General features: G+C 56.3%; 9 protein-coding genes and 6 long non-coding RNA genes across 24 annotated transcripts; 10 read left to right on the forward strand and 5 right to left on the reverse strand.

Annotated features, from left to right (window-relative positions):
- Positions 1 to 4,979: 4,979 nt before the first annotated feature.
- On the reverse strand, positions 4,980 to 44,408 carry IPO9 (importin 9). The gene is made up of 24 exons (XM_061383771.1): positions 44,222 to 44,408; positions 34,478 to 34,539; positions 34,171 to 34,257; positions 33,277 to 33,478; positions 30,636 to 30,724; positions 29,952 to 30,038; positions 29,390 to 29,509; positions 29,181 to 29,281; positions 28,939 to 28,997; positions 28,241 to 28,392; positions 27,493 to 27,591; positions 26,349 to 26,455; positions 25,869 to 26,008; positions 23,488 to 23,647; positions 11,490 to 11,716; positions 10,019 to 10,167; positions 9,701 to 9,829; positions 8,991 to 9,266; positions 8,753 to 8,919; positions 8,199 to 8,332; positions 7,377 to 7,499; positions 6,967 to 7,071; positions 6,752 to 6,828; positions 4,980 to 5,850 (listed from the first exon to the last, which is right to left on the reverse strand). The coding sequence occupies exons 1-24, from the start codon at positions 44,379 to 44,381 to the stop codon at positions 5,740 to 5,742; spliced, it is 3,123 nt and encodes a 1,040-aa protein (XP_061239755.1). The 5' UTR covers positions 44,382 to 44,408; the 3' UTR covers positions 4,980 to 5,739.
- LOC133228239 (uncharacterized) lies at positions 11,712 to 24,184 on the forward strand. Its single transcript, XR_009730142.1, has 3 exons — positions 11,712 to 16,436; positions 20,077 to 21,269; positions 22,344 to 24,184. It is a non-coding gene; the product is annotated as an uncharacterized LOC133228239 (long non-coding RNA).
- On the forward strand, positions 34,254 to 40,709 carry LOC133228241 (uncharacterized). Its single transcript, XR_009730145.1, has 2 exons — positions 34,254 to 34,889; positions 35,058 to 40,709. It is a non-coding gene; the product is annotated as an uncharacterized LOC133228241 (long non-coding RNA).
- Positions 44,409 to 46,002: 1,594 nt separating the features above from the next.
- Positions 46,003 to 245,193, reverse strand: NAV1 (neuron navigator 1). 6 transcript variants are annotated; one of them, XM_061383763.1, is made up of 33 exons: positions 245,110 to 245,193; positions 190,136 to 190,881; positions 182,293 to 182,396; positions 174,135 to 174,227; positions 167,767 to 168,549; positions 127,413 to 127,515; positions 123,837 to 124,202; positions 75,963 to 76,101; positions 75,240 to 75,537; positions 73,932 to 74,625; positions 73,296 to 73,739; positions 72,547 to 72,588; positions 71,903 to 72,051; positions 70,356 to 70,526; positions 69,570 to 69,622; positions 69,119 to 69,142; positions 68,936 to 69,013; positions 66,436 to 66,519; positions 66,216 to 66,327; positions 62,967 to 63,088; positions 59,557 to 59,753; positions 59,252 to 59,444; positions 58,830 to 58,998; positions 58,444 to 58,541; positions 58,237 to 58,332; positions 57,869 to 58,028; positions 57,330 to 57,565; positions 56,624 to 56,778; positions 56,407 to 56,478; positions 55,820 to 56,016; positions 55,188 to 55,306; positions 53,584 to 53,781; positions 46,003 to 51,974 (listed from the first exon to the last, which is right to left on the reverse strand). In XM_061383763.1, the coding sequence occupies exons 2-33, from the start codon at positions 190,849 to 190,851 to the stop codon at positions 51,879 to 51,881; spliced, it is 6,561 nt and encodes a 2,186-aa protein (XP_061239747.1). In that variant the 5' UTR covers positions 190,852 to 190,881; positions 245,110 to 245,193; the 3' UTR covers positions 46,003 to 51,878. The 6 variants fall into 6 exon arrangements, with proteins under 6 accessions (XP_061239747.1, XP_061239748.1, XP_061239753.1 ...); XM_061383764.1 differs by lacking the exons at positions 174,135 to 174,227; positions 245,110 to 245,193 and adding an exon at positions 195,515 to 196,587; XM_061383769.1 differs by lacking the exons at positions 69,119 to 69,142; positions 174,135 to 174,227; positions 245,110 to 245,193 and adding an exon at positions 195,515 to 196,587.
- Positions 129,257 to 130,295, reverse strand: LOC133228242 (uncharacterized). The gene is made up of 2 exons (XR_009730146.1): positions 130,211 to 130,295; positions 129,257 to 129,695 (listed from the first exon to the last, which is right to left on the reverse strand). It is a non-coding gene; the product is annotated as an uncharacterized LOC133228242 (long non-coding RNA).
- On the forward strand, positions 168,548 to 177,481 carry LOC133228243 (uncharacterized). The gene is made up of 2 exons (XR_009730147.1): positions 168,548 to 168,852; positions 173,698 to 177,481. It is a non-coding gene; the product is annotated as an uncharacterized LOC133228243 (long non-coding RNA).
- LOC133228237 (uncharacterized) lies at positions 225,587 to 235,045 on the reverse strand. The gene is made up of 2 exons (XM_061383770.1): positions 231,961 to 235,045; positions 225,587 to 231,667 (listed from the first exon to the last, which is right to left on the reverse strand). Exon 2 carries the CDS (start codon positions 231,447 to 231,449, stop codon positions 230,358 to 230,360), a length of 1,092 nt encoding a protein of 363 aa, XP_061239754.1. The 5' UTR covers positions 231,450 to 231,667; positions 231,961 to 235,045; the 3' UTR covers positions 225,587 to 230,357.
- Positions 245,194 to 245,697: 504 nt separating the features above from the next.
- On the forward strand, positions 245,698 to 249,971 carry LOC133228240 (uncharacterized). Of its 2 annotated transcripts, XR_009730143.1 has the most exons (3): positions 245,698 to 246,526; positions 246,713 to 247,138; positions 248,035 to 249,971. It is a non-coding gene; the product is annotated as an uncharacterized LOC133228240 (long non-coding RNA). The 2 variants fall into 2 exon arrangements; XR_009730144.1 differs by having other exon boundaries at positions 245,698 to 247,138.
- Positions 249,972 to 263,314: 13,343 nt separating this feature from the next.
- Positions 263,315 to 285,133, forward strand: CSRP1 (cysteine and glycine rich protein 1). Its single transcript, XM_061383773.1, has 6 exons — positions 263,315 to 263,811; positions 275,548 to 275,660; positions 279,666 to 279,834; positions 280,659 to 280,788; positions 283,596 to 283,689; positions 284,077 to 285,133. The coding sequence occupies exons 2-6, from the start codon at positions 275,549 to 275,551 to the stop codon at positions 284,151 to 284,153; spliced, it is 582 nt and encodes a 193-aa protein (XP_061239757.1). The 5' UTR covers positions 263,315 to 263,811; position 275,548; the 3' UTR covers positions 284,154 to 285,133.
- Positions 285,134 to 294,445: 9,312 nt separating this feature from the next.
- PHLDA3 (pleckstrin homology like domain family A member 3) lies at positions 294,446 to 297,537 on the forward strand. The gene is made up of 2 exons (XM_061383774.1): positions 294,446 to 295,132; positions 296,297 to 297,537. The coding sequence occupies exon 1, from the start codon at positions 294,722 to 294,724 to the stop codon at positions 295,091 to 295,093; it is 372 nt and encodes a 123-aa protein (XP_061239758.1). The 5' UTR covers positions 294,446 to 294,721; the 3' UTR covers positions 295,094 to 295,132; positions 296,297 to 297,537.
- A 21,516-nt stretch (positions 297,538 to 319,053) lies between these two features.
- TNNI1 (troponin I1, slow skeletal type) lies at positions 319,054 to 330,007 on the forward strand. Of its 2 annotated transcripts, none has more exons than XM_061383779.1 (7): positions 319,054 to 319,296; positions 320,925 to 320,966; positions 321,447 to 321,578; positions 322,816 to 322,905; positions 323,801 to 323,977; positions 324,205 to 324,314; positions 325,234 to 330,007. In XM_061383779.1, the coding sequence occupies exons 1-6, from the start codon at positions 319,069 to 319,071 to the stop codon at positions 324,310 to 324,312; spliced, it is 777 nt and encodes a 258-aa protein (XP_061239763.1). In that variant the 5' UTR covers positions 319,054 to 319,068; the 3' UTR covers positions 324,313 to 324,314; positions 325,234 to 330,007. The 2 variants fall into 2 exon arrangements, with proteins under 2 accessions (XP_061239763.1, XP_061239762.1); XM_061383778.1 differs by having other exon boundaries at positions 325,257 to 330,007.
- Positions 330,008 to 333,306: 3,299 nt separating this feature from the next.
- LAD1 (ladinin 1) lies at positions 333,307 to 346,368 on the forward strand. 3 transcript variants are annotated; one of them, XM_061383776.1, is made up of 10 exons: positions 333,307 to 333,761; positions 341,039 to 341,173; positions 342,455 to 343,121; positions 343,521 to 343,631; positions 343,928 to 343,971; positions 344,782 to 344,854; positions 344,939 to 345,076; positions 345,340 to 345,426; positions 345,659 to 345,739; positions 345,915 to 346,368. In XM_061383776.1, exons 1-10 carry the CDS (start codon positions 333,724 to 333,726, stop codon positions 345,918 to 345,920), a joined length of 1,380 nt encoding a protein of 459 aa, XP_061239760.1. In that variant the 5' UTR covers positions 333,307 to 333,723; the 3' UTR covers positions 345,921 to 346,368. The 3 variants fall into 3 exon arrangements, with proteins under 3 accessions (XP_061239760.1, XP_061239759.1, XP_061239761.1); XM_061383775.1 differs by lacking the exon at positions 333,307 to 333,761 and adding an exon at positions 337,378 to 337,830; XM_061383777.1 differs by lacking the exons at positions 333,307 to 333,761; positions 341,039 to 341,173 and adding an exon at positions 341,180 to 342,305.
- A 1,016-nt stretch (positions 346,369 to 347,384) lies between these two features.
- Positions 347,385 to 360,425, forward strand: TNNT2 (troponin T2, cardiac type). Its single transcript, XM_061381819.1, has 18 exons — positions 347,385 to 347,531; positions 349,554 to 349,843; positions 350,797 to 350,894; positions 351,386 to 351,540; positions 352,254 to 352,303; positions 352,999 to 353,009; positions 353,070 to 353,123; positions 353,832 to 353,897; positions 354,237 to 354,272; positions 355,576 to 355,609; positions 356,736 to 356,796; positions 357,006 to 357,122; positions 357,513 to 357,590; positions 357,942 to 358,052; positions 358,940 to 359,049; positions 359,385 to 359,475; positions 359,922 to 359,962; positions 360,194 to 360,425. The coding sequence occupies exons 1-18, from the start codon at positions 347,385 to 347,387 to the stop codon at positions 360,237 to 360,239; spliced, it is 1,596 nt and encodes a 531-aa protein (XP_061237803.1). The 3' UTR covers positions 360,240 to 360,425.
- Positions 360,426 to 363,030: 2,605 nt separating this feature from the next.
- Positions 363,031 to 368,496, forward strand: LOC133228246 (uncharacterized). The gene is made up of 2 exons (XR_009730148.1): positions 363,031 to 366,053; positions 368,022 to 368,496. It is a non-coding gene; the product is annotated as an uncharacterized LOC133228246 (long non-coding RNA).
- A 23,734-nt stretch (positions 368,497 to 392,230) lies between these two features.
- Positions 392,231 to 406,761, reverse strand: LOC133227388 (patched domain-containing protein 3-like). The gene is given in 7 exon segments (XM_061381820.1): positions 392,231 to 395,007; positions 397,438 to 397,583; positions 404,395 to 404,516; positions 405,726 to 405,914; positions 405,916 to 406,023; positions 406,026 to 406,409; positions 406,411 to 406,761. Coding segments are annotated over 7 exon segments (2,805 nt in total). The 3' UTR covers positions 392,231 to 393,502.
- Between the last annotated feature and the right edge of the window lie 29,100 nt (positions 406,762 to 435,861).

The following is a 435,861-nucleotide window of genomic DNA, read 5'->3' on the forward strand; positions in this document are numbered from 1 at the left end:
ACTGCAAAATTCTAGGAAAACTTTTCAGCGCAGATGATGGGAGGTGATCAGACAGGTCAGAGGGGAGAACAGGAGCGGGGTAGGAGGGGGTGCTGCTCCTCAACTCGGGGGGCTGGAGCCTGCGCCTGCGCCTGCGTGCTGAGCCGGGCCCTGGGCTGGAGGAGAGGGAGGGGGAGGCTTGGGTGGGAATGCTGGGGACTGGGGAGGGGGTTGTACAGCCTGCAGGGCCTTCCCGCACCTTCTGTGGGCAGATGCGCAGCAGCCTTGCCTCCCCAGCGGGTCTCCAGGCCCCGGGGTGGCCAGGCTGTCCCTGGGCCAGAGGGGACAGGGCGTGGAGGGTGATGACACCGGTGATTCCGCAGGTGAGTGTGTGCCAGCGTACCCACGAGGCACCGGCACTAGAAGAACTTAATTTGCTCTGTTCCCAGGCTGGGGCTCAGAGCTGGACTTCTGTGACTTCAAAGCCCAAGCCGGTCCACTCGTCCTTCTGCCTCTCGTGGATCAGGTCTGAACCGCTCCGAGCCGGGCCTGGTGTGTGGGCCACATCCGTGGGCAGACCTCGGGGTGGGAAGCCGGGCCAGCAGGAGTGGGAGGAGCGGGACCGTGACCCAGTTTGGGCCTGGCCCGGGGCTTCAGCCACAGCGTCTGCTGAGTCATCCCACGGCCGGGCTGAGTGGCCGGCTGGGCCTCCTCCCATCCGCCTGATGCGCCTCTCCAGGTCAGGGCAGACCGAATGGCATCCCCGGGGCCTCCCTTGCCTCCCGGGGCCCTGGGCCCTGGGGCTCCCACCTCTCCTCTTCAGGAGAGCCCCATGGACACCCTGCCCTCCCTGCCCCGCGGGCCTCTGTCCACCCAGCTCCTGCAGAGAGAACTACACTCTTTCCTCTGATGCAGTCTCATTGCACCGAAGGAACAGGCTCTCACTAGCCCCCAATAAACACACATTCCTCCTTCATCAGGAGGCTCTCCTGGTGTCCAGTGTGACTTGTACTTGCTGTGGACAGAAGGCTGTCCCTGGCTCAGTCCTTGGGGGCGGGGGCACGGGGGCAGCCTGGCAGGAAGGGCGCCAAGTGTCAGGCGTCTCTGCGGGGCCCAGGGGGTCTGGGCCGAACCTGGCAGCCTCAGGCCGTGGTGGGGCAGCCACTGGCTGGCTCTGGGGCCGCCAGCCAGTGGGGCCTGGGGGGGTAGCCAGGTCACCTTCAGGTGGCACCTTCCTGGGTCCGTGGCCAGGCCAGCTGGGCAGGGCGGGGGCCGACGAGCGCTATTTTGGGAGCCGAGGGGAAGAGACGAAGGAGGCTCTGTTTGCAGCTCTTCTGTCTGCCCACTCCCTCTCCTGGGAGGTCTGTGGACACGGGCGTCCGCCCGCACTGACCCTTCCCACTGAGCTCTATTTTCAGCCGAGACCCGCGTGAGCCCTCTGCGAGGTGAGGATGGTGGCTGTCCTTGCGAGGCTGGCTGTGTAGGGCTGGGCTCGGGTGCGGAGGCTGGCGGTGCACTGGGGGCTCAGCTCATCACTGCCCCACGCCACCGGGCACAAGGCGGCTGCGTTGGAGTCCACGCCCCCGGCGCACGGCTCCCCAGGATGGACTGGTCACATCTGCTCACCCTACGTGGCCCCGGGGATGGAGAGCAGGGCCGGGATGTGCGGGGTGGGGTGCCTGCTCGGAACCTCCGGCTGGGGCAGAGGAACCCCGCCCTGTGGGCTGGAGAGGGCCCCTCGGGCCTCAGCTTCCAAACTTGGAAGTGCAGGGGTTCAGTTGGACCCCCTACAACTGCAGGTCAGCCGGCTCGGGGGCTCTGGTCCTCTCTCTGCGTGTTCAGTCGGAAACAACTTGCAAGAGGGCCCTGGCAGGGCCTCGGTGGACCAGCCTCCTGCCCAGGGGTGAGCCCAAGGTCAGGAAGGGGAGCTGGGCTGAGGAGGGACATGGCCCCAAATCCAGGGGGCAAGAAATGCCACACCTCTTTCCCTTCCGTCACTTTAGGTCAGACAGTCTCTCCTCCCAGCTGGCGAGCAGTTCAGGCCGCGGTCCCTACAGCTTGCTCCCCTGCCAGCCGGGGTCACATGGTCTCAGGACCTCACACAGTGCAAACTTGGGGGTGGGCTCTGTCGAGGGCTCGGGGGCCTGCACGTCCAGCAGCCTCAGTTTGTGTGACCCAGGCGCAGGGACCCGCCAGGGAGCCCTGATGCTCAGCCAGCATCGGGTCCCCAGACTGCTATCCCCTTCCTTCTGGGAGCCCTCTTCCTTCTCTCTCCCTCCCTCGCTTCCCCTAAGACCCTGGACCTAACCTCAGTTCACTCGGGGTTTTAACCTAGCATCCAAAAGCAGGTTATCCTCAGAGTTCTGCTTTCCCCCTGCAAAAGCAACTAAGGCAAGGAAATGCAAGAACTCAGCCAAGTTCCCGGAACAAGTGGAGGGGCAAAAACCTAGTGAAAGCAGATTAAGACAGCTCCCGGCAGCACCAGGTCCCTGGGAAACGCTCCGCTCATCAGGTGGGACGCTGGAGCCATTCCCGCAAAGGCTCCCCAAGGCCCTGATTCAGCAGCAGCAGCTGTGAGGTGAGCTGAGTCACCCTAACCCAGGGAGTCAGGAAGACCACCCCACAGAGGTGGGGCAGCTGGAGGGCGGGGAGAGGACACCCTCCCGGCCTGAACCTATGGGCCTGGAGTCCAGCCCCGTCTTCACCTGCAGCCACAGCCCCGAGGCAGGTCGAGTTCTGAGGAGGCAGGACGGGAGGGCGGTGCTTCCAGCCCTGACTATCTCTGCACCTCCACCTGCAAAGGGCATGGACAGGCCCCTGCTCTGCACGGCCAGGGCCGACCCTGGAACAACACGGGTCTCCACTGCACAGCTCCACAATGACGCAGGCTTTCTCCACCAGCAACTCCAGGGCTACCCCGCCCCTCGTCCCGCATTGGCTGAACCTCGGATGCAGAGAACCTAGGCCCACCTCTAAGTTCTCTGACTGCCCACGTCCCTCACTGTGGTCAAGGATCCTCAGTAGAGAATCTAGGCGAGGTCACAGGTGACAGGGCAGCCCTAACGTCGCGTGCTTCTGACAGGTGGGCGGCTGCCAGCCACTTCCCCCACCCGCCCCCCGAGAGAACCCCCTCTGCCCTTCTCCTCTGGGGCAGCAGGCACTCAACCCAGAACTGATGTATCTGGTCCGGTCCCCAGGCCCACTGTGCTGCTTAGCATCCCCAGCTAGACTGGCTCCTGGTGGAAGGGGCCCTGCACGTGAGGGGCTTGGTATTTGCTGGAATGCCATGGAGCCAGGAGCTGGCTGTGTGTTCCCATCTCCTTAGTGACCATGGGCCCACTGGGCGCCTTCCAAGTACAGGCCCCTTTAGGCTTCCGGAGCAGAGTCCTGTCTGCCCGAGTCCCCCAGCCCTTTGAGCCTCTCTCCTCGACCTGACCTGAGCCCACTGCTTGGCCTTCCCCCTGCGGACGCGCCGCCTCTGCCACGCAGCCCTGGCTGGGCAGCAAGCTGGGACACAGCGCTTGGGCCCGCAGCAGGCACAGGAAGGCCAAGGTGGCCCAGCAGGGCTCCGGACGCCGTGCCCTGACCCCAGCCTCAGTCTACACGGGGGTTTACAGATGCAGGGACAGTTCCTGCCACACCGCCCGTTACCGGCACAGGATCGTGCAAGCACTGCTCTATGCTCGGGAATCCTGGGTGTTTTCACAGGGACTCTTATCAACCAGCACCTTGGAGAACAAGCTTACATAGAGGTTGTGCCCACGTTTGCTCTGGTAGAGATGCTTGGATTCTAAGTTAACAGCCTCCCCAGGGACTCCCTGTTACCTGAGAACCTGATCGGTGTCCCCGTCCTCGTCCAGCACGTACTTCTGTAAATGGCCTCAAACCGTCTTCTGGAAGGTAAGGTGTGAAATGACCCCTCGTCGGCCACTTACAAGATGGGGGCTGAGGGCAGAGCGCCCTGGGCGCGCCACAGACCACCCACCGGGCTGCTCTGCGGTCAGAGCTGGCGGCCGGTTGCCGCCTGCTGTCCTATCTGGTCTGTCAGTAGAATCAGACGCTGAGGCCCATCTGGCGTCACACTCCAGCCACCCGCCCTTCATGTCGGTCCCTATGGGCCGGCGCTCTCGGGGCGGAAAGGGAGCTGGGCTCTCACGTCCTTTCCGGCTCCCAGTGTGGTCTGCGCCCCCCTCCCCTCCTCCCCACCAAGCTCCCTGAGGCCCAGCGTCCCGGCCACAGACCTTGATGTCCTGGCCGCTCTCCTCCAGGGTCAGGGCGCCCATTTCTCGACTTCTCACCTTGAACCTCCAGTCCTTCTAAGCAGGCAGCCCTGCCCTTCCTACCCGGAAGCTAGTTCTCTTTGGCCAAAGAGATGGACACGAAGGGGGAGTCAGAGGGTAAGTTCTCGTCAGGACCACTGGCCTCCGGGAGGTCTTTTCCACTCCCTGCCGAGTGGATGCATCCCCTGAATGCACTTCCTCGTCAACAGAAGGGAAACATTATCTGTGCACCTGCCGTAAAGGTGAACGGGAAACAGGAAGGGCCTGCACGTCAAGGGCTCCAGGGAGCGCAGCGGGAGAGGCCGGGGCCGGGCTGGCAGCCCCGCTGGGAACCTGCCCCTCCAGCTTCCCACTGGGGGCAAGGTGGGCGGGAGGCACACCTGATGACACTGAGCCTGAGGCTTCCGCAGCAGCCCCGGGGCCCTTCCCTGAGAACTAGTCAGCTGCACTTGTAGCCCACCCCTGCTGTGAGACCACCGCCTTAAGGAACACTCCGCAGCTATTCAACACGGGCTCTGGTACGGGCACGACCAGAAAAGGGGGCGCAGGGCCACTGGCTCCCTCCCAGAATCTGAGCACGTAGCTCCGTCTCTAGGAGGCCCTTCCCAGAGGCTCAGCTGCACAGTCCGCGGGGCTGCACCCGGCCCCGGCCCCTCACCTCGCTGCTCCTCTGAGAGCGACAGGAGGCAGCACCAACATCAGAGAGCATGCAGACTGCACTCGTTTGTAAAGATCACTTTACTCTCCTAGAAAAATACACATTGCAAATGTGAGGGCCACAACGTCCCCACCTTAGAGGATTCCTGAGGGAGAGGGACAGCCTCAGTATCAGGCTGTGTGTGGGGCGTGTGTGCAAGAGGCATGTTAAATATGGTGGGGGCAAGTGGACTTTTAAAAAAATTTGTTTTTCCATTTTTTTTTTTTTTTTCTAAAAAAGGAAAACCAAATCGCCATCTGTCTGGCTAACCTCGTGTGCGTGCATGTACGAGGAACAGCATCAGGGAGGGGCTGTCATGCAATGAGGCAAAACCAAGACGGCCTTCTTGGACGGGGACTCTCAGGGTTGCAGGAGGAACAGGGTCCCTGGGGGGCTCCCCTCGGCCCCGAGACAAGTGCATCAGTGGATGAGGGCAGAAAGCCCACTTCTCTGCGAGGGGAGTTGGAGCGGAACACATCAGATGGACTATGAGACACCAGGTCCGTCCTAGAAGACGAACGGTCGTGACTTCCTGTGCTCCAGGTGGGGGCCCACAACCAGGAACGCGATCGTGCCGGGCAGTGTGCTCTGGCCTGGCCGGCAGAGGCCTGGAGCGCAGAGGGGCTCAAGTGGGAGGAGCCGGTGCTCCAGCGCACGCTCCGAGAGGCACAGGCCACCAGGCCTCGACCGTCAGCGTCGCCTGAGGCCGCTACTGCAGGCTGAGAAGAGAGAGTCCCAAGGCCAGGAAGGGCTGCACGCCGGGCACGGTGGGCGGGGTTCCCCTCAGATGCCGATGGTCTGCAGCACCCGCCTCTCACTGTCGCTGAGGTGGCCCGAAAACATCACATAGCAGGGCTGCTGGGCGAACTGGCAGAGGAAGTCTGTGAGGTAAGCCTAGAGGGCGGGAAGGGAACGCCTGAGGGCTGCAGCCAGGGGGGGCCGGGCTCTGGCCTTCAGACGAGAGCCCACACCCCAGGGTCCAGTCTCTGGCGAGGTTCAATCCAGAGGCGGAGTGCCACAGGCACTTCCCAGGACCACGCCTCACATACTACCCTGAGAACGTGCCACTCTGAGGACTCTGACCATACAGCTGCAGGAAGCTGGGTTCTAGCACTGAGTGAACCTGAGGAGTGAGGGAGAGGGGAGGGGGCACCTGGGTGGGGAGGGGCATGGGGGGGAGGGAGAGGAGGGGGCACAGGGGGGAACACAGGCACCGGGGTGGGGAGGGGCACCGGGGGGCGAGCACAGGCACTTCGGGGAGAAGGGCACCAGGGGCAAGCACGGGCACTGCAGGGGGAGGGGCACCAGGGGGAGGAGGGGGCACCGGGGGGAGCACGGACACGGGGGGGAGGAAGGAGAGGAGGGGGCACCAGTGGGGGGACACCGGGGGGGAGGAAGAGGAGGAGGGAGCACCGGGGTGGGGAGCAGGGGCACCGGGGGTAGGCGGGAGCACCGGGGTTGGGAGCACAGGCACTGGGCGGGGGGGGAGGAGCAGGGGTACTGGGGGGAGAGGAGCACTGGGGTGGGGAGCACGGACACTGGGGTGGGGAGCACAGGCACCAGGGGGGAGCACGAACACTGGGGGGAGGAAGGGGAGGAGGGAGCAGCGGGGTGGGGAGCAGGGGCACCGGGGGGAGGAAGGAGCACCGGTGTCGGGAGCACAGGCACCGGGGGGGGGTGGGGGGTGGAGCGGGGAGCACAGACACTGGGGTGGGGAGCAGGGGCACTGCGGGGGGAGCACGGGCACTGGGGGGAGCACGGTCACCGGGAGCCCCTCACTCACAGGGCACCGTACCTGCAGGTCGAGCTGATAGAGCGGGTCTGTCAGGGCGTCGGGGTCGTCCTCCTCGTCGTCCTCGTAGTAGTCCTCCTCTGCAGAGACACGCGGGGGCGGGATGGGAAGTGTCACCCACGAGGCTGTGCTCAAGGGGCACAAAAACCCAGGTGCTGCCCTTCGAGGACACCCCCACCTCCTGGCCCCGTGTGTGTACGGCTGTTATCCGCACTCACCGTATTTACTCGTGGCAAGAATGTCGGACAAGAGCTGGCCAGCCAGGCCGTCCTCCTCCTCCTCATCCTCCTCGTCCTGGTCCTCCCACATGTCGTTGGCGTCGTCTGCTTGGAGATGAGAAGCAGCTGGCACGCGCCTCCCCTCCCACCAGACTGGCCAGGACGGAAGGCCCCGAGGGTCCCTGCACCACGCCCCTAGTCCCAGGGAGAACCAGGCGTGAGCAGACCCTCCCGGCAGTCTGCCTGAGAGCCGACTGTGCTGGGGGGCGGGAACAGGCTGAGAAGCCCCCAAGAGAAGTCAGCCGGGAAGGGTGGCCTCACGTCAGGCAGCTCCTGGGAGCCAGCCCCACGCAGGCCTGCAAGGCGAGCCCCAGAGCAGTGGGTAGGGAGCGTGTGGGGACGCAGGGCACCTTGGTTCCACTCGGCGGGGGCAGCCTGGCGGGCGGCATTGGCCTCCATGACGCTGGACAGCTCGTTGATGATGAGCTTCAGGATCTTGACCAGCAGAGGGATGTTGGTCCAGCGCTCGGGGTCTGGGGAGGAGAGAGGAGGCTGCCCTGGGCTGCTCCCGCACAGCACTGCACCCAGCACTCCACCCCCAGCCACACGCGGCCCCGAGTGCGTGTGTGCAGAGTGCTCAGGCGTGTCCGACTCTGTGACCCCGTGGACGGTGGCCCCACCATGCCCCTCTGTCCATTGGACTCTCCAGACGAGAATACTGGACTGGGTAGCCATACCCTCCTTCACGGGATCATCCCGATACGGGGACGGAACCTGGGTCTCCTGCACTGCAGGCAGGTTCTTTACCACCTGAGCCGCCAGGAAGCCCCCCAGTCATGAGGCTCAACGTTAAGATAACTTCATTGTACTCTACATCAGTTTAGAGGTCAGGAGAGATGAGAGCCTTCAGGGGCTAAAGGGGACGAGCTGTGTCTGTGAGAAAGCTGGGACACAGGGGCCTGAGCAGGTCAGAGCGCCGCGAGCCCCAGAGACGCAGCCTCAGGGACAGCGTGGGGAGTATGAACCTGCAGTTGGATGGCAGCCGTGACAGACATGGACGCAGGGTCCCGGGCCCAGAGCGGGCTGGCCACCAGACATCCTGTCCACTTGCAGCCACAAGAGGACCACACACGCTGTGCCCCTGCTGCGCGGGAGGAACCCATCTCTGACGCCCCTTCTGAATGCCCCCCAGGTGTCCTAGCCCAGCGGGGGTGGGGCACGGCGTCACGCACTCTTGGCCGACTTGGAGCGGGTGCGGACGCCCTCGTCGGGGCTGTGGAGCTCCTCGCCCTTCACGCGGATGTCCTGCAACCGCCGGTCGTCGGCGGTGATGCCGTGCTGTAGCAGCTTACACAGTGCCACGGAGCTGCAGGGAGAGCGCGCTGTGAGCCGGCCTCCCCGGGGACGCGCCCGACCGCGACTGGGTGGGAATGCGCCTCCGGGCCGGCTGGGGGAATGCCAGAGTCCGACTGAGGGGCTCCCGTTCCTAAGGGCGGGTGGGTGAGAACAGCTCTTGAGCAAAGCCACATGGACGTCCACCCTGGAAGGCGTGGGGGGCGGTGAGAACAGGGGGTAAAGTCCAGGGTAAATTGTTAGAAACCTGGCTTTAAAAACAAGAGGAAGCCAGCAGCAGCCCTCAGGCGGGGCCGGGGAAGGGCTCTTGCCAGGGAAGATCCCGTTTTCTGGAGATTTCAAGATGGCAGCTACTCGCAGCTACAGTTCAGCAAGAAGGAAGAGGGGCCGGGAGCGTGGTGGGCAGTGGGGCCGGGGGGAGCACGAGGCCCACCTGACTTTGCCCTCGTACTGCCCGTAGAAGAGGTGCTGCCGGCTGGTCCACTCGGCCATCACGAACTCCAGGGCGGGCTTGCCGGTGGGTCCGGGGAGGCTGCACAGGAACTCCAGCAGGGGCTCCAACTGTGTGTGCACCAGGTGAGCGAACACCATGATGAGGGACTAGGGGACAGGGGACAGCGGCTCAGGGACCCGGCACACAGGCCCAGGGCCCCCCGCGGACGCCCCCGCACCTGCATGACGCTGAGCGTCTCGGCCTGCTGCATCTTGCTGAGGACAGCGCGCAGGATCTGGTCCAGGCTCTCGCCCAGCTCCCGGCCTGCCCGGGCGATAAGTGTGGACACCAGGCGGCCCACGAAGGCGGCGGTGAACTCAGAGGTGCGGGGGTCCAGCAGCTGGCTCACCACCTGCATGACGTACCACAGCCCGCTGTGGCCCTGCTCGTCGCGCCACTGCGCCACCTGCTCCAGCGTCACCGACACATAGGCCCGCAGGCACTCGCCTCCGTTCTGCAGACACGGGCAGCCTGTCAGCGCCGGGCTCCAGACCCATACGCACACACCCTCCTCCCAGCCCCTCGTGGGAGCCCAGACACAGATCTCTCATCAGAGGAGGAGCTTCAGCTGCCAGGCTCCACCTCTGGTCCCGGGGAACGCAGCTGAGCTGCAGCTGAGACAGGCCCAGGTCTGGGGACAGAGCAGACCACTGCCTCGAGCCTCCCCAGGTCATCCCTCTGCTGACTCTACTGACGGAAGAGGGCTTCTCGGGGCCCGAGCCTACACGGCTGGGATCTCTTCTGCTGCTCGGACCCCACGCCTTTGAGCAGTCGGAACCTTCCTGGTCCTCCGGACAAGCACAGATGGGAGGGGTTTCTTTCTCCAAGGCAGGAAACGTCTCAGCCTGCTGCTCGTGCGCCACGGCTCAGACACCCACGCGGAGGTACCTGCATGGTGGCGTTGTCGTCCGTGTGCAGGGTGCACTGGGCCACAGCGGGGAAGGCCTGGCAGATGAGCAGCTGGGAGAGAGGGGGCTTTGTGCTCCGCACCACCGTGGTCAGGATGTCGATGGCCGTCTGCAGGAGACAAGTCAGGCTGCCTCAGGGGCGGGAAGGGAGGGAGGGGCCCACGGGCCTGCCCACCCACCCAGAGACACTGAGGCCCTAGTGAGAGGCCCCACCGTTCTGCGCCCAGGGACACCCCTGCCCCGAGAACACATCACGGCTGGTCAGGGGCGGCGTAGGGCCATAAGGACGAGGACGCACCGCACACAGCCCCGCGGGGATCTTGTCCGCGGGTGCCTGCATGATGCTGACCAGGGTGGGGATCAGCCGTGTCTGCATGGGGCCCTGGCAGGCCTCGATCTGGGACAGCTCCTTGAAGACATCCTGAGACAGGGAGGCCACCACAGGGTCTGGGGAGACAAGACACGAGCGCTCTGTCCACGCTGCCTGCCACTGGCCCACACCCAAGCCGCCAGCTTTTGCCTGACCTTTCACCCGGACCTGGGGCCCGGGGCAGCCGCTGGGGCCTGGGAGGCAGCATGTGTGTGAGCTGACAGAGTCGGGGACAAGTCAGCAACAGCTGCTCTGAAAACAGAACCTGCCTCTTTCCCTGGGACAAATCTCTAATGCCTATATTCCTGTGAAACATGGATTCATTATGAGCCCAAATGCTTAGAAAAGCAGCCCCCACTGACAGCTTGTTAAGAAGACACCACCGCCTCAGAACTGCCTCACACTGATTTTTCCGGGTCCCACATGTTGAGTAGGACTGCATGTCATCTCCTGGGGGTGCTCCCAAAGCCACTTGAGGCAAAAGAGAAGACCTTCAAACAGCAGAGCCTTGTGAAGAAACGGAACTTTAGCTAAACCTGCTTCACCTACCTAAGAAAAACAGAAACACCCTCCAAGGGGCACTCAATGTGCCGGGCGCTAAGATGCACTGTCTGTAGCAGACGAGAACTGCAGCCCACTCGGGGGTGCACGGCCATGGCAGCAAACAAGCAGCAACATAGCCCCTGGGGGAGGCCGCGTGGCGGGCAGGGAGCGTGCAGGGTGGAGTCCTCCTTAGGGCACGCTCTTGTCACACAACGAATCAAGTAAAACATCCACTCCTGCTCAGTTGTTTAAGTTACGTCCAGCTGTCAGTGACTCCACAGACCATGGCCTAAAACGTCCAGTTGACCTCACATTAGTACCACCCCCCTTCCAAGCGTCAATATGCATTCTTCAGGTATAAATGTCCTCAATGTTTTTTCTGATAATAAAACCAAAATCTGGGATTCTATTCTACGAGTTTTGGAAAACAATCTATTTACTTACTACAAGGTGAGCACCTCCCTATGGCTTTATTTCTTTGAGACTGGATTATTAATGGCTGCACAGCATTCCATTTTATGGATGTAATTAATCTCTAATTATTTCCAAAGACTTGCTACTACAGAAAACACACTATGAACACCTGATCCTAGACCTCTGTCTGCCTCTTCTTCTTCAGCTCCCCTCTAATCCTAGTTCTAGGCCTCTTCTTTCAGAAAGCTTTTGATTTTGCTGCTCAGCCTCCCACCTCACTGCTGGCTCTTTTCTCCAGCTCCTAAAGAGAGCAAGTCACAGGCGCAGGCTCTCTGCTGTCTGCATCTACACACAAGCAGCCTCTTGCTAACTCACGGTCCCCTCTGCCCTAACACACAGCCCACGAGACTCGGGGGCATCCGCGCGGCCCCGCCCCGCGTACCGTTGCTGTACTTCAGGAAGATGGCGATGGTGAAGGGGCAGATTTTGCTCTCCATGCTCGCTGTGAACTCAGGGTCCACCGTGCACACGATGCACAGGGTCTCCATCACCAGGTTGAGGACCTCGGAGCTGAACTGGGCTGCGAGGTGGATCAGGCCGTCCAGGATGCTGGGGAGGAAGGGCTGCAGCACAGCTGTGCTCTCCGAGACTTTCAGCTGGTCACAGTAGCTGGGGAGCGAGACAAGCAGATGCTCACCAGCAGGCCCGCTCTGGGCTCCCCAGTCAGTGTGACCTGTTACAGAGTTCATGAAGCTACTTCTAGAGTTCACTAGACTTTTACATCTTTGTGTAGCTTTTTTTTTTTCTTTTAGAATTTTCAGCACCACCATTTCTATGTTTTCTAAGGTATTTCTGCTTTGGTCTTCACGATTTCCTTTAAAATTTCTTTCATCCCATTTTGTTATGAAATCCCAGTCATAGCTATATCCAGATCATTAAGATATTAAGTCAAATGCATTACGCTTCCTCGGACTACAGTTTTAGGCACATTCCTCAGATAGATAGATATAAAGATATAATATGTACTTTTTTGTTATCTTCCAGTTAGTGTTTTTAAATCTCTTCCAATACAACGGTTATTAATAGTAGACTATTCTTTTACTTTCAAGTTATGAAAATTTTGTACTTTTTGGCAGTTTTTGCATCCTAAAATTACATCAATTTATAGAAACATTTTACTCATACTTACAAATTTGGTGTACTATTTGTGGGGTTTAGATGTTTGTTTTAAAACAGAAAGACTCACAGACTTTGAACCTATGGTGACAGGGGCAGAAGGTGGAGAAGAGGGATAGCGGGAGTTTGGGATGGACATGTACCCACTGCTGTACTGAAAACAGATAACCAACAAGGACCTGCTGCGTAGCACAGGAAACTCTGCTCAGTACTGTAATCATCTAGATGGCAGAAGAGTTTAAGAACAGACACATGTACGACTGAATCTCTGTGCTGACCCCTGACACTAACATAGCACTGTTAGTCAACTACACTCCAACATAAAAATTTTTTTAAAATTTACCTTAAAAAAACATTACACATACTTCTACCTCAGTTCAGTTCAGTCGCTCAGTTGTGTCTGACTCTTTGCGACCCCATGAATCGCAGCACGCCAGGCCTCCCTGTCCATCACCAACACCTGGAGTTCACTCAGACTCATGTCCATCAAGTCGGTGATGCCATCCAGCCATCTCATCCTCTGTCATCCCCTTCTCCTCCTGCCCCTAATCCCTCAGCATCAGGGTCTTTTCCAATGAGTCAACTCTTTGCATGAGGTGGCCAAAGTATTGGAGTTTCAGCTTCAGCATCAGTCCTTCCAATGAACACCCAGGACTGATCTCCTTTAGAATGGACTCGTTGGATCTCCTTTCAGTCCAAGGGACTCTCAAGAGTCTTCTCCAACACCACAATTCAAAAGCATCAATTCTTCAGCGCTCAGCTTTCTTCACAGTCCAACTCTCATATCCATACATGACTACTAGAAAAACCATAGTCTTGACTAGACAGACCTTTGTTGGCAAAGTAATGTCTCTGCTTTTCAATATGCTATCTAGGTTGGTCATAACTTTCCTTCCAAGGAGTAAGCGTCTTTTAATTTCATGGCTGTAGTCACCATCTGCCGTGATTTTGGAGCCCCCAAAAATAAAGTCTGACACTGTTTCCACTGTTTCCCCATCTATTTCCCATGAATTGATGGGACCGGATGCCATGATCTTCGTTTTCTGAATGTTGAGCTTTAAGCCAACGTTCTCACTCTCCTCTTTCACCTTCATCAAGAGGCTTTTGAGTTCCTCTTCACTTTCTGCCATAAGGGTGGTGTCATCTGCATATCTGAGGTTATTGATATTTCTCCCGGCAATCTTGATTCCACCTTGTGCTTCTTCCAGCCCAACGTTTCTCATGATGTACTCTGCATAGAAGTTAAATAAGCAGGATGACAATATACAGCCCTGATGTACTCCTTTTCCTATTTGGAACCAGTCTGTTGTTCCATGTCCTGTTCTAACTGTTGCTTCCTGACCTGCATATAGGTTTCTCAAGAGGCAGGTCAGGTGGTCTGGTATTTCCATCCCTTTCAGAATTTTCCACAGTTTATTGTGATCCACACAGTCAAAGGCTTTGGCATAGTCAATAAAGCAGAAATAGATGTTTTTCTGTAACTCTCATCCTTTTTCCACAATTCAGTGGATGTTGGCAATTTGATCTCTGGTTCCTCTGCCTCTTCTAAAACCAGCTTGAACATCTGGAAGTTCGCACTTCACGTATTGCTGAAGCCTGGCTTGGAGAATTTTGAGCATTATTTTACTAGTGTGTGAGATGAGTGCAACTGTGTGGTAGTTCGAGCATTCTTTGGCATTGCCTTTCTTTGCGATTGGAATGAAAACTGACCTTTTCCAGTCCTGTGACCACTGCTGAGTTTTCCAAATTTGCTGGCATATTGAGTGCAGCACTTTCACAGCATCTTTCAGGATTTGAAATAGCTCAACTGGAATTCCATCACCTCCACTAGCTTTGTTCGTAGTGATGCTTTCTAAGGCCCACTTGACTTCACATTCCAGGATGTCTGGCTCGAGGTGAGTGATCACACCATCGTGATTATCTTAGTCGTGAAGCTCTTTTTTGTACAGTTCTTCTGTGTATTCTTGCCACATTAACCTCTTAAATCAATAAACATTTACTAGATGCTGCTCACCATGTCCAATGGGATACATTATAAAAATACATCATCCAAGTCTTTATTTCTGTTATCCATGGAATGGTAACAAGTCAATAACAACACTGTTTCTGTACGTTAACAGAACCCGGTGCAGAGACAAGGCCCTCCCCAGGTTCTCAATGAGTGGTTTCTCTTCGTGTAATTTTCAGATGTCTCGTAACATCTGTGTCAGCCGCTGGGTTCAGAGGTCATGGTGACCAGTATACCTGTGGGCTTGGGCCTCAGGTCTGACCACTCCCTGTTCCTAGCTCACAGCTCCTTGATGCTCAAGGCCACTGTGCTCTGCACCACCCCTCCTGAAGAGTGGGCTGGGCAGACACTTGCGCTGGGACTGACTGGGCCCACTCCTCCCAAGGCGGCCACACTCTAATAAGTGTCAGCACAGCCTGGCAGGTCAGAGGGGCCGCCCTGTGTGCTCAGACCATATGGGATCTTCTACGCCATGCTGAAGAGGTTAAGCTTTACTCTGGAAGTCAGTGTGTCTCAAAGTTTTTTTTCTTTCACAAACCACTTCTGACATCTAATTTCTTCTTTCCCCTAGAGTCTTCAGGGGAACCAACACCCCAGGAAAACGCTGTTTGTGTCCAGTGGCCTCATGGATCGCCTGGCATGCTCCTTCTCCTGGGTACCTTCATCCCAGAGCTTGAAGAGCATAACCAGGGCCAGAGAGTTTCCATTGCAGCAGCAAAAATACAAGTACTCAATTCTAGAAAGACCAGTTTGAGAGCTAATAAAGATGGCAGCAGTCTGCAGTTGCAGGCAGCAAAACCCCTCGGGGGCCCCTGCAGGAACTCAGGCAGATGCTGAGCACACACAGGGCAGCTGGAGTGGGAGGGGGGCAGCGGGGGAGGGGGAGAGGAGAGTGGGGAACCGAGCTCCAGAGGCAGGGGATGGTGTCTCTGGAAGAGCTCCGGAGGCAGGGGCTGGTGTCTCTGGGAGGACAGAGCTCTGCTTTGGGTGCAGGACCCACAGGTGTGGGGTCTGCACCTCTATGGTGACAGGGACTGCAGGCAGGGGAGGCCTGCAGGTGGTCGTTAGGAGGCTCAGCAGTGGCTGCTGTTAGTCTTCAGGTCCTCACGCCTGTCCTGGTACAGACAGGAGCACACACGTGAACCTGGAGCTGTGGAGAAAGGTCGGCACACATGTGACTAGAGAAATGTGGCCCACGTGTAAGGATCTGTCACCAGTATCCCGCACAGGAGCGCTCTGAGGCAGTGTGCACTACGATGGACAGGAGGCGGGGCAGGCTCAGGGATGCGCTGAGGACAAGCTGGGCTGAGACTGGCTGCAGAACTGAAGAGGGCAGGGCCGCACGTGAACCCTGGCTGAGGACAGGCACAGCGAGGACCCTGCCCTCACAGGAGCTCGCCCCCCGGGGTCCGCTCTTCCACACGTGACGCACAGCTCTGTAAACGTGGGCCGTGCCGTTTCTCTGCTCTGCGTGTTCATGGCTTCCGTCAGTTCTCCCGGGACAGCGGCTACACCTTTCAAGAAAGCCCTGCCTGTGTAGTCAGAGAACTGAAAGTTATTTAAAAATTAAAAAAAAAAAAAAAAGCTTTCTTCACGTATTTTTTTCTGATTATAAAAGCAGGATAAAATGTCAGCTTCTCTCAGCGTTACTGCGGCGTACTCCATCCACGACACGGTGAGCACGAGCGCTGTGGCACCCGGATGCGTGTCCACACCGCACAGGTTTCCCCTCATCCACTTTCTCACCACGTCCGTCCCCTCAGGCTCCCCTGCTGCTGGGAACGTGCAGTCTCCACTCTCCGTTACACACAGCGCAGGCGCCGACAGTCGCGCTCCATGCTGGAGCCTCAGGCCTGACTCATCCTGGGACGACAGCGAGCTCCCTTCCCCCTTCCCTGCCCGCACCCTGACCCCGGCCTTCTGCTCTCCTTCACAGCAAGTCTGGCCTTTCCAGAAGCCTCCAGAGGGAGGTGTGTGGCTCAGCTCAGTCAGCACAGTGCCCTCGAGGTCCACCCGGCTGCTGCAGACGGCAGGCTTCCCTTGCACAGCTGAGTTCCGTCCACTGGACACACATCACCTTTGCCCACTCCCCACCGATGCCCTCAAGCAGCTGCCACAGCCCGGCTACGTGAACAGCACAGCAAGGAGAGCGAGCACAGGCATCGGTTCAAGATTGTGTTTCATTTCCTCTGGTTGGATCAAATGGTAGCTCTATTTTTTAGTTTTTTTAAGACCCTCCATACTCTTATCCACAGTGGTTGCACCAATTTACACTCCCACCAACAGTACAAAAGTGTTCCTTTCTCTCCACTCCCTCGTTAATCTTGTTATCTTTTTTAAAAATATTAACTAGCTTGCTTATTTCTGGCTCTGCTGGGCCTTCACTGCAGTGTGTGGGCTCTCTTTAGCTATGGCGTGTGGGCTCAGTTCTGGCACACAAGCTGAGTTGTCCCGCAGCACATGCAATCTTCTCGGACCAGGAATCAAATCCGTGTCCCCCTGTCCTGGCAAGTGGATTCTTATCCACTGAACCACCAGGGAAGTCCTCTTCTTGTCTTTTTGACACTAGCCATGCTGACAAGTTTGACATGAGAGCTCACTGTGGTTTTGATTTGCATTTTCCTGGGACCTAGTGGTGTTGAGCACCCTGTCATGTACCTATTGGCCACCTGTGTGTCTTCTCTAGGAAAAAACGTCTTTTCCAACCCTCTGCCATTTATTTTTTACCAGATGGTTTATTTGCTATTGAGCTGTATGAGCCTGTTAAATATTTTGCATATTAACCCCTTATCAGATAAATGGTTTGCAAATATTTTCTTTCACTCGGTGGCTGCTGCTTCCTTCGGCTCCCGGCTTCCTGTGCTTTTAGTCTGATGTGGTCCCACTCATTCACTCGGTGGCTGCTGCTTCCTTCGGCTCCCGGCTTCCTGTGCTTTTAGTCTGATGTGGTCCCACTCATTCATTTTGCTTTTGTTGCCTCTGCTCTTGGTGTCAAATGTAAGAAGTCACTGCCAAGACCAGTGTCAGAGAATTTAATCTTTAGGTTTTCTAAGAGTCTCGTGATTTAGGTCTTAGTTCAAGTCTTCATTTTGAGCTGACTTCAGTATATGGTGTAAGACTGTTGCTGTTCAGTCACTAAGTCACGTCCGACTCTTTGCGACCCCATGGACTGCAGCATCCCAGGCTTCCCTGTCCTTCACTATCCCCCAGTTTGTTCAAACTCATGCCCATTGAGTCAGTGATGCTATCCAACTATCTCATCCTCTGTTGTTCCATTCTCCTCCTGCCCTCAGTCCTTCCCAGCATCAGGGTCTTTTCCACTGAGTCAGCTCTTCCCAGCAGGTGGCCAAAATAGTGGAGCTTCAGCATCAGTCCTTCCAGTGAATATTCAGAACCGATTTCCTTTAGGATGGACTGGTTGGATCTCCTTGCAGTCCAAGGGACTCTCAAGAGTCTTCTCCAACACCACAGTTCAAAAGCATCAATTCTTTGGCGCTCAGCCTTCTTTATGGTCCAGCTCTCACATCCATATATGACCACTGGAGATGGCCTTGACTAGACGGACCTCTGTTGGCAAAGTGATGTCTCTGCTTTTGAATATGCTGTCTAAGTCTGTCATAGCTTCTCTTTCAAGGAGCAAGCGTCTTTTAATTTCACGGCTGCAGTCACTGTCCACAGTGATTCTGAAGCCCAAGAAAATCACTGTTTCCATTTCCCCCCCATCTACTTGCCATGAAGTAATGGGACTGGATGCCATGACTTTAAGTATGCTTTTTGAATGCTGAGTTTTAAGCCAGCTTTTTCACTCTCCTCTTTCACCTTCATCAAGAGGCTCTTTAGTTCCTCTTCACTTTCTGCCATTAGGGCGGTATCATCTGCATATCTGAGGTTACTGATATTTCTCTCAGCAGTCTTGATTCCAGTTTGTGATTCATCCAGCCTGGCATTTCGCATGATGTACTCTGCATATAAGTTAAATAAGCAGTGTGTAAGATAAGGGTCCAGATTTTCAAATACCATTTACTGCAGAGCCTGTCCTCCCCCCGTGTGTGTTCTTGGCTCCTCTGTCATAAAGTAATTGGCCTCAGAAGTGCAGGTGTACAGCTGGGCTCTCTATTCTGCTCCATGATCTTTGTGTCTGTTTTTAATGCCAATACCATCCTATTTTGATTACTATCACTTTGTAATACAGTTTAAAATCAAGAACTGTGATACCATACAAATTCTGGAATTGTTTGTTCTATTTATGTAAAAAATGCCATTGGAATTTTGAGCGGGACTACACTGAATCTGTAGATTGCTTTCGGTAGTTTGGACATTTAAATAATGTTCATTATTTCCATCTACGAACATGAAATATCTATTAGTTTGTGTCTTCAGTTTCTTTCCTTGATGTCTTATAGCTTTATGTGTATAGATCTTTCATCTTGGTGACTTATGTTTATTCTTAGATACTTTATTGTTTTTGATGCAACTATTTTTTAAATTTCTCTTTCTGATAGCTCATTATTCTTTTCTAACTGCTCTGCTCAGGAATTCAGTACTATGTTGAGAAGGAGTGGTCACAGTGGGTACCCTTACCTTGCTCTTGATCTTAAGAGGAAAAGCTTTCAGCCGTTCACTGCTGAACATATTAGCTGGGGGCGGGGGGGGGGGGGGGCGGTCATATATGGCCTTTATTGTGTTGAGATGTGTTCCTTCTACGTGCTTTGTTGAAAGCTTTTGTCATGAAAGGGTACTGAATTTTGTCCAGTGCTTTTTCTGCATCTATTGAGATATTCACATCTTTTAATTTTTCATTCTGTTAAGTGGGTATTGCATTTATTAGTTAGTTTACGCATGCTGAGCCCTTTGCATCCCAGGGGTCAGCCCCGCTTGACGGCGGTGTGCTGCCCTTCACGGTGCCACTGGGCCGAGTTTGCTGGCGCTGTGCTGAGGGCCACACTCATCCGGCACACTGGCCTGTCGTTTCTTTTCCTGAAGTGTCCTTGTTATCAGGGTAATGCTGGCCGAGAAAAATGAGTATGCAAATGTTCCCTCCTCTTCAGCATTTGGAAGGAGTCTGAGAAGGGCTGGCATTTACTTCTCTTTGAACATTTGGTAGAGCTCACCAGTGGAGCCATCTGGTCCTGGGCTTTTCCAGTGGCAGCTTTCTCGTTACTGACTCACGCTCCTCATCAGCTACTGGTCTGTTCAGATTTTCAAATTCTTCTTGTTCAGGTTTGCTAGGCTGTATGTTTCTAAGAATTTATGCATTTCTTCTAGGTTAAGCAGTCTGTTGGCACACACTGGCTCTCCGTGGTCTCTCGCGAGCCTCTGTCTCTCTGTGGTGGCAGTTGTGAAGGCTCCTGCTTCGTTCGTATGAGGGCTCTCTCTCTTCGTTTTAGTCTAGCTATAGCTTGTCAACCGTGTTTAGTTTTTCAAAGTACCAGCTCTTACTCTCATCAAACTCTTCTAACGTCTCTCTGGCCCCCACTCATCTGTCGCTGCTCTTGCCTTCCTCCTGCTGCCTCTGGGCTTCATCTGTTCTCTTTTGAGCTCCTGAGGAAGGAAGTGAGGTTGTTTGAGATTGTTTTTTCTTTTTTTGCTTTAATGTAAGTGTTCCTTTGTTAGAACTCCTTTTTCTGTATCCTGTAAGTTTTGGTATGTTGTATTTCCATTGTCATGTGTTTCAAGACATGTTTAGATTTCTCTTTTAATTTTTCCTTTGACCCACGGGTTGTTCAGAAAAGTACTGTTTGATTTCCATGTATCTTTGATTTTTTTAGCTTTCCTACTGTAACCAATTTCAAAAGTTTCCTCCACATGTGACTGGAAAAGACACTCGATATGATTTTCACCTTAGATTTACCAACGTTGGCGTCACGGCCTGTCCTGGAGCACACCCCATGCAAGCCTGGGAAGGAGGTGCGCTCAGCTGCTGCTGGATGAACTGCTCAGTAGGTCTGCTGGGTCCATCTGGGGGAAAGTGTAGTTTAGGTCCAATGTTCCATTACTGATTTTCTGTTTGGACAAACACCCCCTGTAAAGGGGATGGAGTATAAATCTGCTGTTATTGTACTGCTGTCTGTCTCTCCTTTCGGATATGACTATCTGCTGGGTGTACTTAGGTGCTCTGATGGCAGACGCACGCACATTTGTGACCGTCCTAGTTTCCTGATGAATCAGCCCCCTTATAGTATGATGGGCGGTTTCGTGTTACAGCTTCTGAATTAAAGCCCACTTGCTGATAAAAGCACAGATTCTCACTCTCTTCTGGTTTCCACGTCACGTGGAGCATCTTTTCTCCTCTACTTTCAGCCTGTGTGTCTTAAGACCTGTAGCCTCAACTGGTTCTTTCTTCTAATCCATTCAGCTAATTTGACTTTTAATTGGAGAATTTAGTCCATTTATATTTAAGATAACTTTTGTAAGTGAGCCCAGTTTACTAGCTGCCATTTTACTAACTGTTTGCTGGCTCTCCTGTGGTCCCATTCCCCATTGCCCCTCTGGCTGTCTTCCTCTGTGAATGGTGATCTTCCAAAGAGAAATGCTTTCCTTCTTTTCTCTTTACTGTTTGTGTGTCTATCACAGACTTTGCTTTGTGGTCACCATAAAGCATTGTACAGACATAAAGAAACTCTACTCCTTTACTCCCATCCGTTAATGTCTCTGATATCACAATTTAACCTCTTTTATACTGTGTATTCATTATAATGAGGACTTTCCTGGTGGGTCAGACAGTAAAGGGTCTGCCTACAATGCGGGAGACCTGGGTTCATTTAGCTGGTTATTTGTAATACTTTCATATTTTACCCTTTAGAGTCAGGTGGTTAACACCATCATATCACAGTATTAAGAGTATTCTGAATCAATAATATACTTACCTGTAGCAATACATTGTATATTTTCACATTAGTAATATGCATCTTTTCATTTCAGCTTGAAGAATTTCCAGTGTTTCTTGTAAGGCAGGTCTAGCAGTGAAGAACTCCTTCGGCTTTGTTTGTCTTGGAAAGTCTTCATGTAGTCTTCACTTCCGAAGGACAGCTTTGCTGGGTAAAGTATTCTTGGTTGGCAGCTTTTTCATTCAGCACCTAGAATGTATTATTCCACTGTCTCTTGGCCTGCAAAGTTTCTGCTGAGAAATCTGTTGCTGGCCTTACGGGAGCTTCCTTGTATGAGCAAAAGGTTTTTGCTTCTTAATGCTTTGAAAATTCTGTCTTTGATTTTAGATAGTTTTGTTATACCATTTGATTCAAATGGCGTCTATTTGAAACGAATGGATCATTTACTGGATAACCAGAGAAGGCAATGGCAACCCACTCCAGGAAAATCCCATGGGTGGAGGAGCCTGGTAGGCTGCAGTCCATGGGGTCGGGAAGAGTAGAACACGACTGAGAAACTTCACTTTCACTTTTCACTTTCATGCATTGGAGAAGGAAATGGCAACCCACTCCAGTGTTCTTGCCTGGAGAATCCCAGGGACGGCGGGGCCTGGTGGGCTGCCGTCTATGGGGTCGCACAGAGTCGGACACGACTGAAGCGACTTAGCAGCAGTAGCAGCATTATACTGTGTCTTGAAGATCACCTTGGACTGAAATTTTGGGGTGAAGTATATTAGCTTTATGACTAGGAGGTGCAAGTCTCCTCTCAGATTTGGGAAGTTCTCATGCATTATTTCTTTAAAAAGGCCTCTTCCCTTTCTTCTGGGGCTCCAATCATGCATCTACTATTTCTCCTAAAGGCACCACTGGGTTCACATTTCCTCCTTGGTTTTCATTCTTTATTCTCTGTCATCCTCTGACTGGAAGGCCCCATCTTCTATTTCACAGACCTCTTCTACCTGATTCATTCTGCTACTGATGCTTTCTATGGTATCCTTCAGCTCCAGAATTCATTTGTTATTTTTTTATGATTTCTCTCTCTTGGTTGAATTTCTCATTTTGTCTGTGAGTTGTTTTTCTGATTTCATGAAGTTGTGTTTTTGTACTTTCCTGCAGTTAATTGAACTGCTTAAAATGATATTTTGAATTCTTTAACAGATGAATCACAGATCTCCACATCTTTGGGGCTGGTTACTGGAGAGCGACTGTGTTTCTTTTCTGACGCCATGCTTTCTTGGTTTTTCAGGTTCCTTCATGTCTTTCATTGCAGTCTTCACATCAGAGGTAGCAGTCAGCTCCTTCAGGCTGTAGTGACCAGCCTCTTACAAGTGCCCGGTCCTGAATTTCTCACCCTGGTGCCGGGCTGGAGCATCCATTGGGCTGTGGATTTCAACAAAGGCTCCCCCATCTGTGGGTAGCTGTCTCAGTCAGTGTTCTCCAGGAGTTCCTGGACCACTCCTCGATCCAGAGCTGGGACAGCCTGTGCTGCTATAACCTGAAACACAGGTTGGTGAGATTCCCCATGGCTGCTTGGTGTACGGTGATGATGACAGAACCAAGTCAAATGGAACCACAGCCAGGACTGTGGTTGGCAAATCAGCAGACAGGATGTGAGCCTATCTTCTCCAAACAGCTCTCTTGTCCTCAGGCGGCTCTGGCTTGGACAGATGCCAAACTGTGGGTGCAGGAGGGACAGAGCGAGGGCCCCTTGTTCAGGCTCCTCTGACAGCCTGCACCCTAGTGCCCTCTGAGGACACACAATGATGCCCAGCGTCTCAATCTGCTTCAGAAGGTCAGGAGGCAGTGCAGGCGGGTGGAAGAGAAATTGTGTTTTTAGGGTTTCAAGCAATTCTTAGGACTCAACTGAGGCTCTCAGATTTGGACTTGAAAACACCCCTGCAAACACCAATGCCTCTCTGGTCTGAGGAGGAGCACAAATAAAGGACTACCTGAGCCATGAGCTGTGAGAAAGGTGCAAAACTGGGGAAAACACGCAGTTTCCAGGCCATATTATCCCAAGTTTGGTTTCTAGCACAGATACCATCAGTCAAGCAGGCGGGCTGGGCTCTCAGCCCGCTTCTATGCTATGCTCCACTACCGTGCAGCCCCAGGCAAGTCAGGTCTCTCTCAGAGCCCAGGTTCGGCCCCTCTGTGGGGGAGGGAGCAGTCCAGATGGTCCCAGAACTGGACTGATTTGAAAAGGAAAGAGGAGTAAAAACAGGACACATCTGGGACTCACAGAAGCCCTGTCCTGCCAACATTCATTCTGCAGGAGATCTTCGTCAGAAATTTCCGAGCGACAGGGTGAACAGGTAACTGCTGTTTGGGACTTCTACCCTGAGCAACTTTCTCTTAAGACAGGTCTGCTTGCTCTAAGGTGGCGTACTCACCCCCAGATGGCTCTCACTGCGGAGATTCGAACTGATGGGGGTTGTGTCTCATGAAGACCACTAACCGTTGCCTGAAGAAACTGCTGGATCAATTCAGGGGACATAGCAACTGTAAAGCGACTGGCAGCCCAGAGGGCCCGGCCCAGGAGGAAAGGAGACACTGGGGAGGAGAGAGAGCAGTCAGGGGCAGGGCACGGCACACTCCAGCTCCTCGCCCCTCCTCCCAACCCCCACGCCTCGGCATGCCGCAACAGGGAGGCACTGCCTCACACACACACAGCTAATCAACAGGAAAAGGAGGACTGGAAAAGACAGAAGCAAATGTGTGACCTATGGCACAGAACCTAGAGCAGTCTCCCAGATTCCCAAGGTACATTCTGAACATTCCTAGACTAAAAAGACATCCCAGCCCTGACCCCACCCCAGCTCTCGCCATTCCTCATGCACTGCTAACCAGCTCTCTGGAAGCTTCTCCATGGCCAGGTTTTCCCTACTCTTGGACCAACTGGAATATTACAAATTACATCTCTGTCATTCTCTTATTTAAAATGTCAATAAATTCCACAGCTTACCAAATAAAGTCCCTCGGATCAGTGCCTCTGGCATCACCTCCAATTCCTCTCTGTGCCTCCAGACTCAGGCATGCAGCCCACCCTAGCTGTCATCTTATGTTGCCATTTCTGTGCTTGGCTTTTAAGCCAACACACTCACCTCTCCTTGCATTATCTAACCGATCTCTTGGGCTGAAGTAATCCTAATTGTCTCTGAGCCACTTTAATCTCACGTCATCAGCTTTCTAACATGAACTCTATATATATATATATGTATATATATATATATGTATATAAATATATTCAAATATATATACACTGATATTCCAGCCACCGGGATAAGGATTACTATGCCCTGCCTATTATTAAGATGTTTGAGAATAGAGACTATACTTATTTAGCTGTCACAGGGCTTAACCTTGTTACCTGTACAATAAACATTAGTTGATGGGACCTATTCAACAGAACCTACCAAACTGTGCCAGGTAATTACATAATAAATTACATAACGGAGAGTAACAATTCTCAAAATACGGTCCTGGAAGTTACAAAAGTGAAACATTTTCGTAGCAAAACTAAGACAACGCTCAACTGTTTCAGTCTCACTCCCTGTGGAGTACACAGTGGTTTTCCAAAGGTTACATGACGTGTCCCCAGGGCTCTAACAGCTAATGGGATGTATGCTTGCAATTCTTATGTTCTGAAAGCTTCTCAGTTTTAATTTCTAGTATGTCAAATAATGTCACATGTGACAAAAAAATCTCCTTGGGGTTACTGATAATTTTTAAAGGTGTAAAGGGGTCCCGAGACCAAAGAGTTTGAGAATGGCTCGTATAGAAAAGCTTTGCTATGGCAAATTCTGGAAAAAATATGCTGGTGGGTGTGAGAAACTCCAGCACTGTCATCAACATGTAATCACACTGTGTGCGTCAGGGGCCAGGCGCTGCGGGATGGAGGGTGTGTGACAAGGCTTCCACTCGCACACGTACATTTCAGCAGAAGAGACAGAAACATTCACCACGCTCAACAGACTGCACACATGGTAACTGCAGAACAAAAAGGAGTCTCCTCAGTGGGTCTGAGATCACAACGCTCAACTGCTTAGTTCTATGACCTGTGACTCAGAATGAGAGAGGACCTAATGACCTCATTAGAGACAGCGGAGAAGATTCTCCAATGGCTTAAGCTACCCAAAGGGCTAACTCAGGACAAGGACACAGGACAGTGCACTGGCATGGCAGGAGCAATGAGGGCCCCACGACTTAGGCTCAGAGAGGAAGCAGAGACTGAGCTGGGGTCTGGCTCTCAGGAGCCGCTGTCCCGCGGCCACAGCCCTGTGCCCCGAGGAATGGGCTCCATGCAGTCGAGGCGGTTCCTTTTAAGGCTAGCAGTGATCACGGACGTGAGAGCAGAACACTTTAATTATCTAGTTAGAATGGTTTTAGAGAGAACAGATAGTTTAAGAAAACTGATGGGAAGCAAACAGAGAGGATGAGCCTGACACAGACTGCCTGAGGGTACAGGGGGCTCTGCATTCACAACTCCTGCCAGAGTGCCCCCTGCACAGCAGCCACACTTGCGTCCTGTTCAGACGCCAAACGCCACCCCGGGCAGTGGGCGTGAACCCGGGGGGCAGATGTGGGAGAGTGGTAAGGAATGAGCAGTGAGGCCGCCCCAGACTCAGAGCTGCTGAAATCTGAGTCAAGGTCCCCGGGCAGTGCAGAGTCAAAGGAGCCCCAGCTCCAGGCTGCAGGAAGAATTCCACCCCAAGGTTTACCTAAGTGAACAACAGAGCTGAGACCCCCAGAATCCTGCTGTGCTGAAACACACCTGAGAGGTTGAGGTCTGCAAGGACGACGCCGGTCAGGAAGCCGTGCATGTCGAAGGGGATCCTGCCGCTCTTCACGCTGTCAGTGACGATGGACTTCACCGAGCCCAGGGCCAGCATGCAGGCCTCGTGGACCTTCCACCTGCCAAAGGGACCCCATGGCCAGTCACACAAACCCCCCGCCAGAGACACAAGCACTCGAGGGAAAGGCACTTCAGCAAGCCTGACCCTGAAGGGCACTGAGCTACTCTTCCAATCTAAGCCTATATCTGAAAACAGTATAATTTAACAGTAACAGGTTTTTCTAATTAAAAACAAAGCAAAAGCCCTTCCTTTCCAGGCTTTTTAAAAAGGAATAAAAGCATCGAACCAACTATCTTAAGGAAAAACTGCTCTAGAACAGGTGATTCAAAGCCAGGACGCCTGCCCTCACCCACCGCCCAGAGGGTGCCCCCACGACGTGGCCCGCCGCCCCCTCTCACCAGTGCTCAGCGCCACTGCTCTTGGTCTGCTCAGCCTCCTGTAAGTGCCGAGCGGCCGCAGCGGCCAATGCAGCCGCGCTCTCATTCTGGAAATCAGAGGCCACAGCCTAGGATGAGAGGAGAGGTGCCAACGAATATTTCTGTGCAAATTAAAACCATAAACTGCATTGCTGTGCATGTGGCTAACGTGATCAGATACACTCATAATGCAACCCCGAGCTGTATGAAGGTCTCTAAGTTAAAGCAGCACCCGTCTCTCTGCAGAGGCTGAGCTCTCTAAAGCTTACAGAATGGATGGCTACATTCTGCAGAGCATCAGGGGTCAATGAGAGACACAGCTGTGGACAGCAATGGACCAGGTATTTATCTCTGGGAGGTCAACTTGGAAAAGCAGAGCTAATCTACTAAGTGACATGCCGTGGCCCTCCTGAGGTGCCTTAGAAACACCAAAGGACAACAGACTGCCCACCAACAATGAAACGGGAATAAGTGTATCACCAGACAGGCAGCAGCTTCTCCACAGACCTCAGGCTAGAGACAGCTCTGTGCTCCGGTCAGAGCCACAGGAGACGGGCAGCCACCGGGACGTTCACCTCGCAGCAATCGAAGCTTTCAAATCTGCCAGCCTCTAGTCTGTGCTACACACAGACCCTTGCTGAAGACTGAACTAAACCCAAGAGTTCCTGATTCAAACACCCTCTCCCATTAGAACAACACGCCCCGCACAATTCTTTCATCAATATTGGCATGTAAATCAGAACCAGACCAAGGACTTTAGAATTCCTGTGTCTCAGACTTCACTTGAGATGCTCTGTGTTAGTTCTCAGTCACCTCTGACTCTTTGCGACCCCATGGACTGTGGCCCACCAGGCTCCTCCGTTCATGGAATTCTCCAGGCAAGAAGACTGGAGTGGGTTGCCATTCCCTTCTCAGGGGATCTTCCTGACCCAGGGATTGAACCCGGGCCTCCTGCGGGGTTGCAGGCAGATTCTTTACCATCTGAGCTGCTCTGTTACCCACCCCAGTCTGAGGTAAAGCTGTCCAAAACCAGTGCTGAGCAAAGGCTCGAGGGAGGTCTAGAACAAAGAGGAGAAGCCGACGCCGTCAGGACCCCGGTGAGCGGGTGTCGGGGCAGCCCTCTCACCAGCAGCAGGTCCTGGGCCGCGATCCTGACGGTGTAGGAGAAGGTATCGTCGTCCTCGTCTTCCACAAACTGCTGGGGGTTGGCGGTCCACACTTTGATCTGAAAGAACGATGCGGTCAGCTCTGTGAGGCTCCCTCTTCTAGTCCACACACACGGGAAGATTCCAACCTTCTGTTTTTATCTTGAACAGAACGCTACTCTTTCTGATGCAAAGAAGCAAACCCTTTACCAAACCATGCAGCTACGGCCGCTGTGGAAGGTGGCTGACTGCTGGCCCCTCCTACTGCCAGTCGGCTGTGACCCCAACAGGCCAATTTGCTGAGTCTAGTGGGTCTGATGGAAATCCAATGTGAAAATCATGTCAATTCCTAGGACACAGTGGCATTACCATATTTTTAATGCTCTCTTCTGGTCTAATGACTCTCTGACTAGGCTAAGGATCTGAATGCTGTGTCTCACTATCTACAGAGAAAGGCCAGGCTCTTCTTGCTATCACACCCTTGGTTAGGGGTCCCCTACAGATACCAAAGTGAGAGTATTCTACAAGTCCAACTACCTACCACAGAAGCTGATAAACCCCAGCACCCAGGGACTTGGCAAAATGATGTGAATGAAATCACAGCTTTCCTAGCACTTCCGGTCACGTTGCTCTTCAGGTATCAGTTTTTAGAAATTAACAGATGCCTGACCCAGACCCCACACTGAAGCTGCACTTGCACGCCGCTCACTGACTCCACCATGCAGGTACCTGCTCCTCAGTGATCTGCATGTAGAGGATGATGTAGTAAATCAACTCAGGCAAGGCCTTCTTGACAGTGCTTTTGAATTTGCTATTTTCCAGGAGAGCGTGGACAAACTCAAAAATGCTAAAGACGAGGTTTTCAAAGCCCAGGACTTCACCTACAGGAAGTACGTGAGAGAAGCTCTTAGTGGCAAGAAGACATAAAGAAGCACAGATGCTGTGAAGGAACTACACCACCTCTGTGAGCAGGGGTCAGTTAAAGCACTCGTGGGAATGGAAGAGGCCCAGGGGATCAAAGAAGGGAATTTTGGGTACTAGGCACTCTTCGGTTTTTCCAGCACAAAAACCAGGGAATTCCCTGGTGGCCCAGTGGTTAGGACTTTGGGCTTTCACTGCTGAGGGCCTGGGTTCAATCCCTCATTGGGGAATTAAGATCCTGGAATTCACGCAGTGGAACCAAAAGAAAGAAAAAAGAATCTGAAACACTGAATATATTTTCCACTGAGAAATTCCATGATTTCGTAAGACTTATGCAAATGCTGACGAGGAACAGATTACAGATTTTCAATTTTTGTTTCCCCACATCTAATCCACTGACAGGAAACTCAATGAGAACATTCTCAAGAGAGCAAAGCCTCTAATTTCCTGCCTTTGTCCTGGCTCCCTTCTCCACTACGAGGTATACGACCAAACGCGCTACATACCGTCGGAGTCCACAGGATCCTCCACTTCCTCTGTGTAATTGACTTCTGTCCTCACATAAGTATGATGAAGAGTAAAGAAACAGAATTTGCAGTCTGCTTTGCACACATTCTACAAGGGGACATGACACACTCCGACACTACGAGTCGATACTTTAAGAAAGTGGAAGCACGTGAGTGTGAGGCCCGAGGCTCTAGACCCCCAACTACAGGGGTGGCAGGCCCGCCTCTCCCAGAAAGGATATAAGGCCGCACTCTCAGTCAGGGTGTTCCAAACAATGGGCAGAATCTGCTGCATGGAGGACACCATGTGCTTTGGGAAGTTTTTCACCAGGGCTGTCACTGCCTGAGGAGTTACAGGAAAAAACCCGAGAGTTACAAGTGAAACGGGAGAAAAATTACTGGTGTCAGACCACCCTGCAGACTCCCAGCACCCCCAACAGCAAGCACTCACCTTCAGGACCTCCATCTTGAACCCACTGTCTGACGTGGGACCGTCTGGGATCTGCAGGGCCTGGACAAAGGCCTCTGTGAACTGCTGCACCACGGGAAAAATCAGGACTTTGGCTGCACCCTGAAGGCAGAAATTACGATCAGTCCTGGACTCAGCCCGAATCTATGGCATCCAGGCACATGGCACCTCCAGACCCTCCAGGCTCAGGCCCTCGTCAGAAGGGTGTGGCCACACGGTCACTGGAGGTGTCCCCAGGGTCTGCCGTGTCCTTATTCAACACTGGCGGCTCCTCACCAGGAGCTCCTCAAACCACTCCTGATTCCAGGGACTGGTATTTCTTAGTTAGGCTGGTCCCACACAGGAGGCAATGAAAGCGCAATAAAGCCCCGGGTGCCAGCTAGGGCGAAAAGGATGCAGGACAAGATACCAGGAACAGACAGACTCAAATGAAAGGAGACCCAGATGCACATGGATGCTCACTGCATCAAAAGCACGGCTGCTGCGCCCAACACACCCGCCAGCGTCCAGGGCAGGCCAGCGGCCACGACAGAGGCGCGCTCACCTTCTCCAGCTCCTCCATGTTGCAGATCATGTGGGCACAGGTGGTGAAGATCTCCACGGCTCGGGAGCGCGTTCGGATCCCATACACCTGGGAGCGAGTCACAGCGGGGCTGTGAGGCTAACGTGCGTGCACGTGTGACTCAACTGTGACCACTCAACCCTGACCTGGGCACAGATTTATTTAATCCACAGAATAGAAGGCAACACAATGTGAGAACTTACTAGAATCAGCCGTGTATAGAGGCCCCTGTGGGCTAATCTGACTGAAAACATGAAGCTGGGTACACCTCGGAATCCCAACACAGTGTAGTGCTTTCAAAATACAGCCCCTGGCTAGGGATGGGGAGGAGCAGCGAGGCTGAAACATCCCCCAGTGGGCAGTCATCAACCCAACACACGCAGTAAGGCCCATGGTGAGCAGTGCGGGAGACTATCCCCGACATGCGGCTGAGGGGGCAGGCGGGTGGGTGGCCCCAGAGGGGCCTGAGCAGCCTCTCGGTGGCAGCTTGGAGCTCCAGCAGCCCCTCTGCTCTCCCCAGAGGCCTGGCCTCCCAGTCGCAAGGGAAGGGGCCGAGGCTCGTCCGACGCAGCCCTCGGTCAGCTCTTGTCTTCAGGTATGGGATCAGCAGCAGACACAACAGGCTCCCGAGAGCCAGGGCCGCTCTCGGCAATGCGAAGACCCTACCTCGGCCATGGTGAAGATCTTGTACATCTCTGGGAGGATGACGGGTGCAACCAGTGGCATCTGCGTGTCGGTGACTTCTCGAGTGAATTCTACAAAGAAAGGAGGCAGTAAAAATAACACTGCTTTATAAAGACATTCGTGTGACAACTGCTGGACTGCTTTAGGGAGCACGCAGGGAAGATGCTGGCCAGGAGCCCTACCCTGGGGCAGGGAAGCAGCGTGAAGCATTTGTTAGAAGGGAAAGGAGCACCGCAGGGGAAAAGGAGCGCACACCAGACTGTGGAGCGCGCGGCCACTGGAGAACCTGGGCTCAGCCTGGCCTGCGCCCGGTGCTGGCACCCAGGCGCACCCGGGGCCGCCTCGCCGGGTTCCGCCTTCAGCACCTGCCCCCCTGAAGCCGCCGTGACACAGGTGAGACAGCCTGGGAGACACCAGGGCCCCGCTCCAGCCTGCACATGGGGACGACGGCGCCGACCAGGGTCAGGCTGCTGCTCAGAGGACGAGCAAGGGGTCGCTACCCCGTCAGTCTGGCCATCGAGCCAGACTTTCCGTTTGCGTCCAAAACCTCACGAGGCGCCGAGGCAGCAAGCTGAGCTCTGAAACGCATCACTGAAAGTGGAACACAGGACCCGAGCCCGCGTCCGCTCACTTGTCTGCTGCTTGACCAACTGCATTTTGTACTCTGATGCTCATTCTTCACTTTACAGCCCTTCATGTAGTTAAGTCCAAAATAAGTTTTCTGAGGGCACTCATCAAGTCAGAGAAAGTGCAGGACGCCAGCAGCTGCGTCTCCAAAGCGCTTTGAGACGAAGAGGGAACCAAGGCCTGTGTGTCAGCGGACTCAGCCGTGACAGCTGGGCCTGCGCTGCCTTCCCACAATCAGCCTTGATTCTCATGGATGAACAGTGAGTTTAATGGGAAGCTTTGCTAAACCAGGCAGACAGGAGCAGGGCCTTGAACAGCCCTGACGAGCCCCTTCTCCTCCCGGCCTCCTGCCCACCCATGGCACCCTGCGCCCTGCATGTGCGCCTCAGCGGCCCCCAGAGCGCGATCCAACCTCATGGAGCAGCTCCCTGGTGTGAGGTGGCGCTCTCCACCCACATCTGCTGCCTCCAGCACAGTGGCATACCCTGCCAGCTCCTTCCCTGCGGCCTAGTGCAAAGTCATCTCACTGAGCAGACTCCCCCAGTCACACACAGCGAGGGCTCTGCAGTGAGACAACTCTGGGGACACAGACAACTACCTTTTCTTCCAGGTTTTACAAAGAGCAGCTGAACTTTGTGTTGGCAGACAGGGAAGGAGTAGGCTTCCTTTCCTTAGCAGAAAACAGATCTGTTAATTGATATTTTGGCATCAAGAGGCTGTGAGTAAAGAATCCTAGAAAGCTCACTCCACAGAAGGGTACGAGAGGCCACCTGAGAAGTAAGCCACACGGAGAAGCAGAGCCATGAGCAGGGAAGCCAGAGTCCGAGCAGAGAGCGTGTGATTTTCTCAGCTGGGTGGCTGCGTGTGCCATGAGCACGTGTCACAGGTGATCACACAAGTGTACCCAGCTGGGCGGTGCGACGAGACAGGGGCGTGGGAGGAGGGGCATGAAACGCAACTCGAGGAGGGGCTGCCTTTGGACGCAGATCTGGCACAACCGTCAGTGTCAGACTGCTGCCGTGGCTCAGCTGCTCAGTCGTGTCCGGATGTTTGCAACCCCATGGACTGTATCATTCCAGGCTTCCCTGTCCTTCACCACCTCCTGGAGCTTGCTCAAACTCAGTACTAAATGAACTTGTAAAACTGGGCCCCGATGCCAAGTTTAATAAAGCAAGACCTGTAGAAACACCGTTCCTAACTAGGTAAGAATACCTGTCAGGAGAGACGGCGGATCATGGAGAAGAAAAGATACGAAAACCTGTAAAGGAGAGGGGACCGTGCTTTCTGACACGTCAACATCCAGCGGCTAAGGTCCAGACAAGGACTCCCTGAAAGCAAAGCAGAGGCGGCGGGAGCAAGCAGGGCAGGATCTGCAGAGGCGGGGCTTCCGGCCGTGTCGGGGCTGGGGGCGCTGAGATCAGGCCTTTGAGGGACTGACAGAGCACCGTGCTTAGAAGAGCTCCTCACCAAACCTCTCGGGACCAAAAGCTCAAGCATTTCTCTCAACGGCTCACACCAAAGACTACACATTCCCTAAGCTGGCCAAGTGAAGGTCCTGATTACATCGTGTGACTGTTTTTATCTTCTTTCCACATTCCCAGAAAAACTTGACTACTCTTATCTTTGCATTGAACTACGTAGAAAATACTGTGTAATGATGATGACAATCACAACAGCTACAATCTCTCGCAAACCTGTTGTCCTGGCATAGGACACCTCACCGAGACGAGCTCACCAAAGCCACCAGAAGCCCTTGCCAGGTGAACAGTACCCTCACCTGAACTTTACACACCAGGAAAACTCAGGTTCAAGAGATGAGCAGGTCGGGTCAAGGTACAGCCAGACCGTGAACTGCAGTCTGCACGCCGGACCGCCACGCGTGACCCTCTCCTGAGGGGGAGGGTCCCTGACGTGGGAGGGCAGCATGGAAGTGAGAGCCGGGAGGAGTGGGGGCGCATGGGGTCCAAGGTCCGAGGCCAGGCTGCGGAGCCCGTACCTGTCAGCACCCGCATGGCACCGTGGACGGCGTTCACGTCTCCGCTCACCAGCATCTCCATGAGCAGGTTGAAGAGCTGCGGCCAGGCCTCGGGCCAGTCCCAGTGTGCGATGGCCGACACCGCATAGGCCACGCTGGACCGCACCTTGCTTATGGACTCCCTCAGGCCGTTGGGCAACAGTTCCCGGATGACTATCTTTGCCTGGAGAGGAGAGAAGCCCGCCTGCGTCTGACCGGGGTGAGAGAGCAGCAAGTCGCTGCCCAGTTCATGTGCTGGAAAAGCAGCGTGGGGGGGACACTGCACACCTGTGCAGAGCCCCACACACACTGCACCCCGAGTCACCCCCGGCTCCACACTCACACTGTCCACGACAGGAACCACCAGGCACATGCGGCCATTTAAAGTGATGAAAACTAAATGAAGTTAAAAACTGAGCTTGTCAGCCGCCTGAGCCCCATCTGAAGCGCTTGGCACCATGCACGGAGAGCAGCTGTCCCAGACGGCGCAGGCACGGAACACTCCACTGCGGCAGGTTCCAAAGGGCCTCAGCCCTGAAATGTCACAGGGCCCAGGACGGCTGCACAGCACTGGACCGGGGAGGAGCGCTACCTCATGCAACCCGCAAACAACTCCCTGAAGCTGGAATTTTATTAGATATTTAGGAAACTGAACCTCAAAAGTTATACTTTTAGAACGTTTTGTAGCTAGTAAAAGGCGGGCTGGAATGTGAACAAGGTCCACCTGGCACTCGAGCTCTCTCATCTGCAGCATGTTGCCCAGAATGGCAGCCGCCAATCACTCCATCCCCTTCTGCCCGGCCTCGTGACAGCCCCAGCCTCCTACGATGGCCCCTCAAACCTCCACAGCGAGACAAGTCAAGTGCCTCTCCTCACCCTTTCTGTGGTCTCAGGAGGCCTGAACTTCTCCGACTGGGCACACCAGTGAGTCTCCACATACTGTTTCAGGATGACTGATGCCAGCTGTGAAGGAAACAAGCCAGGTGGGAAAGCAAGGAAAGCCTTTCTTCACACACACACCTATACACAGGGCCTGACACACCCATCTGAAGCCTGTCCAAATCTGGTGCAAAACTCTAAGTTATTCATAAATTGGCCTTACCCTTTCACTTTCCCATAAAAAAGTTTTACCACCAAGTAGAGAGAACTTACTTATAAACGGGGCCAGTCAGTCTTGACTTACCTGACGGATCGCCAGTGCCCCCTGGGGATCGACGGTCAACTCTGCCAGGTGGACACCGAATTCTGGAAGAGAAAATTCCACTGTGAGTCTAAGAACACCCAGGAAAGCCATGGCGGTTCACTGAGCTCTAACCCTGATGCCAACAAGAAAGATCTCAGAGTCTGATTCGGTGTCTCCAAAGGTGCTGGTGACCGCTCAGACCAACTTCTCTAGGAAAGACGAGCGGGGAGCCTGCAGCGTGTGCTGCTTGCCGTGGGCAGTCCCAGCACCTCTCACTTCCCCCGTCACTGCGCCCTGTCTTGCCCTTCAAGGTGGCAATAAACGCAGTGTCTAATCGAAAACTGGTGCTACCTAACCCCAAAGAAAACTTAAAAGCTGAGACTTCAGGAGTTGCCCAGATCTACGCCATCAGGTAAGAGATGATTAAGTCTAAGAAAATAGGGTCTTAACAGGCTTAGTCCTAAAAACACAACCATTACAAGCCAACAGTTTCTAATAAGCAATGTAAGTGGTAATTTCAAAATGCATACTGGGGGCTTCCCTGGTGGTACTGTGGGTAAGAACCCTCCTCTCCACACAGGGGACATGGTCTGGATCCCTGGTCTAGAAGACCCCACGTGCCATGGGGCAGTGAAGCCCGTGCTCCCTGAGAGACGCTACTGCAACGAAAAGCTCGAGCACCACAACCAGGAAGACCATGCGGCCACGGAGACCCAGCACACACACGCACGTGCGCACACATAAGCATATGGGGAGGCTGCCACGCTCACTCCCAAGTTAAAATTTAGATCCTTCAATGCAATCCCTGTCAAAATTCCAATGACTGTCCTGTAGAGACAGAAAAACCCATCCTAAATTTCATATGGAATCTCAAGGGATCCCAAATAGCCAAAACAATCTTGACAAAGACCACCTGAACTGGAGGAGCCACTCCCCACTTTCAGAACTTGCTACAAATCGACAACAATCAACAGTGTGGTGCTGGCACAGAGCCAGGCACACAGACCAGCAGGACAAACTGCCAACGCGCAAAGAGTGGTCTGCTCGACGACGGGCGCTGCGACAACTGGGACAGCTGCGTGCGGAGGGCTAACCTGAGCCTCAGCTCACACCACACACAAAAATTAACTCAAAACGGCTCAAGAACAGGTGGGATCTTAGCTCCCCAACCAGGGACTGAACACAGGCCCCCTGTCCTGGGAGCACAGAGTGTTAACGCATGGACCACCAGAGGAGTCTCCTTGTCTGAGAAAGTCTTAATTCTTCAGCTTTAAAGGTTAACTTAGCGGATAGAGAATTCTAGGTGGGTGATGTATTTTCTATGATCACGTTAAATACTTCACTCCACTCCTCTCCTGCTTGTATGGCTCCTGAAGAGCCGTCCAGTGTAACTGTTAACTCTTGTTCCTCCACAAATAAGGAACTCTTTTCCTCTGACTCCTTTTAAGATTGTCTCTTTCTCTTGGTTTTCTCCAGTTTGAATATGCTAGGCACAGCTGTATTTTAGTCTTGCTGGTCCTAACTTTTGTCAAATTAAAATTTTAAGGTAGTCAAATTTATCAATCTTTTGCTGCCTTTGGATTTTGGGCCATAGTTGAAAGCCTTTCTTTATGCCAAAGATAAAGAAAAGTTTTCCCATACGTCTTTCTACAATTTTTCTGGTTTCTTTTTAAACATTTAGGTTCTGAATCCCTTTGCCGCTTACTTTTTGTATGGTGTGGGAATGGATCTAATTGCAACTGCTCCCCACGCAGCTGTCCCAGCTCCTTCACTGAAGGTCCGTCCTTACCGCCGTGTTTTGAGACGCCACCTTTGCCAACACTAAGCTCGCAGGTGCTCGCGTCTATTTGTAGACTCGCTGCCTTATTCCGCAGTCCTACCTGCCTGTCTGTGCGCCAGTGCCGTGCTGCCTGTTTCGACTGTAGAGGCTGCAGGTGAGGTTTCAGCGTCTGCTGGAACTAACCCCTCTTCCGTTTGCTGCTTTCGGTGTTTTGGGAGCTACTCCTTCCACGCTTACTTTTTGGTGACCTTCAGAATCAACCCGTCTCACTCGTCTAGAAGGCAGCGCTGTCCTATCGAAGGACAGCTCACCGTCCTATTCGTCCATGCCCGCTTTTAACCCTTTCAGGATGGCTAGCGCTGCCCCAGGAGTTTTCCGCATAGTTCCTGTTCATCTCACTCCTGGGCACTTATTCTTTTTGTCGCTATTGTAAACTCCTTAAAAAAAAAAACAAAATCACTATATCCTCTAGCCTTTTACTGTTAGCGTATGTGAAGGACACTGATTCTGGGTTTTAACTTTTTTGTATCTTTAATTTATGCTACCTTACTGGATTCTTACTCATTCTTATTACATGCTTATTTTAAGCTACAATTACTGATACAACCCTATGGCACTTGAGTCTCACTCAGGAAAGGAGAGTTCGTGCAAGACTAAAAAAGCTGCCACATTCTTTCTATAGCAGTTACTAAGTCATTAAATCACACGCAAACAGTTAAAATCTGCAGAACTACCTCTAAAGACACCGAAGTCCATTCTAATTCTTAGGGTTAATCTGGCTAGTTCAGTCTCTGTTAAGTTTCATAAAACGCATTTTTACTAGAACAAACAATAGGTCCCTACAACCCAAAGATATGGGAGTCAACTTTCCCAATGGACTAACATAGATGAGTCAGACTGCTTGGATACTGACCAAAGCTCAAGCTGAGTGGGAGAAAAACCCCTGAAGTGCACGTGTGACACCCACAGAAGGGGGAGAGGGGAAAGGCGCCTGTCAGGGACCCCACACGCCCTCTGACCTCAGATCCTCGGTGTGTAAACGGGCGCTAACCTGACGGCTCCAAGTCGGCTAAGAAGCTCGGGATTCTCTCCCCTGAACCCTGTCCGCCGATCCTGGTGAGCCTGTGTGAGGCCCTTCAGAACGTCTGTAACACACTCGCAAGTTACCTGGGACACACACTGTTTTCTTTTAAGGCATCATTTCAACAATGGTTGCACGGACCACTCTGATGCGGGTATTAATGTCCCCACCAAAAGTACAAGGTCTGGATCACCACAACAGGGACAAACGAGATCAAGATAAACAAAATCTTTAACCACAAGGTGTGAAAAAGAAAGATACTGAGGTATAAAATGGGGCATTTTTGAAAGGACTTGGACCTTGAGTGGAGACTATAAAGCTTAAGCCGGTCTGAATAATGGCCTCCCAACGCAAGCACAGATAGAGGTGGGGCGCTCACACTGAGGCTCACAGAAGGGAGAAGGAACCAGGCCTTTCCCACCAGCCCACCCTGCACCCGTCAGAAAAGCCATTACTGCAGAAAGACCAGGCGAACTACACAGGGGCCCTTTCTCACCAACCCAAGAACTGCCAAGCCCACTCTTTTTAAAGAAGAGCTTTGTGTGAACACACGCTTTCCATCCAAGGCCATGAGGAGGTGGTAGTCTGGTGAGGGTCACAGTAATTGGGAGCTCTTTACTCAAACATAATCTTTAAATTCATCTTGTCCTGGAACCTATCAAAGATCACACCCCAATTTCCACCAATCACCGTGCTTCACACATCGCTGAGATTGCAGTACAAGATGGTGAGAGGAATAGACCACGAGAAGGTTAAGATCCATGTGGGGGCCCCAAAACCTACGTCAGCCAGGGGATTTGTACCTACAACCTGGTTCCACAGAGGATTTTGTCTGCAAGTTTATTTCCTCCACAGAAGAAAGAAGAGGCGTGAAAGTTCAAAAAGATGACTCTCTGCTCAAAAGCCTTAATGGAAATAAAAATCTTCAAAGAGTATCACCTAAGGACAAATCTTTAAAGTAGAATGGATAAACAGAATAGATTTTCTTCACCACAGGCTCCCAGAGTTTCAAGGACAGTGTCATGATCAACTTTGCTTTGGAAACCCCAAAAATTCAAAGACAAAGAGCTCATATGCATTAGGTTAAAGGGGGATATAAGAAGGAAGATAGCAATTTTATTTAACCTAATTTATTCTAGACTACAGGCTTCCGTAGTGGCTCAGACAGTAAAGCGTCTGTCTGCAATGCAGGAGACCCGGGTTTGATCCCTGGGTTGGGAAGATCCCATGGAGAAGGAAACGGCAGCCCACTCCAGTATTCTTGCCAGGAAAATCCCATGGACCATGGAGCCTATACACCCATTAGAAATATAGGCAATCTGTCACAATAGGAGTTTCATACTATAAGATTTAATTTTATTTTCAGTTAATCTTAATCTACTTAAAAAACCATAAGTGTGACAAAGTATGACATTGGTGCTGTGCAGATGGAGAACTCTTACTCTATAAAAGTAACACACAGGATGAAACGCCACGAAAAAACCCGCAAGCTCTCTGACTTACTTTAAAACTTATCAATACCATTGCCTTATCCGCTGATGACTTCTGTGAAGTAGGAAAAACTCCTATTTATGGATATTCACTTAACAGAGATAATGTAGTAGTTTTTGATGCACTGTAACTAAAGATATCCATTAAAAAAAAAGTATTTTTATTTTGCTGTGTGTTGGGGGATTTTCAGTTTTGCTGAAATTAACGTAATTTCTTCAAAAAGCATGAGAACACCTGAATAACTTACTCTGGGATGATTAAGGCAAGGAAAATACAAGAGACACAGACAGGCATAGCTCTCTTACTTCGTCTTGCTTGAAAAGGACAAATACAGATTAAAGTAAGATTCAATCTATGAACTTAAGCCGAAGAGGGACATTCTCAAGCAGGCTCTAAGAAGTCAGCTTTCTAAAGCCATTTTCCTTAAGAAATTGCATGTCTCTGGTTCCCTTTCCCAAGACGAGGAAGGACAGGCCTGTGAGCCTGGGTTCACACCAACTCCAAGAGGGGCTGGATTCACCTTTAACCCGACCCCACAAGGTGCCTCAAACCTCCTTTGGAGGAAACCTCTCGCTCTCTCCAAACCACCCTCTGGCCTTTCAGTCTCTGTTGCCCTCTCTGGTTTTCCCTGCTCCCCTTTCTTTCACTTCACCCCACTAGGCAAAAACAGGATCCTTCTACAACTTGGCTTAGAAGGGAAGCTCCAAGGACAGCATGGAGGAGAAAGGATAAGCTGAGAAATACAAGCTCCTGGTCTCAAGGGCCGACTGGAGACTTGAGCTGGACGGTCAGGAAAGCTCCTGTTCCAAGAACTGGGGACCAGCTTATCTGGGAAGGAGGGAGTCTCTGGGGAAGCCCCCTTTCTCACAGGACTGTCACAAAACCACAGCTGAAAGGAAAAAGAAAACTCCACCACTGGCCTTTTTCCGAGCGCGGCCGCCTTCCGCGGGGCTCAGTGCCCGCCACGCGCCCAGGAGTGCATCTGGATCCTGGAGGGGCTCCCTTCGCAGCTGACAGTGCTTACGCTACACTGCAAGAGAGCCAGAAAAGCGCTCGTGAGAACCAGGAAGCAGACCTCAGCCCGCAGGCGCCGGAGACGGAGTAACACAGATGGCTGGGCAACAGGAGATGCCAGGAAAAGCGCGCGAGAGAATCCCCCTCCCCAGCTCAACACAGCAGTGGTGGGAGGAAAGGAAAAAATGTGTTTTCTGTGACCTATCTGCTGGCAGCAAGACATAAAAAACTAAGTCAAGGCCAAATGTCTTCATTTCTAACAAGAAGAAATACCTAAAAGAAGAAAACCACCTAGGCTCTCACGTCATATAGCAAGTTTACCATCTGCCCCGCAGTGCAGGGGGCGTGCGCTCAGCCCCGGTCAGGGAAGTAAGACCCCACACGCCACGCAGCCACTAAGCGCGCGCTGCAGCCAAAGGTCCCCAACAACAACGCGAGGACCTGAGTGCTGTAACCGACCCGACACAGCAAAATGAGTAAGTGTCAAAAGGAAAGTCGGTACTATGCTGGCCTGGAGAATTAAAGCTTACGAATGAAAGCAACACATTCCAGCACTCAGGTGATGCTGCTCTCAGAGGAGAGGAGACAGAGAAGAAAAGAAGGAAACAACTGTGTTCTGAGACATAAAAACAGGCCGAGCATAAACACACCAAAAATGAAGAGCTGACACTCTTCAAAGTTACGATCGTGGTGCAAGTTGCGCGCGCGCGCACACACACACAGAGTTCAAAAAGCTGAGTAGAGAACACCAGACTTTGATGTAAGTGACCTTCAATAGTTCACGAACTTTCCTTCTTTTAAATTACCATGTTTATAAGACGCGTGATATGATCCCACCTATTAAATAAAATGGAATTAGAAGAACACTTGAACAGATCAAAAAGACTAATTCCTACTTTACGGAGGCAGAACTAAATTCCTACAAACACTGTTGATAAAACACAAAATCGCAACCTTCCTAAGGAGACAAAGGGCACCAACCATCTGCTGGAATTGTACTGTGCAGCCCGGGACCCTCCAGACTCTGAAGTGCTAAGCGTCTCAGGCTGGCAGTGCCGTCTGAAGAGGGTGGCTCTATGTCCTCCGCCCGTCAGCCCTGTTTACAGGCTGCACGAGTCGAGAAGGCTTGCTGGGTTCCCTCAGGTGCCCAGTGACCGGGGAAGCAAGACAATCACTCCAGCACACCAGGCTGATGTGAACAGCCCATCCTCATCCTTTCAAAGCTAACTCACTACACGAGTCAGGTGGATCTCTCAAACACATACACTTTTTTGGCTTAAGAGAACAGACTCCCATACTGGAAAATCTGGGAACTGGTAAGCGATGAGTTATTTCCTGGAAAATACCTGCTTGCTGGCTGAATGACCCAGATGTACCTTGGGTTCCAGCACCTCAATTTTCCACGATAACTGCTTCTTAAAATTTCTTCTATACCAGACTCTGCTCAGAGCATGACGACCTCTTATCTGTCTACTTAACATGGACTTTACAACTGACCTGTGTCTTCCCCCCCAAATTAAATGAGAGATTCTTCCACTTAATCTCCAAGACTCAGGGTCATCACTTGGCAGCCAAGGAAGGTAGCAGACTGTCTGTCAAAGAGAGCAGATGCCGGGACCAGCTCCCACGTGAGGCAGGAATAAGTGGCTCATAAAGACAGTGTCCTGCCACTTCACGGCAGATAGATGGGGAATCCGTGGCAACAGTGGCTGACTTTATTTTTCTGGGCTCCAAAATCACTGCAGAAGGTGATTGCAGCCATGAAATTAAAAGACACTTACTCCTTGGAAGGAAAGTTATGACCAACCTAGACAGCACATTAAAAAGCACAGACATTACTTTGTCAACAAAGGTCCGTCTAGTCAAGGCTATGGTTTTTCCAGTAGTCATGTATGGATGTGAGAGTTGGACTATAAAGAAAGCTGAGCGCAGAAGAATTGATGCTTTTGAACTGTGGTGTTGGGGAAGACTCTTGAGAGTCCCTTGGACAGCAAGGCGATCCAACCAGTCCATCCTAAAGGAGATCAGTGTTCATTGGAAGGACTGATGTTGAAGCTGAAACTGGGTGTTCATTGGAAGGACTGATGTTGAAGGTGAAACTCCAATCCTTTGGCCACCTGATGTGAAGAGCTGACTCATTGGAAAAGGCCCCGATGCTGGGAAAGATTGAGGGCAGGAGGAGAAGGGGACGACAGAGGATGAGATGGTTGGATGGCATCATCAACTCAATGGGTTTCGGTGGACTCCAGGAGTTGGTGAGGGACAGGGAGGCCTGGCGTGCTGCAGTCCAGGGGTCGCAAAGAGTCAGACACGACTGAGTCACTGAACTGAACTGAAAGACAGTGTGGCTATTCAAGGGGTCTAGAAACAACCATGTCTGGTTGTCATCCAACCTTGGGCCTCATGGAACCAAAAAAGGATCAAAAGACCACAGATAATAATAGATAGCAACTCCCAGATTTCCCATTAACGCCCAAGTTTTAAGGAAGTGTATTTCCTAGGACCAGAGAGCAAGGTTTCTCCTACTAGTATAAAACTAGAGCAGGAAGCAACTCCAAAGGAGTGGAAAAGATTCATTCATTTGCAAGAACAGCTGCTCACCTTGGCCTGCAGGGTGTTCTAATGCTGGGAGCAAGGCCCTGCCCGCTTCACCAGGCCAGACAGCTGGCTGAAGCCTGGCTGGGAAGCCACGTGCTCTGTTTTCATTAAAGAAGAAAGCAACCATGGAAAGGAAACACGTGAGAATGAGAATATGAGACAGAAGGTACTCTGCACCCAATGGCAAAACACAGCATGTCAAACACCAGGAGAGGAAGAGAGAGAAGCAAGGCACTGCTTCTGAGGGCGGGATCGCCACCCTCCCTCAGAAACAGGTTACTGAAAGGGATTTCTCTATAGTTTTTACTTAACAGGAATTAGAATATTTGAAAACCTAAATAACCTCCAAAGGGTCCAAAGTACTGCATTCAATTCCACAGACTCGATATAGCCCGGCACACTACATCCCACAGCTGCGTCCACGCCTTCCTACCGGGCCGCCAGCAGCACCAAGTCTCTTCACACCTCCAAGCACGTTCCCTAAGTTATGCGGGGGGTTTGTGTCAATCTATTCCCATCAGTGGCAGCGATCAAATGCAGAAATTCTGCCCTTCTGTTTAATTTTTCACTTTGGGATCCAAAAAGATGAAGTAAGAGAGCAGAACTGCAAGAAGATCTCAAGATGATGGCTGACTCTGCCTAGATGGGACCGTCTTGCTGGCTGTGGCGGAGGGGCCCAGAGCCCAGCTGCCGTGGGACAGCTCTAACAGGAGCCAGGCTCGCCTTCCCGAGGGGCATTGGGCACCCTGGTGCCACCCAGGGAGGGCACCACATCTGCAACATCACTCAAGTAGTAACCTAAATGTGACAAAGTTCCTCTGCTTCTTTCTCCTTCATACCCAAGGGAGGCAGAAGCATTAGTGTGAGTAAAGGAATTTCACCTAGTAGGCAGAGATGACTCCCGCAGATCAGTCTGCACACGGCTCTCAAAGAGCTTTCTCCTGCCCAGTGGTTGCTCCTCTTACAGGGTCTGACATTCACAAAACAATGACAGTTAAAACTGGGCCTTCAAAATGGTCCTCAACCCCCAAAATCCCAGATCTCATAACTTAGGTTTTCAAGAGCTTTCTCATGCTGTGGGAGAATACAAAATTAAATTTATGGGAGCTCTGTGTTAAATTATTAAAACAAAAACAAACACAAAACCCTCAGTCCATAGGAGGGCCAACTCCCATGGCCAATCTGAGAGGTTGTGGGGCCGTCCTGCTGAGCTCCGGGAGTCCGCAGGTTTGGAGTTTTGCCCACGAAGCCCCGACAGGCCAGCCGTGTTCCCGACAGAAAGCTCGAGCGGATTCCCCTCCTCGGGTTTCAGGATCCAACGCTCGTCGGAGCGTGGCTGCCCCGGGGCCTGCAGAAAGGCCCGCTCGGCAGGAGCTGGCGGACCACCTCAGACCAAAGGCTCGTCTCGTTCTCCATCACTCCCGAGCTCCCAGTAGAAGGAGGGGGACAAAGACACAAAGACAAAGGACGGCCGGCCCCTCCGAACAGCGCCGGCCGATCGGAAGACCGGCGGGGACGCGGCGGGGCGGGGAGGCGCCCGCACAGAGACCGACTCCCGGGGACGCGTGCGGAGGCCCCGCCAGGCCCCCGGCGGGCCGCGGCGGCCGGGAGCGCGCCCCCAGCCCCCAGCCCCGAGCCCCGGGCTGCCCGGAGCCCTCCGCGTCGCCGCCCAGTCCGGCCCTCCAGGCCAGGCCTCCCCGGGCCCAGTCTCCGGCCGGGGCTCGGGCAGCGGCCAGCGCGGCCCAGACCCGCCGCCCTCACGGCGGCCCGCCTCACTCACCCTCCGTCACCTCCAGCACCTTAATCTGCTCCTCAGCGGCCGCCCGCACCTCCTGCACCGGGGACAGAATCCCGGTGAGCGTGTCCACCAGCGCCTCCTTCAGCCCCTGGGCCACCGGCCCCGGTAGTCCCGAGGCCGCGCCAGCCGCCGCCGCCGCCATCTTGCCCCGCGCCGCGCGCCCGCCCCGCGGCCCGACCCGCCGCCGCCGCCGCCGCCGCCGGACGGCTCCCGCGCGCGGCCAATCCGCAAAGCCGCGCCTGCGTGCTGGCCGGCGGAAGCGCGGGGGCGGGGCCGCGGCCCGAGCCTCCGGAGACAGCGCCACCTGCCGCGGGGACGAGAACTGCACTGTCTCCACAGGAACCGGACCCGGTGGCGGAAGAGGGGCGGCCAGCTGCCAGTGCGCAGCGTCCGCTGGAACGCAGCCCTGACTTCCCCAGGCACGGATTCCTCAGGTGTAAGACACCACGTCAGAAGAGGGCGGGATGAGGATCTGCGGACACGGCTTTAGGGAGAGGATCCGGATTAGCGCCTACTTCAAACCAACCTCTTTTGCCCCCAAACAAGCGAGTTTTCCTCTCTCAGACGGGAATCCAGAGGTCGGGGGAAAGACTCTGAAGCGACTGGCAGGAGTGCGTTGGTTTTTCAGGTGGGTGAGTCCAGCCTCAAGGACTGGGCCAGGAGAGACTGCCGTGGGAAAGGGCATTCCTTCCAGAGTAAGTGCTTATATGACTATATGAGAGTAAGCCCTATTAGTTGAGAAACTGTAACTTTTTTCCAAGGAAATTATGGCTGGACCTTAAAGAGGTGGAGGGATGAGTAGTTAATATGGCCCTCCCGGGCCAACCCGGGGCAAGTCTCAAGGTGTAGACACTCCTGAAGCCTGAAGGACTGCTGAGAGGGGTTAGCAGTGCAGGGCAGGGCGCTGGGTTCCTGTTGGACCGGGAGGGTCAGAGCCAATGGGAACAGGCATTCGTTAGTAAGCGGTTCAGGTTAAGCCCCTTAAAATGTTTCTAGGAACCATGACTCAGTCCCAAGCAGCAAAGGAAACCAGCCATCAGTTCCTAGCCCAGTTCTAAGACTGCGGAGGCTACGTTGGCCGCAGGGAGAAGCCACCTCACCCGAGTATTCTTCCGAAAGAATGATTCCTTCATTACTTACATTGAGAAGAGCTCTAAACCCATTTGCCACCTCCTATTAGATGGCAGAACCCACTCCATCATTCTTGCCTGGAGAATCCCATGGACAGAGGAGCCTGGTGGGCTACAGTCCATGGGGTCGCAAAGAGGCAGACACGACTTAGTGCCTAAACCACCACCATTAGAGGGCAGAGGTGGCTTGTGTCACGGGCACAACTTTGTAGGGGAAAGATGTCCATTTGGAGGCTGCAGTTCCCCAGTAAGAAAGAGGCTGTTCTTTCGGTGGCCAGGAAAAGCAGAATTCCATTAGAACAGACGTCCATTAGACGTCATGTCACTTTTACCCCCAGAAGAAAACTTAGGCAAGTCCGGAGAGGGGTCTGTTTTCGAACATCGTGGCAGTGGATGGAGAATGCCAGAGCCTCCATGTCTGCACTGGACGTTTCAGGCTCTGGTGAAGGACGTTGGTCCAGTATGCAGGCAGGACCCCGAGCCACCCCAGCCAAGGGGGCCGAGGGACTCCTGCTTAAGGACCGAGGAGCAGACATCTGGGCAGGTGGGTCTTAACTCTGGGTTTGGCAAATGACCTTCCCCATCAAGGCATGGACCAGAAGATAAATGAGACAAAAACCAGACAGAGGGAGCTAGAGAGAGCCAGCGGACAACGCAGGAGATAACTTTATTGAAACGCAAATGGCATTGAACAGGTGACTTGCTGGGAGGAGACATGCCTGATGGACAGAGGACCCAGGTGAGAGGGCTTCTGGCAGTGAGGGAAGAAGGCCTCATCCGCTGGCCCCGGGATGGATTTAACTGTCAACTGACTTATTATTTAAGACAAATCACCCAGCTCTCTCATGATTGTTACCGCAATTATGTATAAATACAACGGCTCCCTTTCTCTACATCAGATATGAAAGGGGGTAGGTTGAAAGAGGGGAAGACCAATGATAAAAACTAAAATATGAAGACACACACATATCCTGGTTTGGGGGTTTGTGCCCAATAAATTAAAAAAAAAAAAAGTGTTGTAAAGATCCCTGCCCACCGTCCACCGGAGGATCGCCATGCATTTGAGAAACAAAGGCTCCATCACACAAACAGTGCTGTCTAAAACAGGGCAGGTGAGAAGGACAAGGAGAGGAACCCAGCAAGGGCTGGAACTCATTTGAGGAAAAGGTTGTTCTGTTAAAGAAACAAAAACAACAACACTTAGGAAGCGGGAGACTCCTGCACAGCAGTGGTCTGGAGACCGTCTGGGACAGGGAGCTCTTGCCTTCTCATCTGTGTCTTCAGTCTGGAGACATGGCAGGGATGCAGGGAGATCCGCAGATGAAGAACCCGGCGGGCCGTGGGGTGACTTCAGTGCAGGCTTCACGCCTTCCTCAGGCTCTCATCCTCCTCCAGGCACTTCGTCCCTGACCCCAGGAGGCCCAGTGCCAGATGGGTCTTTGTCCCCCACCCACAAGCGCTCTCACAGGGCAAAAGGACTAACTAAACAAGGCCAGTTGTACACACATCTCCCCCATGGCCCCATCTGTGAGTTTGGGAAAATACGAAGCTCTTTTCAGTTAAAAAAAAATTGTTTTAATCGGGGGAAAGATGGACGCCCCGAGGGCCCTCTGCTCATCTCTGAGAAGGCTGTCCTGTGGCCAGGCAGGACCAGGGGTGGGGCGGGCAGAAGGTTCTGGCAGGTGCCCTTTAGAACTGGGACAAGGGTGAGGGGTGCTGCCAGGACAAGCTTCGTGGAAATACAGATCAGACTTTTAAACTGCTCTCATCCCATCAGCAAAAAGAGGCCGAGTTGAGAAGTAGCACCCAGCAGTAGACACCTGGAGGAGGCTTCCCTCCGCGTCCCCTCAGGAAGCCCCCTGGAAATCTCAGAGCTGTGATATTTTCCCCTGGAGGTTGTGTTCTACGAGGAAATGCAAGCATTCCCCTAACTTCTGCCCCAAAGCACACACTCTTTCTGTTAAATAAAAGGAAAGACAGAATCATGCGGACACGTGAGAAGACCTTGAAACTAATGTTAAGTCTGAATTTTACCCTAGAACCTTATTTGTGGTCCTAAAGCCCCGGTGTGGGGACTCTGGTCCTTGGCTTTCCCTGACACAGTGAATTGAACCTGTAGTGTCCAGCACAATTACCAAGAGGGTTCGTTAAAACAAAACTCGCCGGGCCGTCTCCCTGGTTTCTGATTCAGTAGGTCTGGGACGGGGTCTGAGAGTTTCATTTCCACAAGCCCTCAGATGTTGCCGACACTGATGGTCTGACACAGATACAAGAACTGCTGCTTTAAGAAATGAAAGAGGTGAATCAAAGGACCGATGTTGACTTCCTTCCACGACCATGCCCGTCACAGAAAGCTCTCCAGACACAGCCATTAAGAGACCCAAAGGCCAAACTGGGAGGACCCAGTAGCACAGGCTTAATACCCCTGGCCTGGCAGCCCTGCAGCTGCTGGGTTTCTCTTGGTGTGTGCCCTTACTCTCAGACTGCGCCGTCTCCCACAGGGTCTGTGACGGGAGTATGTACTCCAGGCTGGGCTGACAAGCACACGTGGGCAGTGGGCAAGCCAAGGCGGTGGCCCCCATGGCTCTGACAAGGTTGACTGAGGGTTCATGAATATATAAAGCTCCTTTCAGTTATAAAGGGCGTTATTCTCAGGCTTTGGTCATCTGAGAACAGTGTCCCTAAAACCATTTTCTTACTGTGGCCTCTCGGGTGGGGCCATGGGCCAGAACTCAGTAGTATAATAGTTATCCAGTTATCATAGGACAGTTCCAGTGTTCCAGCAGCAAACCCTCTGGAAAAGTACATTTCATGCCATCAGTGCACAGGCAGCGGGGTGGGGGTGTTTATAGAGTCTCCCTACCGGCTTCTGCTTAGCTAAGGCCCAGGCGTAGGGAAGGAAGCACGAGGAGAACGCGATCAGCCCTAGAGAGAGGGCTGTGTGAAATGTGCAGTGAGGACAAGACCAGCTTCCTTTCCCAGACACCCTGCAATAGAGGGTCCCACAAGTCTCACTCTCACAGGCAGCCTTCGCCTCTGTGCAGGGCTCCCGTGTGAGGTGTTGCTGGGAGGGGGCTCTCTCCTCCCTCTGGAAATAAAGTGACCTCTGAGACTGACGGGGTGCCCCCCCTGAATACTTGGGGTCTTGTTGCAAAGAGCTCGAAGTGGAGATGAGATTAGGCCCAAACCAGGAAAAGCGGAAGAAAAAAATTTTTTAAATGCCTATGTTGTCTTAGGTCCTCAAGGAGGATGGGCAGACTAGTTGGTCATTCAAAACCAAAGCTTAGCCTGCGGACCGCTAGGGACTCTGCGAGGGGACCCCCAAGACTTTAGCCAGCCTCCCACTTCCCAACACGCAGATCACGCAACAGAGACGCCGAGACTAGACGCGCAGAGATAAGCACCGCGGAGCTGCCTCGGAAGATGCGACGGCGGCAGCCAGCCGCTCCCGGAGACACACACACAGACAGCGCGTCCTCTGCCGGCCTTGACACCTCGCGCTTTATTTCTGGTGCCTAAGCAGGAACGGAGGACAAACACACTGGACAAAATGCGGTGGTCTCCTTCATCCAGAAATGGGGGCCGTGGTTGCACCTCTGCCCGGAAGTGGGGCTGGGCGCTGAAGCACATGGTCTGCTCGCCAGATGCGGTGAGGAGAGGAGCTGGGGGCAGGAGGGGGCGGCACCCAGCCCAGTCCTGGAGGGGCCGGGTTTTCTCAAGGTGCCGGGATGCGAGTTTAGTCCTGGGACCTGGCCGTCCCTTTCTGAGGGGTCCCAGCGTCTCAACCAAGAAGCAGGGGGACCGGTGGGAGAGGATGCTGTGGATCTGCGCTGGCCACTCACTCCAGGGCAGGGGCGGAGGGCGGGGGGTCGGCTTCAGAGGGGCCTGCGTGAGCGCCGAGGGGCCTAGCACCGTGAGGAGGCTTGGCCGGCCGCAGTCGCCACGACTCCTGGGGGATGATGGACGCCCACAGCCAGGGGCCCAGGTGGACAACTGGAAATGGAGTCCAGACTCCAGAGGGACAGCGGTGGGTGGTGCCCCCGCGCTGGCCGGGAGCCCACTTTCTGGAGGCTGGCAGCTGAAGAGCCAAGTGCAACGCCGCCGTTGGCTCTGTGGGCCAGGGCTCAGAGATGAGGCGCAAGAACCCGAGGCCGCCAGGGCCAGCCTGCTGAGATCCAGGCAGACTGCACCGTGGCCTCCACGCTGGCCGGGGAGGCAGGCATCGCTCCGGGAGGTCTGAGGCAGTTGGAATGGAGGAAGGGGGTCACCCCTTTCCTTTTTCTCAAGTAGCCAGTAACACCCAGGACAGAAGGCACCGGCCGGGCAGCACCGAGAACAGAGATGGGGCTCAGCCCTGGGGGAGACGGCGCTGGAGCCAGAGCCGGAGCCCAGCCCCGGGTCGACAGCCAAGGTGGGGCTGAGAGGCCAGCGCCCAGGGAAGGCCCACCTGGCGGGGTGTCTTCTCGTCCTTCCAAGCTGGGACGCCCCGCTCCAGGGCCGCCTCCTTCTGCACGGCAGAGACCTTAAGGCAGTGATGTCAGCACCATCCTTGGACAGACAGCCTCTTCCCACAGGAGAATTGCATATTTTCTGGCAGGGTTGGGGTCTTCACAGCTCTAGCAGCATTAACAGACATTCCCTTCAGCAGATAAGATCCGTCATCCCTGGGAGCCACCAGGGGAATTGCAGAAGCCTCTGAAAGGAGCAATCTGACCACCTTTTGGACCTAAGTGAACGTCTTCTAATAGGAAGATTCAGATGCAGTTGCTCCTTGGTTTGGTGGGACAGAGAGATCCAGGTTAGTGGTTATTGTGCCTGTAGGTTCTGATAAGAGTGTGTGCTACTTGGGGCTCCAAAGAGCATCACAGATCCCTGGTCTGCAGAGCCCAAAACCACAGCCTCGCCAGGCAACCCAGTGCACTGGGCAGTTAGTCGAGGGCTTCTTTATGGCCAGCTCCTGCGGTTTGGACGCCATTTCTCAGGTGATCCTGAGGGCCCACAAGATAAGATGTGTGTTTAGTGGAGATAAATGTTTCCTGCTAGACAGTGAGTGTAAGGACTCACATCTTCTTTTTTTATACCTAGTGACTGGTACACAGTAAGTGCCCAATAAATGCTTGTCCAATGAAGGAATTAGCACTGCCAAACCTTCAGGGCAACTTCTGCAAAAGGTGGATCCCTTTCGAAGGCAGATCTTTGCCACCAAATCAGACTCCTTATATTCTGATTGGGAGCGTCTCACTTGGGTGTCCACTCCTAAGTGAATCTTCGCTTGTTCAGAACCAACAGTAAAAGCCAGCCAGGGATTTTGGATTCAGTTGGGCAAAGCAGTTGCCATCAGAACAGTGCATGGAGGGGCTCCACAGGCCACAGACAGAGGGAGATTTCCAGTTTCCAGTTTCCCTCCAGTCCACGGGGAAGCTCAGCTGAGGTCTTCTGTCAGGATGGGCCCACGTTCTCCTCCAGAGACTGGCTGCCATGCTCCAGGCAAGATGTGTGGCACTCGAGGTCCCTCCTGTCCCACTGCTGAGCTGGCACTTCAGGTCCCACGAGAGCCCCCAGAGTGCCAGACACGGCTGCGTGGCAGGCGCCTTGCGGGTGCCAGTTGCCTGGCATTGGATTCTCCACAGGGCGACCTGGAAAAGCCAGAACAGCCCCAGGATAAGCAGCTTGAGCATTTCATGGACTTGTGAGGGTACAGGAAAACAAGCCGAGAAAGAAGAGGAGAATAAATAGGCAAATGAGAGGGAAAAATGGAAACAAAAACAAAAATAAAAAAAAAGTCGGGTTTATTGACTCGTGTGCTAACGTAGATGCTGTGAGCAGAGCCGGCGGCGTTTCTCTGAAGGCTGCAGTGGCGTCCTCGTGGTCTGGCCGCGCCTCACGTGGGTGCCGTGTCTCTGGTATCCCCCATGTGTCGAGAGGGGGGGCGGGTAGCGCACCTTGCAACTGGACTTCCTCCCTCCAGCTTCATTTTTTCCTTTTTTTTTTAAACCTTTTACAGATTGATTTAAACGTTGTAAACCACCTGCTTTTTTTTTCCTGCAGCCTGATCTTGGGGGCAGGGAGAGCTGTTGGCAGTGGCTGGAACTGGGCAGGGTCCGAGGGAGGGTCCAGGAGCCGCCGCCTCCCAGAAGACTTCCCCCGGCGAGGCTGTGTCTCTGAGCCGTTCGTGAGAATCAGGAACTACCGCAGGCTTGTCTGATGTCTTCTGAACCCCTCCCCAGAAAGCCCAGGAGTTTGTAATTGAGACAAGAAATCAAGGAAAAAGAGCCAGGATCATCTTCTCCTCAGAGTCACCAGAGGAGACTAGGAGATGGATCTGGGGACGCGGGTCCACCCGCCAGTCCCACAGGGAGTTCTCCAAGGTGCAGCACCAGGAACCTGCCCCTTCCTCCACGGCCCCTCCTGTCCTGGGGCTGGAGAGCCCGCGCTGGGAGGAAGCAGGGCAGAGGGGACGGCACGGCCCTGTCCCCCGCCCCGCTGTCCCGTGACTGGCTGCTGGGCCCTCAGAGCGTGGCCTGGAGGCTGGGGTCCAGGATGCTCTCTCTGTCTGGAGACTCGATGTAATTGGCAGCTTCCTGCAGTTTCAGCAGCATGGCCATCTAAAGAGGGGCAGAGAGACAGCTAAGGAGAGTGGGGACTTGCAAGTGGTGGAGAACCCAGGGAGTGCAGGGCTGGTTCCACCCTGTGTGAACCCGGCCCTGGGGAGTGAGGGGCGACTGGGGGTGGCGCACGCTGTGACCTGCTGGCCACTCCCTGGAGGGTGTGGGGGCCCCAAGGCCGCCTAACAGCTCTTCTCCAAGAGGCTGCAGCCCAGGGGGCTAAGCGCCGAACTCAGGTGCCATTAGGACCTGCTTCTCCCCAGGCCCGCCCATCTCTCCAGCCTCGCCCACCCCATCCCTCCAGCCCCGCACCCCTCCCTCCCCACCCCGCCAGGCCTGGCCTGGATGCCAGTGTCTTCACCTCCTGCCCTGGTCCTCTCGGCTTCCTCAACAGGTCACAACTCTGACCCCCTCATTCAGCTAAGGAAGCATCGTTGTTCCAGCCTTCTGTTTACACGATTAACACTGTCCTGACTTAAAAGCCTTTTTGTACAGAGAACACCTGTTTTCTACAAGGTCCAAATTTAAATAAAATGTATTAGGATTAAAGTAGAACGATCTCCTACTGGCAGTGTAGAAGTGCAAGATCTTGGGTTTGTGCATGTGTCCATCAGATCAGATCAGATCAGATCAGTCGCTCAGTCGTGTCTGACTCTCTGCGACCCCATGAATCGCAGCGCGCCAGGCCTCCCTGTCTATCACCAACTCCCGGAGTTCACTCAGACTCACGTCCGAGTCAGATGCCATCCAGCCATCTCATCTTCTGTCGTCCCCTTCTCCTCCTGCCCCCAATCCCTCCCAGCATCAGAGTCTTTTCCAATGAGCATGTGTCCATACCATCTGCTAAACCGTCCTGCCAGATGGCTTGATGACCAACACCCCCTCCTGCAGAAGGAAGGGCCGAGCCTACCACATGTGTGACTCTGCCAACATTGAGCTGGTTACCTCCTTGTCATAGGCTTCCCCTCAGTGATTAAAGAGGGGAAGGGTCGTCTTCCATTTTTATCCTCTAGTCAAAGCCTGCTCATATCCTTGGTCCATGTTCTGTATGGAAGTTTCAGGGTTTGGGTCATATGTTTTGGGTGTCAGTTCTCTTTGTTACAAGCACTGTAGATATTTTTGTAGTTTGTCACCTGTCTCAGCCCGTTTTTTTCTTTTTTAAAAACTATTTATTTATTTGGCTGCACTGGGTCTTACTGGCCACACACAAACTCTTAGCTTCAGCACGTGGGATCTAGTTCCCTGACCAGGGACTGAACCCGGCTCCTGCCTTGGGAAGGCGGAAGGAAGCCCCTCAGCCCACTTTCTAAGAGCTCCTGGAGTCACTGCACCGTGGCTGTCCCCAGGACGACCCCAGGGAGCAAGGACAGGAGCAGGACCAACATCTATGGGTCCCTGGCTCCCCCGCTCTGCATGCTGTTCCCACCTGGCCTCTGCCGGATACATCCGTTGCTGGTGGGCGACACCGCTTAGCTCAGTCTGGGGTTCTGATGGTCAGAGCTGCCACCAATGGCCTCACGTTCACCCCGGCCTCTGGGCCCAGCAGGGTGTGGACGAGGCTTCCGTTCTGTGACACCCTGACTTCCGCCTTACAGCGGCCTCTACTCACCAGTGGGTCTGAGTCCAGGGAGCTGGGGGTGCTGTCCTTGACTGTCCTGTCCTCTGGGGGCGAGGCAATGCTGTGGGGGCCCACGGTGGGGGGCGGCAGGTGGTACAGCTTTGACTGGTCTTGTTGGGCTGAGGGCCAGGGAAGAGTGTCCCGGACCCACTCCACAGGGTCCTCCCAAGCGGCTTTCTGCCCGTGAACCTGGAGAGGAAGGAGCAGTGTGATCACTGGTGAAGAGCCCGCGGGTGAGCAGCTCCTGATGTGTGTGCCGCGTGCGCAGTCCCTCAGTCGTGTCCAATCTTCTCGGCCCCGTGGACTGCAGCCCGCCAGCTCCTCTCCATGGGCTTCTCCAGGCAAGAATACTGGGTGGGTTGCCATGCCCTCATGCAGGGGATCTTCCTGACGCAGGGATCGAACCCTTGTCTCTCGCGCCTCCTGCACCGGCAGGCGGGTTCTTTACCACTAGCCCCACCTGGGAAGCCCCCTGAAGTGTCTATACTTCCTCAAACGTAAAGCCATGAAGTTTGGATTCCTGTAGGGTTTTGAGTTCCCCAAAATGGGAAATAAAATAACTTGGCATAGGTTGGTAGAAGCCGTCTTGTTTGTTTTTTCAGTTTTGGCCACAGCACACGCACGTGGGCCCTTAGCCCCTCACCCAGAGACCGAACCTGCGCCCCAGGTGCTGAAAGGCGGAGTCTTAACCAAGGGCCGACGGGGAGTCCCGAGACCATCTTGGAGAATAATTTGGCAAACTGTATTAAAACTTGACATGGACCCCACAAGTCATATGACCCTGCAATTTTACTTTCCAAGTAAGAAATTTCAGTTCGGTAATAATAATACCTTTTGAAAGAAATTTGGGCTTTGCTGAAAGGAGATATCATCTGTGTAAAAATGGTTTAAATTACAAAACTGTTAATAATAACGCAAAATTAAATGAAAATGGTGACACACTGCATCTCTGGAACTCTCCCACATCATCAGATGGTGTGTGTCACACCGACACGTGACTCTTATGGATAAAACATGACCACTGGTCCAGTCACCACGTCACCGGTCAGTGGACCAGTGATGAGTATGCCCTAATTCACGGGTGAGAAAACTGAGGAGGTTTTTAAAAGTGACAGCTGCCTTTTGCACAAAGTTCTTATTCTCACTTTTACAAACGTTTTCACACATTTCATTTGACTTCAAAACAGAGCGAATTTATACTGTCTCCTTTCTTACATACGAGGAGTTTAAAAAGGTCAAGTAACTTGACCAGAATAACATTTTTATTAGTAATTAGTAATGACCTAAAGCTATAATAGGATTTTACTTAATTCTTAACTCAGTTGTTTCTCTATCTGGCCAAATCCCTAGGGAGTGGTTTGAGTTTGAAGGAGACTCAGAGGCCGAGGACTGGACACACAGCCCCAGGCCAGTGGTCGTTAGCCGTTTGCTGGGCGCTGGCCGTAGGCAGGAAGGCAGCACGGTCTGCATAGCGCCTCGCCCGGCCTGTTAGGAGGAGAGCCTAAAAATCTCAGGGGCCGCGTGTCGGACTCTGTCTCCACTCTGTGAGGTGGGCCAGCCTGGCCTCGGTTGAGCAGGGTCCAGGGTGGGCTCACCTTAATGCCATCCTTGGCCCCTTCCTGTAGGTAGGGGATGATGGAATTGTTCCACAGGTCGATGAACCAGGTCCGGAAATCCTCGATGCCGATGGGGCAAGACAGAAAGAAGCAGGGACCTGGCAAGAGAAGAGGGCTGTGAAGACGGCCTAGAGCCTCACTCCCTGGCCGTCTGCCCCACTGACTCCCTAATACCAGGCAGAAGGCCTTGGAACTAGAGCATGAAAGAAGCACAGGGCTGGGCTAAACTGAGATCATGGTCAAGACAGTGGGAGCTGACAGCCTGCTGCAGCCTCAGAAATGATGCTTCTCCAGGTGGATGGGAGGCGGGGGAGCCAGAGGCAGCTTTCAGCTCCCCTAACACCTCCTCTGCGTCTTCTCAGAGATCCTGGGGAGTGTGGGTGAGGTCAGGGCTCTGACAGCTGGCGCAGGCAGGGGGACCACACTGGGCACTTACTCAGCGACCCACGGCTCTAAGGCTGCAGGCGTGGGGCCAGTGAGTGCTCCACACACTGAGGGCATGGAGGGAAGGGACCCACGCCAGGCATGGGGCCAGTGAGTGCTCCACACACTGAGGGCATGGAGGGAAGGGGACCCACGCCAGCCCCGCCCAGGCGAGGCGCAGGCTGTACCGATGAGGAAGTCGGAGGTGCTGTGCTTCTCCAGGAAGGTGTGCAGGTGGTACCACAGCTTGGGCACCCAGTCCAGCACCCGCAGCAGCTCCTCCCTGTTGGCGTTGATGTCGCCGTCCGACTCCACCAGCTTCCTCCTCAGGTAGCGAACCAGGAAGCCGTTGGCGGGCTCCACGTTGTTGGAGAAGGTCAGCATCCTGTGGCCAGGGATGCAGAGGGTCGGCGGGGGCACTGCACGAGGGTGTGTCAACTCCGCTCCCACCCGCCCTGAGCCGCCTGCCTCCCACTGATGCCCACGGGTCTGCTGAACTCAGGGCCGAGGAAGAGCTGGCGCTCAGATCAGTGACCCTCTCAGGTAACCATCGGACCCCACTGGCCTGGACGAGGGGTGTGTGGGCAGAGGCTGCACCTCTTCCTGTGTCAAGGGCCCTTCTCCCTCTGCAACGACACGGCACACACCTCCTCTCCCAGCCCACAGGGCGCTGCTACTTGTCTTTCCTTCTGCTGTGCCTCTGGCCAGATCCCGGACTGAACTGGTTTACAGACTTGGGGGCATCTGGAGGCCCATCCAGGGCCATAGATCTTACCTGAAGCTCAGGTGCAAGCCGTGATTGGGTGTCATTTTTACTGGTTGATTAGTGGTACCAATAATATAGGGACTGCGGGAAGACAGAGGGAAAAGACTGGCTTAGACCTGTCTGAACACTGGATTTCTGCCGTGTGCTACCCCACTCTGGGGAACACCTGGGGTGGACTGGGCTCCCCCCGCCCGCCGTGGGGAGTCTGGTCCTGACCCCAGCTCACCATTTGTGGTACTTGCAGGTCAGGGCCCCATTGACCAGCTCGCTGATGGAGCCTGCCTCACTCAGGTCATCCAACAGGATCACCAGGGGGACGTCCCCAGTTCCTGTTTCCCGGTCTATCTGGTTGGCCAGGTTGGAGAGATACAGCTGCAGGTCCTGAAATGAAAGAAGGGGGCGGTCAGCACTCAGGAGCAGCGAGCCCCCGGACCAGCCTTGCAGAGGAGGGTTTCAGAGGAGCTGGGCTGGTTCTGGATCCCGGGAGGGGCCTTGGTTCCTGTGTGATGCGCTTGGACCTGGGACTGCAGAAGCCACCACCCCAGCCCCATCAGCAGTGGCCCCTAAACCCCTCAAGGTTGGGGAACACACTTGTCTTAGATAGCTGTGCACAGGATCTGCACTGGGAGCCACCCGAAATGGACGCGCCTCCCCGTGGGGCACAGCACGCAGCGACCTTGGAGAGGGACCTGGCAGGGGCTCAGCACAGCGTGTGACAGTTCCGAGGGCTCCCCTAAAGGACGCCAGCCCACGGTCAGAGAGAAGTTCTAGAAAGAGGCTGAGAGGAGGCAGAGGAGAGACTGACAAGGCGGGCAGAGGGCTGGTGGGACGTGAGAGGGACCGAGCGCCCCGGGGAGGGAGGAGCCTGGATAGGGCTGCCGCGGGGGTAGGGCAGCACGGTGGAGCAGGGAGGTCCGGGCGAGCGCGGGCACCTTGCAGGACTGCTGGTGCATGTTGAAGGTGCTGACGATGCCCTCGGTGACCTCTCGGCCAGAGCGCTCCACCAGGTACTCGGCCAGGCGGTTGGTCAGGTAGGTCTTGCCGGTGCCGCTGGGGCCCGAGAGGACGAGCCGCCGGTGCTTGAGCAGCAGGCCGATGTAGTGCTGCATCATGGGCTTGGGGATGAGCGTCTCGAACACCAGGCTGTCCACACACTTCTCCCTGAGACCTGCAACATGCCTGCCTGTCTGAGCCGGCGCCCCTGGGCCCAACAGGACCCCCTGGGCTGGCTCTGATCACGCGGGGCAGGCCGTGTGCTATGGGGGTGGGTGGAGGGGAAGCCCAGGTGGGGCAGAAATGTCCTGTGAACACGTTCCCTGGGACGAGTCCGGAGCAGGTGAGCCTCTCTTGTGTTTCACGGTGACCTCCACCCTGCAGCCCCTCAGCGAGCTCCTGCTCCAGGAATACACGATGGACCGCCTGACAGTCCCCCTGCACCCCACAGCCCTGCGCCCAAGGGTCCGGGACTGACCTTTGAGGGAGACCACTATGTTGTTAACCCCTCGGCGGCAGGGGGGCAACTCTGGGGGCTCCGCGTCCAGGAGCCGTTTCACGTGGCTGATGCTGTAGCCGTGGATGGACTCAGTGCTCAGTCCCAGCGTGGAGGCCGGGTCCATCTTAGAGATGTAGTCCTGACGGGAAGGGAGGCGGAGAAAGAAGGTGCTTGAGAGGGACGAGGAGGAGATCAAGACCACAGGACGAGCAACGCTACAGGGCACAGCGACCCACGAGGAAGGGGAGGAGCCGTCTGTCTCCTGGGGGCTTCTGCACAGAGGCTCCGAGGCCCGGGCCCCCGTGTTCTCAGAGGACCGGCAGCCCCTGAGCTCCTGCACCTCTTACCTTGAACACCTGGAAAACAGCGCCGTCCAGCAGCTTCCAGTCAACCTGCCCGCTGACCTTGCTGCACCCCAGGAAGAACTCCTGCTGCTTCAAGTCCTGTGAGGCCAAGGTGGGCGGCTCAGGAGCCACGTACGCTGGGCTTGGGGGTCCTCAGAGCCAAGGCTTCTTGGGTGGAAACGACGGTGTCACGCCCCCCAAGTTCCTTACCCCTTTGATGATGTGCTGGGGGGGCATCCTCACCACCACCCGGAGGGTCACCTCCTCCTTTGGGCCGCAGGTGCTGATGCCATCCATGGGGGACAGGTCTGGAGGTGGGGACAGGAATGCTGGTTGGGGGGCACCCCAGACTACCCTACACCTTCTGCCACTCCCCTTTCCACAAAGTCTTTATCTACCCCAGAGAAGTACCAGGAGTCCAAGCCCAAAGAGTGAAGAGGGTTTCAGGACCACAGCGATCCTTGGTGTCTCAGGACTCTGGCGTCGGCTCGCCGCAGCACTGGTACCTCTCTGACCCCGGAAGCCGCACCAGAGTGCGTGAGGGGGGAATACCTTCCTTCTTTTCACCCGCCCAGGGCCTTCGCCCCAACAGGTACCTGTGTCTGCGAGGCTTGGGCTGAAGGAATGGGTGAGCGCCAGGCCCAAGGAGCGACGAGGGGAGGGTAGAGCCGAAGATCCCGGGATCTGCCCAGGAGCGGAGCCCGCCGAGGGGCCTGGGGCCACCTTCAGCCGGTCGTTCTCTGCTTTCAGCAGGTCCACCTCCAACTGTGGCGAGAACAGGCGGGTCTGGAGCCTCGGCCGCAGGGTCCTGCAGACCCGCCCCGCGCTGCATCCCTCTCGCAGCCAAGGACCCACGTCCCTTCCCATCCTGCAGCCCCGCCCCTCCGCGTATCCCCGTCCTGTGCTCCATCCCGCAGCCATCCCCGCAACCCGCCCCGTCCCGCGGCCCCGCCCCTCGTAGCCCCGCCTGGTTCTGCGGCCCCGCCCCTCCCGCAGCCCCGCCCCGCCCAGGACCGACCTGCATGTTGTGCATGGTCTCCCGCAGCTGGTCCAGCTGGTGGGCCGAGTTGAGGGCTTCCAGGCGGATGTCTGTGAGCTTCATTTCCTTCTCCCACAGCTCTGAGCGCAGCTCGGACACCTCCTTCTTCTCCGGCTCCTCCTCCTCGCTGCCATGGAACAGCCGGGCGTGGGGGGCCGGGGGAGCGGGGCCCCTGGAAGTAGATGTGGAGCACTGGGCGTTGGACCCTGAGCCCGCGGGCGGCCGTCACTGGCCCCACGGCCTGGGGAGGGGGCTACAGTGGGGGGCGGCCTGGGAACACTTACTCGGGGGCGTCGGTGCCCGCAGAAGACGAGGTGGAGGACTTGATGGAGGGTGAGGCAGTCTCGGTGGACGCGTGCTGCAGTTTGGGGGACGAGGGGGCGGAGGAGTCGGGCGTGGCGATCTCCTCGATGTCAGAATAGGAGGAGGCTGACTTGGGCCCCTTCTTTATACTGAAGGCTTTGTTGAAGGAACTTCGGAGCTAAAACAAAGCAGATTGGGGAGAGAGCTGTGAGGCCAGGCCCTGGAGATGGGGAGGTGGGAGGGGGCTTCTGAGACACGGGCCAGAGGAAGGGATGTGCGGCAGTGAGCACGCCCTCAGGAGGGCTTCTCTGGCCTTGTGACATGAGGGTGGGAGGCTTGCCTAGGGACTCAGGCTGAGTGAGTAAGACTCCCCGCACTGTGGGAACGTCCTGGGTTTTTTCTCCCCCTTGGGGGCTCCCTGCTGTGAAGGGACGGAGGGGACCCCCGGGGCACAGGGTGTACCTCCTGGTGACCCCATCCTGCTTTTTTCAGCAGATCAGCAATTGCTTAGCCTGCAGCCTGGCTCATTTGGGCCTCAGGACCCACCTCTGAGCTGGGCTTATCAGATCAGAGCCTACCCAGCAGACAGGGACAACATGATTCCGTGAATCAAAAGACGGGAGTGAACCAAGCTCCTTTCACTGCCGCCCGCGCTCAGCACATTGCAGGATACAAGTGTTTTCGACCATGTCCACTCAAGTGTGCCAGAATTAAGGGATACTTCCCAGCATTTCCTCCGAGTATGCAGGAGGAACTGGCTTGGTCTTGGGTGCTGACGAGCTGGATGTTAGGGATGCGGGAGGCAAACCAGGGATCTGCCCCGCGCCCGTCACATGCATCCATTCAGCATGCACACACACGCAGGGACACGGAGATGGAGCTGCAGCCGGAGACAGAGTGCGGAGGGCCAAAGCAGACCAGATCGCTGGGACGGCAAGAGCAGAGCGCAAATCTGAGGACTCTTCCCAGGTGTCTCCTGGGGCTCAGGGCAGCTGTGGGTGGTGGTGACGCAGCAGGGGCGTGTCGGGGTCTCTACCAGGAAGGACATAAGGAAGACCCATCTGGCTCGATGGGGGTGTGAGGGGGGAGTGTGTGTGCAGGGTTGTGCCCTCTCTGGGTAGTCAGGGCTCAGTGTCAGAAGCGCAGTTCTCTGTGGAGATGGAGACCTGGGACTAGGAAACGAGCCTCCCACTTTTGTCTCGAACCCTTGCGTCTCAGGAGACCGTGTGTGTGTCCACGTGTGAACTGTGACCTCCATCTGCAGGCCCCCCACCCCGCTGAGGTCATGGAGATCCTAAGTGGGAACAGTGCTCTGTGTGAGTCTGTGTTTCCAACGCAGAACTGCTGGGCAGAGGGACTGTACGGTGCGATGTGGTAAGGGATGCTGGGGTCAAATGATGGAGCAAGACAAACCAGATTCTGTCCTGAGGGACATCTCAGCACGTCTCCAGTGAGGCCGTGCGTGTAGAAGGCAGCACTCCTCAGATCTGAGCATCTCGAGGGGCTGGTGTGAAACTCGGGGCAATGCCAAGCTATGACTCAAGTTTCAGTAATCATCCTGCCCCCCATGACCCTTGGACAGGCTCTAGGGGACGGAACCTCTCCCTGAACCTCCCGCTTCTGACCGGCGTCTGCAGGAAGCACTGCTCTCTGTCCACCAAGATCCCACCTCGATTCCACCTCCAGTGGGCTCCTGCCCCGCTATGACACTCTGCCTGCCTCCTGGGACAAGCCGTCTATGAACTCCCAGAGCCTCGCTCACTGAATTAACAAGCATTCTGACACCACTGGATTGTCATCAGTCTTATATAGACTATTTCTGTCTACCTGGCAATTTCCCAGGCTCTTTGAGATCACAGATTCCATGTTTTGGAGAAGGCAATGGGAACCCACTCCAGTACTCTTGCCTGGAAAATCCCATGGATGAAGGAGCCTGGTAGGCTGCAGTCCATGGGGTCACTAAGAGTCAGACACGACTGAGCGACTTCACTTTCACTTTCCACTTTCATGCACTGGAGAAGGAAATGGCAACCCACTCCAGTGTTCTTGCCTGGAGAATCCCATGGACGGAGAAGCCTGGTAGGCTGCAGTCCATGGGGTCGCACAGAGTCGGACACGACTAAAGCGACGCAGCAACAAATTCCATGTTTCCTACCCTCAGACACCCAGCCAGTGTTGGCATAGGGTCCGAGTGGACTTCATGGGTCTGGTTTGTCAGGGTTCGCTGTTTATTTCTGACATTTATACCCTAATCCCCGAAACCCCTCTGTCAACCCCACGGCTGCTCGGAGGGCTCAGGCTCGGGGGTGATGTGAGGTCCCACCCCTCACCTCTCTCGGGCTCATTTTACTTCAGAGCTAAATCTGCAGGCCGCACCCAAGCTGACCTGGCCTCTGGCGAGCGTGGTAACGCTCACCCCCTTAGAGCCTTCCGTGTGGGGGGTCTAGGGCTTGGTGGAGCGAGGGGCCAGGGCACACTGTCTTGGCAGCCTGATGGGCACTGTCCCGTTTGGCTGCTTTCGTAACAGGTGGACTTTGGCACCAGGGGAGACGGGAGGGGGCAGCACCCTCCCACTGCCCCAGCCAAACCGCTCCTCTGTCCTCCAGGGGCGGCCGTGGGTCGACATGCAGGGAGGGTTAGGGGCTTGGTGGAGGTGGTCACGGTTAGTTTCATGAGTGGTTGTCTCTGTTTAGGGGGAAGGGGTTGCTCTGGAGAAGGGGAGGGTATGGCAGAGGCAAAGAGGAACGGGGAGGAATGAGTGTCTTACCTCGTAGACCTGGAAAAAAATAGGGATTTAAGTCAGCATTTTGAAGGAAAAAAAAAAAAAAGAAGCAACACTTAATCACTCATTTCACACAGCGGCCCGTCTGGACTACACCACGCTCTGTGCACAGGCTCACTGGGTCGGGCCAGTGGGTGGGTGTGCCCCTGGGGCTCCCCTCCTCCACATGGGCAGCAGGGGGCATGGCGATGTCGGAAAGGGCACCCCAAGTCAGCTTAAGGTTTTCTGGGAGATACGAACAGCTAGAACATCTCTCTCTGGACCAGTCAAGCAGTGCAACAGTTCCTTTTGGAGTGATCTGGCAAGTTCCACGGATACCTCTCCAGGAGCACCTCAGATGAGTAGCTCTGTTCATAACATCTCTCCACAGTATGGGAGGGGTGGGCACAGGTAGGCCAGTCCCTCTGAGGACCTCCTGCTGCTGCTGCCCACCAGACATGTGCAGGGCTGCAGGGGGTGGCTGGCGGGGGGAGACCCTGCTCTGGGCGGACACCACCCAGGGCTCCCATCAGACGGGACTCTAGCGTGGCAAGTTGGGGGAGGTCAGCTCCTGTGCTGCAGTGGGGTGGCCCCCGGTGGCCCACACGGCTCCCCCAGACCTTCACCTACCCAGCTCTTCTTCTTCTTCTTCTTGGCGTCGGCCTCCTTGCCACTGCTGATGCTGGAGTGGCTGGTGATGCTGTTGAGGCTCGAGATGCTGTCGGAGGAGTTCTGCCTCTTGATCCGGAGCTCTGGGGGCCAAGCACAGGGGCGGACACAGACCCAGTGGCTTTAAGGCAACGCTGTGAGGCTGGAGGCCGGGCTTGCTGCAGGAGGAAGGGGAGGAGGAACCCACCTCCTCATCCACATCCTTCACTTGTTGGGAGCATCCTCTCCACATGCCTTTGTTGGGTGTCAATCATATTTCAACATAAACAAATAAACAAGTAGGAACCGATCCCTGTTCTCAAGAAGCTGCCGTCTAACAGGAGAAAGACCAGCACAGAAACCAGTGCCCTTGGTTCGAGCAGCAGGGATGAGGGGCAGCCCAAGCCTCCACTGTCCCCCAGGCTCTCACTGGCTGCCACCCTCGGGACTTGCTTCAGAAATACTGGCTGCCAATACTGGGAGGAGGCGGGGCGCGCAAGGCCAAGGGCCTTGCATTTAACCCAAACGGGCTTTAATTTCCCTTTTAATCTGATGGGCAGAAAATCTCTTCAGCTCTTGGAAAATGTCTGTAACAGCACCGAAATGCCCTCCTCTCCTACTTCAGGTAAGGAAAGGGTTAATAAAGGAGGCAGCCTTTGAGTGGTGACAGAACAGAAGCTCTTCATGTGGGATGTGGAGAAGCCCCTGCAAAGGCTGCGCGGGGAGCACTGGGGTTTGGGTGCGGGCACAGCGAGGGAGCCGGGCCAGCCGGGTGGGCGAGTCCTGGGTGCCCCTCACAGGACTGTGCCGTGTGCCACAGGTAAGGGGCAGTGGAGTCTAAGCAAAGGCCCCGGGGGATCAGATGTTTTTTATAAATTAATTCAGTTGTTTTTGGCTGTGCCGGCCTTCGCTGCTGCCTGTGGCTCTCTCCGGTTGCGGCGGGCAGGGGCTGCTCTCTAGTCGCAGAGGCTTCTCCCTGTGCTGGCTTCTCTTGTTGCAGAGCGATGGCTTAGTTGCCCCGAGGCACGTGGGATCTTCCCGGGCCTGGGATGGAACCCATGTCCCCTGCATTGGCATGTGGATTCTTAACCACTGAACCACCATGGAAGTCCGAGGATTGGATTTTTAAAACCTTATTTTGAAATCGTTACAGATTCACAGGAAACTGGGGACAAGCGGGCAGGCAGCCCTGTGCAAGGCGCGCGGGCCGGCGAGCTTTTACTGTAAAGGCCAGAGAGCAAACATTTCAGGCTCTGTGGTCGGTTGATCTCTCTTACAACTGCTCAGCAGTGCTGCGTGGTTTTAGAACAGCCACAGACGACACGTGCATTAGTGAGCGTGGCTGTGTGCCAGTAAAGCTGTATTTGAAGGCAGGTGGTGAGCCAGATTTGGCCAATGAGCGATGGTCTGCCAACCCCTAGTTTGCATTTTCCTCCAGAACACGTATTGCTTTTGTGATCAATTTAATTTACAATTAGTCAATTATAAAATAAAATGAAAAGCAGCAAAACAACTGTCATGATACCTGAAGATCCAGTTAGTTGTGAGCCTATCAATTAAAATTTTAAAACATGCTATATAGTACTTTTAAGAGCAAAGGATATGCTTTAGAATCAGTCTTCAGAGAAAAAGTTAGGAAATCTTTTGTGCCTTTAAAATTTCGTGCCATATGCATGTGTTACTATCTATACACCAAATAAAGTTAGGCATCATTGCGTTAAGCATTAGTTCTGTGAAGGCTCCTAGAAATCCTGACCGAGCTGGACCTGGGTCAACAAGAAGGACCACATGGAAGCCAAGGGCGCTCCACACAAACGTATCTGAAGTCAGGTTACTCGGGAAACCAGAAGCAGCTCAGCGTCCCAGACCTGTCACTAGGAGCCGTGTTTGAGCAAGTTGCCTGTCTTCTCCGGTCTTACTCTGAACTGCAGAGCACACTTTGTAGGGCTGCTGTCTGGACTAGATGAGCTAATGTAAGCAGTGATCAGAGCGGGGCCTGGGGTCCTGCAGATGCTCCTGAAGGCTGGCTGTGTCTGTGGCCAAGTTGGGCAGAGAAGACAGGAGAAGCGACGGGAGACGTGGACACAGCGTACACCAGCGAGAGGTGGTGCTCCTTTCCTGACGGTTGAATACATTCTCTTTCCCTCTCACTTGCTTTTCTGAAATGTTTCAAACTCACAGAAACACTTAAAACCAAGGCTGACCTCTCCATTGAGCCCTGAGATCCACTGATCTCTGTCTCACTTGAAGGGGAGCTTCTTTCCCCACAGAGAACCGAACTAAGCATCAAATGGCGTCACACACACGCCTGTGCATGCACACACGTTGTCCAAGTGGAACGTGCTAGCTCTTCAGAGCAGCTTTAGGTTCCCAGCAAGACTGAGAAGGTACAGAGGTGCCCCACCCCCCCCGCCCCCACGTGCAGGGCCCCCCGATCGGCACCCCCACCGGATGCTACACCTGCGGTAGCCGACGCAGCCGCCCAGGCATCTCAGCACCCCCAGAGCCTACGGCCTACACTGGGGTCCACTCAGCGCCACGTCCTGGGGGTTCAGACAGACGGACAAGGACCTGTGCCCCCATCACCACGTCCTCCAGAGTGCCGCCGTGGCCCTACGGATCCTGTACCCCGACCTGGCCACCTCTACTCCCCACCCCACCCTCTCACCGCCCCGAGTCTCGTCTTTTCCACAGTGTTCTACAGCTGGCGTCACGGAACACGCAGCCTTCCCGCTGGGCTCTGTCACTGAGTAACGGACACTTAATCCGTCGCTGTCATCGTGCGGCCAGATCACTCAGTGCTGAGTGATAGTTCATCGTCTGGCCACCGCACGGTTTACTCATACACTTGTCCATGCAGGGCAGCTGGGCTGCTTCTGAGTTTTGGCGACTGTGAATAAAGCTGCCGTAAACATCCACGTTTAGGTTTTTGTGGGGACGTGGTATTTCTGCTCCTTTGGAGAAATTTCAAGGAGAGCGACTGCTGGGCCGTACCCACTCATTAAAGTGCTATTTTAACAACGGTCTGTGGCAGTCATCTGAGGTCCAAGGAGAGGGTCCCTGGTCTCCCTCAGTCCCTTGGGTGGTGGGGGCATGTCCCTGCCACCCCCCTGCTGACTCAGAGGACCCTCGCCTTCTAGAAGTTGCCTGGAACATTCTGGGGACACAGAAACCCTGCAGTAAGTCTCCTTCCAGCCCAGTCCTGCCACTGCCCAAAGGTAGGGGGCCTACCTTTGGGTGTGGCCTCTGAGGCATTGAGGGCCCCTTGAATGACAGCCTGCGCCTCAGAGTTCTTCTTCTTCAGAAAGTCTATGGTTTCCCGTAAGTCCAGCAGCTCAGTGTCCTAGGGAGAAACGGGAGTGGTGTCAGGTGGGAATGGGGCTCCCGCTCTGTGCGCTGGGCCTGACGGGGCGGGCAGGACAGGTGTGTGCTGGGGCAGGGGAGGCCTCACCTTCTCCTCGGCAGTCTCGGCCAGGTGCCGCAGGCGGCAGGTCATGCTCACCAGGCTCTGCTCAAAGGCCGCCACCAGGTTGGCCTGAAAGAGATGGGCATGGGATGCCTCAGGTGCTGGGGCGTGGGGGGCGGCTGGGCTGACTCTGGGGGTCTCAGGGAGGACCAGTGCCAACCAGCCTCGTGGCAGCCCTTAAACCTTGCTTCCCACTCTGGCCTGAAGACATGCCTGGGGCACAGACATCACCATGGTGGGGTGGGTCTCTGGAGGCATCTAGAGGCCCGGCTGTCCCCCGCCCCCGGGAAGCTGTCCCCTCTGGAGCCCTGGCTCTATTCGGTGTCATTCCTTGCCCAGAGCCCGCCACGCCCCAGAATGGCCTGGACTTCTCCCCAGCCCCGCGCCCCAGAGCCTCTGTTCTCGGTTCTCCCTGCTTTTCCCCCGACAGATGCAGCTCAAGGCCCTCGGGGCAATTCCGTGTCTGGCCGCTAGGTGTCAGGCCTGCTCCACGGGAGCGAGGGGTCCCCATGAGGACTTCGAGGCAGGGAGGGGTGAGGGGCCCACAAGGCAGAGAGGAGGGGGTCAGGCGGGGAGGGCAGAGCTCCAGCTCTGCCAGCTAGGGGGCTGGGGAAGTGGGAGCTGAGGCTGCGATCAGAGAGGGCAGGCTCACGGAGGAGAAGGCCAGCCTTGGGGGGCGTCTAAGCCAACTGTGACCTGGGGAGGGAGCGGGGGACGCCCCTCGCAGAGCTCTGAGACCTGCGACCCGCTTCCTGTCGCCCGGCGTCTGCCTCCCTGGGAGCGGACCCTAGGATTTGCCCCTGCCCTCAACAAGCCTGGAGGCCTCTCGGATCCAGGGAGCAGGGCCCCCATGTGCTGGACTCCTGCCTTCCCGGCCCGGGGCCCCTCTTGCTTGGTGTCCACCTTCCTACCCATCTGTGGACACGGGTCCCCTCGCGAGAGGCCTTCAGACCCCAGCTCCTTGGGCCCACCCCAGCCTCTTTGGTCTGGGGCTCCCTCTCCTTGGGGGGTGCTGCTGCCCACCTCCACATTGTCCCCGCCCACTAGATGGTTCAGATGCCCTTGGCCAGGGCTCAGCTGGGGGCCCAGAGAAAGGCTGGTGAGAGGGAGGGCAAGGTGTCCAGACTGCCCCTTGTGGGCAGCTGGGGAGGCCTGGGAACAGGGCCCAAGGTCTGGAATCAGGACCTGAGGACCTTCCAGAGCGTTGGCGTCGCAGCTCCCACTGAGGGCAGGGCTCCGACCCTCGAGGCCAGGCTGCCTCCGATCCCCAGGAGAGTTGGATCTCTCTCAGCCAGGGGCACGTCCTGCTCTGAGAGTCACCCTCCAAGTCCACAATCCGGGCCCCCCCGGAGAGTGTGGCAGTGACAGGGTGCAGGGTCAACAGGTCAGACGCGCTCCTGCTCTTTGTCCCTGGGGCCCTCAGACAGGGACCCCCCAGGCCTGCGGGTGTGATGGCCTTGGCGGGCGTGGGGCGCGGTCCAAGTAGAGACGGATCTTGTTTCTCTCACTATTTTGTGTCCCAGCTGCGGGGAAAGGCCTGCCAGGGGCTGCACACAAGCTGGTGAGGAAACACTGACCACTGGAAGCCTGGGGAGGGGAGACAGGGACCCGGGTGTGGGCAGGATGCAGCCGCAGGGACGTGCTGGGGACGCCCGAGCTCTCGGCGCGGTCTCAGTTCCATGGGAGACCCAGGCCGGACAGCTGGGCTCCCCCGGGAGGAAGGGGAGAGAAAAAACCAGCGGAAACTGCAGACACGGCCACTCTGTGCAAACGCTTGGAAGGCTCCGTAGATCCGGCTCAGCTGTTGTTTACAGCTTTTGGGGGAAAATGGCTCTTATGTTCTCTGTTTGCAGCTTGGCCGCTGGGGAGACGCTGCCGTGGCCTTGCTCGGGGCTGCTCTGTTTCTCCCCATCGTGCGGGGTGGAAAAACTGAGGCCACCAGAGACTTGGTCTAAGTGGGCGGACTCTGGCAGGCTGAGGGAAGGGATGAGAAGGCGGGTCCCCAGCAAAGCTCACATCCTGAAGAGTTGAGGCCACTGTGGCCAGGGGTGGGGGCTGGCTCCTAAAGCCTCACCAGCTGGAGCTCCAGCGCCCAGCCTGGGGCGGTGCAGGACAGGGTGTGAACAGACAGGGCACGCCCCAGGCGGGGCACAGGGCTCCCGGGAACCTCCGTTAATTCTGACCCATGACTAACCACCACTGTCTGAGCAAGGCTGCTTCCTCCTGCACACACAGCCACTGATACAATCCTTTCTCCAGCGAGTTCACAGGCATCACACGGGCACTCGTCCACGCCCGTGAGTTAGGGTGGGGGTGAAGTGGCTGTTTACAAACCCGCAGACTTGGGGGAGGAGAAGCCAGCCCCCAGTCCTCTGCGCCCGTGTAACTGAAGCCCAGGGGACACACGGGGAGACCTCTTCGGATGGACTTGTCCAACTGGGGCTCACACAGCTGCCATCACCCGGGCCCACCTCTGGGCACTCACATTGGCCGAGAGCTGAGAGGTCAAGGTGGCCACTTTCTCCTGGGACGACTCCAGTTCCCTGCGAAGCTTTCGGATTTGCTGTGGAGGGAGAGAGAGGCACACTCACGTTGGCAGAAGGGGTGGGAGGCGTGGGAGGAGGGGGTGCGGGGTGTTAGGAGGCAGAGGCAGAGGTGGGGACCCTACCTCAGACTGCATCCTCTCCTCAGCCTGGAGAAGGAGCCCAGAAGCGGGGGAGAGAGAGGAGGCGGTTACACGGAGGAGAGAGCGCACAGACGCGCAGCGGCAGGAAGCGGGGCGCCAGGCCCTCACAGGCTCAGACCCCAGGCCAGCGTTTAGTCTCCTGCCAGAGCCGCGTCACCCGGGGGCCCAGAGGGAGCTGGCCTGAAGACTGACCTCGTCTCCACCGACTGCAGGACGACCCAGCCCCGCCAGGAGCTGCCGTCTCCACACACCCGGAGGGTCCCGGACGCTGGGGTTGCCCACCTGCCCTGCCTGGCACAGAACCCAAGACCAGGGCACCCTCTGTGTCGCAGAGTTGCTCAGGGACTGGCTGAGGCCAGAAGGGCCCGCCCAGTGCCCTGACGTTCAGGGGCTCCCACCCGGCCCCCCGTGGCACAGGGTCCAGGGTGCTTACTGAGGAGTATGTGGACGAGGCGCTGGAGGCCAAGGAGAGCACAGAGCCGTGAACTGCAAGAGAGGCAGTGCCAAGGGTTAGCAGAGGGCTTGGGGACGCGGGGCGGCCAGCACAGGGCCCGGCGGCCTGGCCCAGCAAGGACTCCAGGCCCGCTCAGAACTGCTCTCCCCCTCCGAGGGTGGGGGCAGGAGAGGACATGCCCCCGCGGGACTCAGAGTCGCTGCAGCAGAGCTGCTCAGAATGAAACATAATCCTGCCTGCGCCTCCTTTTCTCAGTGGGAGCCTTGTGGATGAGAAACCCCCAAGTGCAAGACACTCATTGTGACCCCGCGATCAGCACGGCAGCCCTACTGAGAGAACTGAATCAAGGCAGCTGCGGGAGCCCCGGGACGAGCGTTCTGAGGTCCCCAGGTCTCCCCGCTGGAAAGCCCAACTCCAGATTTGACCACACACCAGAGCGCGGCCCTGAAGCTGGTCTTCGGAATGCTCTGAAAAGAGGATGGAGAAGCCTGCTCTCTGAAGGGCTGGAGCACCAACCCCACGTCCCTGCCAGCTCCGTGTGGGGTGGTCCTGTCCTCTGACAGGGTGGGGGTGGGGGGGACAGCCACTGCCCTGCCCACCCCCAAAGGCCCTGGCCCCGAGACCCTTCAAGGCCTGGGAGGAAGCGCGGAGATGGCCTGGGGGGATGTTCTGTGAGTCAGACACTGTGAGGGGCGGTGGAGGCGGGCGGGCCAGGGGACCGGTGGAGCAGGGATGAGCGTGAACCGCGCAGGCGTGAGGTCTCACCGTCGTCCGCAGGGTCTCGGAAGGATCCTGACCGGATCATCCCCTTGGGTCTCTCTGCCAGGGACAGGGTGCTCCCCGTTTGGGAGCCGCTGTACAGCTCGAAGGCCGTCTCGTGGGCGGGGATGCTGTTGGAGCGGGTGATTCTCGGCGTGGTGGCCGCGGTGGGGCTCACTGGAAGGACAGAGTGGGGCAGGCGTAGGGAGAGGCGATGGGGGGGCGGGAGAAGAGGCAGGGGCGTCGGCCTCGGTCCCAGGGCACCGGGGGCAGAGGTGGAAGGGAGGAGGTCAGGAGAGGAGGAAGGCGTGTGTGCTGGGCTGGGTGTGGGGAGCAAGGCCTGGGGGGGCCCTGCGTCTGAACCAAGGGTTCAGAGCGCGGCCTGTGTGAAAGCCCGCCTGCCCTGGAGACAGGGCTGGGGGTCAGGCTGGGGGCCTGGCAGCTCTTCCAAAGCCTTTACCTCGCTCGGATGTGCCGATGAAAACGGGGCCCCGTGCTTCCCTAACACACAAAGGGTGGCCTGAGAGTTCAGAGCAAGACCCAGATCTGAGCGACGAGGAGAGTCAGCGAGGGGAGCCCCCAGTGGACACGCCGCTCGGGTGGACCTCTGGGACACGGCGGCGCCTGGCCTCAGCCTGGCCTGGGGGTCAGAGCCCCGAGCACTTCAGAGGGCTGTGTAGCCAGCCTCTCGGCCTGCCCGCCCGGAGGGCTCCACAAAGACCCGGGCGGAAGACCTCAGCTCCCTCGGGGCCCCTCAGCCGTGAGCTGACTGACGACCACAGCTTGGCCGGCCCCTCACCGGGCGGCCCCTCTCCTACGTGGTCCCCGCTCTCCCATCAAGAGCCCTGCGGGGACTGGTTGACCTCTCCTCAGCCGGCTTCCCTCCTGTGGCAAGACGATCCCACCCTGGTCTGCTCAGAGGCCCGGTCGCCTGCAGGTGCGTCCCAGGACCTCGGGCTGGGCCAGCTGCCTTCCCGCAGAAGCTGGCAGAGGAGGAAGCCGCAGGCCGGGCCGGGCGCCATCCCTGAGGGCCCCTGGCAGTCAGCTTCCAGGAGCCAGTGCCGTGAGCCCTGCCTGCGCCCCACCTGTCTCCAACCAGCCGCCCCCTGTGCTTACAAGCTTTCCCTTGCCCTCAAAGGCCAGAAGCGTGTGGCCAGCACGGGCTCACTCGGCCCTGCTCCCGGGGCAAGCCCAGCCCCGGTGGGGGCAGACCCCCTGCACCCAGACGGTCCCCCTCCAGCCCCCCAGCAGCCTGGCACCGAGGGTGGCACACGGCGTGGGGGGCAGCTGCCTTCGGGCTTGAAGCACCAGTTTCTGCTCTTGGCCGCGGTTCACGGCCTTTCCAACACTCAGACTGCTGATGCTGCACCAGCTACACCGTGTCCCGGGGCTGCCTCTCAGCTCCAGGTCGCGGCGCGCTTGGCCTTCAGGCTCACACAGCGTGGGTGAATGCAGGCTCCGCGACCCAGTCCGCACAGGTGGACTCAGCGTGAGGCGGAAGCCGAGGCCCCCCGCCCTGCCCCCTGGGCGCACGGCGTCCCTGTGGTGCTGACCAATGTTGGTGAGCTGGCCCTTGGCGCTCAGGGACATGGACAGCGTGGGTGGCGACGGCAGCTCCGACTGGTCGTCCGACTCGGGCAGCCCCGCCGCGGCGTGGGAGCGCCGCCGCTCCTTGGCCTCTTCCTGGGATGGCAGCTGGTACCTGAGGGTGGCAGGAGACAGTATGGCTGGGCGTCAGCCACCGGGGCTGGGGGCGGGCGGCGGCAGGAGCAGCCAGGCCGCCCTCAGGGGCAGTGGGAGCAGCGTCTGCCCCCCAGCGAGAGGGGCTGGGGGCCGGGGTGTCCCTGCAGGGCTCCCCAAGGCAGGGCCGAGGCGACAGAGCAGGTGCCAGGGCGCCCTCCCTGAGGCTCGGGACACAGGCCGGGGCTCCAGGCACGGGCTGCAGGGCCTGCTGCTGGGGGCAGAGCGACCCAAGGCCTGGGCCAGCAGAGGCCAGCATGAGGTCACACGTGGAGACTCTCCCCCTGTCACCAGAGCAGTGCCCGGCTCCCAGTGGCGCTCGGGCAGGGTGAGCCTGGGAGTGGGCCCCAGAGGAGGCGGGGGGTGGCAAGCACGGCCGGGGCTGGCGCAAGCACGGTGGTTAACTCAGGCCAGGAGCCCCACGAGCAGGAAAGAAAACACACATGAGGTAAGTTACCTGAGCCCCTTCTTGGGGAGAGTGTTCCGATCCCGCTGATTACTGTGGGGGAAGAAAGAAAGCTCGTGGGTTCAGAGTTCAGGACCAGAGGCTTGACAGACACGAGACAGGGCCCCGGGCATCGCTGTGAGCCCCTTGGTTCCACAAGCACAGGGCAGGATGGCCCTGGCACCCCTCACGGTCTGAGAGAGAGTTCCGAGATGCTCCATGTTTTTCCCCGATGAGCTTTGTTTTTTGACCAGGGATTGAACCCACGCTCTTGGCAGTGAAAGCGTGGAGTGTAACCACTGGACCAGCAGGGAACTCTCTCTGACTTGCTTTTCAGAGATCACATTAGGGGGACATCCCTGGCAGTCCGGGGGTCTCTCTACACTCCCAGTGTGGGGAGCTCAGGTTCAGTTCCTGACCAGGGGGCAAAGGTCCTGCCCGCTGCAGAGCATGGCCAACGTAAGTAAATAAATACAGATAACTGTTCTCATAAGATGATACAATGGGACATGGAAAGCAGCATCTGACATTACAGGAGTGACTTAGGGCCAGGAAGGAGAAGCTTCAGTCGACAGGTGAAACCCGCCAGAAGGTCCTGGAGAAGTCCGCCAGCATCTAAGGCCTGGCTTCCCATACAGGAGGTGAGAATCGGGATCAAAAGACAGAAATGAAAACCTGTTCATCCACAGTGCGAGGGGCAGACAGTCTTAACCACACAGACGCTGAAGCTCATGGAGTGGGAAGCTGACTTGGCTGCCTACCTGTCCAGCTGCCCGGCTCTGGGGCTTCCGCTCCAGGCCAGCTCCTCAGCGTCCTCTGCGGCGGGGGCGGTGGGGGGAGTGGGGCCGCCGGGGGCAGGGGTGCCGCTGGGGAAGGCGCCTGGCAGGCTCATGGGCATCTGCAGGGACTCCATGCTCCGGTGCAGTCCCGAGAGCTTGGGGTACATGCGGGGCTCCTTGGGGACGCCGAAGCTGCTCATGAGCTCCAGGCCCTGCGAGAAGCTGGCCGAGTTGATGTTGAGGATGGGGGCTGGGCTGGGGGTGAAGCAGGAGGCGAGGGGGCCCCCGGCGGCCGGGCCCGGAGTGTGCAGGTCCGCGGCCTTGGGCGCGTGGGCGTCGCTGGACGCCGGCAGGTCCAGGCTGTTGGAGTTGACCTTGTCGAGGTTGGCAAGGGACGGCGGCTTGATGAAGCTCTTGGCTGCAGCCCTGAAGAAGCGAAGACAAGACAAACGTGTGGGCTCCAGGGTTAGGGAGGCAACGGGCAGCTGGGACCTGGGCCAAATCCTTGTCCTCTTCAGCGCTCTGGGGCTCTGAGCGCCCCTGAGACCAAGGAGGACCCTGACCTGGCATGGCGGCGCAGGCCACGGTGGGTGGGGTGGGCACACACAGAAGATGTACCTGAGTGGGGTGGGGGGCAGCTCTGCCAGCTTGGGGGCCGGGGCATGGCCCGCCTGGCTCCGGGGCGTGCTCTCAGGGGAGCCGACGCTCTTCAGGGACAGGCCGTCGGGGCCCAGCGCCTCGGCCTTGGCCTTGGCCTTCTCCTTCTCGCGATCCGTCTGGTTGACGGGGGCAGGGGCGGCCCGCCCGCCAGCCACTTTGGAGGGCTCCTTCAGCCTGGAGGGCGCCAGGCCCGCTGGCTTGCCACTGAGGAGGCTGGGGTCGATGCTGCTGCTCACAGGCCGGGGGCCGCCACGCCCGCCGGTCACGCTCATGGAGCTGGACTTAGCTGGCCGCGGCAGGCTGCGGTACTGGATGTTGGAGCGGGCGCCCGGGGCCAGGAACCCGGGCTCTGTGCTGTTGGACACGTCCAGGCTCGTCTTGCGCCCATTTGCCGGCTTCACGGGGATGCCTGAGGACTTCTGGGCCTTGCCGAGCGTGGCCGAGCCCCCAGTCTGCACGACGGTAGCCGTGCCCGTGGCAGGAGGGGGCTTCTTGTAGCCGAAGGACCCTGAGGTGGACGGGCGTGCGATGCCTGAGGGAGGCTTCTTGGCGTCGCCCAGGCGGTCGCGGCCGGCATCCGAGGAGGAGCGTTGCAGGCCCGTGCTCTTCACAGCCAACTTGGCCTTGGCGGCGGCCTTGCCCTCGGGTTTGCCTGTGGAGGGCGGGCGCTGTGAGCAGGGGAGGGCCAGCGTCTGCCCCCTGGGAGGAGGGGCACAGTGGGCTGGAGTTAGGGGTCCCCTAACTAGGGGCGATCGGGGACCCACGGGCCGAGGACCCTTCTGGGCAGGCCTCGCGTCCAGCTGTTCAATTTCTCTTGTTTTTTGGTGTTTTCCGCTCCCAGGCTAGGAGGTCCCAGTTTGGTTGAAATCACAAGATGATCAAGAAGGGCACACGTCTCATAACAGGTCACCAAGGGCCCGCCCTGGGAGCAGCAGCACTCTGACGCTGCCAGTATCTCCCAGGATGCCACACGGGCCCCCGGGAGGTGTGAGGACGTCACCGAGATCCCAGGAGAGGAAACCACCGGGCAGTGTGGGAGGCGGGTCGGACCAGGCCCCTCCTGCCCTGTGTCTGGGCTCAGCCTTCTACGCAGGTGGGGCCCCTGCGCCCATCTGTCTTCCCTGACTCAGGACGGTCTGGAGACCCGCCGGGTGACGTGCCGAAGCTGCATGCAGGCTGCCCCCCCCACCTCAGGGGTTAAGGGCCCAGAGGACAGGAGCCACCAGGAAAGCAGGGCGGGGCCCTGGGCCCTGTCCCCGGGCTCACCTGCGACCTTGAGGGCGCTCTGGGCCGTGTGGGTGATGGGCGAGGTGACGGCCACGGGCGGGGTCTTGCCCTTCTTTAGGGGCCCTGGGGGGCCCAGGCCGGCCGGCTTCTTCAGCTCCCCGGCCTTGGACGCGTCATCGCAGCTCTCAGGACGCTCCCGCCGCCACTTGGACGCCGCGGGCTCCATCTTCAGGCTGCCGCTGTCATACTCCAGCTTGCGGGGGGCCTTCTCCTCCGACTCGCTGAACCAGCTCAGCCCGCTCTCCGCCAGCGAGCGCTTCTCCGAGTCTGTGCGCAGCTGGAGGCGAGAGAGGGCAGGGTGGATGCTCAGCGGGACAGGGAGGGCAGGGACAGAGGGCGAACGGGTGCTGAGGGGGGCCCTCCTCTCCAGGGGGACTCGGGGACCCAGGCTTCCGCCTGCACCTCAGGCCGCTGGAGAGCACAGCACTCACAGGCACCCTCCAAATGGGCGTGGGCACCAAACAGACCTGTCCCCAGGAGAGCAGATCACGCCCCAGGCGACTGCCTGGACGCTACCGGTTCCTTCCCGCCAGCTCGAGGACTCGATCCCGTGCACGTGGGGACCAATTCCCCGGATTGGTACACGCAGTGTACATGCCACCCTGCCGCGTGCAGGGCACACGCCACCCCGCACACAGGCGCGCCCGGGTCTTCCCGTGGTAGGCCTGGAGAAGGTGGCCCCACGTCTGCACCGGCACCTACCACTATTGTTGAGTTCCTGCGAGACGCCGTGGGCGTGGTGGGCAGGGAGTTGAGTGAGGAGCTGGCGTTGAACTCTTCGGAGCTGAGGTTGTCGGAGGCATCACTGAGCCCACTGCTGATGGAGCTGCTCTCATCCCAGCTGCGGGCAGGAGAGAAAGGTGAGCAGTCAAGACAGAAGCCAGGGCGAGAACTAAAGCTCCCTTAAGGAGAGGACGGCTGCACTCCAGCATACAGACAGGCCACGAGCAGAGTCTGGGGTTAATCCTAGATTTGCCAGCAGCGCAAAGCATGAGTTAAACTTGCTTATATTAAACAACCTGGTGATGTCCTTCCACAAAAGGAAGGGACTGGCTTTATTTGTTTGTTTCCAAGGCAAAACAATCAACATCAACCAATATGACAGTAATCCAAGTCTATGCCCCAACCAGTTATGCTGAAGAAGCTGAAGTTGAACAGTTCTACGAAGACCTACAAGACCTTCTAGAACTAACACCCAAAAGAGATGTCCTTTTCATTATAGGGGACTGGAATGCAAAAGTAGGAAGTCAAGAGATACCTGGAGGAGTAACAGGCAAGTTTGACCTTGGAGTACAAAATGAAACAGGTCAAAGACTAACAAAGTTTTGCCAAGAGAACGCACTGCTCATAGCAAACACCCTCTTCCAACAACACAAGAGAAGACTCTACACATGGGCATTACCAGATGGTCAATACCAAAATCAGATTGATTATATTCTTTGCAGCCAAAGATGGAGAAGCTCTATACAGTCAGCAGAAACAAGACCAGGAGCTGACTGTGGCTCAGATCATGAACTCCTTATTGCCAGATTCAGACTTAAATGGAAGAAAGTAGAGAAAACCACTAGATCATTCAGGTATGACCTAAATCAATCCCTTACGATTATACAGTGGAAGTGACAGATAGACTCAAGGGATTAGATTTGATAGACAGAGTGTCTGAAGAACTATGGATGGAGGCTCGTGACACTGTACAGGAGGCAGTGATCAAGACCATCCCCAAGAAAAAGAAATGCAAAGAGGCAAAATAATTGTCTGAGGAGGCCTTACAAATAGCTGAGAGAAGAAAAGACGTGAAAGGCAAAGGAGAAAAGGAAAGATATGCCCATGTGAATGCAGAGTTGCAAAGAGGAGCAAGGAGAAATAAAGCCTTCCTTAGTGATCAATGCAAAGAAACAGAGGAAAACAATAGAATAGGAAAGTCTAGAGATCTCTTCAAGAAAATCAGGGATACCAAGGGAGCATTTCATGCAGATGGGCACAATAAAGAACAGAAATGGTATGGACCTAACAGAAGCAGAAGATATGAAAAAGAGGTGGCAAGAATACACAGGAGAACTGTACAAAAAAGATCTTTATGACCCAGATAACCACGATGGTGTGATCACTCACCTAGAGCCAGACATCCTAGAATGAGAAGTTAAGTGGGCCTTAGGAAGCATCACTACGGACAAAGTTAGTGGAGGTGATGGAATTCCAGTTGAGCTATTTCCAATCCTGGAAGATGATGCTGTGAAAGTGCTGCACTCAATATGCCAGCAAACTTGGAAAACTCAGCAGTGGCCACAGGACTGGAAAATGTCAGTTTTCATTCCAATCCCAAAGAAAAGCAATGCCAAAGAATGCTTAAACTACCACACAACTGCACTCATCTCACACGCTAGTAAAGTAATGCTCAAAATGCTCCAAGCCAGGCTTCAACAGTACGTGAACTGTGAAGTTCCAGATGTTCAAGCTGGTTTTAGAAGAGGCAGAGGAACCAGAGATCAAATTGGCCACACCTGTTGGATCACTGAAAAAGCAAGACTGAATTCCAGAAAAACATCTACATCTGCTTTATCGACTATGCCAAAGCCTTTGACTGTGTGGATCACAATAAACTGTGGAAAATTCTTCAAGAGATGGGAATACCAGACCACCTGACCTGCCTCCTGAGAAATCTGTATACAGGTCAAGAAGCAACAGTTAGAACTGGACATGGAACAACAGACTGGTTCCAAATCGGGAAAGGAGTAGGTCAAGTCTGTACATTGTCACCCTGCTTATTTAACTTATATGCAGAGCACATCATTCTGCAAATCCCAGTACAAAATCCCAGGCTGGATGAAGCACAAGCTGGAATCAAGATTGCCAGGGGAAATATCAATAATCTCAGTTATGCAGATGACACCACACTTACGGCAGAAAGTGAAGAAGAGCCTCTTGAAGAAAGTGAAAGAGAGTGAAAAAGTTGGCTTGAAACTCAATATTTAGGAAACTAAGATTATGGCATCTGGTCTCATCACTCCATGGCAAATAGATGGGGAAACAGTGACAGACTTTATTTTGGGGGGCTCCAAAATCACTGCAGATGGTGACTATAGCCATGAAATTAAAAGATGCTTGCTCCTTGGAAGAAAAGCTATGACCAACCTAGACAGTATATTAAAAAGCAGAGACATTACTTTGCCAACAAAGGTCCGTCTAGTCAAAGTTATGGTTTGCCCAGTAGTCATGTATAGATGTGAGAGGTGGACTATAAAGAAAGCTGAGTGCCGAAGAATTGATGCTTTTGAAGTGTGGTGTTGGAGAAGACTCTTGAGAGTCCCTTGGACAGCGAGGAGATCCAACCAGTCCATCTTAAAGGAAATCAGTCCTGATTATTCACTGGAAGGACTGATGCTGAAGCTGAAACTCCAATCTTTTGGCCACCTGATGTGAAGAACTTACACACTGGAAAAGACCCTGAAGCTGGGAAAGATAGAAGGCGGGAGGAGAAGGGAACGGGAGAGGATGAGATGGTTGGATGGCATCACTGACTTGATGGACACGAGTCTCAGCAAGCTCCGGGAGTTGGTGATGGACAGGGAAGACTGGCGTGCTGCAGTCCACGGAGTCGCAAAGAGTCGGACACGACTGAGCGACTGAACTGAACCGAACTTTATCTGGCCAAGGAGGATATTCTATCTGCTTAGCAGAACAGTGTATTGTAAAGACAAGGCAATTCTTTTATTGACCTAACTCTACATACCCACGTCCCCTCCAATCGTAAAATCGCCATGTCTTTATTTTCAGATGTGTTCTTTTAGGCATTTCGTCTCCCTTTTCTAAAATTCTCTACACCTGGTAACAAGGGTAAAGGGACTGATCTTTTCAGAGTGGCTTAGACCCATCACTTCTCACGCCTCTCTTTACGGGCTTCACCCCGTTGTGAGACCAGGTCCCACTTCTCCACAGCAAGCCCTGCTGCTCTGGGGGTGGCGCCCGCTCTGGGTGCGGTGGCCAAGTGCAGGGCCACGTGCTGAGAGGTCCCCTTTTCCTGCCCACAGCTCGGAGCACCAGACGGCTGTCAACGTCTGCCTAAGCGTCTTTCCATCCGCACCTGGCCCACGCTCCCACAGAGCCGGGCCCAGCCTCAGCCGCTCGCCTGCAGTGCCTTGGCTATTGATTTCTGCGTTTGACAAGTTTCACTGTCAGAGGTTTACTTTTAATATCTGAAATGCCTCCTGCCCCATTCACATCAGACTCCTCTTGTGCCATCTGAGCTTGCTACCAGAGGCGTCTCTGTGTTCACACATTATTTTCAAAGCTCAAATTTCATCTTCTACAACCTTTCTTCAAACGTCCTGTTCGCCACGCCTTTCCCCACTTCTATTTCTTCCTTCTGGACCCTAACGAGTTCTCCAGGTTCCTGTGAAACCTGAAGTCCCACTTTCAGTTCTGGAGGCTCAGACTGAATACGGACCTTTAGTGAGAGTGCAGTGCATGAACCCGTGTCGGTGGGAACCTCTAAACCCTCGTTCATCAGCTTTGCATGTGTGCTGAAGAGGCTGAAGATGTTTTCCATGAATCTGCTGGTTGCTGGAACACTGTTCCCTTTTGATTTATTTTGAGTTTCATCTCATGGAACAAAAATCAGACACACAAGGCATCTAAGGGCTTGGCCCAGACTTAGGCCGGTCTCCCTGTGATTTATTTGCTGGGAAGAGGAAAGTGGGTGGTTTAGACGTTTGGCTTGTTGTTCTGCAGGGATTGATCCAAGCACAGTGAGAAAGCAGAGAGCAGGGGCTTGGACCACACCGCAGAGCAAGCTCGGCTTCATCACCAGGAATCACGGCCATCATGAAACGACCATCCGCCTCTCCCCCCGAGTGGTGACGTATATTAAATCTCAAGCCTGTCCTGGGCTAAGGTAATCCCCCCACATTTGGAAGAGAAGAGACACTGAGGGGGAAAGATCAATACGGTTGTAACATCCCGTCGGCTCTCCTGGGTCAAGATGAGCTCTCTGGCAAGTACATACACACAATTCCCAGGGTGTTCTCTCAGGTCAAAGGCACAAGAAGTCTGTCCTTCCACTGAACCCTCCACCGAGATTAACTGGTGGTCCTTGAGGCTTCGCAGCAGAGAAAACTCTTACGGGCAATGAGGACTCTGCAGTCCACCAACGCCAAGAAACCTGCCCTTGCCCACTGTTGATGGAAAGCCCAAGGCTGTGATGGGGAAGGGGGGACACACGCTCCTCTTGGCTCCAAAGACGTCCCCTCCCGAGTCACAGGCCCTCCTCCGGTCGTGAGGCAGCACAAGCCCAGCTGTCGGGCAAGGCTTCCTGGACAAAGTCCTCTGTAGGTGCTGAAAAAAGGGAAATTCTGTGCTCATGACTGAAGGGGCAGGCATCTCCAGTGGAGAAATTAGACAAGTACCATACGATAGGCAAGGCTCGAGTATCATGTAAAACTATCCAGGGAGAGAGGACAAGCGCCCCCATCTGCGGTGACCGCAGGTAACGGCTCCTTGTGCCCCCTGCAGCGCAGCCCACACGGCCCCCTGCCGTCCCCCGCGGCCTGCAGCCCGACGCCCCAGCCTCGCGCGCCTGGCTCTCAGGGGGAGCTGCGGCCCGTCTGTGTTGGTTTCCTCTCGTGTTCCAGTGGTGTGCCTCTTGCAGCAGGTTCCTGGAAAAGCGTCCTCGGAAAGCAAGCTTTATAAGATCTAACACATTACAAAATATTTTTCTCTTTCACGTGTGAGATTTTGGCTGGACGTTGAATTCCTAGCTGAAGATAATGTCCTCTCCAACCATGAGGGCCCTGCTCCACAGCCCAGCATCTGCTGCTGGCGTTCTGACTCCCAGTCCTTAAGGCTGCGGTCCGTTTCCCCTCTGGAAACACTCAGCACCTCCCCTGGTGTTCTGAGGCATCGAGGACGATGGGGCTGGTGAGGCCCTGTGTATGCGTGAGCTGGTGCCCCGCTGGGCCCCTGACACCTAGACACTCGTGCCCTCAGCTCTGCGAAACTTTCTCCAGTTATTCCTTTGACGGTTTCTTCCACTTCCCAGCTCTCTCTCTAGACTGTTATCAGATGATAGATTCTAAGGTTACGATTCTGATTTTCTCTTATTTTCCATCACTACACACACACGTATGTATTTTAAACTCTACTCTTTGGGCAGTGGCCCCAGTTGCCTCCTTTAAGATTTCCATTTCTGCTATCGATATATTTCCATTTTATACAACAGCATTATCGGTCTTTCTCTCAAGGATCTCTTAACTCTCAGAGACACTCACTCGTCTGTCTGGAGGGGCAGGTCCACAAGCTCTCTGCCTAGTTCCTGGCTCCAAGTAGCTTTATTCCGTCTGTGCTGGTGAGACTTCTGGGAGCGCTGACGACCCATAGCTGACGCTCACCTGTAAGCCTGGCCCCACCCTGAGGTCTTTGGAAGCCCTGTGTTCACAGGGAGGGCCTGCCAATCGTCTCCACTTTCCCCATCTATCTGCCACGAAGTGATGGGACTGGATGCCATTCTCAGTGTTTCGAATGTTGAGTTTTAAGCCAGTTTTTTCACTCTCCTCTTTCAGCCTCATCAAGAGCCTCTTTAGTTCCTCTTCACCTTCTGCCATTAGAGTGGGATCATCTGCAGGCTGTTGATATTTCTGAGGTTGTTGATATTCCTCCCTGCAATCTTGACTCCAGCTTGTCAGTCACCCAGCCTGGCGTTTCGCATTCTGCTTTCCATCTACACGTCCACACGACCGTCACTGACAACACTGGCATGCACGAGCGGTGTTCTCTTGTGCGTTTACACCAGTTCACAGCATTAACGTGGAGCCAAGCTTCCCCTCCGCGGCAGCTGCTCCAAGAGCGGCCACACATCACCTTTCTCACTCAGCCTGAGAGAAGCAGTGAATGCGTCTCAAGAAGCTCGGGAGGGACTGAGTCACACGGGAACCAGACCAGACAGCAGAGGCGACTCGAGGGCAGCCCCCAGCACGCTGGGGCAGCGCACGCCAGCTTGGCAGCTCCCTCTGCAGGGTGTTCACCTCCCAGTCACCCATCTCCTCAAACCCCTCCCCCTCCCCCGCCACAGCGTAAACTTCCCACCTCCTGTTTCCACCAGAAGAACGACTGTTTCTTCCTGTCTTCCTACCAACACCTTACTACAACTCCAACTCCTCCTCTGTGCTCGCCGCCCAGCCCAGCCCCCAGTCCCCAGACCACCGGCCTGTCTCCTTTTCTTCCTTTCCGTCTCTCTCGCTTTTGCTCCGGGTCAAAGCTGGACGTGCTCACACTTAAACCCCCGTGAAGGCCTCTACCCACCCCACTGTCTACCGAGCTCCCTCTTCCCGGGATACACCAAACAGCATCAGAAGAAGCCTGACAGCCTTTCCAACACCTCCATTAGTTCCTCGCTGCTGAGACAATTGACTCAAACCCTGCATCCATGAACACGCGTGTACTGTATGATTAAGAACACAAACGTGGTGGCCGGACTCTCTGAATTCAAGTCCCATAAACTTTGCCCAGGGTTAAATTCGATGTCAACATGGTGAACACCAGGGAGTCACATCTACGGGGTGGCGTCAGCTGTGGGGAAGTTTGATGAAGACTGGAGAATCAGCTCACCACACAAGGAGGGGAAAGATGAAATGAGACAGGAAATCAGAAGAGAGGAGACAGAGAGCAGGGCGGCTTCATTCTCCACGCACACCCGGGAACGTGACGTGGCTTCGCGGGACACGGGTGGATGGGGCGCTCGTCCCCTTGCCTGTGGGCCCCCCCCCTCACTCTACGGAAGCACAGACGTGCAGGAGGAGGCTCCTCACCACGTGCGTGACCTCTCTGCGAGGGTTCAGGAGTCCTGGCACCACCGTGGGCACCTGACGGGGGGTGCGCAGACCCGACCTGCCTGCACGGGTTTCTCCCAGTCCGCGGGGTGCAGCCAAGGCCCACGCCAAACACCAGCTTCATCCAGGCTCCCGTGGCCCTCCGCGCCACCCTCTCCCGTGTCTCCTCATCGCGTCTCGGGCTCTACTGGAGCGTCCGCCTTGCAGGCAGTCTCCCAAGGGGCAGGGCCGAGGTCTGGTGCCGCCGTGCCTCACAGTGTCTACGCAGCGGGAAGACCTGTGAAAGTGGGGCGCACATCCAGGGAAGCGGTTACAACCTCCCAGTGCCAGAGATCTGTTCTCTAAGAGTGACTGGCAGTTTGTTTCTGAAGGACCCTCGCTTCAGTGGGAATCGATAACCTTTCTCTCTGTAGAACTTCCAGATCTCCGCTTGAATTCTCGGTCTATACAAGCACATGATCCAGCCTGTCTACCGGATTCTTCAAAGTCCTTAGAAAAAGTACTCAACGACCCTCCTGCCAGCTTCAACACCAAGTCAGCTGTCGGTTCGCTGCGTCCATCGCACTCCCGCCCGTGACGCTTCCCGACTCTTCACGAGGCTCGTCACTGCTCTTCTGCGCCAGATGCTGCGTGTAGGCGCGTGGGAAGCGACACCTGGGAGTGGACGCCCGCGGAGCTGAGGGCGGAGTTGGTCTCCCCTGCAGTGGAGCCAAGTCTCGGCTCTGTGGTCACTTTGGTTAAAGTCGGTTCCGAACATCTCCGGGTCCGGATCAAGGCTGCTCTTCCCGTGGGGCTGGGATGTGCCCGCGGTGACTCCAGCTCTCTCTGTGCCCTACAGCCTGGCTGCCCGCTTGCAGGGGCTGCCCCGGGTGCGAGAGGAGGGCCTTGCGCTTGTGGGGGCCTCCTCCGCCCCCGGGCCCTGCTCTCAGCTTCTTCTGTGCCGTGCGGCTGATGGGCACTGGGTGACTGCTCTGTGCACCCTGGCCGGGAAGGGCCGTCTGCCCCGTCTCTCTACCCTGCCCTTGGTCACTGGCTTGTGGCCCGTGTGCGCCCAGGGAAGGTGTCATGGGAAAGAACTGGGGCTGGCCGGGATCGTACTTGCTCTGTGACTGTGTCTCCTTGTAGTCAGTTCACATGTAGCCTCCAGAAGTTTGTATGGAGTCCAATTATCTCCTTTTCCGCATCACTGGTAGGTTGACCCCCCTCCCACTGGGCCCCTCGGATAAGAGCCACCAAGCACTCTCGCTCCCCTGAAACTTAGTTCAGTTAGAACACTCTGTATCCTTAGACACTTATGTTTTTCTTTTCTAGATCATAATTGTTACTTCTCCAGCTTCCTACCATTGGGTGGAAGTGGCGGTGTACGGCCACTCTGCACCGTTCCCGTCAGTAAATCGCTAAGCCCTCCATCTAGGCTGTGAGTGTGGTGGCCCTGGGCTTGTGTGGGTGCACCCATCTCCTCTGTGGGAGGAGAACACAGCCGCGGAGGGAGTGGAGCAACTGGACGCTGCCCTGTTTGTCTGCAGGCTGGGGCGGGCGTACCCTCTGGGATCTGCACCAGCGCTCACAGAGCTCTTGGCTGAGGTTGTGGCCCCTCCCAGACGTCGCCTGCAGAGCTCAGTGGCCGAGGGCGCCTGCAGGGGCCAGAGGCCAAGGGCGTGGGCTGGTGGTAGGATGGGCCGGGGGGCCGGCGATGCACAGGACAGATCCTCAGGTCTCCCTTGTCCAGCACAGTCTTTGGAAATCAGGCCTGACACTGAACCCAGAATATATGTGCCTGATGAAACCATGTTTCTCTGGTTATTTACCACTTTATGGATAAGAGCTCTGTACACAAAATCTTATTTTTTCCTGAGAAATATCCAAGACACAACAGACTGGTGTAAGAGCTAGGCTGATCGTTTTCTTCTTGTGGAATCATTTTTACTCCCAGATGGGGCTTTCCCAGAGGCTCGGTGCGGCACAACTGAGCGGCTGAGCACACGCTGCTCCCAGGGAGAGTTTACGGAGCTGAAGCCTGGGGTTACAGCCCCCGCAGATGCCCAGGCCCTCCTGGTCTCCATCTGGTATCGCTCTGGTCTGAGCGGAAACTCGCTCCAGGACAGCAGGAGGCCCTCTGACCACAGAGTGGAAAGCCTTCAGGAAACGTCATGAAAAGCAGCCCGAGTCAGACATGGGAGGCTTCCCGGGCCCAGCACTGAACCCGCAAGGGTGGCTGTGCTCTGTGAACCCACAGACGTCAGGTGGGCCCTGGGGGAGAGTCACCAACTCGGGACCTGTGATTCAACCCCTTGCAGGGCCAGGCCACTAAACAGGCAGCAGCGAGCGGAGGTGAATCAGCGTGAATCAGGCCTGGGGCAGAGCCCAACCTGAATGCCAAGGTGAGGACAGTGGCTCCTGTGACGGGCCGGCGCGGCTGGGGGTCAAGACAAAGGGAACATCGCACTGGCACAGGAGCTTTAGACGAGGTGCCCGGACGGCACGGCGGCCCTGCAGCTCAAACTGCTCTACTTCAGGGGGCCGGAAAGGTGGACAGGGCTCGGTCAGGACCAGCCTGAGTCAGAACCACACACGGAAAGAGCCTCCAAATCACTCTGTCCTCCCCGCCCTCGCACTAGGTCTGAAGACAGCCACGGCCTCCCTGCTAACCGTCCAGGACGGAACGTGACGACCGAGCCCTGAGAGGCTGCCGCTGCTGTGGTGGGAGACAGCTGACCACGGGGCGCCTGCTTCCCTCCTCCCTGGGCAGGTGGGGCAGCGCCTGTTTGTTGCAGAACTGGGGAGAGGGTGCTTTTTTTTTTCAGTATTTTTGTTTTGTTGATGTGGACTGTTTTTAAGTCTTCATCGAATTTGTTACAGCGTTGCTCCGTTTCATGTGTCTGGTCTCCTCTGGCTGCAGGCTCCTGGGATCCTAGCTCCCCGATGGGTGTGAATCCGCAGCCCCTGACTGGAGGTGCAGTCTTAACCACTGGACCACCGGGGAAGTCCCTGAACTCTTCAAGCAGGAAAACGCTGGGTCCCGGATCTGCGTCAGACAGCGGGGGTGGCGGCCTGTGCTGCCTGGGCCGCGCCTGGTGCCGCAGAGCGTCCTGGATCCCCCTCAGTGCACACTTCAGGAGGCCCTGCCCTTCGTGGTCCTCCAGGCCCTTGCAGGAAGGTGAGCAGCTCAGATGGCAGCCAGGCCTTCCTGGAGCTCGCTCCCAGCTCGATGATGGGTCCTGACCTCACAGCTGGCTGGTGAGGCTCCCTCTCTGTCCCCTTGGTTACCAGGCAGTCAACTCCTGTTGTTTAGTTACTAAGTTATGTCTGACTCTCTTGCGACCCCATGGACTGTAGCCCGCCAGACTCCTCTGTCCATGGGATTTCCTAGGCAAGAATACTGGAGCGGGTTGCCATTTCCTCCTCCAGGGGATCTTCCTGACTCTCCTGCACTGGCAGGTGGGTGCTTTACCACTGAGCCACCTGGGAAGCCCAGCCCCTCGTAGGTCCGTGTAACAGGGCAGCCACTGGCCAAGCACATCCACACACTGAATTCCTGAAACATGGCCGGTCCAAACTGAGATGTGTGGTAAGGTTTCACATTTAGTACCAGAGTCCAAAGACTTTGTATGAAAAGAGAATGCTCTGTATCTTACTAATAACTTCATATTAATACTTAAATGATAATATTTTTAGATATAGTGGATTAAATAAACCTTGTTATTGTAATTAAGTCCACCTGTTTCACTTTTTAAACACGTGTGTACTAGGGAGTTTAAAGTGACAGATGCGGCTCGCACCGCTTCTGGAAGCTGTGTCTTGGAGGAAACTTTTGGTTGAAAGACTGTCCACCTGGAAGAGGCGGGGTTCATCGACTGAGGCTGTGGCTGCAGGTCAGTGCCAGCTGACCCTTCCCCGGACAGCACCAGATGTGGCAGAAGCACTGGACACTTACCCTGAATGACTGGCCGCGGTCCTGAGCGTCCGAGAGGTTAAAGCGAACAAATGACACGGCGGGGCCAGAGAGAAGGCGCGGCGATGGAGGAGTCTCAGGGGGGCTGAGCACCTGAGTGAGGCTCAGTTCTGAAACGACCGGGGCCACACAGAGACCGGCATTCTGCTCAGGCGCCGCCAAGCTCGCGCCACCCCGCGTGGCCTCAGCTCTGCAGGGCAGGCCGAGTGCAGCTTCACTACATGTCTGTGGTTTGGCCGAGGCCACAGCGAGGCAGCCAGGTCTGGCCAAGGACGAACTGCAGAGAGATTTAGAGGAAGAGGGGGCGGGGCAGAGAAGAAGCCAAAGTAAACGTCTCGTGCTAGGGGTCTGCCAAGTGTAAGGGTAAAGCTCACCAGCAGAAGGAACTCTGAGGACCTGGTGACCAGAGTCCAGTAGGAAACAGGAGGATGTGTACAATTAGGGGAATTTATTCGGCCCCCTTAGTATATGGCAGTGAGCTCATACCCCTCACCCCGTCCCTAAGAAAACTGAGGGCTTCAGCAACTTGTTACAGACACTTCCTGGACTGCAGATCCACTGAATTTTGTCCAGCTCTCAGATGCTGAGGCTAATTTTGTGAATGGGCTGGGGACCCTGACATTCACATTTAATCTCTGCAGATCCCACAGCACTGTTTTGGAGCCCGTTACTCTGTGAGATCTGGGGCAACCCCTCGGTGATGAATTCTTACTCAAACCCAGCCTGGAAGATTACAAAGATGAACACCACAGATTCAGGGAGTGTTCCTGGAGGTCACCCCCAACTCAAGTGAAAGTCAAGAAAATCAGACGCCATGCCCTCCTGTACTTCGATCATCCCACTGAGTTACGGAATCACCATTTCCACTGCCGCCTCTGTCTGTCAAGCGGCTCAGCTCCTAGTTTCCACTTGGGCATCTGGAGGGGCTGCTATAAACACACAGGCTGCTCGGCCACCGAGAGCGTGAACGGCGCCCTCTTGGACTCATCCCCGTCCTAGCTCCCTGCACCTTTCCCCTGCCAGAGTCGACCACGGTCACCGCCCAGCGCGGCCTCCTCCCCTCTCCCGGAAGGGTTACGGCAGAGGGATACGGCCACCCCCGGCCTCAGCAGAACCCCGCCAGGTCAAGATACAGCTTGTGTCCGAATCTGGAGGGAGACTGGCTCACTGGCAAAAGAATGATTTAGAGAATCATCCCGCGGGCTCCGAGTCCTTAACCGGTCTAGAGGACGGGTACTCCTGATCAGCCTGCGGGCAACGTAGAAAGTTCTGTGCATATGTGCAATTTTCGAGTGTCTGATCACACCTTCGGAGTCTCAAATGTCTGTGACTCAGAGAAAAGTTCTTTTAAATTATCATCTTGCCTCCTAACACCCTGCTTCAAGCATGGCCTTCTTAGTCCTGGCATTTAATCTCTGCCCTGAGGTTAAGACAGTTTCTCCCACTTAGACCACTGTTACAGACTGAAATGTGTCCCCCCACATCCTTAAGTTGAGGCCATAACCCCCAGTGATTATATTTGGAGCTAGGACCTCTAGGGAGGTCATTAAGGTTAAGTGAGCTCAGGGGGGTGGGGCCCTGACCCAACAAGACTGATTACTTAATCTTTTAAGGAGGAGGACCCGCCATGCGAGGACCTTGACTTGGCCAGAAGACAGGTCTCACCAGAAACCAAGCACCCTGATTTTAGAATCCCAGCCTCCCAGACTGTGCGAGAATTGATTTCTATTGTTTAGCCTCCCAGCCTTCGGTATTTTGGTACAATTAGCTGATTCTGTACTCATACATGAGAACATTGCAGCCTGACCATCTCCAGGGTCCAGGCAGATTTCAATTCAGCGGTTTATTAACATGAGGTTTTTGACTGTGACGCCACAGGTCATTACAGATCACATAAAGCACCCAGGGCCATCAGCGGGCTCAGCAGAAGGTGCGGGCTGGGAGGGGCGAGGAGGCAGGAGTGAGCGGTGGCTGCTGCTCTGACTTGGCAGGGGTGTCCTGCTGGAGAAAACCCATGTTCTTATGATGAAACCAGGTTTTGTGTGTGCTCCACTAACGACACCATACGTGGTCATTCAGCCCTGCAAACAGCTTGGCCAGCACTTTTTGGAACAGAATGGCTACAACTGGATTAGAGGAATCAGTGTATCTCACTGGCATCTCCATGTGGGAAAGGATAATTGCAGGGTGGTGGGCGAGACAGAGAAGGGAGAGGACGAGGAGGAATGAGCGAGGGTTTCCGAGGTGTGGCTTATAGCTTTGCCGTGTCAGCTGGCGGGGCCAGAGCACAGGAAACAGCCGAACGTGGAGCTGTTGAATGGGAGTCTCTCTAATTAGGACCAACTGCGGGTGAGGAATGCTGACTCGGCTGGCCGAAGCCCGATGGGGTTCTCTCCCGTTTCAGAGATTCCTACTTTCTCAGAGGTAGGAGTGAAACAAGGCACTTCCCTATTTTTCAGAGTGAAGAAAGTAAATGCTTTACAGAGTGAAACGTAACTGGGAATTTGAAGACAGGGAGAACCCTGCAGGACACAGCCTGCCCGCCTCCGGAGGATGCAGGGCAGCTCGGGGGCCGTTCCCTCGGCACTCGGTCCTGCAGCTGAGTCCCCTGGGCCTCAATCTCCCCAGGTATAAACAAGTCATCCAGCACCTCCCAGCAGGATGTTTTGAAAGTTGAACATCTGGGAAAATAATTTTGATTCCTAACTTGGACAAAGAAAATCTTGACAAGAACTAACGCGTCGCAAAATTAGGGTGCCAAGTGTTAAGAGCGATCCCAGCCTGAGTGTCCGTGTCTTTGTCAAGAGGAACAGTCGACAGCGTGCTGTCTGGGACCCATGGCCCCTTTGCTTCCTAAAGTCGACACAGACGTCCCGTTTCACAGACTTTTGGAAAGGGATGAAGATGCTGTTAGCACTGACGTTTCAGGAGACACTTCCTGCTTCCTCCCCACACCCCTGGCTCTTCCGGAGGCTCTTGTCAGGACGGCCTCACCCAACTCCCAAACCGCTGGCTGATGGGAGGGACGCCATACGGTCCTTCTTGCACTTCCGCACCGTCTTTAAACCAATAAGGAATTAAGAGAAAACTGACGGCACTCTGAAAAGTCGGGAAGCTTCAAGTGCCTAGAGCAGGACTTGGCCGAGTTTTTCCTGTAAAGAACCGGTCATCATGTTAGCCTTTGATGGCCATGTTCTATGGCGGCCTCTCAGCTCTGCCCCTGGAGCAGGAAGGCAGCCACAGACAGTAAGGAAATGAAACTCAAATTTCATTTGACTTTCAGGTGTCACAAAATCTTCTTCTTCTTCTTTTAGCTTTCCCTTTCACATCACTTAAAAATGTGAAAACCATTCTTTGCTTTGTGGGCCAAACCAAAACAGGCGGTGGACCAGATTTGGCCCAGAAGGCCAAAGTCTGATGACCACTAGGCTAGAAGAAACCAGAGCAAAAAGGAAAATAACTCTTCAGCTGGCAAGTCTTGGACCAAAAAGCAACTCTAGACTAAAAAAGACCTCTACTTTTACTCCCTTTCAGTGCCTTTCTGCTCCAACCTGCTGGGTTTACAAGTCAAAACAAGATTTCCTACCAGCAATGTTACTGGCTCCTTTTGACACAGGAAAATAAAAGGTAAGGGGGTGGAGGGAGGAGGCAGGAGAGGAAGAGAGAAAGAAAAGAGGAAGCTCTAGGCGGGCCTGCCCTTCACCATTAATCCCCCACCAGAAGGAGGCACTGCCTGAAAACAGGACGAGATGAATTCAAACACATTTGTAGTTTAAGAGTGGATGATGTGAGGCTGGCAGAAGCAAAGCCTTTTCTGGTGGGAAGCACAGGCCTTGCCCCAGGGGTGGGCAGACTGGGACGTCCCTCTCCCTGGTTAGGGTCACGGCAACAGAGGGGTCCTGTCTCCAGATGGAAAGCAGCCTAGGAGTGCAGGGCGGGCATCGGAAGAGGTGAAGGCGGTGCAACCGGGACACCCTCCGCTCTCATAGACGCGAGCACCCGGCTGGGCGGGGCCTGGCCTCCCACAGTCCCGCGTGGACACCCTCCGCTCTCATAGACGCGAGCACCCGGCTGGGCGGGGCCTGGCCTCCCACAGTCCCGCGTGGGCCTGCCGTCCCTTTGAATGAGTCACACCCCTCTTCTGACCACCCTGTGTCACATCCAACCTTCTCACCTCAGAATCCCTGGCCTTCCATTATCATCTTTCTTCTCTTTTCCTCTGTTAGATAATAAAAGCCCACTTTCCAATTTCCTCCTAGTATTTCCACATAAAAACCAAGGAGATCATTTTTCTGGTCACTGAGTCTCCTCATCCACTTAAAAATCCTGACTCGAAACAGAAGGCAACGCACCACCTGTCTCCCTAACGGTGTCCGCGTTTCATCCGCCGAAGAGGAGCATGACGAGGAACACTCGTTCGGAAAGCCGGCGGAGCACGGCAAGCACACGCTCCCAACTGGGGCCTGAGAGAAACCTTCCTGCGCCTGCCTGCGTGCACGTGTCCTGCCGGACCCCTGGGAGGGTGTGGTCAGACAGCCGAGGGCCCTTCATGCCCACCAAGAGGATCAGCTCAGGATAACCATGAAGCTGGTGACAGCATGGCGGCCTTTGGGGCACACACAGGCGATGTCACCTGAGTCCGTGATTGGCCTTCCTTTCCAGGAGGAGCACAGAGAAATCAACCCAGGGCAGACGGTGAGCACCTGTCAGGAGCTGGCACCCTCCTGAGACCCCCGGGGAGGAGTCCCGCCGACAGCTGGCCGTGGACGAGGCAGGTCACTCTAGAGCAGGTCAGATGCATGGTCACAGAAACTGCTGTCCCTTCACTGAATTCAAGGAAGAAACGTCTTGGCTGGGTGGTAAAGGCGAAGCTGCTTTCCAGGCTCCAGGAGCCCTTGGATCTCGCCCATTTAGGCCACCTGCAGTTTTAAGTGGCTCTGGCTAGATTTTCTCACACCTGTAATGCCCGCAACTCATCTTAATGTCATATCCTCACTTAAATTCCAAAATAAAAATGTCGGTCATCCATGCTGGCAGTGGCCAGAGCTGCAGGAGTCCAGGGTGGTAACAGCTCTCTCCACAAAGAATTAGCAGCTGAGGCCTCGAAGCAGAGTCAGTGCATTGCCAGTGAGGCTTCTCAAGTTGCTCCTGGGAGAGCTCATCGGATGCCTCTGTTGCCACCCTGGTATCATTATTTCAGAAGAAATGGTCATGAGAAGGTAGGAGAATTTAAGGGCATGCTTCATAACTGAACGTTTATCTGTGTGGTTTTAACGATAAAAGATTTCCGTTGTACCAAAGCAGTCCACGTGGGAGTCAGGCTGCCTCATGCAAAGTTGCTGCTCGCTTACTCAGCAGGCAGCCAGGGTCTGACCCAATAGGAGTTTCGACTTGTGCCCACCTGGCAGACAGGACCAGCAGGACTCTTCACTGCTGGACACACGTGCAGCAATGCCCCACACTTGACCAGAGCAAGGTCTGCAGCTGTACTGAAGATGTGAGGCTTTCTGGAAGACATCCTTAAATGATGCTACTGACCATCATGCCAGTGGAGCCCAGCGTGATGGTCCCCTTCTGTCTGCAGAGTCAGAGAAGTCACCAAGCTCCCTCATTCGGCTGTCTACAACCTTGCTCACAGCTAAGCAGGCTCACCACTTTCCCACCACCCAGTGTACTGTGGATATCCAAATAGCAACTCCTAAGTGCTCACAGGTAAAAGCTGTCTTTAGCATGCTGCTTTCCTCCAGATCCACGGCACCTGCTTTCGTCAGAAGGGCATGCCTTATACATTGTTTTCTAGTTGAGATGGATTTGTGCTAATCCATGCATATATTCTAACCTTAGTTTTCTTGTGAACATCACCAGATTGTGAAAACAAGTTACCGTATGTCCAGTATTTAAATATGCATCTAAGCACTGTCCTGGGCACTTACATACATGCACAACCTCATTTAATATTCATATCAGCCTGGACTAGAATATTATTTCCATTTTACCTGTAAGAGAGGGGAAACTTAAGATTTAAGACCTGGAGAAGGGAATGGCTACCCACTCCTGTATCTTGCCTGGAGAATTCTATGGACAGAGGAGCCTGGCGGGCTACAGTCTATGGGATCACATACAGTCAGACACAACTGAGCGACTAACACTTTCACTCTCAAGGTTACAAGCCTGCCCATGGTCCCACAGCCTCCCTTAGCGTCAAGATCTGACTAAAAGACCTGTCATTAACCACTGAGTGGAATAGAAATACTCCCATCAGGAGGGGGACAGCTCTAGTTAGGGGTGGTAGAGCTAGCAAAGCTAAATTGGACATTTGCTCAGATCACAGGGAGCTCTCTGGTGTGTCACTCTGCAGGGTGTGGTTTGGCAGCTTTCTAAATGTTCTGTTCTGCTGGAACAGGGTGTTCTGCTGGAGGGCAATGATCACTTACAAACCTCCAGGGGACTTCTACAAAAAAGACGGTCTCCAGGTCAAAGGCAACCTGTGTCTGCTCTGCTGATTTAACACCGCACCTCAAACTGAGGTCTGGAATGGAGAATCATGAAGACATGGGGTTGGTCCTGGACCTCAAAAGTCCTGAAGACTCAAACAGAAGACTCCCGAGAGTGGTCTGCTTCTCAGTAACTGGATGAGGGCTTATGAGGGCTTAAGCACAAGGCAGGGTGGCCAGCCCCACAGGCCCTTCCACAAGCGCACACCAGCTGCCTTAGCACAGGCCAGTGGACAGCGTGCCCCTGCAAGTCTGTGGCATGGGGCTGGGAGGATGCAGGCAGCTCCCGATGACTCAGACGCCTTAGCCTGGGTGGGTGGGCTTTCTGGAGCCCTGTCCACCTCCTTCCACGTAGGATTCATCAGGAGCCCACGTGGCCTGAGTGTGAAGTCCAGTCTCCGGAGTGGCAGTGGGCAAAGGACTCTCGGTGGTGACAGGTGAAATTAAAATACCCCTGATGGTGATGGCCAGGATGCTGGGTAAGGCCCATGGTGGACACAGTGGGCACACCTGCCTTCAGTGTGGCCCTGGAGTGGCAGAGCCCTAACTGGGGGTCCACAGAGTCTTCCCGCGTCCGTGTGGCCCCAGGACCAAGTCACGTACTCCCCACCAAGACCAGGTCGACCAGCCAGCCACTAACGCCACATCCACAGCGACCTGCCCTGTCTGTCAATGGCACGGCGGCTGCTGATTGGTCTGCTTATGGGGAGGCCTGTCTCCCTTCTGGGTGTGTCCCTGTGGTGCTCACTTTCCTGACTTCTTGTCTCTGGGAGCGTCTTCGGTTTCACAACAATCCCCTACATTCACCCACCAGAGGCCAACACTTACGTAGCCCTGCTTCCAAAAAGCCATCCTATGTGGAGTCTTCCCAGGACAGATCGAAAATGAGTCAGGAGCAGAATCCGCAAGGAAGTTGCACGCAGCGCTGTTCAGATGTCTTTCAAGCACACCCTAAGTGGATGCCCCGCCATGGCGGCGGGAGGCCCCTTCCGGCTAAGAGCGCTCGGCATTTGGGCTGAGGCGTCCCTGAGCGAGGTCCCATGGAGGGCGCTTCTCTCCAATCCCAGGCAGTGCTCAAGCTGGAGGCCACCAGGTCTTCCTGTCAGACACCACGTGCTGGAATTCGGTTAAACGCGGGCCTTTTCCAATCACCCAGTTAGGGGCTGGAATGTAACACAGTGCAATAGCTTCCGCTTTCTCTATTTATGAAGCACGCCGTGTAGTCCCTCATCAACGTGTCCTCGAAGCGGACTGCAGTACTTACAGCACTGTGGCTCCCAAAGACACAGTCTTCTCCCTCCAAACAGCCACCTCTTAAATCCGTGAGGGCCTTTCATCTGGGAAAACAGTCCTGGGCGGGCGACCAGAGAGCTTTCTTTGCCTGAGGCCATATGGGTCTCTAATCTGTTCTCAGACCCCAGGTCTGGGATGCTAGGCAAGGTAGCTTTTAACTTGAGCCTCCCCCCTCCCCCAACAACCCGTGCATTCTTTCCTCATGTAAAGATTTCCAATAAGAGCATAAAATGAGCAGTTAATAATAGGTCCCAACATGTAAATTACAGTGGTTTCCAAAAATAAAAGCTTCATGGGGGAAAAATCTGCAAGTTACCACTGTGAGGTAGACACGAGGAAAGTTTCCTCACACTAGGGAAAGCGGCGTCTGTGAGGTAGACACGAGAGAAGTTTCCGCACACCAGGGCAATCTGGGCGTCTGCATACAACCGGCAGGCAAGGACTCCAGACACAGTCCTTGGAAATGATTTTCTTGTGTTGACCAAACCCTAACTTTTCCCTACCTCGCCACTCTGTCTCCTTCTCCTCAACCAACCTCACAGTTAAGCACCCAAGGCCTGTTGCTCAGTGTTTCCTTACATTCCTAGAGAGCAAGAAGGGGAAAAAGGCGAGCTATAACCTGTTCCTTTCCCGCACTTGGTCTGAGGTGATGCCTGGAACCCTCGTCGTCTGCTTGCCAGCCTGTTGCTGCTTTCGTCCTTGAAAACCAGCACTTGTTCAGGATTTAAAAGAAGTCCTCCTGAGAGGCCCTCCAGATTCATGCGTTCTGACGGCATCTCGTCCCCTCACTAAGATTCTCCAGTCTTAATCCTCCCAGGGAGGACTGGGCAGGTTTGTCCAAAGAAATTCGAGCATCCAGAAGCCGCACTGACTAGAAAGCTCACTTGTCTCTTTAATCGAGGTCTTAAGGGGGCTGAGCTGTCGCCCCCACCACGAGGGGCCAGTGATCTGCCGCGGTGGGCACTGTGGTTTTTATACATGTCTCGCCTTTATCTCCAAATTAAGCGCCTTCTTATCAAGAGCCATTTAGTTCACGGGCTGCTTACTCTCAGTGAAGCATCTTTGTTGAGGGTTCTGAAGATTTTCACTTCAGAGAGCAGGACAGCTGAATACCACATTGTGTGGGCAGGTCAAAGGTCAGTCTCAGAGGAAAACCCAGCTAATGCAAGTCAAAGACTCAAGTTTTTAGGGAGTCTGCCATGCGTGTGAGAGTAAGCCCATCGCTCACCTGTGACAAAGCCCTGAGCAAAAAGAATGAAAAGAAAAGGAATCTTAATTCTTATTCAGTAAGGAGATGAAGTAAAGATCTTAGTTCAGAGAAACGAACCACAGGCAGGTGTTGAGGCAAGGTAAAGAGACATGCGCTCCCTGCCCCAGGCACGGCAGGCTGCCCGCTCAAGGACGAAGGACGAGTGGAGGGAAAAACAACAGGAAACTGAGAAGGTTTAAACTTCTCAAACCCTCACCTGGAAACGCCAGAGGGAGCGAGCACACAGCTCTGAAAGGCAAGTGCTCCACACGGCTCTTATAGAACCAGGTATCGAAGTATCCACAGTATTTTGCAAATATACGTACCCAGCCACTTTGGGAACTGGTTATAGCATTCAACACCTTTGAGGATGATTCTTTGAGGCTGACTGCCATCATTCTGGAACAAATTCTCAAGGCACCACTCTCCACTGAAACACCCCATTCCCTCCGAACCCTCTCCCGTCTGCCTCTCCATTGCAGTGGCCCTGCTTCTCCTTCAAAGAAGGGAAACTAGAAGGGGGAGTTTCACCCTAGGTTCCAGAGCAAGTCAGTGGCAAAGCCAACTTTCGATTTTCGGGTACTTCATCTCTTCACTTCAGCATCGAAACTGTTCTCCAACACTGTCTGGGTACAGAACATACACGTACCCGTTCCTCCATCACGCCTCCTGCCACCTCATCTCCCCCAGGTCAAGAGGGAGAGCAGTTTTTGTTCTCTAAAGACACATATCTTAGGAAAAAATAACAGTCTTGAGAACACAGGAAATGACTGGCTATGAAATGACTTTGGGTATTAACATGCTTTTCTTGGGCAACTTGGAGTTGCAATCTCTGCTTTGAGGCTTTCTGACCAGTCTGGGGCTTTCTGCATAATCCTTAAAGAAGTTGAAAGAAGGAAGACTGAAAGTAAAAGAGAAGTTAAAATCAAACCGGCTTGTACTTCTGGAGAAGGAGCCTTCAGGCGACAGACAGAACGAAAACATCCTGTTATTCCTTCCCTTCTGCTCCGACGCGGGACAGATCCAGAGTCACTGCACGTCCAGCCAGCAGCCCCTGCATGCTCTCCCCAAGGCCTGGGTGGCAGAACTTGGTCAATGCCCTGAGGGTCCCTGCTGAGGGAGCAGAACTCCCCTCCCCTCCCATACACCCCAGGCCTGCACATCCTCTGGGGCCACAGCTGTGGCCAGGCTTTCTATGCAGAGACTGCCGGACACAAGCACTTGGAAGATAATGCAAACATGAGGTGCCTCGTGGAGGATGAAGGGGATTTCCATAAAGCACAGGAGGAGGCTGGTCTCATTATACATCCCCTCTCTCAGTCCGTTTATAGGAGCTGGCCTGTTAACAGTGGACCAAGCAAAATGCAGGGAAATTCATCAATTAACATACAGCTCTCTATACTTTGAAGGTAATTCTAAAACACATTCAAGCCCTGAGAAGAGTGATCTTTATGGGCTTTCCTCATCCAGAGGAGCCATCTTTGCAGGAAGAGGTTATTCAGAAGTCCTCCCCAACAGCTGCTCGAGGCTGGCCCGAAAGGCAAAGTTACTAAGCACGAAGCCCACCTTCGAGGGAAGCCCTCTCCCAGGCCTCCGTGGGAGCTGAGTTCTTGGAGAACAATGCCTCTGGGACCAACTCTCAGGAGCAGCAGGCATGGGCACTGAGCTGGGAACTCAGAGCCTGGAAGTTGCGGATGTTTGTGAAAAAGTGGAAGTGAAAGAGAGGAGCTCAAAGGGAGAAACCGTATGGAGTACGGGCACGGAACACACACCGAACAGTCAACAGGAAGGAAGGGCCGCATGCAGAGGGCGACGACGCGCACCAGCCCACCACGCCCACTGCCCTCCTGACGGCTGCTTCCCGGTGGCCGCGAGTCGCTTCTCTTTCTGACCGCTTGCTTCTCACTGCAGATACTGGCATCCCAGTGTCAGAAGCCAGCATCCCACTCTATTACAAGTTAATCGTACCGCCATGGGCTCTGAAATAAGTTGTCTGTTGTTCTGTCTGCAGTGATCACAACGTTGCCTGGCATACAGGAGGCAGTTGCAACAGGCGCTGGTGGAAAACTGACTTGCTTTTCTTCATGCAGCCGTTTGGCCCTGAAGAGCTCGCGTGACGGCGCACCGGGCACCGGCACGTTCGCTAATCTCAAATCCGCAGTCCATCCCTCTCCACCCACCCTCCGGAGCTGCAGTCAGTGTCCTGTGATGGACCACAGTGGAGAAGAGCGTGGACAACAACACGTACACGCATAACCGAGTAACTGCTGGGTAGCAGAAACTAACACAGCACTGCCACATCAACTGTATTTCAATAAAGTAAAATTTAAAAAATATGATTTATCCACATCTGACCTGTTATATAAACTGTTATATAGCCAGCCCTGCTGGCTATTTGTTGTCATCGTCAAAAGAACATTATTAATTCCACATACACATCACTTTTGGGTAAGAGTTCCTGTCTGCAGGAACCTGTGGTTGGACAAAGCCAGCATCATGCAATGAACGACTGCTGGGGGAAAAGTAGAAATAGGTTGGAGAGCAGCTTCCCTGGAGGCTGAACTGGTACATCAGCAGCTCTTGTTCACAGAAAGCGGCCGTTCCCTGAGGAAGCCCCGGCGTCCTTAAGCTTTCAGAAAACACCAAGCTCCTTAACCGGACATCTCGCCCAGGGTGTGACAGGCAGAGGGACCAGCCAGAGCTGTGTCCAAACTTCTGCTTCAGCAACTTACGACCTGGGATAGGCACGCCTGTCCACCACCCTCACCCCAAACTCACCCTCAGCTCCGCAGTGGTCACAACACCATCAGCCTTTCGAGGTCATGGTGCGGAGTAAACACGGAAAAAGCGTGGCCCCCAGCTTGATGCAGGGCAGGGAAGTCGGATGCAGGGCTTCCCTCCCATCTCCTCTTTTGAATGACCCCCCTGCTACTCCAACGGCCCTGGTAGCAACACATCTGGAGGAAAGTCCGCCTAGGAGGAAGCGGCACTTGCTGCAGCCCCCGTCTGCGCACGGCCGCAGCAAGCATCCCCGACGCCCTGACAGGACAGCTGGGCTGCCGAGCGCGCTCGCGGCGGGTCTGCGGAGGCGCCGCGACCTTCTTTCTTCTCAGTGTTTTCCCGTAGTGGTGTGCCCGTCCTCACGGATCACAGGCATGTCCAGGACCTGAGTATTTCTAGGAAGTTCCCAAGCCATCCCTAGAGAGTTAGGTCGGAGTGAGTCCTCATAGGCGCCGCATCCTCCACAGGGGCAGCATCACCTGACTCTGCTTTGAGGGGAGGGTGAGGGGCTCTGTTCCTCTGGCCATGAACGTGGTGTGAGGTGACACTGGACCCGGTCCAGAGGAAACAGCAGGTTGTGCTACTAGATCAGAGGCTTTCAGGCAGGGCTCCTGGTGCGGCTGAACATGCAAGGAAGTACAGAGCTGTGTGTCTCACACTAGCAGCCTGTGTGATGGGGGGCGTCCTGGGAAGGGCGGGTCTGGGCACAGAGCCTCCCACCAAGGAAAATCTCCTCCCTCTCTCCTCAGAGGAGTTCATGTTCCTTTGGAAAACTCTTACTTTATCTTCAAGGCCCAAGGAAAATGCCACCTTTGCCATGAAGTCCTCCTGCCCTGTCTGCTTCCAGGTACCACAAGTATGTCCACTTCCTCCTGCTCGACTGCCTCTCACGTCTCGAAATTCTAAATGCCGTACATATGTGTCTGCTGACATTTTAAAAAATTAACTTATTTGACTGCTGGGTCTCTGTTGCTGCTCCAGGGCTTTCTCTAGTTGCTGCAAGTTGGGGGCTACTCTGTCGTGGCAAACGGGCGTCTCTCGTCTCGGAGCACAAGCCCTAGAGCACGGGCTCAGGAGTTGTCTGTCGCAGCTCGTGGGATCGTCCGACCCAGGGATCTAACCCATGCCCCCTGGACTGCAAGGCTGCTTCTTAACCACTGGACCACCAGGGAGGTCCCGTCTGCTGACTTTCGTTTGTCTGTATGCACTGCAAGACTCCAAGCTTGCTGAGGGCAGGGACTGTACGCCACTGTGTCCCCCGTTCCCAGCACTGTGCCTGCATCGGGGGTGCTCATGACACTGCTGAACAGATGGAGAGGTGCCAGCTCCTTGGGGGTCTGCATTCCTCCAGCACCCAGCACGCTGTGGGCCCCAAGTATCACACTGTAGATGCTGAACAAATACAAGCTGGTGTTTTTAAAGCCTGCGTTTTTTCAGGTGGTGTATGTAATCTGCTGTCAAAACAGGGTGTGTAATATACTACCATAAGTAGCACAGAATTTGGGCTAGATAGAAGTCTAAAGATGGACCATTAAGAATTTACGTAAAGATCTAAGACATACTGTAAGCAGAGAGCTGTGTAGTCTGTCACACCGACAGGCACCTTCATCAGGGCCCTAGCAGGATGGCAGGGAAGGATGCCGAGGGAGCGGGCGGCCTGGAGAAACGAGGAGGGACTTCGGCTATGTGACATCACCCGTGAAGCCTGCGTGCTGAAAGCACTCTGCTCCTCTTTGCCTGTAACCCGTTTTTTAGTTTGTACTGGAGTATAACTAATGTACAACGTTGCATTCCTTTCAGGAGTACAGTGAGGTGCATCGGTTACACACATACACGTAGACACTTTTTTGGGAAGCTCTTCCCAGAAAGCACTCCATCCTTCACATCCTCTCACCGTCATCCCCACACCCTGGGAGCTCGAGGACACTGAGGCAAGTTGCCAAGCAGCTAAGGCCGCAAAGGGATCAGCAGTGGAACCAGGGTCCCAGTCGGGCTGCACACTGAGTCCAGGCTCTCCCCTCACGCCCGTGAGTGGTCGGCCAGTCCTCGACCTTGTGAGGCCACGACTGTCCTCAGCTTCTGCAGTGTTGGCGTGGCAGGTCCCCTGGGCCTGGGTTAGTGTCTGTGAGAACACCTCCCTGGAGCAGGCTCAAAGGTTGGCTGCAGAGCCACACAGGTGCCCCCAGGGCACTCGTGGGCACATTCACTGACCCTCCCTGTGCTCGGTTGCTCCATCTGTGAAATGGGCTCTTCCAGGACCTGCTGTGGGGACTACACCAGCAGGCGTTGACAGAGACCCGGGCACAGGCTTTGTCGTGGCACGTCCTGTGACCATGGCAGAGGCGGCCGGCTCGGCTGTGGGCACGGGTGCCCGCCGTACTCAGCATCCTCATGGGCGCGTCCTGCCCTGCGCTCTCTCCTGCCACCAAGCAGGGGGCAGGGCTCCGCAGGGCAAGGGGCCGCTGGCACGCGTGGCCTGCCCATGGCGTGCATGCCCAGCCCTGGAAGCCCTCAACCGGACGCAGCTGCTGACTCTGCCGTCCCCTCCCAGGGGCTGTCCCTGTGCTGGGCCCACACCTACAGCCCCAGGGTCTCTGTGAGCCGGCCCTATTCCCGAGGGACCCCAGGCTCCAGCTCAGGGTCCCTCCCAGGAGGTAGTCCAAGAGAGCCGAATGGGACAACCACCTGCACTCGGGGTTTCTAGCTTAGGTTTGCCGGGGCAGGAGAGGTGTCTCCAGGAGCGACCCTAACACTTGAGACAGCGAGGATGGGGCCGACGGAGGAGCCTCCCCCAGGACGCAGCCACTACGGGCACCTGGGAGGGGAGGCCCAGGGCTGGTTGTGGGGTGCTGGGGGGGCCACTCCTCCCCAGCTGTCTCTTTCAGTGCTCCCAGAGCCTGCAGGGAAAGCGTCTCTTCAATGCCTGTTGTTCCCAACCAAATACCATTACAAGTCAGGTTCTGAGCGGCCCCTTTCTGAGCCAAGGCCTAGGCCAAGCCTCCCTCAGTGGATGAGAGCCAGGGCAGTTAAAGTTTATGTCTGAACTCTGGCAATTCTCGGACAGACCTCCAGTTTATGACATCCCGTCTCTCCTTCCCTACTAGCTACAACCCCCCCTCCACCGGGAAGTCTCAGGCTTGGGTGAAAAGAAAACCACAGGCCAGCCCAGGCATAGCCCAGCAGGCAGCAGGCGGGCAGAGGTGTAACTAGACCTGCTCCTCCGCCTCTGTGGCCACAGCAGACAGGGCCCGCCCCACCTGCCCCACCTGCCAGGTGAGCACGGACAGCTGTGGCTCCAGCACAGAGCTCACTGGACAGAATCTGGGTCTCCAGGGTGGGGGTGAGGTGGGCAGAGGGGGCGGGGAGGACTCAAGTCTAGGCACCATGGGGTGACCCCCATGTCACCTGTGCGGTCACCAAGCAAAAAGGCCGGCCGCCAGTGGATGGAGAGACACGTTCAGGGAAAGGATGCTGGGGCCAACTAACAGAGTTTCACTTTCTCCGCCATAGGGAGGGCAGCGGGGCACCTAAGGGTAGAACCAGGGCAATTATAACTTCCTCAGACAGAGCCCTGTGAACCTGAAGTGGGTAAAAGCTACCAGGCAGGGGCAGAGGCTGGGCGGGTTAGGAAGGGACCCTCCCTCTGCCTTCTTCAGGGTCAGAGATTCAGGACTCAGCCAAGGATCTCGGCATAAGTAGAAATCCTCACGAGTCCCTGAATAGACCTCTGTTCTCTGGAGTCTTCTCTGTTCCTGAATTGGCTGCCGTTATGACACCCCGCCCCCACCGATCAGCTTAGCAAAGGGACCCCACGGGTCTCCAGGTGGAGGGGGCAGGACAAGCTTCTGAGGGGCTCTGGGCGCTGGAGACGCCCGGACCGCGCCTTGCCACCTGTCTGCTCCACCCGGAGCCTACGTGGGCAGAGCGGCCTGGAGGTCCCGGCAGGGACCCGAGGGGAAGGAGGGGCAGTCGCCAAGGACAATCTGGGCCGAGGGCGGGGCTGGGGGCGGAGTGGTCCCAGCAAGGGGCGTCGGCCTCCCATTCAACTCTCTAATCTCCAACTTCCTTCAGCTCGGAAGGCGGAGGAGGGGAAGGTGTCCGCGGGCTGGGAAGCTCCCAGAAAAAGCAGGCAGCATCAGCACGCTTCCTCAGGGGGCAGGACCCCTTAGCTCTCTCCAAAGCGTGGTTTCCAAGTGGGCTGGGGTCCCGGGGCTGCCGCCCTCACCTTCCAGGGCCGAGCGGGCCCCCGGAGCGCATCTCCCGGCCGGCTCTCACCTCTCCCGGAGGGGTCCTGCCCGCTGCGGGGTCACGCGTGCAACCCTGCCCCCACCTCGGGTCTCTGCCCGCACTTCCACCACCTCCCCTGAGCCCAAGGGACCCCCAGAGCTTCCGGGGCCGGGATCGAAGCTCCCCTCCTCCCACTGCCCAGGTCCCAGCGCACTGCAGGAGCCCCGCGAGTCCGGTCCAGTCGTGCTACGGTCCCACTCCGACCGGTCCCAGGGACGCAAGCCCAGCTTCCCTTCCGAAACCCCTCCGCACGCTCACCTCCACCCCGGGGCCAACAGGCCAAACGCTCCGGAGCCAGGGGCCCAGGTGGCGCTGCGTCCTTCCGATCGGAGCCGCGAGGGTGGCCAGGACGCCCTCCTGGAGGACCCCAGCCCACGGCGCGGAGCCGCGTCGCGAGCCGGGGCGCTTACCTGCGGGGGAACTTGGTTCTGCCCGCCCTGGGCGGCGGCAGCTGCAGCATCCTCCCGGCGCCGCGGCCCGCGGCCGGCACCCAGCAGGAACAGCGCGTCTCCCGGCGGGCCGCCGAGGTCTGAGCGCGGCCACGCGGACTGCTGGGGACCCGGCCCGGCCCGCGCCCTCCTCCCCCCGCCCGCCTCGCGGCTCCGGCGGCACTTAAAGCGATAGAGCCTCATTTCCCGTCGCCGCCGCGGGCCCCGAGCCCCGGCTGCGGGCGGGCCCTTTAACGCCCGGAGCAGGTAGACAAAGAGCCGCGGCGGCGCGGCCGTTTAGGGGCCCCGGGGCCGAGAGCTGCATGGTGGCTGGGGTTGCGGCGGCCACTGGAGCGGTTGCGGTCACACCCCCCAGGGCCCCCTCACACCGGCTGCGGTCACACCTTCCAGGCCCCCAACGTCGGCTGCGGTCACACCTCCCAGGCTCCCCCCCAACCACGCCGGCTGCAGTCACACCTCCCAGCGTCCCTCCCCTCCCCAACGCCGGCTGCGGGTCACACCCCCAGGCCCCCCCACACCCGCTGCAGTCACACCTCCCGGTGGCCCCCCCAACGCCGGCTGCGGATCACAAGCCCTCCGTCCCCACCAGGATGATGGCAGCAGGTAAATCCTGGCTCTTCCTGGAACTGTGCTGGCAGACTGGTGCGCAGGGGGGCACTGGGTCCGGAACCTGGACCCTCCCCAGAGGCTTTCTCCAAATCCCCTCCCTGACTCTTTCCAAGCTTTTAAATCAGTTCCAGTAAGAGTACAGCGCCTAAAACAAGGTCTGCAGATATTACAGTGAAAAAGAGCAAACAGTTTCCTTTTCTCTCTAGCCCTTTTCTGAGCTCCTTTTTCACTGTAACTGTTCTTGACCTGTAGTTGGTAATGGAGCCTAAGCGGATATGTAAATTATATCCTGTACCTTTGCTGTGTTCAGTCGTTCAGGTGTGTCCAGCTGTTTGTGACCCCATGGACTGCTCCACACTAGGATTCCCTGTTCTTCACCATCTCCCGGAGTTTGCTCAAACTCATGTCCATTGAGTTGATGATGCCGTCCAATCATCATCTTCTATCATCCCCTTCCCCTCCTGTCCTCAAAGTTTTCCAGCATCAATCTTTTCCAATGAGTTGGCTCTTCGCATCAGGTGGCCAAAGGATTAGAGCTTCAGCTTCAGTATCAGTCCTTCCAGTGAATATTCAGGGTTGACTTCCTTTAAGATTGACTGGGTTAATCTCTTTGCAGTCCAAGACGCTCTAAAGAGTCTTCAACCCCACAGTTTTAAGATATCAATTCTTCGGCGCTCAGCCTTTTTTATTGTCCGACTCTCACATCAGTATATGACTACTAGAAAAGCCATTAGTTCAGTTCAGTCGCTCAGTCATGTCTGACTCTTTGTAACCCCACAGACTGCAGCACGCCAGGCCTCCCTGTCCATCACGAACTCCTGGAGCTTGCTTAAACTCATGTCCGTCAGGTCGGTGATGCCATCCAACCATCTCATCCTCTGTCCTCCCCTTTTCCTACTGTCTTTAATCTTTCCCAGGTTCAGGGTCTTTTCCAATGAGTCAGTTCCTTGAATCAGGTGGCCAAAGTATTGGAGTTTCAGCTTCAGCATCAGTCCTTCCAATGAATATTCAGGACAGATTTCCTTTAGGATGGACTGGTTGGATCTCTTTGCAGTCCAAGGGACTCTCAAGAGTCTTCTCCAACACCACAGTTCAAAAGCATCAATTCTTCAGCGTTCAGCTTTCTTTATGGTCCAACTCTCACATCCATACATGACTACTGGAAAAACCATAGCTTTGACTAGACGGACCTTTGTCAACAAAGTTTCTTTCAAGGAGCAAGCATCTTTTAATCTCATGGCTGTAGTCACTATCTTTAGTGATTCTGGAGCCCCCCAAGATAAAGTCTCTTTGTCAACAAAGTTTCTTTCAAGGAACAAGCATCTTTTAATCTCATGGCTGTAGTCACTATCTGTAGTGATTCTGGAGCCCCCAAAATAAAGTCTCTCAGTTTCCATTGTTTTCCTATCTATTTGCCATGAAGTGATGGGACTGGATGCCATGATCTTCGTTTTTTGAATGTTGAGTTTCAAACCAGCTTTTACACTCTCCTCTTTCACTTTCATCAAGAGGATCTTTAGAATAGCATTCAGTTCAGTTTAGTTCAGTCGCTCAGTCATGTCCAACTCTTTGCAACCCCATGAATCACAGCACACCAGGCCTCCCTGTCCATCACCAACTCCCGGAGTTCACTCAGACTCATGTCCATGGAGTCGGTGATGCCATCCAGCCATCTCATCCTCTGTGTCCCCTTCTCCTCGTGTCCCCAATCCCTCCCAGCATCAGGGTCTTTTCCAATGAGCCAACTCTTCCCATGAGGTGGCCAAAGTATTGGGAGTGTCAGCTTCAGCATTAGTCTTTCCAATAAACACCCAGGACTGATCTCCTTCAGAATGGACTGGTTGGATCTCCTTGCAGTCCAAGGGACTCTCAAGAGTCTTCTCCAACATCACAGCTCAAAGGCATCAATTCTTCGGCCCTCAGCCTTCTTCACAGTCCAACTATCACATCCATACATGACCACTGGAAAAACCATAGTCTTGACTAGACGGACCTTTGTTGACAAGGTAATATCTCTGCTTTTGAATATGCTATCTAGTTTGGTCATAACTTTCCTTCCAAGGAGTAAGCGTCTTTTAATTTCACGGCTGCAATCACCATCTGCAGTGATTTTGGAGCCCCCAAAATAAAGTCTGACACTGTTTCCACTGTTTCCCCATCTATTTCCCATGAAGTGATGGGACCAGATGCCATGATCTTCATTTTCTGAATGTTGAGCTTTAAGCCAACTTTTTCACTCTCCTCTTTCATCAAGAGGCTTTTTAGTGCCTCTTCACTTTCTGCCATAAGGGTGGTGTCATCTGCATATCTGAGGTTATTGATATTTCTCCTGGCAATCTTGATTCCAGCTTGTGCTTCTTCCAGCCCAGCATTTCTCATGATGTACTCTGCATAGAAGTTAAATAAGCAAGGTGACAATATACAGCCTTGACGTACTCCTTTTCCTATTTGGAACCAGTCTGTTGTTCCATGTCCAGTTCTAACTGTTGCTTCCTGACCTGCAAATAGGTTTCTCAAGAGGCAGGTCAGGTGGTCTGGTATTCCCATCTCTTTCAGAATTTTTCCCAGTTTATTGTGATCCATACAGTCAAAGGCTTTGGCATAGTCAATAAAGCAGATGTAGATGTTTTTCTGAAACTCTCTTGGTTTTTCGATGATCCAGCAGATGTTGGCAATTGGATCTCTGGTTCCTCTGCCTCTTCTAAAACCAGCTTGAACATCTGGAAGTTCGCACTTCATGTATTGCTAAAGCCTGGCTTGGAGAATTTTGAGCATTACTTTACTAGCGTGTGAGATGAGTGCAATTGTGCAGTAGTTTGAGCATTCTTTGGCATTGCCTTTCTTTGGGATTGGAATGAAAACTGACCTTTTCCAGTCCTGTGGTCACTGCTGAGTTTCCAAATTTGCTGGCATTTTGAGTGCAGCACTTTAACAGGAGAGCTTCTGTAGGCAAAGTAACGTCTCTGCTTCTTAATACACTGTCTAGGTTTCTTATTGCCTAGACAGCATACCTATCGCCCTCAAGCTCTGCCTGACCTCCATTCTGCACCTGTTATATTTAACTCTGTGCTAATCACATCCTGTGTTTACAGCACTCTCTTTGCAGACCACCCCTTGTAGTTCTTCTTCTGGTTTTTTTTTTTTTTTTTGGCCTTACAGAAGGGAGGCCACAGTAAAGTTCACCAAAGACAATGGACCCAACTAATGGGCTACCTGTCGCTGGCCTAGGAGTATTTTTGAAACAATGTAAGAGAAAGAATACAAGATCCTTACACCTTTGCTCCTAATCACCCACTCCCTGACTGCAAGATCTAGATAATCTCCTAGATTCCTCATGGAGGGGGCACCTTTCTTGAAGCATGAGCCTGCTGTGTCTCAGCTGAGGATTAAAGCCACCTTTCTGTTTTCTCCAAACTCCCTCTATTTTTTTATTCAGCTTTGGTAGGCAGAGAAAGCCAAAAGTTTTGGCGGCATCACAGAGGATGCTGAGGGGGTGAATGGCACCCGAGTGCAAGTACCAGAGGCCGCTCAGGAGAGTGCAGAGTGAGTGACCACGAAAGGGGGGCCTCGCTTCCTCCAGCACGGGGTTGGAGGGCATGCGTATTGGGGTTGACTGTGGGGAGAAAGAACAGCTCCACCGTGCAAGTGTCTGTGCCTTCATCCAGGGGGCATTTTCAGTTGACAGATCAGGAAGAAAAGGATCGCAAGATGTGAAGATTTTCATGCAGAGTAAGAAAAGAAGTGGGGTCCAGTAGCAGGGAATTTCTGGTAACTTAACCCCAGTGGTGAGGAAGCAGGGGTTGTTAGAGGAGAAGGGGCTATGCCCCAACCTCTGCTTTTGGTTCATCCTGCTTCTGAGAGGCGCTGAGTGTGGACGGTAAGGTCTGTCCCAACGCCAAAGTGACCTGAGCAAACAGGGCAGCCGGTGTCTTAGGAAGGGACAGGTTATATCCTCAGTTTCTTAAATCAACAGAAACAGCACCAGCAATGATGCTTTTTTAAAGCCCCAAGGGACTGAGTTAAGATGACGGAGAACCAGAGCAGGTGTATCTCTGGGTCTGAGGGCTCAGGTGACAGCATGCAGAGACCCGGGCCAGTGCTCCGGAGGCCCCTCACCGCCTGGCCTGTGGCTTTACGGCGTTAGGGCTTCCCTGGTGGCTCAGATGGTAAAGACTCTGCCTGAAATGCAGGAGACAGGGTTAGATTCCTGAGTTGGGAAGCTCCCCTGGAGGAGGGCGTGGCAACCCACTCCAGTATTCTTGCCTAGAGAATCCCATGGACAGAAGAGTGTGGCGGGCTACAGTCCATGGAGTCGCAAAGAGTCAGACAGGACTGAGTGAGCACACACACAGGGCCGAGGAGCCCTTCCCCACTTCCCGCCCTCAGGGAGGTGCAGACGGGCTGTGAGACCTGAGGGTCGGATCACTGGTCCGGCTCCAGTCCTGAGCACCCAGGCCTCTCACCTGGGGCTGCAGCTCTACTGCCCGAGCGGTGGAGACCTCGCCGAGGGGACTCTATCCTGGGTCCCTAAACAGTCCTGCTGGTAGGGGGCTGTTTCTGAGGGTGCAGACACTGGTCAAGTTATCCAGATACGCTTTGTGTCCAAAGGGGAGTGAGGGGCTGCAGGGAGCCCAGTACCAAGCCCTCAGTGCCCCCTAGCATGCGGGGGGTGGGTTTTCACTCCCTTTACTCTCTCTAGGGATCTGGGTGGTGAGATTCAGGAAAGGGCCAACAGGTCCCAGGCTGAGTGGCTCTGGGGAGAATCACAGCAAGGTGGGCTCTGCAGCAGCATCGCCCACCTCGCTCGGGGGCTGGTGTCCCCGGGGCAGACCCCCAGCCAGCACCCCATCTTCACCCCTACCCTAAATGGAGGGTGAGGGGCCCGATCTTCCGTGCTGGGCCGGCCTGGGTCATCTGGGAACAGCTCAGGGGAGTGCACCGAGAGGGCCCCTCTTGAGCCTCGCCAGCATGGAATGCCACCAGCAGGGGATGTTTTCCTCCAGGCCTAGCTGTGAATTCTCCCTAATGTTTCTTCCTCCATGCTTCCTGGCAGAGCCCGGAGGCAGGAAGAGGAAGCTAAACGGTAAGGCACAGGGGTTACCTGGAGGGTGGGAAGGTTCCCAGTCACCCCCTCCCCCAACCCAGTGACGCCCCTCAAGCCCAGAGCCGTGGGCTTCGCCCCACCTCGCACCTCAGCTGCCCCCCTCCCTTGGGCCTCCGCAGCCCCTGCATTTCACCCCGACGGCCGCGGGGCGCTGACCAGAAACAGAGCTGGTCAGCCTGCCGTTCAGCCCGGGGAGGGGTCGCAGCTCTCTGAGCTCCCCTTGCCCAGGAGGACTGTGGGCTAGAGCAGGGGTCTGCAGCCTCCAGGATCTAGTGCCTGAAGGCCTGAGGCGGAGCTGGCCTAACAGTGACAGAAAAACAGTGCGCAGTAAACGGTGCGTGCCTGACTCACCCTGAAACCACCCCGCCGTCCGCCCATCTATGGACAAGCCCGTCTGCCATGGAACTGGTCCCCAGTGCCAAAAAGGTTGGGGCCCGCCAGGCTGGGGGACCTGTAACCCCCTCCTCCTTGGGCCTGGTTCCTGCCAGAACCCAACAGAACAGCCCTCTCTCTTCTTCAAGGAGGAAGGTGGGCTGCACGAGGGGCCACCCTCCCCCACCTTCACCCCCATCCTGAGGCAGAGGCCGGTGAGGACCTCTCCCTGCAGGCTCGGCTCCTTAAGCAATGAGCCCGCAAATTAGCGTCTGCTCTTTCCCGCCAGCCGGTCACCGGGTCTCTGGGCACTGTGGGTGACTGGATGCAAGTGCTGCCTGGGGTCTTTCCTGAAGACAGGAGTCACGGCCTCCTTGTCGGCACCCTGACCTCACCCACCGTGGGGGACGGCGGCACACCTGCCTTGAGAACAGGGGGACCCACAGGTGCAACTGAGCTCTGCTTTCCGAGTCCCAGGCTGGGGTGGGGTGGAGGCGAGCCACCTGCTGACAGGGAGGTGCTTTTCCAGAAAAAAGACCAGCCGCAGAGGAAAGGACCCAATCACCTCCTCCTCACAGAGCCCTCGGGAGCCAGGGTCCCGTGAGTCCCCGCGCTGGGCTCCTGGGTCCTCGGTGGACTTTCTGTCTCAGGTCAGGGAGGCCTGGGCTCTCAGGGCCATGCATGACCCTACGAGCTCTCCGCCCGGCACCCAGCGGGCTGTCCCAGCCCCCACCCCCTCCAGGCCCCCTGGGGGGACATTCTCTACGCTCCCCCACCCCGGGGGCAGCTTCTCTGCCCGCCCTTGTCCTCGTGGGGAGGGCCGGGGGTCTCAAGAAGGGCAAGCGGGCTGCTCAGAGCCGTCCCGCAGACCAGGCCGCCAGGCTTGGAGGGAAGGGGGGACGAAGAGTGGCTGTGATGGGCCTGGAGTTGGCAGCCCGGGACCAGGCCGAGACGTCCCGCAGCAGCGAACGAGCCAGCTGGGGGCGAGGGTCCACTCCCAGCTGTGTGCTGCTCCCCAAATATTTACACAACCTCTGAGGAGGCCGGCCATCCCGCCACCCCACAGCTGGGAGAGGCGGCGCCCTGCCAGAGCACACACAGTGGGTGACTGTTCCACGTCTTCCCAAATGTCAGCGTCTCTGTGGCTCCAAGAGCGCAGGACGGACGGTGCGGTGGCGACGGAGCCGGCAGGAGCTGCCCCCCATGAGGGCCTGCAGACCCTCAGCTGCCCGGGCAGATACGATGCAAGTGTGTGTGTGTGCGAGTGTGCATGCGTGCATGTGACAGTGCATGTGTATATGTGAGTGTGAGTGTGCACACATGTGAGGGTGCATGCATGCACGTGACAGTGTGTGTGAGTGTGTGTGCATGTGACAGTGTGAGTGTGCACACGTGTGTGTGCATGTTTGCATGTGACGGTGTCAGTGCATGTGTATGCGTGCATGTGCTCATGTGAGTGTGTGTGCAAGTGTGCATGGATGCACATGACTGTGAGTGTGTGTGCACACGTGTGTGCGTGCATGCGACAGTGTCAGCGTGTCTGTGTGTGCTCATGTGTGTGTGAGTGTGCACACGTATGTGTGCACGTATGCACGTTGCAGTGTGTGTGGCTGTGCACACGTGTGTGTGCGTGTGTGCATGTGACAGTGTCAGTGTGTGTATGTGTGCATTTGTGTGTGCTCATGTGAGTGTGTGTGAGTGTGTGTACCAGTGTGAGATCCCTGAGGACAGAGCACTGGTTTCAGGACGACTGAAGCTCCCGCTGCCCCAGGTTCCCCGTTTCTGAGCTGCATCTCCAATCTCACCCAGGCCAAGAAGGTGCTAGAAATGCCTGTCTCCTTTCACCCCCAGCCTTGCTCGCCACTTCTGCCTCCTCCCCCGCCCCTGCTCCAGCCAAGTGACCCCCACAGCTTCCGTCCCCGCCCCCTCATGGACCCTCTGCAACACAAGACAGACCAGGTGGCTCCTCCGCCGGGAGCCTGCCTGTGGCTTCCCCACCTGCACGCTGGCCCCTGGCTCCCCCGACCTCGTTTCTGACCACAGTCTGTTCTGTTTAATCTGCTTCAGCCACGCTGACCTCCCTGCAGTCCCTGAACATGTGCTCGCTCTCGCCCCAGGGCCTTTGCACATGTTCTTCTGGACAGTTTCCCTGACGTGCTCTCCAGCAGCCCGCGTTCATCACTCTGCCTTCCCCTGCTTCACCTTCCCCTACGGTGCACAGTGCCGCCTGACCTACCGGGGTCGCCTGTTGGCTTGTTTGCCATCTCTCTTTTGTGCACGAGTTTAAGAATGATGACTTCTCCCTGGTGTATCCCCCAAGTGCCTCACTGACCATGTGAACAAGCAGCTTGAGGAGGGCAGTGTCACCCTCTCCTTTTGGATGGTGAAGCTTAAGTCATCATCCAGGCTCATGCAGGCAGTAGCGACCAACTGAGAAGAAACCAGGGCGGGAGGCCTCTGGAGGGCACCACCGAGGTCGCCAGCCTCCCAAGAACAGGAAAGTAACCACAGGGACCGGAGGAGACACGAGAGACAGGACGGCTGCGGCCGCCCAGACCGCGGGGCTGCCGTCTCAGAGCTGGGAAGGGCAGGACCTCACACGGGAACCTCCAGGCAAGGCTAAGCACAGGCTCGGGGCAGCCATGGGGCGAGTGACGGGCGGCTGGCCCTCCTCTTCTAATGACACTCGGCAGAAAGACCATGTCCTGGAAGCCGCTGCTGCCACAAGTCCCACACCCGGGCCTGTCCGCGTGGCTGCACCCACGGAGACGGTGTCACTCCTGAACAGCCCCTGGTCATTGGACACACAAGGGCTCAGCCAGAAGCCAGATAAGGAGGCTAAGAGATGGAAAACATGGCCAGTGAGAAAGGGGCCAAGAAACAGGCTTGATGGGGCCGGGGGAGTGATCAGGAGAGGAGGGCGGCAGCTCCGGCAGGGCCGTGTCCCTGCCTCTGGCAGGAGGCCGCACTGGGAAGACGGCGCAGGGCGCATGGCAGACCTCTTCATGCGAGCTGGCCAAGGTGGGCAGGGCGGCAGGCTGTGAGACCCTAGTCCCTCCCGCTCTCTGAGCTGGACAGTCCCCTGCACCTCTCCGAGACTCCCTGGCCTGTCTGGGTGCCGTCCCCTTCCGCGGCCAGCAGGGCCTGTGCGCACACAGCCTCTTTGTATCCAGCCCCGAACACCGCATCTGGACAGCTCTCACCTGCATCCCCAGCTGCCCGTCACAAAGGCACCAGACCCGGCATCAGCCTGTCCACCCGTCTCTCCGAGTCCTGTCCTGTGCGTTCACGGGTGCCAGTCTGTCCTGCACAGCTGCCTGCCTGTGGTCTCTGGACCTGGCTTGTTCTGCCTGTTTTTCAAACCCAGACCTTCATGCATCTGCCTGCACTGGTCCATCATCCCTGACATGCGGCGGAGAGCCTCTGGGGGCAGCCCATTCACAGCTCAGCGGGTGAGTGCCCGACCTGGCTGGCTGGCCCTCCTTCAGCCACCATGAATGGTGCTTTGCTGCCTGGCCAGAGACATCTGATAGCCCAGAAACCAGAGGGGCCCGTCTCGAGCATCCTGGGACAGCACGGCCTCTGGGCCCCAGTCAGCAGAGCTGGACTCACAGGGTGGGCGCTCCTCTGCCCTGAGCTCCCCGCAGTGGTTGCTCTGTGGTTTGCAAAGCGCAACCCCATCCTTGCAGACGGAGCAGTCGCTCAAGGGGATCGAGGAAGCCTCCCACAGGGACCCCTTGGCCTGCCAACGGCACGCCTGCTGGTGCCCAGGGAGCTCTGACTGCAGCAGCAGGAAGGCCTGTGGTTGCCGCTGCCAAGCTTAGGGCCCCAGCACGGCGCACGGAGGGAGAGGTCCCCAGGGGCAGAGGGAGGAGGTAGGTGAGCCGGAACCGGCAGGGGACCGTGAGGTGGGGAAGGGGGTGTGTGGGTCAGAGGCCTGGCTCTGCTCTGGTCCGCCACTTTCAAGCTGCGAGCTCCTAGCGAGCCGGCGAGGCCGAGTCCCAGTTTCCTCTCTTTTGTCCTGGGAAGTTAGTTTGCGTTAGTCACTCAGTCGTGTCTGACTCTGCGACCCCATGGACTGTAGCTGCCCCCAGCTCCCCTGTCCGTGGGGATTCTCCAGGCAAGAATACTGGAGTGGGTTGCCATTCCCTTCCCCAGGGGATCTTCCCGACTCAGGGATCGAGCCCAGGTCTTCTGCAGCCAGATTTTCTTTACCATCTGAGCCACCAGGGAAGCCTAAAATTAGGAAAAAGAATACCCTAATTCACAGAGTCATTAAGATTAAATAAGATAGTGTTTTGTAAACCGCACATGCTATGCAATTGTTAAAGAATTATAAAAGAGCACAAGTTACTTCAGTAAAAATTATACACACAAGTTCCAGGAAGACCCAGAGTCGAATAGCATCATGGTGCAATGGGGTGCATTTGGGGAGGCTTCAGGTGAGAGGTGTGCCCGGAAAAGACGGTGAGTGACCAGGCATCACCCGCTCAGGAAGGAGAGCTCCCTCTGCAGATGACTTTCAGACTTTCACGGCTTCTATTTTCGAGTGGCCGACCAAGAGGAGGGAGGGAGGTGACATTTGCTGCGCGCCTGCTGTCTACCAAGCGTGTCATTACAACATATTCCATAACGTCCTCACCACAACTCTATTCCTGTTTCACCATCCCCACGAGGATGGACGGCAGCCTTCCCAAAGCCTCAGAGATGGGGTCTGAACCTCCTCCTAACTTGGGCCCCTTTTGTAATACCAGACGGCACGGACTGTCCAGGCACTCCGTGAGCCCAGTGAGCTCATCCCAGAGCAGAAGGCATCAGAGAAAGGGGGAGGCTGAGGATGAAAGAGGAGAGACAGGCGGACAGGCAGGCTGGTGGGGATGAGCCCATCCCTCTCAACAGCTGCTGTAGCCCTTGTCCATCTTGACTGTCAATGAGCTTATATGTCCGCAAACTCAAGGAAAGCCCAGCAGCTCAACTGTAGGTCACAGGACACACTGAGGGGCCCTCCTCAGCCTGCATCCGTTGCCCTGGCAACCTGCACACATCCAGCTGCCCCTCTGGAGTACCTGGCTCACTGCAGCCTTCCAGTGACCCTGTTGGGTCCGCACAGACTTGGTGACCCTGATGAACCCCACACAGACTCAGCAGTGCTTTCGCTGTTCTCTTTTAGGAATTATGGGTGTTTTGAAAGCCAGCAGCTCTCTAAAGCCACCCCTCCTTCCCAGCAGACTGAGGGATCTGACTCCACAGCCTCTTCTCTTCCCGTCTTCCCTCTTCATCACTGATGCTGCCCGAGCTGCCCCCACACCCTCCCTGCAGTGGCTGCTCCCTGGAGCACAGACAGAGCCCCTCTGCAGGCACCTGTGACGCTCGGCCTTTGTGGAGCAGCGGGAAACACCGGGATGCCCCACCCCCTGGCCCTCTGGGCGGGCACGCCCTCCCCCAGGACCCCCAAGTCCAGCCACCACAGCGGCGAGTCCTGCACTGCCTTCCTCTTCTCCCCAACCCACTTCCCCGCCCGTCAGGGCTTTCTGGAATTGTCTCCGAAATAAACCGCTTGTACTCAAACCTTGTCTCGAGTTCTGTTTCTGGGGACCCCGTCCAGGACACGCTTCATATACACACATGCACGCTCAAGGCATGGGCAGCCCTGTCGTGGCAGGAAGGGGCCACGGCCACGTGTGTAGTGCTTGGTGCAATCAGTTCGCTACAGCTGCAAGCTGGCCCCATGGCCAGGGTTTCCAAGCCACACGAGGGCACCACGTGAACAGGCAGGAGCGCTCAGGACGCAGTCCTCCCGCTTCCTCAGTTTGTCACGTTCCCTCTGAGGCTCAGAAACATCACGTTCAAGAGTGAAGGTCAGCACACACTTCCAAAAACCGTCCTATATTTCAGAAGGTGCCTGTGACTGCTGACGGCCACCAGCTTGCTACCGTCAGTCACCAAACGGCTAACATCTAACGCTCATTATATATGAAGTAAGCGTACTCTCTAATTCAGTCCTCGCATGAGCCTTACAGACCAGGCATGACCACTGCTGCCTTTTCCAGCCGAGGGAACTCAGACAAACGGAGAGCGGGCCCCCAGCTCAAGACAAGAGCCGGGCCCCGTCCAGCCCTGAGCCGGCTCCACACCGCTCGGCAACCCCACCAGCCGCCACGGGCCCGAGCTGGCCCGTGCTGGCAAGCCTGCTCACAAAGGCCGGCTTATTTAACTACACACCATAGGACGAAAAGAACATCAAGACGCTGTCAAAAAGCAAAACAAGGTTACCCCGAACAACAGTCTAAGCCCAAACTCGAACTCAGGTGGTAGGTTTAAGAAAGCTTACCCAGACACACTAACAGCTCCTCATAAAGACAGAGGCCCCCAGTCAGGTGAACAGGACAGTATGCTGGGAGTAGAATAAACACATTTCAACCAACAGCTCTTTACACTCTTTAAAGAACACTTTTCTCTTTTCCACCTGACCCTCCCAAGACACAAATGATGACCCTCTGACACACGAACAAACTGAGACTCAGAGGGGCTGGGGGCTTGCTTGGGGCAGCAGAGCAAGCTAGCAGGGGCTCAGGACAGAGTCCAGAGGCCCAGAGGCCCCTTTCCCTGCACCCAGAGGCTGCCAGCCGAGGCCACGTGCACAAGTCTGCAGGCGACAACGTCCCGCCAGGTGTCACCCCGCAGAGATGCAGCCCCCATCCACGTCTTGTTTCTTCTCCTGCCGGGGACACAGCAGGCAGCCCATCCCTTCCAGGTGTGACACCCTGCAAGGGCAGAACCGGCTTCCCTCCTGAACCTGAATGCTGGGTCCTCCCTGGGACGGCCTCAGCCTCTGCCCCAATCCTGGGTTCCACAGGCACAGGCCGGGCTGAGGGCCCCGGTCTACGGGCGGGATGCCCGCCGGGAAACAGGAGGCAGGCTGAGCAGGACGAGCCTGCTCCCGGCCAGTCACACGGCAGATCTGCCTCCTTCCCAACAAACCCGGCAGATGCGGTGCCTGCAGGAGGATGCGGTCACTGGGGAGGGTATCTTGGGATCTGGAACCCAGCAAGTGACGCCCCTTCCTGGGAGGGGGCCACTGAGTCCCAGGACGCTCAGCAAGGCAGGAGGGTTTCTTTAAGGCTTGGGCGCCTGCGTCTGGAAGCCAAGAGCCAGCGTGGAGGAGGCCAGGGCCCACGGTTTATGTTATGTGACAGTTTTCAAAGTCAGGCAGTTTAGTGCCAAGGACACGAATGTGATCTGCCCCTAGGCCCCCAGCACCACTCAAGAGGACAAGCTGGGGGTGTGAGGAGGGACATGGGAGGGACAGCAGCCACCACCCGGGGTGGGGACCACCCAGCCCTGGAGACACGCTGTCCCTGGCACACCGCAGGGCTCAGTCTAAGGCTCTGCGGCCTGGGTCTCTGGAGTGTGGTCTTGCAGGGCTGCTGAGACCAATCTACAGCACGCGAAGGGCTCCTGAGAAGGTGTGAGAGGCAGCGCTGCTGCTGATCAGCCGGGTCTCCCGTCTGCCTTCCCAGACCAGCGTTCACACAGACGGACGTGGAGACAGCGAGAGGCACATCCACATCCAAGGCGAGAGGGCACACATGGCCTGTGCACACACACACACACATGGCCCATATACACGTATGCACACACATGCACACACACACACACACAAACAGCCCATACACACATGCACACACACACACATGCACAGCCCATACACACACACACACACACACACAGCCCATACACACACGCACACACACACACAAACAGCCCATACACACATGCACACACACACACACACAGCCCATACACACATGCACACACACACACACACACACAAACAGCCCATACACACATGCACACACACACACACACACAGCCCATACACACATGCACAAACACACACACACACAAACAGCCCATACACACATGCACACACACACATACACACACAAACAGCCCATACACACATGCACACACACACACACACACAGAGCCCATACACACATGCACACACACACACACACAGAGCCCATACACACATGCACACACACACACACACAAACAGCCCATACACACATGCACACACACACATACACACACAAACAGCCCATACACACATGCACACACACACACACACACAGCCCATACACACATGCACACACACACACACACAGCCCATACACACATGCACACACACACACACACACAGCCCATACACACACGCACACACACACACAGCCCATACACACACGCACACACACACACAGCCCATACACACATGCACACACACACACAGCCCATACACACATGCACACACACACACACAGCCCATACACACATGCACACACACACACACAGCCCATACACACATGCACACACACACACACACACAGCCCATACACACATACGCACAGCCCATACACACATGCACACACACACACACACACAGCCCATACACACATACGCACAGCCCATACACACATGCACACACACACACACACACACAGCCCATACACACATGCACACACACACACACACACAGCCCATACACACATACGCACAGCCCATACACACATGCACACACACACACACACAGCCCATACACACATGCACACACACACATGCACAGCCCATACACACACGCACACACACACACAGCCCATACACACATGCACACACACACACGCACACATACCCCATACACACATGCACACACACACACACACATACCCCATACACACATGCACACACATGCACACACACCCCATACACAACATGTACACACACACATGCACGCACACCCCATATACAACATGCACACACGCACACACACACACACAGCCCATATACACACATGCACACCCAGAGCACACACGGACACCCCGTACCCGGAGCCTGCTTTCCCCTCCACAGGTGCCACCGCTCCCCCTCCAGCTTCAACCCTGGGGGCCATGGATGGCTGTGGAGCTCATCTCCTTCCTTAGATGAAATCCTAGACCTTCCTACTTTTAGAAAAGAAAATCCCTTTTCTCTTCTCAGGGGCAGAAACGTCCCGCACCGGCACCAAGGACAGGGCCAGGCCGGCGCTGTCCACGGCACTGTGTCCTGGGCATCATCCCAGCAGGACCACGGCAGGAGGATCAGTCCAGGTGCCCGGTGTTAAGGGGTTGTTGACGACCTGCTTGCACAGGGGGGTGATGAGAACAACAGGGAGCTGGAAACCTGGGTCATTTCAGGAAGTACTGAAATGAACGAGCTTGTCTTTGTCTGGAGAAGAGACTCTGAGCTAGCCTTGAGAACACGACAGACGTCTGGATGGAGGCTTCCACTCGGCCCTTCTTTCCCGGATGACAGCGTCCGAGTCACTGGGCAGAAGTGACGCAGGCGGCAGGGGACACTTGCACGCTTGTGTGTCATCTTACTCTATTTGCAGGCGAATACACCCCCACCAGGCTTCCCAGTGGTAAAGAGCCTGCCTGCCAACACAGAAGATGAGAGTTCGATCCGTCAGGGGGGAAGATGCCCTGGAGGAGGTCACGACAACCCACTCCAACACTCTTGCCTGGAGAGGCCTGTGGACAGAGGAGCCTGGTGGGCACAAAGAGTCGGACATGAATGAAGTAACTGGGACGCACGCACAAGGCCCCTGTCACTGTGCCCACGCAAATCAAGGCTGAGAGAGGCTGCTGGGGTTACTATGCAGAAGATTTCTTAACTTAAAGGGAAGACGGACTAGCCCCAAATCACTGAGAAGTGTCAGAAAAATACGGCTTCCTGAGTAGCAGAGAATCTGCTGTGGTAGGCAGGGCGGGAGACATGGAGTCTGTATTTTTTTAAAAGCCTTAGTGGTGATAAAACTCTTGGAGAGAAACATTGGGGAAAGGGTTCACGACAGTGGATTTGGCAATAATTTCTTGGCTATGACATCCACAGGCAGGCAATAAGAGAAACAGTAGATAAACTGGACTTGATCAAAATGAAAACTTTCATGCATTAAAGAACACCATCAAGAGAAAGAAAAGGCAACCCACAGATGGGAGAAAATGTGTGCAAATCACATCATGTGTCTGATGAGAGATCAATATCCAGAATATATAAAGGACTCCTACAACTCAACCAGAACAACCGAACAGCCTAACTAAAAAATGGACAGAGGGCCTGGACAAACACTTCTCTGAAGAAGACATGTAAATGGCTAAGAAACACTAGAGAAGATGTTCAGCATCTCTAGTCATTAGGGAAATACAGATTAAAGCCACAGTGAGATATTGCTTCCCACCCATCAGGATGACTGTTATTAAAAAACAAACACATAGAAAATAACAACTGTAGGCAAGGAAGTGGAGTAATTATAACCCTTGCACATTGCTGGTGGGAATGTAAAATGGTGCAGCTGCTGTGAAAAACAGTATGGTGATTCCTCAAAAAATTAAACAGATCTATCCAGCAATACCACCACTGCGAATACATCCCACAGAATCGAAAGCAGATTCTCAAGCAGATATTTGCACACCCTTGTCCATAGCAAGCTATTCATAATAGCCAGAAGTAGAAGCAACCCAAATGCACATTGATGGGTAAATGGATAAGCTAAATGTGGTGTGTATACACAGTGGAACATTATTTGGCCCTGAAAAGGAAGGAAATTCTGGCGCCTGCTGTGGATGAACCTTGAGGACCTACTGCTGAGTGACATAAGCCAATCAGAAAAAGGCACACACTGTGTGAGCCCATTTCTGTGAGGCTCCTAGAGTAGCCGGGCTCATAGAGACAGAAAGTGGAGGGGCAGGGGCCGGGGAGGGCGAGGGAGTGAGCATCTCACGTGTGCAGAGCTTCAGTCTGGGAAGATGAAAAAGTCCCGGGGATGAACATTGGTGATGGTGACACAGTAATCCGAATGGAATTAATGCCACTGAACTCTTAAACATGGTTAAGATATTCGCCATATAAAAAGACACATTTTACCACAATTGTTTAAATACTTAACTTTAAGTACACAGTGGTTTTGGCAACTGCATCCCCTTTCGTCATCCTGGTTTGCTGAGCTTCAGTTTGAAGAATCTGCCTTCCCTGAGCTCAGCCGGATGCACGACCCAGGAAAGGACAGGGCATTTGGATGGAGTGGGGGTGGGATCTGACTCAGGGCTGAACGCGAACTTGGCAAGAGCTCCAGGTGGACGGCCCCCAGCAGGTAACTGCGGGCACCAGGAAAGCCTGGGGGTCCCTGCTGTCTGCAGCTCACCTGGACGGCTCGTGGCAGCTATCGGCCAGCGGGAGGGGGTGGCCTCACCTGTCCCGCTGGCCCTGTGCTGGGGCTTTGGAGAGGCAGGAAGTGAATGACCATGGGCAGGGGCTGACAGGGAGATGAGGAGTCGCTGCTGGGAGCGGAGAACAGCTCTGCCTGTTTTATGCGTAGGAAAAGCAGTTTCCTCAGGAGCAGGGCGCTTGGTAAGTTACCAAACCTGGATGGGAACTGCAGCGGGGGAGGGAGGGCCAGGGAGAGGCTGGCAAGCATGGCTCAGGTTTGCTGGAACTCAGGACACCTCGCTTCTAGCTTTCTAGAAAAAAACAACCCTTAACTGTGAAAACTCGTAACTGAGGAGCAACCGCTTACGTTATTTTTATTTTCCATTTTTTCTATATCTATACCGCTTACGTGAAAATTACTGAGGAACATAAACGGACTCCCCTCAACTCGGGCTGCTCAAGGGCACTGAAGGCCTGCTGTGCTCGCGGTGCTGGTGGGGCGGTGAACACTGAAACTCCCTGTAACGGGCTTTGAGCGCGGCTGCTGAGTGCAGCCTGACCGCAGCAGCCTGCATGAAGCTATCCTGGCTCCAGCACTGCAGGGCACAGTGAGGTCCGCCCGGCGGGTATCGCCCCGGACACTCTGCACCCCTGGGAACTGCAGGCGTCCCTGGACTGTGGGGAGAGTGAACCCAGGGAGGGAGGGTCCCGCACACGGATTCCGGGCATACATGCCATCCAGGGGCAGAGAACAAAGACGGGCGCTCGAGGGTGGGTAAGGGCGTCTTCCCGGCTCCCATCCCCCATCTGTGTCCCCAGGAATGGCCAGCTGCTGACACGTCAGTCCTTGCTGCCAACCCCGGCGGGGCTCTGCGGGACCGCCTGGTCCCCGGGGGGGCGAGTCTGGGTCCCACAGAGGGCAAGAGTCCCTACTGACCTTCGGAGAGGGCGTTTTAACAATGATAGGAATAATAGTAACAATAATAGGAATAATGGCAATAAATATGAGCTAACGTGTATTGGGGATTCCCTGGTAGCTCAGACGGTAAAGCGTCTGCCTACAATGCAGGAGATCTGGGTTCAGTCCCTGGGTCGGGAAGATCCACTGGCGAAGGAAATGGCAACCCACTCCAGTACTCTTGCCTGGAAAATCCCATGGACCAAGGAGCCTGGTAGGCTACAGTCCATGGGGTCACAAAGAGTTGGACACGACTGAGCGACTTCAGTTCACTTCAACGAGTATTGAGCATTTACGAAGAGCCAGGAGCTATTCCAAACACCTCCCGTGAGGAAAGCACTTAACCTTCAAAGTCACCGTGGCACGGGTTCTACAGTCGTCTGCACTGAGCAGAGACAAACTGAAGCCTAGAGAGGTTAAGGGACTTGTCCAAGCTCACACAGCCAGTCAGCTGCTGGAGATGCCATCGCCAGCCTCAGACTGGGCTCTCTCCCAGGGCAGGGGCCTGGCCAGGGAGCACTCTGCATGGCCCCTGTGTGCTTGGGGCGCCGGCTCTCCTGCCTCTGTCTGGTGTGGGGGGCCCTGCAGGTGGGGCCCTGGTCCTTCCCACACAGCAGGGCTTTCAGAGCCCTCAGCCCCAAGGCTTGTGCTTTTGACCTGTCCGGCTGGGTGCTGTCAGGGGGCAGGACCGGACACTTTCTCAGAGAAGAAGGGCTTCCTGGGGCAAGGATCAGGCTCCCAGTGGCCCAGCACACCCTCCGTGCCCAGGAGCTGGACAGCCATCTCAGGTCCCAGCCCCGGGGCTGGCCGATGCGAGCGTGAGGTCGGCTGGCCCCTGGGACTTACACCCAGTAAACAGCCCCTTTGGTGAGTCAGCTGTTTTGTTTCAGAGCAGCCTGTCAGCCCAACGGGCCCTGCCAGGCCCTCCCAGTACAGCCCCGGGGTGGGGAGCAGTGGATGGCCTGGACCTCAGCTACTTCCCACTCTCCTCCAGTTCAATCTGTTTACTAGGGAGAGGTGGTCCCCAGGGGTCGGGGAGGGGCCCTGCAGCCTCCTGTGTCACGGGTGAGGGGGGGGCGGAGCCAGTCAGGGGTGGGGGTGGCAGGTGGGCGGATGGGGGTGCCCGATGTGGGGGGTGTGTGGGGGTGCCCGAGAGCCTCCAGGAGCGCCCCGGGCTCTGGGAGCCCCTGGCTTGAACACCGAGACTCCAGCACCCCTCTCCTTCTGCCCTCTCCCCTTGCGTTCCAGACTGTTCCCCCGCCTCTCTGTCCAAGTTGCTCCACGAACCAAACGGCTTTAGGCTTTACCGGGGCAGAAAGAGACAAGAGGAAGAAGGCGGGAAAGAAGGGCTCGACGGGCTCTGTTGGATAGACGTTGCAGCGCGGGCAGAGGTTTGCAGGAGAAACCAGGGGAGGGAGGGCGCCAGGGCCGGGCCCGGAGGAGGCAGCGGAGATAGTGCTGCGCCTGGGGCCAGGGCTGCCAACAAACGCGGTGGCCTCTCTTCCAGCGGCCTTTCGGGGGACGGGTCGCTGTCACCCTGACTCTCCAGGCCCACACGCAGCCGCCGGAGCCACTGGCCGGCGAGGGCGGAGACCAGGAGGGCGGGGCGAGGCACAGAGTGACAGCTGCAGGGACTAGTGACGCGGCGCCCTCGCTGACCAATCAGCTCCCCCAGACGCCACCCCCTCGTCTGCCCGGGACCGGCACGCGGTCCTCGACCTTGATCACAGCGCAGCCCCGGCCCCGGGCCGAGGTTCATCCGCCCTAACCCTACGGGGGTCCATGCGCCGGGCTGTCTGCGGTCCCCTCGGCCTCCCTGGGCTATTCGCTCCTCCGCGGTCCCCGTGAACCGTCCCCAGCACCTCCTCCACCCCCCCCCATCCCCCGCCCCCGGGGTCCACCCGCCCTTCCCACGTCCGATCACCGGACTGCCCACCTCCCAGCGGCCCGCAGGCCACCCCTACCCAGTGGTGATGTCGTCGTCCTCCGTCATGGTCTTGCCCATGAGGTCGCTGTCGCTCATGTAGCCAGACTTGAGGTCCACGTCTTCCGAGTCCAGGGACTCGACCAGCTCCAGGCGCGAGATGTGGCCGAGCTTGCTCGGGGAGCGCATGGGCATGGTGTGCGCGTAGTGCGCGCGCTCCCCGTGCATGTACCAGGCAGGTGGCCCCTCCGAGCGGCAGCTGCCGCCCACCGACGGCGCGTCCCCGGCCTGCAGCCGCGGGCTGGACTGGCCATAGCGCCAGGAAAGGGGTGATGAGCGGTTGGACAGACTGGACACACTGCGGGGGTTGGCGTCATCACTGTCATAGCAAGTCATCTCCAGGGAGCTGGGCAGGCAGAAAGGCACTGGTTACCCTCGGGCCCTGCGCGGAGCCCCGAGCACTGTCCTCAGGCACCCTGTGGTGCCTCCCTCCCCACTCCTGCCCCAGCACCCCCCCACCCTCACCCCCGGCCTCCAGGTGGCCTCTCAGGGTGTAGGCCCTGCTGCACGTCAGCGCAGGTGTCAAAGGAAGAGGCTAGTGGGCAGAAGGGAAGGGATCCCGTCCACTGCCGAGGGCACAGATTTTGTAATATGACCCCTGTTTGACTCCTCTACTTATTAGATAGTGAGCCAGAGTCCTCATCAACTTTCCTGAGTCTCCATCTCCTCATCTGTCAAATGGAGATGAAACTATAACAGCTTCATCATATATAGATTCAGAAGGACCACATGCAAGTGCCGGGCATGTAGAAGGTGCCCAGTGAGCCCATGCGGCAGGGTGGGAGGGGTCACGCAAGAGTAGAAAGCCTCGATCATCCACTCTGCTCAGAGCGTCCAGCACCTCTTTTCTGTTATGAGCTCAGGGTGAGCTGGATGGTGGTCCCTGTAGAAGCCCTGTGGGTGCGCAGGACCAAGACGGCAGGGCGGTCAGTGAGCAGGCTTCCTGGCCTGGCTGCTGCCCAGCGTCTCCCCTGGGCCCTCCTGCTGGCCCTGCCATGCCTTGCGCACTTTCTCTCTCTAATGACGCAGAGCTTGGGGAGCATGTAAGTTCCCTGAAGGGGGCGCCTATGGTCCTGGGAGGTGGCCGGCCTCACTCCTGCTGCTCGGGTCAGACGAGCAAGCAGGAGGATTCTCTGCCTGAGACTTGGGACTGGGCCTCACGTGGTAAGGACTTAATAAAAACAAGCTGCCGTGTCAAGGAGACTAGGAGAGAAGGAAGAGGGCGTGACAGTCCTGGTCGGGATGGGCGCTCTAGGGAAGCCTGTTTTCAGGGCAAACTTGGCACCAAGAGCGGCTGTGCCCCCGGTTCTGTTCTCCTGGCAGTGCGGTGAGGGGGCAGCCCTGACCCCACCACTCATCTTTATCCCAAACATACCTCCAGACACCTCTGAGTCTGTGGCCGAAACTCTAGCTCAAACCTGGGTCCCTGATTTCCAGTCCCAGATCCCACCTTCCAGTCTTGCTCCTCTCTGGGGAGGACGTGTGTGGGGTGGACGGCGTGATGGGCCGGAGCGGGCTGGGGGTGGCCAGAGGGCAGTCTCACTTCCTCTGCAGCCCCAGCCCCCTGACCCAGACTCTCTCCTTGTGGGGGAATCGAGCCAGAGAAACAGGGGAAGTAGCACGGGAGGAAAGGTTTCCAAAAAGGAACTAAACTAAACTACAGGCAGCCTGTGACTCCAGGGTGAAAATCGCCTTGCTGGGCATGCTCACTGGGCCATGAGCTCCTGCAGGACACAGCCCGTGTCTGTCCTGGGAGCTCTGCCCCTGGCTCGCTGGACGCACAAGCACCCTGATCAGCCTGGGCGAGTCTGGCACGTGGCCCCTTCTCCCCAGCCTCTCGCTGCTCCTCCTCTAACCAGGCCCTGTGTGCACACCCTGTCCGCTCCCAGGGCTGAGGGAGGGCTGATTGATGTAAAGCGTTTGGTACAAGAGCCATCAAAGCTGAGGGAGTCACTGTTTTGGCTATCAGAGTGTGCACCAGGAATAACATAAACCAAAGGCTCAGGGAGGAAGTGGCTCTGGGTCCACAGCAAACAGAAGGGCCGCTTCAGGGCTCTTGGTTCCTCTCCCATAGAGGGAGACAAGCCAGAGGCCCAGGCGCTGCCCTCTAACTGGTCAACTTTACACACGAGGCCTTCCTGTTCCCCTGCAGAAAGCAGCAGGGCCTGCACGGCGTCAAGCTGCCTTCGTGCGGGGGTTGGGGGTGGGGACAGGAGACGGGGGCTGCTGCCCTTGCCCTGTGGGTGAGTCACCTGGGGTGTGACCCCTCAGGAGCAGAGCGCGTGGGCCTTCTTTGGCATGGGGCTGGCAGGCAAGGTGGGGCTGAGCTGTTCCAACAACTTCCCTGGCTGGGGAAGGAGGGCATCCAAGACTTAATCCACTGGGTCCTCAAAACAGTGAGAGGACTCGAGCCAGACCCTGTCCCACGTGGGTTCCTGCTTAGGGCTGGGAGGGCTGGGAGGGCTGGAGACGGATGTACAGGGTCCCAGAGCCTCCCAGAGCCCACATCCACTTTCTTCTCGGCCCTCCTCATCACATTCCTTCAGCAGTTAGAATCCTGCTGGCTCGAGCAGAGGTAGTCACAGAGACAGCAGGCTCTGCTTATCACGGGAAATGTTTCAGATGTCTGGGAGCGATGTGCTGAGTGTCCCAGGCGGGGGATGGGGTAGGGCTGGGGAGGAGCGTGGGAAGGAGGAACAAAGGGATCTCAGCAAGGGAGCTGGGAGCTGCTGAGGCCAGACTCAGCTCCACTTCACAGTCACCACCACCCCACAAGGATGGGATGGCTGGGAAGTAATGAGTCCTCTGTCACTGGAGGTATGTAAGTTTGGTTTGCATATAACTTGGCCACACACCTGGGTCAGGAGAAGTCCTTCTCCCACTGCCTATTTGCTCTCATTTTCCAATCCCAGGAGGTGGGGAGGAACCGACTCTTCTCTACCTTCCTGCTCCACACCCCCAGGATTTCTCAATCCTGGCGGTTTGCCCCCTACCCCTAGGGTGTAGCCCGGCCCTCTGTCCCCCTTGGAGCTGACAGCATGAGCTCATCTGGGCAGCCCCAGGAGCCAGTGCAGGAAATTCTGAGTCACGCTGAGCCTGGGGCCAGGACACCAGGGCAGAGAGAGGCGCGGCAGGAGGGCGGGGGTGCCCCGCACGGCGGGGCTGCAAGGGCTCGTGAGGGGCTGGAGGAGGGTGTCCGCACAGCGCAGAGGCTGGGCTGCTTGCCGGCTGAGGGGGCAAGAAGGCTGCTGCGTGTCAGGAAGGGCATGTGGAAGCTTCAGCACAGGGAGAGGAAGGGAGTGAGCAAGCCCTTGAGACAACGGGGAAGTGGACACCCAGGAGGGCGTGGAGGAGGGCAGTCACGGCCTGAGCCGCGTGCTGGCTCCTCCTTCCACCCATCCAGTGAGGCTCCAGCCTGATGAGATGAAGTCAAAGTGTTCAGCAGAAGCCGACGCCAGGCAAGGGCGCACTCCCCCCATGGACTCAGTGCATGCTGCCTCGGCCCAGGTGGGGGGCCCGCCCTCCACATAGGGAAGGAGGGGCAGTGGGCTCTTACCTGTGAGTCACCTGGGACCCTCGAAGGCTGGACATGGTTTCCTCCAGGTTCTGGCGCAGATCCAGGACATTCTGCACGGTCCTCTTTCTCTGGGACTCAGGGTCTGGAGGGAGGAGAGGAGCTGGGTGAGTGGGGAGGACTTACTGCTGAGTTCGAGGTGGCCAGAGGCTGCATCCCTGGATGGGCCCTGGGACATGACTGCCTCTCAGGCCTTCCTGAGGGCCTGGGACACACCCTTGAGCCCCTGAGGTCCCAGCCCTGGAAGGGACAGGGGCACCAGCCTTCAGTGTCCTCCCAGACACCCACGGGACAACCCTGGCCTGCATCACTTTGGGGTGCCCTGTAGGCAATGGCACCCCACTCCAGTACTCTTGCCTGGAAAATCCCATGGACAGAGGGGCCTGGTGGGCTGCAGTTCATGGGGTCGCTAGGAGTTGGACACGACTGAGCGACTTCACTTTCACTTTTCACTTTCATGCACTGGAGAAGGAAATGGCAACCCACTCCAGTGTTCTTGCCAGGAGAATCCCAGGGACGGGAAGCCTGGTGGGCTGCCGTCTATGGGGTTGCACAGAGTTGGACACAACTGAAGCGACTTAGCAGCAGCAGCTTCTCCTAGCAGAGGTTCCAGACCAGGCCCCCGTGGTTGGGGTTAGCCGGAACATCTGCCCAATACCCAGCCTGCCGTGGTGCATGGATTGGTGTTTCACCCTGGCTCTTGGAGGCAGCGGTGCCCGGATGTGTGGTGTTGGCCAGTCTCTGGGGCAGAAATACTCTGCAAGGGTGCTGTGATGTCGCTGAGCCCAGAGCCAGGGAGTGGTGCTGGGGGTCGGCAGTGGGAGCTGGTGGGAGCTGGCATCAGGCCCTGACTGGGAGCACCTGCAGGGGCCGTCGGCGTGCAGGGCCCCGGAGATGCTGGTGGGGAGGGGCAGTGAGCAGCCGCGGGAAGGCTGGGCATGCAGACCCCAGGCCAGAGGTGCACGTCCGGGCGAGTGTGTGTGGGCGCAGCCCCAGTGCAGACTCCTGAAGGATCAGGGCTGTGGAACCAGTTGTGGTTTGCAGGCAGGGCATGACCGCAGACAGAGGAGAGGTGACCACAGCAAACTGAAACAGACCCCATCGCCTTCCCGGGGGAACAGCATCCGAAAGACTGAGGGTACCGGGTGTGAGGACACTCCAGAGCGTCCCCGTCACTCCTGCACTCCAGCCAGGATGCCTCTGTGAAGCGCACACACCGTCCGCCCAAGCCATGGCCTCTCCTGGGCCTTGGACCAGTCACTGAATGTGGGCAGCTCCCTCAGTGCCCCTGAAAAGTGACCTGGGAGAGTCAGGGGCCCACAGAGACGACGACAAAGCAACAGGGAAAACTCAACAGCTCTGAACCCCAGGCAACTGCCCCAACCAGACCCCCGGGGTCTCAGCCTAGAGCCCTTGAGTCCCCCACTCACCCAGACCCAGCAGGAGTGTGCGGCTCTAAAAGCTGTCACAGAGGACATCTCTGAATTCAGGAGGCATTTTCCCCAAGACTAAGTTCGGCTGGCGGCTGCTCGGCCTGCCTTGTCAGCGAGGTGGGGGCAGGGGAGGGGGGCAGGGAGCCAGGTGCACGGCCCTCCCAGAGCCTCAGGGGCACCTTTCCCGAGAAGCAGCTCCACACCCAGGCCAGCCCAGTCCTCTCTCCTCTCCTCCCCTCCTCCGGGGCGGAGGAAGGCTGGCAGCTGGGAGGGATGAGGGCGGGCCTCCTCACATCACTCCTCTGCTGCCCGTGACTGTTTATCCTGGCAAGGCTCACCTGGCGCGGTTTCATGGTTGTCATGATGGTTTGGCGTGGAAAACAGGCAGGGTCAGAAGGTGTATATGTATATTTAAACCTTGGCCCTAAGACGCCTATATGAGGACCAAGAATATGCTGCTGAGACATGGGTTTCTGGGCCAGCGAGATGCTTTCCATGGATTTGGCGGAGACAAGGGGAAAGGTGCACACAGCCGAGGGGTGAGTGGTCCAGAGAGGAGGGGACCAAGGGCCACCTGGAGACCATGTGTGCCAGCCCCTGCAGGCCTCAGTGAGTGGAGGCACATGGCAAGTGGGGGAGCTCAGTGCAGCTGCCCCATTTCATGGAGGAGACACTGAGCCCCAGAGGCGGGGCCCTGCACCTCACAGAGCATCTTGGTGCCACCAGCGGCAGGACAGCAGGTACTCAGGGGCCATCACAAGCATGGACGGACTCGGCCACAGTCAACATACATAAAAAGAATGGACGGATGTGTGTCCCATTAGGACGATGTCTTAAAAAAAAAAAAAAAACAGAGAAAAGTGTTTAACTCACACAGGGTCCTCCTCATAACATGCCAGTAGAGTGGGGCAGAGCTACCCCAAAGTATCCAAATCAGAGCCACAGAAGTCCTTGGAAGTGACCAGTCCAACCGGGTCCGTGGCTCTTGGGGGTGGGTGAGGTGACTGGCTGGAGGTGCAGAAATGTAATAAGGAGGAACATGTGGCACCAGGGTGCCACCCCAGGAGCAGGTGAGCATGGGGGGCAGGCGGGGACAGAGCTGGGACGGAGCAGGGCTGAGGACAGTCGCAGAAGCGCCACCCCATCAATCCCTCCACGCCCCAGCAGCGTCCCCTGGTGGCCATATTGGGGCACATCACCCTGCTCCCCAAAGGCTCAGCTCAGGTGAGGGATGGTGAGGGCGCCTCAGAGCCTGGCGGTGTCTGTACTCTTCACATTTTTAACTCTAAATTACGAATAAGCAGCATCTGTAAAAAGATTCACCCCACACCCCTACCCATCTCTGACCCCAAACCGATAACAGCCGTCATCCCTCTCCTCCCTTTTCCACCATCTTCGCGAGGCTCACTGGGGTGGGGTGTTGTCCGGGGCCCACATGACTCTGACAATGATAGGTTTTGTCGGCTGATGTCTGGACGTGTGCTTCCCAGGCTCAGAAGGTGGCAACAGTCTCCCTAAAACCAGCCATCACCACGGTAACACACAGTCGCCACAAACAGCATCCTCCCAGCATGCACCGGGGTGGAGTTTCTCATAGGAGACCACAGACAGACTGCTGTCTCTGTGAGGAGTCCACTCGGCACCCGGTGCGCACACTTGGGGGAGGGGCAGGCACACCCACCCAGATGCACACAGCGTCCCATCGAGGTGGACTCAAAACCAGGCACTTCCCCCATGTGAGACTGCAGGGCTGTTCTTTCCATGACCACGGAGGGCCTCCGACATGCACACACACCTCAGACGCATCCCTCCGTGGTCCGGCCGGCAGCCCGTGGGGGCCGTCACATCAGGATCACAGGCTTCCCACTCTGCCACCCCGCAGACGTGCACATGGAGAGTTGTGTGGATGCGTCTCCCACCACAAGTGCAGAGGGAAAAGCTGGAAGTAGAGCACAGGGGTCCCTGGGGCTGGAGATGGGGCAGCACCCTGGGAAGATGATGGCAAGCAGGGTGCTTTCTGCCTGAAGCCTGATCCGGGCAGCAGGCTGCCCCGGACGGCAAGACCATCAGTCCTGAGTCCCAAAGGAAGGGCTGCCTAGTGGTACCATAGGTCCAGTCCACACAGCCAAGGGCAGGTGCTGGCGGTAACTCCCACCCCATTCCTTCTGACCTGGAGCGAGGCATTTCACCACCCTGCTGAGCTGTATGCTCTACGAAGAGGGGAGAATAGTGTTACCCACTCCCCGGTCTGTCAGGGGGATTAAAGAGCTGTCGTGCGTGCTACGCCCACAGTAAGTTCTCCACAGGAGTGCGGTAGGGTGAGGGGGGCGACCTGGATTGGCTGGAGCTACATGCCCTGCCCAGCTCTTCGCCTTAGATCTGAAACCTGATGTAGTGGGCGAGAGGACAACGACCCCAAGAGATTTAGGGGCATGCAGGAAGGAGTGGGACTCAGGGCCCCTCACCCAGCAGGCACATTTCCCCAAGCTCTGCACAGCTTGAATTACCGGCTGACAATGACGTGAACTTCAGAGGATGCCAAGTGAACACTTGAGACTTACCTGCAACACATTCAGTTCAGCCTGAGGCGGGGCCCAGCCTGTAGACTGGCTCCTGCATCCCGAGTGAATGGACCAGGCAGGAACCGACAGAAGGAACGGAAGTGCCTCAAGAGGAAGATTTTCAAGCCCCAGCATTTCAGAGCTCAAAAGAAACAGCACGTCACTCCAGCTGGAGAGGGTTAGGCTTGTGAGCACCACCAGGTGGGGAGGGGCGAGCCCGAGGCTCGGGCACTGGAGGCCCTGGCCTGGCTGCCCCGTGTTGCCCTGGGGTGGAGAGGCACTCAGATGTCACCTGTGGGGGTGACCACTGTGTAAAGGACCTGTCTGAGACAGCACAAGCTACATCCACCTAGAAACCCAGGCTAGAGGACCTGAGAGAGGCATCTCTCTCTCTCTCACACACCCTCTCTCAGCAACTTCCAAAAAGAAAAAAAAAACTCTCCTGACCCTATTGTCCCAAGGATAGCACCTAAATCTTCTATAAATTCTAAAATTTGTCACAGTTTAGGCCCCTAATACACACAGGTAAAATATCAGTATAATAAGTTACAGTTCAGTTGCTCAGTTGTGTCCAACTCTTTGTGACCCCATGAATCATAGCACACCAGGCCTCCCTGTCCATCACCAACTTCCGGAGTTGACTCAAACTCATGTCCATTGAGTTGGTGATGCCATCCAGCCATCTCATCCTCTGTTGTCCCCTTCTCCTCCCGCCTTCAATCTTTCCCAGCATCAGGGTCTTTTCAAATGAGTCAGTTCTTTGCATCAGGCGGCCAAAATATTGGAGTTTCAGCCTCAGCATCAATTCTTCCAATGAGTATTCAGGACTGATTTCCTTTAGGATGGACTGGTTGGATGTCCTTGCTGCCCAAGGGACTCTCAAGAGTCTTCTCCAACATCACAGTTCAAAAGCATCAATTCTTTGGTGCTCAGCTTTCTTTATAGTCCAACTCTCAGATTTATACATGACTACTGGAAAAACCATAGCTTTGTCTAAGAGCCAGTTACAAACACACATTTCTCTGACAACATGACCCCTAACCAGAAGGTCCTTGGGCATCTGTGCCGCCACACGACCCCCAGTGTCTATAGATGACCACTCTGTGGACACTGAGTCCCACGTCTTTGGGAGTCTGACTCATTTCTGTCCGTCTTCTCTGCTCTAGGACATGACCTTCAAGGTCTGGCCGGGGCAGGCACTGCAAGCCCACCTCACATATCCTCATTGCTCAGAGGTCATACGGATGGGTTCTGTGGACTCTGGCAGCCAGTGACCCTGTCCTAGATGGACTCCCAGGGGCCGTGGCCTCTGAAGGCTCTGTCTCATGTGAGGCTTGGTGCGGGGCTGAAACTGACAGAGGACAGAGCACCCTGCACACAGACCTCCCCGCCGTCGGGCAGAGCCAAGCGGTCCTCCTGCAACTCCACCCCCTCACCCCTCTCTGAGCCCAGAGGCCCCAGCAAGAGCCTGGGGTGGGCCTCCGTGCCAGAGCCTCCCCCTCTACCAGCATGCGGTGTGGAACAGTTTAGTCTGTTACTAATTCAGTTATCCCCCTCTTAAGTCACAGTACTGTTGGAGGCAGCTGTTACGGAGCCCTACGGCATGGCCAGTCCATGCTTCCTGCCATGGAGGGCTCCCAGGTCCCCATCTTTGCCCGGGAGAAGCCTGAACCTTTTCAACCAGCAAGTGATCCTCCCACTGCTGCTGAGTGGGCAGAGCACCCAGGCAGCATCAGGGCTACAAAGCAAGGTGCTGGCCACGAGGCTATGTGAGGCAAGGCGAGGAGCCACCAGGGGCCAGAAGGGGGCAGGAAGGACTCCCCTGGGCTGGAATTGTGAGGCAGGGGTGTCTGCCTGTCACCAGCAGTTTCGATTTTGATTGAATGAGAAGACTTGGCTCAGGGACCCTCAGTAACGTGTCTCCAGGGGGCACTCGGCCAAGAGGAGCCGTGAGGCTGGGGGGGAGGGACAGAGGCGGCTTGGGGGGCTGGGCATGTGGTTTCCGTAGGGTGCGGGCCAGCTGGCTGTGGGGCCTCGGGTAAATTACTCCCTCTTTCTGGGCTTCAGTTGCCCTATGGATAGAATAAGGGAGCTGGGGCTGGGGACACTCAAGGCTCTAGTCAATTCTGACCGTCTGGCTGTGGAGCTCTGCAGCTGGTGAAGCCTGAGTAAATGTCTCTTCTCCTCCTGGAGAGGGCTGAAAGTGCAGGTGCCAGGGTATCACCCCTAAAGATGCCCGGGCTGGAGCCAGGGCCCAGGAACCTGCACCGTCCAAGCCCCACTATGTGCAACGCGACCAGGGGTCCCATCTGAGAGCCCGGACACCTTGCTGCAGCCTCCAGAGCAGTCTCCCCACTGACACCAGGCTCTGACTTCCAGAGGCCGGGCCTCGGGGCAGTGTGTCCTGGGCCCTCAGCCCAAGTGTGCTCCCTGGGCACAAACAGCACCGTCCTGTCTCTGGGAAAGCCCACTCCGGGGTTCCCAGGCCTCCCCCCAGGAGTCTCTCTGTGCTGATCCTGGGGTGTGCCTGTCCCCGACGGGCCACCAGGGGGCGCCGCCGGGCGCTGCTGCAATGCTGAGGGCAGGCAGCTCCTGGTGATAGCACAGCTCCCTTGGGTGCCCGGCATGCCAGGGCTGCCATCCTCCTGGGGAACAGACAGGGGCTTGGCACCTCCAGTGGGAGCCGCTGGCTAGAACAGAGGGGCAGTGCCTGCCTCTGGGCACCCGTGGGCTCCAGGCGGCGAGCTCGGATGCGGGGCCAGAGCATGGAGACCCGTTGCTTTCTGCCCCAGCGGCTGCAAGCTGAGTGCCCCCTCTGGAGAGTGGGTCAGGCTTCACAGCTCTGCCCTGGCCGCCCTTCTGCTCTGCAGGGCTCCTGGGCAGACGCGCGCATGGGCAAGAGGGAGCAGGGTCATCGCTCCAGCCCCTGCACCCTGCCCAGCCTGGCCCTTTCTGGGGGCACTGGCGGCCTCTCTCTGCAGCAGGCAGCCCTCAGGCCCTCCAGCCAGCCCAGCACAGCCACTCCCTGACGTCCGGCACGGTCTGCCTCGGGAAAGACCTGCTGGTCCAGGGCGGCCACACAGAGGGCTGTGGGACCCGGGGGCGCCCGCCTCCAGCTCCCTCTTGTCTGCTCCATCTCCCTCTGATGGTTACAGGGCTACAGGGCTACAGGGTTAGAGAGCCAATTCTCGACATTTCTTGTCCACCCCATCCTCCTGGGCCTCCAGGGCTGGCCTCCTGCTGACGGTGGCCTGCCTGCTGCGTGGGGGTCGGGCCCGTCCCCTGACGAGCCTGGCTCTCCTGCCCCATAAACCTCCTGGCTCACTGGCAGTGTTATGGTGATGCTGCCCAGAGCCGTCACGTGACACCGGCTCCAATGGAGTCGCTGCTGCTGGGGGCAGAGCTGTTGTTATGGCAACAGTTCTCACATTAGTGAGGACCATCTGCAGGCAGAGGGGGAGGGGAAGGAAGAGGGTGGGGGCGGGTGGGGCTGGGCCCGGGCCCAGGTGTGGCGACAATCGGAAGGGCCCTGGGGATTTCTAGTAATGTTGGGGTCAGCTGACTGGCCAAGTCCTCTGCCACCTGCCAGGCACACTTCTCTGGACTTTCAGATTGTAGCCCGTGTAACTGTCTTGACAACCTTTGAGGTGGTCTGATTATCACCCCCATTTTACGGTTGAGAAACCTGAAGCCCAGAGAGGATGAGTAAGCTGCTGAAGGCAGTAAAGCCAAGATCGCGACCAGATGGTCTGACTCTGGGAATATCACCATCTAGTATTATCCTGGCCATGATCCACAAATGCACGTATGTATACAGTGTGTTTACAGAGAACTAACTCATGGAGCGTGACAGTCATCCTCTTAAAGTACACAATTCAGTGGGTTTTAGTACATTTGTAAAGTTGCAAAGTGACGTTGGATGGCATCACCAACTCAATGGACACGAGTCTGAGTAAATTCCGGGAAACAGGGAAGGACAGAGGAGCCCGGCGTGCTGTAGCCCACAGGGTCACAAAGCGTCGGACACGACTTGGCAGCTGGACCGCACAACAACAAAGCTGTACAGCCAGTGCCGCTGTCGATTCCGGAAGGTCTGTATCACCCCTCGCCCCAGCCCCTGGCAGCCCAGGCCTCCCTTCTGTGTCTGTGGATCTGCCTGTTCGGGGCGCCCCACAGAAATGAATCTCAAACACGCTGCATTTCGTAACTGGCTTCTCTCACCTTCAAGGCTCATTCACGTATCATGTGTCTGTACTTCACGCCTTTCCATGTCTGAAGCTATACACGCACGCCGTGCGCACGGCGTTCCCCTGTACATGCACGCCGTGCGCACGGCGTTCCACTGTACAGGAACACTGTATTTTATGTTTCTGCTCTCGTCATTTGATGGGCATTTGGGTCACTTCCATTTTCTGCCTGTTTTATGACTAAAGCTGCTACAACCATTCATACCCAAACTTCTACATGGACACGTTTTCCGTTCTCTTGGATAAATGCCTTGGAACACAACACGGGATACTGTCTGTGCTGCTTCCTGGAGCGGCCTCACCGACCCGTCTCCACCAGCAGAGCTGAGGGCGCCGACCGCGCCACGATCTCGCCAACACCTGTTTCTGTCTGTCCTTCTGCTCGCAGCCACCCTTGTGGGCGTCTCAGCAGGGATGTAATTTCCATTTACCCAACGATTTATGCAGTCGAGCATCTTTCACGGTGAAACTTACTACATTTAAGCACAGTTGTATCAGCCACACCTGAACTGCTGAGGGGCCTCAGCCCCGCGCTGGCTGGTGGCAGCACAGCAGAGAGAGGGCAGCTGGGTCACCAAAGCCCCCCAACAGCGCCGCCAAGCCCCCCGGCGTGGTCTGCACCAGTGTCCCGGCGCACCCACAGGTGTTCCCCTTTGGTGCCCTGCAAGTCCAGCAATCGACTTTATAAACAGGGCCCGTCTGGAGGTGCAGGGGGCCCAGGGTGGGCTGGGCAGAAAGCTGCCGGAGCACAGCGTCCGAGTCAGTGGCAAGCGGGGTGACGCCCTGCTCTGCCCACTCTCACGCCCCGTCTGCCCTGGGCCCCCTCGTCATTGCCTTTCCTGGGCCTCCCAGGGCCCAAGTGACAAGACACACTGTCTCTGAAGGGGCGGCCTTGCTGGGGGTGGGCGCTCCCGGCGTTAACACCCCTGGCTGCAGATCCCCCCTTTCCAGCCTCCTCTGCAGACCTGCCCTTCCTGGCTCCTGGGGAGGGGCTGCACCTTGCCCCCCCGCCCTCTGCAAGGGGCCTGCAGCCAGCATGGCCTCGGGACCATCCACAGGAACATGATCTGCGACCCCCCTGTCTCACCTGTAAGATGAGATGCCGGCCCTGGGACACGGGGACTGGGCTGTGGGTACAAGGTCAGCAGGCCGTGTGCCAGCCTGGATGCCCTGCCACCAGTCTGGAGGAGGGCGGGTGTCAAAGGGCTGGCGGGAGACTTCGAGGCCATTTGAGGGGAGAGACTGAGGCCCAACGGAGTGGCAGAGACCTGGGCAAGACGACAGAGCCAGGCGGGTGTACAGTGGAGGCGGCCAGGCCCCAGGGAGGGCTCGGGGGGACAGCTGGGGGCAGGGCCTGGCTGTGCGGGGCCGCCCCGAGGGGGACCCTCCTAGGAGGCCCCCGCCCCTCGCCCAGGAGCGCATCTGCTCCACAGCAAAGCTGCCGCCCGCCTCACCCGGCCGCCCCTGGGGGCTCCATTTCTGAAAAAGCCTTCTGTGTCACTGATCCCTCAACCCTCTGCTCCCCGCCGCCCTGGGGGCCCTCAGGCTCAGCCCATCTGCCAGCAACACCTCCAGGGCAGCCCGAACACCCACCGAATGAACCCGGCTAATGAAGGCCAAGACTCCCTCCGTTCACCCGGGCTGGGCCCCAGAGCAGTGAGGCGGGGAGCTAAGTCTCAAGAAGGCTTCCGGCGAGGGGTCTGCCTGTCCGCTGAGTCGCTTCAGTCGTGCCTGACTCTGCGCCCCCATGGACTGTGGCCCCCCCAGGCTCCTCCGTCCATGGGATGCTCCAGGCAAGAATGCTGGAGGGGTTGCATGCCCTCCTCCAGGGGATCTTCCTGACCCAGGGATCGAACCCGCGCCACATACGTCTCCTCCATTAGCAGGCGGGTTCTTTACCGCTAGTGCCACCTGGGAAGCCCTTCCAACCAGTGGGGGAGGGGGCAGAGCAAGCCGGCATAAACCTGACAAGGCTGGCTGGGGCCCTGCAGGGCAGGCAGTGTCCTCCGAGGCAGGGACGGAGATGAGCAGGTGTCTACTTAACGCCGAGTGCAGTTATCCTGACTCGATAGGCCAGGCTCAGAGAGGCCACTCAGCTCCCGAAGCTCACACCGCTGGTGGACGTGCTACAGTAGGAATCTTGAGTCCAAGTCTGACTGATGTCCACCATTTTTCAGAATAAATTACAACTGGCAAGGAGGACAGTAGAACTGGGCGCCTGGAGGCCCTTCCTGACAGACAGGCTGGCGTCCAGCATGGCCTTCCAGGCCACAGGAGGAGGCCTGTCCTGCTCTGCCCACGGGATGAATGGGAACAGGGTTGCCAGGAGGCCGCGGGACTGGGCGGCGGGCCAGCCGGAGTCCCCACCTCCGGGACTGCCTGGCGCTTCCTCGAGGAAGCACTGCCCCTCCGGCCTCTGTCTGCGTAGCCTGCGGGTGCCCTGGCCTGGGAGGAACCTTCCTAGAGCACCACCCACCAGGCTGCACAGCCCACGTGCCAAGACCAGGCGGGCCGGCCACCCCTGGCCCGGAGTGCGGGAACCCACTGGGACCCAGCAGCTCCAGGCTGTCCTCCCTGCCCCCACCCCCGGCCTCGCCCAGGGGGGCTGGGGCCCACAGGCTGGGACAGGGCGGCCTCCAGGGCAGCCTCTTCTGGGGCTTGGTCGGCTGGTCCCCACATCTGGGTGAGGGAGAGAGGGCTAGGCAGGGGTGGGCAGGGGCACCTGTGCACCAGGACCCTTCCTCCAGGGGACCAGCCTCAGCTCTGGCCTGGTCCCATGCGGGGAGGGGGTGAGGCCGGGGATGTGCTGGAGGAGCCTGGGACCCACTTAGCGCTTGGCCGGGGAGGAGCAGGGAGAGGGAGCGGGGGACCCTGGGCCTTCTCTGGTCTTTGCCCAACCTCCCTCTCCTGACCCCTCACCCCCCACCCTCCCGCAACCCCACCCCACCCTCCCCCCATGTCCCCCTCCCCCACCCCGACGGCCTGGTAGCTGATGACTGGTTGCCATTTGAATGGAACCAAATTCCCAAGGAAAAGCCCCTGGAGAGCTCACCCTCCTGGGGAGCCCAGCCTCTCCCGCATACCCACGTTCCCCATGGGGTGTAGGTTCTGGAAGAACCCACAGGTCTTCCTGCCGGAGCCTCCTCAAGGGCAGAGATGTTCTAGCGGCGAGTCCCCGCTGTGTGTCGAGGGCCTCCTGTGACCAGGGACACGCACAGGGCTCAGGGGGCGGCTGGGGTGCCCAGGGCTGGGCAGAGAGGGGCCTGCAGAGGACAGGGCCGCCACATGCCCGAGTGGACACGGAGAAGCTGGTGTTCTCTGTGTTCATCCTCCTCCCTGGTGCGAGGGACCGTCCTGGACCCATCAGGCTGGAGTAGGACGCAGAGCTGAGAGGCTGGGACGGGGCTGAGGCCCGAGGCATCCTCCAGAGGAGACCGCGGACCAGAAAGCCAGCAGCTGGGGCTGGCCGCCTGCCTCTGAGAAATACGCAGGCCCTTGGCCAAACTGAGCCCACCTGTCCTACTACCTTGGAAACAAAGAGGCAAAGTAAGAGGTATTAAGCGCCTCCTGTGTGTCAGGAGGTGGCGCTAGTGGTAAAGAACCCCCCCTGCCAACGCAGGAGACATGAGATGTGGGCTGGATCCCTGGGTGGGAAGATGACCTGGAGGAGGAGGGCACGGCAACCCACTCCAGTCTTCTTGCCTGGGAAGTCCCAGGACAGAGGAGCCTGGTGGGCTGCAGTCTAAGGGTTCGCAGAGTCAGAATGACTGAAGTGACTTAGCACGCACCGTGTGCCAAACCCCTCCACATTCGCGACACCAGGAGGGTAGGCCCTGCAGCTCGGGGTCGGGGGGTGCGTTGGGGGGTGGGGAGGAGGGGAGGCCCCTGCTGTTCCGAGCCCAGCGCCTCTCTGGGACTGCCTCCTGCCCATCGGGGTCTTCAGTGAAAAAGCACCTAACAGCTCACTGGGACCAGGGAACACCCCTTCCCCCGGCCGCCAGGGGCTTCCCATATCTGTCAGCAGACGGGCCGCGTACCAAAGCCACCATCCCAGGGGTTTGTCCACGGTCCAGCTTAGCTTGCTGACAATCTAGGCCCCGGCGTCCTTGCAAATGACTCCAGCCCCTCGCAGCAGAAGGTCCCAGCAGCCGTGAGCCCTGCCCTCCCGGCCCAGGGTCATCCATCATCAATGAGACTGCAGACGCTCGGGAGGGCAAGAAGAGAGATGGGGGTCGGCCCGCGCCAGGTCCGGCTCCAGTTGGCCCTCACCAGGTCCGGCTCCAGTTGGCCCTCACGCTGTCTGCTTAAAGGACAGAGGGGGCCTGGCCCTCAGGTTTCCTGCCCGGTGCCCCCACCTCCCTTCACAGTCAGCAGTTCCCATCTGCCCCCTCTTCTCGGGGCGGGGTAGCCCGGTGATGACTTGGGGCTCTGCCCTCCTCCCTGCCCCCACCCACCGCTGACAGTTGCCATGGGAACAATAGGTTGGGCTCCTGGGGACCAGGGCAAACAGAGGACTGAACGGATGTCTATGCGTCTCCTCCACAGAAAGAATTCAGTACAGAAGTGCCAAGCCCAAGCCAGAGGCTGGGGAGTGGCTCAGGTGGCTTCAGACAGACCCTTCTCCCACCCACAGCCCAAGGATGGGGAGGCCGCGCCATGCTCAGCACCCTGGGTTTCTGCAGGGTGAGAGCTCAGTGTCTCTCGGGTGACTTTCGAGGCCTCCTGGAGAACTGGCCTGGCCTTGCACCACTTTCCCATGTATCACCACCCTTCACGCTCCATCCCTACTGCTCTTGTCTAAGGGCCTTCCCCGCTGGGTGACTCCTACCTGTGCTTCAGTGCCCAGTCACACCTCCTCCAGGAAGCCCTCCTGGCCACCTCAGTGATCACTTCCGCAAACGATGGAACACGTGATGCCTACGTCACTCTGGACCAGCAGCACACCCGACTTTTGCAGGAACCACTCCCGGCACCTGCTGGCCTCATCCCCCCGGCCCATACGACATTGACATGGCTGTGTAACCGCACCTCCACCCCAACAGCCCAGGAACGTTTATCTGAACGCAGACCTCCTAGCCTGGAGAGACACCACTCGTCCTGCCCTGGGGTCCCTGCTGGAGCCCATGGCAGGCTTGCCCAAAGCCTGCACACTGCGTCTCTGTCCATCCCTCACCTCCTCACCCTCTGTCTGCCTCCAGGGCAGAGGCCACAGCTCTCGTCACCAAGGGCCCGGCACCTGCTCCACGGAGCACAGACGTCCACCTGTCCCACCTTGAGGGACCGCCGCCCACCTTCTGGCTCTCCCTCAAGGAGACTTTCACCACCGCACCCCCCACCCACCCCCCGTCACCGCCCCCACCAGCAGCGCCCTCGGCCAGCGCCTGCAGCTCTGTGCGAGTCTGCGCTGGACCGCTTCAGGCCGCTCATAGGATGTGCTTTTCTTCCTCCCTGACACCTCCGCCTCTGTTTCCCTGGCCCAGACACAAATCAGAGGAAAGCAGCTCCCCTGACACCAGAAAAGCTTTCCATGGAGCTCAGGAACTCACTCTAAAGATCTCTCTGCATTTTCCAGGCCATCACAAACCCCTGTTACCCGTCTGCCCCGTGATTTTCCTGGGGAGGCAGACCTGTATACTTTACTGGACTGATGGCTCTTTAACATGCAGTGAAAAAAGCTACAACAAAACTCTCCATCCCAAACTCATGGAGCTGGGACTCCAGGGATCTCGACCAGCAAGGGTCCCGACCAGCCCGCCCAACGCCCAGTCCGGCAGCTCTTCAGTGGCTGCTTGAGCTCCCCGGGCGCCGTCTCCCCCAGGCAGCCCATCCCAACAACTCAGGGCCACGCCTCCCTGGGTTCCACCATCTGCCTCCACTTGGAGCCACAACTGCTAAATTATACAAAGGAAGTTCCAACAAAAACGTGGACCTTGGCCTTAGAACTCCTGGAGAATCCCCAGTCAGCAGATGTGCTGAGATTAACTGCTTCCAGTGGTAAAGAATTCACCTGCCAAGCAGGAGACATGCATTCAATCCACGGGTGGGGAAGATCCCCTGGAGAAGGAAATAGCAACCCACTCCAGTATTCTCACCCCGGAAATCCCATGGACAAAGGAGCTTGGCGAGCTACAGTCTGTGGCATCACAGAGTCAGACACGAGTTAGCGACTCAGTAGTAGCAGAAAGTCCATGATGACCCCTGGTTACCACATTGGCTGGTCACACGGCTTGTACCCAGTTGCCCCCACGCTCCCACTAGATACACGCAGGCCTTAACCACAAGGTCGGGGAGCGGGCAGCAGGCCTCAGAGCCCAGCTCTAGTCCTGCTGCTCCCGACCAGCCCCTCCTTAATGGAGACGGAATTTATCAAGGCGAGAAGACCCATCCTATCGAGTAGGGGACAGGGAGGGGGATAAAAGGACATTCGACTCCCCGCTGTCAGCCAGAGACCCTAATGAATCCTTTGCTTCCGAAGATGATCATCGGACAGAATAATTCATCGCTAGAGATTAATTGGACTAATTATGTTGGCTTTCAGAATCCCCTGAATAATGACTTTCTCTGGGGTGGGTGTCAGGGATAATTGCCTGATATCTGAGCCTCTTCCCCCAGTGAAAGGCCCGCAGAAAGGGATCTCTGGCTCTGAAGGGCGGGCAGGATGGCTCCGTGTCAGCTCTGGCCTGCTTAGAAGGGGCCCGTATTTCACGTAGAAGCCTTTTATGAGGGAGGTGTCATCACGCCTCACGACCTTCCTCCAGCCTCCCTCAGCACGCTCTTCAGAACACCCTGCTCGTCCTGGGACACTCCTTCTCCTCGATGCCGTGGGGTCAGGGAGCCCAGGAGCTGAGTGACCTGCCCTCACGCTGGGGGACTCCCGCACCTGCCCACGAGCCTGCCCGGCTACTCCCCCAGGGCCACCCCGTCCCCAGCGCCCCCAGATCCGCACACATGAGGACAAGTGGCTCTCGTCTGGCACCTCTGCCTTCTCTCCCTCTTTAAATTAAGAGTCGACAGACGCTGAGTACACAGAAAGAGAATTCAGCGTTTAAACAACACAACCAAGTTAATCTGACACATGTAATGGCCCACACTGTCACTTCCTGTTCTGTGGCGATTAGATACAAAATGGCCAGGCGGTCATTCTCCTAACCATGTGGGCAAACAAGGGGCATTTAGGACGGCATCGTCGGAGGGCATGGCACACTGCCCTGGCTCCTACCTTCTCCCACCCCAGGCAGGGCTCTGGAGGAACTGGCTTCCCCTCCTTCTCCTTGGCAGCCTCTACAAACTAAGTTAGTTTCGGGAGACAGTGGGGATCACATGAGTTTTAGGGCTCCAGTCTATTTTGAACCCATATCCAGGGCAGGCAGATGGTAGCTTTAGAATCACTGACTCTTCTGAGGTATGTAAGCCAAGAGTCTTAATGTTCAGAGATCTCATTTTTATTTCACCTGAAAAATGGAAGTAATTAAACATCTAGATGCTCAAGCTGGATTTAGAAAAGGCAGAGGAACCAGAGATCAAATTGCCAACGTCCACTGGATCATAGAAAAAGCAAGAGAATTCCGCTTCATTGACTATGCTAAAGCCTTTGACTGTGTGGATCACAAGAAACTGGAAAATTCTTAAAGAAATGAAAATACCAGAACACCTTTCCTGTTTCCTGAGAAACCTGTATGCAAATCAAGAAGCAACAGTTAGAATCCGATATGGAACAACAGACTGTTATAAAATTGGGAAAGCAGAACATCAAGGCTGTATATTGTCACCCTGCTTATTTAACTGATATGCAGAGTACACCATGTGAAATGCTGGGCTGGATGAAGCACAAGCTGGAATCAAGATTTCTGGGAGAAATATCAAGAACCTCAGATATGCAGATGACACCACCCTTATGACAGAAAGTGAAAAACTAAAGAGCCTCTTGATGAAAGTGAAAGAGGAGAGTGAAAAAGTTGGCTTAAAACTCAACATTCAAAAAACAAAGATCATGGCATCCAGTCCCATCACTTCATAGCAAACAGATGGGGAAACAGTGAAAGACTTTATTTTCTTGGGCTCCAAAATCACTGCAGATGGTGACTGCAGCCAGAAATTAAGACGCTGCTCCTTGGAAGAAAAGCTATGACCAATCTAGACAGCATATTAAAAAGCAGAGATATTACTTTGCTGACAAAGGTCCATATAGTTAAAGCTATGGTTTTTCCAGTAGTCATGTATGGATGTGAGAGTTGGACTATAAAGAAAGCTGAGCACTGAACAACTGATGCTTTTGAACTGTGGTTTTGGAGAAGACTCTCGAGAGTCCCTTGGACTGCAAGCAGATCAAACCAGTCCATCCTAAAGCAGATCAGTCCTGAATATTCATTGGAAGGACTGATGCTGAAGCAGAAGATCCAATATTTTGGCCACCTGATGTGAAGAGGTAACTCGTTAGAAAAGACCCTGATGCTGGGAAAGATTAAAGGCAGGAGAAGGGGATGGCAGAGGATGGATGGTTGGATGGCATCACCAACTCCATGGACATGAGTTTGAGCAAGCTCTGGGAGTTGGTGAAGGACAGGGAAGCCTGGAGTGCTGCAGTCCCTGGGGTAGAAAAGAGTCAGCAACAACGAAACCTCTACTTCTTAGGGTTAGTGAGATGGTTAACTTAGATAACATCTGTTAAGTCCTGGCACACGGGAAGGACTCAAAAGCAGCAGTTACGATTATTACTATCATCTTGGGCCACTCTGGTCTCAGCTCTCACCAACCCCCCATCCCAACTGAAGACACCACACTTTCCTCTCCCTCACCTGGAGCTGGAGGGATGTCTGTCAGGCGGAGTGGTGATGTGGTTTCAGGGAAGACATTCCTGCTCCACCCTCCATCTAAGGTCCCTGTTTTTGTTTTTGTTTTTTTAAAGCAGTCTATGAAACTGTCCTGTAGTAGCTGACAGTGTCAATCAGTGAAATATATTCGGTTATATATTGATGGTGAAAGAGTGTGAGGGTCATTGGTTAATTTGTGCAGTAATCTGTACAATACTGTACATACTGGCAAAGAAGACTTCCCTAAAAACGGCAGGGTTTTCTCCTAAGGGAGAAAGGGATGAAGCCAGCGCGAAGGCTGCAGGAGCGGAAAGGGTTCTGTTGATGGGTAACCATGCATAACCGCACAGCACCTTCCACCCAGGAAGGAGCCTCTGAATTGAGTGACAAAGCAGCTGCCTTCGGAGTTTTCTCAGCAAACTCTGGACCCTGGCTTTCCTGCGGAGGGCAGGGCGAGGGCGGGGCGGGGAGGTGTGTGAGGCCGCTGCAGGGGTCGGCTGTTCTCCAAAAGGAATGGGGTAGACTGTGACCAGGAGGAGCCTCAGGGCTCTTTAGGAGGCAAAGACAGCCAGACTGGAGCCAGAGAAAAGCTACTTCCAGGAGCTCCTGAAACCAGCAAGTGGATTCAGGGGGTGCGGTACGATGCACATGCAAGCGGTAGCAGCCTTGCAACAAAATCACAGGTTGTCAGTTCAGCATAAAGAAATATGTTTAGAAACGCTTGGGGCCCCCTTAAGACCAGGTGCAGTTAACAAGAGGGCATCCGATGGCGGTCAGGCCTGCACCTCAAACACTCAAGATGCAGTAACAATCTGTGAAGTCTGAAAGCGTCTTGTCTCACAGTTTTCTCCGTCGGTGTTGTTTTATCTGGTCCATACCACGCCACACAGCATGTGGGAGGGAACCCGGGCCTGCATGGTGAAAGCACCAATCCTAATCACTAGGCCGCCAGGGAACTCCCTTGTCCCACAGTTTAACCAGACTGTGTTCCAAGCATCTAGGCTAAAGAAACGAGTGTTTTGATGGGAACCTTGGGGAATGGTGGATCTGGACAAGCAGCCGGGGCTGGGGACAGGGAGGCGGCCAGGGCCAGCACGACCCCCCCTCCAGGGGCCACAGGGCAGCAGCACCTGCCTCTGGTCAGGTGTGGGCCTCCCCACCCTCCTTCCTGGGTCTGGAGCCTCAGGAGGGCGTGAACCCAAGCTCAGTGAGCTGAGGACAGCCTGTCCTGCTGCCCCGCAGAAGCGTCTTGCAGGGACAGCCTGCAGGAAGTGAGCCCCGGGCAAGTGCAGCTCAGATCAGACCAGCACGGTTCCCCGCAAACCCTGAGTCCACCGGGTATCCTGCAGTTCCAGCGCAGGGCACTTGGCGGACAGGCTGCAGGCAGGGGGCCTGAAGAGGGGAGGCGCCGGGGTCTGCTGCCTGCCCGCCACCAGCTGCCTGTGTCCCTGGGCCAGGACCTCATTTGGAAAATCATCTAGAAAGCATTCAGCTTGCAGGCTCCGTTCAGAGACACGCGAGCCGTGGCTGTGGCCGCAGGGCGGGGAGCGCTGGCTGCTGGCGGGGGCGGGCCTGCTGAGCTGAGGGTAACGGATCCACCGTCTGGCCTCAAACCTGGAAGTATCAGGTGCCCTGGGAACCAGATACAGCAAGAAATGAGCAGAAACACCCAAATGCGGGTAACAGACACCCTGGCGAGGGCTGCAGGCGGCTTCCCGCAGAGCATCCCCTGGAGCTGGTGTGCCCCCCGCCCGGGGGCGAGAGGCCTGCACACCCAGGACTTTCTTTAAATTCAAGTCAATCTCAGACACCTCTGCACGCTTGCTGCAGAGCCTCCGGAGCGCAGTCTTTGCCTTGAAAAGACTGAGATCCAGAAGAAACAGGGCTTTAAAAAGCTGCGTAAGAGGAGGCAGAGGATGCAGTGGTTGGATGGTGTCACTGACTCAGAAGACATGCATCTGAGCGAACTCCAGGACACAATGAAGGTCAGGGCAGCCTGGCCGCAGTCCATGGTCACAAAGAGCCTGAGGCAACTGAGCGCCTGGACACACACATGAAAGAAGGAACACTGCAGCAAACCATGTGGCACCACACTTACCGGACACTAAGCAACGCCTATTATTTTCATTATGTTAAATACTAGGGGTGTGCGTGTGCCCAGGCTCCCCAGGTTGTGCTAGTGTAGTGGTAAGGAACCTGCCTGTCAATGCAGGAGATGCCTGAGACAAGGGTTCAATCCCTGGGTGGGGAAGATCCCCTGGAGGAGGAAAAGGCAACCCACTCCAGTATTCTTGCCTGGAGAATCCCCAGGACAGAGGAGCCTGGTGGGCTACAGTCCATAGGGTTGCAAGAGTCAGACATGACTGAAGCAACTCAGCATGCACGCACAGATGTGTGTATACACACCCTGGCATACACATACCTGTCCTCACTCTGTCCACTGAAGGAGTCTAGGAGCAGTGATGCCCCAGGACCTGAGGCCACCAGCACCAGATCCTGGTTTCTAACACCACCCTCCAATGAAAGGACAGGACCCCTTGCAGAAATGGCTGGTTCTTGAACAGGGACTATGCAACAGGAATCTGGAGCACCTTGTAAGGCCAGAAAGGAGGAAACTAAAAAAAAATTACGGTATGTCAAAGGGACACAGGTACCAACTAAAAGCACTCTACCAACAGCCAAAGCTGAAACAGTTTGATCAAAATAAAAAACACAGGATCAGAGCGTAACTCAAAGAATGAAATAAACAACCGCAAGCACACTGCCCTAACTAAAGAATGGAGAGCAGAGAAAGCTCCTGCACAGGAGGGTTTACGTGGACACTCTCCTGGGGGAGGTGGACCCTAACTGCTCGCCTCCCTGAATGGGGGGCGCACCCTGGAGAAAAGAGGAGGGGGACTTTGCTGGGGAAACACACGAGCACGCTATGTCAGCCGGACGATCAAGGTGAACAACGGCAGATCACGTTGGGAGTAAACACCCTTCATCAGATGTCGTGAGAACGACACTTTGCCTCCCTGGTCATCAAGCCTCTGTCAACCATCAGACCCATGCTGAAGGACACCCTACAAGCTGCCTGGCAAGGGTCATCCCACCAAGGAAAGACAGAAACAGCCACGGCCCAAAGGAGCCTAAGGACGCAGGAGGACCAAAGGGACTGTGATGGGTACTTGGATGGGATCCTGAAACAGAAGAATGGCAGGAGGTAAAAATTAAGGCAATCCAAACAAAGCACGGACCTCAGTTAGCAACAGTGCGTCAGCCCCGGCTCAGTAACCACGACACAGCAACAGGGGAACTGGGCGTGGGGCCGTGACAGCTCCTGGTAACATCCTTGCAACTTTCTGGTGAATCTGAAACTATTCTGAAACGTTCAAGTTTATTAAAAGACAAAAAGCTCTACGGGATTCCGAGGCACAGCGGGGGGGATGTATCACGTGACACGTGTGATGATGAGGACTCAGCCCTGCCAGCGAGGGGTTTGGAGTCTGACCAGCGAGGACGGGGCAGCTACCAGGCAAGAGGCCGAGGAGTGAAAACCAACCGTCACCCGACAGGCACTGTCAGGGGAGGGCTGCCAGGAGGGTCAGGAGACTCCAAAGAGGGTCACCCTCGGGGTGGGGGTGGGGCGTCAAGAAATATCTGGAAAGGATGGGCAAGGCTTTCTAGGAGGACGCTGGAGGCAGCGGGCGTTTTAGGCGAGGACGTGGCTCAATCCAAGACACAGAGACGGGAAAACTGGGGCAGGTCTGGGAACCACAGAGCCCAGGGTCAGCACAGACAGGGCAGCGTCCCCCAGGGGCCCACGGACCATCGTCCTCCAGAAAGCCCCATGCGAAGAGGATCCCAGGCCACGCGGGGATTCTGCACCTGCTCACCCATTCGTAACCAAGCTGCAGTGACTCTACACAGGCTCTGAGAAGTCCTGCAATAGAGAACCCCATCTAACCCTGTTCAGCCGGGACTTCCTAGATTCACCAAACCAAGGGTCTTGTATTTATCAGCAGAGTCAATTAACAAGTCTCACCCGACTTCCTCAGGGAAATGCTGGCAGATGGCTTGGGCAGAGAAGACAAAGGGGGAGCCAGGAGGGCAGGAAGGTGTGCCTGTGGAGGCCTCGCGTAAGAAATCAGAAGGCTGTCCTGGAGCAGCCTTGGGGACCACCCCATGGGGAGCAATGGGGTCCCAGCTGTGCCCGAGGAGGGCACCCCCAGAGCAGGGCTGGGGGCAAACCGGAGAAGGGGAGCCAGGATGCTTCCATGAGGGGCTGACGGTGTGAGTTAAGACAACGGTGGGTATTTCACAGGTAGAAGAAACAAGACTGTTGAGTGGCCGAGCCAAGGTGGGGTCAGAGCCAGGGAGTGGGGACAGAAGAGGCGTGGAGCCCCAAGGCTGGGCCACCACCAGTCTACACAACCCCGCACGCGCCTCCCTTCTCTGTTCCCAAAGACCAAGACGCGGCACCTCCAAACCTCACTGGGCAAAGGGCACGACAAAATACATTCAATTCGAGCAACAGAACAGAAAGGGAGACCTGGATCATAACTCAGAGTACAAACAGCGTGAGTACCTGTGATACGAATCAGGGATGGAGGGGGCCTCCCTGCTGGTCTGGTGGCTAAGACCGACATCCGACGCAGGGGGCCTGGGTCTGATCCCTAGTCAGAATTCTCCAAGCCAGGCTTCAACAGTACGTGAACCGTGAACTTCCACACGTTCAAGACGGATTTAGAAAAGGCAGAGGAACCTTTGATCAAATTGCCAACATCTGCTGGATCATCGAAAAAGCAAGGGAGTTCCAGAAAAAACATCTACTTTTGCTTCATTGACTATGCCGAAGCCTTTGACTCTGTGGATCACAACAAACTGTGGAACATTCTTCAAGAGATGGGAATACCAGACCACCTGACCTGCCTCCTGAGAAATCTGTATGCAGGTCAGGAAGCAACAATTAGAAATGGACATGGAACAACAGACTGGTTCCAAATCAGGAAAGGAATACATCAAGGCTGTATACTGTAACCCTGCTTATTTAACTTATATGCATCATGAGAAACGCTGGGCTGGAAGAAGCACAAGCTGGAATCAAGATTGCCAGGAGAAATATCAATAACCTCAGACATGCAGATGACACCACCCTTATGGGAGAAAGAGAAGAACTAAAGAGCCTCTTGATAATAGTGAAAGAGGAGAGTGAAAAAGTTGGCTTAAAGCTCAACATTCAGAAAACGAAGATCATGGCATCTGGTCTCATCACTTCATGGCAAACAGAGGGGGAAACAATGGAAACAGTGACAGACTTTATTTTTGGGGGCTCCAAAATCATTGCAGATGGTGACTGCAGCCATGAAATTAAAAGACACTTACTCCTTGGAAAGAAAGTTATGACCAACCTAGACAACATATTAAAAAGCAAAGATATTACTTTGCCAACAAAGGTCCATCTAGTCAAGGTTATGGTTTTCCAGTGGTCATGTATGGATGTGAGAGTTGGACTGTGAAGAAAGCTGAGTGCCGAAGAATTGATGCTTTTGAACTGTGGTGTTGGAGAAGACTCTTCAGAGTCCCCTTGGACTGCAAGGAGATCCAACCAGTCCATCCTAAAGGAGATCACTCCTGGGTGTTCATTGGAAGGACTGATGCTAAAGGTGAAACTCCAAAACTTTGGCCACCTGATGCGAATAAGTGACTCATTGGAAGAGACTCTGATGCTGGGAAAGATTAAAGGCGGGAGAAGGGGATGACAGACGATGAGATGGTTGGATGGCATCACCGACTCAATGGACATGGGTTTTAGCAAGCTCTGGTAGTTGGGAGTGCTGGGCTGGTGTTGGGACCCCTGACGTGCTGCATTCCACGGGGTCACAAAGAGTGGGACACGACTGACTGAGTGACTGAACTAAACTGAAAACAGGGAACTAGGTCCCACATGCCGCAACTAAGACCCCACGCAGCCACATAAATAACTATTTTGAAAATTAACTAGCGAGTGATGGAGAAACAAGTACAAGGGGCAGGAAAGCCCGGTCTCCGTACAGAATTCCCAATCGTGTAGGCAGGTTACGGTCCATACGACAGCACAGAGCCTGTGCCCCCGCTGCCCCAGCCCCAGATACCAGTTCAGAGCCCTGTTCACCGCTTCCCAGCTCCAGGCAAGGTAGCCGACCTCCGGGTCTCAGTTCCCTCAGTGGCAGAAGGGGAACAAAACTGTCCCAGCTTGGAGTCTATTATGAGGAGTTCATCTACGTCAAGTGCTTAGAATGGGATCCGGTGCCTGGGCTGCTCCACATTAGCACCAGCGGCGGTTCAGACTGAAGGGGCTGAAGGAAGCTGCTCCCAGTGGAGGGGGGCTCGGGGCGGGGACTCGGGTCCAGGCAGGACAGGGCTTCCTGCCCCTTCCGGGGTGGCCTCTCTGTCTCCCCCCCAGCTGGCCTCCTCCTCATCCTGCCCGCGGCTCTGCTGTGGGGGGACATCTAGACCTCCAGCAACCTGCCCACTTCCTCCCGTCTGCACCTCACTGACCAGCGTCTCCGCAGCAGCCCGCCCCCCAACCCCTGAAGGCAGGGAGCAGATGGAGGGGAGGGGCTGCCAACCCCATCCGGCTCCAGGCAGGGCCGGCCTCCTCCGGGGTTGGGAGGGAAGTCCCCATGTGGTGAGGGGGAATCACAGGGGGAATGAAGCCTGGGCTCTGTAAACAGCCTCTCTGGTCGCGGGTGGGATGGTATCAGAAAGCTGAACACAACTGCCGCTGAGGCCCTTCCGTACTCCCTGGTCTCGTTCGTCTCAGGGAGGCTGACGTCACTGGGAAGCCCCCCCGCCCCCCGGCCCCAGGAGACAGTTCTGGCCACACCGCTACCCTGCAGCAGAGCGACCCCCCTCTCTGGCCTCAAGCTCCTCGCCTGTGCCATGGGGGCAGGGGGTGCTGCACCCCAGAGACTGACAGGGAGACGAACAAGCTGCTGCACGCACAGGGCCCCGAGCACAAGCCTGGGCAGCCGCTCCCTTGGCCTCCGGTCTCCTATCCTCCCTGCCCTCGAGGTTCCCGCGTCAGGACCGGGCACAAGGGCTGCATCCAGGAAGCCCCTCTGCGCTGTGGGCGCTGCTTGCTGCGGGAGGTGCAGTTTCGGGGGGGAGGTGCGGCCGCGGGGACACTACAGTCTGCAGAGCAGGGCCTCGGGCCTCCCGAGCTGGCCTCAGCCCTGGTTCAAAGGGGGCTGCCATTGCCTCCTTCTGGGGTGCACGCTGCGCCTGAAGCCCGAGCTGGCCACTCGGGAATAAATACCTCAAACCACTAAGGACAACTTACGGGCCAGGCCAGAGAGCGGTTTCTCCCCTCATCCTCCTGCTGTCCAGCTTTAGACCAGAGGGATTTAGGGTGGACCAGAAGGCGATGGGGCAGCGAAGCCCCAGGACGCCAGGAGAGCTCCAGCCCTAGAAGCTGGGGCGGGGGGGCGGAGGGCGGCAGGTGAGTCCTGTGATGAGAAGCAGTCGCCGGCCACAGCGTGGGGGTCTCTGGGGTCCTGGAAGCACCTCAGAGTCCGCTGCTTTGCTTTCAACCTCATCCTGCTCTGATGACCACACACACAAGTGTTCTGGGAACACAGAACTACCGACCGAGGACCAGATTCAGTAGCAGCAGCAGGGTCTGGGGGGCTGTCCATGGAGCGGGCCGCCCGTGGCTCCCGCTGCCCGAGGAACGAGATGGTGGTGGCAGCGTGGCACCGCGGAGCCAGGCCGCCCACCCACCCAGTGACTGGTCAGCTGTAAGTGCAGGCAGGGCAGGGGTGCGGATAGGCACGGAGCCCGCAGCTCCAGGGCTGTGTCCACAGTCAGGGCTGGCCCTGGGGGAGGCTGTGAGGTGTGCCCCAGACACGGGGCTGTCTGGCCGCAGAGCCCTGGTGCCCCTGGGTACCACCCACTACGGTCCCCACGCCCTGGTCCGCGTCCAGAGAAGCGCCCCTGAAGGAGGACCCCGAGGAGCGACCTGCATCCTCCGAATGGAGGCCCTGATGGCAGCTGAGACCCCTCCCCCAAAGTACTTTTTGGTTTTCGACAAGTTTCCATAGCAACCAGAGGGTTACCATGGCGACTGAACTTGGCTCCGCGTCTGCAGCTGAGAAGGGCCCTCGCGCTTATCTGTCAAGCAAGGCTCACAGGAAACCCAGCAAAGGACAGACGAGGACCACAGTGGTCTGGGCAGCCCCTCACCGGCTCCTCCCCACAGTCCTCCCGGCTGCGATGCGCTCCTCCCAGGCCCTGCCCCTCCCCTTCAGGGGTCCTCCCCGAGCCTGCCTGGCTTCGGAGGCCGACTCCTCAGCCTTCCCTCAGGTTGCAGCCTCTGTGCGCAGCCCCTGGGCAGCAGGCCCGGTCCAGCCTCCCTGGGCGCCCTGCACGGGGCACAGCTGTGCCCTGTTAACAGGTCTCTCCTCTGGGACCTTCCGCCTGTGAGGCCAGAGGCCTGTTTCTGGCTTTGAACTCTGAGGAGGCAGGGATGAGTGTGGGGGCAGGCAGCAGGCTTGATGCTCCAGCTGGAAAAGGGAGGCGGGGCCGTGGGGGCCTCACGCTTTCTGGGCAGGGGCCTGAGGTCCAGCCTCTCAGCCCCTGTCCCCCTCCCCTCTGCCCCAGCTCCTCCCCAGGGATCCATCTGACAAGTGTGTGCTTCCCGCAACACCCGCTTCCTGCTCATCTGCAGAGGCCCATCTGCGGGCCTGCTGCCCACACGTCAGGAGCGCTGGGCTCAGATCTTAAAAGCAGCCCACGGAACATGGGGACACACGTACTGTGCTCTGAAATAAATTCTCAAGACATTTGTTGCATCCTCACAGAGCCTACAACAATAAACTCATTAAAAAACAGTGAAAGTGTGTGGTTAAGCTCATTTTTCTTTTTTTTAGCCTGCAAGAGCGTTATGTTTAAAATTAACACCAGTATTATTTTTAAAGGCTGGAGTCAGGCTTTTCTTTCCACACAGGGAGGTCCTGTTTGCCTGTCGGCCAGCGGGCAGAGCTCTGCTCCGGGCCTAACGTGGACCCCAGAACTCTGCGCACAGCTGGGGGGATGTCCAGCCGCGTGTCCGCTCGGCAGTGGGTGTCTCCCCGTCTGCTCTGGGTCCTCGGGCCTGCCCTCCGGAAGCCCCCAGCCTGGCTCTGACAGCCAGGGTGTGGGCGGTGGGCCCCCCGGCTGGGACCACCTTGTTTCCAAGGCATCTTGGCAGCCAGTGCAGCCCAAGTGTTGAGCGTGTGTCACTTAGCAGCATGTCCTGGCCCGAACCCAGGGCAGGACAATGACACTCACAACACCTACCTCAGCAAGTGGGTGTGAGGATGAGCTGGTCTGTTATAACACAGCGCCCGGAGCAGTGCGGGGCTCAGGGAGATGCTGCTCCCCAAGTCGGAGTTAAGTCCCGCCATGACACCCCTTCTCAGAGCCTTCTGCGCAGTTTAAGGGCAGGGCTTTCAAAATGCAGTTACCACTTATCTGTGGGTCATGAAATCAGTTCAGTGCAACCCCAAATTAAAGAAAAACACACACGTGCGTTTGACATAACTGAAGATTAAGTGCACTGGACCCAGTATTGTTTCAAAAACCTCTTGACTAGCAAACACACATAATGTAGCAAATCACACAATGCAGTTGCTAGAAGATGTGTTCCCAGTGGGGTCAAGATAGGAAAAAATAACTTGAAAATCCACTGCTCTGGGGCTGTCAGTCAGTGACAACCTCTGTGTGAACGAGTCTTTGGTTCTGTCTGGGAGAAAGGGGGGTGGGTGGGGGCAGGAAGGGGAGAACCCAGACTTCAAGTACAGCCTGCACCTCCTGCTTCACGCCCAGGAGCCGGCCTGTTCCTGGTGGAGCAGAGAAAGCCTCTTTTGAGAATTACTCCCTCAAGACCATCCAAGGCTATCACCAGAGCCGATGGCTGGGGTCCAGCGGGGAACTGGCAGACAAGGGCCCCTCTAGGGGCAGGTCTGCTGCCTCCATGGTGGGCTCACATGGGGCCTGAGCCCGCACCCTCTCCTTCCTTGATGAGGTCTTGTCTGCGTGACCCAACAGCAGTCTGAGCTAAAAAGGGAAAACATCACCCTCTGTTTACAAGAGATGAGAAAACTCAGGACCTAGGAGGTTGCAGGCCTTGATCAGGCTCAGAGTAACAGCTGCCCAGGTCTGCGCAGGAACAGATGCGGACGGGGCAGGGAAGGGTGTGGCAGGGGGTGTCAGCTTTGAAGACAGTTCCCCAGGGCATGTGTGGAGTGCCTCCGTTCAGGGCCTTAGAGGAGGGTATGGACAGGGAGCGAGATGGGCAGAGTGAGGTGGACACGAAGACCGAGCACTTGGTTACATCGGAGAGACGGCCAAGTCCCCGAGGCCAGGGAGCACCCCCCATCACACGGCTGGGCGCTGGGCTCAGGGACACGCGCTGCCTAAGGGAGCGGGGAAGTGGGACTCTCTGTCGGTCACCTTCAGCCCGAGTAACCTGGCCAGTCTGGGGCAGAGATCACCAGCACCACGAGGGCCTGGCTCGCGTGCACGGGGCGGCCGGGTACTCCCATCCCCTGAGTCTCCGCCAGAAGCAGGACCACCAACATCTGCAGCCTGGTCACCACAACCACACCTCTTCCACCGGGCCCACACGTCCCCAGCTCAGGACACCCACTGCACCCGCCTCCGGAGGCCGGTTTGCATGAATCACAGACGTTGTAAGTTCAGTTGAGACAAGCTCACCATCTTAAAAAAGCCGTTATTATAAACAACAAGATGTTTTTCTCAGGTGCACCTGTTTTGCATTGAAGAAACTCAGTGTCCAGGCAAAACGACACCCTGGCTTCCTCGGTGTCCATCTTTGTGGCTTGGGGGTCCTACTCGCTGCCCCCACCCCCTCCCCTGGCCCCAGGCCGCTGCAGGGTTGCCCGGAGGCTCCGGCTGGAGCCTTAGCGCTGGGGCACCTGCCTCCTCTGGCTGACGCCCACAGCAGCCGGAGCCCCTTCTGAACAACACAAGCCTGGCGTCAGTCCCCCCACTTCCCCGTCTTCCCACTGGACGCGGGGATGAGATTCAGAATCCCAACCCTAACCAGGCCCTGCTGGGTCCAGCCTCGTGCCAGCCCCCTCCCTTCCCCCTGAGCTTCTCTTCCCCGCACACCGGAACGCGCTCCACCTTGGACCGCTGCACACGCCCCCATCCGGGCCGGCTCCTGCAGGCCTGGCCCAGGGCCTTCCCCCAGGACCAGCCAAGGCCCCCATCCTCCTCCGGCCCAGCACTGACCAGTGTGACACGAGAGCGCCCTTCTGTGACCACGTGTTCAAGTGGTCTCCCCCACGAGTCTCACATCCACGAAGAGAAAGGAGGGTCTGCTTTGTGGAGACCCCACTGCTGGGGCCCCAGGCCAGGCCTGGACAGGACATCAGCCCTGCTCCCCCTTCCCTCCTGGGCTCAGGCAGCCCTCGACCAACCCTGGAGACAGAGGACCGTTCTGGGCTGCCCTCACCGCATCCCCACCCCATCTGTCTTCTCTTCCAGACTCATGTTTCTATGCCTAGAGTGGCTCGAGATAACGTGCGATTTTTTTTTTTTTTTTTTTGTAAGGAGGGAAGCAAGATGAGAGTGTGTGTGGGGACAGGTCCCCTTCCAGCTCTGTTGGCTGTGGGTGGAGGCAGGGATGGAGGAGGAGAAGGCAGGCATGGAGGAGGAGGAGCCAGACAGGCAGGGAAGGCGTGGGAGCGAGAAGACGGTGGGATCCGGAGCCCCTTCCTCGGCTCCAGCCTTGGACCCCACCCAAACGGGGCTCTCCTTTGACAGGTGGTCTCCCAGGGGAGTTCCGGGTGGGGACATAGACCCCAGCTGCAAAGTGACCCGACACCGGGCTAGTAACGCCGCTCTCCCCAGGCCTCCACGAAAGCTGCCCTCGGCGGATGGAAGGGCTCCTGGGAACGTTCAGCCCGGTGCGGGTCACTGAGGCCTGAGTCCATCTTCCACGAGGAGAGGAGATGCAGAAAATCCACACCTGCTGGGGGCGGGGCTTCCGGCGCTGGAGCAGGAGACGGGGTCGGTTCTGGCCTCTTAACGACGAACCCCGAACCCGCACCGAGAAGACCAAGGACCCAAGGACGGGAGTGGAGTCTGAGCTCCGCCCAGGGCTCCTCCAGCCGGCCTGCGGCCCCTGCCCTTTCCTTCGAGGAGCGGGGGTTGGAGGACAGGAGGCCTCTGACAGGGGATGCTGCACCGGCGCTGTGACGGGTGCAGACGGACTACTGTTGAGCCCCCGGCACAGGCCTCCGACGTCCAGCGGGGGGACCCCCACCAGCTGCAGGAGGGAGCATGCTGGAGGCGCAGGGAGCCAGGGTGGTACCCAGGAGGCCGACCCGGGACCCGGGCGGCCCCGAGCTCAGCAAAGCAGGAGGTGGGGAGGAAGAAATACCGCTGGGAGGGTGCTGCGGTCTTTTCACCAAATGCAAACGAAAGGCCGCAGGAAACCTGCCTGTCTGCAGCTTGGTGGTGTCTGCAGAGGGAGCGCCCTGGGGAGAAGCTCCCAGAGCTCACAGACAGGACCAGGTCACCTGGGGGCACGGCCAGGGTGAGATGGAGCAGCGGAGGCAGGCTCCAAGGACACACCAAGGAGAGAAGGGGCGCTCTGGTCGGGGGAGGCTGAGGGCTCTCAAAGGCCGAGGAGGAACGGCCCAGAACACAGGGGTCTGAGGACAAAGAGCCCTGGCCAGGTCTGCCTGGGGCCCCCCGAGGACAGGGCCTCCTTCCCCAAGACCCACCCAGCTGCAGGGAGGAGGGGGCAGATGTGTACCAGCGAGGCAGCCTCAGATGAGTAAAGATCTCGTTTAATCCTGGTGGCGGCCCGCAAGGCGATCCGACCTGCTGAACAGGTGAGGAAGCCAAAGCTCAGGAGGGCCGACTGGCCTCAAGGCCAAGCAACCCGGAGGCAGGACCTGACCTTGGGGTGTCTGCCCGCAGTCTGTGGATCTGACCACCGTGCTCTGTGTGCTTCCTCCCAGGACCTACCAAGAGAGGGGGACGCACAGAGCCGCCGCAGACACATTGCACTGAGAAGCTGGGGACTCTGATTCAGAGATTCGATTTCAGCAGGAAACCCAATCTCTGTGTGAGTTTGAGAAAGTGGCTGGAATCCAGTCCCTGACCAGCCAGGGCTGCTCTGGCTCAGAGGCAGGCTGTGTCATCAGGCAAACCCCTTCCCGTCCCCCACTGGACATCACACCCGACACCAGGCCAGTGGCCCCCCCCCGCTGGCCCCAACACCGGGGCCCCAGGCTGGCGCATGCACCCAGTGCTGGGTCAGCATCGCCCGTCACCCGTCCTCTGAGACGAGGGACGAGCCAGGACCTCTCGGCCTCATTCCTGCCCAGACGTGCTCCCAGCTGAGCGAAAATCAGCCAGCGGGGCGGACTCTACGACTCAGCCCTGCAGGACATTTCGAGGACCACCAGAGGGGTCGTTGGCCGAAGGAGGGCCTGGGAACCCGGCAGGACTGTCCCAGGGGACCTGAGGGGTAGAGGCAACGGAGCAGAACAAAGCTCGGGGTCGGCCTGAGTCCCCACCCTCCCAGGAGTGAGGGTGCTGCCGACTCCTCCTCGATGTGGACAAGCCCCAGGCCAGAGCCAAAGTCTAGGCAAAGGGACGAACCTGAACATAAGGCGCCCCTTCTGCCCCCCGCCCCGCTGACCTCCAATGCCTTTTCATGCTGCTTCTGCTATTTTCTTTTTATCAAAGTCTAACAGGCACTTGGCTGATAAATGACCTTAAAAACGGCGAAGCTGATTTCTGGAGACTGTGCATCCCTTCTGTCCCGTGAGGCTCAGGCCCCCACCCACGGAGAGATGGGCTGAGCCTGGGACAGAGGAGCCCCGAGCCTGGGCACCACGTCCTGCCAGGTGGACCAGGGCACAAGAGCAGGTCCACCTTCAGGAGGTGAGGAGCCAGGTGTGTGTGGAAGAACACCGAGCAGAAGACGCCCCTCCCCTTGGAAACCCCACTGGCGGCCCCGAGCCCTGAAAGACCTCGAGTGCCGAGTCCCCTCCGCAGGCTGGCTCCAGGAGCCAGAGTCTGAACTAGACTTCCTGGGCTGAACTGATGCCGCCCCACCAGTGATGCTGTTGGATCACCGACCACCCCTGGGAGCCACCATGAAGGACCAGGATGAGGAACCAGGGTCTGGGGCCTGCGGAGGAGGCGGCAACAGAACTGACTCTGGGCTCCAGGGATGCCAGAGGCCCTGAGCTCACACCTCTCTTTAATCCCTCACCCCACCCTACACACGCAGGACGGGTTCAGGGAGGGCAAGGGGCGGCCAGCAGGTAAGGACCCCTCCTGGCCCCCTCTGCACGACCCCAAGCTCATGCTCTTCTGTTACCCTAGGCAGCGCCCCAGACACGAGGCTCCAGCCAAGGATGGCCCCTGCAGCTCTCACACGGCCACAGCTCAGCCAGGACCAGCACGTGGGGAGGCGGCGTGGACACAGGCCCCACACGCTGTCCACAGCCTGGCAGCGGGACCAGGGGCCCCAGGGGCCGTGCTCGGCGGCCTGCACCACCTGGCTCCCGCGGGAGACCTCGGAGTGGACCACGCCGCTCAGAGTCAGGGTGTGGTGGCCGCCCAGAGGGCCTGCCGGAGGCCCGGGAGCGTCGCGGGTATGGAGGCTGCTCGAGCCCCTCTGCCAGGCAGGGCACCCAGGCTGCTCCTCTCCCGGTTGGGCGGCTCTGGGGAAGTTACTGAGCCTCTCAGCTTCCTCATGGGTGAGATGAGGATAAAAGCAGCACTGAACTCACCAAGCTGACAGTTACGTGAATCAACACGGCGCTCAGCACGGTGCCTGCTGTGCGTCACTCAATGAGTGACAGGTACTACTACAACCTGGGCTTTCCATGAAGCCGACGTCCCTCGGATCCTCCACTAAGGTAACGTTCCCCCCGGATCCTCCATGAAGCCGACGTCCCCCGGATCCTCCATGAAGGTAACGTTCCCCCGGATCCTCCATGAAGCCGACGTCCCCCGGATCCTCCACGAAGGTAACGTTCCCCCGGATCCTCCATGAAGGTAACGTTCCCCCCGGATCCTCCATGAAGCCAACACTCCCCCTCTCCCCCGCCGGATCCTCCACAACGCTACGTCCCCCCGGATCCTCCGTGAAGCTAACGTCCCCCCGGATCCTCCGTGAAGCTAACGTCCCTCCGGATCCTCCGTGAAGCTAGTGCTCCATCAGCCCCTCTCCCGCGTCCTGCAGACACAGTGATCTAAAATCAGGAATACTGATGGAGGAGAAGTGATGCAGGCACAGAAGAGGGAGTTGGGCCCCAAGAGGCAGACGGGGCTGTTCCTGCAGAGCAGCCCACAGCCCGCCTGCCCTTCCCTGCGGAGCGGCGGGTGGGCAAGTCTGACCCAGCTCTGGCCACCAGGGAGGCTGAGGCTGACGGGGTGTGTTCCCTCTCCACAGCTACGGCGGATGGGCCCAGGGCCCACAGGCGCAGGGCCTGGGGGAACAGCTGACCCCAGGCTGACTGTGGGGCCCTGCCCGTTTCCTCCCGGCTGGCCCTGTCCTCCTTATGGCCACGACCTTCCAGTCCACGGAGGAGCCCCCTCCCCAGGAACATGCCGGCAGCTCTGGCTGTTGCAGCCACGGCTGCCCTGTGACCGCCCGTCTGTCTGCTGCTCGGGCAGGACAGCGACAGGAGGCAGGGACATCTGCAGGGGGCTGGAGAGAATGGATTCCCACCAACAGAGGCTCGGGGCCCTCAGCCTGCAGTCTAGACTGTCTGTAGCCGCGGGGCAGACGCAGCTCCTACCCTAGAGGCTGGAGGGTCTGAATGGCCTGAGTCGGCCTCGGTCGCGTCCAGCTCTGCTTAAACTTGCTGAGTGACCCTGAACCCTAGGCCTCCTGCGAAGTCCAAGCCCCAGGACAAAGCCAGACACGCAGCTCCTGGGACAGCGGAACCCACGGCAGCACCCGAGGCACAGACACAGACCAGCTGGGCGGCCCCCCCAAACAACAGAGGGTGGGGAACAGCTGCAGTGGAGACGAGACCCCTTACCATCCCCGGGACCCCGCACTGCATCGGGGCCTCTGAGCAGGCAGGGCCCTTGAGGACTGTCTGCTCCGAGGGCCCCCAGCCAAGGAACCCTGATCCAGCCCTCCCACCCCACCCAAGCAGAGCTGGGTGGTTGGAATACCTTGGCTCCTCACGCCCAGAGTTCACGGATTCCTTTATCCCAACTTCCAGCTCCTTCAGGAAGTCTTCGGGACGCAGCAGGTAGGCTGCAGCCGAGAGGGGCGGCCCACCCTACACCCCTATGTGCGCGTCTCTTCGCGCAGGCGGGGTTGCGTCAGGTCACTCTGTCCCCCCTCCGGCTCACGTGCTGGTGTTGCCCCATGCAATCCCGCTCTGCGCTGCCGGGGGCTGTGGGTCGGGGCTCTCCCGGGGCTGGGGGGCAGCACTGACCCCTCGGGCCTCCTCAGAGCTGCTGTTGCTCCCCCTCCTCCCCGGAAACGGCAGGGGCTGCAAAGGGCGCCTTTGCTCGGCACACAGACACGGAAGCCGGGAGGCGCTGGGCCGCCTAGTTCCCACTCAGCACCTCTCCCGGAGCGACGCCAGGCTCGGGACACCGTCAGGGGCCTGTGGGGGCCAGCCCCAACCTCCCCCCTCCAAGGGCCTGCCCGGGGCCTGTCGTGGTTGCCGCAGGGAGCCCCCCACCTGCCCACCCACGTCCTTTCCCATCTCCCCCAGCCAGATGGAGCCCCAAGGAAGCCCCCATCCCCTTCTCCTCCTGAGCCCAGTCCCTCTCATCTCCGCTGCCAGGACCCGACCTTCTTTCCAAGGTGGCTCGTCCACGGTGTCCCCTCGCACCCGGGACACCACACCCGCCCCGCACGCTGAGGGGCTCCAGGCTGCCCTGCCCGCCTGCTCCCTGCAGGGGTGAGAGGGGCCTCCTGTCGGCTCACCCACACACGGGCAGTGGAGAGCGAATGAGCCACAATCATGGAGTGAACGAGCTCCATCCTGGCAGCTGCCTGACAGCAGCCCCGGGCTCGGTGGAGTCGTGCTCACCCCGCAGGGAGGGGAGCTTCCTGAGGCTCCTGGCAGCTGGCGCCGGAGAGGTCAAGGTCAGGCCCTGATCCTGCACTCAGGAGGATGACCCACCGTCCAGGGCCGGCGTTCGTCCAGTTGTAAGCACAGGGTCACTGGGCATGGGGTGACCTATTAACCCTAAGGAACAAGAACCTCTCACCCCACGTGATCCATGGGGGCCAGTCATCAGTAGGCCATCACTTTCTCTGGGTCTGTTGATTCGCATGGCGGATCAGATCCCAGCCCGAGATGTTGGAGTCTGTGCCCCATGTCAGGTGAAGAGTCCTGCCCAGAGAAGCCAGGCTTCCCAAGGGGCTGCCAGCGTCCCCCGAGGGAAGGCCTGCTCAGCAGGTCACCAAGGGCAGAGGAAGCCGGGGTCCTGGAGAAGCAGCCTTACAGGACTTTTCTGGGAAGGAACCGGTGAGCCCCAGTGCGGTCTCTACCTGGGGGTCTATCTGGCCGTGTTTCAGACCCTTTCAAGCCTGGCCAGTCCACAGGCAGGCGTGCACACACACACCTTCGGCTTGTGTGCTGCTGCTGGAGGCTGAGTGTGCAGGCGTTTGTGTGCACCGTCCCACGTGACCCGCCACCCTCTGCACCTCCAGCTTCCCAGCCCCACCCACGCCCTGGGGCTCATGTCCAGACACCAGTTCCTCGCCACACTTGCTTGGCTTGCACTCTCAACCCTCACCACCTCCCCTCGCAAGCCAGGGCTACACCTGACAGTCTGGCTCTCCCAGAAAACACCAGCACTTTTCAGCTGACCACCCCCAAAGGCAGCACCCCCTACCGGACCCCCTGCAGACAACCTGGGCGCCCAGACCACACCCCAGGCCTGCGCACCCGAGGCACAGGGGCGAGCGCCGGGCAGCCAGTCCAGGCCCAGATTAGACGACTGTGTGGTACCGCCCACACAGCCCTGGACCTATCATCAGGATGTTGAAAATAGATCTGACGCGGGCTTGAGCCGCGCCCAGCAGGGCTCTGGCCGGGTGGCGCTGGAGAAGAGCTGTATGGCAAACAGGCAGTGCTGGCGGTGAGAGCCTGGACGCTGCTGGAGCCAGAGCCCTCGGGTGAGCCCGCAGCCCGCCCACGACAGAGCCCACGCTCTCCTGCCTCAGCAGGAGGAGATCCTGCACGTGCTCTCCCCTACCGCCCCCAACCTCCCTCTTCTCCTGCCAGAGGCACAGGTGCCCGTCAGAGATAGAGCCGGGCCCACCGGTCCTCCAGGCATGCAGGCTGCGGCCGCCCCGGACACAGCCTGGGCACAGACGCCATCCCCAGAGCGTCCTCCCAGCCTGGCCCTGTGCCTGCTGCTCAGGAGGCGACGCTGGGCCAGGGGCTCTGGCTTCCTCTCCCTGAGGGCCAGGTCCCCAGGAGCCACAGCGAGGGAAGGTGTGGGAGTCTGCTGAGGGCTGACCCAGCCTTCCAGGGGCTTCTATGCCAGAGCAGGGCCTGTCCGTTGGGGCCAGGGAGCTGTGCCCGGCCCCCCGCCTTCCCGTGTGGGAGAGGGCAGGCCCTGAGGACATCGAACACACCCGGGTAACGCAGACGCGGGGGGAGGAAGTCAGCCAGTACAAGTGGGAAGCACATGGCACCCATCTTCCCCTGGCTGGCCAGCACAGGGACGAGGGGGACGCTGTGGGATGGACCCCAGGTCGGCCAGGTGCTGGGGTGCGGATGTTACCAGGAGGTGGGGGTCCAGGAATCGGGGGGAACAGCTCGGTCCCTCCTCTGCAAGTCTCACTCCAAAAGAAAAGACAGGGAAGGGAGAAAAGACGGGAGGAGATGTGCACAGGCATCTGACAGGCGGCCGGCCTGACCCGTGAGGACCCGGGGGACGGTCTGTGGCCTCCACGCTGGTGGAGGTTCTTCGGAGACAGAAAATCGGCTCAGCGGCCTTTCTAACAACGAGTGCTTTCCAGGAAAATGAGGTAGTGAGCCCTCTGTCACTGGGAGTGTGTAAACAGAACACCCACCTGCCTACAATGCTACGAGGGAGTAATTTCGGCTTTAGGTGGGTGGCTCCGCCACACAACTTCACTGTGTGTTCCGAGTCTCAGGGAGGGAGGCAGGGGCTCTTTCCTCCCGCCGTGAGGGGAGGGGTTGCAGAGCAGCAGGGATGAGCCTGGTCAACCCAGGACTGGCTCTCTCTGGAGCCCCCTCGCACAGCGCACCCCCAGCCCTGGATGGAAGAGGCCCTGAGCTGCAGGCATGTGCGGGGAGGGAGCACCGGGGCGGGGTGAGGCTGGAGGTCTGCAGAAGAGAGAGCCTCTGGTGCTGGTGGCTGAGGGGGGGTGCAGGGACGGGACAGCTGTGCCGCAGTGCACGTCAGCTGGGGAGGGGACATGGGCCAGCAGTGAGAAAGCAGCCCGTGACTCCAGGAGACCTGATCCTACTCCACCTTGGACCCCCACCCAGGGAGCCTGGGCCTGGGGGTGGAGGCACTCTGACCACCAGTCTTCTGCCAGGAGCTCCAGGCACTTCCCTCCACGTGTGCTTGTCCTTAGGGCAGAGCAGCGGCCAGGAGCCCTCCTCGGCCCATCTGCTCCCCTCAGCCGCAGAGCAGGGCCTGCAGCAGCTGGAGCAGGGAGGCCCAAAGGGCAGGGGCAGGGCCTGGGAGGAATGGACCCAGGGGAAGGGTCCTGCCAGCTGTCCCTGACACGCGGGGCTCCCCGCGGCTCTGCGAGCCCAGGAGCATTGGCCCCTCCCTCCCCCTTGGGGAGGCTCCGGCACCGCAGCCCTGCGTGTGGGGCGCGGGCACGCGAGTGTGGGCGAGCTCGTACACACAGCCCGTCTGCCCGGGCATCGGAGCTGGGAGGATTCCCCAGAACTCTCCACCCGCCCAGTGTGCTGAACAAAAAGGAAAAGCTCCGCTGGAGAAGGCGGTTCTCTCCCTCTATTCACGCATCCCTGAATGCAGCCTCTAGAGTAAGCCCCGCCCCCTGAAACACCCCACACCAACCCACTGGCTTAGAGACAGATCATTTCCTGACTTCCTTCCCCTGCTCTACTGTCGGCCAGTGCCTCCAAGGGCCTAGCCGTTGTCAAGGCAACCCCTCACGTGGGTCCAGACGCCTTCGGAGGAGGTGGGAGCAGGAACCCCAGCCGCCAGGGTTCCTCTGCACCTGACAGGCCCAGCACCTGGAGGGCTGAGGAGGGGGTGCCTCCAAGGGAGTCAAGGTCAGGATGGGACAGCGTGTGCACTGCTCTCAGCACCCGCTCTCAGGCCTGGGGGGGCATCGTCAAGGTCTGCTTGCCTCAATCTGCACCCCTCCCTGGTCCTGACCTTTAGGGTAGCACCCTTCCCAAGTGGGGAACCTGAGCTGCAGAGGAGGCCCCGGAGATCCTGCAGCTCAGGACATCTGCGCAGGGCGGCAGATTGCAGACTCCCGGCGGCCCCGCCCCAGGCCGGCTGTGACCTTCACCTGGGAGGTGTGGACCCTGGAGGAGGAGCCTGCGGTGGACTGCCCACCAGGGCCCAAAGGCATCTGAGCCCTACGATGGGCCCCTTTCCTCCAGACGCTCACCCCCCGGCCTTCCAAGTTTCCAGGCCTTCCCAGTGGGACCCTCGTTCTTTGGCAGCTCCCAGAGCAAGGGAAGGGCAGGGCGCCCGCCCAGACCATCTGGGCCCCAGCTGACTTCTGGGAAGCCGTGACCAGCTTTCATTCCCTTTCGTTTCAGAAAGGCTCTCATGTGGGGCTGCCTCCCTGCCTCCCCAGGAACTAGCTGGGCAGCTCTCGGGGTCTGGGATGGTCCCAGGGTGGGCGTGTCCCGACGCTGAGCTCACAGGTGTGGAACCTGTGTCTCTCACCACCACCTGGAGGCGCCTGACAATCCAGGCACCTCCGTGGGCTCTGGGGCCCCCCCACCCCACTCACAACAGCGGCTCTGCCTGGGGTCACCTGCTCCTCCAACGCCCCCCACCCCCTCTTCAATGCCCTGCTCTCCTGGGGCTGTCCACTCATCAGCCCCACCTGTGGTCAGTCCAGGACGTTTGCCCCACTGTCCACTCTCCCCCACCAGCTCTGCCGTGACTGGTCTGGGGGCCTGTGCCCAGCATATAGAGGTTGGCCAGGCCCCTCTTCACCTACCGACCCCCATCCTTCCATCAGGCCCCCTATGCAGACCTGCGACTCAGGGATCCGCAGATTCTGTCTCCCACCACGGGCTCAGGGTGACTCCAAGAGGCTCCCGCACCCCGGACCAGGGTCTGACCCTCCATTTCCCGATCTCCCTCCTCTCTGAGACAAGCAGGTGCTCAGGGGTGTGAGGGGCTGCAGCTCAGCCCTAGCTCTCTCCCCCGGCCCCTCCCCCACCAGCTCCAGGACTGTCTGTCAGGGTCTCTGTGGTCACTGTCTCTCGAGAAGGGCCTCGGCCAGGCAGCCCGGTCCTGGGCAGTTTGGGGACTTGCAGGCCTGGGGAGCCCTGACCTTGAAAGGGGGGCTTGCCCTCTGATTGCCTGTCCCTTCCCTCCCCCAGACAGGCCACACCTTCCCCTGTTCTGTCCCACCCACCTCAGCCAGACGACCCTCAGCCCTGCGCCTCCTCTGGCTCAGTCACGACTCAACAGCCCCTTTTCCGAGGGGCTGAGGCAGGTCTTCACCTCCCAGGCCCTCTCCTGCACCCCCATTTTCTCCATAGCCCTCCTTTTGGCCTGGAATTACTTGCTTTTCTCCTTCATCATCCGTGTCGCCCCTTTAGACTGTAAGCTCTTTGCGGGCAGCGCTCGGCACGGGGTGGGGTATGAGGTGGCCCTTCGACTTTCGCCCCCACCCGCGCCCCAAGGGTCCCTGCGGAGGCCAGGCCTCCAGGCCCCCGCGCCTCCGGCTCTGCGGGTGTCCAGTCCCCACCCACCCCACCCACTGCAGAGCCCGTATGCGGCCTCCTCCGCAAGCCCCTGAATCCAAACCCGCCCTGCTGGGGGTCCGTCACCCCGGCCCAGCAGGCCCTCGGGGTCCCGGGAAGGTCGCAGCCAACCAGTCCTCGCAGCGCGGCCTTCTCCGGCCGCCGGCCGAGCCCCCGCCCGCCCCGCCGCGGCCTGTCCGTCACGAGGGCCGCAGCCCGCCGGCCCCGCCCCCGCGCGCGCACGGACACGCCCCTCCGCAGCCCCCGGCGGAGCGGGCCGCTCGTGGGGACCCGGGTCCCTTGGCCCGGGGGACCACATCCCCGCCGCCACCGCAGCGAGTCCGCGGAGCGCGGGCGGCCTCCAGCCCCGGGCCTCGCCGCTGTGCTCCCGGGCACGGCCGCGCCGGCCCCCGGGGGCACCACCTTGCCCCGCACCTCGCGGCTGCCTCCCTCCCAGGGCGCCGCATCCCGAGAGAGCGGGCGCAGCCCCGGGCCTGCTCCAGGTTTGCGGCTCAGGCTCCTCAGGTCGGAGAACAATGGAGCAGCTCTCCGCGCCTCCTCCGCCAGCGAGCTTTGTTCCTCCTCCCCGCCCGGCCGGCTCCCGTTAGCCGAAAAATTAAGGCCTCCCGGTCAGCGCGGAGTCTCCGCATGACCCCCAGACCTCTCCCCACGCGCTGAATACCGGGGGTGGGGTGAGGTGGGGTGGGGGTGCGGGCCACAGCCGGGCCGAGGTACAGGTCGCGCGTCCAGATGCGCGCAGCTGGCTGCCCGCCGGCCCCCAGACCCCAGGAGCATCTCCCTGCCAAACACCCACACCCGAGAAATCCGACGCGCGCTCCCGCCGGGGATTCACAGAGGAAGCGGAGCCTCAGCGCTGCTCCGCGGCGGAACAGCGCTCACCTCTGTCCCCCACATCTGGCCTCTACCCCGGCTCCCACCCGGCGCTCCCCCGGCGATGCGCTTCAGCCCAGAACAGACCACGACGCAGCTGTGGTCTCCACCAGCCCCCAGATTTTGCCAGATGAGGACGCTAAGCTTTAAGATTCCAGGAAGCTGATGGGCCCTATCTCCGAGAAGTTAAGGCCGGCAACCTCATTGTCCAATCTCACCTCTGACAGGCCAGCGCCGAGCCGGGGCTCCGGCCCGGGGACATCCATACCTACCGAGGCGCACTTCGGCCACATGCACCTGGGGATGGGCCAGTCGGGGACATCTGGGCGCAGTATCTGGGCGCAGCCCGCCCGGGGTCCGCAGAGCCCCGCAGCGGGGAGGGGACAGCGGAGTGAGGCTTCTCCCCGACCTTCCCCGGCAGCGCAAAGGGAACGACAGGGGAGGGGCGGGACGCGGACTCACCCAGCACCTGGCTGAAGAGCAGCTGCTCCAGGTCTCCCAGCACGGTCACCACGAGCTCGGGGTCCACCTTGAGGAAGGCGCGCTCCTCCTGGCCCTTGGCGGGGGGCGCGGGCCCGGAGCCCTTCTGCGCCTTGGCCTTGCTGGAGAGCAGCTCGTCGTCCGACTTGGCGTCGTCGCTCACGGCCGCCTCGGGAGCTTTGCTGAGCGGCTTGACCTCGGCGTAGGGGCCGCGCGGGATCCGGCTTGGCTTCCCCAGGCTGGGCGCGAGCGGGGCCAAAGGGGTCTTGGCGCCGCCCGCCGGGCCGCCCTTGGCCTGGAAGAGCGAGTGCTCGGACTTGGACAACGTCTTGGACATCAGCGGAGCCTCGCGGCCCTTGGGGCCGCCCTTGCCCGAGCCCTTGGGCGCCTTGGCCATGTCGTCGCTCCACTCGGGCTCATACAGCTGCATCTTCTTCTCCGAGTCCGTAAGGAACGAGAGGTTGGTGAGCGACTTCTGCTTGCGCAGGTTGGAGGCGGGCGGCCCGCCGGGGACTCGGCCGTCCACGCTGCCGGACTTGAAGACCTTGAGCTCCGCCGCGCCGGCCTTGGCCGTGCCGCCGCCGCCGGGCGCCTTGGCGCGCTTGGGCAGCATGGCTCTGCTGTCCGCCGCCGCCTTCCGTCCCGCGCCTCGAGGCTCGTCCGCGCCCTCGCCGCCGCCGCCGCTCAGCTCCACCTCGGGCTGCGCGCTCTTGACGCTGCCGCCCAGCATTCTGCCCGCGAGGAGCGCATGGACGATCCGGGCGTCTGCAGGCACCGGGGGCGGAGGGGGGGCGGGGGAGGGGCGGGGAGGGGGAGGGAAAGGACGGAAGAAACCGCGGAGGAAGGGAGAGGAAGGGGGAGGGAGCCGAGGCGCGGGGGAAGAAACGCGAGGCAGGCGGCGGGGAAGGGAAGAAGCCGGGGAGCGATGGGGCGGGGTCGGGGGGAAGGGGCGGGGCGGGGGAAAGACAAATTAAAATTTTTGAATCGATCAAAGAGGAACACACGCCCAGAAGCTAGCCAGCGCTCGGGATGCCCGGCGCGGATCCCGGGCCCCTGCCCGCCCGGCCGGTGGGTCCCGCGGGCCCTGAGCTGCCCGCCAGCGGGAGCGGAGGCTGCGGGCTGCGACTCGGGGCGCAGGAAGGAGGGGGAGGACGGCGGAGGGGAGGGCTGTGCGCGCGCGCGGAGCTGGGCGCGAGAATCTATTTCTGGCTCTGGAGGGGGTGGTGTCTGCAGCCGAGATCCAGGGGCGGAGGGGTGTGGGGATGAGGGATTCGACCCGGTTTTCTCCTCGCTTTCGGCGCAGAGCGGGCAGGATCTGGGGCACGGATGGTCCCCTGCCGCGCCCGGGGGGCGGGGGCGGTGGGAGGGTCTGCTGAGGCGGTGGGGGAGGGGGGTGCAGGTAAAGGGGGCTGAGGCTTAGCGGCTCGGGACTCGGAGGGACAGTGGGCTGAGCGGGCCTGGGGGAGACGCTGGGAGGGGTGGAGAAGCCATGTCGGGGCGCCGGCTCCCCGCCCCCACGTCTGGGGCGCTCCCGCCCCACCTCCCGTCCTCTGCGAGGCTCAAGGCTGCCCTCCTGAGGTGGGGACGCCTCCGGAGGACGGGGCCGGGGCGGCTTGGAGAGGCTGGCCTCGTGGACTGGGGAGGGGCCTCCGGTGGAGAAGGGGGCTGATCTTGGTGTCTGGGTCTGACTGCGTGACCTTGTCAAAGTCACTGCACTGCAGCCCCTGGATCTCTGGCTTCTCTCCCGGGACTACAGTACCGGCCTCAGAGTTAAAGGGACTGGACCTGGGAAGAGCTCCATCAAACCCAGGGCATCAGGACGGATCGGCCCTAGACTCTCTCTCGCCTGCCTGAGCAGTGGTGGGGGCTGCAAAGCCAATAAAAAGATGTTTCCTTAGCCACCCCTACCCGCCCCGGGAAGAGGGTGGTGTGCAGGGATGGAGACTGAAGGCTGATGGGGCTGGCCCCAAGGAGGACTGGACACTCCTGGCCCTCAGGAGACGCGACACTGCCCAGGCTCCCTGGCCTCCCCGGTTAGGACCAAGTTGCCTGAGCAAACCGTCCTCAGGCAGGAGAGAGAGGGACGGGAGAAAGGGGGGGAGCCCTGGGAGCCACCCCTTCCCCACCCTCCATCTCTGCAGCCCCAGGCACCCCCAGACTCTGAGGCTCCTGCTGCCCCCCCCCCCCCCCCCCCGGCCCTCGCTCACTCGCTCAGCTCGGGGCACGCCTGCCTGAGCGAGGCATTTGTGTACCTGTTTGTCCCCTACCGCCCAGCCGGCTCCCACGCTCAGACAGAGCTTGTCTCCCGGCACCTTGGTGGAGCAGATGGTGACGGGTTTGGAGGCCCGGGTGTGGGGCTCCGGGCCTGCCCCATGCATGGCTCCTGGGTGCTGGCAGGGTCCCGGTCCTGACCGAGACACGTAAAGCCTGCGGGCCCAAGGCCTGTGGTGGCGTGGTTGCGCTGGCCACAGACTGAGCACAGACGGCTCAGGCAGAAGGGCGTTTGCTGAGTGACATGGACCCTTGACTGGGCCTTGGAGAAACAGAGAAGGTGGCGGTGCTGGCCTTGGGGGCTCGGTGTCGGCAGAGCCCGCAGAGAACAAACGGGACTCTGACCAGGCTGCTCCCGTTCCTGGGAAACAGCACCCAGGCCCAGCGGCGTGTCCTGCGCAGGCGGACAGAGGTGCGCAGTGCTCTTTCCAGGAGGACCGAGGGGGCTCTGAACCTAGGGGCAGGCCCCTGTCACCCTGCTGCTGTGACTCCAAACTCCAGCACATACTTGGGCCGTCCCCCATACATGTGAGTGGGTGTGACAGGTGGGAGGACGCGTGAAGGGACTCTCAGAAGCTTCCTGGAGTAGGATCAGCATAAGTAGGGAAGGGTTCAGACCAGGGGGGCAGGGAGCTGGAGGTGGGGGTGGCCAGCAGCGGGGTGGGGGGCGGAGCGGGTGCGAGTTCACTAGATAGTCCCTCGGCAGAGGGCACTGCGCAGACAGGCCTACGGGCCTGTGCAGAGGAGGGAGGCTGGTCAGAAGGTCTTACCCCCTGGGCACACGGGAGACACGTGTGCTCAAGACCAGACCCTCCCAGCTGGAGGATGGGATCCAGTGCCACCGTCGGCACCAAAGGTCTGGGTGACAAGCCCGCCGTTCCCCGACACAAGCCACTTGTCCTGAAATCACAACAGCCTCCCAAGTCCCCAGCCTCACCCAGAGGTCTTCTCTAGCCTGCACACAACACAGTGAATTCAGTCATGAGGGGGTCTCACTGTCCCCAAAACCAGCAGCTCGAGAATCGGGGGACACTATTCCCTGCTGCCCCAGGGGACTGTGTTGGCGCACACGGACTCCATCTCCTCCGAGGCAGACGGGCGGGCTGGCGCCCCGCTGCCGGCCTGGCGCCGTGGCCCATCCCGGCCGGGGTGCCGCTGTGGACCGAGGCCCTGCTGCGCTCCGGTCGGTTCGGCCAGTGTCTGCACCCTGTGTGCAGTCCCCTCCTCCCCACCTGGTCTCGGGAGCTGCTCTGGCCCCGCTCTGGCTGTTGCTCTGCCCGCTGCCCTCCTGATCTCGGTGCCCCCTGCCCAGGCCTGAGCCCCTTCCTCGTGGCTGCCCTCACTCGATCACTGGCTCCTGGGTTTCCGCCTGGTCCCGGCCCCTGTCTTTATTCCCCTGTGTCTCCTCTCAAGGGGCGTCATATGCCCCGGACCCCAAGTCCGTTCCCTTCCCTCAATAATCGGCTCCTGAAATCTCACCTTCTTCCAGAAGAGAGTATTTTCCAGAAAGGACACACGAGCCCACCTCCCCCTCCCTCTGCGTGAAGCACCACCTGTCAGTCTACAAGACGGAAGACACTTCCGCATCATCTCCTGGGCCAATTCAGTGCTGAGTCCGGGGGGCCAGTCCTGTCTGTCTGCCCACCCCGCTTCCCCTGTCCGTCTCTGAAGGGTCTCGCCACAGCTGTGGGGAGGTCCCTTTAAACCATCATCCTGGAATGCTCCCTCCCTCCGCTCTCTCTATTCCTTTCACAGCCCCTGAGTTTCCCACCATCCTCCACTGCAGTGGGAGCGCTTGCTGCCGTGGCAACAGCCATTCCAGCATCAGTCGATAAAGCCAATACATGCAGAGTGGTTCCTAAAAAGAGAGGCTCCTGCCCTGTCACGCACGCCAGTGCCAGCCCGGGGCCCTCGACAGGACCAATGGCCGGGCGGGGCCAAGGAGAGGGGCTGTGCGGGGAGGCGGAGGCCCAGCTGGGCGGGGAGTGGGTGCGGACGGCGTGGTGGCCTGTGGAGGGGACTGGGCCCTGTGCAGGCTCCAGAGGGGATGTAGGAAGGAGGCTGATTTGCAATCATGATGGCACCCCGTCTCCAGGACCCCAGACTGCTCATCCTCACCATCCTCTCTGCCAAGACACGGCAGTCTCTGCAGTGGGGGTGGGGGGAGTGGGCTGACCGCATCTGCTGACCGATACCGTAGAGCAATTTGAAGAATGGAGACACGGGGCCCCCGGCCAGGGACAGGCACACAGTGTGACACTCCGTCCCCGACCGGTGACCGGAAACCACAGGCCCTGCCCCTCCGTCTGAGAGAGGGCCTCTGCTGGGAAGGGGGCTAGGATGCCCCACCCGACTGACCTTGAAGGGTGACCTTGGGAGAAGAGGGACTCAGGTAGGGGAGTGGGCAGGTGAGTCCACACTCGGCTCCTCGAGGGCTGAGGGCCGAGCAGAGGGGGCGTTCTCTCGATTCCTGCACCCACCGTTGGGACCTGGGGGGCCAGTCCCGCCTTTTAGGGGGTCCTGCTGGCCCCTGTGCTGAGCTCATCCCCTCCCAATTCCCCGCCTCTGTGGAAAGCCCTGCAGCCACTGAGCCCTCGTCCTTCTGCCCTTGTCTCTGCGCGTCACCCCACCCCATGACCTTTCCCCTCAGCAGGGACTTTCTGAGCATCCAGAGCACACCCGTGGGCAGGCTGCAGGCCGCGCAGGCGGTGGAGCGCAGTCTCGTCTGCAGACGGACAGCCAGCCCCTGCCCCTCATGCCCGCCCAAGCGCCTCCGAAGCCTGCCCTGGCAGGCACTGGGACGCACCAGGGACACGCAGATGGAAACGTGTCTTCCTGGGACGTCCAGTCAAACAGGAGGAACAGGCGACAGGCGGGAGGCTAGCTACTGAGAAGCGCTGAGGAGAAGGAACAGACCTGGGATGGGGAGCGTGAAGCAGCTGAGGGCAGGAGGCGAGCGTGTGGCTGGGTGACCCAGGGAGGCTGTGCTGAGGAGGCACGTTTGAGGAAAGCTCCAAAGAGAGGGCTTGGTCTCTGGGCGTCTGGGGAAGACTTTTCCAGGCAGTGGCAATAGCCCGTGCAAAGGCCCAGGGGCAGGGTGTGCCTGGTGTGTCTGGAGAATAGTGGGATCAGATACACATCTTCTGGAGAGGAGGACAGGGTCAGGGTCAGGGTCAGGGTCAGGACGTGAGGGAAGCCGCGGTGGTCACCACTCGGCCTTGGCTCAGTGGGGTGGGAGCCCCGGCAGGCTTGGGGCAGAGGACCCGCACGGGCAGCTCCCCTGGGGAGGGTCCCATGGCTTCTGGGCCGGGCTCCTGGCAGACAGGGCTGCAAAAATTGAGGGGAGGGAAGATGGTGGCTCGGGGCGGGCGGGTGCCTTGGCAGCGGGGAGGAGTGGCCGACTCTGGGCACGCACTGAAGGTGTAGGGATTTGCCGCTGGAGCAGAAGCGGGCCTGTGAAAGAGAGGGGGCCTAGACCACTCTGGGGACTGCGGCCTGCATGGCTCTGGGCTCAGGGCTGCTGTGAGTCAAGGTCAGGAAGCCCTTGGGAGAGACGACTAGGCCCTCTGTTTCCCAGCCCTTCCTGCGGCCACGGGCCCTCTTCTGCACGCCTCTCCTGACTCCCCACACACTTTTCTACAGCTGATGTGATAATTTCCCGGCATCCAGTCAGCAGGCTTCATCCACCGGTCTGTGATTCCCGAGGATCCACCCTCGGCTGGTCTACCGACCATGATCTTTTCCCAGAACCCACCACCGCCCTTTGCGCACAGCAGGCTCTTGGGAATACTTGGAGAATGACGAGAGGCGGAGTGAACGGGTGCGTGACTCAGAACAGATGTGTGCGGCTGTCAACAGCGGTGACCTCTGTTGCCTGTGGTGAGAGACGGCGCAGCTGGGCCGGAATGGCAGCCAGGCCCCGGGACGGCTCCCAGCCACACCTTCGCTCCGGTCCCTGCAGCCCTGGGCCCAGGGAGCCAGCAGTCCCTCTCCTTGCCCCTGCGGGAAGCTCCCGTCCTTGTGACCTCGGGACGGGTCACAGCTGAGACCTTCTCCTTCCCCGTCTCTGCGCTGCATACCTCGGGGGCCTCTGGCACAAGTGGGCAAGAAGTCTTCACATCCCCTCCTGCACCGGGCAATCCCGCCCTCCAGGGTGGGTGGACTGCTTCCTACTAGAGGAGAAAAGCAACCGGTGGACTCAGTGATCCAGCATGGGAGCCCCAGCTGGCTCACACCTCGTCCAGGCCCTTCCAGACTGACCTACTCGCTTCCTCCCAGCCTCAGCTTTCCAGGGCCTGAGACATTTCTGTGGACTCTGCGGGGTCCTGGCTCAGCCTCCCTGGCCTGGGGGCTCCCTGAACTTTTGGGTTGGGGGTTTGCTCATGGGCTCAAGGTCACAGGTGGGGCCCAGAAGAGAGGTTTGCCGTCTGCCTGTGTTGGGGAATATGGGGCCCAGGAAACGGAAGGTCGGGGGTGGAGCCGGGGCTGCGGTCCCTGTGTACCTCTGGCCCGGCATCTCGGGGAGGACTGCTGGAGGATGGGTGCCCCTGTTCCTGGTAAAGCACCCGTCCTGGGCCGGCATGCCGACGGTGGGGTGAGCCTGCCGTCGTGTGATGTGGGGGCTGGGCCAGGGAGGCCCCAGGGCCCAGGGCTGAGGCGGGAGCCCCCCTGGAGGGCCAGGCTCTCCTGGGCTGGGAAGGTGCAGGCCCCCGCCTCAGGGGCTGGCTGCTCAGGGTATGCAGGCCTCCAGGATGGGGACCGTAGCCGAAGGGCTGCTGACCTGGGAGGGAAGGTGACTTGAGGCTGGGCTGCGGCCTCTGGCTCTGTCTCCCGAACGCTCGCCGGGTGTCCTGACCCCAGGCTAGAACACGGGCCCTCCGCTCCTCCATGGGGGCGCCTGGCATGCACAGCCAGACACTGGGGCTCCCCTCCTCCTCTGAGCAGACACCCAGGACCCCCGCATAAAGCCAGAACCCCACGACAGTGGGCAGAAGTGAGCAGCTCTGACTCAGTGACCCCATGGCCTCCCAGGGAAGGACTGTCCCCCTCGCCGACCCTGGTTATCGACCACCGTGGAGGGCAGTGCCAACCAAAAGGCAGACTCGGAGCTTGGCTCTGATGCTCTCCTACCCACCCTCTGGTCCAGGCTGAATCCCACCTATATCTGCCCTTCTTCCCAATGCCTTCTCGTATATGAATTCAACTCCAATTCACCCTTCAAGGCCCAGCCTCAGGGCCGCCTTCTCTGGCTACATCCCACACTGATCTTGAACTTTCCTCTCTACCTGTTACAGTCAGGGGGGTGAGTAGACAAATCCTGCCCAGTCATATCCAAGGCAGAAAGTTCCTTTCCCTCCAGCTAAATTGTAAGCCCCCTGTTACAGACTGTGTGTTGACGTCCCCCCAAATTCACAAGCTGAAACTGATCCCCAGTGTGACGTGCTTGAAGATAGTGCGTTTGGGAGGTCATTAGGTCACAAGGGTGGGTCCCTTGTGTCTTATAAGTAGAGGCACCAGGGTGCTTGCTTCCTCTGAGCTGTGTGTGGACACAGCAAGACGACGGTTGTCCCCAAGATGAGAGCTCCCACCAGGAACTGAAACGGCCAGCACCCTGACCTTGGACTTCCCAGCCTCCAGACCCATGAGAAATACACTTCTGCTGTTGAAGCTGCCTGGGCCGCCTGCGCCTCTCCTCCGTGGCGGTCAGCAAGGGCTGTGGGTGCCTGTGAGCTACGGGCCAGGGGTCTCACTGCCACTAGGCACCTGCTGTTGCCAGGGACCCCCGAGACACGTGGTGGGCAAGTTCCATCAAACCCTCCGAATCCACCGCTGTCATTGTCTTTGTTTTACAGAGAAACACGCTTAACCAGGACCACCCTGCAGGCTGCTGCGGGGGGCAGGATTGGAACACAGGCTGGGCACTCACGTCTGCCCGCCAGTTCTGTTTTGGGGACTTACTGAACAACCGCATGTGATCCCAACAAGTGTGGAGCCCCATAGCAGGAAACTCAGGGTCCTGGTGGGGTAGGAGGCCAGGGTCCCGCCGGGGGGTATGGGCGTTGGGAAGGAGGCCCCACCCCTCCTACCTGTCCAGGTGCCCCCTGGGGTCCGGACGCCCATCCCGCCCGCCTAGGGTCTGCCAGATCCAGGCCGGCAGTCACATTTGGCCTGGCCCGCAGAACCCCGGGTTGGGGCGGGGTGGAGGTCTCCTCCTCCATGCCCAGCACCGAGGTCCCTTCATGGCTCAGCCGCAGGACCTCTGTCCTGGGGTCCTGGTCAATTCCGGGGGGCCTGGCAGCCCTAACCATCGAGGACCCTTGGGGGCTTCCCTATTCTCAAGTGCTGGGCGCCCTGGGTTCTCTTCAAGACTCACTGTGTGGCCTTAAGAGAATGTCTACCTTCTCTGCACTTTGGCTGGTCAGGAAGAGGTCCGCTGGGAGTGGGGGTGGGCTTCCAGCTGGAGGGGCGGAAGGAAGCACCTAATCCAGGACTCAGTCTTAAACTGGACTTGGTGAAGTCAGAGGCCAGCTCCCAGCTGACAGAGAGACCAGGGTAAGAAGGTGATGTCTCCCAGGTAGGCTCGGCTTCTGTGTTGCCCATGGCAACCGTCCCCCACACACCTGCTGGGATGTGCATTGCATACTGGGCCCCAGAGGAGCTCCATGAGGCCCAGGTACAGCATCCTGAGACCAGGACCAGCCATCGGTTGTCATAGCAACTGCAGGCTGCAGGGGTGGGGGGGTGCGCTGGTGGCAGGAACTCCAGGCAGGAGATGGGGCAGGCGGCGTCTGCTGGCTGTGTGCAGTCGTGTGGGATGGAGACCCGTGAACCGCACGTGTGAGCGTGTCCTCTGTGACCCGCCCACGCAGGGCTGGCTATTCTAAGGCCACTGAACCACAACGCTCAGAAGAACCTCAAAGACAGCTTTACTCAGTTTTCTGCTCTATGGTGGAACTGGTGCTCTTACACGGAACCCTATTACCTCGCTGTGGGCCACGAAACCCAAAAGCCAGATGAAGGAAACACCAGGCCAAACCCAGGTGGTCTGGCAGCCCTGTTATGACCTCACTGCCAACAGAGCAGAATCTGTTAGTCAGTGCTCACCAACTGGATACAGAAAGTCCATAAACCAACCGTCAGATGCCCAAGTTTTGTGCTGTGAACACATTCATCTCTCTGAAAGACATATCGTAGGGTCCATCAGGTTCTGAAAGAGGTCCTTGATGCCAAAAAACTGAAGCCAGCCTCAACAGAAAGGAGAAGCCTCCACCAACCTGAGGTTCCTGAGGTTCCGGCTGAGCTAACAAGCCCGCCTCTTCCCATCTGGAGGGACACTCCCCTCCCATGCTTCTCAGGTGGCACCTCTGTGCTTTACCAGAGCTCTGTTAGGTTTTAAACGAGGCATTAAATGTAACAGAAGAGTGCAGTGGGGCTCCTATCTCAATGAATGGTGCAACCCCTTGGCACTGACAAACCACCCTGCGAATGCCCGGAATACCCACAGGAGAGGGGCCAGGGACTCGGCCTTCCCACGTGAGCCTGATCTCATCCCAGATGCTTCCGTCCTGTACCCGCACCCCCTCAGCTCCGCGGAGGCCCAGCCTCCCAGGGAGGAAGCATGCGGCAAGCTCATGGGGTGCAGCTCCTGCCTGGACTGTGGACCGGCTCCACCCTGGGGCCGAGCCCCTCCAGCTGGAGGTCCCTCCCACTGTGACCTCAATCCTTCTGTTCCCAGAGCCGGCTCTCCGGGCAGGGACAGCCCCGGGCCTGGGGTGGCCCTGCACCCACCCGCCCCCTGCCCTGCCGTTGCAGTCATCTTCAGCTCGCTCTGAAGCTCCTGGCCGCACCCCTGGAGACCCAGGAAGGCAGGGTTTGGATTCCTCTTGCCCCTTGAAGGATGAGCAGGGAATGAATGTTACGATCCGGGGTGGTTCTCAGCCCTTAACCCTCCTGGTCACTGTGTCCAGATCCCCTCACTCTCCATGGCGTCTCCCAGAGCTCCTTCTGGGTGGGCTGCAGGCTGTCTTCTTGTGGGGAGTCTCTCAGCAGGGACCCTAATCCTTTCATGGGGGGTGGGGAGCTGTGGGCAGCGGATGCTCTATACCCGTTTCTGCCCATTCAGTGGTGCCCAGGGAGGGACTGAAGCCTTGCCCGTCATTGGCTGGGAGGGCTCTTTATCAGCCCAGCCTCCCCAGAAGCTGGGAAGAGGACCTGCCTGTCTTTGCTGGGGTGCGGGAGGGGCGGGAGGGGCAAAGCCCTGTGAAGCTGAGTCTTCAGGACAACCCCGGAGGCGAGGTCTTTTCGCCAGTCACAGAAGGATGGATAGTGGTGAGGACCTACCAAACAGCCCCCACCCCAGATGGGATTCCTATCTGTCCCCCTGCTCCCTGGAAAACTGTCCCAAGGTTGGACAGAGCAGTCTGGTCTGGAGAGACCGCAAGTGACCTGGCCCACCTCCCCTCAGTAAGCACCCTCACCCTTGAGATCCATCCACAGCCTGCAGAGGAATGAGCGCCAGTTCATCTGAGGCCAGAGGTTGGATCTCAAAGCCATGCTGGGAGGAGCTGAGTCCAGGACGGGCAGGCACGGAACACAGGGACCAGGCTGCAGCCTCCAGAAAGACCACGGTGGGCAGTGAGCACCTTCCCTCTCACCATCCTTCCCCACACTGAAGACAGCCACTGCTCATGTTCTCAGGGGGCTTCCCAAAACCAGAGCCCTGCCCTTGCTTGCTGGGATGTTCGCACATTCCAGAGCTGGGGCTTCACCACGGGGCCTCAGTGCAGCTCATGTGCAGTTGCACAGGCTGAGCACTGCACAGCTCTGTGGCCATAGAAGCCCCACAGGGCAAAGTCTGTGCCTGCTTTGTCCCTGGATGTGAACACTGCACAGCATCATGGCCACAGAGGCCCCACAGGGCAAAGTTTGTGCCTGTTTTGTCCCCAGATGTACCCAAGTGTCTAGAGCAGAGCCTGACATGTACTTGGTGCTGAATAAAAATTGGTTCACTGAGTATAACTCTCTGGAGGTGGATAACACAGGGCCCCGTGCTCTTGGCCAGAACAGGAAACTGGGAAGCCAGGCCATGCCTACTCCGTACTCATGGGTGCAAACACCTGAGAACCCCTGATGTCCCTTCTAGAGTGGGAGTGGTCTGGGGGCCCAAGCTGCCCGGCCTCTGCTGATTCTGACCCTCCACTGAAATGGGCTGAACCCCCTGCCTGGAGACAAGTCCCATCCCAGAATCCCCAGGTTCCTCCCTCCCCCCAAAGAAACTGAGTCCAGACCCCTTGGGTTTTCCGTCCCTCCTCCCCGCCGGCTTCCTCAGTGACCTCACTGCTCCAGCCTCTCCCTCCCTAACCCTCCCCAAGCCAGGCTCCACCTCACTGGCCATCTCAGAGCTGTCCAGCCTCCCGGGGTGCCCAGGACCTGGAACGTCCCCCACAACCCTGCAGTGAGGTCACGGCTGGGACAGCCTAGAGCGTGATCTCTGAAGGCTGGGCTCCAATCCTCGCTGGACCACCTTGGGATGTCCCAACCTCCTGCCCCACCACCTGAAAGGTGGGCACCTTAGGAGCATGCCGCCCCCCAACCCCTAGTCTGCCCCACCAAGCCGAAGCAGCAGGTCAGCACGCGCTGAGCAGCTCTGTGTGCTGGGCAAAGCTTCTCAGGGCTTCGCCTGTGCGGGTACTTTTTAGCCCCATGAAGCCCTCGGAAGCAGGCGCAGGTGTCATCACGGAGGCACAGGGAGGCCAGGAACCAGCCCAAGGCTGCACAGCCAGCAAAGGCAAGGCCACGATGCCCAGTGGGGCCCTGGGTCCCCACCTCCACATCCCTCTGGCCCCATGGAAGCCCTGCCCCTGAGACCACAGCCCACACCGCCTGCCTGGAGCATGGGCTGTGCTTCCCATCGATTATCTGTGCATCCTCTCTTCACAGATGGCTGGGACACACGCCCGGCCTCAAAGTCCCCAGAGGGTGGGAAGGCGGGTGGGAAGGGGGGTTAGCCCAGTGCAAACAAAACAGGCTTGGGATGCAGAGCCAGTGGCATTCGGGCTGGGCTGGGGCCGGGGCCGGGGGGTGGGGGGACTGTCCCACCAGCGGAGGTGAGGAAAGCCCAGCTGAGCCCAGCACACGAGAAGGCGGGGCCCAGGCTCCAGTCCCGGACAGCCTTTGCTGTGTGTCCTCAGACAAGGTCTTTGCAGAACCTCTCTAAGCCCCCTGCCTGCAGCAGGGCAGCAGGCCCATGGTGAAGCCTGTGTCACGTGCTTACGAGGCACTTCGTGGGCAGCACCTGGTGCTGTGCCCTGCACATAGTAGATGCTCAGGAAACAGCGGCTGTCACCAGCATTTGGTCATCCCGGCGTCTGGGGAGTTGAGGCAGCGGTCCTGGTCTCAGCTCAGCTGCTCGTGAACCACAGACGCCACTTTGAGCAGGTTACCCTCCCTCCCTGAGCCTCTCTTCCTGGAGAAGATGAGATCACATTTGGGCGAGGCTACCGTCCGTTAGGGCAGCCTCACTGTCCATAAGGGCTTCCCAGGTAGCGCTAGAGCTAAAGAACCTGCCTGCCAATGCAGGAGATGTAAAGAGGTGTGGGTTCGATCTCTGTGTGGGGAAGATCCCCTGGAGAGGAAATGGCAACCCACTCTAGTATTCTTCCCTGGACAATCCCATGGACAGAGGAGCCTGGCAGGATACAGTCCATGGACTCGCAAAGAGTCGGACACAACAGAAGTGACTTAGCATGCATACACCGTCTGTTAGGGCTGTGACCCTCAGTGCCCTTGAGCCCAAGGCCTCTGCAGCCTGGAGACCCAGATCCGGCCCGAGGATCCTGGGAGAGTCGGTGGAGGGTGGCACGTGGCTGCCTGGGAGCCCCAGGGCGGTGTTCCAGCCCCTCCTGCCCTGGGAGGAAGCACCAGATCTGGGGTTTTCTCTCCTAAATCCACAAGGTGTGAACAACTGAGTGTGGCTTAAAGATGGAGTCAGCTCAACAAGAGAGGGAGGAGAAATGCAAATCATTCTCAAGGGAGAGGCCGGTGGGCAGAGGCTTGTGCCCCAGTGACACGAGGATGCACAGCCGGGGGATGAGAGCAGACCCTGCCACTCCAGCCGGCTCAGTACCTGCACACGCGTGAAGTGGAAGTAACCACCTGTGCCGATCTTGGGGTGACCCTCCTGGTCCTCTCCCACGTGGCCTCATATGCGGGCGCTGGGGACCCTGGCCCCGGCTTCCCAAAGTAAGATCCAATGGAGACTCAGGCAATGTCCACGTGACAGCAACAAAGGGGCGTGTCAGCAGATGGGACCAGCGCACAGCCGGTGGGTGTGCGGAGGGCCTGGGCACTGGCATGGACACCCCACACTGCCCGGGGCACACGCGGAAGGAGCAGCTGGCGGTGGACCCACTTGGGACAAAGGCGGCGCCCAGCACCCTGCTTGGGGGCACGTCGTCACGGAAAGCGTCTCCCTGCTGCACGAGCGGCCTGATGGTTTGTTGGTTGAACAAGAGCAGTGACGAGTGAGTGCGGCCCTACAAACTCCCTTCCCTTCCTCTCATCTCCGTTTCTTCAGGCTCAGAGTACAGGCCCCCCACAAAGCAAAAGCAGGCCCCAAATCTCTGCCCATCCCACCCATCAAAGAGCCTGGGGTGTCCTTGGCCTAGGTGGACACTGACCGCAAGGCGGAGAGACTTGCCCGCTGCCCAGGAGGCTTGCAGGAGGTGGGGGACTCTCTTCCTTTATGAAGGGGAGTCTTCTCTTTGTGAAGCCCACCTCGCAAAGCTGCCCTGCACCTCGCACCGTGGAGAACCCCGCCTGCCCTCCACCAGACACGGCGCTCGAGCTGGTGAGGGGCCTTCTGGCCGAGCAGCCTGGGGCTCCCAGATGTAGCCAGGGAGTCCTCGCCCCACTCCTGGGCTGGCGATGCCACGCCCTGGCTGTGTGGCACAAGCATGAGGAAGCCATTACACTGGCAGCTCTGATGTAGACACAGTCCGCACGGTCTCCTGGTTACCGCGTCCTAACGCCCAAGGGCCTCTGGGGCCAGGGAGCTGGGCTTCTCTAGTCCCCGCTGCACTCTGACCTCTCGCCCCCAGAGGCAGCCCCGCCCCAGAGGAAGCTCCGCCCCTGGAGGGAGCCCTGCCCCCGGAAGGAGCCCCGCCCCCAAGGGAGCGTCCCCCCACCCCACCCCGGGGAAGCCCCGCCCCCAGAGGAGCCCCGCCCCGGAGCACTTACCCGGGCTCGAGAGTTTCTCCTCAGCGACCCCAGAGGGGCTGGAGTAGCCGTCAGAGGCCCAGCTGCCCTGGCTGAGGGGGCCCGGCTCCGGGTCGGCCTGGACCCTGCAGGACAGAGAACGGGGTCACTCACGGTCACTTGCGCTGGCCTCCAGCGTCTCCCCTCGGAACTCGGGCCTTCCCTTTTGCTGTGCCCCGATGGGCATATACGCCCCTGGGGTGGGCAGCAGGCCTTTTTGCCAGAGTTACTTAGGCCAGGGGCACCTGAGGGCAGGGGCCCGCCTGACGCCAGTCACCCTTCAGAGTCCCGGAGTCCCTGGACCGTGAATAACCCCGGGGCAGAGGGACTCCGAGTAACCCTGGCCTGGGGGTCTGTGTCCTGCCAGGTCCCTGCCCCCAGGCTGCCCTGTGCACCCGCGGGAGGGCTGCGCTCTGAGGTAGAGGCCGCTGACCCCTCCAGAGAGCTCAGGGGTGAGGAGGATGGAGCAGGAGGTGGGGAGGACCCAGCTGGGTCTCTGTGACCCCCGAGGGCGGAGTCTTCTCTGGGCCCATCCTGGCGGCAGGGAGGAAGGGCGGGTCTCCAAGCACCAGCTCCCAAGTGCACACAGGCCTCCTAGCACAGCCCCTGGGTACAGTCCTCCCAGGAACAAAGGCTCCGAGAGCTTTTATTATAGGCAATTACCCGGGCTCTCCCAGCCGCCCGCCTGCCCGGCAGTGTCTCCAGCTAAATGGGCCCTTTGGCAGCTTGAGGGGCTGGCGGGGCGTGTGAGCAGGAGGAGAAATCGATGGCTGGCCTGGGCCGTGGGACGGGGGCTGCCTCCCCCTCCAGGCTTGACCGTTCCCAGCTCTGGGGTGGCCGGAGGGGGTCAGAGACCCGAGGGACCTCCTCTCTCCCCCTCACTGGGTCTGGGGCCGAGGAGATGCCCTCCAGGCCCAGACCTGCCTGAGAGTCCAGGGCTGTGGGGGCGTTTGCTGGCCGGCAAACTCCCGCAGGCGACCCGGCCCTCGTGGGTCTGCAGGCCCCGCACTGGGGACAGGGCAGGCTCAGAGGGAGCAGGGGGGCCCAACCTTGCTGGGAGCAGTTGCTGCGTGCTGCCGGCGGTGAGATGTCTAGGGAACAATGAGCTTAAACCTGGCCTTTTCCAGAGGGGGCGCAGTCTACTGGTGAGAAGGCAGTGGGACATTACTAGGCGAGGGCTGAGTAACACCACACACACACACACACACATCACACATCACATACACCACACATACACACACACACCACACCACCCACACACACCCACACACACCACACATACCCCCCACACACACCACACACCACACATACACACCCCACCCCCCCACACACACCACACATCACATACACCACACATCACACACACACACACACACATCACATACACCACACATCACACACACACACACCACACATCACACACACATCACACACACATCACACACACCACACATCACACACACCACATATACACAACCACACACACACACACCCCCCACACATACACCACACACCACAGACATACCACACACACACACACACACACCAGACACACCACACATCACACACACCACATATACACACACCACACACACACACACACACACACCCCACACATACACCACACACACACCACACACCACACATACACACCCCACCCCCCCACACACACCACACACACACACACACACCACACCACCCACATACACCCACACACACCACACATACCCCCCCCACACACCACACACCACACATACACACCCCACCCCCCCACACACACCACACATCACATACACCACACATCACACACACACACACACACACACCACACATACCCCCACACACACCACACACCACATATACACACCCCACCCCCACACACACACATCACATACACCACACATCACACACACACACACCACACATCACAGACACACCACACACATCACACACACCACATATACACAACCACACACACACACACACCCCACACATACACCACACACCACAGACATACCACACACACACACACACACCACACACACCACACATCACACACACCACATATACACACCACACACACACACACACACACACCCCACACACACATACACCACACACACACCACACACACACACCCCCCCACACACACCACACATCACATACACCACACATCACACACACACACCCCACACATCACACACACATCACACACACCACACATCACACACACCACATATACACAACCACACACACACACACACCCCACACATACACCACACACCACAGACATACCACACACACACACACACACACCACACACACCACACATCACACACACCACATATACACACACCACACACACACACACACACATCCCCCACACATACACCACACACACACCACACACCACACATACACACCCCACCCCACACACACACACAACACACACACACATCACACACACACACACACCACACACACATCACACACACCACACATCACATACACCACACATCACACACACACACACCACACATCACACACACCACACATACACACACACACCACACCACCCACATACACCCACACACACCACACATACCCCCCACACACACCACACATACACACCCCCCCCCCACACACATCACATACACCACACATCACACACACACACACCACACATCACAGACACACCACACACATCACACACACCACATATACACAACCACACACACACACACACACCCCACACATACACCACACACCACAGACATACCACACACACACACACACACCACACACACCACACATCACACACACCACATATACACACACCACACACACACACACACACACCCCACACACACATACACCACACACACACCACACACCACACATACACACCCCACCCCCCCACACACACCACACATCACATACACCACACATCACACACACACACCCCACACATCACACACACATCACACACACCACACATCACACACACCACATATACACAACCACACACACACACACACCCCACACATACACCACACACCACAGACATACCACACACACACACACACACACCACACACACCACACATCACACACACCACATATACACACACCACACACACACACACACACACACATCCCCCACACATACACCACACACACACCACACACCACACATACACACCCCACCCCCCACACACACCACACACACACACATCACACACACACACACCACACACACATCACACACACCACACATCACATACACCACACATCACACACACACACACCACACATCACACACACCACACATACACACACACACACCACACATACCCCCCACACACACCACACACCACACATACACACCCCACCCCCCCACACACATCACATACACCACACATCACACACACACACACCACACATCACACACACATCACACACACCACACACACACACACATCACATACACCACACATACACACACACACACCACACATCACACACACCACACACCACACACACCACACATCACATACACCATACATCACACACACACCACACCACCCACACACACCCACACACACCACACATACACACCCCACCCCCCCCACACACCACACATCACACACACCACACATCACATATACCACACGTCACACACACACACACCACACATCACACACACCACATACACCCCACACACACACATACACACCCCACCCCCCCACACACACATCACATACACCACACATCACACACACACACACCACACATCACACACACATCACACACACCACACATCACACACACCACATATACACAACCACACACACACACACCCCACACACATACACCACACACACACCACAGACATACCACACACACACACACACACACACCACACACACCACACATCACACACACCACATATACACACACATACACACCCCCCACACATACACCACACACACACCACACATACACACCCCACCCCCCCCACACACACCACACACACACACATCACACACACACACATCACATACACCACACATCACACCCACACACACCCACACACATACATACATACACCCCCCACACACCACACACACACCACACACACACACCACACATCACATACACCACACACCACACCCACACACACCCACACACATACATACATACACCCCACACACACACACCACACACACCACACACACACACCACACATCACATACACCACACACCACACACACACCACACAACATATACACCACATATACACACACCACACACACATCACACACACCACACATCACATACACCACATATACACACACCACACACACCACATACATACACCCCACACATATACCACACACACACCACACATCACATACACCACACACCACACACACACCACATACCACACATCACACACACATCACACACACCACACATCACACACACCACACATCACATACACCACACGTCACACACACACACACCACACATCACACACACCACATACACCCCACACACACCACACACACACACCACACACCACAGACACACCACAGACACACACACACCACACCACACATCACACACCCCGCACACACACCACACATCACATACACCACACACCACACACACACACCACATACACACACACATATACATACACCACACACACACACCACACACACACACCACATACACACACACATATACATACACCACACACACACCACACACACACCACACACCACACATATACACACACACACACAACACATACACACACCACACACACACACACACCACACACATCACATACACCACACTTACACACACACACACATACACCACACACACACACACACACCACACCCCACACACCACACACACACACCACACACACACTACACATCACACACCCCACACACACACCACACATCACACACCCCACACACACACACCACACATCACATACACCACACACCACACATCACACACACACACACCACACATCACACACACCACACATCACATACACCACATATACACACACCACACACACCACATACATACACCCCACACATATACCACACACACACACCACACACTACAGACACACCACACACACACACACACACACACCACACACCCCACACATCACACACACCACATACACCACACACACACACACACCCCCACACACACATACATACACCCCCCACACACACCACACATCACATACACCACACACCACACACACACCACACACACATATACATACGCCACACACAAACACCACACACACACCACACACCACACACATACACACCACACACAACACATACACCACACTTACACACACACATACATACACCACACACATACACCACACACACACACACAGCTGAGCACCCCGACCCAGCGGGCAGGGGCCAGGGCAGTGAATAGGAGTACCTGGCTGTTACACTGATTGTCACTGTTCTTGTGAGCAAGGGCGAGAGGGGGTGCACGGGGCAGGGCGCCCACCCCAGGCAGTGGGGGCGGGCAGCCTCAGGGCTCTGACCTCAGGAGCGGCGCCCTTTCACCTCCTCCACCCCACACAGCCAGGCCCTGCATCCCCCCGTGATCCCAGCTGGAATGGATGGCACCGTCTATGCGGGACATTGGTTGGAAGTTGAACCAGAGAAAAGAAAACCCATGCCTGATCCTCGAGACACTATCGCACCCTCCTAAACCCTCACCCTAACCCTCAGCCTCAGGCCTGGGCTCTTTGTGGAGCAGAGAAGGGTGAGGACAGGGACGCAGGAAGCAGATGGGCAGGACCAGAGTTTGCAGAGCAGACAGAGGCGTCTCTGCCGTGTCTGTCCTGCGTGTCTGGGGTGGCTGCCCGGGCCGTGAGGAAGGGACATCTCCCAAGGAGGCAGGAAGAAACACCGCTGCTTCATTCCCTGGAGGAGCAGGAGGGGCCTGGGGTCAGGGAAGCTGAGCCCTCTGAGACCCGGCAGGCTGGAGCTGTGCAGAGGCCGGCCGTGGGGTGCGGGGAGGTCTCCGTGGAAACTGTGTCTGTGACCCCTGGGCGCAGACACGTCTGGGAGGGGCCTGCGGTTCCGCATAGCCCGTGGGGCGTCCTCGGTCCCAGGCTGCCTTTTGAACCACGACCCTCCTGTAACACTAACACAGGCCTGAAACGGTCTGAGAGGTGGGACGTGAAGATCCCTGCTGAGGTGTCAGGACACAATGGTGTCCTAAGCGGAGAAAAATGTCCGTTTAGTTCTGACGGAGATGTTCAGAGGAAAAAGAGCTGGCCTCCTTGGCAAATGTCAGATTCTACATCTGCCAGGAGGCCTGAAGGGTAGATCATGTAAAATCTGGAACCGTGGAGTCAGAGACACATTTCCCCAAAGATGGATCGGTGCGAAGGCAGTCTGGGAGGAGACACAGGCCCCAGAGTCGCAGGGAAGCAGCTCACGGGCAGGGACCAGTCCCAGGATGGGCCCTGACCGCTTTGAGAATCAAGTCCAGAAGCTCACGGGGGCGGGGGGGCATGCGGGCCGCGCCGGGGTGCCCCCAGGGGCGGGGTCCCCATGGGACACTTGCTGGTGGATAATCTGAGCCTCTTCGGTTGCTGGAAAGTTCTTGCTAACTTGTAGACACTGTGACACAGACTTAGCGCTTTGGAGCCGCAGCAGGTGCGTCTAATTCGTCACACACACGACAAGCCTGCACGTTCCTCAGAGCAGCCCTCGCTCGCCTCGCCACCCTTCTCCAGGGCAGACTGCTTCCTCGCCGGCACACCCTTCAGGGCCTCTTTGGGTCCCTATCACCCTGGCAGCCTTCCTCTCAGTGTGCTTTCCTTGCACCAATGCCCTTCTAGACCGTGGAGTCCGTAACTGAGTGCAGCGCCCTGCAGAAGGCTGGGTATGAGGTGAGAGGGGCGTACCCCTGTCCCGGCCCATGTCTGTTACGTGGAGCAGGGGCGCCCAAGACCTTCCAGGGGTCAAGCCACACTTCTGGCTTCACATGAACGTGCACTCTCCTCCTCCACCCCAGCTGCTCCCACCCGGGGGACCCAGCATCCAGGGGGCTTCTCGACCCAAACTGGGGGGGAGCTCGTCCTGGAATCAGCCCAGAGGAAAACCCCAGGAAGTCCGCTTAGTCAGGGAAAGCACTTCATTTGCATTCAAGCATCTCGAAACCGTGCCAGACTTGGTAATCAGAACACTGCTTATTTAATAGTGGCCGTTTCAGACAAGAGGTATATGTTATTGTTAAGGAAGGACAGAAGACGGAAGCACGTCTCTGAGCTCCACTTGCAGCATCTGAAGAGAGCGGGCAGCTTGGCTTGTTGGCTGTGCTGGGGTGAAGGGTGGCTCGGCCCCCACTGAAGGTGCCAACCACATCAAAGCTGGCCCCCTGGGGATGCACACGGGCAGCTTGGGAAGCGTAGAGAGCGGGCAGCCTGGGGGCTCCTGGGGGTCCGCGGGGATTTCACGACCATGGAGGGAAGGCCTCGCTCAGCGGCGGCTGGCCCAGATGAGTCGGGTCAGGCTGTAGCTGGCTGCATGAGCCGCGCAACACCCTGACACCTGTCCTTGAAGAAGTGAGCATGCTGCGGGCACCTCTCCGGGCCTGTGTCTCGTGGCGTGCTCAGAGTTGGGTCTTGGCGCCCCCTTAGGGTCCCACCCCACCCCCACGCTCCCCTCCACCTTCCGTTCTCTCCACCAGCCCCTCCCCTCCATGGGCCCCCGAGTCCAGGCTCCATCCCCCCGCTGCCCCCCACAGCTTACCTGTACCGGAAAGGGGCCACAGTGGCCGTGACAGGCTGGCCATGCGTGTGGGCTGAGCCAAAGCTGACGGCCCCCAGGGCCGGGCGTGGGCTCTGCACGGGGCTGCAGGACGGGGAGGGAGGCCCCGAAGCCATCTGCAGTTCAGGCTCCAAAGGCCTAGGCACCCCGGAACTTGTGCCGGGAACGTCTCTCTGATCTTTCCCTGGGTGGTTGGAGGGCTTTTGAGCTTCAGGAGTCCCTGGTATCTGAGTGTCTCCATGGGAGCTGGCCCGGGAGGGGCTCCTGCCGCGGGTCTGGCGGGTCACGGTCCCCTCCTGGGCCCCCCTCTTCTGCCCTGGGGTGCCCCGTGTCTCTCCAGCTCTTCTCGACCTGGGCCGGCTGGCCAGGGCCACCTTGGGGGCCGCGCGGGGGCTGCTCCAGGGGGAGCCAGTGGGAGCTCCCACCCCCTCAGACAGCTCCCTCGGTGTCCCCGTGGCCTTGGGGGAGCCTCTCCCCCAGGGGGCCTTAGGGGACGAGCCCCTGGAAGGGCCGCTGGCCTTGCCCAGTCTTGGGGAGACTGCCCGCTGGGGGCTCAGGGCCAGGCCGGCCTGGCGCGGCCGCAGCTGGGGTGATGCCACTGGGGTCTGGGTCCTGCTCTGCGAGGCAGCGCGGGGCACGGGGATGGCGGAGGTGTGCTGGGGGCGGCCCGCGGCGCTCAGGCTGGCTGTCCTGTCCATGGCCGGCGGGCCTGCGGCAGGGCTACTGAGCTGTGGAGAGAGGACGGGAGACCGTTAGGCCCTGTCCTGGGGGCACCGGCGCCCCTCGGTCGTGTCCTGGCTGCCCACCCGGCTCAGGGAGGACCCTCTGCCTCTTGCAAATTCAGGAGAAAGTGCCATGCACTGAGATGTGCTGTGTGATTGGGTGGTTTACGCTTGTCCCGGCGCCTGTCCACAGATGGGGCAGGCACTCCCCGCCTCAGTCTCTTCTCGAATCCAGAATGCTCTGCCCCCGGGGAACCAACTCCCTGCTCCCCGCTGGCTCCTGCTGTGGCCTCTCTGCCTGACACCCACCTTCCCTTGGACACGGCCGTGGGGTGTTAGCTCCAGATTTTACTGGCCCGCCGGCAGGCAGCCCCTGCAAGTCACAGCCTGCCCGCACCTGTCCTGGCCAGGCTCCTGCCGTCCGGCTTGCACCTGCCTGGCATCACTGCCCTTCTCCCGGCTCCTTCCTGCTGTGCCCACCCACGTATCCCTGGAGATATGGGCACCCAGCCCACAGCCTTCTTCTCTAGCCCTTTCCCTACCCACCTCCTGCCCCAGGCAACCGTTCCTCCGCCCACTCCTCTGGCCTCAGAGACGAGGGTCCCACCCTGAGATAAAGGCGGAGCCCTCTAGGCAGCCCCTGCCACCAGCACCTGTCCTTCTCTCCTGGACCTCGATCTGTGAGTCACCCCCTCTCTCCCGTATCCTCCCCAGCATGCTATGAATGAACTAATAGATCAATTAATCACTTTCATTTCAAAGGAAATTTGAAGTCGGCTACGAAGACACACAGTCAACTTCAGAGGAAAGGCGCCGTGTGGAAAGTGAATCACGCAACAATTAGCAGAAGCCAGGCATGGATGCTCCCGCAACTCTGTTGTGGGAAAAGCCTTTATAGCATTGCACCGAAGGCAGGGATCCTGAAGGAAGACGCTGAGAGGTTGGAGCGCGCAGAATTAAAGTCCCTGGGGGACAGGAAAGCGCTTGCCCAGGTTCAGGCCACCAGTATACTGCAAGCACACTCGCCACCCGGTGAGGCCCAGGGGGCTCTACCACATGGATCAAGAGCAACACCCCCTGGAAGCAGCGGCCAAAAGCTCGAACAAGACGTTCGTGAAGGCATACGGTTAGCCGGAACACAGCAAAAACCAAGGGCTTCATGAGAATCGAAGAGACGCAATTAAGTCAGTTAACATCGGCTACTATCAAGGTTACTATCTCCTGGAAAATTGTGATTTCTAGTCGTGGTATGAGGGCAGAGCCCTGGCACATGGCCATGGGAATGGCCCCAGACGCAGAAATGTATCCTGGGGATGATCACAGATGTGGCCTGAGCTGCTGAACTTGGCCACAGGCACAGGGCTGAGCCACACCCTGACCAGCAGAGGCAACGGGCTGACCACCCCTGCGCAGGGCCCCGGACCTCTGAGCACCGCAGCCACGGCTCAGACCTCAGCGTCTGAGCTTCAGTCCCGCACAGGCAGGCCCAGCGTCACGTGGCTTGTGCCAAGACACAGCGGGGAGACAGCAGGGCCTGGTGCCCCCAATCACGCCCCATACTCTCCTCGAGGGACTCGAGACTGGGCAGGGGGTTCCCAGGGCTGAGGACAGGCCTGCGATAACGGTTTACTAAACGTTTCCCTTTCCTGGCCAGCCTCTAAACTCTGTCAGCCTGTCAGGACAGAGGTGACCGGAGACCCGAGCTGTGGGCAGACTGCAGGACAGGATCTCGGGCCACCCCCACCCCCTTGGCCTCCATACCCGGCTTTGGGCTCCAGCAAACCAGACGGAACAGTCAACTGAGTCTGGCCCCAGCGGAGAAGGCTGTGCCCCGCTCAGAGGACATGTGGTTCCCACTGGGGGGCTGTTTCCCTGGCCTCTGAGAGAGAGGCCCCTGAGCACAGCCGCCCCGAGCCACAGCTGAGGGTGTGTGTGTCGGGGGTGGCGCGTCCCACTGACCCGGTCCCCACAGACGGCTCTACTGCCAGGACCCTCGGCTCCTTTTCAACCAATCAGCCAAAAGAAATGACTTTGTGCCAGTGAAAATCCATGACTGAAAACTGCCCCACCAATCCGGGGGGCGGAGGTGCTGAGCCAGCGGGGGCCCACGGACAGCCCCAGCACTCGCAGCCCCGCACCAAGACCCCATAGGGAGGCTCCCAGCAGCGGCAGCCCTGCAGATGAGCGCCGGGAGCCTGAGTCATGAGGCTGCAGGTGCCAGGCCCTGGGAGGGGCCCACGACCGACCTGCTTCACCCTATCCCTCCTCCCTCCTGCGTCACGCCCTCTGTGTTGGTTGGTTGCCAGAGGCCTGGCTTCCAGAGGGGATGCACAGCAGATGTGAGAGGAGCCTGGGGGAGGCACGCCCAAGGCCCCTGGGAACTGGAGCCGCACGGTCCCACGCCCGCCCCAGCCACGAGCCGGCCCACCACGGTCGGCCAACCTCCCCCTCCCACTCTGCTCTCAGCCCCAGGCCCAGGGCTGCCTGTCCAGTCAGACGGATGCAGGCAACGTCACCCAACACGCCCACTTACTGCTCCAGGCCCCGAGGTCCAGGGCCACCAGGCTGGGGCAGGCGGGGTCTGGGGGACTCCGGGCCTCTCTGAAAGCCCACCACTGGAGACCCTGCACCCGCAGTGTGGGCTGGTACTGGTGTGAACACCAGCGACACCGAGGCCTTTGGAGGGGCAGGACACAAACCCGCCAGGGAGACCCCCCTGCGAGGTGCCGTCAGGCCTCCTGCCAAGGCACGAGGCCTCGGGCCGTTACCCAAGCAGAGACCTCGAGGGGACGGCGAAGGCAGGTGTGGGGTGTTGGTGGCGGCCCAGGATTAGTCCTGTGCCTGGACTCCAGTGCTGTTCATGCACAGGCCTCAGCAGCGCCATCTGGGAGGTGGGGCAAAGTCGGGGGTGGGGAGTCAGGCTCCAGGCCGCTGTCCTCCAGAGTAGTCGGGGCGGGGGGGCACCAGCCACCCTGTGCAGAGCATGTCCCAGGCTCCCTCTGGGCCATACTGACCACGCTCCGGTCACTCCTGCTGATGACGCCCCCACGTTGGGACCATCCCCTTCCCAGCAGCAGCACATCCGTGCAGGAGTCACGCACAGAGGAGGGGCCAGGGCTGCAGGAGAGGTTCCCCTCCTCCATGAATCCCCCCAACCCGGTCTCACAGGTCGGCCCCAGAGTCGTGAGGTTCCCAGAGCTCGGCGCCCCAGGGCCCACCAGGCCCAGCAGGCTGGCCAGCGAGCTTGCAGGAGACCCACGTTGGTGGGAGCAGGGGGACCCGCTCTTCCTGTCTCACTACTTGGGGGCAGACCCTGGAGAAGCCGCCACCGCCCTGCCCAGGCTCAGGGCCCCACCACTGTCCACTCCTCCTGGCACAGGGGCTCCAGGCAGGGTCCCCCCAAGACGGCTAGCTCAGGAGCTGGACCAGGGCTGCCCAACCAGCAGAGCAGAGGCTCCCAGGCCAGCCGAGGGCGCGGATGGAGAGCAGGAGGGTGCGCTTTCGCACTCTCAGATCAGAAACCCACAGCCACACAGATCACAGATCACTCACCCTGGGCAACAGCTTGAACTTGTGATAACTGTTTTGGAGTGTTGTTCAGGGTCTGGTTCTGCTATTTATAAACTGTGTGGCTTTGGGAAAGTCACTTAAGCTCTCCAAACTTTGGTTGTTTCATCTGAAAAATGGCGGGGGCGGGGGGGTGAGGGGTGGGGACCAACATCACTGAGCTGCTATAAAAATGAAATGAGATAATGCGTGTCTTAGCACATTCTGGCAGCTTTCATGGCATATCATAGATGGGGGTGGGGTGGTGGTGGGGGTTGGGTGGTGGGGTGGGTGGGGCTTATTCCTCGTGGTTCTGGAGGCTGGAAGTTCAAGGTCAAGGAGCCAGCAGATCCGGCATCTGGTGGGGCCTTTGTTTCCAGCTCATGGACGGCATCTTCTCACTATGTCCTCTTATGGAGGGTGGGGTGAGGGGGCTCTTGAGGGTCTCTTTCCGGGGACACTGATCCCATTCATGACCTAACCACATACCAAGGACTCCAGCTCTTCCCACCATCACTTGAGGCTAGGATTTCAACATAAGAACTTGGGGACATAAGCATTCTGTCTAAAGCAGAGTGAAAAACACTTCATGTGGTAGCCCGAGGGGAGTGCTTTTAAAAGGTTAGTTCTTATAACAAAAGTAACATGCTCATTAGAAAAAACTTGGAAAAACCTACAAAAATACAAAGAGGAAAATGTCTATCCCCTACAGGCCTTCTGCTGTTGTTCAGTGGCTCAGTCCTGTCCGAGTCTTTGCAGCCCCGTGGACTGCAGCACACCAGGCTTCCCTGCCCATTCCTGTCTGTGTGTGCCTTACCAGCAGACACTGACCTTCTTACACGTCTTGATTTCTTCCAGGCTCCTTACAATTCACGCTTATACCCATAGACATCGTAAAATTGTGATGATACTATACATACATTTTACATCTTTTCACTTACTATGTAGTAAGCATTTTTACTTTCCATTTAAAAACCTTCAGACATTTTCAGAAACATTGTTGTGAATCACTGATAAACTTCTGTGACTGCATTAGACAAAACTGGCTCATCACCCACTGTCACTAACCCTTTGGAGGTTTCCAGTTTCCTACCATTTTGTGTAAGACTGTGATGAACACCCAGGCCAGCTCTGCTGGGGCCTCGGATGACAGCTTCTGGCTGCACTTCTGGAAAGGGGATTACCAGGTCCAAGGTGGGGTCGCAGGAGAACTCAGTCACACGCTGCAGATGCTGTTCTGAAAGCCACATCCAGCCTGTCTCCCCAGTCTGACTCTCAGCACCCTTCCCCCAGATCCTGGTGCAACCGTGGTGGGGGGGGTGGGTGCAGTCTCTGGGGGGCCCGGAGCTTCAACCACGTTCAGGTAGTGAGGCCAAGCAGAGGGGCAGAGCTGGAGGCAAAAACGTGGGGGCAGACCGTGCGGGCAGTCTGCTCTGCCTGCCCCCTGAACACTGCTGGGCCTCGGGGGTTTGGGTCTGAGGCTGGGAGGGGCATTCCTCCCTTGGGGAGTACCAGCGACTGGGCCCGTCTGGTGCACTGGGGGCGGGGGTGGGGAGAGCGCTGAGGGCGGCCCGCAGGCGGCAGGGCAGGCCGGGCAGGCCTGCTCTCCCCGAGGTCTGGTCCGCTGCTCCTTGGTGCCCTGTCCGGCCCAGGCCCCCCCTTTCTTTTCAGTCCCTCCCGTTTCTGAGATTGCCCTCCAACTTCTCATCCGGGTGGTTTTCGATCTGAGCCCCATGGTAACCGCCTGTCAGGCCCTTGGATGGGCAGGTGGAGAAGCCAGAGCGAGCTCCAGGCCGAGGGCCCAGGCTTCCTAACTTCCTCCCCACACCGCTCTTTCCCTCGAGCAGTGACTGGAAAACCCTCCATCACCCGCTGCCTTCTGCAATGCCCACAGAAAGGTGCTCACGGGCCCCGCCCACCCCACGTAAACGAATGCCTGTGACTCTCCTCCTGGGACCTGAGGGAACGTCCCCGAGAAGACCCTCCAGCCGCACATGCTGACATCGGCCTCGTGACTTGTTGTCTCCTAGGTTCTGGTCCAGGCTGTTTGTGACCTCTCTGGGGACCCTGAGAGCAAGCAAGTGACCACTGCATGGATGTCCCAGAACACAAGGTCTCACCACCTCCTCCAACCACCACCTAACTTCTTGTTCTCTCTCTCTTGGCAATACTTGTTGTCATGGAGATTCTAACGCAATGTAGGAAGCTTGTTACTTGGCAACGAGATGCTGGAGGTACAGGATTGGCTGCTGAGGTCTGAAGGAGCAGCAAGGATGCTGAGGGAAGGTGGGGACGTTGAGAAACACGCTGGGGGAGCACCAGGCACAGGGAGGGGAGCAGACGAAGGACCAGGTGGCGAGGAAGAGCGAACATGGAACATTCCGGGGCTGGGCCATGCTGTGTGCTTGCTCTGATGCCCTCAGTAAAAGCAAGACAAAACAAACACACAGTAATGTATTTTCATAGCTGTATTTACACTGCAGCAGGATGGATGGGGATTTCAACAAAGAGAAGGTCCTAAGTATCAGAGCGGGGAAATGCCGCAGGAAGGCTCTGTGGTGCAGCGGAAAGGGCAGGGCTTGCGGTCGAAAACTTGGATGTGAAGCTCAACCCCACCCATTCCTCTGCTGAGCTTCAGTTTCCTCATCTGTGAAACGGGAACAGCAGCCTGACCTCCAGGGCCAGCTTGATGAGCGCTGACCAGCGGGAGTGGGCGCGTGGGCAGTGGTCTCACACGTGGCTTCTGCAGGGGCCTTTTGTGACCAACTGCTCCTTGTTATCTTAATCACTAGCATCATGACCAGAACTGAAAGCGTGAGACATGGAGAGGAGACAGCCTAGCTCACTCCCATCCAGACTCACAGGCCTACTGTCTGAGTGCCAGCCTCTCTAGGGGCCAGCTGTCCACGCCTGAAACAGTCTGTTCCTCAGGGCGCCATCAGGAGGACAGATCCCAGCAGGTTCATGAGACGCTGTGCCCGTCCTGAGTGCCCAGTGGGTGCCCCAGACGCCCTAAAAGCCAGGGCAGCACTCCTGACTCCACGCCCAGCTCTGTCCTCAGGGGTGGAGACCACGGCTGCAGAGTTTCAGTCGTCCTTCCAGGAAGGACGGCTCAAGGGTGCTGGGCACCCTCCCCAGCACCTGGGTCACACGTGGCCCCGGAGCGGTGAGAGCGGGCGAGTGCAGGCACTCGGCAGACAAAGCAATCAGCGAGTTTCCGAGCGATGACCGGCGTCCTCTGCCGGCCCCGGGGTGGCCGCGGCGGCCCGGGGAGCACGGACCCTGCTGCCCCTGCATGCGCACTGCGAGGCGGAGGGCCAGGTGGGGCTCCTTCTCAGACAGGACTCCCTCTCAGACAGGACTCTCAGGATGGTCTGCGGCGACCCCAACGTACAGGAGAGGCACTCGGGGGCGGGTCACCTGGGCCGGTGGAGCCTTAAAAGTTCTAGAGATTCCAGGTGACCAGCCTGACCCCACTGCTGCCATCTGCTCCTCCTGGCCCCTCCTGTCCTCAGAGAGCAATGTGACAGCTGAGGACAGACCGGCTCACCAGCCGCAGGTCGAACTGACCAGAGGTGGGCAGACGGCGTCTCAGGCAGATGCTGCTTCATTCAGCGCCTCTCTGGCTGCAGCTCGCCAGCCCCCGCACTCTGAAGCCCTCCGTGCTTTCCAGCCTGACTTCTAACGACGCCCGCTCTGAGGGTCCCACCTCCGCTGGGCCTGGGCCAGGCTTGCCCCCTCAGTGGGGGCCGGGCCAGAGGGCAGTGCCTGGGCTCGGGAGACCTGGCCACGGGCCCACGCCTGAGGCTTCTAAGCCATTTCATGGCAACAAAAGATAATTCAGAAAAGGGTTAACTGCGGCACGGAGAGCACAGAGCAGCCTTGGGTCTGACAGTGTCCCGTCGTTTTTCTCCTGCGCGGAGAGGAAACACGGAGAAGAGGGGTCACCGAGGCAAGAAGAGATCCGGGGAGTGGCCCTCAGAGACCCTTCCCTCGGCGGGGAGGGGAGGGCTGGCGTGAGCCCCAGATGGGGTGGGGGGCACTTGGTACCCGAGCTGGGTGGCACTCTGTCGTCCAAAGGGCAGGGGTCCCACTGCAGCTGCTGTGAGTGGTTGGGAAGTGGTGTGGGCCTTCCCACTTTAGCTTCAAGTTGATCTGTTTGAAGTCTTGGCTCTCCATGTAGGATTTTTTATCAACAATGTGTTTCCCTGCTTCACTCCCTGGGGCTGGGTGGGGTCGGTGACCATGACCACCGGGGCTTCAGTCTGTCGAGGACAGGGAGCGCGGAGGGTGCTGGGGGCCTGAGAGCCTAACAAGAGGGAAGGAAGAAGCAGGCTTGAGGACTCACTTCTGCAGAGGCCCTGGGAGGGCTGGGCCTCCCGCGAGGTGGGGGAAATGATGCTTCAGAGCCAGACTTGAGGTCAGGACCACGGGAGCTGGGGGGTGGTCTTCTCAGGACAATGTGGCTCCAGAGGCCCTGCCGCGGGTGGGCTCTCTGCTCCCCAACCAGGAAGCAGGGGTCGACTCCGAAACCTGCGAGCCTCACTATTCTTGAATTTCCTGACTCATCTTTGTCCACTTTTTTGGTCCCTCCCTCCACCGTTTATAAAACATAGTTCATATTTTGAAGTAGTTTCAGATTTACTGAGAAGCTGCAGAGATAGGACAAAGTCTCCATGCCCTCTGGCCCAGCTGCCCTTGTGCTGAAGTCTTGTATAACCAGGTACCTTTGTGAAAGGGAAAAACTTGACATCGGCTCGTAACTGCTCAGTGAAGTACAGACTCTTCTCAGAGTTCACCAGTCTCTCCACCCACGTCTTTTTCTGTGTTCCAGGCGCCCCACTGCACTTAGCTTCCCTTAGCTTTTAAAATTTAAATTTCCTTTTGCAAACTCCGGTCTGTCTGCACTGTGCTCCAAGGCATCTGGGCTGCTGTCACTCAATTCTGAGCAGGTCATGGGCCGCAGGAAGAGCAAGGGATGTGCAGTATTTACAACAGCCAGGTCAGGGAAGCAGCCTGGGGGTCCACTGATGGAGGGGTGGATAAAGGAGACGGGACACACACACAATGGACTATTACTCAGCCATGAAGAAGAAGGAAATGATGCCATTGCAGAGACATGGATGGATGATGCAGAGACTGTCATATAGAGTGAAGTAAGTCAGAAAGAGAAAAATATCTTAGATTAATGCATATATGTGGGATCTAGAAAAATGGTACAGATGAACCTATATGCAAAGCAGAAACAGAGACACAGACACAGAGAACAAACATTTAGATACCAAGCAGAGAAAGAGCGGGTGGCACGGATGAACTGGGAGCCTGGGATTGACACACACACACATATATATAAGACTGGTACTATGCGTAAGATAGATAGGCTTCCCAGTGGCACAGCGGTAAAGAATCCGCCTGCCAATGAAGGAGATGCAGGAGATGTGGGTTCGATCCCTGGGTCAGGAAGATCCCCTGGGGAAGGAAATGGCAACCTGCTCCAGCATTCTTGCTGGGAGAATTCCAGGCACAGAGGAGCCTGGAGGGCTGCAGTCCACAGGGTCACAGAAAGTCGGACATGACTGAGTACACACGCACAGAAGCAGAAAACACGTAACCACGGAGACCTGCCGTGAGCACGGGAGCTCTGCTCAGCGCTCTGTGCTGACAGAGAGGGGTCTGTACAGCAGGAACTAACGCAGCACTGCCAAGCAGCTAAAATCCAGTAATAATAACAAAAAGGAGCAAGGGCGGTCTCCCCCCTGGAGCTTTCCTCTTTGGAGTCAGAGGTCATTCCATATTGCTAAGACTTTTAGAGGTGACCATGGGGTCTCAGTCCCCAAGAGCCACAGGATGAGGGGACCACAGTCACAGATGACCAGATGCTCCCCCCTCAGGGCACACAGCCTGGCTGGAGCCGCCCCCTTGGTCTGGAGCCCAGGGTTGGCCTGAAGCAGAACTCAGCTTGTCTCTGAGCACAGAAGGTTTGGCGATGGGCAGAACCAAGAGGGAGCAGAGAGGGGCCTGCATCTCCGCAGAATTGTTTCCAAACAGAGTGTTAACGTTTTCCCTCTCAGGGTCTCCCTGGCGATGACTGTGATGCTGAAAATGCACTAAAGCTCTCTCCCTGTTTACAGCACACGCCCATCCTCCCTCTGCCCTCAGCCCGGTCTCTTGCTGAGCAGTCACACAAGTGGCCCTGAATAGCGGTCACAGCCAGGGAGCCTGCCCGAGGCCCCAGCTCACGGGAGGGCACCGCGTTCTGAGAGACGCGGGTTTGGGGAGAGAAGCCTAGAAGCTCACTTTGTGCTCTGTGCCCCTTGTCGCAACGTGCAGGCTGAGGCGGGCTGGCTTACGGACTCTGCATACACATCCTCTGCTCTCCGTTCCCACTGAACACGGCCTTGGGAAAGGAGCCCCCTTCCGGCCAGAGGGACTGGGCTGCACGTGAAGATGAGGCGACTTTCAAGGGGTCCTGCACGTGGGACCCAAGAGCACTGTGACATTGTCTTCCCAGAAGCCCCCACCCAGGGAGCACGCTCCTGGAGGCCCCAGGGCAGGCAGGAGGCTGCCGGCTGGCGCAGAGAGCCTCGCACTCTCCTTGTGGTTGAGGGGGCCACCAAAGCCCCGATGCCAAGAGCGGGCGCAGACGGTCTTCTCAGGGGCAGAGCCCGCCTGCTTCTGACGCCCCACATGACGACGGCCACCAGTCCCAGGGACACCACAGGCATGACTACCTCCAGGGGCTCTGCCGGCCGCAGGATGAGCCCCAGAGAGACACCGCACCTCCCGCCTTCCCGTCACCGAGCCGGGGGAGCGCACGGAGCCAGCCTCCTGACGGCAGGTGCCCGCCCTCACCCGTGGCCTTTGCTTCTGCCACCCCAACACTCAGCGAACTTGGAGTTTGGGTCCCGGGTCACAGAGCTGCAGTCAGGCCCCCGATTCCAGGCCAAGGACGTCCAGTCAGCTCCGTAGTTCCTGCGGGCTTTTCCTGGTCCCGCACCCTGTGCCAGGGCCCCAGTTCTGGCCACTTGTTTATCAGAAGGATGGAGGCCTGGTCCCCTGCCCCACTGCTGCCCACTCAGCATGTCCTCACTGAGGGCAGAGGGCCTGGCTGAACCCAATCTGACTGCGACCCCTTCGTGCAATTAAACCAAGCCCCCGGGGCCCACAAGAGCCCCAACTCACTCCCGCTGCCTGCTGGCCACGCCTCCGGCCTGTCCCCGCCGCACAGCGTCCTGTCTTCCTCCAGCTGGCCTCTCCACACCCTCTTGTTTGTCCCGGGCGTCGAACCATCCAGGAGCCCCCGGGGGCCCCGGCAGCACCCCACTGCTGGCTCTCAGTGCCCGTGGCTCCTGGAGAAGGCGGCCCTGCCCTGCTCTGCGCTCCAGCGCCCGGTGCTGGTGGAACAGAGATGCCCAGGGCCCGGCGGGCTGGGCCCTGCTCCTTGTCCAGACCACGCGGCGGCGGTCTCCCGGGCCCAGGAAGCTGGGTCAGGGGAGATGCCTCCCCGCCCCAGGCCGGGGGTGCCACGGGAGGCAGGAAATGAGAGGCAGCTGTGGAGGATGCAGGCCGGGAAGCATCCCCACAGCGCTGGCAGCAGGTGGGGCGCGGGCACAACCTCCCAAGCTACAGGGAGGGGAGGGCCCTGCGGGAAGGGGTCTCAGTATTGTCCCCTTGGGCTCAACTGGAGGCCCCTGGGGCACGTTGGTGGTTGTATGAGAGGCTGTGGTCTGCATGGAGGCTCACCCAGAAGCTCCAGGCTAAAGACTGGGTGTGTGTGTTGGAAGGGGGAAGGTGGGTTGTGGGGCCAACCCCGGGGGTCTGGGCAGCAGGCAGGCTGTGGGGGTTCGCACTGCCTCCTCATCATCCCTTCCGCACCCTTCCTCTTATCACAGACCCCTTCCCCAGGGGGCACGGCCTTCAATCCCACCTGCAGCCTCAGAATGATGGGAAAGGACCCTCAGCACCAGCCCAGCCCTGGGGGGTGTGGGCCACTGGACTAGGCCTACCGTTGGGAGGAGGAAGAGCAAGGCCCCGCCCCCGGCTCCCAGCACAGCACTTACACGAGCCCAGCTTGGCCTCACACAACCTGGGAAGCAGACACCGTCACCCTCCTTCACAGCAGAAGCAACCCGGGTCCCCAGCTGTGTGGTGGGCCCAGAGCCACTCCTGGCTGGCCTCACGGTGAGCCTGGGGCGTGGGGGCCGCCCTCTCCCGGGGCCTCCCTGGGGGGAGCAGAGCAGAGACCTCACCCTTTGCCGTGCTGACTGCACACACGGTGCTCCCTCCCCGACCCAGGCAGTCTCCCGGAGAAGGAGCAGAGACCCGCCATCCCAGGCCTGCCCCCTGTGCTCGCCTCAACCTCGGGGGCAGGGACGGGGCAGGGGCCCCGGGAAGAGCCCGACCCCCCTGAGGCCCCTGCGGGCCAGGCGCTGCTGCTTTCAGCAGGCTCCGTGCTGGACAGCTCCCGGGCTGCAGCCCAGGTGGGCACCGTGTCCTGTTGGGGTGGGGGGCCCTGTGTGGCTGCCTCGCCCACCACCGCCCCATCCTCCCACCTCTCCTGCCACCGGGGCGTCACAGACACGATCTGGTTCCCAGCCTCCCACCCAGTCCCCTCCCTGTGGGAACCCAGAGCCCCAGCCATCCTCTGAGGGCAGGCGGGCCATCCTCAGTGAGTCTGACCACAGACCTCTTCACAGCTGGCTCTGGGGGCCCCTCCCACCTCCTGCCAGACCCCGTGCAGCCTGAGTGTGCTCACGTCCCTCCGCTCCAGCAGCCGCCTCCTTCCCCTTCTCCTGGTCATCCTGAGAGCCCCAACCTTGCAAACAGGGCCCCTGAGGCACAGGGCAGACCGGCCGACACAACACCTCCTCAGCACGGGGCCAGGGTGGCTGCCGGGAAGGGCCTTTAGAGCCGCTGCTGGGGCCGGAGGTGTGGTCCTGTCTCGCAGGCAGACCAGGCTCCCGGGCTCTCAGCTGCGGCTTCCCCGCCACCTGTGCACTTGGTCTCTTCGCCCACCTGCTCTGGGGGTGGTTCCCTACACTGACCCCCGGGGCCAAGAGTCAGTCTGGACACCTGCTCATAGCTCCTGTCCATCCCGTGTGCCTCCACCGGCCCCGCTGGGCGGGAGCAGAGGCAGGAGGGGCAGGGCTGGAGTGGGGGAGCCTGTGCGCCCGTGGGAGCCCCAGTCTGATGGGGGAGGAGACCCCATGCCAGGCTCAGCGACCCCGCCCCTCTACTTCGGCTGCAGCCCCTACTCAGCCCTGGAGACCCAAATTTCCACTTTCCGAGGGACGGTTTGGGTTTGGAGATGCATTCGCTGAGGTGTCCGTGCACCGAGAACCCTGGTGATGGGAAGGAGGGGGTGACTGAGGGGTGTGGCCCCAAGCTGAGAAGGGCCGCCTCCAGGAATGACAGACCAGCAGGGCCCAGTCACCCCGGGATGCACCCTGGGGCTGCAGGTGTGGCTCTGATGGAGGAACAGCCCCGAGGCTGCTGCCCCGTCTGCAGGGAGCCTCCGTCTGGCCCACAAGGCCTGGCTCAAACCCACCTCGCGTCCTTGGGACACAACCACCTGCCTCGTCCTGCCGCTCTTCCGGACTCAGCCCTCAGAGCAGGAGTGTAGCACCGCCTCCTCCAGGAAGGCCTCCGTCATTCAGCTCCTGATGCCCACTCACTCACTGTTGACCCTTCAGTGCCACTAAAGGGTCAAGCGAACGAGATGTGGTCTGCAGAGCCCAGTGGTCAGCACACCTGCTGTGTGTTCCAGGGAAGCCCTTACCCACTGTTTCATCGATTTCATCACCAGCCAAGGGGCTGAGTCAGAAGCTCTGCAGACCCACTCCAGGCCTGGTGGTGGTTTTGCCCGCAAGGCGGGCAGCACCCTCACCTCATGCCTCCTCTGCCCCTGGGGGCGGGAGCTCAGTGCATCCAGGGCGTCTCCACCATGCCCACCTGCAGCTTGCCCCAGACCTAAGCAGGCCGTGTCCCTCGGGAAGGGGGCCAGCAGGGGCTATAGCCAGGAGCTCGGGGATGGTGCGGTCACCGCAAACTCCCTACCTCCTGACTCAGCTGTCTCACTGCCCAGACTCCCCTGGGGGCTGGGGTGGGTGCTGAGAGCGATGAGCAGGAAGGGGATTCTCGGCCAGAGGGGAGTGCGGAGACCGGGTCGGGCTGTGGGTCTCCTGCCCAGAGGCCTGCACCAGGGGGCTGAGCTGTGGAGACCTGCACGCACCTGCACGCACCCGCACACACAAGCACACACATCCGCACGCAGCCGCACATGCGTGCACACGCTTGCACGCGGGCACACACGCCTGCACACACCCACACACACCTGCACGTGCAACCTTCCCCAGCAACACCCAAGCTCCCCACACCCGCCCTCTGCCAGGCCTGCTCTGCCCCTCCCTGGGTGGGGGCACCCAGCTGTGATGGAGCCCGGGGCAGGGCCCCACTCAGGGGGGCTATGCAGACAAGCACCGCACTCCTCGCTGCCTGAAAAAGGTCTCGGGGGCACACTGCCCCTTTCGGGTCCGACCTGCCCTTGCTGCTGAGGGTAACACACCAGCTTCAAGCCCAGGCGACTCCTGGTGCACGAGAGGAGACATTGAGGGCAGAGCAGGGAGAAGCCAACACCCTGACTCACACGGAGGCAAAGGAGACAGCAGGCTGGGTCCTCGTCCTCAAGCCTGGGAGCTCAGCCTCAGTCCTCTCAGAGCGGGTTCGCCCCCATGAGAAGTGATGAAGGAGGAGAAAGGGGCGCCAGGTGAGGGAGACAGGAGGCCGTGCAGACGGTCCCTGTGGGTCACGGGTGCGGCCTGTGACCTCCTCGCTGCAGAGGTCCCCGCTCAGAGGGACCGTTGGACCGCCTCCAGCTGTACCAGACCAGAGGGCCTGGCCTGCCTCACCGCCCTCCCGGGCACCTGGAGCCCGGCCGTGCACTGACTGCAGTGTGGTGAGAGGCCTGGTCGACTGATGATGAGCCCAAGGCCCGGCGCAGGCGCAGCTCTGACCGATGCTCCGGCCTGGCCACCCGCCTGCCACCCGAGTGGAATGGCCACCCGCACCTGCGGGCCATACCCGGCTCGCCACGTGGCCACTACCGCTGTGTCAGAGAGACACGGCCCGGGCCTCCAGGACCAGGAAGGAAGGGACGCGCAGAACTTCCTGAAGGGCTGGGACTGTCCCAAACCACGCTTGTCACGGCACTTAAACGACAGCTTCCGTCTGTGAAAGCTCACTGGATTTTCATTTCACGCACCTTGTACCTCAGTAAACCAGCACACACAGCAGGTCAGCAGAGCCTCAGTCCTGGGGAGGTCTTCAGCTGGGCCTCGAGGAGGTAGGCACCCAGGTGCAGGCCCTCCTCAGCCTGGACTGCTGATGCCGCCTTGGCACTTACTAACCGGGCCTCCAGTCTCAGCTTCCGAGACGCTGGCATCCACCTGACGGGGCGGCCCAGGGAGAAGCTGTCCTTAGTGGTGAGCCCAGAGCAGGGGCTCTGGCAACAACAACAATGCTTCCTTCCTTGTTTTACAGGCTTTCCACACAGTAACTCACTTAACATCACAGCAACTGTACGACGTACTAAATATTATTAGCCCCATTCTATGGATGACATTCTACGGCAGCTGTGCGGTGCAGGAGCAGCGGAGCAGAGATACCCCGCGTCCAAGGTCAGGAGCAGCAGAGAGGATACACTCCCCGTCCAAGGCCGGGAGCGGCAGCCATGATGAGATACCCCTCGTCCAAGGTAAGAAAACCCCACTAAGACGGTAGGCGCTGAGAGAGGGCATCAGAGGGCAGACAGACAGAAACCACAATCACAGACAACTAGTCAATCTGATCACATGGACCACAGCCTTGTCTAACTCAATGAAACTAAGCCATGTCATGTGGGGCCACCCAAGACGGGCGGGTCATGGTGGAGAGGTCTGATAGAATGTGGTCGACTGGAGAAGGGAATGGCAAACCACTTCAGTATTCTTGCCTTAAGAACCCCATGAACAGTATGAAAAGGCAAAAAGATAGGACACTGAAAGTTGAATTCCCCAGGTCGGTAGGTGCCCAATATGCTACTGGAGACCAGTGGAGAAATAACTCCAGAAAGAATGAAGGGGTGGAGCCAAAGCAAGAACAACACCCAGTTGTGGATGTGACTGGTCATAGAAGCAAGGTCCGATGCTGTAAAGAGCAATATTGCATAGGAACCTAGAATGTCAGGTCCATGAATCAAGGCAAATTGGAAGTGGTCAAACAGGAGATGGCAAGAGTGAATGTCGACATTCTAGGAATCGGCAAACTAAAATGGACTGGAATAGGTGAATTTAACTCAGATGACCATTACATCTATTACTGAGGGCAAGAATCCCTTAGAAGAAATGGAGTGGCCATCATGGTCAACAAGAGTCCAAAATGCAGTACTTGGATGCAATCTCAAAAATGACAGAATGATCTCTGTTCGTTTCCAAGGCAAACCATTCAATATCATGGGAATCCAAGTCTATGCCCCGACCAGTAACACTGAAGAAGCTGAAGTTGAACGGTTCTATGAAGACCTGTAAGACCTTTTAGAACTAACACCCAAAAAAGATGTCCTTTTCATTATAGGGGACTGGAATGCAAAAGTAGGAAGTCAAGAAACACCTGGAGTATCAGGCAAATTTGGCCTTGGAGTATGGAATGAAGCAGGGCAAAGGCTAATAGAGTTTTGCCAAGAGAATGCACTGGTCACAGCAAACACCCTCTTCCAATAATACAAGAGAAGATTCTACACAGGGACATCACCAGATGGCCAACACTGAAATCAGATTGATTATATTCTTTGCAGCCAAAGATGGAGAAGCTCTATACAGTCAGCAAAAACAAGACTGGGAGCTGACTGTGGCTCAGATCATGAACTCCTTATTGCCAAATTCAGACTTAAATTGAAGAAAGTAGGGAAAACCACTAGACCATTCAGGTATGACCTAACCCTAGCCCCCACCCTCACCCTCACCCACACCCTAACCCTTATGATTATCGGTGGAAGTGAGAAATAGATTTAAAGGACTAGATCTGACAGACAGAGTGCCTGATGAACTATGGACGGGGGTTCGTGACACTGTACAGGAGACAGGGATCAAGACCATCCCCAAGAAAAAGAAATGCAAAAAAGCAAAATGGCTGTCTGAGGAGGCCTTACAAATAGCTGTGAAAAGAACACAAGCCAAAAGCAAAGGAGAAAAGGAAAGATATAAGCATCTGAATGCAGAGTTCCAAAGACTAGAAAGAGAGATAAGAAAGCCTTCCTCAGTGATCAACGCAAAGAAATAGGAAAACAATAGAATGGGAACAACTAGAGATCTCTTCAAGAAAATTAGAGATTCCAAGGGAACATTTCATGCAAAGATGGGCTTGATAAAGGACAAAAATGGTATGGACCTAACAGAAGCAGAAGATATTAAGAAAAGGTGGCAAGAATACACAGAAGAACTGTAGAAAAAAGATCTTCACGACCCAAATAATCACAATAATGTGATCACTCACCTAGAGCCAGACATCCTGGAATGGGAAGTCAAGTGGGCCTTAGAAAGCATCACTACGAACAAAGCTAGTGGAGGTGATGGAATTCCAGTTGAGCTATTTCAAATCCTGAAAGATTTGAAAGGGCTGCACTCAATATGCCAGCAAATTTGGAAAACTCAGCAGTGGCCACAGGACTAGAAAAGGTCAGTTTTTATTCCAATCCTAAGAAAGGCAATGCCAAAGAATGCTCAAACTACCGCACAATTGCACTCATCTCACACACTAGTAAAGTAATGCTCAAAATTCTCCGAGCCAGGCTTCAGCAATATGTGAACCGTGAACTTCCAGATGTTCAAGCTGGTTTTAGAAAAGGCAGAGGAACCAGAGATCAAATTGCCAACATCTTCTGGATCATCAAAAAAGCAAGAGAGTTCCAGAAAAACATCTATTTCTGCTTTATTGACTATGCCAAAGCCTTTGACTGTGTGGATCACAAGAAACTGTGGAAAATTCTGAAAGAGATGGGAATACCAGACCACCTGACCTGCCTCTTGAGAAACCTATATGCAAGTCAGGAAGCAACAGTTAGAAACGGACATGGAACAACAGACTGGTTTCAAATAGGAAAAGGAGTACGTCAAGGCTGCATATTGTCACCCTGCTTATTTAATTCATATGCAGAGTACCTCATGAGAAATGCTGGGCTGGAAGAAGCACAAGCTGGAATCAAGATTGCCAGGAGAAATATCAAGAACCTCAGATATGCAGATGACACCACCCTTATGGCAGAAAGCGAAGAAGAACTGAAGAGCCTCTTGATGAAAGTGAAAGAAGAGAGTGAAAAAGTTGGCTTAAAACTCAACATTCAGAAAACTAAGATCATGGTATCCGATCCCATCACTTCATGGCAAATAGATGGGGAAAAAGTGGCTGACTATTTTTCTGGGCTCCAAAATCACTGCAGATGGTGATTGCAGCCATGAAATTAAAAGATGCTTACTACTTGGAAGGAAAGTTATGACCAACCTAGATAGCATATTGAAAAGCAGAGACATTACTTTGCCAACAAAGGTACATCTAATCAAGGCTATGGTTTTCCCATTAGTCATGTAGGGATGTGAGAGTTGGACTATAAAGAAAGCTGAGCACTGAAGAATTGATGCTTTTGAACTGTGGTGTTGGAGAAGACTCTTGAGAGTCCCTTGGACAGCAAGGAGATCCAACCAGTCTATCCTAAAGATCAGCCCTGGGTGTTCATCAGAAGGACTGATGTTGAAGCTGAAACTCCAATCCTTTGGCTACCTGATGCGAAGAGGTGACTCATTTGAAAAGACCCTGATGCTGGGAAAGATTGAAGGCGCGAGGAGAAGGGGATGACAAAGGATGAGATCGTTGGATGGCATCACCAACTCAATGGACATGAGTGAGTAAACTCCAGGAGTTGGTGATGGACAGGGAGGCCTGGTGTGCTGTGGTTTATGGGTCTCAAAGAGTTGGACATGACTGAGCCACTGAACTGAACTGAGCCAATGGATGACTATTTCTCTCTCCTTATTGGAAAGTGGGAATTCTCAACCTTTTCCTGTCCAGGTCTCTCGAGTGTGCACACAGAAGGAGAACTGATAGGTCAAATGGCTTCGCTGTATTTAACTTTTTGAGAAATGGCCAAACTGTTCTCCAGAGTCACTGCACGATTCTCACTCCCACCAGCCATGTATGAGGGTTCCAACTTTCCCACACTCTTGTCAAGCCTGTCATTTTCTGTCTTTTTGATAACAGCCATCCTCACAGCTGTGAAGCAATAGCTCATGGTTTTGATTTGCATTTCCCCGATGACTAATTGGAGAAGGAAATGGCAACCCACTCCAGTGTTCTTGCCTGGAGAATCCCAGGGACTGGGGAGCCTGGTGGGCTGCCGTCTATGGGATCACACAGAGTCAGACACGACTGAAGCGACTTAGCAGCAGATGACTAATGAGGTTGAGCCTCTTTTCATTTGCTTGTTGGTCATCTGTGTGTCTTCTCCAGAGGAACGTCTGTTTAAATCTTTTGCCCATTTTAAAATTGTTGTCTTCTTTATTGTTAAGTGTAAGAGTTCTTTATGTATTCTGAATACTGGGCTCTTATCAGATATATAATTCACAAACATTTTCCCTATCCTGTGGGCTGTCCTTTCTTTCTGGAGAGTGTACTTTGAAACACAAAAGTTTTAAATTTTGATCAAGTCCAGTGTATCGATGTTTCCCTTTGGTGCCTGTGATGGAAGAGCGTTTCAGAGCCTTTTCCATATTAACACAGATGGAGATTCCAGAAGGCAGATGAGCGACTGCATTTCCAAACCATAGCTGACCTCAGGAGCCCAGCCGCGAGCCTCCGTCAGAGGCACAAGCAGGACTGGAAGCCCGGGACTCCGAGATGCACAGCTCCCAGGCTCTCAATGCTCTGTAGAAACGCCATCGGCAAAAGACAAGACATCACAATTTTAAATCCTCACACCGGGAATGTCCAGCCCAGGGCCCTAGCTCAGGGACGACGCACCGAGAAGCTGCTCAGACCTCGAGGGGTGGGGACAGAAGACCAGCGCCTTGTCGACAGCCCCAGTGGGGACCCGGGTCAGGGAGCGCCATCTCATCAGCTGGGCTGGGGGCGGGGGCAGCACCTCAGTCAGCTGCTTTCAAAGTGAGGACGGGCCTGCTTCTCAGGCTTTCCAGCTCCACCCTGTGCAGAAGCAAGGGCTCCACTCCCCAACCCCGGGGCTCTGGGGTCTGGGCTCCCTGCCAGCGGCCAAGAGCTTCCTAGGGCCCCTCCATCGCTGTCTGCACCCGATGCTCCAGGCCCTTCTCTTTGATGACTCAGGAGCAGACCAGCCATCTGTGCGGAAGGTCCAGGATCCGAGCTCGGAAGGGTGTCTGAGCAGTCCCAGCTGTCAGCCGACCCAGGGTAAGCCCAGGCAGCTTCTGTGGACGTGGGGCGACTCCAGAGGCCGTCCAGGAGGGGTCTCGGTGGGTGGCCAGGGGCTCTGCTTCCCACAAGCTCGTCCTGCCCTGGAGCTCCATCTCTGAGCTCAGTCTACCCAGCTCGCAGCAAGAGCCCAGCGCCCGGAGATTATTCAGACTGTTTATTCCTCGACTTTCAGAGCTTGCACACACATCCCAGGCAATCCCTCAGTCACACTGGACCAGAGGGAACGTGGTTCTTTCTGATTCATGCTTTCCTGAACAGACAACCGTCCCGGAGACAGTAGGGAGTCAGCACTCAGACCCTCTGTCTTCAGTCAGGTCATCTCTCCCTCTGCATTCAGCTCCATCGTGTGAGGAGCCACCGAGGTGGGTGGCCCCCTTCATCCACGGGGTCACGGAGAGGGCAACGGAGTTGAGCCAGTCCTCTGCTGCCGGGTGCTTGGCCGTGGACAGCTTCGTCCATCCTTCTGAACCTCATTTCCTCACATTTACCACGGGAATGACATACACGGGGATGTCCTGGTACGTGCTCAGGAGTCAGTAAGCGCCACCTTCCTTCTCAAACCACTGTGTCGAGAGATCATGGAGGGTAATGGGATCACTCAGCTGGAAAGGATCTCAGAGGCTCTCCGGTTGGATCCCCTCGTGTTTCAGAGGAAGAAACTGGAGCAGAGAGGCTAAGTGACTTGCTGAAGGACAACACTCACCATGGGGCCACGAGTCCCGCCCAAGGTCGTGGCCAGCAGGTCCTGGCCGTCAGTCACGCATGCACTCTGCCCAGAGGCACAGGGCCTCAGCTGCAGGAGGACCCCGGGCTGTGTGCAGTTACTCCAGGAGCCAACAGCGGGAGCTGCCTCCCGGGCAGATGGCCGTGGAGGACAGGATTCCCAAGGCCCAGAAGGGCACCTGTTGGCCCACGGTCACCCCACGCAGCTGACAGAGCCCGTACCACGGGCCCTGGCTGCGTCCCGAGTGGCCCTCCCAGGCCCAGAGGGTCCCAGCAACAGCAGGGGATGGTTAATGATGCCAGCCTCCAAGGGCTCTGCAGAGAAGGCCCCGCAGCCTGCGGATAGAGCAGCAGGAGATGACAGCTTTCTAACCACAGCTGAAGACAGGCTGGGATTTTGGAGGCTTGGACAATTAACACAGCTGGGCACCAGTCTGATGGGCTCTGGTGGGAGCCTTGCCCTGAAATGCCCCCTCTCCAGGCTCGGGGATCAGGGCCACTGTCCCCACATAGGTCAGCTGGGGAAGCAGGGCCAGGCCGGGCACACAGAGGAGCAGGCCGGGCGGAGAGGAGGCTGGACAGAGCTCAGTGACCCCCACCGTGCCCTGTCTCTGCGGAGGGGTGCCCGGTCTCCGCAGGAGGAGGGGACGGGCCGCCGGGTCTCGGGGGAGGGGCACCCGGTCTGAGGGGAGGGACGCCGGGTCTCCGGGGAGGGCGGGGGCAGGTCCTGTGGACGCTTTCCTGTGGTGAACATGGAATGTGGCTGTGGGGAGACCCACCAGACCTCACCAGGACCTGGTTGATTGACCCCTCCTCTCAAACGTGGCAGCTGAGTTCTGGATCTTCTTTTGTAATTTTCAAACCCTCCATGATTTACACGCCCAGTTCGGTGTGACAATCCCGACCTGTCCACCTCTCCAGCTTTGAAGTCTCTGCTAAGACACGCCGGGCCCAGCGCATGCACAGCTTGACCCCTCCCTGCCCCCACTCCTTCTCAAAGCCTGATCTCGTTTTTCGAGCTGGGGCGCCCTCTCCTCCTGCCTTTGTTCCACCCTATGAATCTTGAATCTCGTCTCCTAAACATCCCCCAAGGTCACCCTGCAGTCCACCCCATCACCACTGTCCACGCCCCACCCTCACTTGAACAGAACACAACCCTGCTGAGTGGACTCAGCACTTCCTGTGTCGTCCCTCCCAGCGTGACAGCTGAGAACACAAATCTGACCACATAATTTCAGGCTTCAAGGGCTTGCCTGGCACACTGGGCCCTCTGTGGTGCTGAGCCCACTCCCTCCCCTGCCCCCTCTGCCAGCTTCTTGAGTTTCATCACACCCCTCCCTCCCAGCCCCACCCCACTCAGCACCAGCTCCCTGAACCCTGGTGCTGTCTGATGGCTCCAAGCCTCTGTACCTGCTGTTTTCCTACTGTGTCTGGCCAGGAATCTGCTTATCTGCCACAGTTTAGCTCAAGCACCACGACCTCTTCTAAGAGTCCAGCCCTGCTTCCACCCATCCTAGGGGTCGGGTAATGACCCCACCTCCTTCCAGCCCCCAGCAGACAGCATCTCATCTGCTACCAAAATACTCAGAATGTTTGACTAGATTGTTTGCACATCTGCCTCTCCTTTGGGCTTTTAGAAAGCAAAAAATTAATTTCATTTGTCTCTGCATCTCTAAAGGCTGGCATAGACAAGTGTTCAAAAATAATCCGGGGAAGGTGTGGTGTATTTCTCCGTATTCACCAATGAAGTACAACTGAAAATCCTGGACATGATCCATTAGACAGACACGAGAGGACTGACCCTAAAATGGAGAGAGGAAAAGGCAGATCGACGAGGGGAGCTCCTGAGGGTCTCACGGCGGTGAGGTCCCTGGGATTTCTTTTCTTCACGCACCCCAGACTTGGAGCTGAGGAAGCTGGTAACTCAGAGATGCCAACAGGCACCAACAGGAGCCTGCTCTCTGCAGCCAAAGGACCAGGAAAGAGAACCTGGCAAGACAGAGAACTTTCGGACACTAACTGCTCCTCCTCAGCCACATCCACCCACAACAGCCAAAGCTGAGTGAGGAACAGAAGCCCCTCTCCCTCCCAGGCTGAAGCTGTAATGAGATGCTTTCTGGGTGTTGTCAGAGTAGGACCCCCAACCTGCTGGTAATGAGGCCACAGCCTCTCTCCGTGGTCAGTGGAGACCAAGGGAGGAGCCGGACTGCCCACCCCCACCCAGTGGTGATGAGAAGTAGAAGACAGAAAATATAAAGAAGAAACAAATGGAAAATTTTAAGTTGAAAAACACAAGGGCTGAAATATAAATCTCGGTGGATGGGATCAACAGCAAAATGGAGGAGACAGAACAAAGAATCTGTGAGCCAGAAGACAGAATAGACACTACCCAAGATGAACAACAGAAAGAAAGCAGACTGAAGAGAGAAGCACATCCTTAGGGGCCAGAAGGCCTAGTTCATGTCCCTGAGGTCACAGCAAGAGAGGAGACAGGGGATGAAGCCGAGAAAGTTGTCCAACAAATAACGGCAGAAAACATCCCAAAGTCGGCAAGAGACATAAACCTGCTGATCCAAAAAGCTTAGCGGACGACCAGCAGGGTGAGCCTAAAGAAACCCACAAGACACATCACATGACACTTCCCCAAACTACAGACAGCAAAACAGTAAACTCTATCTATTAGTTTATGTATTAGTTATCACGACTGAACTAGTTGCTCAGTCGTGTCCAGCTCTTTGCGACCCCACAGACTGCAGCACACACAGATGGACAGGCCTTCCTGTCCATCACCAATTCCCGGAGCTTGGTCAAACTCACGTCCATCGAGTCAGTGATGCCGTCCAACCATCTCACCCTCTGTCATTCCCATCTCATCCCGCCTTCAATCTTTCCCAGCATCAGGGTCTTTTCAAGTGAGTCAATTCTTCACATCAGGTGGCCAAAGTATTGGAGCTTCAGCTTCAGCATCAGTCCTTCCAGTGAATATTCAGGACTGATTTCCTTTAGGATGGACTGGTTGGATCTCCTTGCAATCCAAGGAACTCTCAAGAGTCTTCTCCAACACCACAGTTCAAAAGCATCAATTTTTGGCATTCAGCTTTCTTTATGGTTCAACTCTCACATTCATACGTGACTACTGGAGAAACCATAGCTTTGACTAAACAGATCTTTGTTGGCAAAGTAATGTCTCTTCTTTTTAATATGCTGTCTAGGTTTTTCATAGCTTTTTGTTCAAGGAGCAAGTGTCTTAATTTCGTGACTTCAGTCACCATCTGCAGTGATTTTGGAGCCCAAGAAAATACAGTCTGTCACAGTTTCCCCATCTATTTGCCATGAAGTGATGGAACTGGATGCCATAATCTTAGTTTTTTGAATGTTGAGTTTTAAGCCAGCTTTTTGAGTTAAAACTAAACTTTATCTTTGGGGGGAACAATCAAAATGACTGGATATCTCATCAGAAACCGTGGAGGCCAGAAGGAAGTGGCACAGTATTTTTAAAGTGCTAACAGAAAAGCAGCAGCAATGCATAACCCAGCGAAAATACCCTTCAGGAATAAAAGGAAAATCCAGGACTTCTCAGATAAGGGAACCAGGAGCATTTGCTGCCGGCAGAAAAGACTGGCTCAGGGAAGTTCTCTAAACAGAAAGGAAATGAAAGGGAAGAGAACTCAGAATACCAGGAAGGAAGGGAAAAATCCAGCAAGCAAAAAATGGGTAAAGACAATAAGGCTTCCTTTTCTTATATTTTCTAAATCGTGTTTGATGTTTGAAGCAAAATTTATAACACTGTCTAATGTTCTAAAAGTATATAAAGAAAATATTTAAGAAAATTATAAACAGGGGAAAGTAAAGGGATGTAAAAATAAAGTTTCTAACTCTCCCCCAAACTGATCGTCAGAAAACACCAGTGGACAGTGACAAAGTGGGCATATATAATTTAACACCTGTAGCAACCACTAAAAAAACCATGCAAAGGTAAGCGTAAGACTCATTATGGTGGTCATTTTGCAATAAACATAAGTGCCGAACTGTTATGTTGTAAATCTGAAACTAATATTATGGGTCAATTATATCTTAATAAAAAACTATGGATAAATTAAAGTGGAATTCTAAAAAACTGTTCAAGTAACCCAGAGAAAGGCAGGAAAAAGAAAACAGAGGCATAAAAAAACAGAGAAAACAAGCAAAAAGTAAAATGGCAGACTTAACTCATCCAATATGACATAGATAATTTGAATAGCCATGTACTTATTTAAGAAACTGAGTTCATAGTTTAAAAACTTCCCAAAAAGAAATCTCCAGATGGTTCCACTGGAGAATTCTACAAATATTTGAAGAAGAATTAACACCAAGTTTACATAATTTCTTTCAGAAAATAGAAGAGGAAACACTTCCCTCTTTTTGAAACTTTATGAAATGAATTATTCCAATGCCAAAACGAAAGGTAGAACCAAAAAACTGCCCCCGTGGACCAACGTCCCTTATGAACACAGACACGGAAACTGCCCCCGTGGACCAATGTCCCTTATGAGCACAGACATGAAAATTCCTACTAAAACATCAGCACGTAGAATTCAGCAACACAGAATTACACACTGTGGTCAAACGGGGTTTACTGCAGGGATGCAAGGCTGGTTCAGTATCCAAAAATCAATCAATGTCATCCAGTATCTTAACAAGATGAAGAAGAAAACTGACACGGTCCTGTCTGTCAGTGTGAAGAAATCTGACAGAAACCAACACCTGTTTATGATTTTTAAAAAACTCTCAGGAAAATAGCTCTAAAGGAGGACTTCCTCAACTTGGTAATGTACAAGAGTCCTATAGCTAACATACTCCGTGCTTTATCCCCAAGACTGAAAACAGGCAAAGACTCTACTCTTGCCACTCACCGCTCTTATTTAACACGGTGTTGGGTGTTCTAGCCATTGCAATAAGGCAAGGTTAAGTAATAAAGTGAGAGCCATCAGATCAGAAAGGAAGAAACAAAACTACCCCGATTTTCAGATGACATTACTGTGAAGAAAATCCCAAGGAATCTATAAGAATAAACTCCTAGAACTAATAAGTCAGTTCAGCAGAGTCACCAGAAATGACATAAACGTGAAAACATCAACTGCATTTTAATAGGCCAACAATAAACACATAGAAACCAATATTTATGATATTATTTGCATTGTTAAAAAAAAAAGATATGACACCAGAAGCACAGGCAACAAAGGTAAGAATAGAAAAACTGGACTACAAAATTTAAAGCTTCTGTGCATCAGAGGACACAATCAACAGAGAAAAAAACCCTATGGAATGGGAGAAAAGTATTTGAAAATTATATATCTGACAAAGAATTAATGTATAGAATATATGTAGAACTCCTAAGATTCCACAACAGCAAAAAAAAAAAAAAAGAAGTAAAAAATGAGCAAAAGACTTGAACAGACATTTCTTCAGAGAAGATATATAAGTGACCAAGAAACATATGAAAAGATACTCAGCATCGCTAACCATTAGGGAAATGTACAGTGAGATCCAACCTTACGTCCACTACAACAGCTCCTATAGAAAGAAAACACAGTACTCCGATGTTCACTGCAGCAGCGTTTACAATAGCTAAGACCTGGAAGCAACCTACATGTCTATAGACAGATGAGTGGATAAAGGAGTCGTGGTACAAATGTACAATGGAACGTGACTCAGCCATTACAAGGGATGACTCTGGGTCAGTTCTCGTGACGTGGATGAACCTAGAGCCTGTTATACAGAGTGAAGTAAGTCAGAAGGAGAAAAACAAACACCATACATTAATGCATACATACGGAATCTAGAAAAACGGTACTAACGAATCCATCTGCAGGGCAGAAATAGAACCACAAATAGAACAGATTTGTGGACTCAGCAGGGGAAGGAGACAGAGGAATGAACTGAGAGAGTGGACTGAATCGCAGACGCCATCGCATGTGAAACAGACCGCAGCGGGAGGTGCCAGGCTGCACAGACAGCTCAACCGGGCTCCGAGACGACTGATGGGGTGGGCAGGGAGGTGGGGGGAGGTTCCAGAGGAAGGGGACACATGCCTATGTACAGTTATGGCTAATTCCTGTGCTTGTACGACAGAAAGCAACACAACACTACAAAGCAATTACCCGCCATAAAAAATAATATAGAAAACAGAAAATAACAAGGGCTGGTGGAGATGTGGAGATGTGGGAACAGAACCCTCGTGCGCTGTTGGTGGGAGCGTAGAATGACGCAGCCGCTACGAAAGCAGTGCTGCGGATCCTCTAAACGGAGCACGACCGTATGATCCCGCAATCCCACTGCTGCTATACAACCAAAAGAGCTAAAAACAAGGTCCTGAAGAGACGTGTGTGTGCCATGCTCAGAGCAGCATTATTCATGATGGCCGGAATGGGGCAGCAACCCATGTCCGCTGTGGCTGAATGGATGAACGAATGCGGTGTGCATATTCAGTGGAGTATTGCTTGGCCTTGGAAAGGAAGGAAACTCGGACATATGCTACTGTGTGAATGAACTTTGACAACATGAAGACGAGAAAAGCCAGACGCAAAAACACAGACACTGTGTGACCCCACTGCTGTGAGGGCCCTAGAGTCAGATTCACGGACACAGACAGTGGAGGGTGGCTGGCAGGCCTGGGGGGCGGGGCGCAGGGCAGTGACACCATGGGGCGCAGTGGGACAGCACTCAGCACAGCCGAGCCGCACACACAAGGATGGTCAAGACAGTCAGTTCTGCTCTGTGTATTTTACTACTAGTTTTTTTAAAAGAAATATTTATGTGCCAATCTAATAACATGTATAGGGTTTGTAGGCTGACAACTACACAATGCTGATAAAAGAAATCAAAGATGACCTAAATAAATAAAAAGACATATCATGTTCGCAAAGTTCAAGATTCAGCACAGAAAGATAGCAATTCTTCCCCAACTGTTATACAGGTTTGACAACAATTGCTATCAAAATCCAAGCAAGTGTTTTTGGAGACATAAAGGTTATTGTAAAATTTATACTGCAACACAGGGAACTAGAATAGCGACAACAATTTTGAGAAAGAAGAACAGACTAGGAAGAATCTGTCTGCCTGGCTGTGATAATTACTCCGTAGCCACAGTAATCGAGGCCTTGTGGTATTGGCAGAAGGACAGACGACAATCGGCAAACAGGTCAATGCTGGACAGAACACGGAAGCCAGCGGTACACCCACACAAACCTGACCCGCTGGTGTCTAAAAAGGTGCAAAGTGATGCAACAGAACAAAGACAAAGTTTTCAACGAACGATGCTGGAGCAGCTGGACATCCACAGCCAAGATGAGCCTCAAAGAGAAAAACAAAAAAAAGAAGAAAAAAGAGAAATGAATCTTAACCTATGTTTACACCTTACACAAAAATTAACTCCAGGTGATCATGGACGTGAACGCTTAACGTAAAACTTCTGGGAAACAGGAAAAGAGCTCCGGGACCTGGGTCTACGCAGAGAGATCTTAGATCTGATAACAAAAGCACAGTCTATGAAAGGGAAAGCAGACAAAAGGACTTCATCAAATATTTAAACTTCTGCTCAACCAAAGATGCTGTTAAGAGGATGAACAGACAAGCTAGGAGGAAATACTTTCCAATTGCACATCCAGCAAAGGACCAGTATGTCGGATACATAAAAAACTCTCAAAACTCAAAATCCAAACAATTCAATTAGGAAACGGGCAGATGACATGAAGAGACATTTCACCAAAGAGGATACACAGACGGCTAAATAAGTCCATGAAAAGAAACAGTATCATCAGCTGTCAGGGAAATGCAAATTAAAACCACTGCACTCACGTCAGAATTTATAAACAGTTACAACACCAAAAGCTGACGGGGACGCCAAGAAATGGATCGTTCGTAGGCTGCTGGTGGGAATGTAAAATGGTGCAGCCTGTTTGGAAAACAGCTGGGCAGTTTTCTTTAAAACACTTTAAACCCACGACCACCCACAGCTGTGCTCAGGCTCCCAGCACCATCCAACATACTCTGCATCTATGAGCTCATCCAGTCACCACAGGGACCCTGGGAGGTCAGTTCAGTTCAGTTCAGTTGCTCAGTCGTGTCCGACTCTTTGCGACCCATGAACCACAGCACGCCAGGCCTCCCTGTCCATCACCAACTCCCAGAGCTTGCTTAAACTCATGCCCATTGAGTCAATGATGGCATCTAACCATCTCATCCTCTGTCGTCCCCTTCCCCTCCTGCCCTCAATCTTTCCCAGCATCAGGGTCTTTTCAAATAAGTCACCTCTTCACATCAGGTGGCCAAAGGATTGGAGTTTCAGCTTCAACATCAGTCCTACCAATGAACACCCAGGGCTGATTTCCTTTAGGATGGACTGGTTGGATCTCCTTGCAGTCCAAGGGACTCTCAAGAGTCTTCTCCAGCACCACAGTTCAAAAGCATCAATTCTTCGGCGCTCAGCCTTCTTCACAGTCTAATTCTCACATCCATACATGACCACAGGAAAAACCATAGCCTTGACTAGATGAACCTTTGTTGGCAAAGTAATGTCTCTGCTTTTGAATATGCTGTCTAGGTTGGTCATAACTTTCCTTCCAAGGAGTAAGCGTCTTTTAATTTCATGGCTGCAGTCACCATCTGCAGTGATTCTGGAGCCAAAAAAAATAGCTGTTTCCACTTGTTTCCTCATCAATTTGCCATGAAGCGATGGGACCAGATGTCATAATCTTGGTTTTCTGAATGTTGAGCTTTAAGCCAACTTTTTCACTCTCCTCTTTCACTTTCATCAAGAGGCTCTTTAGTTCTTCTTCACTTTCTGCCATAAGAGTGGTGTCATCTGCATATCTGAGGTTATTGATTCTCCCGGCAATCTTGATTCCAGCTTGTGCTTCATCCAGCCCAGCATTTCTCACGATGTAACTCTGCATATAAGTTAAATAAGCAGGGTGATAATATATAGCCTTGACGTACTCCTTTTCCTATTCGGAACCAGTCTGTTGTTCCATGTCCGTTTCTAACTGTTGCTTTTTGACCTGCATACAGGTTTCTCAAGAGGCAGATCAGGTGGTCTGGTATTCTCATCTCTTGAGGAATTTTCCACAGTTTATTGTGATCCACACAGTCAAAGGTAGTGCTGCGATTATCCTCATTTTACAAAAGAAGGAACAATGTCTCAGAGAGGTTAAACAGCTTGCCCAACGTCACACAGCTCAAAAAGAGCAGACACCAGAACTTGAACCCAGGAATCTGGCCCCAGAGTCCACTCTTAGGGCCACTGTACTACAGGGCCTCTTTATTTATTTTTTAATCTCATAATAGATTTTAGGTTTTTTTTTTAATTGGAGGATAATTGCTTTACAATAATGTGCTGGTTTCTGCCCTACACCCACATGGCTCAGCCATAGTATGTATGTCCTCTCTCTCATGAACCCCCCTCCCACCTCCCACCCGTCCCACCGCTCTGGGTTGTCATAGGACCAGGTCTGAGCTCCTGGCATCACTCAGCAAATTCCCAGTGGCTATCTCTTCTACATACGGAGATGTCTGTGTTTCAATATTGCTCTTATCAAGGCCTCTTTCAGAGTCTCCTGGACAGAGGCTTCTGTGGGCAGGGCTGGCCCAGGCTGTCTGGAGCCTGGGTGGCCGAGGGCAGCTGGGGGGCTGTGGACGGTCCCCCCTCCCCTCACCGGGCAGAGTGGGCAGGGCTGACCCTGCCACGAAGACCAGCCTCCCGGGAAGAGGGCTTCCTGGAGTCAGTTCAGGCCGTGCAAAGCCACAGAGCCGCCTGGCCCAGCGGCTGGCAGCCCTGCTGAGGAGCTGGTCTGACCTTCTCCTCGGCCACACCCAGGGCAGCCACATCCGGGGCTGACCGCGGGGGAGGGCAGGCGGTCTGGAGACGGTGCCGGCCTCCATGATCATCATGAGGGTCCTGACTGCAGGACAGCGAGCAGCTGTGGGGGAACAGACGCTGAGTGTGAGGACGGTGCAGGGACGTGCCGGGGCACGCAGGCGGGCTGCACACTCCACCCGTCACATGGGCCTCTTCCAAGGTCCGCATCTGTTCCCTCCCGGAGGTTCGGGCGCATGCACCTGCGTCAGGAAGCAGCTCCCCGGGTGAGCAGCCCCACTGTGGGCCGGCTCCCTACAGCCTCGGCTGGGTATCCGGCTATCTGTGCGTCCTCTGAACCGGTCAGGGCGTCTGGCCGAGATGATGAATTCCTCAGGGACAGCTCTGTGCGCATGTAATTCAATCTGAGCTTGACCAACACAAATAAACACGATGGACGTCAGGGCTTTAAACAAAGTTTGATGGTTTACTTTTGAGGGGGGCCCATCTGTGGAGGCTCCCAGCGATGACCGAGCTCTGGGAAGGCTGGCCTGGGCCCAATGCGGGGAGGAGCGGCTGGAAGGGGATGCCCGGAAGTACACGGCCAGACGCCACCCCTCAGGATGTCCACGGGGCCAAAGGGCCTCTGCTGTCCTGGAAAAACTAACCCCCGTGTGTCTTCCTGCAGAGACTGAGGGCCCTGCCAGCCTTCTCGCTGGCAGTGAGCAGGTCAGATGGGCACAGACGGCCCACTTCGCTGGCAGCAGCGGGGACTTCAGGATGAACAGGAACCTGCCCCCATATCTCTGGATTGGAGCCCCGAGCTCGCCCGGAGCTAAGAGTCTGGCCTGGGACCTGAGTTCTGCAGGCCTGGGAGGGTCTGTTTGTCACAGAACCACCCCGCACGCCCCAACCTGGAGGCGCCCCGCATTCCTGCTGCCCCGGCTTGTGCACGTCCCGCCACACGCCTCAGATCACGCACACGTCAGTGAGACGCTCCGTCATGAAGGCCTTTGCCCGAAGGTGCTCAGGGACGGCGGCGGGATGACGGGATGATCAGACTTCGGCAGCCCCCGAGGACGCACGGCCCACTCCCGCGGCCTCCGGACGGGGTGTGGTGGGCACCCCAGGCTGAGCTGCTCAGACCGTCTGCGGCTTTTCCACCGTGATCAACAGTTCTGCAGAGAACATTCTTGCCGCTAGACTTTGTACACGTTGATGAGCATTTACTTAGGATGAATTCCTACGTAATCCCTCTTTAATAGTGGGATAAACAAAACCATATTAGGAAGGGGAATGTGCTGCAGAAGAAAAATAAAAGCTACAATAAGCGATTCTCATTAAAAAAAAAAAAAAAAAAAAAAAGGAGGCTGGCCAGGCCCCCAGTTCTCAGCTGTGGGCAACCAAGGAGCTGCTGCAGAGTTGGGCTCCCAGAGCCAGAGGCCAAGGGCAGTCACCTGGGTCCCTTCGTCAGGGCCTGGTCCTTGCTGTGAGGGGTGAGCACGCTTACAGAGGCCCAGAGGACACGGACTCAGCTGTCCGGGGGGTGAGCCAGGCCACAGCGGCCTCTGTGCTAGGACCCGGCCTGCACGACCTCCGCCCCATCATGTTCCCACCCCACGGCCACCCCACCCTCTGCACGTCCAGGAGGTGAGCACCAGGCCTGGGAGGTGCCCAGCGCCGCCCTCACACTGCTGGGGTGGGAGGTTCCGGCCCAGCCAGGCCCCGAGGCCAGCAGAGCTCAGCGTGCGCAGGCAGCCCGCACCATGGTCAGCAGGCCTGGTGGGGATGGAGCAGCCCCGGGCTCCTCCACCCTCGTGGGGGCGGGGTGCACGTGGACACGGCGGAAACGGGTGCCGAAAGGCTGTGAAGCTCAGGAAACGCAAGGCTTGGTCACCTTAGCAACGGGCCACCAGGGTCAGCGCCAGAGCAGAGGCAGCTGCAGGGCTGGCGCTGGAAAAGAGGAAACAGCATCCGGCCCAGGTCCCAGGGATGGGCCTCCCGCTGCCACAGCCAGGCTCCCAGGAGCTGGCCAGAGCACAGGGGCGGCAGGGCCTCCACCACCCAGGGGTCGGCCCTCAGACAGCCTGGGGACACCCTCCAGCAGAAGCCGGGCCGTGAACAGGGTGTCCCACCCCTGGGCGCTGGGCAATGTCCCAGCCGCTCTGAAAACTCACCTCTCGTCTTCTTTGAGGACAGCCTTGAGGGGGCATGTGCCTGGCTGGGGGCCCCTTCCCGCCACTGACCTATGCCTCCCACGAGCTGTGACTGCAGGCCCAACAGGGACAGGCTGTGTGGCCAGACACCCCTGGGACCAGAGGGCACAGGGCTGGGCGTTCCGACCCTGGCAGCTGCTGGCTCGCAGGTTTGCTGCTCTGTGTGGGAGGCCCGGGGGGGGGGGGGCAGTGGGCACGGCCGCACATGGGCTGCAGCCTCACCAGGGAGCACCGCGCTCACACGAGAGGCCGAGCGCCCACCAGGATCAGACAGCTCTGTGACGGCTCTCTCATAGTAAATAATCCTAGTAACAGCATCAGTAGTGAATCATGAGGGATGAAGCAGGTGCTGTATTTACGGTTGGAATCTCGTCACACAAATGCCCTCACTGGTTCTCACGAGAACCCCGTGAAGCAGGCAGGCAGGCGACAGCGTTCCCTGTACTTCGCAGATAAACTAAGGACGAGCGGCAAACTGACTCGTCCAGGGCCGCCCCCGTCAGAAGCCTCCAGGGCCTGGCCCTGTGGCCTCCGCCAGGGTCTCGGGGGTTGTTCAGGAGAGCTAAGAGCCCACGGATGGACGCTGGGAGGGCCTCTGAGGGCCCCGACAGGACAGCGGCCCCTCCTTCCCGCTGCCCCCGCACCCAGCATCCCGGCACCGTCCCTAGAAGATCATGCTTCTCACCAATCATTCCGTAAGCCGCTCCTCCAGCTTAAGGACACCGTCCCTTCCCTGCAACCCCTCCCCACCCCGCTTGCCCCAGTTTAGGTATTGACTCTGGGTCTGCAGGAAGAATCCAACTGACTTCTGTTTTTGGCAGATCTGTGATATTTATATCCTCCAACAATGCCTCATGTCAGTCACTTAGAGCGTGTGAATTCAAGCCAGGCCTAAAATAGCAGAACAGAAATACACCTGAAGGGCCAGAGACATCCCGACACGGAGAAAAGCTGAGGCCGGGTCCAGGCAAATCTGGTGTTTTTAATTTTTTCTATTTTTTTAATTTAACTTTTTGGAAACCACCTTAAAATTAAGAGAAACGTTCCCAGTTTCAGGACAAAGAACTTTCCCCACCTGAGCCATCGGAGGGTAAACTGCTGACCTCAGGCCACCACCCATGACTTCAGGGTTTGCTCCCTAGGAGTCTGCACCTTCTACAAAATCACTTGGCAACCTTCCCGGGCAGTAAGTCAACACTCAGGCTTCGCCACTGGATCCTCGTATTCTCTTCGAGCTCGGTCACTGTCTACAGGGCTCTTTGTAGTAGAAAGACCCCGTCCAGGCTCACAGACTGCACTCAGACCCCGTCTCCTCTTAAATAACTATTTAAACGCAGACACACCCTTGGTAATCTAGAACGCCTCACAGGCCTCAGACCACAGAGGGTTCTCTTCACCCACCTCGCAAGTAAAGTCAAGGGCGAGGCCTTGACACCCTCGAGTGTCCCTGCGGCTTCGAGCTCCCTGGAATCGTTTGCTTCTAGAACAAAAGGCGGTGTTAGCTGTGGACACAGACTCCTTCACAGAGCCCAGCCCCCTCAGGGCCGGCCCAGGCATCAGAGGGGTTCTCGCTGTGGCCTGATCCCCCCACTGCTGCCTGTCCTCAGGGCTGAGACGGGGCCTAACCGAACTGCCGGCGGCAGGGGGGAAGGGACAGCCTGGTGTGCCCGGCACAGGGAGGAAACGCGCTTCTCCCAGGGGTCCTGCTCACAGGAAGCAGCTGGGCGAGGGGGCTGAGGGGGCCCGCCCTGCACAGCTGTGGGGCCTCGGCCCCGCCCCCCCCATTCAAGCCAGTGACCTAGAGCCCCCGAGACTTCCGGGCTTTCAGACCAGAGACCCCAGGGAAGGGAGGCCCCCAGCGGAGCCCCCCTGAGCACCCCCTGGGCAGGCCCTGTGCCCCGGGTGTTGCTTGCATTACCTCGCTGAGTCCTAACAACTTGACTGAGCGATTAACATCTCGGCTTTACAAGTGAGGAAACAGCCTCAAGGAGGTGGAACCACACGCCCTGCGGCAGTCCTCAGGGAACCCGACTCTGCCCCGCCCCGCACGTAGCGGCGCGTTCGGGGCCCTGCGTGTGCGCGCGGCACAGAGGCCCAGACGGCGGCCGGACGCGCCCCCGCGCACAGGGCCGTTCCGATGGGGTCAGTGCCGCAGCCTTAGGACGCGGTGGGAGCTGGTGCTGGGTTAACAGCCCAGGTCTCCCCACGGGACCTGCCAGGCCGGGACAAGAAGTGCTGCCCCGGGACGTGGCCGCACCAGGGGCTCAGCCTGGGCGGGGCGAGGGGCCCGCAGCAGCCGCCCCCGCACGCCCTCCAGGCCCATCGCCCCTGCTCTCTGTGGGACCGCAGTGCCTCCTCTGACAGGGCTCATCGGCGCTGACTGCACACGCAGGCGCCCCTGACTGCCGGCTGAAGCAGACAGGATGTACCCTGAGACCCGTCTCAGCCCCGCGGCGGCCGAGCGGAGTAGTGGCTGCCCCACCCCCCCCCCAGCCCTGTGATGGAGGCCCCTCTCCCCTGAGCAGGCTACGAGGCCCGTTCACCCGTCAGTACCCCTCTGGTGGCTCAGGTCTGGGATGCCCCACCAGAGAGCCTACAGAAACACCCCCCTGCGCCCCCAGAGGCTGCCTCTCCGCTCGCTCGCAGTGTGGGGTGCCCGTGAGCCCCCGCGGCCGGCAGCTTCCTGTGTGACCGACCGGCAGGAAGGGAAGGGTGGGGAGGTCCGGACACTGATTTCCAAACTCCGCCCGGTTCAAGATCGTAATCAGCGTCCCGGGAAGGGCAGCTGGTCACCTCCTGTCTTCCGGTGGCTGGGGGGTGGGGTGGGGACGATTCCAGAGCACCGACTAATGAAGCCGGTGCTCGGTCGTCTGGGATCACAGGCGGGTGAGCGAACTGCGGAACACCAACAGGAAAGAGCGTGCAAAAGGGTGTGTTCTGAGCTTTGATTGAGATGGAAAACGCCTGAGCAAGTATTAAGCAAAAAACAAATACACAAAACTGTAGGCAGGGCATACACCTGAAGTGAGAGAGGAGCTCTCCCAGAAAAAGAAGACACAGCAGCAGGAGCTGAGAGTCCCTCCTGGGGGTGGGCAGGGAGGCTGCTCAGCACTGTGCTACTGGCCCATTGGGGCTCCACCAACCTGGAGAAAGGAAAATTGTTAGAACTCAGGGGGAAGGACCCACGGCGGGGAGTCTTGGCACCACACGGTTGACTCCCAAGGGAAGTAGGGTCCCTGGGGGTCTGCGGTGGGCAGGGAGAGAGCCCCGGGGGGCAAGCACCTGGATGAGCGAGGCACAGGCTGCCCGGTCGCTGGGACACCCCCCTAGGCAGCAGCGCAGCTGAAGTACTGAGCAGGGGTGTGAAGCCGCGAGCCCTGAGCAGCATCCCTGGGTGCTCAGGGGCTGGGGGACCCAAGGGAAGGGTGCGGTGGCTTTCCTGGAGGCGGTGGGCCTGGCATGGGTCTCCAGTGTGAGCCGGGTGAGGACGCAGCTGCTGGTGCTCCCTGCAGCGAGGCGAGGGTCCTCGGAGAACAGAATGAAGCTGTCAGACCCTGGGTTTGCTGGGGGTGGGGACAGTGGCTAGGGGGGAGGTAGGGGGGAGTCCAGATGCCATGGAAGACCCCTGAGCTAGGGGGCGGTGCGGGGCGGGGTCAGGGCCTGTGAGAAGGACCACAAGAAGCTGAGGGTGGCAGGGCAGCGTTTCTTGCTCATCTTTCAGAGGAATGTTGGGCGGGCACCCTGGTGCTGACTCTGGGCTCGGTTCAGTGAACTGGGGGCGGGGGAGGGTCTGGCGCACTTGGTGACTGACGGCTGGTCTCACCCTCCCCACCCCGGGGCTGGGGGTCCAGCCTGACTGTGGGCACCGTGAAGGGGGGGGTGGGCACAGCCCCCATCGTGCTTGGGTCCTAGGGGCTCCGCTAGTAAAAACGATTGTGAAACGCTCTGCAAACAGCAGGGCTGCTCACAAGAGAGGGATTCTTCCCCACAGAGGGGCTTCAGTTCCCGTGGGGTCCGCCTGGAGAAGGGGCCCTTCTGTTCCCCCGCGGTCTGGGTGGACGCCACGTCCCTGGGAGAGCGCGCCGGGCCCCGTGCCCGTGGCTGGCAGCTGCCCCCGCATAGCACAAGGGCGCTTTGTGTGTCTCCCCGGCCCGGCACTGGGGCTGCCGAGACCCGTGAGGGCGCGGGCGCCGGGCACCGCAGGGCGACGAGCTGCAGCCAGACGCCCACCGCACCCCCGCCCCTGCTCACGCAACCCTCAGTCTCACTCTGAGAGGGGGACCACCACCACCTGCCAGGGGCCAGGACCCCGACACACCCTGATGCTTGGAGCGTATGAGCATGTCCCCCGACACGAGGGCCTTGGCAGATGTGGTCGGGTTTCAGACCAGTAATGGGTGACCCTGGGTGATCCAGGGGGACCCAATCCAATCACACAGACCCCTCACAGCAGAGCCTCTTTCCCAGCTTCAAAGACAGGGTGGCGTGGGGAGGGCCCGGGGCCCTGCCGCTGCTCAGAAATGGAGGAAAGTTTCCTCAGAAGCTGCCGAACGAGGAGCCCCTGAGGAGCACGCCCAGCCACTCAGGGCCTGAGCCTGGTGGTCCCCCAGAGCCCCCATCTACAGAGCCGGGGACGACGGGGGTGCAGAGGGGTGGGGAGCCACCCAGCGGGCGGGGTCGGCCCCCTGGGACACGTCCCCTGCGAGGTGGGGAGGGGCAGGGGCAGGAGGAGCCCTGACCTTGGCCCGGACCCTAGGAGATACCCCCAGAGTTCGTGCTCAGCCTGGCCCCATGGGTGGGCGGCTTGCAGAGCCTGCTGGTTGCCCTGCAGCTCCCCTGTGGTCCCTAATCTCAGGCGCCCCTTCAAACAGGATTTGTGCTTTCACCTTGCAGAAGAGGAAACGGAGGCTCAGAGAAGTCGGGGAGGGGGGGTTCAGGCCTGGAGCACACACCCTAGGCATCCAATTCCACCAGCCTCCGGTTCACGGCTCCAGGGGTCACCCTGCTACACCCTCGCACCTGCGGGATCTGCTGGGGTCCTCCGCCCCCAGGCAGCGCCTCTGTGCCCACCCCCCGCCCCGCCTGGCTGCCCCAGGAAACCACGGGTGGGCAGAGGCCACCCGTGGGGTGAGCTGACAGCCCTCTGCCGTCTGAGCTTCTCCGAGGGGTTCCTCCGGGTCACATTTCCTGCCTGTTTCCTCAGGAGCGAGCCCAGGGCAGCTCCCCTGTGCTGCCCTCTGCCCAGCCTGTCACCTCTGAACAGGGTGGCCACTCCCCACGGGTCAGGGCAGCTGAGTCGAGGGCCCAGGCCGCCCATCCCAGCAAACACCGCTCACGAGGCCCATGCATCACCTCCCTGACCACCCACCACTTGTGCAGCCTTCACCCACTTTTCAGAAGAGGAGGCCGACATGCGACAGAGCCCACGAGCTGCGGTCACCAGGCACAGGGGTCCAGGATCCAGACGACGGTCGTGGCCCCAGAGCCCACCTCCTCCCTGGGCCCCTGCTTCCTTACATACAAGACCCGGACAGAGCACCGGGGCAGGACCGGCCAAGCGGCCCGCTCCCCCCCACCGCCCGCAGCGCAGAGCCTGCCCCAACCCAGCTCCCAGGGACCCGGTACAGAACCGATGCCTGTGAGCTGCCCAAGTGCAGCTTGGGGCTGGGCTGCCACAGGCAGTTACAAAGCAGCCACCCCGCCAGGACCCCTCTGCTCCTCCTGCCGAGATGCAGCTGGCCTCCCCACTCCCAGCCCAGGCCAGCCACTGAGTCCAGGTGCGGCCCGCTGCGGAGGGGCTGCTCTGCTGGGGACGGGGGCGGGGCGAGTCACAGGGCCCACAGTCAGAGCCTCCCAGGCCTGCTCCCAGCCCGGCGTCTGCCTCCCAGACCCCCGCCTGCAGAAGCCCCTCCTGCCGACAGCACCTTGAGCTGAGGTCCCGAGGTGGGCTCGCTTCAGCCCACCAGCCGCTCTCAAACTTAATGGCTCTCAGTTCTCAGAGAACTTTATTCTGATCTTCAAGATCTTGCTCCCAGGCTCATGGCACGGGAGCTCCTGCCTTCAGGGAGAGTCCCCTAAACTCACGCGGGAGGCAGATCCCACCTGCAACAGTGCCTGCCGTCTGGGCAAAGAGACTCAGAAGGAAAACCTAGAAACACAGATGATGGAGAGTGAGGCCAGCCGCCCTGCAGGTCAATCTTTAAGCCCAGGAGGCTGACGCACCTGTCGGCCACCGGGCCAGCAGCAAGGAGAACCAGACGCATGCCCGGCAGGGAGGGCCCCTCATCCCCTCTCTTCCTCGAGGCTGGGGGTCCCTGCTCTCTGCCATCCACAGTCACCACCCTCCCAGCACAGAAACCTCACCTCGTTTAGGACAGTCCTTGACTGACCACTCCCATGGTGCCAGCATTAAGGGGCTACCGACACCATCCTTCAAAACAGAGCGGGGACTCGGGGCAGAGCAGGGCCTCCCAAGGCTCCCAGGGTCAAAGCAGGGACTCGGGGGTCTCAGCAAGAGGGGGTTCAGGGCGCCAGGACCCCACCCCCACTCAGCCCCAAGACAGCCCCTGGACGGACGCCCCCTCGGACCCCGAAGGGAACGAGGGCTGGGAGTGCAGCAGGGCGCTAACCCACCCCAGGCCCGGGGCGGCTGTGTGCCCGCGGGGCTGGACCGGAGCGTGGCCGGGCCTCGTGGTTCAGAACATGCTGCCCAGGCCCTCTGTCCAGAGAAGTGGCCCTGCATAGTGGGGCGGAAGGGACAGCGAAGCCACAGACCTGGGCTGCGGAGGCCTTGGGCCCCCGGGGGACACCGACCCGGCCTGCAGGGCCGGGGGGCGGGGTTTCAGGGGGTCTTTGTCCCTCAGGCGCTCTGTGGGGTGAGGCCTTGGGTGGCACAGTCCCAGCCCACCTGCCTCCCGCAGGCTGCGTCGCCCCCTGGCCCTGAACAGGTCCAGATACAGGGCCGCTGGGCTGGCCCAGGACGCCCCCAGGGCGGCAGGCAGTGGTGGAGGAGGGGACGCCCGGGGCTGCCGCCAGCCCCCAAGGCGCAGAGCGGCCGAGGCCCGGGCGGCCTGTGGTCCACACAGCGATGGGACCCGCTTCTGTGGGAGGCTGCGCCCTCTCGTGGCAGCGGCGGGAAGACGCAGCCGCTGCAGACAAAGGGTGACCGTCCTGCTTGGGGCCTTGCACCCTCCGCACAGCACCCGGACCCACCTGGGGAGGGCGTGGACAGGCACGATCCTGCTCCGAGGGGCTCCCAAATGGAGCCCTGAAAGAGGGGGACCCCACAGCTCCAGGCGACGGCTCCCCCCGCACCTCCAGCCCCCACAAACTGGCCCTTCCACCCAGTGGGGACCCAACGCCCTGCTCCCAGCTCCTCCACAGGAAGCCAGGGCCTCCCCGCCCTGCACGGGGCTCCAGGCAGCCCCGTGTCCAGCCCTCCAAGGGCACACGGCCACTCCTCCAGCAAGACTGGAAGCTCCCCGTGTGGCAGTGGGACTGACCGGGGGCCAGTTCCTGGCAGTACCGTCCCCTCTGCGGCTCCCAGGTGCTCCCCCAGGCCTGAGCGGGGTGCCCGAGACCAGCCCAATTACGGGGAGCTCGGCTCCAGAGACAAGCCTCACCCCCGAGTGGACGCTGGGTGTCATCGCCCCATCCCCACCAGCCCAGCCAACTAGGATGGGACACTCCCTGCTGGGCAGTGACCCCCACGCCCTCCTGCCCACCCACAGGGCTCCACGCCCTCCTGCCCTCCCGGGCTCCAACCCCAACAGGAGGCCTCTCCACATCCTCCCCCAAAGCCCAGGCCAAGTGGACGTGCCTGCCCCTCCCCGGCCTTCCCTGGCCCTCCCCAGCCTCCCTGCCCGTGTGTCTGACGGTGCTCAGGTGATCACAGGAAGGGGCCTGTCCCGCCGGCCACCCCAGGCCCTAGTGGCTCCTTCTTTCCCATATGGTGTCTCAGGCCCGTGGTCCTCGGCTCACCTGCCTGAGACACAGGAAGACTGACCTCCAGCAGGGGAAGGGTGGTAAGACCCTGGGGACCCCAGCAGCAGGTGCGGCTCTGCAGGCAACCCTTGCCTGGAGGCCTAAGGGCCTGCGTCATGGCCAGACGGGGCCCTGGCTGAGCTCACCTGCTCGGGAGCCCACGCCTCAGGACAGCCTGGCCGCCAGCCTGCGGGCTGGGCTCAGGGGCCTGGACAGCATGCAGCCCAGCCTCGGGAGTCTCCCCAAACCACAGGCAGAGGGAAGCGGGGCTGAGCACGAGCTCATGATCCACGCCTGGCCAGGTGACCGCACCACTGCTGGGAGCCGGGGTGGCACAAGCAGGGTCAAACCTGTCCCCCAGGGGTGACACTGTTCTGGGGCTCTCTAAGGAGGTGGCACTAGGGCCCCTCATGGGTCTCCAGCATAGGATGCGGTCGGCCATCCAGGAGCGGGCAGCACACCCGAGGCGGCCTCCGGGGTGGGCAGGGCCTTGAGAGGAGAAGGGCTGCTTGGAGACCCGCCACCGACCCCCCACTGACCAGAGGCCCCCTCCGGGACAGGTCTGGGCCAGGAGGATGGAGATCAGGAGGCTGAGGGCTTTGGCCCTGCCTGAAACCCCGCCCCACCCCACCCTCCAACGGCCTCAGTCCTGGGAGCCTGCCCCCCACGAGGCTACAATCGCCCCCGCCAGCCCTGCGCTGGTTCTGCTGCATGGATCCCCCCACGGTTAAACCCTGGTTTGCTTTCCCACCAGTGTCGTCCCCGAGCCTGGAGCACCATCCCAGGCCCAGCGCTGCCCCCGCAAGTGCTCAGTGAATGACCGAGCGCTGGGGTGTCAGTGAACACGGCACCTCCCAGTCGGCCGGAAAGCCCGTGCCCCACCCTCCGGACCTTCTCATGCCTGTCCTCGTGAGCACACAACTGGCAGAGCCACCGCCAGCCCCCAGCGACCCTGGGCCGCCTGCTGACCCCCGGCTCGCTCACCTCCGGGGCCTTCCTCCCCCCCAGGGACCCACTAGCGTCTCCCCCTCTGGCCTGTCTTCCGGAAACACCTTTTTCCTGCCCGCAGGCCGCTGTGCTTCCTGCAGGAAGAGGGCCTTCGGATAGGAAAGTGTTATTTATAGCGCCTCACTGGGGGCCGGCTGATGGCTAGGGCTGCAGGTGAAGCCTCAGGTCGGGTGAGGGTCCGACCCTGAGGAGGGAAGCAGGATGCTGGGACGAGGGCAGGCCTGAGAGGCGGGGCTCAGACACCAACCGGTCCCCTCAGCTTTTCTGCATCTGTCGGGGACCCCACAGCTTCCCCCAGTCCCAAGACATGAACTCTCAGGACTGCGGAAGCAAAGACTTACGGGACTGACACCTGGAGAAGAACCCGGAGACCGATTCTGACGAGGAAACGGAGGCAGGAGGAGGGAGTCCGTCAAGAAGGTACACGTGCCACCATCGCGGGCCTTGCAGGCCACCGCGACAACCGACCTGGCATCAACCTGCCTCATCCTGTGGCACAAGGCAGGTGGGATATTAGGGGCTGAACCGTGTCATCCAGAAGATGGCCGAAATGCTAACCTCCATCACCTCAGAGGGTGACCTCGTTTGGAGACAGGGCCCCTGCAGGCGTGAGTGGTCGTGACCCTGGAGCAGGGCACCCGGGTCAGGAGAGGGAGACCCTGGACACAGACACATGTCGGAGCCTGATACGAGGACTGCAGGGAGGAGGCGGCCCTGAGCACGGAGGAAGAGACCAAGTGAGGAGCTGCCAGCCGGGGGCACCGGGCTGCCAGGGACATGGGGGGCTGGGAGGGGCAGGGCAGGCGAGGGGGCCTGGCCCCGCCCCGCAGGCCAGCGCTCAGCCCCCCCGCAAGACAGCAGTCCACTCTGGCCGCCCCGCTGCCGGCACCATGTGATGCAGGCCCAGCGGACCAACACGCGCCCGGCCCTCTTTGCCTCCCCTGGGTCCGCGGTCAGGGCAGCGGGCTTGCTCTCGTGGGAGGAGTCCCTCCGAGGGTCCTTCTCACCAGGCTGCCCCCCGCAGCAGCCGCCCGTGGCTGACAGCAGGCCTGCCAGCCCATCCGCTCCATCCATCAGTCCAGTGGGAGGCTCCCCTTGGAGCCCAGAGCACAGGCTGGGGCCCCTCCAGTACCTGGGGCTGAGCTAGAGCTTGGACCCCCGGTTGGACCCCCTCTTGTAGCCTCGGTCTGAACCTTCTGCTCCAGGAGAGAAGAGAAGGGTCCACGGCCACAGACAGGGAGCCATGACTCGGGGAGCCATCTGGGCACAAAGGCGAGAAGCCCCCACAAAGACTTCCAGCTTGTCTTCAGTCCCACACCCTGAGAGCCTCTCAATGAGGGTGGGTGTGACTCCCCAGGCAGGAAAAGCATCAGGAGCTGCCCCACAAACAACTGAGTCCATCCCCACGGCAGGAGTGGGAACTAGCAAAGCACGCCCCTCGGCGCGGATGAGGCTCGGAAACCGCTCGCTGAGTGGAGGAGGCCAGACGCATTCGGGCCCGCTGCACAGTCTGGCTCGTGGAGTCCACGGCAACAAGCGCACAGCAGTGAACCCACAGCGGAGGCGCTGACGGCGGGGACGGGGACGGGCCGAGGGAATCGTCCTGGGTCTGCACTGGGGCGATGTCACCAAGCAGCGCTCTGTCTTAACAGCTCAGCAGATGGACACTTACGAATGTGCGTTTCACTGCATGTAAATCACACCTCGATGAAAACACAGGCGAACAGGGAAAAGGAGGAAAGGGTCCCTTCCCTCTGGGTTGGAGGGAAAGGAGCGCCCGGGCTGTGAAGTGGGCCGTGGACGGCGGGGTGGGGAGGGGGTCCTCCTGCTTCTCTCTGGACCGGGTCTCGCTCAGGCTCTGCTCGGGGCCCGGCCGGCCGGCTCAGGGCAGCAGCGGGCACCTCCCAACGCAAGGCGGGTGAGGCGGGCAGAGGCCACGGCCCTCCTGGCTCAGACACCGGGCTCTGTCCCGCCCTCCCTGGCGCCCTGCTCCCACGGTGACGACCACACTGGGACTTCGGTTCCTGAGGCTTGAGCTCGTTGTTTCAAGTCTTCCCTTCCTGTGTCTTCTGCCTCAGCCACACCCGTGAACCCTCCCTGCGAAGCCAGGGCTATTTATGAGGGCCTGGAGACAGCCGGGGCGGGGGGGTGCACAGGCTGTGCCCAGGGGCCCAGGGCCCTCCAAGGCCCCCCACCCCTGCCCCGCTCGGACAAATAAACACCCCCAGGCATAATCCACCCAGAAGCATGGTCCGCGGGGCTGGGCAGCCAAGCATTTGTGGCCAACGTGCTTTGGCCCCAACACCTGGCCCAGCGGCATCTGCCCTCTGAGGACCACGTGCAACGGCGCTGGGGGTGGCATGGGGTGCCCAGACCAAGGTGACGATCAGGGCCGGGGGGGGACCGCTCACTGGCCAGGGAGAGCCAGGAGTAGGGGCTCCTGTGAGCAGGAGAGGGGACGGATGGCCATGGCCGCCCGGGGGAGGGACAGATGCCCAGGACCACCTGGGAGAGGGGACAGGCACCCGGGAGATGGACAGATGCCTGGGAGAGGGGACAGATGCCCGGGAGAGGGGACGGACGCTCGGGAGACAGACGGGGGCCTGGGAGAGGGGATGGGAGAGGGGACAGACGCCCAGGAGAGGGGACAGATGCCCAGGAGAGGGGACGGGTGCCTGGGAGAAGGGACGGGCGCCCGGGAGAGGGACGGACGCCCAAGAGAGGGGATGGAAGAAGGGACGGGTGCCTGGGAGAGGGGATGGGTGCCCGGGAGAGGGACAGGCACTTGGGAGAGGGGCCGGGGGCCGGGAGAGGGGACAGACACCTGGGAGAGGGACGGAAGAGGGGACAGATGCCCAGGAGAGGGGACGGGAGAGTGGACGGGCGCCTGGGAGAGGGGACGGGCGCCCGGGAGAGGGACGGACGCCCGGGAGAGGGGATGGGAGAGGGGACGGGTGCCTGGGAGAGGGGACGGGCGCCTGGGAGAAGGACGGACACCCACGACCACCCAGCAAAGGGGAGAGAAGCTCGTGACCGCCCAGCTATGGATGCCCCACTGTGTCCCCTGAGGCATCCGTGAGCCAGGATTTCCTGACCCAACTGAGCCAGGACCCTCAGGCTGTTCCAGGTCCAAGTCCAGCCCAGCAGGCTCTCCTCCGTCCTGGGCTGCCTCTCCAGCCCTGTGGGCCCATCGCCCCTCCCAGACCCAGACACGGAGGCCTCTGTCTCCGCTGCATGTGGGGCTGGGTGTCCTGGCCCCTGTGGCTGGCTCTGTGGGACCCGTTCTACCTTCTCCCCAGTCACGCCAACCCTGGGGCACATTCTGGGCCCCCCAGGGGCCACGGCCAGCACGAGGAGATGGGGTGACTCGGGATGACATGGTCTTGAGAGGACAAGGCCTTGTGGTGACACGTGGTAAGGAGCTGGGTGGCAGTGGAGAGACCTGGGCTCACGGGACTCGGGAGGGCTGGGGCATCAGCTCCAGGCCAGCTGACAGGCCAGAGTGCTCACTGCATCGCCAGACAGCACAACTAAATTCATGCAAAATGGTTATTTTCAACTCTGAGGAGAAAATGAGAAACAGAACTCAAAATATATGCTTTTGCAGTGTTCTTAGACTAACTGGGTGAAGTCTGCAGGGATGATAAGGTTAAGTAGCTGCTCTTAGAGGACAAATCTTAAGCACTTGTCAAAGTAAACGTAATAGCAAAGTTAGTAAAAAGCCGATGTGAGAGAGTCCTGCCCCTGTGTAACAGACATGAGGTCTGCGGTTCACGCCCACAGGCCATTGAAGACGCTGCCCACCGGGGCTGTGCAGGCTGGGGGCAGGGCGCCGCAAAGAACAGGGGTCCCAGGCACACCCGATTCCCTAGAGCTGTGTGGCTTTGGGCAAGTTACCTACCTTCTCTGTTATTGTTGTTCAGTCGCTAAGTCATGCACGGCTCTTTGAAACCCCATGGGCTGCAGCACACCAGGGTTCCCTGTCCTTTACTATCTCCCGGAGTCTGCTCAAACTCATGTCCATGGAGTCCGACCCTCTCTGGGTCCTGGCTTCACTATCTGCAGAAAGGGGACGTAGGTCCTGCCTCCTCGGGGGTACCAGGGGGAGCAAACAAGATCCTGGAATGGGAAGTCAACCTGCGGGGGCCGCTCACAAAACTAGAGGAACTTCCACAGGGCAGGCTTCAGAAAGAGGCAGCTGGGGACGCGGGACCAGCCCCGTGGGGCTCCAGGCTGGCTCAGCTTCATGCACAAGGTCAGGCCACAGCTGCACACAGTGTGCCCTGAGGGTCTGCGTGCCACAAGCCCTCACGGCACGTCCTTCAGGGCTACCTCTGCACTCACCAGCCCCACCAGCTTCTAAAACAGAAGGCCCGGGGTCAAGGAGACTTTCAGAGGCCTGCAAGGGAACCTAGGTTCCAAAATACAAAATAAAACTGCAAAAACTGAAATTAACCGAAGTGACTGCATCTATAAATCCTAACATCGTGCCAACTGAATCGATAATTAAATTTACTTTTCATAAAATGCATTATATTTGAAAATAAGTGGTTGGTAAATGTTTTCTCACTTCACAATAGTTTCTGCTGAGGTTCAGGGTTACCAAGAAATAGCCTACATTAAATGACTAAGAAATGCATTGCCAATGTCCAAAGACTTTGACAGGTGTTTTTAAATTTTTTACAACGAAAATACCAGTGCTCCTTTGGGGGTGCAGAGTGTGGTGCAGAGTCCTAGGGCTCTGGCTGGTGAGAGTGCCCAGCGGCCCAGGGAGCCGCCACGGCCACCTCTCTGGGGATGACCGACACGACCCGGGACGATACGCCGATAACTTGACTCCCTGTTTCGCCATCTTTAGAAAACACCCACGGTTATCCGACCAAGTCGTAGGAGGGCTTCCCAGGTGGCGCTAGTGGTAAAGAACCCACCTGCCAGTGCAAGAGAGGTAAGAGACACAGGTTCAGTCCCTGGGTGGGGAAGGTCCTCTGGAGGAGGGTACAGCGCCCACTCCAGCATTCTCGCCTGGAGCATCCCATGGACAGAGGAGCCTGGCAGGCTACAGTCCGAGGAGCCGCAAAGAGTCGGACACCACTGAAGTGACAGCACAGCACAAAATGGTAGGAAAGAAGAACTTCTTTCTGCGTCTCTTCCTCCCAAAGGTTGATTTTCATTCTTCTTAACTGGTTATTTCCACCTATAGTCTTGAGTTTCGGTCTCTTGTTTTAGGACAGTTCGACAAGACTCTTGAACCGCCCCTGAACAAGACAAGCGTGTTGGGGACCCTGTCCCTCCCCTCCTGCCCCCTCCCCAAGGCCACACCTGATGCTCCATCGCCCAGAGACCACCACCCGCACTTAACTCCCCAGAGACCACCACCCAGACTTAACTTGCTTCAGGAGGACAGTGCAGGTCACGCTCAGGGTTGGGGCTGGTGAGTGTGGTCTGTACCCTCTCAACTCTCCTCTTTGGTGAGACAGGGGGCGGCACAGCAGGCCTCACAAGGCAAGGTGGGGAAGATAAGGAACGCGAGAGACACGTACAAGACTTTCTGCAAATACACGCTCACTTGCATGCAGCCTGGAGCCGCTGGTCCTGGTGGGACCGTTTGGTTAACTCTCTGACCCTCAGCTCCTTCACCAGTAAAACGGGGAGAAGACCAGTGCCCATCTCACTAAGAGGCTGTGAGCTCAGTTCAGAGCGCTTTGCCCTGAGGGCACGCCTGGCCCAGTGTAAGGGGTCGTGACCACAGTTCTTCTTCCGGGAGAGAAATCCACAGCTCAGACCCCAACAGGGCAGGTGGAAGGAGGCACGGCCCTTTGGAGGGAGCACTGGGGCACGTGAACACGGCCCGTGGAGGGGGACACATGTGTGTCAGTGTCATCCGTGTGACTGTGTGGGACATGTGTGTCTGTTCAGTGTCATCTGTGTGACTGTGGGAGACACACGTGTGTCAGCCCAGTGTCATCTGTGTGACTGTGGGGGGCACACGTGTCTGTTCAGTGTCATCCGCATGACTGGGGGACACACGTGTGTCAGTGTCATCTGTGTGACTGTGGGGGACACACGTGTGTCAGCCCAGTGTCATCCGTGTGACTGTGGGGGGCACACGTGTGTCAGTGTCATCCGCGTGACTGTGGGGGACACATGTGTGTCAGTGTCATCCATGTGACTGTGGGGGACACGTGTGTCTGTTCAGTGTCATCCGTGTGACTGTGGGGGGCACACGTGTGTCAGTGTCATCTGTGTGACTGTGGGGGGCACACATGTGTCTGTTCAGTGTCATCCACGTGACTGTGGGGGGCACACGTGTGTCTGTTCAGTATCATCTGTGTGACTGTGGGGGGCACACGTGTGTCAGCCCAGTGTCATCCGTGTGATTGTGGGGGACACACGTGTGTCAGTGTCATCCGTGTGACTGTGGGGGCACACGTGTGTCAGTGTCATCCGTGTGACTGTGGGGGACACATGTGTGTCTGTTCAGTGTCATCCGTGTGACTGTGGGGGGCACACGTGTATCAGTGTCATCCGTGTGACTGTGGGGGACACACGTGTGTCTGTTCAGTGTCATCCGTGTGACTGTGGGGGGCACACGTGTGTCAGCCCAGTGTCATCCGTGTGACTGTGGGGGACACATGTGTGTCTGTTCAGTGTCATCCGTGTGACTGTGGGGGGCACACATGTGTCAGTGTCATCCGTGTGACTGTGGGGGACACACGTGTGTCAGTGTCATCCGTGTGACTGTGGGGGACACACGTGTGTCAGTGTCATCCGTGTGACTGTGGGGGACACACGTGTCAGTTTGGTGACATTTGGGGTGACTGTGGGCTGTAGGTCCTTGCCCTCGGGTAGCGCGTGGGCTGTGGCTCGGGAGACTGCCCGAGCGAGTGGGAGGGCGGGTGGAGAGGGAGGCAGCTTCGGAGCAAGACTGTGGCAGAGCCCAGACGTGCCCTGCGCCAGTCACTGGCCTCTACTGACTGGACATCTTTTCAAAATGAAACATTATCAGGAAAAAACCTTCCCACATCAGAAGGCCCCACCATGCCCCCAGGGCCGAGGAATCGGGGCCAGCCCTGACCTGACAGCTGCCACCGTCCCCCGAGGGTGTGTGTGTTGTGGGCGGGGTGTGGGGGAGGGCCGAGACCCCCAGAACCGCCCCAGATGGGGCCAGGTCGGCGGCTGCCGGTGGGTCCCAGCCAGGGCCGCGCCCGGCGGCAGGTCAGCTGTCTGCTTTGTCCAAGGAGAGCAGACAGAACAGTTGGCATCTCAGCGGCGCCTGGAGCCCAGCCTCCTGCCCAGCTAACTCAATTATCTGCACCAGTGAGCTGGGCAGAAGCACCGGTGTGACAGTCACCTCTCAGGGTCTACTCCACGCTTTGCCCGGGTCTGCAAAACTAGGGGCCTGCAGAGCGCGGGAGGAGCGCTAACAGCAAGGAGCAAAGGACGCCCGCCACCCTGGCCTCCTGCCCTCCGGCTGCACCCAGCTCCTGAGGGCACCGCCCACGGCGGGACAGCGGCCTCGCCTGGCTGACAAGCCATGACGCCCAAGGAGGGCACGTGGAGGAGCGGGAGCAGAGAGCCGCCTCCCCCGGATGCGGGGGGTCCCAGCTGGCCTGTGGGTGACTGACCCGGGGAAGGGGAAGGCTCCATGGCTCCCACCACCCAATTGCTCCCCCAGGGGATTTCCCAGCCTGGCCAGACCACGGGGATCATGGTGACGGAAGGGGCGGGCTGAGACCAGGAGCGTGGGGAGCAGCGTCTTAGGAGACAGGCGTTTTCGCCATGCCATCCTGGGGAGAAGCAGGGCCTCGGCCGGGTCTGCCTGTGTCCCGTGGATGGCACTGGCAAGCTCGGGGGCAGAGTATGACCCTAATGGTGGACATTTGTGGACTATCCACCGTACGCCGAGGACTTCGCTGCAAAGTCAAGACCTGAACCTTGACTCCCAATCTGCCTTGCTTCACGGTCAAGTTCCTGCTGTGACGACACCCATCTTCCCAGAAGGTTCTGGAGATCACGCCAGTGAGCGCGATCTGAAGGAGACGGGTTGGAGGAAGAGCCCGGGGCCACGCCCGGCACCACGTCCAGACCCTAAATGGCTGCCACACTGTTCCGCTCGGCTTACCGCTAGCCCTGCTTCATTCGGGGGTGCATCGGGGAGGCCCCTTTACCTGGGATCTCCACCAGCGGGTGGCAGTCATGCCCACCACAGATTAATCCAAGAGGAAGCCTAACAGGGCGTCCACATCAGAACCAGGCAGTTTCAGCACACCGTTGCGGGGGTTCCCAGGCCACAGAGGGGTCCCGGCCTGAGGACCCTGGGGGGAGGGTTTAGAGGTGCCCGTGATGTCTGGAAGGCAAATACGGGGCTCCAAGACATGGTTCTTTCCAGCTCTGAGTTTAATTCTACAGAAGTTGGTGTTTATTCTGTTTACAAATGGACTTTAAAATCTGGGGAGGGATGAAAAGTGGGTCAGTTTACTGTCCAGACGGGGAGGAGTAGCGTCACTGCAAGCAGTGACCAGCCCGGGCTTCCGGGGAGGAAATCGGCTCAGCTACTCCCCCTCACTGTCTCCAGAATCACCGAGGCAGCCACCTCCAAGCTGAGGGAAGCCCCGGGACCCGTCCTGTCTGAGGTCCCAGTGAGGCTGCCACCGAGCCAGAGAAACACAGCTCATGCCGGGGTGGCCTTGTGTCCTCCCGGCCCCCGGAAGACCCAGAGTCGGTTCACGTCTGTACTTGAGTGAGCTCGTGTCTACACCTGGGCGAGCTCCTGTCTGTCTACACCTGGGTGAGCTCCTGTCTACACCTGGGTGAGCTGCTGTCTACGCCTGGGTGAGCTCGTGTGCACACCTGGGCTGGTCGTGTCTCTGACGTGGGGACAGTGGTTGGCACACTGTTTTTAAGTCAGGAAGACCTGAGTCAGACGCTCCCTTCTAAGATGCTCCCTTTGGAGGTGGGGTGGGGTCCTTTAACCCCCTGATGCCTCCAAGTCCTGACCTTTCTAGTTTTTACAAAGTATTCAGATTCACAGGAGAAAGCAGGTCGGTGGGGGCGGGCGGGGAAGGGAGGAGCGTGCGAGGCGGCCGTTTACAGAGAGGAGCCCTAGCTCTGGTGGCGGCAGTGACGACAGCAGGGATGTCCTCAGTGCCACAGAACGGTTGCTTAGAGTCATTAAGTGGTCAATTTTATGTTATATATATTGAACCCCAATAAAGTTTTAACATTAAAGTTTAATAACTATAAAGAAGAATATAATAAACATGCACCAACCCACCCAACTACAAAATGTTAGCACTTGGTCAAATTTTCTTCAGTTTTTTACATAAAAGAAATGAAAGTTAAAAAAAAAATGTTTCAGAGGGATTTTTCTCAGGAACTCAAGGGAACATCAACCCAATAGAAACAATCAGTGTGACGTACCAGAAAACACGACAACCTCAACTGATACAGAAAAAGTCATCTGACAGAATCCAACCCGTGTTTGATAAAAGACACTGAGAAAAGTTGGATTAGGAGGGATTTCTTCAACACAACAAACAGCATTTATGAAAAACCCACGGCAAATATTGTAATCTGTGGTAAGGACTGAAAGCTTCCTTCTCAGATCAGGAACAGGTCGGGGCTGCCGGCTCTCACCGTGGCCGCTCAGCTCTGCACGGCAGGTTCCAGCGGGGCGATTAGGGGAGAAGCAGAAATAAAAGCCATCTTCACGGAAAAGGAGTACATCTATCTCTACTGTTGACACGACCCTACCTATAGAAAATCCCAAAGAATCCACACACAGAAGCCACAAGAGCGAAGAAACAAATGTTTCAGGGGACAAGATCAGAGCCCAAAAGTCAGCGGCAATTCGGTACGCTGGCAGTGAATAATCCAAAGAAGACATTAAGAAAACAACGCCACTTAAGAACGCTTTCAGAGCGTCTGAGGTCTGAGCATCAGGGCAGTCTGGCGGCCTCTTGAGGTGGAAACATCTCGTTATTCACGGTCCTTGCTGGGGGAGCCTGTGTCAGCTCCTTTAATTTTTCATGCCTGTTAGCGCATCTCATTACAACCAAAGAGAGCAAATGCGCTTGATGGGGACGGACGGGCAGGAGGCGTGGGCTACACCCACAGGAGGCCCAAGTAGCCTGGGTCTCTGGACCCAGGAGCCATCCAGCTCCCTTCATGTCTCAAGAGTCACAGGAAACTGGGAGCAAAATCCCAAGCCCATTGGAGGAAACGGGACCTGAATCAGCCTTCCCCAGAGCAGGGAGGAGCAAAGCAGGCCCAAAAAATTGTTCTTAGCGGGGTGTTTTCCACTTGAGAAGTTGGTGGGGATTTTTAAGTTGAAGACGGAACTAGAGGTGTTTCTAAAGATGATTTAGTGACTCAGGGCCAGAAAGATGAAGTGTTATCTCCCAGTTCCCTCTCTGTGGTCCCGAGACTCTCAGAGTTGGGGGCTGCTTCCACCATGGAGATGGTCTCCCTTCCCTTGTTTCTGTTCCTCTCTCTTGCCTACACCTGTGTGACACCTGCTAAGCTCTGTGGATGGAGACACCAGGAAGAGAGACGCTCTGATGTACACAGGTGACTGGCTGGGAGAGAAGGTGCCCTGGACCAGCACAAGGGAGCCCTGCCTGCCTGGCTGTGTCTGCAGCCCGGCAGGGCGGCTTGGAGCCGCTCTGCTCCCTCCCAGGGGCCCCCGAGTGCCCTCTGTGGATGGGAGGGTGGGCAGGGCAGGGGCCAGCATGGGAAGAGACCCCTTTGACTCATTTTCCTAAAGGCCAAACCCATTAAGAAGTCAAAAGAACTTTAAAAGAGAAGGGAAGTGATACTGATGGAAAATGAAAAGAGGAAGAGAGAAGGGTTTTAAAAGATGGACAAGAGATGTTTCTATTCCAGGCCATTCTGGGGCCAGAGCTGGGCTGACGCCAGACGCTGCCATGGGCTCAGGAGGGGGCCGGGTTTGGGAAGGGAAGGAAAACACTTACAAGGTGCCTGGTAGGTGCTGGGCCTTATAGGTGGTCAGACAGAAGCTGGCAGGAGGGCAGATAAACACACAGAGCAGAATGTGAAACGCCCCCACGGGGAGCTCAGTGGGAGGGGCTGTTCCCTTTAAACCTGGGCAGCTCGGGAAACTAGAGGCTGGAGCACCGATCAGAACAGCCTCATGTGTCCTCCCCAGTATGGACATGAGGAACGACCCGCCCCCAGGTTATCCAGGGAGTGAGCAACACAGGCTGACACAGAACTACAAACAGATCAAAAACTTTCCCCCCAAATCGCTGCTGAAAGCCCAGACTTCTGTGCCGCTTTGTCTGGGGAGGAAACCCAGTCACTGTGATTCCTGGTCTCATTTCCAAGTTTAATCCCAAAGACTCACAAACCCAAACTCAAAGCAGGAAGAAAAACAAAGCATGCATAAGCAGGCTGGAGTCCTCTTGCCTGACCTGAAGGGAGCCCAGGTCCAGGGACCCGCAGCTCCGCCCACTCGGGGAGGGTTCTTTGTGCGAAGGCAGCGGCCCCATTAGAAGTGAGTTGCAGGGGACACCGCGTTGGAGAACCAGACGCTCACAAGAGGCAAACCCTGGCAAACTCTCTGCTTCTGCGGCTCGAACAAGGCCGCAGGCTCCTCAGCATTGAATTTGAACGAGCCAATGGTGTCCCAACAGCTGAAACAGGAAGCCAGATAAACGGCACTGCCGCGGGGATGCGCGGCCCGGACGCGGCGCCGGCTGCGCCCCAGGATCTCTTAACAAAGTCCCCTGACTCCCCCAGGCCGAGTGAGGTTCCTCAGTTGCGCTGGGGCGAGGAGCCCGTCTGCCGGGCGGGGGTCACTCCTGCACCCCGCCCCTCCGCCTCCCCTCTGGGCCCGAGCAGACCCGTCCGGCTCCTTATCCTCGCCCAGTCTCCGTGGCTATGAACACAGAAGGGGACCACAGGGACCACACACCCTTAGGTGGGCTTTGAGTCCGGCGGCTCCGGGAAGCCATCTCAGGCGCGCGCCAAGGCCGGCCTCCGAGGACTGGCCCGAGGGCACTTCTCTGCGCATCCCGGAGCCAGGGAACGCTTTCTGGAACAGCCGCCAAGGTCACCTGCCCGGCTGTTCACCGCGCTCTGCTGGGATGGAAGAGGATGTCGGCAGGGTGCGTGTGTGTGCCTGTGTGTGCCTGTGTGTGTAGTAACATAGCGCCCGGTATCTCTGATCGTAGGATCTCAACAGCCTTTCAACTACACCACAAGGGAAAGAAAACGCGGCCCAGACGGGGTGGGCCGGGACGGCCCCCGACCAGCCGACTCCTGCACAGACGCGCAGCCCCGCGGGGACCTTCCCGGGTGCTTGTTCCAGCTTCTTTCCCGCTCCCCGCGCGCAGCCTCCCGCGGGCGCAAGACCACCTCCCGGGACTCGTGCCCAGCCCCACAGGACCCCCGGCCCCGCCCGGCGACCGCCCGGTCCCCGCGCCGGCCACTCACCCGCGCGCCTGCGCCCCGGGGCCCGGGCTCCGCGCCGCCGCCGCGCACAGCTGCGCATCCGGACCGCGCCGCAAGAAAGTTCTCGGGCTCCCGCGCCGGGTCGAGCCCCGTGGAGTCTCGGCGTCCACGCTGCGGCCGCGGGTGGCACTAGGGCAGCCGCCGGCGCCGGGCCCATGACGCGGAGAGAGGCAGCATCCCGAACAAAGTGCGTCCCCGGCCGGGCGCGGGGCGGAGCCTGCTGACCCGCTGCCCCGGGCACACGCCGGCTGCCTCCCCGGGCCAGGGGCGGAGGCTGCGCCGCCGAGCGCCCGCTCCCCCCCGCGCTGTGCCAGTCGAACCCACAGAGGGGCGGAGGCGCCGGGGCCTTCCAGACTTTGTCATTGGAAAGCTATTCCCGTAACCCTTTCCTGCCTTCGCCTTCCGTCCCGCCTCCGCGGCCGCAGAAAGGCGGAGCTGGGTGGGGGGCAGGAAGCCTCCGCACAATCGGGCCTTTCCTAGGCCGGGGTACCCGCCGCCCCCGCCCCGCGCGCCCTCGGGCTGCGGCCGTCCCGCCGTCAGCCGTCCGGAGGCGCCGGGACAGATGGGTCGCCCCCCGCCCTTCCCCCGGGGCCCCCTTCCTTCCTCTCTGCCCCTAGGTCTGGCGTGGGACGCGGGGGCAGAGGGGCGGGGAGACTCAAGCAGGGCCTGGCAAGTAGCTGTGCTCAGTGAAACTCCCGCCTGGACTCCATCCCACCTCCTGACCCTGGCCTGTCCCGCCTCCTTCTAGGGCCTGGGACGGGGAGGAGGGCAGGAAGGGGAAAGGAAACGAGTGGACCCTCAGACCGGCTGGAGTAGGGGCCAGGCCGCGTGCCTCCCGGGAGGCTCGCGGAGGTCAGGTGGCCTCAGCTTCTGGAGCCTCTGGCCCCTGAGAAAGGCAGCTGTGGGATCAAGGAGCCAGCAGCCTGGGACCAGAGGCGGCCAGCTCCAAAGAACAGGCAGATTGACATTGTCAGGGGCCAGGTCCCTGGGAGGTCCCCGAACGTCCGCCTGCAACATCCGCTGCGGGCAGAGGGTCAGCAGAGTTCTGCCCAGCCATGGCCAGCCAGTCACTCGGGTCACAGTGGCTGAGCACACAGAGGGTGATAAAGGCGCAGGAGGCGGTGGGCTGCCTGTGACATCGAGGAAGCTCTAAACTGATCAGAGAAAACAATTGTGATGTCTTTTTTGCCTATGAAAGAATGAGTTGTCTGTTCTGGTGGGGAGAGGGACAGAGAGACTGTCCCAGAGGGACACACAGGCGAGTCCTTGCCCTGAGGATGTAATGGCTGAGTGGATGTAAAGGCAGAGTGCCCAGCTCAAGTCCGTCTGCTCCTCACCAGCCATGGGAACCTGAACGGATTCTTTCTGACCATTTTGGTTTCTTCATCTGTCAGATGGGGTAATAACAGTTGCCATCTCGTCCAGTTGTTGGGAGGATTAAGCATGATAATCTAGGCGGCACATGCAGAATAGTACCTGGCACTGCTTGGGAAGCCTTGGTGTTTCTTTGACCTCTCAGTCCTGCAAGCCTGCATCCAGTTTGGCATTCAGGGATGGGCTAACTGGCATCTCTCGCTTTTCACAGGTCCCCCGGCCTGCAAAGGGGAGCCTGGTTCTTTTAGAAGAAGCACTGTCCTGTCTCAAAGGCTCACAGGATAGGCTGGCTGAGCTCCTTGCCTCTGAGGCCTGGGGACCAAGGACCACACAGCAGACCCTGAGCGGCCCTCTAGTTCACCCTGAGGACGCACTCGGCCCCGCCCACACTGGTCTGTCAGGAAGATGCTGTTCCCAGGGTGCTGAATGGGGGAGAAGGCAAAAGCCCTGGTTTCCTGAGGATGAAGTCTCTTCCCTTGTGGGGTCAATATTTCCCTCCCATTTGTGAGTGGCTGATCATACCAGTCCCCAGCCCTGCTCTCCATGTCCTGGTGTGGACCTTCGACGGTGAAGCACGTGGACAGACGGGAGCAGGGAGGAGCGGACCAAGCCTGAGTTGCTGCGGGGCGGAAGCTATGTGAGCCCAGTTGGTGGGACAGGGCCGCGTGTGAGGAGCCACAGGGCCGCGTGTGAGGAGCCACAGGGCCGTGGATGCAGCCTCGTCTGGGTGGGCAGTGAGATGGCGGGACAGGGCCGCGTGTGGGGAGCCACGGGACCATGGATGCAGCCTCGTCTGGGTGGGCAGCGAGATCCCGCCCCGCCCAGGAGAGGCCTTTGCCAAGCGCCTGCCTTGTGAGCACTTCTCCTCCAAACCCCATGATGACTCAGTTGCTCTGAATCAAGCAAATGGATTTTCCTTAAATATGAAAATCAATAAGAAGAAAAGCAAGGGCCTGGCTGCCGGGAGAGGAGGCTGAGGGGAGTGGAGTGGTGCCTGGTGGAGTGGCTTGCCACTAGGGAGACAGTGGGATTCAGGCTCAGCACCACCCCTCCCCCACCCCAGGAGTCCTCCAAACGCTACTGACCTCCCCGAGACTCCTTAAGCCCCACAGCTGCCCTGGCCCCTTCTTCCATCCAGCTTAGGGCTGATCTGAATCAGGGCAGGAGATTGTTAACAAGAGGATTAACGTCAATGTGACAAATGGGTTTTAAAAAGTCAGCCCAACAGCCTGTTGTCACCCCCACAGCCTCAGAGTGGCTTGAGAGGCACTTGCAGGTCCGGCCTGATTTCCTGCGGCCCTGCCCGCCTCCTGCCCCCTGAGCCCTGAGGACTGATGCTCACTGGTGTTACATCTGGGACCCCAGGGGTTTGCAGGGCCAGAGCGCCCACACCCAGCGTGGTCCGCGAGGCCTGCTGTACCTTGTTAGGCGTGCAGGGCGGTCTGCAGGGCAGGGGTGGAAGCACAGCGCGTGCCTTTATTCCTTGAGCACGGGATCAACGGCGTCACAGTGACTCTCTGGCTTCCTCCTCAGAAGGACAGTGGAAAAATACCAGGCATCAGAGGACTGAGTCCACATTCAGCCAGCCCTTGCCAGAACCTCTGTGTGCTCATCGGTGAGCAGGTGACACCGGGGGACCCCGCCCCCAGCAGGGCCTGGGTGGGTGTTCAGTGAGAGAGCGGAAGGGAGACGGTGGGTCCCACGGGCCAAGTACATACAGGAGACACGTGGGTGTCAGACAGAAAACACGTCTGACGCCGTCCCCACCCCCCAACCCGCCTGTGTGCTCCGTGCTCAGACTGACCGTCTGCTAACAAGCCCTGTCCTCTCCGGCCTGACCTGTGAGGTAGGGGGGAGGCATCACGCCCGTGGGTGGGGGCACGTGGGTGTGGCTGGTGTGCCCTCAGTGGCCACCCAGCCTCAGGCCCAGTGTCGATGGTCTGAGCTCCTGGGGTCCTGAAGGCGCCTGCGGGAAGATGCTGCTCTCCATCTCAGGAAGTGAGCTATGTCCCCCGTCTGCCCAAAGATGGCTTCTCCAGATGCCGGGAGGAGAGGGCCTGCCGGGCATGAATGGGCTGGGCACGGAGGCGGTCCCCTCTCGGGCGCCCGGCTCTGGCTGGAGCCGATCTGAGACGGTCATCACAGTCCAGGCCGCAGAGCTCTGCTGGGGGCAGCCGCTGCCCTGAGCCCGTAACAGCGCTCTCATCTTCGTCTCTGTTTTACATGTGAAGAAACTGAGGCCGCGGTCTTGCCCGAGTCCTCCAGCCAGCTGGCGCTGGAGGTGGACTCGCAGGCGGGCAGCCCGGGGCTCAGCCCACGCTCCCGGCTCGTGGGCGCAGAGCGAGGGGGTGGGGCGGCCGCGCTCTGCGACCCCCCCGCCCCCCCCACTCCGGCTGCAAACGCTTCCTTCTTTCTCTCTGCTCCTGCGGCTTTGTGGGGTGTAGCTGACATACTGAAAGTTCACCCCGTCAGCTTGCGGGTCCATGGCTTGTGCTGTGTCTGCAGAGGTGTGCAGCCGTGACCACAGTGGGCTCTAGAACGCGTCCGCCCCTGGACACTTCCTCTTTCCGTTGCTTTAATGCGCCTCAACTCCCTTGTCTGTGACATGGAAAGAGCGGTGCCTGCCTCAGGCCTGTCTCGAGCATGAAATGGGTAGCTGAGTCAGTTTTTACCATGCCAGCCCCTTAGCGTCACCTTTGTGCAGATCTGGCGTGGCCTGGGAGAATGTCAGACCTCATTCTCTGCTTCAGCAGAGGTGGAAACTGGGGTCCCAGGAAGTCCAGCTGTGCACCACTCGGGACCCGGAGCAGCTGAGCCGGAGGGCTGGACTCGAACTCGGGGCTCTCGGGTGGCGGTTCGTGCACCTCACCTCCCACAGGACCCTCACCTGAGGCTCGGGGCGATGTTGCCAGCACTCCCGCTCTTTGTGGGGACCCCCTCGGAAATGCTTACCGGCAGGCACGGACCACGGGAGTTTGCTGGTGCTGGAGGCAGAAGGCCCAGGACTCTGGCCTTGGAGCAGAGAGCGCAGTTTCGGAAAGCTGGACACGGACTCCAGGGACAGGGCCCAAGGTGGCAGTCGCAGCAAGAACGTCCGTGGTCAGGACAGAGGACGCGTGGACTCAGAGCACCCACAGGCTGGCCAGCTTCGTGGGCAGAAGACCTGTGTGGTCACACAGACCCCACACTGAGGAGGATCCGTGTGCACTTTAATGCTTTGCTGTTGCCATCTTCAAATTCCTAACAAGTTTTAAACACGGGATCCCACATTTTTTTCACACAAGCCCCTGAAAATTGTATAGTCAGTTTTGCCCATGTGACAGACAGCAGAGCCCAAGCTAGACTCTCAAGACCTCAGTAAGATACAGCGTTTCTCCACCCGGAACTTGCACAGGAGCTAGTAGCCTACACGACGCCATTGCAGGGTCTTATTGCTCTGCATTAACAGAAATAAAATTTGCAAAACAATTTGCACACTGTGATCCAAGTTATGGCAAAAGATGCCCCACAAAACCATGTATTTCTATGAGCACTGTACTAATACCTGTATGAAATGTTTTCAGAGAGCTCTGGAAAGTCTCCAAACTGTAGCAGTGGTTCCTGCTGGAAGAGAGTCACCCAGGGGCTTATTAATTCTTCCCGTATGTTTGTGTTGCTGGGGTTGTTTTTACAAGGAGAGCGTATCCAGGTATTACTTACGTGATAACGAGTAAGGTGGTAAGATGCCCTTAATATATCAGTAATTATTCTTAACACATTAAGACGTGTCTTGGCATTCCCTGGCAGACCAGTGGTTAGAACTCCATGGTCTCACTGCCAGGGGCCTGGGTTCAGTCCCTGGTCAGGGAACTGAGGTCCCACAAGTCATACGATGAGGTCAGAACACATGTGTCTTAAGAGGGAAGAGAAGGAGCACCGAGGTGTGCGGAAGGCAGAGGATAGAAAGATTCAGATGCATCAGGGCTGTGGGAGGGGGCTGGATGGGAGGAGGCGGGAGCTGGCTTGGGAGCTGTCACCCACAGGGTGGGCTGGCCGTGGCCCCTGAGGATTTGGAGGCCACGGGGACCCCTCTGGCAGCGATAGGGTGTGTTGGGGCGTGAGTTGCCAAATGAACCTGGTGATGACTTTGAGAGGTGACTCTGGCTACGGTGAGCAGAGATGGAGGGTGGGGGCAGGAGGGAATTCGCTCCCCAGGAGGAGGGGATGGGCCCCAGGGTGGGATGTACCCGGAAATGGGAGGGTTCAGGCCTGTCCTCTGGGGAGAGAGTACAAGCTGTGTAGTTTGTGTGTGTGTGTGTGTGTGTGTTGGTCACTCAATCATGTCTGACTCTTTGCAGCCACATGGACTGCAGTCCACCTGGCTCCTCTGCCCTTGGGGTTCTCCAGGCAAGAATTCTGGAGTGGGTTGCCATGCCCTTCTTCAGAGAATCTTCCCGATTCAGGGATCGAACCCAGGTCTCCTGCTCTGCAGGCAGATTCTTCATTGTCTGAGCTGCCAGGGAAGCCCCATGGAGTCAACGGCTGCAGTCAGGTCACCGCATCCTGATTGTACGATGTGACCACGACCGGCGTCTGTCCCCTGGGAGACAGGGGCTCTTGACAATACACACGTGGCAGGGTTGTTGGGCAGATTTGATGAGATGATGTTGGTGAGACATTGGACCCAGCACCTGGCTCACACCAGGAGCCCCGAATATCCCCCTGCCCTTTAACTGCCTGCAGTTTGAAGCACGGATATGATGAGAGGTCATGTGCATGTATGGAGAGCCTTCTTTCCAGGACTTCCCTGCAGGAGCTGCGTCCAGCCCGCAGAGGCTGGGCCAAGCCGCCCTCCCCTGCCAGGGAGGAGGCAGCAGTCACTGCAGCCAGAGGGCTGGGCAGAGATGGGAGGACAGGGCTCCGGCCCCGGGGCTGCAGGGGGGTCCCTCCCTGGGGTGCCTGGAGGAGGGTCTCTGTGAGTGCTGACCCTGGTCCCCCACATTTGGGGCGTCCCCCCGGCTTGGGGTGGCACGTGTGCTTGCTGGCGGCTGCGGCTGCCCCTCCCTGGTTACAGACGTGGCCTGCGGCAGCCGGAATGCCCGCCGGCCCGCACCTGCCGCCCGGGTCAGCTGCTCTTCTCCTGGGAGGGCAGGCCAGCGTCTTCCTCTGCAGGCGAGAAGGCATGGCGTCTGCCTGTCCGGCATGTGGAGGCTGCCTGGAGGGGACTGGGCCTGCATCTGGCACAGACTGAGCCTGCGTCCAGCCCTGCAGCTGTCCCATGGGGGCTTCTGGTTCTCTGCGCACTCCCACCCCGGTGTGGGGAGGCCAGGGGTCATCCCGGAGGCAGGGGCAGGCTGGAGCAGCAGTGTGGGGTGGAGCAGAGGCCACCGGAGCCGGGAGAGAGCGGGCCGTGGGGTGGGTTGGGGGGTGAGTCTGCAAACAAGGGATGAGCTGGCTGCGTGGCTCGTCTGCAGAGACCTCTGCGGGGGGTGCCAGGCGGAGGGCCCCCTTTCCAGCTGAGGGGGCGGGGTGGAGCTCGGTGGCTTCCTGAGACTCCTTGGAGAGCTGGGCACCCACCCAGCCAGGAACTCGAGGTCCCTGGGAAAACCTCAACAGGACGTTCTCTCTCTCCTCCTCTCTCTCTCTCTTTCTCACACACACACACACATGCACGGTATTGCATGTGTCAATCCACGTGAAAATGTCCTAGAAGAGAACTGGGCGGTGAATCAGCCGGGCCGCAGTCTGGATCACACACCCACCCCACCCACCAGGGAGGGGAGCCTCGAGCTGGCGAGGTCCCCACAGGAAGCTCCCCGTCAACCCCAACCCGCTGGGACCCACAGCCAGGGAGGCGGTGGCCCCAGCCGGCTGTGGGACACTGCTGACCCCTGCCGGCCGCCGGACCCGAGTGTGGGCCCGGCCAGGCGTTTAGGAGGGGTGGGAAGAGACAGCCCGGCTCAGGACCCGCTGGGTTCCTCGAATGAGGCCAAGGACGAATCAGAATAAAACCCAGACTGAGCTTCTGGGAGGAGGGCTGCTGGCGTGTCCTCCAGCCTCCATGGCCTGGTCAGCTCCCAGCTGCCCAAGAAACCATCAGCAACACTCCACCAGCCAAGTTCAGCTACTTAACCGGAAAGAAAAGGAAAAATTGAACTTTGAGAAAGAGTCTCTGCAGGTCTGCTGCGTCCCTTGGACCTGGGCTGACATGGGGTGATTAAGGCTGTGCTCTCCTCTTCCATGAGAGGGTTTCATGTTACATTTTGGAAAACCACTACCAAGAAAGCTGACATCTGGAGAATCTGCCTGTGGTTAGATGTTTAAAAATCATTTTGTGTACCCTAGGGATGCAATTTCCAGGATCTTTACTGGAATGTTCCCAGGGATCAAAGAAGCACCAGACTCCAATAGTTCCAACAGAGTTATGGTGGAAGGCACCGGGAGAAGTGAGGTCACGCCTCCTTGACTCCCTTCTTCTACCCCGCCCCCACCCTCGCTCAGATCAGACCTCCCTCCGCTGCACAGCTAGCCTCCTCAGGGTGCACACTCCCCCAGCCACTGCCATCACCAGCGGGTGTGCTCTGCACGTGCCACTGAGCCGCCCCTGCGAAGCGATCGTGGCCTCCTGGGAGCTGAGTCTTGTGTATGCTGCCCAGCTCTCATTCTGCTTGACTGCTATTGCATCTGACGTCTTAACACCACGGGCCATTTATTTATTTACAATTTTATATGAAATATTTTAGACATGCTAAAGGTATGGAAAATAACACAGCAAGCATACCTGTTGCATTCATCAGAGTTCTGCACACAAACGGAACCGACAGGATATCCATTCACTCATTATTCATTTACCAATTGCAAAGAGCCAGCTCAGGCAGTTATGACAGCTGACTCGTAAAAGGGGGCTGGCGGCCTGCAGACCTAGGGCAACCAATGGTTTACTTCCAGTCTGAGTCTCAAGGCCTGAGAACCAGGCAAGCTTCTGGTGTAGTTCTAGTTGGAAGGCCACCAGGCTTGATGACCCTGGAGAAGCTGATGTCCCAGTTTGAAGGCAGTGAAACAAGAGGGAGGCTCTCTTATGCAAGGGAGGGTCAGCCAGAGGCCGAGAGGAACAACCCCATGTCCAAGGAGTGGCGGCTGCGCGAAGGCAGGAGGGCCGAGAGGAGCTACTCCACGTTCAAGGTCAGGAGGGGTGGCCCTGAGAAGATACCCCTCATCCAAGGGAGGGAGCAGCAGCTGTGCTTTGCTGGAGCAGCCGTGAAGAGATATCCCACGTCCAAGGTAAGAGAAACCCAAGTGAGATGGTAGGTATGAGAGGGCATCAGAGGGCAGACACACTGAAACCAGAATCACAGAAAACTAGCCAATCTGATCACAGAGACCACAGTCTTGTCTAACTCAATGAAACTCAGCCATGCCGTGTGGGGCCACCCAAGACACACAGGTCATGGTGGAGAGGTCTGACAGAATGTGGTCCACTGAAGAAGGGAATGGCAAACCACTTCAGTATTCTTGCCTTGAGAACCCCATGAACAGTATGAAAAGGCAAAATGATAGGATACTGAAAGAGGGACTCCCCAGGTCAGTAGGTGCCCAATATGCTACTGGAGATCAGTGGAGAAATAACTCCAGAAAGAATGACGAGATGGAGCGAAAGCAAAAACAATACCCAGTTGTGGATGTGACTGGTGATAGAAGCAAGGTCCTATGCTGTAAAGAGCAATATTGCATAGGAACCTGGAATGTCAGGTCCATGAATCAAGGCAAATTGGAAGTGGTCAAACAAGGGATGGCAAGAGTGAATGTCGACATTCTAGGAATCAGTGAACTGAAATGGACTGGAATGGGTGAATTTAGCCCAGATGACCATTATATCTACTACTGTAGGCAGGAATCCCTCAGAAGAAATGGAGTAGCCATTGTAGTCAACAAAAGAGTCCGAAATGCAGTACTTGGATGCAACCTCAAAAACGACAGAATGATCTCTGTTCGTTTCCAAGGCAAACCATTCAGTATCATGGTGATCCAAGCCTATGTCCCAACCAGTAACGCTGAAGAAGCTGAAGTTGAATGGTTCTATGAAGACCTACAAAGACCTTTTAGAACTAACACCCAAAAAAGATGTCCTTTTCATTATAGGGGACTGGAATGCAAAAGTAGGAAGTTAAGAAACACCTGGAGTAACAGGCAAATTTGACCTTGGAATACAGAATAAAGCAGGGCAAAGACTAATAGAGTTTTGCCAAGAGAACACACTGGTCATAGCAAACACCTTCTTCCAACAACACAAGAGAAGATTCTATACATGGACATCACCAGATGGCCAACACCGAAATCAGATTGATTATATTCTTTGCAGCCAAAGATGGAGAAGCTCTATACAGTCAGCAAAAACAAGACCAGGAGCTGACTGTGGCTCAGACCATGAACTCCTTATTGCCAAATTGAGACTTAAATTGAAGAAAATAGGGAAAACCACTAGACCATTCAGGTATGACCTAAATCAAATCCCTTATGATTATACAGTGGAAGTGAGAAATAGATTTAAAGGGCTAGATCTGATAGACAGAGTGCCTGATGAACTATGGACGGAGGTTCATGACATTGTACAGGAGACAGGGATCAAGACCATCCCCATGGAAAAGAAATGCAAAAAAGCAAAATGGCTGTCTGAGGAGGACTTACAAATAGCTGTGAAAATAAGAGAAATGAAAAGCAATGGAGAATAGGAAAGATATTCCCATTTGAATGCAGATTTCCAAAGAATACCAAGGAGAGATAAGAAAGCCTTCCTCAGCGATCAATGGAAAGAAATAGAGGAAAACAACAGAATGGGAAAGACTAGAGATCTCAAATTAGAGATACCAAGGGAACATTTCATGCAAAGATGGGCTCGATAAAGGACAGAAATTGTATGGACCTAACAGAAGCAGAAGATACTAAGAAGAGGTGGCAAGAATACACAGAAGAACTGTACAAAAAAGATCTTCACGACCAAGATAATCATGATGGTGTGATCACTCACCTAGAGCCAGACATCCTGGAATGTGAAGTCAAATGGGCCTTAGAAAGCAGCACTACGAACAAAGCTAGTGGAGGTGATGGAATTCCAGTTGAGCTATTTCAAATCCTGAAAGATGATGCTGTGAAAGTGCTGCACTCAATATGTCAGCAAATTTGGAAAACATGTGGATCACAATAAACTGTGGAAAATTCTGAAAGAGATGGGAATACCAGACCACCTGACCTGCCTCTTGAGAAATCTGTATGCAGGTCAGGAAGAAACAGTTAGAACTGGACATGGAACAACAGACTGGTTCCAAATAGGAAAAGGAGTAGTCAAGGCTGTATATTGTCACCCTGCTTAATTTAACTTATATGCAGAGTACATCATGAGAAATGCTGGGCTGGAAGAAGCACAAGCTGGAATCAAGATTGCCAGGAAAAATATCAATAACCTCAGATATGCAGATGATACCACCCTTATGGCGGAAAGTGAAGAGGCACTAAAAAGCCTCTTGATGAAAGTGAAAGAGGAGAGTGAAAAAGTTGGCTTAAAGTTCAACATTCAGAAAACTAAGATCATGGCATCTGGTCCCATCATTTCATGGGAAATAGATGGGGAAACAGTGTCAGACTTTATTTTTCTGGGCTCCAAAATCACTGCAGATGGTGATTGTAGCCATGAAATTAAAAGACGCTTACTCCTTGCAAGGAAAGTTATGACTGACCTAGATAGCATATTAGAAAGCAGAGATATTATTTTGCCAACAAAGGTCTGTCTAGTCAAGGCTATGGTTTTTCCAGTGGTCATGTATGGATGTGAGAGTTGGACTGTGAAGAAAGCTGAGCACTGAAGATGATGCTTTTGAACTGTGGTGCTGGAGGACTCCTGCGAGTCCCTTGGACTGCAAGGAGATACAACCAGTCTCTCCTAAAGGAGACCAGTCCTGGGTGTTCATTGGAAGGACTGATGCTGAGGCTGAAACTCCAATACTTTGGCCACCTCATACGAAGAGTTGACTCATTGGAAAAGACCCTGATGCTGGGAGGGATTGGGGGCAGGAGGAGATGGGGACAACAGAGGATGAGATGGCTGGATGGCATCGCCAACTCAATGGACATGAGTTTGGGTGAACTCCGGGTGTTGGTGATGGACAGGGAGGCCTGGCATGCTGCCATTCATGGGGTTGCAAAGAGTTGGACACGACTGAGTGACTGAACTAAACTGAGCCTTGACTGAACGGAAGAGGCCCACCCACATCATGGAAGGCAATTTGGTTGACTCAGTCTACTAATCTAAATGTTAATCTCGTCGAAAAACACCCAGAGGGCCTTCCCCAGAGCAGACACAGTTCTGTCCCCAAAGAGGGAAGTGGTTCAGCGATTAAGTCTCCTTGCTTCCACTGCAGGTTGATCCTGGTTAGGGAGCCAAGCTGTTGCATGCTGGGAGGTATGGCCAAAAAGTAATGAGAATTATTGAAAACAGAAGCATCCAGAATAATTTTGGCCAAGTACCTGGGCCCAGTCACGGCAACACATAAGTTCTAATCACCACAACCGTAAGCACCATCCAGTGTAAGAAGCGAAGCAACTCAAGAACACAGTTTAAGCTCCCCCGGCTCTGCTGGTTTCTCTCTTCTCACTGCTGCTGCTAAGTCGCTCAGTCGTGTCCGACTCTGTGCGACCCCATAGACGGCAGCCCACCAGGCTCCCCCGTCCCTGGGATTCTCCAGGCAAGAACACTGGAGTGGGTTGAATTTCCTTCTCCAATTCTCTTCCCACAGAGGGCCGCTGGTCTGCACTGAGCCTTAACCCTTCCTGTGCCTGTCTTCACACTTTTACCACGGTACGTGCTATGCACGCATACACTATCGTAACTCTGGACAAGTCATGGATGTTTCCAGAAGTCCCCTGGCTCTCCTGGACTGACCAGATCAAGTGTGACTAGGAAACCAGCAGAGATTTTTATTATTTTTATTATTATTTTAATATTATTTAATATTATTATTTAACTAATAATATATTTTATTATTATTTAACTCTGTTCTTCCCTCCTTTTTTTCCTTTTTTTCTTTCCTTTATTCACTTAACTCTGATAGGATACTCACCCAGGCGTTGGGCACGCGGAATTTGACCAAGACACAATTCTGTCCCCAAAGAGGGCTGCTCCTGCTCTGTGTGACACCCGCAGGGGGCTTCTGAGTGATCGCAGTCTCACCTCTCTCCATGCGCCTGCTGCTTGCTTCCTGCTCTGAGCCAGCTGCTCACAGGGCCCCGGCCGGGCCGAGGCTCTGGCCCTTCTTGGCCACTGGCTGTGGTGACACCGCCCAGTTCTTCCCTCTGAGAGTCCATCTCGGTAGAAGCTCACCTGACAGGTCCCCCCAGAGACCACTGTTCCCTTGCCGTGGTGGACAGCTGGGCACGGTCACAGCCCCCCGGGGACCCCTGGGAGTGCAGCCTGCAATGGTCCTTTTTGGAGGCTCCTCTGCAGTGAAATGGTTTGGCCAGTCTTAGTGAGGATGGCTGAGTGGATACTTTTTTCTTTCTTTTTTAAGAGCTGTTTTTTTAAACAATTTTTATTTATCTACTTACGGATGCGCTGGGTCTTCGCTGCTGCTCTTTGAGGTGTGTCAGGTGTCTCGTGGAGCTGGCTTCCCTTGTGGAACCCGGCCTCCAGGAGCTTGGGCTTCAGCTTCCGTGGCTGCACAGGCTCTGAGCGCAGGCTCAGTCGTCACGGCACTCAGGCTTAGGGGCCCTGCAGCGTGTGGAATCTTCCCAGACCAGGGGTCGAACCCATGTCTCCAGCGTCGGCGGGCGGATTCTTAACCACTGAGCCACCAGGAAAATCCTCGGAGGATACCTCTAAACCCTCATGTTTCCTCTTAGCAACACCCCATGTATAAAAGCTGATTTCTTCCCCAGGAAATATGTCCCTGAAGGCAGTTACTGAAGGGACCCACCTGGAGTAACCTACCTGCCTCTGGAAATGGTCTTTTCCCAAAAGAGCTGCAACAGTATTTCTCTGCCCCCCACACGCTCTTCTAGAACCTCCCCATGTGCACAGAAAGAGGGTGCGGTCTGTGTCCACTTCCCCTGAAGCTGGCTCAGGCTCCATGACCCCAGCAGAGCTCAGGGAGGTCCTGCTCTGCACCTCCTGAGGCTGGTTTGCAAAAGACCAGGCACTCCCTCCTGGCACGCTTGCCCTCGCAGCCTAGCCCAGGGAGCTTGCTCGTGGGGTTCCCGCTAAGAGTCCCAGCCACCAGCCGCCACCAGCCCTGTGGGCAAGGAAGTCCTGGGATAACTCTGGCCGGCGGTCATCACTAGACAACTCTGGTCGTCTCCGTGACAACTGTCTTGCATCACTCCTGTGGTCTGAGCAGGAACTATCCTGCTGAACCCATAACCCCAGAAAAATGGAGTGAGAAACGTGGAGAGAAAGATGAGTGTCTGCTGTGGGTCTAAGCCACTGGGCTTGGGGCGGCTCCTTTTGCAGCCGTGGGTAGGCGGGAGTCCGTCGTTTCCACATGGCCCTGCGCGTCCCTCCTGAGACCCTGCTGTTCTGCCCTGCCTTGCACCCACCCGTCCGGGGAAGCCGGGCTTGGCACACCGCGGGCGCTGCTGGGAGGATGGGGCTCCTGGGCCTAACAAGCTTGCATTACTCCAAAGGCCTTCTCTCCCACCAAGGGCCCAGGGCTTTGGGTTTCTCTGCTAGGAACCCAGGGTGTCTCAAGTGAGAGTCGTAAGAATTTAAGTATCAAACGATCCCGGTGAAAAAAGGATGAAGGTCGCTGAGACCCCGAGGCCCCTGAGGGTGTGATTCACAAGCCCACCAGAAGGGGGCAGCCGTGCTCACAGTTCTTGTGCAAATGGAAACTTTTCGGTGCTGGACTTTCTAAAACATAAAATACCTCAATAGAAAAGAAGTAAAGCCGAGCACATCTCCAGGCAAGGCGCATGTGAGTTACAAAGGAGACGGAGCCTGCCTTTGCGGCTGTCCGACAGCCGAGTAAACGCTCTCTTTGGATCGTCTGATCGTTTCTTCCGCCTGAGCCTCACTGATCAACCCTGATGGATCAGAGGCCGTGGAGCTCTTGCCTAAAACCGCTCACCCCTCTGCTGGCTGGCCAGGCGACCAGAGATGCTTGGAGGGTCTTGGACAGGAGAACGGAAAAAAGTATTAGAGAGGGAACCAGAGGGGCTAGGAGCAGAGGAGGCAGGAGGGGGCCCTCCAGGCCTCACTGCTCCCCCGCTGTCGTCCGGCCCCCTCTCCTCTCTGTGCCCCCATTCACCGCCCACAGCGGCCGTGAGCCCCGCCCCTGGGTGAGCGCAGGAGGGGAAGTGGCCTCACGTGGCCTTCGGATGGGGGCGGGAAAGGAGAAGAGGTCACTTAAAAGTCATTCTTCGAGTTTCATAACATCCCCGAGCAGCAAACCGGGGCTTCTTGAGTCCCCTTCCAAGCTCCCTGGAATATTCGTGTGGTTCACGGTTTAAGGGGCTTGAAGAAGGAAACACATTTCCCCGTCAAAGCCCCTGTAGGGCCCTTGTTTCTCTCCAGGTGGATGTGCCCCCATCTTGCTTCCAAACATTTTCTGCTCCTGACATTTACACGTGAACTTTCCTGCCCTTTCTTTTGCGTTCTGGCCGTCAGGCTCATTTCTCTTGCAGATCCCACGGGCTCTGGGATTCGTCCTCAGGAAACATGAAGACAGCAACAGGTCAGGAATGTGGGCCCATCCGTCCGCCCGGTGCCACAGCCTCAGCACTGCAGAGCCGGGTCCAGGTGGATCCAGGGAGATCCCGGCAGATCCAGGCAGATTCAGGTGGATCTGGGGAGATCCAGGGCTGGGAAGGACCTTAGAGCCGCCCCTAAGCCCCACACAGGGCCCGTCACAGCCCAGGGTCCTCAGAGGCCCACAGGACATACTTTCCAAGAGACGATTTCTCTTATCATAAATCATTCTCAACAACATCTTTTAATTAAACACAGGTGTTTGTGAAAGAGAATGCAAATTTTAAACAATTTTTTACCGTAAAACTGAAGACCTCAGGGCCCTGGGGTGGCCGATCCCGCCCACGTTCTGGGCACTCAGGATGGGCACATCCCTCTGTGCTGGCAGGACCACCAGGTGGGAGCCTTTGATGGCTCAGAGCTGGTCCCAGCCTTCACCTCACACACGAGGAAAACCACGGCCTGGATCACAGCCACATGGTCAGTGAGCTGATCAATGCCCGCGGTCACTTACATGCCAAAGAGGGGGTGAATATCGTCCCACAACCTTCAGGCCCTGGGGAGCCCAGTGGGGGAGCCACTGGAAAGGGCCCGGAGTGCACTGGTGCAGTCAGTGGTGACATCAGTCACTCCCAGTTTTATTGGGTTGTGACTGACACACAGCTCAGGGTTAGGTTAAGGCGTGCAGCACCGCGGTCTGACACACACATCCTGAAATGACGATCACGATGGCTTGGTGAGCCTCCCTCACCTCATACAGATACTGCATTGAAGAAATGTAAAGAACATTTTCCTTGTGATGAGAACTCTTAGGGTTTACCTTAACGACTTTCGTATGCACCATGCAAGAGTGTTAATCGCTGTGCTGCACACCCATCCCTGACCTGTTATCTTATCACCGGAAGTTTGTACCATCTGATTGCCTTCATCCAATTCTCCCTGCCTCTTGTAAGCACAAATCTGGTCTCAGTTTTTTTAATTAATATTCATGTATTTATTTAGGCTGTGTCAGGTCTTCATTTATGGCAAACGAGATCTTTAGTTGCAACATGCTAACTCTTAGCTGCGGCATGTGGGGTCTAGTTCCCCAACCAAGGATTGAACCTAGGACCTCAGCAGTGAGGCCTAGGAGACCTGACCACTAGACCGCCAGGGAAGTCCCAATGTCATTATTTTAAATCCTTGATGACGGAGCTGAGACTCACAATACAGGTTCAGCCCAGGCTCCTTCGGAGCGTCAGAGCCCTGGTCATCCGCAGGCCTTGCTCTCTCAGGTCCCTCTTGGCCGTGAAGTGGCTGTGCCTGCCCTGGGCTTGTGGTCATCACATTCATCTGCGTCTGTCCTCCTCGACCCCTCGCTCCCCGTGTGCCCGGGCAGCTCCCGGCAGACGCTCGGCCCTGCGAGGATTCACTTTCTCACTGACCCTGTGGTCTCCCCCCAGAGAAGGGTTAAATGCGGTGGGTCACTGCCCAGCCTGGGGCCGTCCTGCTGCCTCAGCTCTCTGTGAACCAGCATCGCTCCCCGCTCTCAGCAGCCATCCCAGGGGCAGGACTCGGCACACATCACCCCCCATTTACGAGGCTCTGCAAGAGCCTGCAGGAGAATCCAGGTGTGCTGGCCTTTCCCCAGACCTGCCCTAAGGCAGCTTCCCAGCACAGGTTGACTGTCCTCACTGGGGAGGTCCTCCAGCAGCTTCCCCACCCAGGCAGGACAAACCCAGACCAAAGAAGGAAACGCCCTTCTGTAAAATCCTGCGAGACTCCAAAGCTGCGCTCCTCGGGATGGGGGAGCTGAAGGGAGGCAGGATGCTCCCGAGAGACAGGCGCGTCTGGGCAGCGGGCCCACAGGCTCTGATGCCTCTGCTCTGCAGGGCAACACGCCTGTTGCATTGCACGCTCGGTGTGGGGTGACCAGCAGTCTCCCTGGGTTTTTCTCCTACATTGAGGTTGGGTCATATGAGAAGGGCCCAATCTGCAAGAAATCCTGGTGGGGATTTCTTGGGAGGGCCCTGTTTGTACAGAGGGCCCGGCCCAGGGAAAGATGTTCTTAGGGTAGAAAGTAAGAAAAGCTTAGACAAATATTTCATTTTCTGGACTGTAAGATTCCTGACTTAATTCCTGGGAGAGTTGATTCAGCCGCCTGGGGCTTTAAAGGACGGAGGTGAGTATTGAGGCTCTGACACCTGTCCAGGCTGGAAGACACAGCATCTGTATCTCCAGGTGACCTGGGGGAGGGGCCTGCCCCCAGTGCACCGCCCTGAGCAGAGGAGGCATCCTTTTCCAGAGACGCTGCCGCCAAGAGGGCAGCAGGGAGGGGCACACAACGCCCACCCAGTGGACACAGCACAGTGCAGTGGGCACCCAAGATCAGTGTGCCACATGCCTGCTCAGGCTGCAGTCTGTGCCAGCTGTGCCATCCAGCCTGGAGAATCAGATGGCATTCCCTTTCAACTTAGAAACGCAGTGAATGAGCTACAAAAACTACAAACACAAAGAAAGCGCTTTGTCTTTGGAGGCGCCCCAGGTCCCGGGCACACTACTGTCTCAGAATTCCATGACCCTCTGAGTCCAGACCCACAAGCCTAAAGGGCAGTGAGCCTTGGCAGCCAGAGGCTGGCAGGACCATCTGGGAGGGGATGGCACCTTCCTTGAAAGCCTGGTGCTCTCTGCTCCCCACCAGGGTCCTCCCTGCCAGGAGCCTGGGTGTTCCTTCCCTGTCCAGGCCACTGGGTTTCTGGGCTGTTCCTGCACCCAGGAAAGAGCTGTGCGCCTCTGAGATGCCGCAGCAGAACCCCTGGGTGGCCCACTCACTGGCAGCTACCCCAGGGCAGCTTTCCAAGGCCCGAAAAAAAGCCCAGCGTCACCCCCACTTCTCAGAGCTGCTGTTTGGGGGGTGGAGGGGGCTCCTCGACTGGGGAAGGCCAAGGGGACAGAGCTGTTGGAGGCAGGGTGATCCTCACTGAAGGGCACTGCTGAAGGCTTGCTAAGCCTATAGGATCTCCCCTGCCCGCCACAACCCCACTTCCCTGTGGATTATACTCCTTTCACAGACTGGGACCGAGGCCTAGGGGTGGGCCGTCCAAGCCTGGGGACCAGCGGGTATGCGGAAGGGGCGGGATCAGACCTGGGAGGGGGAATGGTGCCCTAACCGGGGCGCGGCACCCCCTCCCCGTGTCCCTGACTTCCTGCTACCAGGACACCAAACACGACAACCCCCCTTCTCCTGCGGCACACGTTTATCTGGGCTCTTGGATCGTGGATCACGGATCACGTGTGTCTCCACCCTCGTCCGGCGGCCGGGACCGCTGAGAAGTTCCGGGCATAGTGAGCCGCTGCTTCCCCTGCGGCGGGGCGCACAGAGGGTCCCCGGAGCTCAGCCGGCGCGGCCCGGACCTGGGGGCGGCCCTGCGCCGTGACATCAGCCCGGGGCGGTGACATCGGCGCCGGCCTGGTGCGGTGTGCAAAGCCTGTGGGTTGGCGCGGCCCGGACACGCCCTCCCCCAGCGGAACAAAACTGCGCGCGGGCCGGCGCGCCCAGCCTCGTTTCCAGAGCCCGCCCTCTCGCCTGCCCGCCGCCTGCCACGCTCGGCCGCTGCCAGGTGAGTGCACCCCGGGCTCGGACGCCCGGCCCGCGCGCCGCCGAGCACCCAGTCCCCTACCCGCCGGAGCGCCTGCCCGCGAGCTCAGGGCGCCCCTGGCCTTCCAGCCCCGCCGCCGCCTCCAGGGATGCTACAGGGAGGGTCGCAAGAAAAAGGGGCGCAGGGTGGGCGCGGGCGGAGGAGAGGGGTGAAGTGGCCGCGGTTCTCTTTCCAGTTAGCGCAGGGCCCCTTTCGGGTCCCTCCCCCGGCGGGTCCCGCGGTGGGACAATGGGCGATTCTGCGCTTACTGACGCTCCTTGTGCGGCGGGGGATGAGGGCATCCGTGCCACCCCTCCTGCCCGGGGGAACGTGCAGCGGGCGGGGCCCGCCTGGCACAGCTGTGCCCGGAGCGCGGGTGCGAGTTTCCCCTTTTGCGAAGGGCTAGATGAAGGTCGCCCCGCCGCCTTCACCCCTGACGCCCCGGGACTTGGCGCGGCGCGGGGACCGCCACCGAAGCCTGGAGGAAGCCAGTGTTTGCAGCCTTAGTCCCGAAGGCCGGGGGCAGTAAGGGGCGCTGTGAGCATACTTGAAGCAAGTTGCAACCCGTTACCCAACAAGCAGCGTGCAGGCAGGCGCGTCCTCGGCGCTCACAGCTGCCGAGTATGCTGCAAATGCTCGTCCCTTCCCGCCGTTTGTGATCTGATCGAGACCCCGGGCTAGACGGTAGCGGGAGTGGGTTCCGCCCCTTCCTGAAGGCCTGGGCCCCGCCCCTGCTCCTGGGCGTGGACGGGTGTGCAGCCCCTCCCAGCTGGGGGGACTTGGCCTGGGGGTCCTGTCGCAGTAGCTCCTGGAGGCCCGCGGGGCTCTGGTGGAAGCGGGGCCTCAACTTGTAGAGGTGATGCCGAGGCAGACTGACCCGGATACTCTGCCGGCCTGGACGCGGGGCTCTGCTTCTCTGGCCGCGGTCCTGGGAGGGCGGGGCCGGTTGTCTTCGCCCCCAGCCTTCCTGCCTCCCAGAAGCTGGAGAGGCGAGAGGAGCTGGCCGCCCCCTGTCATCTCAGAGAGCCCCTGGGATCCGGGCACTCCCTGGGGGTCGTGTTCCCTGCCGCCACTTACTGTCAGCCCCTGAGGGTCAAGGTGGGCTCAGGCTCGGGACCCCGGCCACCTTTTTCCAGAGAGACTGTCCTGGTGGCTGGATCCAAGCCTGCACTGCCGGCCGTCTCCCAGGGAAGGACCCGGTCCTGCAGGGAGGAAATCCGGGGCGGAGGAGGCGGACAGGGACAAGGAAGGAGGGTTACTGCGGAGAGGGCGTGCTGGGAGGGGGAGGGGCAGCGCTGGCCCTTTAGGGTCTGGGGGTCGCTGGGGAGAAACCGTTGGCACAGGTCTGCAGGCCACACTCCCACCCCTGGGCCACCCAGCGCCTGCCCTCCTGGCCCAGGTGTCCCTTCTCTCACAGCAGACCTCTCTGCCTTGTGGTCCTGGCAGGGCCTTCCTGGCCGGGAGTGTAGTGTTGGTTGGCGGGCAGTAGACATTTGGGGAGTGAACGGGTAGACGTGGGCTCATAGCCGAGCTGCCCTGCTGGGCACGCGTGACCCTTGCAAACCCGTGCTGGCCCGGCGCGCCTGTGTGGCACGGAGGCCCAGGTCAGGTTTTCATTAACCGTGGGCCTCCTGGTAGAAGGCAGACTGGGGAGGCTTCTTTGAGAGGCTGCTGGAGCTGAAGTTTCTGTAAGCCGGCTTCTTGTGAGGTTGGGTTGGAGAGGACGGGGGAGTCGTGCATTGGATATATTGAGGCACCGAGGAGAATAAAGGTCGCCACTTGCCACCCTCGGACGTGTCGGCAAATAAGGAAAGAGTCACGACCCTGAGCAGGAGAGCTGGCCTTTCCCGAGAGAACAGCTGGCTGACGTCTGTGCTCCCCAGCCCGGGACTGGCCTGTGTCTTTCACCGACTCGCCTGGGGCAGCCTGTGAGGTGGGGCGGAAGCTGGGGCTCAGAGGTGACCAGTGACTCACTCAGGGTCAAGGCTGCTATTGAGACGCAGGCAGACACCTTCCAGGCCTGCACCCAGCCTCCGGGTCACTCTGCCTTTCCTGTCTCTGATCAGCTCTCCAGGGACAGATCCGCCACTCCTGAGACAGACGTGCTTTACAAAGAGCTTTACAGCAGCTTACACACTGCTTAAGGGAGGACAGGGCTCTGCTAGTGTGAGTGTGGAAGGAGTCGGGTTAGAACTTGCCACCACTGGGTCCTCTACGGTGTGGGGAGAGGGGAGGGCCTCCCGGAAGTTGGGGCCTGGGTCCCGGGGATGCGCTTTCACCAAGTCTGATGCGTGTTTGGATTTCAGTGTCAGGTTGGCAAGAAAGAGAAGCAGCCTGGAAAAGAGCCTTCCAGAGGAGAAGCCAGGGGCAGAGCTGGGTTGGGGCGGGCAGGGGTGGGTGCCTGCAGACCCAGTGGTCAGGGATTTGCTGGGGGTAGGGAGGGGGGAGGCGCCCACAGACCCAGTGGTCAGGAATTTCTGCGGTGACGCTGGGCTTGCACTACGCAGCTCCCCAGGAATTCGTCTGACGTCATCACCGAGTGATTCCATGTATGGTAAAGAGTGTAAATACGGAGGCAGTTAGCTTTTCTGCGGCTTCCTAGGGCCGGAGACAGCGTCTGACTCCTACGCGAGACGAGCAGACCCCCCTCTGCGGTGCTGCCTTTCTGCAGGGCCCGCGGGGGCTGCCTGACTTGTCAGCTGCAAGCAGCCTGTTTTACACAGGCTAAGGGCTCATGTGCTTTGTTTTTGCTTTTAAAAATTTAATCCAGGAAAATAATTCAGACCTTTTCAGCATGGGTAACCAACTGTTACTAAATTGACATCGCTTTATCTGTTGGTTAATCTATGGGACCTTGTTATAATATCAGGCTTCCTGTAACAGTTTAAAAATGCTTAAATCCTAGCCCGCTGTTTCTACCTTTGTTGACCTTCAGATTCTGAACCCTGTGGGGAGTGCCCGGCTGGTAAAAGCATGATGGGCGCAGTCACCGCCCCGCAAGGGCCTCAGGGCCTGGGCTTGAAGAGAGAACTTAGAGCAGAGAGACAGGGAGCAGGGTGACACGGGGTTGGAGCACTGTGGGGTCCGCACAGGAGTGCTGGCGGGCTGAGTTGCCTGCAGAGTTCCAGAAACTGTGTGACGCTGAGGCCGGGCCTGCACCCCATGTCGGTCCTTGCGCCCCAGCAGTGACTGACCACACCTTTCAGGGCAGGACCATTTCCCGGACTCTGTTTCTCCAGGCACCCCTCTTTCCTTGGCTGCCCTCCGGTGTGGGGGCAGGGAAAGGCTTGAGCAGCAGGTTGGAAAGGATGACAGCTCCCGTGTGCACCTGGCCAGGTACCACCCAGCCTGGCCAGGCCTCGCCCAGCCCACCACCCGGCCCGGCGAGCCCTTCCTGGCCAGACTGTTTGGAGGGGACCTGCCCTCTGGGCCCAGGAGTTGCCCTCTGTCCCTGGGGAGCAGGAGGCTTTGGAACAGAGAAGTTTGGGATTTTCCACTGGGGACAAAGACACGGCAGGGAATGCCATCAGGTCACTGATCTGAGGAGGGGAGACCTTCCCGCAGACGCTGGCGGACAAGCCGGTTTCTTAGACTTGAACTGTGAGCGCCCTGGGCATCACCTCGGCCTGATGTTCGCACGCTGCTGGCGGAACGTGAGCGTCTGTCCTCCGCAGCCCCGAGCCCGGCCGGGTCTCTGCTCCCAGGACAGAGGAGCCGCGAGCCAGTCTTCATGCTGCAGCTGGACGAGGCTGGGGGCAGCGGGCCGACCCGGGCGCTGGTCGGAAGAATCCAGTCCCGGGCTTCTAGCTTCTGGCAGCCCTGAAGGCCTTGACATTTCAGGGGAATAGCTGTCCGGGTGTTTCCAGCCATCCCACAGGAGATGAAGCCCACTGCTCAGTGGGAACTGTAGACACGGTGAAGTGGACAAACCAAAACCCCCCCGGGGGGTCAGGGCTGGTGTGACCACAGGGTCGGCACCCAGAGCAGACATGGCCTGGGGCAAGGACAGCGCACGTCCAGCCCGGGGGTGCCTCAGGAGCGCGACCCACGGCGCGCCAGGCCTTTGGGCCGCTGCTCTCATTTCCCCCCGACCCTCAGAATGAGACTCGGAGTCAGCGGATGGCCTGACCTAGGGAGGAGCACACAAGCGCAGAAGGGAGCCTGACCTTTCGGCTGGGAAGAAATGGGTCCAGATCCCCTTTCCTGAACTCTGCACTGCCTGGACCCCTCCCCGCTTCCTCCCCTCCTGTGGGGGCGGGGGGCGGGGGGGCTCTGCCCCCAGGCCTGAGGAGGCAGCTGAGAGGGAGCCAGGCGTCCCTGTTGAACTCCAGATGGTCTGGGAAGTAGGTTTCCTTTTAAGGCATTCGGGCTCCGTCAGCTGGACTCAGGCTGGCAGGAGGGAGTGGGTGGAGCAGGAACCTCCCTGGTGAAAGGAGGTGGCCAGGCCCCCAGCTGAGCCCCCTCAACCCATAGATTCCCGAGGGGTCCTCACGAGGGCGGGGGCGCCCATGGCCTGGGTCAGTGCTCTTTGCCCCAGGGTGCTGAGCCCTGTCTGTCCCCTGGGCTCCTGAAGGGGACCTCCCCACAGTTTGGGGGTCCCTGGCTGGGAGGCAGCCGAGCAGTTTCCCACCTCGGGTTCCCGGGCCCTGCTGGACGTGCGCCTCCCGAGGGAGGAGGGCTTTTGTGTCGGGAACAAACCACAGCTGGGAACAGCTCCCCACCGCGTGGTCAGGGAACCTCCCCCCTCAGGGGTGTCCCAGGGCTGGAGGACGAAGCCTGTGGGCTCAGGGGCGGGACAAGGCGAGGCGGGAGCCCTTGGGTCCCCATGTCCCCAAGCCCTGTCCACTAAGCGCAGAGGGCCAGCACGGGGCTGGGTGGCCACCTCACCGCAGCCCTGACTGCAGGCCTCCCCCGCCCCATGTCCTCATCCATGCCATGGGCAGGTCCCCGCCTCCGGGTGGCCAGGAATGGTGGATGGTGCTTGCAGACTGCCCGGCACACAGTGGGTCTGCAGGCTCGGGACAGGCTGTCTGCCGAATGCTGAGGGCTGGGGTTCGGGGGTCACGTCCCGGCACCCGTCAAGAGGCAGGAGGGAACCCATATGTCTCTCTGGGAACCGGCTCGTCCCCCAGGACTCCCTGCTCTGCTCGTGGCTGTGCCTGCACCACGCCTCAGGGGGCTGGAGTCACTGAGTGACTTTTGGGTCCAGCTCTGCCCTGAGCACCTCCTGGGGGTCACTTGAGGGAGCGGGGTCTGCCTGATTCAAATGGGGTTCTGCAGCAAGGAAGGGTCGGGAGGCGGCTGGAGGTTAGGCCGACTGTGATGACCACACTACACCACCTAACTGTCCGTCATGGAGATGGTTTTGCAGCCCTACCACAGGGGGCCGGAGGAACAGTGGGGCCTCAGGGACCGGCCCTGGCGCTATGGGAGCTGAGCCCCGAGCCGGGAACCTTGGCAGTCAGCTTAGGTCCAGTGCCCTGGATGAAAATTGGGCTGATTCCCAAGGAGAAGAGGGCTGTTGAGGGTCAGTGAACCTCAGTGGTGAGAAGAGGCCTGGAGAGGCGGGGAGGTCAGGGTTTGGGGTGAGTGGGTGGAGTGGGGTACAGAGCTCCTCCCCATTCTGGGGTTCAGGATGAGATTCCTTAGTGATCAGAGAAGATTATGGTTCCAGCAACAAAATGGACAGTCAGGAAAAAGAGCATGTTGGAGAGAAAAGGTGATGAGTTCAGGTGGCTGGTGTTGAAATCGAGGTGCTTCCCTGAAACTGGGTGTGTGAGCCTGGACTCAGAGCAGAGGTCAAGGTCAGTGGAAGTGCTCGGCGGGGTGACCACAAGAGCAGTGGCGCCAGAGGAACCCCAACCCTCGGGACGGGGAGACAGAGCAGAGGCCGTGGACAGTGAGCATCCCAGCTCCCTGCACCCCTCACCCACAGGAGCCTGCTCTCGGCCCGCACACCCCCGTGAGCATACTGCGGGCCTTGGGCTGCAGCTCTGAGCGTTAGCGGGGCGACGTCTCAGACACCTGTGTGAACACCTGTGTGCCAGGCGCACACTCCTGTACACACGCCTGTGTGCCAGGCACACGCAGACTTGAGGGCGTGGCAGTGAACCTGGACCGGGCCTCCTCCTTGAGCCGACACCTGTGTCCCCGTCGGGGAAGAAATCCCCCTGCGCCCTCCTAGCTCCTTCTGACTTGAAAAGAGTTACCTTGACCTGAGACAGATGAACAGGAGCAAATCAAAGCTTAATAACATGTCTACCCAAAAAACCGAGTAACTCCCAAAGGGGCCCAAACCCTCACATTAAATACCATGCTCAGCTAGAGACAAAAGAGGAAGCTGGGGCAATGGTTTGGGACTTCAGAGGCGAGAAGCCAGTTGACATGGAGAAGGAAAGCAAATGTTTGGAAACCAGTGTTTGCTGGGCCGGGCAGAGATAAGGGGCCACAGAGTGGACTGGTCTCCTGGCCCTGCCCGCTTTCCCCACCACACCCGGCCTGTGTTCTTCACAGAGATCTCTGGAAACTGCAGTATTGCGGAACTGGCCCTCTGTCGAAATTCTTTTAGGCATTTGAGGGAAGATTGACGTTTCTTCCTGAGTTTTTTGGGCCTTGATTGTTTTCAGCTTGAAATAATCCACATAGCAAAGAGACATTTCGGGGGCAAGCTTCCTCCCTGAACTGCATCCGATGGGAAGCCCCTGGTGGAAGGGACCATGCCCCCTGCCCCTGCCCAGACTCCAGCTGCCGGCACCACCCCGGGTGCCCATACCCGAGTTCCCATGGAGGGTACTCCTCCCTGGCCCCCCACTGTTTCCCAGCACCCCAGTCCTGCCATGGAGTCCCTCCTCCGTACACTTCTGTCCAAAGAGCTGGAAGGGTCGCCATCCCTGATCCTGGGCTCTGACCCTGCAGCCCTGGGTCCCCGAACTCACCCTGTGTCAGGCACTAAGCCATGCCTCCCTGATTCCCCAGAAGTAACCTGTGATGTAGCTTCTGCTTTGGTCCCCATTTTAAGATGCAGAAACGAAGGTTTACAAAGGCTAGCTCCCTTGCCCAAGGAACACACAGCAGTGAGTGGCAGGGTCAGGAAAGGACTAAACCCACCTGGCCTCAGGACCCCAGCTCAGAACCAACCTCAAGCTTCTCAACTTGTCCCAGGCTACTGCCTTCAGAGTCAGCTGGGTGCTTGTTAAATATTCCTGTTCTGGTGCCCCATCCTCAGAGGTCATGATTCATTGGGCTGGGGGTGGTACTGGAAAACTGGATTTTGCAAATGCTTCCCCCTCCCCCCACCTAATGAGCTCTAAAGCTTCAGTCCTGCCCTCTGTGTCTGACTCCTGCTTTTTCAAAAAAATTGAGGTTTTTTTGGGGGGGTGAAATTCCTGGGGGGTTAAGACTTGACACGTTCGATACAAGGGCATAGGTCCGATCCCTGGTCGGGGAGAAAGATCCTGCAAGCCCTGTGATGTGGCTAAAGAAAAAAATTTTGGTGAGCTAAATCTTACATACAAAAGAGCATATAAAACCTACATGCGAGGACTTATAGAGCTTATGGAGAAGCTCTATACAGTCAGCAAAAACGAGACCAGGAGCTGACTGTGGCTCAGATCATGAACTCCTTATTGCCAAATTCAGACTCAAATGGAAGAAAGTAGGAAAAAACACTAGACCATTCAGGTATGACCTAAATCAAATCCCTTACAATTATACAGTGGAAGTGAGAAATAGATTCAAGGGATTAGATCTGATAGAGTGCCTGAAGAACTATGGACAGAGGTTTGGATCAAGACCATCCCCAAGAAAAAGAAAAAAATTGGCTGACTGAGGAGCCCTTACAAATAGCTGAGAAGAGAATCGAAAGGCAAAGGAGAAAAGAAAAGATACACCCATTTGAATGCAGAGTTCCAAAGAATAGCAAGGCGTGATAAGAAAGCCTTTCTTAGTTATCAATGCAAAGTAATAGAGGAAAACAATAGAATGGGAAAGACTAGAGATCTCTTGAAGAAAATTAGAGATACCAAGGGAACATTTCATGCAAAGATGGGCTCAATAAAGGACAGAAATGGTATGGACCTAACAGAAGCAGAAGATATTAAGAAGAGGTGGCAAGAGTACACAGGAGAACTGTACAAAAAAGATATTCACGACCCAGATAATCACAATGGCGTGATCACTCACCTAGAGCCAGACATCCTGGAATGGGAAGTAAAGTGGGCCTTAGGAAGCATCACTAGGAACAAAGCTAGTGGAGGTGATGGAATTCCAGTTGAACTATTTCAAATCCTGAAAGATGATGCTGTGAAAGTGCTGCACTCAATATGCCAGCAAATGTGGGAAACTCAGCAGTGGCCACAGGACTGGAAAAGGTCAGTTCTCATTCCAATCACAAAGAAAGGCAATGCCAAAGAATGCTCAAACTACCGCACAATTGCACTCATCTCACATGCTAGCAAAGTAATGCTCAAAATTCTCCAAGCCAGGCTTCAACAATACGTGAACCGTGAACTTCCTGATGTTCAAGCTGGATTTAGAGAAGGCAGAGGAACCAGAGATCAAATTGCCAACATCTGCTGGATCATCGAAAAAGCAAGAGAGTTCCAGGAAAACATCTACTTCTGTTGCAGGAAGGGGGACCCCTTCCAGGGCCCGAAACTGGGCTCCTGTCTAACACTCAGAAATGAATTGTCTGAGGAGACACATGTGCTGAGAAAGCAAGAGATTTTATTGGGAAAGGGCACCCGGGTGGAGAGCAGTAGGTTAAGGGAACCCAGGAGAACTGCTCTGCCGCGTGGCTCGCAGTCTTGGGGTTTATGGTGATGGGATTAGTTTCCAGGTGGTCTTTGGCCAATCACTCTAATTCAGAGTCTTTCCTGGTGGTGCACGCATCGCTCAGCCAAGATGGATGTTAGCGAGAGGGATTCTGGGAAGTGGATGGACACGCGGTGTCTCCTTTCAACGTTTCCCTAACTCTTCCGGTTGGTGGCAGCTTATTAGTTCCCTATTCCTTATCAGGATCTCCTGTCATAACACAACTCATGCAAATGGTTACTATGGTGCCTGGCCAGGGTGGGTGGTTTCAGTCAGCGTGCTTCCCCTAACACTTCTGCTTTATTGACTATACCAAAGCCTTTGACTGTGAGGATCACAATAAACTGTGGAAAATTCTTTAAGAGATGGGAATACCAGACCATCTGACCTGCCTCTTGAGAAACCTATATGCAGGTCGGGAAGCAACAGTTAGAACTGGACATGGAACAACAGACTGGTTCCAAATAGGAAAAGGAGTACGTCAAGGCTGTATATTGTCACACTGCTTATTTAACTTATATGCAGAGTACATCATGAGAAATGCTGGGCTGGAAGAAGCACAAGCTGGAATCAAGATTGCCAGGAGAAATACCAATAACCTCAGATATGCAGATGACGCCACCCTTATGGTAGAAAGTGAAGAAGAACTAAAGAGCCTCTTGATGAAAGTGAAAGGGGAGACTGAAAAAGTTGGCTTAAAACTCAACGTTCAGACAATGAAAATCATGGTATCCGGTCCCATCACTTCACGGCAAATAGATGGAGAAACAATGGAAACAGTGAGAGACTTTCTTTTCTTGGGCTCCAAAATCACTGCAGATGGTGATTGCAGCCATGGAATTAAAAGATGCTTGCTCCTTGGAAGAAAAGCTATGACCAACCTAGACAGCATATTAAAAAGCAGAGACAATACTTTGCTGACAAAGGCCCGTCTAGTCAAAGCTATGGTTTTTCTAGTAGTCACGTATGGATGTGAGAGTTGGACTATAAAGAAAGCTGAGCACTGAAGAATTGATGCTTTTGAACTGTAATGTTGGAGAAGACTCTTGAGGGTCTCTTGGACTGCAAAGAGATCCAACCAGTCCATTCTAAAGGAAATCCATCCTGAATATTCATTGGAAGGACTGATGCTGAAGTGGAAACTCCAATACTTTGGCCACCTGATGTGAAGAGCTGACTCATTGGAAAAGACCCTGGGAAAGATTGAAGGCGGGAGGAGAAGGGGACAACAGAGGATGTGATGGTTGGATGGCATCACTGACTCAATGGACATGAGTCTGAGCAAGCTCCAGGAGTTGATGATGGACAGGGAAGCCTGGCATGCTGCAGTCCATGGGGTCGCAAAAAGTCAGACAGGACTGAGCGACTGAACTAAACTGGTGTCTTACCTGGTGGTCCAGTGGCTAAGATTTCTCACTCCCAATGCAGAGGCCCAGGTTCGATGCCTGGTTGGGGAACTTGATCCTGCATACTGCAACCAAGACATGGTGTAGCCAAATAAATAAATAGTTTTTGTTATAAACCTATATGCATAGTGCAGAGTACATCATGAGAAACGCTGGGCTGGAAGAAGCACAAGCTGGAATCAAGATTGTCAGGAGAAATATCAATAACCTCAGATATGCAGATGATACCACCCTTATGGCAGAAAGTGAAGAGGCACTAAAAAGCCTCTTGAGGAAAGTGAAAGAGGAGAATGAAAAAGTTGGCTTAAAGCTCAACATTCAGAAAACTAAGATCATGGCATCTGGTCCCATCACTTCATGGGAATTAGATGGAGAAACAGTGGAAACAGTGTCAGACTTTATTTTTCTGGGCTCCAAAATCACTGCAGATGGTGACGGCAGCCATGGAATTAAAAGATGCTTACTGCTTGGAAGGAAAGTTATGACCAACTTAGATAGCATATTAAAAAGCAGAGACATTATTTTGCCAACAAAGGTCTGTCTAGTCAAGGCTATGGTTTTTCCAGTGGTCATGTATGGATGTGAGAGTTGGACTGTGAAGAAAGCTGAGCACTGAAGAATTGATGCTTTTGAACTGTGGTGTTGGAGAAGACTCTTGAGAGTCCCTTGGACTGCAAGGAGATCCAACCAGTCCATTCTGAAGGACATCAGTCCTGGGTGTTCTTTGGAAGGACTGATGCTAAAGCTCAAACTCCAATACTTTGGCCACCTCATGTGAAGAGCTGACTCATTGGAAAAGACTCTGATGCTGGGAGGGATTGGGGGCAGGAGGAGATGGGGACGACAGAGGATGGGATGGCTGGATGGCATCACTGACTGGATGTACTTGAGTCTGAGTGAACTCCGGGAGTTGGTGATGGACAGGGAGGCCTTGCATGCTGCGATTCATGGGGTTGCAAAGAGTTGGACACGACTGAGCGACTGAACTGAACTGATTTGCGTAGTTTGAAGAATAATTACAACAGGAGGCCCCATGTGATGACCCCTGGCGGACCCCTTTTTCTGTCTTCGAGGTGCCAAATCTAAGTCAGTAGTCTCTGATACTCCCTTGTCTTTATCACTCTCTCACACACGTGTAATTCCCTTGACAGTGTGAGTTTTGCCTGTTTGAGACCCGACACAGACAGTTTGTGTTTTATGAGTTCTAGCTTACCTGTTTCTTTTGCTGTGAGATTTGTCTGCCTGGATGCACACAGCAAAGGCTTTATTGTTGTTTCTACGACAGCCTGAGTCTTGTGGGAGTTTATGTCCTAGAGGGCTGGCGGGTGGAGAGGGGAGAGTCGCTGAAAATACAGTGGCTGCGCAGCAGTTCCCTGTGGGCTCCAGGGTGGGAAGCCCCCAGGTTGCCTGCTGGGGAGGCCTCTGCCCCAGGCCCTGTCCTGGGCCATCCAGGTATCCACCTCCCTGGAAAGTTCATTCCCTTCTCTGTGTCCACTTGCAGGATGCCGAACTGGGGAGGAGGCAAGAAGTGTGGGGTGTGCCAGAAGACGGTGTACTTTGCTGAAGAGGTCCAGTGCGAAGGCAGCAGCTTCCACAAGTCCTGCTTCCTGTGCTGTGAGTGCCCGCCCAGGCCGGCTGTCGCCATGGGGATGACCGGCCTGTCGGGCCCTAGGGGACGGTCCTTGGGAGGGACGGTTGTAAACAGCCTGACATTTGGCAGGAGCGCAGCGGGGGCGGGGAGGCGCTTCAGGGCCCCTGTGTTCCTCAGAAGCTGTTTCTAAGGCGGAGGCGGGGGCTGTGGGGGGCTGGCCCGAGGAGCTGGAGGGGGTGGACACACCAGGGCCTGAGAGCCAAGCCGGAAAGACCCTGCGGGGAAAACTTCCCACTCACTTTGTCTTCCCTCTCTCCCTACCACAATCCTGGCACTTAAGAGCAAGACACTTTTAGCCCAGGGTTTCACCAACCCCTGGACCCAGATTACCCTTTGTTAAAAGGCCACAGAAATCACAGATGCAGAGGATACACTAGTGGGGGGATAGCAAGACAGGGAGAGGATTAAAAGGTACAGACTGTTACATGTGAGATAAAAAAGCTACGAGGATGTATTGCAGAGCACAGGGAGCACAGCAGCACTTAAAATAGTCACAGGTGAGCGACTTTAGAAAAGGTGAGTCTTGGTGTCGGACAGCTGACACTTCATAACACAGTGTGTCAACAACAACTATTGTTCAGGTGCCCAGTCGTGTCCGACTCCATGTGACCCCATGGACCCCTAGCACGCCAGGCCCCCCTGTCCTTCACCATCTCCCGAAGTTTGCCTGAGTTCACGTCCTTGGGCAATGGACATAAACATGTCAGCTATCCCTCAAAGATAAATTCACCAGCAGCAGCCTCATGGGCAGCCGTGTCTAGGGAGGGGCTGGGCTCCCCTGGCATCTCTGGGTGGGAGGCCTCTCCCCTCAGCCCCCACCTCCGCCCGACAGTCCGCGTGAGGGGATGTTGATGTCGTCCCGACGGCTGGGAGGAGACGGGCCCCGTTCACTGCCTGGTGGGCAGGCGCCTGGGCGCCTGGGGTGCTGGGTGCGGCTGGGGCCCAGGTGTCCTGAGCACCGGGCCCTGGAGGCGGGGAGATGTCCGCAGGCTCCTGACTGATGGGCTCAGAGCTGAGGGGCTTAGAGGAGGTGACCTGTTTCCCCTGAGCCCAGGCAGTGGCGCTGGGTGGGCAGGAGCGTGGCGGCCAAGCCCCGAGCCTTCAGAACCAGAGGGTCAGAGTCCAGATGTGAATTCCCTTTCTGTTCTCTGGATGCTGAGGGCCAGGTGCCTCCTTCTCTCTCTGCATTTTCTCAACATTACAGGGGAGAAAACAACACCTACTTCTTGGGGCAGGACTGCGGGAACTGAGAGGAAGGGGTCAGAAAACAAAAGGAGCAGTTGGAGCAGTTGTGAATGTTCAGTCAATGATAGCTGCTCCCTGACATGCACACATACGCACACAAACACACAGACACACACACACACATGCACACGCGCACACACACACATGCACACGCGCACACATCCACACAGACACACACGTGTGCACACACAGACATGCACCCACCCACCCGTGCACATGCGCACACAGACATGCACACTTGCACATACATGTCCACACACATGCGCATGCTCACACACACACGACACAGAGGATCCCCAGCAAGAAGACTGGGACTCGGGGTGGCCCCAGCCTGTTGGGGAGGTCTGGGAACCGGGCCCTGCACCCCCCAGCGTGGCTTCACTGCTTCCGGAGCCCGTTCTCCCGAGCGGGACACAGATCCCCCGGGGCCACCTGCCCTGAAGGAACACCGGCTCCCACCGGCTGTGGTTGGGCCAGCCAGAAGCCACCTCCAGAGCAGGCAGCATGCGTCCCACGCCTGCCGAGGCTGACCGAGGGCTGTGCCGGCCGCGGGTGGGCAGCGAGCTTGGGCAGAGCCTTTGACATCCGGCCCAGAGGAGGCCGACAGCCGTGTGGTGTCATCAGCAGCTCATTGCGCTCAGGAATTTTCAGGCCATTGATTTTCCTCAGAGGGCATAAGAGGGCTTGCTGCTGGCCAGGGAGAGGGGCCAGACTGCTGGCTCCAAGGACCCCTCTCCACCTCACATGTGGCTTTGATCACCAATGGCAGCTGCCGGGGAGGAGTGGCCGCCAGCTGGGCAGTCAGGGAAGCCAGGGGCGCGGGGCTGGGGGGATGGGATGGACCCTGGGCTGGGCTTGCAGCGTGCACCCCAGTGTCCGAGAAGTGGCAAACAGTCCCCAGCCTGGGTGGGGGGCCTTGGCTCTGTGGGCATCGGCCCTGAGGCTGCGTCGTCCCTGAGCTGTGACAGCCCTGTCCTGGGGTCAGCCCATGGGAAGGCAGAGCTGGTCTGGCCTCGCCCCAGGGTGCTCACAGCCCCACCCACAGCGGCACCCCCTTGCCTGTAGGCGCCAGGCTGCGGGGACATTGGGAGGCGCCAGCTGCACCCCCAGGTCCCTGCAGGGAAGGTCGCCCAAGGAGACCTCAGCCCCCGGGCTGCTCTGTCTCACTCACAGCCTCCTGTCTAGTCTTAGGAATTTCCAGGTCACTCTGGGTCTTACGGGAAGCAGTTCCAGGCCGACTCCCGGCTTCCCACCCTAGAAGGGAATGCTGGAGCCCTTGGCCTGCTGTGCCTGCTTCCTCCAGGCCGGAGCCAAGCCCTGGGGAGGCGGCGGGGTGGCCCATATTTGGTTGCCCGCGTGCTGGAAGAACATGGGGATCTCACAAGCAGGACCAGAGGGTCCTTATTTAGTCTGAAGTCTCCAACCTGGCCCAGGGGTGGGGGTGGGGGCAGAGAGCTGGCCTTTAAAGGCAAGGGAAAGGCTGGGAATTCCCTACAGATCCAGTGGTTAGGACTCGATGCTTTCACTGCCAAGGGCCACGTTCAGCCCCTGCCCAGGGAACTAAGATCCTGAGAGCCACACGGTGGAGGTGGGGGTGGGGGGAGGAATCTATCTCAAGGCAAAGGAAGTGGCAAGGGGCATGGAGGTAAGCTGAGTGCTCCTCGAGAGGAGGAAAGGCTGGCTGCTCCCAGGGTCCCTCTTCAGAAGGACGTGTTTGAGAATGTGGTCCCGGTGGGCACACTGCCTCCCCCATCTCAGGGCCTTCGTGGAACCCGACTGTTATCCTAGGCCCAAACCTACATCAATGGGACGTGAGCACTCGGGGCTGGACGCTGATGGTCTTCTGGGGCCTGGCCCTCAGGGTGCTGACTCTCTCACACTGTTGGGGCAGCCAGCGCTCACGGTGACCTGCTGTGCACAGAGCACTGCGCTGAGCACTTCCCCAGCGAGGCCTCATTCAGTTCTCAGCCATCTTTCGGGGGCACCATTGTCATGTGCTGGTGGGGACACGGGGCTGGGAAGGCGTGTAGCCTGGCCAGGACGCTCCCTGGACGTGGGCTAGCCTGGGCTCCGTGCGACCCTGGGCTCCACACTGTCTCACTCTGGGTCACGGGGCCGCTCTGAGGCCCACAGGAGGCTGCGGGAGTTCTGCAGGCCTTCCAGTGTACCCCATTCCAATCCCCCTTTGCCCCGAGTCAGGGAATTCTCCCAGCATCTGACCTGTGGCCAAGTGATTTCCGACTAGAAACTTCAGATCCTGTTGTCATGATGAGCACAGCCTGTATCTCATTTCCAAGCCGTTCACGCTGGGTGCTGAACAAACGTTGACCTTCCCCCGGGAGCGTCTCTGCCCTGCCCCCGCACCCATGAGCGTCCCTTCTGAATTGAATAGCAGGAAGCAGGACGGCCTTGCCCTTCTTGCTTCTCCTCTTGTGTTGGGACCCACGGTGTCTGTCGAGGGCAGTGAGGCCCGGCACACCCCCTGGGGGCCCCATGAACTCGGGAAGCTCTCAGGGTGCGGGGGGGCGAGGAAGCCCACCCAGCTCCAGGAGAGGCACTGGGCCAGCATCCGTAGGCCCTCCTCCCCTCCCAGTTCCCTGGCCACCCCAACCCCATTGCCAGGCCCCTGGCTCCTGGGAGGTCAGGACGTTGCGTGTGCAGCATCCCAGGGAGCTTTGGCAGTGGGGGCTGGCCGTGACCCACTGCCCCCACCCCCCCTGCAGTGGTCTGCAAGAAGAACCTGGACAGCACCACTGTGGCCGTGCACGGCGAGGAGATCTACTGCAAGTCCTGCTACGGCAAGAAGTATGGGCCCAAGGGCTACGGCTACGGGCAGGGCGCGGGCACCCTGAGCATGGACAAGGGGGAGTCGCTCGGCATCAGACATGAGGAGTGAGTACCCCCGCCCAGAGCAGAGGTCCTCCTGTGCGTCAGGCCCCGTCAGAGCAGCAGCGCAGAGGGGCCGGAGCAGCCAGGCCCCTCTCCGTGCGGAGCCGTGGCCGCATTTCCATGCACTGGGAGGAGCCCCGAGAACTGCTGGGCCCCTCTCCTCTGTCCACAGATGAGAAAACCCAGCCAGTATCAGTGACTTGAAGGTGCCCCACAGCCACTGAGGGTCTGAGCCGGACCACCTCGCAGCCTGGCTCGCTGGGTGTCGGTTCCCTTCCTGGAAACGGGCGTCACTAGGCCCCCAGCACCCCCTGACCTCTGACATGCTGTGAGCTGGGTGTTGTCAGTCAGCCCGCCGGCCCCTTGGCCCTGGGATGGTCGCAGGTGACAGTGACTTTCCACACCAAGGCTGTCACCCCGTGGGAGCAACCTGTCAGCTGATTTCTCCTGGGAAGACTCTAGTAATAGACGCGCTGAAGGAACAGGGGGCAGAGGGGGCCAGTTCTTAGCAGACAAGCTGTCAGTGACTCTGGCGTTATAACTGGGGCTGAGGGGAGTCTGACGTCTCGGGGAAGGAATACTACAGGCCCCTGGTGGGTCACCCATGGGCGGAGGTGACCCTCGGGCCCTTGGTGGGTCCCCCATTGGCGAAAGTGACCCTTGGGCCCTGGGTGCGTCCCCCATCAGCAGAGCCAACTCTGCAGCCCTGGCTGCTACAGCCGTGCGGCGGGCTGGGCTGGGTGCCTGCGGCTGGCGCCCTCCAGGCCTGTCCCCTCCACCTTGTCGCTCCCTGCACGTCCCCTCACCGCATGCTTTTCCCTGAGCAGGGCCCCCGGCCACAGGCCCACCACCAACCCCAACACGTCCAAGTTCGCCCAGAAGGTCGGGGGCTCTGAGCGCTGCCCGCGGTGCAGCCAGGCCGTCTATGCAGCCGAGAAGGTGATTGGCGCTGGGAAGGTAAGGCCGGGCATGCTGGGGGTAGGGAGGGGTGGCACACATGTTCCTGAACCGTGCATTCCGGGGCTTTGAAGTGTGCTCCCACTGCTCAGGGAAGCCTGCGCCCTTGATGTAGCTTCCCCTTCATTTCAGAGCCCACCAGGAAAGGGGTCCCTTTGTCTGTGAGGCTGCCTGTCCCCTGTGCCTCCCAGTCTCCAGGGAGCTGAATCCCCCATCATAGCAGCCTCATCATTGGTCCACAGAGGAGGCTGAGTGCCGAAGAACTGATGTTTTCAAATCGTGCTGGAGAAGACTCTTGAGAGTCCCTTAGACTGCAAGGAGATCCAATCAGTCCATCCTAAAGGAAATCAGTTCTGAATATTCTTTGGAAGGACTGATGCTGAAGCTGAAGCTCCAATACTTTGGCCACCTGATGTGAAGAGCCGACTCACTGGAAGAGACCCTGATGCTGGGGAAGATTGAAGGCGGGAGGAGAAGGGGACGACAGAGGATGAGATGGTTGGATGGCATCATGAGTTTGAGCCAACTCTGGGAGATACTGAAGGACAGGGAAGCCTGGCATGCTGCAGCCCAGGGGGTCACAAAGGGGCAGAAGTACCTGACTGACTGAACAACAGCAAACACGCTTCCTAGGGAGCTTCTGATCGATCCATGTCTCCAGAGTCAGGGTCTGCTGAGCTCTAAGGGTACACGCACACCAGCCCTGAAAAGAATGTGCATCGTTGTGTGGGGGTCACATCTCTGTCTGGGAAGAAGATCCATAGCATTCATCACATTTTCAAAAGGATTTGTGATACAGAAATGTTAAGAACCAGCCCAAATCCACAGAAACCCACTCATGTGCCCCCAGGGCAGAGTTATCCAAGGTTCAGGCCCGTCAGAGCCTCCTAGGAGGCAAACTTGGTCTGGCTGTCTTGCCTGCCCCCATTGCAATATTCCAGTAGTAGACCCCACCCCCAGTCACCAAAGTGCAATGGGACCCTCCCTCGGAGAGGCTGCAGGGACAGGTGGCCCTCAGATGAGCTGTCAGAGGGCCGCAGGAGAGGCTTCTTCAGGAGGGCCCCGGAGATGGTGCTGGGCATTCACGCAGATGTGGCCAGGGTGACGCCGCGGGGCCTGGAGCCTGTCTGCAGCCTCTCTGGACCCGAGTCTTGGCCTCTGGGGCTTCTCAGCCTTGAGCAGCAGCTGGGCACGTGGACAGGGGACAACACACAGGACGGGTCTAGACCAAGCTTGGTCCCCGACTAGCCCTCAGGCCCGCTGGGGAGGGAGTTGCACCTGTGTTACAGGTGAAAGCCCAGGTTTGCCCACTCCTAGGAGCTGGCCGCCACTGCTGGTGCCTCCTCTTGGGGCCATGTTACGCCTTGAAGCTTGTTTCCACCTCTGTCCATTGGGAGAGGTTTGTAAACCCAGCAGGATGACCGCCATTTGCTTGTTGTGAAGCCTAGGCTGATGGATCCCCTCCTGAGCCTCAGCCCCGCATCTGAAGCAGCACACGCAGCAGGCCCGCCAGGCAAGCTGGCTTTAAAGCTGAACGGAGCCGGTGCGGGGAGCCCAGTGCAGTGCAGTGCCCAGGCTGTGGCGACACCAGTCAGCTACCATTACCGTCATTGCTTTTGTGGGTTCTTGTGAGGTTGAAGTGAAGATCCTTGCTGTTCACTAAATGATATGAAAACAGGAGATGTGATTAAGTTGGTGTTTCTTCTGCTGTGTCTCACTATGAGAATAGGGAATCACCAAAAAATACCTAGGCATCAGCATTTCAATTCCCCCTCGGGGTCTTAGAGTGAGGGCCCCTCTCTCCCTTCCGGAGGAGGGGTTCTCTTTCGAGCAGAGGTGGCAGGAGGAGACCAGCGTCCGTGCCCCGGGGAGGGCTGAGAAGCAGGAAGACTTTAGGTGCTGACCCCACCAGCGGGGCCCGACTGTGTCTGCAGGGACAGTGGCGGTGGTCAGTCCTCCATCTGCCTGGAGACTGGGGGGCAGCCTGGGCTTCCCCGAGGACGAGCTGAGGCAGGGGTGCCCTCAGCACGGACACCGAGGCCCCTAGAGCCCTGGGCAGGAGCCAACACGCGTGGGCCTGGCTGCCAGGAAGCCCAGGGCCTGCCATTTCCTTCCCATCTCCAGCTCAGAAAGGGCAGCTGTGCAAGGGAGCCCCCTTGGCCTTAAAAGGCTGTGTTTCATTTCGTCCCGTCTGCCACCACTGGCCTCTGGCTTTCCCGGTTGTGCAGAGCTGTCAGCTGGGAGCTGGCAGCTGACCTGGGGTCTGGCTGGCCCCCACGGGGTGCAGACCCGGGCCGGCTTCCCCTGAGGGGCTGTTGGCTGTGTGGCTTCCGAGCACCTCATTGGAGCAGCGGGGCTTCTGTGGCCCCTGGCCTTCTCCCGGAGCTCCGTGGACCCTTTCTCCTTCCAGGGTGCCAGGCACCGCCTCTGTACCTGGCCCCTGCCCGGCTGCAGCCTCCCGCTGCAGTGAGGGCCCTCGAGAACTCCAGGGGCCTGCTGACCACAAAAGCCGGCCCTGCGGCCAGGCCCCAGCGTGCATGTCATGTCCCCTGTGAGAAGTGAGGGGGCCACTGGCCTGGAACCACGGCCAGGATGGGTCCGAGCCCACACCCACACCAGGGGTCCCGGTCAGGAGTTGGGACAGAGCTGGGGGGCCCCGCCTGCCCTTCGTGGGGCAGCTGTGGCACTGGTCCCCAGCACCTCCTCCGGGAGGTGGGGGAGGCTGGGCAGACCCCACAGGTGTCTTCATCACACCTCCAAGGGGATGGGCTGGGGCAGCAGAGTTAATTCTTTCCTTCCCTCCCCAGTCCTGGCATAAGTCCTGCTTCCGATGTGCCAAGTGCGGCAAAGGCCTCGAGTCCACCACCCTGGCCGACAAGGATGGCGAGATTTACTGCAAAGGTGAGCGGCCTCCCCTCGATGCCCTCCCTTCCTGGAGGGCTGGGCAGTCAGTCCCGTACGCGACGGCCAGTTCCAGCCTTGGAGTCCATTCCCGAGTGTCTTCTGAGGCCTCTGTGTGCAGCTCAGAAGGAGCCCCGGTGGGGGTGGTGGGAAGGGTCAGTAGCCGGAGGGCGAGGCCGGGTGGGGCGGGGCCTGGGCGCCGGGGATCTGACCCTCTGACCGCAGATGGCTCTTCTCCTGGGATTTCAGAGGCAGGGGCATAGCCAGGATGCTCCTCACTATCAGCGTTGATGCTGTGGGGGCTCTGCTGTGTGCCTCACTGCCCCCGAGGCTCCGGCAGGTGCTGGGGCAGGAGTGGGGGTCCTCACCCCTCTCTTCTCTCTGCAGGATGCTACGCAAAGAACTTCGGGCCCAAGGGCTTCGGCTTTGGGCAGGGGGCTGGGGCTCTGGTTCACTCTGAGTGAGCCCCCCGCACCCACGCCCCTCTGCCCACGCCATGCTTCTCATCACCCCCAGCGACCTCGAGATTGCCAGGCTCCCTCCCTCCCTCAGCTAAGGACTAACCCAGGGCGTCTGGCTCCCTTTGGTTTGGGCGTCTGCTGGAGGCCCCCCTCCCAGGCGCCCCCCCACCCCGCCTGGCCTGCCGTGTCACCAGCTGGGCCTCTGGCTCTGGGTGTCCCCCCACCTCTCCCCTCCCCTGCCCTCCCCTCCCCACAGACTCCCGCCCTTAGAGGCTGAGTATCCATCATCGGGGGCCCTGCGAGGGCGTGCCGTGCTCCTCATGGGTGGCCTCCTAGTTCCCTCAGAGCAGGCCCAGGGCGTCCCCGCCCAGGAGTCACGGGGGACGTGCAGACAGGCCCGAATGGAGGGGCTACTTGCCCTGGCCTATTGCCTTCGAGGCTGTGGGCCACGGTGCCCCCCAGCTCGGGGCGGGGGCGGGGGGGGGGCACAAGCCAGGCCCTAGGGCCCCAGTACAGGACGTGGTCTGGCCTCCCCGGGCTCGAGCTCCCGTGTGGCAGGGCCCTGATGAAACACCCCTGAACTTATGGCCGCCCAAACCTGAGGGCGTCTCTGCCCAGCCTGGGTCCCGAGGCTGTGGGGGATGGGCATGGGGGTGCTGCGCCTCCAGCGCAGCCGAGCCCCGGAATCGTCCTCAGCATGACCGGCTTGACCCTGAGGGAGGGAGGCACATGCAGCTTGCCTTCACCTGGATACCTGCCCCAGCCCACCTGGGCCCCACCCTTTTCCTGGGACCCTCCCCCTCTGGCCACACCACCCATCCCTTCCAGGCCCCAGGTCCAGAGCAGCAGGAGGACGGGGCGGGCCAGGCCCGCTGACCCCAGAGACGGAGGGTGATGCCACGTGGCGCTGCCTGGACCCAGGGCTGCAGCGCGGGCTGTGCTCAAACTGACCTGCACCCCGTCAATAAAGCTGTCAGAAAGGAGCCTGGCACCTGTCCTGCCCTCGGGGTGGGGGTGCTGGTGTCCTGCTCTGGGGATGGGGGGACCGGTGTCCTGCTCTGGGGGGGACTTGATGGGAGCAGCCAGGTTGGCAGGAGGCCTGGGGAGGGAAAGTGTCTGCTTCCTCCCCAGTGTCCATTCTAACTGAACCCAGGCATGGGGTCCAGCCAGCCTGATCCTACTGCCCCATCTGGGCATGAGAGCTGTGAGCTTGCTGGAAGGGGCAGTGGAGTGGGGGAGGGATGGGGGCTTTCCAGGGGCAGCAGCGCCCTCCTGGGGGCTCCGCCTCCCAGAGGCCACTCCCCCAGATTCCAGCGTGTGACTGTGTGAGTGGGGGGGGTGGGCAGCAGCATTCAGCCCCCAAGTTCAGCACAGGCCACTCCCCCAGATTCCAGCGTGTGACTGAGGCCACTCCCCCAGATTCCAGCGTGTGACTGTGTGAGTGGGGGGGGCCAGCATTCAGCCCCCAAGTTCAGCACCTCTCACGCGCAGAGTTCCTTCCCTCTAGGCCCAGAGTCTAGACTCTCGTCCAGGGCCGTAGTGCTGGCCGGGGCTGAGGGGTGCAGAGGCCGGGCACTCATCCCTCTTCCGAGGGAGAACTAGGAAGGGAGAAACAGGGACAAGAGTCTGAAACGGAGAGGGGCCGACGCCTCTGGACCACAAAGCCAGAGACCAACCCTCTGCCTTTGCCCTAGGGCACAGCGGGATCCCCCCACCCCTGCCTGCCGCCAGGCCCCGTGGAGGGGCCCCTCGGCTGACCCCAGGTGGAGGCGGCTCCGCGCTCTTGTGATGGGAGGCAGTTCTGGTCTCTGGGTCACCGTCTGGGCCATCCCCCGAGTGTCCTAGGGAACTGCACTCGGCTTCCCTAAGGGCCGACCTGTCCTCATCTCTCCGGAGGTCACCTGGCCGCACCCTGAATGCTGTTTCTGCAGCAGGGCAGGCTGATGTTCAAGGTCAGCTTCCTGTGCGCTCATGAGGCCGTCCTCCGGCACTTCTGTGTTTCCTTGTCAGTAATGGAGAGGAGCCAGGTCGCTCTATCCACACTTTCCCCAGAGAGCTCAGCTAAATACCCTTGATCTGAGGTCCGCCTTCCACAAAATACCAGAGTCTGAACATGCCTGAGCCACGTTCTTCGCCACTTTGTAACAGGGTCCCCTTTCCAATACTACGCCTCTCACTTCTGTCATCAGAATGGCGTTTGTCATCAGTATTTCTACAACATTCTGCTTGGAATTACTTCCTCCTCTTGCCCTGAGACGACTTAGGCTCTTTCTCCAATGCTCTCTCCTTTCTGGGCCCTCACTGGAATCCCCTTTCAAGGTCTGTTCACGATGATGTAGGTCTTTTCCTAGCAGACTTTCCCAGACCTCTCCAGCCTCTACCCATTACCCAGTTCCAAAGCCGCTCTCACAGTTTTAGGTGTTTGTTACGGCAGCACCCCGCTCGTTGGCACCAGTGTCTGCCTTGGTCTGTTCGGGCTGTTATAACATAATGCCATGGTCCAGAGGTGGGGCTCGATGGGGCTTCTTAACAACAGGACTTTACTCCTCCCAGTGCTGGAGGCTGGGAGTCCAGGGCCAAGGTGCCGGCAGATTCAGTGTCAGGGGAGAGCCCGCCTGCTGGTTCACAGACACGGTCACCTCACAAGGGGGCGGGGGCTCTGGCTTCTCAGGAGGGCACTAATCCCACTCACCAGGGCCCCTCCCTCAAGCCCTAACCATCTCCTTGGGGATTAGCCTTGTAACGTATGCGTTCCAGTCTCCTCGACCAAGTCCACAGACACGTGAACTTCTGCATGAGCTCGTCTGAGGGCTGCCTGTCTCATGTTGGGGGCTGGGCTCCTCTGCCCACACTGTGGATTTACAAAACAAGAAGCAGCTGCTTTAACAGCAAATTTGTGCATCACATCCATAGGACCAGACCTAGGGGAGGCCTTGACGGGACCCCCACCCCGACTCTGGGAAAGAGTCTAAACATACAAGACTGGTTTAAGACCAGTCAGTGCTGCAGAGTTCAGGGAGTGCGAGGTGAGGCCCCAGGCGAGGTGCCCTCATCCTGGCACTTCCACTCTATGCAGCCCGGGATGCGGTCGACTGGATGTCTTCCCAGAAGGGTTTGCACATTGGGTATGGGGGTGGGGTGGGGATGGATAGTTCCGCAAACAGATCACCAGTACAGGGCTCTGGAAGGGCCCACAGGAACAGCTGGGTGGGGCGTCTGGGCCCCAAAGCTGGGGACAGGCTGCCCTCTGCTGGAGCCGCAGCAGAAGGCCGTCGGCCAGCCTCCAACACCAGCTGCAAGCTTGGGACCACCTGTCACCCAAAGCAACCTCAGTGGGGAGGATGCCGGATGCACCTCCAGGGAATGAAGCTGGGTTAAGGCAGAGGCTGTTCCCAGAGACCGGTTGCTGGCCTGGAAGCCCCTCAGGGCAGCGTGGGGCAGGTGGAGGAGGCCCGCCTGCTGTGAGTGAGGCCAGGCCCCCTAAAACTGACCCCCCCGCCAGGTTCATGATGAATCTCTCCACCCATCACTTTATTCCCTTTCTTGTCAGGATTGAGGCGTATCAAAGCCAAGGGGGGCTGAGACCAAGCAGGACACACAGGGCCCTCCCAGTACACCCCCTCCCAGTCCCCCTTTTCCTGTCTGCAGAGAAAGGCTTTGTCTCCTGGGTCCTCCCTGATTCCTGAGTCAAGGGCAAAGCAGATGCTACCCCCTTGGAGAAGACAACCCTGCCAAGGCCAGCTCCCCGTTCCCGATTTTGGACACTTCGTGGGTTTCATTCCGCGTCCTGTGCACTTCGTGCCACGGCCTCTGTGAAGGCCTTAAATGCATTCACCCCTCTGGGGCGGGTCATTACTGCCATTTACAAATGACCCAACTGAAGCCAAGAACCAAACAGCGGCTTGGGATCTGGTTCAAGGTAGACAGCAGAGCAGGACAGAAAGGCAGGAGCTGGGTCTAGGCCCGCCTCCTGCACCACCCACCTGACACTCTTCCTTTGCTGCCATGGGCTGGTGGTGCGGGGCGGAGCAGCGCCCGCACTCTTACCCTGCATACTTGGCACAGGTCTGGGTGCTGTCTGACCTGACCCTCCCATCAGCAGTAAGCAGTGGTTATGTGACCCCTTTATCCTACAGAAGTAGTGAATGTGTAAGTGACATATTCAAAGGCACTGCCAGTGGTGGAACCAAGGCTGGAACCAGCTGTGTGACCCTGGGCCCGCCTCCTCCCCCTGGGCGTCAGCCTCTCCCATGTGAATGGAGATATGACCTCGATTAAGTCCAAAGAAGTGCTTCTCAGGCCTGAGAACCTCCTGGGGATCTTGTGAAGCTGAGACTCCAGCTCGGCTGTTGGGTGGGGCCTGAGACCCAGCGCCTCCTGTGGGCTCCCAGGGGAGGGAGGTGCTGAGGCTGTGGCTTCCAGGCCATCCTGGGCAGTCGGGGCACCTGCCAGCTCTGATGTTCTGCATTTATGGGCCTGGGGAGCCTCCTCCCAGAGGCCATGGAGATTCCGGAGGCTGGTAATGGTGAATAAAGTGCTTAGTGGGCATTTTCTGCCCCAGCTGAGCCCCTGGCCCTTCCACTCTGTGACCTCGTCCCGACCCTCTGGAGGGCTCCTGGGCCACTCCCACTCGGGGTTACTCCTCCCAGCCCCCCTGCTCACCCTGTTCCCTGGCAGAACTCAGCTCACACCCAGGGCCCACACCAATGCTCCTCTCCACGGACATGCCAGAAGCTTCCTCCCTCCCCCAGCTCCTCCACCTCCTCACTTCTCCTGGACCCCAGTCCCAGGCTGGACAGCTACAGCCATCTCTGACTGATCTTGACAAAGGCACCTGTAGGAACATCTCACTTATCAAGTGATGAAGGTGAAAGTTCATAATCCTCACTACGCGATCTTGGAAACCAAGGGCAAGCAGGGAAAACAGTCCTCTCACGCAGGAGGAGCTCCTAGGACCTGGCTCCCTTCCCCTCCAGCACCCCCACCCATTTCAAGTCCATGAACTGGCTGCCCTTTAGGAGGAGACAGAAGAGCTACCTGCCAGTGCAGAAAGTGCCAGGGCGGGACAGGGACTTTCAGTCCCTGGGCAGACCCCGCACATGGTCCCCTGTCCATGACCCCTGCCCCTCCCTCTTCTGGGTGCAAATGTGTGTGAGCCAAGACCAAGCTGAGGGCTCTTGTTTCCGGGGTTGGGGGACTGGAGGGGTGGAAGAAGATACTTTCTTGTCTTAAACTTTTTTTTTGTTGATTGTTGTGGACCATTTTTTAAGTCTTAATTGAATTTGTTACAATATTGCTTTTGTTTTGGGTTTGGTTTTTTAGCCACAAGTCATGTGGGATCTCAGTTCCCCGACCAGGGATCATCCAACCACACCCTCCACACAGGAAGGTGAAGCCCTAACCACTGGACAAGGAAGTCTCTGTCTTGAATTTTCTACAGCAGCCGTGCATTCAAGTGTTGCTCACACTTCAGATCCATTAGCATTGTGAAAAGGCAATGAAAAACACAGCTAGAAGCAGGCGACGTGCCCGAGTCTGCCCAGCGGTGCCGGCAGGCTGGCTGCGGCCTCTGGTCCCTGGGCAGCAGCCAGGCTTCTGATGGGGTCGCCTGGACCCGAGGCCCCAAGGGAGAGCTGCCCCGGGCTCCTCCGGCAGGGGCACCCAGACACCACAGCTACGTGGGAGAGGCGACCCAGCAGGCTGGGGCCTGACGCCCGAGGGCAGCCTCCGCCGACCCGAGCGGGGATCAGAGGCGTCAAGCCCAGACGGGTGAGGGGCAGTGGGCACTCTCCAGACGAGGGAGCCTGGGTGAATCAGGAAAGTCACTGGGCTGGAAAGCGATTAAAGGGTGAGCGTGGGAGGGGATTTCCACGGAGAGCGACCGGCCCAGAGCAAGTCCAGGCGGGCCAGCTGCAGGCCGCGGCCCTCCTGAGGGTTGTTGCAATGCTGCCCATAAAACCCAGATCCGTGGAGACTTGAGGCCTTGATCTGGTTTCTTTTTTCTTATGTTGCCCTTTAGAAAAACGGATCCAAGGAAACCCCAAAGCTCTAGAACAAAGCGCTCTCCATCAAAGGGGTGTGAGCAGTCGGGAGACGTCTCTGGGAGAGGCCAGCTGGGGGGTGTCCCCAGACGGGTGGGCTTGGGGGGACCCGGCTGTGAGGTGACCCACCTTCCTCCCCGTCCTGGGACTGTGGAGGAGACTGTGGGGGAGAAGACTCGCTCCTGCCGTCTCTCCAGAAGGACGACAGCGCATCCTCCCAGACAACGCCGGACACCGGAGGCTGAGGTTAGAGAGGGAACAGACTTGTCTCAGGGGTCACGTATCCACTACTACAGACTGCTCTGATCTCCCCTGTGACCATCTAGGGGCTGTTACTGTCATTTTAAATAATATACCTGGACCTCGCTTTATCAGTTCATTTACTGTAGGTAGTGTTTACTGACTCCTGATAATGAAAGAATGGGAAATTCTTGTGTTATCTTTCTTCCTTCCAATTTTTGTTGGTTCCATTTCCATTTTATCCAGTCACTCAGCAGCTACGCACTGAGGCCCTACTGTGTGCCAGATGACATGCTGGGTGCTGGGTCCACAGGGTCAAGAAAACACACAAAATTCCCGGCTGGCATGGGGCCTGCATTCTAATAGAGGGGGTGGATAGTAAGTAAGGGAAACATCAAGACTTTCAGAGGGAAATCAGGCAGGGAAGGAGACACAGTGTGTGTGTGTGTGTGTGTGTGTGTGTGAGGGAGAGAGAATGAATGTGTGTCTGTGTGACTGTGTGTGTGACTGTGTCTGTGTGTGTGACTGTGTCTGTGTGACTGTGTGCCTTTGTGTCTGTGAGTGTGACTCTGTGTGTGTGAGTGGGACTGTGTGGGGAGGTTTCAGCAGGGTGGTGGGACAACCTCCCAGAGAAGGTGCTGCCTGAGTACAGAGCTGTGTGAGGGGAGGAGACAAACCCCGAGATGCTGGTGGGGGGGCCCCCCCCGCAGTCCAGGTGGGGAGGAGCCATGGCCCCGGGGGAGGGCTGGTGGGGAGGCCTGCAAGCTGAGAGGGGCAGCTCCTCGGGCTGCGTCACAGGCTGCAGGCTCTGAAGAGTTATGAGCAAAGGGGTGACTTGCGCTCCCTTCAGTCTAAGTTTGTCCGGCGTTAATACACATCCTCTTTGTAAATAAATTAATCATCAGTGCTTGTTCTATGGACTGAGCCTCATGATCAATGAGCACTAAAGTGAATTTACAATAAGATTAAGTAAATACTGTAGAAAACAGCAGAGATTTTACTCCCGGTTCCTCTCTGGCCCTGCTCTTGCCTCCAGCCCACCTCGTCCCATCTTCCTTTCCATTCCATTCCGGGCAGTCCCCTGGAGTGGACCGGATGCCTGCAGCTCAGGGCATCTCTAGGGCACTGGTCCCGGGACCGTTTTGTAGTCCAGCCCATTGCAGCTGCTGCAGACGGATGGACGAAGGGAGCAGACCAGCTTCCCTGGGGGAGTGGGTGCCTACGGAGGGTAGAGGGCTGGCACACGGGGACGTTCTGTGCAGCAGTCCTGCGTCGGGTCAGGTACAGAACTGAGGGAGTGCGACCAGGACCCAGCCAGGCCCCGGCCAGGCCCCAGCAGCTGAGCGCCAGCGCTGTGCCCAGGGCTGTGTTCCCTGGGGTGCTGTTCCCGGGGGCGGGGTCCAGATGCTCTGGCAGGCAGGGGCTGTCAGCACTAGCCCTCTGCCCCTCTGGAGCCGTCAGAGGCTCAAGTAATCCAGCTGGGGTCTGAACCTCTCCCAGATGGGGCCACCAGCAGAGATCAGCTCTGGGGAAAGATTTAGTGAGCCATCTCTCCTCATCCCTGACAGACCTGGAGGGCGGGACTCCCAGGTCCTGAGGATCTACGCAGGCCCCTGGGAGCTGTGGGCTGGGAACTGAGGCTTAGCTGCCAATGACCTGCCGTTTCCATGAGAGGGGACACCCTGCTGAGTTCCCTCCTGTGGCCCTCCCTTTACCCCAGTGCTCCTGTCTTTTTCCAGCCCACACTCCTGTGTCCAAAGGCCTGGTGCTTCTCCACCCAGTCAGCTGAAGAGGAGAGTGGGGGTGGCTAGTTCCCACCTAAAAGGAAAGCTGTGTCCCAAGATGCCGACACAGGGGTGGTCCTCTCAGCCACCAGAGTCTCGCCCAGTTTTGTCATTTAGAAGCTGTGTGACTTCATCTAGGTTGCTCCGCCTCTGATCTCATCGGTCAAGAGACTCAAACACATGTGAGGGTGCTCTGCAAACGTTTAAAGCCCGCACGTTTGTGAAATCCCCTGGGTCTGGAGAGAGCACCAGTGTGTCCCAGGCCTGGAGAGGGAGGGGTGACCGACAGAAACCAGCTGGAGCAGAGCTGGTCTGGAGCTAGCTCACGATTCTAGATTATGCAGGTCTCAGCCGACCTGGCGGGCGCCCCCAGGAGACGCCTATGCAGGACCGGGGTCAGGGCCTGGGCGGGGCCTGGGAGCCCCAGGAGGGTGTGGCCGGCAGACAGGCTGAGACCTGGGCTCCCTAAGGCTGGCCGAGGCCCTCACTTGAGCTCCCCCCTCTGCTGCCTCAAACATTACCAGTCTTGATGGCCTCTCTTCTCTCACGGCCAACCACGCCCTCTCTGGGAGGGTTGGGGGCTAGCTGGCCCACGTGCGCATGTGGGCGTGTGCGGGCATGTCTCCTGTGGGCTGCACAGCTGTGGGTGGGAACTGACAGCCCCTTACCTGGATGCTGGGGGGGTGCCCCCCTCCCCTGGACACGCTCTGTTCCTGTTGGCTCCGTGTCACTGGGCAGAAGGGTGCAAACACAAGATGTGGGCACATCATCGTTGCTGCCTACTGCTATTCCCATAATGATCCACTGCTAACAAGGGTATGTATGAACAGGCTCTTAAGAGACGGGAAGTCCTGGGGGAACTGGCCAACATAGGGTAGCATGATGACCCAGGAGAGCCTAGACTAGCCTCAGGGTTCCCATCTTCTTTTGAAGTCAGTAAAAGTCGGGGAAGGAGTAATGACTTTTTTTTTCAATTAATTTTTTTGGGCAGCACCATGCAGGCAATGGCACCCCACTCCAGTACTCTTGCCTGGAAAATCCCATGGGCAGAGGAGCCTAGTGGGCTGCCGTCTATGGGGTCGCACAGAGTCCGACATGACTGAAGCGACTTAGCAGCAGCAGCAGCAGCATGCACCTTGCGGAATCTTAATTCCCTGACAGAGGCCCCACAGCAGTGAAACCCTGGAGTCCTAAGGACTGGGCCGCCAGGGAATTCCCTGGAATACTTCTTGAGCCTCCTTCCTGTGCTGTCACAGATGTTATCTTGCTCATTAGAGTTCCCGGAGATCAAAGCCAGTTAACCCTCCTGCTTGACAGATGAGGAAATTGAAAGATAATGAAAGTGGGCAGGACACAGCCAAGGGGAGGAGTTGGGGTCGCAGAGCTGGACAGGGCTGAGAAGCAACCGCAAAGGTGGTGTCCGCGGGAGGCTCTCCAGGCGGCAGAGAGAGGGGAGCCTTCAGCTGAGTATTGGGGGGGGGGGTGGCCAACGGTGACCTGAACCTCGGAGAAGAGGCAACTGGCCCCGTCGGCCAGGCCTGGCTCCCCCAGGCCCAGGTCTAAGTGGGCGGAGCGCAGCTCTGTCAGGGGCGGTCCCAGGTCGGATGCAGACCCGGTCCTTCCTCCTCCCCCGGGAGGGGAGGCTGAGGGGCCTCAAGGCTCCTGCCTCCTAAACCACATGGGGATGGAGGCGGGCGCGGGAGGGTGGGCCATCCAAGCAGAGACCGCTGTGGGCAGCCTGTCTGGGGCCCCCACACGGAGAAATCTGCCCAAGGGGGGAGGAACCCAGCTTAGCCTGATCCCCCCTTCACCCCCCCCCCCCCGCCACCCCGCCCAAACCCCAGGACCGTCTTCATTTTTCTGATTGCGCAATGCCAAGGGGCGACTGGCCAAGCGAGGAGGAGGGTCAGTAGCTGGGGCAGGGTTCCCGTGGCCTGGGAAGCTCCAGCAGCTGTCTGGCAACCCCCCCACCCCCGGCGAGACTCAGCCGTGCCGGTGGGATACCACGAAACAGGCCCCTCCCAAGCGGCTAGGCCTCTAGTCTAGACGACAACCCTTCCTTCCTCTTCCCACGCCCCGAGTCCAAGGCCTGGAGGTCCCCGGGAGCGGTGGACTAAAGGCCCGAAGGCCCGAGCGGTGGGACAGCAGCCCCCTCGGTCTCCGCCCCCGCCCACCCCGCCCCACGCCCAAAACCCGCAGGGTGACCGCGCCCCGCCCCCGGGCGGGCCGGGCGCGCTGGAATGCGCGGCGGCGCAGGAGGCAAGGGGCGGGCACCGGACATGTGAGGGCACATCCCGCGAGCTGCCGCCCGGCGCGCAGACGGCCCAGGAAGGAGCGGGCGAGCGGGCTGCCGGGCTCGGGGGCTCTGGAGCCCGGGGCCGGGCGGCGCGGCGCGGCGCGGCGGCCAGGGCCGAGGCGGGGCCCGACAGGCACCAGGCGCGCCGGCCTGGCGGCGGGGAGAGCCGGCGGGGCGCAGCGCGGCCTGGCCGCGGCACCGCGCGCTCCCATGACGGCGGCCGTGCTCCGGGAGGGCGTGCTGGAGAAGCGCAGCGGCGGGCTGCTGCAGCAGTGGAAACGCAAGCGCTGCGTGCTCACCGAGCGCGGGCTACAGCTCTTCGAGGCCAAGGGCGCGGGCGGCCGGCCCAAGGAGCTCAGCTTCGCCCGCATCAAGGCCGTGGAGTGCGTGGAAAGCACCGGCCGCCACACCTACTTCACGCTGGTGACCGAGGGCGGCGGCGAGATCGACTTCCGCTGCCCCCCGGAGGACCCGGGCTGGAACGCGCAGATCACCCTCGGCCTGGTCAAGTTCAAGAACCAGCAGGCCATCCAGACCGTGCGCGCCCGGCAGAGCCTCGGGGCCGGGGCGCTGGTGTCCTAGAGCGCGGGGGCGCGCCCGGCCTGCCCGAGGTCGTGCCAGGTGAGCTCCCGGGTCCGAGCCCCCCTCCTCTCTGGCCCTCCTGTCGCCTCTTTCCCCGCCGGAGGAAATGGGGGCCCCAACCTTTGAGCCCCCTCCAGGCTGGGCCGTCCGAGGGCCAGCGGGAAGGGAGAAACCTGGGGGAACGCCCAGGAGTCCAGCCTGGAGCCGAACGCCGGCCTCCCCCGGGCGCTGGCGGGCTGACTGTGACCTCCGTGTCCGAGAGGAAGGTGGGCCGGCAGCCTCCCGAGGCTGGCTCTGGCCTGACTCCGAGAGGAGGCTGGCGGACAGGCCTTGGGGCCTCCACCCCTGCCAGGGCGGGGCTCCTGGGCTGAGGGAGCGGGGTGGGGGTGGGGCAGAGAGGGCTGGGCTTGCCCCCACTTTCTGCTGGGATGACTGTCGCCCTCGAGTTGGAGCGTGGAATTGTGGCAGGAAGACTCCCTCAGCGGCAGGGTGCTCAGGGTTGGGACGGGAACCAAGAAGCCAGTAATCCCCAGGTGGAACTTTGGGGCGGGGGCTGGGCTGGACCTGGGACGCCCCGCTAAGGCCGAGCTGTTTGGGAATCCAGGAGATTTAGGAGGTTTTCAGGCAGGCCACTCCAGCCAGGGGAGGTGGGCCTGTCCACCTGCCCCTGGTGTCCAGCATGTGGGCTGGGCAGAGAAGGGGCCTGGAGGAAGGGCTGGGCCCTGGCGGCGGGTGGCTCGGGCCACAGCCTGTTGTCTGTGATGCCGTGATCTTCTGTGGGCCGTAGGGCAGGGGCAGGGGGCAGGCCTGTGGTCAGGAAAGCGGGGCAGGGACCAGGGCAGAACCAGAAGCCCTGGCTCGCCCACCCAGGAGGAAGGGTCTAGTTTGTCTTTCTGGAAGGAAACTGACGTTACCCCCCGCCCCCCGAGCCCAGCCCACCCACTGATGGCCTCTCACTGCGGTGCGGAGCCCTATGCAGTGGGGGGCCCCGAGCTGCCGGCTGACAGGCAGACCCCGGGCCTTTGAGCTGGATCTCTTTGGTGCCCCTGGCCTCAGGGACCCGGAGGGAGCAGCTCCCTGCGGGGGTCACAGGGGGGTGTTCTGAAATGTGGGAGCAGGTCCGGGGACTCTGCACAAACAGCTCCTGTGGACACGCTCCCCACCACACCTGCTTCCACCCTGATGGCTGTGCTTCCTCTCCAGCTTCTGGGCCCCCATCGGCTCTCGGAGCGTGACTGTGCTCCTGACTGTGCTCCGAGTGGCGAGGCTGCGGCTGCGGACACCCCCGTGGAGGAGGCGTTGGAGTCACGGGTCAGCGGGAGCCAGCAAGGAGGGGGACAGCCACGGAGAGCTGAGGATGAGGATTCGGCCCCGGGCGCTCAGGCTCTCAGGACGTGCCTGTCCCAGGCCCAGCCTCTGAGCTCCAGCAAAGCCCCGACCCGCTGCGTCCCTGCTGTCTACTCTGCAGACTGTCCGACCCAGGCTTGGTGCTGTGTCTGCAGGAGGGCGGCCCCCGGGATTGCTGAGCCACCATCTTAGGACTTGAGAGGCCCGCCTGGGGACCACGAGATGAACCCCCCAGGCTCAGCTCTGGATTCACCGAGGCCCACTCTTGGGGTCGTCTGCTGCTTGGGTCCTTTTCGGGACCCCCACCCCTCCAGGCCCCTCTTTGCACACTTCTTCCCCCCTCCTGCCCATCTTCCCCGCACTGCCGTGCCAGGCCTGGAGGTGGTGGGGTGGGTAGAGGCTCAGCCATTACCATTTCACACCTGTCCCAGAATCTGATACCCTGCAGAGGGCAGTGACCACGCTGTTCTCCGAATGAGAGTCTTTCCCACAAAGACCTGGTATTGGGAACATCCCTCTCCTTGCCTCCACTTTCCCAAGGTAAACCCCATCCTGAAATCTCCAGCCTGGGGAGGCAGAGACCCTGCAATCCAGAGAACACAGCCTCAGAGGTGCTGGAGGAGGGACCCTGGGGCCTGCATAGGCCACTGTGGCCTCTGCTGTCCTCCTGGGAGGCAGCCGTGTCTCCCCAGTGGGGCTCGTCCCTTCGTCACTCACACACTTGGGCCTGCTCCACTGACATCACAAGTCTTCTCCACGTGATGGTTTAAAAGGAATCGTTTCAGCAGCAGAGAAATGGAGGTGGAGACAGCGCTACCCTGAGTGACACAGGGACGGCCCGTTGGCTGACCCACGTCCGGCCTGCCCTGTTGCCGTGTGGCGGCTTCAGAGTCCGATGGGGCAGGGAGGCCGAGTGTCCACCACAGGGGTCTGGAAGCCGCTTCCAGCCCTCTTGCTCCCCGCAGGCTCCTCCTCCCATCCGGTTACGACTCCTGTCCTTTGTCCCCGTCCCCCAGAGCCCTCTGCAGCTTCTCTTTTCTCCAATATGTGAACCTCATCTTACAATTGAATAAGAACTTAAGGTACAAAGACACTTTCACAGATGCCTCATTTGTGCTCATTAGGCTGTCCACCCAGCCCACGATGCAAATAAGCACCCCCGCCCAGGCTGGCTCTCGCTGTGACCAGTCGGTGGTGTCTGCCTTGAGCCTCGGGAGAGAGTGTGGAGGCCAACGGCTCTGTGTGTGGGTGGAGGGCGAGAGACCTTGGTGTTGCCACTGCGTCCTGGACTCAAGCTATGTGAAAGGCTTGGCTTCATTCTACTGTAAAACAGCAGCTTCTGAGATAGATCCTGGCTTTTTCCAGCAAACCGAGGGAGGTGTCCAGACACTCAGAAATGGGAGTGTGTTTGTGAGCAGATGGGATCAGGGTGTGGGACATGCTCGTCTGGCAAACAAGCCTCTTGCAGGCAGGCCCTGGGGGAGTGGAGACAGAGCACCTGGTCTGAGCTGAGTCCAGGAGGCGAGCAGTGGCCGCTGTGCCCTCGAGGGGCAGGTGCCGTGGGGGGTGTCCTCAGCAGAGCTGCTGGGGGGTCATCCTGGAAGGCTGGCTGTGCAGAGTAGTGAGGGGCATGGCCGGTGTCGGGGGAGCTTCAGCTCTTGGCCCTCTCTGCTTTTGGGGAACACCACCCTCTCGGCTCCAAGTATCCTTTGGTTCCTGTCCAAGCGCACTTGGGCTGCTCCCTTTGCTAGGAGGTCCTGGCCCCTCTAAGGTTTGTGCTGTGGGTCCTGGCATGGAGTATGCTGGAGCAGCTGGTGGATGTCTGGAAAGGGAGAAGCACTAGGAACCCCAGAGCGGGTGGGGCTCAGACGTTCCTGGGGTGTCTGCTGGGGAAGAAGGCCCTCTCCTGGGATCAGGGGTACCCTCATGCTCTGCCGAGGGGGAGGAGCCTGGGCCCCGTGCCAACCCCCGGGAGTGCTCAGCTGCACTGCTGAACGGGGTCAGGGCCCCCCGGGGGCCCTGAGAGGCCCGGCTGTGCCCTGTCTACAGACAGGCACAGGGTGGAAAAACCTCGCTCACAGGAGGCCTGGGTGGGGCCTCGCCACTCTGCTTGCCCGGCCGCCCTGGCCTCATCCCTGCCAACCCCTGAGTCATCAGTGGGAAAGTAAGGCAGGGCGAGTTCTTGCAGGTGGGGGTGGGGGCCTCTGTTCAGGTGAGCAGGGTGGGGTGGAGGCTCAGACAGCCATCCTGTGGCGGGGACTCGGGGTGGCGGGCGGGAGCCTCTGGAAGCGGGGGTCTGCAGCAGGGGGAGCAGGCACTGTGCCCCGACCCGGAGGCCCTCTCCCAGAGCTGGGGGTGCAGAGGCACCTTGGCGGTGTGCCCACCAGGCCCAGTGCAGGGGCCCTGGCAGACCCTGGCCTGCCGTGCACCTTGCTGCAGTAGTCTGGGCTGCCCCTCCCAACTGCCAGAGTGTACCGCCTGGGACGCGGCTCACCCTCCCGACTGGAACCTTCCCTGGTGCCCAGAGGACATCCCGGCTCCCAGGGGGCGTGCCCTCCATGGCCAGGCGTCTCCTGTGTCCGTCCCCACGCCCGCAGCTGGGACCCCTGCACAGGACAGGCGGGGGCCCTTGTACCCCCACTTCCCCCCTGCCCTGGGGACTCTCCCTGCTCTGTCCAGGCCTCAGAACCTCCCTGCTCCTCGGCCATGGCCCCCCGTCACCACTGGGGACGGCCACTCCCGCCCTTCTTGCGAGCCACTGAGTCCCTGGGACTCGGTAGGTGCCTTGTCATCTCGACGGTGACTGAGCTGACTGACTCCACGGGCCCACGTCAGCACAAGGGAGTCATCCAGCCACGGAGGCTGTGGATTCAGAAACAGGTTATGTGACCTGCTAGGCGTCCCAGCGGCTCACCGGTGGGTCCTGGATGTGTGCCCTGAGTCCATGCCAGACAAGCCCTTCTCGTAGGGTTAGCGGGCGAGTGGCCAGGGAGAGGGGCTCGCAGGCAGGTGGAGAGGGTGAGAGCAGAGGCTGGGGGCTGAGAAGGGGCATCGGGGGGCCTGTGTGGAGGGCACTCTCGGAGGGACACTGCAGTCAGGCCTTGACATAGCACTGGGTCCAACTCCAGGAGGGGGACCAGCAATGGGCCCCTCCACTTGGGAGGGTCTGCGTGAGCTCGCAGGGGCAGCCCTGGGCAGGATCCCCTGGGGCAGCAGAAGGGCCTGGGGCGGGGCAGTGCGCGTCCTGTGTTGGCTCGAATGCTCCGTCTCACGACCTGGGCACAGGGCCCGTCCTGAGGGTGAGGCCTGGGCTCTGCTGATGGACCCTGTGCTGCGTAGCCTGCTCCTGAGACCCACAGGCGGCCCACCTGCTGCCGGGGTGAGCGGGGACTCCCCTGGTTTCAGCACTGAAAGCTCTGTGTCCCCAGAATGCCGCAGGCCATCAGTCACCCTCCTCCGCACTGCCCAGGGTCAGGAAGCCTGGCCCCCCGCTTTCCTGATTTCAGCTGTCAGGCCTGCCCTTGGCCCAGGGCCCCGGGAAGGGCCCCCACAGAGTCCTGGGCTGTGAGCTGCGGGGCAGGGGCCCAGGGCACTGCCAGCCCCACTCCGGCCAGTGGGGCGTCCTGCATCCTCAGGACACACAGACTCCTGGCCGCAGGGAGGAGGGGGTGTCCCCAGGCTGCCCAGTCAGCTCTGCCTCTGCTTCATCAGTGCTGAGCCCGCCCCCCTGATTCTGCCTCCCAGAGGTCAGGGAATGCAGGGGAGATGTGGCCGGGGCAGAGGTGCCAGGGCTGAGCAAGGTGAGTTGGTGCAGAGCGCGGGTGCGGCAGGAAGCACAGAGGAGGTGCTGACTTGGGGCCGCTGGCCTGGTCCCCGCTTCTTCCTCCAGGCAAGGGAGAGCCTGTTGCCAAGCTGCTGTTCTTACACATAATCCTTTATTTTATTACAGACATCCATTCATTGAGGCAACTGTGAAAGGATAGAAAATTATAAAGAAGGAAACAAACGTCACCTTGGTGTTTCCATCTTTCAGGGGTCATCTTTGTCAGCTTTTCGCTGTATTTCCCTCGACACTGACTCCTCTCTAAGTGTGTGTGATGCTTAACTGTCACCTGGTTTGCGCCACGCAGGGTCGCACTGTGGGTGCTCTGTGTCTTCATTTCTCACGTGTTGTCCGCTGCTATGAGACCGCGACAGGGAACGCTTCTCCTGCTGTTTGTTTGCCATCCAGCCCCTCCTCAGCTGGAAACCCCCACGCCCTTTAATGCTTATCTCTGTGTATAAGGATGCAAAGAACATTTGCCTATTTGAATCTCTCTGTGTCTCTGGATGTTTCTTTCTGAGAATATTGTTTTTTAATGTAAATTTTCTTTTTTTTTTTTAAATTGAAGTACTTGAAGTACACTTTTGAAGTGCATTCTCTTAAAAAATTACGTTTCAGGTGTAAAATATAGTGACTCACAATTTTCAAAAGTTATACTCCATTTATAGTTTATTATGAAACATTGGCTCTATTCCTTATTGTATGTGTATCCTTGTAGCTTATTTACTTTATGCATAATAGTTCAGTCCTCTTCATCGCCTACCCCTGGGTCAGCCCTGACTTCCTCCCGTTCTCTGTATCCGCGAGTCTGCTCCTTTTCCGTCATGTTTGCGAGTTTGTTGTATTTTCTAGACTCCACATGTAAGAGGCATCACACCGTATTCTTCAGGAGAATCCGTGCCGTGCCATGGCTTCATGAGAGCCGGGGAGTATGGGCGTGCTCCTTGAGGAGGCTGGTGGTCGCAGAAGACAGAGATGGATGGTGGGGGCCGGGGCGCAGGAGGGATACGGGTGAGGGGCTGGTGCGGAAGCAGCGCTGTGGGCCGGGTCTGGAGCCCGACCCGAGCCGGCGTACGGGCGGCAGCTGAAGCCTGAGCCCTGATCACAGCCCCGAGTGCGAACCCCGACCGTGTCTGCTTGCTGACATGGTCTGCCTCCTGGATCGCCGTGAGTCGTGTGGAGAGAGCGCCTGTAAAAGGGACAGCACTTGGGGTGCACAGGCCATCTGCGGGCACAGCCCCGGGTCACTCTCCACCAGCACTGCTAACCAGGCCCCTCTCCAGAGGCCCAGAGCCCTGCGAGCTCACACACACACGCACGCACACACACACAGGCACTCACCTGCACGTACACACGCACACACGTGCACAAGCATGTGCACACACACGCAGACACACACACGTGCACAAGCGTGTGCACACACACACACACACACACGGGGACGCCCCTCGGCTCTGTCTTCCTGCTAACCCCTGTGCTCTCCCTGAGCCCCCTGCTCCTTCAAAACTCAGCTCGGGAGCGCCGCTGGTGGGCAGACCCCGTGCAGCCCCGCCGGTGTCTGCCTCTGAGGGGCTCGTGTGCATGCTGCTTCTCAAGAGTGACTGGCCTAGAGACTGGACGGATGTCTCGCCCACACAGTGAGGGCTCCTGAAGGCCTGAGCGTCCGTCTTGCTCGCTGCCTCTGCTCATCCTAGCTCCTTTTTAAGTTTTATTATCTCTTTATTTTTAAATGTTTTTGTTTTTTGCTCATGTTATGTGGCCTGTGGGATCCTGGTTCCCTGACCAAGAATCAAACCTATGCCCCCTGCATTGGGAGCCTGGACTCTTAACCGCTGGACCGCCAGTGACGTCCCTCTTCCAGCCTGCTTTTGAAGGAAACGCTGTGTTGGGCAGGTCCGTGTCGCAGGACTGAGCGTGGCCAACAAGCTGGTCCCAGCGACAATCATGTACGTTTGGAAGCAGGTCCCTCGTGGTTGGACCTTCAGACAAGAGCCCCTCCTGGCCGACATCCTGACCGCTGTCCTGCGATGCCCTGGGGCAGAGGCCCACCAGGCACGTCCAGGCCTCCAGCCCTTGGGGACTGAGACGACACCTGGCCTTGCTGCTGTGGCCATCCCCACGTGAAGCAGACAGGCCGGCCTCATGCATGCCCACCACGGCATCTCCCTGAGGGCTCCCCTTCCCTGGCGCCCCTGTGGGAGGCCCAGGCTGTGTGGGGGGCATCCAGCTGCAGCGCGGGGCTCTCCTTGTCCCCGAGAACAGTATCTCCCCGCAGCACGGGCGTGGCAGTCCCCCAGAGGGAGAGGCTGTCACCCCCACCAGCCCACCCTGCCCATGGGGACCGCTGCGTCACAGGCCTGTCCTGCGGACACAACCCCATCCAGGCTGATGGTCCCTGGCCTGGGCCTGCACTCACAGGTATGATGCAGGCAATCAGCCCCAGCATCGTTTACTGGGGGACTTAAAATGGTCCACCCTGCCTCCAGCCAGGACGGGGCCAGGTGTGCCTGGGGAGGACCCCAGCAGGACCCCCGGGCACTCGGGCCTTCGCTTCAGTTGTTACCAGCACCCAAGAGGCCTTTGTTCAGAGCTGGACTCTGCCGGCGCTGGGAAGGCGCACCCAGCACAGCCTGTTTACCCAGCTCCTCCTCAGCAGACGGTGGGTGTCTGGGGGGCGGGCCTGTTTATCTTTGGCAGAGACTAAATCCTGGATGAACGGCCGGGTGAGGCCAGAGGCTTCCAGCTGTCCAGTCACCCCTCTCCACCTCTCCCGACGCTGGATCCCCTGAGAAAGTTACAGTGGTTCAAGGGCTGTTAGGATATCGCTCACCTTGGGGACCATGGTCACTAGTCTTCAAGGAACTGGACTGGGAGGGGAGGCCGCTCACTGGGCGGGGACCAGACTGACGGCTTCCCAGCTGTGTGCAGGTGCGCAGCGTCACGGGGTCCCGTCCCTGCCGCCTCGTTTGGTCTCCCACCGCTGGGAGCAGAGAGGATCTGTCTCTGCAGAGAGAGAAATGGAGACTCAGAGACACTGGTCGCTTGCTCAAAGTCACACAGTGCTGACCTGCTGTGGGGTCTGCACCCAGGTCTGTGAGCCTGGAACTGGCCGGGACGAGGCTGGGAGGCCTGGGGGCCCGCAGGAGGGACTGCGATGGGTGTTGTGAGGTGGGCCCAAGCAAAGGTTTGGGCGTTTATGCCCCTGCCTGGGAGACTTGGGGTGGTGGTGGGGCTGTCATTGGGTTTTACTGAAGGCTGATGAGGGCAGGGCTCTGCTGGGTGTGTGGGAAAAACTAAATAATTCAGTAATAAAGCAGGAAGGCTGCATTAATTGCCTGGAGCCTTGTGGGGTGGACACACGTGCTGAGCCCTGGCCCCAGCCTTGTGGGCTGGTCTGGGGTGTGAGGCGGCCGTGGGCCCTGACCTGCCCCGCCAGCGCCCGAGAAAAAGATGAGAGTCCCAGAGAGGCTCCTCATGGAACAGACAGCCGGTGGACCGCAGCTCCTGAGCCCCCTCGCCAGCTCCTTCCCCCTGGGCCCTGGGGGTGGTTGGAAGTTCAGCTCTCTGGTGGACCAGGCTGGCCGCTCACCCTCGGGCCCAGTGCTTGGTGGGTCACCTGGAGGTCTTGGAGGCAGGGTGGCACCGGGCAGCAAGCTGGGGGCCGGGAGCTGGCTCTTGGTGGGGCTTGAGGGGGCCTCCTTTGACCCGAATTGGGGGAGATGCTGAGCATCCAGCCCTCCCCGTTGGCCTTCGCCGTGGCCTTGGGCGCAGAGGGTGCTCTGCAGATGAGGAAGCAGAGCTCAGAGAGGCCACCCTGGGATCCACCCCAGTGCCGGCATGGGGACAGGACTTGGGCTGCATGTCTGAGTGTGTCCAGAGGCTGCCAGAGGGTGGGGCCGGAGTCCCAGGGCACTCCTGTCCCACCCACGCTCACCTCTGTCCCCTTCCCTGACACCCCCACCCCCCAGGGTCCGCCTCTGGGGCCCAGCTGAGCCTGCAGCACCTCGAGGAGTGGCCAGGGCCCCAGCCAGACGGCTGCGTTTACTCAGCTTTTCCTTGACATTCTACACACGCGAGCACTTGGCCGGTGCCCGGAATGCTGTTTATTGGAACAGTCTGTCTTTCGGGGCGCCTGCATCAATTGCCCCATTGTCCCTTCCTTTCCTGGACGTCTCAGGCTGGGGAGACCAGCGTCAGGGAGGGAGGTGCCCCTGCTGCCCTGGTGTGCAGGCACCACGGAGGTGCCAGGGCTGGGTGGGCGGCAGCGGCCTCGGGTCTCTTCTGGCCTAGTCACTTTTCTCTGTTGTGTTCTCAGGTCCCAGCGGAGCAACCAGGGGAGGGGAGAGCCCACCGTGCAGGCGATCAGGTGCTTCGTGAAGGGAGTGCCATTCCCAGTCCAGGGCCAGGGCTCAGCCCCGCGCTGCCCCCAGTAGCTGCGTGGCCTTGGGCAATTCAGCGTCCGCTCTGGGCCAGCTCCGAATCCAGGCTCTGCCCCTCACTGGTCAGGTGCCAGTTGTTTGCCCTGATGAGCCTCAGTTTCTTGATCCATAAAATGGGCTGAATAACAGTCACTCCTCATTGTCTGTATTTGCAAAGCGGCCCACTTGCTAAAATGTATGTATCACCCCTGATCAGCACTTGTCGGGCTTTTGTGCCAGGTGGGTGAGAACTGTGAGACCCCTGCAGGCCGCGCTGCCAGCAGAGCTTCAGTGAGGTGGCAGCTGCCTCTGGTTTCCATCTCATGCTGCAAACAAGCGGTCGGTGCCACGCTTCTTGCGTATTTGTGCTTTTGCGGGTGACTCCAGGGTTTGAGATGGCCCCCGAAGTTGGTGCTGCAGGGCTGTCTGCTGTCCTGAGCGTGAAGAAGCTGGGACATGGTTGATGGAGAAAATACATGTTAGATGAGCTTCGTTTGGGTGTGAGTTCTCAGGCTGTTGGCCCCGAGTTCAACGTCAATGAGCCAACGGCATGTATCAGATAAGGTGTCTGTAAACAGACACGCGTGAAGAAGGGCTGTAGCGACAGGCTGGAGCCCTGGGACCCCGGCCCCGTGTCCCGTATGCCGAGGCTCTGGGTTTGCCGGGTCACATTGTCTGATGATGAAACAGAGCCTTGAATGATGAGTCAGCGACACTCGTCACACAGGCTCCGGAGGCTCTGAAGTTCAACTGTGTGCAGCTGGCCGGTAGCTCTGGTGGTTGTTACTGGTCCATGATGCCTGGGTCCACAGGTCTGTCTCCTGACCCCTCAGCCTCATGAGGGTCACGTGCCCCCCAAAGTGCACACAGGGCGTCACGGCCAGACTGGCTGGGGCCTGGGGCATCTGGCCCGCACTCGCTCTGCCTGGTCCCCTGTGAGGCTCTCAGAGCCCTGGACACCTGCGCTCTTCGGATGTCTCCTCAGGAGGCTGGAGAGGCCCAATCCCAGCTCACAGGTGAGCTTTGAGTCCAGGGGCTGCATGAGCCGGCTGGGGCTCGCTCCTTTTGAGAACCGCACCTGCTCACTCTGGGGAGATGAGGGCTTCGGGGTCCCCGGGGAACCCTAAAGACAGCCACTCCCGCATGGGGCAGGCGGTAGGGCTCACGGCTTAGCCGTCCACCCACTGACCCTGCCCCTTGCCGGCCAGCTGTGGGCCGAGTCGCCAGCCCCCTCCCGTGGCACAGCTGCCTTCCTCCATCTGCCTCACGTCCTCTCGTGAGTTTAATCTGGTCAAATTAAGAGTCTTTACATAAGTGGACTCTGTAAACACTTTTCAGAACTGAGCCAGAATCGTGTGTGGTGAACAGCATTCCCTTTTCCTGGCACTTTGGTTTCCTCCGACGCTAAGGTTCTCCCTGTTTGCCTGTGTGTCCACGACGCAGTGAGCCTCCGTTTTTCCCGTTGGCAGAGAGTGCTCAGGCCATCGGAACACAGAGTCCCTTCCTCCCCTCCCCCTTCCTTTCCTTCCACCCCCCGACTCTAACCTGCGCAGGTCCTGCTGGACCTGGGAACCTTCTTTCTCACTGTCCGGGAATTCCCTCCACCTCTGCCTGGCACACAGCCCTCCCCTTCTGCAGGATGTTCATTCAGTGAAACCCAGGCTCCAGAAGCTTCTTGAGAAAAGAGACACAAGACTCTGAAGCTTCATGTATTTAAAAATATCTACACATGAAAAGATGCTCAACATCGCTCACAATTAGAGGAATGCAAATGAAAACTACAATGAGATGTCACCTCACAGCAGTCAGAATGGCCATCACCAAAGTCTACAAACAAATGCTGGAGAGGGTATGGAGAAAAGGGAATGCTCTAGCACTGTTGGTGAAAATGTAAATTGATATAGCCACTATGGAAGACGGTATGGAGCTTCCTTAAAAAACTAGGAATAAAACCGCCATCAGTTCAGTTTAGTCGCTCAGTCGTGTCTGCCTCTTTGCGACCCCGTGAATCCCACTCCCAGGCCTCCCTGTCCGTCACCAACTCCCACCACATGACCCAGCAATCCCACTCCCAGGCATGTACCCCGAGGAAACCGAGACTGAAAGAGACGCACGTGCCCCATTGTTCACTGCAGCGCTGTTTACAGTAACTAGAACATGAAGCAACCTAGATGTCCATTGGCAGATGGATGGATAAAGAAGTTATGGTATATATACACAATGGAATATTACTCAGCCAGAAAAAGAACATATTGAGTTAGTCCTGATGAGGAGGATGAACCTAGAAGCTATTATACAGAGTGAAGTGACTCAGAAAGAGAAAGATAAATATTATATTCTAACACATATATATATATGGAATCTAGAAAAATGGTACTGAAGAATTTATTTACAGGGCAGCAATGGAGAAACAGACATCTAGAATAGACTTATGGACATGGGGAGGGGGAGGAGAGGGTGAGATGTATGGAGAGAGTAACATGGAAACTTACATTACCGTACGTAAAATAGACAGCCAACAGGAATTTGCTGTGTGGCTCAGGAAACTCAAACAGGGGCTCTGTATCAACCTAGAGGGGTGGGGTGGGAGGGAGATGGGAGGGAGGTTCAAAAGGGAGGGGACATATGTATACTTATGGCTGATTCATGTTGGGGTTTGACAGAAAACAGCCAAATTCTGTAAAGCAATTATCCTTCAAAAAAAAAAAAACAAAACCTTTCCTCCACCCTCACGGTCAGTTGACAGTTTGGCATCTTGGTCTTTCTAGTTGGAAGTCATTGTCCCATAGGATTCTGAAGACATTTTCTCTTGTATTCTGGTTTCTGGTATTGCTACTGAGAAGCCTGAGGCTGCTAAAGTTTTTGTGTGTGACCACATTTCTCCCTGGATTCTTTTGGGCCATGGGGTTGCTAAAGAGTCGGAGACGACTCAGGAACTAAACAGCAACGTTTCTCTCTGGAGCTGGGCTCCCGGTCCTCAGGTTTTGGTGCTCGTGAGGCTGGGTGCTTGAGTCCTGGGAGGCCGGCGCAGGCTCTTTGATGGCTGACTCATTGGCTCTCTGAGGCGCCAGGGCCCCCAGGTGTGAAGTGTTGGGTCCCCGATGGCCCTTTAACTTCCTTATCTTCCCTGACCAGTTTCTCTTTGTGCTTTCTGGGAGATTTCTTCAACCTTCCCACCCAGCGCTTCTATGGAATGCTTTGTTGTTGCTATTGTATTGCTAATTTCTGAGAGTTCTTTTTATTTTCAGAATGTTCCTTTTCTTCTCTCTATAGCTTTCTCCCCCGTTTCATGGACACGGTATCTCCTCTTTCTCTGTCAGTTTTGGAAGTTTTGCTCTGTTCCTTGCATTTTGTGTGTTCTCCGGACTATTTTGGGTGTGTAGTTCTCTTTCACAGTAGATGTTGTTGGAAAAAAGTTGCACAACATGAAAGTTTCAAGCTAAGTTTCCTTTGGGGCAAAATCAGGACTGGAGACAGCACTTTAGAGAGTTCTGAGAAACTGCTCCGAGGAGGCGAGGGGAGGAGCCAGGTTATAGGGAGTTTTGCAATAAAGGGCAGGTAGTCTGAACATCAAAAGTTTATTGTTAATTAAAGAAACCGGATATCCCAAGTTAAGGAATGCAGGGCTTTTCTACGTGTGGGAAGATGCAGGAGCCTGGGCTCACTGAAACTCCTTTGATGTGTACCTCACCTATCTGGGTCAGTATCTTGTGGATTTTTTAAATTAAATAATTATTGATTTATTTTTGACTGTGCCAGCTCTTCCTTGCTTTGCTCAGGCTTTCTCCGTTGTGGAGGTCAGGGGCTACTCTGCTTCTGTGCAGGGCATCTCACTTCGGGACTTCGCTTGTTGAGAGGAGCTCTGGCTCTGGAGCTTGGGCGCGGGAGCTGTGGTGCACGGGGGCTTCTCTCGGACCAGGGCGGACCGTGTCCCCTGCACTGCCAGGGAAGTTCAGTGCCTGGTGTCCTCGCATCCTGAGCTTCCCCCGGGCTCACCGAGGGGTAGCTGCAGTCTGGTGGCTGCTGGTCGGCAGTGCTTCTTCCTCCATGCATCCCTCAGGGCTCGCCAGTTCACCATCTGCGGAGGCTGCAATCCCTGGTGATGTGACATCCTGGTTTGTTGATGTGGCAGAGATATTCCGTTTCTCAGTTTTCCTCCAACATCTGGTGGTCCTCACTGTACATTTACAGATAGGACCTGGAAGCACGCAAAGGCCGTCGGAAGCTCAGGGTGTGGCTGGGGCTGGAGGCCCTCAGCCTCTCTGCAGGCCCCAGACGTCAGTGCTTCCTGGAGACGGCTGCCTTTCCTAGATCAGAATTCCTATCTCCTTCTGGGCCCATCTGAGGCTGGCTGCCCGTGTGTCCGGAGTAGAGGTGGGGGGTCACCCTCCGTTTGTAAGCTTCACTCCATCCTGGGTCCTGCTGTGACGCCCGTGCTCTCGGCTGAGCCTGTGTCTGTGACTGCTGTCCTCCCGCCTGCCGTCTAGGCCCCTGCTGACCTCACCCTGCCCACGTCCATCTCTTTCTCCTCCTCTGATTTCTGTCTCCCTTCCCTTTGCACGTCTGACCCTTGGGGTTCCCCCTCTCCCTCTTCTGTCCCCGCACCCCGCCCATCTCCAAGCGGCGTGTCCGCTGAGCTCTGCACAGCTGACAGCGTCCTCCTCTAGCCAGCGCCCGCTGCAGTGGTCACTCCCATGGGGCACCCCCAGGTCCAAGGCGCTGGCCTCAGCTAGCTGAGATGCATGTCTCAGGAGTAACGTCAATGCGCTAAGACGCTCACATCTTTCTGGTTTCTCTGATTAGAGGGAACCTTCTGATGTTCAACTACAGGTTTTTGGGTTTTTTCCCCCCAAGAAGCATCCCTTTGTATCCGGCTGCTCCCCTACGTCTTCAGAGCAATTCTCAGCACGCTCTAAGGGTCTGTCTCCTGGACTGTAACCCTCAGCTGTTTGCTGTCATGTCTGACTCTTTTGCAGCCCCAGGGACTGTAGCCCGCCAGGCACCTCTGTCCATGGGATTCTGCAAGCAAGAATACTGGAGTGGGTTGCCATTTCCTCCTCCAGGGCACCTTCTCGACACAGGGATCGAGCCCACATCTCCTGCATTTGCAAGTGGACTCTTTGCCACTGAGCCACCTGGGAAGCCCAACCTTCATTAAGGTCCCCAAAGAAAACAACTCTCAACGCAGAGGCGGCGTGTTTTCCTCCAGCTGGACTCTACTCTGTTCCGCAGCAGTGCTGCTCCCTCCCCAGGAGCTGCTTTTACTATTCATTTTGTGCCATTGGGCTTCCACAGTGGCTCAGAGGTAAAAGAGTCTGCCTGCAATACAGGAGACACAGGAAACACAGGTTTGACCCCCTGGGTTGGGAAGATCCCCTGGAGAAGGAAATGGCACCCACTCCAGTATTCTTGCCTTGGAAATCCCATGGACAGAGGAGCCTGGCAGGCTACAGTCCGTGGGCTCACAAAGAGTCGGACGTGATTGAGCAACTGAGCACGTTGTATTGAATGTGATTTATATTATATTCACATTTTGCTATATTTGTTTATTGTGATTATTACTGTGATTGCCTCTGAACTGGTCCCTTGGTCTCCAGTTCTTCCACCCTCGGGTCCAGCTTTTATCCTGCAGCCTGAGTGAACTTTCTCAAATGCACAGCTTCCTGTGTTACAGGAAGGCTCCGTGCTTCCTGTATGGAGTTACAGGGTTACAGCCCTTTGACGGACCTCTGGTGACTGCACAGAGTTCAGGCTGCTCGGCATGTGGGTGCACACCCGGTTTTGTGACTTGTAGTCACCCTACGGCCGCTGCCAGCCCGCCTCCTGCTTGGCCCCAGCCTCATCCTCTACACTCTAGCGAGAGCAAACTGCCCGCAGTTCTAGCTGCCCCACGAGTTTTCCTGCCGCTGTGTCTGCTCAGACTACCCTGGAGTCTGCAATGCCCTTTCTCCTTGGTTGCCTGGTGAATTCCTTTCTATATTTCCTAAGTTTCCTCTCAGGATTCATCACACCACGTCAGTTCTGTCATAAAGCACACATGTTATTTCAATTGTTTGGGGAGTTTTTAATATATTCATGTGAGCAACGAAGCAGGAGGGGAAGCCTTCCCGTCTGTCTAGATTTTAGTCTCAATAGTGACGCGTTCACGTTTATTGAAGTTGGAGAGAGGATGACAGGTGTTTGTAGCAAGTGTGTGTCTCACGTGGACCCCCTGAATTATTGAGGTGATTGTCCATGGGGGAAGGTGTCGGTGAGAATGAGTACCATTTTGTCACAGGCTCTGAAATACCGTGGTTCTCTGGCCTCCATGAGGGCTCCTGGAACCTCAGTATCCTCCATGTAGAAGCAGCAGGAATTCTCTTCCCCTTCTTTCTCCTTGGGCGTCAGGAACCGACCGGCCCACCGCCCTGCTCAGCACCGCCCTCTGCTGCTGGCTTCCCCAGCGTCACCCCTGACCCCAGAGAGGAGCCGGGTGCAGGGCTCCCGCACCCCGCGAAGCAGTAGGAGTTCCTGGGGACACGCCACTGGTTCAGAGCCCCTGTGTGTCCTGGAGTCGGTTTCAGAGGGTCACGGAGCCTCCTGCCTCGGTGTGCATGTGAAAGGGATGACTTCCAAATGACGTGTGTGCAAGTTACAGATTTCAAAAGTTTTCAGTGAAAGTTCTAAGCCCCCCAAAGTGAAGAACCCCTTAACCACTTAGATCCTTAGGAGGACTTTCAGACGCAGGGACCCGACTTGAAGGAAGATAAAGCAGTGACATGGGGGTCACGGTGACTGCGTTGCAAGCACTTCTGCCAGATGGGCTGTGTTTGTCCTCTCTGGGTCTAGTGCTGAGACGGGCCCAAACCACCTGGGTGGACGGGTGTGCACAGCAGGGAAGGTTCACGGGTGATAGGTTCGGGCCGGACTGAGGACGGCTGACTGCATAGCAGCAAGGCGGCTGGGTGGATGGGGAGAAGGCGCTCAGGTACTGGTCTGTGGGCCACGAATGAGGCACACACACTCTCTCCAAGACTTAGAATCTGGGCAGAGTTTTCTCACCCAAAAATCTGAAATAAGATCCCAGTTTCATGGGATTCCTTCTCGAAGTCTCCCTAACTTGTCATTTCAGGGACATTTTATGAAACCACAAAGCCACAAAATTCCCAGATTACCAATGGCCAGTCCACACTCAATAGCTTGGATATTAAAGAATTTCCTGGGCCTTTCCTGGTGATCCAGTGGTTAAGACTTTGCCTTCCAGTGCAGGGGATGTAGTTCGATCCCTAGTTGGAGACCTGGGATCCCAAATGCCTTGTGGCCCAAAAACCAAAACATAAAACAGAAGTAATGTTGCATAAAATACAATAAAGACTTTAAAAATGGTCCACATCAAAAAATATTTTTTAAAAATAATTTCTTGATTATTCCTGCTTCTGGCTGCCACTTGACAGGATTAAAAACATACTTCACTTTTTTATTGATCATTTTGTTTTTTTTAATCTTTATTTTATAGATAAAATAAATGAGCCAAGAAAATAGCATTAATAATCTACTAAAGACAGAACAGTGCTTCTGAGGGGAGGGATCAGTGAGAGTCTGGGGTTAAAATATGCAGACACCGTACATAAGCCGGATAACTAACAGGGACCTGCTGTCACAGGGAGCCATGCTCAGCATTTTGTAATAACCAATAATGGAAGACAATGTGAAGAAGGAATATATAGGTGTGTATATACATATATGAATCTCTTTCCTGTACACCAGAAACTAATACAACATTGCACATTGTCTATATTTCAATAAAATATTTTAAAAAACAGTAGTGGTTCTCACACTTTTGGGTCTCAAGAACCCTTTATGAGATTTACTGAGGACTCTAAAAACCTTTTGTTTGTTGGTCATGATTACCAATATTTACCATATTAGAAATGGAAATGGGGCAGGGAGGAGGTGCGCACCGGTCACTGGCAGGCCCTCTGTGTGCCTTGGCACCACGTCCCGCTGGCGCTCCTGGCCCCGGTGTGGGTGTGGGTGCAGGGTGGCACAGCTCAGTGTCACATCAACGAAGGCACAGGGGCCCCGCGCTACCTCCCTGCCTGCTTGAGCTCATCGTTGGAGGGACAGCAGTTCACCCCTGTGTCAAGGTTAGTGAGAGGCTGGACTGCCCGCCCCGGGAGAGGGGGCGGCTGCAGCCTGGATGCTCGGGAGCCAGAGCTTGAGTGAGCAGCTCCCAGCCGACCCTGCCCAGGGCCGCGGGCTCCCCAGGGACCAGCGGGATCTCCTGAGCCCAGAGCTGATCTCCCGCACTGTCTTTGGTCAGAAAGCTCCTCTCCATGTTCGCGTCTGTCCACTCATTGACCCCACGAGCACTGATTAAGCCCCTGCTGTGTGTCAGGCACTGTGCCGGGCACTGAGCGTACGACCAGGAGTAGGACGTGGGGCTGACACTCAGTTTTCTCCGGACAAGTTGGTAGATGACCCTCCATGCTGTGGGTCACGTGCAGGAAAACAAGGAGGCATGGGGCTGTGGAGCCTGGAGGAGGTTCCAAGCGTAGTCAGGGTGGTTAGAGCCGGCTTCCTGGGGGAGGCAACGCTCCTCTGATACTTGGAGGCAAATGGAGTGAGAGAAGGCCTCTGAGAAGCCTCTGTGGCCCCAGGAGCCGAGTGTGTGGAGGCAGGGAGGCTGAGAGGGGGCCACAGGGCGGGCGGCCCACTGGGTCCATGCCAGGGGACGAGGAGTGGGACCACCCCGACTGAGGCTGGGTTCTGGCCAGGGATGCGGGGGATGCCTGCTGCACTCTGGGGCCCCTGGGCCAGCTCTGCTCTCAGAGCGCCCAAACCCACGTGGTCCTGAGGGCCACAAGGGCCGCCTGAACCCCAGCCACAGGCCCGGCCTACCTGCTGCTCCCAAAGCCACACAATCCAGCGTCTTACGTTTCCAGAGCTCCACAGCCCACCTCAGCGTCACTGGGTGTCCTGGGCAACTCGCTCTGGAGGCGCATCCTGTCCTCACGGGGGTCTCCCCCGACCTCTGCCTCCTTGTCACCCCACCCCCTGAGCTGCCGCTCACCCTCTGGCTCCCAAGGACCACAAGATTGGGTGGGGACCCCACGGACGATTCAGGAGAATCTCCCGGACTCAGCTCCTTAGTTAATCACATTTTCAAAGCCCCTTTGGCTGAGGAGGTGGCATATTTCCATTTTCGTTGGTACATCCGTTGTTGGCAGAGAGTAGGGGGTTGGGAGGGGCCTTGCGCAGCCAACACGGGTAATCCGTCCACACATCTCCCGGGCTGAGGGCGCCAGTCCTGATTGTCTGCGGAGGGTCCTCCCTAGCCAGGGGCACGTCTGCACCAGAGCCTTACAGGCTCACAGCCCCGGGACAGCTGTGCTGTCGCCGGTGGGGTGAGGGCTTTGCGGGGGGCGGTTGACTCGGCCTCTGGGCAGATGAGCCCTGAGAAGAGGGGACTTTTTCAGGATAACTCTCAGCAAGGGCAGGAGACAGGCTGTAGAGGTACCAATGGGGAGCAGAGAGGGGGGCCTTGGAGCTGCGGCCTCGGGCTGAGCCCCACAGCACTGTGTGGGCAGCAGGCGGCCCGAGACCGTGGGGCTGAGGACGCTGCAGGCTGGTGGGGTGACAGGTGTGGGTGGGCGTGGGACTCTGGAGCCCGGGACCGGGGTCCGCGTGAAGCCTGAGGATGAATCAAGCCCCTCTGAGGCACCGCAGGGGAGGGTCCAAGGAGCGGATCATGGTCAGCACGTTCTCTGAGGTCGCCTGGCTGCTGGCCTTTTAGGTTGCTTTGACTGTTTTCGTTCTATTTGTCAGCCTGCTCTCTTTGTTCTTCCTTTTCAGAAAGCAGGGTAATCCAAGCAGACAATTCATTTTGTCTTTGCCCATGTTAAGGTTTTGTACGAAAGTTATTGCAAAGGTTATAAACATGATAAACCCACGCAATAAGCTCACCCCCAGCTCCCAGATTCCTCCTCAGACCCCAGCCACTCCTTGGCAGGGCCTGCCTTTGTTTTCCACCCAGGCCACTCCACCTGGAACCGTGACCCCACATAACCTCCCAGACCCCGATCTCTCTCCCTGGCAGCCTTCTTGCATGGAGGCTTCCCAAAGGTGACCCGACAAAAGCCAAATCAGAGCCACTTCTGCTGGCCCGAGAGGGCGGGCTCTGTACCCCCTGTGGCCCTTGGGGATGTCCCCAAGAACACTCTGGTCCACCAGTTCTGTTCCTACCCTCCTGCTGCTGGCACGGCCTCGCCTGGTCTCTGCGAGGGTCAGTGTCCTGCTTGTTTTGCCCCGGCCTGGACTCCTGGCCCATGAGATGACCAACAATAATAGCCACTGGATTAACATAGCAGGCATTGTCTTCCTCTGACCAGAGGGTGGGTATTAGGTGTTCAACCATCATTCTAAAAATAGCCAGTAAACAGGTGCACCGCCCCCCATGCTGCTGGCATGGGGCTGGAGCGGGGGCGGGGGGGGCGGCGGGGGAGGGGGGTTAGTTCCAGGCTCGGATGTGGGGAGCCATCTGGGAAACCTGCCAGGAGAGGGTGCGGAGCGTCTGTGGACCCTCAAAGTCCACCAGCCCGAGGGTCAGCCCGGGCCCAGGCCCCTCAGTGTACCCCCAGCACTGATGACCAGAGCACCAGGGTCAGGCGCCCTCCTGGGGCGCATACCAGAGTCTGAGGTGATGCCCAAACAGCAAGCCTCTGGCCCTCCTGGAGCCCAGGCCGGGGCCTGGTTTCCACATGTCCCTGCAAGGGATGTGGGGTCAGCGAGACAGCTCCTCAGAGCCCCACTCCTGCTTGGAGCCCCTCTGGTCTGTGGGCCCCCCCTTTCTGGGGCTCCTATCTCCTGGGTATGGCGCCATGTGCCCGGGCTTTGTGTGCCCCTGAGCTGGCACACGAGCGTCTTGGAGCTTGCTGGCTGCCGGGACCTGCCATGGCCCGTCCATGAGGCCGTGTGCGGTGGGCAGGGGGAGCAGGCGGGGGAGGGGCGCGGGTCTGTTCTATTTTTACCGGCCAGTGGCTGTGGGCCGCAGCTTTCATAGCCTGCCCTCTGCTCTGCCCCACAGTCTGCAGTCAGCCGCGAGCCGAGGCCAGCCTCACCCCCGGAGACCAAGGAAGGTGAGTGTCCCCTGCCTGGGCCGCAGCGCTGGGGCTTCAGACTTGGAGTAGGCCGGGGCCTGGGACGTCGAGAAGGGCGGCTCCCACCTGTGCAGCTGGGCTATGGATGGACGGCCCGAGATGGCTCTGCAGGGACAGCCGCCGGCCCGTCTAGGCTGGGAGCTGTGAGCTGGACTTTCCAGGCCCCCGGGAGCCCCAGGGGAGAGCCTTCAGGTGGTCCCAGGAGGGAGCAGGGTGCTCTGGGGCCAGAGGGGCAGACAGAGAGCTTGGGGCAAGGGGAGCGGCGGCACCGGGGCAGGAGACGGAGGAGAAGCCGGGGTCGGGGGGCAGGACCCCCTCCCCTCCCCCACTGCTGACCGGGGAAACCCACCACCTTTGCTCTTGGTCTTGGGCGACGTGCTCGGCGCCCAGTGCTGTCTGCACGGTGGATGCAGCAGGAGCAGGCAGAGTGCCAGCCCTCCTCGGGGCTCCAGGGCAGAGAGCGAAGGCGACGGGGCCCCTGGGGGGCTGTTGGGGAGCGCATGGGGACTGCAACCTGGGTGGGCTGTCTAATGGGGTGTGGGGCGTGAAGTCCGCTTGGCTGGGAGCCTGCCCCCAGCCCCGAGGGCGGATTTTCCTGCTCTGCGCCGGCTGCACAAGCCTTGCTGGGGGTCTGGAGGCCTGTGGTGCCCTTGAGCTGGGGTCCAAGGCTGGGGAGGCCGGGCGGCGGTGAGGGGGAGGCAGACATGAGCCCAAAGGGAGTGATCAGTCCTTTCCCCACCCTCACAGCCACACACACGCAACTCACAAGCCTCACGCCCACAGACACGTGGCCTCAGCCTCCGCTCCTGCGGTCCTTATCTCCCGCCGCCATGGGGGCCGGGCGTGCGCCCCCCACCGCAGAGTTGCCTCCTCCGCAGTTCTTATCGCTGGTCCCCCTTGTTTTCCAGGGGACCTGTCAATGGGTCCCGTCTGCGGGTGTCGGTTAGAGCAGCGCAGAGCTCCCTAGGCCTGGCATTTGTCAGCAGGCAGGCAGGGGGCGGGCTGTGGCTTGGCAGGGGGTCGGCACTGGCTGGGCAGGTAGTGGGTCCCCTGGGAGGCGTGAGCACAACCCGAGGGCAGTGTGTCCACCTCAGGGGGGCTCTGTGCCCCCTGGGCCGCTCGACAGGGGCTGTGAGGACCGAGCGGGTGCTCTCCCTAGCCGCACTCCTCTCGGGACCTCCTCAGAGGCCCCAGAATAAACAGCTGGCGATAAAATCTAACTTCAGCCAAACATCTCTGGAATGTGCGGATTGTTCCGCTCCCCTCTGTGCCCCAAGGTGACAGCTGAGGCTTCGGGTCACATTCCTGCAACCCAGCGGCAGGGGGGCCCACGGACACTCTGATGGGGGAGTCGGCAGGGGGGCTGCCCCCACTTGGGCGTCACAGGCTCGGGGAGCAGGGAGGACTGAGGCAGAGGTGGAGGCTCTGGAGGAGGTGGTGTGGCTGCTGCACTCCCCCACCCACTCCAGGACCTGGACCGAATCCAAACTCCCAACCCTGTGCGCAGCCCCCCTCCCCCCCTCCTCTCCCCTCCAACTCAGCTCAGGACTCCTGACCTGCCCTGTGCACCTGCCCCCACCCGTCATCCCTGAATCTTTTGCCCAGTGTCCACCCCCTGCACTGAATGCTCTCTGTTCAGGCTGGCCCCGAGTGTGGTCAGCCCGGCTGGAACATGCCCCTTCTATGGCTCAAGGACCCCTTCCTTGATCTGGGCCCCAGACTGTCAGGCTAAAAGGGGTCCCAGGATCACTGGTCAGGGGGCTTCAAACTGTGCTCCATAGACAGAGGACCCCACCGAGGAGAATGGTGGTCCTGGGCTAACCGCCGCCCCCCCAACCAGGGCTGGCTGCTTTGGTGATTTGGCTTGAACAATGGGTTCAAGAACTAAACTTTAAGTGGAAAATGACTTCTTTGATCCTTGATTTTGCAGAGGAAAACGGGCCTGCAGAGGCTCAGGGTGAAACCAGAGGGGGACCCAGGGCTTGCCCTTCCTCCTGACCTGAGCCCCTCTCCCTGCAGTGCCCCCCACAGCCCTGCTCTGTGTATGGCTGTCCATGTGAATGGCGCCCCCTGGAGGTGTGCCAGGGGGCAGCGTCCGGTTTTCTGTGGTCGCTTTTGCAGACCCTTCCTCTCTGAGCCATCCATGACCACCTGCTGCCCACAGGGCGGTCTGTCTCACCCTGTCATCCAAGGCCCCTGAGTGAGCGCCCTCCAAACACCTCTTCCGTGGATACCATTCCGGTCCCCACAGGCATCAGCTAACTTTTTCTGGAAAGAAGCAGATAGGAAATACTTCAGGCTTTGCACGTTACATATGGTTTTGTCACATATTCTTTGTTTTACAACGTTTCAAGCAAAAACAGGCCGTTCCTGACCTGTGGGCTGCAGTTTGCAGATCCTGGCCCTACACACTGGCCCAGCAGAACTGCTTTTGGTTCTGTTACGTATTTGCCTTCGTGAGATTTCTGTGCCCCTTGTATGAAGGAGGAAATGGGTAGAGAGGAAAAGAGTGAAGGGACAAGTGTGTGCCGCCTCCTGACCCACTGGGGGGCGGTATGTCTTTTCCTGCTGTGGACCCTCTCTCCCAGGCTGGGTGGCTGATGCAGCCCCAGGCCCAGCCAGTGTGGGTGGGGCAGGGATGGTGTGTCTCGCTCATCAGTAGTTCCTTCTGCCCCAGGTGCCAACCGCCCGTCACCATGCCGGAAGTGTAAGTAGTCCCCCGCCCCTTCCCAGGGTCCAAGAAGGCGTGTCCCTTTGCCGCAGACTTCAGATCATCTGTTCAGTCCCTGAAGCAGTTCCCTGGGAGGCCAGATCCTAAAACAGGGACAGTGCTGCATGCTGGGGTCCCCAGGGCCCCCACAAGTGCTCCCAGGGTTTGAGCAGAACTCCTCCCCGTTGGCCTGCATCTCAGAGGTTGTCTGTGCTAGTGAAATGGGTGGACCACGAGCCGTGACAGTACCACCGAGTAGATGAACAAAGCTTGGGGAGGTTCCGGGAGAGCTTCCCTCTGAGCACCCAGGACGGAAGCTTTCACAGCCCGGGCCCCCTCAAGAACCCCATCCTCCCCACCAAAAGATGACTGGTGTTTCCCAGCGAGGGGCTCCAGCAGCCCACGGAGCCTGTGGCTTTTCCTCCTTGGAGTGGCCCCTCCGCATGGTGTCTGTGTTCTCTCTGGGCACTGTCCCCATGGCCTGTCCCAGCCTGTCCCCATGGCCCTGCTCCCCATCCCCGTGGCCTGCCCCCATCCCCATGGCCCTGTCCCAGCCTGCCCCCATCCCTGTGGCCCTGTCCCAGCCTGTCCCCAAGGGCTTCCCCCCTGTCCCCATGGCCCTGTCCCAGCCTGTCCCCATGGTCTGTCCCCGTGGCCTGCCCCCCATCCCCGTGGTCCCCCCCCAAGAAGCTGAGCATTGTCCACACTTACTCTGTTTTCTGCTCCCCTCTGCCCCTGGCCTTCTTGTGACGGACGCCCACAGCGAGGTGAGTGAGACCCTGGGTATCTGTGTCCTGGTTGAGTCTTCAGTTGGGTGATGGGGTGTGGGGTGGACATTTGGGGAGAAGAGAGGGCTTGGGTCAAGGCCTGGGGAAGGGGTGTCCAGAGGCTGAGCAAACTCCCTGGATGTGGGGCTCTTCAAGGTCCAGGGAGGGGGTACCCTGTGTGTGACGCCCTTCCCTGAAGGTGGTCCTGAGGTTGGGACCAGTGTGACTGACCCACGCTGACCACCTAGCAGTTCTGCCTTGCCGGGCCTGAGAGTGCTGCAGCCCTGGGGGGCCATCTTGTTCTTGCAGAGCAGGTCCTGGGCAAAGCCACACTTGCAGGGTGGGAGGAGATCCTCCTCGGATTAGTCCATGCCCCACCGACCTCCCCACCCCTCAGTGGGATGTTGAGGGAGGAGCCAGGGTCCTTGCCCCGCCCCCGCGGCGGTCCTCGTCTGTTCAGGCTGGTAAGGACACAGGCTCTGTTCAGCCAAGGTGGGCGCTGCAGTGGGCAGCCCTGGCCCAGGGCTGGCCGACAGAAATCAGCAACAATGGATGGACGCTGGGCAGAGGTTCTCAGTGAGAATCGGAAAGCCTGGCTTTCAACAGTTGTGGGAATCTCTGAGTGTTGCTGAGGCTTGTATGAATGTGAGTTCATGGTGACTGACAGAGTGCAAGGTGGCCCCAAGCTCCCCACGTGGTGGGGAGATAGCACTGCTGGGAAGCATTTCCAAGGGTGAGGGACAGTGGACACTGAGGCTGGCGATGACCTTAGCCACAGTCCGCTCCTGGCAACCACGCTGACTGGACCCCAGTCAGACCCCAGGCTTTCCTAGAGGAGGAGACAGACCACACTGAACGGCGGATTAGAAGCTTGCTCCAGGCCCCATAGCCCATTCATCTGCTCCCATGGGGACTGCTCATGGCCCATCATTTCCACCTCATGCACAGGAATGGCAGACCGAGCTGTGGTTCGGGGTCAGTCCGGTAGCTGCTGGCTGGAGTGGGGTTCGTGATCGCCTGTGTCCAGGAGGGGACAGGAGCCCTGGGAGTCCGGGGTGGAGAGGTGGCCCCTTCGCTTCCCTGGAGAACACACCTACAGGTCTGAGACCTGTTAGACCGCATCCAGTCAGCAAGAGACGCCAAAGATGTTAATAGGAGGAGAAAATACTGTTTTCTGAGAGTGATTATGTGGATAGTGTCGACATCAGCCAAAAGTTTGACGACTGAAGTGATAAGCTTCTTCACTGAGGAACTCACAGCTTGTTTCTTTGACATGAGGTGGAGTTGCCCCCAGAGATGCGGGCCGTCCTTGCTGCTGGAGGCCTGTGCTTGTCCAAACCTCACTCTGTCTACAGTCCCTCTGCTGGCCTGGGGCGGGGGTGTCTCAGCCCCCTGATTCACAGATGAGGGAGGGGTGCGCAGACCCCAGGGCCCGCAGGGTGTTTTGCAGGATCCAGCGCATTGGTCAGGGAGCTGAGTCTCTGAATCTGAGGGGTTAAATCACAGACGGGCACTTAAGGGACCCTGAGGCAGGGGTTCTGGGTGCTGAGGGTGACTGGGCAGTGTTGGTCCAGATTTCTGGTTCTGTGCCCTCTGCCTCAGCTGTCTCTCCTCCTCCTTCTTCTCAGAGAAAACCCAAGATCACTGCCTCCCGCAAACTCCTGCTGAAGGTGAGCGGGTTCCCGGCCCTGGGGGAGACAGCTGGGGAGACAGCTGGGGAGGCAGAAGGGTGCAGGGCTCCTCTGAGACTGGGATGGCCGGGGAGGGGGAGATGGCTGAGGAACGGAGGCACAACGGAGGGGGCCAGTGGAGCCCAGAGCCTGAGCTCTGGGCCTGGGGGGAGGCCGGACCCCTCGTGGGGACAAGGGCTGGTTTTGTTTTGGTAAGTGTTTCTCTCTCAGGCGCTCTGGGTCCTACAAGGATGGGAAATGATAAGAGGAAGGTGGAAGGGCAGTGAGGCCCAGGGTCCGAGCGCCCACGTGGTCAGATGGGTCCCAGGGTCTGGCCTCGTGAGGTGCACACACTCTGAACGTGTGGCCTCCTTGTGCCCACGTGCCTCCTCAGGGGCGGGGCCAGGGCCCGCCCAGCCTGGGGCCCACCTTCCCGTGTGGTGCTTGGATACTCATCCGGCTTGGCTCCGTCCTGTGCAGAGCCTGATGCTGGCCAAAGCCAAGGAGTGCTGGGAGCAGGAGCACGAGGAGCGCGAGGCTGAGAAGAAGCGCTACCTGGCGGAGCGCATCCCCGCGCTGCAGACCCGCGGGCTGTCGCTCAGCGCCCTGCAGGTGTGGGGGCGGGCAGGTGATGGTGTGTGGGTGGGGGGGTGGCAGGTGGGGTGGGGATGGGGGGTGGGGTCTGGGGGGAGAGGGGCCCCGACAGGTGACCAGGAAGGGGGGGCAGGCCAGCCCAGGGAGCCCAGCAGGCAGGTGGGCAGCTCGCTGGGGAGGCCCCTTCTCCAGAAGGGGCCTGGCTTCCCCTGCAGATGGCTTTAAAGTTTTCCTAACATTAATAAGAGGGTAGATACCAGTGACTGCAGAGCAAAGGGGCTGGAAGGAAACAGATCTCCTTTGACGTAGGACGTGGCTATGCACTGATAAACCACTGAATGTGAATGTGTGTGGTCGATGCCTCGTTCACCACACATCACAGCTTGCCGGGCCCAGCCTAATAAGTGCAGGGCACTCACACAGCCGACAGTTGGGTGAAATCAGCTGACAGGAAGCCTATGTTATGATGAAGAGTTGAATATACCCTGTTATTCACTGAAGATGAGAAGTGGTTGTCTGGCACGAATGGCTCCGAGTGTTTTGATGGTTCCCTGCCTGAGCATGGGGCCGCCCTGCTTGGCACTGCATGTCAGCCTGAGGAAGGTACAAATCCAGAATTCCAAGGATGGTTTCTGCTGAACGTGCATCAGTGCCTCACCACCACCGTCATAAGTTGAACCATCCTTAGACCAGGGACCGTCTGTAAACCAAGGCTTCCAGGTGGTGCAGTGGTAGAGAATCCCCTGCCGATGAAGGAGACTCAAGAGATATGAGTTTGATCCTTGGGTCAGGAAGATCCCCTGGAGAAGGAAGTGGCAACCCACTTCAGCATCCTTGCCTGGGAAATCCCATGGACAGAGGAGTCTGGCAGGCTACAGTCCACGGGGTCAGAATCAGACATGAATTAGCAAGTAAACAACAATCTGTAAATCAAGACGTCATCCATGGTTCCCTCCAATTGGTGGCAGTATTCTTATTTTATTTATTCTCATTAATTATTCTTACTTTATCTTTTTGGTTAATACACAGTTTTCAAAATTTTACAAATAACGTATTCTTTTTATCAAAAGAAAACTTTCTGGCGATAACAAGTACATTCAGAAAGGAAAACAAAGGGCTTCCATTCAGAGTGAGGGCTCCAACAGCCCCTTCAGGTTGAGGGTGGGAGGTGGCCAAGGGCCCCCGGCTGAGGGGCGGAAAAGGGTCTGGGGGCTGAGCGCTCCTAGTCTCCCTTCCCGATTCCCTGCTTCCCCAGGACCTGTGCCGTGACCTGCATGCCAAAGTGGAGGTGGTGGACGAGGAGCGTTACGACATCGAGGCCAAGTGCCTGCACAACACCAGGGAGGTGAGGGGCTGGGAGGGTGGGGGTGGGTGGGGCCGCTGGGGAGGGAGGCGGGCTCTGACTGGCAGGAGTGGACCGGATCCCCCTCCCACTGCGGACTCTGGAGATGCCGCTTGGCCCAGCCCTGGAGATGGCGGGGGAGGGCGGTCTCACTGATGAAAGGCACGACTTCCTCCAGCCCGCCAGGAGGGCTCCGCAGTGGGACAGCAGCCCCCGTTTGCTCACCCACACACATCGTCACAGCCTGGCGATGACAGCTCCCCTTGGGCACGGCCTACCTGTGCACTATGCCTGTGATCACTCTGCGCGCCTGTGCACCAAGTGGTGCTTTTATCCGCACCCGACAGATGAGGGCCCTGAGGTTCAGCGAGGCTGGGAACCTCGGCCCGGGTCACACAGCAGTGGGCCTGGGACAGTCTGTCCCTGACCCCGACTCTGGCGCTCAGCGCTCCCTCACCGTGGGGCGTGGGGGCGTCAGCTCCAGGGGGGTGGGCGGGATGCAGGGGGCAGGGCTCCTGCGGGGGGGTGGGCGGCTTGCGGGAAACTGTCCACGCAGAGAGGCGTGGGGAGGGACCGGAGGAGGACTGCCACCCTGGAAACACCCTGGGGCGTGGCCCTGCCCTCAATGGGCTGCTCTGAAGGCTCACCGGGAGGGACCTGTTGGAAGCGGGAATAGGAGGACGTGCCCCCCTCCCCGCCCCCGGTTCCAAACGGGGCTTCCAAACGACACATCGGTCTGTGGCCACCACGGCTGACCGCCTTTCCCGTCCGAGCAAGATCCACCCACCCCTGTGCCAACAACATCGGATGGAACATAGGTGTCTGTCCACGAGGTGGCGGTGGTCATGGGCGTCCCTGGGGGCCTGGCCCGGAGCCCTGAGCCACCCGCTCCCTGCAGATCAAAGACCTGAAGCTCAAGGTGCTGGACTTGCGCGGGAAGTTCAAGCGTCCCCCGCTGCGCCGCGTGCGTGTCTCCGCGGATGCCATGCTGCGCGCCCTGCTGGGCTCCAAGCACAAGGTGTCTATGGACCTGCGCGCCAACCTCAAGTCCGTGAAGAAGGAGGACACAGAGAAGGTAAGCCCCACCCGCACCAACGCGGCCGGCCCTGCAGCCCCTGGGGGAACCCCGCCACCTGGCAGAACATTCCAGAACCCTTGGGGGCGGGGGGGGGGCTCCCCGCCCTCTTCTGGGGGAAGGAGGGCTGGGGCTGCCCCGCCTTCTAGGACAGGCTGACTGCCCATCTCCCAGTCTCAATTGCGCCTGGCGGGCCGGCGCTCAGTCTCCGTGTGTGGCCCTCGCAGGAGCGGCCCGTGGAGGTGGGCGACTGGAGGAAGAACGTGGAGGCCATGTCTGGCATGGAGGGCCGCAAGAAGATGTTTGATGCCGCCAAGTCCCCGACCACCCAGTAGAGGTACCGAGGGCCAGCCCCCTGCTCCCGGCCCCGCCCCCAGAGCCAGCCCCCTTCTTCCGGCCCCGCCCCCAGGGCAGCAGGGACTCCGACCACCCAGTAGAGGTACCAGGGCCAGCCCCCAGCTCCCGTTCCCGCCCCCAGGGCCAGTCCCCTGCTCCCGGCCCCCAGCCCCCAGCCCCCAGCCCCACCCCCAGGGCAGCAGGGGCTCCAGGGCGGCGCCCCCAGGCTGGGCCTTGTGGTCTGAGGAGAGCGCCCTGAGCTGGGCTCAGTTTCGTCCCCAGATGTTCTGGACGCGTCACTCCTGCTTCGGGCCCTTGCCCCCTCACCTGCACGGGGCTGTATCAGCTCCATGGTTGCCCAGGTGTGCACCCAGCACCACCTTGGGTGCAGATGGCCTGGCCGCTCTCAGGCCCTCTGGACCCCAGACTCTGGGGCAGGGCAGCCCCTGGGTGACTCTGATGTAAGAGCTTAAGACCTGGGCTTCAGTGGCCTCCAGGACCCTCTGGCTCTGACTTTCCTAAAGTATAAGCACTTTTAACTGCCTGCTGGGGAGTCCTGCCAAGTGCCCAGCAGTGCTCCAAGAGCGACGGGGCCGCCCACTCTCCCAGGAAAATGCTGGAGAAGGCACAGAGTCAGGCCAGGTGTGCCCTGCGTGAACGAGCCGGGGGACACATGACAGGCAGGGTCTGTCCACAGCCCCGTCGTTTGGAGAAGCCCCCTGGAGGGGTGAGGGTGCAGTGGGGTTGCAGACGCTGGGAGAGCAAGTCAGGGGCTGACGGTGCAGTCGAGCTCTGCGCTGGGGATCACTCGCCAGACGTGGAGGGGACGCCCGGCCGGGCGGGGCGGGGACCCCGTGGGGCAGGGGGTGTGGGAGGGCACCGGGCCCGGCTGAGAGCTGAGGCCCAGCCTGGCGCTGAAGGCCCTGCCCCTCTGTCCCTGCAGGCGGGTGGCACCGCTGCGCTCCGGGCTCCCCGCCCGCCCCGCCCTCCAGCCCTGCTCGCCGCCGCCCCGCCCTGCGCCGCGGAGCGCCCACCTGGTCCACGGCTCCCTGCCTGCCTGAGCGCCCCTGGCAGGGTTGGGGTGAAGACCTCGCCTGGGGGGTGGGCGCCTGCGGGTCCCGGGCCCCCTGTGCCTGTTGCCCGAGGGCGTCACGCCCCCCCCTCCCCCCCATTAAAGCCAGTGTCCCGATCTCCCGCGGCTCTGGCTGTGAGTACCCAGGGGAGGGGAGGCGGGGAGGCCGTGAGGGCTTCCGGCAGACACGCACAGAGGCACACTAAGGGGATTTCACACAGCGCAGCCTCACCCCGGGGGCTCAGCTCAGTGCAGCCTGACCCCCGGCCGTCAGTACGGAACTCAGGGGCTCCGCACTTCAGCCCCCGGCCCTGCCGCTCCGGAGGGCCGTTCTCCAGGCCCCCTCTACAGGTGCTCTGGTGTCCCTGACCCTCGGGCTGAGCCGCTGGCCCCTCCAAGGAGACGCCCCGTAGTTGCAGGCCCGGCCACCAGGGGGCCCCTTACACTGCCCTGGACTCTCTGCCCCACCCCCGGCCAGAGTGCCATCTGCCCGCGGAATCCCGGCCAGATTTCCCTTCACATTTCTGACAGGGAGTGTGCCCCGGGACTGATTCTTCCTAAGGTGGGGCAGTCAGGGGTCTGTCCTCTAGGTGAGGTCCTTTCTCCATCCCTCAGGCAACTGGACCAAGTCCAGTGCGGGCTGGAAGTGTGCTGGGATGGAGTGTGGGTCTGGAGGCACCCCCTGCACACGGGGGACAGCGGCCCATGGAGCAGGGACCAGCGTCTGGGCTCGGAGGATCTGGCTTTTCCGGGTGGTGTCATGTGAGTCTTGAGCTGTATCCTCCGGGGAGTGGCTGCTCCCTGCCCTGGCCCTGGGCTTCTTGGCTGCCCAGCACTGGTTCCAGGAGAGGCTGGGTTGAGTGCAGAGCCCTCCGCCTGCCTGTGAGTCCCTGCTCTGCCCTCTGCTCCCAGTGTGCTACCTGCCATAAATGCCCGAAGCTGGGAGCAAAGTGCAGCGCCCGGGGCCCCGGGGCAGGGCCTGGCTCCTGTCTGCCTGCCAGCGCCCGAGGGACAGCAGCCTGGAGGAGCTGGGGAGCATCCTGCTTCAGTCCTGCCTGCAAAGAGCTGGGTGGGCAGAGAGACAGACGTGTTCAAAGAAACAGCTCCTACAACACGGAAACCCTTAGGCACAGACACGCCCAGACACACACGCACACCCACACACTCCCAGCTGCAGAGCCTGGCAGGCATGGCCGGTTCACGCCAGAGAGCGTGGCTTGCGCTTCACACCCAGGCAGTCCCGGCGCCCCTTCCCTGCCCCAGGGCCCCTGCAGACGGCCTGGGTCCAAGGCGTGGCCCCCGCCTCTGCCCTTGGAGGCCCGGGGTTGCAGAGGCAGCTCTCAGTTTGCTGGCTGACTGTTGAGCTGGGTCCCGGGTACTGGGCCCCACCCTGCCCTACAAACCCAGGCCTGATTCAGAGCAAACACCCAGTGCAGACAGCCCACGGGACGGGGCCCTGGGGTGGGCCCCAGGCCTGCTCAGGGGCCTCTGGGGATGTCCAGACCTCTGGTTCACAGCAGGGCCACACCTCGGCTACCTGCCGCGTCCCCTGTGGGCTGGATGGGGCGGGCTGGGCTGTGGCCACAGCAGGGACTGGGCAGGAGGCATAGTCTCTGGAGAGACGCCCACCCAGTCCCCGCTCACCTTTCAGGGACCCGGGCTGGCCTCGGGCAGAGCAGAGCTGGGGTCAGACCAGTGGCCGCAGCACTCACTCTGTGCCAGGCTCCTCTCTCCGCACCTGATTACTCCTCAGACATTCACATCCCCTGAGAAAGGGACCACCGCCACTCCCGTTCTCCAGAGGCAGAGAAGCCACAGGCTCCTGAGTGAGGGACCAGGACTGAACCATCTAGTCTGTAAGGGCCCAGACTCTTAGTCACGGCTAATAACACGCTTTGTCAGAATCACTCATTACACTCTCACAGAAACCCAAGGCTCAGATCCTGTTACTTCAGATCCATTCACACACGAGGAGACAGAGGTTTGGAGAGCTGAAGTCATTCACCACAGGTTTTGGGGTTTGACAGCCGCAGGCTGGGGACAGGGACCTGGGGGTCACCCTTTTCTGGGATCAGACTCAATAGGGCCCAACCTGTAACTTTCCAGAAGGGACGTGGCCGGGCACCAAGGGCAACACACACAGCTTGGAGTTTGCTTGTCCCCACAGAGGGGAACATTCAGATGAGATGCAGACGCCCCCGACGGGCTAAGGGTTTTCCCCCACCAGCAGGGACGTGGACCTGCAGTGGTGCCTCGGGGCGGCGTGTGGGGGGTGCGGATCCGCTCCTCCTGAGGACCCCCAGGCGGAATGCCTCCCACAGGCGCTCCGACCAACCCCGAACTCTGTCTCCTCATGGCAGGAGGCCGAGCCCACTCTCCGCCTAGAGCCCCCCTCACAGCAGGCTGGCCCCGGCCCAGGGCCACGGGGACTGAAGGGCCCGCCATGGAGGAAGCCAGTTAAACATTAGCCCCAGTGGCCCCCCACGAAGGGAGGCAGGCTTCCCGCAGGGCTCTGGGCTGGCCAGCATTGTTCCAGGTGGGTGACCAGGCTGCTGTCCCAGCCAGGGACAGGCCGCTGGGACTGTGGGGGGGCAGCCTCCTCTCCTGACCCCCAGAGCAGCCTGTGGTTACAAGAGAGGCACCACCTTGCACCCGGGACAATTCCTGGCGGATCTGTGGGTCCTGGAACATGAGCCCCACAGTGTCTGGAGACAGAGAGGGAGTGGCTCCTTGAAGGCCACGGCCCTAATGGGGCTGAGACCCAGGGGCTGGACTCACTGCAGGCGGCAGGGGCAGGGCCCAGGGGCCTGGGCAGGCGGCCCCTCTGGCTCCAGCTCCGCACCACTGGGCTCCACGGTCACACAGGCGGGGTGAGCCCACCCTTGGCTCTGGGCTCAGCATAGAAGTCTGGTCTCAGCTGGGCGCCAGGACAGGCATTCCCATGCCGGAGCCCCATGGAGGAGTGTGTGTGTGTGTGTGCATGTGAGCACGTGTGTGTGCATGTGTGTGTCCATCGGAAGGGGTGAGCCTGGTGTGTGCGCCCCTGTGCACACGCCTGTGAGGGCGGTGGCTTGCCTGCCTGAGTGTGATGGATGGCGTGTGTTCCTCCTGTTAGAACTTCCCAGATGGCGATTCTGGTCAGATCTCTGCCCCAAATCTTACTGCTCTGCGGCTTGCTGGGAAACCTGGCCTTGAAGTTTCCGTAAAGGTAGTGTATTCAGTGAAAAGGATTCTTCTCTGTTCAAGTATGCATCAGTCAGTCAGTTCAGTCACTCAGTCATGTCCGACTCTTTGCGACCCCATGAACTGCAGCACGCCAGGCCTCCCTGTCCATCACCAACTCCCGGAGTCTACCCAAACTCATGTCCATCCAGTCGGTGATGCCATCCAACCATCTTATCCTCTGTCGTCGCCTTCTCCTCCTGCCTTCAATCTTTCCCATTAGGGTCTTTTCTAGTGAGTCAACTCTTCGCATCAGGTGGCCAAAGTATTAGAGTTTCAGCTTCAACATTAGTCTTTCCAATGAACACCCAGGACTGATTTCCTTTAGGATGAACTGGTTGGATCTCCTTGGAGTCCAACAGACTCTCAAGAGTCTTCTCCAACACCACAGTTCAAAAGCATCAATTCTTCAGTGCTCAGCTTTCTTTATAGGCCAGCTCTCACATCCATACATGACTACTGGAAAAACCATAGCCTTGACTAGACGGACCTTTGTTGAGAAAGTAATGCATGTCTTAATTTTATTATTTTAGTATCAAATACATTTTACTTATGGGGTGGGAGTACAGGAGGTGGTAATTATTGTCTTTTAATTACTTACTTCAAAAAACAATATGGTAGCATTTGTATATTCATATTTTTAAAAAGTATTAGTTTGGGAAAATACAAAGTCAGGGAACCACTGCCTTGGATTCTTTAGGGTGTGGGTCTTACCTCTCATGTGGGAACTGACAGTCAGGCTGACTCACAACCCTCCTGGCCTGGGTCCCACCAGTCTCCACTCTGGCTTCTGGGGAAAAAGAAGCTTCCTTATGTCCTATGTAGACAGGAGTTGGGGGCTAGGAATTCTAGAGCCTGACATCGTCCTTGGGAGGGGAAGCGAAGGGGCTCTCCCTCCCACTGGCTGTGGAGTCTTGAAAACCCCTGTCCTGGAGCAGGGGTTCCTGGGCTGATAAACCCTGTCTTCTTGGATTCTCCCAGGGGAAGTGGCCACTGCAGGCTCACAGTCAGTACGTTCCCTGCACCAACCTCTAATTTTATGAACTAGGGGATTGCACGGAGAAGGCAATGGCACCCAACTCCAGTACTCCTGTCTGGAAAATCCCATGGATGGAGGAGCCTGGTAGGCTGCAGTCTATGGGGTCGCTGAGAGTCAGACACGACTGAGCAACTTCACTTTCATTTTTCACTTTCATGCATTGGAGAAGGAAATGGCAACCCACCCCAGTGTTCTTGCCTGGAGAATCCCAGGGACGGGGGAGCCTGGTGGGCTTCTGTCTATGGGGTCACACAGAGTCGGACTCGACTAAAGTGACTTAGCAGCAGCAGGGGATTGCAATTCAATATCTTGTAATAATGTATAGTGGAAAATAATCTGAAAATAAACAATTCTATAAGTATATATGTGTAACTGAATCATTTTGCTGTATATCTGAAACTAACACGATACTGCAAATCAACTATACTTCGATTAAAAAAAACTAGGTGATGGCAAATGCTTCTGAAGCCCCTGTGTGTCCCTTTCCAACCAGCCGTTTCTCGCCCCAAAGGCAACACGTCCTCAGTTTGTGTTTTCATTGCCCTGGTCCTTTGTGTTTCTGGTTCCTGAAACAATGCATTGTGTTTTGTTTGTCAGTCTGACATAAACGCGTGCTTTCTGCTTTGAGGTTCATCAGAGGGAGAAGGCAATGGCACCCCACTCCAGTACTCTTGCCTGGAGAATCCCAGGGATGGAGGAGCCTGGTAGGCTGCCGTCTATGGGGTTGCACAGAGTTGGACACGACTGAAGCGACTTAGCAGCAGCAGCAGCAGCAGAGGCGGAGATTGTAGTAAAAGAAGAAAATGACAAAATACCGACATTTACTCACCCATTTTCCTGTGAACAGACCTCTGGGTGGTCTCCAGAATTTTGCAACTGTAACCAGTGCTGCTCCGAGAGTCCTGCTGGCCCCTGCGGTCACAGTGCTGGGCCAGCAGCCCTTGCTGGGTTGTGCCACGGATGCTCTTGCAGCAACTTACCGTCAGGGCGACCCCGATCCTGGAAAAGATGGGTCCTGGGTGCTGAGAGACCTGACGCAGCCACCCGGCTGACCGAGGCGATCTTGGGCCTCTGGGGTTTCCTGGTCTCCTTCCCAAAGCAAGTTAGTGCCATTCTCCAAGCCTAGACACGGGTGAAGGAGGCACCCGCCCTCTCCTCAGGACGCTCGGGTGTCAGGGCACCGCACAGCATGGATGCGCGGAACACTGCCCCTGCCTCATGAGTGTCCCCTCTCCCGCTGCCTGCACGTGCCCCAGGGGCTGTGTGCTGAGCCCGTGCTGGGCAGCTCCCCGCTGTCTCACGGCCTCCCCATCCATCGGGTTGGCCAGGGGCACTGCTGACCTCGTGAGCTGTGGACGACCCCACGCTGCGCCCTCTCAGGCCCCGGGTCTCAAGATGCCGAGCCTCAGGGCCCGGGGACACCTGCCCTCATTGCCCCTCCTGCAGCGAGTGGGCACCTGGCCTTGCCCCCCACCTACGGCCAGCCCTGTGACCGCTCGGCCTTCTGGAGCTCCGCCGACGCTGCTGCCCCTCCTCTGGGCTGCCCATGATCAAGCCCTTTTTTTCTTTTATAGACTTAAAAGTAACCCCTCCGCGGTGGCCTGCCCTCTCCAGCCTGACCTCTCGACCCTCAAAGTCTCAGGGGTTTTCCTGCTCAGCTGCCGTTCACCTCATTTCAGGCCTTTCCTGTTCTGCGGGGTCACAGCCAAGCCCCTCTTCCAGGTCCGGGAGCACCACTCCTTGCCTTACCGCCTCCCGCTCACACCTGCGTCTTCACTTGCACCCCGTCTTGTAGCTGGTCTGTTGCCACCTTCTCTGACGAGTGAATTTGTTTCACTTGCCTTCAAGCCCAAGCCAGGTGTCCCTGTCCTTCAAGGTGCCCCAGTCTGTCCGTTAGAATGAATCTCTCCTGATGACACAATTTTAATTTTCATCACAGCCTGTCTTTAAAAAAAATTTATTTCCACTGGAGGATAATTGCTTTACAATATCACGTTGGTTTCTGCCATACATCAACATGAATCAGCCACAGGTATGCGCGTGTCCCCCCCCCGTCTCAACCTGTCGTGAACGCAGCGTGCAGTATGCACCACAGAGGAGTGCATGTGAGTAGGTACGCTTGTGCACGTCTGTGTGAATGCAAGTTTAGGAGCACACGTGTGTGTGCCTCTCCACTGCCCGAGTGGGAGTGTCTTGGAGTTAGGAACCGAGTCCCCAGCATCTTTGAGTCACTGAAAGCCAATGCCGTTTGCTGACTGCAGCAGGAACTGTGTTCTCCCACCAAGATGTGGGCAACCCGTAAGCCCTGCCAGCTGTGAATGCAGCCTCTGCCGATATGATCAGGGTGGGCCCTGGGCAGGGACTGGTGTCCTGATAGAAGGGGGACTTTGGACGTGGGTGCAGAGAGGCCAGCATGGCTCCCCGGCTTCCGAAGGCAGATGAGGAGTCACGCAGCCGCAGGCCCAGAGCTGCCGCAACCACCGGCGGCAGCAGGAGGACGCAGGAGGGATCCTGCCCCAGGGTCTCTGGGGGAGCGTGGTCCTCTGAGGGACCCCAGCCCCTGAAACTGTGAGAAAATAAACACCTGAGCTCTGCAGCCACCGAGCCGGTGACACTTGTTACTTCAGCGCTGGCCCTGTACATGCATATCGAGCGCCCGGGACACAGGAGGGTCTGTCCTCAGCGGACTGTAGGGCCCTAACACGCACAAAGCGCACTGTCTTGCGCCTCTGGAGGGTCTGCACACCAGCCTTCCCGGTCTTTCGGTTTTGTGTCCATTGCGCCAGTGTTGGAGTTTGAACTTTTAGAGACACTCCCTACTGCTGGCTTCACGGAGTGTCCCTGGAAGGGCTGGGCTTCCAACGACAAGGGTTACTTTTCTTTCTCAGTTGACAAACCAAGGGAAGGACATTTTCTGGGTCCCTGGGGACAGCAGGCGCCCCAGAAGAGGTGGCCCCGAGTCCCAGCATGCAGGGGCCAGGTTGTTGCCACCCCCTCTTCCTTGCTCCCAAGCAGCAGGCTTGCCCTTCACTGGGGATCTCAGAGCTGGGAGGCACTGTAGAGACCACCAGCTCCGGATCAGCGCCCCAAGGGGACCAGGCTGGCCAGCGAGACCCAGCAGGCCACGTCATTTCCAGTCCTCCTACTCCCCCCCTCCCCCGTCCCGTCTTCTTCTACTGGTGTCGGGGTTGCACCTCTTTCCCCTGGGAGCCGCAACAGTTCTGATTCACAGGGAAGACAAGATTCCCCTGCTAGGCACTGATCCTCCCTGGTCCCCTGAGGTCCTGTTGGATGGGAGGCGCGCGCAGCGGGACGTGCACCTAAAGGGAGCCAGGTGGTACTTCACTCGCTCCAGAATTCTCGCACTACTCCCCTGTTCTCTGTTCCCCCGAGGGGGAGCGGGGGAAGGGGGAAGCCGGCCGGGTTCAACCCCCTGCCCCGCCAGCCCAAAGTCCGAGGGCACCTCCGAAGCCTTGGCTTCTTCGGAGCCCTGAGCGCTGCGTGTGCAGAAGGGATCCCGGCTCTTCTTTCTGGAGGGGCGGGCTTTGCACGGGGCGTGCCCGCAGTTTTCCGCGTCCCGCGCGCTCCTCGGGAGAGCTCTGGATCCGGACCCAAGACGCGCGCCTGCCCGCCCGCTTCCCAGATGGGTTTCGCGTGGTCGAGCCGGTCGGCGGGCGGAGAGCGGGCTTGACCCGGGGCACCCCACTCCCGGTCGGGCACCCGCGGGAGGGGGCGGCCCGGCGGGCTGGTTCGACAGGTTCCGAGCAGGAAGTCTCGGTCCCCACCCTGGGCGGCCGCCCCGCCCTGCGCGGCCTGTGCGCCTGTACGCCCGTCCATCCGTCCGTCTGTCCCTCGGTGTGGCGACCGGTCTAGGGCGCTGGGCTGGGAGGCCGGGGTGGGGACCGGGGAGGCTCTGTCCGCGACGTCCCCACCCGCAGGCCAATCCGAGGCGGCAGGCGGTGCGGCTGCGCGGCTGCGCGGGCGCGGCCCGGGATAAGAGGCCAGGTGAGCCAACCTGCGCCGCGGGCGGGGCGCGGGGCGGCGCGGAGCGGACGGGACGCTCGGCGGTCTGGCGGCATGTCGGTCAGCAGGAAAAGCTGGGCGGCTCTGTCCAGGTGAGTCGGGGTCCTGACTGCTCCGGGGGCCACAGAGTCGGGGCCATGCCGCGCAGCCTCCGGGGTTCCGGCCCTCTTCCTCCTTGGGGACGCAGGCCGGAGCAGGCTGCCTGCGGAGGGCTGTCCAGCCCGGAGAGGCCGCTCTGAGGGCTGGGGAGGCGTTCAGGAGGTAAACGGCCGAGTCTCAGCTTCTGAGCCGCCCCTGACTGCCTGTCTTTCTCTGGAGAGTCTGAGAGGCCCCTCCTGGGAGGAGGCGGCCGCACTGCCTCACAGGGTCAGTGAGTAGGCCGAGCAGGCAGGTGCCCTCCCAGGGATGAGGCTCAGGCTCTGGGCACAGCGTTTCGGGGTGCTGTTGGGGCTGGGAAACCTCACGCCTGGCGCTCTCCCTCTCTGCGCTTCAGTCTTCACTCATGAGCAGGGCCTTCAAAGGGTCTGGGGACAGGGTCAGAGAAGCCTGGGGGGGGGGGGTGGGTGTCCAGAAGGCAGCACCCTCATGCGATTGGTGACCCCTGAACTTCTCTTGGGGTCCCCCAAGAGCATCTCCTGACCCCCCCCCCCACGCCATCCCCAGAAGACTGAGGCCCATGTAGTGGATGGGCAGGAGCTGAGTCCCTACTCCTTGACCCAAAGGCTGTTGCTGGTAGAAATTGGCCCCAGGCGGACTTTTGGGTGATGAGGCCAGGCTGCCTTTGCAGGTGTGGGCAGCCCCTCCCATCAGGACCTTGACTCTCCCCTCCCCTCACCCCCAAGGGCCCCAAGCTCCAGGGACGCCCCCATGGCCGCACCCCCCCAGGGCTGGGGTCCCCCTGGACTCTCTGTCCTCACTGCTCTGCAGCAGAGGCCTGTGGGGTCTGGAGAGAGGAGGATACGCCCAAAGAAAGGAGGCACTCGGTGCTCTGGATGGGGGCCCAGCGTCTCAGAGGCCAGTCACACCCAGGGAGGGTCTGTGCAGAGGGTGGGGCTGGCAGTCAAGGTCTTGGACTCTGCGTGTGGGTCTGATGCGGGAGTGTCTGTGTTTCCAGGCGGGGCCTGTCTGTGTTCGTGTGTGTGTGTGTGTGCACAGGCACGTGTGGGCCTTGTGTAGTGCGGAGAAGTCTGGGTGGGTGGAGGTTCTGACGTTGCCATTTGGGCGTTCGCGTCCACTCAGATGTCCATTGAGGATGACGGTGCAGGGTCTCGTCTTCGCTGGCTCTCTGCTCAGAGGCCCCAGGCTCCTGTGGCTGTAGGGGTGGGGTCGAGTGCCCTGGGGAAGCTGCCCTGCCTCCCCAGTGCCCTGGGCAGCCGCAGCTTGCCCAGGAGGCAGCTGGAGCCGGGACCCTCCGCCCCACTCCTGGGAACAAGCCCCAGCTGGCAGAGGGAAGGGCTGTGAGTCACTGTCAACCGAGCTTCCAAGGCGAGGGTGGGGGGCACTGAGGAAGGGGTGAGGAGGGTGGCTCCAGGCAGGGCCCAAGTGGGCAGCGGAGGGCCAGCGGGCCCCCCATCCTTGGCGCTAGGTCGAAATGCAGACGCCCAGCCCTGGATGGGCACCTGGCACCCAGCCCTCTCCTCCCGGTGAGGCGGGGCGGGCCTGTCCGCGGGGGGTGAGGGTGGGTCGAGTGCCCAGGACAGAGCGGCTGGGGGTTAATCATTTCCCCGCCCGGCCTCCCACAGCCCTGCCACCTCCCAAGCTGCTTGGTTCTCCCTGGCACCTCTCCCTAGACCGTCAGGGCTGGAGGGGCCCTCACTGACCACCCACAGTGGCCCCTCGCCTGGGGAGGCTGGCTCCCCTTGGGCAGCTTACTGGCCCCGGGTCACAGGGCCTGGTGTCAGGCCTGCACCCGTTCTTCCCCTCCCAAGTTCTGCACATCCTGCCCTTTGAGCCTGGGCCTCCACGGAATGCCCTGGGGCAGCCCTGTGCCCTCCCCTGCGAACCCTCCCCAGGCAGCTGAGCCCTGACCTCTCACACAGCAGATTTCTGTGTGCGATTCCCTTAGGAAGGAAGGGTTCTGCTGGTCAACTTGTCCGCAGGGACACCCCTGCCCTCAGCTGCTGACCATGGGCAGGGCAGACTCAGGAAGAAGGGCCTGGGGCAGGGAGCCGAACTGGCTCTGCCCTGCACAGTGGGCAGGGAGTTTCCCGAACCACAGAAGGGAACAGATCCCTTCCTCTAAGGATGGAGTGTGGGGGCTGGCAGGCCTGGCGAGGGGGAGGTGTGGGGGCAGCTGCTGGGGCTTCAGCTGGTGGCTGTGGCTGGGACCTCCCCGGGTGTCAGCGTGCACTGACCCTGGCACTCTAAAGGACAAGCTGTTGGCCGCTGGGTCTCCCCAGACCTGCTTCCCCAGCCTGCACCAGAGCTCAAGCTGGGCTGGGGAGTCCCACACATTCCGGCCCCTCCCAAGCACCCCACTCCCTCTGACTGCTCAGCTCCTGGGCTCCTGAGAAGGTGGAGCCTCCCTGGGCGTCCTTCCTGGCACTAGGCCTTGTGGTTAACACGCTGCCCTGGCTGGGAACCTCAGCTCCTTCTTTTACTGGCCACCCTGCCTTGGGTACCTTGTTGATCCTGTGAGCCTTGGAAGCCTCATCCGCAGAATGGAGGTGCCCCACCTCCCCCTGCCCCCCGCATTCCTCAAGGTGGTGGGGCCTCCTGTCAGTGGCACCTCCTGTCAGTGGCACCTGTGAGCACCCGGTGCCATCTAGGCACACGTCAGCGCCCTCACCGCTTCCTTTATTGGTGTACTGGTCACTGTATTCACCAACACGTGTGCTTCTGAGTGCTGAGCGCTGCTCTGGGCCCTTTGCTGTTCAGTCCCTCAGTCATGTCTTTGCGACCCCATGGACTGCAGCAGGCCAGGCCTCCCTGTCCATCACCAACTCCCGGAGCTTACTCAAACTCATGTCCATTGAGTCGGTGATGCCATCCAACCATCTCATCCTCTGTTGTTCCCTTCTCCTCCTGCCTTCAATCTTTCCCAGCATCAGGATATTTTTCAATAAGTTGGCTCTTCCCATCAGGTGGCCAAAGTATTGGAGCTTCAGCTTCAACATTGGTCCTTCCAATGAATATTCAGGGTTGATTCCCTTCAGGACGGACTGGTTTGATTTCCTTGCTGTCCAAGAGACACTCAAGAGTCTTCTCCAGCACCATACTTCAAAGGCATAATTTTTTGGTGCTCAGCCTTCTTTATGGTCCAACTCTCACATCCATTAATGACTACTGGAAAAATCATAACTTTGACTATATGGACCTTCGTTGGCAAAGTGATGTCTTTGTTTTTCAATGCACTATCTAGGTTTGTTACAGCTTTCCTTCTAAGGAGCAAGCATCTTTTAATTTATTGGCTGCAGTCACCGTCCACAGTGATTTTGGAGCCCAAGAAAATAAATTCTGTCGCTCCTTCCACCCTTTATGCTGTGATTTTAGTTTTCTGAATGTTGAGTTTTAAGCCAGTTTTTTCACTCTCCTCTTTCACTTTCATCAAGAGGCTTTTTAGTTCCTCTTCACTTTCTGCCATAAGGGTGGTGTCATCTGCATATCTGAGGTTGTTGATAGTTCTCCCGGCAATCTTGATTCCAGCTTGGGATTCATCTAGTTGCATTTTGCATGATGTAGTCTGCATATAAGTTATTATAGTCTGCATATAAGTTATAAGGGTGATAATATACAGCCTTGCTGTACTCCTTTCCCAATTTTGAACCAGTCCATTGTTCCATGTCCAGTTCTAACTGTTGCTTCCTGACCTGCATCCAGATTTCTCAGGAGGCAGGTAACGTGGTCTGGTATTCCCATGTCTTAAAGAATTTTCCACAGTTTGTCGTGATCCACACAGTCAAAGTCTTTAGCGTAGTCAATGAAGCAGAAGTAGATGTTTTTCTGAAATTCCCTTTCTTTCTTTATGATCCAGCGGATGTTGGTAATTTGATCTCTGGTTCCTCTGTCTTTTCTAAACCTAGTTTCGCAATCTGGAAGTTCACAGTTCACGTCCTGTTGAAGTCTAACTTGAAGGATTTTGAGCGTAACCTTAGCAGCATGTGGAATGAATGCAATTGTCCAGAAGTTTGAACGTTCTTTGGCACTGCCCTGGGCCTTTGGGTACCGTATATTCATTCCTGGGCTTTTACTGTTTTACCTGCCCCTCTGGGAGCCTGTCCTTCTCTCTCTTCCTTCTCTTAAGGAGGGTCGCTCTTTGTTGGTGGAGATAACGTTTCTCTTGGGCTGGGGGTGTGGTGGGGGTGGGTGGCCACATCACCAAGGTGAGCAGAGGGGTCTTGATGTGCAGCTGGGGGTCACTTCAGGACTCCTGGGCTGACACCCTCCGGGCAAGGAGCTGCCTTGGGTGAGTCACTTCCCTGAGACTAGGCTCTGACGCTGTCTGACCCAGGTTCCACTGACAAACCAGCAGCTCCCCTGAGGGCTGAGCCGCCTATGTGGGAACAGGCTTGCTCAGGCCCAAGGAATCCTGTGCATTCCATCCCTACCTGGCCACAGGTGTGCGGGGGAGTCCTGTCCCCGTGGGCCAGTCTCCCTGCGGGGGGTGGTCTCTCATCTCTGCAGCGCATGGCTGACCCCAAACTGTGGACTCGAGGGAGGGTCCACAGGGGAAGGGCTGAATGTGTGGACCCAGGGGAAGCCACGTGCAGGGGGCCTTTCTCAACTGGACGAGGGTATCGGGGCCTGGCTGGAGGGGCTGTGGGTTCCCATGGAGTGAGTGATGGCAGAGGCCTGGGGTAGTCCGGTTTCCACCCCGTGATCAAGGCCGTGGGGCCTGGGCTGGAGCCCTTCCCACCCACTCAGGGGGAGTCGAGCCCTGACAGGCAGGGGCGCTGAGGTCTGCACCGCCAGCATGCCTGACGGCCAGGTGTGGGCAGGTGCCAGTGTGGGGCCTAGGGTTTGCTGCCCCTCTGTGCTCCCATGGGTCAGGCAGAGCTCTGGTGACCCCGCGAGGAGGAGCGCCCTGCCCCCTGTACCTGGTGCCACATTTGGTGGCTGGCATGTTCTGGGCACCGTGGTGGATGCACCCTGTCCCATGGCCTTTTCTCTCCCCGTGGGACAAGCTCTCCACACTTTGTTTGCAAATCTCTGACACAGCTTTTTGTTAACCCTTCTCAGATGCTGGGCGTCACCAGCTCCTCCTTCTGGAGCCCCCTGGTTGTCTCTTGTCCAGTCGGGCTCTTTCTAAGGGTCTTGGAGCCTCTTTGCCCAGCACTGCCCTGGTGGGCCCCCTCCTGCAGTGCCAGCACATCCCCTTCCTGCGGTCCACCAGGCTGGCTCCTCCCTCCTCCGTCGAGTGTCTCCTCAGCCTTCACGTCCTCCCGCCCCTCCTCCCCCACCACTGCTGCAGACATCGCACTGAACCCCTCTCTCCCCGAAGGCCCCCAGCCTTCTGAAAGCACCACCAGGAGCTGCTCAAGCCCGCTTTCCTTCATTTTTCTCGTTTCCTTGCTGGCCCCCCATCTCCATCCAGCCCCCCAGCAAACCCAGTGGACTCTGCCTTCAAATTGTGTCCTGAGTCCATCACTTAAGTCTCCTGGTGGCTCCCCACACACAGAGTGAACCCACGTCTCCCTTGGTCCCCAGGGACCCGCCCTGTCGCCCCTTCTGCTGAGTCGTGTCCCCCACCACTGCCACACATCCCAGCCAGGCCTGGGCTCCTGCTCTGCCAGCACACCCGGCTCCTCGGGGCTCCATCCCCTCTGGCACTGCCACCCCTTGACCTTGGTCCCTCCTGTCCTTTTGTTCATGAGCAGGGGAGCCCTGGAACCCGCTTGTATGTAGATCCTGCTCAAAAAATGAGTTTACTAAACACCAGGTCAGCGAACATGATGCTGGGCCTGAACAGGTCAGGGTGGTGGTGTGGCTCCTGCCCCTTTTAGGGAGGAGGACTGGGGAGGTGCAGGGAAGTGACTCCCCCTTAGGTGGGGGGATCAAGCAGGCTGTCTGACCTGGCCCTGCAGAAGTTTCCCCAGGGGCTGGGGGCTCTTTCCTTTAGGAAGCTTTTTAGATAGGTTTTATGTCATTCAGTTGATAAAATTTGTGGGTTTCCCCCTAGAAACGTGCCTGCTCCTCCCATGATACTTCTTCCGTGGTTGCATGTGAGGCTCTGTAGAGGCAGGCGAGGCCACGGTAGGAACAGGGCAGCGGAGAGGCTGGGGAACAGGCGCTGACCAGGACGGGGCCTTACTACCCTGCAGTGATGCTGGGAGGCGAGAGGGCAGCCTTCCCCGGACCCTTCTCATCGGGGCCCGGACAGTGCTGGACGGTACCCTCGGCTCACAGGGCCCGGAGCTTCTCCTGTGGCCCCTCGGGAAGCTCTGCCTCCCTCCCCCGCGGGCCCCGCCCCCGGCCTCCCGGCCGTCCTGTCCCTCCTCTGAAGTCCAGACCTTTCCCTCCTGGTGCAGAGCGGGGCTCACTTCCCTGTCTCTGTATTTGGCGGGTGGGTTTCTGTGACCCCACAGTTCCCAGTGGGAGGCTGGCCCAGCTTGGTTCCTCAGAGATTCTTTGCTCTTTGGCTAGAATGGGGTGGGGCGCTGGGGGGAGGTAGGTGCGCGGGCAGGTGGGTGAGGATGACTGGTGGGAGGCTGGGGCAGGGTGCTGTAGGGACATGGGGCTGGAGGCGGGATGGTGGAAGGCGGGGTCCGGGGGGTGGCTATGAGGGGGACCGGTATGAGAGTGACTGTGAGTGACTGTGGCTGGGAGAGTGACCGGGGGCCAGAGGCAGGCTGTGCCCCTCGCTCCTGCCCACGGGAAGGCTGGTTTTCAGAGGTGAAGGAAGCTGACGGAGCGCCTGGGTGGTGAGGGAAGTGATCCTGGGTTCCCCTTTGGGGATGGCTGGTTCATCTGGGATCTCTGTCTGGGGGCTGGGACGTCCTGGGGGAGCTGGGGAGCTGGGATGTTTCTCAGTAACTGTTCATCTAAGAGCCTCAGATCAAAGCTGGGCTCTGCCAGGTTCACCTGCCTCCTTCGGGCTGAGCAGTGACCACCCTGCCACGTCTCTGGGCGCCCAGGCAGGGTGGACCCCCGTTCCAGTGGGGGTGTGGGGGCGCCCAGGTGGGTGGACCCCCGTTCCAGTGGGGGTGTGGGGGCACCCAGGTGGGTGGACCCCATTCCAGTGGGGGTGCTGGGGTGCCCAGGCAGGTGGACCCCCATCGCAGTGGGGATGTGGGGCACCCCGGCGAGTAGACCCCCTGTTCCAGTGGGGGTGCAGGGTGAAGTCCGGCCCGCCGCCCCCCTCCCCCCAGTGTCGGCCACCGGGACGCTCTGGGCATCACCCTGAGGCTGCGCTGACCCCCTGTCCCCCCAGCCTGACCCGGCAGTGGACCCTGGAGGATGAGGAGGAACAGGAGCGAGAACGCCGGCGGCGACACCGGAACCTGAGCTTTGCCACAGACGACGAGGACCCACCTGCCCGGGACGAGGACCCGCTGGCCCCCGAGAGGTGTGGGTGGGAGGCGGGACCCCACTGAGGATGGACCAGCCGCCCCTGCCTGGGGAGCGGGCTGACCTTCTGCGGGCCCCACTCTGGTCAGGACAGCAGTCAGGACCAGTGTGGGTGAGCTGGGCCGCTCTTGCTGGGCATTTTATAAGCATAGCTCATCCTTCCACGCTCCTGAGAGGGTGCTAACCTGGCTCATGGGTAGGCAGCTGTCAGAGAGTGCACGGCTCGAGCACCGGGGGCAGGGCCTGGGGGTCATCAGGCCCTGGGCCGACCATGCCCCTTCAGCCCAGACCCCTCCTGCTAGCGGACCCCCGTGGTCTCTGACAGGAAGGAGGTGCCGCTGGTCTGACCACCAGCCCCGAGGCTGAGCACCACGACACGCCTGTCCACAGGGACAGGGCCCACTCGGGGGACGCGTCTCCTCTCGTCTCCAAACGAGCCCAGATTGCAGATTTGGCAGCGGGCTCAGCCTGCGAGTGAACTCCCCCAAGTTGCAGGTGGGCGGGTGGAGGCGCAGGAGGGGCCCCTCTGCTGCAGGCCGGGTTTGGGGCAGCTTCGTGTGCTGCTCCCTGGCTCCTGGAGAGGGGGCTGCGAGGCGTGCGGCCGGCGCTGCACCCACGTGGCTGTGGAGGCGCGGAGGCCTGGGTACCACTGCTGGCTTCCTGCCCGTCACCGTGTGACTCGGGCCAGCTCCCTGCCCGTCTCTGCTTGACATCTGTAAGTGGCAGGGCCTGACACAGGAGAGGTGTTTGTTGAACATGGAGTGGTTGTACCTTACAGGCGTTTATAAATTTTTTTTTTAAAGCCTCTTGTGCTTTGTTCCGGAGAAGGCAATGGCACCCCACTCCAGTACTCTTGCCTGGAAAATCCTATGGACGGAGGAGCCTGGTGGGCTGCAGTCCATGGGGTCGCTAAGAGTCGGACATGACTGAGTGACTTCACTTTCACTTTTCACTTTCATGCATTGGAGAAGGAAATGGCAACCCACTCCAGTGTTCTTGCCTGGAGAATCCCAGGGACAGGGGACCCTGGTGGGCTGCCGTCTCTGGGGTCGCACAGAGTCAGACACGACTGAAGCGACTTAGCAGCAGCAGCAGTGCTTTGTTCAGATGATACCTTGGAGGCCTGATGGGTAAAGCAGATGAAAGCGATCCTGATTTAAGGGACAGTGGTTCAAGGGGTTGGGAGGGCACGAGGCGCCCTGAGGCCTCCCCCTGGGTCAGGTGCTCCCGGGGTCTCTCCCGTTTCTGACTGTCTCCCGCCATCTCCCTTCCGACTCAGACTGCTGAGCGTGGAGGAAGCAGAGGGGCCCCGGCCACTGGCCGCAGACCCCAGAGATGAGGAGGATGTCCGGGCTGTCCTGAGGACGCGGCAGGAACGGAGGCAGAGGCGCCGGGAGGCCCCCGTCCCGGAGCTGCCTGAGGCCAGGCAGTTGCCCCCGGCGCCCGAGGAGCAGGTGCAGTCGACGTCCGGTCGGAGACTGAGCCCGCAGCGCGGCTCCACAGAAGAGGGGGGCCTGGCGGGCAGGGCGCCCGCGGGCTCCGAGAAGCCGTCTGCTGCAGGGAAGACACTTGAGCCGGAAGCGAGCCTGGACCCTGAGACCCCCAGCCCCAGTAAATGCTCCGTGTCCCAGAAGATCACTGTGCTGGAGGAGAGAGCCTTCTCAGGAAAGAGGGCGGTTCTAGACAAAGCCAGCATCTCAGAGAAGAGACTCGTGTCTGAGAAAGCCACTGTCTTCGAGAAGACCCCGGCCCCCGAGACGCAGCCGGCCCCAGGCAGGGCCATGGCCCCAATGCGGCCCCTGGCCCGGGAGCACCCAGCCTCAGTGGAGTGCCCATCCAGCCCCAGGGGGCAGCGGGGTGCTGGGGGTGCAGGGCCTGAGAAGGAGCCCGAGTCCTCGGTGGGGCCTCTGTCCCGGGCTGGCAGCCTCCCGCCCGTCACTCTGCAGGTGCGTGGTGCCCCCCGCCTCTCTGTCCTCCCGGTGTCTCTGGCTGCCTCCCTGTCTCCTGTCTTCCTCCCTCCAGGCCAGCCCCAGCTGTGTCTCCTCTCCCTGCCTGCTCTGCTGCCCGCAGGACAGGGGGCTGGGCTGTGGTCTCACCTGGCACCCACACCACACCCTCATCCCAGACCCAGACTCCAGGGAAGCCTCAGATGCTTCTAGAAGCCCCCCGCCCCGGAAGCCCTGTCCTCTGGCTGGGCCCTGGGCCTGTGGCTGCACCCCCACAGCCGAGGCAGTGGGTGGGAGCAGAGGACTGGCCTGCTGCCACCGTGACTGCTGGGGTGAGCCGGCCTGCGGGGGCTCCAGGCCGCCTGTCTTCCTGCGTGACTCACCCCCTGCTCTGTCCAGGTGAGGACCCCCAGCATGGAGGCTGAGCCCGAGGCCCCCTCGCCGACACGGGCCTCGCCCACCTTCAGCAGCGCCCTGCAGCGCTCCAGCCCCCGCACCATCTCCTTCAGGGTGAGCCTGGCTGCCGTGGGCCCCTCACTGCAGGGCTCGGGGCAGTGGGGAGGTAGGCAGGAGGCACCCTGAGAAGATCTGGGGGCATCAAGGGGGGTGTCTCTTGACCTGGCTTGATGGGAGGGGCTGTGCCCCAGGCCTGAGGTGGGCCTTTTGTGGGGGTGTGGCTGGGGTCTGTGCAGAGGAGGGTGGGGGCGAGACCCCAGGGCGGGCTGCGTTCTGAGAGCTGAGTCCTCCCTTGTGGAGGCCGTGGCTGCCACGGACCCCGCTCACTGGCACCTTCCTTCTCTTTCCAGATGAGCCCCCGGAGAGACAGCTCAGAGGTGGCCTTAACCCGCAGGTCAGGGCCTGGGGGCCCTGGGGCTCGTCTGCCGTGGGGCTGAGGCCCGAAGTGCAGCAAGGGGAGGGTCCGGCTGCCTGGAGGGGGCGGGAGGGAGGGGCCGTCCTGAGCCACTAGGTGCCCGGGTGGTGGGGGGGAGTGGGTGCACCGGGGTCGTTTGAGTCAAGCACTGGGGATTCATGCATGCGGGCTGCACCATCTGCCCCGAGACTGTACTGAGGCCGGTGGTCCTGGGCGAGGCCGGCGGGTGTGGGGGACATAGGAGATGAGGGGGTCACTGCCCTCGCATCAGAGTGAGACGTGCAGGAACCATGAGGCATGGAGGTTCCGAGGGTTCAGGATGGGAACCGAGGGCTTGGAGCCCCTTGCAGTCAGGGGAGCTCAGCCTGCGAGAGTGGGGCGAGGGCACAGGGCGGCGGGCGGCAGGGGCGTGAGGTGGGGAGAGCTCTGCAGGCAGCTCTGGATGGAGGGTCGGTGAAAGGAGGGGCTTGGAGCGGAGTCCACATGCCTGAGGGCAGGATGGGGTTGATCTGGGATGGGGGGCCTGGGGGCCAGGGGGGTGGAAGGTGGAGAGAGGGGAGCAGTGTCTGAGGCGGGACTGACTCCACGGGGCAGGGACAGCAGCCATTTCTGGCCTGGGGTGTCCTGTTGAATGGACTGTGTCTCGGGAGGACAGGGAGCGCCCACAGTCTGTATACAAAGGCTGCATTCTCTTCGCCAGAGTGAGGTGGGGCACAGGGGCAGGCCTGGTGTCCTGTGGGCGGGCAGGGCCTCACCTGCTTTGTCTTGCCCTGTCTTCCTGCCCTGCAGTGCCAGTGTGAGGCTCCCAGCCAGCTCAGTCAAATTAGGCCCGAAGCTGGAGCGATACCACTCAGCCATCCAGGTGAGTGGGCTGGTCCCTGGAGTGTGCTGGGCGTGCCAGGGCCCTCACCCTCCAGGGTCAGCAGCCTGTGCTCTCTGCTCCCAGAGATCAGAGTCTGTCAAGGGTGCAAGCCCGTCCCGCACTGAGTTCCTCGTGGCTCCTGTGGATGTCGCCAGCAAGCGCCACCTCTTCGAGAAAGAGCTGGTGGGCCAGAGCCGAGAGGGCCCAGCTTCCAGCCGCAAGGTGAGTGGCTCTGGCCCACCAGGCATCTGCAGGCCGCTGAGCCTGGGATCTGCAGAGCTGGAGCTTGGGGACTGCAGGACAGCTCCATGCTTTCCTACATCTGTCTGGCGGACTCAAGGGCCCGGCCATGCCTGTTGCTGAGCCCCCAGCCCAGCTGTGCACACAGCTTCAGGGGAGGGTCCCATGGCCTGGCTGTGTGGATGTGGTGAGGGGGGCCCTCTGGAGATGCCAGCCCGGCCCCAAGGTGGGAGCTCTCTTCTCAGGAGAACTTGCAGCTCTCAGGGGTGGTGACGTCGAGGGTCAACCTATGGATCAGCAGGACCCAGGAGTCAGCACAGCAGGGCCCGCAGGTACTGTGCGTGCCCCTCTGCCCCCGGTCTCCCTGCAGGCCTGTGGTAGTGGGATGACCCGTCAGGGGAGGGACAGCCCCGAGCACAGTGGAGATGCTCTGCACGCGGGACGGCTGTGGGGAAGCCTGTGGGTCAGAGGGTGGAAGGAGGAGGGCCTGGGGTCCTCCCCTGGGAAGGGGTGGGCCAGGGGGCTCTGTGGCTGCCTGAGCCTGGTCTCTGTCCTGATACCCAGAACCAGGAGACGCAGAGAGAGTCGGCAGCTGGCAAGAGGCCCCAGTGGAGGAAGAAGCCAGAGCCCCCGCTGGGTGCCGAGGTGTGTGGGGGCCCAGGGGCTGGGGCGGCTGTCCCTGGAGAACACGGGCCGGTAGGCGCCCACTCCTCCACTGCAGGCCTGGGCTCTGCCCAGCATGGGAGGCCTGGGGAAAAGGGAGCGTCCCTGCCCCACCCCAGGAACCCCCTTGTCCTAACGACTCTCGGTCCCACTGCAGGTGTGAGGAGCCAGTCTCAGGCCAGCAGCCATGCCAGTTGCCTCTCCTGCCCGCTTTCTGCCTTGGACCTGGGAGGACCCTGGCCGGCATCCTCTCCGCCCCTCTGGGGCAGGTGTGCCCCGTGGCTTGGCTGGCATCTTCCCCACACCCCTGTGGGGGCAGGTGTGCCCTGTGCCTTGTCCGGCTGCGGGCACTGCGCGTCTGCACACAGCCTCGCCACCCTGTCCACACCGACTCCTGCTCTTCCTCCTCCTTGGGGCTGTCGGGTTGCACCGGTGTCTCCGTGCACCTCTCCCAGGCTGGCCCCCACCGTCTCTGCGCCACCTGCCAGGCTGGAGGAGCCGCTTCCAGGACCTGCCTTGCTCCCCTTCATGCCCTACCTGCTGCCCTGGCCAAGCCGTCCTGTGCCCCCGCCCCACTCTCAGGAAAGAGCTGATAAACTCATTCACTCTCATGTGTGACCAATGATACCTTAAAAATCATTCTTTCCAGAAGCTTTGCTTTTCAGTGGAGTCTAAATGGCGTGGGGAGGCTGTGGGGGCCCGAGAGGGGCAGGCGGTCGTCTGCCAGCAGCCTCTATGGCCACAGCCCAGCACGCCTGCCCCCAAACCCGGTTCTCCACTCCCCTGCCCTCCTGAGCCAGGGGGGATGCTGAGCTGTGTGTAGACCAAGCATCCAGAGCCAGCCTGGTGCCATCAGCCCTGCGTGCTGTGTGTGGCTGAGGATGTGTGTGTGTATGGGGCGTACGTGTGTTTGTGCACAAGTCTGTGTGTGGTCCACACGTTTTCCCATCACTAGACCTACGTTAGAACCCTGCTCTCAGGTGCCTGCTTGGGTTTCTCTGGAGTCAGTGACACCTCACACCCCCTTTGCCCCAGCCCCACTGTGCGTATGGTCCTGAGGGAGGCTCCCGTCCCACATCCTGGGGCCAGGGACGGAAGGGCCTTGGGGCCCCGCCTGTGAGCCGACTGGCCTGCCTCCAGCAGGGGGTCTCGCATGGCCGGCCCTGTGCCCGCCTGGAGCTGGGGGCAGCGGGACCTGGAGGCCCTGGCCAGCCACCCTCACCCACCACCACACGTGCAACCCCAGAGTTCCTGGATGGAGCCAGGAGGGCTGGACTGGGCACCTCCAGAGAAGCAGGCCCCGCTCTGTGCTGTCCCACCAGGAACTCAGTCAGCAAGCGACCAAGAGGTGCTGAGTGCTCGAGTGCTACACTTGGGAGGGTCCCAGCGGGTGGCTTTGCCCAGCATAGCAGCGCCCTCCCTCCAGCATGGGGGTCTGAGAGGGGCCCGAGGGGTCTTGGCCCACCTGGCTCTGGTGTCTGGGCATATGGCACTGCTGTCCCTGGGGGGAGCCCTTGGTGCCCATCGGGGCTGCCTGGGCAGGGTGTGGAGGGCAGCACCACGCTGCCCACCCCCTTGCACTCGCTCATCTATACACAAAGGCCCTGCACTCATCCTTCTGGGGGGGATGCACGCCCAGGGCAACCTCAGGTTGGCGTGTGAGGACAGCACTCAGCCTGGGCGCCCACCTGACCGTGCCCGCCTCCCGTGCCGGGCCTCCTGCGGGTCCTCAGGGCCGTGGGCACCGTCTCTGCGTTCTTGTCCCTCCTCTGCTGTAAGCTCAGAGAGGTGACTTCACTTTGTGTGCAAGGGCAGGGCATCCAGGGCAGGCCAGCTGTGGTGGCTGCAGTGATGGCCGCCCACGTGCCGAGTCAGTCCATCCTGCCTTAGGACGGTCCCTGGAGGCCACACACAGTCAGGCCACAGATGCCTGGAACCTGCCAGTCTTTTCCTGTGGGGCCTCGGGTGCCAGAGCCCTCTCCCAGGCATCCACGCAAGCAAATTCTGTCCCATTCGAAGGACTTTTGAGCTTACAGGGGACCCACTGCAGTAGCCTGAGCTAAGGGAAGCTGTAGGAAAAGCGGTTCCTAAACTGCAGGAGATTTCGGGCCAGGACACAAAGCCCCGCTGGGCCCCCGGGGGCCAGACCAGGAGAGCGGGTGGCAGCCTGGCTGCTCACTGTCCCCCGGTGCCGGCTGCTGGCTCCTGGCTTCAGCAGGTCCCGACCCGGATCTACTGGTGCGGGAAGGGCCACTGAGCCTAGAGGAGGCGACTCAGGCCACTGGGCTCAGAGGCCCCCGGGGACCGTGGAAGGACAGCCTCAGCTGAGACGGGGCCAGGTCGATAGCAGAGCGGGTGAGGAGCGCGTGACGGACGGGGCCTGGGGCTCCCCAGGCAGCGAAGTTGAGGGGTGGGGGCGGGATGTGGGTCAGGAGAGGGGGGAAGTGGGGAGAGGCTGTCCTTGCCTACGGAGAGGAGTGTTTATTGCCCACAGGCGGCTCTTGGCAGGGCTGGGGCTCAGGGCCCAGGAGTCGGGCAGGACGGGGGCCCTGAGAATTCAGAGCAGGCCTCCCCTAGGTCTGCTTCCTCTTCTTTGTTGTGTCCCAAGCCCTTCCGTGACCCAGGCGCTGTGCTGGAGGCCGCAGGCACAGGCATGCAAGCAAATGCGAGGCCCCTGGGTGCTGGCCGCGTGGACATTGTAATCTAGTGGGTTTAGCAGATCGTAATTTTAAAGCCATCGTGGCGTGAACTTCAACCATCTTCCCTGCCCCTTCACTCAACCAGCTGCCTCTTTGAAGAGAACCCTTGCTCTTGGCTGGAAGTTCGACCTTGAATCTGACCCCCTGCAGTGGGTCTACTTCCTGCCCAGTGGGGAGGGCTTGCCACATGGCTTGGGGGGCAAGCAGACCCCTCTGTAGGTGTGCTCACTGAGGCTGCCAGAGCCTGCCTCTCCCCCAAGGGTGTTCACCCGCTCGAGGAGCCAGTAGCCTGGAAGCACCCTTGTCCACACATCACCACAGCTGAGCTTCTGCCCCCACCCTCCCCCCAGCCTGCCTTCCCGACTGCTGGCATCCACTTTATCGGGGTTCTCGGGACAGACAGCTGGCTTGTGTTATGTGCCTGCTCCCTCCTGTCCCCTGCCTGTCTGTCCTGGTTTTAAATAGCTTATCTGAGCAGCTGGATGACCACATGGGCTTATATGGCCTGGGGTACATGTTCCCTTAGCCCTGTCCCTGGCACCTGCCAAAATAGCAGCCAACACCCCCTCTCCCCCTGCCCCCGCCACCCCCGGCGTGACTCCTGCGCACATTCCTCCCACCGCCGGGGCGCGGGCCTGCTTAAAGCCTGTCCAGCCCCTGCCCTCGCCCAGAGCCCGCGAGGTGGAGCAGACACCACAAGACCCGTTGGCAGCTCCTGTTCTGGGTAAGACTGGGGCAGGCTCTAAGAGCAGAGGGGTGCCCTGTAGTCTGGGCCCTCTGTCCCAAGTCGCAGTGTCCACTCTGACTGGGTGTCGGAGCTGGGAGAGGCCCCCTTCCCTCGGGAGCTTTAGAGGGTGGCGTCTCTGAGACGAATCCCTGAGCCTAGTTTAACCGACCCTCAGCCTGAGGCTGGAGACTCGGGTCTGAATCACAGACCTCCCACTGAAGGCCTGGGGCGGGTGGAAGGTCTTGGGTGAATAGCTGTCCCTCCCTGGGTCTGTTTCCTCCTTTGTAGGATGGAGAGATAATTGCCAGGCCTCTAAATGAAATGATGCTCCGACCCCCGGGGACCCTCTCCTGGAGCCTCCTCCCTCCAGGCGGGGAGCCCCTGCCCCATCCTGGGCAGGTCCTCCCCACTCCCCGGGGAGCAGAGCCGGGCCCTGGGTGCCCACACAAGTCAGTACAGTCCTCGCGGCCACATCCTCCTCCCTGGGGTTCAGAAGCTGTCAGAACTGATGAGAAAGGCCGCCTGCCAGAGGCAGCCAGGGGACCAGGGACCCCGGAGGCTCTTCCAGGCGGACGCAGGGTTGGGCCCCACCCTGGACAGGGCGCGGGCTGAGCGGCGTGGAGAGACCCACTTCCCGGTGGCGGGGGCCCGGCTCCCTGGGTCAGCGTGTTAACCCTGAGTCCAGTGCCACCAACCCAGGGTCCCTGCCCCCCATGCCCCTGGGGAGAGCGCCTGCTGGAGCTCTTCAGGGAGAACCACTCCCTCCTGAAGGAACACGGGGAGCGGGCGCCTGGAGATGGGCGTTTGAGGCTCGTGCTTGTCCTGGTGCAGCTGGGAGGCCTGACCTCTTGAATTCCTCCTCTGACCTGGGTCTTCGGGCAGGAGAGGAATCTGGGAGGATCGCATTGCCCTGGTCCAGCTCTGAGGGTGGGCCAACAGCTGCGGTCAGGTCCAGCTGCCTGCCGGGCACAGGGCTGAGAGTGGGGCCTCCACTCTTCTGTTTCATGGATAGGTTAACGGAGGCACAGAGAGGTTAAGTGACTCTGCTAAGGTCACACAGCAAAGCTGGGTATTAAACTTGGGCCTTTGACAGCATGGCCAGTGTTCTTTCTGCCTTCTATGGTTTCTGCTTTATTCCCCAAGAAAGGTCACCCTGGCCTTTTGGCTGTGATGGCAACCTGCTAGAAAGGGCGGGTGGGGGCCTGCCGGCCTCTCTCCCAACTGGAGGCCCCCCCGGCCCCCTGCCTTCCTGCCACCAGCGCCTGGACGCGATCTCAGATGCCTCCTCTGGGCTGGAAGCCCTCCCCCACCCCAACCTGCCTCTTGAGCGGCTCTATTTTTAGGAGCTGTGTTTGTAGGAGCAGGGGGGCTCACAGGGCTGTGCGGGGGCTCAGAACCGGCAGGGGGGCGGGCCACAGAGGAGAGAGCGTGAGAGCCGCACCCCAGGCCGGCCAACCCCCTCCCTGAAGACCTCCCTGAACCCCAGGGTGACAGACTCCTCCCAGGGCTCAGGCCCCTGGCCTGACTGCTTCCCTGGGGCTCCAAGCAGTGCTGACCTGCCAGTTCTCACCCACCCTGGGCTAGGGGCTATCCCCCTGCTGCTCTCCCCCCAGGCCCCATTTGGAGACTCTCTGGGATGAGTACCCCCACCCAGGGGAGCCAGCTTCAGTCCAAAGCGCCCTGTTGCCAGCCCCGCCCTGCCTGCCCCACTGTAGGTCTGTTTGCTCTGACCCAGCAGGGCTGGACGACTGGGAGCAGGTTCAGAAGAGTTGCCAGCCTGAGGCTGCGGCCCGAGGCAGCTGCAACCCCGGGGGCTGTGGGCGGGGCACCTTCAGCACCTCTTAGCTTCAAAGGGGCTGCCTTGTGGCAGACACCATGCCACCTGCCAGAGCTGGGGCTCGCGGCACGTCTGCAGACAGGTGCCTGGGTGGGTCTCAGCGGTGAGGGTGGGGTCTGGGGGATAGGTGAGGGGGCATCAGCACCCCATCCAGGGCGCTGTCACTGCGGCCTGAGTCACAGGTTGGCGGCCGCAGCGCTGGGTGCAGCCTCCCTTCACCCCAGCCTTCCTCCCCTTGGAGAAGAGGAAACTGAGGCACAGGGGGCCAATGGCCTTCCCATGGTCACACACACGGGGTGTGGAGCCCGTGTCCCGAGCCATGCCTGCATCCCAGCCACCCCTCTGGCCTCTCCCTGGGCTCACAGCGACGGGGCAGCAAGACGCTTCCGTGTGGGACCCTGGGCTGCCTCCACACAGGCCTTGGGATGGGGGCTCGGGCCCCAGCTTCTGTTCTCAGCGCAGCGTGGGGGATACCCTGGAGAAACTCCACGGAACTGGGCTTTTCGTAGAGACAGCAGCTGTGAGAGATGAACAGACCCCACACCCGCCCAGGGTCCCCAGGGAACCATCACACAGGCGGGCACGTGGGCATTGCCTCATCTGTGATCCTCCTTGGATGCCCTGCTCAGCTTGCACTCCCCGTGTGTGGTGTGTGTCTGGGGTGTGTGGTGTGTCTGGGGTCTGGTGTGTGTGATCTAGTGTCTGGTGTGTGCTGTGTGTGTGTGTGTGTGTGACCGTGTGTGAGGGTGAGCCCCCCAGCCGTTTACCTGTGTGTCTGTGGAGCCACCAGCAGAGTGGCCCTGGGCAGCTCTGCAGCCACGTGTCCCCCACGTGTCCCCCGGGTGTCCCTCTGGCCTCCACAGGCCCCGCAGCCCTGCTCTGTCCTCTGTGTCTGCCCCGCGGCGGTGCTGAGAGCTTTACAGACAGAACTGCCGGCAGCGGCCCCTCCCCGTGACCGTGGGCCCTGATTTTGGCTCTGGGTGTCGGCTGACCCTGCGGGTTCTTCCCTGTCGCTGAGCTGCTTTCGGGGGAGAGGCCTGGCTGTGGAAAGACTCAGAGCCGTGTCCAAGGGGCGCGGAGCCTGCAGCCTGGCCCTGCTGGGACGGTGTCTCTTCCCGACAGGGGCGGGGGCCCGGTGCAGCTGGTCCAGGGCTGGGGGATGGCAGGCCCAGGGCTTCCCGCAGAGCTGGGTGGCTGGCCCTCTGCCCACCCGGACTGTCTGTCTCTCTGCAGAAGGAAGAGGAGGCCATGTCGGACGTGGAAGAGGCCGTGGAGGAGTATGAGTGAGTCCTGGGGTGCTGGGCAGGGGCTGTGCCCGTCGGGGGCGTGGGGAGAGCCGCACTCTTGCTTCCAGCCTGTTGCCTCGGGCTGCCCCAGGCAGGGGGCTGGCCATGAAGACCCAGGGCTACGGGATGGGCTGGGCTAGGGGCTGGGGGCTGGGCCTCTTGAGAAAAGACCAGAGAGTTTCCGTGAGGTCCCAGAGGCCACAGAGCCATTGTGCCCAGAAACCCGCCCCAGACCTGGCATCACGGCCTTGGGGGCTGCTGGCCCTGCCCTCTTCCCTGTCCCGGGGGCCAGGGAGGGGGGCACACTGCAACCCATCAGTCAGTCGTCCCTGGGGGAGGCAGTGCCCAGGGCAGATAGGACCGCAGACATCGCTTGGACCCTGAATGCCCCGTACTGGGCACCGAGGGTGCAGAACTGGGGGCTGAGTGGACGGCTTGTGCCCGTGGACTTGGGCCGGGTGGACGGGGATGGGGGCGTGCAGAGCCCAGGGACCAGCACTTGCCAGGTTTCCTGGGGGGGTCGGGGGGAGGCAGCTGAACGGAGCCGGGCTTGGCTGGGCTGTGGGTGGGGTTGGGCAGACTCCAGGACCCAGCACGGGGGTAAAAGTCTCCTGGAAAAGGTCATGGGGTGTGTGCGCGCGTGTGTACACGTGCGTGCTGTGTTCCTGACAGCGTCTCCCCTCACGCTGCAGGGAGCAGGAAGGTAAGCACACCCAGACTCTCACTGGGCGGGAAGACAGCCTGGCTGGAAACTGACTGTCTCTTCTGTCCTCTCTTGTGCTCACGCCTCCTCCCCGAGCAGAAGCAGCCGAGGAAGGTACGGGGGTGGGGGTTGCCCAGGAAGCATCTCGCCTGTCCCCAGCCCCTGCTCCCAGCTGAGCAAAGTCCCCCTACCAGCCCCCGCTTCCTGCGGGCAGAGTCCTAACGGGGCCATGCCGCCTGTCTGCTCCACCGCCTGACTGGGCTGGGGGCCACACCCTGCCAGCAAGTGATGAAAATAGAACCCCCCCCCCCGCCCCGAATTCTGCCCAGGCCCTAGCCCTCTCCCATGCTGGGCAGCCTCTCACCCACACGGGTCCTTTCTGGTTCCAGACACTGAGGAAGGGGCTCCAGGGCCTGAGTCTAGGACAGGACCCTGACCCTGTGCTGTGACATCAGAGAACGAGCTGGGGAGGGAGGCTGAGTCAGACACGGGGCCCAGAGGCGGCCCCACTGTGACAGCACCTCCGGGTGCAGAGGGGCCTTCAGCCCCAGAGAGGAAAGTTTCAAACGAGAGGACCTTGCATAGACTTCCCCTGAAGGAGCAGACACGGAGCATTCCAGGCTTTGTGGCCCCTGGTCCTGCTGAAGCTGCCACTCCAGGAACATTCTAGAAACGGTCTGCAGGCCATTGGGCCCTAGTTTGCAGCTTCTGGTTTAAACCAAGAACAGAGCGGCCCCTGTCAGCCACACAGGTCCCCCCACACTCACTGGGCCCCACCCCTCCCTGCGCCGGGCCCGCTCACTGTCTGGTCCGCTTCTCCAGAGCACGAGGAGGCGGTGGAAGAGGAGGCTGGAGGCGAGGCTGAGGCTGGGGAGCCCTGCACCGCAGGTGAGGCCCCTCCTGGAGCGAGGGGGGAAGGGGGCCCTTCTGAGCTTGGGGCAGCAAGGGCCCCAGCGCTGCTCCTGAGGCAGCGGGAAGGCCCCCTAGACCGTGCTCTGCAGCCTGGGCAGCCCCCCGTCCAGGCCGGGCTCAGCCTCGTCAGTACACGCTGCACCTGCTTCTTTTGGCCAGGCGGTCCTGGGCCCTGGCAGGTGTGCACAGGTGGATCCTGGACCTGGAGCCCTGCAGGGCCCCCTTGGCTGAGGACGTGTTGGGGGGACAGGGGGCTACTGGCAGGGCCTTGAGCTTGGAATCGGGACCGTGACTCCTTTCTCATGTTCTGTTCAGAAGATGGAGAAGAAGAGGAAGGTAGAGAGGCTGAAGGTGAGGCCCACTGGCCATTGGGACATGGTGGGGAAGCCCCTCCTGCAGCTGTGGGGGAGACCCTGGTGGGGAGGGGGAGACCTTGGGGGGAGGGGGAGACCCTTGGGGGGAGGAGGGGGAGACCCTGGGGTGGGGGAGACCCTAGGGGGAGGAATGGGAGACCCTAGGGGGAGGTGGAGACCCTGGGGGGAGGAGGGGGAGACCCTGGGGAGTGGGGAGACCCTGGGGTGAGGGGGAGACCCTGGGGGAGGAGGAGACCCTGAGGGGAGGGGGAGACCCAGGGGGGGAGGGGAGACCCAGGGGGGAGGAGGGGGAGACCCAGGGGGGAGGAGGAGACCCTGGGGGGGGGGCGGGGGAGACCCTGGGGGGAGGAGGGGGAGACCCTAGGGGAGGAGGAGACCCTGGGCGGGAGGGGGAGACCTTGAGGGGGAGGAAGAGACCCTGGGGGGGAGGAGGAGACCCTGGGGGGAGGAGGGGGAGACCCTGGGGAGTGGGGGAGACCCTGGGGTGAGGGGGAGACCCTGGGGGAGGAGGAGACCCTGGGGGGGAGGGGGAGACCTTGGGGGGCAGGAAGAGACCCTGGGGGGGAGGAGGAGACCCTGGGGGGAGGCGGGGGAGACCTTGGGGGGAGGGGGAGACCTTGGGGGTGTGGGCATAGAACCGTGTGTGTCTGCAGGTTGGGCTCCTCCTTCCAGAAACGGTGCCTTGGAGGTGCCCAGGGGGAGGGGGCCAGGTTGGGTCAGGGCAGTGGTCACATCACATCTATCCATGAGGTTTCTGCAGCCTGGGTGAACCACGGGAGGGTAGGGTGTCTGGGGCTGAGATCCCAGGCGCGGATGGTCCATGGGGTAGGTCACTGCTGTGGGCGCTGTTGACCTACAGCCTTCACAGGGGCCCAGGTGGCCCGAGTCACACACTGGGGCTTGGAGTCACACCCATCAGCTTCCGGTCCTGAGCCGCCTCAGGTCTGGGGGGCGACTGTGGAGGCAGAGACTTAGGCAGGGACTCTGGGGCCAGGACCCCAGGATGTGTCCTCGACCCCTCCTCCCTGCGTGGCAGGCGCTGCTGACTGAGAGCGCTGTGTGCACTCGCGTCCCCGAGACCCCCTGAGCATCAGCCCTGAGTGGAGCCTGGGGTTTGCAGCCCTGCCGCTTAGTGCTCTGGTTGCTCCTGCAGTCCGGGGATGGGAGGGACTCACTGGTGACGGGCAAACAGAGGCTCATGGGTGCCAGCTTATCAGGGGCACAGTGGGGCCAGATCCAGGCCTCCCGACCCCAAGTTCACGTGCTTTCCTCCTCTCCAGATGGCCCGGTGGAGGAGTTCAAGCCCAAGCCCAGGTGAGTGGTGAAGCCCTGGGAGCAGAGGGCCCGTGAGAGAGAACCCTTGGGACAGGACTGGGTGCACGTGGCACAGTGGGCACAGGCTGGGATGCGGCAGACACAGACCACCCTGTACAGCTGTGTAGGTTGTGTGCGGTAAAAGAGTCTCTGCTGGGTGTGTGGGGGTAGGGGGTGGGGCGGCTGAAAACCACCCACACTCCGTCACCAGCGCCTTAACCCTAACCGTAACCCTAACCCTAACCTTAACCCTAACCCTAACCCTAACCCTAACCTTGCTACAGTCAGCACTATGCCCATCTAGAGGGAAAGGACAGACCAGCCATGGACCTGGGCAGACACCCTGTCCAACCCCTCAGGAGAGCTGGGACACTGTCCTTGGTGGCTGGAGGAGGACATGAGGGAAAAAAATTTGGAGAAGCCAAGCAGTGAAAGCGTGTCAGTCTAGGCATATGGCTTCAGAGGGTCACAAAGGGCCATACAAGGCAACTTGGGGCTATACAGGACACACATGGGAGCTCTGTGTGCAGAGGAGGGTGGGGCTTTGGAAATGCCAGCCCCGCGATCTGATGGTGCCTCAGCACACAGTTCAGGAGACGCTCCAAAAGCAGCCCAGCCTGGCAATTCCAGCCCCTTCCCATCCCCTCATTGGAGCAAACACTGCGGTGTCTTGGTTCAGATCCCCACACCAGAGGGCAGACAGGAAAGCAGGGCTCAGTGTCCTAGCCTGGAGTCCCACAGTGAGTGGGTGAGGTGTGTGAGGCCGACCGCTGCCTCCTGGGCTCCTGGGGTCGGGGCCAGGAGTGTGGGTCAGCCAGGGTGCAAGCCAAGCCTCTCTACTTCCTGGCTGCATGGTTTTGAGCAAAGCCTTATGTCTCTGAGCCTCTGTCTTCCTGAACGAGATGAGTGGTTTCCACTCCAGGTAACTGTGAGGATACATGAGGCCACTGTAGGCACCCCAGTCCCGAGTGGGCGTGGGGACCCCGGGTGGGCACTGTGCTGTTGTCACCGCGTGGAGGCTGGGTCTCAGCCTTTCTGCAGGGAGGAGAGGGACCTGCCCATCCCCGGTACCACAGCCCCTCTATGCAGGGAGGGCTTGGTACTCACTCCTCCTTCTGCCCACCAGGCCCTTCATGCCCAACTTGGTGCCACCCAAGATCCCTGATGGAGAGAGGGTGGACTTCGATGTGAGTGCCAGCTCAAGGAGGGCAGCCCCCGCCCCACTAAAGACCTCAGCCCCCCGCCCCCACACCCCGCCACGCTTGGGGGAGGACACGGGGGGAGGGGCATCGTGTTCGACACCACCCTGAGCTCAGCCCCAGTTGGTCCCACGACCCCAAGGCTTCGCTCCTGCCCTGCGGGCGGGGTCGCCTCTGAGTGCCGCCCCCCACCCCAGGACATACACCGGAAGCGCATGGAGAAGGACCTCAACGAGCTGCAGACACTGATCGAGGCGCATTTCGAGAACCGCAAGAAGGAGGAGGAGGAGCTGGTCTCCCTCAAAGACAGGATCGTGGGTGTCGTGCCCTCTGGGCGTCTGGGAGGAGGTCCAGAAGGAGCCCCCAGGGCCCCGCCCCGTGCTCTCTTCCCTTCCCCACCCCCCAGGGCAGAGCGGAGTTGGCATCTCAGCTCCCACCTCCCGCACCCTGGGCACAACCCCGCCCCAGTGATGAAGGGCAGATGCCGTGACCCTGAGCCTGGATTCTCTCTCCACGCTCTAGCCCCTCCTCCCCGCCCCGCTCCTGCTCCACAGGGCTTGGCCCCCACCTCCCTGCACAGAGTGGTGTCCACACCGGCGGGGGCGGGGCCGGCGGGCACTCAGGGGCCGCGGCGAAGGCCGTCGGGCCCTCTCCGGGGGCTGAGGTCCGTCCCGAGTGACCGCAGCCTTGCGTCCTCCCCGCAGGAGAAGCGGCGGGCAGAACGCGCGGAGCAGCAGCGCATCCGCGCGGAGCGCGAGAAGGAGCGGCAGACGCGCCTGGCGGTGAGTGGCCGCTGGCCTCCGTCCGCGGGGCCCAGGGTCGCTGTCCCGGCTCTGACAGCAGAGGAGACAGAGATGCCCAGAGTGTCTAAGGAGACGCCCCATCCCTCCGCAGCGCGCCCCCGGGAGCCGAGCCCGCATCCCCCTCCTGCGCAGTTGTGGGTGGGCCCCCACGGCAGGGCCCCCTGTCCTGGAGAGTAGCAGGCCCTCGGGAGCTGGAGCCCATCTGTTCAGCCCCTCTTCTCCCATCGGGCACCGCCAGCGCCAGACATGTGCCGGGTGCGCCCTCAGTGCTGGCCTAGACTCAGGGCGTCTGGCCCCCAGCGTAACCCATTCTCTCCCCGCGGGAACCAGGAGGAGCGAGCCCGCCGAGAGGAGGAGGAGAGCCGCAGGAAGGCGGAGGACGAGGCGCGCAAGAAGAAGGCTCTGTCCAACATGATGCACTTCGGAGGCTACATCCAGAAGGTGGGGCCTCCGGCTCCTCCTGTTGAGGGGGTCTCGGGAGAGAAATGCCCAGCCACTGCTGGGAGACCGCGTTCTCACACCCAGACCCCGAGCTGGCTCTCCCTGGCTGGCTCTCCCTGGCTGGCTTTCCCTGGGAAGAGCTGCCGGGCTGGGGGCTCCAGAGCACCAGCGCTCTTCCCGGGTGGCTGGTGCAGCCGGCAGGCCCGAAGCGCCATCTCAGGTCTGCCCGGTGTGGCCTCCTGCAGCCTGGAGGCTGTCTCTCCATTTGTAGGATGGCATTAATGGTGCCGTCTGCCTGCTCTGAGATGGTCAGACGAGCTACCCTGGAAAGCAGCTGAGTGCTGCCTGGATGCAGGCTGGCTTCCTCCTAGAGCCCATCACAGGGCCTAGTGTGGTGCTCCCTGTTCTTGGAGGGAGGGGGAGGGGAGCAGAAGTCTCTGTGCTGTGGACCCGGCCGTCCCCCGGGCCCTGCCTCCTGGTGACCCTCAAGCAGGGCCTGCTGGCAGTCGGCCCTGCCCCCAGCCCGCACACGGGTCCAGCAGCCGGCTCCCCAAGGCAGCTGACGCCTCTCCTTCGTGTCTCCACTCTTCCTGTCCCTCCCTCTGTCTGTTGCCTCTCCTGTCTTTCTCTGGGGCTCTTCTCCCGCTGTCCCGCTGTGCAGGCCCAGGTAGGTTCTGGTCCTCAGGTCCTTCCCCTCTCCTTTGGGGAGCCTGGGGAGGGCAAGGTGCTGGGCTGGAAGGCGGGGAGGCTGGGTGTTGCTGGCCTGGGTGTGCAGCAGGGAGGTGAGCAGCAGCCGTGCTGCAGGCAGGCCTGTCTCCCTGCCAGGCCTGGGGGTGCAGGGAGGGCAGGGCTTCTCTAGCCCCTCCCCTGCTTCTTACTCTCTCCAGACAGAGCGTAAAAGTGGGAAGAGACAGACCGAGCGGGAGAAGAAGAAGAAGATTCTGGCCGAGCGGAGGAAGGTGCTGGCCATCGACCACCTGAACGAAGACCAGCTGAGGTGGGCTGCCTGCGGGGCTGCACGTCTGGAGGGCATCCCGCCTCGCATCACCGGGTGCTGCTGCCCCACTTTCCCGCGGGGGCTTCGGGGGGCTGGCCTGGGCCTTCTTGGCAGGCAGCGCTTGGTTCCCTCTCCTTCCCGCTGGGGCTCCCCAGCTCCATGTCCTAAGGCTTTGTCCTGGCAGCGCTGGCATCCGCCTGCAGTGCTGGGCACTGCCCAGGCCAAGCCAGGGTGCAGGGCCTGGGGGCGAAGGAGGGCAGGGCTGGGGGGTCAGGATCTAGATGCAGGCAGGTGGGGACCTTCTTACTGCTCACCTCTCTTGCTGGCCTGTGCAGGGAGAAGGCCAAGGAGCTGTGGCAGAACATCTACGACCTGGAGGCGGAGAAGTTCGACCTGCAGGAGAAGTTCAAGCAGCAGAAATACGAGGTAAGCGGCTGCTGCCCGCACCCCTGCTGGTGGCCTCTGTCCCCCCACAACCCCTGGGGCCTGTCTGGTGGTGCTCCCCACCCTTGTCGGGGCTGGTGCTCCTGGAGCCTGAGGGTCACTGGGGCTGAGCAGACACTTCCTGGGGTCCCGGCCCTGAGGGCCCCCACTTCTGGCCTGAGGAAGCAGCTCAGCGCCCTGAGTCCACCGGGAGGACCATTGCACAGGCCAGGCCTCCTGTGGAGTCGGGGGCTCACCAGCGATTCGGCCCCTTCGCTCCCCCACGCTCACTTGGGGCCCAGTGTGGGTCCTGGGAGAGGCAGTGTGGTCCCCGCCACGCAGATGCCAGGCAGGAGGACGGCTTGCCCCCCAGCCCCGCCCACCTCCCCAGGCCACCTGGGCCCCCTCGCGGGGGGTGCCTGAGCTACTCTTCCCACCGTTTCTTTCAGATCAATGTTCTCCGAAACAGGATCAATGACAACCAGAAAGTGTGAGTGTCTGACTCCAGCTTCCACCCCCACCCATGGTCTCCCGGCCCCTCCCCACTCCTGTGGTCAGGCCCCTGCCCTCCACGAGGCTGCTTCGGGCTGAGCCTCTGCAGGCAGCTCAGTGTGCCCCTGCCCCCATCGGCCCTCAGCACCCCCACAACCCCTGGAAGCTCCCTCCACCACTGCCGTCCCCGTCCACCCCGTCCCCCCTGACTGGGTCCTGCTTCCTGCAGCTCCAAGACTCGAGGGAAGGCCAAGGTCACGGGGCGCTGGAAGTAGAATGGCGCCTCCTTCTCCAGGACCTACTCCTCACCAGCTGCTCCTGACCTACCTTCTCCTGCTCCGCACTGTCCACACCCTGCACAGCCACCCCCTCCACCCTGTCCCCCGCCGCAGACTGGCTGGAAGCCACACTCGTGCCGCTCCCCACCCCCATCATAATAAAAGCACCGTGCCCCCGCTGCACTCCTGTCTGTTCTCTTCAGGGGGAGGGGGCCCGTAGGGCACCCGGCCCCCAGGGGCTGCGCAGAGCTCCCGTTGAGGCAGTGGTTTCTGAGCTGAGCCCTCGGGGCGGGGCTTCTGCTTCCACTTCTGTGTCAGGGTTGCCACCGCACACCCGGGCACACTGGCACTGGTCCACAGAGCTGCGTCCGTCAGTGACCAGTTCTGTTTCCGGCTCAGCCAGGGGTTTGTCCCTTAGATCTGGTCTGCTGGAGTTTGCAGCTCCATGACCTGTGGGTGCAGCATTAAACGGGAGTGCTGTGCTGGATTCAGGGCTGGAGTGACTTGAAGTCTCAGGGGGGATTGTCGGGGAGAACGGCTTGGCACTTTCCTGAAGGCAGCCCGCAGCCCCCTTTTTGTTGCAGCAAAGGGAGGACATGATGAGGCGCACACAGTGGGGATTGCCCCACGGTGCACCTCTCAGCGTCCTGAAGTGTGCCACCAGTAGCTGCCACAGCTCACAGACGAGGAGACCGGCCCTTGGCAGGCTGTTCTAGTTGTTCTGAGAAGTAGGCGGCAGGTTGGGGGACACTCCCCAGGGTTTGGATTAGCACCCCAAGGCTTATCTTGTGTATCATGGACATACAGTTTGAAGGGTTTCTTTAGGTCTGGTAGTCCAAAGCTGGAGCTGACCTTTTTATTGTCTCAAAGGCTGTTTGGCCCTCTTTACTCCAAGTAAGAGGCTCAAGGTCATGTCCCTTCAGTGTCTCAGGGGCTTCCCTGTGAGCCCATAATTTGGGATCCAAATCAGATAAAACTCTGCCATTCCCAGAAAACCTTGCAGTTGTCTGCAGATCTTCGGTGCTCCCAAACCTGCAGGCGCTTGCTTTCCATCAGGCAAGAGGTCCAGTTGTCCCTGGGAGAGGACAAAGTCCAGATGTGTGACTTGTTTGCATATCTGGGCTTTTTCCTGGGGACCTTATATCCACATTTGGCCAAAGAGTTCAGGGTCCTGATAGTATTCTCTAGACACTTGTGATACGTAGGGCTTGCCATGAGCATGTCATCCAGGCTCCATGTCATCTTGCTCCATCCAAAGAGCAAAAGCCCTTCATCCAACATTAAGTCTCTGAGGTCTCTAGCCAGCGTTTCCCCAAACGAGGTAGGGGGTTTGAACACTTGCGGCAGGACTCTCCAACAGCGGTGTTGGATTCGCTGTGTTTCCAGGTCCTGCCATTCAAAGGCAAAGAGCAGCTGCAATTCCTCTGCAACAGGAGTGCAGAGGAAAGCATCCTTCACATCCAGGACTGAGAACCAACTGTGTTCTCTGGGAAGAGTTGTGAGCAGAGCGTGTGGATTAGGCCCCACAGGGTGTAAGTCGTGGACTACTTCATTAATAGCCCTCAAGTCCTGAACAAGACAATACTGTCCTGAGTTTGGTTTTTTACGGGGAGGACAGGGGTGTTATATGGAGACCTGCAAGGTCTGATCAGTCCTGATTTTAAAAACTTCTCCAGAATTGACTGGATTCTTTTGGGCATCTTGTCTCAGGGGATATTGTTTTAAATTAGGTGTTCCAGCATCATTTTTAGTGGAATTTATATTGGTCTTTGTTTGTAGTGATGCTTTCTAAGGCCCACTTGACTTCACATTCCAGGATGTCTGGCTCTAGGTCAGTGATCACACCATCGTGATTATCTGGGTTGTGAAGATCTTTTTTGTACATTCTTCTGTGTATTCTTGCCACCTCTTCTTAATATCTTCTGCTTCTGTTAGGTCCATACCATTTCTGTCCTTTATCAAGCCCATCTTTGCATGAAATGTTCCTTTGGTATCTCTGATTTTCTTGAAGAGATCCCTAGTCTTTCCCATTCTGTTGTTTTCCTCTATTTCTTTGCACTGATCGCTGAAGAAGGCTTTTTTATCTCTTCTTGCTATTCTTTGGAACTCTGCATTCAGATGCTTATATCTTTCCTTTTCTCCTTTGTTTTTCGCTTCTCTTCTTTTCACAGCTATTTGTAAGGCCTCCCCAGACAGCCATTTTGCTTTTTGCATTTCTTTTCCATGGGGATGGTCTTGATCCCTGTCTCCTGTACAGTGTCACGAACCTCATTCCATAGTTCATCAGGCACTCTCTATCAGATCTAGGCCCTTAAATCTATTTCTCACTTCCACTGTATAATCATAAGGGATTTGATTCAGGTCATACCTGAATGGTCTAGTGGTTTTCCTTACTTTCTTCAATTTCAGTCTGAATTTGGCAATAAGGAGTTCATGATCTGAGCCACAGTCAGCTCCCGGTCTTGTTTTTGCTGACTGTATAGAGCTTCTCCATCTTTGGCTGCAAAGAATATAATCAATCTGATTTCGGTGTTGACCATCTGGTGATGTCCATGTATAGAGTCTTCTCTTGTGTTGTTGGAAGAGGGTGTTTGTTATGACCAGTACATTTTCTTGGCAAAACTCTATTAGTCTTTGCCCTGCTTCATTCCGTATTCCAAGGCCAAATTTGCCTGTTACTCCAGGTGTGTCTTGACTTCCTACTTTTGCATTCCAGTCCCCTATAATGAAAAGGACATCTTTTTTGGGTGTTAGTTCTAAAAGGTCTTGTAGGTCTTCATAGAACTGTTCAACTTCAGCTTCTTCAGCATTACTGGTTGGGGCATAGACTTGGATTACTGTGATATTGAATGGTTTGCCTTGGAAACGAACAGAGATCATTGTGTCGTTTTTGAGATTGCATCCAAGTACTGCATTTTGGACTCTTTTGTTGACCATGATGGCCACTCCATTTCTTCTGAGGGATTCCTGCCCGCAGTAGTAGATATAATGGTCATCTGAGTTAAATTCACCCATTCCAGTCCATTTCAGTTCGCTGTCCACAAACAAAGCTAGTGGAGGTGATGGAATTCCAGTTGAGCTATTCCAAATCCTGAAAGATGATGCTGTGAAAGTGCTGCACTCAATATGCCAGCAAATTTGGAAACTCAGCAGTGGCCACAGAACTGGAAAAGGTCAGTTTTCATTCCAATCCCAAAGAAAGGCAATGCCAAAGAATGCTCAAACTACCACACAATTGCACTCATCTCACACGCTAGTAAAGTAATGCTCAAAATTCTTGGAGAATTCAAAATTCTCCAAGCCAGGCTTCAGCAATATGTGAACCGTGAACTTCCTGATGTTCAAGCTGGTTTTAGAAAAGGCAGAGGAACCAGAGATCAAACTGCCAACATCGCTGGATTATGGAAAAAGCAAGAGAGTTCCAGAAAAACATGTATTTCTGCTTTATTGACTATGCCAAAGCCTTTGACTGTGTGGATCACAATAAACTGTGGAAAATTCTGAAACAGATGGGAATACCAGACCACCTGATCTGCCTCTTGAGAAATTTGTATGCAGGTCAGGAAGCAACAGTTAGAACTGGACATGGAACAACAGACTGGTTCCAAATAGGAAAAGGAGTTTGTCAAGGCTATATATTGTCACCCTGTTTATTTAACTTATATGCAGAGTACATCATGAGAAACGCTGGACTGGAAGAAACACAAGCTGGAATCAAGATTGCCGGGAGAAATATCAATAACCTCAGATATGCAGATGACACCACCCTTATGGCAGAAAGTGAAGAGGAACTAAAAAGCCTCTTGATGAAAGTGAAAGAGGAAAGTGAAAAAGTGGGCTTAAAGCTCAACATTCAGAAAACGAAGATCATGGCATCCAGTCCCATCACTTCATGGGAAATAGATGGGGAAACAGTGGAAACAGTGTCAGACTTTATTTTTCTGGGCTCTAAAATCACTGCAGATGGTGACTGCAGCCGTGAAATTAAAAGACGCTTACTCCTTGGAAGGAAAGTTATAACCAACGTAGATAGCATATTCAAAAGCAGAGATATTACTTTGCCAACAAAGATTCGTCTAGTCAAGGCTATGGTTTGTCCTGTGGTCATGTATGGATATGAGAGTTGGACTGTGAAGTAGGCTGAGCGCCGAAGAATTGATGCTTTTGAACTGTGGTGTTGGAGAAGACTCTTGAGAGTCCCTTGGACTGCAAGGAGATCCAACCAGTCCATTCTGAAGGAGATCAGCCCTGGGATTTCTTTGGAAGGACTAATGCTAAAGCTGAAACTCCAGTACTTTGGCCACCTCATGGGAAGAGTTGACTCACTGGGAAAGACTCTGATGCTGGGAGGGATTGGGGGCAGGAGGAGAAGGGGACGACAGAGGATGAGATGGCTGGATGGCATCACCAACTCGATGGACATGAGTCTGAGTGAACTCCGGGAGTTGGTGATGGACAGGGAGGCCTGGAGTGCTGCGATTCATGGGGTTGCAAAAAGTCGGACACGACTGAGTGACTGATATGATCTGATCTGATATTGGTCTTGCATTTATGGCCTTCCCCAGTGTGCCATCAGCCCACACTTCTGACCTCACCTTGTGGTAGACTTCAGGGGGAAAGAATTCTGTTTCCTTTTCTGGGGTTTCTATGACTGTCACTTGTAGGCTCAAGGCGTGCTCCAGTGGAACCCTGATGTCAAGCTCTTCTGGTGAGATGGTTACTTGAGCATTTAATTTACAAAGGAGATCTTGTCCTCAAGGGGAATTGGACCCTCTGGCTTATATAAGAAGCTATATGGAAGGGTAAGATACCCTAATTAGCATTCCAGAGGTTGTAAAAATGTTTAATTGTTTTACTTCTCCAGAAATCCCCATGCCCTGATAGACTGGGACGTTTTCTGTGCTGCTTTGGTGTTTACCACAGAGTAGGTGGCACCCATGTCTATTGGAAAGTCAGATTAACTTGTTCCCCACTGTCAGGGTTACCTGGGCCTCCTGGGGGAAATTAAGATCAGACGTTTTAAGTCCAAAGGAGCCCCCAGCTTCTGCGTTCGTCAAGGGTGCTTCTTCCTCCCAGGAGAGAGGCTCCCGCCTTCCCTCTGTTATTTTTCAGTATCTTCTCTCAGCGCTTCTCTCCTTACGTAAGTGCATTGTCCCCCACCACCTTCCTTCAGGCTGCTGGTCTTCAGCGCTGCTGCCAGAAAGGCCACCTTCTGGTTTTCACCTTCTTGTTTCTGCATTGTTCCCTGTTGTCGAATACCTTAAAAGTAATTTCTACTAATAGAGAAAGGTTCATTCCAAACACACCGTCTAGCTTCTGTAATTTCCTCCTTGTGTCTGGGGCGCTTTGCCCGACAAAGGTCGTATTTATCACCCTTACGTTCTCATGGGCCTCAAAGTGTGTAACGCCTATAAGCTTGATAAAGCCTTTCTAGAAACTCTGATGGATCTTCGTTTGGTTTTTGTTTTAGCTCCTGAATTTTGTTTAAGCTCTTTTGTCTGGGCACTCCTTTTCGAAGACTCATTAAAATACATCCATAATGTTGTAGAAGTGGGGTGCCCCGTTATTAGGGTCTCAGTTGGGCTCGCAGTGGAGACTGCGATCAGCTGTGAGTTGCACTCAGATCCACCAGATGGAACTGGTGCACTTCCTCCCTAACTTTGTCAATAACCATTCTTTCTTCTTCAGTTAATGTCAAATCCATAAGCGTGTGACTATCCACCCAAGTGGAGTGGGGAGTGGCAGATATGGAGGTGAAATGCTCAGTCATGTGGAGTGGGTCCTCTTGATGAGCAGGGCTACAGATCTCAGGTAAGAAAATCCGAGGCGGAGAAAGGAGTGGGCCATTTGCATTAAGGCCCCCTGGGGTTTCGGCACAAGGGGAGTTGCTCTGCTGCTGAAGTGGCTCCCAGGCCAAACTGAGCGCCCTGTCTGGGACGGTGACACCCGACCAGGCCCCTGTGACTCGGGGGTTGCCATGGAAACATCTGTCTGTTCCCCATCAGCAGTGTAAACAGGAGGCAAGGAAAGCGGAGAATATGCTGAAGACATGGGAGTGGGGGGCGGGGCATGCAGCCTGCTCAGCGGGTGGGGTTCAGGCTCTGGCATAACCGTTCCCCATTCCCACCTTCTCCCCGTGGAGTGGGCTTTCCCTTGGGCTTCCTTTCAGGTCGCTGCCCTACAAGGCGGCAGTCCTTGACTCTTTTTCTCCTGATGTAATGATGTAATAGCGTAAATGCTTCTGTTTATGGAATTTCATCTTTCTGTCCTTTTATTTTGCAGAACATTTCTAACCATGAAATTGTATTATAAATGGGGGAGTCATTCAGGGGTCTTTGCTCTTCTGATCCTAAAATATATTGGGTCCACACTTCATTACAATATTATATCTTTCCTAGTTATAGGCTCATGGCTGTATTTTGCCCATTTATCTAATATATGCCCCAGATGGAGTACCCCCCATTTCTACAAGCTTTGTAGCACCAAGATACAAAGGACATAAACAAATTCCAACAAAAACAGCACAAAATCCAGCACCAATGCATAGATGATCTGGCTACCAAATCAAGTAAATAAATTTCACCCTACAAAACAAACGAACCAAGTTCAGCTAGGCTAGTCCTGCCCGACAAGAATTGGCTCCCAGATGAATCAGTTCCCACTCGAATAGTCCAAAAAACACCTTTCCCCCACCCCAAACAGGGTACCTCAACCAAACTGGCTTGTCTCAAAAAGGAAAAGTCCTAAGCGAGGGAGGAATATGTTCCCGGTATGCACACCAGAGTGATCTACCCTACAAAACCCGAGCTGTCAACTTACGACACAGGGGCACACAAACCACAAACAAATGAGCTGGCTATTGAATTGAGTAGACTCACCCTATAGATTAAGTCAGATCCTTGTTACACCTTCCACACGCTGGGGGCAGCTGGCACCATTTTCAGGGAATCTTGAGGGAAAGACTCCCAGAACAGTCGGTACAGGAGCTGCTTAGGATCCCATCTCAATACGGCGAGCCACGAGCAGCAAAGCTCCCACACTGGCATGCCTAGTTGTTACCAAGTTCAAGCTCACTCTGCTCGCCACACCCTAGGGCAATAAAGGTGTTGAGGCAAGGAACATGGCTGTATTTGGGAAGCTGGCCGACTGAGAAGATAGTGGACTAACGTCTCCTAACAGCCATATTATCGGGGCCTCGATGCCAGGAGCTCTTACGAATCAGAGATGGGGGAGGTTAGGACACAAAGTAAAGAGGCCATTCAGTTCTTGCAAGTATCCCCTAGAAGGCGAGCCTTGGGCAGAGGGATGTGCTAGTTTTATTCCCTTACAGTCATCTCATGGGTGGTGTGAAATGGAATATCTTCTGTCATATCAACAAACAAAGATACCACAGCTATCTGTGATTCTGTCCTCTCCAAATGTGGATTTCTGAGCGGTAAGCAGGTGAGAGGCGCCATTTGCCACAGAAAGAGCTCAGGGATCTCACAGTCCTTCACAGGTGAGAGGGCAGGTTGTCTCTCTGAGGCAGGCCATTATGTACCCCCACAATACCTACAAGACATGGGTTAAAGTCGCAGAAGCAGACCCAGTGTTAATTCAAAATTAACTGTTCTGGTTACAGACTGACTTTCCTAGCACCCTCTCCAGCACTGATTCTCTGTGGCGTGTTTGACAATGGCCATTCTGACAGGTGTGAGGTGATACCTCATCGCAGTCTGGATTTGCATTTCTCAAATAACTAATAATGTTAACATAATTTCCTGTGATTTTTTTTTAAAGGGTGTGAGTGAAACTTATCTCTTGCCAGTAACTTCTTGAACATCTGCCTTGTTTAGAATTGGTTCTGGATGAACACTCCTGGAATGTTTCTTGAGGACAGCTGTTGTTTACTCACAACCCACAGACCTTGTGAAGAGCGAGTGCCCATGAGCACAGCTTTTGACGTTGTTGTGGAAAGCAGTCACAAGCTTTCTTCCTGTCCCTTTTTTCTGTTTCCTTTTTCCCTGTGGGTTCGTTCTGATCTTATGTTGAAGTAGAGCTGGTTTCCAGTGTTGTGTTTGTATCAGGTTTACAGGAACTCAGGTCCCTCACAGCGGCTGTCTGCCGGCTTCAGGCGGAGCTGCTGTTCAGGCACCTTCCAGCTTGCCGGTGCTGACGCTGAGGAAGCGCTGAGCAGAACACGTTTTAAGTCCTCCAGTGACCGGTACTGGCATCAATGTCTGTTTTCCAAATAAAAAAAGGCAGTTCCATACTCCTCTCAGCAGTGATTCTTACCATTCACATCTCATCAGCACCACAGAAGTGCTCCCTTTTCTCTATGTCTTCTCCGTATTTATTCTTTGTAGGCTGAGGATGGCCTTTCAAAGGTGCAGAGTGATCCCTTGTTGTGGTTTTGATTTGCACATCTCTAACAATTCGTGATGTGCAGCAGGTTTTCACAGTTTTTGTTTTAAACAGTGTGTGTGGAAGTCACCGTGGAAATTTTCTTCTTCACTTTCTGCTCAGTTTTTAATTATTTTCGATTAGTTATGCACGGACATTTTTACAGAGCCGGTATCATTCAGAGCCGGCAGCCTTGTGACTGTGAAGCGCCCATGAGGCTGGGTCCCTGACCTCTCCATCCTCTCTTAGGGCCTGTGGCGTCGTCTCCATGGAAGCAGGGGGTCAGCTTGAGCCCAGCCTTCCTCTCTGCACGCTTCTTCTTTCTCTCCCAGCAACGGTGACGGCCGAGCTGTGCAGGAGCAACCCGGCCGGGACCGTGCTCCCAGGACGCTGAGAAGCGGGAGCACGCGGGGCTCCTCAGAAGCGTGACCGTGACCGCGGGCAGGGGTCTCCTCCGAGCGCCGTGCCCGCGCCCTGCTCACCCGGTTGTCATCAGACTTGGTGGTGTATGGGGCCCCGGTATCGAGATTTCACGGGTAGAAACCATTCATTTCTTTCCTGCGAGAGGAAGGTCCCCTTTTACCTTGTTTGGGAGACCCCCTACGCAGATGACACCACCCTTATGGCAGAAAGTGAAGAAGAACTAAAGAGCCTCTGGATGAAAGTGAAAGGGGAGAGTGAAAAAGTTGGCTTAAAGCTCAACATTCAGAAAACTAAGATCATGGCATCCGGTCCCATCACTTCATGGGAAGTAGATGGGGAAATAGTGGAAATAGTGGCTGACTTTGTTTTTCTGGGCTCCAAAATCACTACAGATGGTGACTGCAGCCATGAAATTAAAAGACGCTTGCTCCTTGGAAGGAAAGTTATGACCAACCTAGATAGCATATTAAAAAGCAGAGACATTACTTTGCCAACAAAGGTCTGTCTAGTCAAGGCTATGGTTCTTCCAGTGGTCATGTATGGATGTGAGAGTTGTGAACAAAAGCTGAGCACTGAAGAATTGATGCTTTTGAACTGTGGTGTTGGAGAAGACTCTTGAGAGTCCCTTGGACTGCAAGGAGATCCAACCAGTCCATCCTAAAGGAGATCAGTCCTGGGTGTTCATTGGAAGGACTGATGTTGAAGCTGAAACTCCAATACTTTGGCCACCTGATGCAAAGAACTGACTCATTGGAAAAGACCCTGATGCTGGGAAAGATTGAGGGCAGGAGGAGAAGGGGACAACAGAGGATGAGATGGTTGGATGGCATCATTGACTCAATGGACATGGGTTTGGGTGGACTCTGGGAGCTGGTGATGGACAGGGAGGCCTGGCGTGCTGCCGTTCATGGGGTCGCAAAGAGTCGGACATGACTAAGTGAACTGAACTGAACTGAACTTTTTAATAAAGAAAGATGGCTAGCTTTAATTACATAGTAAGGGTTACACTGTGTACATGTATACAGTAATCATAAAATCATGAGACAGAGCAGGACGAGCGGACACCCAGGAGTGCCTTCTCCAGTCGCAGCCTGCTCCCCTACCCCAAGGTTGCTGTCCTCTGCCTCCGAGCCAGTGGTCTTGTCCGCGTGGCCCCCCTGGCATGCGGCCCAGCATTGCCCAGCCCCACTCTGTGCGCATGTGCTGTGTGTGCTGGTTGGCCCCCTGGGTGGCTCAGCAATGTCTCCCTGATTCTTTCATCTGGGGGGTAAAATTTTTTAAAGATAATTTTTATACCTAAACACAAACTGACTTGACGGCTCTGGAGCATTCCCTCATCTGAGCTTGCACGCTTCATCTCTATGTCGCTCATGATGTCCTTTAGGTTGGTTTTGGTCTGGCTCCTGAGGGTGCAGAGTCCACACTTGTGCGTCCTGGCGCGGTGCTCGTGGGTTTGTGTTCAGGTCGGAGCAGCACTGTGGGCCATGTGTGCTTGGACCCTGCGGTCTGAGGCAGGGTAGGTTCAGAAGTGGTCGCACCCCAGCTGCACCAGGCTTCCCATTGCTCCGGGTCCTGCTGGCGTCTGACGCCGTGATTTTCTTGTCAGCCAGGCTGACGTCTGACTGTGATTTTCCTGTCTGCCAGTCTGGCAAGTGTATGCATAGCTTATTCTTATGGTTTCAATCCCTCGATTATTAGGAAAGTTGTACATCTTATTGCATTCACTGACTGTCTTCTTTTTTTAAGTTTTAAAAATTTGTGGTTACATACATGTAACATTTGCCATCTTAATCCCTGTTGAAGTGCGCATTTCAGGGTCCATCACACTGGTGTGCAACCGTGACCGCTATCTCCAGAACTACTTCTATCTTGCAAAACTGAGACAGTCCCCACGAGACGCTCAGTCCCCATTCCCCTCCCTCAGCCCCTGGCACCCACCATCCTGCTTTCTGTGTCTATGGAGCCGACTGCTCTCCGCCTTGTATGAGTGGACTCAGACATCACTAGTTCTTCCATGTCTGGCTTATGTCCCCGAGCATAATGCGCTTAGCGCTCATCCATGCTGCAGCCTGTGTCAGAACCGCCTTCCTTTCAGGCTGAACAACATTCATGGTGTGGATGGGCCATGGTCTGCTTGTCCATTCTTCTGTCAGTGGACACGTGAAATAGCTACATTCATCTCTTACATCTTATAATACTTGTGGGATGACTTCAGAAAGTGCCATGAACCAAAATTCATTTACGTTAACTTTATTTTTTAAAAACTTTTTATTTTGAAAATCTTCAAAGCTAAGAAGAAGGGAAGAATACATGTGAGCTTCTTTTGTGTTTAGGAATTAATGTTTTATGGTATTCACTTTAGGCCTGTTTGCCTCTTTACCCCCATGAGGCTCACCCTACCTGGGGTTCCTGGAGACTCCTCAGGTGGGCTACCTGGTAATTATTCCAATATATCAGCACATTCAGGTTGAGTAGGGAGGTAGGTTCACCTGGTGAATTGATTGCAGGGCACGTGGATCAGGCAAAAAGCCAAAGGGCAAGTGAGGTTGCTGCTGGAACCTCCTTCCGGTCGATGGTCCTTACTCAGCAGAGACCAGACCTGCCCCTCGGCTCCCAGCCCGTGTGTGATGTGTTTTCTCAATACTTCAGTGGGGCAAGAAAGGACCAAGCCTGCCAGAACCAAGGTGGTGTGTTCAGCGTTATCGTGACGGCTGTAAAAGCCGTTAACGTCACACAGAACCAAAGGGAAAGGGGAGGACCGCTCTGGGACAAGTGTGGGGACAGGAGACTGACCCTGGGCTTCTTTCTGCCGTCCCAGGAGGTTACAGAAATCCGCTTACTTCTGCCTTGAGGACCCAACAAGCAGATACGTGGGGTCCTAACCAAGGGTCGTCCACCCCAGGGGCAGGGTCTGGGGACTGTGTGGGTCTTACCCCATCCACATGGGTCAGGAGCCTGTACCCAGAGACCACATATCTGCCGTTTACCTGCGGTGTGTCTTGTCCCCGCTGAGATGTCCAGCATCTGAATTGAGGGTGTTGCCTTGATTGACCTGTGCTCCTTCTTCTTAACCTTCTCGAATGCATCCACGTGAGGGCAGGCGGCTCTGAGTGGGCTGCTGCTCTGTGTTCTGCTGGGTGAGAACCTTTGGTGGCGACATATTAATATCACATCACATGTCCAATTCGTAGGGTCACAACTGTCTGGTTTCCCCTAGACCAAGCTCAGGTAATTTAATTTGTAATTTATTTGTTATTTTATATTGGAGTAGAGTTGATTTCCAATATTTTGTTTGCTTTAGGTGTCCATGAACTTGATTCAATTATACATAGATGTATATCTATTTTTTTCCTGGTTTTTCCTTAGATAGGTTATTAGTTTGTTCAGTAGAGTTCCCTCTTCTATTCAGTTGGTCCTTTTCCATTATCAACTCGGTATCTTCAGTTCAGTTTAGTTTAGTCGCTCAGTCGTGTCTGACTCTTTGTGACCCCATGAATCATAGCATGCCAGGCCTCCCTGTCTATAACCAACTCCTAAAGTTTACTCAAACTCATGTCTATCGAGTCAGTGATGCCATCCAGACATCTCATCCTCTGTCATCCCCTTCTCCTCCTGCCTCCAATCCCTCCCAGCATCAGGGTCTTTTCCAGTGAGTCAACTCTTCACATCAGATGGCCAAAGTACTGGAGTTTCAGCTTTAGCATCAATCCTTCCAATGAACACCCAGGACTGAGCTCCTTCAGAATGGACTGGTTGGATCTCCTTGCAGTCCAAGGGACTCTCAAGAGTCTTCTCCAACACCACAGTTCAAAAGCATCAATTATTCAGCACTCAGCTTTCTTTACAGTCCAACTCTCACATCCATACATGACCACTGGAAGAACCATAGCCTTGACTAGATGAACCTTTGTTGGCAAAGTAATGTCTCTGCTTTTGAATATGCTATCTAGGTTGGTCATAACTTTCCTTCCAAGCAGTAAGCGCCTTTTAATTTCATAGCTACAATCACCATCTGCAGTGATTTTGGAGCACAAAAAGATAAAGTCTGACACTGTTTCCACTGTTTCCCCATCTATTTCCCATGAAGTGATGGGACCAGATGCCATGATCTTAGCTTTCTGAATGTTGAGCTTTAAGCCAATTTTTTTACTCTCCTCTTTCACTTTCATCAAGGGGCTTTTTAGTTCCTCTCCTGCCCGGTGCCATCGTGAGGAACTCTGCCTGTGGCAAAGGTCATGAGGAAGGAGGCTCAGCATATGCAAAGGCGGGATCGAGCCTCAGGAGTCCCCCTGGAAATTCTCCAACATCTACCCCCAAAACCAGAGTCTGCCTATTTTCTGCTTTGTGCTCTCACCTACACCTCTGACTTTACGTGGGGGCTGTCCCCCACTACCTCTCTCTGAAAAAAGAGTTAACTTACAGCTCCAGTTAATAAAGTTCCTGGGTCTGATAGTGTTTCAACCTACAAACTCCTTTGGAAGTCCTGTAGCCTGCCTGAATAGGTTTTTCAGGCCACATGTGATTGCTCAGAGCCTCCCAACTGTGAGAGGCATGAGATGTTCTAAACTGTCTAAATACAGATTCCTTTGAGCAGTTAAAAGATTGGTTAGAAATTGTATTGGTGAAGGATTTTTCACTTTTTGGACCAATGTTTGCTGCTAAGTTTCCACATCCCTTACCTGCTGTGTCCCTGGCAGTGTACTGATTAATATAATTGGTGTAAGTAGTAGCTTTAATGTTTGTAACCTTGGACCCTTGAGTTAATTCTTTTTCTTAGCCCACCACACCTTTGCCCTGTAGGAATGCAACTTTATCTAATGCTTTTGGAGGGTGGCGCCTGACTAATCACCTTTACTGCTGCTGCTAAGTCGCTTCAGTCGTGTCCAACTCTGTGCAACCCCACAGACGGCAGCCCACCAGGCTCCCCCGTCCCTGGGATTCTCCAGGCAAGAACACTGGAGTGGGTTGCCATTTCCTTCTCCAATGCATGCAAGTGAAAAGTGAAAGTGAAGTCACTCAGTCGTATCTGACCCTCAGCGACCCCATGGACTGCAGCCTAACAGGCCCCTCCATCCATGGGGTTTTCCAGGCAAGAGTACTGGAGTGGGGTGCCATTGCCTTCTCTGAATCACCTTTAGAGAAAAATAAGTTTTCTGAAGAAAGGGTCTTAAAATGTTAACAGGCCTCCAGGCCAGAAGATGATACAAATCACCCAAACTTTTGCATATGGTAAGTTTGCAGGAAGAAAGCCTGGCTTACTGCATGTCTCTACCCCTTCCCCCATTATCCTCTATGCATAACTTAAGGTATAAAAACTACTTTGGAAAATAAAGTGCGGGCCTTGTTCACCGAAGCTTGGTCTCCCCATGTCGTTCTTTCTCTCACCTTCTGGCTGAATTATTCAGCCTCTTTTCTCCACTGAATTTTCCTGCTGAGCTATCTGTATTCTATCACTCTTTATATCCTTAATTAACATTTAATTAAGCAATTGTTTCCTGATCCTCGCCGACGCCGTCCCCACTTCGAATTCCCTGGATCCACCGGGGCTGGACCCCGGCACTCTCCACTTTCTGCCATAAGGGTGGGGTCATCTGCATATCTGAGGTTATTGATATTTCTCCCGGCAATCTTGATTCCAGCTTGTGTTTCTTCCAGTCCAGCGTTTCTCATGATGTACTCTGCTGCTGCTAGTGCTGCTGCTAAGTCACTTCAGTCATATCTGACTCTGTGCGACCCCATAGACGGCAGCCCACCAGGTTCCCCTGTCCCTGGGATTCTCCAGGCAAGAACACTGGAGTGGGTTGCCATTTCCTTCTCCAATGCATGAAAGTGAAAAGTGAAAGTGAAGTTGCTCAGTTGTGTCTGACCCTCAGCGACCCCATGGACTGCAGGCTTCCATGCTCCTCCGTCCATGGGATTTTCCAGGCAAGAGTACTGGAGTGGGGTGCCATTGCCTTCTCTGGATGTACTCTGCATATAAGTTAAATAAGCAGGGTGACAATATGCAGGCTTGACGTACTCCTTTTCCTATTTGGAACCAGTCTGTTGTTCCATGTCCAGTTCTAAATGTTGCTTTCTGACCTGCATATAGGTTTCTCAAGAGGCAGGTCAGGTGATCTGGTATTCCCATCCCTTTCAGAATCTTCCACAGTTTATCGTGATCCATACAGTCAAAGGCTTTGGCATAGTCAATAAAGCAGAAATAGATGTTTTTCTGGAACTCTCTTGCTTTTTCGATGATCCAGAAGATGTTGGCAGTTTGATGTCTGGTTCCTCTGCCTTTTCTAAAACCAGCTTGAACATCTGAAAGTTCACGGTTCACGTATTGCTGAAGCCTGGCTTGGAGAATTTTGAGCATTACTTTACTAGCGTGTGAGATGAGTGCAATTGTGTGGTAGTCTGAGCATTCTTTGACACTGCCTTTCTTAGGGATTGGAATGAAAACTGACCTTTTCCAGTCTTGTGGCCACTGCTGAGTTTTCCAAATTTGCTGGCATATTGAATGCAGCACTTTCACAGCATCATCTTTCAGGATTTGAAATAGCTCAACTGGAATTCCATCACCTCCACTAGCTTTGTTTGTAGTGATGCTTTCTAAGGCCCACTTGACTTCACATTCCAGGATGTCTGGCTCTAGGTCAGTGATCACACCATCGTGATTATCTGGGTCGTGAAGATCTTTTTTGTACAGTTCTGTGTATTCTTGCCACCTCTTCTTAATATCTTCTGCTTCTGTTAGGTCCATACCATTTCTGTCCTTTATTGAGCCCATCTTTGCATGAAATGTTCCCTTGGTATCTTTAGTTTTCTTGAAGAGATCTCTAGTCCTTCCCATTCTGTTGTTTTCCTCTATTTCTTTGCATTGATTGCTGAGGAAGGCTTTCTTATCTCTCCTTGCAATTCTTTGGAACTCTGCATTCGGATGCTTATATCTTTCCTTTTCTCCTTTGCTTTTCACTTCTCTTCTTTTCACAGCTATTTGTAAGGCCTCCTCAGACAGCCATTTTGCTTTTTGCATTTCTTTTCCATGGGGATGGTCTTGATCCCTGTCTCCTGTACAATGTCACGAACCTCATTCCATAGTTCATCAGGCACTCGATCTATCAGATCTAGGCCCTTAAATCTATTTCTCACTTCCACTGTATAATCATAAGGGATTTGATTTAGGTCATACCTGAATGGTCTAGTGGTTTTCCCTACTTTCTTCAGTTGAAGTCTGAATTTGGCAATAAGGAGTTCATGATCTGAGCCACAGTCAGCTCCTGGTCTTGTTTTTGCTGACTGTATAGAGCTTCTCCATCTTTGGCTGCAAAGAATATAATCAATCTGATTTCAGTGTTGACCATCTGGTGATGTTCATGTGTAGAGTCTTCTCTTGTGTTGTTGGAAGAGGGTGTTTGCTATGACCAATACATTCTCTTGGCAAAACTCTATTAGCGTTTGCCTTGCTTCGTTCCGTACTTCAAGACCAAATTTGCCTGTTACTCCAGGTGTTTCTTGACTTCCTGCTTTTGCATTCCAGTCCCCTATAATGAAAAGGACATCTTTTTTGGGTGTTAGTTCTAAAAGGTCTTGTAGGTCTTCATAGAACCGTTCAACTTCAGCTTCTTCAGCGTTACTGGTTGGGGCATAGGCTTGGATTACCGTGATATTGAATGGTTTGCCTTGGAAACGAACAGAGATCATTCTGTCATTTTTGAGATTGCAGAAGCATGCTGGCTGTGATGGACCACGCAGAAGCATGGCTGAGAGGAGCTACCCCTCGCCCAAGGTTGGGGTGGTGACCGAGAGCACTAGGCTGCGATGGTGCAGGAGTGGCCGAGATGAGCTACCCTACATCCAAGGTCAGGGGTGGCGGCCGAGACAAGCTACCCCATGCCCTAGGTCAGGGGCAGCGGCTGAGAGGAGCCACCCCACGTCCGAGGTCAGGGGCGGTGGCCGAGAGGAGCAACTCCATGTCCAAGGAATGGTTGCTGTGCAGGCTCAGTAGGGCCAAGAGGAGCTACTCCACATTCAAGGTCAGGAGGGGTGGTGGTGAGGAGATACCCCTCGTCCAAGGTAAGGAGTGGTGGGTGCGCTTTGCTGGGGCAGATGTGAAGAGATACCCCACGCCCAAGGTAAGAGAAATCCAAATAAGATGGTAGGTGTTGCTAGAGGGCATCAGAGGGCAGACATGCTGAAACCATAATCACAGAAAACTAACCAATCTGATCACACAGACCACAGCCTTGTCTAACTCAATGAAACTCAGCCATGCCGTGTGGGGCCACCCAAGACACACGGGTCATGGTGGAGAGGTCTGACAGAATGTGGTCCACTGGAGAAGGGAATGGCAAACCACTTCAGTATTCTTGCCTTGAGAACCCCATGAACAGCATGAAAAGGCAAAATGATAGGATACTGAAAGAGAAACTCCTCAGGTCGGTAAGTGCCCAATATGCTACTGGACATCAGTGGAGAAATAACTCCAGAAAGAATGAAGGGATGGAGCCAAAGCAAAAACAATACCCAGTTGTGGATGTGACTGGTGATAGAAGCAAGGTCTGATGCTGTAAAGAGCAATATTGCATAGGAACCTGGAATGTCAGGTCCATGAATCAAGGCAAATTGGAAGTGGTCAAACAGGAGATGGCAAGAGTGAACATCGACACTCTAGGAATCAGCAAACTAAAATGGACTGGAATGGGTGGATTTAACTCAGATGACCATTATATCTACTACTGTAGGCAGGAATCCCTTAGGAGAAAGGGAGTAGCCATCATGGTCAACAAAAAAACTCGGTATCTATTAGTTTATTTAATTTCATCCCAAACTCTTAATTTATCCCTCCCTTCTGACTTCCTTTGATGATCGCAGCTCGGTTCTCTCTGTCTGTGAGTCTGTCTCTGTTTTGTGTACCCGCTCATTGGGATGAATTTATAGGTCCCACCTGTATGTGCTCCCACAGGATATCTGTCTTTTTCTCCCTGATTTACCCCATTAGGATGATAATTTCTTGGTACACACTTGCTGCTGCCAGTATCAGTATTCCGTTATGTTTTGTGGCTGAAGAGCCTTCCAGTGTATCGATGGGCCACACAGTCTTCATTTTCTGTTAGTGGTGAATTCTGCGTCTTGGCTGTTGTGATAGTCAAAGTGCACGTGTCATTTTGAATGGTGATCCTCTCTGGACCTAAGCCCAGGAATGGGATTGCAGGATCATATGATACCTCTGTGTTTAGTGTTCAAGGACCCTCCATGCTGTTTTCCATCGTGGTTTCACTGTTTACATTCCCACCAAGATTGTAAGACGGTTCCCCTTTGGCTCAGAGGGTAAAGCGTGTACCTGCAATGCAGGAGACCTGGGTTCGATCCCTGGGTCAGGAAGATCCCCTGGAGGAGGAAATGGCAACCCACTCCAGTACTCTTGCCTGGAAACATCCCATGGACAGAGAAGCCTGGTAGACTACATTCCATGGGATCGCAAAGAGTCGGACATGACTGAGCGACTTCACTTTCACTTTCTTTCCCCTTTCTGTGCATCCTCTGCAGTATTTATTCTTTGTAGATCTTTTCAATGACGGTCACTGTGACCAGTGTGAGGTGACACCTCACTGTGGTTTTGATTGGCGTTGATTTAATAATCATTGATGTGGAGCATCTTTCTGTGCGCCTTTATTTTACACTTTGTGATTACAGTTTACCTCTTGAAAGCTGGCCCTGTTTGGAGTTCTTTTCCAACGATTTACCCAGGACATTTCTTGAGGGCAGGTGTCAATTACAACCCTGCTGGCCTTGTGGCTGTTTAGAGCCCTTCAGCCCCTGTTTCACAGTGTGTATGTTGATCTGAACCAGCTCGTTGCTCGCTGTCCCTCCGCCTCTCTTTTTCGGTGTCCATGCATTCCTCTTCTGCATCTGTGAGGCTGTTTCTCTTTTGTAAAGAAGTTCACACGTGTCTGTGTTTAGTTTCCACCAGAACTGATGACCTATGACACTCGCCTCAGTCTTTCTCACTTACTTCACTTAGTACCATCATCTCCAGTTTCTTTCCTGTAACTGGAAGTGACATTATTTCACCCTTCTTTGTGTCTGATTAATATTGCATTGTGTGTATGCACCCAATTTTTCTGTATCCATCCATCTGTCCTTGTATACTTAAGTTGCTTCTGTGGCTCGGTTATTGTACCTGGTACTGCCATGATCTCTGGGGTGCAGGTGACTTTTTAAATTTTGGTTTTCTCTGGATCTATGCCTAGGCATGACACTGCCAGTCTCTTGGTTCTTTTATGTTTGGTTTTTAAGAACCTCCATCATCTTCTCGCTAGTGGGTGTACTGATTTATATTCCTGCCATCAGTGTAGGAGGGTTCCCTTCTCTCTACACCTTCTGCAGAATTTATTTAGGTTTCTTGATACGGGCATTCTGATCAATGTGAGGTGATACCCCGTTGTACATTTGGTTTGCCTTTCTCTGAGAACTAGTGATACTGAGCATCTTTTCTTGTGCTTTATGGCTGTCTCTATGACATCTTTGGAGAAATGTGTATTTAGATCATTGGCTAATATTTATTGGATTTAAAAAAAAAATATTGAGCTGTGCAAGTTGTTTGTATGTGTTGGACATAAATCCTTTGTAGGTGTTTTCCTTTGCAGGAATTTTTTTCCGTTCTGAGGGTTGTCTTTTTCTTTCACTGACGGTTTCCTTTGCTGTGCAAATACTTTTTAACAGAAGGTCCCATTCATTTATTTTTTTATTTTTCATGATTCTACGAGGTGGATCAAAAAAGAACTTGCTGCATTTTATGTCAAAACGTGTTCTGCTCTTTTCCTTAAGAGTTGAATAGTACCTGTCTTTTTATTCAGATCTTTAATCTATTTGGAGTTTGCTTCTGTGTATGGTGTTAGGGAGCATTCTAACTTCATTGCTAAGGAACCTGCCCAGTGTCCTCCACAGTGGCTGCTCCCTATTTCCGTTCCCAGCATCAGTGTAGGCTCCCTTTCTCTACACCCTCTCCAGCAATTCCTGTTTGTAGAGTTTCCATCCATGGCCATTCTGACCGGTGTGAGGTGATACCTCACTGAAGTTTTGATTTACATATCTCTCATATTTAGTGATGTTGACATCTTTGCATATGATTTTTAAAATTTGATTTATTTATTTTAATTGGAGGCTAATTATAATATTGTGGTGGTTTTTGCCATACATCGACATGGATCCGCCACTAGTGCTGCATGTGATTTTTTAAAACAGTGTGAGGTAAACTTACTTATTCAAATTGTCTTCTTGTATGCCTGCTCTGTTTTTAATATTTTTCTGATGACCTCCCCTAGGACATTTCATGAGTGCAGGTGTTTTTCGTTTACAGCCTGCTGGCCTTGTGAATATTAAGTGCCCATGAGCAATGGTGGAGAAGGAAATGGCAGCCTACTCCAGTATTCTTGCCTGGAGAATCCCATGGACAGAGGACCTTGGCAGGCTACAGTTCATGGGGTCTTGAGGAGTCCGACATGACTGAGCAATTCACACTGTATGAGCAATGGCTTCAGAGTTGTTGTTACAGGAAATGGCCACAAGGCGGCAGCATATTAATGCCCAACTCTGGTTACTGGGGCAACCAGAGCCTTAGGAAAGGTCTTATTCCTGGGTTGCCAATTAGAGTGGAATGTCCAGAAGAAACACCCAAGGCTTGTGTGCCGTTCCGTCTTCCTTCCTTAGTCCTATGTCCTGGACACATCACAGTTCCTGGAACACCAGTCAGTGGAGGGTGCTGTCATCATAGGTGGGGTGACCCCAAGGAAGGAAGATGGAGGCGGGAGCCCTGTCACCAGGAGACTTCGAGCCCAGGGGGCTTTTCAAAGCTCTTCTGGGCCAGTGGCGCCACCGTCCTTTGGGTGTATTAGGCGGAGTTTTGCTTCAGGAGGACCTATGTCTAGTCCCCTCAGCCCCCAAGACAGTGAGCTCATGGGCCCCAGGCCTGCCCAGGCTTCAAGGATAGGGCAGCAGCCAGGCCACCAAGGTCCAAGGGGAACAGTCAGCGTTCCCTTTCTGTAACCTGTGTTTTGCATTGGCGTGTAGGTGACTTACAATGTTGTAGAGCGTGTTGTTTGTTTCAGGTGGACAGCAGCGTGATTCCCTCATGCATAGCGTGTATACATTGCTTTTTGGGTTCCATTCCCGTATAGTTTATTATGCAGTGTTGAGTAGGGGTCCTCGTCCTATAGTGGGTTCTTGTTGATCATTTTACAAAGAGTCATGTGTGTGTGTTCATCCTACCTGCTCATTTCCTCCACCCACCTCACTTCCCTCTCGGTAACCATAAGGCACTGTGCTATGTTGTCAGGCCACTTCTGTTTGGTAAAGTTCATTTGGATCCGTTTTTAGAATCCACCCCTAAGTGATGTCATAGGATGTTTGTCTTTCTTTGTCTCACGTCACTTAGTGTGATCATCTCTACTCTCTTCCTTGTTGCTGGACATGGCGTGATGTCATCCTTTATGACTAATATTGCTCTGCATGTGCGTTCCCCACTTTTTTACCCATTCATCTGTCCTTACCCACTTAGGCTTCTTCCGTGTCTTGGCTCTTGTACATGGTGCTGCCATGAACACTGGGGTGCACCTGTCATTAAAATTATGGTTTTCCCTGGATCTGTGCCTGGGAATGGGATTGCTGGGCCCTATAGTACTTCTCCCCAGACAGCCATTTTGCTTTTTTGCATTTCTTTTCCATGGGGATGGTCTTGATCCCTGTATCCTGTACAATGTCACGAACCTCATTGCATAGCTCATCAGGCACTCTATCCGATCTAGTCCCTTAAATCTATTTCTCACTTCTACTGTATAATCATAAGGGATTTGATTTAGGTCATACCTGAATGGTCTAGTGGTTTTCCCTACTTTCTTCAATTTAAGTCTGAATTTGGCAATAAGGAGTTCATGATCTGAACCACAGTCAGCTCCCAGTCTTGTTTTTGTTGACTGTATAGAGCTTCTTCAACTTTGGCTGCAAAGAATATAATCAACCTGATTTCAGTGTTGACCATCTGGTGATGTCCATGTATAGAGTCTTCTCTTGTGTTGTTGGAAGAGGGTATTTGGTATGACCAGTGCGTTCTCTTGGCAAAACTCTATTAGCCTTTGCCCTGCTTCATTCCGTACTCCAAGGCCAAATTTGCCTGTTACTCCAGGTGTTTCTTGACTTCCTACTTTTGCATTCCAGATAGGAAAAGGAGTATGTCAAGGCTGTATATTGTCACCCTGCTTATTTAACTTATATGCAGAATACATCATGAGAAACGCTGGGCTGGAAGAAGCACAAGCTGGAATCAAGATTGCTGGGAGAAATATCAATAACCTCATATGCAGATGACACCACCCTTATGGCAGAAAGTGAAGAGGAGCTAAAAAGCCTCTTGATGAAAGTGAAAGTGGAGAGTGAAAAAGTGGGCTTAAAGCTCAACATTCAGAAAACGAAGATCATGGCATCCGGTCCCATCACTTCATGGGAAATAGATGGGGAAACAGTGGAAACAGACTTTATTTTTCTGGGCTCCAAAATCACTGCAGATGGTGACTGCAGCCATGAAATTAAAAGACGCTTACTCCCTGGAAGGAAAGTTATGACCAATATAGATAGCATATTGAAAAGCACAGACATTACTTTGCCAACAAAGGTCTGTCTAGTCAAGGCTATGGTTTTTCCCGGAGAAGGCGATGGCATCCCACTCCAGTACTCTTGCCTGGAAAATCCCATGGAGTTCCAGTGGTCATGTATGGATATGAGAGTTGGACTGTGAAGAAAGCTGAGCACCGAAGAATTGATGCTTTTGAACTGTGGTATTGGAGAAGACTCCTGAGAGTCCCTTGGACTGCAAGGAGATCCAACCAGTCCATTCTAAAGGAGATCAGCCCTGGGTGTTCTTTGGAAGGAATGATTCTAAAGCTGAAACTCCAGTACTTTGGCCACCTCATGGGAAGAGTTGACTCATTGGAAAAGACTCTGATGCTGGGAGGGATTGGGGGCAGGAGGAAAAGGGGACGACAGAGGATGAGATGGCTGGATGGCATCACCGACTCGATGGACATGAGTCTGAGTGAACTCCGGGAGTTGGTGATGGACAGGGAGGCCTGGCATGCTGCGATTCATGGGGTCGCAGAGTCAGACATGACCGAGCGACTGAACTGAACTGAACTGATGGTACTTCTCTGCTAAGTTTTAAACGAACCTTTGTCCTAATCTCCTTTGTAGATTTGCTGACTTTCATTCCCACCCACAGCTAGGAGGGTTCTTTTCCCTCCATTCCCTCTCCAACATTTATTGTCATAGATTTTCTAGGCTGACTGTTCTGATGTGTTTGAGGTGATGCCACTTTTGATTCACAGTTCTCTAATACTTCAGATGCTATCTTTTCATGTGCTTCGTGGCCATCTCTGTGTCTTCTGTGGAGAAAGGTCCGTTTAAATCTTGTGCCCCCATTTGACTGGGTTGTTTCTTTGATATCAAAGTTCATAAGCTGTGTGTATTTTGAAGAGAAATTCCTTGTGGGTGTTTATTTGCACAGATTAGTTCCATTATGAGGTTTGTCTTTTTGTTGTATTTATGGTTTCCTCTACTGTGCCAGCATTTTAAAGGGGAGTTCAGTTGAGTTCAGTTGCTCAGTTGTGTCTGACTCTTTGTGACCCCATGGACTGCAGCATGCCAGGCCTCCCTGTCCATCACCAACTCCTGAAGTTTACTTAAACTCATGTTCATTCAGTCAGTGATGCCATCCAACCAACTCATCCTCTGTTGTCCCCTTCTCCTCCTGCCTTCCATCTTTCCTAGCATCAGGGTCTTTTCAAATAAGTCAGTTCTTTTCATCAGGTATCCAAAGTATTGGAATTTCAGCTTCAACATCAGTCCTTCCAATGAATATTCAGGACCGATTTCCTTTAGAATGGACTGGTTGGATCTCCTTGCAGTCCAAGGGACTCTCAAGAGTCTTCTCCAACACCACAGTTCAAAAGCATCAATTCTTTGGTGCTCAGCTTTCTTCACAGTCCAACTCTCACATCCATACATGACCACTGGAAAAACCATGGCCTTGACTAGATGGACCTTTGTTGGCAAAGTAATGTCTCTGCTTTAATGTCTAGGTTGGTCATAACTTTCCTTCCAAGGAGTAAGCGTTCTTTAATTTCATGGCTGCAGTCATCCTCTGCAGTGATTTTGGAGCCCTCAAAAAATAAATCAGCCACGGTTTCCACTGTTTATCCATCTATTTGCCATGAAGTGATGGAACCAGATGCCATAATCTTAGTTTTCTGAATGTTGAGCTTTAAGCCAAAATTTTCACTCTCCTTTCAATTTCATCAAGAGGCTCTTTAGTTCCTCTTCACTTTTTGCCATAGGGTGGTGTCATCTGCATATCTGAGGTTATTGATATTTCTCCTGGCAATCTTGATTCCAGCTTGTGCTTCATCCAGCCCAGCGTTTCTCATGATGTACTCCGCATATACGTTAAATAAACAGGGTGACAATATACAGCCTTGACGTACTCCTTTTCCTATTTGGAACCAGTCTGTTGTACCATGTCCAGTTCTAAATGTTGCTTACTGACCTGCATACAGATTTCTGAAGAGGCAGGTCAGGTGGTCTGGTATTCCCATCTCTTTTAGAATTTTCCACGGTTTATTGTAATGAACACAGTCAAAGGCTTTGGCATAGTCAATAAAGCAGAAATAGATGTTTTTCTGGAATTCTCTTGCTTTTTAGATGATCCAACAGATGTTGGCAATTTGATCTCTGGTTCCTCTGCCTTTTCTAAAACCAGCTTGAACATCTGGAAGTTCCTGGTTCACGCACTGTTGAAGCCTGGCTTGGAGTGTTTTGAGCATCACTTTGCTAAGCATGTGAGATCAGTGCACTTTTGTGGTAGTCTGAGCATTCTTTGGCGTTGCCTTTCTTTGGGATTGGAATGAAAACTGACCTTTTCCAGTCCTGTGGTCACTGCTGAGTTTTCCACATTTGCTGGCATATTGAGTGCAGCAGTTTCACAGCATCATCTTTCAGGATTTGGAATAGCTCAACTGGAATTCCATCACCGCCACTAGCTTTGTTCATAGTGATGCTTCCTAAGGACCACTTGAGTTCACATTCCAGGAAGTCTGGTTCCTGGTGAGTAATCACACTGTCACTATTTTCTGGGTCATGAAGATCTTTTTTGTACAGTTCTTCTGTGTATTCTTGCCACCTCTTCTTAATATCTTCTGCTTCTGTTAGGTCCATACCATTTCTGTCCTTTATTGTGCCCATCTTTGCATGAAATGTTCCCTTGGTATCTCTAATTTTCTTGAAGAGATCTCTAGTCTTTCCTGTTCTATTGCTTTCCTCTATTTCTTTGCATTGATCACTGAGAAAGCCTTTCTTATCTCTCCTTGCTGTTCTTTGGAACTCTGCATTCAAATGGGTATATTGTTCCTTTTCTCCTTTGCTTTTTGCTTCTCTTCTTTTCACAGCTATTTGTAAGGCCTCCTCAGACAACCATTTTGCTTTTTTGCATTTTTATCGGTGATGAGGTCCCATTTATTTATTTTTGTTTTATTTTTCATGATTCTAAGAGGTGGGTCAAACGAAAACTTGCTGCATTTTATGTCAAAGTGTGTTCTGCTTTTTCCCTTAAGAGTTCCATATTTTCTGTCCTTTGATTTAGGTCCTTAATCTATTTGGAGTTTATTTTTCTGTATGCTGTTAGGCAGTATTCTAATTTCATTCTCATGACCATTTCCTAAAAAGCCTGCACACGGTTCTTCATGGCGGCTGCTGCTAACCCACCTTTTCACTAACAGCGTGGGAGGGCTGCCTTCTTTCCACGCCTTCTCCAGCGTTCACTGTTTGTCAGCTTCTGGACAATGGTCGTTGTGAACCATGTGAGGAAATACCTCATTGTAGTTTTGACTTGCGTGTCTGTAATATTTAGTGATGTGGACCTCTTTTCATGTGATTCTTTTAAAGGGTGTGAGTTAAACTTACTTCTTGAAATTGGCTACTTGAATGCCTGCCTTGTTTTGAATGTTTTTTCAGTGACACCTAGGACGTTGTGCATTAGATGCCCCGCAGCGCTGCTTTTCACGGTGTTGGTAAATTAAAAGGCCACGAGGGGGCAGCACGTCTCCATGTCCTGCTCCCGCACCCCCCCCCCCCGCCCCGCCCCCGGCCGTAATCTCCTTGTTATTTTATGTTGGGATATTGTTGATTTCTGATGTGTTTGTTTCAGTTGTGCAATACATGATTCAGTTATACATAGATGCTTATCTATTCTCTTTGGGTTCATTGTCACGTATGGGTGATTATTACAGTGTGTTCATCAGCTTTCCTATGCTATTCACTGGTTACATTTTGATCATCTGATATGTATTTCTGTGTATATGTTGATTCCAAACACCTAATTTCCCCCACTTGTTTCTGAAGGTTGGGGGCTCTGCAGAGGGCAGCAGGCACCCCAGGTCCACCTTGGGGGGACACTGCCTGCCACCTGCTCCTGGCTCCCTCAGCCCCAGTACGCTCAGCCTTGGTGTCCAAGCCAATCAGACTCCAGGGATGGGACACCAGCCCAGGTCACTGTGGCCTGAAGGGAATAGAACCAGCATTTCTTGTTCCATATTTTTCTGTTTTTACCCTATGGTTTGAACTGGAGTATATAGGTGAATCACAATCTTGTGGGGCTTTTTTTCCTTTTCAGTCTAATGCAACTTAATTTTCTTGGTGACCAGAAGTTTCTTTTCTAAATCTGTTAGGCTGTGTTTCTTTGTGAAAGAACTTCATTTGTATCTATTTTTAGGTTACACCTAGAGGTGATATCACATGACACGTGTCTCTCTCTGTCTCCCTTACTTCACTTGGAATGATCGTCTCCACTTTATTTCCTGTGGCTGGACTTGGCATTATTTCCTACTTCCTTATTGTTGAGAAACATTGCATTGTGTACATGTACCCGGTCTTCTGTTTCTATTCATCTGTAATTTCTACATTTAGCTTGCTTCCCAGACTTGACTATTGCACCTTGTTGGGCCAAGATTGCATGGGTTCCTGTGTCTTTTAAATTTTTAAAAAATTTAAAAAAGTGTTGTCTTTTACATTACCAAGTGTGTGACAAAATGGTTCTGCAGTGCCCCCAAACTGTGGTCAGATCAATGACCCTGACGGGGCTCTATCATCTACCTCTACAAAGATTGAATCATGGCCACTGAAGCGGCTGAGCTTCAACACCCCTGAAAGGAGCTCAGGGTGGAAATTAGAAATGGGGCACTCTGCGCTTAAAAAAAAAAAACAAAAAAAAAAAAACTGCAGAAGAGGGCTTCAGATAGTTGGACAGTAACTAAACTTCATTCTGTCTCGTTCCTCTTCTACTTAAATTTAAAAAGTGGGTGCTTATCATTACAAACTGTTTTCTTTGCATTTGCAGGTATATCAAAATATATGCAAGTATATCTTTTTCATAAATATTGCTGCACTACCTCAGTATGCAGAATACATTTTTCACCAAATATGTCAAAGGATCTTAACATCTGTATGTAGACTTCTGTATGTAGATTTATCTTATTCTTTTGAATTGATTTATAATTTTCCAGTGTATGGCTGAAACATAAATTAACCATAACCCTGCTGAAGCTGAAGCTCCAGTACTTTGGCCACCTAATGTGAAGAACCAAATCATTGGAAAAGACCCTGATGCTGGGACAGATTGAAAGCAGGAGGAAAAGGGAACAACAGATGATGAGATGGTTGGATAGCATCACTGACTCGATAGACATGAATCTGAACAAACTCAAGGAGATGGTGAAGGACAGGGAATGTCTTTACTTAGAACATAAGAACAGTATTTGTGAGATTTTTTTTTAGAAAGGGACTTAGTATGTCAAAGGATATCCTCATTAAAATTTTTAGAACTATTGAAAATTAAAATCTATAGAGGTTGTATCAATTTACACCCTCAAAAATAGTGTATGGTGTTCTGTTTTGCTGCAGCCTATTTCAGAAGGCCATTAAAGTGATTCATGCCATCGGTATCTTATTCTGATTTAATTCTTTTAACTTGTTGCTTAGACTAACCATATGTCTCTTTGGGATGTAGAAACTACAATCCTACATCTTTTATTGATTTCCTTTTTTGGACAGTTACAATTTTCTTCTTGACTTTTTCCTGTGTGTTGAGGGCTCCCTTGTCTAACCTCTTTTTTTTTAGTTGCTATGGCTTAAGTTTGTGATTGAATCAACCTATGCTTTTTTTTTTTTTCCCCCAGTGGATTCAGGAGTTTGTGTCACAGCAGACAGATCTTTTTATTTCTGAGATTATAATTATCTACCTTTTTACACTTAAATATTGATCCATCTGGAAACTTATTTTAAAGTAATGTAAAGAGTTTAAGAATCAATAATATTGAATGCTTGTTTCAAACAAAAATTGTGCCCCATTTCCATAATATAGAATTTAGTAGAAATATGGCTGCCCAGTCAAGGACTGCATTTTCTAATTCCTTTGATTGACGTGTGTGGCCGTGTGACCAGTAGTCATGTACGTGGGGGTGGTGTGTGTCACCTGTAGGCCAAGATCTTAAGAAGTTCTCTGTCCCATCTGCCATCTGGACACAGACAACAGAAGAGGCCATTTGGATTGTGGCACCAGAAGTTGGCAGGAACCTGGGTCCCTGATTTACAGGGGTCAAGATAGCCACTCACTGACCAGGAACACAAGCGGTGACTGTTACACGATTAAGAATTAGACTCACACTGTGAGGAGCCACTACACGGTTGGGGTTTATTTATTGAAGTGGCCAGTACGGCTTCAGCAGTACAGGATCCAGAGAAGAGCTAATGTTCCCCGAGCACCTGTGTCTGAGCACACTTCATTCTATTCAGTGAGCACTCTGCCCACTGTCAATGAACAGGAGATGTTAGTTACATAATGTTCGTAAAGGATGGGGAAGGGGGTGGTATGTCAGTGGGCGACTTTCACAATTAACTACATGTTAAAGTGAAAATTCTATTCAGTGCACATGTGTCATGTACATCACTAGACTGGACCATGGAAAAATCTGAACATAAAAAGCAGAGGTATATCAAACCAGTCCAGGCTTATTTTAATTCATCTCTTAATAATAAGACTTCATTTAAAACAAGGCATCCAGTACAAACTTAAAATAGGTGGTATACCAGGATGACAGCAGGAACCAATTTTGGCTGCTGGAGACAGAATTCACAATTGTGTAGGAAATTTATCAATGACCTATATTAAGCAAAATAGGCTTCATCTGTAAATGTGAATGGATAACCCAAGATTACATCTGGAGGAGTACATGAAGGAGGAGGAGATGAGCTAATAAAACACCTAAAGTGACTGAACAACAAATATTTGGCAATTAAGTTGAGAATGAATTAAAAATATTCAGGCATGATAGTACACAGCTGTTTCTCTTAGCTGCCCAGTATCAGAGTTTGCAAATGCTTGATTCTTTGTGGAACTGCTTTGAAAATCAAGCTGTTGCCCTGCAAAGTTATTGAGTTAGTTTGTAAAACTGTGACTAGTTTCTGAATAGAGTCCTCTACTCTTTTTTGTTGCAATTTTTTCAAAATCAGTGTGAATAATCAAAATGTTCAGTGAAGGGAACACCATAGAAACATAAAGTTTTGCAGACTTTAGCAGAATGGAATTCCTGAAAACGCGGAATATAAACAGGAGGGAATTGAGACTTTAGCAGAATGGAATTCCTGAAAACGTGGTATATAAACAGGAAGCAATTGAATTTGTCACTGCGAAAGTGAGCAGCAAAATGACAAAATCAAGTAAGAGGAGCGCAGTGTACCTGACTGAGCCTTCACAGCTGTGGTTTGTGATTTCCTAACTCGTGAGAACAAGTTTTGAATGAGCTTCCATTTGGGGGTAAATTTACATTCTGTAATGAATAGAATGAAATGGAAAAGCCCTATTATTTTGTGACATCTCTGTTTTGTTTGGCAAAGTATTCAAGATAATTAGAAATGGAGACAATACTGTTGAGTTTTGTGTTATAAAATATTTGTCTAAGAATAAGTCTTAATGAAATAAAAATGATATGATGAAAATATTTGGACTAAAATATTTAAACATTTCCATACATAAAAGCATAATTATGTACCTTCACTGAGAATTTTCCTGAGCTTACCAGGAATCTCAACATATGTAGAAAGAGTTAATTTTTTCAACAAAATATGGGCTACAGAGAAGAGTTTTTTGAAAGTGTCAATAAATTTCAATTTATTAATGATAAAATGCAATCTTGGGGAATATTATCATTTTATGACAACTGAAAATAATGAGAACATATTTATAATTAAAGTCACTGAAGGAAAGGGGAGAGACAATGTGGCAGAAAAACATTTGAAAAAATAAAGGCTAAAGTATTTCCAAATATGATGGAAAATATCAGGCCACAGGTCCTAAGTGCTTAAAGATATCTAAGAAGATTGAATAGAAAAAAACACACACACATATAATCTCATCATAGTCAAATTGCTGAAAAGAAGTAGTAAAAAATATTAAATGAATATAGAAGGGAAAAAGGCATATTCCATAGAGAAGATCAATGTGAAAGTGAAGACTGAATTCAACAGCATTGCATCAAGAAGACAATGCAGTGACATTTTTAAAGTGTTGAAAGAAAAAAAGTCTTCTCAACTTAGAAATCTATATCTGTTTAAACTATTCTCCAAAAATGAAGAGAAAATAAAGGTATTGTTTAATTCATGGTCAAAGAAGAAATCACAAGGGAAATAGGAGCTTATTTTGGAATGAATGGTAATGAACATCTCTCATAAAAAATTTTTTTGTGGATACAGTTAAAATAGTAGCTAGAAGGAAATTTATAGCCAATTGGAAAAATGGCAAATTCCATACAAAACAAACACACCAAAATTGACCCAGGAAGAAAAAAACATTTTAATGGCCTTCTATTAAAGAAAGTGAATCTGAAATAAAAGCCCTTCTCAGAAAAACTCCACACCCAAAGACTTCACTAGTGAATTCTACCAAACATTTGATAAGAAATGAAAAAATGATGTCAACCATACAGCATATATTTCAGAAAACAGAAGAGGAAGAATATTTATTGGCTTGTTTCCTGAGGGCAGTATAACCCTGATACCACAGCCTGAGAAAGGCATTACAAAAAAAGGAATTGTAGACCAATATGCCTCATGAACACAGGGACAGATATCACTGACAAAATATTAACAAAAACGGCAATATATGAAGATAATAACATGCCATGACCAAATGTGAAGTATTCTAGGAATGCAAGGTTAGTATAAAATGATTCCATATAAGTTGATTTAAAAAAATCACTCAGTTTAAGTTGTCACATTCCACAGACTAAAATAGAAAAACAGACATGATAATTTCAGTTGACAGACAGAAATTTGACAAAATTTAATACCCATTCACGTTAAAACATGCCAGAAAACTAAAAGTAGAAAGGGGCTTCCACAATCTGACAGAAGATGGCGATGAAAAGCTTCCAGGCCATCATCATATTTGATGAAACACTGATTCCATTCCGTACAAAGCTGACAGCAGGCAATGGGGCCACTATGCTGTCCTATATTTTCCTGGGCGTTTTAAGCCTGTGCAGTAAGGTAAGTAAGAGATAAAGTTACGTAGGGAGAAATAAAATGGTCTTTATGTGATCTTGACATAACTGCATAGATTAAAAACTACTAAAAAAACTATAAAAATCTACATGAATAAGTGAACCTAAAAAGATTACACATAATAAGGTAGGTATACTGAAACCGATTGTATTCTCATGTACTAGTGAAAAAAAATGAAAAAGGGGTTCAAAGTATTTACAGTGCTAAAAAATGATTATGTTTAGAAAGTAAATCCATGTGTATTTATAAGACACTTCTGAAAAACATGAAATAAGATAATAGGTAAGAGACAAACCATGTTCACAGATTGGAGGATTTCATATTGCTAATACATCTGTTTTTCCCAAATTGATCTGTAGACTCACCATGACCCTATTATTATCCCAGAAACCTTTTTTTTTGGATATAAGGACAAGTGAGTCTAAAATTAGTATCTAAATGCAAAGAACCTATAACAGCCAAAATAATTTGGAAAAGAGGGAAAATGCTGGACAACTTACCTAACCCAATTTCCATAATTAATATAAAGCTTCAGTAATCGATACAGTGTGGTATCCACTTTATTACAGAAAAACAGATAATAGAGCCACGCATAAATTGTCACTTGGGTCTCTGACAGAGGTGCCAAGTTAGTCCCTCTGGTAAAAGGACAGTCTTTTCACTGAAGATGCTGGGACAACTGGATAGCTATAATGGGAAGAAACAGAGCCTCTACCCAACTCCTCACAAACACAGGTCTGTGATTCATCTGTAATATGATATAAAATGTAAATATAAAACTATTAGCTTTGAGAAGAAAATACAGATGATTTTTTGCAATCTTGGATTAGGCAAAAATTTCTCAGAAAACACTAACCATAAAAAAAGAGATAAATTTGATTCCAAAACTTTAAAAACTTCTGTTCATCAAAATACACCATTAAGAAAATGCATAGAAAAACCCCAGACTAGGAGAATAAATAATAGCCAGTTACACTTTTACACAATAATGCATATGAGAAGTACAATGAAAATAATATTTCATTTTCGAGTATAATACATAAAATATTTGAATTCCATGCATAAATTACTAATGATGAAATAAAAGGACAAATAATTGGAAAGTTATGCTTGATTGTATAGACCATAATACAGATGAAAACACTTAATTTAGTAAAAATATTTTAATGTGAGACATTAATTATTCTCAGGATATTTTAAATAACATTTTAAAACAGTATTTACAAGCCAAGGAAACATGCCTTTGTTTTTAGTTTATTGACTATTCTTAATAGTGCATTTTCATCAGACTGGATTGGGCCAATCAGGAATTCTATAATTGGTCTTTGATTTGTTAGTGGCTATTCAAAGGCTATGGTTTTTCCAGTAGTCATGTATGGATGTGAGAGTTGGACTGTGAAGAAAGCTGAGCACTGAAGAATTGATGCTTTTGAACTGTGGTGTTGGAGAAGACTCTTGAGAGTCCCTTGGACTGCAAGGACATCCAACAAGTCCGTTCTAAAGGAGATCAGCCCTGGGTGTTCTTTGGAAGGAATGATGCTAAAGCTGAAATGCCAGTACTTTGGCCACCTCATGGGAAGAGTTGACTCATTGGAAAAGACTCTGATCCTGGGAGGGATTGGGGGCAGGAGGAGAAGGGGATGACAGAGGATGAGATGGCTGGATGGCATCACTGACTCAATGGATATGAGTTTGAGTGAACTCCGGGAGTTGGTGATGGACAGGGAGGCCTGGCGTGCTGTGATTCATGGGGTCGCAAAGAGTAGGACACGACTGAGGACTGAACCGACCGATTGACCGATTCAAAGTAACTTTCAAAAAAAGGTTAAGAATACTGGGATAAAAATTAGACCATGAGCAGCTCCAAATACCATCACAAGAAACATAATCTTGAAAAATGTCCTGAAGATGTATGCTTTAGCTGCACACAGGACACACACCCCTATTATTGTTGAAACTGCACTCTGTAGCACGGGGTAGCCCAGCAGATACAGGGCCTCGATGGCTTTTCGGTTTACTGAGGGCTCTGAACTGGAAACAAAGGCATAGGAAATGTGAGCAGAAAAGTCAAAAGAAAATCCTATGCAAATGACAAGATTAATCATGGATATGGAGTCAAGGTTGACATTCCAGAAGGCCATAAAACCCGTGACGCCCACAATCACAGAAGCAATAGCAAAAGTTACCCACAGAGAACACAGGGGATGAGGAATTAATAATAAGGAAACAATGAACATAGCTGCGGAGGCAACAATCACATTTCGCACAGTGTTCTCTACTATTGCAGAAAACTGATCAAAATATATGAAAGCCGAGTTGTACACCATCAGGGGAACCTCACACTTCTCAGCCGTGTCTCGGAACTGGAGCAACATCAGCTTCCTACTGGTTGAAGAAGAAATACCCATGGTTTGAACGAAGGCCCGGGAACAAATGATTTCCTGTGATGATGTTATATTAATATCATATGCAAAAAGTGGAAATTCCATTAAAAAAGTGGGAATATTGCTTAGAAATGCTGTCTTATCATTTATATGTTGACGGAGGTTTTCCATATATTTTACATATTCTCGTAACCAAAACTCTGTAAGGTTTTCATCTACATACTCATTGTTTTCAAAATCTGCCAGACATTTTTCCAGTTTTTGCCTAGCATCTTTATCCCAGTAGTCATGAACCTCAGTAATGATTACCATAACCCTGGGACCGTAAGTATAAAAATGTTCTTCTTCTACATTAAAATATGGTGTGATGTAGGAGTCGTCACTTGCCAAATTTCGGAGGTCTAAGCCTTCCTCCACTCGGAAACACCCATATAAACTAGTTATGATGTACGACACATATGGGAACACTACACAAATCTTGGCCTTGGTGCTTGTGAGAAAAGGACCAAAAGAGTCTCTGAAGAACAGATTCATTGCGTGGATGTCGGCTTCATACTCATCTTGGAGAGAGCTCCCTGGGAGGCAGCAGGACTTTTTCAATGAAGAACATTCTTGGTTGGGCGTTTCTGGCCTCTTCAGCCAGCGCAGACAGACTCCTTCTCTTTTCCCATCCAGGGCCATACATGCCCCAAAACAGGTGATGCTGTAAAAATAACAGAAGAGCAGGGCTGTTCCTGTGTAGATGCAGAAGTATTGTACGGACCTGAAAGAGGTCATAATGCCTGTATAGAAGGCCAGGACGTTGGTCACGGTGGTGACCGTAATGGACACTGCCACTTTTGAGTAGACATCGGACATCCGCTCGCTTATGCTACCCGTGAGGCTGGTCTTCTGCCAGGCAGAAATCATGATAAACATGTCATCAACTCCAACACCTGTTAGAGAAAGAAACAGAGTCTTTGTACTTTTTAACATCCATTAAAAATTAACCAGATGAACTCAAACCGTTTTCTTTGCCCGTCTCTCAAGGTCTCACTGATCTTGCGGAGTCTGTGTTTGGATACTGCTTTCTCTGATGCCTTCTCTGGTTGCTTCTGAATCCACAACACAACTGTTCACTCCTTGCTCTGTAATAACTCTGCGCTCTGTACACATAGCACAGTACACTCTACTCCTAGTCCTCATTCAGGGTGTTTCAATGAAGAGTCAGGAAACCTGGCTGACTGGGTATTATTAACCATGCATCTCGGATTCCACCAGAACATTTGAGAGACCATTTTCTCTTATAAACCATTTTACTCTAAGGCACTAATACTGAGTTAGCATTCTGTTGTTTAAAATATGAGCTGGATTTATTTGTTCTGCAGTTAGCACCTAGCTATCAATGTGGTATGTACACACACACACACACAGATGTACACGCACATGTCGTTTTCTGTTAGTCTGGTTCTGACACCCAGATGCTGTCATTCAAGCTTCACTTGCCCAGGTTAAGGCATTATGTCAGTAAAATGCAGGTACTCTTGAGATCAGAAACATGTACCAAAGTGAACCTTAAGAATCCTTTACATAATAAGTGAATACTAAAGTAACCAGTCTCTTCCACAGTGACGTTTCCTGACTGATTTGGAATAAAGAGGCCAGGAGAACATTTGAGGACTCTGAAGTCATCACTGAAGGTTAGGAGAGGAGGACTACAGAGAAGAAAGGGGATTACCAAGGACAGCCTAAGCACGTTGCAGATAAACTTCACTTCCCTCAAGCTTCCTACGCTTTCACTCCTAAACACCTGTCTCTGTGTGTATTGATACAAAATCAATACTTGGAACTGAATGCTGATTGATTTTAATATCAGCCTTGGAAGATCCTCTCTATGGATGACACGGGAATGTACTGGGAATTGCACTTGGCCTCTAATTGGGCTGCTCGGTGCGTGTGATCTGGCAGAAGGCCTGCGGTGGCACAGGCTTGTGTGGTCTGTCACATCTGCATCCTGACATGCCCCCTGCAGCCAGCTGTCTGGATTTCACTTGCATTCAGCTGGATGAAAGGCAAGAATCTGAAGTACTAAGGACTACAAATAAACTCATTGATATGGAACAGGTATTTAAAAACGGGTTTTATTATTTATGGAACTTGGTTCAGAAACTGTCCTCACACATTTCTTGAGCTACTGAAATCACAGCCCCCCCCACACATGCACCCCTACACTCACGTCTATGTATATACAGATAATATGAAGACGTTGATATGAAATCAGTTGTCTACACGTCAGTTGCTTATGGCTGTGGGAACACTGAGTGTATAAGCATGAGTGTGTGCTAGGAAGACACACATCCAGTGCACAGTTCCTCTCCTATCTCCCCAAGGAAACCAATTATTAATTCTTCCAAGTTGCTTACCACCCAAAATAGAAACATATTTGCCTTCTTATACTTATTGTAAAATAAATCCTGAAAGTACAGGCAAATACAAAGAAAACCTTTAAACAACTGTAATTCTACCTGTCAAGGATAATCCTTGCTAATGTTTTAAGTATTATCTATCCAGAATTTGCTCTATACAAATATATATGCATATTTATCACTGTTTTAAACATCTTGTTTCATAACCAGCATTTTTCATTTAACACTTTATATCTACCTCTTTTGAAAGACCGAATAGGATTCCAAAACTTTAATGTGATCTGAGCAGACCAATCCCATGTTGATATAGGATTAACTTGTTTTTGTTTTTCCCTATTCTAAATCACACTAAAATGAACATGCTCATTTATTTTGTGAAAATCCGTCCAATAACTAGGACAAATTCCCAGAAGTGGAGTTGGCAGGTCAAAGGTATTCCATTAAAAATTTTTAAGTCTTTTGATTTGTTGCAAAGTTATATCTTAAAAGTGAACCAATTTACAAATCTCCCTCAGCAGAATATGAGAGAGTTGACTTGCATACAACCTTCTCCAAACCTTCAATCTTTCTATAATATTCATTAATCTAATAAGAAGACAAATTATCTCACTTTTGGTTTAACTTGCATCCCTTGATGCGATTACACAAGGTCAAATATTTCTTTCTTATATTTTCAATGATTATTATTTTGGATTCTGTGTGTGTGTGTGTGTGTGTGTGTGTGTGTGTGTGTGAAATGCCTGTTCATGTTCCTGGTCTGTGTTTTTCCATTTGGGGTACCAGATTTTTCCAACTCTAAAGGCATATAATTCCATTTGATTTTCTTTTTCTCCTGATTCCTCATTTTGGGTCTGTAGTCACCTACATATAACTGTTCCGCCTGATCTAACACAGTGCCCGTCCTTTGCACACCCCAGACCCCCATGTGCAGCGTGCAGCCTTGTGCTTCCTTTTACTCACCGAGGATAAGAAACGGTGAATTCGCGACTATGAGCACAAAGGGCACCCCGACATACAGCATCAGGCCAAAGCCACTCACCATGGCCAGGGCGGTGGAGATGACTGCAAAGACTGCGACCCACATTTTGTTCTGCACACAGTCACACCTGTAAATTTGGAGGGAAAAGTCATGGAACTTGTGGTGGTAGCTTCCATACTGAAATTCCAGCCATTCCTAACATTCTTGACTCGGACACCTCTTCAGAGCCCTCTTGGGCAATAATCCCCATACCTGTCTGCTAGAGAACTTTAATTTCCAGGCACTAGCCCAGACCAACTGAACAAAAACAAGGGTGGTGAGGGGTGGGGGGTGGGGTGGGGCAGAAAAGTTGGGAATCTGTACTTTTACCAAACTATACTGGTTGATTCTTATGCAGTGAGCCAAGCATGAATCCACCGACTGGCCTTTCAGAACCACAAAAAGATACTAAAACATTGCAAAAGGCTAATTCCACTCTGATCTCCAAAGGAGCGTGAATAGAAGCAAGCAGTATGAAAGTGCCCACGTCGAGGTAGCTTCTCACCCACTTATGACTCCCATCAGCCATAAACACAATCCCAAATACCTCCTGTATGTCAAAGCTGGTTTAATATATATTGTGGCTAACAACAAGAATGAAAGCCTCCTTCTAAAAGTTTTTCATGGTTCTCTGCTAAAGAAGTGTGCTCTAGAAAAGAGGCCGTGTGTGTGTGTGTGCTCAGTCAATTCAGTTGTGTCTGACTGCTTGTAGACACAACCATGAACTGTAGCCCACTAGGCTCCTCTGTCCATGGGAGTCTCCAGGCAGGAACAGTGGGGTAGGTTGCCATGCCTTCCCTCTAGGGAAGCACCCACCCAGGGATCAAACCCGCATCTCCTGTGTCTCCTGCACTGCAGGCAGATTCTTTACCACTGAGCCACCACGGAAGCCCAAGAAAAGTGGCTGCTGCTGCTGAGTCGCGTCAGTCACGTCCGACTCTGTGCGACCCCATAAACGGCAGCCCACGAGGCTCCTCCATCCATGGGATTCTCCAGGCAAGAGTATTGGAGTGGGTTGCTATTGCCTTCTCCGAGAAAAGTGGCTACTAATTGCAACCAAAAAAAAAGTAATATATACTTCATTTTGAATAACACAACTTATGTCTATTTCTTGGTTGGACCAACAAAAATGGGAATATTTATACAGCATTTGAGAAAGACTAGATTTGATACTTTAACTCCCCAACAACCGCAACTTTACATTTTAAAGTATTGACGACAATCTCTAGGTTTCTGTTTTACTTCATTGCCAACCGCATCAAAACAATGACTGACGGCTGCCTCTAGAAACTTGAGGAGGAGAGAGAAACAGTCTGGTTTGAAGACTAGGAAAGTCAACCTCGGAAATGGAGCTGCTGATTCCCAAAAGCAAGACTATAACTAAAGACCTTATTCATGCAAGGCCACATTAAAATAACCAAACTTTCTTATTAAAACTATGTGTTGCCTGTATTTCAGTTTTTCTCAAACTGCTGGTGCTATCTGTTAAACTCAGGGCCCCAAATCAACATAGATACACGCACCGAAACAAAAGTATTTTGTTTTGATTACAAAACAAAATTTGATTACAACCAATACTGTCTTGTGGGCTTCCCTAGAGCTCAGATGGTAAAGAATCTGCCTGCAATGCAGGAGATCTGGGTTCAATCCCTGGGTCAGGAAGATCTCCTGGAGAAGAAAATGGCAATCCACTTCAGTATTCTTGCCTGGAGAATCCCATGGACAGAGAGGCCTGCTGGGTACCGACCCTGGGGTCACAAAGAGTCAGACACGATTAAGTGACTAACACATACACACAATACTTTCTTAAAGCAACAATACTGGTTTATAGGAGTTTAAGATAAAAGTAACACAAATTAACCTTGAAATCAGAAAGAGTAACAGGATAAAAGCTGCATATGACATGCTTAGCCCTATTCCCTCTTTCAGGTTTCTGGACTGTTGGTATAAATTTCTCAGAGGATGGAGGGAGTGAAGTGTATTATTGGCTAGAGTGATTTGACTTCGACTAGTCGCTGTGCTGGCTCTCTAAGTGATCCTTATTTTAATGTTCAGTAGGCAATAGAAGGAAAGATGTGAATGCAGAACACTGGTGAACACACTCGCAGCTTTTCTAGTCCCCAAGGACGACTTTGGTTAAGCAGTTTATCAGAATGACTTAGCAGAGTCTCAGAACTTTAGATTCCTGCAGTCCTGGAACACAGCTCTGCAGATTCTGATCTACAGTTTGTAGGGAAGTTGCAGAATCCATGTGTCTAAAAATTTCTTCATGTGATTCCAGTGCTCAGGCTGACTTGGGAATCACTGGCAGCAAAATGACCAATCAAAACAGCCCACTAACTACACATTAAAGAAGGCCCTAACCCTAACCCTAACCCTAAAGAAGGCATGGAACAGGAGTTCCCTGGTGGTCCAGTGGTTAGGACTCCTCAGCACTTTCATTGCTAGGGCCTGGGTTTGGCAAAAAAAAAAAAAAAAAGGTATAAATGGATGAAATGAAGGATAATAGCTCTAACATATACAGAATATTAAATACCCAAACAATAGAAGTAAGTCCTTCCTTGTCAGAAATTATTTTAAATTTAAACAGATTAAACTTTCCAATCAAAAAGCAGATATTGTCAGGATGGATAAAACAGCATGATTCAACTATATGCTATTTATAAGAGATTCACTTTAGATCCAAAGACATAAATAGATTGATAAGAGGACTGAAATAGATTCTCCATATGAATAGTAACCAAGAGACTAGGAGTGCCTATACTGATAACAGACAAAATAGACTGTTTCAGAAACTGTTAAAAGTTTTGTGACAGAAGGAATTATATATTTATAAAAGGGCCAATTAATCAAGAAGATCTATAAACTATAAACATAAATGGACCTCATAACAGGGACCCAATATATATGAAGCAAATATTAACAGTATTATAGAGATAAATACATAGCTCTACAGTAATAGTTGGAAAGTTCAATACCTCCTTTTCAGTAATGGATAAAACATCTAGGCTGATAATCTATAAGGAAAATGAAAACATACAAAATACCATAAAACTTATGAGATGTAGTGATACCAGTGCCCAGAGGCAAATTTATACTGCATTAAAAAAAAGAGAAAAGATCTCAAACCACTTTGTGGATTTAGACACCTTGTGGAACCAGAAAGAGAAGAGAAGACCTAACACAAAGCTAACATAAGGAATAAAATAAGAACAGTGATAACTATAATTGAGAATAGAAAAACAATGGAGAAAACCAACAAAGCCAAAAGTTGGTTATAAAAAAAAAACAAAAAACCAACAAAATTGAAAGACATTTATTTAGAGTGATAAAGGGGAAAAAATACAAATAACTAAATGAGACATAAAAATGGGGACATCACTACTGAATTTACAGAAATAGAAAGGATTTAAGGCATTACTATAAGCAACCTATGCCAAAAAACTGGATAACCTAGATAAAATACACAAATTCCTAGAAATACACAAAGACCTAAACTGACTCAAGATGAAACTCTCGACAGAACATGTAAAAGGACTGATCCATGGCCAAAAACCTCCCCTCACCTCCAAAATAAAGTCCAGGCTTGATGGCTTCAACAGTGAATTTTATCAAATATGTAAAGAAGAATTAACACCAATCCTTTTCAAACCCTTCCAAAAAAACTGAAAGGAAGGGAACACTTCCTAACTCTTGATGAGGCCATTATTACACTGATATCAATGTCAGACAGATACCACAAGGAAGCTACAAATGATACCTCTTATTAATATAGATACAAAAATCTTCAATAAAATTCAGCAAACACAATTCAATAAGCATATTAAAAGAAGTATACATCATGACCATATGGGATTTACCCCAGGAATGGAAGAGTGGTTCAACGTGAGAGCATCAATGTAACACAGCACACTAACAGAACAGAGGATAAAAAACCACATGAATCTCTCAAAAGGTACAGAAAAGGCACTTGACAAAACCCAGTGTCTTTTCATGATAAAAACTCTCAAAAACAAGGAATGGAAGGAAAGTTCCTCAAAATTATGAAGGCAGTTATGAAAACTGCACAGCTAATGTTATACTCAATGGTGAAAAAAAGAAATCTTTCCCTCTAAGATCAGGAACAACATAAGGATGCCCACTTCCATCAGTGATATTCAAAGATGTACTAGAAGTGCTTATCAGAGCAATTAGACAGGACTTTGAAATTAAAGGAATTCAAACTGGAAAGGGTTAGGCAATGGCACCCCACTCCAGTACTCTTGCCTGAAAAATCCCATGCATGGAGGAGTCTGGAAGGCTGCAGTCCATGGGGTCGCTGAGGGTCGGACACGACTGAGTGACTTCACTTTCACTCTTCACCTTCCTGCATTGGAGAAGGAAATGGCAACCCATTCCAGTGTTCTTGCCTGGAGAATCCCAGGGACGGGGGAGCCTGGTGGGCTGCCGTCTATGGGGTCGCACAGAGTCGGACACCACTGAAGCGACTTAGCAGCAGCAGCAGCACAGCAGCAAACTGGAAAGGAAGAATTGTAACTCTCTTTTCACAGATTATATGACCCTACATATGAAAACTCCAATGAATCCAAAGGAAACTACTAAAGTTAGTAAACAAATTCAGTAAAGCTGCAAGATACAAGATCAACACACAGGATTCAGTTGTTTCTATCCATGTGCAATGAACAATCCCAAAAAGAAATTAAGAAAGTGATTTCATTTAGCTTTTAAAATAATGAAATACTTAGGAATACATTTAACCAAAGAAGTGAAAGACTGGTACATGGAAAACTACAAAATACTGGTGAAAGAAACTAAAAAAGACCTAAATTAATGGCAAGACTTTCACAGTCCATGGTGGGGGAAGACTTAATGTTGTCAAAATGACAATCTCACCTAAGGCGATCTACACATTAAATACAATCTCTTATCAAAATTCAAACAGCTTTTATTCAGAAATGTATAGGTCAATACTCAAATTCATATGGAATTACAAGGAGCCCTGGATATTCCAGAATAACCTTAAAAAGAAAAAATAAACGGACAACTGAGATTTCCAGATTTTAAAACTTATAGCTACAGTATTTAAATCAAATTGATAGTAGTATATGGACAGACATATAGACCAATGGAGTAGAACTGAGCACCTAGAAATAAATCCATGTATCTACAGCCTGTTAATTTTTGACAAGGATGCCAAATCCAATCAACTGGGAAAGAGCAGTCTTTTCAACAAATGGCACTTGGATGACTGCATTTCCACGGGAACAAGAATGACGTTGGACCCCTACTTCACATCATATACAACTATGATTACAAATTGTAACGACCTAAATATCACAGCTAAAACCATAAAACTCTTGAAGGAAACATAGAGCAATTGCAGCCGACCTTGCTTGTCACTGGAAGCTTAGAGGCAACACCAAAAGCACAAGCAGAGACAATGGAAATAACAAGCTGAGTTTCGTCTGCATTAAAGCCTGTGTGCATAAAGGACATCATCAGCGAGTGAAGAGATGATCTACAGAGCGAGCATTAAAGCCTGTGTGCATAAAGGACATTATCAGCGAGTGAAGAGAGAGTCTACAGAGCGAGCATTGAAGCCTGTGTGCATAAAGGACATCATCAGCAAGTGAAGAGATAGTCTACAGAGCGAGAGAAAACGTTTGCAAATTATATAACTTGATAAGGATTTAATATCCAAAACATATTCTCAACAACAACAGAATTCAACAACAAAAGGACAAACAGTTTCACTAAAAATGAACAAAGGTGGGAAGTCCCGTGGTCAGAACTGCAAACTTTTGATGCCAAGGGCCTGGGCCCAAGTTCAACCTCCGGTCAGGGAAATAAGATTCTTCAAGCCTTGGGGCGCAGCCAAAAAAAGGGCAAAGGACTTGAATAGACATTTCTCCATAGAGGATATGCGTGTGTGTGCAGTAGCTCAGTTGTCTGACTCCTTGTGACCCCTAGCCACCAAGCTCTTCGGTTTATGAAATTTTCCAGGCAAGAATACCAGAGTGGGTTACCATTTCCTTCTCCAGGGCATCTTCCCAACACAGGGATCGAAACCAAGTGTCTTACATTTCCTGCACTGGCAGGCAGATTCTTTACAACTGCGCCACCTGGGGAGCTCCAAAGAAGATATACAAATAACCAATAACCACATTAAAAAGATAATCATGGTTAGAATGTAGAGAAATTGGAAAACTTATACATTGCTGGTAGGATATAAAATGGTGTAGCCTCTGTGAAAAATGGTGTGGTGGTTCTTCAAAAAGCTAACCAGTGAATTATCACACAACCCACTGATTCCACTCCTAGGTATATACTGAAAAGAACTGAAAACAGGAGCTTAAACAGAGATCTGGACAGCATGGTTCACTGCAGCATTACTCACTATAGTCCAAAGGTAAAAATATTTCAAGTGCCCATCAGCAGATAGGTAGCTAAACGAATGTGGTATATACATAAAATGGAATATTATTCAGCCATGTAAAGGAACTCATGCTACAACATGGATAAATGTGGAAAACATGGTAAGTGAAATAAATCAGTCACAAAGGGAAAAATACTGTATGATTCCAGTTATATGAAGTCTCTAGAATAGGCAAATTCATGGAAACAGAAACTAGATTAAAAATTAGCCAAGACTTGGGGGAGACAGTGGGGAGTTATTACTTAACGGTTACGGTGTTTGTTTGGGGTGATGGAAAATATTCATAAAGGGATAGTTGTGATGGTTGCACAACACTGATAATGTAATTAATGCCACTGATCTGTACACTTAAAAATGGTTTTTGAAATGACACATTTTATGTTATAAATGTTATATACACATTATATACATTATTACAATAAAATATTTTTTAGAGTTTAAAAAACTAATACAATAGCTTTACCTGTAGCATGATACAATTGCAAATAATATGATTAGAAGGTAGGCCAAGTGAAACAAGGGGACCACGGTCATAGAAGTTGCCTCAAATTCCAGTTGTCTAGAAAGTGATGAAAAGTAGACAACCTGCCACAAAAATATATTCAGGTAAATGACTTTCAATTCTGATATTGCGTGTGAGTTACATATGATACTGAAAAACTACAACTTATTAATTTAAACATTAAAATTCAGTGAAAAATCAAAATATATGGATTATGATTTTAAAATAAAGAAGGTAATAAAGATTCGCTTCTTCCCACAAATCTCTGGCATGCTTTTCAAAGTTTCTTTAAAAAAATCTAAAGTTTAAAACTCCTGAATACACAAAATCTGAATCTTATATAAAACTGTGAAAGCATTAAGAACTATAGACATGATAACTTTTTCTAAACTTCTATTCAGTCCTTATCTTTTACTATTTTAATTGTACAAACATCATTTCAGACAGGCTTGGGTATTAAAAGGCTTTTCCCAGAAGATATCTTCTCATTTTCACCAGTTTTATTCAGAGTATTAGGTTTGCCAGTCCCAAAATTACTGAACAGCTAATATGTGCCTGGCACTATGCTATAATTTACTTTTAAAATGCTCATCTTTCTCAAAAACATCATGGAACTTTTGTTTAAAGTTTTGCTTTTTTATTCCAGTGAACTCCAGAGTTTAGGGGGCTCCCAGAAACAGCAAAGGCTTAAACTGAAAGCAAGAATTACAGAGTAATTTGACCAGATAAACCAAACTAAACCTGAAGATCGTCTGTACTGAACAGACCTACCCTGAGAATGTACCATTTGTGTTTTTAACAAGAATGTTACCAAGGATTTAAGATTTGTGGCATTCTTCTCCTTTTTTTTAAAGTCCTCTTTTTACTTTATTAAACAAAATTATTGTAGTATACAGAGAAGGACATGCAATCCACTCCAGCACTCTTGCCTGGAAAATCCCATGGACGGAGGAGCCTGACAGGCTGCAGTCCATGGGGTCACAAAGAGTTGGACACGACTGAGCGACTTAACTTTCATTGAAGTTCATTTTCAATGTTGTGTTAGTTTCGTGTGTAGAGCAAAGTGAGCCAGTTATACTCATATCCACTCTTCTTTAGAATCTATTGTGGCTTTCTTCAGTGTGCTATTTTAAGAAAGTTGGATTATGGATCAAATAAAGCAGAGCACACCTAGCTTCCAGTCAAGGGCTCTATCTGATAATCCGGGAGCGCTACTGCTCTGGTCCTTGGAACAAGTGCTCTTATCCCTCCCACCTTCTCCTGGCCTCCCATAAACCCCAGCCACTAGGTACCTGGATCTTCTTCAAGGCCAGACTCTCTTCAAGGCTGCCAACCTTCATCAGGAAATGGATCATCCACGCCTTGCTACGTTCATTTTCCTCTCCACCTGTCTCCAGGTAGTACTGCAGCCGCATGGTTTTGGCTTGGAGGAGTAACTGGCTCGGCCCCATACTCTCGCCCAAGACAGTTCCTCCCAGGATTGTTGGCCAGGGAGACGATCTGACTGGCTAGGCTGTAGATCGGGAAGGTGATGGTTTTCAGGTTGAGGCCCTTGTTCCTTTTCCAGGCGAACAAGAGTGGGTTGGGGGGGGGGGGGGGACACAGGAGCCCTGGTTCTTAGTGCACACCTCGCTGTAGGGGATCTGGGTTCCGTTGTCCTGGGTCACAGTCAGAGCCTGCACCGCGTCGTCCACCTTGCTGATTTCCTCTAGGATGTCCGGCTCCAGCAGGGTCTCCGTGTTGGAGACCACGAGGACGGAGGCATAAGGGACCTCGGCGCTCTTCCTGGAGATGGAGAAGACGAGAGAATCATTGGCGGTGAAATGTCCCTGCACGAAGCGCCGCTCGGCCTTGGCGGGGCTCCCGATCGGGGTGTACTGCTCCTCCAAGTCTTCTTCTCCATCCCGGGGCAGGTACATCAGGCCGGTGCCCAGGACGGCCGTTAGCGCCACCGGCAGCAGCAGGAAGATCCAGGGGGTGCGCGCCCACCTTCCCGCCCAGCCGCCGGAAGGCCCGCGACAGCGGCGCCTCCAGGCAGTTGGTGTGGCAGCGGGGCCGCGGGGCCCGAAGGTTCTCAGACCGCGAGGCCGGAGGGGGCGGCGGAGCCTCGAGCCCGGTAGGGGGCTCTGCGCTCGGCCCCGCCGCCCGGCCGCGCTCGGGCTCCCGGTCCTGACCCGCCGCCGAGGGCGGCTCCGGCTCCGGGCCAGGCCCTGCGGGCGGCCCGCTCTCTCTCTCCGGCCCCGGCCCCTGGGCCTCGGACTCAGGCCCTTGTCCTGCCTCCCGCTCCGGCTCCGGCTCAGGCGCAACCTTCGAGGGATTCAGGCTCATTTCCAGGAAGGAAAGCCCACATTCTCAGCGTGGCAGATCAGAAAGGAGCTGCCGTTCGGAGCCCCCTCTTCACCCACCAACGGTTTCCTGAAGTTCCAGGCGCGTCTGTTTGATCCCAGGCTGCTCGAGCCCCAGTTGACGGTGACGTGGTTCAGCTGAGGTCAGTTCAGTCGCTCAGTCGTGTCCGACTGTGTGCGACCCCATGAACCACAGCACACCAGGCCTCCCTGTCCATCACCAACTCCCGGAGCTTACTCAAACTCATGTCCATTGAATTGGTGATGCCATCCAACCGTCTCATCCTCTGTCCTCCCCTTCTCCTCCTGCCCCCAATCCCTCCCAGCATCAGAGTCTTTTCCAATGAGTCAACTCTTCACTTGAGGTAGCCAATCTGATTACACGTTTGCAATTCATGTTGATTGGTGTCCACTTAATCTACCTTCATTCTTAATATAAGTGGAATACATTTTTTTTTGTCCTTGTTGACTCTTGCTAATAACACCAACATAAAAGCACATCAGAAGCAGAAGTAATTTCTCATGAATGAGTTTATTCTTGTTTAAGGGCTAATCCAATTAAAAGAGGTGCACAATTGAACATGTGTAGAAAGACTCTCAGAAGTAACACTTACTTGTGGTAGTATCACTGGAAAGATGGATTCATTTAAGCACAGAAAGTATTGTTACTCAGGCTAATGTACTAATTGCCCACAAGCCACATTCCGTCAGATTGGTTCTGAGAAAAAGCAGATGGTGGGAGGAGAATTCTTTTTCATAACTTTAGGTTCTGAGCAGGAAGAAAGAGTACCATTTGATTAGTATTGGGAACTATATTAACAAAGTTTTTTTTTTTTCCCCAATGTTTTCAAATCACCCAAGTTTGCTTCTAACAAGTTGGTGTCAAGTATGAAACGATAGGCTGCTCAAGAAACAATCGTACTGACAGAGATCATTGTAACTTGACCCTTTAAGATCACATTTTCTGTGATCCTTATGGCAGACATATTCCTCAGTGCCCACTATTTTATGTTTTATTTTATAAGTAAAACATTTGTCATCCAGCTGTTCATCACCGTTTCCATTGCCCCTTTCAGTGGGATACATAAGGTTGTCAAGTCTTGGCAATGAGCCATCCGTAGAAAGTGGTGCCTGAAACCTAAAGATCACCTTCTCTATGTTAAAGCCATTAGATACAGACTTTTTTTCTCTTCCTTCCTACTTGAAAATGTTGCCACTGAAATGATCACTTTTTAGACAAAGATGGAAACCACATATTGAGGGTCTAATTGCCTTTCCCAAACTCCTTAACTCATACTGCTGCCTGAGAAAGGAATAAATTACTTTAAGTCACTGCATCTTGAGAGTTCACTTAGCTATAGTGCTATATTTGCTCTTATAATACTTTCCATAAACATATCCTTGGCAGTTCACCTCTGCATCTTACTACTCACTAGGACAATTTTTATCTGAGAATGACCAAGTCTCTTCAGAAACTATTCTGGTATTGAGAGAAGGGCACCTTGTCTTCTGTCTTAACCAGAAGGAGAAAAACTCAAGCTTCTGATCTATATTAGATATTAGGTTATATATCCCTTTTCCCTAACTACTTGATGAGTCCTTGGGCTTGTTATGAGCTTTAAGACTCCAGTTGTCACATTAACTGGTTTTGCATCCCTTTTGATCCATCATCTAGGCCATTTTGCTAGCCTTTTTAGGTACTTACAAGTCTCTTTCTTAAGCTTAGGAAATCTCAGCTATTTTTTTTTTCTGCACTGTGCTTGCAGGTGTAGATAAGGTGTGTTTTCACCATACATTTGAGCCAGCACATCTTTAACTGTCCTTACTTATTAGTGGGGCTTCCCCAATGGGTCAGCAGCAAAGAATCACCTGCAAGGCAAGAGACATGATTTCAATCCCTGGGGGAACATCCCCTGGAGAAGGAAATGGCAACCTACTCCAGTATTCTTGCCTGGAAAACCCCATGGACAGAGAGGAGCCTGGCGAGTTACAGTCCATAGGGTCACACAGAGTCGAACACAACTGAGCATGCACACACTTACATGCACTTATTATGAGTGAAATTGTCCCCCCAAAAGATGTGTTAAGTTCCTAACCTGAAGAACTTCAGAGTTTGGTTATAGGATCATTGGGTTATAGGGTCATTATTTGGATATAGGGTCACTGAAGATGCAATTGTTAATATGAAGTCATACTGAAGTAAGGTGAAGACCATTAATCCAGTGTGAGTGATATGTCCTTACAAGAATGAAGAAATTTGGACACAGATGTAGAGGGAAGATGACCATGAGAAGACAGCAGAGACTGGAAAGATGCTTACAAGACAAGGAATGCCTGGGACCATGAGCAGCTGGAAAAAACAAGGAAGGAACCTCCCCTAGAGCTTCATAGAGAGCCTGGTTCTGCCAATACCTTGACTTCAGACTTGTAGGCTCCAGAACTGTGAGAAAATAAATTTTTGTTGTTCTAAGTCAATGAGTGTGTGGTACTTTGTTAACACAGACTGATGAAACTAATATATTTCTTTTCAGTAATTTTTAAAAGTTAGAACTTGGGTTTTACTTAGTTTTTCTTAGTGTCCCAGGCTACCATCCTTTCTGCTCTAGGAGCTCTTCAAATGTATCTGAAGTTTCTTTGGTAAACCTGTGGTTTTGCAGCAACCTCCCCTGAATCCAGTGTGCTACCCAGAAGGGGCACCAGATTCCTTCTGAAAGATTCACTGACCTTTAAACCCTTCTCACATTGCCAATCTCAGGTTCAGCCCTTACTTTGTAGTTTACTATAGAAGTTCGCTGCTTTGCTTTTAACTATTTAAATTATACTTTTGGAATTATTTAAAAAATAGCAACAACAAAGATGTTATCCTCTTTTGTGTTTTATCTTTGGCAATTGACAGTCATGATTCCCAAGATTAATTTCTCTGCAACTGTGCTCCCTGACCCCAAAAGAAGTTGATTTAAGAACTTGAAAATCAGGATTGCAATTCATTGCTTCTCTTCAGAATTTGTACAGTTTACATCCACTTAGAACACCTTGTTGCTGCTTTAATAATGGTGTTGAGGTTAGGTGAGGCATAAATTAAAATAAAGTTTAATATAAATAATTTAACATGGCAATATTGATGTCTTCACATAAATGTGAAATCTAATTTAACAATGAAGTGTTTACTAAGATAACTTGGATAAAATAAGTTAAGCTGTTTCTAAATAACTTATACAATCAATTTTTTGCCAGTATTTTCCAAAATAGCAGACTATTCAGCATATTCAGGAATGTTTTTGATTTTGCCCTATGAGAATAGCTCACAATATCACCCACATGGTAGACACCAAACATTTGAATCTGAATTAAAAAAAAAATTCCAGTTGATGGTTTAAGTGAGTCTTAGATTGCATCACTTTACAACCACCCCAACATAGAACAATATTCCTGACGTCTGACAGCAACCATGTTTATAACTTGGTTTTAAACTACTGCTTCCTGTCAAACCATTGTAATTTCTTCAAATCCCCAAAATATAAAAGGATCTTAAGCTTTGCTGAGGGAATATAGGGGTATGTTTGCATTTTTGTTTTGATACAGAAAAAGAGAGTATGACTTTCCAAAAGCTGACCCTGATTTCCAGATCTGTGTGTCGAAAAATGACATCTTTTCAAACAACACGAGAACCGTGGAATTACAGAGAGTGACCGCCAGTGAATCTAGTGGGAGTCAGAAGCAGAGAGGAATGATTTTTAGCAGACAGGGTGCAGTTGAGGAACAGCTACTGCCTGGAATGACATGGGGATGGACAAGAAATTTACTTTACCACCTCCCTTGTTCTGTCTCCACAATGTGTAAAATAGAAACATTTTTGAAAGCAGCGGCTAAATCTTATTATCAGTTACATAGAAACTATCCAGGTCAAAACTATCAAGTGTCACAGATGCAAATAGTAGCAATTTATTAAAAATGTGCAGTATAATCTTTTAAACCTTTTATCTTACTTATAAATTATATGAAAAATAGGACACATGTGCAAAGTCATTTTGCTCATATAAAAATGGTAGAAATAAAATTAACCTATCAAAGATAATAAAAACAACCTATCTGCGTGTGGCATAATTCCAAGACAGTCAGTGTTACAAGATACATTTTAATGTTTATTAGAGACAGGAAATAACATTTTTTAAAGGCTTTTCTCAAGGCATTTTTTACCTCTTGGTTCCTCAGGCTGTAGATCATGGCATTCAACAAAGGAATGACTATTATGTAGACAGAGGCCATTTTGTCTGTGTCAAGGGAATGGTTTGATTTGGGCTGCAGATACATGAAGATCAGAGTCCCTTGGAATATAGTGACAGCAGTCAGATGAGAACCACAGGATGAGGATGCTTTGCGCCTCCCTTCTGCAGATTGGATTCTCAGGATGGCAGCCACAATGTATAGGGAACAAATAAGGACCGTGGTCAAAGAGCTGATCATGTTGAGTCCAGCAAAGATAAAAATCAAGATCTCTTTGAGGCTGGTGTCTGAGCAGGCAAGAGGCATCAAAGGGACATCATCACAATAGAGGTGATAACATTGGGGCCATAGCAGATCAATCGAAAAGTAACAGCTGTATGGAGGAAAGCAACAGAAAAGCTGTATCAGTAAGGGCCTGCGACCAGTTGCATGCACACCTTTTGAGACATGATCACCATGTAGAGAAGAGGATCGCAGATGGCCACATAGCGGTCATAAGCCATTACTGCAAGAAGGAACGTCTCCAAAATCAAGAAGTTCAGGAAAAAGCCCAGCTGTGCGCACATGCATAGAGAGATATGGACCTGTGCTTGGTCAGGAGGGTCTCCAGGAACTTTGGGGCTATTGATGAGGAGAAACAAAGGTCTACAAAGGCCAGATTACTTAGAAAAAAGTACATGGGTGTGTGAAGGTGAGGATGCAACCAGATTAAAGAAATCATGCCAACGTTTCCCACCAGAGTTAGAGAATATACCACTAACACGAGAAGAAAGAGAAGGATTTCAATCTCTCTCTGGACTGAAAAACCCAAAAGAATGAGTTCATCACCTGGTAATATTCTCTTCAGTCATTTGTTCTAGTCTCTGAACTGCTGAAAAGAGACAAGTTAAAGACAGATACGTTATCAGGAGTAAGGAATTATCATCAGATGCCTAAACGTGTGTGTTTTAACTTGAGAAAGTATTGCTCATTGAAGCAGAAATAAGTGAAGTTGCTCAGTCATGTCCGACCCTTTGCGACCCCATGGACTGTAGCCTACCAGGCGCGTCCATCCATGGAATTTTCCAGGCAAGAGTACTGGAGTGGGTTGCCATTTCCTTCTCCAGGGGATCTTCCTGACCCAGGGATTGAATCCAGGTCTCCCACATTGCAGGCAGACGCTTTACCGTCTGAGCCACCAGGGAAGTTCTCCAGAAATTCTGAAGCAGAATATCAGAACAAATAAATATATCCCCTCTCAAACTCTCCTGTCTGACTATTTATAATTTTATGAAGCCAAAAATTGAGGTTTAATAAAAATAATGTTTGTAAATATATGTAATATTTTAGGTTTAGATTATTTTTAGTCATATTAAATAATAGAGAGAATAAAGACATTTTAAAATATCCTGCTCCCATATTTACTACTTCTCAGTGGAGTAAAACTTTAATATGTAACATTTTATTTGTTTTAATAGACATTTATTTTAAAAAATGTCCATTATGCTAAATATAATACAAAGCAAAACAGGATATTCCATGGATAGAAAAGTGGAGGAAATTATTTGTGAATTATGGCACAAATTCTATTTGTGAATTAGGCACATTTTGTATTCATATGTAATTTATTCATTTTCAAATACTACTTTCTAAAAGTGAAAAAGTACACTTGTAGTTAGAGTTAGAATACACATATGTTAAAAAGTAGAGTCCTTTATAATCATTTACTCAATGGACTTGAGTTTGAGCAATCTCTGGGGGACAGTGAAGGACAGGGAAGGCTGGCATGCTGCAGCACATGGGGTTTCAAAGAGCCAGACACAACTGAGTGAGTGAACAGCAACAAATAGTTTTACAGTAATTATTTTCAACACATAATCAGGAATACTTTCTAAATTATTGGTGTAACATTATTGGTGTTACCAATTTTTAGTGATTTTTTGTCCAGGGAGCCCTAACGCAGGGCGGCCCAGCAACTGCCTGCAAAGGCCTCCCATGGCTGTTTGCTTCCTCTACCAGAGCTAGCTGTGCTCTCCGCTTTGGTTTTTCACAAGCCAGGGCTCCTGCCACTCTTTGCCGGGGACCCATGGGAGGTGCCAGGTGCCCTCAGCTAGGTGACCCCAGCATGGCACCCCACTGTGGTGTTGATACACTCCTGAAGCCTCCTTCCCCACGGGCAGTACTGCGCTGACCTAGAAATGTGTTTGCAAGGCTCAGAAAGTGTAGGTGACACATGGCCCTGACTTGGGAATTGAGGCCCTTGGAGCAGGCTTGGTGGTCTGACCTCTGAGGAGCCAAACCCCAGCTGCAAGGAGAGCCCTGAAAACATTCTCTCGCCTGCCTTTCCTTCCTCCAAGATAGATAGCTTTCCCAGTCTCTTGTGTGCTGAGAGTCACACAGGGCTGGAATGCACTTGCTTTAATGTCATTATTCAGTAGCAATTGCCCCTGAGGCCCTGCACCTAGGTTGGGCTCCCACACTCACAGGCAAATCAAAGTGACCTCCAAATGAGTAAGCTCTTTGCATCAAGTGGCCAAAGTATTGGCGTTTCAGGTTCATATTTGTCCTTCCAATGTATATTCAGGCTTGATGTCCTTTAGGATGGAGTGGTTGGGTCTCCACAGTCAAAAGCATCAAATCTTCAGCAGTCAACTTTCTTTATAGTCCAACTTTCACATCCATACATGACACATGGATAAACCATAGCCTTAACTGGACAGATCTTTGTTGGCAAAGTAACGTCTCTGCTTTTTAGCAGGCTGTCTAGTTTGGTCATCACTTTCTTTCCAAGTCGTAAGCGTCTTTTCGGAGAAGACAATGTCAACCCACTCCAGTACTCTTGGCTGGAAAATCCCACGAACGGACGAGCCTGGTAGGCTGCAGTTCATGGGGTCGCTAAGAGTTGGACACAACTGAGTGACTTCACTTTCACTTTTCACTTTCATGCATTGGAGAAGGACATGGCAACCCATTCCAGTGTTCTTGTCTGGAGAATCCCAGGGACAGGGGAGCCTGGTGGGCTGCCGTCTATGGGGTCACACAGAGTCAGACATGACTGAAGTGACTTAGCAACAGCAGTAGCAAGCCTCTTTTAATTTCATAGCTGCAGTCACCATCTGCAGTGATTTCCGAGCCCCCCAAAATAAAGTCTGCCGCTGTTTCCACTGTTTTCCCATCTATTTGCCATGAAGTGATGAGGCCAGATGCCATAATCTTAGTTTTCTGAATGTTGAGCTTTAAGGTAGCTCTTACACTCTCCTTTTTCACTTTCATCAACAGGCTCTTTAGTTCTTCCCTTTCTGCCATAAGGATGGTGTCATCTGCATATCTGAGGTTATTGATATTTCTCCTGGCAATCTTGATTCCAGCTTGTGCTTCATCCAACCCAGCATTTCTCACGATGTACTCTGCATATAAGTTAAATAAGCAGGGTGACAATATACAGCCTTGACATATTCCTTTTCCTATTTGGAACCAGTCTGTTGTTCCATGTCCAGTTCTAACTGTTGCTTCCTGACGTGCATACAGATTTCTCAAGAGGCAGGTCAGGTGGTGTGATGTTCCCATCTCTTTCAGAATTTTCCCCACTTTATTGTGATCCACACAGTCAAAGGCTTTGGCATAGTCAATAAAGCAGAAATAGATTTTTCTCTGCAACTCTCTTGCTTTTTCCTTGATCCAGTAGATGTTGGCAATTTGATCTGTGGTTCCTCTGCCTTTTCTAAATCCTGCTTGAACATCTGGAAGTTCATGGTTCACGTATTGTTGAAGCCTGGCTTGGAGAATTTTGAGCATTACTTTACTAGCGTGTGAGATGAGTTGCACTGTGAGGCAGTTTGAACATTCTTTGTCATTGCCTTTTTTTGGGACTGGAATGAAAACTGACCTTACATCCTAGAGGTTTTCAATTGCAAATGCTAAAAGAACCAGTTTTGCAGTTTCCAAGAAAAAAAAAAGTATTATTTTAACCAATTTTCTCTGAAATCCAAGGAATATCATGGCCATCCTGCATCAAAAAGTCATCTTTCCTTTATGTAGTCATAGTTTAATGCCTAAATTATAGACCAAATAATGCTCAAATTGACTCTGATATTAGGGGCAGATCAGCTGATAAAAAGCTTGGATTGTCCCTCTGGAGGGAAGTGAGACCTTGGTCCCATCAGAAGAATCTGAGGGGTTAAGGGAATTTGCAGGAGTGGGGAAAGCTTGGTCCATCCTACATGTACCATAATCTTAAATAATGCTTATTTACTTTACCGAAGTAAAAAAAAAATTATAAAAACAAATATAAATCACTTAAAGGTAAAGAAATTCATAATCTGTGATTGAAAGCTTCATTCTAAGAAAACTGTGTTCTCTTAACCTAGTTCAGTTCAGTTCAGTCACTCAACCGTATCCGACTCTTTGCAACCCCATGAATCGCAGCATGCCAGGCCTCCCTGTCCATCACCAACCCCCGGAGTTAACTCAGACTCATGTCCATCGAGTCAGTGATGCCATCTAGCCATCTCATCCTCTGTCGTCCCCTTCTCCTGCCCCCAATGCCTCCCAGCATCAGAGTCTTTTCCAATGAGTCAAGTCTTCACATGAGGTGGCCAAAGTACTGGAGTTTCAGCTTCAGCATCATTCCCTCCAAAGAAATTCCAGGGCTGATCTTCAGAATGGACTGGTTGGATCTCCTTGCAGTCCAAGGGACTCTCAAGAGTCTTCTCCAACACCACAGTTCAAAAGCATAAATTCTTTGGTGCTCAGCTTTCTTCACAGTCCAACTTTCACATCCATACATGACCACAGGAAAAACCATAGCCTTGACTAGATGGACCTTTGTTGGCAAAGTAATGTCTCTGCTTTTCAATATGCTATCTATATTGGTCATAACTTTCCTTCCAAGGAGTAAGCGTCTTTTAATTTCATGGCTGCAGTCACCATCTGTAGTGATTTTGGAGCCCAGAAAAATAAAGTCTGACACTGTTTCCACTGTTTCACCATCTATTTCCCATGAAGTGATGGGACCGGATGCCATGATCTTCGTTTTCTGAATGTTGAGCTTTAAGCCAAAATTTTCACTCTCAACTTTCACTTTCATCAAGAGGCTTTTTAGCTCCTCTTCACTTTCTGCCACAAGGGTGGTGTCATCTGCATATCTGAGGTTATGGATATTTCTCCCGGCAATCTTGATTCCAGCTTGTGTTTCTTCCAGTCCAGCGTTTCTCATGATGTACTCTGCATATAAGTTAAATAATCAGGGTGACAATATACAGCCTTGACATATTTCTTTTCCTACTTGGAACCAGTCTGTTGTTCCATGTCCAGTTTTAACTGTTGCTTCCTGACGTGCATACAGATTTCTCAAGAGGCAGGTCAGGTGGTCTGGTATTCCCATCTCTTTTAGAATTTTCCACTGTTTATTGTGATCCACACAGTCAAAGGCTTTGGCATAGTCAATAAAGCAGAAATAGATGTTTTTCTGGAACTCTCTTGCTTTTTCCATGATCCAACAGATGTTGGCAATTTGATCTCTGGTTCCTCTGCCTTTTCTAAAACCAGCTTGAACATCAGGAAGTTCACGGTTCACGTATTGCCAAAGCCTGGCTTGGAGAATTTTGAGCATTACTTTACCAGCATGTGAGATGAGTGCAATTGTGCGGTAGTTTGAGCATTCTTTGGCATTGCCTTTCTTAGGGGTTGGAATGAAAACTGACCTTTTCCAGTCCTGTGGCCACTGCTGAGTTTTCCAAATTTGCTGGCATATTGAGTGCAGCAGTTTCACAGCATCATCTTTCAGGATTTGAAATAGCTCAACTGGAGTGCCATCACCTCCACTAGCTTTGTTCGTAGTGATGCTTTCTAAGGCCCATTTGACTTCACATTCCAGGATGTCTGGCTCTAGGTGAGTGATCACACCATCATGATTATCTGGGTTGTGAAGATCTTTTTTGTACAGTTCTTCTGTGTATTCTTGCCACCTCTTCTTAATATCTTCTGCTTCTGTTAGGTCCATACCATTTCTGTCCTTTATCGAGCCCATCTTTGCATGAAATGTTCCCTTGGTAGCTCTAATTTTCTTGAAGAGAGCTCTAGTCTTCCCATTTTGTTGTTTTTCTCTATTTCTTTGTATTGATCACTGAGGAAGGCTTTCTTATCTCTTCTTGCTATCCTTTGGAACTCTGCATTCAGATGCTTGTATCTTTCCTTTTCTCCTTTGCTTTTCACTTCTCTTCTTTTCACAGATATTTGGATGGTGAGTTGACACTTGACAGGTGAGCTTTCCATGAACCACGTAGAAAGTATGGTTGGTAAGCCTCTGACACAGATTCCCCCATGGGAAATCATTGTCACCTCCTGAGACAGTCCTGGGAACAAAGTCAATGACCAGAGGATTCAGTGTTTCCAGACAAATCTAGTGGTTGTTGCAGACACAACCTACCCCTACATCCAAGATCAAGTGTGACGAAAGGCATAGGAGCAGCCTGAACCAGTCAGCTCTGCTCCTCTCCTGGCTGCAGTCCAATAAACTCCAAATAGAATGCCTCTCTGTTGCAATCAAGTGTCCAGTTCTAAAATTTTGTTAACAATGTATATAATAAAGGAGAGGGAAAGCCAGCTTTACTGAAACTTGTGGATAATGCAATTCTTATCCATGCTACTGTTTGACACAATTCGGGTTTAAGAGCATCTTATTTTCCAGGAAAGATACTATATAACTAAAGGTATAATTTCTAGTGCCTCCTTAATTTTCCCAGTCTCTGGCTATGAGAACTGCACTGAATGTTCTCTAGTATATTTTCAGGGACATGACAAAAACACTATTAAGATCCTTCCTGATAGATGTTCTGAAATAGAACTAAGTAGCTGCAAACACTAAATCTCAGTTCCAACTCCAGTAGAGGAGAAGCTGCATTGCTGGACACAGTTCAAATAAACACTGAATCTTCCCAAGAATGGGCTGGGCACCCCCAGCATTTACCTTGAGGCTGCAGCAAGGAATAATAAATCTGACCCCGCATTAGGTCTGTTTCTGTAAGTTTAACCTTTATACTTTATCCCTGATTTCTTCAATTTATGTATATTGCCTATAGCCTGAGATATACAGGATACGCCCGTTGTCAAGGCTCAGACTTTTGAGTCTAATATATTTCCATTCATATGCTAATAGAAATTTGCAGAATAGAGAACAATATTTATCTTGTTGGAGGTTTACAGGAATACCATGACCTGACATATGTGGAAACTTCAAGAATAAATTATTCCCAAACCAAGAGGTTTGCAACAGCTAACCAGGCCACTCTCGCACATTGCCTAGAAAAATGCTTTGATGAAATGCTGCAAGAAGTTCCGTGTATTTTGGGCATGTGCCACCCATCATCTCTGTCTAGCCCTGCAATAAATTTTTATTTAAACTGACATTTTGGTATGTTCACCATGCTTCAGGCACATGACTTTGCATTTTTAATCAAGGTCCTCTGCAACATCTGGAAGAGACCATAATGGAAAAACATGAAAGTGCTATTTTTAAAGATATGTGAATCATTTTCATATGTAGTATTATCTAAATAAAATACTATCCATTATTTTTGGAAGGTTCTGTATTTTCATCATTTCATGGATGTAAATCTGAGGTTATTAGAGAACATGAAATATACCATCTGTATTTCAGACTTCCCAATTAGACTGAACTTGTGAAACCGCTCTAGGCCGAGATGCCAGATGGCCGCCCTGCCGCTTGGTGTCCGTCTCCATCACCCATGCCCGAAAGGCACGTGAGATCACGGACAGCACATCAGATCAGATCAGTCGCTCAGTCGTGTCCGACTCTTGGCGACCCCATGAAGCGCGGCACGCCAGGCCTCCCTGTCAATCACCAACTCCCGGAGTTCACTGAGACTCACGTCCATGCAGTCAGTGATGCCATCCAGCCATCTCCTCCTCTGTCGTCCCCTTCTCCTCCTGCCCCCAATCCCTCCCAGCATCAGAGTCTTTTCCAATGAGTCAACTCTTCGCATGAGGTGGCCAAAGGACTGGAGTTTCAGCTTTAGCATCAGTCCTTCCGAAGAAATCCCTGGGTTGGTCGCCTTCAGAATGGACTGGTTGGATCTCCTTGTGGTCCAAGGGACCCTCAGGAGTCTTCTCCAACACCACCAAGTTCAAAAGCATCCATTCTTTTGGCGCTCAGCCTTCTTCACGGTCCAACGCTCACATCCATATATGACCACAGGAAAAACCGTAGCCTTGACTGGACGAACCTTTGTTGGCAAAGGAATGTCTCTGCTTTGGAATATGCTATCTAGGTGGGTCATCACTTTCTTTCCAAGGAGTAAGCGTCTTTTAAGTTCATGGCTGCAGTCACCATCTGCAGTGATTTTGGAGCCCAGAAAAATAAAGTCTGACACCGTGTCCACTGGTTCCCCACCTATTTCCCATGAAGTGATGGGACCGGATGCCGTGATCTTCGTTTTCTGAATGTGGAGCTTTAAGCCAACTTTTTCCACTCTCCTCTTTCACTGTCATCAAGAGGCTCTTGAGTTCCTCTTCACTTTCTGCCATAAGGGTGGTGTCATCTGCATATCTGAGGTGATTGATAGTTCTCCCGGCAATCTTGATTCCAGCTTGTGTGTCTTCCAGTCCAGCGTTTCTCATGATGTTCTCTGCGTATAAGTTAAACACACAGGGTGACGATAGACAGCCTTGACGAGCTCCTTTTCCTATTTGGAACCAGTCTGTGGTTCCATGTCCAGTTCGAACTGTTGCTTCCTGACCTGCATACAGATTTCTCAAGAGGCAGGTCAGGTGGTCTGGTATTCCCATCTCTTCCAGAATTTTCCACAGTTTACTGTGATCCACACCGTCAAAGGCTTTGGCATAGTCAATAAAGCAGAAATAGATGCTTTTCTGGAACTCTCTTGCTTTTCCCATGATCCAGCGGAGGTTGGCAATCGGATCTCTGGTTCCTCTGCCTTTTCGAAAACCAGCTTGAACATCAGGAAGTTCATGGTGCACATATTGCTGAAGCCTGGCTTGGAGAATTTTGAGCATGACTTTACTAGCGTGTGAGATGAGTGCAAGTGTGTGGTCGTGTGAGCATTCTTTGGCATTGCCTTTCTTTGGGATCGGAATGAAAATGGACCTTTTCCAGTCCTGTGGCCACTGCTGAGTTTTCCAAATGTGCTGGCATATTGAGTGCAGCACTTTCACCGCATCATCTTTCAGGATTTGGAAGAGCTCCACTGGCATTCCATCACCTCCACTAGCTTTGTTCGTAGTGATGCTTTCTAAGGCCCACTTGACTTCACATTCCAGGATGTCTGGCTCTAGGTCAGGGATCACACTATCGTGATTATCTGGGTCGTGAAGATCTTTTTTGTAAGGTTCTTCTGTGTATTCTTGCCATCTCTTCTGAATATCTCCTGCTTCTGTTGGGTCCATACCATTTCTGTCCTGTATCGAGCCCATCTTTGCATGAAATGTTCCTTTGGTATCTCTGAGTTTCTGGAAGAGATCCCTAGTCTATCCATTCTGTGCTTTTCCTCTATGTCTTTGCATTGATCGCTGAAGAAGGCTTTCTTATCTCTTCTTGCTATTCTTTGGAACTCTGCATTCAGATGTGTGTATCTTTCCTTTTCTCCTCTGTTTTTGCTTCTCTTCTTCTCACAGCTATGTGTAAGGCCTCCCCAGACAGCCATTTTGCTTTGTGGCATTTCTTTTCCATGGGGATGGTCTTGATCCCTGTCTCCTGTTCAATGTCACGAACCTCATTCCACAGTTCACACGGACAGCACGTAGCGCGCCCAGAACACACAACAGGATCCTCCTGAACCCAGAACGGCGATTGTTATGGATCCACGTGGAGGGCGTCGATATCCCCACCTGATGCGTGAATAGGAGTCACACAGACTCGATGGGTTTGAGTTTGGATGGGGTGCCCTATCCGGAGAGATCACGTGGGTCAGAAAGCACACACGGAACAGAATAAAACCAAAGACCACAGCCAAGTCGAGGGAGGGCTGAACCCGAGGACCTCACCGGTCCTGTGGCATCACATGCCGTACATGGCCTTTCTCGATGGCCAAGAGGGACGTGGAATGTATGTGTCCCCGTATTAGTGTGTCGTGCCCGAAACCACGCCACGGAGAGGGATCGTGTCTGATGCTCATCATCTCTCAAAAGATACATACACCGGGTCTCTTTAGAAAATGATGGAAGGATATCTTTGAATGCAAAAGGGTATGACATGGGAAAGACACATCCAAGTGGAATCAGCATGGCCGAGAGAGCTTCCCCAAATAGAGAGGGGAGGCCATCGAGGAAGAGGTCCGTGTGTCTCAGTCTGGATGGAATGTACACTTGGAGCACTGACTGGGTCCCAGAGGCCTCCAGATCATCTAAGGAAACAGTGTTCCCGAAATTCAAGATACCTCTTACACCCTCCCCTTTCCCTAAATACCTTGTGACCGTCTACCCTGGAAGAAGAAACATGTCCTTTGTTGCATGACAGCAAATCCTAATTGCTCTCAGCTGGCTTGACAACCTCATGAGGTTCAGCTTTCTAGGCCCCTGACTCTTTCCTGTGGAACATTCCCTGGGTTTTATTGAAATCTGTGTCCCTGCATGGCAATATCTAAGACCCTCCCCCCCCACCCCCCCCCCCCACACACACATAATAAAGCTTTCTTTTCTTTTTTCTTTCTTTCCTTTTTTGGTGTGCAGCGAATACTGACCATTCATTGAAAGATAATAAAACTAGGTGATGTTATGTTTTTCATGTCCTGGTGTATTGAAATAGAATGTTCTTCGTTAAGGACATACAACATCCTCTGTTCTAACGTGTACAGAATGGTGACTTGATGCCCCTGTCTGTTGCAAAAGAATCATTCATGACCACCCAAGCGGTAGCTCATAGCTTGATCACAACCCATACATGTCATGACTGTATGCGAAAGAAAGTGAAGTCACTCAGTCGTGTTGGACTCTTTGCAACCCCACGGACTGTAGCCTACCAGGCTCCTCCGTCCATGGAATTTTCCAGGCAAGACTACTGGAGTGGGTTGCCATGTCCTTCTTCCATTGTATGGGAAGTGAATGAGTCATGTCCACGGTCATGGCGACTTTCGAATATGATAATGCTGCTGCTGCTGCTGCTGCTGCTGCTGCTACTGCTGCTGCGTCGCTTCCATCGTGTCCGAATCTGTGCGACCCCGTAGACGGTAGCCCGCCGGGCACCCCCGTCCCTGGGGTTCTCCAGGCAAGAACACTGCGGTGGGTTGCCATGTCCTTCTCCAAGGCGTGAAAGGGAAAACGGGAAGGGAAGTCACTCCGTCGTGTCCGACTCTGTGCGACAACGTGGACTGCGGCCTACCGGGCTCCTCCGTCCACGGGATTTTCCGGGCAAGAGGACTGGAGTGGGGTGCCGTTGCCTTCTCCGAATATGAGACGACGATAATACCAATACTATTCTTTAGAATCACCGTGCTCTTTGTGACGTAGACAGTATATATGTACCTTATCCGTGAAGTTCTCCCCCCCCACCCCCCCACCGTTACATGGGCATCTTCCCATGTCTCCCTCCTCCAGCTGCTCTGTGATGATCGTTTTCATTGTTTGAGGTGGCCTTGCATGGCATGTAAGTGACAGGAGAAACTCTTTTTCTTTCTCTACCTGACTTCTTCATTGGGCATCACTCCCTAAGTCCCATCCATGCGATCACGATGTAAGACTGTGTTCATTCCTGGGGCTACCTGGGACACCTAGATCTACCTATCGATCGATCTCTACCTGGATCGTGTATCTTCTTGATCTAGTCTTCCCTTGATGGACACTTGGGCTGGTTCCCCATCTTGACTCTTGTGAATGGATGCTGCGATGGGCCTGGGAGTGCAGGCCTCTCTCTGCGAGTTTCAGGTTTTATTTTCTTTCGAGGTCTACCCAGAAGTGAGATGGTTGGCAGGATCCATCCTTTCTCCACCGAGACTCTTTTCTAAGTCCTTCTGAGGTGATCTAGTTGCTGCTGCTGCGGCTGCCGCTAAGTCGCTTCCGTCGTGTCCGACTCTGTGCGACCCCATAGACGGCAGCCCGCCAGGCTCCCTCCTGTCCCTGGGATTCTCCAGGCGAGAACACTGGAGTGGGTTGCCATGACCTTCTCCAATGCGTGGAAGGGAAAAAGGAAAGGGAAGTCGCTCGGTCGTGTTCAACTCTTCCCGACCCCATGGACGGCGGCCTACCGGGCTCCTCCGCCCATGGGAGTTTCCAGGCGAGAGGACTGGAGTGGGTTGCCATGGCCTTCTCCGGTGATCCGGGGAACGATCCTTTCTTTTCCAATAGACGCCGTTTGAATCCACGCGACTGCATACGTCTTAGGGAATACGGCGACGACGACGACGACCCAAACGCTCCCGTGAGCACCGTGGAACCGGAGGGTGTGTCCGCGGGATGATTCCCCGGTGCCAGCTTTCCACGCCCCGTACGCGTCCACGAGCCCCCTGCGGTCGGCATGTCATTCGATAGACACAGAACCACGGTTGTCACGGACCGGGGTTGCCTAGGTGCCAGTCGATCCCCAGATGAGTGGAGGGATGACAGAGTCCTTAGGGAACAGAGCGGAGACACAGAGAATGATTTCCACGAGACGAGGGCGGTGAGACGAGACGAGAAGAACGACGGGAAGTGGTGCCCGGGGAGCCAGACACGGTCGAACAGGAAAGAAAACGTGTCAGACGAGACGAGAGGGGAGAAGGATTCCAAGTCAGTGGAGCAGCACGGGGGAGACAGGCCCAGAAGATGCGAGCGGATGCTGGGGGCACGGCACACCTGGACCCGTGAGCGCGCAGGGAGCCGAGAGGGATGGCCGACCATCGCCTGCAGGTCCGCGTGGGCCGATCTCCAGGGCCCGGACTGTGAGGGACTTCGTGAGAACAGTCATGCTCACGGTGCCCACGGGTCACGTCTCCACGGTGCTCTCAGCACTGTACAGAGAGCTCCCCGCGCTGCCCATGGCACAGTGAGCTAGGGTTTCTTTATGTGTATCGACAGAAGATTCAGGGAGCTTCCCGAGTGATGGGACTAGGTATTGGCCGATTGCGTCTGATCTCAGGCCGTCTCGCTCCACAATCATTGGATGTATTTGATGTCTGTGGGGGCGTGCTGTGTCTTCGTGGCCGTGCAAGCTGTTCTCTCTCTGTGGAGAGAGGGGGTCGCTCTACGGTCGTGTGTCTGGGCTTCTCGTGGCTGTGGTTCCTCTTGGGGGGCAGGGGCGCCAGGGCACGTGGGCTTCAGTGGCTGCTGGGTGTGGGCTCAACACTCGCAGTGGCCAGGATCTAGAGCACAGACTCCATCACCGAGGCGTATGGGTAGTGTGTGGGCTCTTCCCAGACCGGGGGGGGGGGAACCCACATCTCCTGCATGGGCACGGGATCATTGACCACGGGGCCCCCGGGGAAGCCCCAGTCCCGAACTCAAGACGGATCTCTTGACGTCACCGCTTTTTCTTGGAGAGGTTCGAAACGATCGGGCCAGGGAGAAGGACACAACCTGGACGTCCTTTCGATGGGATCCCTGAGTCCAGGAGGAGCCGTGCAGACGCCGATAAGGGAGGAAGGGGATGATTTTGCCTTTTTGTAAGGTGAGGATTGGACTCGCAGTCCACACTCCTGTTCCCACCACTCCCCTCCGGGAACTGGAGTTCGAATCTAGATGGGCCTCTGAGCACACACCTGGCCGGGCTCCATCATGCCGGGTTGACCTTCGGTGCTCACAAACCAGCACGCTTGCTGCCTCTCGAAGTGTCCTAGAGAAGAAGACATCGGATTCCGTATCAGATCAGCTTCTTTGATGAGCGACGGCACGACAGCCACAGCAAGTGGGATGGATACACACAAACGTTGGTTTCTTTTGGACTATGAGCCCACCTCTGTTCGTGTGTGTGTGTGTGTGTGTGTGTGAGAGAGAGAGAGAGAGAGAGAGAGAGAGAGAGAGAGAGATGCCTTTGTGGTTCTAAAGCAAGAAGCACTGAGGAGTGAAGACATTCTCGAACGAACATATTTTCCTTCATTTCAGTCATGATGGTCCAATGAGTTGGAGGACGACGTGGACTGTTTCGGGGTAGATGATTTTTAGAAGGCTGTGAAGGGACTTCCCTGCCTGGTGGTCCAGTGGTGAAGAATCCACCTGCCGATGAGGCAGGGGACAGGGTGTTTTCGATCAATCCCTGATCCGGGAAGATGCCGCCGGGCTCTGGGCAGGTTCGATATGAACCTACAGAATGGACGGACAGTGCCAGGCATGAAGGCGAGGGCAGGCAGACAGGGGACTCTGGACGAGGATGACTGACATGGACGGACACGGACGCCTCCATTGTAGGTGGGCTGTGGCCGGCCGGCACACTCCTCTGGGGCAGGATGTTCCTAGGACCGTTGGGGAGCGTGCCCGTGCGCGCCCGTGGGAGGAGCAGGGGACCGAAGGGAACTCTCTGTCCTCTCTGCTCCACGGGGCCCGCGGCACCCTAATCGGCTCCAAGAGAGGATGCCTCCGATGGAAAGACAAACCCACACGTGAGGGACCCTCCCTTCTGGTTCACTTGGATTCGGAAAGCGTGACGGTCAGGTTCACTCAATGCTCTGGATGTCTGTGCTTCTTGAGATCCCAGCCTACTCACGGGAAGGACCCGTGGAGCCGGATGAGATCTCCCTCTGCACGGCGGCGGCGGCTCCAGGGTGCACACGTTTCAGTGGCTACGGCTTGTGGACATCGATCGCACCGAGAGCCTAACCCCTGTATGCCAGACGCCTGTGTCCATGATGGGTGAACAGTTCTAAGTGTGGGAAGCCCCAAACTTGCCACTGCCTGTTCGATCTGCAGGGACTCTGCGAAGCAGAAACGTGCCTGGTCTCCTGACCGATCCCCTTTTCGGAGCCAGCCTGGTGCGTAATCTCTTTTCCAGGCCGCAGGCACACACTGGCGCTGGGGAGCTGTGTTCCTGTTCCTCCTCCTCGTCCTCCTCCTCCTCCTCTCTGCCCCCACCCTTCCCCCCACACGCAGGCTCCCCCACCCCGCCTGGCCCCGGCCCGTCCGGGTCTCCCCCACCCGCGGAAAAGGCCAGGAAAAACATGGTCCCTGAAGGACGCAGCTGAGAAACAGTGGAAGTCCACTCGGATGCGGTTAGGAGACACCTAAGCATACCTAGGCCAACACTGCCACCGTGTGGGGTGAGAGGCCAGCGCGAGGGGAGCTCGACAGTTCAGAGGAGGGGGAAGAGGAGCAGGAGGGAGAGAGGGAGGGGGGGCGGTGGGGGGGGTGGGTGGGGGTGGGGGGGCGGTGGGGGGGCGGGGTGGGGGTGGGGGGGCGGTGGGGGGGGTGGGTGGGGGAGGGGAGGGACAGGCTGAAGCTGTCTCAGGGCGATGACGTGGATGAAAACGTTCCCCTTTGGAAGGGCGCTCCGAAGAGATCGTGGCGGCGGGACCTGGAGAGCACAAAGGACTTCGTTTTGGAGGCTGATCTTCAAGCTGGGAGTGGGGGGGTGGGGTGGGGGAGGGGAATCATCCAGACAGAGGAAAGACACCAGGCCAAGAAGGCAAGAGAGATTCTTTACACAAGTGAATCGGATGCTTTTCTGTCCATGTGTTTCCTAATCACACCATCACGGAAATCCAGCCAGCCAGCCAGCCACCCACCATCGTTTCGCTCCTTTCCTGTTCTCTGCATTTTGAACGGCGAGTGAGGGAGAGAGTCTTTCAATGGTTTGAGAGGAGTTTGGAATGTCGTGGGACCATGGTACTTTTCAGCCATGGATGAACGTGACGGCTTCTTTTGTCCGCTTCGGCGTTCAGGGTTATCCCCAACTCCCCCTGCCGAGTGAGGCCTGTGTGTCGCTGTGTGCTGGAGGACACAGTGCTGTCCCCATCTTGATCTTGGACTGAACAAAACCACCGTTGGGAGTGTGTTCGGTTGCTTGGCTTCGTTTCCTTTCCCTATGGCACTCACCTGACCGTCCTGTCCACTCTTGGGATCTTTCATCTCCCCCTCCCCCTCAAGGCAATCGGGTCCTTTTCTTTCTCCTCCTCCTGCTCCTCCTCCTCCTTCTCACCCTAGTTTCTCCCCCCCCACCCCCCCCTCACAAGTCCCACTCTTCTCAAACGGACGTCTAACTGACTGCCAACGTTTACTTTTGCCTTCTTTCCTTCCTTCCTTCCTTTCCTTTTTTTTTGGGGGGGGGCGTTCCCCCTTTAATTTTCAGCTGTACAGACGATGTTTTAGTGTAGCACATGACACAGCCATCACCAGGATACATCTAGTTAGTGACTGTCCGTCACCACTTGGTGTCACGGCAAATGACATTTGGTGTCATGACGTGCCCGTGACTCATGTATTTCATAAGTGGAAGGTTGCACCGCTTTGTCTGTCTCCCTCGCCAGGGGCACTCACTCATTCTCTCCTCACCCCCACCCCCCGCCTCCCCCCCCCCCCCCCCCCCTGCCGCCCTGCACCGTTCCCCCTCCCCCGCCCCTCCCTCCTCTGGGCAGCCCCCCACCCCCCGCCCCCGTGTGTTCCTTTGTAGTATCTCTGAGCCTGTTTCTGTTTGGCTCTGTTCTGTTCTCCGTGTATGGTTTGGTAGGTTCTGCATGGAAACGACTGATCTGAGGTATTTCATGTAGCATAACACCCTCTAAAGGTCTCTCCAGGTTCCTGCAGACTGTGAGATTTCATTCCCTTCTGGTGGTTGAGTCCCATTCCTCTGTGTGTGTGTGTGTGTGTGTGTGTCTGCATGCGCGTGAGCACGTGTGCACGTGAATAGATCCAGGCATAGGCACACAGACAGAGTTCTATCATGATGTGTGTACGGATGTCGACCTAGGTATAGGGGTCGATCCCACACATGCACACATCCGTATCTTCTTTGTCCCTTCCCTCCGTGGGCACCCTGTGGAGTTGCTGGGTTGGGTCGAATGGGGGAATCTTTGGGGGAGTGTGCATCGCAGGACTCTTTTCCCTCGGGATGTGGTTTCTCTGTCTGTGAGGCACCAGGGGATGAGATCTGATCTCTCTGAGTCCGCCCACAGTTTTCTCAGCTGCAGAAAAGACACGTTCGATCCATCAGGAGCCACTGTCCTCTGATGGTTCGAACTTGCTGTCGTGATTGCGATTCCCGGCTCCTGGGCCTTTCCCCTCCGAATGAGAAGGATCATTGTCCAGGGAAACGCCCCGGGGTGGGGTGCTTCCGTGAGCCCGCCCCCACCCCCAGCAGCCCCAGCTCAGCCCAGCCCAGCCCAGCCCTGCCGTGGATGTGTGTTCTACCTTGTGCTTCTGCGTGTCTGTCTGTCTGTTCCACCTTTCTTTGGAAGGAAGGGGTCTGTTCGGGCCTCCTGCCCACTTCGCTCATCGGGGATTGTTTCCCTTTTGGAGGTTGAGGTGTCTGATGCCTTGATCGGTGTTGGACAGAAAAGCCCCTTTTGCAATATGCTTGTGCTTTCCCCGTATATACGGGCGTGTGCGCGCACACGACTGACCGACCGACAGACCGACAGACAGACAGACAGACACACACACACACACACGGATGTGTGTTTCCGTCCGGGTATGTACGTGTGTCTGTGAGTATATATATGTACGTATGTACACCTATAGATACGCACACCACACACGCGCGCACGTAGACATCCACGCAGACACATGGGTATAGATGCACATATACACTGATGCACATGTACATGTATGTATACACACGCGCGTTTGCGTATGCGTATACATGTGTGTGCATCTATGCACATCAATCTGTGTATAGGCACTCTAGGTGCACATGGGCACCTGTACCTACATACATGCGTGCACGTCTACGTATATATACACACGTGTGTATGTAGGCACAGATACACGCGTGCGTCTGTGTGGACGTACATACGCTCTCTGTAGGCGTCTGCGTATGCGTCCGTACGTATGTATACGTGTGTACATACACGTGTGCACATACACACGCAGATATGTGTGTCTATGCAAGCATGCACGTACGGGTACGCATAGACGTGCATCCACACCTGTGCGCAGACATCACACGTATACACACTATACGTGCATCTAGATGCGTTGACACGTCCGCATGTATGTGTGTGTGTGTGCCTATGTATCCCGACGTCTCTGCACATGTGAGCATGTGTGTTCACGCTTGTGTCTATCCGTGTACGTATGTGTATAGATGCCTCTGTATGCGTATATACACGCAAGCATACACGCACACTAGAAACGCCTAGGCATACACGTGCGCACACAGACACGTGCGTGTACGTGAGCATGCCCTTCGTACGTGTGTGTTTATACGCATGCGTGCACGTATATATAGACGCGAATACGTGTGCATATGCATATGTACACGTGTATATGCACATGTGTATGCGTTCTCCCTCTCCCTCTCCCTCTCCCTCTCCCTCTCCTCTCTCTCTCTGACTTTTAAGCTGCCAGGACAGTTCCACGAGTTGACTTTCCTGCCTGGTGGTTTTGTTTCATTTCGTTTCTGAGCTACGTGAAAAAGTTATTTATTCATTGAGTTGGCTGTTGTCATGGGACCCGGGGTTTATTTAGTGGATCCCTATGGACTTGGTCCTCCTCACCAGCACGCCCCTCAACATCACCCCCCCACACCCTCCCCCCAACCCCCCACCCCCCGCAGCCCTGCCACCCCAGACCTCCCAGGCCGTCCGCCTTTCCGCTGTTTGTGGCCAGTGGTGTTGAAATCCATGTTCTCCTGACCTCAAGTGCACTTTCCCCACCCACCCGCGCATGCTTGTGTGTGTCGTCTTTGGACTTTGTCACCGTGTCTCTACCCAGGTTGAGTTTTGTTTTCTCTTCTTGGGGGTCCGAGTGTCTCCTTCTTTTCCTTTCTTACTCCTAGGCTTGTGTGTCTGTGTCTGAGTCTGCTTTCGAAAGTCCTGCTTTGTTCTCCCAGCAGCGCTTGCCTGGTTTCGCTTTGCCGGTCCCTCCCTCCCTCCCTCCCTTTCTCCCTCCCTCCCTCCCGCCCCCCTCTTTCGGGGGGCCGGGGGCCGGGGGTTCCTGGGATGTCACTGGTGCCCCCTCTCTCGGCCCACCCCACCCCGAGCCCCCACTGCCCGTGGGCGTCTCCGTGGAATGTCCCCCCACCACCCTGGAATCGCGTGGGGGATCGCGGCTCTTTCGTGGCAGCCTCCAGGGGAGAGATCTCCCGGCTCCTCTCCCTTCCTCTGCGGCCGGGGTCGCGTCACGTCGCGTCGCTCGGCGGCGGAGGCTCCGGGCCGAGCTCGGGCGTTTGGGCGGCCAGCGCTGTGGCGTCCCCGGCGGCCGGCGACAGCGACCCGTCCTCGGGACGTTCGAGCCGGTTGTCGGGAGCCACCTGGCAGCCGCTTGTATATTGTCCCTCCCCCTCCGGAGCTTCGGCGAGCCCTTCAGGAGGGTTGTGACTCAGCCGCCGGGCCCGAGGCAGAGCTCTCAGACACCGGCTATGCTGGCGGCGACAGTCCCGGTGGCGCCGAGGCCTAGGGACGTCCTGCTGTCGCCGGAGATTGGTTCTTTAGGTTTCTGAGGAGGGTGATCGTCGCGGCGCTCCGGGGCCGGGCTCTGGGGTGGCCGGACCGGGTCGACCAGCATCTCCCCGTGCCCCTGTGGCCGCGGAGAAGGACCGGCCGGACCCTCCCTGGGCCGGGCCGCCGCGGTGGGCAGGGAGAGGGTCTTCCCTGCCCGGAGCGCCTGGACTCGGGCTCGGCGGTCCGGACTCCTCCTGGGCCGCCCTCAGGAGCGTTTGCTTCGCCCTCGGCCCCGCTCCGGAGGTGGGGACCGGCCCGGACTGTGGCTTGGAGGTCGCCAGAGGGCGCACCTGGGTCCGGGCCCTCGGGTTCTTTCTGACCGAGGTGTTTTCCGCGTCGCACTCCGGAGGTGGGGACCCGCCCGCCGGAGTCGTGAGGGTTGACGGGGAGAGGCGGGCGCGTGTGCGGCCGCCCCCCACCCGCCCACCCCAACCCGTGGGGTCCGGTCGCCCGAGGCGTCTCCTGGCACACATGCTGTTTCTTTTTCAAAGTCCCGATGGGTCCGGAGACGTGGATGGACCGGACCCTGCTTCCGCGGGTGGCCGGGGAGGGCGCGCTCGACCCTTCAGCGTGCCTTCGTGGGTCTCGGTCGTTGGATGCGACTTTGTCTCACCCCTCCCCACCTCCCTGAATCCCGGTCAGGAGGTGGGGACCGGCTCGGGCCGTCCTGGGTGCCCCATTTAAGACGTCTGGGTCCCCGGCGCGGTCCCTGGTCGGGGCCTGCTCGTCTCGTTGGAGGCGCCTCGCTGACGGTTCTTCCTTCTTGTTTCTTGATGCTCATCGAAGCCAAATCCCCGTTCGGAGACTCCGACGGACCGGTAACCCTACCCGTGTGGGCGAAGCGGGAGAGGGCGCCCCCGGCCAGCTCCCTCTCCCTTGGTGGGTGTCTGCGCCCCCACTTTGGCCATCGCGCGCCCCCTCCCCCTGCTCCCCTTCCCCTGGTCGACCAGATGACTCCACCCGCCCCCCCCCCGCCACGAGAGCTCTGGGCCTGGTGTTTATGGGGTAGCGCTGGGGACAGGTGGCCGGGCCAAGGTTCTGGGGTTCCTCCATGCGGGGCATGGATGGGCCCTGCTGTCGGCTGCTGTCGTTTCGTCGCCCTTAATGGGCCTTTTTTACCACCAGACAAGTGCTGATATGGTTTGCTTTGTTGTCTTCTGCTGAGGAAACTTTGGGTCTCTGGATGTACACGGGGCTCTGGGCCTTTGGGATGCCAACTCTGGTGCCCGGTTCGGCCTTTGCTGCTGGACTCACCCGCCTGGGCCTGTGCGCCGGCTCCCGAGTGGTGTTTGGCTGACCCGACTCGTGGTGCCACCTCTGGTCTCTGGGCGACCCAAGGGCGGTGGGGCGAGGTGAGGCACTGTGGGTCTTCTACCTGTGTGCTCCCCACTGTGGGCACCCGGTGAAGGCTGAGATGCGAACCCCGCCCTGTGGGCTTCGTGCCACGTGTCAGGTGTTCTCAAATCTCTTGGGGTTGTGGGCCGCTCTCGCCCGAGGTGAGGTGGGGGGCGGAGGTTGCCGGTGAGGCTTAAAGCGGGGCTCTGTGACTGTCCTCGCCGTGCCTTCCCCCCGCTCCACCGTGTCTCATCCGATTCATGTGGTGTGGTCGTGCTATCCAGGGCCGGGCCTAAGACGTGCCAGATGAGGGACAGGCGTTCCTGGTGAACGTGTTTGCTCTTCTTGGTCTGTCCGCGGGGCCTCCTCGCCTGACTTTTTCAGCCTGGCCGTCGGGGAGGGGGAGGAAGGTGGGGGTTGGGTTGTGGCCTCTGGCCCTGACCTTTGGTCTCCTGTCCCCCGCCTCGGGTGGCGTCAGTGGGGGCCGTGGGTCTTCTGACAGAGCAGATGCTCTCGCTTGGCCTTCCCGGCATGTGCTGCGCGAGCGGCCTTCCCCGCAGTGGGGAGTGCTGTGCCTCTGCTGCGTTGTGCCCCCCCCGCGGGTGCACGAGCGAGCTTTGTTGGACCCTCGGTGGTGCCCCTGGAGTGCTCCAGGTCGTCGCTTAGGTCCCTGAGGCCGAGTGGTGGTGGTGTTTCCCTTAACCCCGGTGTCCTCCTCGGGTCCCCACCGCGGGGGTGTGTGTGTGTGTCCCCTCAGTGGTTCTCTTTGGGGCGGTCGAGGCGGTAGGGGAGGCGTGGTCGACCAGCCGGCCCGGCGGCACTTGGCCTCCGCAGGGCGGGGGAGACCGGTAGACCAGCTGGCACTGCGGCACTTGGACTCCGGAGGGCGGGCGAGCACGGTCGAGCAGCCGGCATGGCGGCACTTGGCCTCGGGAGGGTGGGCGAGGCCGGTCGACCAGCCGGCCCAGCGGCATTTGGTCTCCGCAGGGCGGGCGAGCCTGGTCGACCAGCTGGCCTGGCGGCGCGCGGCCGGTCGACCAGCCGGCCCGGCGGCACTTGGCCTCCGCAGGGCGAGCGAGCACGGTCGACCAGACGGCACGGCGGCACGTGGACGGTCGACCAGCCGGCCTGGCGGCGCGCGGCCGGTCGACCAGCCGGTCCGGCGGCACTTGGCCTCGGCAGGGCGGGCGCGGCCGGTCGACCAGGAGACACGGGGTCACTTGGACTCCGGAGGGCGGGCAAGCCCGGTCGACCAGCCAGCCCGGCGGCGCGCGGCCGGTCGACCAGCCGGCCGGGCAGCGCGTGGCCGGTCGACCAGCCGACCCGGCGGCACGTCCTCCGGAGGGAGGGCGAAACCGGTCGACCAGCTGGCCCAGGGGCACTTGACCTCAGCAGAGCGTGCGAACCTGGTCGACCAGCCGGCCCGGCGGCACTTGGCCTCCGCAGGGCGAGCGAGCACGGTCGACCAGACGGCACGGCGGCACGTGGACGGTCGACCAGCCGGTCCGGCGGCACTTGGCCTCGGCAGGGCGGGCGCGGCCGGTCGACCAGGCGACACGGGGTCACTTGGACTCCGGAGGGCGGGCGAGCCCGGTAGACCAGCCAGCCCGGCGGCGGGCGGCCGGTCGACCAGCCAGCCCGGCGGCGCGCGGCCGGTCGACCAGCCGGCCCGGCGGCACTTGGCCTCCGCAGGGCGAGCGAGCATGGTCGAACAGACGGCACGGCGGCACTTGGCCTCGGGAGGGCGGGCGAACCTGGTAGACCAGCCGGCCCGGCGGCGAGCGGACGGTCGACCAGCCGGCCCGGCGGCACTTGGCCTCGGGAGGGCGGGCGAGGCCGGTCGACCAGCCGGCCCGGCGGCACTTGGCCTCCGCAGGGCGAGCGAGCACGGTCGACCAGACGGCACGGCGGCACGTGGACGGTCGACCAGCCGGCCCGGCGGCGCGCGGCCGGTCGACCAGCCGGTCCGGCGGCACTTGGCCTCGGCAGGGCGGGCGCGGCCGGTCGACCAGGCGACACGGGGTTCGGATTCGGGTTCGGGCGAGCCCGGTTTAGGGCCAGGTTCGGGTTCGGGTTCGGCCAGGGCTCGGGCAGGGCCCGGGTTCGAGGGCAGGGCCTGGCCCGGGTCCGGGCCCGGCCAGGCCAGGGCCCGGCCGGCCAGGCCGGCCAGGGCCAGGGCCAGGCCGGCCAGGGCCCGGCTAGGCCGGGCCCGGGCCAGGGCCAGGCGAGGGCAGGGCCAGGCCAGGCCAGGCCAGGGCCAGGCCAGGGCCAGGGCCAGGGCCAGGGCCAGGCCAGGGCCAGGGCCAGGCCAGGCCAGGCCAGGGCCGGGGCCAGGCCAGGCCAGGCCAGGGCCAGGGCCAGGCCAGGCCAGGCCAGGGCCAGGGCCAGGGCCAGGGCCAGGGCCAGGCCAGGGTCAGGGCCGGGCCAGGGTCAGGGTCAGGGCCGGGCCAGGCCAGGGCCAGGGCCAGGGCCAGGCCAGGCCAGGGCCAGGGCCAGGGCCGGGCCAGGGCCAGGCCAGGGCCAGGGCCAGGGCCAGGGCTAGGGCCAGGGCCAGGGCCAGGCCAGGGCCAGGGCCAGGGCCAGGGTCAGGCCAGGCCAGGGCCAGGGCCAGGGCCAGGGCCAGGCCAGGGCCAGGCCAGGGCCAGGCCAGGGCCAGGGCCAGGCCAGGCCAGGCCAGGCCAGGCCAGGCCAGGGCCAGGCCAGGGCCAGGGCCAGGCCAGGGCCAGGCCAGGCCAGGGCCAGGGCCAGGCCAGGGCCAGGGCCAGGGCCAGGCCAGGCCAGGCCAGGCCAGGGCCAGGCCAGGCCAGGCCAGGCCAGGGCCAGGGCCAGGGCCAGGCCAGGGCCAGGCCAGGCCAGGGCCAGGGCCAGGCCAGGCCAGGGCCAGGCCAGGCCAGGGCCAGGGCCAGGGCCAGGGCCAGGGCCAGGGCCAGGGCCAGGCCAGGCCAGGGCCAGGGCCAGGGCCAGGGCCAGGGCCAGGCCAGGGCCAGGGCCAGGGCCAGGGCCAGGGCCAGGGCCAGGGCCAGGGCCAGGGCCAGGGGCCAGGGCCAGGGCCAGGGCCAGGGCCAGGGCCAGGGCCAGGGCCAGGGCTAGGGCCAGGGCCAGGCCAGGGCCAGGGCCAGGGCCAGGGCCAGGCCAGGGGCCAGGGCCAGGCCAGGGCCAGGGCCAGGGCCAGGGCCAGGGCCAGGGCCAGGGCAGGGCCAGGGCCAGGGCCAGGGCCAGGGCCAGGGCCAGGGCCAGGGCCAGGGCCAGGGCCAGGGCCAGGGCCAGGGCCAGGGCCAGGGCCAGGCCAGGCCAGGCCAGGCCAGGGCCAGGCCAGGCCAGGGCCAGGGCCAGGGCCAGGCCAGGCCAGGCCAGGGCCAGGCCAGGCCAGGCCAGGGCCAGGGCCAGGGCCAGGGCCAGGGCCAGGGCCAGGGCCAGGCCAGGCCAGGGCCAGGGCCAGGGCCAGGGCCAGGCCAGGGCCAGGGCCAGGGCCAGGGCCAGGGCCAGGCCAGGGCCAGGGCCAGGCAGGGGCCAGGCCAGGGCCAGGGCCAGGGCCAGGGCCAGGGCCAGGGCCAGGGCCAGGCCAGGGCCAGGGCCAGGGCCAGGGCCAGGGCCAGGCCAGGCCAGGCCAGGGCCAGGGCCAGGGCCAGGCCAGGGCCAGGGCCAGGCCAGGGCCAGGCCAGGCCAGGCCAGGCCAGGCCAGGCCAGGCCAGGGCCAGGCCAGGCCAGGGCCAGGGCCAGGCCAGGGCCAGGGCCAGGGGCCAGGGCCAGGCCAGGGCCAGGGCCAGGCCAGGCCAGGGCCAGGCCAGGCCAGGCCAGGGCCAGGGCCAGGGCCAGGCCAGGGCCAGGCCAGGCCAGGCCAGGCCAGGCCAGGGCCAGGGCCAGGGCCAGGGCCAGGCCAGGGCCAGGCCAGGGCCAGGGCCAGGGCCAGGCCAGGGCCAGGCCAGGCCAGGGCCAGGGCCAGGGCCAGGGCCAGGCCAGGGCCAGGGCCAGGGCCAGGGCCAGGGCCAGGGCCAGGGCCAGGGCCAGGGCCA

Source organism: Bos javanicus, chromosome 16 (assembly GCF_032452875.1).
Source record: "Bos javanicus breed banteng chromosome 16, ARS-OSU_banteng_1.0, whole genome shotgun sequence".
Classification (NCBI taxonomy): domain Eukaryota; kingdom Metazoa; phylum Chordata; class Mammalia; order Artiodactyla; family Bovidae; genus Bos; species Bos javanicus.

Excerpts from the sequence above, each read along its gene's own strand:
- IPO9 (XM_061383771.1), bottom strand. The coding sequence starts at position 44,381 with ATGGCGGCGGCGGCGGCTGGCGCGGCCTCGGGACTACCGGGGCCGGTG. Across the intron at positions 29,510-29,951 it reads ACATGGAGGAGCTGGAGAAG|GGTGCAGCCAAAGTCCTGAT; the intron begins GTGAGCGCGCCT and ends TTCTGCCTTCAG. Across the intron at positions 9,830-10,018 it reads TCCCCGCGGGGCTGTGTGCG|ACGGCCATCGACATCCTGAC; the intron begins GTGCGTCCTCGT and ends TGTCTCCTGCAG.
- NAV1 (XM_061383763.1), bottom strand. The coding sequence starts at position 190,851 with ATGGACAGGACAGCCAGCCTGAGCGCCGCGGGCCGCCCCCAGCACACC. Across the intron at positions 124,203-127,412 it reads GGGTCCCAGGTGACTCACAG|CTCCCTGGAGATGACTTGCT; the intron begins GTAAGAGCCCAC and ends CTGCCTGCCCAG. Across the intron at positions 51,975-53,583 it reads CCCTGGACTCAGACCCACTG|ATGGCCATGCTGCTGAAACT; the intron begins GTGAGTAGAGGC and ends GCCCCTCTTTAG.
- LOC133228237 (XM_061383770.1), bottom strand. The coding sequence starts at position 231,449 with ATGTGGAGAGGCCTCCTGTTGGGGTTGGAGCCCGGGAGGGCAGGAGGG.
- CSRP1 (XM_061383773.1), top strand. The coding sequence starts at position 275,549 with ATGCCGAACTGGGGAGGAGGCAAGAAGTGTGGGGTGTGCCAGAAGACG. Across the intron at positions 280,789-283,595 it reads AGGTGATTGGCGCTGGGAAG|TCCTGGCATAAGTCCTGCTT; the intron begins GTAAGGCCGGGC and ends TTCCCTCCCCAG. Across the intron at positions 283,690-284,076 it reads TGGCGAGATTTACTGCAAAG|GATGCTACGCAAAGAACTTC; the intron begins GTGAGCGGCCTC and ends TTCTCTCTGCAG.
- PHLDA3 (XM_061383774.1), top strand. The coding sequence starts at position 294,722 with ATGACGGCGGCCGTGCTCCGGGAGGGCGTGCTGGAGAAGCGCAGCGGC.
- TNNI1 (XM_061383779.1), top strand. The coding sequence starts at position 319,069 with ATGGCCCTGTCCCAGCCTGCCCCCATCCCTGTGGCCCTGTCCCAGCCT. Across the intron at positions 320,967-321,446 it reads CCCGCAAACTCCTGCTGAAG|AGCCTGATGCTGGCCAAAGC; the intron begins GTGAGCGGGTTC and ends CGTCCTGTGCAG. Across the intron at positions 322,906-323,800 it reads GCCTGCACAACACCAGGGAG|ATCAAAGACCTGAAGCTCAA; the intron begins GTGAGGGGCTGG and ends CGCTCCCTGCAG.
- LAD1 (XM_061383775.1), top strand. The coding sequence starts at position 337,775 with ATGAATGCAATTGTCCAGAAGTTTGAACGTTCTTTGGCACTGCCCTGG. Across the intron at positions 343,122-343,520 it reads TCCCGCCCGTCACTCTGCAG|GTGAGGACCCCCAGCATGGA; the intron begins GTGCGTGGTGCC and ends TGCTCTGTCCAG. Across the intron at positions 344,855-344,938 it reads GATACCACTCAGCCATCCAG|AGATCAGAGTCTGTCAAGGG; the intron begins GTGAGTGGGCTG and ends CTCTGCTCCCAG.
- TNNT2 (XM_061381819.1), top strand. The coding sequence starts at position 347,385 with ATGCACGCCCAGGGCAACCTCAGGTTGGCGTGTGAGGACAGCACTCAG. Across the intron at positions 353,124-353,831 it reads AGCAGAAGCAGCCGAGGAAG|AGCACGAGGAGGCGGTGGAA; the intron begins GTACGGGGGTGG and ends CCGCTTCTCCAG. Across the intron at positions 359,963-360,193 it reads ATCAATGACAACCAGAAAGT|CTCCAAGACTCGAGGGAAGG; the intron begins GTGAGTGTCTGA and ends TGCTTCCTGCAG.